At 39.2% G+C, this 564,716-nt stretch overlaps 8 protein-coding genes and 3 long non-coding RNA genes across 42 annotated transcripts; 6 read left to right on the top strand and 5 right to left on the bottom strand.

Annotated features, from left to right (window-relative positions):
* Positions 1-5,975: 5,975 nt before the first annotated feature.
* On the bottom strand, positions 5,976-36,643 carry GRK7 (G protein-coupled receptor kinase 7). Its single transcript, XM_048313881.1, has 4 exons — positions 33,836-36,643; positions 32,647-33,084; positions 18,535-18,806; positions 5,976-14,821 (listed from the first exon to the last, which is right to left on the bottom strand). Exons 1-4 carry the CDS (start codon positions 34,436-34,438, stop codon positions 14,479-14,481), a joined length of 1,656 nt encoding a protein of 551 aa, XP_048169838.1. The 5' UTR covers positions 34,439-36,643; the 3' UTR covers positions 5,976-14,478.
* A 95-nt stretch (positions 36,644-36,738) lies between these two features.
* On the bottom strand, positions 36,739-43,822 carry RNF7 (ring finger protein 7). Of its 2 annotated transcripts, none has more exons than XM_048313882.1 (3): positions 43,596-43,808; positions 40,487-40,534; positions 36,739-39,023 (listed from the first exon to the last, which is right to left on the bottom strand). In XM_048313882.1, exons 1-3 carry the CDS (start codon positions 43,771-43,773, stop codon positions 38,905-38,907), a joined length of 345 nt encoding a protein of 114 aa, XP_048169839.1. In that variant the 5' UTR covers positions 43,774-43,808; the 3' UTR covers positions 36,739-38,904. The 2 variants fall into 2 exon arrangements, with proteins under 2 accessions (XP_048169839.1, XP_048169840.1); XM_048313883.1 differs by having other exon boundaries at positions 38,967-39,023; positions 43,603-43,822.
* A 6,097-nt stretch (positions 43,823-49,919) lies between these two features.
* On the bottom strand, positions 49,920-96,786 carry RASA2 (RAS p21 protein activator 2). 3 transcript variants are annotated; one of them, XM_048314289.1, is made up of 24 exons: positions 96,681-96,786; positions 90,405-90,510; positions 84,984-85,087; positions 83,858-83,952; positions 79,175-79,251; positions 71,903-71,986; positions 70,036-70,108; positions 68,684-68,760; positions 67,226-67,324; positions 64,958-65,114; positions 63,644-63,792; positions 62,230-62,344; positions 61,706-61,780; positions 60,913-61,036; positions 59,424-59,530; positions 58,125-58,211; positions 57,943-58,020; positions 57,397-57,470; positions 56,263-56,369; positions 55,893-55,975; positions 54,847-55,055; positions 53,996-54,099; positions 53,209-53,398; positions 49,920-52,318 (listed from the first exon to the last, which is right to left on the bottom strand). In XM_048314289.1, the coding sequence occupies exons 1-24, from the start codon at positions 96,739-96,741 to the stop codon at positions 52,288-52,290; spliced, it is 2,466 nt and encodes an 821-aa protein (XP_048170246.1). In that variant the 5' UTR covers positions 96,742-96,786; the 3' UTR covers positions 49,920-52,287. The 3 variants fall into 3 exon arrangements, with proteins under 3 accessions (XP_048170246.1, XP_048170247.1, XP_048170248.1); XM_048314290.1 differs by lacking the exons at positions 70,036-70,108; positions 71,903-71,986; positions 79,175-79,251; ... (2 more) ...; positions 90,405-90,510; positions 96,681-96,786 and adding an exon at positions 67,799-67,811 and having other exon boundaries at positions 68,684-69,975; XM_048314291.1 differs by lacking the exons at positions 67,226-67,324; positions 68,684-68,760; positions 70,036-70,108; ... (4 more) ...; positions 90,405-90,510; positions 96,681-96,786 and adding an exon at positions 65,858-67,133.
* Positions 61,960-64,782, top strand: LOC125330750. Its single transcript, XR_007205698.1, has 3 exons — positions 61,960-62,045; positions 63,133-63,279; positions 64,606-64,782. It is a non-coding gene; the product is annotated as an uncharacterized LOC125330750 (long non-coding RNA).
* A 3,168-nt stretch (positions 96,787-99,954) lies between the features above and the next one.
* ZBTB38 (zinc finger and BTB domain containing 38) lies at positions 99,955-149,777 on the bottom strand. Of its 16 annotated transcripts, XM_048314620.1 has the most exons (5): positions 125,226-125,290; positions 124,070-124,135; positions 123,171-123,307; positions 118,932-119,041; positions 99,955-105,821 (listed from the first exon to the last, which is right to left on the bottom strand). In XM_048314620.1, the coding sequence occupies exon 5, from the start codon at positions 105,819-105,821 to the stop codon at positions 102,243-102,245; it is 3,579 nt and encodes a 1,192-aa protein (XP_048170577.1). In that variant the 5' UTR covers positions 118,932-119,041; positions 123,171-123,307; positions 124,070-124,135; positions 125,226-125,290; the 3' UTR covers positions 99,955-102,242. The 16 variants fall into 16 exon arrangements, 6 of the variants coding, with proteins under 6 accessions (XP_048170577.1, XP_048170576.1, XP_048170578.1 ...); XM_048314619.1 differs by lacking the exon at positions 123,171-123,307; XR_007205742.1 differs by lacking the exons at positions 99,955-105,821; positions 118,932-119,041; positions 123,171-123,307; positions 124,070-124,135; positions 125,226-125,290 and adding exons at positions 130,979-137,051; positions 138,825-140,084; positions 145,399-146,459; positions 149,657-149,777.
* Positions 149,778-158,911: 9,134 nt separating this feature from the next.
* Positions 158,912-173,403, top strand: SLC16A14 (solute carrier family 16 member 14). 3 transcript variants are annotated; one of them, XM_048314628.1, is made up of 7 exons: positions 158,912-159,331; positions 160,997-161,098; positions 163,431-163,661; positions 163,939-164,215; positions 165,045-165,188; positions 168,819-169,811; positions 171,324-173,403. In XM_048314628.1, exons 4-7 carry the CDS (start codon positions 163,954-163,956, stop codon positions 171,470-171,472), a joined length of 1,548 nt encoding a protein of 515 aa, XP_048170585.1. In that variant the 5' UTR covers positions 158,912-159,331; positions 160,997-161,098; positions 163,431-163,661; positions 163,939-163,953; the 3' UTR covers positions 171,473-173,403. The 3 variants fall into 3 exon arrangements, with proteins under 3 accessions (XP_048170585.1, XP_048170584.1, XP_048170583.1); XM_048314627.1 differs by having other exon boundaries at positions 158,913-159,331; positions 163,435-163,661; positions 163,917-164,215; XM_048314626.1 differs by having other exon boundaries at positions 158,913-159,331; positions 163,917-164,215.
* A 6,287-nt stretch (positions 173,404-179,690) lies between these two features.
* LOC125330978 lies at positions 179,691-199,084 on the bottom strand. Its single transcript, XR_007205807.1, has 4 exons — positions 198,852-199,084; positions 192,683-198,779; positions 190,532-190,578; positions 179,691-181,994 (listed from the first exon to the last, which is right to left on the bottom strand). It is a non-coding gene; the product is annotated as an uncharacterized LOC125330978 (long non-coding RNA).
* Positions 199,085-199,139: 55 nt separating this feature from the next.
* TRIP12 (thyroid hormone receptor interactor 12) lies at positions 199,140-279,030 on the top strand. Of its 8 annotated transcripts, none has more exons than XM_048314751.1 (42): positions 199,140-199,234; positions 226,598-226,744; positions 235,224-235,349; positions 236,323-237,119; positions 246,008-246,113; positions 247,418-247,554; positions 248,472-248,555; positions 249,907-250,002; positions 250,977-251,125; positions 251,453-251,488; positions 251,573-251,668; positions 252,091-252,183; positions 252,314-252,475; positions 254,184-254,252; positions 254,365-254,530; positions 255,233-255,350; positions 255,491-255,647; positions 255,954-256,107; positions 256,638-256,866; positions 257,575-257,693; positions 258,332-258,539; positions 259,539-259,639; positions 259,761-259,935; positions 260,310-260,451; positions 261,300-261,491; positions 262,116-262,267; positions 264,082-264,254; positions 264,702-264,775; positions 264,884-265,083; positions 265,850-265,977; positions 266,263-266,414; positions 266,859-267,001; positions 268,170-268,326; positions 269,329-269,427; positions 269,968-270,082; positions 270,372-270,526; positions 271,021-271,185; positions 272,404-272,568; positions 275,276-275,389; positions 276,158-276,252; positions 276,457-276,560; positions 277,641-279,030. In XM_048314751.1, the coding sequence occupies exons 2-42, from the start codon at positions 226,647-226,649 to the stop codon at positions 277,835-277,837; spliced, it is 6,198 nt and encodes a 2,065-aa protein (XP_048170708.1). In that variant the 5' UTR covers positions 199,140-199,234; positions 226,598-226,646; the 3' UTR covers positions 277,838-279,030. The 8 variants fall into 8 exon arrangements, with proteins under 8 accessions (XP_048170708.1, XP_048170711.1, XP_048170707.1 ...); XM_048314754.1 differs by lacking the exon at positions 199,140-199,234 and adding an exon at positions 199,441-199,581 and having other exon boundaries at positions 264,097-264,254; XM_048314750.1 differs by lacking the exon at positions 199,140-199,234 and adding an exon at positions 199,441-199,581.
* Positions 279,031-294,871: 15,841 nt separating this feature from the next.
* Positions 294,872-410,861, top strand: DNER (delta/notch like EGF repeat containing). Of its 3 annotated transcripts, none has more exons than XM_048314388.1 (13): positions 294,872-295,238; positions 342,238-342,534; positions 353,176-353,270; positions 355,673-355,839; positions 369,779-369,924; positions 375,846-375,999; positions 378,722-378,835; positions 387,395-387,619; positions 394,961-395,083; positions 397,472-397,585; positions 398,592-398,723; positions 404,306-404,573; positions 409,777-410,861. In XM_048314388.1, exons 1-13 carry the CDS (start codon positions 294,996-294,998, stop codon positions 409,886-409,888), a joined length of 2,190 nt encoding a protein of 729 aa, XP_048170345.1. In that variant the 5' UTR covers positions 294,872-294,995; the 3' UTR covers positions 409,889-410,861. The 3 variants fall into 3 exon arrangements, with proteins under 3 accessions (XP_048170345.1, XP_048170348.1, XP_048170347.1); XM_048314390.1 differs by having other exon boundaries at positions 294,874-295,238; positions 404,327-404,573; XM_048314391.1 differs by lacking the exon at positions 398,592-398,723 and having other exon boundaries at positions 294,873-295,238; positions 404,327-404,573.
* Positions 410,862-425,317: 14,456 nt separating this feature from the next.
* Positions 425,318-514,504, top strand: PID1 (phosphotyrosine interaction domain containing 1). 3 transcript variants are annotated; one of them, XM_048314788.1, is made up of 3 exons: positions 425,318-425,401; positions 458,891-459,037; positions 512,534-514,504. In XM_048314788.1, exons 1-3 carry the CDS (start codon positions 425,372-425,374, stop codon positions 513,008-513,010), a joined length of 654 nt encoding a protein of 217 aa, XP_048170745.1. In that variant the 5' UTR covers positions 425,318-425,371; the 3' UTR covers positions 513,011-514,504. The 3 variants fall into 3 exon arrangements, with proteins under 3 accessions (XP_048170745.1, XP_048170747.1, XP_048170746.1); XM_048314790.1 differs by lacking the exon at positions 425,318-425,401 and adding an exon at positions 425,465-425,534; XM_048314789.1 differs by lacking the exon at positions 425,318-425,401 and adding an exon at positions 428,834-429,164.
* Positions 514,505-525,302: 10,798 nt separating this feature from the next.
* On the top strand, positions 525,303-561,646 carry LOC125331087. Its single transcript, XR_007205856.1, has 8 exons — positions 525,303-526,133; positions 531,503-531,683; positions 535,291-535,367; positions 540,435-540,591; positions 540,828-540,968; positions 554,086-554,167; positions 554,938-555,027; positions 560,322-561,646. It is a non-coding gene; the product is annotated as an uncharacterized LOC125331087 (long non-coding RNA).
* The last annotated feature ends 3,070 nt before the right edge of the window (positions 561,647-564,716 follow it).

Genomic DNA, 564,716 nt, shown 5'->3' with positions numbered 1-564,716 from the left:
AAACACAGTTTTTAAAGGTTGACTCATACACGGCTAAAGACAAGCAAGAAAGACTCATTATAAACTTTTCCTCTAAAAGGGATACCTAAAAAACCAAAAATCTTTGGAAGACAAAATTTTATTTACATTTTTCTGGTTTTTATCTGGTGTGTCTGTTAAGATACCTGTCACATGAAAGTGTTCATCTTTTTCATTCAGTTTTCCTTCTGTATCTGCATTTCCCTACCGATATAAATTTAGTCTATACAATGCAGCAGTTTGTGCAGATGACTCTGAAATACAATAGGTTGCCCCTCTAATTTACTTAAATGCTACTGAGAGATTGTCCCACGATGGGAACTAGTATTTTCAGTTTTCCCAGTCCAGCTTTCTTCCCCCAGTCAAGTCACTGATTCCCTTAGTGATCTTGAACAAATCCTTTGATTTAATTGCACCCGAATCAAGCCAGCGGGATAAGTAAAGAAAAAAGCAGCTTTTCCCTGCAAACCAAAGCCTGTGCCTGAACTGTGCCTTCCCCAGTAACCAAATACGAGTGAGAGTAACACATTTCCCCTTGGGACCATCATGAGGGAGTCAAGAATTCCAAATGTGCTTCAAAACCTAGAAGATGGGTTCAAGTTTGGTTTTGAAAGATATTCTTGCTAATCCAGTAATTAACATGATGGTTTTGCATAGAATAAAGAATCTTAAATATTTAGAAGCATATGATTATAGTGTTTTTAAAAGAGTCACTATTACTTAAAACATATTAATTTACTTGTTCACTTCAAACAGACTAGATCTCAACTGTTATGTTTTTTAAACTCTGGTGGCTTACTTAATGAATGCTTGTGACTCATAAGGCCTATTATTAGTCCTTATGAGCATACATTAGCTAAAAAAAAATTATAGCAAGCCAGATTTTATGTTCTGTTTAGCCGAAAGTTAACAGTATTATATAAACCATTGCAATGTAGTTCCCCTTCAACTATTAAAAATGTATTGTAACCTACTTGTTTTGGGTATGTTCCATTTTACTTCCTAATCCAAACAGTGTGTGTTACATACATACACCTTAGTGATGGTGGCATCAAACTCAAGTTACAAAAATATTGAACCAGCTGCTATACAGGAACAGCTCCTGACTGATATTTTTATCTGAGGTTAATTATTGAGTCTTTTTGAGTGTGTCTGCCCCTCAGTGAGAGCTAGATTTGTTAAAAAGCCAACCACCTTCCCCTATCATTAACCACAAACGATATTGCAGATGCTTAGCATTTTTTCCATGAAGTCCTACATCCATCTGTTCCTGATAAATTCATTCGTAGGGAGTATCCCTATAGTAAGTACAATTGTGGAACACCCACACAAAGTCACAAGGCTTACAAATTGAGATAATATCCACTTTTTATGCTAGGCAGTTAATCTGTCCATTTATACAAGTTTTGAAAAGGAAGTTGAAAAAAAGAGCACTTTTGAATATGGAAAATGAAAGTCAGCATTTTCTTTCTAGTGTGAATGTGTGGGAATTCCACCATTAGTCTATTTTTGGTCTGACTTTTTTACAGCATTTTTGGTAAGATTGTACTACCCTCACAGCAAATAATTAAATCACTTTAAACAAAATCGTAAACTCTTAGCAATTGATTTTTGTTGGTTTTTAACTATCTGTGGTTTTTAAAAGGCCGTAGATACAATGTAGTCTATAACATAATTTTATAAATAAGTATTATAGGAATAATAGAAAAGAACCAGAGCTACATAGGATCCATGTGCTTATTTCTTTTTGATTCTGCGGGCTCCTGCATATTTTATTCCCAGTAAATGCTAGCAGATTTTCCCAAAAGGGCCACCAATAAAGGTTTTTAATTATTTTTAAAATGTATTTTCCAATTTCTCTCACATTTGAACAAACATGTACAACAGGCCTCCCTTTTCATTGCTTCCTAATCATAATACAATCTGAAAATGTTTATTCTACCTCCTATTGTCAGATGCAATCCTTTGAAAGGAAGGAAACTGTATTTAAACAGAACATTTAACTTATCTATTTTAAGGGCAACAGTGGTTACCATGGTTACTAAGATGCTGGGAAACTATACATTTTTTAAAACATGGTGGCTTGGGAAAGTTTTTTTTCAAATTCATACTGCAGACAAAACCAACAAAAATCCACACTTGAGTGCTCACATAAAAAGCAAAGCTGCTGTATCTTCTTCCTGCGCTGGGAGAGATACTTGCCATACATGAATGGAAGTGTTTTGAGCAGAAGGAGCAGGATCTAGTTCACTGAAAAATCAAAAGAAAACCCTATCAAAATGTGGTCTGTTATAATCACAGAGCCTACGAGAAAATAAAATCTTCAACTACAAAAAAACCCTGAGTATTAAAAAAGATTGAAATGTTCTACATCCTTGTTACTGCAGTTCTCTGCTGCTGTAATTGTAATGGACACTTTAATAACGTCAATCTTCATTTTTTATTTATTCACTAAATTGTTTGCTAACATGAGAAAGAGAAAATCATTTATAATAAAAGCCCATCTGCATAGATTTGTGCAAATATAATTGCACATTCTAATGTTCAGACAAGGACATGTTGATTATATCTGAGATCTATCTGTTAACAAATCTGGGGCCACAGAAATGGATTTTTTTAAAGTAATTCCGTAACACAGATAAATTAAAGTACTTACAGCCATCTTAAGGAGCAAACCTGGTTGTGATTTCTGGCAGAAATCATAGTGCAGCTTCCAGGTGTGGAAGATGATTTATGAAACTGATGAAGGAACTGTATTTCATATGTGCTATGAAGAGCAGTGTTGTGTTCTCAGCATTTAAACACAAACTAAGCACAGCTGGCCACTGCACTGAACACACCTGTAGTGCTAAGGCTGCTGTACAGCTGCTATCCTTTCACTTCATGTCAAGATGGACTACTCACATTTGCCACATGGAAAACGTCATTAGCAAGGTTATTAAAGGTTACTAACCAATATTTGAGAGGAATGACTTCCCTGTGTAACTACAACAGAAAAACAGAGAGTTAATCACATTGAAAACATTGAAGTGACTGCAGAGAAAATAGTTATTTGCGTAGATCATAGGCAATGAATTCATACTCAAATTGATTATAGATTGTCCCAAACAATGTTCAAATAAATACTACAGCAGGAAATACTAAATATCTGCCTTAAATTTGACCATGAAATACAATTACAGCTGTTCCTCCCTCTGTGGTAATTGTGAAGTGGTTGAGATGATCTCAATAAGAGCAGATTTTTTGTTAGATCCTAAATCATTATCTCAGGACCCACAGTGGAGTCCAGGTAGGGCAGCTATAATATGTGTCTTGTCGGTATCTGTTCTGTATTTAAAAATATTCTTAGAAGGAGGCCCAATTTCAAAACCTGGTTTTAAATTAGGTTTATTTAATCATTAATAATTCATACTATCAAGATACAAACCCAGTTCATCATCTCTACATATACCTAACCTTAAGTAAACTGACAGACAAGTAAGCCACTAACTGGAAACTCTGTATTTAGGTGAGAGGAGAAACTGTTTAGGCAGCATGAGGAATTGTTGGCAATTATTGCTAAACCATGTTCTTAAACACAGACCTAAGAAATTTTGGATTTGGGGGAACCAGTGGAGATTCAGGTTTTGCCATTTCCATAGTTAAAAGACACAAACCCTCATTTGCAATCCTCAGCTGTTAACTTTGAAAAAGCTTGTAACTCTATGCAAAAATCATCATTTAATTTTCATTTCCTGCAATGCATTAACTTACAAAGCTATAAGTATTCTACTTTTATCACTGTTGTCTTTCCATTTTAGTTACATTTGGGGCAGACTTCTTAACCTGTGATTAATGTGCAGGTGGAAAATAACAAGTTAATGATGGGACAAAGATTGTATTTGTTTTACTAGCTTTTGCTTTGGTTCTGGCTTATGCAGAGATTCTGTGTGCATTTACAGAGATTTCCAGGGCTGGTTCTGAGCCTTCACCCTGTGACATACATACTCTGCTGTTTCCTAGACATAAGATTTTTACTTCTTTTGGGTCAAATAATACATAATAAATCAGTTTGTAGAGACAAATATCTGATTAAGATTTCTATTAAATAAAAAAAATCCCCTTTTTCATGTTACTTTTCTAAGTTTGTATTCCGTTTGAGTCAAGTAGTGTTGGGTTCAGAACACTACATGTTCTGCTTTTCAACAATTTTATTTCAGAATAAATCCTTTTGTCACCTTGAAATCTGAAGTATTCTTTTACTAGAACTCATGCCTGTTGCTCATGTCAAAAAAGAAGGACAATGTTTTTTCATAAGGGTGTGTCCTATGATATAGTTAAAAGTATTTTTTTTTTCTTACTCTAAGACTGTTCCCTGCTCTGAAGAGGGTCAATATTAAGCACAAAGTAAATAAAAACGCTGCTGTCTGAACTTGAAGCAGCAGAATAGCCAAAAAAATTCCTTAGGGTGTCAGTTAGTATTATACAGATAAGCATCTGTGAACACAGAGACACTTGTAAAAAAATTTTTTTTTAATTGAGTTCTTCTGAGCACATATACTGTGCTCTCAAGCTGTTCTCTGTGTGTCTCCTTGTGTCTCCCTCCCCATTGCTTTGTTTCTCTGGTGAAATAAAAGCCCTTTAATAAAACCATTTGTGTTTTCACTAGAAACATAAAACTATACAAATGACTGTGCAGTAATCTATAAATTGTATGTTGAGCAACCGAAAAGTTGGTAGGCAAACCATCCCTCTAGAGATGGATTCACAAAAGTTCATTGCAGTTGCTTTAGTATGTACTATTACTTTAGATGCCCTGGTCTTTGCCTGACAGTTGTAGGCTTTAGAAGAGTTTTCACCTACTATTAGAAAATAAATAAAGTTCTTCTAAACAGTCCAAATATTTTCATATCATCTAGGTGACCCAGAGATGCGTGTCCAAGTCTGAAACATTTCTTCATTCCCTTCTGCTGGTAGAAGTATTAATTGCAGTCTGCTAGCTATAGAATGGAAAAAACAAATTAATAGAGGGTTGTTCACTTGATTTACTATATATTAGAAAGTACTTGCAAGGGGAAAAGAAAGATTCAGGCAGCATTTTCTCTCTTGCTATTGTAGAAAAAAAAAAGGCATTGTTCATTTAAAATAACAGCTTTTACAGAATGAGTCTATTTTTCTCCTTACCGGAAGATTGCAGGAACAGAACACAATTAATGCATTTACTGCCACTCCTGATTAAAGTGAAGATTTAAGGTCTTGCATATCCTGTCTTAAACTGATTTCAAAATGCCTATTTTTCAGATAATGTAATATGATGGTCATTTCAGAACACTACAGTCTGGAACACTGTCCATTCCATGGATCTCAGAATAACAAACTATCCCTGTGTCCATCCAGACAAAAAATGGAATATGTTTGTTAATACAGCTCACTAATTACAACCTTCTCCCCTCAAAATTAGTAATTTTCATAACTGTTTTAATTTATAGTTCTCCAGTTAAAAACTTTCCCTCTGTTTTACTCTAAACTAAAAACTAAACCGATACCTGTAGCTGATGAACTCCTCAATTAATTAGCCCTGCATAAATTTGATTGGGACAACATGCTGAAGGGGTGTGAAAGATTTATGCTCCATTACTACACAAAGATAATTTCATCACACATCTGGTCTTGGGTCTATTATCATAATAAAACTAAAAACCTTGCCATATGGTACCCATGGCCAGCCTTTGACTTCAGACTTTACCAAACATCTTCATCATCTTGTTCTTCTCACTGAAAAAAGAATAGCAAAATATCTAAGAACTTGTGCTTTTCATCACGAGTATAAGCACTGAGGATATGGTATAACTGCAGTAACTAACTCACCAGTTTTAAAGGAGACCAAGTTTCAAACCTGATGCATTCACTTCAGAGGAGTTCAGTTTCTTAAATTCAGTAAATTGCAACATTTTTTTTTAAAGACAGAAGATACAGAATCCTGAAAATCAGGGTCATATTTTATTCAATAGCAAAAGCAGTTAAATAATTCCTGTGCAGTAAGAGATCAACATTTACAAAGCCAGTAACTTTCATGCACTTGGAGAAAAAAGTAAAATCTGGTTAGGAATCATCTGAGGTCACCCACCCCCTGCCTAGAACTGTCTGTGCTTTCAAATACATACCAAAATTTTAAAGTGAATCTGTCCCTACATGAACTAGAGCAGATTCTTACAGTGTTGCCATTCTGCAGAGCCTGTTTCCTTCACTGCTGTTAGCTTTACAGATTAATAGGAGCTGTTTAAGGTGAGGAAACTGTTGGCAGCAAAATAAACTAGCTTGGCAAAAGATCAGGAGGTTTCAATCTCTTGGCAAGAAATAAAAGTTTCCTTCCTTTCTTTGTTTAAAACACTTGATCCACTATTCTCTGAATAAAGCATATGTAAAATTCTGAAGAGATTATCCATTTCTTTATTCCTTTCCCTGCCTGGAACTGAGGTAACTTAGGAGCCTTTTGAAAGACCAAATATAAGAGTACATACTCAGTTTTGGTTTTCATGGGTAGTAGATCCTGGATTAGGGTTATGAATTAATGAATTATAGGACTTTTCATCCAGGATCTGTCACCACATTTTCATTCACAACAAAAATAATATAACATTTTGATTTACTATTGACGCAGAAAGATGGGGAGAGGAGCAAAAATGTGAGCAGCAGAAATGAGAAAAATCACCTCGGGGGGTGGAATTTTGGAAAACCAGTATTCGAACATTTATCCATTTCTTGATTTAACAGAGTAGAACTCTCATTATGGGATGTCTTATACTAAAATGAAAGCATGAAAATTCTTAGGTCATATCAGACAATATATCATTATCAGATTATTTTAAGCAGCATACAAAGTACCCTTACAATTTAGTAAGAGCACATTTTCTGATTTCTTCTTCTGTACTTGATAAAAAGATGCAGTTGAGCAATACAACTACAGAGCACAGCTTCCCACATTTCTTCCAAAAGTACCAAGAATGTTTCTGCTTTTACTATTTGTAAAATAAAACCAGATCTGAGTATCAATAGATGCATAACTGTATAATCATTCCACCTTCTAACAGCCTCTCAGAGAGTACATCCTTTCTAATGCAATACCTTAAACTTGAAATTTTTCATGCAAGTGTGCTCTGACAGCTCATTAGTTTGATGGTAGGTTCCAGATTTTGGCACTATCATTTCTCACTTTCACTAAGCATGGGAAACCAAAAGTTTACATACTTGTACATACTGTTGGCAGCACTGCTTAGCTGTCTTAGTCAAATATCCAGAACTAAGTCTTTGCCTTCACTCTGTGCAGCAAGATATTTAAATTGGTCTCTTCAAACCTTACTTAATATCAGGATGAATATTTCTATGTCAATGCTGATTAAAATAGCCTGCAACAGTGATACAGTTTATTTACAGACATGGACAGTAGTTTTACTAAGGAACCGATATGAGTTAAAATATCTCCTTTTTGTTTAAGAAAATACTCCTTAAACTACAGCCTAATTTTCAATATACGTTGATTGCATATTTCTCTTCTTTTTGAACACCAGGTTATTACTGATGTATCATTATCTTCTCAAGGTAGCTCTGTTTTTACCAACTTCATCACAGTTTTGGGGTCAAAAATAGCCTCTTATCTGTTTGCAAAGTTGCATCAATGAATAATGTCCTAATAGGGAATAGGATAGAAGTTAGCCTGGAGGAAGGGATAAAATCTTGTAAAGAACAGAAAGGAAAAATTCCTCTGTTCTTCAGAAAAAACCTGCGCCTAATGATTGTTGTCAAATCAGATTCATAGTTCTTGCATAATTAAGATAGAATAAAACAGATTTAGAAGCCAGATGCCATATTTGAGATTAGTGTCAACTTGTCCTGTACGAGTTCACCAGAGAGTTTCCTCCTCTTGTTCATGACATCCTGTTGTCATGAACAAGACAGTGTTCATGGTATTCATTGTTTAAGGTAGTATGTTTCAGAAATAGAAGCACAATTCTTTTGCCTTGTTTGTAAATCAGGCCTCTCTCCAGTTATTGCACAATAACAGGCTAAATTGGTAATTGGTACTAGCAGTTCTTCTTTATGATCCTGGTGTTATTATTACTGATAATGATAATAATTATCCATACTTCTTACTATGAATTTAATTCCTTCCTACAAGGAAATGCACAAACAGGAACACTTTAGAGCCTTCCTTCCTGTTTGGTACTGTTGCAGACATTCTCTCATTGGTTCCACTCCAATCATCCATTTCTATTTTCTATCAAAAAATAGCTCTACTGTCACTTGATCTAGAGAAGCCATTCCTAACAGTGGGACTGAACTGACTCCATGCATTATGAAACCGGACTTCCTTCTGCCCACTTTCATACTCCCAAAACCACTTCTGCCTTCCACGCTGGTGATGCCAGCAGCAGGCTCAAGCCCTCATATCACTGCAGTGCTGTGCTCTGCTCTACGTCCTCTGAGAAGCCCAAGATATGGGAACCATTTCCCTCTTTGTAGTTCCATCAATGGATTTGCACAGACTGAGCACTAGGCACTATAGACTAGCAGTGGAGTTAAAGAAAGCTTCCACTGCTGCCCAAAGGGTGTGCAGTGGGAACAGAATGTATTGCTGTAGGAATGTTTGCATACAGGAGTGATTAACAAATCTGCTCTTACTTGCAGTAGCCCTTTTACCCCAGCGATTCAAAAGTCACGAGACATGTCTAGCACATCCCATGTCATGCTTGCTTGAAATCTTGCAAAGCAAACATAACTCAACATTCCTGTACAATAGCTGTTTTTTTAAACAGTTACTTCACTATTGTTAACTGAACTACAAGTTATGACAAGTGATATATCCATAGTCATCCCTTTGGCATTCTTTATAAAAACATGAATCATGGAAACATTCATCATGAGGAACTCCCATCATAAGGACATGTACACAGTATGTCGTTCAGCCTCACTGTATCTTTCCACTCTGTAAAATGTAACTGTCAGAAGAACTTCAATGAACTGTACAGGCCAACATGTAAGTTTGGTAAAGCACAACTGATAAAACACATCAGAATTCATTAGTTATGTTTAACTTCAACTAATGCTTGTGTACAGAAGAAAAATGAAAGTTTTCTTTCTTCGTAAGTCATTCTACCAAACACTGCAATAGCACCATATCAGTGTATGTTAACCAGAAAACAAAACACTTGGAAGAACTGGCCAACTAACAAAACTCAGACATTGAAAAGCATGGATAAAGAGCATAAATAGGATAAAATAACCAGATTGTGTTTGCACTTGGTCAACAGGAAAGGGAGGAATTAACCACTGCAGCTGCCCCGAAATTGTCAGAAGGAAAGGAATAGACCTAACATATCCAGAAGCCCTTTCAAAGAGACTCACAGGGTTTTTTTCCCATGTTTTTCACCACGAAAGCCTTTCACCACTTAGGGTCAACGCTAAATGGTGTTGAAAGCTGTTGTTTATGGCACCTTTTGCCTGTCCAAGATACAAAAGTAACAGTAAGTTTCCCTGAAAACTGAAATGGCTTCATTCAGAACTGTGCCAGTTTTCTGGAGGTGACAGGAAAGGAGACATGAGTGGGGTATATAAGGACCATCTGCTATGCCGTATAAAAGGAAAGGAACTCAGGAGAAGGGTGCTACCTACAGACATCACCAGGCATGTTTTCCCATGGATAAAGGTACTTGTATTCCAAGAGACACATTGACACCCCCTGCGTTCTTACTCTTGCTCTTTTCTAGGCAAGAGATGCCAAAAAGATTTCCCCTCCCTAAGGAAAAGGGCTAACTGGTAAGAATTTTATACTAGCTCTGCTCAGGTTCAGACAGTTATTATATAAATGAAACTCAAGAGAAATACCAAGCAATTATTTCCTAAGAAACATTACTCTTTTGGTATATACTTTTAAAATTAAATACTAGATTGAGTGTTACTTGCTGCAATGATGTAGTGCCTAATCATAAAATGTCATGTGCTTACTTAAGTTGGTTTTCATTTTCTGTCCGTGCACTCCTCACTATGCCTGTGCAGCTCCCCAAGGCTGTTGTGACACAAAGTTCCAAATGCACTCCCTGAGCTGCACTGATCACAGGGGACCTTTACCCACAACATTACATGTGTCAAGTCTCATACTGCAAAGTACCAGTACCTTCTTCCACCTGTAGATTTCAAACTTGATGTGTTTGTCACTCGGGAAAAATATATGCTTTGCTTTTAGCAGAAGTCCCAGAACTGGTAGGATTTTCAGTGCTTCTATGGTGCTATGAACCATAGTTGCGAAGACCTTAATTTAAATCCTATCATGGAGAAAAAAACACTGTATATAATAAAAATACTTGTTTTAAAATTCATTACAGCAGAAAGAGATTAAATGTTTTGGTATTAAAAAACTAATGATAAAAAGATAAAAATTATTGTCATAACATCAAAGAAGCAATTTACACTTTTTAAGGTAAATAACATGAGCATACTTACTTATTCTCATCATTGATGTGGATATTCAGATCAGAAAAATGTTACATATATATCATTAAAAGCTGTAAAAGCAACAATATTTTAAATACACTTATAAGCATTTCATTTCTAAAAAAAATGCCGATATTAAAAATATATAAAACCATGCATCAGTTTGTAACTACAACTGTACAATTTCAGACATCTGCTCTAAGTAGAGATCTCATCTTACTTTTGTTTTGCTTTCTGTATTGGCATTTGTTTATGGTTGAAGAAATAACTGTCTCAAGTTATGATGTTCTTAGCTTAATGTAAAGTTGCCTTCCCTAATAAAGATGCAACTGATAGCCAGGAATTTGCACACTAAATTTCCTATTACTAAATCTATTTCATATTGGAATATAAAAGTGAACTTCTTGCTGCAACACAAGGCATTTATTGACTACATGAGCCTTTGCCATGAAACAACTGAAGGTACTCAGTACCACTGAGAAGTAATCTCTGTGAACAACGATTTCATTAGGTTAATATTAATACCAAACATCATTTTGTCTCTGTGCTCAGTGAAATTAGGGGAGCAATGGTAAGGGTAACAGAGGTAGTATCAAAGAAAATCTGGACTTGAGATGTAAGGGAAAGGTCTTTCTTTTATACCCTCTCAGAGCCAGCAACCTTTCTTCAGTGTCACCAAACTTTAAATGATGTTCTTATAAGAACACATCAAGCCACCACGAATCTCACATTTCAGCCTTCTACAGTTAGAATTACCAAACAGTTCCAATAGCCGGACTGAATAAAACAGGGCAGGAAAGACAGCACTGTCCGTACAATGCCTGCAGAGTGGCCAGGGCAACTCTGTAACCTTTCACAGATTGCACTTAATGCAACAGAGTTCACAATTTAGTTTTTTAGATTATATTAGCACTCAAATGCATCTTATCTGCTGGAAAAAGGAGGCAGCCAAGTGAGACACCACAACATTGGCAAAGCATGAAAAAGGGAGACAACTAGAAGAAAAAAATTGTAGTTTCAAATTACAAAATTTCCTTTTGCCACAACAACTCAAGTAATCCACAACCACAAGGTTATTTTCCTCCCCCAAGTCATCCCTCATTTTCTATCATAAACATCCAATGACCTGGTCAATACTTTAGACTTGGGCCCTGCTCTTGCAGCACTTGCATATACATTCAAATTTACCCACATGAGCACCATCTTTGGTTGCAGTAAGACAATTCATTGAACATGTAAATCTTTCGGGATTGCTGGCTTTTTGTTAAGGTGAAGCAGGTTGTTAAAATAACTTTGCTCCTGAAAGTTTAACAAGGAACTTTACAGTGGCAGGAAGAAGAAAAGAACCAAGGATTTCACAGACTCCTTAAAAAAAATTGAAAATAATTTTTAAAAGACTCACTGAAAATGAAATAATCTTTGTTCTGCTCCCTCTCCACAGCACAAAGAGAAGTTGTTCATGTTGTGAAAAGAGAATTTTAGAAAATTAATGAATACTTCAAGCTAATACATTCTTCTCTGTCATACACTGTGCCAAACTGTGCATTATCAGACTTCTGATGAGTTACTCTGAATGATTCATGATACACTTAACATTACGGATCTCACTGATGCACATCCTGCTGAGATTAATGACACTACAACATTTCTAAAACTAAATACCCTAATTCTATGCACACATGGCATCCCAAATTCACAGATCTCAGTATCGCAATACATTTTGAAAAATGCAGCCTTGCAACACCTGATATCACAGGGAATATGTGATTTTAACAAGACATTAAATTCTGGTTCTGTCTGTACATAACCTCTTTCCAAATGGGAACTCAAAACTCAGTTATGCACTGGAAAACCTACAGCCATTTCAGAGTACTGCTTTATGGTTCTGGAGGATTTTTGAAATAGCATTTCTATGGATTTGAGGTGCATCAATTCAGGACAAAAGTTTGAGGCCACTAGCACTAACAGGTCTCTCCTAGCTGTAATAAGGTGGTGGCTATGTTTTTTGTGTCATTTTGTGTTTTGTGGGTTTAAAAAAACATTATAATATTTACACAATATATAATATATATAAAAAAGTTTTCTGTCTTGGTTTCTTAAATATACTAGCCTATTATATTCACTACCACTGTGAGAGCTTTCTGCAGGTAGGAGCAATGAGAAATAAAATCAATGGATGTCAGTGGTGGAAGCACTTTCGTAAATCCATGCCAGGACCACATCACTCTCCTCTCAACTTCCTCTGCTTTTCATAATCTTTCAGGATCATCCTTCTCAATTAAAAGACCAAGTCAGAATTCAGCTTATATTGTTTCAAACTATTTGATACAAAGTCTTCACTCAAAAGGCAGACAATTTTATGCTCATAATTCATGAACAGAATTACCCCCTAATCCTAAGTAACACTGTTCTTCTTGATTTTTCACTTGAATATTAAGTATATAAAGCACTGGAAAAGCAAATTTAAAAGAAAAAAAGAGCAATTATTTTTCTACTCAGAACAACACAAAGTATTACCAATTAATTACTTAGCTGTGACTAAAACACTTAAAGTATTTAAAACTTAAGAGTTTGGGATGTGCTATTAGGTTATAAATAAATACCAACGCTCTGTGCTGCACATGACAGACCTGACTATAGAAGACATTGTATCTACAGGTTTTCCTCTTCTAAAACAGATGTGTGAGTTAACCCCTGTGTCTAGTTAAAAGAAATCCTTGAGTTCAGTAGGAGGTTTGCTGTATGAAAAACAGAAAAGAGGGCATTTGCAACCTCCAGGACTCCAAGGAATGAAGTAGTTTCAACTTCCACTTCAGTCAATGGAAATTATGGCTGGATAGATGACACTGACCAGCATGTGCAGGATCAGTTTTAAAAGTTGTGCAAAGAACAACTGCCTATTTTCTTACCACAGAAAATCAGCAGGAGGCATCTCATGAGTAATACACTTCATCAGTAGCAAGTATTCATAGCAATATTCCCAAGTAATTCAATTTAGGTTGTCATAAAATTGAAAAATAAAAACACATCAAAATTTGCAAGAATCAACAAACATTTGAAGATAGTTTCAACTTGCATACATAACCTTTTCATCATTACAGCACTTAATAGTATAATGCATTTTGCAACTTGAATTAAAATCTTACGCTGAATGCCTTGTAAAAAGTCAATTACGAATTGCTTTGGTCTATCTGTATCTTAATTTATCACCAAAATACAGAAAAATTATCAGGAAATCTGATATAAGTTTAAAATTGCCAAAAAGAATGTCTATTTACTTACAAATACATTTTCTTTGTATATGGTATTATCACTTAAAAGAATACACTTAATAATAGTAAATAAATGCTTTATTCAATTAAATTGGTGCTATCTTATCTTCAAATCTTAAAATCACATTTGAAAAGAGTTTGATCCTGTTGTTCTTATTTCCAAGTGATATGTAGATATTTCTTTATATCTTATGACAATTTGAACATATTAAAATAAACCACCCAAAACCTAATAGAATTTGACAGACTGGCTAACCAATAAGATTCCAAGTTTGACATGGTATATGAGCTCCACTGTCCAAGATTACTTGAAAATTAAAAAATCCTTCCTGAAAACTGTAGAACAAAGAGGAAATGTTAGTAGAAATAACAAGAAAAAAGAGACAAAACCAACAAATCATTGTATTCAAAACAGTAATCAGTCATTTTCAAAGCTATTGCCTCTTCACTCTATCATTGCTTGTTGTATTTCAGAATTTCTATTCTAAGCTTCTTGAAGAAATATGGTTCTTCATTTGATACATCTCCAATAACACAAAAATGTCTCCTTCCTTAGAGCAAAGGAAAATAATACAGTCTATTCAGCTGGTGGTACTACATAGCCTGTCAATGTCACATTACACTGGCTGGTTCTTCTCAAACAGGTGTACTGAGTTTCTGAAATAGAGTCAGAATATGGAAAGTTCTGAGGTGGTTTCTATACTTTTTGGTAATGATATAATTACAACAACAAACAAACTCCCGATTTAGCTTCCCCTCCGTTTGCATAACCTCCAGAAACTACTCTGTTGGGATCATTCAGTTCGTCAAACAGTCCAGTTTCAATGATTTCTTCCTGCCAGGGTATAGGGACAGCACCCGTTGCAAACTTTTTGAAGAACTTCTTGTCTTTGTCATCAAACTCAATTCCTCGTATTTCAGAGAAGTCAGCAATGTCTGCAACGTCTTTGGCATAGACAACTGATGGATCTGGCACAAATGGAGGGTCAATAAGGCTTGCCTCTAGCCTGTGGAAATTTATTGTTTTGAAGAAGCTGTGTTTTCTTGGGTCATCGTCTTCATTCCTGCAATAAAGCAAAAGTTTGCTCATCAGTGTGTTTTGCTCTCAGAGAGATACAGGGGTGGCTGTGTTTCGTACATGACAGTACTTTAAAATAAGGGGAGATATATCATGCAGCACAATTCCTTTTTTCCTAACCAAAGAACGCTGCATTGCACAACATAAGCCAAGTCGAGAAGCTGAAAACATTCTGATCCCGTTACTCATTACTCCACCTCTCAGGGTAAATCAGCCCAGGCAAGGTGCCACGCTCCAGGAGCTGCAATGCTGCATCTGGGATGCCCCATCCAAAGGTACACTTCCACCAGAACTGAACCTACAGCAGGATGGGGAGGGGAGGTACGGGATTTACTGTCCAACAAGGGAGGTTCAATGACTGGCCCTGTATCAACTAGGATAAGAGTATCTATACTATAGGGTAAGAATATGTATTAAACTCTAGAATGGGGTATATTGGGTTAATACATCTATAGAATGACTCTGAGCAGCAATAGTCTGAATAGAAACCTGGTGACAAATGACAATTCTGGTTTTATCTTAATTCAAAGCATCTACACATTTACATTAAAAAACTCAGTTATGACACTCAAATAAACACTCCCACTTTTAGTGACTGTTCATTCAAAATAACTACTCTTATAAATTAACAAACATTTTTTTTAGGCAAGAGATTCACAGATTATGACATTAACAAAAGTATGCGTGCCACTGTCACAAACATAATCCTTTATTAATACAGTTAAAACCCAATAAGAAAAAACAGAAAGGACTAAATAATTGTAAACACTTAAGTTAAATAAATCTTATGAAAAACAACTTCACACCTTAGGGAGAACTTCACCTGTAAAAGAACTAGTGAATTGTTTCACTCTAGACCCATAGTGAGACTGTAGGATATTTTCTGATGATAAAAATCATCTGAGCCTCAAATGTGTGCTTGTTGAAGCATGACCAAAGACCACAGCTTTTGAACTGTGCCTCTAGTGTCAAGGCATGCAAAGTCTGAATTTGGAATTCTAGAGAAAGGAGGAGCAGAGAGGAGCACTGTCTTTTCCACACCTATGCATTCTTTGTTTAATGTATTTATGGATGCACTGCTCTTGAAAACAGTGATATAGGAAAACCAAATTTGTCTGCGTTTTGGCCTCAGAAAATGGTAGTTTGTAACACATTGCTTTTTTCTTTTCCAACTTCCTTACAAAATCAAACTCAGCAAAGTGTAAGCCCTCATGTATTTCTAGACAATGTTCTATGAATAAAATGTAACGCAAACCTTTGGCAAGTCTTTTTATCTTTGGAAATGTGCAGAAGCACCATATAGGAGGAGTAGAGTTGTGTGACTATGGAAAAATCTTTATTTTTTAAATCCTCATTTCCATGAATGCGGAACAGCTTGTCCAGCTAGGCACTACTGCCTGTTCCTCATCCTGCCCTGCTGTGCTTCTGGCCTGCCTTGGAGCTCCCTGGACACAGCGGAGATGAAACCACCAGCTGCTCTTTTCAGCCCCTTGCTAGAAAATTGTCATTTTGCACCTCTGCTGCCCAGTTCTTCTGAGCAAGCCACCACCAAGCACTACCTACTGTACACCACCATGAATGACCAGGATGCCACATCACAGCCTGAAGAATGATGGATTCTGCCATCCAGGCATCTTGGGCAATGAAAAAAAATTGTGTTTCCACCCAAAAGCACCATATAAGCAAAATTATGAGTGTACAGATTAAGCCAACGGGGATCTTGACTTCCGCATATCCATAGGCTTGCAAAATCATCTCCTACCTCTCCTAGCCAGTGATAACTGAGTACTTGAGCAGCCTGATATGATTTATTTATGTTCACTGTTAGCCTGAAGTGCATTACAGCTGCTGTTCAAATTAACTGGTGTCCTGGGACACTGGTGACCCAGTAGTGCTGACTGGGCAAATGCACTCGCAAAAATCTCCCTTTATTTTGCTTTCCCTTTTGTAACATAAACCAAAAAGCAGTAGAAGCTGCTGGAGGCTCTAAAATGGATTGCTGCAGTGTTCCTCATCCTGAAACCATAAAAAGTTAAAAAATGTAAAGCTACATGAATGCCATCTACTGGAACTGAGACATCCTCCAACTAGCTGGAGATGAATTTGAGCTCATCCTCCGTGAACTGCATTTTTATGTAACTTAAATAGGAACAGCAAATGAACTCACATGAAGTTGGTCAATTTTGCATTCTTCAATTTAAAAAAAATTAAACATCACTTTGGGATTTGAGATATCAATCCCAAAAAGCTAAAGTGAAGAAAACGGGTTACATCTTTCCTGAGTTAGCTAGTGAAATAGCATCTTCAATAAAAGAGTGGAGTGTTTTAAAAGGTCAGGTGTACAAAATAAAGCTGTCTTTGAGCAGCTTTAACTTATGCAACAGGTACTTCTGTGGATAACCCAAGCTCTTGTTGTCCTTCGTAGAATTACAGTGCTAATCTTTACATAAGCAGGAGCTGTCCTCAATAGTATTGCCCTGTTTAAGAGGTACATGCAGGCTTTTATTCTGTATCATGCTCAGGGTATACATTCTATTGTTTTCCTTCTCTAAGTATGGCACATCAGAGGAAGGATATCTTAAACAGCATATGTGTATTAAAATATGTGTATTAATGATCTATTATCTTTCATTAGAGTTAATTATTTCAGACAAATGTTTGCCTGACATTTTGAAAAACTGTTCCATGTTGTTATGAAATACAAATTTAGAAGACTATCTATGCATTTTCGATGAGATCCTTTGTCTATTCCACCTTTAGACTGGAAAAGCACCTGATACATATATTTGTATTCACAGATGATTCAAATCACGGTGTATTCTAAAGATACGTATTATTGGTTTCCCATTAATTTTTTCAATTTTTATTATATATCTTTGTCTATATTGCAAATGTAGATCTGCAATCTGTTTATTAGAAATGCACTAAATTATTTATACACACACATATCAGAGGGATCAGAGCTATTACAAGTTAAACATGACAAGGTTTAGTTTTGCAGTTCTCATCTTATTGAACAGTTCCTTGAAATTGCTAAGTCAGGGACACATCCATCAATCTTCATCAACCCAAAGCCACCTCTGAAGTGCCCAGAAATGTTCTGCTTTATAGGAATTTGTGCCAAATATTCTTTTTCTCCCTGGGATGAGTCAGGATGACCAGAAATTCTACAACATTTTATTAAAGCACTTGAGCAAAGCAGAGGGGTTAAGGTCTCTTCAGAAAGAAGCCAATGACGCTGCCTTGCAAATTAGATATCTGCAGGGAAGAGAATCCACATTGCAGATTTGGATTTCTGCCCACATCATTCCAGTAAGCAATACAGCCTAATATTCTGCATTCAGCCTGTGCTAGCAGGGATACAGGTATCTACTTGAATATCTTCTATCTTTAGGAAAGAATGTGTAAGAAAAAGAGGTTGCCCCTTCCTCCCAAAACTATATAGAGTCTAATACACAAAATAACAAGAAGGCAACTCCTGTGAGTCATCTGGAGTGAGGATAGATGATCACACTATTGCAACAACGTTCCTTATTTCCATATTATCTTCAAAACTTTCCACCTCTTTCTTCCTAGAAGTGAAAGGGAAAATTCAGTACTCTATAGAAAGTGAAGATCCAACCCATTTTGTGCAGTAAGTAAAATAACTATATTGTCTACAGCTTTAATCTCTGTTGTACTGAGATTGAGAAGGCATACCTGCTTCCTAAACGGTCCTCTTTTTTCTTAGCCAAAAACAGCTGGCAAATCTCTTTCGCTTCCGCTGTAAAGCTGGCATGTTCAAATTTCACCTCATCTTCCAGAGTTCTTCTTCTAACCTCATCCTTACTGACCTTTTCTTTGTAATCCTTGAATGGTGTTCGCCCAGCAACCATCTCATAAATAGTACACCCCATAGCAAACCAGTCCACGGGATAGCTGTAGTCCTCTTCCTTCAGGATTTCCGGAGCCATGTAACCATTTGTCCCAGCCTATTGTAAACAGACAGATTTACTATACAATGTCAGTAATGAAATGCATACAATTAAACAGACTAGTCTATAATTCTTCCAAAATATTCTACTGATATATTTTGTATCTAGAAACTCTGACTTTTTTTTAATCTAGAAATCGTGAGGTATAACTTTTTTAGCACATGGACTATATCTCTCTAAACATCTTAGCACATAGGAAAACTGTCTTAAATATGCTTTTCCAAGGTGAAATGTTTGTGCAATTTCTACCTAAAAGTGGTCTATTTTCAAATTCATGGCTAGCTTGCTTTCTTCGTCCATTTTATTCTTTTTCTCGGTTGAAGATATTGTTAGTTTTGTTGTGTAAACACAAGTAGCAATCAGTTTGAAAAGATTTTAAAAAGTACAAAAATCAAGCAAAACAATCACTGATTCCCACCCTGTTCAATGGTTGTAATTGGTCCAACACAGGGGTCTGCTGCTAGTGAGAAAACTCTCATCAAGCCAGTAGCTGAGCTGCAATGAGGAAGTTCTCAGCCACCTCCCTCTTGGGTTTCTGGATAAATGTTCTACCACCAAGGGCCAAAAAAACTCTTAAAAACCACTGGAAGAAAGTAAACCTATGAAAATTATAATTCATAAATTACAGACATTTGGGTGAAGGAACAAGTTCATATTTCCTGACTAAAAAAAGATGCCTGAATAAAGACTATTTACAGCACTAATAGCCCCTTCTCCGAGAGAAGAAATGGCCACTCTTTGAGAGGGACATCTGCCTGCTTCCTTCTCAGCCCAGGCCTTCCACTTTCCCCTTGGGGGACAGGCTGCAGTGTTTGAAATAGCTTCTGCTGCCTCTGTCCCCAGGGAGCTGATTCACCTGTGAGGGAAGTGAGGAGATCAGCGTCTTTCTACACTCTGTCGCACTGTTCCATGACTGAGGACATGAGATTTCAATCGGAACAGCATTTCCTCAGCTGAACCCACGTTTACTGGCGCACCACATGCGCTATCTTATGTATTTACCAGATTCACCTAACAGTGATAACATGTCAGAAGTTGCTTGAACCTCTCATATTTTTTTAAATACTGGGACTGATGTATTACCAGTACAACAATTTAAAATAAAAAACTTTGTTTGAGCAAAATCCCACTAAAGCTTACTCAAGATGGTCATTATTACTGCTATCAACATACAATTGATGAGAGATTCACTCCAAAGCAAAACAGTTAGAAAAAGGTAACTAAAGCTAAGCTCATTTGGACAAATTGTATTCATAAAAAGCACAGTTCAACAGATGGATTTTATTTTATGGGGTTGGGTAACCCCTCTGATTTTTGCAGATTTAGGCACAGTACTTCCAAGTCAGGTCTCCCCCCATGAACTTTAGCTTGTGTCACTTACACATTACGACATATACTCTACTGTAAACAATGTGTGCAAGAGGGAACATTTAGCATCAATTAAAACATAAGCCTAATAGAAAATTAAATCCACTTTATTTTCTCTCTTTGTAGGTTTTTTTTTTTTCCTTTTAAGGATATAGAACAAAATTCTCCATATGGTTGAAAAACAAAAATTAGATGAGAAGAAAAGTATCAGTCAGGTTGAAAGCAAAAGGAAAGGTTAAAAGCAAACAGTTGCCTCTCTCACTAAAACCACAAAAGTACAGAGGAGCAGCATGGGCACTGCAGCTGCTGACATCATCCCACAGGCAATTTGTACTGCTCACACTGGATTTCTCCAAGTAAAAATATTGAGAGAAACCCTGACAGTATTATATTTTTAGGTATGATTACTGCTCTATTCAGGGAAGGGGACAAATGCTCAAACATGGACCACAGACCACAAATCCATCTGGCCTCAGAAAAACCTGGAAAGGAGAGGAGAGGTTGAAAGAAGTAGAGAAATTTTGATACAAAAGCTTGCACACAAAGCTCACTGTGGATTAGTAAACACAGCTCTAAATAGGTTTCTGGAATTTTTTTTTCTTTTTTTTTTCTCCTTCTGGGAAGCAATTAGCATTTTTATTTTTACTGAGATGAAGCTGGGGCACTAATGCCTTGAACTATTGAGTCAAATTATCATCAAAATGTGCTCTTACAGCACAATATGGTCTTTCTGATAAGACATTGTTTTACTGCAACTTAGTATCATCATTCCAAACCTGGATACATCTGACATGGAAAAGTCAGAAATCCACTGTCACAAATATGTCTCAAGGCAGCTCCTTTCAGACTGCCTCTTTCCTTCCACTTGTGTTTTCCACAGTTGTTTTTTCAAAATAAATAGTCGCCAAGTAACTTCAGTCTCTTCCATGGGCATTTTCCACATACCCTCCAGTAGGACACACCATCTGAAAAAACACCATGCTTTGATATGGTGCTTGTGTTTCTCAAGAACAGAGAAAGCAAGGCCATCATTACACATCAAAAAGATGGCACGACCCCAACTTAATAGAAAACAGAATGGACCAACAGCAGCCTCCCTTCAGACTGAAGTGACAGGCTGTGGATGAGCTTAAATGTAAACAAGAACTAAACTTCAACATTCTAAATTAGTAGCACTGAAATCTTGGGCTGTTACTGAGTTGATCCAACTCCATCTGAGGAAGTCTAGAAACATAGCATTCTTCTGATATGCCAAACCATTTCAATTCAGAATTTAATGAGCGATGGTTTTCTCATAGAATTTCATTCAAACTTCAATCTAAAAACAAATCTCTCCCAATCCTGAAGCTTTCCTTCTATTCACAATGAAGAAACAGGCTAAGAAGCAGGATTCTGAAGCTAATCTCATAAGCCCTGAGACTCAAAACCCACTAAAACATGATAATTGTATAGCAGAAGCAAACACATTTCATAAGTAGTCAACAGTGATTTTTAAAGGGGAAGAAAAACAGTAAGGGGGGAGAAATACATAAATCTCTATCAAAACAGGAATTTGAAGAAAGGAAGAAAAGAGCTTAAATTTGAGTCTTTTCCACCTATTTCTCTACATGTGTAATTTTGGCAAAATCATTTGGGAAGAAAGATACGAAAGCCTTTCGCATTTGCTGTATTAGAGAACACAAAAAAAGAATTATTCAGCACCTGCAACTGGAAGAACATAGATCCTTCAAATGAAGATTTAATTCTATCTTTGGAGAGTAGGCAGCATTAGAGGGAAGGTAATACCTAACACCCCTACACTAATCATTATGGAGAACAAGATGTAAAAATCGTATCATCTTTCCAGGAAAAGATATCCTACAGCAACAGGAAAGGCAGCCTCAACGACCTGAGGAGAGGTTTATCTAAGGAGGTAAAACAGAAGCTTTGTGAAGGGAGTTTTTAAACTGTACAACTCTCACTAGCAGTGAGATTTGAGCAGCAAAAAATAATGTATTGGGTGGAAAACTTATCCACTGATTCCCAAAGCAAATGTAAATTAAAGTAAATTACTCTTGGCAGGCCTTGGGGTAAATAAGTATACCGTAAATTATACTCTAGTGCAAAAATGAAAAAAAAAAAAGGACAGAAAGCAAAGAAATTAAAAGCCACCACAAAAGATAAATGCATTATTTTTTAGAAGGGGTCTATTTCCCATGGGCTGGTACTGAATATTTAATTCAGTTAGAATTATCTGATCATGCCTCAGAACGGGTATCTCCAAGTATGGGATACTGATATGTCTATCAGACAAAAAATCACTAGGTTTGTATGATTTTGCAGATGTTTTCATTCAGTAAAATTTATAAGTAAATTCAGAAGTTGTATATTAATTGAAACCCACTTTTTCTTACTAGATCTTACTTTACATGGATAAATTTCACTCTTTTAATGAAAACAGAGAAAATAAAAAACCCACACTCAAAGTTAATTCCTTTGTTGTCAACTCTACACTACTAGGATGTTCATTGGGTTTTGACTGAGATGAAGCACATTATTCTCTTCTTTCCTATAGAATCCCTGGTAAGACAAGGAACCATTTGAACATATGTGTTAACTAATCAAGTGATCTTACAGAGACACAAACACATATTACGCCTTCATTGATCTGGAAGCATCTAATGGGACACAATAAATAAAAATATAACAAAGAAGACAAAGAAAGTTATATTATCCCAACTTTTTACAGGAGACAGAAATCTTATGCCTTCAGAACTTTCTGAAGCGTAGTAGTACAACACTAGCTATTTTTTGCTCGCTCTCCATCTAATATTGTCTTTTGTGATGATGAGCAGGATGCCTTGCATAAGCTGCTTGAATTATAAAAATAGTCATTACATTTCAGTCAATTAATTTTAATTGACTTGCTTTTGGAAAGGGTTCACAGGTCTACTTTGCCTTTATTTCACTATCTTGAGAACAACCCAAAAGACAATTTTTCAATAATCCTCTAAAATGTAATGACCAAATGCCGCCCTTGGCTACATTAGCGAAGAAGTTCTGTTGAGTGAAATTACTGCTTTGAGTGTGGTTTGACAGGGCATAGTAGAAATGACTCATCTGAAAGTATACAAATATTTCTTTTGTGAAATACGATCCTGCATAAATTTTTCAAAGGTCACATAATTACAATCTTTTAGTAATTCAAGATGTGATCCTGAGAAACACTAAGTGCACTCAGATCCCAGTGCAGTCAAGGGGCACTTGGCACAGCAGAGCTCGGAGCAGAACGAGGCCCGCAATGCACGCAGCTCACACATCCCTCTGACTGCTGTCCCGACAAGGAAAGCCCCTTCAACACCGCCCCTGTCCCAGCTTCTAGCAGGTGCAGGCAAGAAAGAGAGAGAAGTCTCTGGAGCTTTCAGCAGCACAGAAACAGGCAAATGGGGAGAAACAGGATTTAGATCTTGCTACCTTTTCCCACAGATCTCTGCAAAACAAACTCAATTGATATCACAAAAAAACAGTAAAGCAAATCAGAATGTCTATCTTTTGTTTGCCATGGCACAAGAACTGTTGAACAGAGGAAAAAAAACAAGCTGAGTTTAGCTCTATCAGCTGTTTCCTGGGGCTCGGTCCTTCCTTCCTCCAAGGGGTGCCACTGCCTGCTTTGTTCTCTTGTCCAGCTGTTCCTCCACTCCTTCAGCAATGGCCTTAATAGACCCTGCAGGAATGCAGGAACAGACCACAGAAATCTCTTCCCTGCACACAAGCTGAAAGGCCCTAGATGTGGAGAACAACACTGATCTGCCTCTGTCAATCACTTCACCATCTTAATTCTTCTCCCAAGAGTCACTGTGAGGAGGAACAGAGCCTAATTTAAATGAGTCACACAGAATTGTAGCTCCTCCACAGTTTTTTCTCACCACAAGTTCATACAGTTACAAGAAACCAGCTGACCCAATTAATAGGCAACTATTTTTTTTAAAAGAAGATAAAATCAAATCTAAATAGGGTAAAAATCACTCTGGAAAGTCACACAGAACAAGGATTCTGGCATATTGTTAATGCTTAGCAGAGGGAGGGACCGTCCGATGGGATGGCCCATCATGAATTGTTTGGCTACTATTTCAGAAGAACACAAGGAGGACTGTTCAGAGTAGTGGGAGAAGATAATGACAAAGACAGTATAGGAGCTTAGGAGCTACTGAATCCCACATGCTTATGTAAGATTCAATACTAAACTTCTTTGATTTTCACATAAGAAGATAATTTTCATAGGGAAAGTTGTGCTTTAAAAAAAGCCCACACAGGCAAAAGCACAAAAGGGACAAAACAGATTTTTGCTACAGTAGAAAAAAAGAAAAAATTGCCTCTGGGTTCAAAATCACTAACTGGAATAGTAAAAAAATCCAGCACTGGTTTTCACTCTCTTAAGCTTGGCCACCAGTAATCACTGAAATGAAGTTGCACAACAAAAGAGAAAGCCACTCGGTGCAGTAGGGACTGCTGCCTGTGTGTTCCTCCTTGGGAAGAGAGACACAGTTAGAGCATGATTTCAGTTTAGATTCACGCTGTATGGAAGTCAAAGGGATAAAGGGCTTGAGAAGGGACAATCCAGTAACTGAGCACCAATTTTAACTTTGGATTCTACAGCAGCTCCCCACTTTCTTCCTGCATAATCACACATAAATCTTTGACTCAGATCCCTGTTGGAGACAGAACCTGCTAACAACTCCCACCTCCGTCAAGTGTCATCAGAAGACATCAGAAGGCATTCACAGACAGGGAAGCAATCAGACATTACAGGATGGAGCACTTAGGACAAGCAGAACACTTGGTAGAGACTCATTAGCACACAATTAGAATTTAAGAATTATAAGGGTTATCTAGTCTTCTTGTAACATGATTTTCTCTTTAATTTCCTTTCAAATTTCTCCTGACCATTTCCCATCTATAATATAGAAATAATACTACTTCAGAGATATTCATGGTTTCGTTATTTAATGACCATAGAATATTCCATAAACAGTGTTAAAAAGGGAGAAAACTCTCCATATCTCTTAGCTCTGTCTATATTTTATGAAGCTCTTCATAATGAATGCAAATACCGTATTGTGGCACTACACATAGACTGCTTTCTCAGAAAGGGGATGTCAAAGAGAAATCCTGTGTTCTGTGACATTGTGACTGAGTGGACAGGACTGCAGGGTGCTCTGGGAAGGGTAGGGGCCCTCCAGTGTAGGTACAGCCACTGTAGGTTAAGCAGTGCAAATGTCAATGAAGCCTGGAGAATTACTGCTGATCACTGAAATCCACGGGATTTCATCCACTTTATCTTCCAGGATTATGACTAATGTTGGAGGTACCATTCTTTAAAATGTAAATCCAAGGAGATGGGTACTGGCTGCATCAGACCAATGGCCCCTACGGTCAGTTTACTGCCTGTGAATTATATTCAAACAAATTAATATATAAGAAAGTCTCTAAGAGCCTGATGTGTACATTGAGACTTATCTACACTTTCCTAGACTCCAACTATTTGCAGTTCAAGGGCTTCCAGAGACAGAAATGGTTTCTCTCAACAAAACTTTTTTCCATCCATTGTCCACTCTCCCCTGAACCTAGATAAATTTATAGAGCCTACAAGACCTTTTGCAAGAGAGTCCTGCTGCTTAACTACACTCTGGTTTAATATCTGTTTTAAGAACCACGCACCTGCTACCTTTCACTAACAGATTTTAAACTCGAATAATGGGCAAAACCAAGCCCCCAGTCTTCACAGCTTGCATGTGTCTGTAATTCCAGGATTTTATTTTGTCTTCCTAAAAAAGTAACTGCATGTCTGTTAACTGAAACTACTCATGACACTATGTGGAATGTCACATGTGGTCCAGTAAGAACAGAAGTACTACCTTCCTCACCATCTCACAGCTTACTGTCTGCAATACTGCTTCTGGTCAAAGCTATCAAATCAAAAGTTCAAAGAATTACAGTGTCAGCCAAATGCTGCATTTCTTATCAAATGAAATAAAAACATCTTTGACTATGATGAGTCAATGTGTGGCCCACTAGATGTTTTACCCACGGGATCATTCTAGAATGTACACTATTTTTATAGAAAATCCTATAGCAGATTAAGCTGGATGAGGAACTATGGTAAAAGTCATGCAGAGACCTCATACTACATCATAAAGGATTCCAATGTCATTCCCTAACAGAAAAAATGGATGGCATGTTGAGTGTAGGAAAAGTATTTCATGGGACACATTGCATTCTCTTAATTTGAGATGACTACAGTATCCTTTCTGCCATATCCAAAACTGCAGGAGGCAGAATAGTCTCACAAATTCCTTCACTCTCATGATCATGGAATTCACATAATTTGGAAAATATTCTAAGATCATCAAGCCCAACCATTAATCCAGCATTGCCAAGCCCACCACTAAACCACGTCCTTAAGCCCCACATCTACATGGCTTTTAAATACCTCCAGGGGTGGTGACGCCACCACTTCCCGGGGCAGCCTGTTCCACTGCTTGACAGCCCTTGTGGGGAAGAAACTTTCCTTAATATCCAATCTAAACATCCCCTAGCACAACTTGAGGCCATTTCCTCTTGTCCTATTGCTTGTTACCTGGCAGGAGAGTCCAACCCCCACCTTGCTACAACCTCCTCTCAGGGAGTTGTAGAAAATGGTGAGGTCTCCCTGAGCCTCCTTTCTCCAGTTCCCTCCTACCAGGCTTGTGCTCCAGACACTTTGCAGCTCCACTGCCTCTCTCTGGACACACTTCAGCACCTCAATGTCTTTCTTGCAGTGAGAGGCCCAAAACTGAACACAGGATTCAAGGTGCAGCCTCACCAGTGCTGAGCACAGGGGAATGGTCGCTGCCCTGGTCCTGCTGGCCACACTATTGCTGGTACAGGCCAGGATGCCACTGGCCTTCTTGCCCACCTGGGCACACACTGGCTCATGTTCAGCCAGCTGTTGACCAACAACCCCCTTTTCCCACTGGGCAGCTTTCCAGCCACTCTTCCCCAAGTCTGTAGTACGAAGGGATTGTTGTGACCCAGGTGCAGAAACTGCTGCTTTGCCTTACTGAACCTTGTAGAACTGCCATCAGCCCATCAATCCAGCCTGTCCAGATCCCTCTGCAGAACCTTCCTGCCCTCCAGCAGATCCACATTCCCAGCCAACTTGCTGTTGCCTGCAAATTCACTGAGACTGCACTTGATCCCCTTGTTTGATCCCCTTGATCAAACAGGGCTGGCCCCAGTACCGAGCTCGGCGGAGCCCCACCAGTGCCCAGGTGCCAGCTGGATGTAATTCCATTCCCCACCACACTCTGGGCCCAGGTATCCTGCCGTTTTTATCCAGCAGAGAGAGCCTGTGCAAGCCATGAGCAGCCGGGTTCTCCAGGAGATGCTGTGGGAAACAGTGACATAGGCTTTACTACAGTCCAGACAGACACATCCACAGCCATCTCCTCATCCACAAAGCAGGTCACCATGTCATGAGGCTGGTCAAGCAGGACCTGCCTTTCCTAAACCCACGCTGGCTGGGCCTGATCCTGTGGTTGTCCTGTATATGCTGCACGACCACACTCAGGATGATCTCCTCCATGAGCTTCTCTGGAACCAAGGTCAGGTTGACAAGCTGGTAGTTTCCTGGTTCCTTCTTCCAGCCCTTAGTGTGGATGGGCATCACATTTGCTAACGTCCAAGCAACTGGGACCTCCTTGGTTTTCCAGGACTGCTGGGAAAGCCATGATGGGAAATGACTTGGTCAGCACTTCTGCCTACTCCCTCAGTACCCTTACATGGATCCCAACTGGCCCCACAGACTTTAGTGGGTAAGGCTGCATTCTGTAAAGTACATGTTTCAGAGATTAAAAATTCTGAAACACCTGTCATGATGATGCACTTCATAACAACTGCGATTATCAAAATTTTTAAGAACAAAGTTCTGCCAATAAAAACACCAATTTTACATGTCATACTTCAAAATGTATAAGCAAAACAGCAGCAAGTTCCTCTAATGCTGAGCAAATGAAGAGCCGTCATTTTTCAAAGTGCAAAGGAAGAAATTTTTACAGAATCTTATCCAGTAAGAATGCCATGTGATAATGAACAAAGGTCAACTGTAGAATAGCTTGCTGAGTTATTTTTTATTTCACAAGTCTAAACCCTCCTCCTGCTTTTCAACTGCCTTGAAATTAAACTGCAAGTTTCAGGAACATCCTTGTGTTTTCCTAAGAAATAGAATCTTATAATAAACAAACATACAGGAGGGCAAAAGGACATTTTGAGTAAGATTTTAACCAAAACATGTTTTTCCTATACAAATATTATGATGTCCTTCAAACATATAAAACATAGCACAGGAAAACTGTGAGGATGCCTGAAACCTCTGAAGATACGAATGCACTTTTATAAATACTGCAAAAATATGTTTATATTATTTTTCACAGTTATTATGTCAATATTTAAGCTCTCTGGCTCACATGCATCTGCACAAAAGTTCTTCACAATTTACATGCAACAGTTGCTTTTCATAAAAGCCATACCCAGTAAGGGCAGAAAATTCTTCCCTAAATAAACAGCAAATACACACTAACCTCTGGAAAAATGAAATTAACTCCTCTATATTTAAATTCAGAGGATATGAAGACACTAAGCAGAAGAACATGCTGACTTTTCTCACAACCACTCTCAGGAAACTAAGTAGTATTACTCTTTTGAATAAGGGCAGGAGCACTTGACTCACATACAAGTGGATGTTGATTAGTATGAGAATAAATTGCAGAGACTTCAAGAAAAAGATGACAGGTCAAACTGTTCAAGTGGGGAAACTTGGGATGGAGCTCATTTCTGTCGTATGCAAAGAACCCCTAGTGCTAGAATCTAATCTAGTGTGTACATAAGCAGACAAAACACTTTGCCTGTGTCAAAGCCATCTTTGCAGGCTCTCAGTTTCTCCTCGTTATCTATTTCAATTATGTAGGACAGAGAAAATAACAACATTTAAAAAGTCATAATTTTAAGATACAAACTAGTTCCTGCAGGGTCTGACCAACACATCGGATCAGAAGCAACAGGCACATTTGTAGGAAGTCATAATGACATTTAAAGACCTGAATAGTTTTATTACTACTAAGAGTTTGTTTCTGTTTCCAGTGATGTCAGTAAGAGCTCTGCCTTAGTAAGTGTGCACAGACACATTTCTTGGTAGAGCGCACAGGTGCATGTAGCTATCATGAGAAGATCCTATATAATCCATGTATGTTTAAAGAAGGAAAATGACATTGTAAGTAGCTTTCAACTGTTTTCTACTTTTATTTTCAAGACTGTTATTATTCAAACTTATGTATTTTAATTTTTTGGGGTGATTTCTCCATTCTAGGAGCAGCTGGCACTTCAAAAAGACAAATCAGCACACTTAGGGAAATTAAAGTTTTCTAAATTTTGTAATTATTACTGTATCGATTACTTACAACTACAGTTTAAATTCAAAATACATTCACACAGAAAGCTGGATGTTTCTCCTTGCTGCTTTAGCAATTGAAAAGAAAGGGAGAAAACTAAGGCTGCGTATCCAACTCTTTCAAGATTTTTGTAAGGAGCACAGTTTCTGAAAGCAGGGTATTTTTATTTATAATAGTTATGGGCAATTTGTATGGAGCACACAAGTGCTTTTCAAAAGGCAGTATATGTAATGGCAGTACTTAAAGCATACCAAGGCTATTTCTTCAATTACATAAGTATTGAATTATCACTTGCACAATGCTTTTTCTGAAGCATAAACACACACAATTTTTTATTAAGACCACCTTGAAGTCATCCATCTAAAATTCAAAAAACCTTTCTGCCCACAAAGAACATTACTTTGGCTGATGAACAGTACATAAACATTATAATTTTGTAGAAACCCTCAATGAAAACTTGAAAAATGTCTAAAACAGGAACTCATTAACAAGCTTAATACCTGTGCCATGTGATAACCTAATCACCTAATAAGATTTACAAAAGGGATTAATGGATCCTCCAGCTGATGTATGGGTGACGTGCATTTATTCATACATGAGAGGACAGGAATTTTTTTATGTTTTGAAAGCAGAACAAATTTAATCTTTAATGGCTTATACAACTATGAGAATGCACAAAACTTTAAGAATTCATCAAAATACTGTATTTTTTGCAATCTCTAATGAAATGAATACACAGATAAATCCATATATTCTACACTATAGATCAGTAACAACATCCCTTAACTAGTGACTGAAAATTGTAAGCCTTAAATTGTCAGTTCAGACCATCATCAAAAATCTAGAAACAGCTTTATGATACTAGGCACTTAGATATCAGTACTATACAGATTTGGCCTGGAAGGAATATATATTCTGCTTTAGCTTATAAAAATTCTCTTATAAAACTGTATCCGCAAAATGGTGCAACTGATTAAATTTCATTTGATAAACCTGTCTTGGAGCCATACATCCCTTTGGGTTAAAAAAGAAAAAGTGATTTGTATAGGTTTGGTTAAGTGATAACAATTTGGCAGTCATACTCAAAAAAGCATGTTATGATGTAAGTTTTCAGATAATTTAAAATCAGAATGTACCTATGATTAGCAGACAAAAAGCAATTTAACAGCGTCATTTTTCTTTTATTACAGGAGTACATGGTGAAGCTTAATGTAAATTTTGTAAATGTGTTCTTTGGTCTTCCTGTGTATGACTTTACTATAAATAATAATAATATCGAGATCTCGTATAACATTTTTTAGAAGCTTTCAAATATGACTATTTTACAGAGGTGCAAAAAAAATTATGGGAATTATTATTAATTTAACTCATTTATAGTTATGATACAGAAAATGAAAAAATAATAATTTTCTTCCATCTCTTACTTCAATGTAATGTATGAATAAAACTGCCTTTAACAGAAATTCCTTACAACACATTACAATCATGTAGTACATTACTCATTGCAGTTTTTGCTCTAATAAAAGCACCCATACAATGGTGCATAGAGCTCCTAAAAACAACAAAGGAAAGTCACTAAAAGCTTGATGGCTGTCATAGGTGAGGAGGAACAACCACGCTGTCCAGTATTGCTTTGAGATTCCACCCTAACATCAACACAAGTGGTTATATATTGCTAAATATACGCTTTCATTTTGGTTTTTTTTCCTTCTGCCAAACCCCACATATTTACAAGTAAGAAAAACTGCCCTTTGACAAAACTATTGCAAATCCGATCATAGTAACTGCAGGCCTCTAAAACTTGCAAAGCACAGTAAGGTTTATAGCTTTGGGTTCACTGATGAAAATGCCATCTTTAAAAACAAAACAACATCCTCATTTCACGTAAGTTCTACTGAAAAACCTGCCTTTCACAGAAGCTGTATTTTTGTATCCAAAACACCATGCAGTTTAATTTGAAAATTATTTACTATCTATACATACAGCAATTTCCACATTTTCTTTCAGCGAGAACTAAAACCACTTATAATACAAGCTTCTTAAATTGCCAGGAAAAGAAAAGATCCTTCAAAATTACTGAATTTAACAACATCAAAAGATGTGCACTTCACACATGATGTAAAAGGTCATTAGCAGGTCCTCTCTTCTACTGAATTTCTAATGTGAACTTGGGGAGTTTAACATAGGGAAGTTAGACCAGTTTATAATGTTGCTTCCATTTCTTCATATTCTTAGTGTATTTCAGATACATTCTCTCATTATACACATCTTTAAGATCCAGATACCTTGAGAGAAATATGTCTTTTTCATAGTTAAGCTACCTGAATACATATTTCTTGTGTAAATCTCCTGACATTAGTACAAATCCAGGTTAGTTTGGGATGACCCCAGGCAGGGCTGAAGTGTTGCACAATCTAATTCACACAAAAACCAGTTGGTCAACCATCTTTTTCATTACACATGTAGACAGGCATGACATTTACAAACCATCAAGTCTGCTAACTTTTTCAGGAATTGATTTGTGGGGTGAAGGAAGGTTGGAAATTATTTATTATGCAGCACCACGCATACCTGCAATACAATCAGTAGCATCACATAAGAGTAATGTGTAAGAAACTGTATTGTCCTAGGAGCAAAAGTGGAATACAGAAGAAGTCATATCTTTGACTGCTGCTCATTAAACAATTGGTTAAATCCCTGACTATGCAGTATTCCAAAAGGCACAAGGCATCTGCCTCTCTAAAGTCACTGGTTCAAAAGCTTATCTTAAGAGAAACAAGTCAAGTTGATTCTACTGTTTCTGTCCAAAAGAAGTTATTTTACTACATGCAGCAGCTAAAGAGTTAATAAACCAAATCTTCTTAAGAACTGTCTTTAGAATGAAATGACTACATTAGGTCTTTAGCAAAGACTCAATTCTGGGGAATTAAGTCTTGGACTTACAAGGCATTAGAAATAGAATGGCTTCACTTCCCACTGCCCACGTTCAATGAATTTGTACTTACCCTCTGAGTGATGCTTTTTCCCTCTTTGACTTGCACTGCCAATCCAAGATCAGACAGTCTGCAATTCCCATTATCATCCAGGAGGACATTCTCCGGTTTCATATCCTGGTACACAATTTTGATGGAATGGAGATGCAGAATCCCACAGGTGATCTGAGCTGAGTAATAGATGATCCTTTTCATTTCCAAACCCCTTTCTCCCACATTGTAGATGTGATACTTCAGATCCCCTCCATTCATGAGGCTCATAACAAGACATAGATGGGTTTTGGTCTCATAGGCGTAAGCTAGTGTGACTATGAAAGGGCTGTTGACCTTCTCCAGGATCTCTTTCTCCAGCAGTGCCATCTTCTCTCCACTTTTCTTTTTCAACCTTTTCTTATCCAGTTTCTTGCAGGCATACATCTTGCCAGTATTTTTGACCTGGATGGCACAAACCTAGAGAATATGCACAGGGAAAGGGCATGAAGAAATTTTACACAGAGACTGGAATATCAAGGATAGTAACAGGCAGGAACTGGGGAATCACTGATGCCTATTAGTAGCTGTTGATGCCAATTTCTATGAAGAGTACATTAGCAGAGCAGAGAAAACAAGGAAAAAACAAGCGTACAATCAGTTCGGTTCTGGACCAGTAGTATATGGCAGCCCTGACGCAAAGTTCTTAAGGATACCACTAGTAGACATGTACTAGCAAATAAAAGGAACAAGGACAAGAACAAAAATCTGTAACCATGAGAATAAGCAGCATATACAGATTGCATCTGTACAGTTTAACTCTCTGGACTCTCAAAAATCTCCATACTGTAGTTTGGGAACAGATCCTGATGCATGTTTTCCCCTAAACTCCAGCTAAAAATTATCTGGGAGTGTGTGATAGCACAGGCTAAAAAGATGTCAAGGAGCAGACTAATAGTTAACTACATGAACATTCATGCAAGTTTTTGTAAAGAAGCCTGCTTTTTTACTAGCATGGATACAGAATATAAGAACATTAAAGCAGCTCTTTGCTAACCAGAGCCTCTATCACGGTATAAATAACTCAGTCTAATTTCTGGAAAATGGGCAATCTGAAGGAGCACATTTTACAAATCTTCATACAATGGCTTAATCCACTGCTCTTTGCAAACCCACCTGCTGGTCTTGAAAGGGGAGCAATGACTCACATCCTTAAAGTACAAGCTCTTACCTCTCCAAAGCCACCTTTGCCCAGCACTCGGAACTCGGAGAAGTATTTCTCAGTTACTGGTCGCTTCTCAAACACTTTCCATTGGATAAATTTGTCATAAAAGGGGCTGGTCTGGAAGTCCTTGAAGGGCTTGTCTTTAAAGAAGAGTTTGGTTTCCTCCCTGGCCAGCTGCATGATATTCTCATAGTCTTTTGCAGTAGCTGCTTGGCATTTGCTGACCAAGTCAGAGCTCATGAAAGACAGATAGTTTTTGCCGCCTTCCTTAAGAAAATTGTTGACAATATCTTCCATGATGCTGTTCTTGAGATTGTCCTCTGCCAACTCCCAGCTTGCTATCTCATCCAGGAAGTTCCTACCTACCAAATATTCTGGCACTGTCTCTAAAAAGTCTCGGAAGAATTTCTTGCCAATGGGCTGCTGTTCACAGATGCTGTCATAATCAGCAACAATGGACTCTCTGTGCTCTTTGCACTGCTCAACCTTGGGCAGCGAGAGGCTCTTACGCCTCTTTTGCATTTCCTTGGCATCTCCTTCTCCACTCTTCCTTGCCTGGAGGTAGGCAGTGTTGGCAATCAGGTTGTCGAGCCCCCCCATGTCACACATCTTGGCAAGCCCTTGGGGTGGCAGAGCCTGTTTCAGACAAAATGAATAACTGGCCCAAGTGCTGTGCTGTAGCTGCCCTGCACTTCTCCCTGCTAGAGGTGTGTCAGAGGGCTTCTGAAAAACACCAGACAGTCTAACTGCTTTTGCATTAAATACCTCTCAAGGATTTTCACTAAGTACCTTTAGGTATAGGCACCATTTGTGGAAAGTGACTGGTAAGAGGTTTCTCTGTAAGGAGCTTTGAGTTTGCTATGTATAGCTGAGGGACGACATCCTAGGCAAACCCTCCCACTGGCAGCACCAAACGCACGTGGTTCGGCTGGTGTTTTTCAGAATGGGCCCTGATAACCTTTAAATGTACCAAGATTCCCTCTAAATGCACTGTCCCTGGCTGCTGGGAGCATACAGAGATTCCTGTCTGCAATACATGCCCTCTCCAACCCAGGGGCACTTTGGTCACAGTCAGTAGGACAGCCCTGGATCTCCCCCAATTGACACCAAACATCAGCAGACTAACAACTGCATACCTTGTGATCTGGTTTTACGAAAAGCTTTTATCACAAATCTGCCATGCCTAAAAGACCTTGACACAGATGACCATGAGATGTTGAGCTTTAAATTACCACACAGTTCAGTGCTCTGAGCATTCACACCTCCAAAACTCAAGTTATACTCAACATCAGTGACTGAGCCCCGCAGACAGTTCATGCAAACCCTGCTGCCTTGAGTGGCTCTGTCTGAGCAGATTACATGCAGAGGCTAAGAACTGCCGCTGGTCTAAAAATAATAATCCTTATATATGAAACAACACAGCTCTGACTTCATCTCCTACCCACAGAAAAAAAGAGAAACACTTCAAACGACCAGCCAAATCTTGCCAAGACACTTCCATATGTTGTTTTGGCCTCAGTTTATTTTCCCTACTGAGCTTTATGACAGAAAGTGGTCGGATAAGAAGGTGGCAACAGCATATAGTTGAGATGACATCAACAAAGGGACAAAGCACATTATAATCAAGTCAAGGCAAATTCCACCTGACTTCACTTGCTGGCTGCCTACCAGGAGGCATTTTTTTCCCTTCAAAAGAATAAAAATTATGTGTGGCACTCACTAGGCTAAGCTCCCTTCTGCTCTGGGGTCAGGTGATTTGGCTGTTAAAACTTTCCTTCAATATAAGGAAGGTATTATGAGAACAAGAAAAGAAGTAACACTGGGGTCAAGCTGTATTCTTGAGGTCAAGGTCAAGTTTCTTTCTTCTTTTTTTTTCATGATCTTAGAGCAAGCTGAAGAGCTGAATCAAAAAAACTAAAGATCAAGAGTAATAACAGGCACCTTTCAGACTCCCTACAATAAGTGTTAAGCCCTTCTTGGCTGCTTTTTGCCACTCTACAACCATGCAGTATTTTGTTTTTACATGCTTAATCCTGTCCACATTGAATCCATTTGACATTAAAACTCATGCTCTACAAAATTCCCTCAGAGGTGTATTTTTCTAGGTGTGATGGAGAGGGCCATCCATTGCAAACTGCTGTGTGTGCATAAGAACAGGAGGAACTGCAAGGCAGACACCCGAAAGCTTGGCCAGTTCTGCCAGGTGAGAGCAAGCACAGGGCGGGAGAAGGTTACGTAAAGGGCTCAGCAGAGCAGCCAACAACATAAGCAACACTGCAAAGAGCCAAAGGGAGAAATGGGGAATTCTGCTGTGGCTGTCCTGAAAATGGGGCCTACAGCAACACATTCCTGTAACACCCTGGGTAGAGAAAGGCATGAAAGGAGGTAATAAAGCTTTAATTTCAGCTTTTTTTTTAAATAAAGCTTTTTATTTCCTAAAATTCAGTAGGGTCTTTTTTATGTTTAGCCAGAATATCCACCACAGCTCAAAGAGCAGCAGGACAAATGGCTGGTAGCTAGGGTCCAAAGGCTGAACTAAAGCTTACACCAGCTATTGGTATATTCATGCCTAAGCAAATCAAGAAAATACCTAAAGTTTATGGCACCTGCGTAAGACACACATTTACAGCTCCAAAGACTATTCTACTCCATTAATTAGAATCTTTCCCAGTTTCTACGGAACATAAACTTTCTCTAAAAGAACATAACTCCATGAAAAGCAAAATCAAACAATATGATCATTCAACACATACTCATTACTCCAGTCACTTCTGAGATTTGCTTGCTGACTTATCCAAATCTGCCCAGCATTTATTATTTCTATGGAGCAAAGTAGATCAGCATTAATCTGTAAGTTGATAACAGCTATTTAAGATAGTGTTACCTGCTCATAAAACAGTACATTTGGGTGAGAAGTAAAAATGATTTATTTTGAGATTGAGATGGGCATGTACAAGAGGTGAACAACTACAGAATTGAAAATGGGGATGTACTAGCAACCATGCTAATGGCCTATCAGGGTATGATTTGTAAAAGCTCTCTGGAGCAAAGCTCATAGAAAGACTGGGACTTAGGCTAATCTCTAAATCACAGAGAAAATATGCAGGACTTAAAATGCATTACCTTATGTTCTAGATGAACCTCAATCACTGGTCAACAAGGTACTTATAATATGCAAAGAGATACACACAAATATCAGCTGCTTTGATTTCAACATAAATTTTCCTAATACCTCATTTGTGTCAACACCCCTTTGAGCTGACACTTTGGAAAAACTTTTCCACAACTGTAATTCTCAGCTACTCTTGCCATGCATGTGACATGAGCTAAAAGCAGGGTTTGGTACTTTCCATATTCACCTATAAATCAAAGAAATATGAAGAAAGTCTTCTGATGGGACGATATGGCATTACCAGAGGTCACAGGATGGAACCTAGGACCAAATTTGGAAGAGAAAATACATGGTAGGTAAGATCCAGTTTGACTGTGACAGCTAAAATTTATTTCCACATCCACTCAGATTTTCTTTTTTTGCAAAAATTTTGGGAATACTTTTACACATACAGAAATACTACACAACAATGTAAATGCTATAGGCACTTCATTACTATTGTTAACATATTTTACATTTGTTTTCAGTTTTAAGACAGACATCATCTGGCATAATAACAACTGATGTGATACAGTGTAACAGTGACTCAGGATTTTTTATCTCCGTGTGTAATGAAACAAAAGCTACATTAAAAAACCAAAACATCTTAAAAACAAGATTACAATATTAAACAAAACCACAGTAAACTCTGCAATATGCTTGATGACACAAAGACTGGAACTACTTTATACAGTGAAGATAAACCTCTTTAAATGTACTTAGAACTAGATAGAAATACATCTGCTGAGAAACACATTAAACATTAAAGATAATAATTTTGAAGTAAAAATGCATATTATATTGCTTCAATTGCACCCATGTTGATTAACCATTTTTATTAAGCCTGAATTTGTTACAGATTTAAAGCAATAATTCTCCCTTTCCATTACATATATTTTAAAAATCCCACAGCATATGTTCAGATTCATAGTAATTTGGATATTTAGGGAAAAGACAAAGTTAGAGGCAAGCATTTAAATATCTGTAAGAAAAAATTCGAAGATGATGATATATTCAGGATTTCTACAAAAATGAAAAAAAGCTTCCAAAATATTATGACCAATAAAAAGATAATAAAGAAATTTCTATCAACTGAATTTTCATGAAATCACAATTTAACTTTTTTCCCTAGATTTAATTAGTGCCTCCTTTCTTGGGTTATTTAAATTATCACTTTTGTTTGCTTCCTATATTAATCACCTAACCAGCAAGATTGTCTACACCGCTAATTAACTGATTATCAAATACACGTCTTAGTACCAAAAATCTTTCGATTAAAAATACATGTCTCCATTATTAATGTAGTTAAATTTTAATTTTATGGTTGTAGAAATAATGTATAGAATATAATAGAGCAACACACTTAGAGATACAACAAAACAAAAGTCATAAAGAAAACCTAAATTAGAAATGTTTAATACAGTGTGATGGAAAAAGCACATAGCAAATGTTTTACACACTGTTCATTTTAGATTAAAACCCAGAACAGTTTCTTAAAAAACATACTGTGTTTTTGCATACAATATTACTTAGGAATTATTTTATCCTGACAGTAAACTATGCAGTGTATCAGACCAGGTAAGGTGACCCTTTTAATTTAGTTCATTTATCAAAGATGAAGTGATCTGTGTTTAGGGTATAATCTGCACCACCAGGTTTCTATGCTCTGATACAGGTAACACTTTAATCATAGCAGATACATTTGTTGATGTAGCGTCTCTCGTTTAATTGTGGAACCCCTGCAGTGAGCCTGACCATGAACTGCACCTTGTGCAGCCAGGAGCCTGCACCAAACCCACTCTGGTCTTGGAGCAGATAAACCAAGTGAGTCGTGTCCTAATTGACACATTCCGTTCTGCATGAGCATAGGGCATAACACACACACCATTCCAACAAATGCAACAGAAAGAAACCCTTCCAGTTTTTATTTGCCTATTCTCTGGACTACCCAGTCCTGCTGGCAGAGGGGACAGCGATTATTCTGTTTCACCCACAAGGACATGCAGCAATTGTGGAAGGAATGATTGCATTCTCCCCAAACCACTGAAAGAGAAGAAAGAACATGTTCCAGTCACACTCAGCTGCTCAATCAACACCTACAGCAAGGTTCAAACTATCACTCTCAAATATTTATAATCACTGGAAACTTTAGAGACAAAACAGGTCATCACTGATTCATCCACTGAGATTGGATTATTATGACCATCCTGATGATAGTCAGTTTCATCATCAAGCCTTTTACTTATTTCCAAATATTAAAAAAAGAAATGCAAATATTCTCACCTTCTTGTATAAAGTGACAGCGTTTTGTGACACATTTAGCAGCTCTGCCCAGGAAATAACTGCAACTATTTAAGTTCTTCCCCTTATCTTTCTCAGTACCAAAATAAAGCCAATGCACTACTGACTCACTATCACACAAGAGCATATCACCCAATTCTCATATAAAATGCACTGTTTGAACTGAAATGTATGGTACCAAGGAGGCATATGTAACACAGTATATAGTCTTAAAATGGGACTTTAGACCAGAAGCTATTCACAGGCTACAGTTGTTTCAACACTACAAAAAGTGTTATCTGTTATCCATTTACTCCTGAATAATATTTTAAAATGTAGTTACTTTGCTTTTTTTCCTTATCAGCACACATTTTCCTCACAGGAGTACAAGCGTACCAATCAAAGGAGTGCTGTAAATTATACTTTTTCCTCTCTATCTTAAATAGGACACTTAGCAAGCCAATTAAGATATTTAGAACAGGAAAACCCTATTCCCATTAAAACAATCATCAAAACCCCTCAGTGGATTAAGTTTGAGACAATATACTTGAAAACACAAAGCTCAACAGCACGGAAAGGTTTACCACTGGTTTAAAAGTTATCTTGAAGGTTTAAAGCAAACTCTCTGAGATAGTTTTAACTATTTCCAATTTAAACAGTCAAAATTAAGACTTTCTTTTGCATACATTGGCACTGAAGGTATGACTGTGTTTAAACTGAAGTGATTCCACTTTTGAAAATGAAAAGTGAACAACCAAGCCACTGCCTCCATTATCTCCGAATTAAGAGTGGGAAAAATACCACTTTCTAACTCAGACACACATTTATTTCAGAACAGAGGATTTTTATTTGTACTACCATTGTGTTTTCTGGTAGGCACCTCTGAAGAAAAAAGTAGCTTTTTCCTACCCACTTGAAAAATGTACATTATGATCTCAAATATGCTCACAGTGAAAGAAACTAAAACCTCTTAGTTGTGTACGTGTTGACAGAAAATTGGAAGCTGTTTTGTTTTACAGCACAGCTGACATGAAAACTGATTTTATTAGTTATTAGCTCAAAAATGAAGTATAAAGTACTACTAATGTAAAAAGACGATACAATGTAGAACAAAACACCAGTTTACTTTTGAGCATTAATAAAAGCAGTATTCCCTTCAAACTTTAAAATGCACCACACTGAGAGAAGCTTCAATTGAAAAACAAGCCAATGAAGTCACTACATACCAACACAATCTTCTTGTTTGTTTTCAGCTTGACATCTAAGACAGGCATCTAAAAGTAAACAAGAACAAGACTCAATTTGATTCTCAGGATTCCATCTTAAGAATAGGTTTGTCAGAGGAAAACATAAACTCTAAAACAAATTTACAGAGGTAAAAATCTCAAGTTTTGATGTCTAGTTTGGCCCTTAAACATTAAATAGCCCTCCTAAATTCTAGAACTATGCAAATGACAATGAAATACATATATCTGAAAGAGATAAGAAGGACTCTGAACTCTCCAGCATGTTTTGTTTATTTTCCATTGCTTTGGTATTTTCGTAACTTTTGCTGAAAAAAACGCCTTCTCCATTTTGTAGATATAAAAGCCCGCAGATTTGTGCCAAGGCACTTAGGCATATTAAGACCAGTGCAAGCACAAAGCCAAACACTAATTACAGGACTTTGTTTTTCAGATGTCAGCATCTCCTTTTAAGGAAGTCATTCACAATTTTGATTTTTTAGGCTGTGCATCTCACCACAACTCCCACCACCTATTACTTTTTATAGTGGCTTCCCTTAACAAGTACCTGCATCTAATTTTCACAGGAGTCAGATATGCATACAAATACAGCAGTACATTTGATAATAATATTAATAAGTATGGAAAAATATCTAATTAAAAGTATTTATCATCTTTATGCTCTCCAGTCTGTGGCTTTAGGATTGGATGGCAGGTCCAGGACTCAGTAAGATACAAGAGTGACAACTTCCAGGCTTCCTACTGTGCCACACAATACAGTGGAAAAATGCCTTTGCTTCTCCTTTGCCCCAACATGGGCTGCCACAGACACACGTGCACAAATCATGCACAATAGAAAGTGTTCAATGGTTATGTGAGCAAACACATTTTCTTCTCCTCCAAAGAAAAGGAACTAGTTTAAACAAGTGTCTGCAGGTTGGATCTGGCCTACGTGCCACTAGTTGGACCGTATTCTCCCAGAAGACAAAACCATAACGTGCTACAAGAATTTGGATTTGAGTATTTTTGCTGTCTCTGCCAGATAGGATCAGTACTTCTATTTTAGACTGATCTGCCCAGACATTCCTCCTTTTCTCAGGTAATAGAGAACAAAGAGGAGAGAACTCTAAAACAGCTGCCCTTTCCTCACTGAGATAAACGCAAAAGTTTCTTGTTGTCTGTTCCTATAATTTATATTTCAACAGCAGTTAAGGGCCAAGGTGTTGGGAAGATTCAGCCGAAGTGTTTCAACTTGTATCATGGTGTGTGGGAGCCTACTGATCTGGGGTCAGGGCAGAAAGAGTCACAATAAATCAGCTGTCCTATCGAGCCCTAGAGTTGCAGTTCCAGACAGAGGCGCAGCACAGAGAGCCAAGGACAGAAATCACTGCCACCATACCAAAGCAAGCTGTCCCCACTCCTACATCATAACCCCAAGGCAGTCAGTCTGAAAGGCTAAGGACAGTAAAGCCAGTACAGCTGCAATCCTGAGCTTCCCAGCTAACACCTGCATTTTTGCCTCTTTCCCTTGTGCATCTAAGACCACATTGGTTCAAAGAGTTAAACCAGTAGAAAATGGAGCCAACTAATACCTCCTTCCCTTGCAAAAGTCAAACAAACTAACTTTCAACAAGCGCCAGTCTAAGTCTGGCACTGCCTCCCACCTAAGGTTACTGTAGACGCAGTGGCACTACAGGAGCCAGACCCGCTCTGGCAGGGTCAACATGAAATTGCTAAACTGAAGTCAGTAATGATCAAGTTTCACATTCTAACAACGTGGTTTGTTCTCAAAAAATGGTTACCAGATTTTTCTGATAGTTTCAGATTAAAAGTACTCCCTTCGTCTAGTTAGGAAAAAAATGACTTCTTTTTTTAATTTTTATAATAGCTCTGGGTAGGATTTTGTTAATGTAAGACTTTTTTTTTTTTTATAGTGTCCTGTAACAGGCTAGCTACAATGGGGATAAATACGTTTCTGAAATTATGGTTTACATGGCAAATAAAGCCAATTTCATATTTCCAGAGTGGCCTCTGTTTACCATACAAAAGCAAATAATCTTCAAAACAATTAATCTCCCACCACTTAAGTCTGCGCTGCATCTTTTTTCCTCTAGTACACCCTTTTGCCTCTGCTGTTCCATAGCAGGTTGTCAGTAAAAATGTTTATGAGAAATGACAGCATTGCATATTTTGTCTCATTTCTGTTAAACCAAATCCTGACTTCATTTTCAGTATCATGGTTCCTGGCCCTACAAAACCAAGGTGCTCTGGAGGGAATCTTGCGTCATTTTTCCTGCCAAAGTGTTGCAAGTCCAACCGAGAGGACAGTTATATCTAGGATGATTCAGCCCAATAGTAAAAATTGGATATGCACATACAATAAAGGAAGAATTTAAACAGTTTTCGAAGAATCAAGATAAATATCATATTTCACAAAAGTGTCAGAAATCAGTAATACCATTCAACAATGGAGGTGCTTTCAAACAGTCTCTGGATTTCAAAACCATTTCTCAGTACATTTATGTGTGTTAAACTGCACCAGTAATCACGCTTGTGAAGTAGGGTCAGACGCCCTAGATTAACAGATTTGAAAAATGAATTTATATGTACATCCCTAACTGCTTCGTAAAAAAAAAACCACAAACCCAAACAATAAACCCTTAACAAAACCCACCACACAAACAGCAGCCCCACACACGCAGCACTGGGTTCAGCTCGGCTGTAAGCCAGCGCTTGCGGAGTTTGCCCGCAGACGAGCACCAGCCCTCACAACGAAGGCGGCACTGCACGTGACGGGGACGGTCACCGAACAGTCCGGCGGGGCCCAGGCCCTGCGTGCGGCGGGGCCGGGCAGGGGGCACGCGCTGCCCGACGGGGCCGCGTGTGGCCCCTGGAAAGCAGCGGCCCGGCCCCCGCGGGGCCCTCCTCCTTCTCCTCCTCCTCCCTCCGGGGAAGGCGCGGAGGAGGAAGCGGAGGCGGGAGGCATCAGCCCCCCCTCCTGCCGGAAACCGCGTCTCTGCCCTGCGCCCGCCGTGCCCAGGGCGGCGGGCACGGCCCAAGGCCCGGCCCAGGCCCCCCGCCCCGAGGCCATGACGGCCCGGCCGGCGCTTACCCATGACCTGCACGCGGCAAATGGCGCAGGTGTCGCACTCCACGTCCCAGCTCCACATGGCCACCGCGTTCCACTTCTTCAGCGAGAACATCTTGTCGGGGACGCCTGCCTTGGAGCCCGCGGAGCCCGGCAGCGAGTGGGGGGCGCCGGGCTCGTCCCCGTCCTCCACATCGGCCATGGCGGAGGGGCGGGGACGCGGCGGCCGCGCGGGCGGCAGCGCCACCCTCCGGCGGCAGCGCAGCCCCGCCCGCGGCGCGGAGAGCGGAACGGGCCCGGCGGCGGCGGCGCGGGAAAGGCCTGGCGGGAGGGGCCCGGCCCCGCGGCGGCGGAAGGAGGCCTGTCTGCGAGACCGAATGCATTCACAGAGCTTTAGAGCGCTTTTTATGTTTCAGCAAGACACCTAGCAGGTGCCAACTTGGCATGGCTCATGAAGGATGTTCTCCTCATACGCAGAGTACTATGAGCACTTGTAGTGCAAGTGAATCAATCGCAACTTTACCAATGGACTGGACTGCCTTGATTATGAGGAGACAACCCAATCTTTCAATTTAACACGTTTCCTTAGACTGCTAATAGAAAAAGCCACACGCTTCAGCAGTGGTGTGCACTTTGGCTACCTTGGTAATAAAGTAAAAAAAAAAAAAAAAAATTATATTGATCTTAAGGATTTTATGTTTCTACATTTCTCAACTATCTATTCAGAAGCACCTTGAACACTATTAAACAACATGTGAAAAAGATATTTTAACTTGGCTGATTCACACTTCTCTTAGTTTACAGTGTTCAGTTACCTTTGCCAACTCCACTCTTTTAACTCATAATTCATTTCCATGTTTAAAACCATCACTACACTTCTGAATTTGAATTACTGGGACTAGATGTAATCCAGAAAGTTTTAAATTAAAAATTGCTTTTTGTAAAAGCATTTTGTAAAATGGATTTTTAAAATTCAAATGTATCTGTTCCTAAAGTTAAAAAAACAAACAGAGATTTAAGTACATTTAATTTTTGCTATGTAAAATGTCAACTACCTCTAAATAGAGATTAAAAAAAAAAAAAACCAAAACCAAAGCCTGTTGGAGTTTTGGGGTTTTTACACAATTTACCTTGTGTCTCTAACTGATGCAATTCTTTTTCAGTTCTAAGAGCAAGGTATGACAGAGATCATAATTATGTTTGAGTGCTGTCAAACCTACACACATGTGCTATACATGATACAAATTCAAATATAAACCCCACTTAGACTAGCAGTGAAAGTAGAGCAAATATGATACAGGCACCTTTGACTGTCCATACTGCCTTAGAGAAATAAAGTAATAGCTTCCCACCTAAAAATTATTTTCTTGCTATTTTATCACCTAAAGAGCTGTATTAGAAAAATTTCAAGCCATTTTTGAGAAATAGTTCTGGCAGTCAAGAATTCATCTGTCCCCTGCAGCCACACATGACATTAACGAGGTAGCACATGGGAGAGTGGCACAAATCAAGACAGCTCTTTCAGAGAGTTTTTCCCTATGTACATTGTCACTGTTTTTAACTGTAAATAAAAACCACATTATTTCAGATTGGGCATTTGCTCATCTCATTCACTGAAAACATTCCAAATTGAATATCTAAATAGGAGAACTCAAACCAAATTCTTTTCAGCCAATCAAGTGATTGTTCAGCTAGAATTAAAGCCAATTGTGTGCTACAGAATGGGAAAAAAAGAACTTGTCAGCTGTGAATGCAATGTTCGTAATAGCAGGTATCCAAATTTGAAATATTGCTTTATGTTACACAATCTATAATCAAATTTCTGTAATAATTTCACAGTAATGATGCAGTGTAATTCATCAATTCTGATTGTCTCCATGTAAAAAATACTCAAAGCTCCAAGTGTTTGACACCCAACTTACATAACTGCCATAAGTGTTCTTTTCATACTCTTACTCCCATTTCAAATGAATATACAGATTGCCTTTTAAGAACATTTTCATTATCTATATGCCTTTCTGAATTCTGAGTGTTGCACAGACAGTGGTTTGAAAGGCTATACAATGCCTTGCACAGATTTTCATGAATCCTTTTGAGAATGGAGATGTCTGGAAACAGCCTGATTTTGTTCCTTGCCCCCCCCCCCCCCCCCCTTCTTTCCTCTTACAACTTTTTGAGATTTTTGTTGTTTTCTTTTTCCAGTTTGTTTACTCCAAAACATAGAATTGAAAATTATTTTTATTAAAAACAAAGGTTTTACAAAAATATCAGTTTTATGATAATGCAAAGAACAGTTATGTAAGTATGTGCTTATCTTGGTCAACTGATGCATGTGCTGGACTGTGTTATCCCACTTACTGTTTGTTCTGTCAATAGATTAACATATATCAAAACACTTGAGGACTGTGTCAATTTATCTGCCAAAGAAAATAATTTAAGCATAGTTCTCTGCCAAAACTATTTTTTAAACTCTAGGTTATCTATGTCTCTCTGTGACTCTTTCCCAATAGGAATATGCTACATGGGACTATTAATGGCCAGTTAGGGCCGAGACATGGCAATAGCGGGGCTGCAAGAGAGTAAGACAGCAGAGGGAACAGCTGTATCAACACACCACCATCTGTGACAGACCCACCTGTAGTAGTAACCCTTAAGGGTTTACTGAAGCTGCCTGATGCAATTGACAAAGTGGAAAACAGACTCCAATGCTGATAGGTAGTTTCTGTGAAACAGAAGCATGCAGAAATAAAAAGGAAATCACAACAGGAATTAGGAAAACATAATGTATTTGTGGAAAAAACTGAATGCTTTTAGACTGGGAGGATCTCACTGGATGGGAGACTGGAGTGAATAAATCACAGAAATACATTGCTGCACAGAGTAGCAAAGGGATCCAAATATTCCTATATATGTATGTGATATGCCATGAACTTCATAAAAGTCCAGGAATGAGCTCAAAGACAGAGAAGTGCCAGTAATTCGATTCTTTATGAATTCTAAATGCACTGTGCTTTACTCTTCAAGTGAAACAAATGAACATTCATGACATGTCATACACAGAAGGAAAGTCCTTACAGAAGTTATTAAAAAAAAAATGACTTAATGACTTCTGCACAGGAACCTCTCTGCTTTAATGGGAAAACCCTGTGTCACAAGAGACTAAAGAGATCCCGATTTTGCTGAGCTGTTTTAATGAAATCTAAACACTTGGAACTTCTCTGTTCTTCACACAACACCCTGGTTCATCCATCTCTGAGATCAAGTTCAACCTATGACCCAACACCACCTTGTCAACTAGACCCCGGCACTGAGTGCCACATCCAGTCTTTCCTTAAACACCTCCAGGGACAGTGACTTCACCTCCTCCCTGAGCAGCCCATTCCAACGTTTTATCACCCTTTCTGTGAAGAAATACCTCCTGACATCCAAGCTAAACCTCCCCTGGTGTAGCTTGGGACGATGGGAAGTCTCAATGTACAAATACTTGTGAAAACATCTTGGCTTATACTGCATCTTGTACTCTGGGGTGTGTCAGTTCATGGCTTGAGATACTGAAAATGTCCAAATATCAGACAAAGCATTTTGCCTGCATCTGGCACCTTTTAAATACATTTTTGTTACAGAGGAAATACTCCCTCCTCTTGGACTTTTTAAGTTTGCATTGTCATACAAAGCATAGTGTCTTGCCATCCCCAGCATGGAACGAAGAGACCAAATTGTAGATACTTCCCTTTATTTCATTAAGTACTTTAAAGGTCTGTGGATGAAAAATGCAACTAATTGTCAGGTCTGAGCTTTACTGCAGATCACTTGATTCTTCAAGGGGAGTTTCTTTCTTACCAATTTTTCCTCTGTTCCCTGCTTTTTTGCCACGGGGTGAAGGCTTGTTTCTGTATCCTGCAGCAACAGTGTCACAGTGAGCAGAAGAGCAAGGGCTGAGCTAAACCCCAGGAGCTCCAGCCTGAGCTCTCAGGGAGCTGCTGAAATAGCCCTCTGGAGCGGTGCCTGTGTGCTGCTCCGGGAGGGAAGTGCTGCTGGAATAGGGGGCTGCCTGCCTTTGGAGCCTTCTGCTGTTCAAGATACACACAGCAGCCTCTCCCTGCTCCCTGACACACTGGAGTTTGCCACCATAAAGCACAGGATATCTTGGATCTTTTGAGAAATCAGAAGGACCAGGTAAGAGATTTTCACCTGTACGTCTTGAATTTAAGTCACACAGTAGGTTTACTTTGGCTGTTCTGTGATTCTCTCAGCTTTTTTTCCCTGCGTACAAAGAATGACCAAAAATGAAAGATGGAAGTGGGGAACAAAATCACAGCCCCTTAAAGCAAACTGAATTGTTTGATGGGGTTCAAAAAACCATAAAGTTTCTAAAATAAGTATAATGATTTACATCCTCTTTTTGGTGAAATTGTTAACTGGACTTCATACAACTGCCACAGCAATTATGCTAAAATAACGATGAACTGAAACATTTAAAACTTGATCATACAATTCTATGGAAAATTGCATTAAGCAAGATTTATACATGGATTGTTATTTTCCATGCACCTTTATTAACATAAAGAATATTTTAAAAGCATTTCAGCAAGGTGATCTATTTGCTTTTATTTAAAAAAAATTACCCAAAATATTCTTACCAAGAATACCTAATTAAAATTCTTAATTTCTGTACCTAATTAAATTCTTACAAAGCATATGCATTTCCTGAACATTGTAGCCCCTGGATCTTTTAAAATCTCATTCTGATTGTAAATCAATCAATTATCAACTTTTTTGTCCCTGATTTAGGTACACAAAGTGCCTTTCTAAGTAATTTAGCTGAATTACAGTCTATATTCCCAATTCTTACAGCTCTACTCTTAACTCTGAAATTAACTTTTTTTTAAACAGTTGTTTATTATGATGAATCTCAGGAATAAACAAAGTATTTCAGCAGCAGTCTCATCACAGCTGGACACAGTAACACTCATATACTCTCCTTACTGCTATGAAAGAATTTCTGGTTTATTTAATGTGCATAAATCATCTAACCCTTAGTTATATATATGCTTCTGTAAGTATTTGTAAGAACTTTAAGTAAATTGCATGCATTTGTCCATTCTACTGGAAGTTGCTTGTTACTGGGATCTTATTGGCATAATTTTGATTTCATGTGCATGCTCTTTTAAACACAATACTGAATCTGTCCTTATCACGTGAGTAAATGCTGCAAACTTTGTAATTTAAAATACATACAGATGACCAGGAATTAAAGATAATGTCTTGTAAAGCATTTATCATATATTTATTAGTGGAATCATTTAGATTAGAAAAGACCTTTAAGATCATCAAGCTCAACTGTTAACCCAACACTGCCCAGTCTACCACTAAACCATGTCCCTGAGTGACACATCTACAGATCTGAAATGGGAATACCCTTTTCGTGTCACGGGTTAGAGAAAACTCAGGTTAGTGGAATGGTTAGAGAAGGCAGTACATTAGCAGAGAAAAGAAAGGATCACTCTGCTATTATCATTACAGAAAACATACAATTCTTTTTTTTAATGTTCACACACAAAAAAATTCCTCCTGTACTTCCAGTTTCATATTTATATTCCTCTGCTTTCTAATAGCTACAAATGAATGTAGTGACCACTCATATTGGGCCTTAATACATCTTACCTCAAAATTAATTCCAAAATGGCCAGAAGGTTTGCCCTGTAACTAATTTAACAGAAGCTTCCATGCCAGCAACAAAGGACAACAGGTCCATTCTCTGCACAAGGAAACAAAACACCTCAGGACATTAAAATGTGCTTGTACAAAACTGCCATATAAAAAAGGCTCATAAACATAAGAGGGGAGAATGGGTGGCAAAAAAAGTGCCCAGATTACATAAAAAAAAAGAAAGCAGATTGAGAAAAGTAAACACTATTTTTTTCATATACAATGTATTTTAAATTGTTCTGACAAATTCTACAGCCTGTACTGGTACACAGCACAGGTAATGGAACACAAATCAGTAACAAGAAAAAAATCAGTCACCTATCCCTAACAACACAGTACGAGCTATGTTTCAACACACCAGACTAATCACTGCAAACTTTTTAAACAAATTCCTAAGGCTTCTCTGCATGCTGTTACATTAAATGATGAACTACCACGTCTCTCCCCAACCACCAATTTAGAATGCAACAATGCTGTAGATGACCAAGCCACATCCCCCAGGTTAATTTTGGTGGGTTCTGCCCCCACCATCAATTAGGTTTCTCTTTTTATATCCAAGTCCTGTATGTTACCCCAATTCATTCAGCTAAATGCTAACATTTTAAACAGCCAGGGCTCACAGTAAACACACAGCTTATCTCAGGTTTGTTGTAATTTATTTCTGAGTTATTCTCAAGCAATGTTACAAAACATTTTAATGTCTTGATAAGAAAATAAAATTTAAATAAAAATACATTCAACAATACACCATCATAATAACATTAAAACTTTTACAATCCTAACAGAACTAATTACTGAATAACATCACTTTTCTAGACTAATCAAAATGAAGGCAACTTTTATTATTAATCATCCTACTTGTACCTAATTAAATTCTAGAACATCTACTGCACTTTAAAACATTACAACATGAGAAATCAAATCTTAATGGTCACAAGTATTCAATGGCCTTTTAGGTTTTTTTCTCAATATTCCAGTACCAAAGCAAAAAAAAAAAAAAAAAAAAGTGCATATTAAAACCCCCCCAACATTGCAAGAGTATACAACTCAATTTTTCACAAATTTGACTTTGAAAACAACAAAAAATGGCTCCAAGGAAGAGGGTTTGCCACAGGGTTAATTCATATACAACAAAACCTAAATCTGACACTCAACCACATTCAACTTTGTTTAATGGCAGCTTTTGATTAACGACAATTAATCTTTACCTTTACCTCGGCAAAACACATTTATTGGCCTTGCTGTATTCTCCCTCAATTTCAACTGTTGGCAAATAAAAGTCCTGTTCAACACATCAAATGTGTAAAAAAGGAAAAGGCAAAACCAGCTGAGGTGATTAAATAATTGTGATGTTGTAGATCCTAGTACCGAATCCCAGATATTCTAAAGTATCTTGGTATTAAGCCCAATAGTCATTCTAACAAGTTACATTCATTCCAAAGAAATTTCAATCCTGTCTTGCCACCTTGTTTCTATTACAGAAAGCCTTCCTACAACAGTATATTAAATATGTGGTAATTTCAACATCTTACTGTTTCAAGCATTGTGTATTTCTATTCTAAGTTACATTCCTAATTAATTTGGCCAAGTCATGATTGGAAAAAAACCCCAAAACCTAAAAAAAAAAACCCAGCAAAAACAACAAAAGACCCCACAGAAAATGCTTTAAAAATAAAAGTACCACATACAACTTTTAATAAAAATAATATTCCAAGGAGTACCATTGTATTTAATACTGATGAAGCAAAGTTGCCACAGTAATACCTTTGCTTCTTCCTGGTTATACACATACACTTTTTCTCAGCATAAACCTAACTTCTCAGATGAAGTGAGCAAAAATTGATCTTACTAAAGTCAGGAATGCCAGTTTAAAATTGTGTTAAGTGGCAAATATTAATCCACGAAGCTAAAGATACAAAAATATTCACTGAAGCATTGCTTAAAGACAAAACAAGTTGATCATTCAACTGATCATAACAAGCAGATACTACAAAGTATCTAAAAATAATCTGGGATACTCCAGATATCTAAAGTGCTTTGAGTGATTATAATAGAGATTATTTATTAGATTTGTAGTTAAAAGTTGAGCTGGACGTAGTTATTACTTTTTATAAAAACAAGATATTAAATCATACATGGGATGATGTTAATTGATCAGTACTTAACGACAATCTGTTCACATTTAAATTTTTTTATCTGTAGGCAAACCTATTTAACAAGAATGTTACTACCCTGCACCTCTTTTTAGATTAAGAAAAAAATGTACCTTAAAAAATGCTAAAGAAAATAGACAGTGGTCTAATGTCACTCCATATATTACTCACCCCAAATGTAAACAAGAGGTACAACGTAAGTTCCCTGATTTCTTCTTTAGTACTTAATAACATAACTAACACTGGTATCTGCTGTCCAGATTATTTGCAGCATACTGCATGGTTCTACAGAACTTCAACTGTAGATAAATCAAGTTCTGACAACATCTAATACAAGGAAAAAATAAGTCAAATGTATCGAGTGTGAAGAAGCTTCAGATCTTTTCCACATCATAAGAGCTTGGGATTTCTATTTCAAGATCTGTATCAGCAGGGCAGGCACTCATGGTAAACTCATGCAAGTTTGCAGTGTATGTACGTACTGAGATGTAATCCAACCAACAAATGCAGTGCGGATTTTCTTCCATGAAAAAGCTTATTTGTTTAGAAAGTTCTTTCCAATAAGACAGCAATGGCAAAACAACATTTGGACTTATTCACACCTGTTACTTCAAGAACCTGGAACTTCAAGTTCTTCAGCAAAATGAGAATAAACCTTAAAGACCAGATTTTCAAGAAGGTATTTTTCTATTAAATATTAAATAGATTGTCAACACAACTAGCATGTATGTTCATTCTTAAATACTTTGCAAAAATGCATATAATGAATTAAAAAAAGAAACGAAACAAAAAACCAAAACACTCTAGAACATTTCCAGTTTCTTTTTTCATCCAAGTGGGCCAGTTTGTTTTGGTTAGGAAACTTTTCCAACAATCGGATTTTCTCTGCAAAAAACCAAAATATTATATGTAAATATTTTTAAGGTTAACATTTGCTTTTTTGTTCTCATAATACAATTTCAATTTATCAAGCAAAAAAACCCCATTTCTACCATTAATTGTGAAATTTTGTGATTTGCAAAGACTTCATTTACTTTCACATGGGACTTCTAAATCATAGTCAATTTTTCTAAACAACTTGGATCAAACACTAACTCAGGCAAGCCAAATCAGAGTTTGAGCTTTTCTTTTTTTCCTGGTGAATCAATCCTTATTGATGCAAAGAAGAAATCTGAAAACTTGCTAGTGGTGTTCCATAGGCATAAGCCAGGACTGAAGAGAATTAAAGAATGTGCTCTGGAACAACAATGTACTCCAAAGAACAGGGTTTTTTACCTTCACAAGAAATAGTATTTATCATCGAGTATGGCAAGTGAAATACAAACAGTAAATATACTGCCTGAAAGATATGTTTCAGCAGTAAAATTTTGACAGTTTCATATAACTCAATACTTTAATTATTAAACCAAAATTTTGGAAAAAAAAAAAAGAAAAAATAGAAAAAAAAGAAAAAAAAGAATTAGAAGGTAGGCATACTGTTATGAATAAATTTTGTGTGCACTTCAAATGTTAAGTTGCAAGGAAACAAAGAGTCACTGCACCCACTTAAAGGAATCTCAACAGGAACAGAGGAATCCTGCACAAGAACTTGGATCTTCAACAGCTGGTAAAAAGCCACACTACTACAAATGATGCATCCTATTCTCTCCATGTCTGTGTTGTCTAACTATACCTTTACCTTCATTATCTCTACTCCAACAAGCCTGGCCTTGTTCCATGATTAATTTTTTTCAAAATACACATTTATCAATGTCAAAATTACATAGGATACTTACTCACTACCATATTTGGCACTAGATGATCTCTTCTTCTGGTATTTTTCATGTGATTCATTCAGCTTTTCTACTGTATCTATTATCTGCTGAAGTGTATGAAAAGTTGCTACAGAATCTTCAATTGTGAAGTTAGAATAATCATCTGGTTCTTTTCGAGGACCTTGATAGACTGCTATACTTCCACAAGCCTCTAGAAAAACAAACACAATCATCCCACTTAGAATTTCAACAATTAAAGAACAAATCTAACTCTTATGTAAATGGTAACTCCAAAATTCTGAAATGGAAAGTTATTCTGGCTTACACATAAAAAGAATTAAGATAAAAGCAGGAGACAGTATCAACTAAATGTATTTACAATTCTGTAGCTTATTCTCTGCTAGTCATGTTCAGCATCTTGAGCATCCAGCTCTCTCCTCTTCACATCAAGAGAAGTTCAGTGCTTTCTTGCACCAAAACCATGTCCAATAGAATTCATCACAGACGGGAAAGGGACGGCACAGGCAGAAAAGCAATCAGCTATAGGTGCAGTCTCTCTGTTTAAACTATTAAAGATATTACATATATGGAAATTCAATTACAACAATGCCTGATATCAACTGTAAAGAAATGCCTGAAGAACATCAGACACCAGGGCACTGAGAAGATAAAAATTCAATCTCTTTCTCTACTTTCCATTATTTTCAGATGAATTGTTAAATTCAGTTAATTGTTCAAAATGATGTTGTTGGCCTAGAGAACTAGAACTGAGTATCAGTGTAATTCTTCTTAATTATCATTTGAGTACCTTCCAACTTCTGTAGTTTAGACCTGTTGACAGTGAAAAGTGAGTAAATTCTTTCTGTCTCTCTGTCTCCATCAATCTCAATTTGAGTATCAGCAGGAACATCTCTAAAAGGTAAGCAAAGAGACAGGTAATCAATATCAGTAATTCTTGAAAGCAAGTAAAAACTGTTCCTTTTTCAATACACATAGCCTTTTAACATGTTTATCGCTCATAGACAGCTTCATGAAACTTAAGTCTGTAAATGATATAACCTACCCAGGTTAGGATATTTTTTTGAAAGAAATCACAGCATTTGTTTGTTTTCAAAAATCAGCAGCTTCTAAAAAGACATTAAAGCATTGTAAGATGTTATTAATTTTTCCAACATACCTACAAAACCCAAATGATTTGTTAGAATCTACATCTGAGATTATTTAGCTGACTTTCTTAGTGCACTGCTTTAACATATGTGAAGTTCAAAAAAAAAAGTGATTGTATAAAACAAGACAAAGTCATTAAGGAGAGAGAAATTCCAGGCTGAACTTTCTGCAGCAGAGTATTTTCATTATTTTATACAGATGATCTAGGTGTGTCATATTTCTGCATTCAGCCTGGCATCTGAATTAAATTTTTGCATGAAAAGATCTCAGCCATTGGGTATTTATGATTTCCATGCTGAATTGATTACCTCCACAGGGTGGCAGACAAACTAATAGTGAAATCCAGTTGTTTGTGCCTTATCACTATGGCACATTTCTGTGGCATCACTTGCTAAATTAGATAGGGAAAGCCTTGCTTCCACATTTTCAAGCTGCAGAGTGACTCACACACTTCCTGGAACCCTGCCCTTTTCCACCTGGGAAGGGACTTACGCGGTGCAGCGAGCACAGCCCTCAGTGTTCTCCATGGTGGCCTTGCAGCAGAGCCAGTTCCCATTCAGGAAAGCAGAGGGGTGGTAAAAGCTCAGCCTCCTCTGGTTGCACCTCGTTACCCGGCAAAGAGCCTCTATCCACTCACTGGCTTCTACACAGTTATTTGCTTGGATATAGAGTGGCTTTTCTCCATGGAGTACTTGAAACATCTGTAGAAAAAACACATTACTCTGCTGAGTAAAAAATCCAGTTACTGAGCAACTTCGAATATGTCAAAATAGATTTCAGTGCTCAGGCAATTCAATGAAGTCAAATTAAGACAGAAAGTGAGATGAGAGAATGGCAGACTTTTCACCTCTTTCCACTACACAGAGGAGAAAAGCCCCACCAGAACAGCTCCCTGTGTTCTGTCTACACCACTTCCTCATCTAAGAAAGAATCCTTATAAATTAGAACAGGATGCATCTTCCATCCTCTTCATCCACATATCCTTAAAGTGTGACCCCAGATTCCATGAAGCACAACCTTCATGCTTCATATCCTGGCAGCAACAGAAGATTCCCAGAAGTCTCTCCTTTAGCCATCCTCAGCCTTAGTGACAGCTGTACTTTTATCACTGCCTCAGACGTTTGGATTCGCACAAGAACTGAAATAACCAATGTGTTCAAGGGCAGAACAAGGCCATGAGGAAGTTCTCATCAAAAGGAATAAATAAATGTTTGGTAATAATACATTTCTCATAGTACATAATACAATTCCAAGTGCTTTCTAATAAGGTCGTGTAGTTATAACCTTCATTCCAGAAATTTGGTGAGGGGGACAAAGTCACAATCAGTCAGGAAAGTTGGTGCAGATATCCAAATTTCCAGGTTAATTTCCATGTTCAGAGTACTTGGAGATACTGCATACAGATTTTTATTCCTGGTCCATAAAAGACTTTTTGTTGAAGTGTTTAGTAATGGGGTTTCATCAACTCTGTAAGCTAGTTACATTCTTTTATTTAAAGAACACATCAAGAATCACATATAAACTATCTTTTGACCCACATTTTTCTTGTTGAAGGAGCTCTCATCAAGTTTCTCCACTGCAAGGATGTTTTTGATGGGAATTGTGAAAATTGGTTCTTTATCTGTAAAAAATTGTAAACAGAGGAGTGAAGCAATCTTTAAGAACTGTTTTATGATCTCAGGGCACTGACACTGCAGTTCATGCTCTCAAAATATGCATTTTTATCATTGAAAAAATAGGCATGAATCAGACAGAAGCCTCGATTAATCAAGACAAAAGTAACTAAAGTACATCAGAGGTATTTCAGGTAAGGAAAAAAAATTACACACTTTTAAAAGCACAAAAAAATATACAAACACTTAGAAAATACTGAGAATTAAAAATAAATGTAAAATAAACATTATTTACCTTGCTGTTTGTGGTATGTGAATTCTCTAGTTGTTAGACAGAACCACCGCTTCTTGAAATTCTTCTTACCAATCCGAGTCCTTCCCTGAGCTCTTTTGTACATTTCTCTGTAAAGAGAGCATCAAACGGAATGCAACCCTTAGTATTCTGAAGAGCTTTCAAAAGCATTTATTGAGATAAGACATTATTGTTCATCATGCAGCCACATAAAGATCTACTTCACTGTACATTTAAAAAAAAAAAAATCTACTACTTGTTCAAAACAGGTCTTCAAGATTACCTCCCGAGATGGTGATCATGTACCAGGTTCCAAAAACAGGAAAGGAGTTTGAAAAACACACAGTCCAGACTGGTGCTTGTGGCAGTAAATTTGGAGGGGATACTTAACTTATTCAGATCCAGAATTCCAAATTTTTAACAACATCCATCAATTTACTACTATAATAGTGTTGAGTCCACTACAGTTTCCTCCTTCATGTCTATTCAGTATCTTAATAAGAGATATGTTTCTTGGTTTTTTTAAATTTGGATGCCTGTTTCACAGAAAAGCCTTTTCTTCTTATAAACCTGCTTCTCAAATAAATTTAAATATTTTTTCCCCATGAATGTTGAATCATCACCTATTCTGGATCAACATCACAAAAAAGACAGTTCATTTCTTAGGAAGAGTGACTTTCGCCTCAATTTATTTAACAGCATTCTATCACTAAATATTAAATACTTCAATTACAGAATAGTTATTTATCTAACTTTAAAAGCAGAACATTTAGCTGGCTGGGCTTATACAGCATGTAGAATAATTCTAAATTAATAACGTTCTTTTAACATACACTTTCACAATCCTCAAAAACCATCACAGAGCACACGCTGAACTGTGACAGTAATGCAGTCAGTCTTCAATAGGTATTCAGCTACTTTTAATTACTTTTTAAAGTATTTAAAAAAGCATTTAAAGTATTAGAGCTGGCATCTGTTCTTTTAAACTAATTCTGCAACCTAAGAATTCTCTAAATTACAAATACAATTTCTAAAGTATATCAGACATTTTAATATGCATTAATCTGAATCTGGCATTAATGAAAAAACACTGAAGTCAATTCTGTTATGCACAATATAAATTCAAAATATATTCACCCTTCTTTTAGATGTACTGGCTCGCTCACGCCACTGGGCTCTTTAATCTCGGTAGAGGAAACATCATCTAGGAACTTAAGGAAAAAAACCACAGGCAATACAAATACACACTATTTAGAAACACAAGAAAACGGAAAAGCTATTCTGAAAATATAAATGTATAATTTCTCCTAGAACAGAACAGTTATGTTATGCAACATCTGAACACATACTGCAGGGCCTTGGAACAATGTAACAAGGGATGCCCAGCACTCACACACATTTTCTTTAATGAGTTCCTAAACAGAAATCCAATAAAGTCTCTTTCAAAAAATGTATACTTGAAGTTTTAAACTAAATTAGCTTAAGTTCACTATGTATAACTCTTCTGTATTTGACTGTATTGATTTGCTATGTTGTTTTTTTGGTTTGGGGTTTTTTTTAATGTCTGAAACAGACCACTACTTTTTTTTTTCTCTCTAGTAGAAAACTGAACAAAACCACCACCTTCTAATAATGAAGACTGCTCAGATACACCAACAATAAAAAAATAAAGTTGAAAGGTACCTTTTTAACAGATTCAGTAAATTTTTCTTCTTGAAATGTTTTGAAAAACTCACACATAAATGTCTCCTTGAAACTTGACTGAAAGGAAAAGTATATTGACATAAATAAACTTTTATATAAACTTTCAATAAACAGAATATTCATCATGTCTATGAAATGAGAAAGAATTTTAATAGCCTTACAAGTTTGCTTTTGGTCAAACTTCCCCAACTCCCCAGGGTCTGGATGGCTTTTGATATAAGAGTTAATGTTCTAGAAGTCTGTGCATCCTAAAACAATGAAAAAAATTCAGAAGTCATATTTTTTCACAGGTCCAGGAAAAACTGATTTAAAAATTAAAATGTCAAGAAAGTTATTATGTTACACAATGTAGTAAATCTGGTACATCTTCATTCCTTTTCTTTGCCCCGAAAGAAAAAAATGCATATGAAATACACTTAGTTTATTAGTTACTGCACAGTATTTAGTATTTTAGTCACTACCACCAGGATTTAATAGTAGTACTGGGAAAATATTCTTACCTATAAAACACCTGAAACCCTTGAATCCTGTAATCATTACTACACATCTAACTAACTTCTGAACAATAAACCTAATGAACTACTGCTGGACAAATGGTATAAATTTTCATAATACAAAGTGAACTTTAAAACTTTAAGGCTTTTATTCTATTTGTTTGCTACCTCACTGCTTGCATTTTAGTACAGGATTAGAAACACAGCCTACAAAAGTGGCCTCGCTGTTCCCTTTAAGATGTTTAACTCTCAAGTGTTAAAATCCTGTACTTTTTTTTTTACTCAAAAAACTGGATAATGTTAAAGGAATGAATTTGAGCAAGTGTATTTTTTTTTCTTTTGAAGGCACAACACACCTAAGTAGATAGAATTAGACAATAATAACTTCTGGAGCAGCAGATTTCATACATTTTCTGGTTTTAATGTGAAAAATAATACAGGTTTTTTAATCTCCATATTCCTGTCTTTGAAATATTTTTGTAATGTGTATCTACTTGACAACTAATAATGGAAAATTTGTCAATCCACTGCAACTAGTGGAGTCGAGAATAAATACACCAACCAATTACTGCATAACTCCACAACCTCTGCTTAAGCCACAAATGGCAATAAATGTAGAAGTGACATCGGGATGTTTAATTTCCTTGGTAGAAACAAACAAGTCAATTTAGGCCTATACCTTAAAGGACCCTCAGTCATGTTGCTATTTTACCCAAGAAGCACATTTCAAAAAAAGGCACAGCATCTCTAATATTGAAAGCACTTCCACATCATTTGAGAACACCCCATAAAGACTGAAATACCTGATGCTTAAAGAATTGCAAATATCTTATTTCCTTTGGAAACTGAACCTAGAGACATTTAGTCATTTCCCAGTTACATACCCCACTGACAGTAACTTATGCCTTCCCACACCAACAGATCTGACGGTATGAACAAAACAGAACAAAGCTTCACAAGACTTACTGGATGGTGAGGTCGTAAATGAAAAGTATGAGGTGAGACTACGGCTACAGCAAAGAAACGAAGAAACACAAAGCTGCTCACTGCAGAATACTGTACATGAGGGTCATCTGCAGAGAAAAACCATGAAATGTAACATGCACTGAACTTAACAGGAAATCATGAAGACAGTTAACATAAAAATCCTTAGGAAGATAACATCAGAGAAGACATTTATAGCTTAAAATAGAACAGAAAAATCAATGAAGTGCATGAAATGAGAAAGGTGGTCATGGTAAGAAATGTCCTACTTCTAGTGGCATGTTTATTGCTTATTTCTCTGAAAAGAAGTTCTCTTCCCATACAACTGGCTCATCAGCTCCACTGGGAGGAATAATGAGATGATTGCAAGCATTTACATACACAGTTGATTAGGTTTGGCCGGATGCTGCACCCAGAGATAAAACACTGCAGCAGCTGCCTCTAAACACTGGGGCTATTGGATTTACTCACCTGGAAAGCTCCTCACTGATAATTCAAACACATTAATTTTGCATGACAAATACAGTCAACACATAGGAACAAATATAATTGAAATTCTGAGTTGCACCATAAGCCCACAGTATTATATAATTTTGATTATGTAAATGAGGATTTTATAATTTAATATTTTGGGTATATTTACACTTTTAAACTGGGAAATACAGTGAGATCACATTCTTACTCTAATGATCAATCTGATCTGGTAAGTCAGCTTTTCTGAAAGGACTGTCTAAACTAAAGCAAATTATGGCTCAGTTTCAGTGACAAACATGAATCAGAGAAATGTTCCACATTATGAGAAGCACATTCTTCACCTGTAGCTTATTACAGGACATTTCAGATTTTAATTGACTGAAGTATGAGTATTTCAGATCCACTACATTATTCCTATATTAAAACCATTCTGAAAGAATAAAGCTGTTCTAATACTGGTCATATTTACAAACCCATTAAGTATTTTTTTATTATCCACCCTCCTCAAAACTACCCATATCTAGTTCAGCTATAGTACTACTAAAGCTAACTTCACAGAAGTTAGTTAACATAAACAGAGTGGCAGTTCGTGTAAAGATGCAAACGCCAAATTTATTTTCAGGTTCACATCTTGCTTCTTTAGAAGCAATAAACAGAACAGCTCTTACAAATTTTAAGTATCTTTCCAATAAACCACTTCCTGTATTACTTGTGCTTTTCTTCCATTATCTTGTATTTTTTTTTTTTTATGATGTCTCATTTGCTGTTGTCTTGCAGTTTCTGACTTGCTAGATTTTTGTATCAGAAAACAACAAATGCCTCTTGACTGACCACGAGGTTTCACTATAACTTACAGACTGACAGAAAAACAAATGCCTGACTGTCAAAGTTCAGGGCACAGCTTTGGACAAGACAAGAATTTTAGCAATCCCCATAAGGTTACTGCAGAAGTTTTCAGTCTGAACACCCCTTTCAGAAATTTTTAGAGAACACTTACTTGGAAATCTTTTGGCAGCCAGATGCCTCAAAGAATAAAAAACATCACACATTAGGGTAGGACAACTTATACTCGACCGCACTATTTCACGGAACACTTTGTCCACGTAATAGCGGAGATTTTCCTGCAATTGTGAAAAAAGGCATTTCTTCAGACCATGAACATTCATGTTTGTCCTTTTTTTTTTTTCACCTGAGCACAAACATAATACTGTCTGACTATTCAATTCTGAATTTTAGTACAGCGCATATTTAAAAAGCTTCATAATACTTATATGGCATTACTACTGTTCAAAGATAGTTTAATGATATTTACTTTAAGTATATAAGCACTGCCTAGCAATATAAACTACCTATCAATACCTGGTTTTGTAATTTGACAACAAGGAAGGAGCATTTCCCATGTATATCAAGTGAACGTTAAGTTTATTACGGCAACTACTGCCTTAAATGTCAGCATACTCTGGTAAGAGGGAAGCAGCCAGCAAAACATCAATGAAAAATGCTAGAGCAGTTCCAGTTAGGTACATTATGATCTAGATGCTGAGTACAGAACATCAGGAATCAAAACACCCAAAAAACTGATAAGAACGACTGTCATCTTTAGTTTCTCCTCTCTGTCCCATTTTCCATTGGACTTTTCCATTGCTGCATTTATAAATAAACAGGGATAAGAAAATACAGCTTTTTCTTGTTTACTCTGAAATCAGAGTTACTACTATGAATTACTCATTTTCCATTACAAAGAGCTGCTTTTAAAAATGCTTTTCTTTCTGATTTTGAGACCAACTCACCATATTAATTTCCACGTTATCCCCTTCTCTTAATTTGATAGGATCTATTTCACAGGGTTTAGGAGACTCACATATCTGAAACAAACAAACAAAACTATAGGAGTTCAATTCTTCAGACAGAAAGTATGGAAACGTACCCATTTAAAACGAGATTCTTAGATTTAGGAATAAAATCCTAAATAAGTTCTAACCATCCATAACAACATGCAGTGCTCATCCTCACTTTTGTTCGTGCCTTTTCAAACAGATTGATTACATAAAGAATCACATGGGGAAATTCTGCAATGTGTTGGAGGCTGGAATAATTGTCATTGACTCTTTATTTTGAAGCATCTGGAATGTAAGTAACAAAAAGCAGCTCCTCCCACCAAACTTAACCAATTATTGCTCAATTAAAGTTTCCTCTAGAATTCCCCCACCTGAGTGACTCCTACCACAGAGCTGAAACAAGAATGCCTACACAACAGACAAGGATATCCCAGGGGGCTGAGTGTCCCCAAAGAAGTTTCAGTAGGATAACCTACCTCATCAATAACAGGTTTCAAAGTAACCTTTAGGTAGTGCTTCCCCACTATTTTCATCATTTCATCCACACACCGAGTTGCTAATGAGTTGCCTCTGAAGACTGTGTTTGCTTCTCTGTAAGAAAAGAAATTATTTTATTTGAACAGGGAAAAAACAACAAGTTTCGTTACAAAATTCAATTTATACTCTATCTTGCTATTAAATAATTATTTTAAAAATATTTTTCATATATTTCAATCAGGAATTCCAGAACCTATACGTCAAGCTTGCAATGGCACTCAGTAACAGAAAGAGAATAAAGAAGAATATTATTACAGCAATTACCAAACCAAGGAACATAAATAAAGCCATAAGAAAAAGCCTAAGAAATTTTAGATAATTAAAATTACAGTGCAGTACGGAACACGAGAAAGAACAACTGGAGAAAATTCCAAAATCATGAAAGTTGTACCTCAGCAATATACCATTTCTCCTCCAGTAGTCATGGTGAAAAAAAAATCTTGGAGCTACAGCACATTGCTACACTACACCAATAAACTCAAACACTTAAACCAAAACATATTTAATCCAAGGTTACATTTTTATTCATTATAGCTGTTGAAGAAAACTGACAGCCACCTGTGCAAAGAGTACCTTTCTAATCTGAGAGATTTAGTTTAAGCTCTCTTTGTTACAGTTCAATTACAATGGAATGTGTGTACTAAAATGCAGTTTAGAAAATTATTTTCTATGAGTCACCTCTTTCTACACAGTTAAGCTGTCTCACATTATTTAAATCAAGACTAAGTGCTTTGAAATGAACTGTCCTGTGGTGACAAAATCCCGTCCACCCCTCCACTGGACATGAGCTGGCACCTCAGTAGCCACTGCTCACATCTGCTTTATTTCTCTCCTAACCACAGAGCTGCAAATTCACAGACCATATGCTGCTACTTGGAAAAACTCCTGTGCTTCCTACTTGTAAGGCATGCAGACCACATTCCTAATTACAATGCATCTTTGCAGAAAAAGAGTAGCCCTCATTTAAGCCACATGTTAAAGGAAACAGGGTAAGATTTTCAGCAATTTTAAAGATGTTCCATCTATTAAGTTCCATCTAAGTTTGTAAGTTCTGATCCAAAGCCCAGTAAAATTTGAAGAGTGGCCAGATAACCACATTTAAAACAAAAACTATGTACTCTTAGACAAAATTTTACCAAACTGCCCAGAACCATTAACTCTGACTCCCAGCTTCAAAGTGATTTCAATTAATGTTTTTATAAACTAGCATTAAAAGATGAATATATTTAGTCAGTTTTACATAACAAGAGAAAGAAACCGAAGGGCTTACTTATCCATGTTGTATCATGAAGCCCTGTGAAACTCTAGGATTAATTTTAGAAAGCATGACATCAATAAACATGAAATACGTACTGGGTGTCCTTCAGATCTAGTTCTGCCACTGCTGCAACAAAGGGAACCAGCTTATGGTGGTGCAGCAACAGTCGAACCAGAGGCAGCACAGCATCATACTTGTCTCGACACACCTCACTCAGAATGTAGGCAGCAGATGCAGAAATAGGCTGTGAGAAAGGAGAATACAAAATCTGAGTAAAGTAGTTAAATGTTCTTTGTGTATTTGAAAAAATACAGATCAAATATAATGAGACTATAGACATCGCTTGTTAACAGAAAGTTTCAGTATTTGCTATGTAACATGGCAATTAAAAGCTTACATTTCAGAGATACCCAAGTGAAAATTGGTATTATCTGCTCTATAATTACATTTAAGAATAGAATTCAGTAGCTACTCATCCTTCTCATTCTCTTTAAAGGGTTAAACTATGGCTTTGTCACAAACCCAAGTCAGAGGCAGGAAGCAACTGTTTTACTATAATGTCATATATCTTTATAGGACTTTAAAAATTATAATCAGAGGACATTAAAATTAAGTTCTCACCCTTCTAAAGTGTTTGCTGCCACTGTACAGTTGCGAATTCCAAGACAAAAACTAAATTATTTTAAGTAGGAAAGACAGCTGCTGACTGCTGCTACCTATATACTCAGCTATTCCTGAATTCCAGCGAAGCAGTTTTTATTTGATTATGGGCCAGCAAAACTTTAGTCACATCTGCTTCCTCTATCTTTCTTCTCCTCTGTCAATACTTCACTAACATTGAATTGATGAAAAGCTGTAAAAGACCTAAGAATATAAAGCCTGGTTACTACAATTTGGTTCCTGTCCCAATATCATGCAAAGCATCTACCACACTTCCCTCTTTATCACCACATGCACGTGAGAAATCCAGTCATGCTGATTAACATCCTGGAGAAGGCAGAAACAATTTGAAATCAGCTCTGAAGTAGATCTTTTTTGTTAATTATGTTCCCTTCAGTGCCAATAATGGATCAGTGTCCCTCGAAAACCTCTAAATCCAAGAAGCCAATAGAGGCCAATGGAGAAATACTATGTTGAAAAAAGCAACCAATGAAAAGAAAGTATTTCATCTCCTCCAGGCACAGAGCACAGGTTATTTCACTGTCTCTACTGATACTTCTAAAATAAGAAGAAAATCCTGGTACTTTGGAGCAGAAGCAAAAGCTCTAGTAGCTGTTCGTCTGGGTGTGACAGAAGTAATTACCACAAAGAAACAAAACCAATTATCTAGGTATGAGTAATTCATATTGTCTCATGACTGCATAATTCATTTTTATTTTTCACTTTAATGAAATTTTCAACAAAAGTACCTGAACATCTGAAGATTTTAGCAGCAAGTTCCTTAGAGAAGCATAGTATTCAGATGGAAGTACACAATCTTCAGTGTAACAGATATTTAACCTAAGTGATCCTAAATCATCAGTTTTAGAAGACTTGTTTCCATTTTCTCTTGGCTGAAGTAAGTACCTGTAAGCAACAGGACAATTATAAAATATTAGATTCCTATTTCATTCATTTGACTAATTCCACAATAAAGCAAAGTATCACATGTAACTATTTCAGTATACATACATTATATCTGAAAACTGGCAAAACATTCACAAAAAAACCCCCCTTGAAATTCAAAAGTAGAAAAATGAGCAGCATTTAATGCATCTTTAACACATAATGGAACTTAAATTTATTTTCTCATATGTTTCCAAACAATGAAATAGGATATACTTTTTGTAGGTTAACAGGGAATAGCAGGAATAGTTTGAAATTACACTGGACCATCATGTTTTACATCTAGGTTATATTTAGGGTGTTGGACACTGCAGGTGAAACAGGTAGTGTAAAGAATTTAAATGGTCTTATCTGAGACCAGAAAAAACACATAATATTAACAGGCTCCACTCTTGAGAAACAACATATAGGAAAAAAGTGGGGTTTTTTCTACTTTTAATACAAAATACATTGAACAATTCATTGGCTGTAGTTTCACTGCATTCCAACAGGAGGTGCAGCTCCACAAAGCTTTTAAGTTAACAGCTCTTAAGTAGTGTCACAGTAGTTTCAACACTGACCCCAACAAACTGAAACCCCATCTCCAAATATTCTTTTACAATCATGTATATTTGGACTTCTACAACCAGGAGATCGGACTTCTTTTTTTCATAACCAGTTGCAGTGCCCCATGAAGGCATGCTAACAAAGTAAAACTGATTTACCAGGAGAACCTTTCCTTAACAGCATGACTCTTGAGCTTATTTTCCAAATATTTAGTAGTAATGATAATTTCTCTGCTGTACTTCAGCTGCATTCAAAAACATATTATGAAAATTAGCAATACCATAAAAGATTTGTTATTTTTAATGACAGAACTTCTGTTTTTGATCAGCAGATCATACTTCGACATGAGGCTGTTCAATGCAAGGTATGCCTACAAAGCATATTAGCAGACACACTCAAGACAACTAGATGTGAGTTAGGTCAATTCAAAAAGCTACACAAACACAGCACACTGGCAATGAGCCCATGCTGATATAATCTTTCTCTCAGCAGGTTGTTACCAGAGGCCTGTTTTTATGTTAATATGGTCATACATCTGTTGATCAGAGCACTGGCAGAACAAGCCTGTGTCTGCAATACACAGTGCAAGAAACAGAAACTCCAACACAAACACCTACAGGATCACATTCGAACACCAAGAGTCTGAGTTCAACTTTGATACATCCAAGACACTTAGAGCCTGAGGTGGGTACATGGAGCAGAGCCATAATGATTCCTGGCAAAGACCTGCGTTAACATTTACTTCCTATTTACCCACCTCCTTCCTATGTGTTTTCTGTGTGGATATATGAAAGGGCTTCTTCCGTGCTTTTTCCTGTACTGAAAGGTTCACTAAAAGCAGAATATTTTACACACTTGAAGGCACTCAAATCCCTGGTACTCATCCCTTCCTGCTGCTAAGCACTTGGGACAGTAAAGGAGCTAGAAGTGGGCTCCTGCTCCCAAAAACATCAGAAGGGAGGGTGTTGAGATGTCCCACGCAGAAGTGTTTCTTCCCTGAACTCCCTTCATACCTCACCCTTCCAGCTCCTGTGCCTGCTCCTCTGAAATGATGTTGGATTGTTTCCAGAAGATACTTCTGGAGCCTTCCCAAGGAAGAAAAAAAAGCCATACTTAAATGATCAAATAAACTCTTCATCAGTAATTCTGGAAATCTGACTTAGGAATTTAATTACAAAGTGATGCAATTCTGAGAAGTCCCAGGTTTCCTGAAGACCACACACAGATCACTGAAATCCAGCAACCTGACCAAAAGACAGTTACAGTCCATCTTCCCTTCCTTCACTCTCCACACTTCCCCCTCAAACACACTAACTATTCTGTGACTGTGGGCAGACAGGGGGAAGAGAAGAGGTGAATGTGCCCACTGATAAGGTTAATTCATTGAGCAGGGCAACTTTAGAAACATGTTTTACCTAGATTAGAACACGAAGACATGGTTTAATGAATAGGTAGAATAAAACATCCTTTGCAAGGGAAAACATGCAAGACACAAGCAAATTCACTTCTGAACAACCATTTCTCACCATGCTTGAAAGGAATCATTTTTTAACACCTTCACCGGAACTTTAATTTCTCCTAGAAAGATGTCTTGTACCAGATTCCCATTATTCCATAGGTCAACCCTGAAAATAAGAACATTGCTTCATTTTCTTTTCTCCCACAGAGAAATAAGCAAGTTTACAATAACTGCCTTACAGCACTAATCCACATGCATGCAGGCAGCAAATGTTAGAAATCTCACTCCATTCTAAATAAATCAAGAAGAATCAAACAAGTGGCTTATTAACAGATAAAGAAACAAACAGTGAAAGTTAAGACTTGCAGACCTTGCATCAGGTAAATAAAAGTGATACTGGCACAATGTATGGGTTCTGCACAGTCTCCACCCCCTAAACTGTGCACATTTCTTCTCAGTTAATTCAAGTGAGCTTTTTACCAATATACTTAAATATCTACCTAACTGCTAGAATCTGGCACACTGCAATGCCACACCAACACATGCGCTTGTTTTTCCAAGCAGCAGCTCGTACGCTTACAACTTTAAATGGAATCAGGTTCCCAGACATGCACCCTGGGTTTGTTCTATTACTTCTTACCTCTCTGACATTTCTGACAGACAGCAGTTGTTAAGAACCAAAAAAAAACAAAAACAAAAACAAAAGACAACTAGATTTGTTGGGGCATGACTATTTTTCTAAATATATTTGCATCTATAATGAAATACACAGTTCTAATTAATGAAGCTAATAGCTAAAAATGCACATACCAAGTTAGTTCTATAATAGCTATTAACTGCTAAATTTTTCTTCTGATGCCTGTTAGGAAACATGCTAGCCTTGAAGACTGTCTGTCATTCAGCAGATTTGGTGCATGTATGTGCAGGAGCACAATTAAGAAAAGAAACTGAGTACAGGGCTCTCTGCTGTTCTAACTACATAGCATAAATACAGACAGACCTGCTCTGAGGGTAAAGCAGCACAAAAGGGGAACATGAGTATTTGCATTTACAAGGAAAGATGAAACATAAATGTTCCTCTAAAATGCAAGGGAAATTGTAAGAATCTCATAAAAGAGGCCTTTCCCTCTTTTTTTTATTAAACCAGCCAACTATATTTGAAACTAAAGACTAGGATCAGGAATGCTGGTATCTTTCAGTACAAGTTCTATTACCAATATTCTGCCCAAATTAATATAATCTGATATAAGGTACTCATACCTCTTTATTCACAGGCACAGGAAACAAGTTTAGGCTGCTAGATACATTCAACCACTATTTACCTCAAAACAAAAAAACTCATCTTCATTAAGAAATACAAGTTAAAAAAGAGACATTTTCTATGTCAGAATCATCTTTTCTACAAGTCTGATCAGTAATTCTCTGGAGCTACACTAAGATAAAATAGGTATTTATTGTCTTGATGATAAAATAGTATGATTTATTAATGATTCTGTAAATTCACTTTTTAAACCACATAACTTACCGGACTTCTAGTTTCTCAATATCTTCTTCTTCTACTTGAAACTGGGACTTTTTGGTGTAACTGCTGGACCTGGTTACCTGCAAGCAAATTTCTCCTATTAACACACTTTTTGTATTATGTATATCAAAAAATCAAAGAAAACCCTCCCTCCCTGCTTCTAGCATAGGTAAATAGTTGCTGCTCCTTCTACAAAGGAAAAGGGTCAGTTGACCAAACAATCTGCCTTTTGCCAGAAAAGCAGGTGAAAAATGGGTCAGGAAGGGTTCATGGTGACACCTACTGAGGGCTAGCTGGTATCTGAGGGAATTACAGTATAGCTCTATCAGAAAAAAAAAAAAGTTAATATGACAGGACACTGGCAAAAATTTATTTTTGTTTTAGCATGAGCCTCATGAAAGCATTGAAGTTAGTTCTGAAATGTTTGAAGAAACAACAAATAAGAAGCCCACTCTTTTTGCCCTAGTTACAATACAATTGTAACCTCTCATCTACACTTTCCTCATTTCTTGACTGACCGCATTCTCAATTTAACTCCAATAAATCTTAAGTCATAAAGTGGTTTGGATCACATTTTTATCCTAATATCTGACATCCTAGGAAATCACACTCAGTATCTTGAGCAGGTCACTCAGTATCTTCAGACACACGCCATCCACTGAAACTGTGCATAGGTATGAAACAATTTCTCACTAAAGTCCCACAGCAGGACCAGGATTTATAAAAACACAGTAAATTATAATACACTTGAGGCACATGCAATAGTAGTACTCCTTCAAATTCTCAGTATAGCATGCTGTAAATGCAAATCTGATTTTCATTACTGACACAAATCAGATGAAAATTTAAACTCATGATTTGTTTATTGTCAGATTGCCTCATGCAGAATTGAAATCAACTCCTAAATAACAACAAAGTTAACTTTTTTTTAAAAAATAAAATGAACTTTTTTGGGTATAATTACTACATTACTTTATTAAATAAATAAGTTGTTTGGGTTTTTTGGGTCAGTCTTCTTGAAAATATTTAAATAGAAGTCAACGGGTTAGGTTGAAGTTATCTCAGAACTCCTGATGACAACAGACGATTATATAAAGTGATTCAGGACAGGGAATTACCTTCATATATGTGCTTGTGAGGAAGTAATTTTTCACACAGCAATTAAAGGGGGATGCTATTGTCTGGCAGACAGAAATTTAAGTATGCCATTCACTAACATTTGAGAGGCCAGTTAAAGCTCCTCAATTTGCTTGAAGAGAGCTTTCTGCATTAGGTACTGCTATGCACCTTGCTTAAAAATATCTGAAGGGTTGCATACAATAGATAAACAGGCAGAATAACACACAAAAAGTTACCTCAAAATAAAATGTTTCGTTAAACTGCGGATTGCTTGTTTTCTTCTTTACTTTGGTCTTCTTTTGGTCATTCCTGTTCCAATGTGGTAAAATTTTTACCATAGACAACTTAAACATACAATTATAAAGACATTCTATAGTCAAGAAGGACCCATGCATTTAAGTTAAAACATTTTTTGTTATTTTAGAATTCACTTTGATCAATGAGGAAAAATCTTAAAATCAGTTCATCTTCACAACACAGTTTGAAGAGCTAAAATTTTAAATGGTGTATCTAGTTAACCGGGCATCTATCCAGCTCAAAGTTTGTATTTAATTTCACAAACAGGTAAAACTTACACATATCAATTAAAATACATCAACAGTTTCTAATGCATTTAAAATTGAAATTTCTTTACCACTGCCTGCAGATAATGAGCACACTTTTCCTTGTCTTATTCAACTGCAATTTCTGTTTTTCCCCACCCTCTTCTGTTGGGGAAATACCCACTATTTCTTTACAAACAGAGGCTTCCACCCAAGACACTGAAGGTTTTCTATGAAAGCAACTGCTGCTAGTGTTAGATATGAAGCAGCAAAGGGTCAAGGAAAACAACTGTCTCCACTTCCTTGTGGATTTTTTTTTTTATTTTACAAATCTTATAAAGGAATATAGTTTTATTTATTTATTTAGCAAAGGGCTGTGGTAGTATAGAATAGCTTTCCAAAAGAAAGAAATATAGAATGTGTGGGAAAAACAGACAAGGGAGAAGAAAAATTGCCCAAAGTATCAACTACCTATTTTCAGGCAGTGGCCATATAAATATTCCAGTCATGGTACATGAGTCACACATGCGTAAGATTGGAAAATCTTAACCAGGAATTCCTGTCAGATGTGCACATATATTCCCATACTAACAGGGTAAATATTCTGTGGGACCAACATTCTCCCACTTACATCCATATCACAGGACTCAAACAGAAAATGTAAGTCCATTTACCTTCTTTGCCATTTGGCCCCATGATTCCTAAGTATAATGGGTGAGCATCCCTAGTCCTCTTAGAAAAAACCCAAACAAACAAACAAAACAAACAAAAAAACCCCCACAAGCCGAACCTAAAAATGTGATCATTTATTACAAAGGAGGGAAAAAATGCCCCATGGAAAGCTTACTCGGGGACAATCCTTCCGAAGTCTTTAAGCCAAGCCAAGACGTCCTGATATTATGCTCACAAAGACAATTCCTCAGCACTGGAGAAAGGAGAGGGTCTGATGTGGCAAAAAAGAAGCAACTGAAACTTATCCTCCTTATTGGGCAGGGACTTGCACACAGTGAATGTGTGGGATGCAGGATTTTTCTTAAATGAAAGAACCCAACAGTTATTGAGGATTACTGATCAAAAACAGGGAGACATTTGAGCTGTGGGGATTCTGAACACAGCATCGTGAAGGTGTTCCAGAACCTCGACTCTCTCGTCTCCTCCCAGTTACTACACATTTGCTGCAAAGAAACCCACACATTAAGAAAAATGGAGAAGAGAGGAAGGTTGAGTGAGCAATTGACTGTATCATGGCATACAAGAATTTCACATAGATTAACAGGAAGCACAGTGCAGAAATCAAGAGTCCAGTACAAAACACAGGAAAGAACTGAGTCACAAGTGGTTCTTGACAAGTGCAGGCAATTCAGACAGACCAAACACCATCCCAGTCTTGAGAGTATGGCAGGGCAGGGGAGAGAACAGTATCCATGGAGATGTGATATACACATGAAAGCACTGGAAGATTTTCCTGCGTTTTAAAGATTTTGCTTAAAACCTGTGACTTTCTTTTCCAATTCAACATCACAGCACTTTTAGATTTATTCATTTTATACTAAAATGTTACCTGGAAGGCCCCACAAGAGATACTGTTGCATAAGGATCACAATTCTGTCCGTTTATAAGAGGCAACCCATGACACTCCTTTATGCTACAGGGAAAAGGCAAACAATAGATCAGTGAAGCAAATATTTGGCTTAAAAAAATAAAACCTAAGCAATGCTTTCTTTTTCAAAACTTTTTTTTTTTGATGTTCTGCTGTATTACACAAAGATAGATGGTAATACAAAATAATACTCAAGTGTACAGTAAGACTTAGGGGGCTCTGTGAGAATGAAACTCTTGGAATCGCTTTGATAAAGACATTCCAGTATCGCACATGAAAGACAAAATCATAAGTAAAATGAACTACTATGTTAGGAGAAACTGCAGATTTCTTTAACTTTTAAATTTGATTTCTCAAGGCCTACAAAAAGTTATCTGGCCACATCGAATGACAGCAGCTGCATCTGGAAGGCATTAAAATGGATTGAAATATTTAATTTTGGATAAGCTACATTCTGAGTTATGCTAAGAAATGCAAAGTTAAATCCTGAAATTATATTTAAAATTAAGCATCCAAAACCATTACAGTGTATAGTTCTAGCTCTACCTTTGAAATAGTGCTTAAGGTTTATTTCCAAACTCTTTTCACAACAGCCCATGTTCAGGGTTAAATGGCCCTTTTAAAAATACTGTTTTCTTCCGTAATTCATACAGTAAGTGGTAAGGTGATGTTTAACAGGTACACAGGCACACTGTTCACCAGTCCTGATGCAAAAGGGACAGGATGGTTGGCAATTAATGCTTGTGGAGACAGAGAAACCTTTTCTGGACCCTTTCTGAAGTCTTGCAATCTTTGAATCACCACAGCAGCAGCACAGAGCTGGGTCAGCAAGCTGCCTAACCTTTAGATGCTGCCCACATATGAGCATTAACAAAAAGCAGCTGGAACAGCAAAAGTAAAGCAGCAGAGTTTGTAAATTCATAGCAGAAACCAGACTTTCTAGCAAAATGATGCTCTAATGTAACCATGCACACTGTAATTTAAGTCCAGAAATATTCAGCAAATTACAAAATTTCATAAACAAAACACAAATAAGATCTGAATGTTATATTCCCATTTTCTTTAAAATAATTTATTTTTTTAGCTGTATTGCAGGAATTTAACTAAATTAATGCAATAAAGTTTCAGTTGTCATATTTGCTAGTTTGAATAAAATCCAAAACCTAGGCAACTTAAGGAGAAAATAGACTTCTGTAAATTCATATGAACAATTAAGTAAATGTTCTAATATCATAATGTGGAATAATAAGTTGTGAAGATCAAATTAAAGTTATGTAGCTGCACACATTTTTAAATAAATGCTTTATGTACTGTTACACAGAAAAATGGTGTTAAAAGAATAACAGGAGCTGCAAATTCAAACACAAGTGTGGAAACAAGACACTAACACTCCTGTGCTGCCTCAAAACTCCACCCTCTTTGGAGTATGCACAATTATAAACCAGATGGTATTTTCCCCCCCAAAAGTCCCTCTGTCTTAGCCAGTTCAGGGAACATTTAGTGCTGAACCACTGCACAATCATTTGTTATTTTTCTTCCAGTTATCAAGCACGTGGCTTTCAGCATTTCAATAATTTTTGAATCACAATGAGCCCTACAGTGATTTCAAACCCGCCATTTAAATGGGTTCTTGAAACATCTAGTTGTTTCATAAGCATTAATTGATTCCTCCTCCAACACACACGTGGCACTGAAGAGTGGCAACAAAAATAAACTGTCTAGACTTTTCAGTCATTTGGGGTCTCTGATCTGAGGCAGGACTTGATTTTTTCAGACTGATGGGCATCCTGTAGCACAAAACACTCTGCAGCTCCTCGGGCTTTGCAGTTTCAGGTGTGAGTGCTGAGCGTACCTATAAACCAGCTGCAACTTGAATCTCATAGGAACTTCATAGCAGATGGATCAGTCAACCTTATCTAAAGAGAATTCAACTGTTTTAACAAGAACACCACCATTTCTCTTCTTACAGTCTTTGACATGTTCACCAAGCTCCTGGATTTCTGAAGCAAACAGGTATGAGTCTGTGGGACTTTTAGTAATACAAACAGCTTGTTCTGTTCTCTTGACCACAACACGCACAAACTAAAGAAAGGCTTGTTTGTGATTTCCTGTGAGTTGAAAAACATTTTACTGACAACTTCACAGCCTTGCAGCAGAACTAAGATCTCTGGATTCATCATATGGATCTGTCACTTCAAGTTGATTTCATGCTCCAGCTGGTCTCCCTGTGGAGACAGCTCTAGCATTCCCTTTTTACCTCCTGCCCAAGTCCCAGTTCTGCTGCCAGCAAGTATGGTCTGCCTAGCTTAGACAGCCTGCCCTGGTCCAACATCTCCCCTGACCATCAGCTCCTAATACCTCAAAATCTTTCTCTTCCACACCTATGACGCACAAAAATTTGTTCCAAATTTACCTCACCTCCTCCCCTTCCATCTCTCACTCCAAGCTTGCCAGTCATATCCATCCCTTCAGTCTGCAGGGACTGCCTGGAGTCTGCTTTAGACACAGTATGTGACAGCACAGCCAAGTCAGCTAACTGCTGCTTCTGTTTACCACCCTCACAGGAAGCTTTTAGGTTTCAAGCCAGTTGTCAGTTTGGCAAACTGAATTACCCTCATCAGGCAGGAGCCCTCCCAAGCTCCAAAGGCAAGCAGCCATTAGGGATAGGAAGCCATTAAATCGACTCAGCACTACCGGGCCAGATTGTTCCTCCCCAGGGACTGAGCACACCACACTGAATCATTACCGATACTTCTAAGCTACTAAACAAACGGCCTCCAGTAAACATGTTTAAAAATTCTGAAGATGTCTGAAGTGGCTAAACTATAGTAGACTTAACAGAAATGGAAAAGTTGGAATGGAAATGAATGGAATGGAAAAAACCTCACTAAGTTTGCCAGTCAGCAAATTGCACAGTAATACTGCCTTTTCCTCGAAGAATCAGGCAAAGTGCTAGAACTCCAGTCTCCTTTAAACAGGAAAACAACAACCAAGAAATCCCATCAAAACCACCACCAACAAAATGCCAAACATTCTGACCAATCAAAAAAGAAAATAACACTATATATACACTCCTATTCTGACAACCATAATAAATACATTTCTAACATACAATAAAAATATTTCAGCTTTGACAAATAATTTCATCTACCTAGCTAGCCAGTTGTCATTCAAAAGGCATAAATGCACAGAGTTTGAAGAAGTAGACAGGAACTTAAAAGCCTTTTATTTTATATTTTAGACTACTATACCCTTATGTAAAGTCTACGCAACAGACAACAGAAGAACTTCGGGTCTTTTCTCCAACTACTGCTCTGTTCCAGTAGAGTCTAAGATATGATTCAGTTTACATTAATTCTCATCTCAGTAGTTTGTTGTGCAAGAGCAGTTTCACACAGGAAATGAGAGCCTTTCAGATACAAATGGCATATATTCATCTTGTAAGATGAAAATACGTCCTTAAAAAGACCCAGCCCACAATAAACCCCCTAATGACTGAGTGACTCTATCTCCACCATTCAAATCAACTGAAGTTCTCCAAGGACAGACACTCCCTAACTGCAGCCATTAGGATCTGTATGTGCACTTCATAAAAATTGCTATGCTCCCTAGAACAACTTCATGCAAGCAGATGAGGTATAAACAGGACAGTAACAAACTGACAGGTCAATTTAAGAGCACATGATGTATAATTTATTTAGAAAAGCGGTTGCAATGAAGTCAAAACCTGGCTGTAATAAACCATTTCTGGGCTTTGAAGTATTCACACTGTAAATACACAAAACCTTCTTTCAGAGCTGAAGGGCTGTTAATCCCAGAGAAGGCAGGTGCTACCACCCAACTGCCTAATTTGGCAAGAAGCTGTTCAAGTATCATCTATTTCAGAAGCAGCAAATATGCAAACAATGGTCATGCAAACTTGTTCTTAGGGACTCCCAGCAAGAGCTGCAAGCACATATTTGTGAAGCGTGCTACCATACATGCCATTGTGGTTTCAAAAAAAGAGCCCATACTGAGTCAGCAAGTAAACTCTTGCACTATCCTTTTCCCCTTCTCATTCACACCTTAGAAAAGGAAACAATTAGTATCAGAGACAAAACAAAGTTTTAATTCACAAACAGTCTGTGACCGTATCTGCATGAAACTTAACAGGAAGTTTGCAATTAAGACAAAAAATTTGTGTAAAATCAGGGCTTAGCCTGCTCTACATGAGCTCTAAGACAGTCCTTCACCAAAGGAAGATTAACTATGCTATATGTCAAAGAAGTGATTGGAATTGAGTTTTTAAATCAATCTTCATCATAAAACTCATCTAGAAGACAAGTAGAGAAAGCTTCTACAACCATGTTTACAGACCCAAAACAACAGGAATGCATTTCCTAGCCAGTCATCGTTTTGGTTCAGCCACAAGGTAACAGGGGACTCCAGATAATGCTCAAAATCACAGCCTTTGAACTACTTGCTATCGCGTGTGCACTAAACACCATGTGTAATCTTGTGTAATGAAAGTTGAAGGTAGTATTTTTCATCTTTGTAGAACTTCTGGACTCTCAAGAATACACAGTAGAAATCCATTAGCAACTTAACTATGCACAGAAGGCAGCAAAAGTATCTAGAATTCTCTTATCCTACAAAATTTAACTGGTGGCTATAGCAGCCAGGTTGGGGTCCATGGCTCAGACCCAGGAAGCCGTGACCGACCCAGAGAGAGCGTCCCGCAAGGGACAGTCTTCCAGAGGTCTGCGGTGATCCCTCAGCGGCCGGGGTGCCTTCGCAGGGAGGGCCTGTCTCAGCAGGCTGCCAGCTCTCTAGGGATTTCAGCAAGAGTGACTTCAGCTCTTGTTCTGCGGGGCAAACCCCAGGCTGGACTAGGAGGAGAGAGACAAGAGGCTCGTTCAGCAGTTCCGCATGAGGCAGGTTTATTACTCTGCACCCCTGCGAAGGGTAGGCTAGGGACAAGTTCTCCAAACTCAAAGGGGGAGAAGGGTAGATCTTACAGGGATACAAGGGTGGGTGTGAGAGGGTAGAAGGCAATGGGTTACAAGGAATCTACATAGGGTCTCCCAGAGGATCATGGTTCTTGCTTTCTCTCACCCTCACCGAACAGTGCTGCCTTTTCCAAGGGGATTCTGCTGGCAGGTTATGCCATTGCTTTATCTCAGCAGGCCTCCTTCCACGGCAGGGGCTGGGCACACCCCACAGGTGAAGGTTTGAAAACATCTCACTCTCATTACATGGAGACACAATTAACTTGAACATGAAGTAAAATGTTGCTCCTGAAAGGCAAGTATCATAGCCTGTATTTCAAAAATTTTTTTTCAGTGATTTTTTTTCCTGTGGCCAGTATTTTCCAGTTTAGAACAGATGAAGAAGAGTCAGAGACAGAAACATTTCTGCCCACTTCTTGACTCTCTTTTACTCTATCACAGTTCTGCTCCTTTCTATCTTTCAGCTTTGTTAAAGGAGTCAATAATTCGATGTCTTCTTGAGGCCTGGTGACTAGTGAAACGTAGCAGCAAGTGCATCACTTACTAATTATCATGGGAAATTTACAAAACCAGCAGAGTTTTAAAGAGTTTAAATTTTCTCTTTAATACTTCCACATGTATTTTTTGTAAGTTCCTCATGCTTTAAGATCAAATGCATCTCAAAAATGCCCTCTCATCCATTTCTATAATACCACATTCAGTGGTATTACAGATTCTTATTTCTCAAACTCTCACATGTACATCCAAAATGTATTTATGTACAATATATTACTAATGCAGTAAATTATTTCAAGGGTAGCAGGCCGTGTGGTAAAATCCTACTAAACATTTTTAGTTTAAGGAACTCAGTGAATTTCATAACCTCAGACAAAAGCACTGATGTAATACTGCAGCGTCTAACGCACAGTCCTCTCCCACATGTCAGTGAGTGGGTGAGTGCAGCAACCAAAAGAGAACCCTGGCTTCCTTTTGATCAATTATCTCCGTCATAAAGAGATCCTAAGAGAGGGCACAGTGAGTAAACCACTTCCCACTCAAAACTGCAATTTGCAACAGTAACTTTCTAATGCAACTTTTCTTCATCCTATGAAAAATCCAGGTAAGTTTTTAAAATAAAAACCCCCACAACACTAACTTAAAGTGCAGGAACATAAAAAAACCCCAAACATTCTGAGAATGAAGAAAGTTGGGACTAAAACACAAAGTCAAAAAGCTCCAGCCAGCTTTTGGTAGTGAATAGCCTGTGGGGAAAAAGCTGTTCTACTTCTGCTTTGTGCTGCAAGTGGGATACAAAAATAAGAGCAGCAGGACTCCCAATGAACCATGCTGCTACCCTACTATAAAAGCAGATGCATTTCGAATTATCTTTAAGTAATAAAGATAACTCTATGTCCAGCAAGTTTTCATTTTACCTGAATTATGAGCCGAAGTCATTAAAGCATTACCAGTTTCACTAGCTTAGTTCTACCACAGAATAGCTTCCCCTTCATACCAAGTTAGAGAACAGCAAACAGACCACTTTGCTGGGTCCTGCTCCAACTCAACTATTCATCTGGATTTAGACAGTTGACTAAGACAAAAAAACCATCATCTTAATTTCATAATGAAAATTACATTAGCAAATGTACAAAAAATGTACTGTCTCTATGATGCTCTTTGACATGCTGTAGCATTTTTACACTTCAGAGCCAAAATTAAGTTTGGTAGCGAAACTCCTTATTAAGTTGTTGCTTAGAAGTTTTACTGAAATGTGGCAAACATGCTAGTCCAGAACCACAACTCCTGTACTTTGTTTTTCTGTAAGCATTTCTTATCATGGTTTGCCACAAGAAACTAATTCTGAAGCAAAACCAGCAATGAATTTTCCCATACCAACTCAAAAAAACCCCATCTGCAGCAGTAATTCTGTCAGTAACAGCAGTACTGTAAGTTCTGGTTGTCAGCTGCACTGCACATTCCTAGCTTTCTCACCAGACCCAATTCAACTGGAATTACAAGACACTAATCCTAACAGTCCCAATAAAAGTGAGTGCTTTGGCAGCAGAGATGAGCAGCTGCGAAGAATTTCTGCAGGAGTTCCCTAGGCATATACTCATTTCCTCATAAGGCAGATTCCAAGGAAAAGTCATATAAAAAGAAAAATGCTATTGGTACCAAGACATGCAGACATCCAGTATTAGGAAAGACAAATCACATAACGTTCTAACAAACAACCAAATATTAAAGGATTAATGGATTTCCTTACTGTACTACTAGCTGCTGGCACACAGATCCATTGTCTGTTATCAGTTCATTCAGTTTTAATTCAAGGTGAACTTTTCCCTGAAAAAAAACCAGGAGAGAAACACAAACAGTTTTAAAAGTATTTATTTTAAAAGTAGGAATTAGAACAGTAATGTAGTTTACAGTCAAAAGATTTAAGGTAATTCCAATATAACCAGTTGAAGAAAATACCCATCTAGAGCACATATCCTTCAAGTAGAGTATAATGGATGTATGTGAACTTTGAGACTTTCCTATAGAGAAGCACTATCTCCATCTGCAGACAGCACAAGAACTGGTCAAGCCTCTACAGATTTAAAATCCACAAGTATTTCTTCCAGTATGAGCAACTATCAAGAGCAAGAGTCTCAGCTATTTTGTCCTAAGCATGGGATGAACCCTTGCACAGACATGAATTTCTGAACACTTCAGGGGAAAGTTCTAAAATGACCTTGGACTCTGAAGGCAGGTAGAAAAGTAGAATAGTATGCAGAAGCCATAACCAGCAGACCAGCAGCATTTAATATCCACTGTGAAATCCTGTCCATCACACCAGACTGAAGATCACTGTGCATCCCAGGGCAGTTTTCAACTATCTCATGAAGACTGCTGATGTATGCAAGGAACAGTAAACAGAACCAAAAGAGAGGAAAAGGTGGCAATAATTGCTAAAGCCAGCTTCCTCCTTTTCTTTTTCTGATATGGCAAGAAGTATTTAAAGAAAAGAATCCATAAATTATGGCACAGCATGGATTAACCTCAGAACTCAGCAAGGGCCAAGCTACTGTACCCTCTCAATAGAAGGCTCCAAAAACGTCAAACCATGATAGGCAACTTTCCTGGGATGACCAAAATGTAGTACCTTAACCTTACTCCAAACAGCTACCGCCTGAACAACACCTGCTACTCATTTCAGTGCCTGGCTGTTTGTGTTGACTTTCACATCTAAGATAATCAGACACAGAGTCTTTCCTCTAACAATGTTCTCCTTGGTATTCCCAGACTTTGCCTATTTGATAAATGGAACAACAGATGATACTGGTCTGTCCACAACCAACATTCTCAGGGAAGGGCTCTGGAAGGTGATTTTCAAGAGTGGCAAAGTCATAAAAGTAATTTACTTCCATCTTAGTGGAAAGGCAAAGCAAATCATAATGTGATCTACAGCTTTGCCTTTCCACTAAGATGGAAGTAAAACCCTTAGCTGACCTTGCACACATTTCTGTAACAGTTATGTTTTGACATAAAACTGCAATGTTTTTATTGTAAATCCCCTGAGGCAAAGGCTGCGTTTCCCTCTCTGTTCATCACATGGGAGGAGAAATGAAGCTTCTTTTACAAGGCAGTTCCGAACATAACTGTTTTGGGATGCCTGCCAAATGTTTTGCAAACTGTTACTACAGGGACAGGAACACAGGTACATTAAGAAAGTATTTGTCAAGCAGAGAAACTCCACTACAAAAAGAGATTTACGGGATAAAAACAGGATACTGAGAAGCATGCCAACAACCTTACAAGGCAAAGTTTTTGAATTACAAATGAGAAGACAAACATTATTAGTATTTATTATAATAGCTGACTTCACTTGTTTTAGAAAACAGATGCTGTGAATGGCCTAAATATCTTCCTTTTGCTTTTAAAAGCAAAACCCACAAATTGTGTTTTACACTGAACAGTAGGAGTAAAATAGCACATTACTGCTCCTGAGAACTATCTGTGGAGGTAGTTTGCTCCCAGCTCAGTACTACGATGACCACAGTAACATGGCTCTAAGTAAATATTTCCCCAACATGCATGGAGAGTTTTAGTACATTTTTGTCATTTTGTTTGTTGAGAGCAGCGCGATGGTTTCCTGAAGTGGCTGATCTGCAGATCTGTATCAGAACTTCTGACATAATACACAACTGGGTTTTAAATGTGGCTGTACAGATGGCTTTTACTTCGAAACACAGAAATCAGCCAGTCTTATACAGTAAATTAAAAACAAACAGTGACTTCATATTAACGCACTCTGCATCTGTAGATCTCAGCGTTGCTCAAAGGCAGGTAGGTACCATTTTAACTTTACAAATGGGTTAACAGTCAATTTTCAGGTACTTAATATAGCAAGATAAAATTGATAGGATCTGTGTCAATAAAACTCTAAGAAAAAGAACAATGAATGTTAAATTTACCTTCAAAGACCTTAACAGTGTGTAAAATATTTTGATCTTACCAATGTGTTTTTCAAGTGCAGATCTCTATAAAAACTATACCTATGTATAAATATAGGTATAAAGCTATGTATGTAAAAATCTCTATAAAAGTTTCTTGCCATGAATAATGAAGCTCAAAGGCATGTTTAATCAAATGAGCAATTTCAAACCAGATTAATGAAGATTTTATAAATAAAAAAGGGGGCAAGCAATCCTAACAATTCTACCAGCATGCTGACACTATGTGCATTTTAGAAAACAAGAATTTTTTTTAAAAGCTAATATATATAAACAAGTTTGTGCCAGCTGCAGTTAAATGTGGCCTGTTTCACCCAACTTCTGGTTTATTTACTTAGTAGTCCCACGTTTGTATTTATTTTTCAAGACTAGTGGAGAAAGGAAAAAGTTTCAAGAAAATGAGAATAATATGGACTCATAATACTGCAAACAGCAGCAAAACAACAAAAAAAACCAAGCTAAGATCAAAACACAGAGCAGAGCAGATGCTTTCTAAAAACCTCCACCACTAAAATCCCTGGTATACAGGCTGCTAATTCTACCAAAGTTAACCTATAAAGAATAGATGACTGGTACATAAAAAGTACAGTTTTCTTGAAATAAATGCAAACTTATGGAAAAGCCCAAAAATAAATCCCAACCAAGCAACTGTAAAGTGTCCTGCACATATTAATGGAACACAAAATATTTCTACGCTATCCTATTGCCTTGCACACATCATAAATTCTGAAAAATAATCACATGGAGGGAACCAGAGGAACAAAAAATCAACTACATATACAGTGCCATGAGGAGAAGAAAACAACTTTTTTTCCCCTTCCAAACTGTGATTTAGCTTTATAAACACTTCATGCACTTTTTCTGCACATGCTCAATGTAAAAGTCTACTTGCTTTCAGCCATGTCCAACCAACAATCTTGGACATCTCTGAGGACATTTCAGTGCTGTATGGCACATCCAAGCCAACAAGATTTCAGGCAAATGTGGCAGATGGGAACTGGTCTCAGCTCTGCTCTTAAGACTTTTATGGAAAAATAAAGCAGGACAGGAGAAACCTACCCAAATGCCCTGACTCAAGAAAAGATAAATATAAGGAGCACACACCTGAGCAGAAAAGGTCATCTCTTAATGGAAGTGTCATGGAGGACAGTGCTTTGCACATGTCCCAGTCAAAGTAAAGTATCAGTAAGAGCTTACATTCTGCTGTGAGTCACAAAGCCATGGAAAACTATAAACTTTTAATTTCCAGTATGTAAGAAACCACTACATTCTATTAATGGAATATTCTAATTGAATTTTCAAATACTCATGTCGTGTTATGACAAAAAGTAATACTTTCTTCAATACATTTTTATGACAGAAAAAACATAGCAAGCATGACAATGTTTAAGTCAAAGTGGAAACTGCCTTTCAGTTCGTATCTAAAAAGTACTTTCTAGTTTCAGAGTGATTACATGAAAGAATTCAAAGAAGACAATTTGCAGCTAGACTTGATGATCTCTAGGTCCCTTCCAAATGAACCATTCTATTCCAGACTATCATAACTGAGAAGGACTGATTTTCAACAGGGAAAAGGAAGTGGTATTCAGACATTTTGAAAATCTGTCTTCATGTAAAGCAACCACATGCCCTCCTACACCCAGAAGGCTAAACTTATGGCTCATAAATGAATAATCTGTGAAAATAATGAGAATTCTGTGCACATTCACTTCTTGTAAAAGCAGCCAGGATTCTCCCTACCCAAAGGGACTTTCAGGTTACTAAAACAATACGAACACTGTCAAGTCTAAGACTTTTGCCCTCAGGCAAATCTGGAAAAAACCCTATTAAACCGAATAGTTTATCACAACAAGGCTAAGAGATTCTCAAGAATTCTGTTTTGTTCTTGATACCAAAAAGAGAATCTACAACTTCTAGAGCCATCTCATTTTTACCTATTCCTAGAAAAATCCTGTTTGAAGAACTGGAACCACAGGCTGAAATAAAACTGTGAAGTGCAAGTTGTTTGATACTGAATGCAGAAAGTGTTTCAAGATAGGATAAATTAACACAGCAGAAGTACCTCCAAGTTTTGGAGACTATTTCACATAATCAGCCACTGTTTCAGTTAACACCAAAAATTACTAAAAAAAATTATTCAAGAGTTTTAGGATCCATTCATGTGCCTCAAGAATATGGCTCCTCTTACAAGCATTTCAGACACCAAAATACTGCTAAGACATTTCCCAAACAGTTGTTTCATATCTTCTGCCAGTTTTAAGTACCATAAGGAATAATACAGTCATCTTAGGAGTAGAGTCTGCATTATTCTCTAACCAAAGTGAAGACACAACTGCCTCCCAAGAAATACAGATGCTAAGCCCTATCTCCTACAGCTCAATGTAAACTTCTACCATCGCATGTCCTTATCTGTATTTAACTTTCGAAATGTAAATGTGCAATTTAATAGTTACCTGGACCTCTGAATTAGAATCAACAGGTTGAAGCATAAACCAGTTCTCTTTTCCTGTGTAGTTGCATAAATCTTCTTTTTTGATTGACACCTTTCCTGAGGGAGAGTGGCAGGGAGAGAGAAGCATAAATATCACCTTCATCTGAATAGAACAAATATTTAAATATGTTTGAAATTTGATTTTTTTTAAACTCGCTTTTAGGGGTTTTTTTAAAGTTTATGATGCTATATGAAGAAATAAAACAAGGAATGTTATGGGTAAGTAAATCAGAAAATAGTTTATATAAAAGCCTGATGACATTAATTACGATTTGTTATCCTGGATATCACTAACAAGAACATAAAATAAAGAACACACTTGCGGCTGGAAATAACATAATAGATCTGAGAAAACAGAAACAGTGCTGAATGTTTAAACAGGAAACTGAAGTAGGTGCCTTTTACTCTTCTGATTGCTATTTGGAAAGCTGTTATTATATCAAATTATCTGACATCCTGGTGCAAATTATTTCCTTCCTCAATTCAAGTAAAGTGATGGCTTCTTCCACAGACTAGCAGACTATTATAGCTTTGTAGCAACTGTATCCAAAAAGCAGCTGCAATAAAGCCATTATGCAGTGGGGGGAGAAATAGAAATCCACCTCTTACAATTTTTCCCTTAAGCTACACGAATTGCTGCCAAATGCTTTGTACGTCTCTAAGTTACAGGTTGCACTGTCAGGGAGAAAAATTATCTATCAATAGTTTTAAGAATTATTCCACAACTGTAATTATTGTGGAATTATTCCACAATTTATTCTTTAAAGACCTACAAGTAGTGACAATTATTCAAATATTCCAATGAAGCAAAACTGGAGAAGAAATGAAGAGAATTTTTAAAAATGTATTCAGACCATAATAAGACTATAAAATGTCCTACTAGCCTAAAAACCAAACATATTTTAGTGTAATAGAAGGAAGCAAGGAAATAAGACCCTTCTTTTCAAACTTTAAAGGAGCATTTAAGTGCACTATACACAGTTTTGAATGATGCTTCACCAATACTTGTATCTGTAATCCTGCATATAATGCTATTGAAAACAACCAAGTGTTATGCAAGATGCAGACAGCACCTCATAGACACTTACCTATACGCAGGTCCTTTTGCAAAACACTTTTATCATATATATAGAAGGACAACCACTGGAATGTTCTTGGAATCTCAAAGTAAAACTCCTCTCCAAAATAAGGGCTGCAAAGAAAGTTTTACAGTTAAAACAGAGAAAGACTTTATGCAATTTATATCGAAGATGAACATTAAAAAGCTGTATTTTTACTGCTGTCTCAGTCCACGGCCCTTACCACTACACTGACCTGTCATCAAAGCCACCCAAAATCATTTCAATACAAGAACACACAATAACACGGCAATGCCTTCTGTTTAAGAAAAGGTAGGAATCAGAGCACACACAGAAAGTGGTGTCTCCTCTGTAATTTCAATTCTATTTTTCTGTCTTGAAATTATTCTAGCTGGTTCTCTAGACTTCCTGAGACATGCACAAGTTTTGTTTCATTTTCTTATTCAGTACATAATTAAACTACATTTAAACACAATATTGATTACTTAACTAACTGGCATTTGTTTAGCTTTAACTTCCACATCAAAACTGCTGCTCTAAGATCCAGACCTGTAAGAAGAAGTCATTATCACTAGAAACTGTAAGATAGAACAGGGAAAAAGAGAAATGTTAATCTCAAATACATAATCTCCCTCATTCCAAAACTGTCATCACAGTTCTCCATCTAAAGAAGTCCAGTATCATGTTTACAGTTCACCCTATTTAACTGCCATTTGCACAGCCCTCTACAGAAAAAGACCCTGGGTTCCTCTATGTTACACATATTTCATACAATGTGTTGGTATATTCACTTCCAGAACTAATACTCTCATTAATCTTAAGGAGTACTTATTGATGTAATCAGAGCCAGCAGTGAGAAAACTGTATTTCAAGACTGAAAAAACCACAATGTTCCTTGCATTACTGCAAGTGATGAATTCTGAAAGTCAAGTGGATCCACAGAAAAATCCTGCTATTTTAGAACAACTAGGTTCTCAAAAGACTTAAAATAGTTTCAATTACAATGTATTAGTATCACCAGGGAAAGGTGCTGAAGTTCACGAAACTAATTTTATGCAGAAAAGTACTGTGATAACAGTTAGACTAAACCGTGAAACTAATGTTGGGGTTTGTTTCCTAGCAAAGTATCATTATGACACTATTGTTACAATACTTTACTAAACTAATACAAATATGCTTATGTTTTGAACAAGCAGCTCATGTTATTACCTACCCAAAAGGAAACCAGGAAGAATAGGTCACCATCCCTACTCTTCCCTTCAAAACAATCACAGTAAAAGAAAACACCACCCAATGCTTAAGGATAATGGCTCATTAAATAAATTAAAAAGAAGAGCTGACAACTAACTTGAAAAGTGGAAAGAAAACAGCCAAAAAATCTAGTATTTCAAATGTCTAGAATAGATTTTTAGAAACAACAGCTTTAAGGGCAGGAATTCATTATAAGGAATTCCACAAGTGAAAATGTTCTTTTTGTTAAAACACAGACCTTTTACCACAGGCTTCAGAGCAGACAAATCAGTATTAGCCTTTGCACTACACTGAGAAGTAATTTTAAATTTCTCAGTTGAAAGATTCAACTGTGGTTTTTCAGCTCCCCACTTCTTTTTTTTTCCCCTTCTTTTTTTGTAATTTCAAAGCCAAGAAATTCTCCTTTGATTATGAGGGTTGGGTTCTTCTTGTCAGCACCATGACTGACGGTATAAACTCATGAGCATTCCCTTTAGCAGCAGTGCAGCTCTGAACAGCTTCAACCTCCTTATTACCATCACTGCTCATTTTTATGGTATTGACATGATAACTCAGACCAAAACCAAGGATGAAACAAAGAGTTATTTTAAACTTAGGTCAATTCCATCATCTGGTTTCCCTCACAGCTATACAAATAAAGTTGCAGCAGTACAAACAAAGAGCTAGTACAGCAGAAGGATCTGGGAGAATGAGCTGGCACTGGTGTCAAGGGAAACTCTGCTTTAGTTCAGCTTCAGACAGGCATCCTAAGGAAACACCAGACTGCACTGCACACCAGCAAGTGCCAAGGCTTTAAGTTCCTATTCTTGATGGATCTATGGGACTCTGAGAATCCAATTACAATTAGGCTGAGATGGAGACTATAAGCAGACACTTCAAAAAAATCTATTTAGCACCTTTATCTTGCAGCTAAAGAGAGCAAACTTTGCAGCTACATATATCCCTAACCCCTAATGAGCAGCCATTAACATTCTTTATTATTATTTTTACTTCAACACTACATTAAGTCTCAGATTCAGCAAGAAAGAACAAATCTTTATGAGCATAAATAGAATGTAATGCATTGCTCTACTCATGTTGATAAATTTTTCTTTACCTAAATTAACACTGGTTATCAGTTGTTAATTATTCTTTAGCAAAGTATGAGGCAGAGAGAGAAAATTTAAGGTAAAAAATACAATGGATTAGTAAAGAAATTCTTAGGTGGATACAGAACTGGCTGATGGGGTACAACAGTTTACACCAATGAGGAATAATTAAAATGGAGAACTCACTCATCCTGTTCCTCAGGGATTCTAGTACTTTCATTTGTGACTTTGATGCAAGAACTTTAAAGACTGTGACGGATACAAAATTAGAAGATAGCACTAATTCAAAGGACAACCAGACTGTCATACAGGAAGAATGGGATTACAGTAATACAGAAGATTAAATTTCACTGTGTAACACACTCCTCTGCTCTTCCCTTCCTTGGTATAGCAACCTGGCAGTTCTTTGTGGACCCTGACCAATGCCCCGATCTGTCAATTAATAAAAGCAATGGTTACATCAACAAGGGAATTAATTTCTGCTATAACCTTGCACTACCACAAAGTTCAGCTGGAAAAAAAACCCCACTGAATTTAGTTTAAATTAAGAAGAGGACACACACATATCCAAATTCCATCCCCCTCCACCCATTCCTCGTATTTGACCACAAACATCTGAGGAGGCTCATGGATATTCTTTAAACTTTCCAAGGGGAAACAAAAAAAAAATTCTTTCCTTAGAACCCACACAAATCCCACACCCTGTCAGGAAATATTTCTTCAGTCATTAGCCAAAATATTTGTCTTTCACTTAAGTATTAATTAGTGGGGTTTTTCTAACTTTGGAAAGTCATTTGTTTTACATCTGCACTCCAACAACTCTTCCAGTGCTGGTGGAAGGCCAAACCTATTTGCACATTTTAAAAATACACTTCTTAATAGTTTTCAATCATTGTAGTCAAAACTAATTTTAATTTTAGTGATAATTACTTCCACAGACATTTAACTAGCTGATATTCACGAGACCAAAATTTAGACTACAACTTGTATAAATTTGCAACCCATAATACAGTGACAAAAACAGACTGTGAATTACGTGTGTAAGAAAAAGCAAGCACATAGTATGAAACAAAGCAACGAAATTCAAAGTTGTATCTATGATTAAAATTATACTGTACTACACCTTACTGAAAAGCAGTTCATAAAGTTTTCAGGTTAATAAGAGATTGGAGCTTTCATCTCCTGTCCCAGTGCCTCTAGGTTAGTACAGTTTATAGTTTAACACAGCAATAAGAAACAAGATGTTAGTTTAAGTCTCTAGAATGAGAGCCAGCCTTCATAACTGCATACACAGTAGCAATCAAGTGTAAGCACCCAACTCTGGTTGGTGCTAACAGAGTGTAAGTTATTTTATTACCTTTCACCCGTTTGTATGGATCCCTCCCCTAATTCCGAGGATGAAGGAAGTCACCTATGAAGTCAGTGGAGACAGAAAGGTGCCTATGGGCAAAGAATGATTCAAAATACTGTATTCTAACTTCTAATAAAATGTTGTTATCTTACAAATATTAATTTCATATCACCTGAAAAATTTTCTATTTGAGGTGTGCTACTTGAGACTCCTCTCTCCCCAACTGTTTTGTTATAGTGAGATTTTTTTTTTACTTTATTTCCTCTGTAAAGTATTAATGACATTGTAATTAAATGTCAGTTAAAACCTCAGTACTATTAACATTTTTAATGGATCTAAGATGTTTTATCAAATGTTTTACTATGCAACTAATACTTATATTATTATCAGGTGATGAAAGTACGTAAATTTAATAGTTCTTAAACAGAATATACTAAAAATGTCTGTGTAAACATCAAAGCTAACAGGTCTTACTTCTGAGCATAGTAGTAACTTCTATGGTTTCTATTATTAGCATCAAAATTGGACAGCAAAGTCTCTCTTTTTCAAAGATATGTTTGGTTGGGGTTATTTTGCTCATCAAACTACTGTCTATTTGAAGGGGAAATGTTAAGTTTCTGCTTTATCAATAGAGTCTCTTTAACATTCTCCTCTGAAGGATTATTCAATTGAGTTTGAATAGCAAAACAATCTCAGTTGCAGACAGTTAAATTCTGAAACTTTTATGGATCTGACTACAGCAGTTACAGATTAGGAATATAAGCCAAATATTTGTTATATTTGTTTGTACGTGCGGCATTTGCTTTTCATGCAGAAGCAAAAGGACGCTCTGAAATGATGTTATGAAAAAATAAATTTCCTTATTTAAGTTTGCAGCTGAGCTGTGCCTCACCTGTAAACATCTGGAGAGAAAGCTCAAAGAACAAATACTAACAACAAAACCACTGGGAAAAGGAATTAGGAAAACTTTCAAGAATTTGAACAGACTGTCTAGGTTTTAAGAGGAAGGTTTGCTATCACCTCCACATAACTGAAACTGTCACTCAGATATTCTGAACAACAAAGCTGCAGGGATGCTTTTTTGGGTCCTCAGTGAACTTCAGAGTTTTGAGACATGAAAGCACCTACACTACTGCAGCTGCTTCATCCTGACTTTTTATTTGATTCTTTTAAGGCTCTTAGACAGTAGCAGAATCTAAAGTAAATGGTGCCCAGGGAGGCAAAGCAAGGCATTCGGTGTGGGTACTGTTAAAATTCCCAGAACAAGAATTACAGGAGAGAACAAGGTCCGTTCAGGGAACAACCCACAGCACAGAAAACTCTCAGACATGGCAAAGTTCCAGTTCCTTCATTCTAGAAACAGGTTTTACCAGATACGCAGTAAGAGCAGAATTCCACCAATACAGTTCGACTGCTTGCCAGAAGTAGGAAATGGCATGGGGAGCAAGTAACAAGTAGATTTCTTTCCCTTGAAAACAACCTAGCAAGAAAAAGAATGTTATGCTGCCCAATGGAACAGAATACGGAAATATATTGTAGCATACTTCATTTTAAAAACACTGCTGTACTCACAAGACTCAATTTTGTCTTCTTGCAACACTCTCATGATTTACACATTGCTGTAACGTCTCTGAGTAGCTGCCACAAGTCAGTTCTCATTTTAAAGTAGTACAAGCAAAAGCCATGCACACTGGTATTGGGCAGTCTCGCTTATCATATCCATTTAAAAACTGAGCTTACCTTAAAGATTTTTCAACCACCTGTGTACGAAAAACTTCTTCTTGATCCAAGTTTATGGTACAGAAAAAGTCTCTCATTTTGTTGGGTACTAAGTGTTTGGCATCATCTGTAAATAAAAAAAAAAAAAAAAATTACTGTAAATACTGCAGGGGAAAAACTTACAAAATATTAGGTACAGGAATGTTACAGTTCTACTGCGTCCAAAAAATTGATTTTTCCATTCAGTTGGTATGCATTTCAATAATCATTTTCAATTCATAAGCTTCATGAGGGCAGAAAAGTTGCTACATCCAGCTTCACGTGGAATGAGAGTTGACAGGAAGAGACACACACTGACTCATGAACACCACTTCCTGCAGCACCTGCACTTTCCCTTGAAAGGTCTCATCTCGGGCTTGACCCTGCACAACTTGCTAAATCCAAGAAGCTCACAGCCTGAGGTCATAACACCAAGACATGATCTGGCTGAGCTATTGTTCACTTGGTGTTTTCTCCGCAAATACTTCGGCTAAAGGAAGCTGATTAGTAAGAACTTGCCCATCAAATCTTTATTTCATTTTCCACAATGAACAGCAGATTTTGAGTTGGCTGAGCCTTTGAAAGTATATCCCTCATGAGTACTGTTTATTTTTTTCCTAACTAGCAAAAGGGGGAAATGATCACCTCCTGATTCAATGCAACATGGAAAAGAAGAAAAGGAAGTTTCTAATAAGAAAGAAAGATTGGCAGCACAAGAATACAAAGATTTGCTGGGTATTGAATGTAGGCCACTGCAGTAACATGCTGGACATAAGGCAGATCTTTAAGGAAATGGCTCCCTCAAAGCAGTCACAGCTAAAACCAGTTGAAATTGGAAAGCTCTTCCAAAATCCAAATGCTACAGACATCTACATTAATTTACAGCAACACTGTCCTCCAGATTAAACAGTGACTTTCTGCCTGGATGTCTCCTCCCCCTTTGAATGTCTGAAGACAGCAAACAGACCCTTTTCAGCTTTTATTTTGCTGAAAGAAATGACAAGCCTTTCTGGTGCTCTCTCCCATGAGAGGCTTCTAATCAGAGCAGGTGGTCTGTCCCTGTTCCACTTGATTGTCCAAACCAAGTGCAACCAGAACTGTATCACTCTGCAATAGGTCTTAGCCAGGACTTTCACAGTAGTGTCCACCCTTGCCTGCTGCTGGAAATACCTCTCCCAATGACATGTGGAATCAACTTTATCTAAACATTATCTACTTATAAAAGATACTAAAAATAGGATGAAAAATACATCAAAGTATTGAGTTTTAATTACTTTAATGTCTGAACAGCATAAGACCTTTCAGAAACCACAGTTTGAAACTAGATTTGAAATGTCATACATGTTTATTTTTTAAAAAATGCAGATATGAAGCACAGTAAGTAAGCTTTATTCTCTATGCTGGTAAGATGTAAAATCAAAGTTCTGTTTCCTTTCTCCTCCACACTCTTTTTGAGTTAGATGGTTAATTTAGGTTAACTTATTACAGTCTTGAAAGTTAAGTAAGTAATGCCCAGCATTGCAAAGGCTGCCCCAACTGTCTTTGCTCAGAGAACATGACAGTTTAACAGGAACACAGTCTGACCTTCAATCATGACATTTTCCAGGTCAGGGATATAGACACTGACGGAAAGCATGAAAAGACACTTAAAGAACTTCCACAGTTAAAACTTGTGCTCTCAAAAGCATCAACAAGCTTTTCATCAGCTTGGCTGCAGGAGAGGAGGAAATACACACATTATTTTTAAATGCCACACTTCATGTTGACAGACTGAGAGACATGAACAGAACTGGGTTTCAGTGGCTTTAGACTCCAAAAAGAGACTAAACTCCAAGTCACCCTTAAGTGAGATATTGCAGGAGAACCAAGAAAAAGCATAAGATTACCACTGCCTTAATTTTTTTTTTTTTTTTAAGAGCTAATTTCATAAAACATATGACATATAAAATGCAGTTCATCAATTTGGGAGAGCTCCTGATACTGTAAGTTTATAATTAATAAACACGAACTGGATTTTTCAGCTGTTCCTAAAAAGATTCTTTATTTTTTAGTTAATACTCAACACTGTCCTATTTTCCCATAAAATATTAAAAATATAACATTATTTAATCATTACTGTAAAAGCACAGTACAGTGGACTTTGAAAGGAAATTACAATTATTATAGTTTCATGTTTTCTTAAAAGGAGTAAAAATTAAATATTTCTGAATAATTCACTATTTGTATCTATAATATAGTGCAGTTTTTCAGTTTTAAAAGAAACCTTCCACCCAGAGGAATACACAAAATACAAGTTTTGATTTCAGTTGTTTAGAGCATGGTGCTAATTACACCAAGGCTGTGGGTTCAATCCCCATATGAGCCATTCACTTAAGAGCTGAAATCAATGATCCTTGTGGGTCCCTTTCAACTCAGAATATTCTGTGATCTGATTTTCTAATGAGTTAAAAACCTTTATTTTGTAGCCCAAGTGTCTGGCTTTAAGGCACAGACAAACTTTTGGTAGGAGAGGATCATTCTCAGTCCTGAGTAAAAAATAACCTCAGAGCACTTGCCAGGTGAAGTAGAGAGCATGAGATTTCACATCCTTTCTAACACCTCTTAGCATCTGTGATTGTGGGAGACTTTCCACCCATACAGTGGTCCAACTCTTCCAAGAAGCTTATTTCCTTTAAAAAAAAAAAAAGGCTCAAGTCTTCAATTACACTACCTCTTCCTTTTTCTGAAAAAACTAAGGCTATAATGATTGCATAAAAATCAAGTATTAACAACATCAAATATCTACTTAATGTTTACATTTTCAGTGCATATATGTAATATCCTCTTCAAGTGAAAGTGTTCAATTAGTGTCCATCTTCCAAATTTCTTTGATCTGGGCCCCTGCCAGAAGAAATTTATGTACACAAACTTCAAAGTATTTGCTTCACAGGACTAAACACATTATATTATATAGCAACAATAAATTCCACCCCAGGGGTGCAGCATAATCCAAGATAACCATGCAGTGTGAAAAACACAGTGCAAGTTTGAAAAAGAATGCATCCTGAACTTTGTCAAATGAGCTCTAGGAGAAAACGGGCATTTTCCCAAGCATTCCGCTAATACAAGTTTCAGTTAACACTCAAAAAATCAAGGCAACTAAAATCACTTACTGTACTTCTATATGGCATAAAATGAAAACAGAAGCCACAGGGTGAAACACTACACTGCAAGATACGCCTAAAGCTACCTGATACCACATACCTTTGTAAAGCATTTCTGTCATTACTATGGCACATAAAATAGAGCCATCAATACAAAAGCATTGTCAAAAAGGAAAGATTTTTAGTGGATTTTTCATGAAATGCTTTTTCATACATTTTCCAAAAATATTACAGGGTCTTAAACAGGTAAAACCAGTTCATCTCACCTTGCTTGAAAACTGGAGGCAGGAGACTGGTTGCAAACACTGACAGCCCACAAAAAGAGGGTACAAGGGTCTGCAAACGTGTCCTTACTCAGGTTCTTCACTGCTAGGTATGCAATGGCTACTTAAGCCACCTTTAAGAACATGTCTCAGTTCTAAATCTGGTGTGATGATTTGTGTAACATCACTAAATTTAGATTTTGCCACCAATTTGTGCATTGCAAAACAACAATATAAATAACAACTTTCTGCAGATGGTGTTTTCTATACATGCAGAATTACACAGAACTGACATTACCTCATTAAAACTACCACGCTCCCTCGTGCAACACACATAAAATGAGTTGGTGTCAAGTTTTAGCTGCCAGCAAAGCTTAGGCACCAAAATGTATTCTCCTTGTAAGAAACATGCTATAAGGAATTCCTTCAGACTATGAACATCAGCCTTCCAAAGTGAGGTCTGCTATTACTGATCCCTCCAGATCAAGGAGGATTACACTATTACATTTGTTTATTATTGTTCATTCAGAGGGTTTTCCCCTACAAAACAGAGCACTAAAATACTAGCAAGAAGTGAAAATAACACAGTATTTGTTGTGCAAAGAAGCCAAAAGAGCATCTAGGCATCAGAGGGTTCCAAAGCTTCCACAGCATATTTAACTCATTTCGTTTTTAAACATGTTTTATTTTCTTAGAAGAAACAAGTAGGTTTACAAAGTGATTTTCACACTGTTTCAAGACATGTCTTTTATTGCAGCTGATACCTCCACTCATTTTTCAAATGGGTTCTTACAGGTCCATCTTTGGCAATCAACTTTCACATATTCCTCAGGAAGTAGGTCATAGTCCTCTGTTTACCGACACTTTTGTCAGGTAACTGAACATTCAAAGTTATGATACAACCACAGGCTCAATCCAGAATGCATAAATGGGACAATAAAACTGGCTTCAACATAAGTCTCAGGACATTTTGGTTTGGTTTTTAATGCTCAGTGGAAAACTTTCAAGTTCAAGTTCAAGTATCACAAAATGTAAAACTCACTGAATGCTGTGTAGAACAGTGTTGACAAAACCTTATGATAAAAGATAGGAAGCAGAATGGTATAAAAAAATAAGTCAGCTTCAATAATCTTTAGCAACCAACTTCTTATGTATTCCTACTAAGCAGGTCATAGTCCTTCTTCCTAGGGAGTACTATGACCTGCTTCCTAGGGAATACATAAGAAGTTGGTTGCTAGAAATTACTGAAGACAGACTAAGAAAGTTGGGGCTGCTCAGCCTGGAGAAGGTTATGTGGAGACCTCATAGCAACCTTCCAGTATCTCATGGGGGCAGCTGGAGAGGAGCTCTTCATCAGGAACTGCAGTGATAGGATGAGGAGTAATGGAAAAAACTGAAAGAGGGGAAAATTAGGTTAAATATATGGAAGAAATTCTTTACTGTGAGGGTGGTGAGGCACTGGCACAGGTTGCCCAGAGAAGCTGTGGATGCTCCATCCCTGGAAGTGTTCAAGGCCAGGCTGGATGGAGTTCTGAGATGGTCTAGCAGAAGCTGCCCCTGCCCATGGCAGCAGCACTGGAATGAGATGATATTTAAGGTCCTTTGCAAAGCAAACTATTTCATAACCGTATGAATTCTATGAATTCATGCTTTAACCCCAAAACTAACAGTATTCTTTTTTAAAGGCTAGCTGGCCTGTATTATTTCTGTGCTAATTGCTAGCAGCAGCAGATCTCAGTGTGTGTTCAGCCTTGCCTACCCAACCACGTCCTATTGCTCACACCTCGGAGTGAGAGCACCTCCAGCTCCACTCCAGGCCGTCTCCTATTTTCATGACCCAGTCTTCTATTTACTGAAGACACAGTAAATACATCTAGGCTGCATGACGATATTTAAGTAAACACGACTCCACTCCTCCACCAAACCTAATCCTTCAACGTGTTTTCACAACCGGTTCTCAACCCCGGCGCCATGCCCGATTCAACTTGTTTCGCTTCATTCTCAAAACAGTCGATCAGTTGCGTGAGAAAGGAAACAAACGGGCCGCGTCCGAGTTCTATGAATGTATTCCGATACCCTTCAGGAAGCCGCCGCACATCCTGTTTCTCCCACTCGCTTTGAAGTGCTCCCCAGCCGCACCGCACTATCTGTGCGCCTCCCCGGGCCCTCCTCCCAGCCCATCCGCCGGCTTCCCACGTTACCGAGCGTATCGGTATTTGCAGTCAGCACTTCCCAACCACCAAAATAAGGCCACCGGCCTCTCTCTCCGCCTCCTCCTGCTCGCACACACGCTGCACAGAGGCACGGGAGTACTGGTGACCGCTTCCAGAACAGCCCTTCACCACCAACTTCCTGCACATCGCTAATTTCGCAATTTCAGCCTGACAAACAGTCTGATGCCCGAGGTCCGGGCGGGAGGGGGCATTGCTGTTCGCCCGCTGACTCAAGCGAACCCCCAGAGCCACGGATGCTTCCCTGCCACTCCGGGCCTCCAGCGGCCCCGCCGCGTCCATCTATCCATCCATTCATCCGCTCACCCACCCATCCCGCCCCGGGGCGCGTAGACCCCGGCCCGGCCCCGCACGTGTCGCTGCTGCCGCCACAAAGCCCCTCCGCGGGGCCGCCGAAGCGCAGCGCAGCGCGGTCCAACCCGCACCCAGCCCGCGGCGACCGCGGCCCCTCCGCGCCCTCCCGCCCCCGCCCTGCCGCCTCCAGGGCCGCCGCGCCAGCGCCCGGCCGTCCCGCCGCGGGGAGGGAGCGGCAGCGTCCGAGCCGGGGCGGGAGCCGGGGCCGGAGCGACACCTGAGCGCGGCGGCCCCGGGCGCTCGGCCCCACCGCAGCGCCTCACTTACAGATCTTCCCCCGCAGGTTCTGCAGCACCCGCACATCGTCGCCATCGTCTCCCGCCGCCATCGCGCCAGCGCCGCCGCCGCCTGCGCAGTGCAGCGCCGCGGGGGAAGGGAGGGAAGGAGAGAGGGAGGGAAGGAAGGAGGGAGGGAGGGAGCGGCCCGGTCCCACCGCCCGCCCCGCCCCCGCCGCCCGCGGGCACCACCGGCCGGGGCGGGCAGGGGGCGCGGCGCCTGCGCCACGGCGGCTTCTCCCGCTGCGGTGTGGGGCGGCTCCGCCCGGGGTCCGCCACCTGGCGCTGCCGCCGGGCCGGGGCTCCGCTGCGCTGGTTCCGCGGCTTGCCCTGACGGCCCATTCCCCTGCTGTATAGGCAGGAAGACAGGACATAACCTTCAGCTGCGCCTGGGGAGTTGTAGGTTAGACATTAGGATGAAATTCTTCACAGAAAGGGTAATTAGACAGTGGAATGGGCTGCCCAGGTAGGTGGTGGAGTCACCGTCCTTGGAGGTGTTTAAAGAAAGACTGGACATGGCACTCAGTGCCAGGTTCTGGTTGACAAGGTTGTGTTGGGTCATAGGTTGGACTCGATGATCTCAGAGGTCTTTTCTAACCTTGTTGGTTATGTGGTCCTGTGCCTCCCACCGGGGCAGGGGGCTCGGCAGCCCGGAACGTTGAACGCTGTGTTCTCTATGCTAAGATCGGTGACATTAAATGGCGGGTGGTCACATTAAATGGAACGAGTGGCAGGTCCGGCCATTTTGGTCTGTGGTGTGCCGAGCCTCTGTCCCTGTGCAGCGCACGGCATGGGCTCCATTGGATCGCCTCTGCTGTTACTAGTTCACGTTCAGCTCTTCGCCATGTGAGAAATGCCATGAAACAAGTAGGAAATGGCTCGGCTGCCAGCACTGCCCCAGGGGCAGGTGTGCTGTCTGCAGAGTGCCACAGGCAGTGCTTCCCTCAGGAGTCACACAGCGCCTAGAGGCGTTTGCAGGCTGCAGCAGCTCGCCTTCGTCAAGAACTGAAGGACCTTTGCATCACGTTTTCTGCCATGGATTCTCGAAGACACCGATCCCCATGTGGAACTCTGGGATCTGGCTTACACCCGGACTTCACCCCAGTCCTGCATTGGTGGTGGGCACCTGTCTTGGGCCTGCACAATCCACCCAGCCGTCGGCTGCAGGTGACACGTCCACTTTGGTGTCACTGCAGGTCAAGCCGAGGGTACATCTGCTTCCAGACCCTGTAGGCACAGAGTCTGGTGAAAGCCTTTAGTGACTGACATATCCTAAAGCACAGGTAGTTCAGCAGGCTAAAGCTGTTGCAGAAAGCAGTATAGGCCTAGGGTTCTTCACTCTACACGTAAAAGCCCTCTTCAGTCTGTCCTGCTGTTAAAGAGAAGTTTGGAAAGTTGCAGGCCAGCCATCTGTCATTTTCTCTAACTGCAGTCCCCTGCTGTGGTGCTCTGGCCATTTTTTATTTCTCCTGCACAAATCTTACCATTATCGCTATGATATGGTATGGAGCCATATAATCCATCATTTCTTGATGGCTTTTCCTGCATCCAACTTCTCCCCTGCTGCTCCTTTGGCAGTGGTGACGTTCCTTCCTCATCCCCACACTCTACTTCATGGCTGGGGAACAACAGATTTGTGTTTCAATGTGGCAGTGGTGGGGAATAAACTGCTTCATCACGCCAGTAATGGGTGGATTTGTGCGAATGCAAAACGTAAACCTGCACAAAGACATGAGTTTGCATAAGCTGAATTTTAACCTGTTGGAAATGAGAAGTTCCTCTACAGTACGAATTGAGGATTTGATTATCTACAGTTGACTGTCTAGGCTGGCTGCCCTGTCTGGCTGGTGGCTGGTGAACTGAGGCTCACCTGGGCACAGTTGGAGCTTTGATCTGGGAAAGTAGCAGGGCAGCACACTGAGAATGGAGATGTGTGCTTAAACTGTGCATTGTCTCACTGGAAGGTAGTGTGACTCTATTGCCTCCATATTCTCTCAGAAGTTGTGACTACAGTTGGGGTTTACTGTTTTAACTTAGCATCAGCTTTTTTAAAGCACTGACCTACATTATCAATTCAAGTTTTGCCACCCTCTGATTCCTGACAGCCAGATTTTATTTTAAAAAAAGTTTTGCTTTAACATACTATATTCAGAATACTGTGTAAATTGCATAACCTTCATTTTTGGCCTCTTCTAAAGTTACGTTTTAGGAGCATCTGTACCATAGGTAGGTCTGTGCATGGTTAAAACAAGCACTGGTGTGCTGACTTGCAAACTTAACGGGAAAGATTTCTTCATTTAACAGTGGGGATGTACCATGGGGGATCTTTGCTTCTTGTGTGAGAACCTCACAGCCAAGGTGCTGAATTGTCAGTGATAACTGCTGTATTAAGGAAGTTTAGAACAATTAATAGTAATGATGACACATAGTGGCTTACTTCAAATGTCTCTGCCTGTCGTTTAGCTGCCATGCAATCTCATTTCACAGAAGACACCAATATCATTTACTACACTTGTTCTAACTTTGGGTATGTCATAAATGAGGACTGACTAATATTTTGTTTACCTGCATAAACTTCATGATGACCCACTTGTCTTTTTAATTAGCATTTCAAATAGAGAAAAAAACCTATTTATTACAATTAGCAAACTTCTAACTTTTTTTTAGTTCTACGTCTCTCCTGACAACCATCCCAAAATGACTTGCATAATTTAGCTTAAGTTTGATTTTTAATGCAGGTTAGAGACGAGTGACACCTAGCTGAAGGGGGAAGTACTTCGAATATGCAGAGTCTTCTATTTTGTATGTATCTTCATATTTTCATATGCAATTAGATATTTGCATTTTGAATTATGTTTCTTGACAGCAGCCCAAAAAAGTAGAGTGTGTAAAATACGCAATCTGTACTGCGATGTTACTAGCAGGATTCAAAAGAATATTTCAAGTTTCAGGTCCTCATGAACGCATGTTTAAGATGTTGCAAAGTATTAAACACAGTTCACCTGTGTTCTCAGCTCTCTGAGACACTGAGCAGGCAGATTCTGTTCTGCATTGCATTCACCCTGTATGATGCCATGAGATACCATCACTTCCCTTGAGCTCTGGCACGTTCTCAATTCACTGTTCTAAACTTAATGAAGGGACTACTTGGCAACTGTGTTGCTTAATCTTCTAATGAACTAACTATTAGAACATATGTATCTGTGGATCATATAGATTTTGTAAGTATTAAAACAATTTAAAAAATGGAGAGACTTACAGAAAAATAGGAATATGTTATTTTAATTAAGCAAAAACAGAGTTATAATCACTCTAAAAATAAAATTAGACTCTTTATCAATCCTTAACATCTGCATTTAATATTTTCTTCTAAACAAAAATACAGATGCGATTATGTAGCAAATTACAGTCTTTGACAACGTATAGTATTTATCTTCTCTTACACTTACTTTAATTCTAATTTGGTCATTAATACTCAATTAATTACTGAAACATGTTACTTGTAGTAAAAGTGCCACAATTGAACTATAAACATGACATTGCCATCTTAAAACTGCTTTGCTATAAACTGTAGAGAATATACAGAGTTACAAAGTCGTTGAGTTTTTATCAAAATATACAAACCCTCCCAAACCTAACGCAAGCTAACAATATTCTTCTTATGAACTATACAGTTATATAAAATATTTGTAAAATTATCTTTGTATTTATAAATATTCTACCTTATTTGCTTTGGTCTATATTTATCATCATACAAGTCCACTTAGAAGATATCTTTGTGTATACTTTCTTTGAAACATCATTATACTTTCCTGTGTTTATTATTCTATTGACCTTATTTAAATGGAACCAAAGCTGCCATGAAACCAGAATTTCTCAAAGGGTTCATAGCATTCACCAGTGATAAAATAAGTAAGTGGACTATATTATTACTTCAATCAATACTGTATTATCATTTCAATTGTAGTTTTATTGTACCCAAGCTATAGTTTCTTTTCAAATATTCAAGAAGATGCAGTTAAGTAACAAACTGTGAACCAACACAGAGAATGAAGTCAAGGATCACTAACTCTTGTTGTGACTTAATTTTTTAACACTTCACAGGGATGAACATACATGACTACTGGCAATGCAGATACAGTACAACAGAGCCCTATCATATAAAATGCAACTTGCAGACATACACCTGCTTGGACTTTTTTAAGCATCTCCGTTAAAATGAATCACACTTCCACAAAACAGTATTAACTGGATTATTTTGGTGCTGTCTCTCAGAAGCCCATTATCCCAGTTCTTAGTGAACTGTGCAGTGTAAGGCTCACCATAACCCTTCAGTGTGGCAGTATGAGGGAGGCAGGAAGGCCAACACTCCTTCCTCCAGCAGCCCACTCCTGGCCCCGCTCTGCTGTGGCCACGGGACACTACTGGAACGGTGGGTGGGATAACTGAGAAGGGACATCTGAAGGTTAACTGTTGCATTTAAGGCATGGAGATGACAGGGAACCCCAGAAACTGACCCTATGCCTGTTTATCCACAGGGATAACCTCAGGGATATATATGGAAGGAGGAGTCTTATTTACCTACTCCTCTCAATATCAAAGTATTTACGGGGAGTTGCTCTATTGTTTGTGTCCAGGCATTATTCCAGGATGAGGAGGAAAACTCCGTCTACATCTCCTTCTGTTGAGAAGAATTATATTTCTAAAAGACAAGAGCTGCAGACCCACCAGGAGGTCGACATTTCTATACAGGATTTCTGTTTCATGAGAACAATTTTCTTTAGACCAATGCACCTGAAGAGCTCACCAGGCCATTGACACAGGGATTTATGGAGTTTGGAAGACTGGCTATAGTGAGTTCCACTGAACCTTTATTAAATGTCTCAGAGATATATAAATCTGGAATACTTCTCACACCAGCACTCAAGACTTCACAGTTATTATGGTAACTACAAAACTGAATATGGAAAGGAAAAGAGTAGTTTCAACTCCTGAATATGTTTTGTAAAGGCTGAGTTACAGAAAAGCATGGCAGAACTCTAATGTACTTCGGCACACCCAAGCCCATGAAACACTTCCCACCTTCACTTTAGAATACACAAGATTACAATTATTTTCTTTATAAACACATTACTTTTGGTTAAAAAAAAAAAAAAAAGCAATATATGGTTTCTGCAGCAAAAATTCCTTCTACAGAATACACCATGAACCTACTTATTTCATTTGCCTAGAACAATTCTGACTCAAAACCAGAACTGTAAAATAGTTCAGTGACTAGTTTCTTGTAATGCTAAGTATAAGGGTTTGGGTTGGTCATTTTCTTTCTCTCCATGTTAAGAGTCTATTGTGAAAAAAGTATTTTGGGTGCTTCAAATTAAATTTGTATTATTGCAAATACTAGTATTCCTGTGTTATTTTTCTTTCTTTTGCATATATTGACACGTTTAGATGAAGAAATTTGACCTTACTAAATGATAAGTTTCCCCATTCAATACGTCCATATCTTCTCCAATATATAGTTTCGGATTTTTCTTCTCTTTTGCACAGTTGTCACTCAGAGTATAACTTCTGGAGTTACATTTTGTGTATTTTTCACTTCGCTTCCTTCTGAGCCAAGGAAATGTGGATTTTCCAAAAGTTTAGTGCTTTCACTGCAAAACTGTTCTTTTCTATCTTGTGTTCCTGGACTTTTGAATAGATGTTTCTTCTGGTGCATTCCCAGAGCAGCTGCAGTCTTGCAAATTTTTGGGCACTGAAAGCAAGCGTATCCTTTTCCATTATGTTCAAGTATGTGCCTTTGCTCATGGTTCCTTTTGGTAGAAAGATACAAGAAGCTCTGAAAGCAGAACTGACAGTGGTAGCGTTTTTCTCCAGTATGAATTCTTTCATGTATTTTGAGTGTTTCATTTAAAGTGAATGCCTTATTACAGTACTGGCAGACAAAATCTTTAACACCTAGGTGAATACGTTCGTGTTTCTGTAAATTTCCAGGAACTGAGAAACATTTTCCACAGGTTTTGCAAGTGTAGGGCTTTTCCCCAGTGTGACACCTCATATGCATTTTTAAAGTGGATGGACTTCGAAATTGTTTTTGGCAAAACTCACAAGTGGAAGGCTTTGAAGCAGCAACATGCCAGTGTACATGTTCTTGAGCTTCTGGTGCGGAAGACTGGTCTCTCTCACAGAGCTCACAATGAAGATTAGGCATTTCTGTGTTCTCCTCCTGGCTGACTGCCTTTTCCTCAGGAGCATTCCTGAGTGCATACTCTCGACTGCATGTGTTGTGGCTTTCCACACTGATGCTCCTCCTCCCATGCTTTTTCCTCCACTTGGTCTTTTTCATTTTTCTTAGCTGTTTGGATTTCTTTTTTGGTTTGTAATTATAATAAGGTCTCCAGGGTTTATCACTGGAGTCCTGGTCACTTACATCATCACACATTTCTGTCAGCTCCAGGCATTCTGAACTACAGAGTCTAGATGGGCTTTTTTCTTTTACCTCCATTTCTGGCTCCTCAATGAGATTGTCCTGTTTGGACTCATGTTTGGATTTTCGGCCCCTTTTACAAAATAGCTTAGATCCTAATATATGTCTTTTTACAATGGCTTCATTACCGATTTTTACTGTTATCTGACAAAGTGGTGCGACATTGCTGTCAGCTGATGTTCCAGGTAAGGCAGGCTTTGCAATGTATGTTTCAGTTTTACTGGACTCTTGGACAGTATTTGTAGTTTTGCTACATGAACCTCCAGATCCTGTGACATGCTGCGTATCCTCAGTTGCTTCTGCTCTGTTGTACGGCAGTGTTTTCTTTTTCTCCTTAATAGTTTTTGATTTTGTAATGCACTTCCCGTAATTATCTGACCCGTACTTACAGTCATCACTTACTGACTGACTGGGTAGGTTATTTGAAGATTCTGTCTTACTGTTTTCTATGGAAGTGACTGTTTTACTGTGCATTATTACTGATGAAACTCTGCTACTGTGCATTATAACAGACGGTGCAGAGCTGCTGTAACTGATGACAGAGGTTGAATTTTCACTCACGTTAGCTAAAGACACAACCGAAGAATCACACTCCTGCGAACCAGAGTCATTCGCAGCAGTGGGAACTCTTTTTTCAACTGGGAAAAAGTCCCTCTGCAGGTCAGAACTTAAGATACCTACTCCCCAAGAGGAAGAATTCTGAGTATTTGTGGAAGATGCTGTGTCATTACATGAAGATGTATCCAAGGCCAGAGTTCTGTTGTTTGACATTATACTATGTTGAAAATTCAGTGGTGGCAGCTCAGAGCTAAGAGAACTCGGAATAAAACAGTTAGAAGAAGCAGTTTCATTAGCCTGGGTACTTGGTGGAACATTTTCATAGGAAGAATTTCGGTAGGATTTGTAAGGCAGTCGCCTGCATTTCATAGGTAAGAGTCGATACAGTTTGTATGGGTACATACTTGGTTTTAAACCCCCATTAGCTGTCTTTTTATTTACTGAGAGGCGATGGTCAATTGCATGGAAAGACTTCTGGTGATTTTTCAGTATATAGTAAGTCATGAAGGTCTCCAGACAGAAAATGCACTGGTAGCGCCTCTCTCCAGTGTGCCAGATCTCATGTCTGGTGCGGTACTCAGCTAACGCGAACACTTTATTGCAGTAATGACAAGGGTATGTTCTTCTCCAGGAATGCACATTTGCATGTCTTCGAAGGCTGGACAATGTGACATAACTACGCTTGCAAACGACGCAAGTGTATAATATCTGCCCATCGACAACTTTAACCAAATGATCTGTTTCTGGTAAAGTGCAGTTTGCATTAGAACAATCAGTGATGCTGTTTTCAGACAACAGAGGTTCTGTGTTTGCATATGAACTTCCATTCTGTCCCTCTGTAGCAGTATAGTTATCTGCAAAGTTTTGTTCATTTTCATTGTGAGCTGGTAAGTTACTTGATCTCATGCAGACTTGTTCATGACTTTCCAGTATATTTAGATTTGCAAATTGTTTGCTGCAGTATTTGCATATGAAAGTTTCCTGATGCTCTGAATGGAGCTGAAGGTGAGCAGTGAGTAACGCCCTTTCATTGAATGATTTTGCACAACAGTTACAACTGTAAACAGGTGGAGTGACAGTCGTCCCAGATGCAGAGACATCAGCAGAAGTGTTTTCTGCTTCTCTGGATACATGCAAATCTCCTGCTTTATTTTGAGATTTTGGAAAGGAAGTAATTGTCTGATCAGTAACTGCCTCATGCTGGGCTTCTGCAGTGGTTACTGTAGAGGCTGGTGCTTTTGCTATAGCCAAATCAGTACCCTGGGGCTTAAAGGCTGACTTAGGAGTACTACCTGCTTGTTTTCCCTGCTGAATGACTGGGGTGGCTTGGTGATTTTCGTAGCGGTCCTCACCCACCTGGTATGAAGGGCTGCTGTCCCGTTCAACAAAAGGTGCTCCTTGTGAAGTATCTCCCCCAGAAGAAACGGCATAGGAGTGTTCAGCCAAGGTACTGGCTGGCTCAGCATCTTTGCACACATCGCTTCTGTCAAGGCTGATGTTGGGAGCTTGTATTGTGTCAGACACCTTTTTAAAGCTGGCCCTCAAATCAAGGGGAGAAAACAAATTGTTTTCTGTTTCAAAAATTGAGAATGCATTTGTAATTCGTGGTCCATTTGTCACAGCAGAATCTTCATGTCGCTTTTCATGTTTTTCCTCTTTGACAGTCCCTTTTTCATTAACACAGTATGCATAGGGGCAGGGGGAACTTGAAAAATTTACATCTGTAAGATCTTCTAGAAATGATATTCCCAGTTTTTTCCCTGCAGCTGCAAGGTCCGTTACAGTCTCCTGCCTCTTAACAACTACTGTGGAACTGTAGATGTAATTCAGTATCTCTGTAAACACTTCAGCTTTGAGATCATCTAACTCCAGTACGTGACCTGAAATACAGATGGTACGACTCCAAAAAATGTTTTTAAAGTAAAGGCTTGAAGCTGCCAGCACATTACTATGGGCTTTAAATTTGGTGTCTTCCACGATTATGGTGACATCGCATAAAATACCCCGAATGCGCTGTTCATTTAAAATGGAAAGTACAGTGTCACTGTGGAAGTCATCCTTGAGATCCTTTGAATGGGACATGACTGTCATCTACAAGAGAAGAAAAAGTAAATATATTTAGAAGGCATTTTTCATCCATTTCAGTTACAGATTAAGTTTATAGTTCTGTATTATTGTATATATTTTTTTTAGTTTATTAACTTTTCAAGTTTAAGAATGAGTAAAATTTTGTCATAACATTTCGGGTTTAAGTCATCTTACATTCACTGGTGCCAACACTACTGCAGGAAATGTCCATCCAGATCACAGAGGCCAGAGCAGCAGTAGCTCCTCAGCAAGAGGCAGAGGATCCCTCCCACTCCCTCCTGGCATGGAGCCGCTGCCCATCCTATGCCTTCCACTGGGAATGCAGCCAATGGCTTTTGCTGTGCCAGGGGGTGCAGCAGGTCAGGGTCACCCTGAAGGACTCCCTGAAGCCTGGATGGAGTTCCCCAGTACGCCATGGAGGGACCTGGCACACACGAAGGGGAAGCTGGGTTGCTGTGGTTCTGTGCAGAATGAGGACTTTGCGTTCCGGGGCTGTTTGTCAGACACCTACTTCACAACACAATTGTATCTATCTCCTTACTAAACTTGTATTTAAATCACAGCAAGAGAGTCTCAATTACAGGATAAGGCTTTATAAGCAAATGAATGCACAAGGAACACAATTTGGTAGACAACAGTGAAGTACCTGTAACACTGTTTATGTGAACAGAATTTTTTTTTTTTAATAGTGAATCAATTTATTAAATAATTTACACTACTTTAAAATTACTGAAAATTTGTGAGTAAAACAAGTAGAAAATAATGGAATAACAAGTAGAAAATAAGAGAATTTTTTCTTCAGTTATAGTTTAGATTTAGTGTTCACACTTTGTAATTAATGTGTTCTTAATTTCTTTCAAATAATAAGGTTTAACTGAAATAATAAGTACCATTAAATAACTGCTAATCAATAATAATGAGGTTTAATGCTGACAAAAACTATTTAGATTATCCAGGCTGTTACTACATGAATATACCGGTTCATTCAGTTGAGATAAAATATGCAACATATGGATGAAAAATACTCTGAAAAAAAATGGATTAGTTTGCCAGTTGAATTTGAATTTTGACAATTTCTGACAACTGAATTTAGTATCTGGTGAAAATCTGTCCTCACCAGATAGTTTTCCTCAAATTCAGCTCTGTATCATATAGTGAGGTTTGTTCCTTTTTCCCCCATCTCTGAGTAGTATTTTTAACTACTATCGTCCATTTCTGACTTCAAGTCATGAAGAAATAGTTGTGCTACTGGCACTTACCAATCACTACAGTAAAAAAAAAAATCACACTTCTTAAAGACCCTTTTCTTTAAACTTGTGGAAGCAAAACACACATTAAAGAATATTACTAACTACAGGTATTTTGTAAGACAGGCTAAAATACTACAACACTCTAATTCTAAGTTAGGAATTACCTTCTAAACACTGCTGCTCCAAACTTTAATTTTCAGCTTGAAAAATTCTACTATGACCCTTACCCTCAAATATTTTATGTTAAGAATGCCAATATATAAGATGGGTTTGATCCAAATGGCAAAATAAAGGCTTGACCCATACTCACTAAGCAAACAGCAATGGCCATTTAGAACACATTGGCTCTCTTACCCAAAATATTGGGAAGTAATCCTTTCTGGAAACTAGGGTCTTTATCATGAAGTTAAGTAATACAAGTCATACACCCCTGCTCTAATTAATCTAATTACACTTAGGACACTTTTATCACAAATCTACAAACTACTTCACTGCAAATCAAATTACACAAAAAGCAGCAACAACCTCAGTGTGAAGGCAAACCCAATATACTATGACCAAGACCACAAATTGGTATGTTATGGATGACGCTTGGAAGTAAAATTTGTACCTTGCAGAATGGCTACTGCTTCTATCAGGAAAGGTGTTCTATGCAAATAGTCAAAATTTCTATTAGACTTTGATGGCTGAGAATTTTCAAGGCACAGAATTCAGAACAAAACTGTGATTCATAAAAAAACCTCTGATGCTTCCCATGATATGCCAAGGATGTCATGAAATGAATTCATCAGTATAATGGTGATAGAAATGTACATGAATATTATTTTGATTATTTGATCACTCACAGCAGCTGTAAATCTAGATGCATTGTTTTGTGCCTTGAAATCTTAAAATCACAGTTTGTGATGGATTTGTTTATTACACCAATTTGGCTTAAAATAAGGGATATTTACTTATTTGGAATGGCAACCTGAAATTCACAGTGTTTGGATATAGTTATCTGCTTTGGTTCAGTATCTAAAAACCCAGATGTAACTGTAGATAGTTTCTGGCATATCAGGTCTACAGAAAGCATACTGACAATACTTTTCCTCCAGCAAGCAGCTACTATTCCAGAATTGATTCCATTTTCTCACTGACAGTGTCTGAGATTACATCTGACTTGCTCATGTGATGTGGTATTAGAAACCAACATCAAAAATATTTCACAACAGGAGTTATTGATAGGGTTATTTCCTGAGTATAGGAAATAAATGATGTCAACTCTACCTCCCTGTTAACTGCCCCACAGGAACTTGCCTGTGTTTTTTCTGTTTCTTTATTGAAGACAGCTGGTTTTAGTTCAAAGACACATCATCTGACAGACTGTTTGCTAAGTGTATTAGAATGCTATGGCCATGCTGAGAGGCAAACCCAAGTGGGTTTAGTACGTGTCTTATTATTCAACTAATTATTTCAAAATTTATCCTCCTAAGGACAAAAGTGAGTATTTTTTAATTTCTACTTGCCAAGTACATAGATTGTCAGCTTTTGCAGTCCTGGATAATTTGGTATGCTCAGTAAAATACTAAATGATTCTTTGTGTCAACATTGTAGAAATGATCATTTGCTATTTGGTAATTTAATTTTTCTTCTGTGTGCTAAACCACAAGCTAGATATCTCACTGAAAAGTTATACAGAAAAATTCCAGAGCAAATCAGTTTTTAGAGGAAATGCTTTTTGCTTCTTCATCTCAACCTACACATGCCCCAAACAGTCTATTTATTCATGTCTGTAATGATTCTCTATTGCCTTATATTTTACCTGTCTTGCTTCTTGCGTTTGTAAAAATGTGTGTGAAATGCTATAAAATCAAAATGCCCTACCTAGCACACACATAAATGGAGTATTTTAGGAATATTTTACATTCCATTTGCAGTACATACTATAAAATGAAAACCTGCTCTTCAGTTTTCAAGGGAACACTACCAAGAACCAAGATACACAGAGATCAAATTTCCAGATGTGTTATTATTAAATATTTTTCACAAAAACACTGGAAAGTCCATTCAGAATGTAACTATTCTTTTGTATGATTTTTATTATAGAGTTATGGAAGAAATTTTAGTTTTATTTGTAAATGTTGCCCAAAACATATATAGATACCATTTGACCTATTAAAGGGCAACAAAACTCCTCAGGCAACTAATCCCTCTTTTTTTTGACACAAATATGTTATTTTCATACTTTTTACTCTCAATCCAGACACAAATAATTTCTTAGGAATCTGAACAGTACCTTTGTAGCATTACCTAATGGTCTTTGGTACACCTATAAATAACTTCAGGTTCAGAACAGCAGAATTTTTGACTGGGAGCTACAGTACTATTTGCAGATTTTCTGCAAAAACAGTAACAGACTTAACCTGTCATTAGAAGTTGTTGAATCACTTGGAGAAATAAGATTTAAATATTTGTCTGAAACTTAAGTGTAATGGTCAGTAAGTTTATTAAATTATAACAGTACCTTTTCTGACATCAACAGAACACCACTCCAGGACAACACTCATACATGAAAATAAGTAATATTAAAACTTAATGTCAAGATCAGAGATTGATGCATCCAAACACAAATTTGACTACTTATGCCTCACAGATGACACTGCTCATTATAAATGGAGCAGCCAACTGTATGTGGACACAGCTGAGAGTAGAAGCTAATGTTAATTTTTATATTAACATTACTTTGAAGTCAACAAAGAGTTCACACGAAGTTTTACTATTCCATGAATACTAAATACAAATTTTCTACTACCAAACAGAACTACTACAATCTAGGAATATTCTTTTAACTTCTGCTAATCTTTTGAAATCCACTGCCAGGCAAGTGTACCCCAATACATATGAGAAGAGATTATTTTATTCCACTCCAGTCAGCTAAATTTGAAAGACAAGCTAGTGGCATAACAAAAAAAACTCCAAAGCATTAGGGGCAGTTGCTAGTACCCAGGCAAAATCAAAACCAGCAAGATAAGTGACGAACTGTAGTAAGAATTCTACTTGTTTCCTTACTCCACAGATTTCTACTGGGATTTTATGGTGCTAATATTTTCTGGTACTAACCAACAGGACACTAGAGAAATATGTTCATTCCATACCTTCCTGATGTTCAGTTTTACCCTACTGTGTAAAGGTAGTCTTAAGTCTTTTTTTTTTTGTTTCCAGCCTGCTTCCCCAGCTGAGGGGGAACATTCACCTGTATCTAACTCTCCTGACGGACGTAGTTTTTGTTCTAGAGCCGAAATGGAGTCAGCCATCACCAACAAACAAAACCCCCCAAACAAGTACCACCCCACCCCCCCCCCCCCCCATTCCCCCCAGCTCTGATCCTTGCTTACCTGGAAACCTATTGTCCAACCATCACTGCTACGGTGACTGCCCCGTTTTTTATGGAATCATTTCATCACTCCCATGTCGGCAGCAGGGCTGCCTCGATCAGGGTGCTGCAGCCTCCCTGCAACCTCGGGCATGCAGGGCCGTGCTCATGGTGTCTAATGATGTTAATGATGGCTAATGACTTTCAATAGCTCGCAGGAGCGTGCAGCTTAGTGCTCACTCTACAGAGCTACACGTTACTTCTTCAAGTGCATTGAGAGATTTTCTCTTTGAACTCTCGCTGCTCACATACTTCCCTGTTGCTCTAGAACAGCATTATAGACTTTGAATGTTTTTTTTTCAGCTTCGCACTTTCCTCTTTTAATTCAGACAGCTGGGGTGGGGTAATGGAATTTAGCCTAAGAGCATGTCAGTGTTAGGAGACCTCTCATGCCGCGCGACGAACCACTCTTTCAGAGCCGGGACTCTTTCCCACTATTAGCATCCCGACCTCAATTCTCTCACTCCCTGCTTTACGCTTCCCACGACCTCTCCCACTGCACGAACAGCCCGCGCGGCCTCGGCAGCGCCTCGCTCGGACACGCAGGACGAGCCCGTGCGCGGGCGCTCTGGAGCTGCCCTGCTCTCCCGACCACGGCCCTTGCCGCCGCGGGTGGGCTCCCCCGGCCCCGGGGCTTCCCTTCCCGCCCCCGGCCCGGTCCTGCCCGGCCGCCGCCGCCCGCAGGGGGGCGCTGCCCCCGCGCGGTGCCAGCCGCGTCCCGTCCCGCGCAGCGCGGTGCGGGGACAATCCCTGCACAGCCGCGGAACGCGGGGCCCGCAGGCGGCGGCTGCCGTCGCCTCCCCCGTCCCGCGCCAGCTGTGCGCACGCGGGCCCCGGTGCGGCGGCCTCGCGTTATCTGTGCGTCTGCGAGCGGCCCCCCCCGCGCGGGCCCCGCATCGCGCCCTGCTCATGGCGGTGCCCGCGCGGCCCCCTCCCGCGGGAGCCGCCACTGACCTGCCGCCGCTCCGTCCCCGCCGGCGCAGCCTCGGCCCGCGGGCAGCAGCGCCCCGTCCCCGCGCCATTAACACCGGGCCCGTGGAATCTCCGCGGGCGGCAGGCGGGCGGTGGGTGCGGCCGGGGCCGCGTTCCCGGCCCGGCGGCGGCCGGACGGTGCGGCCGCCATTTTGCTGTGCCGATCCCGGTAATGGGATTGCCCGAGGTCTGCCGGGCAGGGCCGGGCCCGCGCCCTCCGCCGCCGTCGCTTGTATTCCCTGTCCTTATTCCGCAGCGAACGCCTCGTGCTCAGCTAATGCGGCCAGCGGGAGCCTCGGCCTCCCCGCCAAGCTGCTCATAGGCAACCACTGTAAATTCAGACGGATGAGGAAGCGCAGCGCTCCCAGCACCCGGCGCCTGCTCCACGGCCATCCGTGCAGCGCTGCGCACGTCCCTGAGAAGTCCTCTTGGACCTAACACAGGATTTGAGTGCCTGACTCTTCTTCCACGCCTTTTCTGCCAGGGAGAAAGAGAACGTGTTATTGGGCATACATAGCTTTGTGCTACTTTCTGCCACTTCCCTCCAGAAAGCACATATGAAACATTTCCTTGAAAAAGAATACCTGAAATAAATTACATTTGATTGCTGGATTATAGTCACATTTTACCCTTTTCCTTATCTGGTTATATTAGTTATATTTTTAAAAAATATGTGTAGAAACTCAGTATGAGGAAATTTGTTTTAGGCAGTATTCTTACTCATAATTTAGGTTTCTTAATATTTTTTACTGCCTCAGGAAACAAGCGCAACACTACCATAAGTGCTTCATAAGCAGTAACAAATGTTCCCGTAGATAAAGAAGGACAGAGCTTGATTTCATATGACCAGATGCTCCAACACATTTGGTGCAGTCCTCTCAGATACTGTCTCAGCCTGTCACTTCAAATAGTCAGCAAAGTCTGTTTTCTCAGGACTTGGAATCATGAAGCTTAGAGAAGAACTGGGCTTTGGGACAGGTGAAAAACTGTTAGGTAAAAATGAACAGTTTGGTTTTTGTCTTAAAGCTTGCTTTTGTCCAACGCTAACCTATGTTTATTTTTACAAGGTATTGCGTATAAGGCTTCACTGGACAGAAACTTTATTTTCAAATCTTAAACCTACGCATTAAAAGCACTGAATAGTAGGAACTGTTTCACTTTAAACAAAAAAACAAAAATCCTGAAGCATGAACTATTTCATCAGTGCATCATTGTCACTCTTGATGGGCCTGGAAGTTAGAACTTGGCTAGAGCCTCTTCATGTAAGTGCTGCTTATCATCTCAGGAAACGGCTTAGTGTCAACATAACATAAAAAATCTACTATAAAGAGGGGAGGTCTTTTTTTTCCCCCAGTATTCTGTCTTGGAACTATCAGTGCTTTCCTGGTTGGTTAAAAGCTACGGAAAGAATTTTTTTCATGTCAGGAAATTGTAAAAATTTCAGTGGCTTACCGATACACACATCTTTCACTAATTTACACAATCCACATTAAAAGTTCATCTTAGAAATCCTGAACGTCTCTCTGAAGGGTTTAATTCCTTCTTTAATTCTGGATCACTGGAATTCTTACCTATAAGTTCACCTACTGAAGCAATGAGTATGTTTTTAGCTTGGGGCTCTCTGCCACCAAAATAGTATTTCTTTAATCTCATGGCAAATTGAGGCATGAGATGACCAGTAGCTGTTCACCAACAGCTGTAGGAGGGGGAACAAATTATTGAAGAACACAGTGGTTTTGATTGCAAAGGCAGAGTGTGTCCCAACGTTTTCCCAACCTTCATTTTTATTCTAACCTACATAACAGATAAGCAAAGTTTCATACTCACATGTAGGTTACTTTTAATCTTGGACTTTGCCTATTGCTTATTTGCTGTTGTTCCTTTATTACTATTTTAGATATGTATATACGTAATCATATGTATTAATGAAGGTTTTTGACACAAGTGCCATAAAAAGTATTTGGGACAAATGTGTTGTCAGAAACAATACAATAAAATGGATTAAATTAAACCTGTTGTAATCCCTTAAAAGAAATAAATGCCTTACTGAACATGCATCTTGAAACAAATTTAAGGAACATTAGGTTATTAAGTCCCCCTAAATGTTAATTAGACTTTATTTTTAATTGTTTTGAAAATCAGATGCATAACCATAATTTGTATAGCTGATACATTCAACTTAGAGATAATAATTTATTTGTACTTGAAAATTGGATGCTCTGGCAGTCTTAATATCTATAGACAATATAAAAGTTTTGGAGAACAAAAAAAAGAGTCAATTTTTCTCTCTTTTTTTTAACAGGATGTTTTCTTAAGGCAACCTTAGCTCATCCACTAAAATAAGAATCACCTTTTCTGTGACTAGTAGTGTAATTGAAGGTACTAATTTACACACACACACACACACACACACACACACACATATATATATATAAAATTTGAGCTATTGGGAATTCACAGACCCATCAGGTCCTTGTGTGTTAAAAATATTCTTGAGAATAAGAAATTCTTTCTAAGGCTATCTTGGCCTCACACAAGATTTTACATTATCATTCTAATGTTTCATGTAAAACCAAATGCATGCAAAGAAAATGGAGGCACTGGTGCTGCAGTCAGACCTGTGAATGCACTACAGTGATATCTGGGAGAAGGCAGACAAGATCCATTTGCTCTGCAGTCTTGATTCCAGGGTGTAAGCCCCAATACAAATTATATACTTCAGAAATAGTGAGCTTGCTAGAGTATATGTACCAATTCCTATTAAACACCTAAATGATTGCAAATCACAGCACACAAATACTGTGTTCATTTTAGAAGGAAGTCCAAGTAGTTTAGCAGTGGAGTATTTCTCATATGGTAAAATTGCAAGATACAGAGAAAATTTTCAGCAACTCTCTTTAAAATGTGTAAAACAGTTCCGAGGTTGATGAAATGGTGGTGTTTAGATGCTTTGCTGAAGTCTGATAATCTCACTTCTGCAACTTATGGCAGGTGGTATTCTTTCTTTAAGAGTATTTCATACTGCCTCGGAAAAAAAATGTGCCAATATTCCTCTCTAGTCAAGCAGTTTCAGTTCTTAAGCAACAGCAGAAAACAACATATAGAGCATTACTCAGTCTTGCACATTCCTCATGAGCAACAGGAGTTTGGCTAGGATTTGACTAGTTTCTGTCTCAGTACCTAGACCAGCCTATCCATGAGAAAAATGCTTGTATAGACTCTCATCTTCATTGCTCTCCCTGCTGAGGTGAGAGGAGCCAGTGGTGCTGCTGAGAAGGAAACACAGCTCCTCTGCACCCTCAGACAGGCCAACCCTTCACTCAGGAGTGGGGCACACTAAAGACCCAGCAGCCCAGAGTGGCTTCAGCTCCCCTTTGTGGTCCATGAGCAAGGGAAAGCGTTCCATGTGCAACCCTTCTCCTCTTATTCAGCATCAAGTGGAGGGAGAAGGAGCCCAGTTACAGCACCTGCACCAGCCCCCTGCTCCTTCAAGTCTGGTGCAGAGGAGAGAATCCTGGGACAACTCACTTGGCTCTCAAACTGCATGAGCTGTGCATGTGCACTGAATGAAGTCTTTCTCTAAGAAATGCTGCCTTCTTAAAATTTAGGCATGGCCTAATCAGAGTCCCGTTGACACTAAACAGGACACAGAAGCAATTTTTAAAGGTGTAACTACATCTTTTTCTCTTCCACCAGTCTAAAAAAGAAAATGAAGCAACAACAATAACTAACATAAATCCAAATTCTTCTCTTGCACAAAATAAAAAAGCTTATGTTTTACTTTTACTAAGAATCAGCTGACTTTACATCTTGCTATCTCTGAACAATCTTAGTATTATTTTCCGTTTAAGTCTTTGCTTTATGTGCTGCTGACAAGCCATTTTCTAGCTGCCTACACTTGTGGGACATACCATTTTTTAGCTAGCAGAGATCAGTTGCAAACATGAAGCTATGTTTACAGACAGAGTGACAACAACAGAAATTCTTCTGTTGCTGACTGTCGTCAAATGTAGTGATTAATATATTTGAATGGCTTTAAACAAAAGAATCAAATGAAACATTTAGGTTTTGTTCATTCAGAACAATTACTATGTGCTATTCTATTGCCTGTTTGGTTATCGGAAAGATAAAAGTAGTTGAACTCAGCCTCCATTTTCCAATTTTCAGAGGAAGCATCATTTGAATATGGGAGCCAGCATCCACAACGTAGGCTCAAGGCTACTGTTCTGGGTGAGGTGTGCTGGGGGCCAGGCCAATGCAGCTGTTCTTGCCCTTTACTACAGCTGATGTAGCAAATCATGATGGACTGGAAATAGAGTTCAATCCCTGCCCCTGCAAACACCTCATTCAGTTGGTCTGCCAGATTGCTGGACACAGCAATTTTGGAAACCAGAATTGGTCTTCAAGCTGTTAACTGGCCACCACTAGTCTCCAGTATTCCTTAAAATATTGTAAAATATTTTTGGTTTTTCTGTTGTTTTGGTAAACCAAAACCAACATACAAGTGATAGCTATTGCTCTGAGTCATCACTTTAGCATGGCCAATATTATGACAACTTACTGGACACACAAGAACTTAGTATGCTCTTAAATATTCTTATGCTCCGTTTTGTGCTGACTAAAGTGGCCCAGCCAGAGCCCTGCTCCTCCTTTTCCATCCTACTGCACGTTTCCAAACTAAAGGCTGAAGCAGGGCCTCTGCTCATGCAGTGGAGAAGGACTGTAGCAAAAGCGGAGAGCGTGGCAGCACAAAGAAAACCGTGATGGCTCCAGCACTGGTTTGTGCTGCTTGCTTTGCCCCCAGTGTGAACTGCTCAGCTCTGAGCTCAGCTCAGGTGGGGGACAACACCAACAACAAAACCAAATAATAATAATAAACAAACCCCAACAGTTGACTTGCCTCTCCCTAATAATTTCCCAAACTCTTATTCGCTCAAAAGCCTTAATAGTAGCGTGTGGTAGTATATAACCACATTGTTTATGGTTCAGGATCATGAAAAGATGCATGTGGCAATGTTCAAACTATCTGAAATTAATACTAGATTCTGGTATTGATTATCAATTTGGCTGCTGAAAGTTATGGAAATGTTGAACATTGTCAGGATAATCTTCATTTCCTAAATCTCATTTTTATATATGAAGTCTTCCCTCTTACTAAACACTCCAAAAATACAAATGGAAATATTTTCACTGATTTCAAGGAAAATTTAATTAGGCTACTCGTCACATAAGCAACTTCTCAGATTATACCCACTGAATTAAAAACCAAGATCTGCAGATTTTCATTTTCCCCATCTTTTTAATTAAAAGGATTTTAGACTTATTTCTTAAAACTATGTAATTTGGGGATAACCCGAAAGGATTTATACGCTTTTAATTTCATATATAAATTAATACTTTAAGAAGAAAGGCCAAAAAATAACCTATACATAAACTTGCTGAAGTCAGTACACAAATTTCTCAGAACTGATCTTATTTATCTGAGCTTCTTTTTAATACAGGACTGAACGCTTGCACAGAAAGTGTGAGTGCTGCCTATATTCTACATCTAGATATTCCAAAAGCCCATGAACAACTGTCATTTCAACTTCAACAACTGTTTCTCCACCCCTGCCTTTTCCTGTTGTTGACTGGCAAAAGACAACACTTGGGTCATATCTCTTTGCCTGGATATGTTGGATAGAGCAAGCGTGCTACAAGCAACACCAACTTCATTTTTATTTAGTGGCTTTAGTTTGTCACTATGTAAAGCAATATGATCATGCTTGCTTCTGAATGCTGGTGCAAGATTGAAATTGAGAATGCCTGAGCATTTCTGAAAGAAACTATAACCCATCATTTCTATCCATATTTTGTTGCTGAAAGCAGTGCTATAAGTATTCAGAATCCTAGAGGAAGGTTTCCATTTGCAGACCAAGCCTACCATGCCAATTTTATCCAGTTATTGCAAGCCCAATTGAAAGTGCAATGATAAAAAATCACAAGAGATATTTCCATTGAAAACATGAGGGGTTTCGGTTAAAACCTTTGAGTATTAGGAATCCACATTGGGCCATGCCCAGAAATCTTTTTATATGGTGATTTTCAAGATGCATGCATTATTGTGAGCACATGGTATGTAAAGGCATTGGACTGCTTAATAAGCATTCACTGACACACATCTGCAGCTTTGCTAATGTACCTTTTATTCCTATGTGGTTGTCAAGGAAACAGGTTATGGCCCAGTATTCTGTATAAAATGTACTAAGCAAGTGTTCTATGATAATTTACTTAAAATAGGTACAACTTAGGTTTTGTAGCTCATTGCTTCTGTAAATGCAGGTAACCTGAATTTATCTAATTGTAATGTTTCACTGATTAGTTTAAACCACCAATGCCATTTTATTGTCTCTGAAAATCCATTACCATTTTCTATGTCACACAACACTGTGTATTAAAAGTAAATTTAATTACAGAAAGCATTCTGAGATATTCTAGGAATTGAAGAGGTTTTTTTAGCTTGTGGAGTTGTGGTTTTTTGTTTTGTTTTTTTTTTTAAATTTGATTCCTTACCATACATTCTGCCTGGTGACCTTAATTACTTATTTCAACTTAGAGATACCACAGCAAGAAAGACTCTGATGCAACAAACCATTTCCTACCAAAATTTGAGCAAATAGTGCCACTGAAATCAATGGGACTTCTCCCTTTCTACAACATGAATTATACTTGGTTCAAAGGACCACATTAAAAATTAATGAATTAATCAGGATTTCACTGATTCTTTCATTCAGTACATATATATATAAAATCTAAAGCACAGATACCAGGCATACTTATTCTAACCAAGATTATCATTGGGCATCCACAATAAGAAAAAAGGAAACTGCTAATATTTGAAGAAGCCGTGTAAAATGTGAACTGTTATTTTGAACTATCCTTTCTGATTATTTATCACAATACTATATTTGAGTCTACAAACTGCTCTTTCCAGCTCATGAATCAAGAAGCTTTTTACTGTCCCTGATTACAGTAATGTATAAAGGTAGAGATTCTATGAACTATACCCAGCTTAACCAACACAACAGTGTCAGAAATGGGCACTGGCACTGAGAGTTCCTCTGCCTTTACTGGGTGGCACAGTTTTGTAATGAACACTCATGACTGGGATCCAGAGCTAGCATCCTGGCACGCTCAGGAGGTTTGTGTGCCTACCAATATGTTTGGTTTGTACAGATCACTGGAGGCTGTAACAACCTGTTTCAAAAACTATTCTGTCTGATTTTGTTTGTCCAACCTCTCTGGCAATCCAGCAGGAACTGGAAAAATCCAACAATATTGACATGAGAATAGAGCAATGTGGTACCATAGTGAGAACAAATTTTAAGTTATTGTAATAAATTAGAAATTAACAGAAAATATACTGTAATGCAGTAGTGATGGTGTTAAATAATTTAGCTCTATTTCTATATAAGATTATCCCATAAACTTACCCACCTAAAATCAGGTTGTTCTTCTGTTAGAGTCTTTTAAAAGTGGTGTTGACAGGTATTTTCACCAAAACCATCTCAGTAATTTTGTGAACTGTGTGGCTACAGTGTATCAGCCTGCAAAGGAAAAAATCCAACTTTAATGACTGAATTATTGGACAAGTACTAAGTTCCACATACATTGCGTAATCCCTCAGAATTTTCCCTGGGGTGCTGTAGGACTCCAAATCTACATCTGGGAATTTCAGAACACACCAGCAATAAACCAGTACCATTAACTAAACTTCTGCTGCATTGTTTTATTATGATTTAATCTGTGTAGTGCAGACTGGACATAATGGTATGTTCTAGACAGAAATGTAAGGATGTTTTCAAGTTTAAAGTAGTTATTTTGAAAGACATTTTCTTTCTCCTCTGTCTCTTCCACCACCTTTCTTTTGATCTCTCTTGTCACAGATATCACCACAGTATCTGTGATAATGACATTTCTAGGCAACTCTTGTTCTCTGGAATACACTTCCTGTATTTCTCTGTGACGATGACTATTCATCATTGTCAAACATCCTGATTTTATTATTATGTATCCTAAAGCATCCTAAAAGGTTTTCCTGTAACAGTATAAAAATTATGTGGAACATGGTTTTGTTTCAAAGGTACTGAAAAAAATTAAATTGTTCCCTAGAGAAATTGCAAAATCATGCAGATAAGGCCGTATGACTCAGCTGATAGGCATTCATACAGCAGCAAGTATGGAGCAGCAATTAAGAATACATAGCTCCATCCTCCATTTGCAAATACACTGTATGTTATATCAATAACATTGTACAGGGAATACAGGATCCATTACTTTTGCTTTAAAGGTAAGAAGATGAGCTAATTTTTTTTGTTGGTTTAGTCTTGTACATTTTTAGTATATGTTAATTTGAATAAGAAATCTGTAGCTCACATCTGCCCGTAACAAAGGCCAGAATGAAAGAAAATTGCATTAAGTCATTATTATTACCTCAAATTCCAATAAAGGCATATTAATGAATGACTAAAATAAGCTTAAATATCATATCTGGAGGACTCCAACAGTAAAAGATCTTAGCAAAGCTAAAGATTTACCAAATTTGGTAATACTGGAATTCAAATATAATATTACACACAATAAGGCCCTTTTAATACTTAGTAAAGCAATTTATGTGATGAAGTACAACAGACACTAGATACCTCAAAAGGGTTAATTAGTACCTATTCATTACTACCAGAATCTGTTTAATAGTCTGATAAATATTACCTGAACGCAGATAGTTTCCCACTGAGAGACCTGCCGTTTCAAATCAAAATGAAGGTTAGAGGCAGAAGTAACCTTAATTAGAAAGGCCATTGAAAAACGTAGGACAGCGTCCAAGTGAATAATTTTTTAGTTTGATTTAATTTTTACTCATGCTTTTTTTAGATTTTCTGTTAGGCAGAAATGGAATTTGCATGGATAAAAGAACAAATTCCAATTATAAAAAGGGAGGCTCAGTATCAACAATTAGATTTCTATGATGAAACTGAACCCCCTCCCCTCCAACCCACAACAAAATAAACACAAAAAAACCCAACAAGCCCCTCTGACAATAACATTTGCAGGCTGTACTGGAGGTGGGAAAAACTGCACCTGTTCCTCCATGCCCTGGTTAGCCACCTCAGCTAAAGAATAAAATGGATGAAGTTTACAAAAGATTTTTATGCACCTCTGACTACAACATTCTGACACTCTGCATTAGCTGGATGTAAGTGCCACTGAAATACCTACAGCAACCCACATATAACAGTCAAACTGGAAAGAGCTTGCTAATTACTGGACTCCTCCTTAATAAAGAAATCAGTTTCATTCGCTAGAAGAAATTACTGTTCACAGGCTGCCAATGAGTTTTTCTGGACTCACGGAAGCACTTGAGTTCACTCATATTCATTACAAGAGGACTTGCACCCCTTAACAAAGAGCAAATTTGCAAATGGATTTAAAACTACTGTAGGGAAATGTGCTCATGTAATGGAGCTACTTTTAAAAATGCCTTGAGTGGGTATGTTTAAACACCAAGATATAATAAAAACAGTTTATTGCTAAGTGCCCCATCTTTTCTAAAGATAAGCATCAGAGGCAGTAAATAGATTTGACATGGCATTTGCTCAGCATTTCCTTTAAAAATAACCACACAAGAAATAAACAAAGAAATGCACTTTCTCACTACATTTAATGGAGCCCTCCATATTAACATTTTAGACAGGAAAATAATCAGCAGAAGCAAGCTACTGAAGATAAATCAAATTACAAAAATTGCAGACTTTAATACATCACTTGAGAGACGTCTGTCTGTTACGTTTCAGTTCTGCTTCTTTAGGTGGAACAGAGGAATACTGCACTGCATTAAATTAATCTTATAATTATGAATGAAATGGTTTTATTGTCATGTTTATGATGTGCCTATTATGACACATGACAAGTCATATTCCTGAACAGTTATACTTTGTTCATTTGGAATGCACTGAACTGGTCTATTTAGAAGTAAATGAGAATTAGTTTAATATTACTCATACTGTCAAGGTTATTGATAATTGGCTGTGCTTCTAAATACCTCCTCTGCACTCACTTTCAGTGCTGAGTCTTCCACACAGAATATACTCAGTCATTTTAAAGTCAAGGACATGAAAGGAAAATGGCTTCCCTGCTGCAAAAGTCTCATTGCAGTAGTGAGAATTTCTCAAGTCACGTACAAAGGGGATCGATGAGGATATACACTACGTTTTAAGCTCAGTGGAGACATTCAGTACCATCTGATTCTGTATAGGCAGTTACCTGTGGTAAACATAATATTTAACTTTACTGGCACTGTAAAAAATATTAGCTAAAAATAGAAATAAAGAATTATAATACTTAAATTTTGCAAAATCTATAAGGTCTGCAAATTACCGCAGACCACAAGTGAGCTTATTCTCTAAAGGCTTGTTTAAGGTCTGACAGGTATTCTTTTGCAGCATGCTTAAACATAGTTCTTTACCTGAACTTCAGAATGGGTCCGCTATTTAAAGAAAGGTTTATTAGCATTACTGTGGCTGAATTCAGCAAAGGTGGAAGAAGGTTTAAACATACTTCTGATTGTCTACATTTGTCAGCTGCTAAATATTTTAGTGATATTTTTATACTTGTGATAATAAAACTATTACTTTATATACACACAGTACAAACCTTGACCTACATGCGAGGCTGGGCTATATTAAAAAAAGAAACCAGGGTACATTTCTGGGAACAACCAATGCAAACCAGGAGGAAAACAGGTTTTTGTGTGTACAGCTTTATAAACATGGCATCGTTTAAGAACTGATATCCGCATGGAAACATAAAGTGAGATCACATTCTCAGAGGAAACAACTGCAACATTTCCATTTGCATTGTGATATTGCTATTAAAGAGAATAACATCTTTCTACATCTCTACAATTGAACCTTTTAAAAAGATTTGGTTGCCAAGGAAACTGGTTCTGGCCCAGTATTAATCTGAAACAAATATATTATAAAAGTTGGTGTAAGTAATACAATACTCATAATGATTGTTATTCTTAATGTCCAAATTCAGGTTTTGGTACTTAAAGCTGTTAAGTTTTTATTTCGTAATTTTTTTGTGTGTGTGAAGTAAAACACATTTCAGTGAACTGATACTCAGTTTCAGCTGACAGGGCCATCTATATCAATGTCTCTCTTTAAAGTTCTCCTACCTTTAAATAAAAATAAATACTGCAGTTTTATGTTTGTACCCAATACTGAAAATATAAGCATTAAAGCATATTTTTCTCTATTTAATATTTCGCACAAAACACAAAACCGCTTATGACAGAATTTAAATATTTTTCTTTTTTCTAATCTCCCTCAATTTTTATTTCTGCCTTTTAGCTGCAAGCTTAGTAATGCTTATAGTCAGCTTTAAAATGTAATGGAATCAATAGGGTTTTCAAAAATTCTTTTGTTGCATAAGCGTTGCCACGCCCTTAGTACATATGATTATTTTAACAGACATGATTGCTCCACTTTCACAACAGATTTTAAAAAAACAGATAAGAGTAATTGTCATGCCAATATGTGAAGCCAACAATTTAATATAGGTTGTTTTCATTAACAGTTTAGTACATTTTAAAATTGAAAGCTACATTCCAAAGCCCATTTCATGTTCTTGCAACACTGACCAAGAAAACAGTAAAACATGCAAATCTCAACCTACCTGCATGTACCACTTAGAGCAGTGTTAACATGGCAATGCACCCAGCCATTTTTATGTAAAGCAATGGAGATAAGTTCTATTCTTGGTCTTCTTGATAATTTTTTAGAAGCAGTTGTCAAAATTCAGATGGGAAGCAGCTTGAATAGACCATGAGCAGGAGAACCGAGTTTATCAACAGGGAAAGCAGGAGTGGGGAAAAAAAAAAACGTCCTCATCCAAGATTTTCCGAAACTGCAAAACACAGTTGGCTTTTTTTTTTTTCTGCTCCTCAGAGGGTTCAAAGCTTGAAGCTGACCACTGCAAAGGCCACTTGTCACATTTACTGAAAATCAACCTATTGATATCACAGCTGAAAATATAAACTCGACAACCAAAGCCCATTGCACAACGTGGACTGCGTAAGAGTTAAAAATAGATTCGACGTGCCTCCTACCTGCATAATAAATATGTAAGTTTCAAGTGCTTTAATTCGATATTCACATTAATTAACAATACAATATACATTATTTAAACTACAGTAAATGCAAGAAGAAAAAGGGTGACACCATCTGGAAGCACAGTTTGCTTTTTTTTTTCCCTTTCCAAGGGCTAATAATGTAGTTTGAATGTGATGACAAGCTAACAGCTCACCACATTGCAAATGAAAAAAGAATTCTTAAGGTGATGCTCAAATATCTAAGCCTGTAATGAAGCACAAACCAGTCTTCACTACTGCATGGCATGGCACACAGACCATTTACATACTCACATTTGAGACACTAGGCACAGTATAATGAATTCAATACACAGCATGCACACAGCACAAGCAACGTTAATCCTGCCTGCCATTTTAGGCTTGCAGGAGTAAGATACATACTGCAGCACAGCACTGGTAAGGGAGGAGGCAAGGGACAGCTCACCTTAAATGCAGTATCTGATTAATGTTGTAAGTGACATTGCATATCAGCTACAGAGTCTTGGTTCAACTGGGTGGGAGGGAACAAAGAAAATTGTCATCAACTGGTGATGCAAGATGAGCTCCAGTCACTAACACTGTTAGCAAACTCCAAATTCTACAACGATACAGTAGTAGGCATTTCAAACTCTTATCAAAATCTGCTTGTGCAATGGCTGAGTCGCCTGCCGAGGAAAAAAAAACCAGTCTTCTTGCTTATTGGAGAAACGCTGCATCCACTACAGCAACATCCTCTTGATGCAGAAAGATTTCACGTCGCACATATTAAATCCTGGATGCATTTGCTGTGCTTTCTTAATTTTTAAGTTTCAGAATTAAAAAATAAAATAAAAAGCCAATGATAGCAAAAATAACATAGCTAAAGGTCTAATGTTTAGAAAAATAAAACATTTTTTTTTCTCTCCTTTCTGTTTTCTCTCTTTTACAGTCCATCAGAATCCTGAGCAGTATTGACAAACCACACAAGCACCGGGTCTGACTGCATGATCAGCTGTCTGTGTCTACGCTACACCCTGTTAACCACAAGCAGTGTTAGAGCTAAATATATCTGCAATGCAGAAACAGTAGGTGCTATGTGGTATACCATTCTGATTCGTTTTAAGATATTTTTCTATCCTCAGATATAACAAATAAAACAAAATTTGCTGCTGATGTCTGTCAAGCATGGTATCTGTCAGACTTACAGAACATAAAAGCTATCCTAAGTACGCTGACCTAGATAACACTAAGAAGACTTAAGCAGCGTGCAAGCATACTCACTGTCAAAGCAAGGAAAATGAAACAATGATTGTCTAATCAAACTGAAAGCAACAACTCACTACCACAGTATAAATTCCAAAATGCTACATATTGTATATGCACATCTCATGTTTTTGGAAGACGCAAAGCTCCTTTGTTGTTTTTTTTTCTCGGCAGCTTTTCTTAGTTACGGTTGCACAATGACATTCTGACATCATGGAGGTCAATGCAGATACTAAAGTGCTGTCGTCTTTAAGAAAAAAAAATTTAAAATATAAAACCAGAGCTGCAAATATAATGATAATAATAACAATAATGATAACAGAAAATTTCACATCACCTACTTAATGTCTTTCTGTTACCTTCTGAGATTAATAGCATGCACGTTGTTCAGCCGCATACGTTAAATTGGTATCACCCTCTGCAGAGACTGCAAGAGTAATTGTGGAAATTAGATTTGTGTAAATTTCAAAAAAGGGTTATCATCTGCAAAACTTAAAAATACAATAAAATATTTTGCATGTATAATGAAAAATACGCAAAGAGAGAAGCATCAAAAACTGCCAATCTGATTTTTAAAAAAAAATGCCTAATAAGCAAAACTGGTGCTATTTTCATTGTCACTCTGTCTCCAAAGGGAGAATGAGAGAACCATGCTGCAGTTTACTATAACCTGAATTACCTTCCCAGAAGGCTTAACCATCAGGTGAAGTAAAACAAATCATAAGATCTACCTGTTTAGAGAGCAGAATCCCCCCCCATGTCAGTGACTTCTCTCAGTTCTTTATCTCTCTGCCTGCAAATACCTCAAGCTGATACCCAGCACAAGAACAGAACTGTGAAGATTAACGTGTTAGCTCTGAAAATATTTCACTGAAAGATTTCTTTAGGTAACCATTGTTTACCATATGTATAAGTAAATATAGATGGTTTCTGACCAACTGCAGAAATAAACAGCTCCTTGTGAGGCCAGATTTGTCCAGAGAAGTGCTATCTTTCATTTGACCTGCCAATACGGCTGAGGAAGAAAGCAGCCAAATTTTCAAACACATATTCTTTCCCTAGGAACCTGTGCACTTGATGATTTTTTTTTTTCTTCAAAAGAGCACCTCCTTTTAAAAGTGGAGACTAATACCAAGTACTGTATTAAATCAGAAAATGTTGGACAGCCAAAACTAGGCTGCTGTACGTATGTATTCACTTCTTTTTAAGAAATATACAATCTAATTTTGCTTTTTTCCCCCCTTTTTCTTTCTTTTTAAATGATTAAATAGGTATCTATTTAATGTGGAGGTTTTTCTTTGTGAAGTTTTTTGGCATTTTGTTCTCTTTCATTTTAAAGGCCGGGAATGAGATGTTCCTAACAGTCAGTGCTTTAAAATATTCAGAATCCCCTTCCATAAATAGCACATCTGTCACAGAAAGGGAACCCAGCCAACAGAAAGGCAGATCAGACCAGCAAAAACAACTGCTATTCCAATGCATGATTACGAAATAAGTTGGATTTTAGCAAGCCTTTATTTAGATTTTTTGTTTGTTTTGAGCTTTTTAAAGTATGAACTGTCTGATTATATACATGCCACCATATATCCAATTTAAAAATGTTAAATATGGATTAATTTTGAGGTTTATTTATGTTCATCTCTTTAGTCAAATATATATTGTCATGTTAGTTTAAAACCATGGCAAAGCTCCTATAGATTTCAAGAAGGGAAGATTTGGGCTATATGGAGCAGTTTGTTAAAAGTATGATATTATTATTTCAGAAGCAAGTGGTAGTTTTGTTTAAAGACAATGATTTCCGGCAAAAGACTGATTTCAGTGGAGTCTCACAATAAATATATCTGTTCCTGCATTCTTGAAGTCAGCATTCTCATTCACCCAGAGAAGTAGTGCTCTGGGGCAGACACAGCAAGGTGATTTGGGTTGTGTGATTTAAGAAACATTAAAAACCTGCTGGAAGTGAATGCAGCAGAAGAATAAACATCTCACAGTGAACAGGGAAGTGAGCTTGTCCAAATCTTTATGCATACCTCTTTCTTTAATGGGCCATTTTCAGTGCTTAGTAATAGTTTTCCAGGCTTAGATTTGCAATGATTTTGCTTCAGACTCAACATCATTTCAGCTCAGAAATCAGTTTCTAAGTCCTTCTACAGTTGCAAAATACATGCCATAGTAAATAAATAAATTTTAAAAATTGCATTCGTATGTTGCACAAAGTAAGTCCAATTTTTCAAGGTAGACATATATATTAATATTGTATGTTACCTCTCAGTCAGCAACTTGGATTTAAGTCTAACATGATTTGTGCCTAAACTGTTACAGTTCCAAGGCACTGTCTCACTGGATTCCTTACGTCAAAACTCCCTGTGTCTGCTGGGTCAGGACTATCTCTGTCCATGCTATAAGCTTCTGTTGGTTCTGAATTCAGTCAGCTTAAAGTGAGCCTATTTCTGGTATCTATGCTGGATCTCACAGGCCATTTGTGTTGCAGCCTTTCCCACTTTCAAGCATCCTACTTGTAAACATGCTTCCTCTTCCTTTATTTATCACCACTTGAGTGCAACAACGTCTTATCTCTCCTCACATACTATAGCTTATCAAAACTGGTGAGGAGTGAAGAGTTCCAACATCACTTTATATTGAGCATCCTCCTTGTGGTATATGGTTTTTCAGAGGAAAAGTCATAGTCCTCCACATCGATCATTTGGCAAAAGGCGGTAGAGTGTGGAAAGAAAGACTCACTTAAAGTCCCTAAAACTTTACTGATTTTTGTCTCAAAGTATTGCCACGCCTTGTCTTCCTAAGAAGGAAACTCTAAGGGCAGTCTGATAGTCTCGGAACTCTGCCAAGCAGCAACCTGTAGCAGTAAATATCTGGAGGAAGACTAGGAGGCTTTGAGAAAAAAGTGACAAACACTTTTAGTTTTATATGGATCATCTCACTTCTGTCTTTTTTTGACACAGGCCCAAGCTGGACCAAGGGACTAAACTGTGCCTCCAGCTATATAGAAGACATGCTGCATGTGGGACTTCTGCTTAATAGTAGTGAACATGCTTAATAAATGAATGAACAAACATACATACACTTGGGTTCATTCACACCTTAGTACTTACAGTTTTGTTTCTTTTGTCTTTAAAATTGTTTGTCAAATAAATGAGCAGCACACAGCAATCAAAGGACAGAATCAGCCCCGACCCTCAAGAAACTGTGGTCAACTGTTTGGTGATACCATCCCTGCAAAGCATTGACAAGGGGACATGAAGCACAGCTGGGAATCCAGGGTGGATGTTTCTAAAAGCACATTCCAGAACTGGCTACAGCCTTTCAGCAAACCTGCTCTTGGAACAACTCCTTCAGCCTCTGAATTTAGCTGCATCAATTATGTTTGTCTATTCATTCCACTAGAGCCATTGCATAAAACACACTGTGGATGAGCCCTCAGCTTGAAATTAAGAGTTCTTTTGGAAAAGAAAAAAACCCACACCCTTTATCATGAACTAAAGTTCTCTGACCTAACACACTCGGGAAAGCATCCATATACCCAGACATTGAGCCTAGTAATTAACCTGCTGCTCAAATGCCTTCCATCCAAACTCCTACTGCTACATCCTACATGAAGAAGTTGCCTTCTTCAGTACTGAAACCTCCACTAGTTGTTATTGGGATGTAGAAAACAAGGCAGGGGGAGGGAAAAAAGGACTGATGGTAGAACCTCCAGAGTTTGCTTTTCCAGAGCCAAAGTAAAGCACATTTATGCCTGCTCCGGCCAACATGCCCTGGACTTCCTTTTGTGTACACATCTAGCTTAAGTTGCCCCAAGGATACAGACTAACTCAGTTGAGTGCTGACAGTTTTCCCAGACTTTCCCACAATTCCGTGTCTCTGTATGGCTACAAAGTCTGCCATTATTTGCTGGGACAGAAAACCGTTGTTCTTTGTTATCCTGTGAATGATTTACACACTTTCATTTTTAATTGTCACACTCATATAAACAGGCCATCAAAAATAGTATCTAAGTGATCTAAGATGCAAGTTTAGACTCCTGCTGTTCCTGTTAGATGGAGATTTTTCCAGCACTACTGAATTAAAGCAGAGCTGCATTTAAAGGCAATTCCTTTTATAAAATCTAGAAAAATAGCAAGTAACTGAATATTATGAAATGTATTCAGAGATACTCCATCATATCAATGTGTTATGAATATGCATTTTAAAAAAGCATAGGTTTTCCTACACTGAAGGATTGCAGACATGTCACGTATTAAGACAAATTGAGGTGCTGGATGTTTTTTTGAAAAATGCTTCTAACAGCCACTTATAGTCTGGTACTCTATAAACTATAAAATTTTTAAGGATAGAACACCTGAGATTCACTGTAAACAAATGGCAAAGTGAATGTCTTTAAAAACTGTAGAACTGTCCATGGAATCTGAAGAAAGTGATAGCTTTACAGATATTTGCAGTCACCTTTACAGTTGTATTTTTGTATTTCTGTATAACGTGACACTCACAGTAATTAGCAATAACAAGTGGCTTTGTCTTGGTTTTTCTCTGAATAGTGTTTTAATTACTGACGAGCATGGTCTCTCCATCTAATTCTACTTCCTAAGGCCCTACTTGCTTTCTAAACTGCTGCCAGACACTATGACAAAGGTTTCAGATATCTGTCTCTTATCACTCCTGGCTAATTCACATGATTAGTGAATGTAAGTACTGTAGTTTTAACAATTTACTATGTTCTTACCAATTTTATTTTTCTCTGTACAAAACAGCACAACTCGCTTTTGTTGATCAGCTTATCCATGTTCACATCACCTATTTCTTCTCTTCCAGTTTTAAGGGGCAAACTTTTCTTTTAGAGAAACAGACTCAAAGATTTGATATGGAAAGAGGCTTCACTGAGTCACACAAAATCCTGCAGAGAGATTACAGTCATTTTATCTGAATCATCCTTAGTAATACTAGACAGTAGACAAGAAGGGCAATAAAAATTAGGTTGGAAAAAAAGGAAGTTTCTCAAAGTAGTCAACATAGAATCTATTCAGCCATTTTACATTTTCAAATCACAAAAAAAAATTCTTTTATAAACAAGTGATTAAAGATACTTCTGGAACATATGACTTTTAGAAGAATCAGTCTGTGAATATGATCTCAATTATTGCTTTTTTTTTTTTCCATAAAGCTTTAGTAGGGACTGTCCAGCTACTTTGAAGGACAAACAAGATGAGAATAACACACATTTCTCATTATTAAAAATAGTAAGAAATCAATTGTGAATAATACAAGTACCAGAACAAGCAGAGGTAGGAAGCTGAAGAATGTCAGCAGAAGAGAAAATACTTGAAGTCCCACAAAAGCTGTTTAGCATTTGATAAAATAAAATGTCGCATAACAGAGTAATCTCACTGCTTAAAACCCATGCGTATAGATAACTGTCTCACAGCTCCAAATAGTCTTACAAATGTAGAACCAATGCAACCAACAAATACATTTCAGGCTCACATGCTTGAGCTCAGCTGTCCATTATGCTGCTAAACATGGGCTGCTCTTTCAGGCCAATAGATCTCAAACAATTTCTCCCAACTAGTCCAGCTGTGAATCTTGTTCCTTCATTTCTTCCTCTGCTCCTGACAAATGGGAGGGGAGTTCTAAGCCTTTGTCTTCCAACTGTTAACCTGGTATGTGTAACCAAGACCAAAAGCAGTAACTATGAACCCCAGACTCCTGATCTTTTCCTCCAATGGTATAGATAGAGATTTGTCTACTCCCACTCTCTTCCACTGCCATAATTTCCACAGCTATGACTATTTATTGTCCTGACCAGACAGGTACCTCATTTTAAGAAAGTTGTTCTACAAATCACAGCTCTCTGCAGTCTGAACTAGTTCAGCCAGAACTGAGGTCAGTGTAAATGAGGGCCTGTTTAAAAAGCTTTCAGTCCTAGATCATTTACAAAATTACATAATTTTTCTCTGCACAAACTCCACAGCTCTTCCATTCGCAGAACTGAAACTGTTCTGATGGTTTGAATGAGTCAGGAAGATAAATGGACATACTAACAGAAAGTTGTATCCCATTAAGTCCTTAGGAGTTTCAATGAAATTTTAGGAGCCGGTGAGCAATGGTAGTGCTTTATTAGAGTGCCAAAGTACAAAAGGCTCTATTAACAATAATAATACACTTTTACAGCATGTTTTATCCAACAATCTCAGAGATCATTACAAACATTAATTGAGCCTAACTATAGCCTGTGATGAATTAGTATTATTATGCTAATTTTATGGATGGAAAGAGAAAAAGACAGAGAGGTTAAGTGATTCACTCAGGAATAGAACCCAGAACCACGTGCACAAGGGGGTTATTCCAACCCAGAATTGTTGACAGACAAATGCAAGTGGGATGTCAGATACAAGCATTATAAAAGACTTCCAAAACCATGACGTAATTGCTGTGAGGAAGTGTTCACCAGTAAGGAAATAGTGTTGCTGTGGACTTACAGCAGGTAAATTTCTTTCATTTGTTCTTTTACTTTGAAATCCTCACTGGACCTTTGCAAGATCATTCATATAAACACCAAGAATTTCTTACTGGTTATGTTGGTTTACTCAAGTACATACCTAAAAGTAGGAGAGTATTTTAAATAATGGTCATGAGGCCTGAATCAGTCATCTGTGTTATTCACATCAATTATGACTTCAAAAAAGAGGACAGCATAACTGTATCCACTTTCTTTAAAACATCATGCTGGATATAGAAAGGAGGACAAAATAGTTAAAATAATAAAATGTCTTTCCAAGTACCATTCCAATTTCCTTCAATACTTTCAGCTCTTGGGAAAAAAAAAAAAAAAAAACAAACAAACCAAACCAACCAAACATTTAAAAGCTGTTTTGGCTTCCTTTTAGTATTGAATATCCTGGAAAACATTTAATCTGGCACTCATTAATCTTAGTCTGATTTACTGTAGCTCATAAAAAGAGGTGCAACAAAATTGCATCTTTACCAAGCATCAGAGACTCTATTTCAGACAAAAATAATCCTTAGCCTTTCTTCCACCCTTTGTACCATTCATCATTTGCTACTTACTTAACACTGGTAGCTTGTTCTGTGTGCCTGCTTGGTTTTACCACTCTTTAGACTGCCTTTTCAATGATTCCCAATATGCCCATGATATTTGATACATTTTGAAACTTTATCAGTTTCTAGAATATCACAATCTTTCTGCAAATGTATCTTGTTAGTCCCGAAACAAATAATTTTAATTAAGTCCTTAACAGACTTGTCATCATTAATAGCAGAAGAAAGCAAATGTTCTCTTATGAATATCCAACAGGGAGTAACTAGTAATTAATGAAAGGTATTTTCCTCTGAAGAAATTTTTTAGTGATTACCATCTTCTCTTTTCATTAATCTTCTTAAAGGTTTCTTACCTGCTTATTCTGAATATGCCTTTTATTTACTGGGCAGTTCTGTCTTTTTATGAAAAGTTTATATGAAAACTTTCCCTTCTTCCTCATTTAATAAAAATTAAATTAGTGTAACATAGGAGCTGAACACTACAGACATAAGCAAATCAACTGCAGCACAAGCTTATTCTCCATTTCCAGCTAACCACAATCTTCCCTGCTAGCAGTATGGTCAGTGGTGGGAGCTTTTTCCTGGAGATTTCACTTAGTGCCTTAAGGATTCCATAAGTTAACATCTGAACACTGCTGGTTCAGATATACCAGTCATGACATTACTTCCATGCTGATTCTGACAGAAGATGACATTTGGAAAGGACAATCAAAATGCTGAGGAGTAGAAGAGCCCAAAACAGCCAATCAGTACTGAAGGGGCTCAACCTCACACAACTGAACAGGCAGAGCCAGGCACAGAAAACTTCTGGTTTGACCTCTCCTTGTTCAGTATGAACTGAAAGTAAACCCTGAGCCCGGGACCTTTGGGTCTAGATGAATATTTTTGTTGCTTTGCTTATATAAGAAAGACCTAAACAACCACAGATCCATCTACATTGCTAGTTGCAGGATGTAATTACAGCAGCACCTTCATAGCTGAGCTAGTTTGGGTAGTAACAGAAAGGAAGATGCACAATTGCTTGCTTCAGCCCAGGCAAATCACACAAATTCCTGGGATCCCAGACCTGGTGGGATCACAGTAAAATCCCTAATCTTGGTGATCTTCCAGGTTTCCACAAACACTTGAGTCTGAGGCTGTGTCAGCCACTCTTCTCAACACGAGGTGCTTGTTCTTGACCCAGGTAAACGGTTAAGTCCATTCCTTCAAGAACCAGCTGCATCACTTTTGTTTGTCCTGGTTCACTGCCTTGCTGTGCAAACACTTGTGCTGGCACAGGGAAGAGGGGTGGGAACAAATAACCTGTGGCTGGGGAAGTGGCATGACTGCTTCTTTTGGGAAGCAGCTCCTGGAAGAACTGACACCACCTTCCTTATACCTGCCTTGTAATTCGTTTAAACTGGTAGGAGCCTGGCAGAGACTACACTGCTCCCAGTGCCTGGTCCTTGTCAAGGCTGGCTGCTCCCTAGGGACAGGGAGATAGGTGGCAGCAAGCAGAGCAGGTAGCTCACTAGACACCCTCCTCCTGTTGTGACGTAAGGGAGCAGGGCAGGCTAAGGATGGTAGCCAGGGTCAAACCAGGTCATCAAGAAAGTTCATGACAATGAGGCAGGTCCAAGGTCAGGCTGAGAAGTCAGTCTGCAGGTGAGGGTCAGACACAGACCTGTGACTGACAGGCAGGTCTGTGATGCCAGAGCAGAGCTGAGGTCAAGCCAGGAAGTGGCCCAGCCTTGTGATCCCCAGGCAGGACAACAGTGACAGGAGAGAGCCTAGGTCAGGCTGGGAAGTCAGTCCATAGGCCTGAGGTCAGAACAGTCCACAATGCCTAGATCAACAGGACCTACATACACAGGCACAGGTATGGCTGTGGTAGAAATAGGTACTGAACGTAAACAGAGCCTCTGGGCCCACGGGTAGGGCTGTGGGGGAGGCCAGTAAAGGCTTCTTAGTGTCATCAGGGTCCTGACAGTCTTATTCTTTCCTCTTCCTTGTGTCCTGTTCCTCCCACCCTCCTCATTCTAGCCTTAGTGCTTGTGAGGCTGCATGTGGAGTCAGACCAGCTCAGGAGGAAACCAATCCTCTTTTGGTAAGGTTATTTCCCCACACTGCTGTGGCAGAGGTGGCTGGAATGTGTGGCTCAGGGCTGAGAATCAATAGACGATGGTAGATGTGGCAGTGTGGTCAAAGTGGAGTCTATGCCCACTTGTGAAGCTACACTCAGAGTCTTCTGGAATAGTACAGATAGGAATTTTCAGACTGCAATTACCTCCTAATATAAGAGCAGGTGTATTGCAAGTGTCACTGCTCACAAACATCATTATGGAATTAAGTTTTTAGTTTATATATCTCTGCTAGGTGATCTATATGCAGCTGGACTAGATGGTTGTTGTGGGTCCCTCCCAGCTGAAATAGTCTATTCTATAGACACCGCTGTGGTGGCCTACAAGTACTAGAAGACACTCACTATCTCTAAGAGCATAGTCTGGGCCAGAAACATTAAAATAAAGGAGAACCAGTCACAAGGAAGAAGAAAGGGAAAAAGAAACAATGTCTTTCTCTTTTTTTTTTTTTTTTTTTTTGAATCAGAGCTTGTTTTTTTTCCACACTCTGTGTAATAACCCAGCAATGGAATGCAAATTAACATTCATGGTTTTTTTTAACAATAGCCTTTGTGTTCTGAACCACACTGACAAAGCAGAACAATACAAGCAAAACATGATCACAAAATCTTTTTCCAGCAATGTGCAAACCAGTTTTGTTGGAAACATCTAACTGTGAGGGAATCTGTTTTGGAAAGTAATAATGAAAGTCCAACTTCTCTTTACTCAGCTGAGAATGTATTTCATTTTTTTCTCAAGCTGAATTTCAAACTGTTACATCACTGCAAATTCCATGAAGTCGGTATGGTCCTGGGCTCTAGGTCTAGGAAGCCAGATTGAGCAGATACCAGCAAGGGCATAACTTGATTTCCAGGATTTTTGTTATCAATGAAAAATGCACTGAAAAGCACAGTGCTTCACTGTCAGAGACCTGACCACTCACTGTGCTTGCAAATACAGAAAACAGGATGTATCACCTAAACCTATCACCTTTTGATTTGAAGACACTGAGAGAGAATACTCATGATACTTGATGCCAGCTTTATGTCTGAGTAGGAACACGAAAAAGGTAAAAACACACGTAAAAGCATGCTTTCTCCTGAAAAATCTAAAATTTGGAAAACCAATCCCATGATTGCAGTTACTGCTGGCAGATGTCAGCTCCTATGGAAGAGAATTTATCTGCTGCCCTATTAAACTGATGTGAAATCTCTGTTTAGACCAAATCACTGTTTTCAATCCACATGTGTAAAATATCCCAACCTATCTTTACATGTGGGCAGAACCACATTGCCTGAGAGACCTTTTTAGAAAGTGTTGAAAAGCTTTGCAGGACTGTAGAACATCTGTTGTGAAGGTGTCACAAATGAGTGTTCCCTTGATACGTTGGCAGTATTTGGCAGAGGTACTCCAAGTACAGCAAACTTGAGAGTTCACCTGCTCCATGCATGTCTCATTCCGGGGGAGAGGCTGGGCACAGCCTGCTGTGGTCCAGGAGAGCTCAAAGGGTCTCACTTAGGACCACTGGGTTGCAGGAGACTTGGCTTTAGTCATAGTAATTTTCCATCCTGGACACAATTAGGGTCAGTGACTTTCATTTAAAGTTTGATAATAAAAATGTTGTTCCAAGCAAGTTGAAGCACGAAAAATAATTTTCCAAGGCTATTCTTTGAAAAACAGGAGCCGACAGTGTTTCTGGTAAGATCAAGAGGAGCTTAGTCCAGGTGCTGTTCATCAAGGCCAAGGTTTAACTGGTGTTTCTGAGATGACAGTGTGGCCCATGGAGTGGGGGAGGATGCACCACCACAGAAGGCAACCCTGAAGATACACTCCAAGGTGTTCCTGTCTACATTCTCTGAAATGATAACCACCAACAGCCGTCACCACTCTGAAATCCTCTGTATAAATTATCAGAAGATATCCTCTCTATTAACAGTGAAGAATATACAAATTAATCAGCAATACCAATCATAATCCACTGAAGGGAAAAGGATCACCACAAAGACAATTGGTTTCCGTGTGTCTTTTCTACACAGCATGCAGTTCTCAGCCGTTTTTTAGCCGGTGGTTACTCACTGTGGGTGAGCAGGTTGGCTGCTGCTGCTCTTTGAGGTTCTCTGCTTCTATAAAACAAACCAGTGTCCATTTTACAAATGCAGAGGAAGAGCAGGGACAAAATAGTGTATTCTGCATTGTGCATTTAAAACATAAAAACACAACAAAGTGAAAGTAGCTTAAGAGAGCTTTTTAGAGCTCTCATGAGGGGTAAGGAGAAAGTCAGAAATTAGTTACATCCCTCACTAGCTTTTGCCTACTTGACAAAGATTCCACTGGCATTACCTCTTACTTTTATAAGGAGGAGCTCTATTGGAGAAAAGGATTTGATGATTCTGGAATATTTAGTATCTTGTTAAATACAACATGCTGAGCATATTTCTTTGAGAAGGTCTTTGGTTGCTTAGCTTGTGGTCTGTAATCATCTCGCTATGATTAAACTGCATAAAATCTGGTATTATCTAAAGGCTTATCAACTGGAATTTAATTTAACTGCAAACTCTGCCTTTAAAAGATACCAAAATTACTATTCTTATAACAGCCACCATAATTCTGCATTAGTGACTGAACTTAAGACCATCTGCTCCTGCGCCTGTAACTCCAAAGAAGCCATAGAAAGGGAAAACTGAGAACTGCTTCCTGATATCTAGGACCTAGGGCTTTTTGCCAGAACAACAAGTGCTTGTGAACAAGACACTCAGAAGAGAGACCCCATCGATCGCTCAACTTGTGTTACCAGAATTTTGTAGAGATGGTTGTTTCCACCACTATTCAGGTTTCAGTTTGCGGTTATTCTAAATCTGGTCCTGTATTTGCAATGCAGTTAAGTGATACTCAGAACAGGCCACGTTACTCCAGTCTTCACAGAGACAGCACTTTTTTCCACCTGTCAGCTTGGACTTTCCCCACCTCCCTGTAGCAGGACTCTTCTAGTCTCTCTCCTCCTCTGATTCAACACTGGGCATAACAGGGTAAAATAAGAAAAGCAGCAAGATTTCAAATTATTTATGATGAAAAAAATATTAATAATTAAAAGTAGTTTTATTTTCTAGTATTTGTCTGAAATAATTTTTAAATTCCATTGCTAACATGGAGCTATGGTATTAATATAGTTTGTTTTCATATTTTTACATAGCAATTCAGTGATGTTGAAATGTTTACATCTCTAGAAGAGTTGTTCAGGAGTTGTGAATGTACAGATCAGATATCCTGTGTTGTTCCTGACATTCTGTGACGTTTTCTTCACTGAACTCTTGATTTTAACAAGCACTAGAGCAAGGCGGCCCCGGAGCGGGCGGAAAGCCCGGGCACAGCAGCCCAACCCCGGCCCCGCGCTGGCTGCGCACGGCACCAGTGCCAGCGCTGGGCGGCTCCAGGCAGCAGCAGCCTCGGCGCAGGGCTCTGCTTACATACAAACCTCAGGCCAGTTCTGCTTCCCAAGTCATTACCTGGATATCGTTCTCTGTGCTATCCTGTGACGCAGAAAACTTTTTTCTCCCATCATACCTAAAATTCAGGGCTCATTCCAAAGTGGAACTCATTATCAGCTGGCTTTAGTTTTTACTCTCTGTGCAAACTGTGCTGTGCTTTATGACGACGGTGATAAGCTAAAACAACGGGCAGGCTGCAAACAACTTATCTGCTGCCTGACCACAGAAGAAATTGGCAAGTGGTTGGGCTTATACTTCCCCTTTTTTTTTTTTTTTTTTTTTTTTGTACTTCAGGTTACAAAGAGGGATCTCATTGGCTCATCTAAACTCAGTGCTAAATAAGCAGGGTTTTCTCCTTCTTTTTCATCTGCTTGTTAGAGCTGCAAAAATAAGACCATGTACACAACGCCACGGCTTTCAAATTTAAATGTCACAAGTTGTGCATGTCAATATGTAGTGAATGGTACAGTAATGCAGCAGTTACTGAAATTCTACCCTGAAGTACAATGTAACTTTTTTTCTAATCACAGCATTTTGGGATAGGATTTTGGGATCCTATTAGTAGGAAATGTATTAGCATTTATTTTAAAATAATTTTTAGCTTCACAGATATATATCAAAGCTAAAAGCAAACATACCCTGAGAAGTTAAACATTAAAAGGCAAATGAACACCAGATTTACTTTCCTTTAGTTTTATAATCATTTAAAAGCTGTCAATTCATTTTCTGGTGTATGTACTTATGAATGATCTTTTGGGATTGACAATGCTGGAAAAATTTTCAATTAACACTTATTCTAGTTTTTCAGATTTCTATGTCTACGTAGCCTCTCTAAAAATAAATCCCGAAAGATTTAATTAGCTTTACCTTACTCTAAAAGGCAACCTCTAGACTTTCCAGGGCATACAGTGAAAATGGGGAAGCAAGAGGTAAAAAAATATGCATGTCCTTCCTTCAAGTACAGCAATTTTAGTGGTCCTACAAGAACAGTGTATCGGCGGTTTTAGGTCAATAATGCATTGCTTTAAATACATAAACAAAAAGAATTAGTATTCCTATTTTTGACATATTTCAGAATTCAACAGTAAAATGGACAAATTCACCAAAAACATGGTAGTTCACTAAAATCTTAATAAAACTTCAGTGTTTTAAATGTAATGAATAAAGACAAAATAGTGTACATCTTTTCAGATACTAAAAACTATTCTGAAACTTGATTCTGCAAATTGATTTTTCATTTGGAAAGACTGTAACTGGAGTTTACTCTACTGCTGTTACTTTCCTATCTAACAATAGTTACCTTCAGATGGATTCCATTGTATTCTCTATAATCATCATTTTTACTACCAGTGAAAGTAGGTTTTCATTTCTTTTAAAATAAATCCTGTTTTAGATTTCATTTGGCAAACTTGCAGCATTCTCACATGCCAAGTCATATTCTTTCTTCTGTTTGATCTTGTTTCATAGCAAGCTTCATAGTAGTAGGGTCATAATAACGAGGATATGAAAACAGTGTCATAAAAACACTTTGTGCAGGAGTATCTAAGACTTTCTTTTTTATTTTACAGTGCTGACAATCATAATTTCTTAGAAGGTGGAAAGTTAGAGTTTTACATGTAAGATCATGCACCTAACTCAGCAAACTAAATAGCTGCTGTGTCTTTAGTGTTTGCATGTGGTGAGTACGTGCACCAAGTATTTGCCTGTTGAATGGCTTGGTTTGCAGCTCTTTGTTTCACTGACCATAAACCACAATGTTAAAACACAGGGCAAATAACAAAATAAGAAGGGTTGTAAAATAGTTTTTAAGGTGTCTTCTAACAGCTTTTATCAGAAGTAGCAAACTCAACTGCAGTCCATGAATATTGATAGTTTTTCTGGCCTTTTTATTTTAGCTATTTGAATGGCCATCATGTTTTTCTTCTCTGCAGAAGAGGCAGTAGTCAATTACAGTGATGATTATATGAACTACAATTAAAACAATTCCAGCTGCTCTGACAAAAGTAGCTCCAGGCAGAGTTGGCCACGAGATTCTGTTTTGAATGTATCTTGAGGTGTTTCTTTTTTGCCTTCTGTAAGTAATAGGCAAATAGCTTTAAGCTTTGTTATAATCCAAGCACAGATGATGACTTGGTGTTTCATTGAGTGCGCCGGTGTTAAATACTACGAAGCTCAGCATATTCAGCAAGATACTGGTGAAGTGCCATCAAAGGAAAACGTCTTCTGCCACTTTCTCCTTGTACTTCAAACATTGTCCATATTACAAATTGTGGAGTTCTCACATTAAGTATTTGTACTGTTTAACAGATTGCGCCAAGGTCACAGAAGAGGGAACAACAGAGCAGGTCATGGCACAGGAGAAAATACTGCACTTCTTTCTTCATTTGAAAGCATTCTCAAACTATCTCTGGTATTAGCAACCTAAGTGAAGTAATAACAATGTAATCATCTGTTTAAAGGAATGGTTTTTACTACATTTTCTATATGTACTGATACTGAGCATTTTCCCTCTGATGAATTATTAAACGTGTTCATGATCTTTAAAGGCAACTCCCAAGTCCTGTAAAATAAAAGCAAAACCCAAAGGTATCATAATTTGTACAGTGTGCTTGATGCTATTTCTTCCCACAACCATAAGCATGATTAGCAGCTGTTCACAATAAGGCAGGCTTGTCTGCACACAAGTAGATGATTTTACTGTAATCTTTACATGTGATATATTGGTTTTCATGGCTCAAAGAATATCATACTAGAACCTCTAAAGCACGTCCTTAACTTTCTTGTTTTGGTGGTCATTTAGTGAACAGGTAAATATAGAGTGTATGGAAATGAAAAGTATCCTTATAATAAGGATTGTTTGAAAACCATTTTTGATAGGTAAATTGATCACACAGTCACAAAACGGATGCGGTTGGAAGGAACCACAGCAGGTCATCTGGTCCAACCTCTCTACTCCAGCAGGTTCACCCCAGAGCATGTTGCACAGAATTGCATCCAGATGGTTCTGGAATGTCTCCAGTGAGGGAGACTCCACACACTCTTTGGGCAATCTATTCCAGTGCATGGTGTCCTGCACAGTAAGGTTCTTCCTCATTTCCAGGTGGAACTTCCTGGGCATCAGTTTCTGCCTGCTGCCTCTTGTGCTATTGCTCAGCACCACCAAGCAGAGCCTGGTCCTTCCTCTTATCCCTCCCTGCAGAGACTCATGTTCATTGGTGAGGTCCCCTCTGAGTCATCTCTTTTTGAGGCTGAGCAGGCCCAGCTCTCTCAGCCTTGCCTCAGAAGAGAGATGCTCCAGTCCCCTCATGATCTTTGCAGCCTCCACTGGACCTGCTCCAGGAGCTCCATGTCTCTCTTGTCCAGAGGAGCCCAGAACTGGACAAACACTCCAGATGTGCCTCACCAGGGCTGAGTAGAGGGGCAGGATCACTTCCCTTGACTTGCTGGCAATGCTCTTGCTAGTGCACCCCAGAATCTCATTGTCATCTTGGCCACAAGGGCTCACTGCTGGCTCATGGATAGTTTGTTGTCCACCAGGACCCCCAAGTCCTTCTCTGCAGAACCACTTTCCAGCAGGTCAGCCCCCAGCTGTCCTGGTTCCTGGGGTTATTCTTCCCCAGGTGCAGGACCCTGCATTTGCCCTTGTTGAACTTCAGATGGTCCTTCTCTGCCTATCTCTCCATCTCCGACCTGTCAAGGTTCTTCTGAATGGCTGCACAGCACACTGGACTATCGGCCACTCCTCCCAGCTTTGTGAACTTACTGAGGAGGCATCTATCCAAGTGATTGATGAGTAAGTAAACAATACTATGAATAAGTTAAACAGTACTGGGCCCTATACTGAGCCTTGGGGGACACCACTAGTGCCAGGCCTCCAACTAGACCCTGTGCCACTGATTATGACCCTCTGAGATCTGCCATTTAACCAGTTCTCAATTTATTTGATACTACTTCATGGGGCAAAGCAAGAACAAACAAATAAAGAGAATAAGCTGCTCACTGAGCCTTCCTGATGGTCACCCGACTGGCAAGATGGGTAGTGCAGAGAAATAAACTTGCAATACAATAACCCTAATGTTTAAAATATATTAGCCTACAAAACCACTCTAGAATCTTTCATGGGTATTACATTTACTAGAAAAGCAAGGTTCATTCCTGATTGTGTCTATCTGGCACTTAATATAACATAATCTGTGCTGAATGTTTGTTTTCAAATATCCAAACAGATGTCAGTTCTGCATGGTATTTGAGGTAAAATTTTAGTCAGCAGGATATTATTTTTTCATTTAAAGACAAATTGACTTTGCCAGTTGTCACTAGCAACTTAAAAAAACCTCACATATAAAAAAATGTAAGTATAAATGTTATGTGCACAAAATCTTTGGAACTATTCTGTTGCGAGTATCAGTTCTCCACTGAAGTTTAGCTGTCTCAGAAACTTGTATTTCTGATATTTCAATGCCTCCCCAACATCTAACATTTTCATAATTTTATATAAATGCAGAATCTTTTAAATGCAGACTTAAATGCTGAGTTTACTTGAGGTAACTTTTAATTTACTTTTTATGTGATTTCCAGGCATCTTTAGATGCTCCCTGCATTTGACTAAAGTACACATTACTGAGAAGACTGAATTTAATACTTGAGAACAGAGACAAGCACTCAAAAAAAAAAAAACAAACCCAAGAAGATATTTCAGAGGCAAGGAGGATGCTGTAAATGATTATAGAGTCTCAGGTTTTTCTGTGTGACCATCAATTAAGAAAGTACTTGTGTACACAAATACTACAGTTTAAGCACTTCCAAATCAGTTGGCTAATTTCAGAGCATAAAGTTCTGCTTTCAAAAGTCATATAACAACCTTGGTGGAAGCTTTCACTTTGCTCATGGCCAGCTGTCACTCAGCTGTTAGCCTTAGGCTTCCTCCTGACAAGGTTTCCAGGCTGCTTTGAAGAGCATGGTGACCTCATTTTTATTACAACAAAGACCAGCCTGTGCTTGGCTGTTGGGTAACATCAAGCCATAACACATATAGTTTCTGTCTTAACAAAACCCTACAGTAGATTTTCCATAGTCCACCTACAGTTTTCTTCTTCCAGAATACTTCTGAATACAAACAGCATATGAATGGGGGAAAGACAGCATCTCTTACTGCCTCTGCATGGTTCAAGAAAGTAACATAGAGTCTCCATAGATATGTGTGGCCTTTGGGCACATGGAGAAGAGATAAGCATTTAAAATTATTTAAATTGTAAAATTATTTAAAATGGGCTCCAAAAAGTCTGTGGAAAAATACAGAGTATAGGAAGTTTATTTTGATGACTGTATCAGGGACAGACATTGCATGTGTACAAGCTTTTCACAAAAAGAGAGATATTACTATTTTTCTTTGTTTAAGCAAAAGGGGCTGGTCACTGCAGCTTTCCTTCAAGGGGCTGAGTCACCACTTCCTGTCAACTTGTTAATATTAACACATCACTTCAGAGTTACAGCTCCAAAGCTTCAAACTACTCCACACAGACCACCTTCTGTTTGTACAGTGCACTCACCGAGCTGCAGTTCAGCAGTGTCAATACTGGTGTCTGGAGCTGTTTTCAAAGTGCACTGCAATATCACAAATCAGCCTTCTGGTCTCCTACTATAATCTGTTTAGCAAATGGCGCATTTGGCTACTTCAACAATTTATATTGAGTCCTGTGGTTGTCAGGGGCCCTAGAAAGTCAATATTATATGTGCATAAATAAGGAAAGCTTTGCTTAGTTATTCATCTATCCGTTGGTCATTTCCTGTGTATGGGCAAAAGAAAACAGTGGTTAAAGGGTCTTCTCTGCAGTTTAGATCCATATGCTGATTTAGATCAGTCTTCAAGGCATGTGGTAAAATTTCAATTTATGAATTTTTACAGTTTTTGTAACAGAGTCATGGGACCTGCTCACGCAAGTCTTTACCCACAACACATGTAAGTCTTCATCTTGCAGATTTTCCAGTATTACAGAAGCTTAAAGAACGTTAACACTGAGTTTGATAGGAAGTGAAGCCTGTTTGTGCATCAGCAATGTTTCTACAAGCTTCATTTTAAAAGCATCACAGACTTCATTTGGAGTTTTTAATTAGACTATCTATAGAAGTAAAATTCTTTCATTTTAGCATTTACACAAAATAAGAAACCCACTATATATTAGTTGTATTATTTCAGGCACTGCTTATATTATGTTATATTGATAAATAAATTAGGAAAGGTTTAAAGGAAATTAAAATCAGATTACCACTCTAACCTGTCTTATACTATCTTCTATCATTGCTGCATTCATTGACTTTCAAAACTCCATACTAATTTTGACTAAACATATTTGGAAATATTTAATAATCTGAAAGTAATATTTAGTCACTGTGGAAACAAAAGGATTTTTAATACTTATATATTTAGTGGCTGAAGTGGTCTGGTAATGCAAATCAAAAAGAATACACACCCAACAGAAGCAAACTCCCCCCCTCTCAAGAGAGGCAGTCCAATCTGGCATCCAGGACCTTGTATTCACCAACGTCTTAGGCTGTGTCTGAAGTGTCCCTATCTCAGGAGCCTGGGTGGCCCTTCCTGCAGCCAGGGATGCTGCTGTGTGACATGAGAAGGAGCTCCCCATTCAGCAGTGGTGGTAGTTGTGACAGTACTGACTCTACACTGTCTGCTGACAGTGCCTAAAACCTGGCAGCTATAGGGTGTCACACGCTTCAACCCCTTTGTGCTTCAGAAGAATGAGGGTCTCCTTATTCTGACAGCCCCATAACATCTGACAGCCCCATATGGATGTCTTTGGTAACTCAGGGCATTTTAAAAGGCACTGGAAGCCTTTATTTAGGAAAGTGAATTTCATCCCAAATAACACTGCATGAGCAGCCTGCTGCTCTGATTCTGGCCTGCTTCTAACTGTAATCCTGATATGAGAGAGGCTTCAAACAAGGAAAAATGTAGATTGCAATGTGAGATGCTAGGAAGACATCACTTGCTAACAGGTCAGACTGATGTTTAGATAAGGTATTTCTAAACTGTCTATAATACCACAAAGCTGACAAAATCTACCCTGAAAAATCTATCCACATGGTTACAGAAAATGATGTATAATACTAGCTAAAATAATGGACTCTCTTCCGCTGAAGCCAAAGCGTACTGCTGGTTTCAATAGGACAGGACTGGTTTAACATGGAAGTGTGGGAATTGATGCTGAACGCTTTCTAGTCTGTTGCAGTTTTATTCAGATTCATGAGAAAGAATGTTGTTAGCTATAGGTAAAATGTTAAGAAGATAGGACATATTCAAAAGTATTTTTGTTTTGTACCAATAATCAATTCCCGAATTTAAGAAATATCATTTGTAGAAGTTTCACAATACAAAAAAAGTATAGGAACATGCTGAACTTAAAGGATGAGAATGATGAACTAAAAATAATTCAGAAGTAGGAAACTTTTATAAGTTTGAACCTACTGAGGCAATATTTAAAGACATACATGACTCAAATCTTAGAGTGCAGACTCACTGAAAAATATCAAGAGTAATTTTCAAATATACCTTGCGGAGTTTAAATATAAAAGTATATTTTCCAGAAATAGTTTTTCTTACTACTGAGAAGAATGATCTGGTGTATCCCCACTCTTTTGGTGTTTAGCCTACTGGGTATAGTTTTATTCTTTGAGCGTAACACAAACTGTAGTCTCAAATTCATCCCTTTACAGGTAAGAGTTTCATGTAGGGAATACCCAGACTTAATTTTTAAAACAGATAAAACATCCATTTCAGCAGTACACTCATGCCTATCAAACCGTGATAATTAAAGGAATATGATGTAACTTGACTGTATATTCAAAGAAAGTTAACTTACCTTGTATTTTGTCTCTGTTCAAATTGGAGTACTTCTTGCGTTTGTTTCCTTCTCTGTGTTGCTGAAATATTGCTCATTGTAAAAGAAGAAGAAGGGAAATTAAACAGAAGCTAAAATAGAGAAGTTACTTGGAAACCAAATGTCTAGAATGTCATTACATATTTAGAATAATAGTCCTTCTAGAAGCATTTACAGTTTTTTATGCCATCACAGGCTCAAAAACAGTAATAGCAAGCAATAGAAATATTGTAATAAATACAATAACCTCACAGCTATCATAGATTTACTGTGGCCTAAAATTTTACAGAAACAGAAGAAGTACCAAATCTCAGCTCCCCTTACTTAGAATGTCATTCTCCTAATTAATTAGTTGTGGTAAAGAGAATACCTGTTAATGGCCTAAGACACATTGCACACAATTTAGCTGCTCTGATTCACCGAAAAGGGAACATATACAGTCATTGTCTTTTTGGTTTTTTGTTATTGGGGATGATATTTTATCAGTCTGTCAATATTCGTTGGGTTCTCAATATGTTTTCTAGCATTCCTCTCTGAAAACATTACTTTGGAAAAATCTTCCTTCCACCTAGGTAGACTAGAAAAAAAAAAAAGATCTTCTGATATTTTTCTTATGGCATGAATTATGTAAACTATTTAATTGCATGTAGTTCACTTCAGTTGTCCCTTCAGCCAACTTAAACAGCTCGAAGGCAAGACTTCAAAGTTGTTTCAAAAATTTTTTAAGAAATGCCTAAAGATATTTCAGAAATAAATATTGTAAAATGCTTTAATAATGGAATATTAGAAGCAATATCAGAAGAAATAGGGAATAGAATAGCCCATGGGAAATAGATTGATTCTTACAAGGTCAATACTCAGTAAGGTAAGTATAGACAAGCAGGATGAAGGGTGAGATTGAGTGAACATACCTCCTTCTACGTCAGCACTACCCATTCTTGGTGCTTATTACTCAATTCTGCATCTGAGATTGAATCACTGCTGTTTTTATGGAGACCTATAGTCTTCCAGGCCAGGAGGGTCAAGACAACATCTTCTATGTGCTGTAGAAATAAATATATATAAATAACTATGTAACTGAAAAACTAACTCACCTTTAATGAAATATCGTTCCTGGGACTCTCTTCATCGCTTTTGAGAATCTCTAATGTACATAGTGAATTTTAACTGTGGAAACAAAACATAAGTGGCCTGGAAAACATGGGTGAAACAACCAAACTACCTCCATATTTTTCATGCAAATTTTGGTCTGAAGCCTTAGAATGGCAACAGCCTTTCTCCCATAGTAGCTGTCAATAACAGTCCTAAATAAGTAGCTGCAAGCTGGTATTCTGGGTAGAAAACAGCTGCAGCCAGGGGTATCTGCACCAGTACCTTTTGTGTAATGACATAGGCACTGGCAAAAATGTGTCTCCCATCTTCTCTGACTTGTCCTTGAAAACTCCTCCTTTGCTCCAACCACCAGAGATCAGCAGGCAGAATTTCCTTTGGCTGGTTCTTCATGCTGAGCGTACCTTGTGGTTGCCTCCATGCACAAGTACCTGCTGAATCTCACATTGCTACAACCCACTGCATTTTGTTGACACTTCTCAGACAGGGCTTGTAACTTAAAAGGGGCTGCAACATGCTTTCAGCAAGGCCACGGTGGGCTTGCTGGCTTTGGGCTTTTTTGGGGGGGATATAATTGTATGGAATTGGGGTAATAAAATTATTCTAGTTGATGGAACAGATAGGACACATCTGAGAAGCTAAATTATTGCTGTTTCTGAGGGAAAAAACAAATATGCTGCTTATGACCAGCAGAGAGGGCCCTGCTCTGTCAGGTTATTGTCCAACTGAAGATTCTCAGGATACCATTACTATAAGCCAGGCTCTCTGAGTGACAGTGAACAAAGACTGCAAAACGGGTAAGGAGAGTTGCAGCAACACACAGACGTCTTTCAGCTAACATCCTACAAACAGCAGCTGCCAACAGCAAATTAGTTGATGTCTCTGTGCTGAGGCAGTGAGCAGGGCTTTTCACAGCACAGCACATTTGGGGTGTGCTGTAATTGGGGTTTGGTAGGTGTGCAGCAAATTCAGGAAGTGCAATTTGCACCTCCTTGTGCCAGAAACAGAATGAGTCAGATCCTTAAAGCTTCAATTTCAGCTTTGCTTCTGCCTCCTCATTGTTCTGACTAATACAATTATTTCATACCCAGCTAACTATGGTAAAAGCCAGCTGCATGGCCTCTAGGTTAGAGCCAGCTCATGCTGGCGTCAAAGCTAAAAGACTCCCACAGATTTCAGGGGAGCAGCTGGAGACCACTCCAGCTACCTGTAAGCAAAATTATTAACTGCACTAAGAAACACACACATCAAGATACATTTAACAATACAACACACTCCATCAGAAGTCATTAGCATCTCAATTCTTAGGTGTCAAATTTGAAACATCTGAAAGAGGCCAGAAGTTCAGAAAGAACTAAGCAGATGGACAGACTTCTAATACATTAAAAAACAAGAGACTTAAAATAGGCCGCGATTTTAAATGTAAATCTAGCTCTCTAAACATGAGAAAAAAAGCCCTAGAAAAATGCTCTGTATGATTTTGGCCCCAGATGAGCCCCAATTACAGCACACCCCAAATGCACTGTGCTGTGAAAAGTCCTGCTCACTGCCTCAGCACACACTCATCTAACACCGCAGGATCAGTGTCGTGTACTAGCTTGGAGTGACCTTGGTCCTGGGCAATGGGGAATATTGAAACCTCTGTCTTTCATGAGAGTCTGTGTACACCCACTGGCACTTTTAATGGTCAGCATACACATTCACAGAATACAGGCTTCTTTCCAATTTATTTTATTACTTACTATAATTAAAGTATTTCAAAAACCATTTTTTACTAATGGGTAGGAGTTTTTTCCTTCTGTTTGTAGATTAATTCCAGTAATTTGTGAAGAACATTGAGGGTGAAATTAGTTAAAATAATGTAACATTTAAAAGATTTAGTAACAGTTCTCTTTCCCTGTGTTCTCCTATTGGAACCACGACTTGGCAATGCATTTTATAACTCTTTTTCCTTCTGATCTTGTGTAAGCCAAAACCTTGGTCTGACAAATGATATTGTGAGAACAGTTATCTAAAACTGCCTGGAGCTCTGGCAGAATCAGGCCAAGGGCCTTGATGCTAACCCTACAAAAGGTAATGAGGGTTTGCAGTTGGCTATTGGCAGGGTAAGATTAGATTTGGTTCTGTAAAGCTGTTGTAACTACAGAAAATTAAGAGCTCATGATTTAGTAGTGTTCCTAGTTAGTCCACAACATTTTTTCTGAAAAGGTGAGGATAAGGTCAGTGGTGAGACCCAGAAGCTTCCCCACCTCTCCAGAAGAACTGCAGGGAGAAAGACCAGGGTAATTTGACACAGAGGTCAGACTTTGTATGTACTTGCTGTACAGTATTCTCTAGTCTCAGAATAGTGCAGCTGACAGCTAGGATCCCTCCTTCCTAACAGATGCCAGGTGTATTTCAATAAATATCGAAACCATGGATAGCTTTCTGAGCCTGATGTGAAAAACAGAGATTCTAAGGTTTCCTGAATGCAATTTGTAACCTCCTTAGAAGCCCCGACTATCCGCCTTGCCTGCCTATCAAGCACTACTTGCTTTTTGGGTCAAAGAGTCATCAAAATGGGGTCAGAGGACGAGCTCATTATTTCCTGTCTTCCCGGCAGTCTGCTCCCAGTGTGTTTCTTGGCTCCTCTATGACGCACATGGTATTGTTTGTGGAACAATGTCATGTTTTAATGATTTGCAAAGTACTATGAATCGGGCATGTTAAAGATACTCAGCAAGCATTAACAGCTGCTATTTAGTGCAGCAAAGTTTTATAGAATTTCAAGGATATAGACTAATTATGTGTTTAACAATAAGCCTCCATTATAGTGGCCTTACTTAAATTGCCCATCAAAACCTCAATAAACTGGCAATAGCATGAGAGAAATTAATATAGGATTTAAAAAATATTTTTAATCTAATTTGCTACATCGGAGGTAGCAGATGGATCGTAGCTAAAATACATAAAATAAATATTTAAAAAAAAAAAAAGTATTTTTGCCAAATAATTAATTTTCCAGAACCCGTAAGGTGTCTGACCCCAGCGTGACCCGCTGCCACTGTGCTGGTGTCACCGGCGTAATTCCCGACCCCCACCGCCCGGAGCGCCTGCCCGCTGTGTCACGTCACATCAGCACCTGGCGTACCCTGCGGAGCTCCTGGCCGGCACGAACTGCGGCCGAAGGTGTTCCCGGTTCCAGCTCCCGCACGACCCGGGCGCGGCCGGGACGCGGCGCCTCCCGGAGCAGCCCCTCCTGAGGCCGCCCGGCTCTGCGCCACGGCGCCCCCTGGCGTGGCGGGTCCGCCATGGCGCCCCCGCCGGCCCCGCGCGCTGGTGGAGCGGTGGCCCTAGGGCGGGATGGCGGGGAATACTGTTCCCACAGCGGCCCCACAGCGGGATGGCGGGGGAAGGGGCTGCCAGAGTCGCCGGAACATTATTGTTTTTAGGGACAGTAAAACGTTGTGGTGGCTGCTCCTTGCAGGAAGCCTCATTAAAGTAATGATAGCTCCTCATTACAGCTGCATTACATTTCTGTTAAGAAATACATTAAAAGATACAAAGTAGCAGAAATGTCAGGCCAGTAATAATATAAGCTGAATAAACCTTCCCTTTTCGAATAAAACCTTGAGAAGAGGGTCTGCAATATTTAATCTAAAAGACAGTGCACCTGGTAGGCAGAAATCATCATCATCCCAGTGTCAGGAGCATGTTAACATTTCAGATCATGAACAAAAAGTGCTTCTAAAATGATGTTTGTAGAGGTTAACAATCATTTCCTTCCTCAGCATGTAATAAAGTTGTATTAAAATAATATTTGCATTCCCTATTAATGCAACTCCACAGATGACCAGCTGATTTAAATTAGAGAACATTTACTAGTTTGCTTTTTCCATTGCAGCTGCTGCAACAGCAGGACCAGCACCTCCAAAATCTGCCTGGGCCTCTGGCAGCACCAGCCACTGGAGCTCGAGTCCATTTTGAAACCAGGGCAAAGTGAACAGCTGGCTTGAATGAATGCCTGGGAGCCTACACCCTTGCTCTCCCGCAAACAACAATGTTTATTACATTCTTATTACACTGAAAGAAAAGCAATAAGCATTTGGGAAAACAACCAACATCTACAGGCTGGTGTGTGGGAGGACATTACAATGTTATCCTGTCTGGCAATCTTTTATTTCCCTCTCCCCATTTGATAATAAAAAAAGTGACTGGACAAATGTCCCTTTCACACTTTGCTCCTCTGCTTTTTGTTCTCTGTCACCCTCCCTAAAACAACACAAACTAACTGAGCTGTTAATAGTTTGTCAGATTCCAGAGTCTGGGATGCATTTTTGCTAGCCTATCTCTATCTGGATGGAAGTGCAGAGCTGCTGCAGCAGCCATAAAAGCACAAGAGGTCCTGTACATCCCTCTGGCTCCTCTCATGCTGGAGGAGAATTACGGCTATGGATAGGAGTCCATACTGACATTTCTGCCATCTCTCCTGTGTCATCTCTCAGAACACTGTTCCACCCCCCTCTCTAAGTTTCTGTGCTACTGAAAGCAATTACAACTTGAGTGACTCATTACACCACAGGTCTTGGAATCACTCCCCCATACAAGAAAATAAAACCTCTCCCTCTTTTCTATGAGATCCACTTTCTGCTGGTATTTGAGTGAGACAGTGGCAACCCAAAACTGTCACCCAACACTTCTTCTCAAGTAGCTTTGTTATCCCTTAGTGATTTGGTTGGAAAAACAAATACACAAATTGAAAGCAAGTGGAATCAGAATGCTCCCAGTGACACACACAGTGCAAGGCAGTGACTTGCAGGTGGGAAATTGCCTCTCCCTGAAAGATGAATACTCTGAAGCAACCTACATGTGCATCGTCTTTCAGATTCCCTTGAGCTGACAGCTTCCCCACCTACCTGTATGAAGTTTTATATGGCAACAATAAAGGGAAAAAAAAGTACTAATAGACAAAGTGAGATAACAAAAACACAAAATAGAAAAAGACACTATAAAGAAGCTCAGCAGCAGAGTTAGAAATCAAACTTTGCCCTGAAAACAGCAACAGGAATCTAGCCAAGAAACAATGGTCTTGGTACATTTTGGAATCTAGAAGTGGAATAATTAGAGGCACATCTTATTTAATCAGTAATACATAAGAAGTATTTTCTAGCATTCTAATTATGGATTTAGTCCTCTAAATCTTTACTCGCATAAGAAGTTTGTACTTGCAATGAATACTAAATGCTTGGAAGATGTTTATGCCGTTCTTTAAAAATTTGTTTATTAGGAGACTGAAACAAAGCAGTAGATTGTAGCATCTAATTATGAAAAAGAGGATACACATCACAGCCAAGTATTGTGGCACTCTCTTCTTTTAAGGTGAACACCACAAGAGCTGAAAACATTTGGATTAAAATAAAAAGTTTGTAATTTAGGTACATGTTTTTTAAACTGAGGATCCATCTGGCAAATACCAACAAGCAAGCTGCTCCTGCTCAACATAAGCACGCTGTATTTTACTTCTGAGATTAAGAGTTATTTTTAATCTTTACTGCTTTATTGTTGTTCTAAAAAGTGTCTAGATATAGTTAAATGTTTACACACATAAGTATTTTACAATCCATAGAATCACTTCAAAAACAGTGCACTTGCAGAAAAATATTAATATGAAAACATATCACATTACAATGCTATTCATATAATATTTGTGTTGTACATTAAATAGAAATTATGATATCTTCTTGTTCAGAAAAGCTTTCAAGCTCTGACAGCATTATTTGAGGGTTTACATATAGAAAAATGGAAAGAAAACTATTTTATTATCCTCCACTAGAGGGAGAGAGTGCAGCTCTTGTTGCTGGGCAGATTCTGCAGTTTTATACTGTCCCATTTAAAGCAATGATGTCACGTTTAGGGGAAAAAAGCCCCGAGCAATGTAGTCCATTATATTATGAAATATTAAGTAACTCCTAAAATACTAAATCCCTGAAATCTAAAATTTCGTTGCTGCTAGGTTAATTTCTGGAACCAATACTACACCATGTTGATTTCTTTAGACATGGATGTTTACATCTTTATTGAAAGATCGGAAATAAATAGCAAAAGTAACAGAAATTGTAATATTGAAAATCAGTTACAAAACAAAATGACCTATACTGTACTTTCCATTCTGTATTGGATGTGGAACATTCCTACAGGTACTGTATCATTTTCACTGCTTCCTTAGAAATCAGAGCATGATTTCTTCCACCCAACAGGTAACCCTTTGTCTCAGAAGCTCAGAGAAGTCTCACCTCCCCAACGACAATTTGACAGTAACTGTTCAGAGTGTCTATATTTTCATTTCACCGAAACACCCTGATGATCCCGTCCATGATATCCGCACAAGTATCTGTCACTTTTAGTCCTCTGGACTTGTGGTCCTGCTGGTTTGCAGTTTGTGGTAGGGTAAGAAAACAAGCGCTGGTGTCTGTGCGCCCACAGAATGTTTGGGAACTGCCCCAGCCCACAGAAACACGAGACACTTGCATTAGCTTCAGAGTACTGAGCAGGACCAAGCTTCTGGTGTGTGTAAATGTCGTCTGGAAAGTGGGCACTGGATGCCCACTACCTGAAGGATAACCATGGATGGCACAGAATCGAAGGCTGAAATGTCGTTTTCATTTAAAACCCACTGCAGAAAGAGTAAAGAAGAAAGGCTGGGAGGGCTTAATGTGTCAATTATCAAAGCAATAATCTACCCCTGGAAGTGTAAGTGACCTTTAAAAGTTGCAAATGTTTCTTTATATACTGAGATGTGGACAAACTAAGCACAAGGCAAAAACTGTTCAGTTTGTGCTTACATAGATTTCAAAGGAAGCCCTCTATTTATGGTTCAAGAACAAAAACTTAACAAGGAAACACAACCCAGGTGTTAATACAACATTTGAATTTAATTTTGAAGTTTACAAGATGCTCACAAATAAAAAATCCTGTAAAATATATTTCTATTCTGCACTCCTGTTTGTATTTATTTAAATTTTCTGAGGAACTGGAGGCAGTTCAATAATACATTCCTTTTCCATATCTCTGTTTAGGGAAAACTGTAGTTATTGATAGTATGAGTGCTATGCAGACAGAGATTGAAAAAACCCCAACAAAACAAGCGAGATTGGAACAGTTATTGAGAAGGAAGGAATGACTCTATCTCAAACACATAATGGCAACTTGTGTACAAATAGTTCTGGCTGAGCTGTCACAGGGATCTCGGTTGTAGGATCTCCGGGTTTTGTTGGCCTCATGCTGACATAAATAATTTAATTTATATTAGCTAGTTCAGTGCTAATTTGACCTTGCTGGAATTTGCAGTTAATTTGGTATATTTGCAACAAGTGCAACCCACAACCAAGTCATGGATTTAATGCTCTGAGATCTCTTAGATGCACAAGTCTGACCTGGAGGAACTGACTGCAGTGGCAGTGTGAGTCATGTCGGAGGCCCCAAGTTCTCTCTCCTCGCATGGTACTTGAGATGTTCAGCCAGCTGCAGCCACACCCTTATGCTCACACGTTTTAAACCAGAAAAGTGAGATATCACCATGTGCAAAACGTATTAGTGTTACAATAGCATTTAGGACTAATAGGATTTTTCTTGATAAGATAGTTTATTTTACCGTCTCGATATACAACTTTGATTGCTAACGTACAAAGCTGAAATTAAATAACACTGCAAAAAGGGACTGTTTTACCACCTCTTCTTTTGTTTTGTGAGCAAGTGTCATTCCTCCTGTGCTGTGACTTTCTCAATCAGGGAAATAACTATGACGAGTTGCAGAACACACATTTTCCTGTGGACATCTTTATCTACAACATGGAAATGTAGGTTTGCTGTAGCTGCTCCCACTGAAGAACTTAAAAGTGTGTGGGTTGCAGCAGTTCAGTTCAGAAGTGGCAGTCACTGTACATACTCCTACCCATTCAATGTACCCTGCCAGCTCTTTAGGCTTCTTCTCCAGCTCAGTGTCCTGTTCCTACTCACTTTCTCCCTTCATTCTTGCTGCATTTTCTGTGGCAGGATGAACCTGGCTCCAACCTCCCAAGTGACACAATACTCAGTGTTGCTGGGGGAACCTTGACAAGTCACTGACAAAATAGCCCCTCCACTCTGAGGCGGGACTGTCAACATCTGCAGCATCCCCATCTGCTGAGAAACATCCTTTGGTCCTTTTAATACACTCCAGAAAACTTTCACATCTCTCACAGGATGCACAGAAGAGTTTTTACACAATTTAATTGAAAGAGGATAGCCTTAGATTAAATACTACATAAAAATTCTCTGTGAGGATGGTGAGGCACTGGCAGAGGTTGCCCAGAGAAGCTGTGGCTGCACCTTCACTGGAAATGTTCAAGACCAGGCTGAATAGGGCTTTGAGCAATTTGGTCTAGTGGATGGTGTTCCTAACCACAGCAGGGGGTCTGAAACTACATGATCTTTAATGTCCCGTCCAACACAAACCATTCTATGATTCTGCACTGTCCTCCTGAAGGATCTAAGAAAATTGGACAGGATCTCCTGTACCTGTAGCTGCTGTAATGCATCAGCTCTTGGAGAGAGAAGAGAGAAGACAGAAAAGACATGTAGTTATTCTCCAAATGGAAATCTCCATGCCAGCAATAATAAAAATATTGCTCTTTCCTCTACTTTTGAATTCCATTCCCATGGTCTAACCTCAGTCTTGGGTGAACTTGAAGATAGCAAATTAGTTCGTTCTTTCCCATTTGAGTAAGACTCTGCAGCTATCATAGGAGTAGGCAGGGGGATTACCGAAAACATTCATATTTGCTCAGAGTATTGTTTGAGAATGTTGTTTTGTGGTGAATCCACCAAAGATACCAAGGATTCTCCACAGACAGGCAGTGGGAAAAAAAGAAAATATGCATTATTTCTGTTTGGCAGTCTGGAGTTACCAAAATGAAGACAGGGCACAAACTTTTAGGGTGCCATAAGAAAGCTGTGCAGTCTCTATGCCAAATGACAATATTAAGTTGGGTTTGTTTTCCTTTTTGCCTTTTTACCCAGCACCAATGTAACATGCCCTTGCAAATATACAGAATTCTTCAGTCACCCAAAGAGACTCATAGAAGAAAGAGGAGACAAAATGTATAAATACCATAAATTATCTTTCCTTTTAACAGTAACTGTGTAACGAAGAATTGGCCAGGTCATTTGGTGACACTTTGTACTGGGTAAAAGTTCAGTGATTCAACAAAATTGGGAGAAGGACTCTTTTTCTGTTCTGTATCTTGGTGCTGCAGAAACCAAGCTCCTATTTCAAACCTTTCCTTCCTCATCAATCACTGCAGCACCACCACTTCATGGGAAGCAGGGTGGCAGTTTAATGAGAGCTTTAGGGAGGAGAGTGATCAGCACTACAGCAATAGTAGAGGAAAAGTGCTGGGAAGAGAAATAGCACTTTGTATTTTCATCAGTACACATTTCCAGAGGGCTGAATGGTCTATAAGCTCTACAGCACAGCTTCCGTTTTGAACAATGGGGATTAAGCAAGTGGTTGAAGCTGAAGAGTATGGTCTGAATGAATGAACTGCTGGGTTAAAACGGGATGGAATCCTGGGCTTGAAGTGTAGGCATCAGTGGGTTGATGTTTAGTTGGCGGCCAGTACAAGCAGAACACTCAGGGGTCAATACTGGTGCTGTAATTGTTCATTACCTTGATTGTAACTTGGATAATGATACAGGATGCACCTGCAGCAGATTTTCAGACAATACTAACTTAGAAGGGGTGATTTGCAAACCAAACAGTGGAGGTTCAGTTGAGAGGCCTCTGAGAAACTTAAAAACTGGGTCAACAGGAACCTTACGAAGTGTAATGAGAAGTGCAAATTGAACACATGGGGTTGAATAGTGCCAGGCACCAGTGCAGGCTATCAGAGCAGCAGCAGCAGCTGAAGAGCATGTGCCTGTCACAGCGGACACTAAGTTGAACATGAGCCAACAGGGTGTTTTCATTGTGAATAAAGTGAACCACAGTCTGAGCTACATTAGGAAGGGAGCATGGACAGCAGATGAGTGGAAATTATTATTCCTCCGTATTTAGTGATAGTGAGTCCACACCTGAGATAATGTGTCCTGTTTGGGGTTCCCCAGTTCAAGAAAGATGTTGAGAAACAGGAGAGGGGCATGCAGAGGGCCAATGAAATGGTAAATGGCCTACAGCATACCACTTGTGTAGAGATTTTGAAGAAGTTGGGCTTGGTTTGCCTGGCAGAGAAGAAAATAAGGCGATATCTGACAACAATCTAAAACTAGATCTAAATCTAAAAAGGGGAGTGGCAAAGATCATTGGGCTGGATTCTTCTCAGTAGTAGTGAATGGCAAAACCAGAAGGAAAAGTCACAAGCCAAGTCCTTGGAGTTGTGATGCATGCGGATCCTTGTGGATGCATGTGGTTGTGCATGGCTGGTGCCACAGAGGAACATACTTCCCAGAAAGGCTGGCCAGTCTCCATCTTTGAAGGCTTTCAAGGGCAGCTTAAGCAAGGCCATGACTGACCGGCAATGCCACAGGTCATAGTCCTGCTTCCAGTGGAAGGCTGGACAGGGTGGACCCTAGAGATCCCTTCCAACCACCACTTCTAGGACTATGCTACCACAGAGCCCCCCAGACAGTAAAAGAAATTGAATTATCAATTCTTTCTACTTCTGCTTTCTTCCCTCTCTCCCTCCATTCCTCTTTCCCTTGAAGTTATATTATGACATCTAATTACCATTATGTTTAAGGGACTAGTAAAACATCCTTCCTTTTCAGCTGGGGTTACTCTGCTTGCCATCCAAGCATTTTACACTGGATCAGGCATCTTATTCTTAGCTAAAAACTGCAGACTTTTTCTGATATGATAGGCTTGTCCTCCCCATTCTTACAAAATGGACTTTTTTCCTTAATGAACATGATTTGTACTCTGTTAGACCTGCACATGGCTACCGTTCAAGTAGATCCATACATACTCATCTTCTCAAGAGACAACATAAATCCAAGATTATAGCCCAGAACCACAATGGTATATGAACCAAAACTGCTGAAGCAGTATGACACAGCTAAGTGAATTCTCCATCAGATCAAATCTCTGTTGGCACAAGGATTTAGGCACATAGGCAGCATCTCAGGTACTGAGATAACAGCCAGTCAAATCTGTTTCTGTGGCAGACAATAAAGGATGTTAGCATGTTAGATAATTCAGAAATCCAAGTATGTGTGTCTCAAATTTGAGTAATAACACTAGTTGATAAGCGGCAAATTTCAAGTGTCAAGTCCCTAGCATCAAACCTTTTAAGAAACCAGACTTCAGTAAAAAAGCTAATGCCAAGTTACAAATTAAATTCTGGGATAGCAGTGCGCATACACTGTTGGGCAAGGTATTATTGCAAAAGATGCAAAAACCTGGGAACATGTATACTGAGAATGACACACATTTGCAATGCACTATCACAGTCTTTTGAAATGGAAATCTAGTTTTGTTTATGAAGGAGACATAAATAAACCCAATCACAAGTCTCTGACACTAATCTAGTTATTTATTCTGGAAAAGGATTTCTTTTTGAAGACTACAATGCAAAGCACCATAAGTTTTATGTAAAGACTAAAGCCATAGCAATAGCCCATAATCTGCCACACACTTGAACCAAATCCAGACAGAAGTGTTTCATATTGATATATTTGATGGACTAGATCCATAATGGAACAGCACATTTTTTAAATGAAAAAAATAGATCAGATTTGCATTTGTAAACATCAGATGGAGGAAAGAGTCAAGTAAAATTGTAGAAAAAAATATTTAAAAGCCCCAAATGCATATTTTAACCCCCTTCAAACCAGTTATTCTTTAACAGACTCTGTGCCACGATTTGCACATAGGTGGTATGTGTAACACCATTAAAATACTTCTCTTGGCCTCTCCTCATCTTGTCTTCTCTCAAGATACTTCTTATATCATCTCGGACAGCCTTCATTTATACTACTCAGCGCACTGCTAGGACATCAAGAATCTCTGAGGATGAAAGTTATGTGTGGTGGCATACAGTCACCTTACCCTGGGTATATTCACTGCAAATAGAGCAATGAATTCAGATTGTAAACCTCGTTAGTCAGGTTACTTAGAAAGAGCCAGCCAAGGAGTGAATACTGCTCTGAAAAAGTAATGTATTTTTGCATGTCTTCTCCCAAGGGTGGAATATTTTTGAAACTTATTTATTGCACAAATAAGGTACCATACAGTGAAATTTCCCAAGCTGCATTGTCAGAATGGTTTGGATGCATAAATTCAACCAGCCACTCTGAAATAAACATAATTCAACGGCCGTTAAAATCTTGATATCGGCTGCATTTATTGGATTATATCCTCCAACTCACCGGGATGTAAATTTCCAGCCATAACCTGTGCAGCAATAAACTTCATTCAGCCACAAGAGTGTGCATGTGAGAGGACTGCAAATCTGCTCCGCCAAACCAGAATTAGCCGGTATTGCAGGAATGAAAGAGCGTGGAGATTTGAAATTGCAGGGAATGGAGACAAGGCGGTGCAGAGGACGAGATGCCTGGGGGGCAGGCAGCCCCAGACCGATGCCGCACTCCTATGGAAAATAAACCCCGGGGCGGTGAGCAGGGGCGAGGCTGAGCTGGCGCGGGCGCTAAGCGGAGCCGGGCGCAGGTGGACACCGGAGCCCGCAGCAGCCCCCGGGGTCCCGGGGCGCGGAGCAGCGCCGCGGGTTGGGCTGACAGCGGGGGCTCGGCGCCGAGGCGCGCAGGGACGGCGGCGCTGGCGGAGCTCGGCGCGGTGAGTACCTCGGGAGGAGCCAGGAGCCACGGCAACACACCGGCACCGGCACCGGCACCGGGGCGGGCGGGGAACGCCAAGCTGCCGCGCCGCTTGCGGCAGAGGCGCGCTGGGCTGTGTGGGGCTGTGCTGGGCTGTCCCGGCGCGGGGCTCTCGGGGCCGGGGGCGGCGGCCCCTCGGAGGCGCGGCGGGCCGGGAGCGCGGCTGCCGCAGCGGGGTAACTCGCGGTCATCCTTTGTGCTCTGCGGGCGGGCGGTGCCGCAGCCGCGCCGCCTCCCCAACGCCGCCCCCGCCGCCCGGCTCCGCCGCAGCCCCCGCGGGCCGAGCCCGCGCCCCCGCCCCGGCCCCGGGCTGCGCTGCTGAGCTGTCTCTGTGGCAGCCCCGCGGCCCCCGCCCCAGCTCTGCTTCGCATAGGTGAACCGAGCCGGGGTGCTGGGAAGGCGACGCGTGTGAAGCTCCCAAAGCTGCTCTCTTGGGAGAAAAAAGTACATCCCCTGCCTTCGGGCCGCTCCCGAAACAGGCTGTGAGCCTGTACAAAATAGAGGTGATCGCCTAATGCAAGCTGCCATTTCCCTTGGTACCAAGAGGAGAAAGCTGTCCGCTATCTGAGCCAATTCCGCCGTCCCCGGGGACGGGGCACCACGCGTGGGTCACACCGGGGCACAACAGCACCGAGGGGTCTCCGGGAAGGCCGTCCGATCAGGGCTTGGGAAACATCCCTCAGGGAGAGACAGCAGGGCAGCAACCCCGGTCTGGAAACGGAACTGCTGCCGACTTTAAGCAAACTTTGTGACCCTGGTAATTAGTTTAGCCTTTTAAGCATTTAATTTCCCTGAATTTGTGTTCCTTGCCCGGCACACATTGTTATGCACTGGGGCTCTGACTGGCAGAGCTGACCGGTGTCCACATCTCAGTGAAGTTGCTGACAGCTTAAGTGCTCGGTGTGTCAGCCAGGCGAAGTCAGACTGCCAAAACATATGACAACCAAAATAAACCATGTTTTTGGCAATGCTTCCTCTGCGTGTCTTCAGCAACCAAATAATTATATGTGGCATGTTTACTGGGAATATTGCAAGGTAAAACTCATTACTAGTTATAATTTATTTATGAGTTATCCATTGAAACTGCCTTTAAAGTACAATTTTATTCTATAATTTTTAACACGGAGGCAGTCAAATGCTGGAATAAGTTGACCGAATATATGTAAATTATTCATCATATGGACTTTTTATATCAAGAGCAGATGTTTCTCAGTGATCTAGTTGAACTACAAGCTAGAGAGCCATAGCTCCACTGATGGTACATGGAACTTGGGTGTTTTGCTGCTAACTTTGGTCTTGTTACGGCACCTGCATTTGTCCCTAAAATAGCTCATGAGTCAAGTTTTCAAAAAAGCTCAGCACCTTTGCAGGCACTAATGCTTGGGCCATGTTTCTAAGAGCTCTGCATACTTTGTGTGCATATAGTCTAAAAAGCTTTTCTGGGAAAAAAAAACCTAGTTCATTTCCAGGTGACCAAACAAGAATCTAGATTCTCCTCCCTTTAGATGAAATTCCTTCTGAGGGGCTGTATTCAAGCACTGTTACTGTGAGTGGGTCTTCACTGCCTTGCTTGTTGGGGAAACTGGCTGGCTTCACAAATCATCTGCTGTCATTTTCATTCCAGTTTCTCTAGGATTTCACAATTGCAAAGAGTCCCTTGGGCTCCTCTGCCTTTCATGAGCCTGTTCTTGGCAGTGCTGTGGTGTGGGAAGAAGGCTGAAGGCAGGTAAGTGCCTTTCTCCTGGGTGCAACAGGCCATGGGGCGATCAGTCAGTCCTGGGGAGGGGATCCAGGCATCCAATCCTTGCTTTATGCAGAGACTGAGAGCTTGTGCAGTAATTGGAGATTACCTCCCCTGCTTTTGAGTGTATTCACTCTGAACCTGTGACCTTAGTGAAAAGTTAATAGTATGAAAGTAATAATAAGCAAGAATTCAGTTCAAATGGAAAATAATATGCATTTTCTGAAGATTTGTGGGGATTGTTACAAGCATGACATTAACTTGCGTCTACTCAATCTAAGCCCACTCTGTCAGCAAGATTGCAAAGAGGAGTATCATAACTTTGCAGCTCAATATCAATTATTTTTCTTCAAATAATTTAAAATATATAAAAGATGTGCCTGTTTCCTGTACAAAGAAGAAATTTTTTTTGTATCCAGTATAAGGATTCAGGTGTGCACAAAACCAGTCAAAAGTATAAGAGAGAAAGGTGAGGCTTTACATTTAATCTTGACTCTGAATCTTCAGTTACATAATTTTGTATTCCATTATCTAAGATGCACTGTAATATCCCTCATACACTTTCGTTAATCTTATACAGAGCATGTGCAACAGCTTGTGATTTTCCTTCATTCTGCCTCTTCTCATTATTTCCCATTAGCATGATTATTCACTGTGTTTATCACCTTTATGCAGCTAGTCTCTCTCTGCCTTGTGAGTGGGCTGAATCCTCTGTAAGTAGTCCTGTAACCTACAGCAACAGAGGATCTGGCTCCAAGTACGTTATTAGGAAAGGGTTGAGATGTCATCTTTAAGACCTACCTTTTGTAGAGGAAGGGTGAGGTATAATCATGACTAAGGCTGTCCTCGTTAATTTAATTAATAATATAATTTAATAATTGTGACCAGGTTATCATTTTGTGGTTAAAAAACCAGTCTGCACCACTGCGTGGCTCTGAGTTGTTCCCCTGCTGCCCGTCCTGCCTCAAACACTCTGCAGGACCTCTAAGAAGGACCTCTAAGCACCATCCCCATTCTCTGTTTCTCAGTTTGGAAATGAAAAGCATTTCAGTATCCGTTTCCACTGGCAACTCGTCAACTGGTGACAGCTTATCTGCCTGTGCAGCAAGTGTTAAATGTGCACAGTTCTTGTTCCTCCTGACTGTGTCACCAATACCTCCCATGGCCAAGTTAGGGCTAGTGACAACTTAGTCGCTAAAGAACATCTGTTTATGAACAATTTGCTACAGGAGTGCAACATATTTTAGCTGCAGCTCACTTATGAGGCAGATCAGTGTGCTCTTGGAAGAACCTATGTGCTCAAGCTGCCCTAAGTTACCCATGATTACCTGCACTGCAAGGAAGGGTCAGGTGGCACTTGACTACAAAGGGAACTTAGGCAGCAGCCAGGCTGGAGAGGCTGCACGTATCAACAGGTGTTCACTGGTGTCTGGGACTGGCCAGCTCTGACTCCAGCAATGGATTACTGTGGAATACCTCAGGGCCTTCTCTGTGTGTTTATCTAGCAATAAGAAAAAATGTAAAACAGTTTGGAAAGGTAGTAATTTGAGAAGCAAAGTATACTCACGTATTTAAAGACAAATTTTCAGTTGGTACAGAATCTGGGTTAGTCCATTCACTGCCTGTTTGCAGCAGTGAGGAGCCAGCCCAGAGGCACACATTCTGAGGGCTCACAGGAGACATAAGGAACTATTAAAAACAGTTTTTGATAGCTTTTTTCTCTCTTTCAACTGTCGTGAAGCTGATGTTTCTTTTTATTTCTCTGGAGAAGAAAAGAAGACAAAAAATTACCACCTCTGGTAATTTGTATCATTGCATTTCTAGTCTCCATGGAAACGTATGTGCTGCTCCACAGTTAGGTAAAATTTGAATCTGTTGCAGCAGAAATCAGATGGAGGGAAGACTGGATTCTGCACCTTGACTGTTAATCAATTAGAAGTGATTTTGAAATTATTTTCACCTTGTGTTGCAGTCTTCGCTTAGAGTAAAAACAGAATAAACGGAAGTAATCAAATTAAGCTAGTATGGCCTGATCCTATGTACACCTATGCACATAAGCCTGCCACTCAGTTTGATTCTGATATGCACTGACATTAATTTGGAAGAATTCTTTGTGTTGAGTAGGATTATAAGGATTAATACTATGGAAACTGAAAGCACAATAGCAAACTGTTGTCAGGTTGACTCTAATAAAAAGCTTCCCAGAGAGGTAGTAAAAATTGCCTCGTTGTGATTTATGTAAGCAAAGCATTTCGAAAATTAAGACTCTTAATTCCTTATCTTTTGCTGTCTTCATTCTTGTTCTCCCACTGCTAAGGAAGAAATACACTCCCAAATTGGTTTCCTCTGAAAAGATGCGGTAACTTCATCTACCGGCTGCTTCAGGATTTCACTTTTTTACTCCAAGCGTTATGAACTTGAACACAAAGGCACATCATCTTACTGGGACAGCAGAAGGTGACACAGAGGAGTAATATACAGAGAGAGACCAGTCTTTTTTGTGACCACAGTCAACCCATGAGGAGTGAGTGCTCTCAGCCACCTAAAAGTAAGTAAAACATATAGTAATGGAAATAATGCAGCCTACTGTCAGCCTCTGAATACTCCTGCATAGACAGCCATGATAATAAGGTACACAAAGAAATAAATTAACTGGACAATTTTCTAAGCATTTTACGTTTGAACAATGAAAGCACAGAACTCACTACAACTGCACTAACCACAGTGGTTAAATATGATCGTGATTGATGGTATTCACTATAACCAAACTACAAAATCTGATCATTTTGTATGAATTTTTTAGCTGTTTTCTGCATTTACTTCAGAACACTGTGGACAAAATGTATGCTAGTCGAGAAGATATTGGATATGATTTTGGAGATGACTCAAAAGTTGGAAGTAAGCCAATTAAACCCAATCCAAACATTGATGGAGGATGGGCTTGGATGATCGTACTTTCCTCTTTCCTTGTGCACATACTCATCATGGGTTCCCAAATGGCCCTTGGAATACTCAACATGGAATGGCTTGAAGAGTTTAATCAAAGTCGTGGCTTAACAGCATGGGTTAGCTCCCTCAGCATGGGCATCACACTCATTGTAGGTATGTGCCAGCATCACATATTTCCAAATTATATAGATTTTTAGAATGTGTTTGCCATTCATCCCTTAAGTATTTTCTTACAATTGTGCCGAGTTCACTTTTTAAAGTCACCAGGACACATTTTACAATCTAGATGGAGAAAGGGAATAACAGGGAAGATGATAGGGAAGACAGTCCAGGAGACTGACTGCATGAGCAGAAAAGGAAGTCTGTGACTTCCAGGTCTCACTAGAATTAAGAAAACAGATGATCTGTGAAGCTTAGTGTCCTCCCCATGCTCTATCTGTGAGGACAAAATGTTGAATTCACACGGTTTATATTTCAGTTTGGCAGCCAAATGAAAATGTATTTTTTTTGTTGTAGTTGGATCAACCCAAAATAATATCTGAAGGAAATGTTTGTGTATATATGTACATACACATCTAAGACCCTGTAAATGAAGATTGAAAAAGTTGTGTTTAGATCTGCCTAAAATATTTCACTGAAAACAAAATAAAATGCTTAATTTCTGGTTATTTGTGAAAAGTCTTGCACTCACGCAGCATCAGCATTGGCAACAAGGGTTTCAGCTTATTCCTCTGTTTAAACTGTCCCTTCTTCATGGGGTAACTTTGATTTTAGGTCTTACAGGTATTTGCTAAGAATTTAATTAGTTGGTTGTATTTCTCTTTCCATGATTTTAAGAAGTAATATGAAAAATAAACTGAGTTGCATGAGTTGCCTGATGTTTAACATTTTATTTAAAACATTAAGAAAATTAGGGTGAAAAAGTATTAGAGCATAAAGAATTAAATAAATAATTTATTATTTCTTTCATGTTTTTTAACAGGTCCTTTTATTGGTTTATTCATCAGCATGTGTGGATGCCGCACGACAGCTATAATTGGAGGGATACTGAATGCCCTGGGTTGGATACTGAGTGCCCACGCCTCAAATGTGCACTACCTCTTCCTCACCTTTGGAGTGACAGCTGGTGAGAGCTGCTCTAATGTTTGAAGGTTCTTTCAACTATTTTTGATTCCTTTGAAGCTTACCTGAGTGAGTAAAAAGGGAAGGTAGACTGTAAAGTTATTCCAGCTCTGCTTTCACACTTTTTACAGCCTGTTATCTTTTTAGAAAACTTATTTATTCAGTGGATTGGGCCTAGTGACTTCTGTTATCATTTAAATCTGCCATGTGAAGGTGGAACTTTTATCAGTTTCACCCAAGTAAATACATTAGAGGACATTTTTAATTAGGAGAATTAGTGTAACCCAAACTCTAGCAAGTAAAATTTAAAGATTAATTTTATATCTAGCTAACTCCTCTCCTTGTCACAGGACAGAATAACAAATGTTTTCTCTGAAGTTGCTCCATATTAATAGAATACTGGATTATGATAACTCTGCACTGCTTCAAAACATATTTTAAAGGGTGAAGTGGGTTACAGCTGGTAGGCAGCTAAGATGCACACAGCTGTTCACTCACTCTCCCACAGTGGGATGGGGAGAGAATCAGAAAGGTAAAAATGAGATAAAGATAGTTTAGTAGATAAAGCAAAAGCTGGATGCACAAGCAAAACAAAGATAAGAAATTCATTCACTACTTCCCATGGGCAGGCAGGTGTTCAGCTGTTTCCAGTAAAGCAGGGCTTGGTCCTGTGTAATTATTACCTGGGAAGACATTGCCACAACTCCAAGTGTCCTCCCTTCCTTCTCCCTTCCTCCAGTTTTATTGCTGAGTACAACATCTCATGGTATGGGATGTCCCTTAAGTCAGCTGGGGTCACCTGTCCCACTGCATCCCCTCCCAGCTTCTGGTGCTTCCCCTACTCATGGAGGGTGAGAAACAAAAAAGGCCTTGATGCTGTGTAAGCACTGTCCAGCAACAACTAAACCAACTGCCTGTGTTATCAGCAATGTTTGGGTCACAAATCTAAAACACAGCACCATATGAGCTGCTAGGAAGCAAATTAACTCTATCCCAGCCTCACTTAGCATAATCCACGGGGCTGTATATCGTACATAGTTTCCAATAACGGTTATTCAGATTGTATCAACAACCACTTAGAGCAACCAGTATTGCTACAATTTTTAAAATCAAAAGGACTGAAGTAATTTTTTGTCATTTTAATTGAAATTAGATGTCTAGAAAACCTTTTGACATGTGTAAGAGCCCAATCAAAATACAAAGAGGCATACATGTTTAGACATCTTCCTTCAGAGCCAACAGATCCTTAGTGCCTGAATGCTCAGTTTCTAGCAATGTTTCTTGTGAAAAAATTCAGTTACTTGAAGTAAGTTATGTAGAACCCATTATTAAGTGCTTAAAGCACTACTCCATTTTATTTGCTGTTCATTTTTGAAAAGAGATACTGTTCATAGATATGACACAAAAAGGTGAAAATTATCCATGTAAGAAATACAAAATTTGTTCTTTAATTACTATCAGAGCAATACTGAGCTGTTCGAGGGGCTTTGAAATATTACTCACTCCACAGATAACATGGCCAGTTATGTTTGCAGATGAGGCAGTATCTATGTTATATTTGCCAGAGGGAAACGTGAAGAAAAGGGATTGTTTGCAATACTAGTAATAGCTTCAATACCCTGCATTCTCTTAAACTGTCCTTTCATAGAATTTCATAGAAATCTACAGAATTTCTATACATAAATTTTAATCTAGCTTTCTGGATGGAGAAATGTTGAGACTAGCAAAGATCACTCTGATGACCCTTTATACCACCATACCATAGACTTCAGTCATGTTGTAAATTCCTGAACTAAGAACAATGATCACAGAGAGGATTCTGCCTTTTTCAGGATTTCTGTTTCCATGTTTTTTTAATATAATCAAGCAGGCAGAAATCTACAGAATTCTTCTTGCAGCCCATACTGCTTTTCAGAAAGAGCATGCAAAAAATCGCAAATGGCAGAGATTATATGAAGAATTTAAAGAGGGGTGAAAACTATATTTTCAGAAAAAAATCAGAGGCAAACTTTTATGTGACGTGGAGAAGTGAGGTGTTGTAGGAATAATTCTGGCCAGAAAAGCAGTGTAGAGATATCTGAGAGGTTCTTTCCAGCTCCATGAGGCCTCTGCTCACTGTCCCCTCCCTCATGATCTCCTCACTCTCCCTCAGTCCCTGCCTGCTCACTCCTATCCCCTTGTTCACCATCCCCTCAGTCCCGGCTCGCCCAGGGGAGTCTCTCCATGTTCTCATGGCTGCTGGCTGTAAAGCTGCTGTTCCCCTGCAGTGGCCACCTCTTGCTGCTGTCACTTCTGGGCCTCCACACTGTGCTTGTGGGCCTGCTCATGGCTGCTGCCTTCAGTTCGCCCCTACGATCCCTACCTCATCTCTCCATCTGCAGCCACCCTCAGCACATTCCTGAAGGGCCTCTCACCTCAGGGCTCCCTTCCCCAGCTCCTCCCAGCCTGGTCCCCTCAGCAGGGCCTGGGCTGGTTCCTCACTGCAGCTGGCAGCAGCCCCAGGAGCAGGAGGTCTCCTGGGGGGCAGAGAGGCCTCCCTGAGTCTGTGGTTGGGTTTGGGGAGGGACACTGGCGCAAAATAAAAGCCAAATTGTGTATTTGCCCAGGAAAGAAATAAATACTTCTAACAAGCAAAACGGGTCAGCTCTGGCCAGGGTCACAGCTGTGATGTTGAGGGGCTTTTTTTTCAGGCTTTTGTGGAATCATGGCTTTCTCTGGCCTAGCTATAGCTAGATCATGCTATAACTGCATGCAGCTACATTAGCACCTTTCTAGGAAAACTTCTAGGCTACAAAACACTTCTGAGTTACAATCACAGTGAGTTGGGAAGCATCTTCCACATATACCTGTTCCAATCCAAATTCCTCTATGAAGAATTTGCTGCGAGAAAAAATGGTGAACTGTTACCTCTAATGATGTTTTTGCACAACTCAAGGCTTTCTGCTCAAAGTATATGCCATGAATACCCTGGTTTTTATCTACAGGTGAGGGTTTTTCTACAGAATTAGAGGACTGCCTTGTAAGACTGAGCAGCTACTGTGTGGCCCTCCCTGGAGTGCCCAAAGAGAACCAACCTGGAAGCCACCTGAGGTCCCACCTGCTAGCCCCATGTGCTGACTCCTCAAATATATGTCATGGTCACTATGGCTCCACAGCTACTGAGCAAGGACAGGAACTCAGTGTGAATCTTCATTGCTGGGGAACTTAGGTGAAAGCAGTAAGATGTGCTCACTAAGCAGTTTGGGTCACTGATACCATCAGATGTGGGTATTATAAATGCAGATATTTCAAAATAGGCTGTGTCTATATTTGTCCCCATAGTAACTGTCACCGACTGGTTGTGGGACATTTGTAACTTTCCAGGATTGTCATGCTGACCTGAGATAAAGGTTTTATATTCCATGTGTTAATTTTTCCAGCAATTAATACCAGTATTGTATTCTCACTGGAATGAGTACTGCAGAACTTGGAAAACACTACAAGACAGAAATGAAAGCTAACATCAGAATTTAATATTTATTATTGATTTTACTATTATGTTTACACAAAAGTTAGGAATAAAACTGATTTGTTTTTCACTGCTTTTTACATTGTTGGCAAAAAGTTCAGATTTATTTTATTTTTTTTTTCATAGGCATTGGAAGTGGCATGGTTTATCTGCCTGCAGTGGTCATGGTAGGGCAGTATTTTCAGAAGAGAAGAGCACTTGCACAAGGGCTCAGTACCACAGGAACAGGGTTTGGAGCTTTCCTAATGACTGCCTTACTGAAGTACCTCTGCACTGAATTTGGGTGGAGGAATGCCATGTTCATCCAGGGGGCCATCTCCCTGAACCTTTGTGTCTGTGGGGCACTTATGAGACCACTGTCTCCCAAAGACCTCCGTGAAAAATACGTGGTGAGAAGTGATAGTGAAGAAAATCGGGCAAAAGCTCTGTCCCATTCGACAAAGACTATAAAATCTAATGGAGTTCTCAGTGAAGAACCAGAGAAAAAAGAAGAGGCAGCAAATGAAGAAGTGCTTGGCAGTGTGCAGCACATAGAAATTGGAGGTAAACCTGGAAGTGGAAGGAGTATGTATGGACTGCGCATCCTTAAGACAGTGAGCCAGATGACAGTTACAGTCAGGAAGGGCTTTGCACTCTGGTACTCCAGCTACTTTGGAGCTGCATCCCTGTTTACCAATAGAGTATTCGTGGCCTTTATAATTTGGGCTTTGTTTGCCTATAGCAGCTTTGTCATTCCCTTTATTCACCTTCCAGAAATAGTCAAGCAGTACAACTTATCTAGGCAGGACAATGTATTTCCTTTGACATCCATTATAGCCATTGTTCATATTTTTGGTAAAGTTATCCTTGGAATCATCTCTGATCTCCCGTGCATCAGCACATGGAATGTCTTCCTCATGGCTAACTTTACCCTGGTCACCTGCATTCTTACTTTGCCACTAATGCAAACATACATTGGCCTGGCTGTGGTTTGTGCTCTAATAGGATTTTCTAGTGGCTATTTTTCTCTAATGCCTGTTGTGACTGAAGATTTAGTTGGAACTAAACACCTTGCAAATGCCTATGGCATCATCATTTGTGCCAATGGAATATCTGCTTTGTTTGGACCACCCTTTGCAGGTAAAAAGTTCAAATTGCTAACCAAAAGATGTTTGTGTAATGACTGTGTGACTCTTTATATTATTAAACTTTCTTATGCTATGAGCATGTGTAGTTAACAAAATCACAGCTGCTCCAGAATGGATGTAACATCCAGCTTTACACTGTACAGATTTACAGGTCACATCTGCTGGGTTCCAGCTCACTGTCCTCACATTGAAAATTACAGTTCTTGGACATAACCCTAAATCTATTACAATCTATCCTTACAATGGTATGTTTCCTTAAACAGTATCTTATGCTTCTTTTTTTTTTTAAATGAGAAAGGTGTAACCTATTTTTTCACGTTTTGTGTAGTATATACACTATACATACTCATTCCTTTACGCACATGAAGAAACGGTGATTAGTTCTCAGGGTAGGCAGCTGTTTGTACCACAGCATTAGCCCAAGGACTGTGGTGTGTGTTTGGGTGTCACCACTCTAAGCTGCCAGTGGATGTGTTGATTTAACTAACTTTGCTTTGCCTTCCTTCAGCCAGAAATACCTACTTTGGGGACCACACTGCTCATAACCTCTTTACTGCCATCCCCAGCAGAAGGGAGAAGTGTATGTATGTTATCCCTAGAGTTACTTAGGTTTAAACAGACATTCATTATAAATTTCCTCATAGAAAGAGGCGGGGCAGCACAGACGAGATACAGGTACTGATTGTCAGTGCTACATCGGACTTCAGCTCTCTTTTACAGAGGTGCTGAACAGAAGAAAGTGATAAGAAACCTTGGGAGTCATGGGCATGGTCAGCCAGGGGCAGCTCTAGGCTGAGGGGAAACCAGCAGCACACGAGCAGCCCAGAAAAGCAGGAGCCCCTTCTCTCCCTCCACTGAGTGAGCAACACGAGTGAGAAGAAAGCTTGCTCAGTGCCCCATGAAAAGCAGCAGTGTTTTATTCTGCCATGTTCCCTCAGCACCTCCCAGTCTGTGCTAAACCTGTCTCTGTATTTGGTCTTTTACGAAGCAAATTGGATGCAACTAGCTGATGTAAAGAGAGTTTCTGGTCTTGTAGGTACATCACAATGCAGCCAGTGTGGTGCGAGGGAATTTTGCTGGTTTGGGTTCTCAAAATTTCCTGAAGTAATTTTAATGTGTTTTTGCAAAGGAACTGAGGTTGGAATGAGAGTCATTGCAGTACTGAGATTGTATCTCTTGAACAGTCTTCTATTTGTATGTGAGTCTTGGAGACAGCTATAGGGAATGTGTTTGCTTGCACAAGGCACGGCATTTGAACTAACCAGTATTGGGCATTTTACAGAGGCAGTGGTAGGGGGGAAGAACTAATTGGTTTGGGATTACAAAATGTTGATTTTAAAATCAGATCTGTAATAACTTGCTTGGAAAATATTTTTTCCTACAAAGCATCTGTGGATTTGACAGAGATGTCATGAAAGAAATGTGAAGTATTTTTTGTAATTTCACATGCAATGTACCTTTTTGTCAAGCTTTGTAACAAACACGTTTTGTCCTTATTTTCCAGGTTGGATATATGACATCACACAAAAATACGACTTTTCTTTTTACATAGCTGGATTGCTATACATGGTGGGAATAATATTTTTACTTATACAACCTTGTATTCAAAAGAAACAACCAAGAGAGAAATCTACAGAAGAAGCACAAGTATAGAACAAATCCCAGAAGATTCTTTTACAGAACGTTTTTATTTTCATGTTTCTATTGTGTTGATAGAACCAACCACATTTAGCTGCACTTCAGTGAAAAGCAAATGTGCTCCATAATGCTAATAAATTATTGGAAATATGCTTTCAAAATTAGTTAAGGTATTTTACTTTAGAACTATCAAATACAGCAATTAAAAGCACACTGCTAGTATTTTAATATTAGAACAATGGTAAGACCCCTTACCCTTGCTTCTCTTTTAACTTTTCACCATTAACCATTGGTGAAAATCCATTGACTGCAGTGCAGTTACTCTGATTTACACTAGTCCTACAAGAGAATTTGGTCGGGACATGAATGATTTATAAAAGTCCTTCCTACTATGTATTCAATCTGATAAAAGATTAGTTACTGAGAATAAGAAAATGATTGTATTTCTTGCCTGGCTAGTCAACTACTGTTGAAATGCTACCATAATAATTCCATTAATTCAGCATACTAAAATTACTATTTCTGTGATGCAAATCTGAAGAGAAGTTCTCATATATTTCTGAAATGATTCAGTTGGACTCAATAAGTCCCTTCTAACTCAGAATATTCTGTGATTTTACTTCAATGATTTTTAATTTTTGTTTTTTTTAAGGTACCAGCTGCATCTAAAGTAGCCATCCTCAATACATAGGCTGCATTATAAATGCTGTGACACTTAATGCACCGGGAGTAAAAAACTCATAAATGCAGAAACAGGAAATATATGGAAAATATCATTGTGACTGGAAAATGTTTCCAGAAACAGTTTGAGGTCTCTGGCCCCTTTACCTAATTAGAGTTATTGTAGAATTTAATAACATTGCCAGTGACTCCTTCCATGGGAACGAACTCTACTACAGCACGCTAAATTTTGTTATAATTCAATTTAATTGTTCACAAGCCCTGTTACATATGAGCAGTCATGTTGCTGCTTATAATGTACACCATGAACTAAGAGTCATCATGTTTGAGAAGTTTATTCACTAGAAAATTAGATACTGGAGAACATGGAATAGCTAAAGAGCATTTAAAATATTGAAATAAATTTTTTTAACATTAAGCCCCTGGTAACCAATGCAGAAGGTGTTGTATGGTGGTACAGGGCATAATTTTTTCAGCTTTGAGAGGTGAGTCTGATGTTAATTTTCCTGTCAAATAAGAACCACTGTAAGTTTTCATCCTCTTAGCTTTTTGAAAGTTCATTGCATGACAAATCAGGTTCTTAGTTTAATATTGCTACGTGCTGCTGGAATTCCTTAAAAAGCAATTGAAACTATTCAATTATATTGAAGAACTATTGGGAAACTGTTCAGTATGCAGTGGTATCAATATCCTGATCTTCTTTATAGCTGCAAGGTTGGTTAACAAAAAGTTCTGAATGTGTATTGTTCTATATTCCAATTCACCAGCTTCTTAGTGTTGCACTTCTACAACTGTTGGCAAGGACATACTTTAAAGTAGATCACTGAAGTGAGCCAAGTTAAAAAAGAAAACCTTAAGAAACCCTGAACTACTTTAAGATTTACATCAGTGCAATCATATAGGGTAGTTATGTATGGACTTTAAAACTCACATAAGACTACTGAGGTGGCACTGAACTGCAACAGTATGAACACACAGTCAGGAACTTAAAATCAACTTTTGTTATTGGAGAAAATGTGCACGTAAATTTTCACATCAGTTCTTTGTTACAGGTTAAATGTCTTCTTGGTGGGAAAGCTGCTGATAGCTCATTTGAATGGAACTATCTTTTATCGGTGAAATATATGTTGAAGTGATGATTTCCTTCATTTTCCTTTTTTTTTGGAAGATATGTACCCTTTATACATAGATCTTCACTTTGTCTTTTGTCAAAAGCAACTTTATTTGCATATTGCAGTAATAAATAATATGTTGTTCACTTGTGATATCTGCAATATATCTTTCTATGGAGGTCCTTACAGGGCCATAAGTTGGGAATAAACTTACATTCCCCAAAAATGCACTTTCTATGCATTTATTAAGTTAATACAGTATTTTAGACACATAATGAAATTTGTATTTGTCATTATCCTAAAATGAAATAATCACAAAGAGGAAAGAATATATATGGAAGTGTTTCTTACACCTAGAGATCAAAAATCACCAAATGTTTCCAGCGTATTGGTATATAGTTGTAGAACAAAAAATTCTTAATCTGAATCAGCAAATATTTAAGTATTAAAGTACTGGTTTATAAAGAAACAGAATTATACAACAACCCTGTATTAGTAGTTTTTCATCAATTTCTAAAATTCAAGTTTAGTACTTGGCATGTTAAAAATTTGTAAACTCCTTACACTCTTCAAATATTAAACTATTATATACAAATACTGAAATCGCTGTTTTTAATACTTAGGTCCTAAATCTAGTCAATTGTAAATGATGTATTAATCAGCCTCTATAAATGACAATGCCACAGCACCTGCTATAAGCCACGGAGGATGTATAGCCTAAATACAAAACAGAAAAGTCACAAAGAAGAACTATGAAGTTGCCACAACCTGTTCTATTGCAGTAACTGCTATGATGCTGATTAGAACACAATTTCAGGATACCCAAAGTATTAAACATTGTAATAGTTACAGGTTGCTCCTAGTAGGGCATATTTTGTTTTTTCTCTTTCAATCCTTAAAAAAATCTGTTTTCCTAGTAAAGAAGACAAGTCCTTGTGTCTGACCCAATAAACAGCCAGGCCTTGCAACTATTGCTTCAATGGAAAATGCACCTTTAGTCAGTTAGGTTTTTGTTCTGAGCACATTGCTTCTGCCTCCTTTGGGGCTGCAGCTGTAGCTGGCATTTGTACGTGTGAAGGTTCCCAGCCCACTTCCTGTGGGGGCTCTTCCATTTCAGGTGTGGTTGTGTCACACATGCTCTCCACAAGATCTTCACAGAGCACATTACTGTCACATAGCTACTTGTAAGAGAAAGTAGAGGCTTAAAATCATCATTTGGCTTACTCGCTGCTGATTATTCTACTACACAAAATGTGTTTAGACAGCAAAGAGGCCTTGTATGAAGGTCACTTGCAGTGCAAGCTGCCCATGCATTTTGAAAGACGCAGTGATAGTTAAAACTCACAGAACATCAGCAGAAGTTTTGCCCAGTGTTGTCAGTGCAAGATATCACATGTTCTGTGAAAAATCTGAGAGCTGGTTTTGGTATGATATCCATGGCCTTTCTGCCACACTAAAAGCAGCTGTAATGCCACATACTTTCCTGGTGTGTAATTCATACAGCTGCTCTGAAATCAACCAAGCTGTGTAAGCTGATGCCAAAAAATTTGTCAGGATGTAGAAATTGCATCAGAAATACAAATCTGTTTTCAAGGTAAGAAAAAGAAGCCTTGGGGTTTGAACAGAAATGCAATTTTAGAAAACTTTCAGATGTACTGTAAGGATTAAGCCTGTTTCTCAGGAGATGCTTCCCTCTTCCAGAATGACTCCATAAACAGAATCAGGTGAAAATATTATAAGGAGGAAGAAAAAATGATGTAATTTGTTAGATGACAGAACCATCACAAAAAAAAATTAGGAAGATATTCTGTGTCAGGTATTATCTCCTCATTGTAAGTTGTACAACACAGAAACTATTGGTTCTTCCCCCAAATGTTCCACTTTTCTACAGGTGCAGTTGCAGGAGCCTAAGTGCAGCTGTACTCAATGACTCCAATGCAAGTGATAACAGAAATAGAAAAGCGCAAGTCCTGGTGTAACTTGTGTTACACACTGCAGGTGTAGCTGGATACTTTGAACTGCTTCACTCACTGCCTACAGCAAAGCTGTCTCAGAGCACGTGTGGTCCTGGTTGTTCTTGTGCAGGCACACACAACATCCTAGCACGTTGTAGCAGAGGAAGAGCAGAGATCATTGGGGAAAAAATGCTGTTTAAGTGCTGAAATGAAAATATAGGAACATTTTAAAAGTTTTCTTTACATTTCTGCTTACTCCCTGCCTCCTGCCATTCTGCTTTGCCCATGAAAAATGGAGACCATGAAGTTAAAAACAGTGTAGACTGGTTTTTAGTATTGCATACTTTTATTTCCTAATACAGTGCTCTATTAAAAAAATACAGGAAGAAAAGCAAAGCCGATTGTCCCGGCCATTCCCGTGGCTCTGGATTATCTCAGCCATTCCTGAGGCTCAGGGTTATCCCAGCCGTTCCCTGGCTCTGGATTCTCCCAGCCGTTCCCGTGGCTTTCTCGAGGCGCTGTGACAGCCGCCCCGCCCCTGCGCGCCCTCTGGCGGCAGAATCGCCTCGCAGCGCCTGGAGCTTGAGGAAGGGCTTGTCCAAAATATCCGAAACTAATCCCACCCTCGACTCGTGCCCACCACAGGATAGCAGCTCACTGGAAGAATACTAGGAAAACACACACTGTGCTTACACGGTGGTGTCCATGTTAGGACTTCTCTTTCTTTTGAGGTGGAGCTTCTTTTACAGGACATAAGTATAGTACCTGGTGAACAATTTAAAATACTCTGAAATGCACATTGAAAGCATCTGCATCCCCTGAAGAGCAGGATTTATGCTCACAACTACAGTCAGAGAAATGCCATGCTTGGGGTAACAATGCAGATACCTGCTGAGTTCAGCCTACAAGGATGAAGAGCACGGGATGGACACACAGAGCTCCCACCCTCCACTTTCCAGTCCTGAGTGCAGAAACTGTTCTATTTCCTCTGTTCAGAAATCTGAATATGCTATTCTGTAATTCCACAGAGAGCACCAGTTCCAGTCTACACATAAATTAGTCTGGAAATGAAAACTCACATTATCTGGGCAAATTTTTATTCCTTAAATATACTGCTGAAATGAGAGAAAGGGAACGTGGCATTACTAGTTCTAATAGATGATTGCATTATGCCAAAATCATATATTTATTATTATGCAACTTAATTCTTCCTAGGATTTCTTTAAATTCCAAAATACCCAAGGCTTTGTGTTAAACTAATAAAAAGTTTACTGCCTGCCACAGTACCTTATCCTACCCCACTCACACTCTGCAAATGATAGATGAATTCCAAATATACTGACAAATAATTTCCTGGTCTCTCTTCAATCCATTCTCTTCCTCTCCTTTAGTTATTTTTACTCCCTTATTCTCCCTTCAGTTGTTCCTCAATCACAATATCAACTGCTTTATCTTCAAACTGAAATAAAGCCCAGAACTTCAGCAAGCTTATCTACTCCCATCTGGCCTTCATCTCTAAATTAACAACACGCTCTATTTTCCTGTCTCGCCATTTCCTCCTGTGCTTTCTTTGCCCCATCCCCTTTTTCTTGTGCTTACTTGAACTCACTCTCACTAAAGCATCTGTAACGCCTTTGTAGCCACACCACAGGAACATCAGCACAGCCCTGTCCTCTGGATCTGCCAGTCTGACACAGAACTTTTCTTGAAATTCTGTCTCACATAGCCTCAAAATAATACAAACCCTGTGAGCAATCTCATCCTGATACAGTCGTGAAATGCACTCTGTATAAGACATGTCCCACTCTCCATACTACAAGTTTAATCTGCCTCTCTGAAGTCTTTCAGAGCATATCCAGTTGTCACAGCAGAATCCAGAGAACTAAACCCATTTTTAACTTCCTCATAAGGTCTCACTGTTGCTTATGTTTTCATTAATTGTTCCACCCATAAATTGACAGGCTTCATTCTTGGCTTCTACAGCACTCTTGGGGATACAAATAAAGTTATTTTTCTCTTTAAAACATTTCTTATTTTCCATAAGCTAAAATCTTTTTCTCTCCTACCTGAATTATTAAAGCAGCCTTTTCTCTGACTCTGATAGGGATAGAATATACAATTTTGAGGTATTCAGACCCATAGAAATAAGCTTCCTACATCATAGCTCTGAATGTATTAGCTTTCCATCCCAATTTACTGACCCTGCACAGACTGGAGAGCTGGAACAGTTGACCTCCAAAAGGCCTTTCCAATACATCTTCTCTCTTTTGCACCAACAAATTGCCCCTCATTCTCCTGCAACTTCCAGGCTATCCTTCCAATTCCTTACGCCTCATTTGGCATGGAGAGGTTACCCTTAGCTCCAGTTGTCCAATAGTGGCAACTTCTGTTATTCACTCTTTAAAGTTTCAATTCAACATGTTCATACTATTTCCCATAATTTCCAGAGAGCTGGGAAGAGCTTCCTAACAAGCAAGCAAAAGTCACCTCTAACAGTTCCTTGCTGCAAAGTCTACAAAAAATACTGAAAAAACTATCTTTCCTTGTGCTCATGTCTTTTGTCAAAGACATAAAATGTAAGGAATGGCAATGACTTTTGTCTGGTAATGAGTCCAGCATAAGGGGATCCCAGTCTGTGGGTGACGTTTCTAGGCACTACAATAATATGAATCATAACACAAAGCAAAGGTTTCACATTTCCAGTACTTAATTCTGGAAGTAGTGCGTAACACCATGGGTTGCAATGGAATTACCTGGATCACTGTGTTTATTGTAAAACAAAAGTTTGCAGGATAAACACAGCCTTTCTAAGATCTGGTTTTTACTGCACCCATTCAATTTGATACATTTATTGTCTTAAAAAACCCACCAATCCTTATTTACTTGTTGTCTTAAGTAAAGCAGACAGATTGATGATTATGTTAAACCAATGAGATGAATCAAAACCAACAGGCTGCACAACAAAGCTAACAATTTCAATTTGAATTTTTGGGGTTTTAAATTTTTACTGTTTCAAATCTGTGTGAAACCTGAGAAAGCCTGGCAATATCTTCAAGCTCCAGAAAGGAAATGATGTACAGGAGCAATGGGACAGGAAGCCATTCCAGGAAGTCACAGTTACCTCGGCACAGATTGAGGATGTTCCAGAACTCTGGCACCGAACACTACAGCAATCTGAACTGGGAAAAAAATGAAACCAAATCTGAGAGACAACAGATTTGTAGAAGCCTGAAATTTCTTTCCAGTAATGTCAAGTTATTTGGGTACATCTTTAAAAAAACCACAAAACAATCCAACAAAAAGCAGCTCCTTTTTTTATGCTTTTCTAGAGAAATATTATTTAACATGAATGTCCAGACTAATTTTTGGATCCACTTTTCCACATACATACAGATTTTTATGTAAAGACTGTGCTATTTACTCAGAGGGAGGTTAGTAAAACAACTGAAAAAAGTACTTCAGTCATATGCTTTGGGGAAAATAATGATGGCTCTGACATCATGAGTCCCTGTGGTTCTGCTTCTTATCATACATAGGTACAGTTAAACCAACATGAAATTGAAGGCAGTTCCCTTCAGGGATGTGGCATTTTTTGACTCATTCCTTTGCGATCCAGTACAACACCAAACTGTCTTTTTTTAAGTCACCCACCTAGTGAGCTACTGCCCATCTCGCAGTCAGTTGATTATTTCTGCTTCTGTGTCCAACTTTGAACTTGGCCTTCTGAGTTGAACACTGTTTCTTCAGATCACTTATCTATTTTACCAAATTGCTGTAATAAAATTACTGGTTCACTATAAAACAGAATCCTGAATTCAATTTGCTACACTTTTAATGAACAATCAGTGGTACATTTTGAAGCTGCATGTTCTTTCCTAAGATCTAACAAAATGAATGTAGTCATCCAGATTTGTACAGGATTTTTTTTCCCTTATTTTTCATGGAAGTTGAAACTATACTGACTACTGGCTTGTTTTGATGCAGCAGTTTTCCTTCCAAAGTATTTTGTAAGATTAATTACAAAACTCAAGCTTATGTAAATACCTTTGAAAGAGCTTCAGAAATTACATGATTTTACTGTTAAGATGGTAAGATTTTTTTCTTTTTTTTCCCCCAAGTATTCCTAAGGTAACTATATGGGAGGAAGCTGCCACCTTATCTTCCTTCATGTCTTTGGATAGGCAGCCCAGTGTCCTGCAGTGGTCTTTTCCATGCTGGATCATACTGCAGAATCAGTTTGCTGTCAGTTCTCCTTTGCTTTTTTGCGTTCCAAGCATCTCAGTTCTATATAGCTGTTAATTTCTCTCAAATTCCTTATGCAAGTACAAAATGATCTACACAGTCAACTAAAAATGTTTGGGCTGATCTAATTCAAGCTGATACGTAAGAATGTTCCAAATCTTCTCATCCTGGGAATGATGAAGATAATATTTGCATTGTACATCTATTTCATGTTGAATGATCAAGCAGGCTACCACACAAATATTTGAGTTTTTCTTGAAATTATTTATTTCTGGAAATAATAGTGTGATCTGGTTTGGCTATTTAAAAGTATATTTAGTATTTAATTTGTTTTAAGTTTTCAATGAAATTTTCATTCTGCGAGTGCTGGAGAACATTTGATGACTTGTACTAATTGTTCACTCATCCTGAAATATAAGCAGACCTCTCTTCTCTCGCTTGACACTATCATCAATTAACTTTCCATCACTGCAAAACCAAATACAAAACCTTGCTCTATCCTCTTGGCTTTATGAAATTATGAAAATAAACTAATGATATGTTATTTCACTTCCCAAAAAGAACAGAAAACATCTCAAAACAAACATGGATGTTTACATCTGTATGGTAGTTCCTATAAATTTAGTAAAATAGTAATGTTCAGGCACCTTATAAAAAAATTCTCTGAAAATCCCAACCACATGAAAAGAGATAAAATATTAGAAATGAAAACCAGGAGACAATGACAGGAAATACCAATACTTGACAGGAAAACATTTTACTGGCATTTAGCAGCAAACCATGGATCTAGTGAGAAGATTTTTATTTGAACCCACAGGTAGCAAATAAATCAGTACAGATAACTAGAATATTATTCCAGAATATAGATATCTCTTCTTCCAGTGTACATATATATGTACATATATTTATGGAGAATTAATAGAAAAATAATAATACATGAATACTTAAGAGCAGCAAAGCTCTTAACAGGAGGTGAGGAGGTGTAAAAACATCTGACTGTGTGGAACAGCAAGAACTATGGACAGAAATAATATCAGTATGACAATACAACTCACAAACATAGTAATTTATACTTGCAATACTCCTATTTATGTCAGCATTTTTCTAAAAAGAAAACAGCTTTATTTTATTTTACAATTTTAATAAAAAATAGAGGGGAACCCCTCAATTTTAGAGATAATTTTAGAAGGAGGAAGAAATGACTACATTTTAGAAAAGAATGGTAACTGTGGCTTTCAATACTTCCTATAGGATAGGAAACCTCTGAACCATCAGTAAGACTTTTCAAGAAAAAGCAGGCAGATCGTATTTATAACCTACTGAATTATTTGTAACCTACTACAAACACAGAATAATAGTAGAAAACTGCTTGCTAAGAATAATTTAATTAGCTAAATCATTGCATCCACGTAACGTAAAACAGATGTTTCATTGTGACATCATATTAATATCAAATGCTGCAGGAAAACCTTACACTACAAGCAATGAATAAAAACCAAAAAGCTAGAATCCTTCTCCCCAGCACTTATTCACATATCAAATCTACTTTTATAAGACAAATTTAAAAAAAGAGGTCAACAAAAATTATAGAAGACTACTTCTTTGAAAGCTCAAGTTTTAAAAAAATGATTATCAATTTTGCCATGCATTAAAATGTGGTACAACTTTTTGCTTCAACTAATGGAGCAATTAGGATCATCTACTGCAAAACCCCAGCATATTTAAAGACTCTGAGCCTGAGCCAAGTTCAACAGGCAGTCCATTTTCTGTCAGTTCAGGACATACTCATTCCCCTTCTAGTCAAAACAAACAGTAATAACTGGAATTAAAGATTGGTTTTGTCATGGACTGTGAGTGCTGATTGAAACTTTTTCCATGGCTTGTGCATATATCCAGTCACTTGAGCTCAGAATGTGCAGCCTTTCCATCCATGGAACAGGGCTCACTTGCAGACCTATCCAGCAGCCTAAGGAGGTGGTATTATTTCTACCAAGTTGACTTGAAATTGATCAGTTGCAAAAGTTATAACAGGGAATCAGAAACACAAACCGAACAAACACAAACCTAAACATAGAAGTGCAGGCCACATGAACTCAGCAGGGCTAAAAATCTCTCACTTGTGCTGTAGGAAGTGTTAGATTTTAATAAGCAAAGCACAGAGAATGTGTTGGTCCTATCTGAGGCTCTAAGTGAAGATCCACTCAAGTTCATTCTTGAAAAGAGATAAATAATTGTACCCTGCCCCCTCCCACCATACCTCTTTCCCAAGATTCATATACTTCTTGGGAAAGCAGACCTCCTCCACCTAGGTGTAAATAATCATGGAATCACAGAATCACCAAGGCCAGAAAAGACCTTCAAGATTATCCAGTCCAACCATCAATCCAGCACCACCATAATCATCCTGAAATCATTGTCCAACTGTCACATCCAGACACCTCTTGAACACTTACAGAGACGGTGATTCCAGCACCTCCCTGGACGACTTACTCAAATAAAATGATGATTAAATGAGATGATGATTCAATAAGATGATGTCTACCAAAGCTGTTGATGAGAAAAACAAAACTTAATTTGAAAATGACACTTTTCAAGTTCATAATAAAACCAGGATAAACATGAAGCCACATCTGTAAATATTTTTTTTTTGTCTGTACACAATCAGAATACAAAAGCAGTTTATTTTAAAAAATCAAGATCTCACCAATCCAAGGGGTTTTTGTACTATCAGGTCTCAAGCTACAAAAGAGACTGCAGGTGCCGTTATGAAGTTCTCCATTTCCAGACTAGACCATAGCTCATCTCATCTATCCCCAGCAGTTACTGAATTGAGGTGTCTAAGGCTTAGTATTTTCAGAAGACTGTTTCCTCTGTGAACCATGACATTGTATCTTGTGACATGACCACCCCTTAAATTAATCCATTACCAAAATTATAAGAAGATGCAGAGCAGTAACTACCTGGGACACACAGTTCCATGGAACTTTGGGAAAATGCATCATTATTTCAGATGTTCTCAGTGGCCAGTCTATCTCTGAGGTTAATTTAGTGGTGTCCCCACAGCCTTTCTTTTCCTGGCTGTCTGCTCCTAAAGGAATTTTGCACGTGTATAGTCCCAATCACCTGTTGCATTAGCAGTTGATTGTGTCAAATCAGATTGGGAATCCAAATCTGGGTGGCTCACAACATGGCCGTAGAAACAAATGTGCTGGCACAGAGGATTATGAGTTATTAGCCATAAGAATGTTGCTTTCTGGCCTATATTTGTTGCTAAAATTGCAATTTCACTGTCATTGTCTTACAGTGAAACTATCAATGTTGCTAGGATTTATCATATATTTAGGTTTACTCTCATGTATTTTTGGATTTTTCATTATTAATACATTAATTTATATTAATAAATTCATAGGAAAAAGTATGTTAGCCAAAGCAATCACATCTTTCATGAAAGTTATTGCAGAACAATATTGCTAGATTATTCTGTTCTATGCCACCCAATATTTGTAATTAAAATTATCCTCCTGGGATTCTAAAATTTCTCTGGTCTTAAACAATGAAATTCATTCCTAAGTGAAATTTTCCATCACCTGAAAATTACCTGTAACTGTGAAAGAAGAAAATTAATATCAAGTACCATGAGATAAATAATATATTACTCAGATTCAGGGTTTGGGTTGTGTAAATATTACTACAGTCCCAAAACAAAGTTTTCCTAAAAGATCAGACCAGTTACATTACCAGCGGCTTCAAGGCACAATAAACATCCCATAATGTACCTGCAACAAGTGTAAAATGCTTTGACAACCCCTGCATGCAAATTGTTCATAGAAATAAACAAGCACTTAAAGACATCTCAACTGGCAAGACTATAAACATTCTGGTTTTGTTTTTCATTTATTCATAGGATCACAATGTATCAGGCATTAAATTATGTGGTTAAGTAGAAATACCCATCCAACTGCTCAGGCATTCAAAAGTGGCAGCTTAGAAGTTAAACTGCGATTTTAACATTTTGTAGAAATCAAAACTAATAGGACAGTTCAAAGCTCAGCACTTAAGACTGTCTGAAAACTCTGGCAATAGCCCTCCAGATGTACATGTGAAACTCACATTTTCAGAGACAGAAAAAGAAAAGAAAATCTGCATTACAAAGCATGCAACTGAGACAAAAAAATTAACGTGAATAGTAAACTAGATAGCTATGAAATGATGGAGTATAAGTGGCCCTCACTATCAGTAATTTTCCCTGAGTTCTCTTAAAACATTACACATGTGCTTCAACAGCATGTCAGCTTTTAATATTGACTTTCTTTTTGTTGCTGTCACAGCTGGGCCTTCAGGAGAGGAAAATCATCATCATGTTTCTTCCTTCACACAAGTTGCTCGTAAAGATCACACTCCAAGCCAGAAGTAAAATTCACTTGCGGTTGCAGACAAGGTTAAAAAACCCCATATATTCCAGTGTTACTAATATTAATCTGATTTGTTTCCTTCCATTTCATTGAGAAAAGTGAGGACTTTGCAGTGTCTTACCTGTAGGTAGGTTCCTGACATGAGTGATAAAACTGACAAATGTGAGTATTAGTGAGGTGAACATTTATAAACACACTCACGTACAGGTGCATATAAAAAACCATACTCCATAGATCTTTATTTTTTCTACTGGCATGCCTAAAAGGAAAATTAAAAGCAAGCCTCGAGTTAACTGTCAATACTTATATATACTGACTGAAAAACACAGTTACTATTACAAATCTTAGATCTGACAACAGTGGTTTACATCTCTCAATATCAAATTTCACTTTAAACGTCTCCGGTATTTCAGTGCTAAAATGTAGATTTTAAAGTTGAGCATTAAGTATTTGCAACTCCCAATGAGTTACATTCAGTATAATCACTAACTTTCAAATTAAAGCTCAGATTGCAGATGATCTGCTAAGGCAGGCCTACAACCAATCATTTCTGTATTGTTCAAGCCTTTCTTTTATCCTGTTGATATCTCATATACAGCAACAGTAAATAAGTTTGAATAAATGCCTAACATCTTCATCTGAATGTCAAATACAGCCAGTTAAAATTTATCATTTTGATAACCATTTTGATAACCAATTCTGATAAACCCCATTATATGGGGTATCAGAATTGCTAAATCATATATCTGGTTGCATGCATATAAAATCACACTCAGAATCACACAGAATCACCAGGTTGGAAGAGACCTTCAAGATCACCGAGTCCAACCCATGCCCTAACACCATCTCCACTAACCATGGCACTGAGTGCCACATCCAATCTTTTTTTTAACACATCCAGGGAGGGTGACTCCACCACCTCCCCAGGCAGACGATTCCAGAACTTTATCACTTTTTCAGTAAAAAACTTTTTCCTAACATCCAACCTAAATTTCCCTTGGCGCAGCTTAAGACTGTCCTCTTGATCTGTCAGTTGTTGCCTGGAAAAATAGACCAATCCCCACCTGACTACAACCACCTTTCAGGTAGTTGTAGAGAGTGATAAGGTCACCTCTGAGTCTTCTTTTCTCCAGGCTAAACAACCCCAGCTCCCTCAGCTGTTCCTCATAGAGCTTGTGTTCCAAACTGTTCACCAGCCTTGTTGCGCTCTTTTAGACGCGTTCAAGCATCTCAACGTCCTTCCTGAACTGAGGGGCCCAGAACTGGACACAGTACTCGAGGTGCAGCCACCAGTGACAAGTACTGGGGAAGCTTTGATAAAATAGGTTTGATTAATGCTCAGAGATATCCACAGTACTCTGTAAAACAAACTTATTATGTGAATAAAAGGAAAAAGTCTTACTCAGTTACATAAGTTCATCTTATTTTACAATACACAATCTTTATTCTTTTGCAGTGAAACAGTTGCATCTTTGAAGGCAAAAAAGCCCATACTCATCCAAACTGCAGTCTGGAATTAAATACATGAAAAATAAATGATACCACTGAAACATTTGATCACAGTGGAATTAACATTTCTGCAATGTTGTTAAAATAACACCATTTCATATATGAGGGGTAATATGGGGATTCAACGCAGAAGGGATTATAAAGCCCTTGTCATTCTGTTCCACAGATGATGTTACTACCTGGGAAGGCTTTAGAACTAGAATGTTTGCAGCCCAGCACAGGGATAATAGGACAGTGAATGCTGTACTGTACTTCCAAAAGCTCTTTTTATCTCTAGCAGTGTAGGGAGAATCAGCGCACAAGGCTACTTCCATTCTTATTTGTGGAAAACACGAGGTGAGAATAAGGTCAAAATAAAACTGGTACCCAAGTGGAGAAAGAAAAGACATCTCTAACATGTTCCTCAGCTTGCATACCCTTCAACATGGTCCACAAGAATACAGTATATATGGGAAAAACCCCACTGTTAAAGCAGAAAAGGAACCTGGTTAATAGGTTTTCTCCTGGCCTTTTCATGTTACTGTTGGAAGTGACATTTCTTTAAAAAAAAACCCAAACAAACCCATTTCTCAGCATGAAAATGCCAAGTGTAACTGAAAAAGAAAATAGGTACCTGCCCCCAAAACCACTTACCAAAAACAATTGATAACTGTTGCTTTTAAACTTTTGAACTTGAATACCTAACAATGTTCTACAGATTAAATCTATAAGGTGATAAAGCAATTAACTATAAACAATTTTAGAAGTCTAATTCTTAAAAAAGCAGAGCAGTGTTGCACCACAGATTACAATGTGTTGGGATCTGTTATAAAATACATTAATCAATACTTTTCAGTTGTGATATACAGTGCAACAAAACAAAGTGTACACAGATAGCAGATACTGAAAGTCTGCACTGCCGTAAGCAAGACAGACTTTTCACAGTAAGTATTCTATATACTTTTCGTTTATTATTTTGTGTGTATGAGTGAATTTATCTATAATGCAAGTTTAAATAGATTTGAGTGTCCAAAAACATATTTATTCCAAACACTAGAGTGGGCATGTGTGTTTAGACTCTTGAAAAAGATTTTTATCTTTATAGAATCCAACAAACTTTAAAACAGAACATAAGTCAATACTCTGCAAATGAAATACACCTGTCCATTACAGCAGAAGTTTTAATCTCGGTATAAAAATTTACTTTCTTGCAGTATTTTTGTACAATTCCAAATTATTGTTGTATAAATTCCAAGGTGTTTTAATAGTAATTTCAAAAAAACCTACAGAAATACATATATCCATAATATCTCCTCCTCTTAATTGCTGTACCACAAAGCACACTGCTATAGAACTATCTGCCAAAATGGAAAGAACATGCCAACATGCAGAGGCACAGAAAAAGTAAAATATTAAAGTAATTTTATTGAACGCCACTGGGATTTTTCGAAACATTATTCTTTGATTTACAGTGAAACAAACTGCCAATAGCACCATTCCATTAAAAAACTTCTTTATGTACAAATACGCAGGACAAATTGCAGTTACCTTGGTAATTTTTTAGCATGTGGTTATTTCAAATAAAAATATTGCATAGATTTTATAATACTATACTACTTGCATAGATTAAAAGATGAAGAATGGAAAGTGTTATGAGTGCATCCTGGTTACCATGGACACATTCCATTCTTGATGTTATTTGGAGGTGCAAGCGGTAAAGCAATTCACCACCACATTGCTTATTCCAAAGCAAACCCAAATCTAAACAGCAGCAACCAAACAAGGCTTCAGGTAAAAAGTCATTGCGATTTTTTAAACAAATAAAGCTACTAAAATATTTAAGTGAAAATTAGCAAAAAATAAACCATTTAGGAAATATCTATTGCCAAAATTAATCTGAACTGTAGATTACCAGAAGTATAGAACTATTTACATTGTATGAGAAAATAATATTTGAAATTTGTCATATGGTGAGACAGCTTTTAAGGATGTGGGTCTCATTCTTCCTTTAATTTAATCTAATTTAGAAGCTATAGAAGTAAAGACAAGTCTCACACGTCAGACTCATATTGTATAATAAGAAACCTCTGGGGGAAGTTGAAGACAGACGGTGTGAATTGTGAAACCCTGCACAAAGGCAAATATGAGAAACTTTTTCCTTCCCCAGTACACATTTTTAGGATTTCAAACTTCTTCAGATTCAGCTTTTTGCTTTGCTAAAAACTAGTAACTCGAACTAGAATTTCTCAGATTACAGACTATATGGAGGTTAATTTTTCCCTTAAATTGTTCTCCTTTAAAGAGTTAAACATTCATTGGAGAAGGAAGGTGACTCCAGAATCCAGAAAAGAACATTGAGATTCAGGAGATCTAGATTAAAACATTTTCCTCTGTCCCAGGTGAATGACCTAAATCCCCAGTCTTTGTTTTCAGCACTGGATTTGTTACTACAATCCAAGCTCTCATTCCACTGTGCAGTGAAGAAGCCATTGTGCCTTCTACTGAGAAAATGTCACATTTTCAGTTGTCCTAATGACTTTATCTCTACTAAATCCCTTCTCCCAGACTATTTTATCCCATACTATATTACTTCTCCACAGTTTTTTTTTTTAAAAAAGACAACCTGGGCTTTTTGGCTGGGTTTTGTAGATTGGAGGAGACCTTAAAATTTTGATTTCAAAATTAGAATATTCAAATTCTTCTATGACTCATTTTATCATTTTATCTTATTTTCTCTTGCACACTATTGTTGCATTTTTACTACAATTTCAAATGAATCTATTGGTTTTAAAACAATTCACTTCCATGTACTTTGGTTAAGAAATTGCCCGTTTCACCCTCATGTAAATCTTTACAAAATAAATGCAGAATAAATATCAGCATTACTGAAATATAATAAAGGAGATAAATATATATTAAATTAGATACTTCTAAAATCATGATCTGTATAACTAAGCATCTTTCACTTAATTGGTTGCTTGAGGCCAGTATTTGCTAATTTGTTGCCTAAGAATTTGTAAATCTAGGCTCAACTTCCAACATGTTAAGTCAAATGCTTTCACTAGATAAATATTTTAAATTCTGAAATTAATTGGTAAAAAATTCCATCTTAGCTGCTTCCTTCATCTTTCCAATCCCTGTTAGTTTACATGCAATTTTATTTACAAAAAGGCATCCCTCTTGTCATAGTTTTTTCTACTCTGACTCTAACATAGTTGCATCTAATTGAGAAGCTGATACCATAGTACTGGATTTTTTTACTTTATAGTGAAGTTTTTCATACAGTTGCATTTAAATCCACACTGCAGCTTTGACTGCATAAGAAATAAAGGAAAATTTGAGTTGCACAACAGAAATCTTCAGGCTTAGACAAAGCTATGCTCATTCTGCAAGTGAATGAAGCTGAGGCTTCTAGGTCACTTTAAAAATGCAAAACAGGTACCTTAAAATTTTACATAATTTTCACCAAGAAAAGGTAACCGTGTATTGTGTCTAAACTATAGAACCAGCTAGCACTGGCAATGGACAGGTATTTACAAAAGAACTAAAATGAAATGTTTCATAACTTTAGAAAGAGCTGGAGTGAGGCTATCCTTAGGCATGGACACTGACCCAGCTCAAGCCAATGCTATTTTGATCCCTATGGGATAAGCTGCTGTGGAACGGTAACATACACGGGCAATTGTTTCATGCGAGGCTACAATGGCATATTGTGATTAACTTAAAAGCAAGAATGTAGATCTTGTAGATCTTGTGAAGAATCATTTTTTCCTTCCTGCCTCCAAAACCAGTGAGACTCTGTAACGAAAATATATGACTGGACAAAGCAGACTATTTTGAGAGTTCTGATTTGGTTAATATGCAAGAATGTGCACACCAGCAAATGCAGCCTGAAAAAGAGGACCACGCTGGTTTCAGGGCTGGTGGCGGTATGTAGCTCAAAATTGCTGACAGGGTTTGACCTCTTTCATTGAAAAAGAAAGTAAAACAGACTATCAAGAGTTAGCAGTTAATTAAGTCTTAACATATTTAGGGTTCTAAGAAGTCTTTGAAGGACAACTTTTTCAGAGCAAACACAAAAAAATGAAACACATCTGGGTGCAATAGTGCAAGAGTCCACCAAACTGAAATTAAACTAAAGCACTGGTGCCATTCCACATTTCAGGGATGAACAACAGGAAATCAAATAGGTACTAGCTGCTGCCTGTTACGTCTGTGAAATCGGATGCTTTTTGTTCTTTTGGCAATTTATTAACTTTCTTCTCAAATTTAAGGTAGGGCTTACAAGGTCCCTGCTTCATTTGACAACTGATACAAAATGCTAACATCTGCATTTGCTATAGTATAGGAAATTATACAAATTACTATTTTGTCTACACTGATAGGATTACATCTCTACAGTCTTCTGATGTGCACTCATGAGAAGAAAAAATAGGTCTCTTTGGCATTTACTAGACATTGTCCATTTTTCAGTCTTTTTTAAGAGATGTCCATTTCATATATGCCAAAGAATCTAAAGTGTAATGCCCAGCTGTGCTAAAGGAACTATTCTACAAGAAAAACTCATACACATCATTGGGTTGAAATTCTGGACAACAGTGTGTACTTGAAAGTTTGTACATATTCTTCTCAGGACCATGTTAGTCATCATGCAAACCCACATACTTCCCTTCCCTATGTCTGCTTTGGTTTTGGAGAAAAAAAAGTATTACTATTAATAGCAAGAAAAGCTAAAACAATTTAGTTAGCAAATAAAAATACATCAGTGACTGGAGCAGAGTACAGAGGTAAAGACAATGACACAGAAAAAAGATAACTTCCTGGTGTAAAGGCAAACTGTTTCGTGCAGTGCTTTTAACAAATATTTCAAGCTCATGAAGAAAAAGAGAAGTGTCTCAGTTCCAAAATTTCACATGTAGCAACTATGAAGCTGATAATTTTTCCATCACTTCACTCACACTCAGAAACATCAACCCACTTAAGCCAAGGGATAAGCTTTGCCTGTGTGTGTGCATGACTACTAAAGGCTCCCACTGACAGCATCTGAAGAACATCTTAGTAAAATACAGGAGGAAGATATAATAAAAAAGCTTGGAAATAATAATTGTCTTTTCCTTTGGGGAATGCAGTAGCACAAAATCTGTTGTCTTGCCATGGTCTCCTCCCCTTCTCTCAGTTACATACCTGGTTTATTCCTATTTTAGTATCTTTCTTCCTTGGTTTTCCCAGAGCTTGTGGGTGGGAGAGAGAACAAATAAAAAGTGAAGAAAGTAAGAAAAAAAGTAGGTAAAGCAGTTTATCATAGCTGCTTACAGCACAGGTGCTTTGGAAGCTAAGGTCTACCTTTATACAGACTTGTGCACACAGATCAGAGAAACAATACAAGAGTGAGAGACAATGCAGAAGGGAGGGGATGTGCTGAAGGGAAAGCAAAACTATCAGAGGGAATAAAATATTACTCTAGAGGATCAGAGTCTTCAATTATGAGCATGATACTTGCCATTTATTAATGTGATTAAACAGGCAGACCTAGATCAGACTGCCACAAAGAGATTATTCCACTACTTAACAGAACAAAGGATGCAAGCTAAGTGCAAGACATAACATTCCTTTCTAGATGGGTAAGACACTGACAGTTTTAATTTAAAACCATTTCTTTTGGTTTTGTCCTTCTTAATTCAGTTTCAAGGACTCCTTGTTGGAATTTCAGGTCAAGTCTATGCTTTAAATTTCTTTTTTTCTTTTCTTTTTTCCTTTTTTTTTTTTTTTTGAGCTTGAGTTTGTTTCCTCTTTATTAGAGTAAAAAAACCCAAACAACAAAACAGAGCAGTCAGACTCCTGCTATCTGTATAAAATGTCCTGAAGTACAGCAGTGTTACAGTGCAAAGTAATTTTTAGGGAATCTGCACCTCTTTTAGCAGGGTCTGTACATATAACTGGCAATCTCTTCTATTACAAATGAAGTCTTACTTAAATCATCCCACAGCTCTCTTCTTGGATACTTCTTATCTTCCTGATTTGCATATATCTGCCACCAGTTTAATCTAATATCTGCTGAAAACTGTTTTCCTATATTCTTAAGTGGGCAGCTCACTTTTAGCACTGACATCTCCTACTCTAAATTTTGAGAAACATCTATTGCACTGCCCCTAAAATCTCATCACATTTTTAAAGAACAAACTAACACTATCAGTGTGTTTTTCAAAGTTCCCTTGCTGTCTATTTACAGCTTTAATACCACCTCAAATCAAGGAACCAAATTCTAGGAAACAGGAACACTAGGATTTTTTCAGTCCAATTTTAATTACTCGTTTTATATGAAACTTAACATTTGTTATCTGTAGGTTTCAGTCTCATTGTAAACTGCATAGGAGGAAACAACTGTACAACTCAGCTGCAGCACCAACTTAGCAAAAGCTGAAGTCTATCATTATCATTTGTCGTGATAATTTGATGCGTACATATACTAAAACATATATTGCATTTTCTGTCACAAGTATCTGCTTGATTTTTTGATGCTTTCCAGCTATGCAGCTTCTCTTGCCTGCAATCCCCATCTGCTGTTATTCCTTTCACTCTATTGTTCATTATCATCCTATTTTGTTATTTAGAACTCTGGCTTCAGACACTCTCCCAGGCTTCTGCTTCTACAGTATTGAGTTTTTCAGCAATGATTTTTATAATTTTACTGTGCACTAGTGTTCATTCTTCTAGTTCCCACCCTTCTTCAGACAATTTGTGTAATTCAGGTTTCAGCCAAAAAATGATGTTTACACTGGTTGTACCCAGTGCACAATTTTAATCTAATTTAGTGAAGCCCATCCAAAAGCTGCAGGCACTTTTACTTTGGTTTAATTCAGGCTTATTTCAGTTTAACACAAACTGATTTAGTTTATATCCAATCAAAATCAAGCAAATCTTTACAATAAAAATCCATAGAGCAGTTTAGACCAGCAACTTCATTTAAAAATAATTTTTAGGTTTCACTGGTGCATCTTTACATAAGACTTTCATAGCCTATCTCACTTTGAGATAAAAATTCTGAACCTTTTCTCGCTTTGCCTTCTACACTTCTTGCCTTTTTCCTTCCCTTGAACACTTTGCTTAGTGCATTTAATTACTTTTGATAAATGAAAGAAGTATAAATATATGGTATGCCTAGTCAAGTAAACATATCTGATAGCTCTTCATCATAAATGCTATTGTGTATATGGAAAATGAAATAATGTAGACTGCTCTTGGTTAATAAAGGCAAAAGAAAAGAAGAAATAATTATTTTTCTAACTTGAAGCCGGAAAAAAGAAAACAAGACAACAGGTAAGAACACAAACTTACCTTTGGTAACACAAAAGTAGAATTACTCCTGAAGTATCCCAACACAGAGAACAAGATTGATAAGGATTTATTACCTAAGTAAGGCAAGCAAAAAATATAACTCAGTCTTCTTTGTTTCTAAAGAACAAACACTAGCAATAATGAACACGTGAACATCACTTGATTACAGCAAGAAATGTTCACATTATTAAGCAGAAAGTAGTCGTGATTGCTTACCTTGAGAAACTATTACACCTTCATGACCTGAAAATCATCCTTATCAGGGAGGACTAGATAAAGTATGATACTTCTAAAGAAAGCCACAAATATTAAAACCATGCATAAAACTCAAAATTGGAGCTTAAACATTGCAATTCTGTGAGATCCTGCTATCTGTATATTAAAGACTAGTTGTAAGTAGACAAAACCCAATACACTCTAGGCTACCAGTGATATAGTAAAACCAGAGTAATAGTGAATTAACTAAGATTACTTTATCATCTTTAACATACCTTAATTGAAACTGGTATGAGAATATTCCAACACATCTTCAAATGACAGCTCAAACACTACTGAAAAAGAATTTTATAAACCCACATGACAGCACTGCATTATCATAGGGTTAACTAAGAACTCAACTTCACAAGTAATAATCATCCTATATCAGTTATATATCTAATTTCAAATCAATAAATGAATGTTTCACAGAGTTAAGCATTTGGTAATGTTTGTGGGGAAAAAAAAGCCAAAACAACCACCTTCCAAAAAAGAGAAATGAGTCTTCTGGGAAGGTAAAAACCCACCATTTACATTGCTGTATGTGATGCCTTCTTTAGAGAAATCTTGCTCCACTAATAAGGAAAGCCCTGAAATTCCAGCATTGCCAGTGCAACACATCACAAATTGCATTTCAGTTGTTAAAAGTCCAAATTTTCCTATGTCAGTTCTTCTGCTGTATTACATCTTCAATACTGCAGCATGACCAAAGAATTCCCAAATCTTTCCCAAAACCTTATGGATAAGATCTAGCCACTGCATACATTCAGAGGTGGCACATCATGGAAGAAGTGAGAGGTACCATCAGGCATCCAAACCACAACACGTCACGGCACTGCTAAATCAACTTATTTTAGCTTTGGACAGACACCTGACAACAATATTCATGTTTTTCCAGTGCAGCATTATTTCCCCAGAGAAACTGTCTCCATTTTCCAAGCAGCAGCTCTACTGTTTACTTTGATGCCTGAATTAGAGACAGCAAAAATGCAAAGGAGATTTCCCTATGTATTTTAGGCTTAACAAACATTCTCCTGATAATTACTGCTTAATACTGTGTAATACCATTACCATGAAAATGTTTGATTCTTTTGGAAATATACCTTTTCAGCATAGCAGAGCATTTCCTGAGCTGGTACAAAATGGCTGCCTTCTCCTGGTCTCATCAAGCTATACTTGAAATATTTCTAATTTAAAACATCAACAAGAAGTTCCTAGTTCTATGCAGTTGAAGTCCTCCATACAAATAGCTCATAATAAAAATATAATTTTTTTAAACTCCCTCTTGAGAAATTTCTATGCTCTTTTTTTTGTTAAGAACACAAATCTCTGTTTGAAAAGTCAAAGAAGAGACTTGAATAGAATTGGTCCAGGTAGGTAATAACTGGCATCGTTCATGTTTCAAATGCAAAAAAAGGAGTAGAATTTTGAAAAAGGTTCATCTCCCACAAATCTTTACTTAAAATAAGACTTATCTTTCAAAAAATTGTTTTGTGTAACATGAAATTAATTTCAGCTCAATGCCTATTAGAACATCTGTTAATTCCTCCCCCCCCTCCATCCATCTGGCTTAAGCACTTCGAATGGCATCTGCTGTCAATCAAATAGGTTACATATCAAATGTTATCATAAAGACTTAAAAACAAGCCCAAGACATAGCAGTTAACTTTATAGTACCTTTTTCCCAAATGGACGAGGTATCCTTGCAGGTTTAATAAAGCATGAAGGTACTCACAACTGAAAATCAGCCAGCCCACAACCACTACAACGATCATTTATTAATGTCTCCTAAAATGGAAAATGGTAATTTGGTGGGGTTTTTTGTTTTGGTGTGAGGATTTTTTTGGTGTTATTTTTTTTTCTTAATTTAAAAAAAATTTTTTTGGGTTATGTTGTTGATGTGGTGGTGGTTTTTTGTTTGTTTGCATTTTTGTAGTGTAGGACTTACAGAGATCAGTCATAGAACTGGGTTATTTATTGAAAAAGGACTTTAAAAAAAATGTTCTTAAAGATTTAAGTGCTGTAGGTTCATAATCTTTGCTCACAACTAAAAAAGCCAGAAAAAAACCTTTATTTCTAAAATGAAACAACTAATTATAGGACCTTTTAAGCAAATAGTGTAGTAGCCATTATCCAAAATAATTTGCTGTGCTCAGAATGTATTGATTTAATCAGAAACTGATTGAAGATGTAGAGGCGAACACTAAACAATAGGAGCAATGAGGGGTAAAGAACAAGAACATTCATCAGGACTGTTTGCCCAGTTACTTACACTGTTTGCTCATCTACATGTCCTGTGTATATTTGTTATAGAGAACCCAGATGCTGACCTCTGCCCAAACACACAATTCTGCAGTTCCATATTTGAGAGAGTTCAGTTATCCTGGCTGTTACAGGAGCAGATCTTATGTAGAATACTGCACAGAACAATGGCAGCCTTGTGAACGTACCAGGCTGGTCTTTTGAGGGTAAGTAGCTGAACATTTTACTAACGTGACAAAATCTTCTGATTAGTGTAGCATTCATTAAATGGTGACAGATGCTAGTATTAATTACATGTTGAGCGGATCATTTTCCCATTACATTTCTTTTGTTACCAGCTTCATCATTCCAGTTATCAGCCTGCCCTATAAGCAGATTAAGCACCAGACTTTTTTTGGGGGGTGGGGGATGTGTGTCTATATTCCTTTTTTGACCAAAATGAGCGACCGATCTTTCCTACACTACCCCACCATCTGGATTCCTCTCTTGCACTTTTCAAAACCTGTATTTATCATCTATTACACAATTTATAAGAAATGTTGGTTATTTGTGTGGCTCTCTCAAGCCATCTTATATTTAATGTTGAAAGCCATAGGATTAATTGCTTGCTTTGTACAAACACATAAAATCTATTGTTGTTTGTGATAAACCTTGCCAAATTATAACTGGCATATCAAATATTAATTTGGCATTTCAAGATTGAAAAACATTTACAATGAAAGGTAATGGAAAGGCACATGTGAAACAATTTGCCATCCCTCATGTCAATCTTGAACAAAAAGACTCCCATCCTATGTAACACTACATGCACTCAAAACAAAAACTATTCACCATTCCCATGAATACTAGCAGGATCCCTAGTACACATTTTATGGCCAAGAATCATTTTTTATTTATGTTTACCCTGACAAGTACACCAATTTCTTCTTCATAACAACTCAGAACAGTCCTGGACAGGAAAAAGAAAACAAATTAATAAAATAAAATTTGAGAAGTACAAGTGGCAAATTCATCATTTGGAAATAATTTCTGCCATAAACCAAAAAGTTATAAATCAAAAGTTGACAGGAGAAATTGGAATAATAACTAATTGAAGGATGATAAAGAGTCATTAATATGATTTTGGTAGAGAAAGTTAAATACAATCCTAAAATTTAAATCACCCAGGACTTTCCAGAAGACATGGGGAAGTAACAATGCTTTTGCACATGGAACTTCTTAGGCTTATTATGATTAAGAATAAAAGTACTAATGGGAAGAGATGCAGTGAAAAGATATGAGAGTGACCAAGAAGCAGAGAGTCTGTTTCACAAGTGGAGACTGAAAAAACAAAACAAGCCCTATCCAGAGCACATATTTATTAAATGCATACAATATATCATATATATACATACACATATACAGCATTGCTACCTACACACAAGATATCCAAACAAAATGCATGTAAGTTAATCTGCATAACTGCACTTCTAACCATCAGAGAAGTGATGATCTGGAGCAGTTGTTCTGTGTGAAGTAGCAGAGGAAAAAAGTGTCACTACCTTTGAAACACATAAATCCCATTTCTCCTATGAGGATCTATTATGTGGTTGGATGAAACAGTAGGCACTGGGACTGGATGACCTGAAGTTGTCTCTTTCAGTCTTACATTTCTGCAGTGGAACTGGCAGGTGCCCACGCAGGGGAAACGTGGAATCGTTTCTGTGCATTTGTAAAATTATGATTGCTGACTTAAAATAGCTACTACATCATTTCACTGATGGCTCGGAAGATCTCTCCTTCCATACAATCCAGCTGGATGAACTGTATTCTGTAAATGCTCATTTATGCAATTAGGTTTCTTGCCCTAACACATTCTTAAGATCTTCTGTATTTGTACAGGATTTCTGGTTCTGTGACAGTTTGACTTTATAGTTAGCTGATATCTGGAAATCCTGGCCATGACCACAGGTCCACAAGCCTTGGAGCTTTATAAGACATGCCCAGTAAATTGATAACTTCATCCTGAAAGAGATGAATTTACTGCTCACGTAAAGCCCAAGTAGACCATTCAAAGAAGGGCAACACTTGACAGAATTATGGGAGCTTACATACAAATCCACCATGCAGCCACAAACTCCCCTTTTTCTTTTAAAGAAAAACAACAGACAGTTCTGAAACCACTCACTTCCAAGAATGGGACTATTCAAAGTAGCAGGTTTCAGCATTCATGTAACCATATACTTGGTTGGAGGCTTAGACTGAGGCCTTTCAGGCAAAGACTCTTATTTATTAGGAGACTGCAAATTAGCACACGGGGAACATGAACCAACAACAAGGCCTCCTCCATGCTAACACAGGATGGCTAAATATATTTTACATGAGACACAACTTGGAACATCAGTGATGCACATACCTTCAATTGCTATTTCTGACACAGGTCTTCTCTCAGGAGATTCCACAGCCTGTAGAAAGGTTAACTAGCATCTAGAAGTTTTACATGTACAGAAGTTAAACCTGGAGACACTGCTTATGTGAAGGTCTTTTGAGGAGTACTGAATTTAAAATTTGAGTGAATGACAAAGTTTTTCTGGAATCATTAGCTTCAGAAAATATAGTGATATATTCAAATACATACATTCACTGCACAATACTCAAATGATCTTGTTGCCACAAAATCAAAGCTGAATTTTTTAAATAATTCAAACCAATTATTTTTCAGTGACACCAACTTCCTGGTAATGCTTTGTACAATGAACATTTGCAGAAAAATTTGAACTTACTTACACTGACAGCTATGAAGCTTTTTTGCATGGTTTATGTTAACTGACTTTGGTTTGTTTTCAGGATATATTTGGGCAGCTGAAAACACACCCAAGAATAGATACCTGAAGTGTGTGACAGGAAACAGATACAAGAACCAAAAACCTGACAACAGTAATAATAAGAAGAACCATCTTATTTTTATTATCTGAGTGCAAAAATGAATAGCAAAGACCCTACAGCACTCAATCACATTCCACAGACAAGCAGAGCACTCATAGGATTCCTATGGGGTCAGTGGGACAGGCCCACTACAAGACTTCAGCTACTGAAAAGCACATATTTCCCAGTTACTGTGCAGTAGTTCTTCCCCGGAAGTACATATGCCCATTATTTTTGTTTACTTTATGAAAAAAAACTGAAAACTTCCTCCTAGTTTAAAAATATGTTGGGGTTTTTTTTGGTTCCAGTGAGACATTTAAAAAACTTTCTCAGAAAAGTTTATTGCTTACTCCCCTGCCTTAAGTCTGATCACCCTGAAAGTGCAGCTAAACTTACATTTTCTTAGAAGGAGTACTTAAGGATTTGTTGTTTATTTGCGTTAAATGTAGCACCACATTTATTTGTGAGGCATTTCTGAGAGTACTTACGTCTGTTTTAAGGGTACAAAATCACGATGTGCATACACTACTTTGCAAGGCTACTAACTCACCATTTTGATAGATTTTTATTTCCTCCTTTCCTCTGGTTCCTCACCCAGAGCCGCATCCCACAGGCTCGGGAAAGTCCAGGTAGAAGGAATCTCCCACATACTGAGGCTCCTCGTCTTCACTCATGCCTGGAAATACCCTTTTTAGCAGCCAGCCCTCACGCAACCCAGCCCTCGGGAGGCCAGGCCAGCGGCACTTACTGGTGGCGCCTCCAGGGCCGCTTCCTGGTTTACGGGGCCCCCCGTCCTGCCTAGGCATGGAGACGCTCCTTCCCCAAGGGCAAGCCCTCGCTAAAGCCGCTGTCGTTTCAGGCCGCCGGTCTGTCTTCCTTCCCTTCCGGGCGGTGAAGAAAGCGGCGGCCCCGCCGCCGCCATTTTGGGACGCCGGCAAGCGGTCTCCATGGCAACCAGGAAGGGGCGGACATCGCGCGGGGTCACCGCTAGCCCGGCCCCCTCTTAAAGGAGCAGCCGCGGCGGTCCCGCGGTGCCGGGCAGGGTCTGACCCCCGCCGCTGGTGCCATCAGCGACCCGCGCCCCGGCCGCGCCCCGGCCGCCCGGAGTGGGGACATTCCCGCGGACCCGAGGTGACGACCCCGGCGGAGGGATACCGACCGCCGACCGCGGCTCCGCCGAGCGCAGCGAGCGGGCCTCGCTCCGGGCCGCGGCGGGGGCTGCGCGGGGGGCGGCAGCCGGGGCAGGGGCCGCCCGCCGGCCCGGGGCGCGCGCGGGCCCCGGCGGGGCCCCGGCGCCAGGAGAAAGTAGTCCCGCGGCCTCCCCCTCGCGCCGCTGGAAGGGGTTCGGCGGCGGAGGCGGCGGACGAGGCGTCGCTCGGTGCTGCGGCTTCAGCTGATAATTGAAGGGAAGCGAGGCGGCTGCTGCCGGGAGGAGGGAGGCACGGAGCGTCTGCGGAGGCCGCACCGGGACAAACTAGGTACCTGGGGCCCCTCCGCTCGGTCGGGGGGCGCCGGGGGGTCGGGCGCGGGGTGGCGGGGCGCTCGCTGGGCCCCTCGGCGGCTCCGGGCCGGGCCTGTTGTGTCATCCTAGCATTAGCCGAGCTGCCCTTCCTGGCGGCCCGGGGCAGGGGGAGGGGAGCGGCGCCATCCCGGAGCATTGTTGCAGATAGGGGTGGGGGGGCGAAGGGGAGCCGGGAACGACACGGCGCCGCACTGGTGAGTGTGTGGGGCGGCCCGGAGGGGTGGAGTGGGGCCCTCGCCGTGGAGGGAAGGGGTGGAAACGAAGCTGATAAAATGGCCAGGTCCCCGAGCCCGCTGCAGGGACATCCCTCGCTCCCCCACGCCGGGCGGGGGTGCTGGGGCCACCTTGCCTCTCCCGGGTCGCCTGGCGGGGAGGGGGGGCGGCAGCGCGGCCGCCCCTCCGCGGGCCCTATGTGGCTGCTGATACAAAAGGGCAGTGTCAGTGTTGACACTGCCGTGCCGATTTCGATGCCCTTCCCCGTCTTCCCTCCCCCACTCCGCTTGGCCCCCTTTTCCCTAGTGCTCCTTTCTTTCCCACCCCCCTTTATTTTTTTTTTCTCCTCCTCTGAAGGAGCTATGGACTATCTTAAAGGAAAAAATAGCAATTTCTCTTTCTTTTCCTCCTGCCCAGCTCGGTAAAAATGCTAAACAATCGGCCGACGTCCATATTTCACAAGCTTTTTTGGGGGGAGGAAGAAGGTGGGTAGAAAACGGAGGCGCCCATGGGGTCGGAGTCACAAAGCTGGCTGCCCACGAAAGGGATTATTTTCGCAGCTAAATGTTTTAGAGCTGATGTTTTTCTTGTTTTCAGTCAAGAAGCAAGTTGCCTGGTCCTCTCGTTTGCTTGCATAATGCGTCGTACTTGGAGGCTGATCAAACGCTGGGTTCTGCCTTTCCTGCCTGGCTCTTCCTCTTTCCCTTTTCCCGGGGGGCTGGGTAGTGGGACGAGTTTGGGGGGGCTGGTGGCACTGGGGCTCCCGACTGCTGCCCCGGTGATCCGGGGAAGGGAAGGAACCGAGGCCGGGGCTCTCGCCAGACCTGCAGGCCCGTCTTCCTGTGTCCAACTTTTTTATTGTTCCCCCTTCCCCCTTCCGAGTGCACGGGCTCTCCGGCAGGCGGGGGTTTGCACGGCTCGGGAGTCCCAAAGTCTAGACGGGGAACCGGAAAATAATAGGGGAAAGAATGGAAAGTTATGTCAAGGGCTTTGAGGGAAAAACATCGACGTATCGAACAAAGGTCCTGCCTGTGTTGGAGAGAGAGGCCTGCATGTGAGGCCTGATTGTGTCGCATTTACACACGGGGAAGAAACGAGTGCTTGGTACTGGCCTAAATTTATTCTGTAAGTCTGGCATGGAACTTAGGAATGCTTTCAGAGAGTGTGTAGTTTGTTTTGGAAGTGTTTTTATTATGTGTAGCCATGCAGTAATAATTTTTATTTTAAATCAATTTTTTTTTTTCTTAAAAAGACTGTTCAGTTTTTTTTTCTTCCTGCCTTGTTCAGCAGAAATAATATTGATTCAGAGCTTCTAACACTGTAATGCAAAACTTTACTCAGAGTAACTTCCACAGTTTGTGTTGTGTGTAATATGAATTTTGAGCTTCCTGGTGCTTTAAAGGTTGTCAGAAAGAGGAGTTGAGTAGTTACCAGTTGATAAATTTGAAGTACATCTGTCATAATGAGAAAGAAAAGGAATTCTGAGCACTTGAATTAATTTTTCAGTATTTTCTTATGGGAACTGTCACTGTGGATATACTTTCATAAGACATTAAAAGCTAGCAAGCATTGCTGTGATTATTTCTGTTTATCTCTGGTGTAGTCTCTTCTTCCCAGTTCTCCACTCTGAAAACTAGAGTTCTAGTTGTACAGGCTTGGGGTTTTGGTTTGGGTTTGGTGTTTTTTTTTTTTGGTATTTGATTTCTGAGTTTTCTGAGATTTATTATTAAGAGTTTCATTAAGCTAAAACTTCTTAAACAAGTTTCATTTTATGTATGTAAGAATAAACGTAATGGACATGAAAGCACTGGAAAAATAACTATAGCTTTCTATTGTTTGGTAGTCTACTTAATAAATACTGATAGGAGTTAAATATACTTATGAAAATACTAGTATTTCAGTTTTTGCAGCTGGTATTTTAACAAAATATGTTGTATTTGAACTAAGAAGTTTAAAACCAATGTTCTGGTGAATAAATTCTGTAAAGAATATTTAAAGTTTTTGGAAATTTACTTGTTTTTAACTTGTAATAGTTTCTATATTTGTGAAATGCAGCTGATTGTGAGTGCCTCAGTTGTTTTGATCTTAAACGCAAGTTATTTTTAATTTTTATTGTTTGGTGTATCTTATTGTTGTGTTAGGTAATCAGATCTTTTTTTCTGTTCTTAGGGTCTTTCTGAGAAAAATATGAGTAGTAAACTTGAATTAACAACCTGTAAGTCTTCAGTCTTCAAATGGTTCCATAGGTAGGAACCTAAACATGTCTCAGCTGTTAATAGAAAAATTGTAGGTCAGCCACAGTGTGACATTACTACTTACTAATATAGCAGATCTACTTCAGCAGGAGTGCCAACCTGTTGAGTAAGAGCTTATGAAAATGGAGTCTTTTGATGTCTTGCAAAAGTTCTTCAGGCTAAAGTGACCATTAGGGGAAATATTCTACATCTTCCCAGTAAATGAATAATCAAAGCTGTCGTTCCTAATCAGGAATTGCACATAAGTTGTGTTTGGTGTGGTTTTTTTTTTTTGGTTTGGTTTGGTTTTTTTTGTTTTTGGTTTTCTTTTTATATTGTACTTTGACTGTCTTCAAACCCAGAGCATAAATATTACAGAAAAAAACCGTAATTGAAAACTTGTGCTTTTAAAACCATTCCTGAATTTGAGGCCTAAAGCTATAGGTGACAACACCACTATTCTTTCTGCAGCAGTGTAGCAAAAATATAATGCATTTGGCTTTAATGCCATCAATGGACACATGATCAATTTCCATGTGGATCCTTACATCCCCAGTATAGTTACTTACTCTGCAGCAATCCAGAAACATAACCTGACTAAATTCCTTTTGTTTCTAAGTGATGAAGCTGAAGCAAAAGTAGGAAAGTTATTAAGTAAACTACATGTGTGTACCTGATTTGCAGCTAAATTAATCTCACAGCTATCTGTGTTAATCTTGTATTTATAGGCCATGCTATATTTTCTAACAAACTAATTGGTAAGCATCATGTAGAACACTTTTGATCATGGATCTGTCTTTTGTCAAACTGAGGCTAAATTATTGTGACAAAGTATACTCAAATGCCAAAGTTGTACAACATGGTGTACTATTTCATTGGCAAAAACTTAACCCTGCATGTTTCTGGGATCTCCCATTGGCGTCGTGGATGGTCAGTGTCCTGTTCCTCACCTGTCAAATTAGTAACACTCCCTAAAAAGCACTTTGTGAGCTCTGTTATGCTCTTTTCATCAAGCTGTCACTGCCCCATTCAGTTCTGATTCTGAAGGTAGTAGTACATCAGATGTATTTATTTATTTTTATATATATATATATATATATATATATATATATTTTTTTTTTTTTTTTTTTTTTTTTTTTTGTAAAGTAATATACTAGCTTTGGGTGAGTGTTCTTAGTTTTCCGAAGTAATATTTTAAATGTGTTCTTAATATTTTAATCACTGTATAGTATCACAACAGATTTCTGACAGTATACGAAGCAACTTCTTGAGAGTTTTAATAGCTCAGTTTTAATGTAGGACATGAGGTTGGTAACTGCAAAAATAATAACTTTTTTCTTCCTGATGTATTTATTTTTTTTTCAGCTTGCATGAAATAAAGTGCTTCTCAAGGAGCAAAACTATTTGCAGTTCTCAGTGGTGATCAATAATGAAAAAAATGCTTGTATGTAGCCACTTGTCTCAGGATGTCTTTTTTTTAACAAAACAGTTTGCTGAATTCATGCTTCAAAGCTATCTTCTGAAAATAAAGAAATTTTAGCTATGTATCAAATATAGAGTGCCTCTGGAGGACAGGACTAAGTCAACTGGCTTCTCCTCCCTGCTTTCAGGTGCCAGCAATGGTTGCTTTAGTACGAAGTTTAGTTTGAGGAGCAGTGGTTCTCCTTGTCCTGCCATCAAGTTGGTAGAATCCAGCTGTGTAAAAATGCAGTCATATTCTCCTTCAATTCTGTCTGGCAGCCAGGGTTCAAGGACACAGAACCAATCTGTTTACTCTCCCCGTCTGTAATACAGCTTGTCTTGCAATGTACTGACTGTTGCCAGTCTAACTTGACTCATGAAGGTACTCAGTACAAATTTGGCAGAAAGCTGCCATGAGAGCAGTAGATGGTCCAGTCTGGAAGGGGAAACTTTAATATAGGAAAAATTGAAAACTTAGGTGTATTAACAAAAAAGTTAATCATGGTAGTTTAATACTGGACTTCAATATTGAAGATGCATGAGAAATACTAGCAATGATGTTCAAGCCATAGTTGCCCTTGGTTGCTCCAGAAAAGCCTCTCTTGTTAGGATTCTTCTAGTAAACCAGTTTGGGAAGGACCTCAGGAAGTTACTTGGCCCTTCTCACATTTGACTTCTTCTACTCCTGAATAAATAGTTTTCCATTGATCACAACCTGATAAAAAGAGCTCCGTTTTCTTGAGTGATAAGGAAGGTGAAAAAAAACCCAAATCTTATGAACATACAAAGGTATGTTTGGAGAAGAAACTGTGGAAGGATGCTCTTAGTGTGTAGTAATACCCTGCTGGCTCAGGGACTAGGGGGAAAATCCCATTTTCTCTGTGTTTTCTGAATGATTTGCTTTGATAGTGTCCTCAATAAAGTGCACATGCTGAACTGCAAAGATCTCACCTTCATAAAAGGTATGAAAGGGTCTGAGTCACCTTCTGGAATGCGAACCTTGAGTTGTAGGGAGCAATTTGGTGTTTCAAAATGGAAGCTGAGGTCCCTGGTACTTTTTGAACAAGATGGCTTTTTTTTAAGATCTGAAAGACAAGGTGTATTTCACATTTATTCTGCTTTCAGAGCAACTTGTGTTGTATTGCATGAAGTCCAAATAAGTAAACTTAGTGTAAAGAAGGGCAAATAGTTGATAGACTTTTGTAAAGCTGGAAATAAAAGAATACAAATGTGTTTTTTATTTTCTGATGTATGTATGATTTTTGGGGAACAAAGGTGTTAAACTTTCAGAAGGCTTTCAAGCCCTGAGATGGGCATTAGACTTAATACTAGCAGTGTGCACCTCCTTCAGTTTTGTGGCTGGCTGTTTGAAGCATGGTTAATACCAATTTTTTATTAATGCAGGTCAGTAACTCTAATTTTTTACCTTGATTTTGAGGTGTAGTTTCTAGCAGTAAAACTATTAGGAAAAAATAGGTCTGTGAGAAACTCATGCCCCTAGGTAGCTAGGTCTAGACTTATGCTATGTTTGCTTTTAGAAAGCATGTATGCTGTTTTGTTCTCCCTCGTTTTTCTCCATGTCTGTCTTAGTTGCCTTACTTTGAACTTGTGATAGTTTGTCTTACCAGCCCTGGGTAGGAGAAAAGATCTGTGTATGTGGGCTTTTATGTGCTTGAAGTCTGTTCTGTACCTCTGCTCTAGTCCAAGGCTGCTTCGATGTAAAAGTACAGGTAAATAAATGTGGAAATCAGAAATACACTCTTGTATAGTACCTTCTGAGTTGAAAACATGAGGTTTTTTTGGAGCAGGAGCAATATAAATGAGTTGAGGCACCACAAAAGGAAAGATGGAAACAATGCATAGTAACACCAGTTATGGTGGACTCCAGTATCCCCCATGCCTCCTCCTTCCTTCCAGTCCTAAAGAAAAGGAAAAACACACACCTGCATCCCACCCACTCATCAAGAGACTTGAATTACATGTCCTTGATACTGGTGTAATGATTAGTTACTTACTTTAACTCCTTCAGTTAGTGAGGAGAAGCTCTCTTTACATCATATATGCCTTTGTGAAGCATGTAATAGATGTGTATTTTTGGACAAGGTAATATTGTAAGATGTGGTTAATGTCAGGGCTAGAGGTTGGCATCTTATCCAAGTTAATAATGTTCTGTGTCTTCTAATGTCAAATCCCTTATGTAATTAGCTTATTCAGTGTATGGAGTGTCCTGTCCTGGAAGGTGTGTGCAATGTAACTGAATCTTCTGATCACAGGTGAGATGTGGCTGTGCATTTAAAGAGAACTAATGAAGAAAGTAACTGAGGCCTCTTATTAATAGGCTGTATACTGAATATAAACTTGGAACTCTGCCTTCCTTAGAGAGTGAGTGTTTTCTTCCTCTATTTCAAGGATATACTTCATTAATAACCAACTTACTGACTGGAAACTGTAATTTCTCCTTAAGACTTCACTTGTTTTGAGCTTTGCAGTTGTTTCAGGTGTGATGGCTTGATGAACTTACCCATTGTACAGGGGTGAGGGGAAGGTGGGAAATAGCTCAGCTGAACAAGGACAGCAGACAGTCATAAGCTGTGTCAATAAGTCTGAGTGAACAGCACCTGAGAAGCAGCTGCATTGCTAGGTAGGTATATATGAGATCTTTAAGTTAAACAGCTGGAGAAAACATAATTTCAGCTGAATCTCATTTAATGAAAGGGATGGGAGCTGCATAACTTTGGCAAGCTTTAAGCCAGGATTCCAAGTGTTAAAGCTTGTCCTTTAAAGATCTACTGCAGTCTGTTCCACAATGTTTTTCAAGTTTATGCAGTGATAGTGGATGCTGCCGTATCTTACTCTGGTAGTATTCTGTCTGTTGTATTTAGCAGATAATTTTCTACAATAAAAGACTGGTAATAAAAATAAGGACCCACATTATACCATAAGAATATAGATTAAAGAAGTTAGTTTCACTCCCTTACTCAGTTACAAGAAGCTTGGCAGAACAGCAAATATATTCCTTTGCCAAAAGTAAGATAGCAAATAGGCATTTGTCAAATTTCCTGTATGGCAGCTCTTAAGTTGATATAGTTCTGCTGCATTTTTGTAGACTTGAAACTGAATGTATCCATGCTGGGTACCTGGCTCTTGACAGCCCCTCAGAACTTTCACCAGCACTTTGTAACTAGAATTGGAAGAAGCGTGTTAAGGAAAATGCCACTGCAAACCTCAGTCTGCAGATTTAAATGCTCCATGGAGTGGGTGGAAACTGAGCTCTCTTCAGATTAGCTGTGAAGAGGAAAGATGAATTTTGTGAAATTTACTGTGTGAAGGAATGGTACCACTTTAATGCCTTCTATTGTTGAGATATTTGAGCACTATGGCCATACTTTTTTTTTATAGTTTAGAGGTTCTTGACATAGTGTCCAAACCAAACTGGAGTTGGAACAGAATGGGCACTGAAAATTCCAACTTCATTGTGCTTTATGGAGAAGACCTCAAATAAGCTAGAACCTGAGAACTATGTAAAAACTTGAGGTAAATAGAAATGTAGCAATGAGTTAATTTTTGGGAATACACTTAAACTAAATGTAAAATTGCCTGTGAGACTCCACTGAAGTGACAGGCAAAGTAATCTCAATCTGTCACTTTCAAAATACAATGCAGTGACCACACTTGTTGCTATACTTCATGGCTTCCAGAGGTTGCCTGGAATAAAGTATATTCCCTGTGTGTTACCAGGCTTTTGCTTCTGTCACAGACAGTCAAAAGCTGTTAAAACTATTCTTGTTTAAATAAAGTAGTTTCCTATTAAGTAACAAGTCAGTGGATAAACAATTGTATCATCTGTTTTGAAAAACTTCTTAATTCATGTATTTCATTCAGACGAAATCTTGAGTTTATATCAGATTGAGATCCCACACTTGAATGCTAACTATGGTTCCTGCTGGTAATACCTGTAGTGTCACCAGAAACACTATCAACTCCCTCAACCTGTTCTCAGCAGTCTGCCTGTTCTAAACTAGTGTTGCTTCTGTTTGTGGCATCTGTTTTGTTGCAGTTTCACATCTACCTTGCAATTACTGGAAACCCTTTTAGAACTCAACTGTGCTATTATACAATTAATTTTAACCCTATTTTAGTGGTGTGGGAGCATCTTAAAAACTTCTATCAGAAGTAAGCCAAGTAGATCACTCTGCATCATCAAATTGTATATTGTGTTTTAACTTAAAAGCTGCTCCCCTTTCAGCTAGGAATTGGTTTCTTCTGTAGACTCACAGATTTGCAGTACTGTTTTCCTTCACCAAAATATCATCAGACTATTTGGAAAGTCAGCTCAGTAAGATGACAAATCAAAACCAGATAGCAGGTTATAGTGCTAATTGATCTAACAGCAGAGTTCAATTAGTGTTTTGACTTTCTCTCTTCTGTAACCCATTCTGAAATACCAGTTGAATTGGATGTTAGCAACTCAATTACAAATTTTCTCTGTTGCACTTTCATAGGACTCCTATGTTTGTCTGCTAGTTCTACATAGAGCTCTTTCCACAAATGGAATAACTGGTTTGGTTTTTGGAATATATTAACTTTGGCAAGTTTCCTCCCCCACCCAATCCTTCCCCCCTGGCCCCCCCCCCCCCCCCAATGTGGCAGATATCAAACATGAACATATGGGCACAGAGTGACACAGCAATAGAAGGATCAAGCTGGATAAACAACCTCTGCACAGACTAACCCTATCCAAAAGTGTGGTATATGGTTTGTGGTTTTTTATTTTTAAATCCTAGAACTTGCTGCTTACTGCAATAGCTTGCTTTGTGAAGGGCTGTCTTCTGCCTCCCCTTCTCCTTCCCAGGAGAAGGTGTGGGGTCAAGTTTTCTCTCCTCAGTCATAACAGAGCTTCAGTGGTAGGTGCCATGGGACAAGAAGGACAGGAAAAGCTTCACAAATTGTAGGTAATACAGGTGTTTGCTTCTTTGCTGTGTCTTCTCTGAGTTCTTACACCTGAGAAAGTGAATGGCTGTTACGATAACAAGAATGGTGTTCTAGTTACTTCCTTAGCCAAAAGATCCAAAGGAGGGGACTAGCTTTCTGTAGGAATTGGGCCTTTAAAGAGATTTTTCTACCTGAGCAGCATGAGCATCTCCTGTCTCTGGTAGGCATAGTAGGACAACAGAACTTGTTAGTTGTCTGTAAGGACAGTGAACACTCTCCTGGAGTAGGCTTAGTAAGAGACCTCACACTTGCCTTTTTAATTCTTGAGTCCTCCTGGGATATTCTTTAAGCATGTCATTTCTCAAAATCTAGGATCATCTTATTTGCAGCATGAAAGTTTCTCATAGCTGTTTGCCTGCTAACTGTCTCAATACTATCCTCTATTTTCTTCCCTTGATGTTTTATTCTTAGCACTTACAGAAAGTATTTACAGCCTTGTTGCCAGGTTAAATAATACAGGTTTTATTAGTTAACTTCTTTAAGATCACCCTTCTGTTTTTTGGCTGGAATTCATGTCTCTTGACCGAGGCCCACTGTGATGGGATAGAGTATTCCAGATAAACACGATTTTTACAAAAGCACTGAGAATTCTCAGTTACTCTCTGATGGTGTATACACCTAAGCATTGGTTCCACACCTCTTCTCCCATTCCCCTCCAGCATCACTCTGGGAGGAACTGGAACATGTAGTCACTGATGCTTAGGTCAACTGACAGGGGTTTGGCTTACAGTAATGCTTTTCGGGTTCAGTACTGAAGTACAGCATCTCCATATTGAGTGGTAATATTGTACTTCTCAGCACTGCAAGTGTCTCATTAGAATAATTTACTGTTCTGTATTTTGATGGATCCTTACTGCTTTGGGAGAGGGACAGAGGAAAGAAAAGGGAACTTATAAGTTTTGATAACTTTGGAAAATGAGGAGTTTTGAGGGAACAGCTCTGTGTTTAGATAACTATATCACCTGTGTAGTTATTTGGAAATAAGCAAGGCTGTAATAATAATAAAGCTTTCATCTTAGTTCATAGTTTTTTTCTATGGGTAATAGTCTTCCATCATTACAAATACTTTCTGTTAAACTTGTGTAATGATGTGTTCTGTTTGGATGCCACTTAACAGCAACTGGTTGTTTAAATAGTTTTGGGTTTAACAAAACAGAAATAAAATAATGAATGACCTCTCTTCTGTGAGCCTGGAAATAGTAGCAAGTGTCCAGAGTTCTACTGTCAAAAAACAAAGCCTTTTGCATCTGGAGTCTATTGATGTCCTGTCATTACTGAAGTATGATTTCAAGATTTAATACCATTACAAGTTAAACATTATTGCCTGCCTTCAAGTGTTAAAAATGTTTAAGCACCCACAGCTTAGAGAGACACCTAATTTTCAGTTGTTTTTCAAAACCTTGGGCCTTTGACTGTGCATTCAGAGTAGTTGAGAATATTTTATGTCCAGTTATGTCTGAATGGTAGAATATTCTTACTCGAGTGTGGTTGCTGTAACACAGCTTTGAAACCAACTGGATGGAAGTTGTAGTCCTCATCAAAGAGTACTTTCTTGCTAAACTTTGAAACTTTGGTTCAGTGAGAATGTTTATCTACATAAGTTCATGGAGTAAAGAAATAAAGTGTCATGACACTACTGACATAGAGAAGGAAGGTACGCTGTCCTGTGAAAATATTTGAAAAAAATAGACTTTGTTCCTCAGGAAAGGAGAGGGCCTATTCCTGGAAGTACAGTCAGCACTAAGGGTATCTCTTTAAATAGTAGTTTGTTTTTTAAAGTAAAGAGAATTTTTCCTTACTGTAATTTTTGTACTTCTTTAGCTTGGAGGACTTTAAATGCCTGATTTTAGTGTAAAATACCTAGTTAGCTAAAGGCTAACTTAAGGAGGAGAAAAAATGAAGTGCATAAGTATGTACAAGTGTTGAGTTTTCATTCCACTGATTCTAGCTGTGTTGTCATAAATGTTACAGCTATACCGGGATAGTTGCTCCCATGGGAATCTGTGTGCTTATGTCCCTTAAGGGAAGATATTCTAAAGATGTGAACCTGCCATGCCTAAGCTTTGAATGACAGTCAAGGAGTTCAAGAACCCAGAGTTTTGTGCTTATGGATTCAAGAATGCTGCTCAGAGGTCACTGAGTGTTACAAGTAGAGGAGATGCAAACTACTGTATTTGCTCAAATTCTTGCCTAACTCTGAGACATAGCTGAGCTGGGGCTTGTGAACCTCTATCCTTGCTTTATTTATATGATCTACCTGGTTAAAAAGCCTATTTCAGAAGGGTTTGGGCTTTCTGTTGACACCATCAAATGCAGGATGTGACTAGTGCAAGCCCAGACCTGTGGCAGCTAGAAGCAGCAGCTCAACCTGTGGGAGAATATAGTGATTTAAATGTCTAAGTTTAGCTTAGATGCATCCAAAATCGAGGTAGTTTGTTACTACTTAGTAGTATTCCAGATTATGACAAACTAGAATTGTATCCACTCTTGGGGTGTTTGCTGTATTGTTGGGAAGGTTGGTGGCCCAGCTTTGAAGTGGGAATAACTTGAAAATACAAATTTGTGACTGCCTATCATTTAAACTGTTTTGTTTTTTCTATTTGACTAGACTGTAGTAGTGTTTGGTGGGAGAGTGGAGGGAGAAGGTGATGTAATTTCAAGTTGCTTCAGCAGAATTTGAAAAGTTTAACTTGTGACGGTGATAGATCAAAGTGTCAGGTTTTAAATTGTCTATATCAACTTGTACAGATGCAGTCTACATTTTTGACAAACACCCTAAGTTTCATATGCTGAATTTTAGCATGAAAATGTCTGCATTGGCATATAGTAGTGCAGTTAATGATTGTACTCTATCCCCATACCCACTGAGGTATGTGGAACTTTGGGTAAATACATGTAATAGTTGGAAACTGCCTTCTGTGAAGTACACAAGACTTCCATGTAGGTTTGGATTAGAGCAACTTAACTTGCTTTCCTATTTTGTCTAGGTGACCACACTCACTAGGATGTCTCCCAAGAAATGTAGTTGGAATTTTTAGCTTCCATCAGTACTTGGTATTCTTTGGGAGATATAATGGAGCTCACCTGAGCAACTGCATAGTGCAGACTCAGGGCTCTAATGCCTTCAAGTCTGGCCTGTTTTCTCTCCTTAATCTGTGCTGTAACTTCAGTAGTGAGTTAAGTCTTGTATGAAGAGTATAAGGAAGTGTAATCACCACTTAGCTTAGAATTAATGGAGTTACAAAAAACCCCAAAAAACAAATAGGTGTTTGTCTCAGAACGTCTGTCATACTTGAATATGTATAGAATGTTTGTGCTGTAATTTTAATTCAAAAAGTATCCATTATAAAACACAGACTGTGATACCACATCTGAAATGTTTTCTTGAAAATGAAAAAGCAGTTCTGAAACTTTCAGGCTCTTATCATGCAACTGTTTAATATAATAAATACTACCATGTTAATAATATGCTAGTGGCATATGCTACCCTTGATATAAGAAAAAACAACTCTAGACTTCCATTTTGAAAATTCAGTGTTAGATGCTTTATATCCTCCACTTTCTAACAAAATAGACATTTAATGGAAAATAGTTTCAGCTATTTTTTTCATAGATAACTGCATGTTTGGCAAGCAGTGTTTTAATCAGCTTTCAGTTCTGTGGAAGAAATTTGTGTTGGACAGACCAGGCTGTTTTCAAATAGCAGTACGTGGTGTCTGTGTCCCAAAACTGTTCTGTCAGGGGGGCCTTTAAATACAAAGTAAGCAAGCAAATAAAGTTTGAAAAGCATAGAATAAAGATCCAAATTTAGTGCAAATAATTTGGCGTCTTTGGTAGCTAATAGGGGTTGGAGGTGCTAGGAAATAGTTGATGGGAGAAAAGATGTATTTGCAAGACATGATGTGGGGAAATGGAGGTGGTAAAGATACTGGGATTACTAGAATGCTATTTTGCTCATTAATCGTATGTGGGATGGGGCTGTGTGTGCTTCCAGCTGAGTATCTTTGGTTTGCAAAATAGATGGAAGAGTAAGAGAGGCTGCAGCCTTTAGGAAATATCTACATTTTACATTTGATATGTAAGATACTGTGCAGAGGGAAGAGAAGAAACTGGGCTCACCTCTGGGCCTACAGGTATTTTCCCTCTTTCTTTACAAGCCTATTTCATATTCTTTTATCTTTCGCTGAAGCCACTCCATTCTCTGTGTTTTTTACTCAAGTGTTGTAAAGAGTTATTTTATCTTGAACCGTGATGAAGCTGCTCTCTCCAGTTAAATATCCTTTTCTTTGTCTTCCTTACTGGTGCATTTTATTAAGTGGCTTATAATAAAGAGTAAAGAGGATGATGTGGAGTAGTTTTGGAGTGTCTTAAGGATGTTTCGTAAAGAAAAAAACCTAAGACACGAAAACAAACCAGAAAGACAAGAAAGCTTGCATGAGAGTTGAGTGAACTTTGCTTCCAATTCAATGTCATATTAACAGTATGGGACTATTTTCACATTTGCTAAAACATATTTTAGGAGTGTAGCACGATGGATGCATTGTTTGCTTCAAGGTATTATATCACTGATGTATACACAAAGCACTTAGAAGAAGCACTGTCTTCCTTTCCTCTCTTTCTCACCATTTTCTGTTTCAGTCCTAGACAAGGCCAAAATTAGTGTGTTGTTTGGGGGGCAGTAGGTTGTAGGTTTGCTTATAAAGCATAGTTAGTCATTAGTGTTGGATGAAAGGTCACCTGTATAAGAGACAACTCTTTGAGTATTCTGATTGGGTCACGGAGCAAATTGCAAGAGCAAAGGCTTATCAAACCAGCTATTGTAATAGCTACTTCTTAAATAATCATTTTGATCAAGCTATAGAAAACTTACAGCTCTGCTTGCTCTTTTGAGTGTCTCAGGGTAGTGAAGAGACTGTGTTCTGATAAGTGTTCTGTATTAGTCTGTGAATCAGTACATCAGAGCAGCAGTTTAGCTGGAAAATAACAAAAAGTGTTGAGCAGACTTAGGCAGTACCTATTGGAACATCTTGTTGGCAGAAATGTAAGGAACCTTTCTTCCAACTCTGAAGTGATTGACTATTGACATGGAGTTCAGGCTTTGACAAACCTGGCCATGCTAGGACCCTAGGAAAAATGCCTCATTAGTGTTAGCTTGTTAGTCTTGTGAGCTGTAACATATGGGTACAGTTACAGTTGTTCAAGAAAAGTGTGTGGGTAACCTGGGAAAGATGAGGTAATAATCACTGGTGAAGTAAAGCAGAAAAAAGTCCTGGTGGTACTTATGCATATGGGAGGGAAGAGAGGAATTTGTAGCAGACTTTTTTGTGTGTATTTGGTGATGATGAGTTCTTGTCTAGTTTAAAACTGAGACTAAGTTTGGCATCCTGCTAAAAAGCACTTGAAAGAGCTCTAATGTTTAGTTTTGCTCAAGTTCAACATCCTGTACAATACCTTGTTCCTACAACATTCCCTTGTTTTATTTATGGAGCACTGAGAAGGTGTAAATGTGCAGAGTGGAGTAGACACTTGGCAATAAAGCATGCCATAAAGTTGTTTAATTCCTTCATAAAGCTCTAGCTTTTGACAGCTTTTTCCATGACTGTAAAAATTTGAACCTTCCTGAAATACAGTTGTGGAAGCTAATATTGTGTGTTGTTCTGTGTATTTAACATGAAAGAATAGCTCTGAATGCTGTAAAGTCATGATCCTATCATTGATAGGATCAGTTTAAAGACAGCTTAATCATTAGTGTTTAACAGGTGTTTCTTGGGTTGTGACTTCCTTTTGTTCAGCTTTACAAAGAACTTTTTCTGTTTATACAGATATTTGGTAGACAGTTTGGTTCATGGTTTCATACAAGGTAAATGTCTTTAATTGTGCCTGTGTCAGTAATTTGGTATGTATATTGGAGCTTGCTCCTAATTACATCACTGTAAGATATAATGTAAATGTATAATTTTTTCTGTGGTTGAGAAAATATGTCTGTGGCACATAATTAATTCCAAGGGGCTGCTGGTTTGAGCACTGCCCAATTTAGAACACTTAGATGTGTTTTAATCCCTTTGTTTGTTGTTACAGTATTCTTGTGATAGCAAAAGATCCATATGCAGATCCAGTGCTGAGGAAGCCGGAAACTTAACCTGTTTTAATTGGATTTCTTCCTCAACAACTGCAATTAAACCATTTCCCAGATTGTGTCATGTGGTGTAGGAATCTTGCTATGCATTAGGTCTGTGACCTTTTTAGTGTAGCATTTGGATGAAGTCTCTGTTCAGGAGGACAGCATAACCTGCTTGAGCCAGTGTGGGAAAGGAAGCCTCAACAGCCATTAGCCTGAGTCAGTGCTAGATATCAGTGATTAGAAAAACAACAGGAAAACTCCTGAAAACCTCCTGATTTGTCCCAAACTTGTCTAAATTATATTTTGAAGATGCAAAAATCTGAGGGCCCATTTTAAGTGAGTAGTAAACAGATGAGTACCTTCTACCTGGCCTTGGAAACATAAGTTATTTCTTGGAATTTTTGTTTTTATCTTGGTAGTTTTTTTCTTTAAGACATGTGGGTATTACTGAACAGTTTTTTGTAGACTGGTTTAGAGCTGAAGCTGAATATTAACAAAATGACCCAGTCTCCTCCTTCTTTATCATGTTTTCATAATACCTTTAGACCTGTGGTCTTGAGTTCATCTGTGGCACACTTTTCTAATCCACATATACAAGTCAACTGGTTTTTGTTTCTTCTTCCAGCAGTAACTTCTGTAACATCTAGTCTCTGAATTCCTTCAGTCTAGTGGCTAATTGAAGTTCTGAGCTTTTGTTTTTTTGCTTTGGTTTTGCCTTTCCCTTTACAGTTTTCTAGGAGATTGCAGAGATCATCTTGTGTTAATTTAGACTTCGGGTGACCAAACCATGTTTTACTAGCCACTGAGCTCACTAGGTCTCTCAGTAATTTAAGACAGCTTGGCAAAAGTTGATTGAATTTGGCAGGTTTCAGAAAACCTTCCATGCTGCAACTTGGGGCATGTATTGTCTAACAGGCTCTACAGGTAGGACATGGCTGTGTACCATATCAGTATTTGTCTTGTGCTGTTGCACTTGGTTTTGCTTAAGGGCTGTGGTGTGCCAGATGCAGGTGAATGGCCAACTGCAACTAAGGCACCATCTGGTCTATGGAATTAGAATAGGGAAGAGGCTCGGTGTTGGAGCAGTAGGTTTCTGTGTTCAGACTCAGTGTTGTAAGTAAATGGAGCTATGCAGCTCGAAGGCAGCTGGGCATTAAGCATTGGGCAGGGCAGATTTAGAGTGGGTGATGGTTTTGAGTAATTCTTGGTTCACTTGCATAAAAGTACTGAAATAAGCTACTAAATTGAAATTTGTACAAATCACTGAGCTGATTTTGTTTCTTTTTTTCACTGGTAATAAATGCCCCCTCCTAACTTTGCTACACCTGTTTTACTTCGTCTTAGCTGGACCACCTGTTTCTAGCTTGCCTTCTCTTCTGGCAGTGTCACTGATCTGCGCTTCGTGAATGATTCTGTGCTTTGATTCATGTTGTCTCACAGAAGGTAAAAGTTCCTTATTGAACTGAATAGAGTCTTCTCCTTCATTCTTGCCAGACAGTGTTTTTTGTTTGTGTGGGTTTTTTTTGGTTGGTTGGTTTTGGGTTTTTTTTGTTTATTATGATGTTAGTGAAAGTTTAAGCCACTGTACAGATAGTGACTTTTGGCTCCTACTTAACAAGGGTTTCTAGAGAAGCTGAAAATGAAGATCAGGTAAGATTTTACTTCTGTTGCTTAGTATGTTTTTTTTGTTAAAAGTCTGCAAGAAATGGAGTTCTCTCTGTGTACAAACAGCAAAGTTTTGGTCATAATTTGGCTGTTGGAAAATGTTCTTTTCTGTTGGAGAGAGTTGCTTTTGTTTAATTTTAAAAAACAAAAGAGCCATTATTTCCATTGTTATTAGCAGGTTGAAACTCCATTTTTATTAAGACCACATAGCAGAACTGCATCCTGAGGCTCTCGTAGTGTAGACTTTGCTTGGAGCAGGTTGTCGGTATGTAACAGTAGTTTTAAAGGTCCTGTAGAGGTGAAGTCAAGCTCTTGCTGTAGGACTGATTTGGCAGAAAAATTTTGCTCTGTGACACAAGTGTACGGAAGAAATGTTGAACCTATTTGTTCCTCACTTTTGTGTTCTTTCCCACTGCTGTGCTAAAAGGGAAAAAGATCTGTCAACAAAGATATGAAACGTGGTTCAGTATTTTGCAGCTAACATTTGCTATGTTTGTGTGTGCCTGTTCTCTGTGTGGTCTAAAAAATCTTTTGTGTTACTGACGTGGCTTAAATACCTCTGGGCTGCTTCTTAAGCTGAGCTATCTCTGTCTGACTTGCAGCTATCCAGATCAGACTGTTCTTTTCCTTGATATAGATTGTTGACTCAAGAGTTTCTGGATTCTTATGCTTTTGATAATCTTTATATCTCTGTAGTAAAAAATTTAACTGCTGCAGAGTTGACTGAATTATGCAACAGAACTTTATGTTTAGGTGGTTAAAAAGACAAAATAATATAGAACACTGAATTCAGACTGAGAAACTACAGGTGTTGTAAACACAAAAGTATTTTCTTGAAGCTTTGAGTCCTGGCCCTCTGCCACAGTGAGAGCATTCCCTTCCTTTGTTAATGAATTCAAATCAAACCATACACTAGAGGAAAACTTACACTGAGCGAGTTTGGACATGTTTCAAACAGTGATAAGGAAAGGTATCAAATTTGGTTTTTTTGGAGAAGAACAACTTTGATATTTGAATTTTTTTACAAGGGCAAATTCTTTGAATGAAGTAGTGAGTAAATGTTCTAGGAGATTATTTTTATTGTTAACTCTATTACTGATGCACTCAAAAACAAGAGGAATAGTTGCTATTGACAATGCTTTCAATACGTAATGTAGAACTACAGAGAAGCAAGAGAAAAAAATTGAAATGCTTTTCATTTTTCCTAACTTCTCCTTTGGATGAGGATCAAAGATCTGACTGACATTTGTGTTGCTTTGTGAACCAAAGTGCAGTCCACAGAGTGATACAAATTGTAATATTTCAGTCCTTGATGAACATAAGAGAAAGAAAGCAGTGATGTGGCAGAACTGAAGAGGGATGCCCTCAAGAGACCATTATATTTGTTCCATGCAACTCCTTTAATTTTTCTCCTCAGACTGCAGTTTGTTTTTCCAGAGCTAAAAAAAGGACCATAGGAGTAAAGGTTTTTACTGTCTTAATGTTAGGTAGCCGCCTCAACCACCTTGCAAGAGTTCAGTTAAGATTTAGACCTGGTTTTAATTTCTTAGTGCACAAATAGGGTGATTTTTTTTCTTCAGTAATGAAATGAAGCTATGGATCCTGTGTACCATGAACTGGGAGGACCAGTTGTACAATCAGACCTGAGATACCTGAGCTTGCCCTTGTAGCCTCTACAGGCTTGAGTTCTTTTTGTTCCTTTAAGCTGTTCAGATGCATGGGAATGTTCTGCTGTCTAACCTCTGCGGGTGCTTAATTTTTAAATTTTTTTAGCTACTTTGTGGCCCTCCCTTCCATGCGTAGGTTTCTCTTGGTTCTTCAGCTGATAAGTAAGTTGTATTGTTGACTGCCAGTGGTACCTGAACTTCTCTGTAATTTTGAGTAGTGCACCCTTTGCTATTTCAATTTGACTTTTCCACAGCCCAGAAGGACTTATTGAGGTTTTGACTGTGGTATAAAAGCCAATCCATTGTTTTATTTCTAAAGTAATGATGGGTGTCAGTTTTCTGTAATCTTAATGGAACAAGTTTTTAAGTTTCTTCCGGGTCCCTGAAGAAGTCTTTAGTTTGCTTTTCCCGTACCAGATTCAGTGAAAGGTCTCTGCAGTCTCAGACTTAAATTCAATTGACCTGCTTGAAGCAGGGGAGACTGTTCAGCTTCTGCAATTCAGTCATTGTCACAAAAGGGTTCTTACCAACACTGGAGCATGTGATACATGTATTTAGGTTTTTCCTTAAACAATACTTGATCTCTCATATCTGCCAGTCCTCTCACTAGACAAAAGTCAGTAGGTAAGTGTGCTGCTTTGCTTGCTTGGGGTCATGGCATGGATGACTTTTTGAATCACACAGTCCTGACAACCTGGGTGTTCCTCTAGCAAGTAGTGCTGTGCATCTTTTCAGAGGTGTTTTCAGTGTTCTTATCACCTGTGGGAACTTGTAAATCTTCTAGTTGCAGATAATGAGTATTTGAACTGCCAGGTACCAGTATGAGATCACGAAGATTTTTTTTTTTGCTCTTCTCTCTTCCTCTTTCATGCCCATTTGTCTCTGTCATTAGACATGTATACATAAATGCAGTCCAGAGACTTATCTGGTGGGTACATCCTTTCAGGCTCTTAGTCACTCACTTCGCTGTTCTGTGAGGGTGGCCTCCAGCACTGCCACTCCTTTGGCTAAAAGGATAGGCAAAGACTGAGCTCTTGAAAGCCTGGGAAAGGGAAAGCTGACTTCCTAACGCAGCAAGGCCCAAAGTTTGCCATAATTTTCTGATGGCTGTTTGTTGTAAAGTCAGTGGAAGAGGGAATAACTCCTGCTCCTTGACTGATTTATTTTATTATTTTTCTGTATGTTGAAATCATTCAGTGATTCCAGAGAAGCTGAGTTAAAAATAACTCTTCCACTGTAAATGAATCTAGGAAAAATATTTTACTGAAGTTTTTCTCCTCTTTGTTGGCAGTTTGGAAAAATATTTTCTGGCTAACAGCTTATATGTATTGTCTAAAGTTACTCAGTGTAAAAATGGGCATATGAGGCGGTCCTAAATCTATAATCTTCAGAGACTGGACTCCTTTGAAGTTTGTAGCTTATATGCCTGTTTGTCTTATTTTCTCCTCTTAGTCCAGGTTACTGGATTGTGCTTTTGAGGAACTGAAAGGGGGGGAGGGAGGGCTTTCTGAGCTCTGTGATTGCAATGAGGAGCTGGGCCATAGTTAGCTCTTCTCTCAGAGCAGTTGTCTTTGGAAGGGATGGGGTTTGTGTCCTTGGGTATGTGTACATCTTACACAGATCTGAGAACTCAGGTTACTTGAACTAACATCTATTGCATGACTTTTTAAAGTTTCTGATATTCTTGTTAGTGTCTTCTTTGCATGCTTTTATATATGGTGATGCTTTGATACCCCACTATGTGATTTTGTTTCCCTTTCCCCTTTGTTCAGGGTAGCTCTTGTGATTCACCTCTTGCTCAGGGCTCTGTGTTTTGTCATCATGGTTGGCAACTGTCACTTCTCAGAATGAGAACTGTCTAATGTAATTTGAGGTCCTACTTTCAGCAGGTTGGTTGGACCATATAATCTCAAGAGATTCTTTCCAGTCAAGGCTTTTTAAAATAATTCTGACTTAACTCTTGTACTTCAGTTAAACTCTGCATCAAGAAAGCCTCTGGTCTGAAGAGAAGTTTCCCTCTGAATGCTGTTAAACTCTGCTTGTCTTCCCATCGATACCTTATTAATGTCTTCCAAAAGAAGTGGCAAAAGTGATGCAACTATATAAATCTGTAGAAATTTTGTGCCAGTTGTAGAAATCTGTTTGCTTACAGCTGTACATGCTTGTTTACAGAAGAAACTTCCTTGAGACCTGCTTGTCTGTCTTTGTAGCAATGAAGTAATGTTATGTCATTAGAATCTTGTTTGTCCTGGAGATTTTTATATATGTACTGAATTTGCTCTAGTTAGGGTGTCTGTGCATGCAGTTCTGTGTGTGTAGTTCTCTAGTTCTTCTCTAGCTTTGGAGAAAGAAAATACAAAAAGAATACAGTCCAGCCTAATACGTGATTCAATATAATTTTGTGTGGTTTCTGTATCAGAGGAAGTTGTTCTGATTAATGGCACCATGTGAGTTTTACATTAGATGCAGTGCATCAGGGAAGCCTTAATGTACTCTGGCATCTTTGAATCCCGCAGACAACTTATGGCTATTCATGGAGAGAAGGTAGAAATGGAAGTGGATAAGGAAATTAAATGTTAGCTTGGTCTTCCTATGTTGAAAGAAGAAAAGTTTGTTATTTTCTTAAGGCTCAATGGTTTCATGCAGCTGAATAATGTAAGATTTGCATGAATACAGATTAAATGCATACACCTTACTGTGCCTTACAGCACCTTGCAGCTCATGGGGAAATATATTTTTCCCTTGTTTGTGTATAGAAGTTTACTGTCAGGAAGAAGGGAGGGGTGATGAGAATTTAGGACATTGCAGAAAATGTTTCTAGGAAGTTTTCAGTATGGTATTGTATCCACTCCCTAAAATTCTTCCATGAGCTACTTCGACAACCAGAAGGGACAAGAGACTGCTAAACTGAAAACACAAACTTCTGCCTGTGTGGAGCTTTAAAATCCGTGTGAACGTGAGGACCTTAGTGGGAAAAGAACAAGGATGACTGAATAACTCTTGAATTTGGAGAGTGTAGGGAGGGAGAATATTGTGTCAAAATCAGCTGCAGAAGATGGAGTTTAAGACAATTCCCTGGACTAAAAAGTCATCTTAATTGAAGTCAGCTGTTGAAGTAGAATTAGTGATTGAGTACTTGCAAGTGCTTACTTGTCAGGCAAGTAAATAGGTGTGTATGTCTGCAGGTAAATGAGGAGAACCTTGTGAACAGTGGGCAAAAATGCTGCAGCTGACATCAGTTGAAAATGATGTAAGTCTGAAACAATTCAGCAGTTACTAAACCGTAGGCAGTAATTTCTTAAGTGTAGTCACAATTGAAGTCTGAACTCTTAAATATGTTGTATGCTTATATATTTAGTGTGTTGTTTCTGTCTTAAGTGACTAGATTTATCACAGAAACAGCTGATCAATTAAATTAATGTTGTCTACATTGAAGTAAGTGAATACAAATCTGAAGTCTTAGGCTTAATATTTTCTGATACGTACGCTGAACTCTGGGTTCTGGCTGGCAAGATGTGCAACATGCTGGAAGAAAATGTTCTGAACTTGCAAGGCATATAAACATCCTCCTGTCTTTTTGTTCTCTCCCCCCTACGCCCCCCCCCCTTTGCCTAATAATGACTTCAGGGCAGTAAGTCTGTGCAATTTTGAGGAGCTGGATTACTGCAGCATCATTAAATAAAGCACGGATTTTTTTGGGCTAAAGTACGAGAGAGGAAGGATGCTGACCAGTGTACTTAGCTCAACTCCAAGCAGATAATAGGTATTATAGGGGAGCATTATAGGCAGAGGTGCTAGGCATATCTCAAAATACTCATGAGAGTGCAAGAGTCTGAAAAAATTCTTGCATTACCAAGATTCTTGCAAAGAACTTAAAAAACCCCCAAAACAAAAACCAAAACCACCACCCAAAACAAATCCAAACCAAACAAACACCCCAAACAAACAAGTTTTAGAGCTCATGCAAGTAGATTAAGAAAGCCCTTGTGGAAGAGTTCAGCTCATTTTTTAGTTGTTGTTACTGGTTTGCCTTGTTACCCTATTTGCAGCCCTAGAGCATGCCGGAGTCCTTCAGTTTACTCATTGTCTTTTTCTCACTGTAGGCTATGTCAGGGTTGCTACATTACACTTCTTAGTATCCTTCAGAGTGATTTGGATGCTAAGTAAAGGCTGGTACGGGCTTTTTGTGTCGTTCTCTGTTTTCCCAGTTTGCTTCAAAAACATGGAAGCATGTTAGTCATTTCCTGTTAGCTTTTGCACAAGAAGGTTGAAGGCTTCACTGCAAGTTAACAGGTGGTTTTTGTCTTGTGTTCCTGTAGAACCTTTCCAAGCAATACGTTGACTGTACATTAGCTATAGTGTTTGCAATGGGTATGTTAGGTCTACAGAAATTAATTCTAGTTGCTTTCTTGTACAATAATGAAGATTACTCTAAATAGTAATCAAATAGTGTTTGCTAAAACTCAAGAATACTATGTAGCATAATAAGCACTAGATACCAGTGTTGTTACATGGCTTCAGAAGATATGTCATGGGTTTATTGGAAATGCTGGCTTTTGAAATTGATCCTCATTCTAAGGAGTCTGCTTATGATGAGAGCCCTCTGCAGCCCATGCTTTGGCATCATCATAGCTAGGAATATGGAGTTACGAAACATCAACTAAAAAGGCTTGCGTGCAGATAACTTTGTTAGAAGGGGATCTGAGCTTAAAAATTCTTAAATAGCATTGTCTATTGCGGAAGCATGGAGGTCTGATGGATGGGTGTAGCTTTTTGTTATTGTGGGTATTAGGAAGAATCAGTGTAGTTGAGGAAATTGTCTTAAAATCTGGCAGGACTGCACTGGCACATTCGGCTGATCTCTGCTGAGTTGCACATTTCCTTTGAATGTAGGTGTCTGACAATGGGAAAGAAGAAGCCAAGTGCTTGGAGTGAGACTCAGAGGGACAAGTCTGAATGAGAACAGTTCTGATTTAGGAACCTCTGGGCTCTTCTCTTGTTTCAGGATGTGGAAGGCACAGTTGTGAAAATATCTCTTCATTACTGGACTAACTGGGCTTATGGTATTGTGCGGCTTGCAGTGAGACTTAATGTTTCGATGCCAAAGGTCACAGCTGAATCATGAAGCTGCATTATATTTAAAAGCAAACTGGGAGTCATATGGCAACAAGTACACAGTAAGAAATGCAGTTAAGTCGAGAGGTTTCAATATAGAAGATAACTCTGGGCATCATCTTGACTTGGCAGAGGCCTTACAGGATAAAACAGTTGTCATTTCATTCTTACACGCAGCTGAAAATACCATGTGTATGACAACACATTGTGCTACATCACTTCTAAACACAGACTACTTCAAGTATCTGGCTAACCCTGTGTCATGGTTTAATCCCAGCCAGCAACTGAGCACCAGGCAGCTGCTTGCTCACTCCCCCACCAGTGGGATTGGAAAGAGAATTGGAAGGGTGGAAACTGGAAAACTTGTGGGTTGAGATAAAGACAATCTAATAGCAGAAGCTGTGCATATAAGCAAAGCAAGACGAAGAATTAACTTCTTCCCATGAGCAGGCAGGTGTTCAGCCATCTCCAGGAGAGCAGGACCCATCATGGTAACAGTGACTTGGGAAGACAAGTACCATCACTCCAAATGTTCTCCCCTTCCTCCTGCTGCCTCCTGCTTTATATACTGAGCATGAAGTCATGTGGTCTGGAATATCTCTTTGGTCATTTTGGGTCACCTTTCCTGGCTAGGTCTCCTCCCAATATCCCATGTACCGCAAGCTTCCTCACCAGCATGACTGACAGTACAAAATGCAGAAAAGGCCTTGGCTCTGTGTAAGCACTTTTCACCAATAACAAAAACATCTGTATTATCAACACTGTGCTCTCTTATCAATGCTGTGTTCAAGAGAAATCCAAAACACAGCCCTGTACCAGCCACTGTGAGTAAATTCAAGTCAATCACAGACAAAACCAGCACACCCAGATAGATCAGTATTAAACGAAAGTTTCCCTAGGGAGGGCCAGGATTGCCTGTGTGATGTTTTCTTTAGCTGACTCTTGTGGTGGTGTGTGGAGAAGCCCATTTTCTGACCCGAGGTGGGAAAGTACATGGTTAACCTAGCAGAGGTCCAAGTGAGCACTGCTCCTTGCAGAATGAAACCTGCTGGAATGCACATTTTAACTGGTACAAGATGAGACAGTAGTTCTGTGGCAATGATTTTGTAGTATGACTGAACGTTTGACATTATTACAGTTTCAATGCCAACTGACCTTTGTGCAGAAGGGGACACTACTCCCTCCTTCTAGAAAATGCACAAAATGCTCCTCATTTCTAAGAGTAGGAGGTGTTTTTTGGTTTTTTTTTTTCATTTGGTGTTTGAATACAAGGAAATAAAAAGAGAATGTGCAACAACATTTGACAATGCCTGTGATTGACTTCAGCTGGACCCCCTGGGTAGTGCTGGGCCCTTGGTCAGCTTTTAGCCTGGGTAATGCTCGGCTTTCTTGCACTGCTAGCCTGAAGAGAGTGCTTCAAGTTGGCGATCTCCTCAGCTTGACTGATCTGGCTACATCAGCAAGCTGCCATGATTTCCAGCAGTTGCAAGCTTTTTCTGTTTCATTGTAAATCTCTTTGTGCTCTAAAGTATAAGAAGTTGTAGATTGATGGTGTTACATGTTACTGAAAAGCTTTAAAAGTTTCTGTTGGAATATTGGCTGTGATTAAGGGGTTAGAATAAGAGGAAACAATTGTGAAGAGGGAAAGTTCACCTTTTTAGTAGTAGTAGTGTTTATAGCTTTCTCAACTTAGTCATCAGGACTTCTAGCTAAGAGGTTCATCAAACAACTATATGTTGTAGGATTGTGTATTTTGTGCTTTACTTACATTCTTTCAAGTTCCTAAGCCAAACGTAAAAAAAAAAAAACCCAACCAAACCAATGAAGGTAAAAGTGATTTGTTTATTAATTCTAGTTTCTGTTTTTGCTGTTTGCTGCTGTGTTGGTCCTCATAGTACAAAGAACATGAAAAACTTCCAAAAGATGCTTTTGACTCTGTGATGTTTGGATTAGGATGGAGAGCAATTCTACTGCCTAACTTGTATTTGTATTCAATTCCTGGAAATATTTAAAGTATTGCTGGCATGCTAAGTGTGACCTTTCAGTATTAGGTTGTATTATTACAGTATAACAAGACTGAATCTGAGCTAGCAGAATCCTGGTAAATAATTTCTTGCACTGTGCAAGTGTCTTGATGATATACATGTTCCTTTTAGCATCATATGTGAGGTAATGGTTTGCATAATACCAGTTTATATGCCTGGTTTCTTATGGCTTGCAGTAAAACTGTGTCATTTAGGATTCTTTTTTGCCCTCCCTTCTCCTCCTGTCCCCTTTGTTCACTTCTATAGGCCCTTTTCAGAAGAATAGACAATTATGTTCAGCTATTCACTGTCTTCACTGACAATGCCAGATCTTGAGAGTTATTTCATTGGAGACATTTGAATTTGAATCTGAAGCTGCAGCGTTTTAAACTTTTCCATGACAGACTTCTTGCTTACTGTGCCCTAGATATAATAGGTACCAAATCAGCATATAGAGTACTGAGTTCTTAAACTTGAGTTACTTTTCTTTTTACAGCTTCCTTTTTTTCCCCTGCAAATACCTTTTTTTTTACCAGATTCCACAAAATTAGAAACAGTAAAACTGGATTTGCTGATTGTGGTCCTGTTGCTATGCTCTACATGGAAATTCCAATTTAGCACAGGATACAGAAGTCACCTCTCTTCATTGAGGAATTAAGTGAGGCTTGTTCTTGAAATATGTCTGTTCCTGAGGACTGTGGCTGGGGGCTATGGTAGTCTTCTGTAAATAACTACAAAAATAATATCTGTAGACCTCTAGAAGTCACAAAGCAGTTCCACAAGTTGTAATACAAAGCCATCATAGATTATTTTTTAAAAATAGTGTGCACTCATTAATCCCTCTGTCTCAAATACTTTTTAATTTAGCTCTCATGAGCAAAACTTCCTGATTATAAAGCTAGATCTTTTTTCCTGAATGACTATATATCTTGCCTTATGCAAATGAAAGTTGCATAAATCAGACTAGAGAAAGAAGCTGTTTGGAAAGCACTGTAGTTATGTTATGAATACTGCTGCTTATTCCTGAAATGGGCTTTGTAATCTCCTACAATGAAAGTTAAAATACTTGAATACTGTTGCTGTTTATCAGGCACTGAATTTTTCCTTAATGTTGATAAACACAGATTCTCCTAAAGTGCCCTTGTCCTGTCTCCTTATGATTAGAGAAGCCTGCTAGAAAAAAAAAAGGTGTCATCACAAAATCACAGAGGAGTTTGTAGTTTGGGTTGGAAGGGACCTTTAAAGGTCATTTAGTCCAGTAGATCATCTATATGCTGTATATACCAAAGTCTGGTTGCTCTGTATTAAGGTTCTAAATCTTCTTGAGAAGAACCTTGTCCATGAGTCTTTTAACTAAAAGTTGTTTAAAAGTTTGTCTTCAGTTTTTGCTTAAACAGTAGCATTTTACATTTACCTCTGGGGGTGTGGCAGTGAGTCTTCATGCCACATGTCTTACGGCTCTTCCTCTCTTGTCTTTCAGTGAATGGTAGTGTCTAGAAAGGGTATGTCCCTTCAGGAGAGAGGTGCCAATGTCCAACCGGCCTAATAACAATCCAGGGGGGTCACTGCGACGTTCACAGAGGAACACTGCCGGGGCCCAGCCACAAGACGACGCAGTAGGAGGAAGGTATGATTGCTGCCTATGAGTGTGTTCAAATGTATAACGGTGAAATTGATGTGATTTAGAGAATGAAGTTTTCCACCCTTCAATCCAAGCATTGAAATTTGCATAAAGTCTTTTCACCCCTGAAATGCTACCTGTACTGTTTTTGTGTGAGATAAACTCATGGATAATTCACTGCCATATATTTTCAGCTAGAATAGCAGTAGTAAAGCTATAGGGGAGAAAAAGCTGTTTTCCCTAAATCACAGGTAGTACAAATTCTTTCCCTTTCTCTCTTCCACTGATACTAAAAATATGGTAGGGGGATGACAGGGAGAGTTTGTTACTGGGAATCTGGGAAAATCTGTGTTCCTCTTCTAGAAGAGTGAATAACTGGTACTCCGTTACCTTTGCACTGCATGTAAATCCTGTGCAGCTGTTGAATAATTAAAGAAAAAAAAGGTTTGCCATCATTTAATATGCCTGATGTAGTGAGCAAGTGGACCGGATTGTATTTAAGTGGTTGCCTCTGCAGTGCAGAACAAAGAAGATTCTTAAAACTTTCCTATGCATGACTGTATTATTACTGCCATGAGTGAAGCTTGTATGGATATGTGTTTCTTTAACTTTGTTAAAAGATCAGTCTAATGAAGAAAGGTTGTAGTATGATGGTAGGCAAATCTGTCTATATTCTACTCCCTCAGATATGTTACTGGTGCAGTTGTTGAATATGTGTACCTTGGGCTTGATTTTTTTCTTTTTCTTTTTTTTTGGGGGGGGGGGGGATGAGTATTAAAATATTGCACATCAATGGCACAAAAGTTTTTTACTAGGAAGGAATTGGGCTATACATTTTAATGTGGTGTATTTCTTACTAGTGTAAGCCTAACTGAGAACAAGCTGAACAACTATTGAATGGGTGAAGAAGGCCAACTTATAAGGAACTTCAGGGAGAATTATGCAGCTTCACATTCTCTAAACTAGTCTACTGTACAAGGGGAAGAGCAGATGATAAACACAAGGCTTCTCCCTTGGAGTGATGTGGCATTACTAGGGGAAGTTGCTGCCTTATGTAGCTGATTATTTTGTAAGCTAGAATTGGTTTTGGAGAATGTCTTTTAACAGAGGCATAGTGAGCCCTTCATTCCCTTCTGCCCATTCTATGTTGTCTCTGCATCTTGGTGGATGTTTAAGTTAGATATTTTCCTACCAGCTCTTTCCTTTCACACTAAACTTCACCTGGGGCGAATAAACCTCTCCCTAGAATAAAGAATTGGAGGTGAGTTATTTGGAGATGAGATGGGGAATTCTTCTTCAGATATCGACTGTTAGTTCAGGTTTTACAGCAGAATGCCAGGGAGAAACTCCCCAGCGAGTCAGACAAACTGAAGAATTTTAAGGGTAGCACTGTTTTCTTTTAAGAAAGTCACTCATCCATTGTTTTGGTGCATTGTGATCTGTTATGCTGTCATACAATGATTGGAATTCACTTGTCTTAAATGACTGGACCTCTTCCACTCCTCACCAAATTTTTACCAGACTTCCATGAACAGGAGTGTATTGCACTCTTAAACTGTGTTAGACCTTTATCAGAACCAGAGCTCCTTGCTTAAGTAAAGAGGATGAAAGAAGCTTAAAGTCCTCTTTGAATCTGGGTCTTTTTTAGAACAGGACCTCCCCTGCCTTTGCATCTCTGAACAAGCATTTTGAGCTGGCATAGCCTATAAAGAGGCCTGGTTAAAGCGTGCTGGTTAATACAAAATTTAAAATTAATTAATCTTCTTTTAGCGTCATCAGCATCTTTTTAATAAGGTGCTGGGCAGAAATGGCTATTTTACAAGGACCAATGTAAGATAGATCTGTGAGGTCCTTATAAAATTTGTAGATGACATGGAAAGAGACAGGCTCTCAGATGACTGTTTCTAGCTAGTGCATGTCTTTGGACACAAACCTCACAGGACTTACCCTTCCATGTATCTAGCACGCAGTGGGATAGTATGTTTCGGTTCTGCTGCTGAGCATTATAGAGGGTCTAGCCTTCACAGCTTGAGTTTTCTTTTTATGCCTTGGTGTAGTCCAGTGATAAACACTGCTTTGGCTGCTATAGTTAAAAAAAACTCAAACCCCAAACAAACACTGAGCAAAAAACAATGCACCTTTTCTTACATTAATGGGTTTTTTGGGATGACTGAGACAATTTATTTTCACTTTTTCTTGAATTTGTCATCAGTAAAAAGTGAAACTCTTCAGTTTCAGCTGTGAAATCACTTAGAATAAACAAACTGTGGAAAGACTAGTTTCAATAATACGCTAATATTGTGCAAGTAACTGCGAACTTGAGATATATCTATGTTAGTATTTTAGTTGGAGCTGGGAATATTCTTTTGAAGCCAATCAGTCATCCTCACCTGCTGTGTTTTGGCTAATGTGGAATGGTCTTGGAGCACTTGAACTGGAATCTTTTTGGATGAAACTGAATTGAAAGTTGTGATCTATGAGAGCAGTGTGTGTATGCTGGTCACTTGTGGTTGTAATCTGGGATGCTTTGAAGTAGAAATCATTGAAATGCAGAGATGGTGGACACTGATCCTTAATGGCAACTGTCTTGCTTTACAGATTTTCTTCTGTTGATCCATACTACTTACTGATGTTGTACAGACAGTGTGAGATTTTATTCAGCCACTTTATTAGATCCACTTCTTTCTTACCCCCCCCCCCATAAACAACAAACCAATATACAAAGATGAAAAACTCCCAACTCCCCCCCTTCCTAATAAAAAAAAAAAAGAGGGAATTAGACAGTAATGTGACTCTGTAGAGGGTTGTTGCTTCATGCCTAAAATTAGCCACAAAGTTTGTAAGCAGACTTAAGGGCCACACCTTCTGAAGTTGGAGGTTATTTCACTTTGGTCATAGATATGCAATCATAACCCTTCGAGCAAGGGCAGGTTTCGATACTGTCTGAACTTGTGTACTTGATTGCATTTCTGCTTTGTATAAATAGCTTTCTCAATGCTGGAAATGCAGCAGCTTTTTTCTTAAAGCTTTCTTGTGGCTGAGGTGCATGCATTTTCAAAATACAAATTAAGTGACGAGAGCTTGAAGAGTTTATGCTGTTTGTCACTCATAATTTCAGACTTGAATGTGAAGGCCAATAATCCAAGGTAACCGTGTTTTATGGCCAGATGGCCTTGTAATAGCCTTAGAGTTACCTCGATCTCTTTTATGGTCTGACTGGAGTGAATGCAAGAGACCTTAGTTGATAAAAGTGTTAAGAAAGGGAGTCCGGAGAATGATAGTGCTGCCAAGCTGAAGTACTAATCTGTGTCTTTCTATAATCTTTGATACTTTTACGGCTTAAAGGTCTTTTGTTAAAACTTTGCCAGTTTAACTTGCTGAGCTGCTACAGTTCACTGTCATGAAGACCTTGGAAATTCCAAACTTCTCTTGGGTCTATTCTAAATGCAGAATCTCCCTCCTGTTACATCGAGTATTGACAGACTGGCTTAACCTGGAAGCAACAATGCAAGCCCAAGTTCCTGTAGACTGGGCTTGTTTGATGTCCCCATAACATCAGTACTTGAGTCACAATGAGCAGGGGATGCCTGTAATGGTTTTCTGCTGGAGTTTTACCAGCAATTTCACACTCAGCATAGTAACTTGGTAGGAGCTTTGAGTTTGATTTTGAGGTGCATCTGTTTAAAAATACAAACAATGATACCAGGCTCAAAGAAGTATAGACAGACAGATGCTGTTTATATCCAGTTTGCGCTGTAACAGTGATGTGTGCTTTTCTCTAAAAGAGGAAAGGGGTCTGTATTTGAAAAGGGATATATAAACCAGTGAACTGGTGGTGTTGTGTCATTCCTTCCCCCCATGTATGCATGTAAACAAATTGGCCTTGGTGAAGTTGAACTAATGTGATTCTTCACTTTGTTGTCAGTAGTGATGTTGCAATAACTTTGTGCTTTGGATGAACTTCAGCTCTTGTGGGTACTATAGTTTTTACTGGTTTTACTACCATTTTGAAAAGTGTTTAGTGTTTACTTCCTAATTTAGAATTACTTTTATGATGGCACCTTTATAATTGTGCAGCATGAGCCTTGTCTGAAGTGTCTCTTGGAGTGCTCTCCTCTGAAGGATGACTCCTTGCAGGTTTGTAAGGAAGCAATAATGATGCTAAAGTTTCCCTTTGCAGCAGTAAACCAAAGCAGATGCGTTAATGAAGCTTTCTTTTCATAGGGGGAGGAGGAGGGGGTGGAAGGTACTTACTGTCATTTTCTCAACTGTATATTGATGTTGTTACCATGTGTGTTGAAGAATTGTGCCCTCCTGGCTTAGTTCCCAGTCATGCCATAGGATTTACTTTGAATGGGAGCAATTTGGAAGTGGTATTGTGAGGCACACAATAAGATCTTTCCTGGACATGGAGCAGTTGATTGTTCCTTTCAGTTGTGAGCAATGTTTTACTATGTTGGTATAGAGTAATGGAAGTGGTCCCATGTACTAGAACTTTTTTACGAGAGCTGCAAAAAATTCTTTTTTTTTTTTTTAATAAGTGGCATTAAATTACAGCAGTGCTTATCTTTTAGCATATTAGTCTTATGGAATCTTCAGGAGTATCAGTATTTAAGCAGGATATCACTTTGACATAAGTGACTGCTATGCAGTTGAGTTATATATGGAAGTAGGATACTTTATAAGCAAATTTTAGTGTTTTGGAATAAAATATGTACACGTTCGTGTGTATTTGGAATTGAAGGCTAAATGATAAATGAGATTGTTGTTGACTGCTTGTAGGATTTTGGTATAGGCAGAAAGAGTGCTTTTGTCAGTTATACTGCTTTTGTTCTAAACAGGATTTGGTTTTGGACCAGTCTTGGTGATATGTTAACTGGTAAGAACTTACCTAAGACCTGTAAAAAACTAAATTATGATGTTTGAGTTGGTGGGGAAGACAAGTGGAGTATTTCTGAGGAGAGAAAGTAGGTGTTTTTCCACAGCATTTTTTCATCTGTGCTATTGCTTTTTTCTTAATCTCATTTTTGACAGAAGTAAAAGGATGGTTTTTGCAGACTTTGTTTGGAAGCATTTAATAGCTCTCACTCTCAGCTGCTGAGGAACATGACTTAGATTAAACACTTTGTTTATTAACTAACTTCAAAAGGTATGTTGTGTTGGTTTTTTTTTTTTTTTTTGAATATGCTCAGAGTAACTCTCTGAGAACAGGTTCTAGTTGGTTCTTTATTATAGTTTTGCTCAGGGCTGGCATTTTCCACCATACTGTTTATATAACAGAGCAAGCTAAATGGTGGTTAGCTTGTCAACTTCTGTATGTGTGTTACTCTAAACTTTGTTTGCCTGTGTATTAAAATGTGCATCAGCAGACAGCTTTGCCCAGTTGAATGAAGCCTTGGAGTTGTTTATGAAACTGTCTTTATGTTTGGGGAGGGAGGGAAGGAAAACAAAAAACCCCTACAAAACAACTTAAAGGTCCAGCAAGAGCTCAGTCTTTCTGGAGCAGCCCCTTTCTGGAGCGGCCCCTGAGAGTGGAAATGGACAAACGCAAGCTCAAATATTTAGCTCATCATTTTTTGTCATTAATGAGGAACTCAGTCTCTCAAAACACTTGTTGCTGGAATGAAGATTCTTAATGAAAATGCTCATAACTGTATTAATGGAAAAGACTGAAGAGCTTGTAATGGTAAGTTACAAGTGAAAAGCCTTGGATTATGGACAAATATACATGTAGTTTACAATCTTAAAAAACCCCCAACCTTCCAGCTGTGCATGTATCTTTTTTAGCACTTGATTGCTCTTCAGGCATTGCTCATTCTGAGCTCTACAGGCTATTCTACCTACCTTTGTATGAGAGTTAACTTCTTTAAGGAGATCTTAAGTAAACTGTTACAACTTTAGTATAAATTGGGAGAATGATACTTTTTAGTTGGCGTACGGCTTTTTACGTTAATCCTGTAATCAAATTCTCAATCTTCTTGCTCTTGTATAAAACTTGGAGAGTTCATGTCATATTCCTCTTGACTGACATGCTACTGCATGCACAGTTGCCGTTGTATTGCGGACCTTCTCTTTGCAATATATGCAAGGTGAGTGATTAAACTCAGTGAGAAGTGAGAGCACAGTAGGTTTGAAAAAAATTCTCTTCAGTTGTGACTTCCCATTTGTCACGTTTCTAGAGTAACCTTTTTGCACAGAAGGTTGTTTGTACTGATAGTTTGATGGATAAAGAAAGCAAAGCAGATGCTAATACTCTGCATGTATTCATGATCCCTAAGATATGGTTGTAGCTTTAATAGTCCACACAAATTGGACATTGGTATGAAAGTGTCCTTGGAAATCTTGTAAGAATCCAAAACGTTTAAACATGGAAGGGGAGAAACCTAAAACAAGTGGAAACTCCTCAGTGCATGTTTTGCATGTATTGCTTTAGCAGTATTTTAGTTGGAAAGTTCTTCAGTTACTGTGTTTGGTGAATATCTAAAGCAAAACAAAAAATCTTTATGGGAAAGTAACCTTTTAAAATATACTTCAGAATAAATGAATCCTGATCAGTTTAGCTTACATAAAACCCAAGATTCCTGCCAAGTGTAAATTATGTAATAATGTCTGTTACTCCCATAACAAAAACATTTCATGGGGAAAATTAAATTTCACGCCTTAATCTTTTGTTGGGAAAAGGAAAATCCAAACACTCAGGATTAGGTGAAACATTCCCAAGTTTACCTTGATGGAGTTTGTTATTGTGACCTAAAGATATAACACTTTTATTTCACTTGCTTTTGATAGTAAACAAGATTTCTTATAGTATGATAAATAAAATTAATTACTGGAGTATGGAGAAGATGCTGTTAATTTAATCTTTCCAGACTGTCATGCTCTTAGATGGGGCACAGAAAATGTTGGACATGTACTGTCTATGTGCATTCATCTGAGTAACTGACTAAATGAGAATAATTCAGAAGCAGGAAAGTTATCACGAAAAACAGTATTTATTTTGTTTTGACTCTAAGCAAATTACCATGTAGTTATCATCCTTATGGTTAGACTTGGTACTTGTTTTCTACTGAGATTCAAGTTTGTGTTGAAATCCTGAAGAGGATCGGGAAACTTTCTGGTCAGTGTAGTATACTTAGCTCTGCCTGTTCTACTAGACTGGCATTTCATTGGAAGAGAACCTATTTCAAAGCTTGTGGAACTCTTACCACTTCCACTTAATCTATTGGCCTAAACTTTGTGATGTTTGGGGTCATGGGTTGGAGCGGAACACTTAAATTGGAAGTCCACATTCCTCTCCACCCTCTGTAGCTTTTGAGGATGTTTGCAGAGCTCATCTCACAGGGTATCTAGACCTGGGTTTATAGCATATGACCATGTAATTGGCAGTTCTTTAACTTTGAAACATTGCTTCTTTCAGCATTAGTAATAGACTAGTTTGAGGTTTTTCGAAGGTTAGTGATTCATGGGGCTTCTGTATAGGTAGGATATGTGCAGTAAAGTTTTCCAGGTGACAGCTGAGTCAAAAGTGCATTTTATCTGGGAAGTGCAAGTGAGATGTCTCTTGCCTTAGCAATTATTTATACTGTCCTGTTTTAAATGCTGATGAGCGCTCTCTTCTGAGTCTTGCAGATGGTGATTCTGAGTGGGTTTCAAGGTAAATGTGGAATAAATGAAGATGTAACTTAAGTCTGAAATTTTATCCATGGTGTATAGTATTATCTTTGTCCTTCAGTCAGAGTTCCTACAATGAACCATTTTTTGCATGCAGCTGAATGCTGCTTAGAAGACCTCTTACAGCTTATCTATGTGAAACTCGTTCCTGTCTCTGACATTGCAAGTTTCCTGTCTCATTTGACTGCCTTCATTGGTGGTATGCATTTCTTCATTCCTCTTACTTCGACTGTTACCAAACAGCTCTCAGTCCTTTGAACTGATAGATCTGCAGCCAGAAAATAACTGGTAGGGTTGAGCTTTCCTACCAAGTGGAGCTGGCTGCATTCCCATTCTGAGCACTTGATTTTTTTTTTTTTTTTAACTGAAGAGCAAAGATGTAAATACTCATAACTGTATAAAGACTTAATGCGTGGAATCTTGAGGTAGATGAGTATATATCTGTTTTTGAGATCTTTGACAGGTGCTCTAGTCTTGTGCTTTACTGTGCTAGCTTAATGCTTAAGTGAATAATTCAGTAATCTTGCACACCAGAAAGATCTGAATTTATCTGCAAAACTCAGGTGTGAGAAGATGTTTTATTCATTTAAAATGACTAAATAATTGTGTGCTTTGCAAAACAATTACACTGGTAGTGATTTGTAACTTCATCAGGTGATTCTTTTGAAATGCTGCTTTAATATTAGGAGCTGATGTGGAAAGGTTTGTAGCTGTAAATTAATATTTGTAAATGGTCCAGAAATAAACAATATTCTACCTACAGGTCTGTATCTTGGAATCCTGATAGCTTTCTGTTTTGACTTTCTACTGACAGGTCACATTTAGGGCAGGCAAAACATAAGGCACATAGCCCTCCTGAGAGTAGAAAATCTATTTCAAAGACACCCAAAGTGCAGTCTAATACTACTTCTGAGCAGTCCAAGGGACACTTTTCTAAAAGGTAATTGTGCTTCATATTCATATGTTAACTAGTGTTATCTGCACTTCAAAACTGTGTATAATTACTGAGTTATACAGAGTTCTTATAAAACATGTGACTAATAGATATTTAACTAATCTAGGTATTGCTTTCACTGGATATATTTCAGGGTTTCAATTTCTGTTTGTGTTTTTTTTTTTCTAATTCACCAACTAAGAGCATTCCATCAGTGATGGGGAGGAAATGATTTCTGCATAACTAGTCCTGGAATACTTGCAAGGTCTTTCTCCCCTTCTTCTGCTTCATATTGGGAGAAGATTGCTCAAGGGGGTTAGAGCAATGTCCAGTATGAATTGAAACATGCAATAAACTAAAGTAGACCTGTGTTCAGGGTAATCATCTTGGTTTTGTGTGTCTGTTCTGCATATGCTTCCACTATCTACGCACTGGAACAGTTTTTTATCACATAGAAGAGAATTTTGCCATTTTTGTGTGTGATTCACTACATCAATTTAAAGATTTGATGAGAAACTGTCCTTTCTTTAAGAGTCTTTCTTGAACTAGAGTCCAGTTATGACTAGTTATGCATTACTGAACACTCCTTACTCTCTTGTGGAACTAATATTCTCAAACATTCAGTTAAGTTTCATGGCTTGATTTTTTTTTTTTTGTTTGATTTAATCAGTTTGACATACTGATATATGTAAAAGTAAAATATATTCAAGTTATAACTTCCTTTTTAGAAAGGTGGTGTATTGTGCTTTTATTTTGCAATCTACTTAGTTTTTATGCTAGCAAATATGTGTGATATAACTGTTCTCATACAAGCATGTGGGGGTTTTTGTTTGCTTCAATGTAAACTTAACAGTGTTTCTTACATGCAGTTTCCTTTATTATTTATTATTAAAGAATGGTAACGTTTAGCATGCAAAACTCTTACAACTGTGAGGCTTCTTGAGTTCAACTCTAATGCTGTTCCTGCTTACTTCTACAGAGGCTGTAGTTCATCTGCTGTTTTAATACCACAAGAAGATCCGGAGAGAGTCAATACTTCAGAAAAGCAAAAAACGGGGCAAGTGCCTAAGAAAGACAATTCTCGAGGAGTTAAACGCAGTGCTAGTCCAGATTACAGGAGGACCAATTCTCCTAGCTCTGCTAAAAAACCCAAAGCACTTCAACATACTGAAACTTCCTCAGAAACTAACAAGCCACATACTAAATCTAAGAGAAGACACTCAGACCAAGAGCAGCCCAAGTCTACACAATTGCCATCAACAAGCAAGGCTCACACCAGAAAGGGTGGAGCTGCTGGTAGCTCCCGAAGTCAGAAAAGGAAAAGGACAGAGAATCTGTCTTGTATAAAGAGTGGGTCATCAGTTGAATCAACTGGCACTGAAGAAAAGTCAGCAAAAGTCTCCAAGCTGGCTTCAAAATCGGTGACCTCAGCCAAAGCTGGGTGTAGCACCATCACCGATTCTTCTTCTTCAGCTTCCACCTCCTCCTCCTCTTCTGCTGTTGCCTCTGCTTCTTCTACTGTTCCTCAGGGTGCCAGAGTGAAACAGGGAAAGGACCAGAGTAAGGCTAGACGTTCCCGTTCTGCATCCAGCCCCAGTCCAAGAAGGAGTAGCAGGGACAAAGAACCGAGTAAAACAGGTGGCTCTTCAAAGTTTGACTGGGCTGCTCGATTCAGCCCAAAAGTCAGTCTCCCTAAAACAAAACTGTCTCTACCAGGCTCTTCCAAGTCGGAGACATCAAAACCTGGACCTTCAGGACTACAGGCTAAGCTAGCAAGTAAGTCGTTCTTTTGTGGAAGAATAAACACATATGTTTTAAAATCAAGTCTTCTAAACAAATCCTCCTTTTTTCAAGCTGCTTGGGATCTTCCTAGAAAAATTAACTTTTAGTTATGTTCTGCTAAGTTAAGCTGTGACTGAAACTATTTACAGCTAAAGCAGACTATTTAAGTTCAGTCAGTGTTCTGTAAATTTAAGTTGCTTCTGTGTCTTGCAAATTGATTTTCAAAATAAAATACATGCAAAATAATTGGATGTTGTGATGGGGACATATATGTTATAAAACATTGATTATATTCCTTTTGTCAGATTTTCCCCCCCCCTCATTTTCTTAAGCCTTCTGTTCTGAAGTGGGAATGATAAATGCTGGAAAACAAGTAGATCATATGTGGTTTGTTCTTTCAAACTTAGTTTCCTGATTTTTCCTTGTTGTGAGAATCTGTGATGTTTAAGAACAGTAATGTTGTAAATCTGGTGTACGTAGTGCTGGGGATTAGTCACTTTATCTTTTAAGTTGTTCTTACAAAGTATGGCTTCTTTCAGGTGCTGAGTTTGAATAGCAGCTACTGTTCTTGAACATGATCACTGAGAAATGTAGGCTGTTTCCAAGCAGAGCACCTGCTTGCTAGTATGCAGATATGCTTGTAGCTCTGTCTTGACCAATTTTTTTTTAAAAAATGTGTTTTGCTGCCTTTGTGTACTGAATGATTTATTTACTGCATGTATTCTCTAAAACTTGATGTAAGAGGTTGGATTCCTAAACTTGCTTACTGTTGTTCCTTTACTTAGGCATGATCACAGGTAGCTTGTCCCAGCTGGGACACATCCATAGCTAATACTAATGCAGGAAATAGGTGAAATAATCAAAAGCAACTGGGTGTCTTCCTGTATAATCAACATAGGTCAATTAAATTTAACAGGTGTGTTTTGGATAATGTGCATGACTGGAGTATTGATTCTGGAATGACCTAGCCTAACAGATGAAGAATGGCATTTGGGAAGGAGAGAGGAGTTACTTTACAGCAAGGTTTTTTTTTTGTTTTTTTTTACCTGCTCCATGATTCAGGGCTGCCAGGTGATGAATTCCAGAATAAAAACTCTGAATTTGCACAGGGTGGAAGGAGAGGGAAGTGAGTAGAAGTCAGGTAACAATGGGAATGACCAACAAGTTCTGAGCTAAGTCAGGCTACAGGCAAAGAAGAAAAGGAACAGAGAGGAGAAAGCATTGATCTCCAACAAGTGGACAAGAAGATGAAGGCAGAGAGCAATTCATGTGATAAGTTACAAAACTTCATGAAGGAGTGAGAAGGGGAATGGTGGGATAGCACAATGGGGGGGGTGTGGGGGGGGTGGTGTTGTGTACCTTGAAAAACAGCTTTGAGAATGTGAGCCTAAACTGTCACTGCAAAGACTGTACTGAGAAAGATGCTTTGACTTAACTTTCAGTTCATAGAAGAGCTAAAGGTCTTTTGCCAGAAGATGTTGAAATATATGTGACAAAACCGAGCTGGTAGGGACTGTAGGGGGGTGTGTGTGTGTGTCTAAAATGTTACTGCTAAGGGGCACAAAGCATGGTGAGAGATTCTTCTATATGCAATAGAGATCCAAGTAATTTTCTGTAGATGACATTTCAATTTGAGGGAGGGGAAAAGTACTAACAGGTGATATTAGGAAGTCCAAAATGCCTTTTTATTTTACTATCGATTACAGCAAAACTTTTTCCAGTAAATATCATTGATTGCCAAATATCACTGTAAGAGCTCAGCATAGAACAGAAGTCTTAAGCTGTGATATTTTCAAACAGTCTCAGTCTTTCGAACAGTGCTCTCTGACAGCAGGTTGAAGTGATCTTGGAATCAATAATAACTACTGTTAGCTTAGTCGTCTCCTAAAAAAGGAGAAAGCTTGTGTGACATACTTCAAATTTGTCCAAAGAGTTTGAAATTGTGTTTTAACAAAACACACATTTTGCATAATGCTGAGAAGCGTCATGAAAATATGAAGAAAATAAACCAGCAGGGTAGGTTTTTGAGAAAGAATGGGTAAGTTCAAATTTATTTTCTGTAGCAGACCAGTAGCCTTAGAGGATAAGGGAACAGAAGAAAGCTGTGTCTCACACAAATATTAACACCCTGGAGCTTTCTGAAGTGGGAAGGCAAAGAGTGATCTAGATGAAATTGAGGTGTATGCCTTTCTACCTGGAAACAAGCCCTTAGAAGTCATAGTAATTCTGTGTAGAAACTAAAAGCTTAAACTTAGTAGGCTTTTGTAGGTGTATATATTATGAAACGCATTTGGAGAAGTCTGAAATAGGGCTTATAGTATTAGTGGGATATAAACAAAAAAGCAAACGTAACAACTGCAAAAACTTCAGAAAAAAATGATGGGTGGAAGTGGTTCTAGGAAAATAAGTGGGAGGAGAGGGGGGATTATTCAGGCTAACAAAATCATAGAATGGTTTGGGTTGAAAGGGATCTTAAAGATCATCTCATTCCAAACCCCCTGCCACAGGCAGGGCCACCTTCCACTGCATGAGGTTCTCAAAGCCCCATCTGATTGGTCACGTCTATATAAATGCAATGCTGTTCTCTTGTGGAGATGATGCAATTCAAGGAGTAGAAGCAGCATTGTTAGAGGTTGTGATCTTTGAATGAAAAATAAGAGCAGCTGCTCTGCCTTACTCTATTGAAGTGAAGAATGAGAAGCATGGCTGCCATCTTTGTAGAAGTTTTTCACATGCTTGAGAAGAATGAGGAGACTACCCTGAGGTTTCTTGTCCAGTCCTCCTGGATAGGTAATAGGTATTAAATCCAGCCCAGGTGACTTTGTGTGTTAAGCTCTACACAGAAGTCTCTGTAACAGAGCAGTGACATCACTGAATAACAACTAAAGAATATGTTGGAATAATAAAATAGGCTAGACTAAAGTTTTTCACATCTATTTGAGTAGTTGAATATTTCTTCACGGGGAGAAAGGGGGAAGAGAGGAAGAAAGCAAGCTTCTCATTTGCTGTTGTGATTTCACTATTTTCACGTCCTTTTCAAGCTGTATCTGTTGTAGGGGCTTCTTAAATGTTGCAAATCGGGTCATGTTACTGATTACATAACACTATAAAATCAACCTTAATTATGTTTCCATTATTAGGGAAATCTTTGCTGTCCTTTGTGTATTGTCTTGTGGCCCTTAAGTAGGAAGAAGCTGGCAAGAGTGGCTGGGACAGTGCTGAGAGCGAGATTACTTAGGATAGCTGTCCCTGCCTGAGACATCTCTACCTAATACTTGGAGACTGAGGGGCTAGGGAGGTTATTGGTGTAGGCACTGAAAAGCCACATGAACCTAAACACAGAGTGTAAATGATATATAACTCCTGGCTTTGAGGGTTTTGACAAAGGTGAGAGAGAAGAGAGTCAGAAAATAGCTCTGAATTAGTTTATTTGGGATTGTGAGTAACAGTGCTAGCTTGGGTGATGGTAGTTAGAGCCTTGGAGCTGTGGACTTGGGATTGAGGCAGTAAGATGGCTAGCTTGGAGATACTTGGTTTAATGGTTGTGACCGGCTGTGTGGGGCTTCTGTAAGAGCTGGGGATGTCTGGGTTGGTACTGAGGGAGGGTAATGGTGGAATATTAGAATGACAGGAGGCTGTCTTGCCTTCCCCTGCTGCAGCCCTTTTCACTCTATCTCAATTAGTTGAAGAGCAGCCTTGCACAGGAGCCAATCTGAAGTCTAAAATTCCAGGCCTAACAAGTAAATCACTCCTGATTGCCTTTCTGAACTGCAGATGAAGGGCTTTCTAGGTTATGAACTGTGAAAGTTTGACTAAGTTTGTTTTGACTTGGATAGTACATTCAGACTTAATAAGTGATTCCAGTACAGCTGCATTCAAAACTTTTGCACAACAAAATATTCTTTAAAAAAATGCTGATGAGTAAACACACTTAAATGTGAAGTTGTTAGATTTTTTTATTTTGATTTGTTAGGCTGTGCTATTTCAGGTTTAGCCTGTTTGAATGTATTTTCCTTCTGACTCATAAACATGAGTGCTTGGCATGCAAACTAAGATGATGTCAGGGCATAAGCAATATATGTCTGCCATAAGAAAGCCTGTACTTCTGCTTTAATTCTGAAGCTTACTTCTGAAGTCTTTGCAGGTGCTGAATATGAGTTGCTTAAACCTGATTTTCTTTGAGGGGTTTGGATTAGAGATCATTTAGGTAAACTTGACACCCACAGATCCGTGGGCCCTGATGGGATGCACCTATGAGTGTTGAGGGAGCTGGCAGATGTTGCTGCTAAGCCACTCTCCATCACCTTTGTAAGGTCATGGAGAACAGCAGAGATGCCTGAGGAAAGCCAGTGTCCCTTCAGAAAGGGCAAAGAGGAGGACCCAGGGTACTATAGGCTGGTCAGCCTCACTTCCATCCCTGGAAAGATGGAAGAGCTCATCCTGCATGTCATCTCTAAGCATGTGAAACAGAAGAAGGTTGTCAGTAGTAGTCAACATGGATTCACCAAGGGGAAATAATGCTTGACCAGACTGATAGTCTGCTGTGATGGAATGGCTGGCTGAGTAGATGAGGGGAAAGCAGTGGATGTTGTCTACCTTGATTTCAGCAAGGCTTTTGATTCTGTCTCCTGTAGCATCCTGATAGCCCATGAAATGTGGGTGAGGTAAATGACAAGGAATTGGTTTGAGAACTGACTGAATTGCAAAGTTCAGAGAGTTGTGATCAGCAATGCAATGTCCAGTTGGAGGCCTGTAGCAGGCAGTGTTCTCCAGCAGTCAGTACTGGGTCCAGTGCTGTTCTACTGGTTCATCAATGACCTGCAGGAGGGGGCAGAGTGCACCCTCAGCAAGTCTGATGATACAAAAGTGAGAGGTGTGGCTAATACACCAGAGGCTGTGCTGCCATTAAGTTAAACCTGGAGAAGCTGAAGAGTTGGGTGGAGAGGAACCTAATGAAGTTCAAAGGCAAGTCCAGGGTCCTGCACCTGGAGAGGAGTAATTTCACACACCAGTGTAGCTTAGGGGCTGACCTGTGGAGGAGGACTTGGAGGCCCTGGTGGAGAACAGGTGGTGCATGAGCCAGCAGTGAGCCCTTCTGGCTAAGAAGGCCAACAAAATGCTGGGGCGCATTAGGAATAGCGATGCTAACAGATCAATGGAGTTGATCCTGCTCCTCTGCCTTGAAGAGGCCTCATGTGGAGTGCTGTGTCCAGTTCTGGTCTTCCAGTTTAAGGAAGACAAGGAGCTACTGGAAAAAGTCCAGTGAAGGGCTATGAAGGTAATGAGGGGACTGAAGCATCTCTTATGAGGAAAGGCTGAGAGATCTGTGCCAGTTTAGCCTGGAGAAAACATGGCTTACCAATGCATACAAATACTTCAAGGGTGGTTGTCAAGAGATATGGGGCCAGAGTCTTTTTTCAGTTGTGCCCAGCAGCAGAGGACACAAACTGAATACAGGAAGTTCCATCTAAATATGAAGAAAAACCTCTTTGAGGGTGACAGAACAGTAGAACAGGCTGCCCAGAGAGACTACGGAGTCTCCTTTTCTGGAGATACTCAAAACCTGCCTGGACATGACCAGTGAACCTGCTCTAGCAGGAAGGTTGGGCTAGATGATATCTGAAGGTCCCTTCCAACCCCAGCCTTTTCTGTGAGTCTGTGACAATTGCTGTGTATATTACAGAAACAGTGCTGAATAAACAACTTCTGGAGATGAACATCAAACTAATTCCTCTGAAAGCCCTTGTTGTCTGTCTGTGGCAGTATGACTGGTGCTTTCCTCCATCAGGCATACGCAGGGCATCTTTAATATCATTTTCCTGAACACTGGTTGTGCTCTATTTACTGGTGAATGCTTGCCACTTTTAGCCTCCTGCAACTGCTAAAGACACAGGACTACCCTTCAATTTGGAGGCTGTGCTGACCATCCCAAATTTTAATGACAATGTGAGTGCAAGGAAGAAGGCTCAGTGTGAAGAACTTAGCCATCCTGAAGTTACGGTATTGGGAAGACTCAAAGGATTTGCAAAAGATGCAGATGGTAAGGTTGACTTGAAGTTGATTGTTTAAGAAAGCTTCTTAAGGGCAGAGTAGCATTGAACAGCAGGAAGGGAACATGCTGTGAGAAGATTTTCTTTGCTTTCTCTTTTAGCTATAAAATTAATAGATGGAGGTGGAAGCTCAATTTTACCCTGCGTAGATGCTCAGAGACAGAAAAGTAAAGACTTGGGAAAAGAAACATGTAGAAAGATCTGACAAGTAGAATGTTCCTGAGCAGCAGGCGAAAATGTGCTCAGCTCTTCTGGATGCTCAGGGATGTGATGTATTCTGCAGCTCACTCACCAAGCAGTAACTGGGTAACTGTACATTCTCTACAACCCTCTGAGGTAATTCAGTTTAAAAAGATGGCTCAGCTAATTTAATGCCACTTATGGAAAAGGACAACCCATTTTATTGCATCTTTGCCCTACTGCTTGATGGTGTCTGTGCTCATCCGACCCTTAAGCAAGCTCAACTCACCAGGCTGGCAGAATACTAAAACAAGAAAGTGTGTGTCAGATGTGTACTTTGTACATCTTGAGATTGATTTGGGGAAAATAAGACATGGATGTGCCATACTGTTAAACAACAGCTGTTAAGCTAGCTCTGCTGCTTTGTGCAACTCTTCCCTTTAGCAGAAATCCTGTTTTGATACAAGCTAAGGCAATCTTCACTTACAGTGGATGTGTGGTGTCTCATCGATAGCCCATTAATAAGCTAATATGAAGTTACCTAATTTAGGTCTGGCTACATGAAAATGACTACCCACAGATTTGAAGTAGTAAATGGTAAGCTGACATAAAGGATGAAAATATGCCTTTTTTCCTCCAGTGAACTCTACTGTATGAAGATGATTCATTTATTCTTCTAATGTGAAGCAAAAGTACATTTCACTTAGAATTTCACCATAGTGTTACAGGTACCGAGTAACCTAGTTTTCCATGTGTTATATATGAGAAAGTATTTGTCTGAACTCAGTGGGGCAAACCTGTGGAGTAATACGGTGCTATACCTAGTGCCAGTTGAAGCATGCATTTTCTAGTGTAAAATACAACCAGCTCTGAGGGAAATTTTCACGTATCCTTGTACTTCCAAGTACTTGAGAAGTGTATCTATGGCATGGGATCCTTCTGCAACCATTTCAAATGAGTTTTGTCTTGTATCTCTACCTTATGATTTCTCCTGTCACACTTGGGCCCCCCCCCCCCCCACCTCCAAGTCTTACATATACTATCTGTGAGTAGGGTTGGAGTCATTGTGTTGTGGTAATTTCAACTTACAGTTTTGGTTTCAAAGCATACGTAGTAAAAATACCACTACTTTTTGAATATTTGAAAAAGTTATGTGTGCTCTATATGTATAGACCATCTGGAAACTCAGGTGACTGGCCTGCTTCAGTTCAGTGCTTGGTGGGTTTTAAATACAGAACACTGTTCTTTCCCTAGAGATTGCTAAATTTATTGAGTTGCTAAGCCATGTGTGCGATAAATACATGAATATCAGGTTAACCTTCATCTGCATGGAATGTAACTGCACACAGCATTGTGTTTCTGGGTCAGATATGCTGTGGTGTTTGAAAGGACACACTGTTAGCCAGATCAGTAGTAGCTGTTTAGATCACTTTTCCTTTTCTGTTAAATATCCAGTCAGAATCTGCATAGTTATCATTTCATCCCTCAGTACCACAATTCTGCATTTCTGGAATGTTTTAGGATTAAGGAAATAGGAGCTAATTTGATAACTTCTGAACTCAAATGCATTGCATGCTTAAGTATGTTTTATTTCTGTTTTGTTGCCAGAAGAGGGAGCAGTGATCTTACTTTTCTTTTCAAAATTGTTTACATCTGTTCTAGTAATACGTCTGAATTCAGTGTTATGATGTTGTCTTCTATTATATTTATTTATTGTGGAGGTATTGTGAGATCGCTGCAATGTCAAACTGGGCCTGATAAAAATTCTTAATTTTCACCCTAAATTATCAGTTTCCTACTTTGGAAGCTGCCATTGGATATTTCAACCTGATAGTAAGCTTGCTGAGAATCATCTGAGAATGTTGTGTTGCATGGGGTTTTTGTGTGTGTAAGATTAACCTGGTTCTTTGGTGGGGTGTTACCAGAACAGTGGCTTTGTCACCTAGAGCAAATTGTTATCAATTGGGTCAGTTTTCAACAGTGCAAATACTTGTAAATTAAGCATTGGAACTCCTTTTCCAAAGCCCTGAGGATGTGCTTGCTTATTTACATAGAGGATGGCCTTATGACAGTAAGAGGGGCTGAAGTGGTGTCGTTGAAATAGGAACACAAATAATACATATGTGATAGATCTCAGCACTGACAGTGCTTGACTCCTGGAGGGGGAGTATGGTTCTGATTTAAGACAGTTATTTTTAAGCCATATTAGTGTGAATAAAACTGACTAAAATTTGAGATTGCAACTACCACTGCCTTCCCTCTCGAAATATAGTTTCTTTTTTTCAAGGCTAAAGCATCTTCTTTTAAGTGTTCGAACTTGGAAATAATACCTTGTATTCCATAACGTGATACCCGTTTAACATGAGAAAGATGATCTATAGCTGTAGTATATAGTTTAGCAAAAGGTGCCTACATAAAACCTTGGAGTTTAGTATTACTTAACTCAATGAAAAAAGTAAGTGCCTGAACCTTTCTTTTACTGGTATAGCAGCTCAGTGTAAGCTGAATAAAATTGATGTGGGCTTATTGTGCTTCTTATGTAGAAGCTGTTCTTCATCATGGAGGTTTCCTGTACACAAAAGTTTAATTTCTTTGTAGAACTGCTGTGTATTTAAAGACTGATTTACTCTCAATTCTTTACATATTGCATAGGTCTAAGAAAATCTACAAAGAAGCGCAGTGAATCACCACCTGCTGAGCTCCCCAGTTTACGGCGGAGCACACGGCAAAAGACCACGGGCTCCTGTGCTAGCACCAGGTAAAACTTAAGGAAGTGGAACTTGATTACTACAGTGAGTTGGTATTCATATCATTTTCATGCATGAAAATTGGCCTTGTCCATCTCTTGGCTATTGTAAAAATAGCTGTAGCTTTTCAGGCCTGCTGGATTACTCTGTACCACCAGTGTCATGAACAGCACATAGAATTTGTTGCCATCAGACATCCAGTAAGTCCCTCAGCTGTGGAGGTGAAGGAAGAGAAACAGCCAAAGCCAGTATCACAAATTTAAGTAATCCTGTCCTTAGGGAGGTGTTGTAAGAAGACAGACAGTAGTGCTGAACTACTTCCTTTGTGTTAAGTAGTTCAGCACTACTCTCTGTGTTGACGGTAGTGCTGAACTACTGTCCATTATGAATAGTAAAATAGATGATTGTTTTGAAAAATAAGACTTCATGGTACCACACAGGAGTCTGTTTTAGTAGGGTGCACTGTTAAGCTGACTCAGCTTGTCAGCAGTTTCATCTGAACTGCATCTAAGTACTTAATGTACTTCCTGGTGCAGAGGAGAAGTAGTCCTGAATTAGTAATTTTAAACAGCTGGTAGATTAAGTGGGAGGGGAGAGTTTGTGTCCTGTGATGCAATAAACTTCTGTAGTTGCATATATTCTGGAACTAGACATAGGAGACCTTAACAAGGTTTATTTTTGTTATTGTGCCTAGACTGTTTAGTAGTTCCAGCACATCGTCTTGTCCCTCTTCCACACCATTAAAAAAACCACTTCTGAAGTCTTGATTCTGTTGTCAAGTGTGCATTTGAATTTGACTGTTTACTTTGTAGGTATATGTATTTGTAGTGATGATGGCAGTAGTGTTTTACAACAGCAAATCTAAATAAGCTCACCCCCTCAAACTTGTTCTGCCACTGAAAACGAAGTTGACTATCAGAGTCCTTTTTTTGCTTTCAGTAGTTCAGAACTTCTTTAAAGATGGTTACTCTATCACTGGCCTTCTCAAATGTGTATATGATTTATAACTAACAGTCACTTTAAGCTTGCTCATTTTTACTGCTATATTTTAGTAGACTGCCTGGTCTTGAAAGGTGTAATGTAAGGATATGTCTGTAATGCCTCAGTGTAAACAAATCACTGCTATGGTGCCGGACAGGGAGTGTACAGAAGGGTTGGATAATTTTGTGAAGATTGATTCTTACTTGAATTGCTTGTTTGTGAAATGTTGTGGTAGTGATGTACATAAACATTATGTAGTTTTTAGTAGGCTTACATTAATAAACCTCTTACCTTAGTTCATAATGTCTGAAACTTTGGTGTTTTGAACCTTTAGTCGGCGAGGCTCTGGCCTGGGCAAAAGAGGAGCAGCTGAAGCTCGCCGACAGGAGAAGATGGCTGATCCTGACAACAACCAGGATGGAGTCAACTCTTCAGCTGCACGAACAGATGAGCCTCCCCAGGGAGCTGCAGGTAAGAAGAAATTCCAACTGAAGAAATTTTAGCATAGTTGCTGGTATAAACTTCTTTGCATTTAAAAACAATTAAATAGATTAAGTTCTGAAGATAAATTATTTAAGTTGGTGAATAATGCTGGAAGGTTTTTGAGTGCAAGGGACCCTTACATTTGATTATGATTTTTTGGCTATTTGGTACATGGTTCAGGTACACTTTTTTTGTAGTATCCAAACTATATCCAGTAATCTAGATGTTAGTTTCTGAGCTTGTACTACTTTTAAGAAAAGTAACTTCAGCTGATGCTACATAAATTATCACCAGCTGAAAAGATATGAAACTGTTCAGAATACAGAAGGCATGCATTTACCTGTGAAAGCTCTGTTGAAACTACTCATAAATATTCTACAGATTTTCTGTTGAAATTGCAAGCATGTCTGTACCGGAGAAGTTTGTGACCAAGTTGAATATTGTTACTTGCACAGTCCTATTAGATGATAATTTTATCATCTTGTCCTAATTAGCGAGTACAAAGGAGCTGTTCGGTAATTATGGTGAATGTTAGAAAATATTAAACATTCTATACCTAGAGCTGGCTACATCAGTACAAAAAGTAATGGAAACTAAGTACAGCATAATACTCAATTAAGAAAAGCATACATTTATTAAGGATACAGGTAAATCTGTCTGAAACTGTTTTATGGATCTAGCTGTATTTTTTTCTTCATTATCTTGTGTTGATAAAGCCATTCTCTTCAGCTTTTGGGAAGTACTAGACCTCTAGACTGGTCTGTTTAAAAATGAAAGTTGTACAGGAGTTCGCTGGTGGCAGTGTTAAATGCAGAGTGTACTTCTGATAGCAAAGACTTTCTTTGGTGTGAATTTTGTGGCTTTAAAGACACTGTAACTGTATTAATCTCTTACCGTTTCTTTAGCTTCTAGTTCTGTTGCTGGAGCTGTAGGTATGACAACTTCTGGAGAGAGTGAGTCAGATGATTCTGAGATGGGAAGACTACAAGGTATAAAAGTTGTTACTAATTTACCTTTTTCGTTGTTAGCAGCCTATAAATAACCATACCTACACAAATTCTATATGACATTCAGTGGGAAGGCTGTATTTTGTTTCACTGTATGTCAATGTATTTTTGCTTACAGTAGTTCTGAAGTAGGGTTTTTCAAGCCTTAATTCACAAAAGATGCAAGATGTCTGGAAGGGGGTGGGATAGTGTCCTTATTCATTTAAATGGTGTGTAATACACTACTATTGATTTTCTAGGAGGAGGTGGGGGGGAGAGAAATGAGAACTCAGTCTTACTAAGTGTGTAAGCTCAAATATAAAAATACTCTTTGCAAGCATGTTTTAAGTTTAGAGGCCAGGTTAGGCCTACTGTACTCTGCCTGCTTCTGGATAACAATTTTTTTTTGTGCTTGTCATTGATACCCATGTTGCTGTAAGCTTTGACCAAAAAAAATCTGAATGTTCTTAAAATGCTTGCTTTTGTGCTTGGGCTAAAGGAGTCTGGTCTCTCAAAACCAGAGAGTATGACAGGTATAAACTCAGTTTGCATGTCCTGCAACTGGTCTAATGATTTTGCTACTACATTGCAGGGAGTCCTGAGATCATGATCTCCCTTGCAAATGACAGGTTTTTGTTAATCTAGCTATTTAATGTGGAAATGAGTGCTGTCAGTATCAGTTCACTTGCTTTTAGTTCTCAGTAAGTATAGGTATGCATCAGAAATACTGGGCTAAATTGGTTTTCACTATTAATGATTATTTTATTGATCAGCAGTAGTCATGGTTGCTACAATAAAAATCAAAATCACCCACTTAGTTTAGCTTAAGTAACAGTACTGTAAAGTGTTGAAAATCAATCAAGAAAGAAACCTGCTAATACTTAGCAAGAGTTCTTCCCTCATCAGCAAATAAAGCTGTAAACCTGTTTTCAGTGTTATTTTTTTGTCAGATTAGTAGTGCCTGCAGGTCCTGAAAACATGAAGATAAGCTTAACCTATCCTATGTAGTTTGAGTTTAGATTTAAAATTACAGCCTGATGTATTTGCTGTTCTGGCTCTAGGCTTATAACAGTTTAATAGATGAGATTACTTTTGTGAAATACACAACCGTGGAAACTCGGCGGGTGACATCGTAAAGGACTTTAACGCTCTGATACAAAAAAATATTAGTTACTTGTTCCTTAAAGGTCATCTTTTTGGTGTTTTTTTGATATCGAGGTAGCTGCAGTCATCTAATCCTAACTCTTAAAGTACCAAAATTCTAGTAGTCTTAAATGATAACATCACAAAATTTAACTTTTAAAAATATACGTAGAAACTTTGACAATGGCTGTTATCCTCTGTTTACTTTTAGCTCTATTAGAGGCTAGGGGTCTTCCTCCTCACCTGTTTGGCCCTCTTGGTCCTCGGATGTCGCAGCTCTTCCACAGGACAATTGGAAGTGGAGCTAGTAAGCAAAGTTTGTCTAATTTGACTTAATTCTTTCCACTTCCAGACTAGTAGAATTCAACCAATAGTAAATCTAATATTTGTATTAGCTTCATAGTTTAATATTTTATGTGTTGGAGACTTGTATGTCGTGGTAGTGCTAGACCACTGGTCAACAGTTTTAATTTGCTTGTCTTCCTATAAGAAAGAGAAATTTGCCTTAGCTGTATTTCTTTGCTTTTCTTTTTTGGGGCATCTGATGTTCCCTTCTAGGTGGGGAAGGGAGGGTTCTTGCCTTTTCACCCCTTCCTTATCTTTTTCTTTTGCATGATGCGCTGCTTAACGAAAGACCTCTCCAACCCCCTTGGGTTTTTTGCTAGCTTTAAACAAATGCTTAAGATAGCTTTAAAACAATTAGTAGATATCAGTTCTAAGTTATGTCGGTTTTAGTTTCAAAAGTGTCTTAGGTTTCAGACAGAATGAATTTCATTCAGATGTTGTGTCAGTGAGAATGTGGGTCCTTAGACTTGTTGCACCAGGTCTGCACTATGCAGCTGGATGAGATGTGTACCATCTAGTCCAAGTCTGGCTTCCCAGGGGAGCCAGAGGCAGCCCGTTACACTGCATGCCAAGAAGAGGATGGGGTCTCATGGGTGCTCCATGTGCTGTATTATCTAGGGGGTGTTGCAAAGTCCTTTGCTGCACAAAGGCGGGATGGTTTGGGTTCTGGCACCTGCTGTAGGTTGGCAAGATGGCTGTGGTGAGCAGTGTGGCGGACTCCCTGTGCTGACCAGTCTGCACTGGAAAGGCAGCCAAGAGTGAGATTTTGTGTCCCTTCCCTATTCCCCCTTTTTATGACAGGGAAAGGAAATGAAACTACAAATACAGAGGAAAACAAACTATCTCTGGTCTTCCACTCTGGCAGAAGTATAGCATAACAGTTCTCTTGAACACTTTCTAATACCTTCTTTCCTAAATTTTTTTCTGGATATCTAGGTTCTAAAGCTCAACAGCTTTTACAAGGTCTCCAAGCCACTGATGAAAGTCAGCAACTACAGGCAGTGATTGAGATGTGCCAGCTGTTGGTTATGGGAAATGAAGAAACGTTAGGAGGATTTCCAGTCAAGAGTGTTGTACCAGCTTTGGTAAAGATTTAATCTCAGATTTCTATTGGAGGGTATAATGTTTCACTCAATATCTTGCTTAAATTAAGTCGTCTCTATTTGTATTGTCTTACTTCTAAGTGTGTGAATGTGTATCTGTCTTATTATTTGGTTTTGAGAGGATGTTTTGCTAAATTTTGATAGTTCTATTAACTTTTGAATAGCTCAAGAATAGGCAGTGGTTCCTTTGGAATTCCTACCAACATCTAAAATCCTGAGTCAAAAGCTATAGTAGTGATCTGTACCCTTTTTGTGATGATACCTAGATACATTTTTCTAAACAAACAACGCTTTTTTTTTTTTAAACAGATAACACTCCTGCAGATGGAGCACAACTTTGACATTGTAAGTAGTTTGTAGTATTTAAGAAGCTTTTGAAATATAAAAATGTCATCTGAACTTAAAATCAAATATCTGTGTATTTAATAGATGAATCATGCATGTCGGGCCTTAACATACATGATGGAAGCACTTCCCAGATCATCTGCTGTAGTGGTAGATGCAATTCCTGTCTTCTTGGAAAAGGTAAAATGAAATCAAAACAGTGATAAAATAGTATGAGCGGGTCTTATCTTTTGTTTTAACTTCAGAAAATGCCATTAAGATGGTGGCTTCTTTTCATGGCTTACAAGATAATATAAAATGCATGAGAAGCTTCTAAAGCCAGGCTTATCTTTGCTCCCACCCTTACTGAAGAGTGCTCTCTGATTCACTGAGAATTTTTTGTTGGATTGGTGTTGCAAACATACAAAATGTGTAATTACATGACCTGTTGCCTCTTGGAGTAGCTCTGTGGCTGAGGTAACCTTAAACGGGCAGGCTTGGTCAGAGCTGGCTTCATTAGCATAGTGTCATAGTAGAGGCTATATGTCCCAGTGTTAATCAAGATGATTATTTTTGCAAATTGGTTTAGAAATTGATCTACGAGCTTTTTTGTTTTCTTGTAGCTGCAAGTTATCCAGTGCATTGATGTGGCAGAGCAGGCGCTTACAGCCCTGGAGATGTTGTCACGCAGGCACAGTAAAGCCATTCTGCAGGCAGTAAGTAAAAACAAAACAAGGCATTTTTGCCTCTACCAGCTCTACATCTTGGTGATCTTCTGTGAAGATGAAATAAAACAACTTTGTGACTTTAGCAGTACTGAGAGTGAAAATGCTTGTTTTATTATAGGGTGGGTTGGCAGACTGTTTGCTGTATCTGGAATTCTTCAGTATAAATGCACAAAGGAATGCACTAGCTATCGCTGCCAACTGCTGCCAGAGTATAACGCCTGATGAGTTTCACTTTGTGGCAGACTCTTTGCCACTGCTAACACAAAGGTTAACCCATCAGGTAAGAAGCTGTTAAAAAATGGAATGTTTTGATTTTGATCTGAAAGCAGTTTAAAGATGTCCCCAGATACCTGGTTCTTTGTTGTGTATTATTTGCCTTTGCAAGGGGATAATTGAGTTTAGGTTTCAATACTGTCAAGTTGTGATATCCCAATGTACATATGGACCTTTCGTGTTTCTGTAAACATGACATTTTATAAAAGAAGACAAATAAGGTACTTTAAGTTAAAGCATGAGTAATGGTTTTGTAGTCCTTGTGAAGAACAAGGACATCAGTAAGAAGGGAGTCCAGCAGCATTACTGTTTTTATTTTTTTCTTAAGAAATGGATTGCAAGGTTCTCTCCCACTTTAAACTCAGAACAGCTTTAGTTTCAATTTTTGTGGGGTTTTTTTTGATTTTACTTTTTGGGAGCGTTTATGGCATTTTAAAAAAAGTTCCTGCTTTTCTACAATAGTTTGAAGTTATCGGAAATGAAGGGGCTCCTAAGGGCTACATATCCTGCAATATTGCTGTGTTCATAAACGAGCACTTACAATGACTGATGCACCAAAAGAGATTTTGGTGATCTGCTTGGTTGGCAGATCCCTGTTAAAAATATGAAAAAGGAGAAGTATTTTGTTTGTTAACAAATGCAACTACATGGAAGCTTCCAGGTAATGGTTTTGTGTATTCTTATGCTATTCTTAATTTTGCCTACGTCATCTTGCTGAAAGACTACTTGAATCTTTGAGGCAGCTTCTGTCAAATGACAGCTTTAGATTGTACTCTAGAAACAGGAAGCACCATTCTCACCAGTAGTAGGGACAAGTACTGATTCCTGCTCTCTGAAGAGAAGCTACAACCCACCAAAGTAAGATTTCAAGAAATTTTGAAGTGGAAATTTTCTGGAAAAGAATCTTGAGTTAGCTCTTAACAGAATAGTTGAGGTTGGAAGAGAGCTCTGTTACCTAGTCCTAGCTCCCCTGCAAGGTCAGCTAGAGCAGATTGCCCAGGAGCATGTCCAGCTAATTTTTTTTTTGGTGGTAATTGGTTTTTTGTGGGGGTTTTTGGTTGGTGTTTTGTTTTGGTTTTTTTTGTTGTCGTTGTTGGGGGGTTTTTTTGTTTTTGTCCCTTTTTAAGTATCTCCAAGGATGGAGACTTAATCTCTCAGGCTAACCTCTTCCTGTGCTCTGCCACCCTTACAGTTAGTGTTTTATTATGTTCAGCTGAACTTTTTTGAGCATTTCATTGAACTTTTAACTAGAGCTATTTTCAGAGCAGTCTTTACTTGTGTCTTTAGATTTGCTGTGGTGGCTGTGCTGCATAATACCAAAATCAGGCTTCATGTAGTTTGTAGAACAGTAGGCTTCATTCCTGCTTATTATCTGTATCTCCTGTTACTTTGGCTTTCTAGCTCTTTTCCATATTGTTTCCTCCTTGCAGAATCCAAAAAGAATATTAGGGATTAATTTATTCATCTCTAAAGGTCCTTAAAGGTATTTGTGTTGCAAGTGGGGGGTGTTTCCCAGGGAATATGTAGGAAGCACAGCTGTATCAGGAAGTCAGTTTAGACTGTCAGTGAATTTAAAAGTCAGAGCTGTAATGTTGTGTAAAATGTGATTAGACTGGCTCTTTCGGAGAAATTTGATGAATGCCTCAAAATAACAGGGTGATCTAGTGCAAGTTAAAAATTTTCAATTCAAACAAAACTTAACTTTTTTATAACAGGACAAAAAGTCTGTTGAAAGCACTTGTCTCTGTTTTGCACGGCTAGTGGACAACTTCCAGCATGAAGAGGTAAGAGTGTGGATCGGGTTGCATTTCTGTTTCCTTCTTCCCCCACCCCATTTCTCATGAGGGCTCACCTTTCAAAGACTAATGTTTTCTATTTTGTTGTTTTCTCCTGAAGAACTTGCTGCAGCAGGTTGCTTCCAAGGACTTGTTAACAAACATCCAGCAGCTCTTGGTTGTGACACCTCCTATCCTGAGCTCAGGAATGTTCATCATGGTGGTGCGCATGTTCTCCCTGATGTGCTCCAACTGCCCCACACTTGCAGTCCAGCTTATGAAGCAAAGTAAGTTCTTATTCTTCCATGTTCTAGGGGGCCTGTTCATGTTAATACCTACAGTCATTATGGACCTCTGTGCGCTTGATTATATAAAGATTCTGTTCTTTTAATTTTTCTTACTGTGTTTCCCTTGGGATAAAAAGGTTAGTTAAAATGTTGAAAACTTTTATCCAGAGGGGTTTTTATCACTTTTCCTAGTTCTAGCTGTTGTCACTGCAGTGCTCACCTAGTTTTAAGTCTGTATTAGCTGCACAAACTGTTCTTATTCCAGCCTGAGTTGAATAATTCTTTTCTTAGTTTTTACCGTGTGGGGGAACCATGTGCTTTAAATACTTCTTCTAGGGGAAAACATTAACAAAAGTAACTGTTGTATAACTGTCTTAGTTGTCACTTGTTTTCTTTGCTCCATTTCATAAATTTTGACTTACCACTTCAACTGCCCTGTACCTTTCCCTGTTTTCTTCTATGTCTTGTATATTGAGTGGCATTTTTCCCCTAATTGTCCCTTAAAGGAAAAACCACAAACCCAAAAAAGCCACAAACCCCAGACCTGAGAACAAACACATTTCTTAGTGTTCAAAGAAACACTTTTGTCCTACTGTCACACTGTGTTTGCTTTGGGCAGTAACTATCTCTGCTGTGTAGTGTCCAACAGAAAATGAAATCCATGTCTGATACAGGCAGTCTCATGAATAATAATTTTTATAGATATTGCAGAAACGCTTCACTTCCTCCTTTGTGGAGCCTCAAATGGGAGTTGTCAAGAACAAATTGACCTTGTTCCACGAAGTCCTCAAGAACTTTATGAACTTACTTCTCTTATCTGGTAAGTCTTGCAGTCCTAGGTTTTGGGTCTGGTTGGTATGTTAAAATCCTGAACTTCACTAAAATAAGGCAAACAGTTTTCAGCTTAGATGGACTTGATCGTATACTTCTAGTAAAATATTGTTTTAATGTCCTTTACAGTGAACTGATGCCTTGCCTGCCAAAAGAGGGAATCTTTGCTGTTGATACTATGCTAAAGAAAGGAAATGCACAAAATACAGATGGTGCAATATGGCAATGGCGAGATGACAGGGGTCTCTGGCATCCATATAACAGGATTGATAGTCGAATAATAGAGGTAGTAATTCCACACATTTGTGTGATGATGCTTTTCAAATCTGCGTGCGGTTGTATAAGGAATTGAGTGCTTTCTCTGTCTTTGAAAATACCACTCTTGATCTTTCTGAGTAAGAAACACAAGTTTCCTCAAATGTCCTCCTGTAATATTGCATTATTTTGGTGCTCAGCCACACCAAATCACTTAATCACTGTTCTTACTGTATTTCTGCCATTGTTTTCCTACTGTGTTACCCCTCTTCTTACCTTTCATACAGCTTTCTGTTTGTTAGGGATTTCTTAACTTTAAACTCTTTCTTGGTTTTAGGCAGCTCATCAGGTTGGTGAGGATGAGATAAGCCTGTCTACACTTGGGCGTGTCTATACTATTGATTTTAACTCTATGCAGCAAATAAATGAGGATACTGGAACAGCCCGTGCCATTCAGCGAAAACCAAACCCTTTAGCCAATACAAACACTAGTAAGTACAGCTCAGGAAACAGCGGGGCTCTCTAGCTGTGGCTGATTTATTCTGGGTTGTGCAGCAGTTTACTGCTTAACTAATACATTTCTTATGGCTTCTTTGGAACTTCAGACTATTCTGATTTACATGAATGAAGAAAGCTTCATAACAAAACTCGTACTGTTGACATGTGTGCTTTTTAACATATAAACTCCTCCTGGCAGCTGAAAATGTATGGAATTGGGAGGGAGCTGGGTGTGTTCCTGGCTTGGGATTTCTGAAACAGTTCTATTGATACATCTCTTTTATTTAATGAAGACTCTGTGAGGGCTTCATAATATTATACAGAAATACATAAGAAAACTGAAGAAAAAAGGATTGAACTCCTGAAAAGAGGAAGTTTTGTACCTGCTTACTCACTTCGATTTCTGGTTCTTGAATTTTATCTTTTCCATTCAAGAGCTGAATTAAATCAGTTTTAACAAAAGTAGTCATCGGAGCAGAGATGCAAAGATCTGTACAGTGATGCGTTGCGCACTTTCTCACAGGTGGACATTCGGAATTGAAGAAGGATGATGCTCGAGCACAGTTAATGAAAGAGGACCCAGAACTGGCAAAATCCTTTATCAAAACATTGTTTGGTGTTCTTTATGAAGTATATAGTTCTTCAGCTGGACCTGCTGTTAGACACAAGTGCCTTAGAGCAATTCTTAGGATAATTTATTTTGCTGATGCTGAACTTCTGAAGGATGTGCTGAAAAACCATGCTGTTTCAAGGTGGGTTCATTAACTGCTGCAAATGAAATTAATTTTGAGCTTACAGCTCAAATTTGTGGTTACTTTTTTTGAATCATCTTTTTAAGGGGAAAATTATACTTTTAAAGTCTCGTTCATTTTCCAAAAGCTGAGGCTGCCAGCTCTGCAGGGATTTTTTTTGTATCATAGATTTTGCAGTAGTTGCCAGCGCTAGACATTCCTACTAGAAACTTAGGTGGCGTCTGGCTGTGTGTACTAGGAGTGTCTAATATTACTCTTTATTGGTTTTTGATTTCTAAAACTTGCCTATGAACTTCTCTGAGGGCAGGATAACTTTTGAGGTAATACAATGTGAGCAATAACAGACACTCATAGCATTCAACTGCTAGGTTTTATTCCTGAAACCTCTCCTACATGTTACACATAAAGTTGGGGATCTGAGGATGCAGCTGGAAAATAAACTAAATTGTTTTTCAAAGACAGTACCAAGTTCTACAAACAACACTGTTGTTTATAAGAGACTCCTTTATGCCATGTTAAAACTTGGTAAAAGTGATATAGGTGGGAATAGAACTGTTTCAGTCCTTTTATTGATAGCTTTGATAAAAGCACTATAAAATTTGTTTTCAGTCTCCAGTGCTGTGTATGCAAGATGAACTGACTTGATTTAAAAAGAAAAACTCAGCCAAAAAAAAGACAAAGCTAATTCTAATAAATTATCTGTTTTAGTCATATTGCCTCCATGCTGTCGAGTCAAGACCTTAAGATAGTAGTTGGAGCCCTGCAGATGGCAGAGATTTTAATGCAAAAGTTACCTGACATTTTTAGTGTTTACTTCAGAAGAGAAGGTAAATTGTGGTTTGTTTTTTTTTTTCCCTCTTCACCTCTTTTTGTAGTATTTTAAAAATGTGTTTGTGGAGAATCTGAGTCCTTTACCCCCTCTCTCCACTCTCCCCAAGTTGTAAAAATTGAATATTGTTCTTGAATAATAAAGGTGAATCTGTGAAAGCTGCCCTCATATTACATGGGAGGAGCTGACCCAGACTCTGGAGGAGACAAGCTTGTGTTTTTAGAATCCGAAACAAGTTTGTACAGGCTCACTAGATACTAGTGAACTGACTTAGGCTGAAGATGGCTCACTGAAATTACATGGGAAGTCTTACTGGAGAAAACTGATTAATCTTTGGCAGGAAGTCCTTGTGTTAGTCGTTGTGCTTGGGGTTTCTTCAGCTGCTGTTCATACTGCTCTAATTTTTTATTTTTAAACTATGTAGGTTAAGTTTTTGAAGAAAAGATTGGAGTGCTTTTAAAGCTTAGTGTTGATTGGTGGGGTGAGCAAATACTGCCATAGTCAAAGCAGAGGTTCAAATAACACTCAGTTCTACATTTTCAAACACCCTTGTGGCTGCCACCACATCTCTACCACCCCCTTCGCTCCCCCTACCCCAGACCAACCCACCAAACAAAGATTTCTTCTTTCTCAAAGGGGTGATGCACCAAGTGAAAAACTTGGCAGAGTCTGAGGCTTTGCTAACAAGCCCACCAAAAGTATGCACTAATGGATCAGGAACGCTGGGTACCACTACGACAATAAGTACTGGGACAGCCACTGCTGCCAGCAATGCAGCTGCAGATTTGGGCTCTCCCAGCTTACAGCACAGCCGGGAGGATTCCTTGGATCTGAGCCCACAGGGGTAAGTGCACTTTCTGGAAAGTAATCTGTTTGCTCTGGCTTTGGTGCTTTCTTTTGGGGTTTTGTTATCTTGTTTTTCAAAAAAAGCCTAGAGTGACATGGGCTGCCCACATTATCATCTGCATTTTGTTGTGGTATTTTCCTCTAAAGAACTAAATTGGAGTGGTGTTGAATTTTTCAATGGGTAGTTTTGATTCATTTTATATTAAATGTTTAAAAGAGAAAACAACGAAATAGTGACCTGATAGTTATATCATAATGATATTAATTTTCTGTTTTGGGAGAATGCCAAGAGCAACAGCTCGTAGTCTCATCTAACTGCTGAGGACAGTGATTCTTTCAGAGCTATGGTACATGATTCCTTTCTGCTGGAGACTGGAGAAGAAAGAAATTATCCTTAATTTTTGTTGGAAGGCAATAATTTTGTACACTCGTAGAATTAAAATACAGTGTAGGAATAAATTACTAGTTTGTTTTTATTTTAAAGGTCAAATATTGGTCATTTTAAACAAGAATAGAAATATGTGAACTTGTGAAGTGTGGTGATTGACGAGTAGAAATGCCACAAATTGTTGAAGTGTTTTCTGGGCTTTTGTAGGGGAGGTGTGTTAAATATCCAATATTGATTGGTGTTTGTTTATTCAGTAGCCATTAGTGGAATTTTTCTTTTCTAAGTGTATTCAAATAAATGAACAAACACATGGATACACAAAGTATGAAAATTATGAGAAACCTCTGTTTAGTGTCACTTCTGGCTGTATTTGGCTGCTCATAATAGAACAATGACAATCAGCAAAACCCCTTCTTTCTGGATTGAGTTTGTCCTGTCAATTATAGAGTTGAGGCCCCTGCTCCTAAAGCAAGGAATGTCCTTATTATGGGATGGAACCTGTTCTTCAATTCTCAAGGAAGTAGTTGGCCAGGTGCATCTTAAACTGAGGGATGGGTGTGTGCATGAATATGTTCATGGGTGGAAATAAGTTACATTTATTTTTAACAGACGACTGAGTGATGTTCTAAAGAGAAAAAGACTGCCAAAACGAGGGCCAAGGAGACCAAAATATTCCCCTCCAAGAGATGATGACAAAGTAGACAATCAAGGTAAATAATTCTTAAAGTATGATACTTTCAACTCCTTTTTAAAGTAAGCTTATAACCTGCAGAAAGAGCTAGCTGTAATAAACCTGTTGATTCTCTTAAATTTTCTCTTTACTTCTTCCAGCTAAAAGCCCTACAACTACTCAGTCTCCTAAATCTTCTTTCTTGGCAAGTTTAAATCCTAAGACATGGGGAAGATTAAGCACACAATCCAACAGTAATAATATCGAACCAGCACGAACAGCAGGAGTAAGTGGTCTTGCAAGGGCTGCTTCCAAGGATACCATTTCCAATAACAGGTACACACAAAAAAATTGCAATACTTGTAACATGATGTCAGCTATGATCAGGTGATTAAGTAGCACCTACAAAGAAGTTGGAGGTTAACCACAGTTAAAATAATTCTGGAAAAAGAATGAAGAAATTAAGGTAGAGAAAATAACATCTGGATAGTTTAAAGTTGCATGGTGGGGAAAAATCGGAGAACTGAGAAAAACAATGCAAGAATTGATCTGTAGAGAAAAGAGCTTGACTATGTTGGAATAAAAGCAAAGGGGTTTCTGCGACTGCTGTTTAACATGGAGTAAATTATACTCAGGCTATATTTACTTGTAATATTTGATGTATGCAAATGCTAAGTGTGGCTAAATGTCTTTTGTGTGCTTCTTTACAGAGAAAAAATTAAGGGCTGGATTAAGGAGCAAGCCCATAAATTTGTAGAACATTACTTTAGTTCTGAAAACATGGACGGAAGCAATCCTGCACTAAATGTATTACAGAGACTTTGCACTGCAACTGAACAACTCAACCTCCAGGTTAGAAGTGGCAAACTTACTTGGGGGGGGAGGGTGGGGAGTAATTTCTTGCCTTGCCTTGCCTTATGAGTCATTATGACTTGAAGTAATTTTTTAGAATGAGTGTGTAAGCTCTGACGCACACCACTTAGGATAAAAGACCAGTCCTAGCAATGTGTCATTTGCATAGTATTTTATTTCACATTCAAAAGTTCTACAGTTAGTGTTAGGGATTGACTTTATTCTTAAAGAGCAATACAGTTTGTAGTAAGAACTTTGGGACTGGGGGAAGAAGGAGAGGGAAGCAGCATTTTGTTAAAATGATAGAAGAAATACAGGTTAGGGTGAATGTGGTAGCATGTCAAGAACTCCAGCCTTGCTTTTCAGACAGTTGTGGTCCTTTTAGGTGATCTAAACATGTAACTTCTGAAGTATCACAAGAGCTGAGCTGTGTTCTGTGCTTTGATCTAAGCAATCATTAAAAGACGAAACTTTTCCTCCTCTCTCTCCCACACGAATGTCACGTAAAACATATACCCATCTGAGTTGTTGGGGTTTTGTTTGGTTGTTTTAAACAGAAAGCATCCTTACTTGGAGCTTATCTTTACCTTGCATGAGACAGAAATGGGACCTTGCATTTCTCGCAAAATAGAGAATGTAGATGTTGCCTGTAATGTCTCCCCTTGAACAGAGAAGTGCTTATCCTCAGGTTATTTGCCTTGCGTTGCTGCTTGTGTTGAGTTACTATACATTCCAGACTTCCCTTTTTTTCCTCTCCCTTTAGAGCTGTTACATGCAGTAGAAGGAAAAATACAATTTCTTAAGCCCTTAATACCTAGGTAGTAAAACACTCTCTTCATGATTTTCAGGTGGATGGTGGAACAGAGTGCCTTGTAGAAATCCGTAGCATTGTCTCGGAATCTGACGTCTCCTCATTTGAAATCCAGCATAGTGGGTTTGTTAAACAACTGCTGCTTTACTTGACATCTAAAAGTGAAAAAGATGCTGTTAGCAGGGATATCAGATTGAAAAGATTTCTTCATGTATTTTTTTCCTCTCCAGTAAGTTTTCTTGTTTATTTTTTTTGGCATTCTTAGTTGTCTTTCTCTCAAATTTTCTTTCTCAAAAAGTCATCTGAGAAGTTCTGTGTTGACCTTACCTTACAGGTGGAATACAGAAAGAATGTTTTGTTTATATCTAAGTTGTATAGCTGCAACTTTCACATTGTTCAATGTCTTTATAGGTCATGAACTTTTTTGAATACCTTGTAATTACAGATAGTTCCACACAGCAGTGGAAAAAATGCCAAGATGGCCAATTATCTGAGTCTTGAACAACTTAGAAGTTGTTTCTGTCTTTCAAGAAGCTGATATGGAAAGAGTTTGGATAGTAATATTATCACTTAAAGAAAGAAATGTGAAGTGGAAGAGAGGAAGGCAGATAACTAAAACTTCCAAAAAGCTTATTGCTCATGGTTAAAGGCGAATGCTTAAAATCGGGCTATTCAGTTGAAACCACGAGAGAAAAGTACATTCTTTGAAACAAGTCTTTCGTAAACTTGTGTCATTTAGTCATCGTGATACTGCTGCTGCTTTCAGTGAGAGTAGTGATTCTTAATTTATGGTATAAATTGTTTAGGATGGTTTAATTCAAGCAGGTAACTAAAAGACTGGACTGTATTTCAGCTTCCTGGAGAGGAGCCCCTTGGAAGATTAGAGCCATTAGAAAATGCACCTTTGTTGGCATTAGTCCATAAAATGAACAACTGCCTCAGTCAGATGGAACAGTTTCCTGTTAAAGTGCATGACTTCCCTAGTGGAAATGGAACAGGGAGCAGGTAAGGATTAATGCTCAGGTAACAGTTTTGTTGGAAGCTTTTGTTTTCCAAAACTTGTTTCAAACAACAGTAAAAGGACAAGTACCAGTAGAAATACAATTACAAGAGGAGGTAATGGAAACTTCTGACCCTGTTAAACACAAAAGCAATGACACAGTTGTTTTTGTTTTTTTTTTTTTTTTTCCAGTGGAAGATGGAATATTTTACCAAATGTTTACTTACCATCTTGAAACTTGTCTCACTTAAATTGGGGGTGATAGAGTAACTTTAAATGCAATCTCTAAATTTATCCTTTAAAAATCCAAATGTCTTCCTTGTCCCCATGTAACAAACACTGGAAACAAACAATCTATTTATTGCTTAGACACTGATGTTTTTTAGCAGAGTAATAAATTGCAGAGAGTGTGCTACAGTGCTAAACTTTGTTATTCATATAGGTTCTGTTCTCTAGGATGATAGTGGATTAAGTGATAAGTCTTGCCTGTCAGTAGAGTTTAAAATAGCTGTAGACCTGCCCTGAGTCTTATGATACAGAATACATTTGGAATCCAGCTTGTTAGTTGTGTTTTAAGTAACAGATCTGAGTAACTAAAGACCTGTTCTACAATTTCTTTTCTATGCTTCAGTAAATCAACACTAGATTTCACATATTATATAACAGTAAGCCTGTTTCAGTAGAGGTTGTGTATAAGTTTTGAAAGTATTTCTGGTGCTGGCTAAAAGCTCTGCAGGAGAGGAGGAGCATTGAAAATGAATTTTCGAAACCTCTTCTTTAGAAAAGTTAGAAATACCAAAGGTCTTCTGTGTCTCAGGTAGTAAGGTAGTGTGGAGAATCTTTTTGTCATTAATGGTGACACAACATCCATTATATTAGGTGTTTTGGAGCCTCACACTACAGCATTAACCTAACATTAAAATTCAGTACTTGTGTTTTGTGAAGCTTAAAATCAATGGGAATTAATGCAGTACACTGATTTCTTATTAGAAGAAATTAGTGTCTCTATACTGGCTTTCAAATAGTATGTGCTCTGTAATGTGAGAATGCTTCCTTATACACATTATTTTTGTAAAACGTGGGCTAACTACCAAAATTAAAAAGCTGCTAATTACAGAAGCAAAATGTTGCTGTTCTTTTTGATAGAAAATGAAACACAGGAAGCCAGACTGCTGTAGCATTGTTTGACTGCTGGTTTTAATGTGGATTATGTCAGTGAGGATTTTGAGGCATTAAGTTTTTTTTGCTTTTACTAGCACCTGTATAGAAGCAGAAGAAATAAGAGGCTTGTTGTATAAAACCAGCTAGCTTTGAGTATGGATAGTTTGGTGAGGTGGAACGTGTATATAAACTATCCTTGGCAAGAAAAAAACAGAGGAGCTTTCAGGATTTCTCTTCAGGTCTTTATTGAAAAAAAACCATATAAATGAGTACTTGCGTTTTCCATACCCATTTCTGATCCATGTTTCACTGCATGTAAACACAGCTCTAAATCTCCTGTGCCATCAGCTGACCAACTTCAGATTTCAAAGATGGTCAGTATAGGTCATATTGTAGTCAGACCTGAGGCTGGACTTTCTCTCAATTCGTGTAGCTTCCAGATTTTGTCCAAGTTGGATTCTGGTGTTCTTGTAAAAGAAAACTTTTAATTCTATTTATCCAAACCATTGTAGCTTAGTTTTAGAGAAATAGTCTGACAAATAATTCTCTGAACAAGTAAAATTGTAAATGCATGTATAAGCCTCTTTTAATGCATTTTTAATGCAATTATGGTTATTAGATTCTTTGTGTAGCAACTTTTTTCACAAATTATTTTGAGTTTTTCTCTTAACAGAGGATCGCAAGCTTTAAAATTCTTCAATACACATCAATTAAAATGCCAACTGCAAAGACATCCAGACTGTGCTAATGTGAAACAGTGGAAAGGTGGCCCTGTGAAGATTGATCCTCTGGCTTTGGTACAAGCCATTGAAAGATACCTTGTAGTTAGAGGTATTTATATATTATAGTGTCATTTGTGTTTTCCTTTTTGGAATAGTTCCTCCTGACAGTGTAGAGTCTGTAAAAACCTGTGAGGATTATGCTGAAGACAAATGGAAGGTACCTATAAATAAATCTTGCTCACAGGGGAGACTAAAGCTATAGAGAATCTTCTGTTTCTGGGACAAACTTCTTCCTGTTGTAAACAGTTCAGTCAAAATACTAACAAGTATAATCTACTTTACTGTCATACTGGCTGTACAAAACTATACTTGGCAGTTTTGATGCTGGGTGTTGTTACTGAAATTTGTTCTTGCAGTTCTGAATCTTACTGTTTTTAACTGATGCATTTTGGAACTGTTTTAAAGTTCTAGACATAATAACATTCAGAGTACCAAAGCATTGTTACATTTCATGAAGAAAAGCAAATGAGGATGTCTTTCTTTTCTCTTGTCTCAGGCTATGGAAGAGTTAGAGAAGATGATGAAGATAGTGATGATGATGGGTCAGATGAAGAAATAGATGAATCTTTGGTAAGCTTTTGCTCTGGGAGTAAGGGGAGGGCACAGTGTGGGGAGGGGCCTAAAGAAAAGCTATGCAACAAGTTTCCTAACTTGTATGGGTTTTGGTTTTTTGTTCAGGCTGCTCAATTCTTAAATTCAGGGAATGTGAGACATAGATTGCAGTTTTACATTGGAGATCACTTGCTACCATACAATATGACTGTATATCAAGCAGTCAGGCAGTACAGTTTGCAAGCTGAGGAAGAGAGGGAATCTACAGATGATGAAAGCAACCCATTGGGAAGAGCTGGGATTTGGACAAAAACACACACCATTTGGTAAGTTGCCTAGAGAAATCCAGGAATAACTTCTCCAGTTTCCTAAATGTATATGCATCAAGAAATTGGGAATATCGCTCTGTTTTCTCTTTTTTTTTCCCTTTGAAAACTGGAGCTTTGAATTTCCAAACTTAGTAAGAATTCATTGCTGGCTCCTGGTGTTCTTTCTAGCTCATGAGTAAAGCTGGTGAACAAGAAATGGGAAATTTTAAGTGACACCTGCTAGAAACCATTCTTAGTGTTAGGTAACTAACCACAAACAGTAGAGAATGTGCAGTATGCAAGTAATGGTCAACTTCATACTGATTTTCCCAGTTGATTGCTGTGAAGGTGAATGTATTCTCTGGCCATACTTTGCAAGAAGCATTGACACACGACCATGCTGAACATCTTAATGTTCAGCAGTCTCTTTCTTTTTAACATTTAAATGTAAAGAAAAAAGCACACAAATAAAACCCCACAAAACAACAACCAAAAAACCCCCAAACTTAACCTAACCCTAACTAATGTCAATCATTTTGGGGTTTTGTTTATACATTCGCCTTCTCTCCTTCCAGTTTATGGAGCAGAAGGGTCTCCATTTTTTTCTCCCCTGTGAAATACTTTGCCTCGGAGGCTGGATCATATCCCAGTGCAGTGTTCTTGTCTCTCTGCTTTTAACTGTCATTCAAGTAAAGTTCTAACTAACTAACACCTTTAAAAGTGCTTTTGTTTCCCTGCAAGGTAGCATTTAAAAGCATACTTTTAACTTTCGGTTACTTTTTAGGTACAAACCTGTGCGAGAGGATGAAGATGGTAATAAGGACTGTGTTGGTGGTAAAAGAGGAAGAGCACAAACTGCTCCCACAAAAACCTCCCCTCGAAATTCTAAAAAACATGATGAATTGTGGCATGGTGAGTGTAATACCTTGCTATATGCTAGATGTCCTCTCAGTCCTTTCAGAACTTTCACAATGTTTACAAACATTATAGTGTTTCTTTTAAAGCAGATGCAGTATAGAAATAGTAAGTATATTAATCTGCATATTAAAACTAAAAGTAAGATATTTACTGAGTTGTTTAACTAAACTGTTGTTGTTAGGTGAATGCCATGACTAATACTACCTAGGCTCCTAATAATTAAATCTTGGGAAAACTTCAATTGGATTGTTTTGCTAACATGTTGTTTTTTCCTGCTAGATGGTGTATGCCCTTCGGTATTAAATCCTCTGGAAATTTACCTCATATCTACTCCACCTGAAAATATAACATTTGAAGACCCCTCACTAGATGTTATTCTTCTTTTGAGAGTTTTACACGCTATCAGTCGATACTGGTATTACTTGTATGATGTGAGTAGAGCACTTTTAAAATCACTTTGATACTTGGTTCAGGACAGAACCATTAACCTTTCCCCCCACCTGCTCCCCCTCAAGAAGACAGAATGATGCAAATACTACCATCTTCCCCTACATGTTTCTCTTAACTCCTGATAAGATGAAGGCTGTAAATTCTTAGTCAGTCATATTTTCTCTATAGTGTGTTGAACACAATTCCCATGCTTTGTCCTTCCTGAAGTTGAAAGACCACCATTATTCCTTAAAAGAAAATTAGTAGTAAAAATCTACTCAGTCCTTCTTTCATGTCTTAGACGCTGGATGAACAAAACAGCAATGAAAGTTTTTTTACTTTCCATGATAAGCAAATTAGAAGCATTAAAAATCTTTTTTAACAAAGACTTGTTATTTCTTTCAGCATTTCTCTAACTAGAAATACATTGCTTTTATTAAACACAGAATGCAGTCTGCAAGGAGATAATTCCAACCTCAGAGTTTATCAACAGTAAACTGACAGCAAAAGCAAACAGGCAGCTTCAGGACCCTTTGGTAATTATGACAGGAAACATCCCGACTTGGCTGACAGAACTTGGAAAAACATGGTATGAGTGATTTGCTGTCTACTGTCTGTAATTGCAGTTCAGTAGGAATCTTGGCTGGGCATCACAGTGCATCATACCTTACAGGACTCCTGAGAGTGCAAAATGTAGTCACAGAAGTCTTGCCAAGTTACATAGTGACACTTGGATGGATGCTTACACCTATATTGCATAGTTTAAATCACGTTCATTTTGATTATTCAGGTGATGTTTTTTCTCCTGTTAAACTGCTTAATGACATTCTTACCATATCACTGTAATTATCTTGGCATATTCAGCATGGTACAAAGGAAAATATGTTTATTGTTGCTGATAAAAGAATATAAATAATTTTTATAAAGCTATATACATAGTACTTGGTAGTATCTTGATGCAGAGTACCAGCTGTAAAGCTCTTCCACTTGAAAGAATGAGAAATCAGAGTTGACATTCTTGGATTTTTCAAACATGTTAATTGCAGTAGTACTGATGACAACTTACTGTGGAAGTAGTCTAGAGAAACTCTTTGGCTTCATTTTAAAAATAAGATTTCTAACTTCCTTCATAAGCATTCCAGATAACAGATGATGAGCACGAACATATATTAAAGAATTGTAGCAGTATTTGTTCAATAAAACTGCCTTTTCACTTAATGCCAATGGAGGACCACGCTGTTAACATACACATGCCTTTGAGAATAGTGGAAGTGATTACTTAAAGTAAGAAGATTCTCTGGTAGTCTTTCACAGATTATTTAAAGTATTTTTTGCAAATGGTGGAAGGTAGAATAGTGGTGCTGCTCTAGGCAGGTTGTCATGTCTTCCTGCTGCCCAATATGGGAGCTTGAGCTTAAGTCTTTGATCTGTTAGATTTATTAATTGTAGAACAGTAGTGAACAAGGAATCTTAGTTTCTGATGTAAACTTTGCACAATCAAGGCATTCAAGTATTTTGAGTTACTTTTCAAGAGGAGTTAAAAGTTTCTGGAATTTTTTGTCTCCTTCATATATTGCATTTCTCTAGACTCTTGCTCCTAAGCATTGTAACTAAAGTAAAGTGTGTTCTGGAGGGCTTCTTTGGAGGGGTAATAAAGCACTAATTTCAGACATACTACATTTTTATCATGTTTTAAACTAAATGATAGTCAAAGATGCTGCTTGGAACTCAACTGACTAATCCAATACTCTTTGCAGCCCATTTTTCTTTCCATTTGATACCCGCCAAATGCTGTTTTATGTGACAGCCTTTGACCGCGATCGAGCCATGCAAAGACTACTGGATACTAATCCAGAAATCAATCAGTCGGATTCTCAGGATAGCAGAGTGGCACCGCGACTGGACAGGAAAAAAGTAAGTACATCTTGTTTAAAATGGAATGAAGGATCTATTTATTTTTATATTGTCTTTAAGAATATCATTGTGAGCAAGACTTAGCTGTAAAACTTCAGAGTTCCGTGGTATAGCGAAGAACGGAGGTGGGTTTAGTTCCTGCAATCCCCCAGCAGAAGGCGCGGTGTCTTCTCCGTGCCGGCCGCATGAGGGCAGGAGGGGCACCCTCGGCCTGCCTGCGCCTCAGCGGGGCCCTAATGTAATTCCTGAAGCTAAACTCCAGTAGTGAACGCAGAGTTTTAGGTAACATTAGTAATATTTCCACACACTGGCTTGTAGATCTGTTTTGCTTGATTCTCAGAAGAATTTACAGGATTTAGACCCTTAATAAACAAAAATACTGTCCTAGTATTTTGGGAAGGTAAATCACCTGTCACAACATAATAAAACTAAATTGTGACTGTGTTAAATTGGAGGGAGTCTTGGATGTCTGCCTTGAATCTGGAGATATATTATCTTAAAATAAGATCTGCTATATATGCTATATGATCTTGGATACCTGTGGGGAAAAAAGACAAGGAGACATGAGAACCAAATTGAAAAAGAATATAGCTTCCCACATGTAGGAATCCCAGTGCTTTTGGGCTTTTTTGGGTTTCAGCATCTTTATTCTACTTTCTTCTCTACATATTAGTTTGAGGTATACAACATCACATGATAATACTTCTTTGCTGTATCATAGCCCTATTGCCATATTCTTGGCAAAAATAGTACCTGTTAGTTACACTGATATAAATGTAAGGCATTTTTTCTCATTTTATATGGATTACGTTCATTCTAAATAGTTTTCATATAGAAGCAAGAACTGTAATGTCAAAGTATAAACTTAAAAATTGTTGAACTGTGGAACTATTGGCATGGGGTGGAAAAACATTCATAACTGATTTTTTTCCTGTTGTAACTGCCTTGGGAGCTGGGACTTAAAGCCATAATTTCACTACTTAAAACTTCTCTAATGTGTAGCGCACTGTGAACAGAGATGAGCTGTTGAAACAGGCAGAATCTGTGATGCAGGATCTAGGCAGTTCAAGAGCCATGTTGGAAATCCAGTATGAGAATGAAGTAAGTAATATCAATGCAGTCTAATTTAACCCCTTTTTACTGAAGATTAATACCAAACAGCTACAACTTTCATAAAATGGCTTGGTCAGACTGTGTCTTTCACATTGCTGGTGCTAAAGAATTTTATCCTTTCATTATCCCTAATCTGCTTGGTCGTGATTTTTAGTTGCTAGGAGATGCTCTTTCTGATCTAAATTTCATAATCAATCTTAGTCAGCAGAGCACATTTTTTTTCTAACTCTTAAGCAAACAGCTGTGTGTGTTTCCTCTAAAATATGATCATTAGGTGGTTAATACTTTTACTCCACTGTTATTTCCTCTGATACATGGTCTTTCCAGGCTGCCTCTGTCATGTTGTAAATGTTCCTGTAGTTAGGTTCTCTAGATGCTTTTTGCAGTGCAGTCTTCTTTATAGGAAATAATGTATTATATTTCTCAGACTAAGTAGAGATTTTTATATTCAAACTGACCTAATGGACTCACTTATTTACTTATTTATCGCATTCCCTCTCCTCTCCCCTCACCCTCTGTCCTCTGAAGGTTGGCACAGGCCTAGGCCCTACACTAGAGTTCTATGCACTTGTATCTCAGGAACTACAGAGAGCAGACTTAGGCCTTTGGAGGGGAGAAGAAGTGACTTTAGCCAATCCAAAAGGTAATTACTCTACTACCTAATCTATAAATATTGATTGATATGGAATTGATTCTAAGTTGACTTCAATTACGTAAAGAGCACCTCAGTTTGTGGTCAGATAATGTGCCTGCTGATAGTGTGTGATTATCTTCATGGGTTTTGTTGGGTTTCTGTGTGTGTTTGATATGGTTGGTGGTTTTTTTTCTGTAAGAAATTTAGGTTAAGATTATCTGAATGCCACTTGCATCTTGAAAGAAACTAGCAGTGTAAGTACTGAACTCTTCCTTTTTCTTTCTTTCTTCCTCAACAGGAAGCCAGGAAGGTACCAAGTACATTCATAACCTTCAAGGCCTTTTTGCACTTCCTTTTGGTAGAACAGCCAAGCCAGCTCACATTGCAAAAGTTAAAATGAAGTTCCGCTTTCTGGGAAAACTAATGGCCAAGGCAATCATGGACTTCAGACTGGTGAGAATAAAATAGAGAATCTTTTCTGAAGGGGTCAAATAAAAGCACTAGCTCTGTTGAGGGATAAAAGCATAAAAGTTAAACGGTATTACTTTCATCTCTAGAAGTAAGGGCAGTCTGGGGGAAGGCAGGGAAGAGAACAGGCATGCAGCTTAATTTTCGTGGGGGGAAAGGGTTGAAGATCTTTACAGTGGCTTTTGAGACTTTATTGTAGAAAGGAAAAGCCATTATCTGCTATGTGTTGCAATCTCTCTCCAGTCTTCTTTCAAGAATGTTTTGGGCTCATTTTAACTCTACTTGGTAGCTTGCTGATTGCTTTAATGTATATGCACTAGGCAGTCACTTGGGTTTTCTTGACTGTAAATTTCTGAGGCAAAACCACTCAGACATGGTGTTCTGGTGTGTGCCAGTAGTACGAGAGTATTGTAGATCTGGTCAAGAGATGACTTTTGGAAGACAGTTAATACTAAACAGTTCAATGCTTTGGTTTCCAGGTGGACCTTCCTCTTGGACTTCCTTTTTATAAATGGATGCTACGACAGGAAACTTCCTTGACTTCGCATGACTTGTTCAGTATTGATCCAGTAGTAGCCAAATCAATATATCACCTTGAAGATATTGTAAGACAAAAGAAAAGACTTGAACAGGATAAAACTCAGGTGGGAAAGTAACCCTAAGAATAGAAGAGTGCATCTTTACACGTTTGGATTTTATGAAGTAGCAGTAATTCAGAATGTATCGTAGGGCTTAATACTGATTGTAATATCAATAATTACTTTGTTCTCATACAAAGTAGTTTTAATGTTTATAGATCAGTGGCTAGTAATTTTAAAACAGTCTTTTTGTAAAGTCTAGCATGAGAAAGTCATTATGGGATTCTTCTGTGTGATTAAACACAGTCTAGAAATGTCTAAAACTGCCGGATGTTGGCCTAACTTGTTTTGGTTCACTTTAAAAATATTAACCAACTTAAATATCAGAGGAAAAAAAAAAAATCTGTCCTTGCTTCTTGAATAGTCAAAAGGTTTGGATTTTTTACTGGTTGGTTAGTCAAATTTTCAGATTTTCATTCAAGTGCTGTTTATGTAGGGGGGTTTTTTTCCCCTCTTCACTGAAGAGCTGTATGCAGAACTGATGCAAACTGTCACCATGCACGAGCATTCAGGTTCTTTCAGACATAACATTAATTTTTCAAGGATATCTGGTCTTAGCTGAAAATACCACAGTTCCTTTTGGCAGTAGTGATAAAAGTTCTTCGGCGCACATGCTTTTTTCTAGCATCCAATGTTAATAGATGGTAGGAAGTAATAACTTAATTTATACTCTTAATACATCTGCTTTGTTACTAGCGAAATTATTGCAAGCTTGTGGGTCTTTGTTCCTCTTTACCTTACTGTCTCACTCACTCTCCTTGGTCACTGCTTTTAATTTCCCAAGAGTTTGAAAAACCTGAAACCTGGTGGATGAAAGCTGAAAAATGTAAATATGCATGCCAAATATGAATGCCATTAACTGTCCTAAGGAAAAACCAGCCTCTGAGCCATAGCATATTTCACATTTCCTTTTCTTGCCAGTAGTATTTTCTAGATAGTTTGTCTTCTGGGATATTACAGAATTCCAAAACTGCTAGAAAAAAGTGTACTCCTGTGATCTTTCCAGGTTATCCATTAAGCTTGTTTATCTGTTTGTCTTGGTTTCCTGTTATGTATGAAAACTACAGAAGGAAAGCAAGGAGTTTTAATGTTTTTAACAACAGTTTTAACGGTAGTACTCTTACAGAAATGTCTGCTTAGTCAAAGCTGCTTTAGAAGTCATAACTTTTGGATAAGTTTATTTGAATTAACTGTTCTCATTGTTTTTCACTTCCAATTTTTTAGACCAAAGAAAGTCTACAGTATGCATTGGAGGCTCTGACTATGAATGGCTGCTCAGTGGAAGATCTAGGGCTGGACTTCACACTTCCTGGGTTTCCCAATATAGAGCTGAAAAAAGGGGGAAAAGATACACCGGTCACTATCCACAATTTAGAGGAGTATCTCAGAGTATGTAAAAGCAAACCTATCACTCAAATTCTTTGTCCTTCCTCCCAGGTAGTTTGTTTCCATATATATTTCAGTTCATTCTCATGAGATAGGCACAACAATAATTTTCCTACTTATCACTTCTCTTCTGTACTAGGTTATTATTACTACACTAAAACTGTTAGAATCTAATTGCACCTGACTTGAAAATTGTGTAGTATAAAAAAGTGTGGTTTGTGAGAAGTTTGGCTTTTTGGAGAAAAAGTGTTGTAAGTGGATTCATTTGAGCAGTGGAATTTCAGAATATTTTAACAAGTTTCCACATCTGGTTATGATGATGATTTTTTTTTATGAGTAGTGATTTAGCAAATTCTTTAGCAATAGTGATCTAGCATCTGCTACTCAGTGGCCTTTGAACTGCTGTAATAGTAGTGTAACTTCTTTGGGCTCAGACTTAGCAAAACATCAGCAGTTGTGAGTCAAAATTAGTGCAGTAGTTTTTTTTGTCCAAAAAACCAAAACCAAACCAACAAAAACCCCAAGGAAAACTGAACCAGTCAACCAAAGAACCCCAAACACGTGTAAAAAAAACCCAAACCCTAGAGAGAATGGGTAAGGAAAAGATAACAAAACAATGTCAGAATAAATTGACAGTCCATCTGTGTATTGATTCCTATATCAAAAGGGACATAAGGCATAGAAAAACAGAAGGTTGATACTGCTGAACAAAGGTAGGATGCTGTTTCTGTCTAAGAAAGGGATAAAGGGAATTGGTTTATAACAGTTTGGAAAAGAGATGGGGAAAGATGGGAAGAATGTGATACTATATGAGACTTGATGTGAAAGAAAAGATTTCAGAGGGAAAATTAGTGTGCTCTCTATCACAAGTATGATGAATTGCATTTTAGAAGCAGTATATTGATCAGCTGGCCTGTACAGCTCCCTGTGGGTCAGCTGCCCTGCTCTTGAACATATCATTTTCATTAAAATCTTACATGAGGATTAACATGAAAAGTAGTTTATAAAGCTGGAATATCCTACTGTTGCTTTTCATGCATCTCCTGCCTTCATGTCATTCTTCCCTCTATCTCCTTTTTTTTCCCCGAAGGACAGTTCCCACAGGAGCTGCCTTTATCAAAAGGTAGAACTGCTTCAACTACTAATATAGTGAAAGATTTTATTCTCTGTCTATTTTTTTGTCTTTTTTTTTTCCCCTCTTCTCCCCTGTACTATAATGGGGCCACCTTGCTTGTTCTAAATTTGTGAACAAAAAGTTTCAGTAGTAGAATTTTGTCTAGCAATTTGATCTTCTCTTTGAATCTGCAAGAATACAGTGTAGCTTAACTATACCACATGTTCATGATCATAAAAAGTAATCACAATCGTAGGTAAGCAACTCTGCTGTTAGAATAGCCATAGAATATTCTATGTCGTAGAAGAGTTTTTTGTGCTGCTGGTGTTTACTACCTTCCTCTTCAGTATAAAAACCCGGTGTATGAAAGTTGTGGAATGTATCTTGCCTGAAATTCAATGCCTGACTCTTCTGTAGGAAAACTTATCAGCAGATCCTAATGAGCTTTCATATCTGAGAGCTTTCTGGAACCAGTAACTCTTCAGTTATTGGGATGGGGTTAAATTCTTGCTTCAGGACTCCAGCAGGACCTATGAACTTTTTAATCCTATTCAGATGCGTCCATAGATGACTTTAACCAGCACCAGAGACCAGAGCTTTAAACACATTTTAAAACTCGTAGTTCTGTGTTGACAACACAGCTTTTATAACCAGCCCTCGTTTCCTGCTGGAGTTGAGGATATCCAAGGCAAGTGTAATCATCAATAGCACTGACTGACAAAAGAATCTGAACTTGGCCTGTAGTCTGCCATGTAAAATATCTTAATTTAGTGGAGAAATACTGGCTGCAGGAGATTTATTTAAAAGAACTCTGGTCTCATTTGTGTCATATGCCCTTCCTCCCCCCACCACTGATTGTTGTTTCAGTATGTGCTGTCCACTTTAGAAGCTAATTTAATGCTGATGAGGTAACTACAGATACAAAACCAAAACAAAACAGAAGAATTACACTCAAAAAGCCTAGATTAGTGTCTTACTGTCTTTTGCATCACGATTCTTAATCATATTCCAGTAACTTGAAATGAAGTTATTGTTCCTATGTATTCTTGCAATATTAAGCTGCCTAATATATCAAATGGGCTAAAGTTACTTTTTAAAAACTTAATATTAGAATAGGGACCCATATATTTCCACGGGAGAGATTAAGATAATAGTGCCAATGATGCCCTATGGATTTCTGCTTCAGTTGCTGCGTTTTGAAATGGTGTAGAGAGAGAACACCTATGTTAGGCTTCTAAAAACAACAAATGTTCAGATTAACTTTATATTCTTTTGTTAAATAGGTTCAGTTTAACCAGCTATTCTGAGATCTGTTTATTTGTTTTGTTGAAAACAAAGGCAAGTAAGTTGTTTAAATTCTGCATGATGTTCATGTTAAGGGTAATCTAAATTATGAATTAAGGCAGAATGAGGCAATGCTGTAGAGCAGCTCCATGAATCAATGTGCACCCTGTGGTAGCTCCAATGAGCATATGGCTGGACTGCTGGAGTTTGGCTTCTGTACTTGTACTCTTTTGTACAGGAGTTATCCCTGCATGCTTCCTTTGTTCAAATGGCTTTTTTTTTAATTTTTTTTTTTTTTCCCTTTCCCTGCAGTTAGTTATATTCTGGGCACTAAATGAAGGTGTTGCCAGACAGTTTGACTCCTTCAGAGATGGATTTGAGTCGGTCTTCCCCCTTAGTCATCTTCAGTACTTCTATCCTGAGGAGGTTGGTGAAAGTGTTTTTGCTGCTGCTTTTATAACCTTTACCTGCATGTATGGGTAGTCTTAACCTGGGTGCAGGGCATTTGTGGCAGTCTGATGACATTGCATTTCTGAAGCATGTTAGTAAAACTTGAGTGTTCCTGAAATTGCACACTTAACTGATAAAGATTTTTCTGTTCAGTAGTCATTTATTTAATGCTTTTATTATGAACCGCTCAATTTTCTTTAAAATTGTGTGTATCCATCTTTTCTGAGAAGCGCTTTAATTTATGTATCATACTTTATTTCTCTGTGTTGGTCTCTAGTTCCTTGTATTGCAGTACCGCTGAATAGGTATAGATAGATGTGGATGCTACCTGGATCTTCTGTTAATAAAACAAGTAGTCAGCTGTTCAGCAAAGCTTCAGGCAGTAAGAAGAGATTCAGATGAAGGGGAAAAGAATAAGGATAGATGGTCTTCTTTATTGTCACCACCACCATAATATCAATTTCCTTGTAAAATGCTCACACTCTTAAGTGGACTGAATTGAGTCACAATTATGGTTTTTCTGGACTAGAAGAGAGAATGTTTTATTCTTCTTTGAGGAAGTCTCTTTGAAGACTGTACTTTGAGGGCTTTGTTTACCTTTATGAACTCGGACCTTTGACACTTTAAGAACAAGCATTAAAGCACACTCTGGAATGTGTTAGCCCAGCCTTTGTGGTACTCTGGTGTTCCTGGTGCTTTGCAATGCAAAGAGGAACACTTACTCCCTGTTGTTTAATTTTACAGTTGGAGCAGCTCTTGTGTGGCAGCAAGACAGACACTTGGGATGCAAAGACTTTAATGGAATGTTGCAGGCCTGATCACGGTTATACACATGACAGGTAATATGTTACCTTTTTAAATAAACAGAAAACCAAAACAGTAGAAAATACATATTTTTAAATAATCTTCATACACTGCTATTCAAGCTAAAGGAATTATAGGATATTTATTTGAAAATATTCATACTACACTGAATATGAATCTGATGCAATTATTTTAACTATAAACAAAATAATATTCTCTTGGTTCTTTTCCCTTCTCAGTCGAGCAGTGAAGTATCTCTTTGAAATTCTCAGTAGTTTCGATAGTGAGCAGCAAAGACTGTTTCTTCAGTTTGTGACAGGCAGCCCCAGACTGCCTGTAGGAGGTAGGTTTTCCTTATTACATATTGCTGTGCATTAAATCACTGTTAGTGATGTATTTCAGAATAAGATGGTTACTTCAGTATAGGAAAAAATTCCTTAACACTTATGTGTTTGAGAGATTCATATAGTCTCACATTCTTCATTTCAGAAGTGGCTGGGCAGGCTTCAGGTATAATTCTTACAACCTTTGTGTTAATCTCATGACACTTCCTTCAGTTGACTCTCCAGGTTTAAATTGTTGCCAGAAAGTCTGTCAGAGGGCGAGAGAGAGTTCAAAATTTAATTAAAGCTCCTAGAGGTGCATTAAGTTATGATGACAGACTTATGCATTGTAACCTGAAAACATCAGTCTCCTTTCTAGAAAGGAGACAATACTTAGCGTAGGATTAATCTTACTTAATTTCTCCCCCTTTTGAATTTCAGCATTTAGGTAAGAGGCAGTGTGGGTAAACAGAGAAATTTGCTGTCTTTGCTAGGGACCAGTGTAGAACACACATTTTACTGTATTCTCAGATGAGTGCTTTGCAAGTCAAAACAGAATTCATGCTTCTGTTCTGCTATTTACATTCTTTGGGATCTGGGGGAAAGACTTGATCATTCTTTTTCTAAGTATTTTTGGGAGCTCTTTTATGGAGAGACAGTGCAGACACAATTGAGTGTTAGGAGTATAAAAATCTTAGCTGGATAAGATAAGAAAAAGAAAAGATTAGAAAAATAAGGTACTACAGTCACAGATAATTCCTGAGAATCTTCAAAAATATGTGTGAAGCCAAAAAACACTTAAAAATATTATTATTGGGATAGAATTTTTACACATGCAGAACACAATCAAAAGTAGATTAATCCAGCTTATTCCTTTATTTTAAATTCATCTTGGAAAATTAATCTGCAGGCAGGATTTTAGGTATTTTTTAGCTCACTGTGCAGCTTTATAAAGCCATATTCTAAACTTTTAAAGGTTGAGGGGAAATCAGTTGTGCGATGTGTTCTTCTGTCACTGGAGGATGTCTGCAGTCAGCTGTGGGTGTTCAGGAGGAGCAACCTGAGGAGCAGCCATTCTGAATGTCTTTTCTCATTAATAGGTTTCCGAAGTTTGAATCCTCCCTTGACGATTGTACGGAAGACATTTGAGTCCACAGAGAATCCCGATGATTTCTTACCCTCAGTAATGACTTGTGTGAACTATCTCAAATTGCCGGACTATTCAACTATTGAGATAATGCGTGAAAAACTCTTGATAGCTGCAAGAGAAGGGCAGCAGTCATTCCATCTTTCCTGATCACAATGAAAAATGCAATGTCTGCCTGTTACAGCAAAAGAGAAACTCATGATTCTTTTCTAAATATATCACCTGAGTCAAGGAAACGTGTTACGCCTTCTTGTTGTAGAAAAACGGCTTGCAGATTATAAACAAAGACACTTGGTTGATATTCATTAAAAGCCCCTATGGACTTAAAGTGATCAGGCCCTAAAAGTTGTTGTGACAAGGTTTCTTTAGCAAGTTCTTGTTTAAATTATCATTTATTTGATGAGTGAAGTTTTTAACTTGCTTTGCTGTGTGAAATTTAAAAAGGGATGTTTTTCCAGGCTGGAACAATAAATGTCGCTGTGCAGTTTAATACTGGGCTGTGTGTATCCATCTAGCTAAGTCTGAAGTTTTTCCTCCAAAGACAAGTTTTGTACATAAGTACAGAAATTAAAATACACCATGTATTTGACGAATCTAGTTTAGTAGACTAGTTCTGTGTACCCTCACCTGCCTCTAATTTTACCCATCCTCATGTATTGTCTGATGTGCAATTCACTTGGTTCTTTTTGTGTGCAGCATTCAACAATTGTTATGTTTTGGTTAGCATGGGCATTTAACTGCTCCATGCCTCTTTCTCTGATTAAGATAATTTAAATTTTACTGAAATCAAATATATATTGTCAATATAACTCAGCCTTTGTAACTAGGTAGAACCTTTCTTATAGCATAGTTTTACTGTAGTGGTAGGTTATAATGGCGACAGTCGTTACCAGAGCGCTCCAGAGCTGTTTACACAGTGATTCAGGCAGCAAAAGCCTCGTACTGGAGGTGAGGAAGAATTACTTCTTTCATGTAGTTGAAGTCCAACAGCTTGGGCTGGCCAGTGTGTATTGTGGTAAGGCCCAGAGCATTTCGAATTGATGTAAAGTTTTTTTAAAAGACAAATTAGTTGTTTCATTCCCTGTTTGAGTAAACAGTTTTCCTGTTCTTGATCTAAGTTCCTGGCTAATTTTGTAGTTTTTTCTCCTTTTTATTTTTCTTTTTTTCTTTCCCCCCAGTGCTAGCTTGGAACAAGCAGTTCAGCCTTTGTCTTTTGACACAGATAAAGCACCTGTAAGCAATGCTCTGTCCAACTGTTTTATGTGCTGATTTCTCAAATCTGCAATAATTTACTTCATCAGGTTAATGTTTTTACCTGAATATAAATAAAAAAGTTTGCTTCACCTTTTTGTTCATAGTTTTGTACTGTATGCCTAAAGCTCAATTGTGTAAATTACTGTAATGCAAGTAAATCATCCTAAATCTACTTGGCTAACAACCTGCAACTTGTGGATGATTTACTACTAAAACAAGACCTTTTAAGATCTCCAACTTTGAGGGAAATTTTTTTCCTTTCTATGGGTTCAAAAAATGGGGAATTACAAATATTCCTGAGATGTACCTGCTACATAGTTAATCTTTATGAAAATGTGATAGTTACTTTTATTCAACTTTGAGAAATCAAAATTCCTTTCAGTGCTTAGAAATTGTTAAATTCTGGCTAATCAGGCTAGTTATTTCCCCTAAACTAACAAGTTTTCTTTTATCCAGCTGAAGAACTCGTACTTCCAGAACATGTAATGGACATTCTTCCGGTGAACATTCACAGAATTACCTGTGCTTGCTCAGACCAGTGCCACTGAAATGTAATACAGACCTGTCATGAGCATGAGTAGAATGTGAAATCCTTGCACAAAGAACCTGATAACTGAACAGTTTTTTATTACCGTATTAAACCCGACCGATGGCGCTTCACCCTGTACATACAATAACGGTAGCGCACAGTGCGGCATAGTTTTCATCCAACTTCAAGGCAGTGTTTAAACTATGGACTGGTGTTTAAATTGTTCTGATAACTTGATCAAACTGAGCACAAACAAGTGTTTATAGTGTGTGGATAGCAATTTGTTCTTTTTTAAGGTTCTATATTTTAAAAAAACTGACTTGTGTAAAAAAAAAAAAGAAAAAAGCTAATATTTTGTATTAAAATATCATGTGTATTGATACTTTTTTTTACCCATGTTGTCTCCCTCTAGAATCTGGCTTTCATTGACTTGGAAATTTTGAGGAGCTTTCAGATTTGATATCTAGCCTTTGTGTAACTCTTCCAGTGGGAAAATAAGTTGTTGGTTGCCTGTTTCAAAAGGAAGGAAAAAACAAGTACCTGTGGTGATACGATTTTGGTTGTTCTGGCTGTCATTTTCAGCACAGACTAAGGTTTTAGTTTGCCTGAAAAGTGAATGAAACCCTTTTGGGTGACACTTCTTTTTTCCTACCAATGTCAGCTTACAGTGTATTAGGAGAGCAGTCTGGTTTAAAAGGTAAAGATAGTAAATTATAAGAGTAAACTGAGAAGTCACATTTTGCATGACTGCAGTACTGTCCTGCAAACAAATGTATCTGAGAGTAGCTCAGAAGGAGTGGAGGGGTGGGGCAAGACCTTAAGGATTCCTCCTTTTCAGGAACTTTGGATTAGGGGAAAGCTCACTAAAATCAATCCATGGGTGTGTGTAGTCATCTTAGTACTGCACTGCTTTGTATACCATTAAAAGGTAAAATAAAAGGTACAATCAGAAGTCTTATCTTTTAAAATAGATGAGCTTTTTAGCATGGTAAGTTCAACTGGTGTTAGATAACACCACTAGTTACTGTTTTGAATGAGTTTCATGTCCTTCTGTGTTAGCAAGAGTAGCAAAAAATCATGGATGAAAGGGCCATCCAAGCACTGATAGCTGCTACTGAACTTGTGCAGTATTTTTTTGTTGCTGTTAGACGTTGGCTTTTTACCAAAATCTCTTGTGTAGGGAACACTTTAGTGTCCCATCTGATGTGAATTAGTTACAGTGCTTCTTCATGTTCTCTAGGAATATGCACAAGAATTAATTCCAATCATCTGGAAAGTCCCCATGTCCACTGCCAAATTTGATCAGATACTCCAATTTCCATATGCAGACTGCTTGCATGATTGAATTGTTGAGATTCTCCCTTCTTTCCCGTCAGTCATGTGTTTTATTTTCTTCTATCTCCTTCCCCTTACTGAGCTCTCCTCTGATGTGAAGGTGGGTGCCTCAGGGACTGGTGAAATTCCAGGTGCCTGTGACACTTGTGCCCTCCCTTGTGGCCCCTGCTGGAGGTAGGTCTTATCCTCTAAAGAGTTCCTGGGCCCTGGCCCACCTGTCTTCACAGGGGTAGTGCCAGTTCCCATCCTCTGAGCAGCCTGTACTCTGCAGAAGCAGGAAATAAGGGCCTACCTGCCTTGAGAGAGAACGCCATGGTTTCAATGTGAACGTGCCTCCCCCAGGCCAAAACTTTGCTATAGCTAAAGCTGTTGGCAGAATGGAGAAAAATGAAAAGCCTTGCTGAAATGGATTATGGAAATGCTGAAATTGGAAGGGGAGGTAAAATCTGCTGATGGTTGAGCCTTTTCAGGGCTTGCCCTTTCTCCTACTTTCCTTTTCTGGTCTCTTGATTGCTTGAACTGCAAAACATCTGTGCTATGTGACCTCTTCCTGTGATCCTGCAGGACCTTCCTACTGTGTGTTCCCAGCTTACCGTATCTCTCCCACTGCATTGTGTTTTTAGGAGCTTTTCTCAGGTGGGTGTACGTGGTTGCCCAAGAGTAGGAGTGGTTGCCCCAGCCCAGTGCAGCAGCACCAGCTGCACAGGCAGTGTTTGATCAGAACGGTGGTGCCTGTTTGTACAGCAGATGGGAAACAAATTCCATCCTCTGCTGCCTGTGACTGACAGTGAATGGCTCAAGGAACGACTGATGCCTCTAGAGGAATACCATGTCATTGGCTCCTGGTACTGAAATGTGCCTGTATTGATCAGGTATGAAGCTGCTTTGGGGGCAGAGGGAGGAACAGATCCTGGGTCCCTTCCTTTCCTGTGTGCACCTGGGGACTAATGACGTCTTGTGCTGTAAGCAGAACTAAGCAGAGGGGAAGTAGTTAAGACACATCCAGTATTTTCAAGGCACTAGATTAGAGTTCCTGATAACTCCAGATCTAGTTTGGCAGCAGCTTCCAGAAAACTGCTTCAAAGAGGAAAAAAGAGAAGAACAAAATGCCACAACAAGACACAAAAACCCAAAACCACCCTAAAAAGTGTAACAGGAAGCATGAAAGCGCCTTTCCCACCCACCCTGCACAAAGGTGGGAGGAATTCCTAAGTCCTGTGCTATTTTCTCATAGTTAGGGAGAACACTGAGGAGCTCAAGCTGGAAGCAGTATGTTGGGGTAAAGCAGCACATGTACTGTGGGTTTGGTCTTGTCTGCCTCTGTCCTGTTTCCCCTCCCGCCCCTCCCTTTAGGATTAGGACTGCTGAAACCCCATAAAAGACAGAAGTAGATAAGCCTGGGGCACGATGTGCAACAGCAACCACTCTACCCTCTTGCCTGAGAACAGGGAGAGGTGGAAGGAGGAGGTTTCCCTTTGTTAAAGGTAAGCTTACACACTGAAAGCCATGGCAGGTTCATGCTCTGGAGATATTTAGACATACTGCAGTTTTCCCATCTCAACAGCTATTTCCCAGATTATTTTACTTTTCCTTTAGCTGCTATCCAAGGTGTTCTAGCCTAAATACAGGCCTGATCTGACTGTGGCTTGGCTGTTCTTGGGATTTCTTGCATGCAGAAGCCTCTTCGGCAGGCAGGACGAGGCAAGTAGTGATCCAGAAATAGTTAGCCATTCTAAGAGGTGGCATTTTATCTCCAAGCCCCTTCTTCCTTCCCTTTTTACAGATTATTGCTTCAATGTATCAAAACTGTCAAGACATTGGCTAAATAGTGAAAACTTCCTAGCTGATTACTATTTTCCCCCCCACAATGTTTCCCATAGTCTGTGCTATTCTACTCAGAAAAATAAAAAAAATCTTTATGCCTTCACTTTGTAGCTTGGCATGCTTAATTTACTGGAAGTATTGATGTTACTAACCATTTAGAAAGCTTTCTCACAGTTTTAATACTTCTTTGGTAGGCAAAGGAGCAGCCCTTGTTCTGGGGCACTAAAACTACAGATGCTATTTGAAAGGGGAGAAAACGTCATTTTAAAACTTAATCAAACAGCAAAATTATTCCACCTTTAGTAACACTGGGTTCTAAGAGTGGTAATTTCCAATTTATGGCCAGCAGTACTGGCTACTTCTGCTGGACCAGAAGTGGGGGGAAAAGGGAGAAACTGGCTGGAGGGCAGCTCTGCTGGGAAGACTGAGCCCTGGTCAGCACTGTGCCCTGGCAGCCAGGGAAGGCAGCAGCATCACACAGTGCAGATAGGAGCATAGCTGGTGAATCAAGGGAAGGGATTATTTCCTTTTCTTCAAATCCCCAGAGGAGAGATTGTGCAGTCCCCATGGTTTTTTTAGGACCCAACTGGATATATGTTTGTTTCATTTAAACATACTACAATTCTAAAATGAGCTCTCTTTAGAATTTAAAGTCAGAACCGTATGTAGGCGTTTACTGATGACAGCATCAAGCTAAAGTGATATGCATCTTACCCTTGCACTGTTTCATGCTACATCAGTCTCATCAATTGAAGTAAATTCAATGGGAGAAATTTATATGCAGAGAGAAAGGTTTTCTAAATTTTCTGATAAAATAAATGAAAAATACAAGGGTCTTAGTTTCGGCTGCAATTATGGGTAATCTCTACTTCAGAACACTCTGTTTCAACTGGATGAAAATTAAAAGCCTTAATTCTACTTTTTTAAATGGTTTCAATTCTCAAAAGTTTTTCTGGCATCCTCTTCTGTTTTTAATATTGAATGAATTGGCACTTATCTGTGATGAGAAATTCTTATGACTCTATGTTTATCTCTGCCCCAGCAAGCAGCTGGTCATTTCCAATTTCTTCTGGAGTAAGTAGTTAACATGATTTGACAGCAATTATGGAGAGATGCCATAATTGCATATAGAGGATTTTCTAGAAAGAGTAGTTTTCACAGGTATTAGCAAAAAATAGCATCCTGAAAGTGGAAAGATAGGTAGAACTGGGAATGTGATGTGGACAAGATAGGAAGAAGTTCTACTTCTGTCCCATATGTGGAATTTGAAAAATGAGTACTGATAGGTGAGTGACCACAGTAGTGCTGTGTATGTCCGTGGTAATGCTCAAGACATTTATGGTCATGTTATATAACTCACTTCCTCCTGTACTGTGTTAGTGCAAAGGTTTAGTGATACAGACCTGCAAAATACATTTTCTACCAAAAGCTCACTGTGCAGGTTACAGGTTAATTAAGCCTTGATTCTAAGAAATGGATGGGCAAAGGAACAGAGTAAGATGCTGTTTAGGATCCTATGCCCAATGTTGAGACCTTTGTACATTCCAGCTGTCAGTAACATTTGATACTGTTGTTGAAAGCTGTTGGTAGAATTCAACAGGAGGCCTGATTTTGAGCTGGTATAGGTCCTGCATGTCTATGACAGGATAAACAGAAAAAGGTATAGCAAGAAGCTACCAATTAGTTCAAATCAAGTAGGATTTCATTTTGTGTATCAGTTATTTGGTGAGAGGCATTTATGGACCTACCAAGCAATCTTTGTTAATGAAGTTTTATAGAAAAACATTCGTCTTAAGAACAACAGTGAAAAAGCAGTGATGGGAATTAGAGCTGTAAAGACAGCATGTCAGAGGGGGAACAGGGGTGCTTCATGCCCTACCAAAGGTGACTGTGTATTTCAGCAGCCTCTGCTCTCCCCTAGCAGCACTGATCTCTAACATACCTCTTTCAGAAGTAAGAGCATAAGCGATGTACAAGTTGTATTAGGTAGGCAGAGCAGAAGCTTCACAGCTCCTGAATGGGGAAGCACCGTTAGTAATGGAACAGGGCCAGAGGCTGTACAATACCAGCTGTATATCGTATAGCTATTCGTCACTTTTATCTTCTCATATCCTTGTCATTTTTGCTACGCACATTCTACGTTGCAATTACTGCCTCCATTCTTAGTTTCCTCTTTCTTGTCTCAGAGTTTATTTTTTGGTAGTCTTGCACTAAAACACATTCAACTGCTCCCTTCATACTAATGATTTAAAGGTTTTATCCTTCTGTGCTGAAGCAGACTATTTCTGACCAAATTCCAGTCCTGATGTGATAGCACTGATGTCCAGATGTTTCATACCTGTTAAGTCCAAAATAAGGCTTTTAATCATTCTTCCAAGAGATTTACTTTTTTGTTTGTTTGTTTGTTTAGATACAACCATTCTCTCTTTCACCCTGGCCTCAAAAATAGATTCTTGCATCCACACTAGATCTGAATGTGCTGATGCTTTGTGTTTAGCAGGTCCTCTCCTATCCACATACATCATTCAGTGGTTTTATCATATCCATTATGTAACTGGCACTTTTGTTTAAGTTTTCTTTTTTTTTGCTAGTAAAGACAACTTTGCTTATTCCTATTCAGGGGACAGATACACAGACTGCAGCTTTGCCTGTGTTGTCTCTTTTTTCCATGTATATTTCTTAGGTCCCTTTCCTCCACCACATTAAATATGAAGTTCTTGTCTTCCAGTGCTCCAAGAAGGAACTGTTGTTCCCTCTCCTGTTCTTCACCTCACACTTGAATGTATTCTCAGGTTGCCTCAGGCACTTTAAAAATCTTTAAAAAGCTTCTCTGTCACAATATTTGCCCCAGAAATCATCATGATAAATGACAATTGCTGCAGATGCTTATGGCTTCTTGTGATGGTTGGTGTTGTCTCATTATGCCTTTCATGATGGGTTGTTTTTTTGTAGTGCCTGACTTTGCCTCCTCTTGTGATTTAACGGTGAGAAAAAGCAGGGAGGTCGTCTTGTCCTTTCTATGCACAGCATCAAATAGAACATGGTTACAAGAAGAGTATCTCAGAACTGTTACCCAGCCTGGAAACAGAAGCAAAAAACTACCAGCTGCTAGAGATTTACTTTTTGATCTTATGTGAGAAAATAACTTAAAATATTAAATTTAATAGCAATAATTTTAGCTTTAAAATAATTCTCAAATGGAATTAGGCAATTCCAGGTAGTTAGTTGTCAATAAAAGCACTTATCAAAGATGAGATGGCTTTTTCTGTTATTTCTTTTAGGAGGTCTACCTATTTGATTGCTAATCATAAAAATGCATCTCTTCACAACTGAATTAATGTGAAGATCAGAATAATATATGATATTATGTAATAATGTCTTTTACACTTCATGTTATCATAGAGTTTAGAAGGTGTTAAGGTATCTAGACTATATTTGCTTTGTATTACACCTTATCAGCCAATCAGCTTTCCAAAGGGTGAATCTGCACCTCTCATTCAATTTTTATAGTAAAATTAATCTCAGTTCAATGTAATCTTCTTACTTGGCCAGGACCATTTATGGAATTTACTGAAAAATTCAAGTTAAGCACTCCTCCACAGAGCTTGCCTCATTTTTCATTTGTTGGACCTTTGTTTAAATGCCTGCCTTTCCCCTCCAGAGGCTCAGGGATTAGGTACTCTCCATTTGCTGACAGGCTGCATGCAGCACGGGGATGTGCTCTGCTGCTGCTTTTCTGAAGTGCGCTGTTTTCCAGAGACTGAGCTACAGCACCTCTGCATGGAGCTGAAGCTGCCAAATGGATGACACAGATTATTTCTGCAATATGCTTTTTGTTTTTGCAATAAGTAGTACTTAATATCTTGCCTTTTTGACTATGGAGAGTAGAAAAAAATCATGCGACAGTGGAAAGCCAGAAACCATTTGACCTATCCCTTGCTCTGCACACAATCAAAGACAGCACTTTGGTTTTCAAGTTCACAATTTATGTGTCTTTATTTAAAAATCTTCAGTAAATTTGCAAATATCAGTAACTCAGTTCATTTGATTTTTAAACGTGCCCTTTTTTTTTTTTTTTCAGAATTGATTGCTGAGGAAAGGAGCAATTTTAAAGTGATCTTGAGAGTCTTCAGCAAAACAAAGCAGCCATCCTCCCAAAAGCCAAAGCTTCATTTCTAGAGCTACCACCTAATGCAAAAGTGCCTGATAGAGGTCACCTGTAACTCTTGCACACACCAGAAGTGTGTGCTAGATGGTGACATAACCTGACATGTATCTTTGAGATAGCATGCCAAGTTTTTATGACTTAGCAAAAATTACTACATTACTTAGCAAAAATAGGGACTTTAATATGAGTAACTCTGCTGTGGAGAATCCTGTGAGCATATTCCTTGAGGTTAACAGACACACAAGCACTTTAAATCAAAAAAAACCCCAAAAAGCAGTAAAGCTGAATATGGAATGTAGGTGAAGGATTCTGCATTTCCTATTTTGGATTATTGACTTGCTAAGCTGTGTAAGAGCATCAACTTCATAGCCATTTACAAACTAAGCAAGAATGTTAAGAAAAAAATAAACAATTTGCTGTTGCTCTGTTTTGGTACTAGACAGTGGGATGGGATTAATAGTTGTCATTGCTGTATTAATACAAAAATGTCTGGGGTGTAGCCATAGAGGTGAAAGTAAGCCATTTATTGTTTTTATTAGTGTAGATTTTTATAATTTTATAGTAGTTTCAGAAACATAAAATATTAATATATAATTTATTAACCCAGAACTAAAATTAAAGGAAGTAATTCCACCCATTAGTGTGTTTTATGATATCTGCCAGCCTGAAAAAAAAAACAGGTTGGCATATTAAAGTCACTCTCTAAGGCTTTTGATTTGAGATTTGATAAGTCCTCAATCGCTTTCTGTCTGATGATGTCAAAGACTGAATGATTTTAATACTAAAGCACAGATTAAGAATGTTTATATTTTGTGTTCCCAAGTCCCAAGAGACATTCAGGGCTCAAGTCATTTAGCCATGTTTGCATAACACCATTGCTGATGCAGTGAACACCTCCCAGACAGTCCCTATCCTCCTACACTTACCAAAATCAATTGAGAACCTTTATATTTGAATTAGTAATATATTACACATCAGATATTTGTTTGTTTATTGTGACTTACGTGCATGTGACTTTGCACACTCTGGCATTTCTTTCTGAAGATTTGTACAGTATAAGGAAAAGCCCATGCAATTTTTGGCCTATTCCCTATAAAATCTGTACAGGCCCACATAAGCTAAATGTATTACATCATTCCTCAGAAACCAATTAACTGTTAGTGGGTGATAACTGCAAGAAGAAAATGTATGTGCAGTGATTATACAAGGAGAAATGGTGAAGATTCAACTTTTACTGCCATGATATGTCCATGAGAGCTACAGCACATTAGTCTTAATAAATAGTGACAACAAAATGTTCAGCTCATCTAAAAGCATGTTAAAAATTGCTTAATCTCAGTGTAGAATCACCTACGAAGTAAAAATGCTATATTAATTATTTTATTAGCATGTAGCTCCTTAATCTGTGAGGAAAAAAAGTAAAATTAGATCCAGTGGCTGACTGCTAAAACTAGAATAATTCAGACTACAATTATGACTCCTGAGAAAAATATACCTCAAGTCTTCATCACTCGTGGTCTTCAAAAAAGACTAGATACTGTAATTTGTGCATACTTCTAGTCTGAACATAAAATAAATGAGAAGTTCTTTATGTGGGAGGCCACATGAAAATTGGCCCAGAACTGTCTTATAATATCCCCCTTTTGTTTTGAAAAGGTTTTAAGAAACAGTGGATATGGTTTATAACAGGCTGTCACTAACTCTGACTGTGGACTGTTTGGAATGCCAGCATACATCCACTGCCTCTGCAAACACCACTGACACCTTGAATCTGTCGAGTCTACTTTTCCCTAAATTTGGGTTGATGACCACATCGTGTACAGTGGCCCTCTTTTTCATGACAATGAAGTTATACTGGCTTCATTGTTTTCCCATGAACATATAATATTTATTCCTAATTTTTACAGAAATTAGACCCTGGTTGTTTTCTCTAGCAAGGTTCAGCACTGTGTAAATCAGTAGTTCAAAGCTTTAGGATGAGTTTTGTACTTACCACAGCCTCTCTGTAGCTGTTGGGCAAGAATCCAACTTGTTGGTTAGGTCTTTAAATTGTTTGGGATCTGGGCTGGAGCTTGAACTGTAAAACTGGGATAAATCACTTCCCCATCTCAGGAAAGGGGTGAGAAGGTGGTGAGTCATGATCAGCACTCAATTAACGGGGACTCTGAAGATCCAGCCTATAAAGGAGCCAAGATATTTTGTGGATCCACATTTATTAAAACAGGTGCATACATCACTTAATAAGAGCAAGTGCCAGGTGCTGCACCTGGGTCAGGACAAACCCCAGCAACAGTCCAGGCTGGGGGATGAAGGGATTGAGAGCAGCCTTGATGAGAAGGACTTTGGGGTGCTGGTGGGTGAGAGGCCAGACATGGCCCAGCCCTGTGCACTGGCAGCCCAGAAAGCCAAATGTGTCCTGGGATGCATCCAAAGCACTGTAGGCAGCAGGGGAGGGAGCAGGTTCTGCCCCTCTGCTCTGGTGAGACCTCACCTGCAGAGCTGCCTCCAACTCTGGGGTCCCAGCACAGGAAGGACAAGTCCAAAGGAGGCCACCAACTTCTGTTACAAGGAAAGGCTGAGAGAATTTGGTTTGTTGAGACTGGAAAAGAGAAAGCTTTGGTGTGACCTAATTGTGACCTTCCAGTACCTGAAGGGAGCTCAAAATAAAGGTTGAGAGGGATTTTTTACAAGGGCATGTCTTGACAGGACAAGGGGCAATGGATTCAAAGTAAAAGAGAACAGGTTTAGAATAGATATTAGGCAGAAATTCTTCTCTGTGAGGGTGGTGAGGCACAGGAACAGGTTGCCCAGAGAAGCTGTGGCTGCCCCATCCCTGGAAGTGTTCAAGGCCAGGCTGGATGGGGCTCTGAGCAACCTGGGCTAATGAAAGGTGTCCCTGCCCATGGCAGGGGCTGGGACTCAATGATCTTTAAGGTCCCTTCCCACTCAAACCATTTTGTGATTCTATGATCTCTTTTTGAAAGAAATGCTACAGGAAAGAATGAAATTGAAAAGACAAGTCCAGACAGAGCTATGGTCTACTAATTATAAAGACATGTAAAAGAACAGATAGAAAAAAAGTGACATTTAATTGTGAGTTTCAGCTCTAGTGAGGTTGGTATTATGGAACAATAATAAATTGAAAAATTTGAAATGAATACCTCAAAAAGAAGGTTTGAAAGAATAATTGCATGAAGGAAAAAAATGCAACATATAAATTCAGTTTTGTATTTGCTGTGAAATTTTGTGCTGAAATTAAAGCAATAAAAGCAGTTCTTTATTTGGGGTATTTTTTACTGCTGGCTTCCCCTTGAGAATCTCAGGTACTGCTCTTTTGTGTCTACAAACCAAACCAAAGCATAACCTTTTTGTTTACTGCTCAGGAAGAATAATAAAAGAAGCATTAAGTGTTAAAAGCTGTAAGTAAATTATCTTATGATTTTTTTTTTGGAGGAGGGAACAAGGAGGTAGGGTCAGGTGTCTATTGGCATTTTATTTTTCTTTCTCCTCTGTACAGCTTCTAATGTGTAAGGTTTCCAGTCAACCAGAACATAGACGTCATGTCCTCTGCCATACACACCTTGAAATTCATAGAAATAAAAAGTCATTTAATTACTGGATATAAAAATACCTCTTCTTCAGATATATTGCTTCCTTGAAGTTCTTACAGTCACATACTTGTTCTGATTGCTGGCATATTAAGCATAACACTTGAATTACTGAAACATCTCTGTAAATTCTAGGATGAAGATTTAAGGTAATTCTGACATTTATTAATTCTGATCCTGTGCTTTGCACTTGCTCTGTTGCTTTAACTAAAAATTACTGTCTGTATGAATGATACCTTATGAATTATGTTCTTTATCTCTACTGAAATTGTAGTTACATTAGGTCATTATTTGAAAGTCTAAGTCACAGTTTAAGAATAGAGCAGAAGACTGTAAATGGCAAACCCTATATATTAATTACTTTATTGTATCTACATCATAGGATTTAAAGACCTTAGGCTGCACATGTGGTAGTTGTAACATCTGTTTTGTGAGAGACTTTTTGAAGAAATTAATTCAAACCTGATATAAATATGCAGAATTTTACCCCATGTAGTTTGCTTAGAGGTAGGTCCAGATCAGTTTTTTCCTATGATAAATTTCTTATTTTATGAAGTACAGTAATATTTTTTGTGGTGTTACACAACATAGTGATAAAAAAACCACCGTAAGAGTATAAAAAGCACATCTTTGCTGAAAAGTGTCTATGTTCAAATGATGAGTACAGCTTTTTGGTGAAAGGTGCGATAGCTGTTGAGAAAATCTTTGTTAACCTTTAGAGAAAGATCTTAGATATCTGAGAGTCATTTTGTTAGTGAAATATCTATACTGTGTATATTTTATCTCATTGTTCTAAAAATATATAAAACCCACACAGGCTGATAAAAGTTGATGTGAACCAAACAAACAGGTGAAGATGTGGGAAGTGCTGCCACTCCTCAACTGCCTGCCACTGATAAAACAGGCATCATGAATTTTCACAGCACAGTGGCTTTGTGCTCCCTGATAGAAGAGTTTAACTTCTGCTCTATGGCTTTTGTCTTAAAGCATGACTTATGACTCCCAAGAATTTATGATTCCCACGATGAAGACTGTTTCTCTACCTGGGCTGGCAACTCTCTCCTGGTATTACTTGTATCAACACTTTCCTTCTACTGCAGCTCCCCTACCCATCAGACATTAAATAACAACAAACACTGTCACTGCCAACAGTGGCACACATATCAACACGATTATCACCATTTTAGCAAACAAAAAGAAGAAGACATGCAAGCTTCAAACAGCTTAATAAAGGGGAACAAGTTAAATATAAATGCAAGAGCTGGGTAGAAAAGCAGACAAATCCCCACACATTGTCAATGTACCCCAGTCTGTGCCAAGAGAGAAGTAAAATAAGAATTATTCAGGTAAACACAAAAATAAAGCAGTATTTCCCCCTCACCCACCTACAACACTAAATAATGTACTTTAAAAAATTCTGTCTCTGTTCAGAGCCTTAAACTACCTTTCTATTATGGTTAGAAACTGCCCTCACAAACCCATGAAGGTGAGACCAAGTAAGTGCCAATGTGAAACACCTGAGCATGTTCCTTCCAAGGTGAGTATTCTTACTGAATTCTGTGGACTACTTATGTCTTTAAATGTGTACTCCAATATTTTGATAAATTGAAGTGTGGGTCATCCAAAGTTATATTAATAGTTTCTATTCTAGTAAACACTATGTGCTTGGAAAAATAAAGTTAAAACATGCAGCAAACATTTTAAATAAATGCATTTAAAGCTGTATGAAGCACAAGGTTAAACACTAATAATTTCTGTGATTCCAGCAATGATTTTCAAGGGGATGTAGCTTTAATTTTGCCGCTATCAGTATGGGATTGGGAGGAGAATGGACATTTTTTTGAAATTTGACTTCAGTTGCATGAGTGGGGCCCTTCTGAAATTTCCCATGTGACATTAAGATCTCAGTCCTTGTGTAATTCGGAACTGAAACTCCTGAGATGCTGTAAAGCATGCACAAGCTTAGGGAGGCTTGAGGAAAACATCAGTTCATCACTGCAATTTCAGCCTGACCCAAAACAAGCAACAAAAGAATAACAGTCCAGACACTGTTCAGAAAAGGCTCAACAGAGTAACTTTCTCATCTAAATTAACTCCTATGCTAGTAAAGAAAAACGCAAGTAATATTTAGTGGTTTTAAAGGAATTCATCAATATTTAGAAAAAATATCATTGTTGTCATAGGAGACATTTAAAGCACATCCTTTTAGCAAATAAGAGAGGTTTTTGTTCCTTACTAAATATTTAATCAGAACAGATAAAAAAATCTCTGCAAAATCTCCTTCAAGCCACTAGAGGATGAGCACTTCTCCATCAAAATAAATAGTTAAGCTGTAATGTAGCTTATCTAAGTTACACTAATAAGCTATTAGACTGGTAATACAATTCAAATCCTAGCAAGTGTAAATGAGGGAGACATCTTGAATCCTTATTGAATACTAAGATTAGGAATTTGTTATAGAAAGCTGACTATAAAATTATTGAAACTATGCATATTGGAACATTAATATGCATAAAAAGAAACAGCATTTCAAAAAATCACTAGCTAATTAGGCAAGCATAATATTTTCTGTTGTAAGGTTAAATATTTCCATATAAAATAATGCAAACATTGCTTATATATTCTGTAAAAAGCTAAGAAAATTGTGATGTAGGGATGTACAATCTGACTCAGAGCACTGTGGTATGTCCTGCTTGGTTGGCTGCATTAGTTGGCTAGCTTACTTTCTGCAAATACCAGGCTACTCCACCAACAGAATTCATTGTCTAGTGTAGCTGTCAGTCCTGAAACCATATTTTCCAGTGCTTATCTAAAATGTCTTACTCCTAAAAAACCTCAGCTATAGACCAGAATTATCGAACCCTTTGGAGGTACAGGAACAATTGGAAAATAGGGTCACTACATAACTGACTGTTAGCCATCCTCTTTGTTAGGAAGAGCAGTCAGCGGCTCAACACAATTAGCATGAGCCAGGAGCCGAGCTTGAGCAGAAAGATGCGTCAGGTTAGAGAGAACATTTTTTCAGATTGTCTGGTTTTGATGATTTGTTCTATAAAATTTTTAGAGAACTGGCTAAAGCTTGTTATTAACAAGTATCTTCGACAGCCTGTGTGGAAGGGTGAAGTCCTATGAGACTGGAAAAGGACAAACCTTATTGAGAAGGAGGACAGAGAGAATTACAGGCCTGCTGCTTTAACAGCAAATCCCAGAGCAGCTCACCTGGGATATAGACAAGTTATTTCAGAGCACTTGGAGGATAACAGGGAGACAAGTAGCAGCCTCTGTGGACTTACCAAGAACAAATCCTGTCAAATGTAAATGGAGCCGGTTCGAGCGAAGCGGTCACTACAGCGCCCGGGCCGCAGCCGGCGCGGAGGCAGCAGAGGGAGCCGGAGCGGCACTGAACGCGCTGCGAGGAGGGGAACAGGGCTGGGGGGGATGGAGGAGCAGAGACAGAATGCGGGGACGGAATATCGTGGTCAAGCTGCTAGAGACCCTGACGAATTTTCAGTTCAATTAGCATCACAAGTTATTTCTGCTCCCGACAGAGCTGTCGGCCATACGTGAAGTGTGAAAGCTTAGGAAAATTGTAGCCAGGAATACTCCTGTACCCTGCGAGAGGGATGTGAGAAGTCGTTAGTTACAAGAAATTAAAATACTTCACTTTTGAAGAAGCAAATGAATAGAAGGTCAAAGAACAGGGGTTATCTTCCTGCTCTCTGTTAGCTGACTTACAGCTCTCGTATCTTAGTTCTAGTTAAAAGGTAGTAAAAAAATCCCCAGAAGACTGGAAAAACATAAATCGATTTTTTAAAATCTGCCGTAGATAACCTCAATGAAGAAAACACACAGGTTCTTTGCAGTATGAGAAATAATAGGATTAATGTTTATGCTTTTCATCTGACCCTGCTTCGGTCTCAATAGAATTTAAAAGTAATTATTAGAGAATTAAGCTTGTGCAACAGTAAATAAGCAGCAAACGGTGAGCTGATCCTACGAAGGTGTCCCTTCCCTTAGGTATCTGCCTAAGCCAGGGCAGCGCTCGGTCCCGCAGGGCGCCTCTGCATCGTCACTGCCTGGGCAGCCCTGGAATGCCCGTCCAGCAGCTCAGTAACGCACTGCTCCGCTTTTAAACCAGAGGATCGGGGGCGCAGCGCCGGTCCCCGTGCACCGGCAGCTCGGTGCAGCCCGGCCGCCGCCGCCCCGCCCGGAAAGGTGGGGCTGGTGCGCAGCACGGTCCGCTCCGCCCGGGCTCAGCCTGACCCGGCGGGACGGGGCAGGGGCACGGGCAGGGGCACGGTGGGGAGCCGCAGCCGCAGCCGCAGCCCCAACCCCGCCGTCCCGGCCCGGCCCGTTCCCACCCCGCCCCTCAGCCCGTCCCCCTGGGCCCGTACGCTGCGGGCGGGCGGCGCCCCCTGGCGGCCACGCGGCGGCGGCTCCGCCCCTCCCCGGCCCCGCCCGCCCGTTGCCCGGGGAACGCGGGCCGGGAGCAGCAGGGTGGCCGCTGCCTCCATCGCTCCATCTCTCCTTCCTTCCCTCCCTGCCGGCGCCAGCAGCGGAGCGGCGCCTGCACCCGCACGCCCCGCCGCCATGCCCCGAGCCGTCCCGCTCCTGCTGCTGCTGCTGCTCGCCCTGGCCCAGCGCCGCGCCTGCCTTCCCGCGCCGGCCAGCGCCGCGCCCCCCGGCCGGGACCCCTGCCTCAGCCAGCCCTGCCGCAACAACGGCACCTGCTCGCCGCTGCTGCCGCCCCGCCGCCTCCAGCTGATCCTGCCCCAGCCCCCGGCTGGCTACAGCTGCACCTGCCCCCCGGGAGTCACCGGGGACTCCTGCCAGGTAATGGACGCGCCTCAGCGTCGCCCGCCCGCCGCGCGTCCTTGTGCCTGACCCTGCCCTTGGGTGTCCCCGCGCTCTGCGGGGACAGAGCGAATATCCCCCCCCCCCCCTCCCCCCCCCGCTCCCGCCGCGCCCCTGCCCCGTCCGCGTCCCGCCCTTCCCACTGCCTTGCGCCGGCCCTGCCGCCCCGGCCGGTCCCGGTTCCTGGCGGGCTGTGTCGCGTCCTCCCCGCCCGGTGCGGCCGCTGGCTCCGCGCGGGGCCGCCGCCGGCTCCGTTCCCGGCCGCCGCGAGCACCCGGGGCTGCTGCGGTGGCCCCGGCGCTTCCCGGGCTTCCCGAGGGGCTGCTGGCCCTGCGGGCTGCGACCCGCGCCGCGGGCTGGCTCCCGAGCCGGGAGCCGCTACTCCAGGCGTCAGACAGAGCGGCGGCGGGCTAGGGGCTCGGTCGGGGTGAAGGAGGATGGGGCTGAGCTCAGCCGGTGCCTCCCAGGTTAATGTCAGTACTTCAGCCCCCGCCGCTGCCCAGACCTTGCAGGTTATTTAGCACTGACTTACTGGAAGGTGAAAAGGATGGTCCTTGGAAGCGGATGCTCTATTGTATTGAATGCTAATCCTCAAATCGTGTCTCCAGTGGTCATTTTCATAGGCTAGGAGTGCTCGCTCTCACGTTTCGGGTGCCTTTTGAATTCTAAAAGATCGGAGCGCTTGGAGTAGGGATAATGATCTAAAATACAGAGAGCCAGTAAGCAGTATCTCTCTAATGTGCTTGGTCATATTGGGACCTAATGTGATAACACAATTGAATTGAATTATTGTAACGTGAAATAGTAATAGTAACGTGAAATAGTAAGAGGGGTTTTTTTTGTCTCTAACACTAAGGATGGCAATCTTTGTTATCATGTTAAGAAATTCACAAACACTCAATTTTCTCTATCTCCAGATAAGGAAAAGCAGGTGCAGGAACACAGAGGTTTGTTTCCTGCATGTGTATATGCCTGGGTACTTTCTGTGACAGTGGTGTACAAAAGGCTCTGTGGATTGACGACCATTGCTTTGTCAGTGCTCTTGCTTGTAAGTGCTTTTGACATAGAAGCAAATGACTTCAAGTAATTTCAGTCTGTTTTTTAGGCTTTATTTTCTCGTTCCTTTGTCATGTAGTATCTGAACTATACTGCTGAATAGATGAAAGGGATAATACGTTTACTGAAGACTTAATATGTAGTCGAGTGTAAGAGTCATTGTAAAGTAGGAGCGCTATGCACAGAATTCTCTGCTTGCCGTCAAATGCCTCAGCTGGTTCAATGTAACAATGAAAGTGAAAATATTTACACTAATGAGATTCTGTAAAATCAGAGAGATGAAAGTGGATTAAATAGATTTCTCTTTGTCTAATTTTAGATCTTGTCTTAGGAGTTTACTATGTTTCTATCTCTACAAAGAGAGAAAGAGAGCGCTGTGTGTTTGCTTCTGCACGTTGCTGTTAGACTTAAGTGTCTGCGATCCATGACTGAAAGATTAATGACCCTTTTGAAGACCTAGTAAAATGTAACACTTGCTGCCATCACACCTTCTGTGAAGTGTTGTGCCTGGGGATCTGGGTTTAATTGTTTTTGTAATAAAAGACATAGGCAATGTTTTCATAGCTGTTATGCATTTTATTACCTAGTAACAGGAGGCTTATGGTGTTACACATTTTGTTTCTTTTTATAAAATACTGAGTAATGACCCTTGCAAGGAATACGGATAATGAAATGAGTGCCAGTTCTAGCTATCATGTCAGCAGTTAAAGTGTGGACACAAGGTAGTTCTGAAAAGTTTATATGGTTTTGAAATGTAACTTTAACTGGAGACCAGGCAGGGTTTTTTAAAGGTGTAATATAAACACAGTACACCCATCTTGGAGGTTTTGCTTATTTTATTAAAATAGGGAATAAATATATGTTGTACAAATGCATTCCTTCCTCTGTTGCTCTTGTCATTCAGATACCTCAGAGCTTAAACAGATGCCTAATGGCTTAAACTTCTACAAAGAAAGATCATGTTTTCTAACTCAGTGACAATAAATAACTGTAATGATTTAAAAATAACTGTAGGGATTTTTTTCATGTACCTTTACAGGTTATGAGAAAGCCTGATTTAGCCAATAGCTATCACTGGGGTATATCTAAATACTGGTTTTTGTCTTAATGCTGAAGTTGTTACTGAACAGTTGGATTATAGAGGGAAATGCCAAGAGGGGAAGAAAGGATAGGAATTATTGTCTTTAAATACTCAGATCATGGAAAGTAAATTTGGATTTTTGGAATTTATGGTGGAGCTGGAGTTCTTTGGGAACTCCCACTTCCCTAAAAAGATAGAATTACTTTCATGTCGCTTCTGGTAGTGAAGACAACATTTCAATGATTCTGCTCAGATGTGTCGAGATTTTAGAATGAAGACAAAATGTTGTCAATGTGCCTGTGAGTCAGCTGGGCATGGTGAAGTTGATAATGTAGAAAGATTGCTGAGAGTCAAACCTGGAGATTGCACATCAATTTTACCCCTGAAGATTTTACTGTAACTCGTGTTGATGGCATCTGTGGATGCTGGTGCTGACATGGGAAAAGAATAAAACTGACATCACATACACATGGGATACTTCTAAAAGTCCAGAGCTTTCCTATCACCAAGTGGCGTATTTTACTTAGGCAAACCAATTCCATGATTTCATGTTATAATTGCTTTAGTATCTCATTATTTATTTAACCACAGAAATTACAGGTCCTTCTAGTACATCCATCCTATGAATTATGCATTTGTATATATCTCACATTTTTTATAGTTTGAATATACTTTGCTTTGCAAAGTTCAGGCTTGTTTTGTTACGGATTGTCAGGTCCCCCATTGTGGGACATTGCTCTAATTTACCTCCATTTTTTTTCATGGTTGTGAATTTTTTCCCTCTTATCTTGACAGAGATTGTACAAACATTACCAATTTATTTAATTGTACAAAATTATAGTGAATTCCACTGTCTTTTTTCTGTGGGAATTTGAAATTGGCCATTTCTCAGGTTTACACTGAGAGAATTTGATGAAATAAAGTGAAATGACGAGATAGTAATGGTCCCTTAACTTCATAATCCCTACATTTTTTATTTGTTTTACTTTTAAAAGCAATTTTCATTTCTAATGACTAAAGTAATGACTACTCTGTTATTTTTAATGATGTGTAGAATCCAATAAAATAGTTTTTCTTTACCAGGAAAGTTATATGCAAAAATTAATTCGTGTTAGTGCCTCATGAAATAATTTTAGAGACATAAGGTACAAAATAACTAGTTGGGAAATGAAAAAACTTCATGATCAACTTGGTAATTTGCTTAAAGATACAGAATTGGAATTTTGCTAATTGCATTGAATTGCATGATGTTTATTTGATCCCATGCTAGTGCTGATTTCATTAAAAGGCTATCACATGAAGAAATACTAAATTATTAATGTATTTTAAAATACTGTCATACATGCTTTGTTTTAGTTGCTTGTCTTGCTTTTTTAAAATTTTTTTCCCTCTCTTTTGGTTGATAATTTTCTCTTGTTCTTTTACTTTGCTGCTTTTTCGTATGTTTTTAGTTATTTTATAGGTTGTGTCAGTGATCAAAACTAGAAAACAAATAGTGTCCAAGCATACTGAAGCAGCACTCTGACTTTGCAGCAGTTCTCTTCTATCCAGTCTGATAGTGACTGAATGTTCCACTTCTGAGCATGATGTGGTAGCCACTGGTGCAATGCATTTTTGAGTTAGTGTTCCAGTTATTATTTTAGTAGCAAAGAGATCTCTTTGGTCTTGGGGAGGATTTGTTGTGTTTACTCTAATTATTGTATTTCCACACCTAGAACAGAAAATATTTTTTAGATGTAATTGTGGACATCTTGTTTAAAATGGAATTCTAGAAGGATGTAGCCTGAATTTAAAAAAGTTAAGGAAGGAACTGATATTATAAAAACTGGATGGTAGATTAAATTTTTGTTCTTAGAATTATTTTCATAATTTTCAAAGTTATTTTTTATTTGCCCTCCTGAATTTTTGCCTGATTGTTCTTCATTCCCTCCCTGTACCTTTAAATGCCAGCTGAATTTATTCTTGTCTTTGATCATAGTATTTGAACGTTTGTAGACTTTACTGCAGTGATTTCAGGGGGTTTTTGTCCTTTGACCCCTGCTTTTGTATTTTCATCTTGTGTTGGGTTTTCGCTTCTTTTTTCTTTGAATTTATTTTTGGTCTCAATAGACTTCTAGTAATGTGGTGGTTAATGCTGAATGCAGAAATCCAGAGTTAGCAAACAGCTGCAGGAAGAAGGATTGCTGTTTCTTGACTCACTGGTCTAATACTTCAGCGTGAGCAGTATGAATTTCATTGGCCAGGTTATTTCAGGTTGCACTGGACAATGCTGTGTAAAAGGACATCCTTTAATCTAAACTGAAACTGCTAAATCACCTTGGTGTCAGTATCCTGATTAATTCCTCACATGGTTCTGTTTTCTATTAAGTGCTGACATCCCTTCTGAAAGGTCTATCCTTAAATTCATAATGAATTCTCTAGTACATTTAAAATGCTATTTTTCCCATTTCATTAATGAGGGGTATATACTTAGATTATGTGGCTATTGTGATTTGACCATTCTGTTTGCTCTTTTACCTTTAATAACAGTAACATGTAGAGTTAGCAGATGCCCTTGAGTTTTCTTTTATTTAGATGTAGTTTAGCCTCAGTTTTGAGATACCATGTTGTTTCCTGCTGACTAGCTCTGCTCACTCTTGCAGTACTTTCAAGATGCAGAATTTAAATATTTGCACTGATGAATATCCTATGTGTGAGAAGAGGCTGTGAGGGTTCAGTTTGTTTTCTTTGGAGGTGACTAAGGGGGATCCAAGTGCCATTCTCAGCCACCTAATGGGTGGTCATAGAGAACATGGAGCAGAATTTTTCCCAGATGTGATCAGTGAAAGGAGGAGAGAGGACACACACGTTATAGTGGCGAAGTCTCAGTTAAAGCTAAGGAAAAAATTCCTTGCAATGATGGTGGTCAAACCCTGGAATAGGCATTTAGAACAGTTGTAGGACCTTCATCCTTGGAGATTCTGGGCTTGAGTGGCCAAAACCCCAAGCACCTTGGCCTGAGCAGGGGTAGGAGCAGAGAACTCCCTCAGGTTCCTTCCAGTCTAAACCATTCTGTATATACACACCCCTGTATTATTTTTCCCCCATTAGAGTTTGCATTTGCCCTTTACTCTTGTCCTGATCTTGCCTTCCCTTTGCTGGGCATTTGAATTATTTCCCTGTTGTTATATATGTCTGTTTTCTGTCAAGTCTAGACTATACCTGGATGCTGACAAACTTTGTGCTGTGCAAGCAGGACTCCCAAGATGGCAATATTACTGTTAGATATCTGAAAAATATTTTGTATGAATTTCAGGACACTGAGTTTGTATCTCCTTTAGTCACAAATGACTATATTCACATTTCAGTCATTGTTGAGGTTTTTTTCAATTTACAATTGTGTGTCACATGGAACTTACTGGTATAACTTGTTTTCTGTGAGTTCTTGTGGTCCAAGTGCAGTGTTGTTCAGGTACCTCATGAACTCTGATCTCCAGGGGAGCTGATGAAGTTCTGCATTGTGGCAATGTGTGGTTTCAAATAGCACAGAATAAATTAATGTGAAAACAAGTTTCTCCACCCAATTTATTTTAGCTGTTATAACATCTGTTTCCTCTTAGTGTAGTAGAAATGTATTTCTAGTCAAAAATTTAAGCTTTTCAAATTAGCATCTTGCCTGGAAGCATATCATGTGAAAATACGTGAGGAAGAGACTATTCAGCAGTTTTCTAAGCAGTGAATAAAGAATCGTGCTGTGATTTTTGCCATGGGATCTAGAAAAATTTGTTGTAAATATCTGTAGAATAAAACTGGAATAATGTAATAACCCAAACTGTCTCAGTTATATAAGAGGTTGTTGTTTGGGTATCATTTACACACTGACCTTTGTGAATCTTTGTATCGTCTTTTCCAGTATCTAAAAATGCTCTCTTTAAATTTGTTAAAAGTTGTTCTTTTTAAAGGCTAGTCAGGTCATTACATAGTGCAAACTATTTGGTTCTGAAAAATTCAGATATATAAATGAAAGTTTCCTGTGATGGTTTTCAGTAATTTTTTGTGATTAACAATTGCAAAAAGCTGGATCAGGTGTAAAGTAACTGAGTGCTAGTAGAAGATGTGCTATGCTAAGATGCTTCAGCTTTTCATACGATGTATTTTATTTCAGTTTATGCTCTTCGATCCAAGAGAATCACTTTGCAATGATATCTGCTTAAAAACCATCACCATTTTACTTTCCTTTGAAATAATCTAACTTGATGTTGTCACGTGTATATTATGTAGCTCTGGAAATGATCTTTAGTGGAGCAGGTTCTCAATGCAAGTGGAGTTGTATGACTTGGTTCAGTGTTACTGGAGGTAGGATTGCTGCCCTCCTTTTGGGTGCTCTCAGAATCTTGTACTTGTTGCCCTTCTGAGAAGCACTTGTTTGAGATCAGTAATTTCGTAAGTGGCATTTAGCAGTATCTCACTTGATCATAGGGTCCTGAGTCTAGAAATCCTAGAAGATGATGAATTAAAATTAAAATTCTGTTTTAATAGGCAGATATGGGTCTGCTGAAAACAGTGTCGGCTTGACTATGAACACAGGTTGGTTTTTGGTTTTGCAGGTGCTTTTGGCGCTCTCACAGCTCACTCTGTTCTTGTTAAATATCAAACCCCTGTGATATTTTGTGCTACATTTGTGCTCCAATTAATCCCGCAGTTTAATTGCATGGAAAAAATAACTTTGCTAGCTTTCATTTTCTGTCTTTCAATTTAATTGCATTCCCCTGTTGTATGTTTTCCCGTTTATAAATGAGTTATTCCACTCTTCCCTCTGTGTGTGTATAGTGAATATTTTTCTTTTTGCAATGTTGTTTCTGAACTGAATAAATTCAGTTAATGATATTCCTGTTGTTTGTTGGTTAATCTAAATATAAAGTTTTTGTACAATGCTAAATCCTGGTTTTATGTATGCTGAGAGGTTACCTGTTCTCTTGACAACTGCATTAGAGGGAAAGCTTCAATAATATTAATAATTTTTTTAATATACTCTTGGTTGATGTGGTAAGCTGAGCTCAGCCACGTGCCTACTGGTATGGTGATCCCCAAATGAAAGGATCCAAATTTCCAGTGCACCTGTATCATTTCAAAAGCGCTTTTTTTGGCAAAAGTAGGGATAACTGCATTAAAATGTCTTAGTGGCATTTAAGTCAAAATCTGAAAGTAAAAGCAGTTTAGTATGTGCATTTGACACCGTAGAGCATTGTTTATTAAAAGTCTTGAATTGGCTATTAAGGAAAAAAGGTAGTCTTATTCAAGTTTTTGTTTCTGTATAGTTTTCCCAATTTCTATGTTACTGGAATAAAGTAAACTCCAAAATAAATGTCCTCTGGAGTGAAGCTTGTCATTTGTCAACATGAATTCACAAAACATAAACTGTAATTGTATTATTAGGAAGAAGATCTAAAACTGTGATTCAGTTGTAATTTTCCAAAAATTTTGTAAGAAGGGAAATGCTCATCAAAATAAACATTGAAAAAGTAATGTTTTCTTGATAAGAGAACTTCTTCTTTTTTCCATTGGCTGTGTCTAATCTCTTACAAAGACGCACTCGTGTACTCAAAAGCTCATTTGTGTGCTGCATATGGAGCCTATTTGAGTTCAGCAGTACATATCACTGCCCTATATTATTTTTCAAGTTCACCTTGATTTGCTTTACAATACAGGCTGTGACAATTACAACGTATTTTTAGTATTATAGTCCGGTGTAAACCTGAAAATGTAGCTGTAAATTTTATAGAAAGGTCTGGAAGTGATACATAGTGAGTAGGAATGGGAATATCAGGATTTGGTGCTTGCAATTCTCACTGCCTTGCTGAGTCACACTGGGCAAAAACTCATAGAACCTTTTTACTTACATTTCTTCCCTATAAATTCAGTTAATCTTGGGTGTTCAAAAGGTTAATTTGTGAATACATATGAGGGCTCTAAAAATGCTGAGTGAGAAGCACTTTGTAAGAAAGCATAGTATTGAAATGCCAGATTCTGAATTACACATTAGTGATCCTATCAGGATATATTTAAATTGTAATGAAAAAAACCTTCTTGTTAAAGAAAAAAATTAACCACTTGGACTATTTTTATGTCTGGCAAATATTCAGTCTAGCAGTTTACAGATTAATTTAGTTTCATAATGTTCTTTCCCACTGGAAACAGGGCAATATATCAATGACCAGTATTTCAAAGACTTCTGTAGCAATGGTGTTTGTGAACAAGGTGCTCTTGAATAAGGTAAGAACTGAATTCAAATTGACTGTGAAAGTAGGGTTGTTTTACTGAGATAAGGTCACTGAATGTTAATGATTTTGAGAACTTTGTTGTACCTTATGTATTAGTTGCAACAGCAACTGTATTGTCAGTTTGAGAAGACTTTGGGGTAGCTGTAAGAACAATAGCTGTAAAAAAAGTTACAAGATATGGTTCCTTTTCTTTCCAACAAGCCTCTCTTTGAGCCTAGGTAGCCCTTATCTGGTCCTTTGTGCTGGATCTAATAAAGCTGAAGCTTGTTGGCAAGTGTACAAGAGAAGGAATAACTTCAGTCAACCATGCATATTCTGAATAAACTCTGATTCTTTGGGATGAAGACCCATATGTTTTGGTGAGTGTATGTGGTATAATCTTCACTGAGCCTGAGTGTTCAACATGCAATTTAAAGATGTGCAGATAATGTCACAAGAGAGCAGAAGCTGTTCTAGAATGTTGTTCCCTTCTATGAACAAATAGTACTTGGTTCCCTGAAATCAAGTTGAGGTAACTTTATTTACAAGATAGAGAAGGCAGAAATAGATATCAGCCCGAGAAAGATTAGTAAATATGGAAAGATTTGAATAATCTGGGATGGACTACTTGTTCACTTTCATACAGAGGCAAACAGGAAGAGTCTGAAGGTAATCTTGAGACAAAGACAATCCTTGAAAAAACCAACATCAATGAGACAGTTAAATTCTTCTGGGCATCAGCTATTAATCAAATCACGTGGCTAAGGAAAATAAATGGACAATTTTTTGTAATTTTCCAGACTTGGTACATTGCTGTGATCTGCCTTTGAAATACATATTAGTTGTGTTTGTCCATAAGGACAGTAACTATCTCCAAGAACCACATGACAATTCTTAGGTTTCTTATTCAGCCTTGATGATTTGTGCTTTGAATTCAGCAAGCCTGTAAAATTCATGCAAATTTTATTTATATCTTTGCTTTAAAGGTGATGCATGGTTTCTTCTGCTGAAGAAATTAAGAAAATTGTTAAATACCTTTATCAAAATCAAGTTAGTGAACGAATTTCTGCAATGGCTAACCAAAACACATTTTTCAGGTTTCATACACACCTAGCAGTCTATTAATAACTTCTGATTGACTGTATATTTCTACTTCTATTGTAATCTAATTTTCAGGCAAATTTAGCCGGTTTTCAGGCATACTGAACATTAAACAGAAGAAAAAGGCTGTGTAAAGGTCTAATAATAGTTTATGAGCTAAATGCCTTTTGTGTTGAGATTTCTAATTCTGCTGTCTGGTGGCAAGAGAGTTTTCTGGCACTTACTGCAACTATGGAACACCAAGATTTTGTTCTTGTATATGGGGATCTGAGAAACTTTCTCATTTGAGAATGTCTTTGAATTTCAGGGAGTTGGGTTTCATGGGGTTTACTGACATAGGCAGGGTCTGTGAGATCAGATACTTGATTAATTCTTTTTAAGGCTACAGTGTATGGTGCGATGATGGCATATGTGACAACTGAAGAAAATTGTGTTGAGTCCCCTGGGAAATTAACATGTTTAATTGAAGGAAGGACAAATTGACTTAATTTACATAATTGTAATAGACTCTAATGTTAAAATTTGTCTAACTATTGCCTTTTAAAAGTAATGGAAAGGTACTGAGTTGATGTTATAGAAATTCTTGATAATCTTTCAGAGGGTGTGTGGGGACCTGGCTTGTACAGGGGATTCTAAAAATGTAGAACATCTTTAGAGGGTTGCTTGGGACTTGACTATGATACCACTTAAAGCTGATGTAAATTCATAATCATTTCTACGTCTATGAAAATAATAAATGGAAGTTTGGAAGTAGTTATTTCAGTAATGATTTGAGCTTTGGTTTCTTGGAATGTCCCAAAGAAATTCTCTAACGTGAAAGAATGCAGGAACAAGGTCAGCTGTGCCACTTGATTCCAAAACACCTTTCTCCCCAGTTAAACATCTTCCCCTGCAAACATATAATTTCAACTCTTTCTGCAGGTGAGTGAGAAAGGATGGATCAATAGATACAGTGGTTCTGCCTTTTCACAAAAGCCTGCTTAAGCACAGCATGATAGATCTGTCAGTTACAGTTTGCTCTCTGATTATCAAGTCCTGCTGGCAGTAGCGTGTAGCAAGCTAGGGTATGGCCCCAAACTTCTCTGTGTTTGGTTTAGGAACGTGGAGGCTTTTCTGTTAGTGTAACATATTAGTGATTTAACCATATTTTATGTTTACATGCAACATAATGTAAATCATATACTAATCAATTGAAGGATACTCTGGAATGACAGCCGTGCTAACAAACCTTAGTATGTGACATACAGCAAACACAAGTGCAGCATCTTAGTTATTTTTGCATGGTATATGTGCTTTTCACTTTGTAATCAGTACTGCAGCATTTTCCAACTTCAGATTTCTAGTTCTGAGGACATTTTTCTTTTCCAAGATACATTTACATCCAGCTGTATTGTGAGATTTTCTATGCTCTTTGCCTATGGTGTGGAAGTTCATCCCACTTGGAGGTGGGACCTTTGCTGCCAGCGGCTATTGAACTCTGAGAGCTCCTGGCTGGCAGAGGCTCTTCCAGGCTTCTTGGCAGTAAGCAGGGCAGTTCTGTGAAGCTGAAGTTCTGTGAAATCTTGAGAATTTCAAGTTACCCTGGCAGTCTTATGGCTTTGAAATTCTCTTCTCTGAGAGTGGGGCTGCAGCTGAGGGCTTCAAGGGGCAGCATTCCCTGATCTTGGAGCAGAGCCATTAGTGCTGCAGTTGGGAGGGAAAGTGTCTGTCAGAAACACATCTGTGATTTGGCCTCCTCTGATCAGAAGTGCCAGCACAAAATTCATTTTAATCAATGAACCGTCATTTTCTGATAACCCCTATGTTCAGCTAGAAGTTTCTACCACTTGTGGTGTCTAGAGAGAAAAGTTCCTGAGTATTTTATGGTATATTGATTTAGATATTAACCTTGCCATTACCTAATCTAATTTTGGAGATAACTGTAAAACTGTTGAGTACCAGTTGTTGATCTGTACAGTTTATTTTTCTCCGTCTTTTTAAAATAACAGAGATGAGGTTTTCAGTTTTTCAAGGGAATTGTAAAGGTGTTGGGTTGATTGCTGATCAGGCTAAGCTTATAAAACTTGTATCCCTCATTTTAGAAGAATTTGCTTTCTTTCTAAAGACAATAATGTCAAACCCAGAGGGAAGAAAAGTTGATGCAGGGATGTTTCAGTGCAGAAACTAATTTGCAGTCATTTTACTGCAATTATGGATGAGTAGAATAATAAATCATTCATAGTCCCTTTAAACCCTGTCAAGTAAGTGGGATGAAGATGAGTACGGAATACGATGTTGTGTGTTTGCATTTCTTTGGCTAAGACATGAAATACAGGCAGCATTGGGGAAAAAAAGGACAAAAGTTAAACCTTATTATCACTTTTAAGCTTGTATAATAGATAAGCTGAAATATTTGCTATAGATATTCATAATAGAATGAGGAAATCAATACATTCAGGCTTAATCACAAAGCAGTTGTGTCTGTGCTCTGGACTGTTATAGAAGCTGTGGTTTCATGTGCAAAATATGCTCTGAGCAGGGGAAGTTTGCATTGCTGCATCAGCTCATTTGGAAAGGGAGAGCTGGGCTGGGGCCCTGGTCCGACATCCACAGCAGTGCTGCTCCTGAACCACAAAGCTGTCCTTGCCTTTGACCTTCACAGGGTTTGGAATACTTTTGAGGATGCTAGCTAGAGGAGTGAATATATACTTCAAACGGCCATTAGAAGGCAATCTATTTGAAATATTTTCTATGTATGTTTTCCTGGTTTTCCTCTACCTTTATGAGAATAACATCTGTTTGATTCCCAGTTTGTTTGATGCTTAGGCATCTGTTCACTGCAGTTGCAGGAATGTAATTTCTGTAGCTTCTGTTGCTGTCTTTTAACTGTGAGTTGCATAAATAAAGTTAGCTTCCAAAAATAGTTTTTATTTTCTTCTTAGACGAAGAGGATTTAGATGCTGAAAAAGTCTGATAGCTTCTTTTCTTGCTTGACTTGCATTTCAATGGCATTGTGGGATTTTCATTTCAGTACTGACAGTTCTTTAGGTATAAGTAAAAGGGTAGTTGGTTTGAATTTTCTGTGTCTCAGCTAGGTGAATTCACATAATATATCAGAGAATTTGACTGTTGGCCTTTCCTTTGGCACCTGCCTGTATTCCAGGTCTGAATAAATGCATTAATGATGCTGCATAGTGTTCCAGGTGTCCTTAGCACTCTCACAGGTATGAAAGGATTATGAATTTCTCTGGTCCTATTACAATGTTACATACCATTGTTCAGGTGGATACAGCAACCCAAATGAGTTTTAGCCATCTGTATGGATTTTTGAATTTTGCTTCCTCTTAGACCAGCATTATTCTTTAATACAAAACCAGACATGGTTAGATATCTGCCATAGGATTTCACACAAATAGAAATATTAAGAACTAATTTTTGGCATCAAGGTATGAATTGGGATATACAAGAAGCAGATAATTTAGAAAAAAAGTTTTCACTGCTGATGAGTTTCCAAATATAATAATCATATTTATTCTCTTTTTTTTTTGGTAGCAAATCTGATTTTCATTTCCATAGTGAATGCTAGAGAACTAACTAGAGTGATCCAGTTAGTTTGCATTTACTCCTATTATACAAATTATGGACTTATCATAGGTAAAATATTTTTGCTCAGCAGCAGTAACCTCAGCAGTGACTTATGAGCTAGAAATATTGTCTACATTTTTAGTTCTGAAAAATTTGGTAAAACTTGCTCAGTGCTTGACAAATTTAGCAGATTTCTCTGTTTTTGACTATCTTCTTAACCCTGGCTTTCACTTAGGACTTATTTAGGTCTTTAGCTTTTTTAGATCTCATTTCCGCTTCAGCCAATAACTAACGGGGAGGTCACATGCCTTTTTGCTGAGGTCATATTGCATAGTCATCTACATCAACTTGGAAGTGTGAGTGGATTGCATCTCTTCTTATTCCAGGCTGAATGAGAGGATGCTTCTAGAATATGTTGGGTGTCAGTTTTTATAGTTCTTCACTGCCGGTAATTTTTGGTTTTATTGATAATATTGAGTTTCTGAGGGACTAAGTCCTTCAATGAGGTTTTCCAGTTGTAATTAAAGTTCCATAATTGTTTTACTATTTCTGTTTATTCTGGAAAGGTGCTCCCGGAGCAAGTAAATGGCTCCTATCACTAGTTTAGCTGAGAATGGGAATTGTACTTGAAAATCCTATGAAGCACAGAGGCATCATTCTGAACAAATTTGTTTTCAATATTTTACTATAAAATGAAAAATGCTTTGTGGAAAATCAGATGGCAAAAGAACTCTTATTAGCATTGCAATTCATCTTCTTGTTTTGTTTCAACTAACTAGACCATATAACAGCTTTCTTATTTTTCTACACTTGTGATAACTCAGTGCAGATTGATAGTGTAAGTAAAATCTGAGATTCCATTTTTGTATGGGATTTGGAATAGATTTAGAATAATCTATTGTTGAAGCTGTGTAACAATAACTTCTTCCTAGCAACATTTGAAATAATCTGCAATGATGCATTTGAGCTGAACAGTTGAATTGGACTCCCATCATTAATGTATGTATGCAAATATACCCAATGGTGTGGCAAGTGTGGTTTAATTTTTTCACAGTGGATTGTGGTGCTTCTGACAGTCTAAAGAAGCTCATTTTTTCAGGTACTCTTAAATGGCTTGAATTGGGCAGTGCAGCTCAGAGGCCTTGCTCTGAAAACCTCAGTCATCTGCTGTGCTGTATAGATGTGGTAAGCACAGTTTGTTCTAGGTGCCCTTGGGTTTATGCCTTTTTTAGATGTTTTTTTAATGTTTTCATTGTGTATCGCTATAGGGTGAGTTCTCTGTTGGATTCTATGTGAAGATAAAAGATTTTATATGATTCAAGATGAGATGAATGAAGAAAGAAAGAAATAAGAATCTGTTTTGCAGGCATATTTAAATTCCTAATTAAAGACTGTTTCCATTGCACTCAGCTGACTGTGGATTGGATCAATAGACTGCAATAGTGATCAATATCTGCAAGACCACATTATTGGTCAATTCAGATAAAATAGTTCTGGCTACAAATAATTAATAGATGTAAGAAAAAAATCCTGTCCTCACCCTGATTATTCTTCCTTGTCTCCTGCCTGATCTGTTAACGTTGTTTTTTGATCTAAAGGTTTGAAAACTTGGTATTGCAAGGCTTGATTTATAATCTGCCGCTGGAAAATTTCTCACAATTTTCTTCAACATCAAAAGTTTCTGTATCTCTATAATGTTAGAAAAATATATGCTCACATTTCACTTTGGAAATCTCTTGATCTTATAAGAAAAATACAGAGACCTTCAGACCACAAAATGGACTCTTTATTTTTCATTCCAAATACTGCGAACTTTCTTGTACAATTTAACAATATGGTGACCTTTTGGACCTTATATAGGTCTTCTTCAGAGCTGATAGATACGGTAGTTTTTTTACCGCTGATACTAATTTGCTTTCCTTATTGTCCATATCAGATTTATTCTAGAAGTTTTTTAGTAAATCATCCAGCAATCTGGTGGATTTTTGATGCTATGCTTAGTTGTGCCAAAGTCTTAATTTGGTCTCTCTTTGTATTTAGGCCTTCATTTGGTCCCCCTTTTATTTTCACTTTTACCAGTTTATCTTGTCACAGGATGTTATTCTAGTGAATTGTTTGTTTAGTTTGTCTTAATTTCTGTAGAGTGGTTTTGTGTCCCTGAAAGTGTTCCCTTGTGTGGACTATAACCTTATGGAATTCTCAGTAATGTTTAAAGCTCATCTCATTATGATGAAATATTTTCACTCTGTAGTAATAAGCACACCAAATGCAAATTCTATTTTTCACTTTATTGCAGGTTTTTGCTTGTGCACCTGTGACAATGCAAAGGTCTGCTTTCTTCTACTAACTTCCTCCTTTCCATGTATGTATTTGGGAAGTTCTGTACAGAAGGGCTGAAGCTGGAGTGGAACAGCTTTGGACAAAACCTTTCTTCTGCTAGTAGTCAACTTTCCACTATCTATTACTGGGGAAATAGCATACTCCACATGGAGGAAAGCTCCAGGGTACTGATGAGGATCATGTGGAGTCACCTACATTTGTCTGCGTAGAGCTGAGCTTTATTTAGAATGGTTAATGCTGATCAGGAGCTAACAAAGCTCCTGACTCCCTGCCAGCTCCATGCACAATTACCCCAGTCCCTGGAGTGTGGTGCTGAGGCACTGCAGCTGACTGGTAATGCAGCATCATGCCAGAATTAACCCTGCTGAGCCAGCTCCAATGTTTTCCCCATCTGTAGTCTGCTTATTTTCTACCCTGAAAAATCTGCTAGCAGCTGAAAGCTGAATGTAGTCATCAAATTGTCCACACAAAATTCTCCTACTTTATGTGAGTAAAATGAGCCAGTTCTAATTTTGTGTCTTAGGAAGTTTCATAGAATGCTCTTTACTAATTACAATAACCTGCAGATGCAGAAATCTTTTTCTGCTCATTTTTCCCTGGCTGCCAGGTCAGCTTTCTGTGAAGGCTGATGCACATCCAGCTTTCTCCCAGCTGTGTGCCTACAAATTGCAAGTCAATATTTGATCATCAGCCAATTGCCTTTTCTGGACTTGGTTGAAGTACAGAAATTTTTCTTTTGCAAATAATAGATGTATAAACAATTATTTATTTACAAATAATAAATGGAATTTCTTGGAAGTAAGAGTCCATATTTATGGCTATTTCTCCTTGCCATTCTGGCTCCTGTGCCAACACTGACTTCTGTAACTTGGTCTGATGCAGAGAATGAGCCTTCTCCAGGAAAATCTTACACATCAAGTGTGCATAGTCTGAAAGAAGCCAAGCTTCGTGCATGATGGCTCTAACAGCTTCATGGTTGGTACATCAGAGACAGTATCTGTGGAAAAGGTAGATCTTGCTCATATCTCCATTCCTCTGCAATTTAACTTCAGGTGTCTGGATTGTTGAAGGAAACAATCAGATATTTCCTTTGGAAAAAGGAACTATCATAGAGATTCACAAAGTTTATCCTGGCATCTGTTTATTAATTAATAATGTGAAACACCTCATAACTTTTAAACAAAATATGCGAAATTTGGGAACCAGAATATGTATATGTAAGATGTCACTATTTAGACAAAGAAATTTGTATAATGGGTTGGCATTGGTAACAAAAGATTTTGAACTTGATGTAATAGCTGTAGTAATAAAAAAATATTGCGATAGTTATCAGACCCTGGACATCATCTCTTCTTTATGAAAACATATGAAAGCTGAAAGTTAAAAATCCAATTCACATTTGTAAAATCATGGTTTTGATAGCTGTATAGTTTTACAATTGATGCGTTTTGACGTGTTTTGATTTATACACCAGTCACTGTCAGGTCCTTTAACAGGACCTTTTGCTTCCCCTTTTGTGTCAGTTCAGGCCAGCTGGTAAGACCAGTAAAAGTGTTCAATGATACCAGTTTTGAGGCAGGTGCCCTGAGAGTCTCTTAGGTGTTTATGTAGTAAAATTACCTTCACATTTCAGTAACTTAAAGTGTCTATGAGATTGTGCTAAAGTATGTCCTAATCCAAGGTCTTTGTCTCCATAGAATTAACGTAAAAAGATCCTGTTTCATTCTGAATATGGGTAACTAATTATTTACAAGCACTTCTGTTTATCTGGCTTCTAAAATGAATTTTTTTTCATATTATATATAATTTATATAATAATATTGTTTTCACAATACAGGGAAAAGCACTGAATGATAAGCATTGTTCTGTTTATCTTGAACCATAATTCAGCTGTTTCTTAGAAATTCAGAACCATCTTATTCCTGTAAAAAGCATAGTGTTTTAAGTTTGCATTTTGCATGTATATGTAATTCCAAAAGTAAAAGTATTTTTTTTGTTGTTGGAAATAGATCCATGTGTTGATAAAAAGTGACAAAACCAATTTGATTTCTCCAAAGAAATGCTTCTTCGTTAGACATGTACTAGACTGTATATTCTTGTCTAAGTTTCTTTGGGGAAATTATTGGTCCTGTCTTAACTGAATGGTTGAATGCTTAGTTGATCTTTTTAAGAATGAAATAAACTTTCTCCGTTGTAATCCATCATTTGGAAGAATTGCTTATAAATGCTCTGGTTCTATAGACATCCACGAAGTAACTGTTCTTGCAGTCTTAAAATATGCTTGAAAAAGCATTAATTTAATATTGATAGTCCAAAAGGTATGGAAGTGGTACCTTTTAAACCCGAGGATCATAGGCATGTTTTAAATTCTTTCTTTTTTCAGAAGACACACTGAATGATTTCAGACTGCATGAGTCCGGTTGAGAATCATTGCTTTATTTCACTAGATTTTCCTGGGTTCCAAAAGGATGGACACTAAGCCGCACCTCCAGCTCTTAGCTGCTCGAATCATTTATGCATTAGCCAATGCGCATGCAAAGCAATTAAACGCCATCATTGTGAAGTCTGTTTATACAGTTTTTTTGTAAGACCTGGAGAAAAACTTAAAATAGTAATATCTAATAATAGAGAATGTATAATAGAAAGACTTACTAGTGTGGAACAGTTCTTTCTGAAGAGGTTTCTCAGAAGGCACAGAGACTGTCTCGTAGTGCCCAAGATACTAATGTTGCTGAATACCAATACTGAGCGGCTGCCGTCGCTTTTTGTAGCCTCACCTTTATTCAAAGTTCAGCCTGGCTGTGGTCCTTGGTGCTCCACGGTAGGGAAGTAGCACCAGTCCTGCCTGAGGTGTCTGAAGTACAGCTGTTCCCAGCTGTTGCCGTGGCCCTTTAGTTAACCCAACAAGGATGTGATTCTCAGGGCTGAGGGCAGGTGCCCGGGTGGGTTCCCAGCCGAGCTGCCCACCCTGCCCCGGTGCCCTCCAGCCCAGGCAGGGCCGGGCATTGCTTGGCGACTGCAGGGCTGTCCCTGACCTTGGCCTGCTGCTGATGCACGGCTGCTGTCCCGGGGGAGCCGCGCAATCCGCGGGATAAAAACACCGCGCTCAGGGGCACAATTCCGTGATTAACAAAAGGCTTTGGTCTGGGAAATACTTTCATCTGTAGCACAAACTCTTGTCTCACTGCAATGCCATCTGCATCTTTTCTTTCTTGCTCCTGCAGTATCCTCACCACATTGTTTATATTGTATTGTATATCTGTTCGAGATGTGCACAGTCAGTAAGGCCAATTTATTGTCAGCTCTTACGTTAAAATTAAACGGAGAAAGGTTTATAAAATTAGGAAATACAGAGTTAGGCCTGGAGGTTTTCTAAATTGTTTATGAGTAGGAGGAAACAAGTGTATTTTGCCAAGGTTTTTTAATTGTAAAGTGGTAACAGTAGGTCATCCTGATATTTTTGCGTGCAGGGAAAGAAGTAAGATGTTATTTTCCTGCTACAAATGGATGAATCATTGGGTTTTAAAATGTTTAACCATTTAATCTTCAATCTGCTGATTTTAACAACAATGGAAATTTTTGGCATATGCTTGACTCTGTGCAGAGATAGTTTATTTAAACCTTTTATTCACTTGATGATCTCCTGCAGTAAAGAAAGGGAGGGGGAATGGAAAAGGAGAAAGAAAGAGGGAAGTTCACTTAGAGAAGGGGCTTGCTTTGCTTACTGTGATATTACTGCATTGGATGGTAGCACCCAGGTTAGATGAGGAAGAAATTTTAGTTTAAGAAATTACATTGTCAGCTAAAATTCAAATAATTGATTAATTTCTGCAGCATAGCTTGCACATGTCTCTGCATCTGTGTTCAAAATGGGTAAAAAACGTTTATAACTTAATATTCAGGTTTACCTCTATGAGATGAAATACACAATTTCTGCTTTGGACTGGAATGCTGTTCAGCTTCCTTGTCACATTATCTGAATTCTGTGATGCCACTAAGGATGAGTTGTTTAGCTGGATTGTACAATTTCAAGGAATAGTGATAATTTCTGTTCAAAACCATCAACCATGCCAGATTATAGTGTCCGTTATCAGGAAAATAAGCTTTCTAGCTTGCACTTCTTTCATGAATGCTTAGTCTTGTCCAGATGCAGGGATGTCAGTGAACTGGTTTTTGATGTAATAAACCAAGCATGTATTCCTAGACACTTCTAAAAATATGAAAGCTTTTGAAGTTTTATGACAGTTGTAAGCAAAAATTTTTGGCCTGAAAGCTGCAATGCTTAATGACTTGCATGCTTGAAATTAGAGTATTGTAAGGCAAAAAAATAACTGATAATAATATCAGCATATGCAGTGACACCATTCCTATTCCATTGCATTTCATGTGAGACAGATTTATATGTAAGAAATTAAATCTAAAGGATTTACATCTCTTGGGAACAGGATTATGTTAAAAACAAACAGGATTTCTTTTTTTGTAAATTACAGGAAAGCAAAATTTCTCATTTTGAAACTTAGTGTCAAGGATTTTCTAGTTCTGAACGGTGTTCTTTTATTTTGATATCTCTTTTCTTTTGCGCCAGTGTGGTAGCACAGTATGATGTCGCTTCTAATATCTCCTACTTTGAACACTTTTTGAGATTTTTTTCTTCTGTATCAAAGATGATGTTTTGTGGCAATTTCTCATTAGTCTCAGTTTATTTCTGGGTTTGCTTATCCCCTTTAATAATACTTCTCAATCTTGCTCCATGTTATATAGAAAATAAAAAATAGTAAGAAACATTCTTTGCTTAGTATTAAAGTAATAATATTTCTAATAATTCTGTAAGTGTATTATTTTACTCATCTCTTTCTGTCTCCAGAAGTATCTGACTCTCCTTTCTCGAGTTCTCGAGGTGGCAAAATTTGCTATCACTATCACTGCCTTGATTGGTTCAGGCTTTTAGCAATAATGTGTTGTTCTTTCATTTCTCTCTCTGCTTTCTGTTTTTTAATAGGTAGACATTAAGATTAAATTTTAACATTCTTTAATAGACATGTTTGACAAGCACAGAAGTTAATGAGGTAGTAACAAATGTTTTTAATAACTTTCTAACAAAGTACTTGCATGGGGTTTTACATCTTATGAGTTGCATTAGACCTGACTTTAATATCATATTTTTAATTTAAAAAGGAGGTTTAATGAAGGTATGTTTGTAAGCTAGGGAACATTTTCTGCTTTTATGTTTTTTTGTTTTGGTTTCATTAAAAAGTAAATGGTCCTACACATAAGATTCGATAGATAATGAATTCTCAGTTATAGCTTGTAATTTGAATAGAAATGGGAAATTCTGGCATTATGGAAAAATTGGATCCAAAGGTATGGCAGTCATGACTAGCCTGTACTTGGTTCATTAAAATATAAGTAGATACCTTTAGTTATTTTGTACTTAAAAGAAAAAAACCCACAACCAAACAAAAAAAATTCCTGACTTTTTCATACTAATCTGCTTGAGAACTTATTATTGAAAAAACCCTTTGTGCTGATAAAAATCCGGCCTTTTAGATGTGAGCATTGTATCTCATTGAAATATGGAGAATTTCAATTTTTCCTGTTCTTAAGAAAACAGTGAACATTTGCTTTGCATAAAACAGCGACAGATGGATAGATAAAATTGTATGCTATAGTGAAAAGAGAAATAATTCTATTGTCAGGTTGCAAGTAAGAAAATTTAGATAAATTTTTTGTTCTTTGATTTGACCATCATCATATGGATGATGCATGGGTTTACACTGATGGGAGAATTCAAGTTTAGGTCTACTGGAGAATTCGTAAGGAAAATGTATTACATAGTTTTTATAGTTTTTTAGAATCTTAATTTAGGGTCTTTTTATTTCTAGGAGAAACTGATGGGATGCTAATTTTAATAAAGCATTCAAAAAGGCTACCTTCTAACTTGCTTTGTTTACTAGAAGATCTGTGTTTGACAGAGGGTGAAAACAAATACTCATAAAATGATATTTCTCCAACATTTTTATTCTGTTAGCCATATTCTTCCAACAAGAAAGGAACCCCACTTTTTACTCAGTGATTTTTATGTTGCTATTACTGCTTTTTGCTCGTAGTTCCACAATTGCTAAAACAACTTTGAAGTCAAACAGTTTTGTTACTGTCCTTTACTGCAGCCTCTTTTTGGGTTGAATATAAAATAGTGTCCTGGTCTCAATTAAAAAAAATGTCACTGACAAGACTTATTTGATTTAATGGATAAACCTTGTAAACCAGCAAACAGCTTGTAAATAATGTACTAATATTGGGCTAGTGAAACTTTAATTGAAGAAATTAGTTTAATCAGCATTGCCCTGCCTAAAAATGTGGAATGTTTCAATAACATAGTCCAACATAGTATTGATATTGCAGGAGATAATATGGGACAGGACTGAAGAAGTTGCCAGAAATTATTAGAAAAACCTTCAGAAGAAATTGTTTTTGCTTTAGGTGTATGCACATTTTAGTTTTTTTGAAATTGGATAGAGAAGCACCTTGCCAGTGTATTTTCTGAAAAACTAAGTTCTACCACAGGGGAGAAGTTAATGAGAAGCTTCTTAAGCTGGTAAGCTTATGACCAGAGACTGTTAAATGCAGTGTTGCCTTGTTCTTGCTCCTGAAGCATGCAGATTCTATCAGGAAAAGTGTGTCTTAAGTTACCCCTTCTATCAGACTATCAGGATTTGATTTCTCCTATGTGTATGGGTTCATATATCTGGATCAATTAACTGAAGGATCTAATAGTGGGAAAATAACCCCAATATTCACCACTCTTGCCTAGTGTTTGCTAGAGCTGTGGTGGTTACCACATACTAGTTAAAAAGTAGTAAAAGGAGGGATTATTTTGTGAATTTTAAGCCCTCAAAATGGGGAAGTATGTTTTTATATGTAAGAACTTAATGTGACAGCAAAGCTTTTGGTCTTTTTTTCCCCCCTAATGTGCATTAATATTCATTTCTGTCACTTTCTGACAGCTGGCTGTTCATTCTGGATATCCACTTAAGAGTAAAACAATGCTAAATGACAATAAAACCCCAACTTAATTAGGTGAAGTATTGGCTGTAACAAAATGTGCTTCAAACTGCTTGTTTAGTTCTACATTTGATATAGACTGCAGGTATATTTGGTTTAAAAAGAGGATTTATTTTTATTTTTCCTCCTAGAGCCACTGACTTCCCCCTCACACCCCCGCCCCCCGATTTTTTTTTTTTTTTTTTTGGGTGGGTTACCTGAGGTAATTCTTGAGACATTTAAGCTCCAAATATAGAATGGCCACAATAGAATTCCAAATGAAAGCTTTGAGTGTGTTCCTACATGTTTTATTTAACAGCTTCTCAATTTAGGGTCACATGTTTTGGATTCCAGCTAGTTAAATTTTTAGCAGTCTTTAAGGATGTAATGTAACATACAAAGCTCTTGCACTTAAGCATTCTCACGGTATTCTCAGATATGATAGCTGAAAACATAATGTATTTTTTCCTAAGCTACCTTCAGATAGAACTTCTGAGTTATAAGCCTGCTTGCCTTGGATGTGCACTCCCTTGCAGATAACAATGATCAGTGAGGTGTATCCTTCTTGGGTCACTGTTTTAGACAGACAGTGTAAAACACACTCGAGAGCTTTTACGCTCCTATTGAGAGCTGTTCATGTTGATTTAACTTTGGAAGGGCTGGAGTTTGCATAGCCTGTCAAATTTGGGTAATTTGAGCTGACTGCAATAACCTCCCATGTAAGAGTCTGTCCTTGCAGCCATGGTAATCAACCAAGACCATCATTTTCTTGTAATTCTGCATATAATAGTTCATGTATGTTTGTAGCACCTAGAAAGTTACCAGTGAGTGAGGATCCTGCTGTACTTGTATAAACAGAGAGGGAAAGAATGATTCCTGTATGAGCTTCCAGTTTGTCACAAAAGAAAATGGACAGACATGGAGACCAAGCAGTGTTTGCTCCATGGTTGGTTTATCATAACAGTGCAGAAAAAGTAGTGCTAAAAGCTTGATTAGTAAGACATGAGCAAGAAATATTTGTGGCTGTCTGTGGAAGTAAATGGGAATGCTGCCTGTCTCCAGTCTAATAATCCTCCAGCCCTATCTACCCTCTTCATGTCTGCCTGCAGCAATGAAAGTGTAAGATTTTGAAGCAAGAGTTCTCTTTAGCAGGATTATATGAAATTCTCATAAAATGAGAACAGCACAACTTCACAGACAAAATTTAAGTTGAAATAAATATTTGAAAACCTATTACACAAGAGTCCCTGCACAAAGAATGTATTAGTTTAACAAAACCTGTTTCAGTTAACCTGGCATAATTTCAGTAACCAGATTCCATGGGAATTGCTTGCATTCTGCCAACCCTGTATCACTGGCTCATGGTTGCCTCTAAACATAATTTTCTAGTTATAAGAGATTTTATATAAGTGTAATTTTTGGCTTTATTGTCCAGTTTTGACTAATACGTGCTTTGCAAAGTACAGAGCAAGTAGCTGTCCTGCTGTGAATGGGCATCCGCTTCCATTATTTGCATATTCAAATCATTGTTTCCTCCAGTGTGTATCCTCAAATGAAACCTCATGAAAGTATCTGATGAAAGACTTCAGTTAAAATACCTGTTTTGTTTTAAAATACCCATGCTTTTCATTTCTTTGCTTTTACTAAGTGTAGAGGTGGGACTGCTTTGGTGAGTTAAGGCAATTCAGAGATATCTACAGTCTTATGTTACATGAGATAAAGAACCAAATTCCGCAGCCTTGAAATATGACAAGACAGGCTTTGTTCTACTGCAATAAAGTAAATTTTAAAAATAAAAAACCCCGGAATACAATCATTCTATTCTTATCCAACAGATTGTATTATTAACTGTTAATCTTTTTTTTTTACTGAAAAGTTTAATAAACAGCCTGAGCTTTCATATGATACTGAAAACAAGCTGCTTGATGAGGAGGTCAGCTGTAGTTTGTGGGAGTTTTTCCTACTGCATGTATTTTAACTTGAGTACTTTTATCTCCTCTTCCTTACTTACACACATCTGTGGTGAAAATTATCCCCGTTATTGGATTGTGGTGATGTCTTTGTTTTGGCCACTGTTCTGGAGCTCATGTGGGTCTTTTCTGGGAAGTGCAGCCCTGCTCTCCCAATGTGAAACATACTTCTGCTGCTTCAGAGCCATGATAGAGTTCAATCCAGATTGCTAATGATTTTTGCTCCAGTGCTACATGAGATTATATTGAGAGACGAGATCTCCAAAATGTGCCATGAATGTAAGGAAATGGGAGGAAAAAGAAAAATACTAAAATTTCTGAAATATGGTAGAGAAAATAAACCCTTTGTTCAAATCCACATACATCTAAAGGAATAGAGTAGCAATCAATCTTCATGGTGTCAGGAAGGTTGGGAAATAATTCAGAGCTGGTAGTAATGAGCTGAACTTACAGCATCTGTCTTATAGCCATTTCTCACTGCCACTTAAAAGACGAGCAGCCCTAGAAGAACTAATTTAAAACCACAGTTTTTAATTTTGAGCTGTGGTGTTTTTTTCTTTTCATATGAGAACCTAATGAACTGCAGCATGCAGATCACAGTTTTGCTCATTAAATTGTAGGAATGTTCACTTCTTATGTGTATTTATAATGAGTAGTTCCTGTTTATAATATAATACAGCATGATGCTCAATATAATATTATAAGGCAAGATGGAAATGATTCGTTTATATCTTGAAAATACAAAAATATGTTTGAATGTCTTCTAAGGGTGCAACAGCCTTGCTAGGAAAATGTACTTCTGTTGAATCAGAGGAATTGGAGCACATACCAAAAAGGTACACACATTTTTAATTAAAAAAATAAGGGTGGTGTTGGTGGTCCATGCTTCAGTCCTGAAAAAGTTCTTTATGCATTACGCTTAAGTATTATCCTTTTATGTCTGTGGATGTATTTGGAGGCATTGGCATATAAATATACTGGTTAATATCTTTCTTTCAGAAGGGATGTATTTCTGAGAATTATACAGGTGCAGGAGGGTTGCACCTGTAACTACATTTATTTAGAAAGTATATGTACTATGCCTTATAATTATTTTCATAAGTGTATAAATGCAGTTGTTTGAAGGAACAAGGAAAAACTTTTTTCCCATGTGTTTTCTTCGTATTATTTCTTTTGTTATTTTTGAACACTTACTAGAGTTATGAAGGGTGCTTTGGTGGTGATTGCAGCAAAAGTAAGGAACAAACAGATTTCTGGATCAAGTTAATGAGTTAGCTGAGGTTAATTGCTGCAATCTAAGATGCTGACAAAGTGGATTCTAGTAAGGTTTTTTAAAATATTCATGGCAATTATAAATTTCAGTGTGAGATGCAGAATAAATAAATAAAAATAAATAAATTTCAGTGTGAGATGCAGATGTCTTCTTTAAACCTACTTTTATACACAGGAGCTTTGAAATTGTTGTAGTCCACATTTTTTGAGATGTTTCATACTTGTAAGAACATTATTAGGGAAAAATTACTTCTACTTCTCACAGAGAGTAAAAATTACATAGTTTTATTAAAATGACATTTTTGAAAGGTCAGTTTCTGGCCCCATGTTTCCTACCTGTCAGTTACAAGCAGTAGCCATATCTAGAACAATTTGTCTATGATTTTTTTCTATTAAAAATTAACTATAAAACATGGTAAAAACCTTTGCTTCCATACGACACATGCAATTTAAACTGAATTATGTTTTTTGTAGTCCCACTTACTAATCAAAACAGCTTTTATGTGGAAAAATATAAAATAAAGCTGATTAAGTTATCTAATTTGATATATTTTTGAGGCACAAAAGCTTTGTTTTCAATGTTTTATGACAGCACACATGTAGATGACATTTGTGTTATGTGGTATAAGGCTATGAAGCAAAATCCATGTTGTGCCTGTTTTGGCTGAAGTTTGATGTTTTTAGGTTGTTTCTGTCAGTACTGTTTTGACAGTTACAACCCTTAAGCATAGATAATAGACAGGGCTAAGAATTCTAAGTCAATGTTAGATGACAAAAATCTTGCTATTTTATTTACTTACTGATAACCCCAAGTGTTCTGACATGGGTGGACTTTGTGATGGCTTCTGAACAGAAGTGCATGTAACTGGAGATCTTATTGTCAGGTGTAGCCAAGATACAGTCATGCACAAATAAGAAAGCTCATGTTTATAGGCACTTAAATATTGGAGGTAATCTAAGAAATTCTGAAAAATTGTTCACTGCTGTCAAAGCCCTGGAGATCCATTAGAATTGCCAGTACTGCACGTTCATAAAATTTGAAACAGCGATGCTCAATTCTAAGCATAATGAACAAACTTCTTGTAGCTAAAACAAAACAAAAAAATTATATCAGAACAGAAAGAGTTTGCTGAGATTTCATCAGAAGTTTCCTTCACTTGGAGGAAGTTTCCTTCACCCATGGAGGAAAATCTTTGGGGTGGCCAGTAGTAGAGCTCCTCATATTAAAGTTCAGTCATGATGGAGAGGAAATGTAGCAGCAAGACGGGATGGTTTTGGCACTGTAAAAACTTCAAGATCAGCATGTTTGATGCATCTAAGACGGTAGTTCATGCACAATGCAGGTCCCAAGAGTACTCCAGATTTCAAGAGATTTAGGTAGGATGACTGAACTATTGTCTTCCCACTTTGCTTTCAGTTAATAAGATAAATGTAATGCTCACAGTAATTTTATGTACTCTCAGGGACTGAAAATATTTTGTATTGTGCTCCGCTTGTTCTGCTGAAATATGCTGGCCCACTTGTTAGAGGACATGTGAAGTGGTAATCTAAAATAATTCATGAGCTATATTTTGGATGATGTCTGTTATGTCCTTTCTAGAGTTCTGGGAATTCCATGGATTTTCCATGAGTTGACTTACTCATTAATTTTTATATGGTGTATGAGATGTCCCCTTCTGTACTGACAATGTCAACAGAAGTTACTTTTTTTTTCTTCCATTGTAAGCACATGAAATCTGTGAGGAACGGTGCTCCTGAATGACTGCCTGGATGGGCAGAAAGAGATTAGGAGGATAAAAGTATCAAGTCAAGAATTTTTTTTCCCCCATAATCATCTTTATTTTTATATAATAGAATTTCACATTTTTACCAACCCCTGTTTTCAAAGCCCTGGTGAGAACAGCCCATTTCTGTCTTATTTCAAAGGAACACCTTCCTGCTTGACTTTACATCTGCAGGCTCTTGCTCCAGCTGTGGCTTCAGTTCATCAATTACAGCCAGTTCTGGGTGCTGCAGAATTCTGATAATGAGACTTTGTCATTATATATAGGTCACCAGAAGGACAGAAATCAGATAAGAGGAAGCAATTTGAAAGGAAATGTGAAAATTCAGTAGCCGTATCTTTTAACAGGGAGCTAATTGGGTAAAACTTCTGGATTAAAAGTTTGATTAGCAAAACCTCAGTTAGGATTTAAGACATTGTACTTTATGGCCTTTCCTTTCTGGATGGAAGACATTTTGCGATGTTCATGGATTCAGGCACTTTAAAATTCAGAGGCTCACTGTGCATGCCAGATTTTTCTGTAGAATCCAGGTAGAACAAGTGTTAGTGAATATGTAACATTTTTGCAGGTGTAATCACTATGCAGAAGACTGAATATTGGAAAGGTTCTCTCCTCCTCTCCCTCATTTTAAGCATCTTCTTGTTGGCTTAGAGGTGTAGTATTTAGCAGCCAAGGCTATCCTGCAGTGTATGAAAAAATCTCTGTAAAATGAAGGGGGTTTTGCCTAGCAAGTGGATTAGCAGTATCATTAATTTGTAGAGTTTTCTTTGATTCTTGAGACATTCCAAAATTATGATGATCCATGTAGCGGAGAATCCAAATAAAATTCAGCAGGTCATTAGTAAAATAAGTATTGATGGTAGCACTAAAAGTCCAAGTCAGGCTTGTATTATCTGATGGTTTAGCATTATATGAATACAAAAAAAAGATTTTGAACGTAGTCCAGAAACTTAGTCTGGTGTAATTATAAGCATCTCATACACCAAAAAGAGGTGAATTCTGATATGTGTGTGCTTGTGTTAGTAAAACTCACAATTAAGTGTTTGTCTTCATTCACTGAAAACAAAATGATCTGAAGAAAGTGCAAGATTTCAACAAAGGAAACGATAGGAATGTGTGCCAATGAATATCAAGTTTTGGATGTGAATGCTGGATGCAGGGCCCACTATCAAGTTTTTACTTTACTTTGTTTTTAGCTGTAATTTAAGAATGTGTTGTAACCTACAACACTTAAGTATGATTTACACATTTATGTATGACTTCTGACTTATCCTCAAAAAGTTACTGTATATTCAAATAAGTGGAACAAAAAGTAAATCCCCTTCTGTTTATAAAGAAGTAAGTATAAAAAGTCTTGCATAATTTTCTGTGTCTTGAAAGATTCAAGGGCTCTGAGTACAAAAAATAAAAATTTGAAATTATTTTAAACTGGAATACTTTTTGGGACTGATATAGACAAAAAAGGTGTAACTTTTTTTTGCTTTTTTGTGTAAAGTTCTCTTAATCAGCGTGGAATTTACTGTTGTTTCACCTTATCTATAAGAAATTCTTAGAGAAGTTAGGCTGCGTTTTCTTTGAAAGAAAATTGATAAATGTAAGCTTTACATTTCAAGGAGCACATTAAAATTGTGCCTAAATGTTGTTATACACAATCAAAATTTATCAATACGTAATTGTGCAGTTATAGCAGGTGTATAGAAAGGGACATATTTCCACAAAGACGTACTTTAAGAACTTAGCTTTGAGTGAGAGAGGAGCGGGGAGACTAGGGAGTGTTTGTCTTTGGCTAAAATAGGACCAAAGCTGTGACTTGCAGTGGACACAGTCTGAAATGAAGGTTTGTGAACTCAAGGAGTTACAGAAGCCTTTGCTTGAGAGTGATATGCTCCCTAATTACCAAGACACACTGTAATGTGTTCTGTAGATCTAAGAGGATTGTGAACAGAGGAAATTCCTACTTAGTTCAACAAGCACCACAGTGAAATGTGACATTCTCCCATTTTATCAACGTGGGAAAGGAGGGTGAATACAAGGAAAGAAAGGGAACAATGGATGGAGCTGATGCAGTAAAAGGTCAACTGTAAGATAGAAATATCCCATCCTGAAGAAAAGTCTCAATCCCTCTTGCCGCTGAACAAGCAGAGAGAGCATATCTCACGTGTGAGATTTATTTTTTTGTTTTTTCCTTCTCTTGCATGGAGATAAAGCCACATTTCTAAAACAGTTAAGCAGATTTCCACTGCAAGACTATGAGAGCCTTTATTAGGATGGGCTGACTCTAAATCACAGAAATGTGGCCCATTGCTAACAGTGTCAGGCTGAGGGGATCTTTTTTGAATGCCATGTATACAAAGAGAACAAATTCTATTTTGTATTGTATAAAAGTAGAGGGGCTATTGCCCCATTGATCTTCATTAGGGTATTTTTCTCTACCACCATCCCCTCCCTCCCAGCTTGCTATGTACTGTGTTATTATTTTGGAAGTTACCAGAATGGTGACTCTAAATTACATTGCTGTAGGAAACAGCAAAACCAGGAAAATTTCTGATGCATTTTTGAAACCACAATTTTTGAGGCAGATGACAGTAATAAACACTGAACTAAGTGATCTATGGAACATCTTTTTGGTTCTAACTAGGCTGTTCATATGTTTAGTATTTATGAAATCATTTATATTTTAACTGCTTTTTCAAATTTTGCTTTTCCTCTGAAGTTTTTTTTGACAACAACCTTAGTTGTTGTCTTTTAGTTTATTTACTCCTAACCCTTCCGTCTCTAATGCAATTTCATGATGCCAGTGCACACTATCTGGTGCTTGGCTTTTGGCCTGTGGGTAAATATTGATTGTAAGAAAAAATGAACCTGTTTGGTTCATTTTTTTGCTGCAGATATCAGAGAATCTGTAGTATTAAGGAGCGAGCAAACATACATTTTAAATTTCTGTGATTTACCAGGTGTTTTCATGTCAATTTTGGGACACTGTTTAAAGAATGTGAGATGTATTTTTAGTAGTATTTCTTTCCTCAGCCTCAGGAGTGTTGTTTGCATTGTTAGTTCATTTCTGTATTGCTGGCTGCTGTGGGGTGTAAGTTGTTATATTGTGACAAGTTATGGAGAAAAGTCTTGATGCTAAATCAAGAGAATTTCCGTCATCTAGTTACGCAAGTGCTTGAATATTAACAGTGTGGGTGTCATGCATTGCTTCAGTTGTAGGGTGTCAGTATTTCTTACAGAATATAAGCTCTTCTGTCTTGTCACATCACTAAGTATCTTACTACTTGCTTTGTCAATAAATAGCTTATTGTCTCAGAGCTTGATTGTTTTTTATAGTTCTTAACTAGCAACTTAAGCTCAGTTTTCCTTCAGTATAAAAATATTTTGTACTAGTTGGGTGGGGTTTGTAAATAGACCTGACACATTTTGCTAGGTGAGTTTGATACAGAAAATGCTGACAAGCTAGTAATTGTATTAGGAATTCAAAGGAAAAATTGTGTCGTTTGTGGGGTGTAGTCATATGTAATATGAATATTTATGTCATATGCATTTTTTGGCAAGAGCTCTTTATGGGAAATAAAAATTACAAGAAGAAAAGGTTGAAGTATTCTCTGGGACCAGAAAAGGAATTTATAAGATTAGTGTAAAAAATGTTCAGTGCATTTGCTTGTCGTGGGTAGTAAATCTTGGCCACAGAAAGGCTGATGAATATACAGAATGTGTCTGTTGGGATGGAGATAAAAAGATAGTTTTATTTTTGGAAATATGTTTATAATAAGCAGAGGAGGTAAATAGGTGAAATAGATGTGTTGGCTTTTATCTAAAAAAAAAGAGAGAGGAAGAGAGTGTATGATAGTGCTTTGTTTTGCAAGATCATTGCAATTTAAAATCTAATAAGGATTGGTGATGAAGAGCCATAATAAAGCAGCAGGCAGAATTTTCTACTTGAAAGAATAAGTGTAGTTGCAGTAGGATATATCCTAAATTGTGAATGTAAGTCCAATTTGAGCACTCCAGAGTGCATTTTTAGTTCCAAGCTGGTTATATTGTGGGACAAGAAAATATGGCTAGTTACCAACATATGGAAAGTTATTGTAAAGGAAACAGAGTAATTATTGTAGGCATTTTACCAGATGGTTTGTTATCTAAAAACAGCATTGCTTTGCTTTGCTTTTATTTTTCTGTCTTTGCAATCGAAGTGTGAGCAGAAGGAACGTACCCTAAAGAAATTTAGGATGGGATGATGCCATGAGTCAATCTGCTTGTAATACCAGTCTTTCAGTTTCCAAATATTTATCTGGCAGATCTCTACATTTTTGTGGTGGAAAATAGTTGGGTTTTTTAATGTGCTAGGTACCACACGAAGGGGATTACAGGCACACCTACAGCACAACTTCCTGCCAAACTACTGGCTTATGAGGGAGAGGGTTTCTGTGGTTAGTTGTTCAGCTGATATAGCCAGTTTTTTTTAGTTGCATTTCAGACATAAATAACACTGACTGTGTTCCATACAAGAATAAACTCACAATGCAAGGAAGTCATAATTCAGGTTGTTCCTTTGCTTTTTATCAAGATTCAAGTTCTATTTGAGGTCATAAATTAAAATGAAATTGCTCATTATTTTGTTCTTACTTGACATTTTTGTGTACAAGAAATTATTCCTGAATGTCTTCATCAAATATGCAGTCTGTTTGAGTAATGAATAATAGAAAAGTAACAGGAGTGTGACAAACCAAGCTGGAAATATATTGGCAAAGCAATGTTAAAAAGCTTGTGCCCAAGACACCTGCTTTTATCTTACCTTTCAATCTGTTTCCAAATTCAATACTAATTTGCAAGACCAAGAAGACCCCTTAAAACTTTTGTGAGACTTCACTTTACTCTCTGAATCTGTTGTGGGCCACTGTGACTGCCAGAACTGGACGGACATTTAACCTGAATGTACCTATGTCGCTAAATTCCAGTAAAATTGTCATGGCAGTAATTCCTTCCTGGTAAGCTGTTTTTTGAACTTAAACTAAATAGAAGTGAAGCCATTGACGAAAGGACAGCTTTGGATGTAATTATGTTTATAATTTGTTTCTGTTTTGTCTATACCTGTGTTTTAAGTGCAATTCTCCCGGCTAATTATTCGTGTAGAACTTGACACTGGGACTGAAACAGTCCATTTTACTGCCTGTGTTGTGTTAGGCTTTCTAGAGGTCTGTCTCTTTGTTCCACTTGATATGGCAAAAGCAGATAGTGAAATAAAATTCAGTCTTGCTGAAAGCACTAATGAGCAAAAGTTTTTTCTGATTATCTGATTTAAATGGGCATTTAATGTTTCATTTACTATTATTTCTTTTTGCTGTCACAGAAAGTCAGTGATTTGGCAGAGGAGACCACAAGAATAAAAGTCACTTTCAATGTACTGTATCTCTTCATCCTTTAGGCTTCAAACGTAATTTCAGTAGTGTTTCACAAATCTGGGCTTATTTCTCTCAGGGTTAAGACCATGAGGATTTAATGTGTATCTGATTGTAGAAGATTTTTCTTTTGAGACCACAAAGGTATTGTGCTTCTGTCTCTGTATTTTTTTCTCCAATGTGTATTTGGCCCTGGAATTCAAGGAGGTATTGATAAAGGGTGCATATGAAGACTGATTATCAAAAATTGAGTGGAGTTTCTCTGAATCAAATGCAGGAACATCAGGATAATGAATTGTTTACTGCCAAGCGATATTGATCCTTACACATGAGCTTGTAATTAAGCAACAGATCATTTGAGTAGGGAGGGAAAATGATATGCATTTGGTAAACTAGCAGAGCAGACTCCAAGGCTGTAAAGAGGGGTGCTTTTTTTTTTGTGATTTTTGGAGAGGAAAGTGGATTTTGCAAATCTAAATGTAAGAAAGCTTTTGGACTGACTTGTAACCCAAGTAGCCTACTGTAGCACAATGGAAAAGGCATTTCGTTCATATATTGTTGATTTTCCACCCACTGTACTCCTTTTCACCCAGTAAAGTGGGTGTGTGTCTGAAATCTTGGTGTCTGAGTGTTATTTTACTTCATTGTCAGAGATAAGTCCTCAATGAAATCACCTTTGAGGATACATCACAGACTATTCTGAGTTGGAAGCAACCCACTCTGAGAGGGTTTCTCTGAAACAAGTGCACAGATATTTGGATGATGGTGTCCTCCCAACAGGAGATTAAAGAGATGTTGGGAGTGCCTGTGAAAGGGTGCTCCAGGATTTGAACCCAGAGAGGCAAAAGTGGAGTGAGCAAATGAAATGCTACAGAAACCCAGAGTTTGTTCAGTCTGTTTGTGAATATCCATCAGAACTCATGGAAGGTATCAAGAGTTGTTGACATCTTAATTCCTAAGACCTTTTAGGCAGGGTAATGGTATTTTCTAGAATATTAATTGATTCTCTACTTCTGAATCTTATTTTGAATTTACAATTGATACCCCTTTTCTTAAGGATGCAGCTATGCATAAATGTCCATTGTTGCTTAGAAGCTCAGTTCCAACGTATGTTTGATCATCAAGAGCAGTCTCTAAGGGTGTAATTGCAGTAGATTTCCCACGATGGTACTTCAATTATGTTATATTTTAGCATTTACAGAGAACTTACATAAAATTTGATCAAGAAGCAGTAGTGTTGTGATGGAGAATTTTACAAGAACCTTTTGTCAAAGGTGAGCAGCAGCCTGATTTTTCAGAACAAGAGAGAAAGAGGACTATATTACTATCAGAGTGTTTCTGTTCCAAAATGTAGGTCTCAGTAGTTCTAAAAATTGTTTCTGCTGTGCCCTGCAATAGATGGATTGTTGTATTCCTCCTACATATTTACTTAGTAAGTAAAAGTAATAAGGGAAAGCTTATATGATATACAAAACTACTCGATAGAAGAACTTTTTATTTTGGTTTAGAAAACCTACTCTTGTTTCCCAGAAAAATATTTTAATTGGGTCTTTAATTAAAAAATAATTTTTGTAATGCAAAAGGTAAGTAAATTAATGGGAAAAGGATGGCCAGGATTAACACCTAATCACATCATGGTTTGTCTCCTGTCTATAAAGAAGCTAGAAGCAAGACAAATAAAGATAAAATAATTTTTTTGATTTTTCTTTTTGTTCTCCACATTTTTGTTATCCTTTTATCTACTTAAGTAAAACAAGTTTTGAATCAACTTACAGTGAAAGAACAAGGACTGATGGCAAAATTTATACCACAGTGAGGTTACGTTGTGTTCTTCCATTTTGCAAATACAGCATCAAGAATCTACTCCATTGCACTTTCTATCCTCAGAGGGAAAGGCAGTGGTGTAGTGCCTTAAAATATCATGTAACCTGACAGAATAGGATGGGTAGGATATGGTACAGCAGGGATTTAATGAGCCATTTTTTTGTCCATCACTAGAAGCTTCCTGCAGGCATGCCCATATGAGTGGTTTAAAATTGTTACTTTTTTTTTTTTTTTCTATTTTTCCCATCTTTTAAAGGAAGTTTGTTTTAGTATAAATGTGTTTGCTGAAGGTCAAGGACAAAATTCTGATGCAAGATGTGTGTGTAATTTTCAATAACTAATAAAAAGCCTGGAATTTGTCAAAAGATGCCATCTGATCCTGTGATGTAAATACATGGAATGTACAAATTGAATTCTGTGTTGAGTTGGGTGGGCCCCCAGTGATAGAGATATTGTGCAAAATGTTCTTTACTGTTTTGCTATTTGTAGACTTGGTGTTTGGCTGCCTTTTCAAATGTTTCCTGAATCACCATCTTTCAGTACAGCTACAATAGGAGAAGTAGCATTTGTAATCTTGTGACTAACACTTGTATCAGAGCTAAGCATTGTGAGTGCCGGTGTCCAAGTGCCTCGCTAATGCATGACGTGCAGGCAATATGCTGGGTGATAACCCTAGAAATAACCTAGAATTCTTTTATAGTTCCAGAAATACTCACTTGAATTCTTGCAGCTGTTTCAAAAGGAGATAAGTGCCTTGGCCCCTAAAAACCTGATGATCTGGAGGAAAATAATATCAATTAACACTTCTCCTTGCCTCTGGAGTGCTCTCAGACACTCTTGTGTGTCTTGCTATCTATTATATCATAAATTGATATAGGAGAGTGCCTTTCAAAAGCCCTGGTATTTGCCTCCAAAAATGAATGTTTTGTTATAAGAATTAATGGAAACCTGAAAAAAAATACACAGAAAACTATTAATAATGTAAGCATGTATGTAAGACTCTAACTGATGAAAAGCTGCTGGAGTGATCTGCAGGAAACACAATTCTGCTGCTATTGCCTCTCTGTTCCATGCAAAGCTTCCCAGCATGGTTGTGATCAGATCTGGAAGTCCTTGCCCTCACAGTTCCCATGGGTCATCGCTGTCGTGTATCGTACAGGTGTGCAGGGGCATGGGAACATGCAGAACATCAGAGGGTCTGTGTCAAAACCAGTCAGGACAATTTGGGCCTTGAATAGAGCGAGTTGAGAGTCATGGGTCATATAGATAGGAAATGATGTTTAGTGACAAAACAAAAGAGAATTCGTCTAAAGTTGCTTTTAATCTTTTGATTACTATGATGAAAGGACCAGAGAAAAGAGAAAAAAAAATCACAATACCAGTATACAAAGCCAAGATATACCCACATGTCTGGTACTGTCTCTCCACATCCAAAAGGGACAGTGAATGAAAAGAAGGTGTATGAAACAGCTTCTAAATATCTCAGACTTTGCTTGTTCACCTCGTTTTCAAAAACAGTTGTGATAGAAGTCTCTCTAATGATAAGTGATTTGAAGAAGAGCAACACATTTGCTAAATATGACAAGATAAGGCGTAAGGACATAGAATAAAATTACCAAATTTTAATCAGACAGAAAATCTACAGTTAATTATTGCCTTAAAGATTTTTTAGATGCTATGATAATCCAGTTTATTTTAATACAGTCTTAGAAGGTCTTTTGGACCTCAAGATAGATTTGGTTTTGAAAAAATAACCCCAGAAAGGATGTTGTACTGACTGGGCAAAACTGCTATTTCAGATGAGGCTAAAAGAAGCATTGTGTCTCACCACTGAATATAAAGACCTATTTTATGCATCTGAAGACTGGCTTATTCTCAAGGTTCGGGTATATTCTGCTGTTTTCATACCTTAACAAGTTACTGAGTGCTAGGTGCTGTGAAGTAACTGAGTTCACCCAGGCTGTCATAAAATGTGAGATAAAACGTTGTAGTTTAAGGTGCTTTCACATAGACAGACAGTGACAATGGCAACGAGTGCCAATATGAGTGAGTGATGGTGTTTAGGCAAGGAGGAGCAGAGAAATTTTGGGCTTCTATCTCCATCCCAACATTGTTCAAATATTTAATCCAATTACTTTTTGCAGTAAAATGGTGAGTTCTTCAGGGACGAAGAAGTGGATTTCATTGGAAGCTCTTTGGACATCGCTCTTTATGTGTGGGCAGGTGCTTTGTTATGAGATGAAGATGCCTCCAGCCCTGTCTTAAAATTAAAAATCACTTTTGATGAGAAAACTGTTAGGTTCCTAATCCAGAAAGGAGGGCTTTGAACCTTTGTCTGCTGTAACAATGAGAGATCTGAAGTCAGTGACTTCATGCTGGCATCCCTTTTCACCTGCTCTCTGTAGGTGTCAGATCTGGCATTCCTGGGAATGTCAGATGCACAGTGTTGTTCAGGTGTATTATTTATATTAATTAAGTGTATTTAGTAGTCAATTTAACCCCCAATAACCATATAAAAATGTAGCTTGGAATTCTAATTACAAGTCCAGAGGATGAAAATCAAGTATATGTTAATATATAAAAGAAAGAGTTTTTAAAATAGCAATCATGGGGAGTAACATAATCCAACACAGAAAACCAGAGAGTGTGTACTGAGAGAATGCATTTATGGGTTTGCAATTTTTTTCATCTTTCTTTTGGTATTTCTCCAACTAGACAATATTTTAGCTTTGGATCTGACAGGATGTTTAAGTATGAGAAATAAGCAGTAAATCAGCAGACCACATAGCTGCGATTTACTGTGCTGTCAGTAGTATGGGATGCAGTGCAGGAATGCTGGTGATTTGAAAGCGCTGGAAGACCTATCTAATTGACTCAGTGCGTAAGCATTTGCTGTTTTATTGATTGCCAAATGCCTCAGCTGCCAAAATGTCTCCTTTCTGATGTGTTGTGTCTTGAAATGAGAACAACTGCTTCTTTTCAAACTCCCCAAATTTTTGAAACACAGATATTGAAGGAAACATTAAGACTCTAAGATTTTAGTTAAAGACAACTTTTGCTAGAATTAGTTAGAGGAAGTAGGTCCACCTGAGACTGATTAAGAGTTAATAGGAGTTAAGTTAGAAACAAGCTTTTAAGTTGCAGATAATTAATTGTCTCTCTATATTTGCTTAGCTGTGTTTATAATAAGAATCAGAAGGCATTGATAGATAGATCTAAAGAAATCTAAAACAGTTGCTAATTTTTCCCATCTGGATACTATTCAGAAGTCATAAGGAAGAAACTGGATGTTTCCCAAGAGGCTATTTGTATTGTCAAAACCCAGAGGGGTGGAAAGTTCAAGTGAGGAAGACTATTATTCCTTCATCTTCAAGACCACTCCTCAGTTAATAATGACCACCGACCCAATTTAAAAACTATACTATGCATGCTTAATGACATTAAAGCTAATTTCCATACAAAGTGGAGAATAGGAGGGGGTCATTGTTATAAATATGTATTTGTATTTTGGATATTCATAACTTTCGTGGATAAATAGACTCTGTAACCGTTCATACCTCGACACTGTGTATTAAGAAGCTATTCCACACAGCTGTCCAGTGCCAATAAAACATACATTTTCTAACTTTAAACTTTTAGATAAGAGTTTTTGTCCGTCTCAGTTGGATATCGATACTAGATCAATATTAATATTTTGGTAAATCATTTAAATTATCTTTTTCATACTTGATTTGGAAAATGTGACATCAGTGAACTGCTGGTTATGTCACATCTCCTAGGTACCTTGTAGATGTGTTTATTATCTTCTATTTTCACATCCTCCTGTGGGCAAAAAGCTGTGAGAGTAGCCAGTTATCACATCTGCTGAGTTTTTCAGGATTTCATGCGCTATTGATGGTTCAACGACATAGTTTATGCACAACTCACTGTGTTGTTCAGTCCTTCTCTTGTTCTTACAAGAACCGTGTGTCTGTTTTGGTTTTTCTCACCTAGCAAATGTCTGAAGCCTCAGACTTGGAAATCAAGAAATGCCATGAGTACTTGAACTAGTGAAGTCTTGTTTTATGTGAATGTATGTCTTGAGGTTGACTGATGTTGATGCTAAAGAAAATGAGAATGCTGTTGCTGTTCTGTTGCTGAACTTTGGAAGGGTGCTGTATCTTGTAGATAATCAAGTGTGAGCTTACATTGTGCACTTTTTGTCACTTTGAGCACTTAAAAAGGCTTGATCCTCTGCCTGGTTGCTTGTTCATGCAATATTTTAGATTTCTAAAAAACTCCCAAATCTGTTTTGTTCAATATTTGTAAGTGTAGACAGACACGTAAAACTTGGCATTCCTGTAGAGAGATTATAGCACACTACTGTTTTTAAAACAGCTAAAATTTTAGGAATTCAAGATCATCTTACTTTGAGTAGGATAAGTAATTTCCTCAGTTAATTTTGAAAATTCCAGTAGCAGATCGTTTGGGATTTGTTCTTTCCATTAAGATAGGTGGACTGTATTTCTGCCTGTGCTAGTCCTGATCTCATCATAACTCAGAATATTCATGGCAGAACTTTTAAGATTTTGAAATTATATTATTAACCTTGGATTAGCCTGTGACCCATATGGTTAATCTCAAACTTTTATTTATTGCATTTAATAAATCTTTTGTTCAAAAAATTTTAAAGAATCTTTTATATGTAAGTTGGAACACTTGCTTGTGTGGTTTTTTATAGAATTCTACTTGTCATTTTTTAGGTCAGGTAATGAATTCTAGAATAATGTTATATGGGAGCACATTTACTTAATTTCAGCTTTGCACTAGCTCAGTGTAGAAATAAAAAATGTTACGAATTCTCATATCATTACATATCTTAATGTCCTATCATAAAAATACTTTATGCACCCTACTGTTGCTCAAGAAAAATTATTTCTAAAAAGGGAAAAAATATTAAGAATAAAGATATTATTGATAATTCTTTCACTGTGTGATGTTTTAATGATGAAATAATAACATTAAGATCTAAACAAACAAGTATTGTGCCACTGTAGCAAATGTAATGCTTTGCCTTCACACTTTCCCCTTAGTTTTGCCACCAGTAATGGGAGAACCATTGGAGTCCCATCTAACAACTACAGGATGCCAGGCCCTACTGAGAGTAAAATGGGATGATTCTGTGGTAAAAAACACCAATGCTGATCTTCACAGATCCATTAGTACTTCTTAGATCCTTTATCTTAAGTAGTCCACCCATCTTTGGAATAGATATCCTGACTTCATTTTGGTTTTTTTAAAAAGTATCTTTGCTGAGTATGGGTGTTACTGAAAAACACAGTAAACTGGCTTAGCTTGTCTACTTGGAATGTAATGTTAAATCTCCTGTACTTAGACAAATATCAAATGATTTGAATGTCCTTTCACAACAGAAGAAAGGAAAATATATATTTTAAAAAAGGATTAAAAATAATCTGATGAGAAAAGCTGAGAAAAAAAGTAAGGTACTTCTCAATAATTGTTTATGTACATACTGACATCTGACAGTTCTCAGTGGTTAGTGTGAAGCAGATATTTTCCTTTCACTGATGGAGAGGGAAAGTGATCTCAATTTGCTTTGCAGTTATTTCAGAATACCTTGAAGTAAGAATGTGCCTGAGGATAGGTAGAGCAAGGCAGTTGGTGTGTGGTAACTTACTACACAAGAGTAAATCAGCCATTTGCCGGAGCTCTGTTTTTAAAATCTATCATGCTGTTCAAATTCTGCCTTTTTATGTTTGCTGGATTTTCAAATGGATTTGGGCAGCCATGCTTTGGTTCGCAATTAAACAGACAATTTCTTTAGGCATTTTTTTTCTGCTTCACTGAAGTAAAAAAAAGTGTTTTATATCCATTTATTACATTCACTGGCAGTTTCATTACTCTGAATATTCAAAACTCATGGAATGAGAATTGCAGCTTGGAAGAAATCCAAAGTTCTCATTGTTAATGGTGTTTCAGAGAATCATATTCTGAATTACCTGATAAAGGTTACACTTTATTAGATTTATTGATGGCTTTCTTCACGGGTTGGGCATTGATTTGAATTGCTAAATGAGAAGAGTAAATGTTTACTTCTAGGAAGAAGTTGCTTACATTGTATTTTCAGTATGATACAGTTCTTGGCCTTGGCCTTCTAAATCTTGATTAATCACAATTCTCTCTCATAGCTTGTAGTTAGTTTCTAATGACTGAAGCTGACATAGCTGCCATATTCGTGTTTTATGTAATAGAGAAATGTTCTGACCTGCTTACACTTTTTTGAGGGATGGGAAAGAAAGCCCTGATTGCCCTGGCTTCCAGGACCTCTGTATAAAGCACTTCTTATTACTTTGTGGTTGCCCATTCTATTAAATCCCTGACACTCAGGGCTCAGATTGGTGTAGTTCGTTGCACATGGGCAGTTCGAAACAGCACCATGATGGCACTTCTTTCCTTTGGACAAATTGTGACATTCCAGTTCCTCTATGGACTGGCTCTGCTCACTGTGATCACTGCACCCTGTTAGGCAGTGTTTCACTGTGTCCTGGTGCATGTGGTAGAAGAATTGCTTATGGAGAGCATCCTTAAATTCATACACAAAGGACATTGCAGGCAGCTTTTAGGGAGCAGCCATTTAAGGTGGTGATACATGTGTGATCATGGTGCTGATCGTGGTTTATTTTTACATCCTCATGTGACAAAAAGTTCTCATTCATCCTGACTCTCATAATCAGAGTATTTTAGCCACTTCTTTTATTTCTGTTACGTTTGGTCACAGTTGGAAAATTAATGTATTCTTTGGTGCATCTGTTTTGAAGCAAATCTTGTTTTAAAGAAGAATAGTGTCTAAAGATGCAATATTAAGATGGTTTTCCTGTCTATTAGGGGTTAATTAGTAGAGCTAATATAATTTAGGATTTTTTCTTAACTTTAAAATTTGCTGTATGATTCTGTAAACACTTCTGTTCGTTGAAGCAAAGAAGTGTTCAGAAGAAACCAGAATAGCCACAGAAAGAAGCAAAAAAGAAATAGAGAAAGAAAGACTAAGAAAGAAACCTGATATCAATAGCCACAGGTTACAGATTTAGCCTTGCTTTACAGGGATGTATTTCTGGATTGTTTTTATTTGTATTTCAGTGCTGCTTGAGAGTTCGTATTGCCTCTGTCTCTGTGGTTCCCATCCTGAAAAAAAATTGCTTTCTAACCAGACAACACAGGCAGTGTGAGAAAGGAAGTGTAATCTCCATTTTAGAGTTGGGAAAGAGGCAGAGACGGAGTCTGACTGTTCTCAGCTCACACAGGATGTCTCTGGGAGAGCCAGAAATTGAACCTGGATATGTTGCTTTAGTCCTACTGAGTCTCATGACAGTCTTTTTCTCAAAGCAAAAGAAAATGCATTTATTTGATGTACTCATGTCAATAATTTTCCTGTGGATACTATTTGGAACATCTGTGGTTTTTTTAAAATATAAATCCATCTTTTTTTCTTCCTTTTCATTTCATAGTTAGCACTAATGTTTAATGTGACATGGAATGGAATTTACAGCTTCACTGTGTGAAGGATTGAATTAGAAGAAATTTTGATAATAGTTTAAACATAATTAACCTATTTTTTCAAAGAGATTACATTTCTAGATAATCTTTATTGTCATTTTTATGTAAAAAATTTAAATCTGTTTCTATCTTTCATAAACTCATGCATTTGCAAAAAGAGATGGTATTTCAGATGTGCTTAAACGGAAAAATCTTTTTTTCCCCCCTACTTTATTAAAAGCAGATAATGGCTTAGAATGTAGGTTTTAATTATTTTCTTTCTAAAGTATTTGGAAGTTGATAATTTTTAATGTACCATGCATATCTTGAAACTGGTGTTTCTGATCCTGGTGATATGTGGTGGATCTTCCCATGATCTCTTCTGGGAGAGAAGTTGTTTGCTTTTGTATTGGAGAATTTCTTCAGCAATGTAGGTGCAAAACCAGTTTTACTGATATAAATTTCTCCTAAGATCTCTTTTTACCAGAACACATGAAAAAACTACCTAAGTCCCAGCCACTTAAAGTCACTCTACATATTTAAGAACCACAACAATTTACCCTGTAATTGGAAAAATTATCTGAGGGAGCCATGGAAGAGTTGAAAACATTGGACTATGTCAGTTTTTAATATCTGCAGGCTGTTTCAGAGTAGTGAGTGCTCCTGGACACATATGCAAAACAGCAGCCTTTGACATCATTGTGGCAGCTTGCCTTTTTTCATTATGTAGAATGAATTTAAACAATCTGCTGAATTCTTACTATGAGGTCTGGGTTTACTGGGAGATTTTTTCTGTATTTTACTGAAGTTGCAAGCTGGTATAATATTGTCTGTGGCAGTGGGCAGCAGCAATAAAAACTGACCCAAAAGTTAGTTTCATACTAACACATCTAAGAGGGCAGTTGCAGGTGGAAGGCAGGTTTGGCACAGTGTTTAGGAGCTCATCTGTAGCCTTGGCTTTAGACTTACCATTCTAGTTTTTGAAGCTCTCTGGAGGATCTGTCTGGACTGTCTCCAGGTAGAACAAGCAGAACCACTTTGAAGAGAAGGTGAATGAGCATCAAATGACAAATTGATGTCACCACAAGTAGTGGTCTTTCACTGGCAGAAAGATCTTGCAGATTTATATCCTACAGTGTTTTATCTTGAACTGAAACCTAAGGAAACAATTGGACTGGGTGGCAAACGATCCGTGTTTGTGAGTGTGATTCTTAAACAAGCCCAGTGTTTGTACCATACTCAGTCTGCCTTTGAAAAATTAACTGTGATATGAAGGGCACCTTGGTATGCATCTATCTTAGGATTCTATTGGAAAAATATTTCAAGGATTACAATTGTCCAGGCATATGGAATAGTAATTGCATGCAAATACATTTTATGCTTTTTAGCTTGGCTCTGTCAGCTGCAATGGCTGGCTGTGCCTATTTAGTCAAGGAATGTATTATAAAAACAGACAGACTATTAAATGAAAAAATCAGTATGAAAACAAGAGACCTAAATACAAAATATACTTTCACTGTAATAGTGACTATTGAAATTCTGTACCTAAAAGAGCCCTGGAATTTTTAGTAGTGATCATACTGGTTTAGTATTTATTCATGGGCTGTATGGATACATGTTACTTGGTTCCTTGTTTTCTCTGCACAACAGTCTCTGAATATACTGTGAACTTTACAAGGAGCGGCTGAAAAAAGGGGCTCTCAATTGTGTACTCGCAGTATACTTATGTTGAGCTCTTCGTTATGAGACCATGGTGGGTTTATTGTTTTGTTTTGTTTTGTTTTCTGAGCTTTAATAGTTTACTGAAGGTTAAGCCTTGAAATTTTATTAGCTTTTAATTCTGATGTAGTCATGCTGTTCACTGTGTCAGAATGTTTCTCAGATCCCTTGGCTAACTGTTGCTGCCACCTTGGTGAGGACCAGAGAAACCACAGAAACATCACAACCAACACAAATTGATCAATTTTATTTGCTTATCTCTTTTTATCTGATAATTAAAATGGACTTTCTTTAGTTCAACAGCAAGCCTATGCACAAAGGACATTGAGTTGTTTTGATATGCTGATTGAAAGACAAATGGGCTTTTGAATTACAAGTAACTAAGGAATGAGAATTCTGATGAAATCCTGTGAAGTGCTTCATAAAACTAACTTCTGAGGAAATCTGTGGCTGAAGTTACACATCTACTCATCTTTTTATTGAAACTAAACAGTTATAATTATTTTCACTTCATGTGTGAAGGGTAGAGGTGGTTCCTAAGGCACAAGGTGTTCTTCAGTGCATGGCATGGGCAGCTCTAAACAAGGCTTCTCATTAAGCACCACTGTTTCTGGTCAAAGAAGCTGAAATCAGTTTGCATCAAATAGCATGGATTACACAGCATTTTTTATTATTGTGCTTGTAAAGTGAATGGGTGTATTCAGTAATGGGGAAAAGTGCCCTTTGTCATTGAAAACATTATTTTTTATTTCTTGTTACTAGATTTGCAAATAATAACCTTCACGTTTTAGGTGTGACAAGAACAATTGAATTACTAACACAAAATAGGCTTAACGTGAATTTAGATTTATTGTGAAAGCATAAGTAAAGAGCTTGTCCAGCAATAGGATATTTGCAGTTCTTTGAAACTCAGATCTAGTTCAAGAAACTGGAATATGAAAAAACTGCTGCAAACAATTTTTGAACTCGGCTTTGTTCACATGTCAACACATTTTATCTTCAATACTCTTAAAGGAAAAGGGAATTTCTATGAGTATCTCTGGCACTTGACAGTGGAGCAAGCTTAAAATGTAAGTGACAAACTGTAGAACAGAACTAGTTCCTTCCTGAAAGTTGTTCTTTTCTGTCACTTAAATATTATTTTATGGAGAAAAGATTCTGAAACTGTTCTTTGAGAACTTATGCATTCTCTTGATTTGCAGGGGAAAGAGACCTTAAGGAGATAAGTTCTTCTGATCATAAAAATCTATACTTCCTTGTTATATCAAGTATATATATAAACTTGCCATATAGTTGAGTATTAAAAACGAAGAAGAGTCAGAGCTTGACCCTGATGTATAATGTGTCACCCTATATGTATTAGATGTGCCCCCATGCAAAGTAAATAACATTCTGAACTGTAACCAAACCACGAGATTAATTAATAGACCATATATTTTGGACTGTCCTCTGTGGCCTCTAAGCCTTCTACATCAGTCAGGGCAAAATCTGACATTCGTCATTGACTGTCTTCAAAATTAACTTTCATAATAATGTTTCCTCTGTTTTCTGTCCAAAAATGTTACATGGAGTCTGGGGTATACAAAAATTTGAGCCAAAGAAGGCATTCCAGCTGAGGTCAATAATAGTGCTGTGTTATATAAGGAAGTTTTATATTAGGATTTGGTGTCCCTGACACCAGACCTTTAGACTAATGGGAAGGTAAAATTCCTAGTGTAGACCCAATACTTGTTTTTGACATTAATGATATATAAGGTTTATATAATTCTTGAGATAATTGTAACAAATGTTTAATAATAAATAACTGTGGTGCTTTACTGAGAAATATAACAAGAAGCATTACTGATGCAGGGAAGGGCAGGAATATTGTACAGGGAAGAACTGGGTAATATTTAGGACTGGAGCACTTGGGTGAAATTTGCATTTAAAGATGAGGAAATGTCTGGTTCCAGTGATGTGTTTTCCCTTTGATGTGAAGACAAGTGAAGGGAACTGATGGTCTTGGTCGATGACAGTGAGCCAGCATCTTGATTTAACTCTCATTAGGGCAAACATTTCTTAAATATTATCTAGGAAGCTATTTCCAGGACAGGCAAAAAGTATTGATGCTTTTGCAAAAGGCAGTGCTAAACTTTGGAGTCCCAGCTGCAAAAACAAGCACATGTCTGGAGGGAAGGGCTTGTTGTCCTCAAGGAAACTGGGCAAGTATGGCTAATTTTTCCAGGAGATGAAACTTGAAGAGTTTGTAGATGTATTCTATAAATGCATTATGGATGTAAAATTCAACATAGAAAATGGAAGACATTTAACCTGAAAGTCAGTGATGACATAAGAAACTACAAAATAGCTGTAGGTAAATTCAAGCTAGAAATTAAAGGCATGTAAGCCTCGGACAGCATTTTCCCTACATCACTGAGCTTAGTCTTGTCCTATGCTATTACAAATGCTGTTTTAAAAGCAAGCAAAGTTTTGCCCCTGCTTTCTTACTCCTGTTAGAAAACTTTCAGCACCCGAAAGAATTGGATTCTGAAACTGCTGTCCACGAAATGAAGTGTAGGTAAAAGGCCCAGCTCTTTTATGATGGAAATTGTGTCCACAAATAGGATTGTGTAATGTGGTTAGCTCTGACCACACTGAGCTGCTTTGTGACCTGCTGATCTGTACAGGTTCTGTGCCCTTTCCCATTTGTTACTCCCTTGAATTCCAACATACCTGATGTTTTCCCTGAATAGGTTACTCTTTTAAGTCTGTTTTTGATAATTCCTGATAATGAATGGTGGCCACATTCCTTTTTTTGTGTTTATCTCTTGGCTTGAATGTGGCAACAGTGAATTAGCATAAATGGTCTGAGAAAAGTAGTTAATATAGATTAATTTGTACTCTTCTTTAATCCTTTGAATTTACCTCCTTGAAGATACGTCAAAGATGAGTTTGGTTCATAAATATGTTTAGAAGATAAATAAAGTAGGGGGAAAGAATCCTGTTTTATGGTATTTTTAAAACTCAGAAATAATCCTTTATAATCAGTAATTGACCTATATGATGTTTTTTCCAGTTTGTTTCAGATCCTTGTGCCAGCAACCCCTGTCACCATGGTAACTGTAGCACCAGTGAGGATGGCTACCTCTGTCTCTGCAGTGAAGGCTTTGAGGGAACAAACTGTGAACATTCACTCCACAGCCCTCCAGCCTCTGAACGGACAGAGGCCACCTCACCCCCACACAGCAGCCCAGCCTCGTCCACCTTGGAGCCTGACATTGCTCTGCCCCGTTCGAGAGCCACTGTGACGTTACCTACATGGCAGCCAAAGGCAGGACAGAGAGTTGTGGATCTCAAATGGGATGAAATAGAGGTGAGAGTATTCTAAATGAAAATTCACAGACAAAAAAATTTGAAAGTGTTATTTTCAAGTTGTCATTTTTGCGTGGTTTCATGATGTCCTCATGAGAAAACTGAAGATATGATCTCTGCCCTGAGTTAATATGTTGGTAAAATTAGAACAAAAAAAACATTTGATCCATGTTATGAGTAATGGACTTAAGTTGGCTAATGTGTTGTATTAGATACTTTGAAATGGGATAATACTGTTTCGTCCAGTCAGTTGTATGACACCATATCTCCAAACATCAAATAAATTTAGGAAAATCTAAAGGTTAAAGCAATACTTTTAATGTATTTTTTGATATTTGCAGTTATAATCACATTTTGCTTTGAAAAATACATGTTCCTGCAGTATTAAGAAAGCATACTTACTTGAGGATTAAAAGGGGTAGTTAATGTATTACACAGGGCACAACTCTAGGGGTGCAATTACAGTGGTGGAAACTTTTAGATGATTAAATTTTAGACATTTATTGTAACTGTTACAAACAAATCTCTGTCAAAACGTAACAGTATCTGGTAAAACCACAGCTGGAAAGCACACAGCCTACGATCCTTGAGAAATGTGATCTTTGCTTTCTACTGTGTTGTACACTGCCCTATTTGTAATGCTTAAATGTTTTGCATGGACTCAAGTATCTGCAAAAATTTTAAGAAATGATTAAACTTAACCAAGTTGCTGTTAAAGTAATGATCAGCTTAGTACCAAACGCTAGAAGTAATGAAACTTGTTGCTAAGAAATATTTTAATTTCTGTAGGCAAAGAATTAGAATTTTTGTGACATCTTTTTCTTATTGAGAAAGGCCTTGTTATGTAATTTTATTTCAGTTTATTCAGGAATAAATAGGCAAAATGTCAGTTGTATCTTTTTCTGAAATGTTTCAATGAGTTTGATTCTCCTGAGGTGTTTTGACATACATAATGAGAAAGTGAACAGGCAGAAGTTTACTCTTAGAAAAAGTGTATTTTTCATCACTCTTTTCTAGCCCAAACAAATTTTGTTGATGTTTTTACTGTAAAATTTATTTAAATCAATTTTCTGAAAGTAGACTCAGCCTATGTAGAATATATGTTTGGCGTGTTATTTTATCTGAGGTATAAGTATTTATAGGCATGTATTCCGTTTCAGTGGGAGTGCTGGTAGACCACGTCTGGAGCACAAAGCTTTATTTCCTGGAATTCCATCTCCCATATCTATTATTTTACAGTAGAACATATGTCAGGCACCAAGGATAGAGTTTGGAGAGAGCACTGAAGCAGAAAGAAACAATGATCTGCTCTTATTACTTAGTTTAAATGAAGTCTTATCTCTGCGTGGGTGGTCCATATGTCCTGATCGATTAAGGGCATGCTCTTCCCTGTACCAGATTTCCCTGGCATGTCTTCCTCAGTCTGTGATCTGGTGTTGTATAAGGAACATTTCTGCCTGCTTTGCATTTTAGATAGATTCACTAAGAATCTCAGTCAAACAGATCATTCACAAGTGGGTGTTTCAATAGCTGAAATTCACCCTTCTGCATGTCTTCTGTTACCTGAGAAATACATTATGGTTTGCATGATTAACACTAGCATGGAAATTACTTGCTACGCTATTACAAAATTGCTTGTGTTGGTATGTTTTTGATATACTGTGATGGGTATTGTATTTTTGACAAGCTTTCCAATGTGGCTTAATGTCCTTCTACCTTGTTCTTTGGAAGTCACAGCGAGAGAGATGATTATCTGAAACAAAGAGATTTCAGTTGCTGATTCAAGACATTGTATCTGATCTGTATTAACAGAAGAGAGTTGATTTGCCTGAAGATCTGTGTTCCAAAGCCCCTTTGGTGGAGGTTTCAGAAGTAAAAAGTGTTAATAACAAAAACACTACCTTTCCTCATGGCTGTAAGAACTTTGCAAAACTTGGTCCTGTTTTGCTCTCTTAAAAGGAAGAGAATAAAGTAGCTGTAGGTTTTGTATTGCAAAAACATACTGTTCTGATCTTTGTTGAGATTCAGAAGACAACAGATACTAACATTATGTTGTTCCTTGTTTGCTTTTTTTTTTAAATCTTCCAAGACAAGTCTGTTTTCCAAATTATTCTATACTGATACTGGAAGCTAACTAATGTTCTTCAGACCTTTTGTCTCATCTCAGAGAGAAATTTTGTCAGACTCTTTCCAAGTGAAAGCTCTCACTATCTTGCAAGGATGAAGTTTCCATGAAAGCTTTTCTGCGAAATTTTGGGAACTCAAAAAATGAACACCTGAGAGAAGTAAACTGTCTAGGAGATGTATGATGTGTGCGTACAGTTGGACATGTTTTCTGTATTCCTTGGATACCAGGGATACATTTAGCACTGCTTGCTGGAATGAACTGTCTCAATAGTATCTGTACCAGTAGACAACGTACAGATGTCTTTGCATGCAGTTTCATTTCTTAAAGTGGCCTTCATATAAGAAATTAATCTTTTCCTGATATGCAGATTAAGGACTAAAACCGTAGATCATAGATAAGAATATTTTCTCTCAGTTGATTTTCTTTACTGTTATACAAATTTATCTTTGTTCTCATATGTTGGAAGATAATTCTTTTTCCTACTTGTGGCAACCGGTTCCCCTTGCAAGAGAGATCCGGCTAACAATCCACATTTCCCCAGTTCAATCATCTTTTGTGTTACAATGTATAAGAGATATCTATTAGCCAGTAATGGAGAGAAAAAGAAACCATCTCATTAATACTAGTCAATTAATGGATTTAACAAAAGTTTCAGTGTACAAAATCAACCGTAAGAATACCAGTACCATACTGTTACATACAGCTTTTCATAATAGAACTGAAATTCTTTTCAAAGGAAATCAGCTGTATTTTTCACATTTTACAGACTGAGATGCTGAAGCACAGAACGGGGAAGTGATTTGCCAGGTGCGCAGCCAGAAATTAGAATGCTGAGCATGTGAATCCTAGTCTAACCTTCTATTTATACTGCAATTTTGTGCTCAGATTCAAGGGTTTGGACCTAGTGATTAGAGGCTACAATAAACTTCTAATTCTCCTTGCAGTGGGGACAGCATTTGCTTTATGTGTGTCCTTAGTCAGTAAATTAGAAACCTTTAAAAGGAGTGTGGCTGAGTCAGGTGGAAAATCCTGAACGAGAGTGTTGCTGCTCTGCAGCAATGGCAGAATTATTCCTTAAGCATATTCTTGAAACAGGAATGTTTGAGTCTTGACTACTTTATGTGTTGCTAAATGTTTGTGCATTTTTCTGTCAAAGTATGGTATGGGTGCAGGAGGACGAACAGAAGAGAATCTGAACAAAATCAGAGGAGAGATCCATTTGAGATTGCTAAATACAGAACAGAAACTTGATCCTTAGAAATGACATCTTAGGAGAATCTTTGACATGGAAATAGGTGAAGGTTGGAGTATATATACTTGCCCTTTTTTTACCCTATTTTCTTGGTATTCCCTCTTATAATTGCTGTTAAAGTACTGGAATGTGTGTAATTTTAGTTTGACTTAGGACAGCTCTTCTACCTGTATATAAGATTTGTTTTGGAAACCTCTAGGATTTTTATTTTGCTTTGAGAAAAAGATATTCTACAAACACATAAGGAGAATGAAGGAAACACAGATTTTGATAGAATAATACTAGTTTTCTTCTAGGATGAATCTGTAACTTCACTAACTCTCTCCTCTACAATATTAATTTATGGAACTTTTTGTTATATACAGACACCATTTCCATAGACAACTTGATATATCTCTAGATAGGTGCTACCCTTTATTATAATTATTTTCTACATAAAACCCTAAATATCTCTAAAAGCTCAATATGCTTAAACAAAATTTATGTGAAGTTCATACAAACCTCAGTTTATGATGTTCCATTACTAAATCATGTTTAACAGATAGTCATAAATACTAGCTTTCCTAAAATCAAAGCTCTTTAAGACAGAAATTCTAGTGAGTGCAATTATATCAAGATATTGAAACCCTGCCCATCTGAAGCTATATTGGTGGGTGGACTCAGAATTTTTGGTGATCCAGAGCTGTTTTTGAAAAGTATCTGGATTCATTTAACTACTCCTTCAGGAATCATCCTGTTTTGAAGTCCTAGAAAGTATGAGGGGGAAAAAAAAAAAAAAAAGGCCTGATGTGTTTACTGCCTTTCAGTGTTTTGGTGTAGAAATATCTATAGCTGACTCGACAGTCTTAGGTTGAAGTTTATGTCCCAGCTTATTCTCCAGTGACCTGAACTCATACACTGCATGCAAAGATTTGACTATGTGGAATTTTTGCTCAATGAACTTGTTTTTACACAGTGTTTGCCTTTCTTTTCAGAACAGCTCCATACACTCTGGAATAGTAAATGACTATTAATTGTTCATGGAAATAATCTTTATTGAATGACTGTTGTGATCTAAGAAGAGGATAGGCAGCTAAGCCCCACACAGCCACTTGCTCACTGCACCATCCAGTGAGATGGGGGAGAGAGTTGGAAGGGTAAAAGTGGGAAAACTCATGGGGAGATAAAGACAGTTCAATAATTAAAAAAGGTAGAAAACAACAAAGGAAAAGGCTGAACAAAACAAGTAATGCAAAAAGCCCCAGTTACTCACCACCAAGTAACTGATGCCCAGCCAGTCTCTGAGCAATAGCAGGTCTGGCCAACTTCCGCCCCCCACCCCCAGTTTTATTGGTGGGCATGACTTTCGATGGTGTGGGATGTCCCTTTGGTCAGTTGGGATCAACTGTCCCACTGTGTTCCCTCAGCACCCCTAGCTTACTTGCTGGTAGTGCAGTCTAAGAAAGAGAAAAGGCCTCGATGCTGTGTGAACATTTTAGTGATAACTAAAATATCCCTGTTATCAACACTGTGTTCATCACAAGTCCAAAACATAGCACCATGCAAAGTATTGTGAAGAAAATTAACTCCATGCTAGCCAAAACCAGTACAGACTGAACGTCAGATTTTATGAAGTTGTCCATGATTTTGGTGGCCATCTTGAAACAAGAAGGCAGCTGGCTAATATGATAATCTAGTAAATCTGTCATTGTGTAAGAGAGCCTCCTGTGCCTGCTGTTGCGTCTACCTCTTGGTGTAATGTTGGCATTGATAGTCTGTGACAGAAATAGAAAGTTTCAATAATGTTATCTAGAGGATTGCTGTGCATTGGAATGTGCTGGATCCTCTTGGTGCTGTGATTGCTGACTCTGCAAAGTGACTCTTGCTCAGATGAGCAAAGAAACAGACTGCCAGCAACAGGATTCGCTGGGTGGATTTGCAGCCTTCCTTACATCAGGTTTCAGTGCTACAATATGTGGTAAGCCTTCTTCATTTGATACTGTTTTTGGATGCCGTCTGTCAGTCTCCCCTTAGTGTTCTTCAGAGAGGCACTACTCCTACTCTAAACACTTTTACTTTTCTCTCCCACTGGTGAGATATGTTAGAAGTAAACCTTGATTTTCTTCTGTTCTTGTTTTCTTTCAAGCATTGTTCCATCTGAAACTCTGAGGGTAGAAACTCTGGAGGTTAAGCTAAATGACACTAGATTTTTCAGAAGTAGTTTTTCTGTGCTACAGGGCAAGGGAACTGGAGCTGTTGTTCTGTTGTTGTTGTTTTTGCTTTTTTTTTTCTTTTAGAATTTTGTTCTGAATTCAGTTTCTGTGCTAGAAATCATCCTGCTTTGTTGCTTGGCAGCTCAACAATAAGTAGATAGTACTAGATCCCTGTCTTATGGTTCTATTATATTGCTTTTTCCTACTTCTATTTTCACTTTTTATTTGCCAACAGCTGTTCAAGATCTGTAGTCAGGATCTAACCTGTTTTATTTCTCTCATATATTATTTTTCCCTTGCATAAGAAAGACTGCCAAACATGTTATAATTCTTAGAAAATAAGGACTACTTCTTGCCACACTTAGAGGGTCAGAAGAGAATAAATCCTGCAGGCCCTATTCTGATAGAAAAGTAGTTATATGTTCAGAAAAGCCAAAATTGCACGTTATGAAACTTGCTTTATTGAATTGAAATTTAATATGAAATCCCTTGGAAGAAGATCTGGAAGACCTGGCATTTACAAGACCATTCCTCATACTGCATTTGTCATGACAGTTTCTGTCCCACTGAAGAGCTGAAAAGTTTTCTTTCTTAATGACTGTGCCAATTTTCATGGGACACCACCCCGGAGCACAGTGTTGCTTTTCTCAAAGAACTCATTTTCCTACTCTTTCCATAACATAATGTCATTTCAAATATTTAAAATTTTAGCTTTTTTTACTTTTAAGCACTGATCTTTGCTGTAGGATGAGTTTGTATCCATCTTTTTTATTTAGTTCAAGAATTATGTGTGCATTCATATATCCTGTTTAATTCCAGACTAATCTGCCCCACTTTGCTCTGGCTGCAGACAATGCAGAGTTCTCTGTTGCCCCACTAGGAGGTAAAAACAGGAGAACAGCTTTTTGAGATGAAGAAACAGGAGATTATCCAAAGAGACCATTCTCAGGACAGGAGGAAAGTACCTGAGTCACAGGTGCACACACATGCACACATAGTTATTTGTGTTACATTTGGGGATATTTTCAAAATGAAGCACTTTCAGTGTATGCTGGAGTGGGGTTTAGTGAAGGCTGTGGTGTCACTGAAGTTACAGTGGCAATTAACAGGAAAGACTTAACAGGCAACTGGCTCATGGGGCAAAGGGACCTCTGGACTTTGTTCCCTTTGCTCCAAGCAGGGTCAGCTGGAGCAGGTTGCTCAGGACTGTATTCAGTTGAGACTTAAATAACTCAAAGGGTGGAAAGTCCACAAGATACTTGGGCAACCTCCTCCAGTGTTTGGAGCTATCTGTTGGTTTCCAGAAATATTAATTAATACCTTGTTAATAGGGTAATGAGGACTTTCTAAGGCTTATATGAATTCAGCCATTCCACTTTGACGAAAAGTGTGGCATATTTTGCAGGAAGTACAAACCTTCTGCCATTCTATGAACTTGGGGTTGAGACACAAAAGAAATGCAAACGTATCATGGTCGCAGAATGGCTGTATTTTGCACTGTCAGGAGTAGTCTGCCCGTGTTGATAAGGCCTTGTAGAATTACAAATGTCTGCTCAACTTTTCAAGATATATACTATGAAATTTCATATACAATAGCTATCTTCAAAGAACTAATTTCAGCACTGAGAGGCTGCATAAATGTAGACTTAAGAGTCTGTATGCCACTCAGCCTCATTGAATTAAAGTCTAGTACACTTAGCAAAGTAATAAAGGCACTCACTCATGTAAAAATATTGCCTAGGGATTTATGTATGTATTTCAGCACTTCTTGAATTAAGTGTATCTCTCATTATTCTGGTTTTGTAAGGCAGGAGAGTATCTGTCTAACTCACTCTATTTAATTTCTTCAGAATAGTTGTAATACAGAAGAACAGTCTGTTGCTCTCTTCTTAGGTACCACCCCTGATTTTCTTTGCAATCTCCTCTGTACCACTGCTATGGCCTGGTAAGGAAATCTAACAAAATCACTGCTGTGTTGTTAAGGCTCCGGTAGAGATCGTAGGAGTAAGAACTCTTCTCAAGGTTTCACTCCTGCTTTCTCAAATGGTGCTGCTCTTTTACCTATGTAAAGTCTTTAAGCATTTGAAGAAAAAATATAGTTTTTATATATTATGTTATCTTCTAAGAAAAAACCTCATGATTTAGATGCAAATTTATGGAACTTTTATGTAAAAGGAATTCTGTATTTACTGTCAACAATTTGATATTTAATAATTTTAAACTCTAAATAAGGTATTGAAGAAGAGTCTTGGATGTATTCTCTGTTGACGCAGGAACTTATCTTTGTAATCAGCTCCTAAACATGCTTTAGACTCTAGAAGGTGCATGAAGGTTTTGTTTTCTTTGGTGGCTATTTTTAAAGTAGCTGCATCATTAGTGTAAATGTTTATAAGTCTGTTCCCCAATAACCTTCTTGCTGTCCTAACGTTTCTGTACTATTAGATGCTTCAGAAGTGTTTGATGTCATCGCAGTTATGTTATGTTTTCTTTTGGTTGTCTTTAAATGACTTTAGATAGCGACTCTATTTGTGTTTTTTACTTTAGGCTAGGAATAATCTTTATTTTGTCCTCTGGAAGTCATTAAAGCATATTTCCCAGTGACAGTTTTAAATATCTCCTACCAGTTGTAGCAGCCTTTTTTTTTTTTTTTTTTTTTGAGAGTGTAAATTACAGATTGTTTTCATCTTCTGAGTGTCCTTTATTGTTGTAATATATTGGTTGTCTTTGCCCTCATTCTTCAGTACAGTTTTGCAGAGTGCTCTATTAAGACATAAAAGAGGCACACTTAAAAATCTTTATGCAAGTTTCTCACAGCTATGGAAAACCTGCAGTTTGTTTCCTGATTCACATGTCAAAACCATCATTTTTTGTGTGCATAGTACTTGACTGAAATAGGACACTGCTGGGACCATTTTTTTTTCCTTATGAGAGTTTCTGCATCTTCACGTGTTTTTCATCTGATCCAAGTATCATGGTTGTTAATATATAAAAAATTTCAAATTTCAGCTGTTTTAAAATCCTCGGTTTAGCATCCTACTGATTTAGATGGTTATTTTACCAGATTCTTAGAGCAGGAAGTCAGGGCCAATTACAAATGGAGTTCCTAGAGAAATACATCAAACATTACAGATCTTTTAATAGAAGAGTCAAAATCATGCATTTTGCCTTCCACTCTTCTGATTATCATTGCAATATTTCCTGTGTGTGCTTTTCCTGCTGAGTAATCCTAAATTCTGATGTGCTTGCAAACTAAAGTCTTTTGTTTGTTCGTTTGGGTTTTTTTCCGTTTTGTCAAGGGTAAATCTCAGCTCTTGTTCTGCAGCCACTTTGTTCAGCTCTTGCTTCTATGATTCTTTTATTTTGTTCTAGTTGCAAAGACATCAATACCTTTTACTTTAAAAACTTCTAATATTAAACAGTAAGGTAAATGAAATGCTTAAATTACAATTTCCCTTCTTGTGTTCCAAGATAATACAAGCATGCAATTACAAAACTGTAGGAATACTATAAAAGCAAGTGTATTTTAGATGTAGTATAAGACTGTATGTGAATAGAGATACTGGTTTCTTTTTTCCCTTTGTTCCAGTAGGCATGTGGATTCTAAATGAAAAAAAAGTTTAAATGTTGGCAAATATAAAAGGAAGAGTGTTAGCCAAACTAATTTTGGATGCATCGTACTTTGAGTGTTAGGTCCATAGTTTTGACTTCTGAGATTAAAAATCGTAATGAATATATTATCTTTTTTAAAATTAATTTGAACAAATACAGTAAAATTTCATCTCACTTTATTTTCATAAATAACATGTGTTCATATTGTATGCACCAGGGAATTCAGCAGTTAGTTGAGTAATCTAGACACTGGGAAATCATTCACTTGGGAAATACAAATACTGAGTATTTGTCTTGCCTGAGTCAAGATAAGCTCTGTCCTAAAAATTATTACTTGCATTGTATTCTGGACTTCTGTTGTTCTTATATGTACATGTGTTTAATGACATTCATGTAATATTTAAAATGTGAGTTTGAATTTTATTTAAATTTACAAATTTTATTCTTGCTTTTGCTTTTATGTCAGATTAATTCATGGAAGTGTGTCAGGTTGCATTTTAGCTTTTTCAGTAAGGTTGGTATAAAAAGCTTGCAAACATTCTCTATGGCTAAAAGAATAACATTGCAAACTGCCTAGAAATTTGAAGATTAAACTGGTTTGTTGGGGTTTTTTCCCACTGTGATATTTCATAGGCAAGTTGCTGAAGATACATGAAAAGTTATTTAAAACTTCTGATGATATTAAGTGATAGACTCAAATATGCCACATAAAATATTACTTATTTGAAATAAATATGCCCTTGGAAACACTAATAATTTTCAAACTCCCTTCAGTAAATTAATACTTCTGAAGATCTAAATAATTAAGGAGTCTGTCTGTGATTCCTGTGTTGCATGATGTTGTCTTGATCTAGTTAATGTAGCAACTGATTTCTATGCCTAGTAGGTGTCACTAGATTTGGCAAACGCATCCTTTCACTCTCACTGTGATCATCATTTTTTTTCCATCTGAAAGCACTGTGTGTCCAAGCATCTTTTACTTGGAAAGAATAGTAATAGGCAAGTGGGAGAGTGTTTTTTAAAGGAAACCTGTGTTTGGAAAAAAACATATTTCAATATAGTAGAAAGGCAATGTCTGTATTTGTTACTATAAATCCTTCAGGACTGAATAAATTAATGATGCGCTATTTCTTGGATGTGGCAAATGTTAGAGCTTTATTTATTATTCTAAAAGACCAGAAGGCTATTCATCTTTTTCTAAATATGTTCACTTTTAAAGGAAGATGCCTTTAGAAGTTCACACTTCTGTGCAGGAATTTTTTGTTAAAACAAAACCCTGAAAGGATGGTTATGTGAATTTTCAGCACCTTTGTTGGCAGCATAAAGGTTTCAGTGAATGTTCCTGATGATTGTTAGAAGATGACTGCTGGGCTATTAGCGTCATTTGTAAAAAAAATCTTTCATGTTTTCTTTGGTCAGATTTTATGGTTTATTGTTAAATAAAGCTATTTTTTTTTTTAGATAATCCCAGATGTGGCTTGTGGAAATGCCAGTTCCAATACTTCTGCTGGAGGCCGGCTTATCTCCTTTGATGTTCCACAGAATACATCAATAAAGTGAGAATATTCTTATATTTGATGAGATATAAAAGCAGTTTTATTTTCATTTGACTGGATATTTTAGACAACAGTTTCTCAGATAGGCAGATTTGTCAAATGACTAAAAGACTATGAGAGAATTCAGACAGACTTCAAGCATGTAGCAGAGCCATGACAGCTCTTTGCTTGGCATAATTTCTCCCACATATTTAATGTTTTAGAAGATGTAAGCATGTAAGCTGTCTCTGGGCTATCATAATGCATTAGAAATTAGGGCAAATGTATTGAAGATTTCAGTTTGGAGAAGATATGACATTTCCTTTCTACTTCATGCACTGAACACTTTTCCCCCTTTAATCTCAAGACGAACTTGCTGACGAAAAGTGTTATTGTTGATTATATACATGCATGTATTTTGTGGATTTGTATTTGATTTCTGGGTTATTGCTTTGGGTGTCATCATCAGCTGTGAAATCTTTGTGTATGTCCTAAAAACCACGTTTCTCAAAAATGTGAATTTATTCAGTTACTCACTTTTCAAATTCATGCTTTTGGATCAAATACTTGCTTTGTTACATTTAATTAACAGAATCTGACTTCCTAGAAAGATCTGATTCTGTCAGCTGGGATGAAGCATATTCTTATTGGAAATTTCATTTAAAAAAAAAATCTGCCAACGTAGTTCTCTGGCTCACAGCTTTGCTGCAGTTTTAGACTTACATTTTCCCAAAATAGTGTACTTTTCTCATACTGTCATCTTATCTTTCAGAATCCCATGTTTCTGTTAAAAAAGGCCATGCTCACAGGAAAAAGCAAAGTGATGCAAGCAGACAAGCTGCAGACAGTTTGGAGCAGTAACTGTTAAACGTGGGGGCCCTCCCACGGGGTTTTGAATTGTGCTCATTCATGAGCCTTAAGCCTCAGGAAGAGATCTGGGAGTGTGGATGCCCTGGCTGGGTGGAATCTGAAAGCAAACAAGTGTCTTTTCTTGGAATCAGGAAAAAGCCGGCGTTTGTGGATTCTAAAGCTCTATTTAAGAGCCTTGATGGAGAAACCCCATTTTAAAGGAGGCTGCAGAGTACACAGTCGGTTTTGATCATTTTTACACTGCATATATTTAGTAGTGCTTTATACCTGGGTAGATTAGTGCAAGTCAGGATCTATTTTTATTTCATTTTATTTACTATCTTAAAGGCCCAAGTAACATACCTGGTTTAATGGTCATTTGTGAAAGGAAAATAATTTCAGTTTAATAAGTTGATTTTGTTTTGGTTGTCAGATGAGACCTAAACTGTGAAACTAGTCGCTATCTTGTTCTAAAAGTGAGACAGTCAGTTTTTGGAGTAGCAGTTGAGCTTGTTCTTAAAGAGGATGCAAAATAGTGTAAAAATTTACTTCTTATGATGTTTAGTTGCGACGTTTTTTCAGCTTCTGTCACACATAATTACAAAACTTTGCTTTTCTTGTTTTGAAGTCAAATAACAAGTGACCAGGGATAAACTACCTTGTGTTTTTAGTAGGATTGAAACAATTTCAGTAGAGGAAATTGTGGAACAGAGCTTCATCTGTATGTATTTGGAGGTCTGTTTTCAGCAGGAGAGAATTACCAGTTTTTTAGTAGTTTGATGCAGTTGTGTTTGAATTTTTAGAGGATTGTTCAAACTCCTTTGGGATTCCTTCATAGGAAATTAATGCAAATATTTGGGACTTTGCCAGAAATATGACAAGTTTGTATTGTTTCTTTATGGAGGTGAGGAGGAAAAAAAGTATCTTGCGAGGACAAAGACCGGCATAGTGTCCAGTGCTCCCTAATGGAGTGTATGCACTACTAGACTCTATATCCAATCTGTCAATATTCAGGAAGGCACCATGGGCTCAGTGACCTTGGGAGCATTACATGACTCATTTGATTTACAAGAATAAACTGTCCTGAATCTTCGATCTGGTGTGTCAAACAAATGAGGATTTCTACCAGGATCTGTCTCTTGGTATTGAACGAATATTGAATGTTCTTCAGTAAACAACAGGGCTGGATGTACTTCAGCTGCAGAAAATGATGGCATTGTAGATGTAGGATGGATGTACTACTTGAAAAGGCATAAATACAAAGAATGAATAAGGATCCTTTACTATTATGTGATATTTATGTAAAACTTCTTGGGCTTTAAGATGGTGACCTTCAAGTATCAGAAATTGGGACTCTCTATGATTTAATCTGGTATTATATAAACTATTATGCAATCTTACAATTGAAGCATTTTTAAATTTTGTGGGCATGCTAAAAACATTCATTATTTTTCCTGATTCCATACTTGCTAGATTTAAGTTTCCCATCTTTGTTAAGCTTCAGTTCTACAGTGATGTTCTTCCTAATAACACCAATTTCCCTCAGTGTAAATATTCTCAATTTCTTTCCTTAGAATAAGGCAAGATGCTACTGCTTCTCTCATCCTGCTATGGAAGGTCACAAGCACTGGATTTAAACAGTGTTCACTTATTGATGGCAGAAGTGTCACTCTTCTGCAGGCACTGGGTGGCCTTGTGCTTTCTGAAGATATGCTGGCATTAGGAAACAACTACTTTATTGGTGAGTAACATGCTGACTTTCTGTCCATCGCCTCTAGGTGACAGCTGATGGTTTACTCAGCGTTTAGAGGAACAAAGGACTAATGCCTTAAAGTGCTGAAAGATCCTGATGGGATATTAGGATACTGTTTCGGACATTGGTTCATTCAAACCAGACAAGAACTACACTAAATTCTTACACAGTTGTCACCATTCACTTTAAAAGCTATGTGGTCATTTTTGTCTGATAGCTTGAGATGATGCAAGTTATCTTATATGTTCTATTTTAATAAGCTTTTGGAAAATGCTGCAGTATATATTTGAATGCTTGAGGTGTTTCTTTGTCAGGTATTGTGCTATGGGATGCTTTGTGAAGAAGCTTAATCCTGTACACAGGAAAATTGAAAAAATATATTAGAAGATCAGATTTCCTATTATATTTTGTCAGTGTTTAATTGCACTACTTCTTTATCTTCTAGAGTTGTCTCTGTTAATATGGAACCTTAGAAATATACTATTTGTTTCACTCAGCAATTAAATGTTAAGCATCTTTGTGGAAGGAGTATAATGAAAATAGGCTGATATGTTATTTTTAAGGGTATGGGAAATAATACAGATTTAATGCCATATTTATGCATAGACACACTAGACTTAATTAAATTGAGATTTCTGGGCAGATGTTTTATTATACCAATGACATGAAACCAAAGTCATTGTAATAAAAGCGCTTAATTTTATCTGCTTGAAATGTTGTGTATTTTTTAAGGAACTATAAGTTGCCACAATTGTTATTTGAAAACTTACCATGCTAATAAATGTAAAATTAAAAGCATTCTGATGTAGAAACACTGGAACAAATTCCAAGTGTATAGCTAATACAGAAAATGCCCAAATGCAGAAGTAGTACCTCGTTCTCTCCTTTTTGAGCTATCACTTTTCACAGATACTGCTTGAAGGTTGTTAGTAGAATAATTTTATTCTTATCATCAGAGGTTTCTTTTGGTGATGTTTATTTTCTTCAAATAATTTTCCAGTTTCTTTTTTTAATAGTATTATTTCTTCTAAGATACTTAGTTTTAGACTTTTTTTCCCCCTTTAATCTAGTTTTGCATTTAATTTATCAGAGTTAGAGTCATCCTCTCATGTCTCTGGAATAAACTTTTGCATTTGCTTTGTGGTAGTTAATGTATGATAAAAGTATCTTGAAGACAGGATAATGGGTAACTTTTATGCAGTGGTGAAAATGCCTAAAGGCACAGCTTGGTCTAAGCTCCTAAGTAGAGGACGGAAGTTGCTCTATGGAGGCTCCACTTGACTGTACAAGCCATACAGCACAGGTTATTAATTTAGATAACTAAAACGTGTATTGTGTTATTCTTTCATAGTTTGTCTTCTCCTACTCTCCTCTATAGCTGAATTTCTGTCACTGGGATTCTTTGAATTTTTTATTGTGTGCTGGGTAACATGAGGTGAAAATGTACCTTTTCCTTGATGAATATATGACAAGGTTGAGTTCATGAAAATAGTTTATTTCATGCACTACAAGTTTTCTGAGACCTCTTGCTTTACTTCCATGTGGTTTTCGATACATTCTTTGGTCTTTCTTTTTAATTTCCTCATAGTGAAACTCTGTAAAATTTTCCAGCTGCTGAGACTAAGGCATGAATTTTTTAGTTTAAGAGCCTCCGAATTTCCTTCTCAGATGTATGGAAACCTTCTGCTTACTTCCCATCATCAGTTTTTGTCCAATGAAGTGTAAGTCTTGGGTGTAAAACTTAAAAAGTAACTCAGTTATTTGGTGTGTAAATGAATTTTATCTTCACTCAACTGAAATCCGTAATTCTGCCAAGGCTTGTAGAAAAATAATTTGATCTTTACTTCAGATTTGATCCAGATGTATGGCAGAGGTCTGTCAATTTGATGTGCCTCAAAAGTTTTTAATCATTTAGCTTTCAATAAGTCACTTGAATAAAGTTTTCCTTATAGACAAATTTTCATGTTTCTTGATGTACATGACAAGCTTATTCTAAAGGACAATAAGTTAAAGTGGGTGATTTTATATAAAAAAGCAGTAATGTTGCCAGTGCTTTTATTGATGATATTTAAGCTAGAATGATACAAGGAGGTCACAAGATGCTGTAGGCTGCTGTAAGCAGAGCCACACAGTAAGGCGGTGGACCATGTCAGTCAATACATTTACATTATATAATTTCCTTCTCCTTCCCCTACTCTTTTTCTGTTTATTCAAATGAGACTTTAAAGGTTTCTTCTCTTAATTGGTGAATTTTGTACAAGGGCGTTTTTTTTATCTTGTAAAAAATTTCTAATTAGAACTGTAAAAGAAAAATGAGGAAGATGTGAGCGGGTTTTTTTGGCTTGACTTTTCTTGTGTGTGTGTGTCTTTTTGATCTACATCCTTTTTGAGTCATTTCTCACTGTGTTCCTTCCAAGTTTTGTTACTCAGCAAGGTACTTTAATTGCCTCTTGCAAATCTTTCTGAAAAAGTTATTTATGTCGAAGATAAAACATTTAGGGAAATATTATTTGTTTCGTGTTAGTTTGTGGTGACACAAGTTTAAAGTTGTTTAGATAAGATTGAAAAGACTAAGAAGTCAGCAGTAATGTGCTGATTTGCTGATTCTGTGGTTTGGGACACAGTGTCTAGAGGCTGGGAAGAATGCTGTTTCTGAGTCTAAAAATAGCCCCTGTCAGCACAGAGCTGTTCACCCCAGAGACAGTACCTGCAGTGTGTGAGAATGAAGGGGGAGAGTGTAGCACAACTAACCCAAAAAGAGCGCTCTGTGTTCTGTAATGGGGTTTATAAAATGGCTGCTGCATCTGCAGTCTCTTGCAGTGCAGGGACAGAGTTATGGTGCTGTGATTATGCAGCATGATTATGTGGTTCAATTACAGCATTTACCCACCTGTAGCCCACAGAAGTCTGGCTTGTGCCTTCTGTAACATGTTCCTTCTGTGCTTTGCTCAGAGTATTTTTAAAGAGTTTCTCTGTACGATTTGCTGCTACGCATGTGCCAGTCTTTCAAAATAATTAGTTATGTTTTATTAGAAAGTGTACTTATTAGCCAGTGGGGAAAAAAAGCCCAGTATGGTTCAGGCTTTGAAGTGAGAAAGTGAGTTGTGTGGATTAGGAGTAGGATGAAGCACATGGCACATCCCAAGGGGCTGATGGCTTTTAATGCGAGGTTACTGCTAAACAGAGATAGATGGTCATGAGGTGGTTGGTCTGTAGACAAGCCAAGTGAGCTGTTCATCTCTGCTCACATTTTGCAACAACAATGTTTCTTTTGAAACCAAGATTTTAAAAAAGGTATTTAATTGAGGGCATTTCTGAACAGGAAATGTTTTTAATATCTCTACAGAAATATATCTATCCTGTGGAGTGCTATGCGTGGGCATCAAGATTAGCCAAAGAGATAGTGAGAAAGGGAAGTGGGAGGGATTTAATACTGTCTTTAAATAAGAGATGACAATTAGGTGTTCAACGTTTAAAACATTATTGAAGTGAAAGGCAGACTTTCCATTAATTAGACTTACAGATTCGTACTCTTTGTCCCAATGTTCTTGGGAGTTGAGTGATTTCTGCATAAACTGTTTATATTTATAAAATGTCTCATTAGTATTTGTTTTATTACTGGATCTTCATATATTCATGCTGGCAGTAATGGTATTAGAACATTTGAAAATGAGTTAACTGCAAAACTTTACATTGTTAGAGTCATACACCTATTCTCCGTTACAATATATCTTGAAAAATTGAAATCAGATGAAATGCATTTTAAAAGTCTGAAAAAATGGGAAAAGAGTTCCCTGATGCACCATCAGTTGGTGCAGGAGTCTTTCAGAACTTCTCCTGAATGCTAGTAGGTTACAGCTGAGGATCTCTGGGGTGAGTTAAAAGTGCTGGTTATGTATTTTGGGGAGAATCTAATCTATCCAGCATTGTGCACTTCTCTCTATCAGGGAATAATATACTGGATTTTGGAGTCTGTATATATATTTCTATACAAGATTGTTGCAAATGCAGAAGATTTACTGACTTGATTAAATAATAGGTGTCTTGAGAAAAATGATTCATTAACATTTTTCTTTAAAAAATAAAAAGGGCCTTTGAAGGACTTTGAAGGACATTCTCAGCTTGTATGGCATCTCCCACAAAAATCCTTTATGATTTGTTACATGCATCTCTTTTATCCAAGCATGCTATCATTCTCTGACTGAGAACTGGAACATTAATTTTGAGAACATAGGCTGCTGTGAAAATACTCGAAAAACCAAACCTTCTGTATAATAAAAGCATTAAAAAATATATTTTTAATGCTCACATTTTAGAAGTTTTACAGTGATTGTACACCATCTGTTTCTGTACGAGTCGGTTAATTTACCGTGGCGCTAAATGAATATACCTGCTTGCTAAGGCAACACTTCTGTGCTTCAGGTGTATCCAAAGATACACCTGTGGCTGGCGGACTTGCAGTCAGGCAGATCGAATTTCACACAGTTTCCAGTCTGCTTGGAAAACTGCTATAGATACACTTGCATGGCTGTACAGATAGCAGATCATATTTAACAATCCAGTTAACAGCTAGGACACAAAACAACCATAGCTTTTTTTAAAATGAATTTGGAGATTGAGTAATAATTCATAGAATCATAGAATATCCTGAGTTGGAAGGGACCCCTCAGGATCATCAAGTCCAACTCCTGGCCCTGCACAGGACACCCTAGCAGTCCCTCCCTGTGCCTGAGAGCATTGTCCACACACTTCTTGAACTCTGTCAGCCTTGGTGCTGTGACCACTGCCCTGGGGAACCTGTTCTGTGCCCAAAAGACCTCTGGGTGATAAATCTTTTCCTAATATCCAACCTAAACCTCTCCTGACACAACTTCATGCCATTTTCTTTTTCATACCAATACAAAACTGCATATTGTATTATTATTGTATGATTGTTACTTACTTTTAGGAAGTGTTTATTTGGAGATTTTGGGCATAATGCGGAAGGTGGAGCTGGCAGTGCCAACTCTGCATGTATGCAACCTATTTCTTTTCTTTCTCCTAACAACACTAAAAAATTAAATTATGTTTTCAGGTCTTTATCATGGCTGTTAGGATATTATTTCTATTGAAAAAAAATCTGCTTCTCATCAGCTTTCATGGTAAAATGTTGGAAAAATTGCTTTTCTGCCTCAGTGTGCCCAGAGCTGAAACAGTAATGATGGGAGCTCTTTCAGAATAATAGTAAAACAAACAGTTGGGCATTATTATTTTGCCTCCATTTCCCCATAGGTAATATGATATAAAAGTTTGTAAATATCTAATTGTAAAGAAATGCTTGTAAATAGCTTGAAACTACTTGCTTTTAGACTTTGTGCTTTATTTAGCACTTCCACGGTGCTGGTTAAGCAGCTGCTTAAAAGGAAAGTAAAGATGCTGCTTTCATGAGCTATTGCTACATTAGCTTTTTAGCTTATTGTCTGCTTATAAAATCAAAGGAAGACATTTATAAGCAAAACTGCTATTTCTCAGATAAGACCTTGCAGATAATAAGGTAGAAGGTTTAACATTTAATATGAATAAATATTTTTATCTGAACAGAAAATAAATCTTCCAGCACAATCTTTAAATTATAATGCTTATTTTCATCACAGCAAACAAAAACTGACTTACACTTGTCAGTTGACATTATTTGGCATGTCATCTGGTTTTCTCCAAGATGCTCAGCCTTTTAGATCAATATAATATAATTAGCTGCTTTAAACTATACTTACCAAGTATTTCATAAATATTTCCTTAAATAAAATTGGTATCTGTACAAACTCGTTCGAAAATAGGTGCTCTAGCATCTTTGTGGTGAGATGAAGAGTACTGATGCCATTCAAATGCCAACACCTCTAAGGCAGCTTGCTTGAATTCCATGAAACTTTTTGAGGTTTGGCTTAAAAAGGAAAATTAATGCTTGGCTTCTCAAGCACAAGATACCTGCTGCTTTTTAATAAGTGGGGGAGCCATATGGTTCTGTGTCAGGAAGGATAATATTTTCAAATCCAAAATGCTGTCCTGCCTTTCAAATTCAAGAAAGTATTTTCTTTTCTAACACTGCCCTGAGCAGTTACTTACTCTTCTGTTGTTCTTTGGTTATTAAACAAGTTTCCGTGCAAGACCTCATCATGCATTAATGAGTAGTCTCCACCAATATGACTGCAGCTATGTTGAATAGGCAAAATGAAACAGTGTAAAAAATACTATGTGAAACATAAATAATCTAGAGAGATATTTTGAAACGAGTTGGTCTTCTTAAACTCTTTTTGTCTGGCAGTAGAATTTCAGATTAGGAGGCGAATTGTAACTGGGGCTTTGAGATGTTGTGTTTTGTGTTGTGTACAGGCCTCTAAACTATGCACACATTTCTATCTAAAGAAAGCAGTTTACTGCATCTTGAAATTGTTTTCACTTAAGCAAAAAATGAAATAGGACAATTTTATTTCATAATAGGAGATGTGTGAATTGAATTCACGGAAAGCCATGTAATCAAGTTACTCTAGCTTTAACAAGTTGCCATGTGTCAGGTGAGCATCTGTGTGAGCTCCCAGTCCATGGCATATGTGCAGTCATTTAACTTAACCCTCTTTCACTCTGGACCAAATTAAATCTCCATGCCCTGCACATGCCGTGGTTGGAGTGTTGAGGCCGTGCTTGTGCCCCGCTGATGTGCAGAACCTCTGTCTGCAGGTGTGACTGTTCTGCTCCTTTTGTGCAAGGCGGCCTTGCTGGCAGGGGGTTGGTGACAACTGCTCCAGTTAGTGGGGTTCTCATTTTTAAGTGTGTAATTTGCCTAGAAGGGCCCTATTGTCTGCAGATTTGAGCATTGTGCTCAACGGAACATTTCCCTGGGGTTCTGGGCACAAGAGCTAACCTTGCAGAAAATGGCCTTTTGGTAAACAATAGCAGCAGCAGCAAAGTGTGAAACAGCAAGAAAAGCACAGTGAAGCGTTAATTTCAATGATTTGTTTTAAAAGATGGCCTTGTAAGGCAAAAAAGGGAAGAATTCAGCTGAAATCCAAACCATTCTGAAGAATGCTGTTAGCCTGTATAAGAAAGGGTATCTTTATAAGTATGATAAAATAAATATCCTGTCCTTTATGATCAAGTTGCATGTACCTCATCTCACATATAAATAGATGTAAACATTAGACTAGTTACTATTTTCATAGATTGTATTTTGTTTTAAGCTAGCATTTAAATAGTTTTTACTCTTTAATCTTTAATTATTCAGTAAATTATTCAAAATTAATTTTTATTCACTGCTATTTCTAGTTAGTAACACTGGGAAATTATTTTTCTAGTCTGTCTTTGGATGTTCATCTGCTCAAATTTGTAATGTTTGATGAAATACCTTTCATTTGTTTCTTTAATTTTAAGATTCCTCATTCTTCAAATATGACTTCTGTGACCAATTCACAAACAAGATATTTATTTTAAGTTGATCACATGGTTGTTTGCATGATATGATCTTGGACAGACTGCTTAACATGATCTGTGAAATACAGATACCAGTGCATAACTGGTACATTATTGAGTGGACCAGTGTGAGACACATTTTAATAATGCTTGTAAAATGCTTTGAGATCTTCAGCTAGTACTGTAACATACTGTAACGTGTATTTAAAAGTGGGGTAGCCACTCATAGAGCCTCTAAGTTGAACCAGTCGCTACAGATATATCCTAGCCAGCCTTGCCATCTCATCTTTCACAGCTACCCTTAGTGCAGTCCCAGCTACGTCATTGGTATTCCACCACACTTAACTGCATTTGCGAAGTGTGGGATCAGAGATTCTGGTGGTCTACATTTGGGTCCAAAATAGTTCTCTGCCAGCTTGGCAATGTGGCTGAAACACTGACAAATAAAGATATATTGGGAAATTGTGATACAGGAAATGTTTTGGAAGAATAGTCTGTTCACCCTTTGTTGGGCTTTCACCATTACTTTGGACCGTAAGAAGAGTCCTTGAAGCTGTGGGAGAAGGTCACACTTTAAGCTGCTGCCACAGCTCCTTAATAAGCTGTATGCAAGTGGCTTTGTAAGAGTATATGTACTCTTGCTAGCTGACTGTTTCATAGTTCTGTCATGGGTTTTGATCCAGCCAGGCTATTAAGTTGGTTAGTTGTTTAAGTAACAGTGAAATTCAGAAATTGACATTTGTTATAGAGGAAATGTAATGGAACATGGGATTTTTCTACGCTAAGTGAATTCAACTGGTTTTTTCAGTTCATAAATATATTTTAACTACCAGTCCTGCAAAACTGAGCTCCAGCTTTAAAGTCAAGCCATGTGCTGTTTCTTCCCAACGTTTTGGCAATAATTTTCTGACACCCAAATTTTGCTTTCTCTTACACCAGTGTAGCACTCATTGTCAATCTGCCTCTGGTAGAACTTTAGTATTGTTACTGAGGATGTTAACTTGAGCAGCAGAACTCTTCCTTTTAAGTGATTATGCATGAGAATAAAGTGTATGTTTGATTTTAGGAGCCCAGGCTGTTTTCATTGTTGGTAGCAAAGGAAGAAAGCATATCTATCTAAAAACTGTTTGTGATTGTGATAGAAATTTGGAGAAGACAATGAATGCAATGAGAAAATCTTCGGTCACTTCTCAGGAAAAAAATCTTTAAATTGCTGTTTCATGTGAGTTTTTGAAAAACAAAATATTTGAAATTGTTCTTGAACTGATTCTCATTAAAATCTATATATACTTTCAAAAGCAGTATCTGACCAAGGCTTCTGTGAATAAAGCACAGTAAGCATGCTGACCTAGACAGAATTTGGGAGAGTTGTGCCACCTATAAATAGAGCTATTTGTGGACAAAATAGCAATTTTGCTATTGCAGCTGTATTTTTGTATCCCCAGATGCTATGTTGCCTGGCAGCATCATTAGAGAGTGATCTCAGATGTTCTGTGTGGTGCTGATGGCACTGATGTACTGCATCAAAGATTGCAAATGGCATTGATTACCTGTTTCTCACTTCTCATTTTCTTATGTATGATAATCATCGTGAGGCAAACTAGGAAAGGATTCCTGACCCATTTTCCCTATTCTTTAGAACAGTATTGGTGTCAGGGTCCTGAAGGTATTGGTAGGCCTTAATGACCCTGAGTATTTGGGTCATGAAAAAGGGCATAAGTGTTCTGTCCCTTTGTAAATCAAAAGCAGGCCTTTACTATTTACTACATCAACATGTAAAGGTAAATTTTCAGAGTTAAGTGCATCATGAGAACATCTTGTTATGTTTTTTCATTTGTTAGGTCTCTAAAATGAGTTGAACATGTCTTGTATGAACAAGAAAAGGATTGAGCTTGCTTAGATTTGCTAGATGAAAAACTGTTTGAGATTGTGATATATGCAGTGCCATAACAGAGGGAAATTGGTTCATATAGTTAAAGTAAATTTCCAACTTCATGCTTAGATCCAAAAAAGGACTGAAGCATGGTGGTGATTAGTACAAACCTCTGTTTTCGTAGTAATTTTCATGGTATCGAATGTTAGCTGTATTACATGATGCATGGACATGAAATAATCTGGATAAAATTTGGACATAAGACATTTTAGGAGGAAGAACTAGAATTCAGGTATCTCTCTTTTTTTTTTTTTTTTTTTTTTCCTGGTGGGTACTGTAATCAAAATATAGTTCTCTTTCTTTCCTAGCTTCCTTTATTTAAAGTATTCTTATGTCTGCAAACTTCAGTGGCCACAAAAGAAGAGGTTGAGTGTATTGACCACTCTTGTTTAGCTTGCTGGTTAACTCTTTCTTTTGTGGTGGGAGAGATGTGGTCAAACAGAAAATTCCTCTTGACTCTTTTACACTTTAGGTTAATTCTATGACTTTCCATCATCTGTAGATGAACTGTCAGATACACTTACATAGCTTCTATGTCAGACCACTAAGGCTTATAAAACATGCTCAGTATGCTCTGATAACAGCAGTGTTGTTTCTAGAAGCTGAAATCTGATCTGGAGGTAGCATAGCTTCACTGTGTTACTGTATGACAAGAACTGAAGATGTGGTGCAGGCACACCAAGTACTGCTGCTTTGATCCTGAAGGACTGATACTGTCTGTTTTTTATCCATTTAACTATATCTCAGTTTTCCATTTTCCAAATAATGAATAGCTGACTGTACTGTATATGGGGAATGGGGTGGAGAATTTACATCACCTTATTCTGGGGCTGTTTTTAGTTTTCCTACCATCTTGACTTACCAATGTCCTTGGTGCCAGGGCTGCTTACTGTGCAGGGAAGCTGTAGGCCCTTAGTGTCTTTGAGAACTTCACTGCTTTGCAAAATGTTGAAGTCGGCTACTGACCCCAAAAGCTTTAGGTGTGGGAAAGTGTTGAAAGAGAAAAAGAGAACAGATGGAAACTGATAGACATCCCACTGCTGTCTCATTTCCTTGGGAAACCAGGCTAAAAATAAGTTGAAAACTCAAGGACTGATACATCGCTGTAAGTGAGTGCCCAATTTCCTTGGCAGTCGTTCTCACTCATCCAAGAAACCTTTAGGTGAACTCAAAGACCTACACTTCTGTGAACTGGAACTAAAAGGACAATCTATTGTTTCAACCAAAGGTGAATCTCTTTGGAATACATGTATTCATTGTGTAGAATACAGAGAAATACATTTGAGCCAAATGCAAGAGGCATTGGTGTGTGTCAGAGCATGTTGGGTGCATACCAAGAGTTAGTGAATGATTTATAGTGAATTGTTTCCCTTCCTTACCATTATCAGCAATATGATAATGTTCTTGGTGGTCTATTAGCTTCAGTCTTCCCTGTTTTGGCTGTCCACTGTGGACCAGCTTGCTGACCTCAGACTGCTGTGCTTAGAAGGACAGTATGGCTCAGAAATGAGGCTTGTGAAGGAAGCAAACCAGTTTGCGTAGTCTAGAAAGCATACACGTAATTAATGTTTGAGTAGTGGTAATCTGAATGGCATGATGTGATCTTCTGAAAGTATCTGGACATAATTATAATACCTGTCATCTTTTAGTTTGGCTTTATTGCTTATTTATCATTGTTAATTTTCTTGATGTGAGTGAAACAGGAGCATCCATACTTCGTGCTCCCAGATGTAAGTGTGTGGAACTACCTGGGTGGAATGAGCTGTAGTGTATTTTACCATGCATTCTGCCAAGGAAATGGTGCAGGCATTTCGCAGACAATCAATTGTGTGCACAACGCTTGAAAATTCCTCCTCTGCAATTCTAATGACTACTCTCATCACATTATGATACATTCGGTTTGAGAATTGTTTCTGTAATATTACTGTAAATAACTCAACCCTGAATTCTGCAACTAAACATGCTTTGATGCCATTGTGTTTTAACTGGCTTTAGAAAACCAGCAAGGTTGAACTGAACAAAATTACCTTGTGGTATAAATTGCTGTAATATTTTTCGCCGGACCTGAGATGAAGGTAGCTGTAAATATGGTTCTGAAATTATTCTTCTATCTAGAAGTTAAAAATAGAACTTAAAACTCACTCTAGTTCATTTGCTGTTATGGGAATTGGGGAAGGAATTAATTGAAGTGCTATGGCCTGAGTTAAGCAGGGTGTTATATTTAGATGGTCAGACAAGCTTCTTTTAGCCTTAAAACCTAGAGCTCTCAGAAAATTGTATGCAACTTCTGTAGAGTGAAAAGAAATACCCATGTTAGTATATTTCTAGTATTTACAAGATAGGTGAGATAATTAGAAATTGCAGGAAAATGTGTGGCATTCCAGAGAGAATAATGATTTTTTCAGTGGTTTGCCTAAGGGCTTTTGATACCAAAATAGTGACAAGATTCCAAGTACAAAAAAGGTTGATTTAATATTTCTTTAGGGAACTGTCCTGAAGAATATGTAACAATCTGCTTGAGACAAGGAAATGTGAACCCAAAGACATTTTCTAAATACTACATTCTTCCAAGCATTCACATACAATTGCATGACTGCCAGTGACAATCACATTCAATTGTTAAAGAAAAATTCTGGCTGCATCTTTGAACAGATGGGTAAAAATGGGGTATGTATTGAGGCCAGAATAAATTGGCTTGCTTTGAAGAGGTCATCAGATTACAATAATCTTCACTAGCCAAAACAGACCATTAGACATTTGGAACTATACCCAGTACTTTTTTTTTTTTTTTTTAATCTGATCCTTTAGAATATCCAGCTAACTTGGAGAGGCTGTACTCAAGCCAATGACGTCTGTATTGGACATGAGATTTTCCTCATTGAAGGTAGGGTTTAGAGATCATAGGCAACTAATAGCTGAAGGGATGCAGCAAATCTAAAAATTAAGAACAAACAATGGAAGTATTCCATATGAGTTTCTGTGGAATTTGTAGAATTAGTCATTCTTGACACTTCCATATGCAAAATGTAAGTAATGCTTAGCAGCTGTTCTGAAAGAGAATTTACTTGAAGTTCTGTTTCATGAAACTTTTGTTTGTTCCTGTTCATTAAAAATACTTTGTTCTACTATTTTTTTTCTCTTGACTAAATGTTGTGCTATCTGCAGTCTATAATGCAAGAAGCTGGAATGCATCTTTGAAGCTGCTTAGAGGCTTAGGCTGTAAATGGGTTTTGCAACTTGAAGTAGAAAATCGAAGAAAAAACATTCGATATCATACACTGCATCTATTTAGTGTTGTTCTTTTTAAAATTAAGGATATTTGTTTTAAAAAAAAACCCATCCATTTTTGCTTAAATTTGCTTAAATTTTCTTTGTATTTTCTAAAGAAAAGGAGAATCATAGAATGGTTCTGTGCCTGCATTGTTCCATTCCAGTACTACAGTCTTAGACCCTTTGGAGTCTACCTACATGAAGGATAGTGAAGTCAAAGTTTGACAGTCTGTAGAGGGATCTTTGATGGTTTTTTATGCATAAATTGTGCATGCAGTATATACACTATACCAAACACACTTTTTTGTGTCAGTGCACATTTATTCTCCCCAAAGAAAACAAAACAATTAATTGATGCCATACGTGGAAGGGCTGTGGTCCAGGAGTCTTATCACTGTGCTGGAACAACAAGCACAAGTGAAGTTCAGGAGCAGGGGCTGTGTATTTTGACATGAACTCTGACTTTTTAATGTATGTCATGGGCTGTGAATGTGCCCCATTTTATCTTTCCTGTTCTTCTTTTATTTTTCAGATAAATCTGTTAGGAACATGTGTGATAGTGATATTATTGTGCTCCAGTGTGTTTTAATAGCTACCAACCAACAGTTTTTTTCATTCCATGCAATTGCAGGTGCTAGCCAGAGATTCATAAATCTTCCTCTTCCTTGCCCAATGTTCCTGTTTCCATGTTTAGTTCATCTCTGCCTGCTGTATCACCTTATAGAGAGATTGGATCAGACATTCAATAATACTTGCATTGCAAATACACAAAGAAATGCTGTCAAATGGTATAAGTATATTCTTGCAAACTTAATAAAAACAGAGCCAAAGGGATTCTTCATCTTTTACCAGTGTAATGAATCTGTGTGCTTTTTAGCTCCAAAGTAACTTTTATGAATTCATTTAAACTTATTTCTCCACGAAATTTGATTTTAATGTTCCTTGTCATTAAAGAAATATATTTTTTAACTTTTCAAAAGGTAGCAGGCAAAAACATTTAATTTTGAAGCCTAAAAAATGCTAGTAGGTTTGAGCTCTGGAAGTAGATCTGTTTCACCATCCTGTCTTCCTTTTGTTAATCAATATAATGACATTTGTCTCCAAATTGTATTTTAATTTGTATTTACTTGCATTGCATTCAGAGAAGTGCGTATTAAGTCTGAGCAATTTTGTTCTTGGTTGACAGTTTATTTAAAATCAGTTTCCTTTGTTTGTCTAGCTGCAGAGCATTAACAGTGCCAGCCTATTTTGTCATATAGCAAGAATATTTTTTTTTTAAAGGTTTTTTGAATGATTCAGTTACCAAGTGCATTGTGGCTCTACGCTTGACTGTGGTGGTGAAAGTGAGTACCTGCATGCCTGTGGGAAGCCATTCAGACAACTTCCCATGCTCGGGGAAAGGGAAATGCATCACCAAGCCAGATGAGGTAAGGTCAGCTTATCAAGACATTCCTGTAATGTGGCAATTCCATGGTAATTTAAACACAGGGCAAATTGTACTTGGTCCTTGGTGTGTGCATACCTTGCAGCTGTGTAACAGGCTTTGAAAGCTCACAGATGTTACTAAATAACAACAGTATCTATCTGCTATACCTGCAAATCAAGCACTTGAAGTAAGAAAATAACAGATACAAGATGCAAATATTCACACCCTGCCCTGGCAATAAAAACAATTGCTCAAATCAGGTATAAGGGAATTTGTACTACATCTTACTGTCACCGTAGAAGGAAGTTTTTTTAAAAGAGGACCACAGCGTGGGCACTTGGGATCTCCAATCTCCAGACCAATGTGCTCAGATTTGTTAAGTTTTCAACCTTGTCTTAGGCTTTAGGTGTGCTTTAATCTGGTACTTCTTCCTCCATGTCTTAATAATTGCTCACTCAGAATAGACTGACCAGTGCAATGGAATTACCTGACCATAATTATGAGGAGAAACAGAACGGAGTGATTTGGTAGCGGTTGCAAGTTTTCCTGTACAGCTTTCTCCTTTACATAATACTACATTGAGGGATTACAATGGCAATTCCACTGCACACTGGGGATTTTGTGTGATCTAGCAACATAAGAAAATAAGAACCAAATCTGTCAAATTTGCAGTCTGTATTCTGCTTTTACAAAACCAGACTAGGCTTTTGGGTTTTAGATGCTTCTATACATGTTATTTCTTATTTCATGGATTAAAAGTCATTTACAGCACAAATATGCATATTTAATCTTTGGTTTTATTAATATTCATTTGGGAGATAAAAGCAGTAGTAACTGTTGAGTAAATATTAACAGCTGTGAGCCTGCTGTGAACACAAAAAATTTGGCATATTGAGTGAATTCACTTCTAGTTCATCTGCTACCATTTTCTGATTTAAATTCTCAATAAGCATGTTTAAAAGAAAAATGGTGTTTTGGATTGTAACAACAATAATTAAATTGCCACAGTAATCTATACATACATGGCAGTACTAACATCTGGAATAATTATCTGTTTTATTTCTCAAAAATGAATTTTATAAAATGCTTGAGGTAATGTGGGAACATAATTATTGTAAGATGAATTTAGAAATTAATGCTACTTTACTATACCAGCTGGCTAGTATCCAAATAAATTATTCATTCAGATACGGTGTTCTGTTTCCTAGTCCAGTTTATTTTTTTACTTTGCTGTAATTTTTATTTTATAAATTCAGTATTTTGAATTTGACTTACATAAATAATATGTTCAAATTTCCTATGTATAACAGCATATCCAAATATTGTCTTTTTCCAGTTTTTGTCAATTGGAGAGATAAAGCTTTTGATAGATTGCCTTATTTTGTGTATTTTCATGTTGTCCAATTTTATGACTGTAATTTCTTGTTGCATGTCAAGTTCCAAAATAAAAATAAATTGCTTCCTGTATCTATGCAGAAGAATTAATGCTTTTCTGTATTAAGGGAAAGGCATATATGGCCTGTAATAATTATCCATGTGTTATTTATCTTCTAAGATGTGGCAAATAAAGTAAAATTTTCTTTAAAAAAAGACAGACAGATTGCCTTCAAAGCAAGAAAGAGAAGCAATTATCTAACTCAAAAAAAAGATAAACCAGTATCTGTATGTTCCCACCTGTAATCTTGACATTGGAAGCTTTATATGTTAAAGCTAGAACAGTTAACGATGAAAGAGCCCCGCCTTGTGCACATGCAGTCTGCTGTTTTCCCTGGCAAGAGAATAGAAGAATTCAAGACTGTTCATATCTTTCCACTATTCTTTCTCTGAACCCATTAACAGGAAAATTTATTAAGGCAGTGCTTGTGGTGTAACATGTACTAGGTTGTAGTTGACCAAGACCCTATGGCTGAAGCTGTGGGACACAGAAACCATGTCCAAATCCACTTCTGAAGAGTATCTATCAATTAATGGCAGTCAGAGATCTGGAATTAGCAGGATTCTCAATATTTCTAAATATAAAATAATATATAAAAATTAATGTAAATATATGATGATAAAATATATTTTTCTATCTTCAAATAAAATCTTAACTTCAGAAACGCAATTACTTCTATTTTTGCTGTTGCAAACTGCTCCTGAATTTTCTAGAACTTGGAACAAATGAGGAATGCTCCCAGTGATCCTCTCAAATGCCATCACGCCTGTGCTAGATAGCCTGCTGGGCTGGGGCAGCTTGCTAGAACATCAAATACAGCAACCAAAATGTGGGTAATTTATATCCAGCCTCCTACTCCAGGGGGAATCAAAATTCCAAGTTGTCTTTTTGTCTGTACTGTGTTTTTAAATCCGTGAGCTTTCCTTGCCCTTTAGCCTATTAGGTGCATCAGAGAACTCTAGACAGGAAACTGCTACATGCTCAGCATAAGATAAAAATAGAAGGTGCATATTTCATTAAGTAGAATGTTTTTGCCATTGTTTAACTCAAATTATGTGAGATGTGCCCTAAAATATCTTGATGATTTCCCTAACGATGGAGCAAGCAGCTGCCAAAGTTGCATAATTGACACGACAACCATTGAGTCTGTTTCCCATGACACACTTTTTGCAGAACATAAACTTTAATTTTCTTTAAATTTAAAACGTGCCCTTTGTGATTTGCTGTTTGTTTTTATCCATAATTCATTCTGTTTTGCACAATCTAGTCTTGCAGGATGCAACTTCTTAGAAGAATGAATAAAAGGCCTAATGCCATGAGCAAGCTCAGAGCTCTGCTGGCTGTAGTCATTGCTTCCGGAGCCAAGAAGATTAATGGTTGTCTTTGGGGTTTTATGTACTTCATAGTTTTATTTCAAATCTAGTAGAATGTAAAAGAATGTAGGAACACATCTGCTTAATGGGAAATTTAAATGTAATTAACAATCTGCAGTGATAGAAGCGCAGGGGCATACTGTTATATACAGAGTGCATGTAACTATAAAAAAATGAATTCTGGTTTAACCTGGGAATCTTGGCCAGTTTTACTCATTCCTTGCTAGTATATAACTTGAATTCTATTCAGCTAGATGCTTTTTATAGAGTGTGGTTATGAAAAGCAAATAATGCTAAGTTTTGTTTTCAGTTCTTGTTGCTTTTGAAAGGAACATAAAATTCATCACTTTGAGCAAAGTTCTGTGAAGCAAGGTGATGCTGAGCCCAGGTGATGCCTTTTCCTTCCTTTGTATGAACTTCGTACCTGTTTTGCTGCCATGCTTGCCACTTGTCCACAAGGGAAGCAGGAATGTGTCAGAAGTATAACACTGGTCTTGGCATCATCACAATATAAATACCACTCTCACATTCATGTGCTGAGCTTTACACCAGGATGAGTTGTCCTCAAAACAGTTAGCAGCTGATGGAAGAGAAAAGTTTTGCTGTTAACCCAAAGGGGAGAGATTTGTCTGGTGTGAATTTCTGATTTCATGTAAGATTTTGAAGTGAACTTGGGCCATCCATTGATTGTGAGTGCCACAATTTTGCTTACGTAAGGGGTTGTTTCCCTCACAGATTGCTCTGTTCCATAACTTTGGCTCTCCAGTGTAAAATATGGATGAGCTGACTGTGTAAATATGAATTTTTATTGCTAGATTTAGAACCCATGAGATTTACACAAAAATATCTGGCCTCTGCCTGCACTGAGAAATAATATATTGAATTGTATAGCAATGGTTTCCATGTCTTCTATGTGGGCTGGAAGCTTTGAAATAGATCCATTTGATAATAATCTATAAAAAGGCAGGTTATAAAAACCCTCATGTATACCTGAAGGTATGCTGTCCTGCATATGGACTTGTTTTCCTAAGTAAAGTATGCTCTGAAGTGTGTAATTATCATACAACATTTTGCTTAAATATTGTAACAACTCACTGTGAGTTGTACTAAATACTGAAAGTCTTTCTCAGTAAGAGAGAGTAGCCTCTAGTTTTGTTCTGGTCATCTTAACAGCTCCTTTGCTATAGTAAAAAAAAGCATTTATTACTCTGCTTAATTAGAATGGCAAAAAGTATATTCCAACTGTATTTATAATATGGTATAGGTTGGATAATAGCAAATTATTTAAAAATTTATTTTATTGCCACCCAAAATCATAAGATAGATTTGCACTTAAGTAAAATACACAGATGATCTCTTGATTGGTAGTAGATCATTTTGGAGTTCTAAGTGACATTAATTCTAGCATTGTGGTGGTGTGGAGCTGCTTCTTGACTCAGTTTTCCTCAAATATACTAGTACATGTTATCTATTCAGGAAAAAAAAATAGTATCAATTGGGGTAAGTGATGATAACCTAACCTTCTCCATGGAACATGGTTATGGAATATGGGTAAGAATATGAAAAACTTGTCAGCATCTCAGAACTGTTACCTGTCATTAGACATTTTGGGTTGAAGTGGTACAATGCCTTTCTTTTGCAGCTTTCAAAACCGATTTTGTTAACTACTCTTTATGGTAAATTGATCCCTATATCAAACTCTTAGATATATTATCTGGGTTTTTTTTAACTTTCTATTTCATCATTATTGTTGAAGCAATGACTGATTGTTGCATTGTTTAAATGTATTCATACCTACTTTGTAATGATGAGCTTTTAGTACAGGCAGAGCCATGCTGCTTGTGTCTCTGTAGACAGCTCGTGAATTATCTTTAAAGATAGTTACTGTGCTATGCAAGTATAGTAATTTTGACTCTATTTTGCTTGCCTGTCTTTCCTTTCTGTTGAACTACAGCCTTGTTTGGAAACCTGTCACTGGTGATGTGTGAGACACTCAGAGCTCTTTTGTGAAGAGGCTTGGGTAAATTCCAGAACATGTGTAGACTGTACACTTAAGAAGGGCTTCTGGCACTCCTGATAAATAACATACTCATAATTTTGAGTTTTGAAGATGTATCATATTTATTCTTGTATAACTCTACCAGTGTGATATTTGTAAGGAAGAGTGAAATCTGGAGTTTACTGAATGAAGTTTTTTATTTATGTGAAGATGATTATTTTCTACTTAAGTCACAGCTGTTTATTCATACAAAGCAAAACCAAGTAAAAATAGAAGCCCCCATCTCTTTGTTTCTAATTCCATGAGTGTTCTGCACTTTGCATTCCAGTGTTTGTGCATGGGACAGCTGCGTTCCAGCACTAAAGATCCAGCTTTCAAACAGATGAGAGTGAATGATGTTGCCATCTAGTGTTTAATGAACAAAGATTCAGATGTAATCTAAATTCATACTACAGATGAGAGAGCTTTCCTTGCTTCTTTTCTTGGAGATTTCCTTGACAATCTTGGTGACCTAAAGATTTTTTAAATCTGATTTTAATTATTTTATTTCCAACTAAAATGTGCCATATCATGCCTCCTGTAGGTACTTTAAACCTTTAACAGGTGTACTGGTCTTGATTTTTATTAAGCATTTCCAACCTTGGAAAAGGTAGTGAATACATTCAGAAGAAGACATATTTTAACAGAATTGAAAGAGGGTGTTACTGCTGGAGCACCACTGAAGTGAGCCTCTGGGAGCCCGTCATGTAAAGCATGCATATTTGTGGGAGGATTTTGTTGCAGTAAATCTGCACATTACTGATTCTGACAGTTATTTCTGCCTATAAATCTAATTTCTGGAATGGAAGAAAAATTCATAATGATTTCGATATTATGGATCAGATCCCAGCCTCCTTGTTGAGATGAAATGACCCAACATCATTAAAAATTTGAGCTGAAGGATTGGTGCGGGTTTAGTATTTCAAAGAGTAACTTTGTTTGGTTGATGTATTGATGTGATGGCAACTACTGCTGTTATGAACAGGAAAACTGAACCATCTTTTTTGATTAGTGTGTTAAATGAAAGCATCATCTTTGAAAATTAATTGTGAAGTACATATCTTGTTTCTTTTTAGGCAACATTTTTTTGTGAGTGTGAAGATGCATATAAGGGTTCCCTGTGTGAAGAATTTGATGCCTGTCAGAGCCACCCTTGCCAGAACAACGCAACCTGCACTGATGTAGCACAGAAACACGACAGAAGCAATTTCACCTGCAGCTGCCTGCCTGGTAGGTTTTGAAATACGCCTTGAATAATGCATCTTTGCTTGACATTTGATGCATATCTTTTTGCCGAGCAGTGAACTGTGCAACTTCAGATACTAGAACAGACAGAAAATGCAACAACAGCACGAGGGCAGTGGATGGTTCTTCATCAGTGAAAAATGCCATTGAAAGCACACATCTGAACCTTAACCTCATGAGGGAATTAATCATAACTAATGGAACTTTACCTACTAAAAACACAGGAGTAAAATTTAGTTTACATCAGCTTTTTCTTTATCAGTTTTTTTTTTCAGATGTGTTCTGTGACCACCACACATAAGCTTAGGTTTAGCTTTTTGGTTTTTTTAAAATAATTCATAATTTTTTTAAATACCAAATGTCTAATGTTGTTCAAATGGCTCAATCATTGTTAACCTTCAGTGGTTTGTGTTTCTACCCATAATTATTTTATCCTCCAAAATTTGTGTCCACACACTAAAAACCAGTCAGGAAAACTAACTGTTTTCATTTAATTTCTAAAAAATATTCATTTAATATGAAAAATATTAAAGAAAATTGTAGATAAGAGTTTAATTATCTCATATGTCTCCATATGCAAGTTTCAGAAACATTTGTATATTAATATGATCATGTTTCCCAAATTCTGATAGAAGAAAGTATTATGAAGTTAAATATCAGCACAAAGTGCAGAGGTGTAATGATGCTTAATGTGTATCTCACCAAGAAACTGCTTTTCCCCCCCCCCTTCTATGGTGATTGTTTAGTACCTCTGCATTTCTAGTCCCTGCAACATATTTGGGATGCTATTCCTGAATCATATTCTCTTTCAGATTGAGAAAACATGCACTGTAGGTGGTAATAAGATAGGACATACTTATTTTTATAAATCTGTCATAAGATACTGTCTCTGATGAGTTTTCCTGAAAGCTGTAATGACAATTGCAGGAAGTCCAATTCTTGTAGCAAGATTCAGAGCAGCACAATCATTTCTGTCTTCATGCCACATTCTTCTGGATACGTGTTGAATTCCAGGGTAGTTTTGAACCTTCACAAGCTTGGTAACAGTTCAAAGATGGAAGAATGTTTAAATGAGTTAGCCATATTCAATACTGCGTTACAGTTCATAAAAAAAATCAGCTGAAGGTGAGAACTAGAAAAGCTGTGAAGCCTATAGATGAAAGAAGTCAGTGGATGCAGTCTTCTCTAATACTTCATTGTTGGTTTTGTACAATTTATGTGAATTTGAGACCAGTTAGAATTACAGAAAATCACTAGTTTTCCGGAGTGAAGCTGACATCCCTCTCTCCAAGTGCTTCAACACAGTCAAGAGGACCTGCCATATGAGACCCCATTTCTGGCTTTAAACCTCATTTTTTCCCTCCAGTTTAGCTGATTTCATAGAATCATTTTACAATATACAGCAGTTTCTTTTTCCAGGTTTTGCATTGCAGAGAATAGTTTTATAATTTAGCTCTCCTTAGCATATAAAAGCGGAAGTTACACAGAAAGCCTTATAGATGCTTTTCTGTAGTAGTGCTGTAGCAACTCTAATAATCTGTGTTGACAGCCATTTTATGGTGACATCATAAATTTAAATAGGTATGGGTATTACTCTGCCCAAAAGACATGCAAATTTAAATTTTGATTGCATTAAAAATAATTATTTAATAAAACCATGGGGGTTCCCCCTGCCCCCTCCCTCCCCCCCCCGCCCCCCCCTTGTTTGATTTGGGGTTTTTTTTCCCCTTCTTTTTGCTTTTTCTCCTCTGCATCAGAGTCCTCTGTCTCACCTTGGGGTCTTTGTCATTTATACCTGTTCATAGCAGTATTCATCTGGTCATAGCTTACTAGTCTTTAACACCAGCTCTTCAGTTAAACATGCTCATTATGGAAGATATTTATAATTTTTTTTAGGGTTCCTTGTAAAAAGATAAGATGTGTCTGTGTAGCATGTAGTTTTTTCTTTGGTCATGCATCCAAGATATTTTCTTGAAGGTAAATAAAAATTTGAAAAGGGGAATGTGTGGTATTTGTTAAGAAATTTAAGTACGGAGTGTAGAATAATTTAGATTGTATGTTAAGTTTGTTCATTTTTTGGGGATGTGTTACAGACATCAGACATATGGAACAAAGCAAACTTATGGTCAAATGGTACAGTACACACAATCTGTAGCTTGTGAACTTATAGAAGCTTATTTGGAAGAGTTTGCAACTGTGCTGAGCAGTTCTTCACAGCTCCCACTTAAAATAAACACCCTTTTTGAAGCCCAGAAGTAGGAGCAAATGACAGTCATTTAGCATATGCAGAAATAATTCATTAGTGTCATGTTCTGTTTAAAGCCTTGTTAAAGATTATTGACTTGAGATTCAAGTTGCATTTGAAAACTATTCCAAAATGAGTTTATTTTTTTGGTTATATGGGTACTGATGAGGACCCAGCACCTATCACCAATTCACTAGTGATGTCAGAATATTGCTGTTGGTAAAATACAATTGCTATAGTCTCTAGGATTCTGCTATTTTTTAATGTTTCTCCAGTGAAGTATATGTTTTAATTAGAAATCTCATTTTATAAGAAATTAAAAGACTATCCTGGATTCTATTGCTTATATTGGTTAATTTTATTCAAGAAAAGTAATGGTACTATTTGGATGGCTGAGCAATACATTTGGTGATAAACCCTCGTTTTTGTTCCATCTTCTGAATATTGTGAGCTGTTTTGTAGGTTACACTGGAGAGCTGTGCCAGTCAGAGATTGATCATTGCATCCAGCAGCCATGCCAGAATGGAGGTACCTGCTCATCCCACATCCAGGGATTCAGCTGTCAGTGCTCAGAAGGTAAACAGCAAACACCTGTCTAGTACCTCATACAAAGTGCTGTTTTGTGGGGTGTACTTAGTCTCAATTTTCAGTTATATTGACGTTTAGATATGTATTTAAATGTTTTTTAAACTGTGTCTTAGCCTGTAATTGTAAGCAGAAAAGAAAACCAGATGAGAAATCTTGGTATAATCAGCAATAGGATATGAAGTGTTGTAGGAGTTGAGTGTTTCACTGTATATGTGGTGCAGAAATGTTCTTTCATCCTGCAGTAGAAATGAGGCTCCAGCACAGATGAGAAAGGTGAATTTGAGGAGACTTAGGGTGTGATCTGATTTTTATGTTGTCTGCTAAATGTTTGAGAAAAAGATGCCTCCCTTGTAGTATTTGCACATTTCTGCATATGGGCTGGTTGGCTAAAATGTGTGTAAAAGTAATAACTAAAGGAATTATTTCAATCCCCCGAAGTTTTAATTAATTCTCCTTTACATTTGGACATACTGCTTTCTTGACATGAAAGCTTCTCACTGATTCTCACTGGTAAACCTTGTAAATGTGAAACAAGGACACCTCAATGCCAGAGTGTGCTTTCATAACACTGTGCTGACTGCAATGACAGATCCCTAAATTGTGCATGAAAAAATTATCACGAGTGGAAGCTTTCAATTATGAAGCCTCCTATTAGTTATTTAGAACTTTGAGCTAATTATACTTCTGTCCTTCCTTGATCTGTGGATATTGGTTTTGTTCTACCATCACCTTAATGCTGGCTCTAAGGTTGCAAGTCTTTGATAACTGCTCTGGTAATATCTACTTGCTTAATAATGAAGATTATTTGTAGTTTCTTCAGGCTGATTCCTTGCTTTTCGAGAGTGCTATGCTTTAACACTTAACTGCTGTGTTGAAACACAGACACTGACATACTGACAACCGAGCAGATCCTGCATGTGAAAAAATTTTGTAAATTTTTCCCCTTATAAATAGTAGTGAAATTCAGGAGAAAAATACAAGATGTTAGAATTGGTCAGTAATTTACTTGTGATTTTCTTAGGAAATCTGTTCAAGAATCTTTAAGGATGCTGCGCAGGAAATTATCTTTCCAGTAATGTTGGGAAAAGCAGCTGCTGGGATATTTGGTTGTTTTATATCTGCCATATTTGTTTCTGTGTGTGGCTCATTAATTGCCCTCTCCTGATTACCTGTTAACGAATATGCTGATCATACCTCAGCTTCTCTCCTGACGCCCTGGTGATGCTGCCCCCAGGACAGGGTCACTGGTAGGCTGAGGTCTCTGGAGGGCTCTGCTGGGCTGTGCCAGGCACTGTGGCTGTGCTGTGGTGCCAGTAGCGGCTCTCAGTGCCCTGCTAATGCCACCCTGCCTTGGGCGCTGTGCGAGGCTGTGGCTGCTCTCCGGCTCGAGGATCCCGTGCCAGTGGCAATTAGCTGTGAGGGGAGCGGGGCTGGCTGCCAGCTTGGCCTGGCCCATGGCCCTGGCGCGGCCGCCAGCAGCAGCGCCGCTCCTGCAAATGCACCTGCTGCCTGTGCCAGGGCCCCACGCTGTGCCCCTGTGCTGTGGGGACCACAGGAGAGGGAAACCTCCCCTCCACCTCCCTCTGGAGCCCTCTCCCCGAGGAGACTGATGGAGAGGTTCCTGCTGTGCCACTGCTGGGTGTGCGGAATTTCCACCAGCAGCAGCTTTGTGCTGCAGGAGAAACAAGTCACTGGTGCCCCTTCTCTGTTTGCTCATGTTTGGATATCTCTGTGTTAAGCTACTTGATTCCTCAGTCTTGTTGCCTGCTTTGTTCCTTGAATATTTACCTTCTGCTCCTTTCTTTTCCATTGATCTATATTTGTGTTTGATAATTTTCCAATTGTTTCTGTTTTGTGCCCTGCTTTAAGTAGGCTTATTTTGGCACTGTTACTGTACTATCATAGTGTTTAGGCTGTATGCGTTGCTTTTTTCCTTCTTGGCACATTGGTATCATTTTCTTAGTATTCTGGTCTTTTTGTTTGTTGGCACTTCTTTTTTTATTATGTGTCACAAGCTTGTGCCCCTTTTCTGCTTGGAGTCTTGAGGTTTTTCTATGGTTTCTGGACTTGCCTTAAAGACACAATGTGATTTTTGACCCTTCCATAGGAAAGAAAAACCAAAACAGTTTTTTAGTGACTTCAAGAAGAACCTTTCTGCTCCTAGGCCTTGTTGATGAGCAAACATGCTTTTTGGGTCATTTTTTTGAAACTTTCTGTACAGAGTAACCAGTTCTAGTCTCCAGTATTATTTCCATGTTTCCAAGAACAGCTATGTTGTAGAGCAAAGATGGAATTGGGGAAAAGCTGTTACTCTGCTTGCTCATTTATGTGTCTGACATGCTCACATGGTATAGATGTTTTCAAAAGGGCTAGGGCAACAAAGGAAAAAGAGTTTTACTGAAATACACTTGTAACTCCTGTTAAAATCAGGTGTTGTACATTGACCTGCATTATTTCCAATGTAGAGAAAGCCTTTGGAGAGGATAGAATGTTTCAGAAATCACTTTCTGGACTGGTGAGGATTATTTATCTTATAAAGAGTAGTTTTATATTAGTTCCTTGGACCTGAGAAGATCATCCTTAGGTTCACGGGAATAAATGACACGTTGTGTGCATGGTTGCTCTTCTTGTGTTGGCCTGTGATAACTCAAGAGCAATCTCAAAGTTTCTCTCTAATAGTTGCTGGTGGTTCACAGAGTGAGTGTTTCCCATGAAGTTACACAACTGGGCTGTTCCCGTGATGAGGGTGAGTGTTGGCACAGAAGTTGGCACTGCCTGTCTGCAGGGGCCCGTCTACTGCTCTGGAGTAGCCTCAGGGCCATGTTAAGTAATATGGTGTTGCTTTTTCATTTTGTTCTGGAAGGTCTAATGCCAACGAGCTGAAGAATTCAGATATTTCATGGAAGGAAAGAAAGAGTCAATTTAACAAAATGTATTGTCTGAGTTTACTGATGACTGTCCCTTGATCATTCTTGTATCTTTTGAGGTGTTATCCTCTCACAGAGGCATAATTTTAGAGCTTTTGTTTGGGTTTTGAAGAGATTCAGTAATTTTTGTAAATGCAACAAAGAGTAGTTAATTGAAAATTGCAGATGCAGTAACTTGCAAATTTGCCTACCAACCCCCAATTTTCTAATTTAAGTGAGGTCTCTGCTATTCTGCTGTGCTTAATAGTAATTGCTTGTTGAGAAAAAGCTTTTCTTTCTGTAGTGCTAATTCAGCACAGTGGGAAAAGGTAGCCAAAGAGCTATGTTTGTGTAGGAACTACAGACTGCAGATATAATATGGCTTGCAGAAAAGGATAAGAAAATATGGCAAGTATCACAAAGGGAAAAGAAAAAGATGGCAGATAAAGGAATGAGATGGAAACAATATGAATGATCTTGAGATTGTGCATTTCTTTTATAAATGAGATCTCTGGTTCATGAAAAAGCATGTGATAGCTGACAGAAGGCCAGATCTGAGGCACTGAAAAAGCAGCCTATTTCAGATGTGAACAATTCATGATGATTCTTTAGAAAATTTTACTGTCTTAAGAGTCCTTCAGTAAAGAAAATTTCATTATGCTTACAGATTCCGTTTTCTGTGGGATGCACTGTAGTTTTTAATATCCAGAATATGTCAGAAAATAAACTCTTATCTGAAGTTGTTGAATCACCTGTACTAAAGAGAAAATTGGATTTTATACTTGAATTTGTAGTGAAGAAGCTTAAGCAATACTAAAGACCAAAGAATTTGTTTAAAATTTTGACATTGTTATTGTGAAAACAATGTTTGGATCTTGTACTTGCTTACAATGGGGTAGGGTATCGTCGACTGTTTTATTAATTTTATGTCAATAAACATACATTTACTAAATATTACCTTCAAATGATTGTGCAGAGAAACTTCTAGACATTCTAAAACCCTATACATAGTAAACATGTGAACTCTAAAATGAATATTTGACATTTCTATTCAGAATTATTCCATCCTTATCACTTTTAAATATCTCCTCTCATTTTCTTCCACTTATTGTAGTGTATAACAGACTATTGTATTGACAGTAGCATGAATACATTTTATTTGAGCTGACTGGGGAAGTGCTCATCAGTTTACAAATTTGGTTACTCCATTTTCTTTACGCTTCTGAGAAGTTATGTGTATTTCCAAAATACCCTGAAGTGGAACTAAATATACAAATAATAATTGGAAACATTAAAAAATCCTGGTTGGAATAAATAAATGTTGTTACATTAAATTAATAAACATTATTAAATAAATAAACATAAGTTCAGACGTGTTGAAGCTAGTTATCCTTACTTACATAGTTATCACATTCACAGAAATCTTTGTTAAAAGTCAAAATAAAAAAACCCAACAGTATGGAAATTGCCTGATTGTGTGGTGAGGAAATGTGTTCCTTCCAGACACAAATTTTTTAAAATTAGATAAAATGAAAGACTTGGTACTTGTGTATATATTTGTTTTACATATTTTAAAGATTTGGAGACCCTTTGTTCATTTTGCTTGTAAGATAATATTAAAATAATTTAGTTGTGGACTATGGTTTAGAACAAAGCCAGATAATAATGAGCAAAGTGCAGATCAGTTCTAATAAAGAAATAAACTTCTGTTTCAAGATGTTTCTGAAGTTCTCTTCCATGCAAGTTTAATGTCCTGATGATAAGTGCAGATGAACTGCCTTCAGTGTTATAGGAAAAAATTAATCTTTGATAAAAATAGCCTGCATTCAGCTGGCCAACCCCGTAAAACTGGCTTGGGTTCTCGTCCTGTTCATACTAGCTCTGTGTGGACGTCACCAGCTTGGACAGAAGGGGCAGAAATATTTTAATTCGGGTTTTTTGAAAAATGGTCATCAGCAATAATGGATGTCATAGCCATCCTCTAGAACAGAAGACAGAGAGAAAACAGTGCTATGATAAAGAGTTTAACATATAGATTACTTGAAATTCACATTTTAGGATTGATTTTATTTTACTGTTGACAGTTTGATTTGAGTAGCTACAGGTAATTACTGCTGGCAACACACTGAGCAAAAGTGTCCTAACATATCTGCAGGTATTTCTAAAAATACTGGAAAGCAATACATTTATGAATGCTCATATTATGATTTCTGTGGTTAGAAAATAGAGTTTGACAGCTATAGAAGATGCTAAGTTGTGATTCATGTGTTGATTTGCAATCGCAGCTAGAAAACGCACATTGTCACCATGAATCTTAATTGACTGGGAGAACAGAAGTTACTTGCCGAGATTTAGAATAGTTTAAGTTTCAAGGTTTTCACTCTTTCCTCTCCTTTGTTGTTCATGTAAAAGCCTTTTTCTCTAGTATATCTTGCAGATGTCATTCTGACTTCTTTAGGTTTACATAGAATAAACCTATTTACGATCTTGACTCCAGGAAACTGGGTCACACAGCTGTTGCATAGGGATGATTTCCCAAGGTTACTGGTGATCAGAATGCAGAATTCTTCATATTACCATAAGAGAGTTTAATTTACCTGAAGAACATTTTGTCGTTAATTAAAGTTTTTCATGGCTGTTTAGTTTCTGGTACTTCCCACTAATGCAGCATTTTTACCTGGCACCTTCCCAAATTGCTCTTATTTTAAATAGACTTCTCCTTAGTGCTTGAATGGGTTTAGCCTCTATTCATCTTTATCCATAAAGACTTAGCTAGGGTGAGTTTCAATCAAAATCTTACAGCATTTTAATGATTTCTTGATCCTTCTGATTAGTAACATTTTCTCTTTACAGAATTCTGATGAAATACTTCCTCACAAGACAAATTTCTATAGGGAAAATAATAAATTGCTTGTGTTTCTTTTAGTACTTATTCCTGTATTTTAAAGTTAAAGGTTTTGTAATCCTGAACCCTAGAAATTCACAACTTAATTTTTCACATACTTGTAATTCTTGGAATTGGGTCTCATGTAACATTCAGACAAATTAGTTGTTGTACAGGATGTACAAAAGGCACTTAAGCGGTGTCTTCAGAAAATGTTTAACTTCCTTGACTTGCACATGGCTCTTTTGCTTTCAGTAGCCAAGTAACTAAAATCCCACCATGATGAGAAATCTGGCTTTTATCCAGAGCTTTTCTGTCTCTGAAAACATATTTCTGATCTAGTTTCTGTCACTGCCCTGGAGGTCTGTAGCAATTTATAAAGCATATCACCTAACTTAACATTGCTACTCTTCTTGACAACTGGCCAAATGGCCTGATTCACGTAAGCACAAACATTGTATGGTGTTTTTTTACCAATATAAATATTTCCTACTATTGCCTTTCCCCTTTACATTCTGTGTCATTCCTTGGTAAATTTTGTATTCAGATTTTTCAAATTACCAGTAGTCTTTGCATTTCTGTCATGTCCCTTTTATACCAGCAATGACATAGATGCAGGGTTGGGTCTATGTTAGCTCTGTTGAAGAGCAGTTCAGAGGATATTTGTCTGCAGATAAACAGTTCTGATTTTTTTTTCTCCAGAATTTGATTCTGTTTTCAGCCAATACACCTCTGAATTTGATTTTTAAGGTTATTACTTGCATTATTTGTTTTCAACAATTATACTGATATGGATTTAAATGTACATTCAGAAATGCCAGAATAATAGATTTCTGTATTTTCTACTTGGAGTATTCTCAGATATTTGACTCATGCTTGAGATTTGAACTTCCAGAATCACCTAAACACATTTCACTGTGCAGTCAAAGATAGCACAAGGGCAACATGTTTTGGTGTATTTTAAACCTGCATATGTTCTTGAAGTGCTTTGTCACTTGAAACATTAGCCACCTGCCAGTAACCTCCTCTTTGGAGGGCAGATTATTGCAAAGGTTGTAATGAAGCAGCATTAGTGTCATTGTGTGACCTCAGATCTCCTTGATCCTTTTTAATCTGATTTCAGAGTTACTGGAGAGATTTCACTGGACTCATTGGCTGATCCTTCTTTACTCCTTCTGGTAATAGTTAAAAGTCCTTGCAGATTCTTTTGAATCTGACCAAGATTTTGTTATAACAGTACAGGCTTTTTTAATTTGTCAGTGAACCATTGCTGGAATTACATTCTTGATTTTGGGGTTTCTGTTCTTTGCAGTTTCTGATGGTTAGTTATCATCTACAGGAGGGACCTCTAGTATAGGATTCCACAGTGTTTGTTTTTAGGCTCTCTCTGTTCAATTTTGGTGAGCAGGTGGTCCTGACAAAGCCCATGAAGCAGCTGGAGCCATAGGATAGCAAAATGGAGAGGACAGAAGGTTCTTGCCTGTTCTTCGTCTGTGCCCTGCCAGAGCTGATTTTATCTCCTGGTCTGTTGCAGAGTTTGTATGACAGAACTTAAAAGTCCAATCTGTAGGTTATTTCTTTTCTTCTTTCTAGTTACTTTTTTTTTTTTTTTAAGTAAACTGGATTGTTTTTTCCATGTTTTCATTCCATACCTCTGATGTAAGACTTATGGACATCTAATGGAAATGTGACATTGAAAGTCATTTGTCCAGCGCCTAATATTTTGAAGATGCCCCTAAAATCCTGCTGCCAATTGTGACCAAAAAATCCTACTTTGTCTGGAACTCACAGAGCAATTGTGACCTCCCCAGCTTTTCTTAGTTCCATTAATATAAGTTTTGCTAATTCTGTGACTAGAACTCTGTAGTATGCTCTGTGTGGGTTACTCACTTTTGTTTAATATTCTACTGTAATGTTAAGAGCTTTTTTACAATGTTAAGATATTCCAGGGAATTTTAAGCCTGAAGAGTGATGGTCTGTACAAATGGACCAAATACTTATTAAAAATATATATATAATTGAATGGAAAGGACAGTTTGCTCTTTTACTTGGAAGGGTTCAAGAATTGGAATATGCTTTTCTGACTTGCTTTAGGATACAACAACCATGCATTGTGTTACTACATACATGACGTATGTGTATGTATAGATACAAGCTGTAGTTACTTACTGCAATTTGTTAGAACATTATTCTCTCCTACATCTGATTAAAAGTTCCCTTGCAAGAATATCCTTTTCATTATGTCTATTTTTGGCATGGTGTTGCTTCAATAAATCATTGTCTCTCCTGCTAATGAGAAATCTGTTCTTGTAAAAGATATTCTTTAAATTATTGAAACTCAATAAACCCATGTTCTGTTTAAGAGGTTGTTACACTTAACATACACGTTAACAGTTAGGAAAAATAGGTCAGTTTTGGCTTTTTTCTTTTTTTCTAGGCTAGCCAGCTCCTGATCTTTAGAAAATCTCTTCTGCTTTTCAAGACAGATTCACTCAGAAAGCAGATAAACACTACGAGTTTCATCAAATATTTTTGCAATTCACTGCCTTAATAATTTATAGTATGATTTTAGCTAAAGCATCTCTTTTCACAAAATGTTAATGGGCAAAATTAGAGTTTATTATATAAGAGGTCTGTATTTTTATAATATTCATGGAATTAGAAAAGAAAGGAATATAGATCTTTTAACGTGCTTTAGTTATTAAAATTGTATGCATATCAGAATGCTTACTTATCAAATCCATTTATTTCTTTTAGGGTTTTTAGGAACCACTTGCGAGGACAAAATAGACCCTTGTGCGTCATCTCCCTGCCAGAACAATGGAACCTGTTACACAGACAGACTTGCCTTCTCCTGCAGCTGTAGTCCTGGATTTACAGGACCTACATGTGCTCAGCTGATTGATTTCTGTGCTCTGAATCCGTGTGCACATGGCATTTGTCGCAGCGTTGGAACCAGCTACAGATGCCTCTGTATCCCTGGTTTGTACCAACCGTTACATGCTCTGTAAATATTTTTTTATGTGTAGGTTCCATATATAGCTTAAAATGACTTCCTTCCCTTCTTTTCAGTCTATAATACACGTTGAGCAGATGTTCTATCTGTCTAGAGTAATGATAAGAATCTACACATTGCACTTGGAAAACCAAAAATTGCGGAATGAGCACTGAAATACCCACTGAGATCCATATGGGTTGACAGAACTCTACAGCTGTATTGCAAAACTGTAGTCTGCAGGATAAATCTTTTTAAGGCAAGGCATCAGCACTGTTGGAATTACAAAATTTGGTAGAGAGAGTGGGAAATGTAACACTGATCATTAGGAAGGGAGAAAAACAGACAAGGTGGCTGAACAGAGGTAGAGAAGGAAAAATATTGATTGCTCCGAAGGATTTTAGTTCTGCCATCCATGTTTACATAAATTGTCTCTCTAGAGAAGATCCAGTGGTGCTGCTCAGGTGAGTCGGGTGAGGAGACTCAGCTGGGAACTGTTTGACAGCACAGCCTGACAGTCATGGGGTCTGGGTAGCGATTGGCTTAGCTCCAGATTTTTTTCATCATTGTACCAATATGACAGAATATTGGGGTGCTTATAGCTCCCTTTATCCATTTTAGCAATGATAATTAATAGGGAAAGTAGCAGTTAGAATGTCTGATAACCAGTGCAATATCCATTGCTGCTTAAGTGTGAGCACCAATCTTTGTTTTCACTTGAATAATTTTGGCACCTTTTTTTTTTTTTTAAAGTCTCTTCCTATAAAGCTATAAACTTGAAAAGTGAAGAAATTAAGGTTTAAACAAATTTCCAGTGTACAAGGGATAAAATAAGGAATGATACTTGATAGTAGCTCTGCTGTGACATTCACATTGCTCTACATTCCTTTCCTTCTCTCTGCTGCTTTTCCTTGTTTTGTGAGAAACCAGGCACAATTCTTCATTTCCTCCATCTCACTTTGCAGGATGTGCAATTATCCTACCAATCTATTTGTCAATATTTACAAATGTGGGGATTTTGTAATGAAATCTACTAATTCAGCATTTTTAGTTGGTGTCAGCATTTATCTGCTTTTTAGAGACAGGGAAGGGACCGTCAAAAGTTTTTTGGGAGGTGCTCACAAATTACCAGAAGCTAATGGATATTTGTTGTTGAGGTGGACAGATTTATAGTTAAATTACATACTCTTTTATAAAGGAGAAAAATATGAAAGTGAAATGCAGGCAATACCATAGTAGTGTTACCTTGTAATACATTTGTTGACAGCACTTGTCATTAATAGTAGGAAAAACTAGACATTTCTCTTTCCAAGAATACCAGGGAAGTTTTAATCTTCTTCAGCATGCTCTTTGCTGTGGTTCAAACAAAGAAAAGCTAGTAAAATATTCTTGGTCAAATAAAAGCTTTTTTTGGAACTTTGTCACTTAAACCTGATTAGAATTCCATGGTTTGATTTTTTCAAAATTATTCTATCTCTCTCAGGACTTAAAAGTAGTCTTCGACCTCTCATGTTATGGAAACTTATTTTTATTTGAACAATATTTGTGCTTTTAAAAGTTAGAGATGAGAAGCCTTAGAGGTTGCATCCAGGACCATATATGGCACTTATTTAGTTGAACTCTTTTGTGTTGCTCCAAAAATGACATTAAAAAAAGCTTTATTTTTTCCAAACGTTTTGTAAGCTGCTGTAAACTTCAGTTTTAAAAATAACATTACTTGATTCTCATAGAGGTGGAACTAGAGGCCAAATTAAGTAAGCTTATCATTTATCTGTGAATAGTTTAAAAACTTGGGTAACTTATTTTGGAAGGCCATTTAAGAACTGCACCTAAGTGATAGCAAGATAGGAATAGACAGAATAATTCTTTTCCTTCTTTTATGCCTTTTCACTGTTACAAAAATACCATCATGGTCTTACATTAAGTGATAGCAGCAGAATTTGAATCAATTATCTTCAGATACTTTCCCCATGAGTTAAAGGGATATTAGATAAAGGGCAGTCAACTTCTGTGTAGATCAGCATGTAGGAGGCACTGTAAGATACACTTTGCCCTTGGTTTGGGTAATTATTGAGTGTAAGGCAGATAAAAGCAATTAAACTTTAAGATTCCTAGGTTGCAATTCCTAAAAAACCCCAAACTAAAGTAATGACTACAAATTGTAGCCTAATCCATTTTTGGTATCTCTATCAAAAAGCAGTTTTCTAGGGTGGATGGGTTATGTCTCTGGGATATTAAGAAGCTAGATTCTATTTACAATTTTGCTTGAAGAGACCTTGACAGTGTCTGTTATGTTACCTGTAAAGTGAATGAATAAAATTTGTGTACAGTTTAGTAGCATTATCAAGGGTTAAAAATAAAGATATTACCAGGAAAGAAATGTCTCTGCCTTGTGACCCTGAGGCTTTCTCACTTGCAGGCTCTCAGCATCAGTGTGCCAGCTCCTAGACCACTGTGTTCTTTGTACAGGAGGCTTTCAGAATATCCCTGAATTCTTACACATTATATTTTTAGATATATTAATGGAAAGGTTGTTGAATGACATTTTAAAATTCTCTTCTGTATTGATTATCTGGCATGTCTGATACACAATTTTAAAAACTTTGGAATCTGTCACTTAATTTTTGTGTTCAGCTCTAGGATGCACTATTTTTTTTTTTTTTTAGAGTATCTTACAGAGCATATAATTTTGTAATACAGAAGCAAAGTACCTAAGAGTTTTGTTTATATATGTGACCCAAATACTGTCCTTCCTTTATGCACTGTTTTACAGTGTCGGATGGATTTTCATCTGTGTTACTTCTGCCTCAAAAATTAAACAAGAGAGGAATTTTAAATAGTTCCAATTAGCCCAAAATCTATGCAAGTCTCCTTGCTTGGTTGGCAGTTTGGCTTCCATGGTTTTTTGGCCAGTGTACAGATTTGAAGAATGATAAATGATAGTAGTTATATTTGCATAGCTGCACAATTTGCAGAACATGAACAACCAGAACATTTACTACTAATTTTTTTTGTGTGTGTTGGCTTTCATTGTGGCCTTTCATCTAATAGCTTCTACGGAAAAGCTAATTTGTATAAGATAACTTGGAAAGCAGTCTAGTACTTTTGAATATTCCTATTTCCAGAATGGAAGGAAAAGTGTGTAAGTTATTTCCAAGTTGAACATACTTCAAATATCTGTTGAGAGACTCTGTGGAATTCCCAGACCTATGCAACCATACCTACTTTGTATTGTGTGTCTGATTTTTCAATTGCACATGAAACCTTACCTTAAATCTTTATTTGTATGCTTACACACTCCAATTATTAATATTTATCACCTCACCCTTTACAGGTAACAAAGAAATACTTAATGTTTGGACATTAGATTCAGAGTTTGTGTCGTGTTTTACTTCTTACCCCATATTAAAGAACTAATTCTAATAAAAGTTCTTGTGCTCATTTGTTGGATTTCTCATCTTGAGCCTGGTTGGTGAAACTAGTGGGACCCCACTTCATCTGTTCATAGAATTTTTATTTAGTCCCTGGATCCCAATGCAGTTTCTTCCTCCTCTTAAACCTTTTTACTCTTTATACGCAATTGTTTTAATACAGCTACTATTATAAATTTCAAATGCAAATACTTAATATAGTACTTTTAATTTTGTCTGTTCCAAAGTGGAGAAATGTAGCTAGAAATTGCATAGCTTAATATCACAGCAATGTTTTGAATTTGGGTTTTTTAAAGACATAGATTTTGAAACTGCAAAGCACATGTACAGACATTAACACCTGCCCTCTATATAAATATATATAGCATATATAGAACATTTGGAAAAAAAGAAAATAAAAGAGGAGTTTCAGAAAAAGTGCTGCAGGGTATAAAAAGTGGCTGTAACTTTAGAAGTAGTACCATAGAATATGTTCCCTTGATTTTACTGCTAATGCAGCTTAATAGATGGTTCTAGGAGCATAGGTTTATTTTAGTGCCGTTGCAGAGGCCAGTGCAACATTTGTCTGCAGCAGTGGCAATTTTTCTTTTCTCTGTCTTTCTCTGCCCACATTTGGTAATGGGGGCAGGGTATGTGAGCTCTGGAAGAAGTGACTTTAGGTTAATTCCAGTTCCTTACTGTCTCTGAGCCCGTTACTGCTTCTCATCTTGTTTCCACTTCTACACTAAGACAACCTTCCATGCAATCTGGCCATGGCTGGTGAGCATGGCTTCCTACCTTCCTTCTATCTGGAGAATTCTTCTCTCTTTCTCTTATTTAGTTGCTGTATCAGTTCAGACTTTCGCTGAACACATTTATTTCCTGACTATATAACATGAACTCTGTGTTAGTGAACAGCTATATATATATGGACTGATGCTGTTCCCTGCAAAATAGAGCTGTTTTGCATTGTACCCCATTAGGCCTTCCCATAAAGATGGGATTTTGTATTCTGCTGCCCTGATTGGGTGAAGTGTTAAGTATGGATAAGCCCAGGGAATCACTATTGAGGAGTTAGTGTCTAAAAAGGCTAAAAAGCTTTCAGCTTTGTTTTTTATTGATTTCTAAAGGGAGAGTAAACTTCAGCCTCTTTCTTTTGTTAACCTGATAGTTAACAAAATAAGCAGATATTCTTGAGAGATTACTCTGCTGTATCTTTGGCTCTTGAAGGCTTTGACAAAGCCCCTGTCTTCTCCTCATCAGCCCGTGTGACACACATTGTGTGCTCCCTTTCCCATTTTCTCCTTCTGCAGTTTTTAACAGCCATGTGCAAAGACAGTGCAGTTCAGCATGTAACTGAAGGCTATGCCAGAAAGCATCAGGAAAATAACCTGCTCTCTTCAAGGCAGCCTTCCTGTTGCTTAAGAAAGAGGAAGAAGAATTTGGGGATCAAGAGGAAAATGGCAACAGATCTGTTTTTGCTTTTGTAAAGACCAGTAGCAAAGGGATGGTCATGTAGAGGAAAAAGGGGTAACATATGGACATCTCTGGTTTAGGGTTTTTTAGGTTCCCTGTCCATTCCTCAGCCTCTGAAGAGAGCACATCAGAACTGGACCTTCATGAAGATGCTGTTACTGAAGGCTTTTTCGGTTTCAAGTGACCTAGAAAAAGAAGTTGCCCTTTTTTGAAGCTGTAATGCCTACTGTGTTTTTTTTTTATCCTGTTCAGGACACAGTAGCTGGAGAAGTGTTGATAATGTAGGTATTCTTTCTTTCTAAATATGTGCACAGAAATGTTGCACACCATGAAAGATGGAAAGAGCTGCATTTGGCATTGGCTGTGAACATAAAAGCAGCAGAATCGTAACACTACTAGAAAGAGAAGAAGCAACTACACTAGAATCCATTACTCTGAAGTTATTTATGAAAAATTCTCCTTTTTCAATCTAAATTCTTCAACAAAAATACAGAGATCATTTATGTAGTCTTTTTGAAGATATATGTATGAATTCAGTATACTACAGGGTTTATACATCAGTATAATTTAAAAGCAGTAATACAAGGAGAAATGCTCAATTAGAATGACAAGGTGCCTCTTGCCTCCCTGAGGAGAAGCATGCCTTTCCCTCAGGTGGTCCCCACAGCAGAACGTTCTCCATCCCAACAGTTCAGCAGAAGGAAGCTGCTGTCCCCAGGGTGAAGATGAGGGTGAAATTGTGTGAGGGTGAGACCTGCCCTCTCGTGGAGAGAGAAAACATCTTTCCCCGGTAGTGTGCAGCATGGACTGGCTGCAGCCTGAGGAGGGGATACCATAGTTCATATTGATTTTGGAAACCAGACAGCTATTTAGTCACAAATTTCCTTCGTTATCTTGGAAAGGTGAGAAGTGGAAAACATTTTTTCTGAGAATATCTCATTACATCAGTGTTAAACACTGGGAATTCCCATCTGTTTTTCTTTCTGATTCTCCCATCTGATTTTGGTGGTTTGTATGTTGGCTACAGATCTCATTACATAGGATATTTCATAGAATCATAAGCTCGATAAACTTCATTGTAGGGTAGCAAGAAAACCCATAACATTTAGCATAATTAATTCTGTATTGCCTGGCTGACAGCTTTGGAGAAAATGGTTCCGAAATGTTTCTTAATAACTTACTAGTCCAACTATTTCCTATGAAAGGACAGTTTTTTGAGAATCATAATGGATGTTATTGTGTATACATCTTGAGTAGTACTAACAGTTGTATCTTCATAAAATTTTGTTTTGAATTATCCATAATAGGGAGGGAGAGGAGGAATGAAAATGGTGTCTGAAGGCAGCATTTGTCCTATTTTCTATGATTCTATGAGAATTTTGGCAAAAATTTAGACCAGGATACTGAATAAAGATTGCCACTTACTAAGATGAGAATCTGCCCCCTCTTTGGGTCTTTGTTCATGAAAGAGACCCTCCTTACATATCTATGAATTTTGCTACTAACTAGAGATTACTTTAAGAAGTAAAATCATACTGCAGAATCTACACTTTATATTTTAGGCCTTTTTCCTGGCATCTTTATTCATGCCCATTGCAAGTTTATTCATTGTACGTTCATTCATCTAATGCTTTTTTTATGTAATAAGGAAATCAAGCTTTTGATTAATAATAATAATTAATAATAATAATAATAATTTTTAATAAGCACATGAGCACTCTTCCAGTGCATGGTATTATATCATAGAATACACTACATCTGTAATTTCAACTACTGCTAAGACTCATGATTGTGTCGCACACTAACTAATGAAAAAGGTGCTGTTTTCAAGTGGATTAACTCATTCTTTCTTATCTCATAATACAAATGACTCAGTGGATGTTAACAGGCTGTGTAGCTTTTCTCTGCTTCTGCTTTCTATGTTTGCCTAATCAGCCCATAATACCTGCCTGTGGCTTGGGAATACTGTAAAGATGGAGTACCTTAATGCTTCTACAGTGCTTTGACATTGTACAGCATTAAAGCTAAAACATGTTATCATTCTAGCTACTGTTACACAATTATCACCTCCTTGATGAAAAGTGGCTTTGCTGCAAGGATCCAAAGGAGCTGGGAGATAGTCGATACTCCTGTATTTCTTTTAACAATCAGAGTGTGGGTATTGACATTGGTGCTTCTGGCCTCTGCCACCAGCCTCCATCCTTACACCCTGTGGTTTATCACAGGGGCAGGGAATTCTCTCAGAACATTGTGCTTCCAATATTTTCTTGGTAATTTTCACCTGGGGAACAGATGCCTTTAAAATCAGTGTCTTAACATATATCAGTTTGCACAGTATATTTAAATTAGCAAGCATCTGCCCACGGTCTATAGTTGCCTAATTGTTAATTTTTACTGGGAAGTGTTTCATAGCTATTTTTGTTTCCTCTTCATGTGATTTAGGTTACCATGGCCTTTACTGTGAGGAAGAATATAATGAATGCCTGTCTGCACCCTGCCAGAACGGAGCCACCTGCAGAGACCTCGTCAACAGCTACGAGTGTGTGTGCCTTGCTGAATACGAAGGTAGGCTGGGGTTTGCTGTTGTTCTCTGTATTTTTTATGGTAGGTTCTGTTACAAACAGAGAGATACCATATCCTCCACTGAGCAGAAATATATCCCTCATGTAAAATTAGCAGAGACAAACTTCAGTATTGATCCTGATCCCATACTCTTTATTCAAATGAATAGTTCAGATTTAGCTTCTCTGTGAGGAGTGCATGTCCTTGTCTGGGCACAAATGGATTCTCTCTGTTCTTCTCAGGTGTAGTTTCTTCTGCTGTTTTTAGGCTATATTAGAAAGTGATGCATTTTTAAAAGGAAACGTAACTGTTCAATAGACTTTTCATCAGTTGTTGGAGCCTTTACATGGAGAGCTTTCAAGTTATTTTTTATTAATTTTCTCCAGTGAAGTGAGCTAAAAACATAATAACAAAAGATTAGTATTTGAAATAGATTAGCACAAAGGAGTAGTAGTGTTCATTTAGAAGACGGTAAAGCCCAGAGAGAGTAATAGGTCTGTGACTGCTTTTCCATGTTAACTGCAGCTATTCTGAGATCTCTGTTCAAATGGAATCCATCTTTGGCATTTCTTAAGTAATTTATAAAGTAGATGAGAAGAGTGTCTGTTTGGCTATATAAAATCCTTTCTCTCACAGTAGATTTCAGCTGTAAACAAATTAACACGTATCAGTGGTCTGTGACAAGTCCTTCTGGGGAGGGCTAAAATGATACTTTTTTAGTGTATTCTGTGTTGAATCATGCTGTGAGAACATTTTGAACGTAATTTTATATGCTATTAGGATTAAAAATAAATAAATATTTTAAACAGAATTACTATGTTTTAAGGAACATTGCTCCAGCATTTTCTCATTAAGGATATCAATCCATATCTGGTAAGTAATGCTCTCTTAACAGCTGCTTGAGGCTAAATATGTATTTCACACTGGTGATTGCACTACTCTTTGACAACAGATACAGAATTCTTCATTTTAGAGGCCTGGTGAGGAAATGACCCTCAGCGTTTCATGACAGTTTAAGCAGCACTTAACCATAATGTTCACCATAATGTTCATCTTCTCTTCTCCTTGGACCTGTCGGTGCAGGTGGAAGCACTGTGTGCACAGCACATTGTGCTGTAAATGAAAGCAAGGCACCTGGGCCTGTAAGCAGCTTTTGCTGATTACTGAGCTCCCATCATTCCAGTACTTGAGGTGTTCAGTGGCACCAGTGAATAGACCCGAGGTACCCATCTCAAGATATGATGTGGCCATCAGAGGCCTCAGTCTTGGCACCACCCCAGTGGTGCCCATCTGCAGTGCCCCTTCTGCCTCCACACCCCCTGGCTGGCAGACAGATGAGCTCTCAGGGACGGGCAGGACTGGAGCTTGTGCCAGCAGGTCCCCATGGGCTGCTGCCTCTGCGGGTCCTCACCTGCAGGATGCTCAACGAGAGTGCTCTGCCTTTTTGCTGCTAACACTGCAAATGTCAGCAAAATGATTTTGGCAGGTCTGTAGTGAGTATGTGTCTGTATGTATACATATAAAATATATATAAAAATAAGTTTTATCTGAACAGTAGACCTCAAGAAAAGGATGCATGTAGCCGTAGCATTAGAGTCTCTCTCCCCATCCCTATATGCTGTGGGAATACGCTGTGTTACATGTTTTGTATGCCAGGTACAGCTTGCACTGTCTTCTGCAAGGCAAACCTGCTGGATTAGCAAGCCTACACTGGGCATGAAAGAGTGAAGGTAGTGCATGAAGTAGAGCCATCCAATTATTTATTTTTAACTATACATTTGAATATTTTTTTTTAATTACTTCAGTAATACTCCTCACTTTACAGCAATAGGTAATGAGAGGCATCAGAATCCTTATGTATGTTATTAAATAAGTTATTACATAAAATTCCTAGTCAAGACAATTATTGTTTACATGTTACTGAAGAATTTTAGATAACCGATCAGTTTATGCTTCATTATATGGTTTTTGATAGACATCCAATAGTTCTTCTAAGCAGACAGTACCTTAATGCTTCTACAATGCTTTGACATTGTACAGCATTAAAGCTAAAACATGTTATCATTCTAGCTACTGTTACACAATTATCACCTCTTTGATGAAAAGTGGCTTTGCTGCAAAGATCTAAAGGAGCTGGGAGATAGTCAATATAATCAGAGTGTGGGTACTTCTCCTAGCCCATGGCCTGTGGGAAGAGCAGAGAGGAGGCATGTGTGTAAAAAGTTTAGCCAGCATGAAACACATGGCTTTAGTGTTATGGCATCACTAGCCCAGAAGTACAGGTTTGGAGTCTGCACACTCATCCAGGTGAAGTCAAGTTATCACATGTACTGATTCCATGCTGCCAGTATCAGTCATGTCAATGGCAATTACTGATTTTTCCTTTTACAGGAAGGCACTGTGAATTATACAAAGATCCTTGTGTTAACATCAACTGCCAGAACGGTGGCACTTGTGACAGCGAAGGTCTAAATGCTACATGTATTTGTGCACCTGGATATGCAGGCAAGTGATTTGTGTGTTACACAGAATGTCCAGTTGTCATTGTTCACCGTGTCTAGAGGAAAACAAATGCCAAGTACGACTGTGTCTCTTCAAGGAAGGAATTAATCAGTCTAGTGAGAATGAAACATTTTTGATATTACTTACGTCTGCTTTGAACGTTGTAGCAAGAAAAGCTACTTCACTACTTCACTACTTCACTAAGCTAACAGCTGTTTAGCATGGCTTATGACCTTACTTTAGACTAGATTGCATTTTAAAAATAGCATTTTGAAGATTTCCAGGTAACCCAATATACTAATTGGACACCGTTGAAACTAGAAAATGTTTTAACAGTGACCTTAGTCAAGAAACAGCTTATTCCATTATCTTAATATGCAATTCCTAAAAGCACTAAAGTACTTGTTAAGAATCAATTTACACTTTCAGAGGCTGGTAAAGAACCCATTTAATACTTTGGCCTCGTACTTAGACTGATGTGATGGGTGAAATCCAAATGTCTGATGTCAAGAAAATTTGCAACCTGATGTTCTCTTAGTCATGTAAGGTAATATCCAGTGTGAGAGTAATAGGTAAACCCATCCATAGCTAGGTTATAGATCAAATTGTACTTTTTGATCTGTGCTAATTAAAGGGCATTCTTTGGAAAAGGATTAGCTTTCTATTGTACAGTGTCAGTTCCTCAGGCACCAATTATCTACATTATTGTATAGTATATCAGAATATCCATGATCATCTGTTATAGCACATTTTCTTGGGATGGAAATTATATTTAGAGAAATGAGACAGAGTCTGAGTGAGGTTAGTCAAGTCCTTTAGTTCTCAGGCTTTGTTTTCACCTGGTTGAATGAGGGTAATACCTCCTTCTTGGAATACTTCTGATGTTCTGAGAATAAAGATGTATTGCACTCTAAGGTGTTTTGCAGCAAGAGAGAAGTTAAATGACTGAGGAGGTACTTGCTATGTCAGGCACTTGCCATGCATAACTTGTTTTTTTCCTGTATGTAAGGTGAAGAATGTGAAATTGATGTAAATGACTGTGACAGCAACCCATGTCACCATGCTGGAACTTGCATAGATCAGCCTGGTGGTTACACCTGCCATTGTCCTCATGGATGGGTCGGTGCAAACTGTGAAATACGTAAGTTTTGTAGTTCTCTAAACATTTCTAAAAATGATAAGGTATATTAAAGAAATCTCTCTTTATCTCTAAATACCTATCTGCACAAATACTCTGAATGATATGTAAATTACTAAAATCATGTTAAATTCATTTTATTTTTGGCCATAGCATTTCAAAAGTTGTTGTGAAAGTTAAAAACTTCTGTTTCTGGGCACCCTACTTTGAGATGTGTCGGACTAGATTGTCAGGGTTGCTGTCTCAGAGCTGGGCACTCAGTTTGCCTTTTAATTGTGCTCATGCTTCGGAGCCTCCCTTCACACTTTGGGTCAAGTGTATTCCACAGCACTGTAAGCATGGTCCTAACAGGCTTGTATTGGCTTCTGAGCACCTGCAGCTCTAGTGATGTTTCAGCAAAACAACTTGGAACTTGCTTACCTAAGGAAACTGGTTCTGTGTAATTGTGCCGTGACTTGTGTATGCATGCATTTACCAACTTTTTCAGGAATAACTTTTCCAGCCATAGGCTAATTTCCACCAAATTTTGTAGAGAGAAGAAGGGCTCCAAGACGAAATATTTCCAAAGCATTCAGTAAGACTTAAGAGATGTTCCACTGGTTGGAAGGAACAGCTTCACTGTGATCTTGTTTCTTAGTTCAGAGAGAAGTTTCGCTGTAAGGGCATCCTTATGGCACAGTGGAGAGTCCAGGAGAGGCAGAAAGTATGAAGCCCAACTGTAGAAGAGTTAAAATGGTGATTAGGCTTCATTAGTTCTGCTGTTCACAGACCTGCTTTGTACTTCCCTGATGTTTTGTTATTGAGCTAGAGATGTTGTCTTTTCTAGGGATTTCAACAGTGTGTTTAACTGCTTGAATGCTCGGGTACTGTGGTCATAGATCCCTTCAAGTCATAATACAGGTACACAGGTTTGTTAGCACAGTTAAGGTTGCAGGGATGGGTGATAGATTGCTAAAACAAACACGAAGGCTGGATTAAAAAATGTTTTCTGTATCTCATGTACATAAGGAGCATGTGAACCTTCTTTTTTTTACTCTCTTTTACTTAAACTTTAAACATATTGACAATTTTTTAAAATGGATTCTGCTCTTGATGTTCTTGATGTTAGTCCTTACTTTAACGCAGTACATTCAGTTTCAGTCCTTTCTGCTGTAAGCAAAGACTGCAGAAGACTATTGCCAGCTAGCCCAGAGATGGTGACAGCCTTGCCTTTTTTGTTGTCTCTCTGAATGGCACACATGCTTCCCTGGGTGGTGCAGAGCCACTGGACACTGGGAGCACAACACTGTGTGCTGTCTGTGTGCCATATTGCTGATGCTAAAATATGCTCAGATGAGCTTCTGCTGACAAGGCTGATGTTGGTGACAACTGCAACATGCATGTCCAAGTTGATCAGCAAGGCAGTATAATTCTGCCTGCCTTTGCTATTAAGTAGTTGGCTGACAGATGGGTTTAGTTCTTGGAGAAAGAAATAATCATCCTGGAAATGCACTTCCTGGAGTTACTTCACCCTTGGTGAAGTAACAATTACATTTCTGTTATGTTATGGAATGCCAAAGGGATACAAAGGCTTGCATGCTTTCTGAGCCTGCAGATGTGCTATAGGAATTCAGTGGTGCATGTTCTGAGGTGCTCTGGCTGTCATGCTCTAGTCACTCACAGTTTAGCTGTTTGCATGACAGATACACAGTGAAGTGCATGTAGACATATGGGAAAAGGAGAGAAGCAGAAAAGAGGGTGGAAGGAGCCTCTTCTACTGTCCAGCTACTCAATTATTTCTTCTTTCCCCTGTTAGGGGGTTGTGGATACAAAATGCTGCTAGCAAGGATTTTCTTGCTATTTTCTAAGTCCGTGAGAGACTTTACTCTCTCACAGGAGAGGTAGCAGAGTTCTGTAAACAATGAAATGCCTGCAACCTTGAGAAGTCTTGTTTATGGTACAGTAGAAAAATATTTTGACAATGGGTGTTTTAGGATTTTAGCCAATCACCCCCAAGGGGTGGCTGATCCTTGTCCAATTGGACTATGAAGAAAAATGTCTATAAAAGAGTTTGTAAAATAATTAAATAAATCAATCTTGCTGCACAATTCCTGCCTGCTGGATCTTCTCTCCTCCTCCTCCCTATGGCTGCGGGACATGGTAATATACCCTAGGGCATTTTAATAGGGGGGATGCAAGTTCTTTTGTCGAAAGCAGGGAATTACCTGAGTGTTAACTGGCATTAGTAACACTGCAAGGCTGATTCTGAACCAGAAATATTCAACCTTGCCTTGTTCGTGGCAGTTGTTTTCGACTGAAGAGGTTGAAATTACTGAGTTTTTTATCCAACCCATGACAATAGCTAAAAGAGTGCACGTATGTAATAATAACAATAATAGAGGAGATACAAAAATGCAGTGTAAAAAATTCTGATTTGGATTGGTCTTGAATGAAAACCTTCTTATAGCCACAAAAAATACATTTTAAAGAACAATTACGTTTAAAATTTGAGGGTCACCAGTCTTTTTTTCAATAAGCTTCACTTCAGCAAATGTCTGATGTTCCCTTGCTATTCAAGTCACTTTGCCACTGCATCAAAGTGTGTTTTGTATGGGACACCATGCTGCCCCAAAACAGATATCCATGGACATGCAGCCTCTCTAACCAATGGAGTGCCTGCCTTATGTGCAAAGCTGTGGAAGCTTACGTAAAGAACTCGGGTTTTAACGTTTATAAAGGATTATGCAAACAGAGAGGGATTGAGTTTTGAAGAAATCACTTTGCAGAAAGAATTTAAAAATATTTTGATCTGCAGATTTTTCTTCTACAGACCTATGTAGCCATGTGAAGATCTTTGTACTCGCTGTCTTTCCCTGAGCTGTGAATTGAAAAACTGATGGGAACTTAATTCTAATCATATCTAGAAACGCCAAATCCAGCTCTTTTATGAACAGTTGCAGCACTTCTGATCTCACTGGAGTTGAGACAATGGTGCAGTGGATTTCTTTGACGTCTAAAGTTTGAATCTATTAGTAAATCTGCTTCTGTTCATCTTTCCAGTTCTCCTGGAATATTTATGATATTCTTTCAGCAGTTTGTACATAGTGGTTAATAATGTGATGGAAATGACATTTAAACACTGCATACTGACTTTGTATTGGACCATCCCCCTGAATGCTAGAAAAAGACACAAAACCAGGCTTCTCAAGAAGCTGGTGTTTGGGAGTCATTTGACTAAATAGATCACATTTTATCCTTTGTGATTTTCTGTTACTGGCCATGAAGGAGGCTATTGGTACTTAATCTTTTTTTGTAGATCCACCCTACTTATAGTTCCTCATTTTTTCACCAGCCGGTTTAGCTGCTTGAATTCACTACCTTAACAGGATTTCAGGGTTATCTTCTTGTCAGACTGTTCTTTTTAATTTCTAAGTGCTGTATATACAACAAACTAGACAAGATGTACATTGCCTGGATGAACTGTGATATTTATTATATCATCTTATAGTCCTTACCAGTATGAGCAATTCCAATTAAATAGGATTAAATTGGTCTTAATTATAAAGAGGATATTCTTCCTTTCAAAATGAAATGCATTAACTAAGAAGTTAATGGAGCATTCACTGTAAAAATGCTTACAAATGTCTCATATGAATTCTCTAATGCCTGCTAGTTATTTGTTAATACCTTTACCACTTTTTAAATTGTTAATGTAGCTACTGAGGTATGCCAAACCATGTGGTTACTTGAAAACTGACATTATGAAGAATTTCTGCTACGGGCTGTGCTGTGCATTGAAATCTTACTCTTAATTAATTTTATGAACATTAATATACCAACTGAAAATACTGTGATTTTGAGCTGTCATATACTGTTTCTGATCTTTGGAGTATAAGCTGTTAATCTTTGTATTTGGATATGGCCAGGAAAAAAGGAAGAAATTTTTCTCATCTTTGTCATCCAGAGATGGAAGACATGGAATCTAAATCAGAACTGTCTTGCCATATATCTGCACACATTAGATCTGAATTCAGCCTAGTCTGACAGCCTGACAGAAACCACTGCGTGTGACAAATGTGCTTCAGAACAAAAATAGAAGCCCATCCCAAACTGCACAAAGCACAGCTGTATTCCTTCCTTTGTATCCTGACTGGGCAAACTGCAGTAACAGCACTTTAGAAATATTAAATCACTGAATGATTCAGGCTGATCAAAACTTTATTGACCTCTGAAGAAGGTAAGAGAAACAAACAGCCGGTCCTTAAACTCAGCTCACATTTGTGGACAAAGTCTGAGCACCCTGAGCTGAGAGGTGGTCTGGGACAACCTTCACTATTGTGAGAAAGAGCAGCCATTTCTCCAAACTCTGCCCAGCTGAATCCCACATGTTACAGCTTCAGGCTTTCTCACCACCTCCTTCTAAAATGGATTTCATGTATTTCCTGTCCTTGTACATGCCCTGTATTTCTACCATAGATGGAGATTTTTTCCACAGATGCCACTAAACTGGTGATTTCAACTCAGGTGCTTGAATTATCTGCCATCATCAGCAGCCTTGAGTGGTGGCTTCTGAGAGTGTCTTAACCTCTCAAAGCATATGCTTGGTAGCCCTGTTGCCAGACTGTTGGTGATTAAGTAAAGGGAGTTTCTAAATCAGTGCAAAGAAGAAGTACATTTGAAAAAGGAACAGGCACTTACTAGAAATAATTTTTGCAGAGTGTTACATTTCCATAGTCAGTATGATTCAAGTCTGTTCCTGTTTTGAAATAATAGATGAGACCATAGGCTTAAAAGACTGCCAAAAAGCAACCCTGGAGGGAAGTACAGGTTAATTAGAAATATTAATTAGAAATATTCTGACCCATTCTAGAGAGAAACAAATCTGAGGACATAGGCAATTGATAGAAAATCTGTTTGGCATAGATAGACTATGGTTTGGGGATCAAGAATATTTATACAGAAGATCTGGAATACATAAATACAAGAAGCCTTTGCAACATTGGCTTTACTTTAAGGTCTGCTTTAAGAATCTCAGGGAAATTATGCTTCGGAAAAGACTCTAGTGGGCTTACTACTGTAGGACCTTATGAGGTGTCCTTTTTGTCCTTGAAATGCTGAAGTCTCTGCAGGCTGGTGTGGATAGGCATAAGAAAGTCTGTGTCTCAAATTAAAAACCAAGTGTGTTTAATTCATGTTAAATAACACATTTTAGTGGAAGGCTTCACTATTAGAACAAACTGCACAGAGGATTGGTGGGTTACTAGAAGCTTTTGCATAAAACCTGCCTGCCTTTAGAGAGCCTATAGCATAAAATAACATAATGCAAGAATAATTTTATGATTTTGTGTTACTTGGGTTATACAGGAGATCAGACTGGATAGGTGTTCCCATATGACCTTAAAAATCAACAGAAAAAAAATGGGTGAAGGTTCAACATAGTGCTATTCAAATTTGTGGCATGTTAGGCATGGCGGTGTATTGGTAACAGAGCCTGGGAAGGTTCAAATTACCTATCTCCATAGCTTCAAAAGTCAGAAATATTGAAAAGGAATATAATAAATTAGTTCTATTCAGCAGGACGGATATAAATTATTAATTAATGATAGTCTTTTATTTCTTCTTGGCAGATCTGCAGTGGAAGTCTGGGCACATGGCAGAGAGTCTAACAAATATGCCTCGTCACTCCCTCTACATCATCATCGGGGCCCTGTGTGTGGCCTTTGTCCTGATGCTGATCATCCTGATCGTGGGGATCTGCCGCATCAGCCGCATCGAGTACCAGGGCTCTTCCAGGCCAGCCTACGAAGAGTTTTACAACTGTAGGAGCATTGACAGTGAATTCAGTAGTGCTATCGCTTCCATCCGACATGCCAGGTTTGTGCTGGGGATGGGGATTTCCTAGGAATCTGTTCTGATGTGTAGTTTCAGTTCATGCACAGTGCACCTAAGTGCTGTTGGCAGAGTGAATGGGCTGCTTTGCTGGGAAAACACAGGATCACCAGCGCTGCTCACTGTTCTCATCTGAAGTGTGACAGTACAGCAAAACTCCTTGAAAACAGTGGGAGTTATTCTGACTTTATTTGCTGTAACTGGTGAAGTGGGACATATGCAGAGTTCTTAGCCTGTCAGATCTTCTGTTTGGGATGTAAAGATTCTTTAACTGCTACACACAAGTAATATGATCAGATAGCAAAGGCACATTGATTTTTGAGACTAATTTACCAGATTATTCAGTGAGAATCTCTTCACATCGCTCATTTTTGTGCTCCAATTTGCCTTTCTTACTTGCTTTCCTAGAGACAGTAATTTTTTCACTTTGAAATTTAATAGAGCCCTTGCATTGAGTGTCAGAATAATATAAGAGTAGAAGTGGAAGTGATTTGAGAGCTCAAGTGTAAGCCATGGCACTCATACAGCATTAAATATACCTAGCTCTCTGCCAACACTTGTGTTTAAAAACTTCCAAAGGAGTTGAGTAGAGTTAGAAAGGGCTTCCCTAAAATCGAGCCTGGATTTTCTTTGCTATGGACTAGGCTGCTTCTTTCCTACTGCTCGTCAGGCTGTTCATATCACTTGTATATCAGATACTGAGCCCTCCCCCGCTACTTTTTTATGATAAAAACAAACAAAGCAAAACAACTGTTTTCTTTCCTAGATTTAACTAACCCATTCTTTCAGTATCTCCTCCCAGATCATGTCAACTTCTTTATTGTCTTCCTGGGACACACTCCAGATTGTCTTTCTCTTTTTTTTTTTTTTGAAGAGGGGCCCCTAAAGCTGGAAGTAGTCCTCTATCTGAAGATTTATGTGCACCAAATAAACTGAGTAATCACCTCCTGCATCTTATTTATGGCATTCCTGTTCATACATCTGAAAAGGAAACTTGCTTGTTTTTTTTCTTTTTTTCTTTTTTTTTTTTCTTTCTAGTGAAAAATGACATACTTTTGTGACCTGCTAGACCTTTTCCTCTTTCCAAGATACTCTGTGTCATTTTGTTCCCTAGTCAGTACGGTTTCTTCTGTGTTTGACATCTCTCTTAATAGGGTAGAACTTTCATTTTTAGTGTTCCTTTTTCCCAATTCTTCAATTTGTCAAGAACACTTCAAATTCCAACAGTGTTCATGTGTGTTATCATTAAAATGCTCTTAAAACAACTGAGGGAGACATGTTTCTGTGCACTGACATGGAGAAATGTGTGCATATTGGTTGGTGATTGCTGGTAATTCATTTTCTGAATGCTCCAGTTCTGTTTCAGTGAAAATGAAATAGGTTAAATTGTACCACTGCTGAAGTCATCGAAATTATCTGAAATGGGTGAGGCGTTCCCACAGGCTCAGTTAATCACAGCACAGCTTGGGTAGTAACCCTTCAAAGTGTTCCAGCTTCAAAAAAGTTCTTAGACTGGGATAGATTAATGATGATTTGTCAAATGCATATTATCTAGTTAGAAATTGCATTATTGTCCATTAAGGGTTTCCCTATCTTGGAAAAGGTGTTTCTACTTAATGAAAATGAAAAGAAATGTTTTCATTCCAAATAATTTTCGGTGCCTCCAAGAATATGATGCCTTATAAAAATCCAAGATAGAGCTGCCAGGTCAGGTAATTCATGGAGTTTTATTGTGGAGATTGTTGTGTATATTTTGGGTTCAGAAAGATATAAACCATTGTTTTGGTAATTTCAATCCAGAAAAAGTAGCACAACTTTTATAGTTATTTTTGCATAAATTCCTAAACCTACATATATAAAGGTTTGATTTTTCAGAATTACTGTATTTAAGAAATCTACTTTCAAATAACAGAAAGTTTGGCATTTTCAGAAAATAATTCCCTTTCACAGTTAGATACCAAAACTTGCTAGTAATTTTGGAAAATGGAGGCCTAGGGAAATGTTAGTAGAAAGGTAAGGTTTCTGGTAAAGTCAGCAGGTGTCCAGGGGGTGTGGATGCCTGTTGCCTATTCAGTAAATTATTTTTAAATTACTTGTTCATGTTTTTCAGCATTTTTTTTTTCTAGATAATTATTTTTCTAATTTGATCTTTACTAATCAAGGTACTTCCTGTGAGACAAAACCAATGTGCTCAAGGATCATTACTAATAAATGTCTACTTCTAGTGAATGTTCCTAGGATTAGCAGATCAGAACTAGATACTTTTCTGAGCAGGTGAAGCACAGCTCTCTTCAGCATTCATTATGCAGACAGTAAAGAAACATTCCTTTTATGTTAAAGTTTATACACTTTAAAGCTGGAAGAGAACAGCGTAATGAAATACTTGACCACTGGCTATGGCAGCCATAAGACGTCATTGAAATGGAACCAAGATCTGTTATTGAAACAGAATCATTCACTTTAGAAAAGCATTCACACTGAGTTCATGAATGATCTGGTTCAGACTGTACTGCAGTTAGTTCTGTGTGTGCCCAGATATCAGTAGCCTTCATGCACTACTTACAGCGTAGTTCATTTAATTTTTATTTTCACGCACCAACCTGTCCTGTCTCTGTGTCAGTTGAAGAGTCCAGTTCAAGAGACTCTGATTAAGTTATCCTGTCACAGCAGGGTCACCTTCTCTCCACTGCACATTCTCCCCATTCCTGTGTTGGAGCTGGCTCTGTGGGACTGCAATGTCCCAGGCTTTCTGAATCAGATGAGCATCAGCACAAGTTCATTTGTTACCATTTCCTGGCATAGGTTTCAGTCAGCTGCCTCTTTCTAAAATGTAATCACATGTGCCTGTGCCTCTGGTTTCTACATCACTGGCCAATTGCTTAATATACATCCTCTGCCAGGGTTAATTTTCTGGGAGCTCTAGTATTACAGCTCAATTATTCTAAGCAAGGCGTAATGCCACTTGCACACCTGACCTTTTCTCTGAATAATGCAGAGGAAATAAATCTTCTCATTCTCCTCCTGTGAAAGCCAAAAGAATCCCTTCCTCCTCTCAATATGCTTTATACTTTTTTTAAAACTTCTGGTCTCTTGTTTAAACTTTTTTTGTGGACTCCTTTGCCAGTTGCTGGTTTTGAACAGAGTAGCAACATGTGATTTCTTTCTTTTGTTTCTGGGGAAACTCTGAACTCCAGCCTGTCCACAGAAGTTGGAAGATACCATTTCCTCAGGGTTCAGCTGTCCAGGGTTCTCAAAAGTCTTCTCCTTGAGTGGAGTTGTTGAGGTTAATAACTCTCTATAGTTAGGCATTTCTTGAAATGTTGTTCTAAGGAAGTGGAGGAGCAAGACGATTCCAAATATGACGATGATTTGCAGTGTCTGTCACACACACACATGGAGCTGCCTTTGCCAAGAATTCCTACAACGAATGTGTAGTGTCCTCAGAATTGTCACGGAACCCTCAGTTTCTCTCAAGCTACACAGGTCTCTCTTGTTTAATGTTTCACTGCAAAATATATTTTCTGATTCTTATTTCATGTACTTTACTTTGTGATGATCCCTATGCCCCTGGTAAGTATTTCTGATGTACACATTGGAACAACATGATCATCACACATGAATGGATATGCCAAAGCTCAATGTAGAGCCTGAAGAACTTCCCCAGCGCTACTGCTACACTGTTTACCAACCCAAGCACATAATTGGTCACAGTATGGCATTGAAGCTAGTGTTAAAATGAGTATCCATCATGTCCCTGCAGTCTTTTTCCACAGTCAGTGCTTCCCAGGATCGAGATTTCTCCATACAGTGTATACTCTTTGTTAGATGAATAATCTTGTGTTTGGTTGCCCTGGAAAAAATCTTTATTCGCTTGCTTGTATGTGCTTTTGCTGTAATCAGGCAGTTAATTGATCCAGCACAGTCTGTAGCAGGGACCTGCATCTTTTCACTATTGATTAGCCCTTGAATCATTGCCTCTTGCAGATTGTATTGATAATTGCTTTGTGTGTTCCTTTATGTCATCAATTAGATAGCATAGCAGTGTTGTGCAGTCCTCCCAGATACACACCCATTGAACACAGCTCCCATTTAACACTTCTGTCTTTGACATAAACCTCTGAGGTTGGTGAGATCGCTGCTGTTATGAGCAGGAACTGACTTCTGAACCACCTGATCAAAGCAATGTGGTTGAGCAGCTCAGTGGCTCAACCAGGCCATAAACAACTTGCACATGTGCTGTGCTCTTTTCTCAGCCTTTTCTAATTAGGGGCACATGTCAGCCCTGACCTACATGAGAAAATAGATTTTGTCCTGCTTCACTGTGTGCAACAAGCCATGTGCTCTCTACTGTCAGAAAGGGCAGATAGACTTTTACTTAAATCTCTGGAGAATGTTCACCATCATTTGTATCTCTGCAAAGCTCTATTTCCTTTAAACCCTTGAGAGTGATGGTGAGAAAGGGTGATTCAGAATTCAGTGCTGCCTCTGATGTAGTAAAATACCATAACTTGACTCCTTCGTTCTATTCTTGAAATTTTACCTCATTTGTAGAAAATCAGGTTTATCCATCGTGATGGTGATGAGCAAATGTGACCTGTCTGTATTTATTAAAATAATCTATAGAAGAAGACAAACATTCATGCATGGGAATGAATCTAGTGTGGCCTTATTCACAGCTAAAGTACTTTGAAAAATGAAATTTTCACCATATGTATCATATTGCTTTCAGCCATTTCATTTTTGTCAGCAATTCTAGATCACTGAAAACAGGCAAGAATGAAATTGGAAGTCATGAAGCTGCACAAAATCTTGGAAGAAAATCAAGTTAATTTTGATTTGGGCTAAATATTATCCTCAAAATCTGAATTTTCTGAATTTCACTTTCCAGTATGCACAACATAAATTAATATAGGCTTAATATAGTCCATAAGTGCATAAAAATCCTTAGTGTGGATGACTACGTAAATAATTCTGTTTCTGTGTTTTCTGTACTGTTTTCTCTGCATCAGGGCAATAAGAAAAAATACTTGACCATTTTTTGCCTAATTTTCCTGGGATTTCTTTTGTTATATAGAGTTTATATAAGCTCTCTGACTTCGTTTCTGATCACAGGCCATAACTCACTGCACTGTTGCTATGAACTCATTCATATTTCTGTTGGTCACCAAAAGTTTTCTTTTATTTCCAGATTTGGCAAGAAATCCCGACCTGCAATGTATGATGCAACCCCCATTGCTTATGAAGATTACAGCCCAGATGACAAACCTTTGGTTACACTGATTAAGACAAAAGATTTGTAATCTAGTGTATCTTTTTTGGATTATTTTTCAAAAGGATGGGCTACTAACCTAATTTAAATATTTTTAAGAAGAAAGCGTAAGTAATTTAAACCATTAGATGCTTCAGAATTTTCTGTAGAATATTTAAGAACCAATTTTCTGCAGCTTTTAGTTTGGAAAAATATTTTAAAACAGAATTTGTGAACTTCATGATTTACATTTTAATGTACCTTGAGCTCTATAAACTATAAGCTTATGATAGTGTGTGCTTTTTTCTTGGTAGACACTATTACTAAACCCAGATGAGTTTCTTGTGGTTGTTACAGAACAGAAAACAATAATTAATGAGGAGTTCTTTATGACATGTCAGTGCCAGCTTTCTCAGTAGAGGTAGGAAAAATGTGAAGCATAATATGATATATAATATATCCATTAATTAAAAAAGTCTAAAATGTTTGTGTTGTGAAAAAGAAACTAGTAAAAATTATTATTCCTAATCTGAATGAATTAGCTTTTGCCTTATTCCATGCATGGATAGATAACCTCTTTCTCCATTATTTCCTGAAAGTTGCTAAAACATACTCTTGAGTTGATGTTTGACATTTTTTAATAGTTATTCAGGCTAGGCCTTGTATAATAATTAAAGTGCCTCTTGAGGCAAAGTAAGGGCATGATCCTTTAAACATTGAAATCAATGAGAGAACTTCCATTGACTTCACTGGGTATGGGATTGGATCCTACAATTGGACTGAATCTATATTTTTCTTTAAAGGTTGAAGTTTTTTATATTGTGAGTAAATTAAGCATATGGTTTGAGTTGTTTGTTTCCTAAAGGTTGTTGATGTACAGTATTGTTTCATGAAATATTGTGTATTTCTCATAGTGCTTCTTATTTAGGATCAGTATGGGGTTTTTGTGGCTGTATTTGATCGCTTATGGGCGTCTTAAATTCTTGCTTATTTCAGAAAATACAGAATAAACGTTAACCAGTGAAGATTGCAGCTGTTCCTGTGTTTTTCTTCATTTCAAACTGAAGTGTTGTCTATAAATTTGAAAGGACATGAGCATATGATGCACTATAAATAATGCCAAAAGATGATATTCCAGCTGTTAATCTGAAAAGGGTAAAATGATTTGTATTATCAAGGTAATCTCTCAAAAGTGAGACCAGTGCAGCTCCAGGGTAAAGGCATAGCCCCGGATGGTGGATATGCAGGTTAGTAACACCATTCTGCATTTGAATTACAGAAATGCCAAATGCTCCTCAGAAATCCAGAATACCTTTCCTGACGTCCTGTATCTGCTAGCATGGGCTTTCAACGATGGTGGTCCAAGAAAATAATTATTAAAAAGAGAACTGAGGATCTCAGTTCATTCATTCTTCAGGCATGGAAGGCCTGAACAACAGAGGTTGTAAATTTGCACCTGGTGGTTGTCAGATGAGGTTTTTTCATTGGCACAGTTTTTTGCTGTACCAGTACATTGAAACTTTTGTTTACTATGACTTCTAGGAAAGTTTTGAGAACCCTTAAGAAAGAAAAGTCAAGAGCAAGCTATACCCTGTACCATTTTTGGGAACTTAAACAGAAAAGAGGCATTGTTGTAATTGATTTGTTAATCAGAGGAAGGGAAATACTCATTCTTCAGAATTTTTGGCCTTTTCAGTCGGTAAAATATTGGCTTGCAAATCTATATAAAGTAGGGAAACAAGCAACTCTTGTTGTTCTAGGGAACATACATATTCATGGTCTATATTTTGCAACAGAGATGCTGCAATGAGCAGCAGCCTTTCTGCATACAAATCACACCTTTGTAGCGATTCTTGACCAACCCATATTTCTCTCAATTGACTGACCTGAAAGATAAGTAATTTTTGAGGAGCTATTTTCCTGTCAGCTTGCAGCCTCTAGCTTCTGTAAATCATCCTGTGCATCCTGTGAATTGTATTCTGAAAATTGCTTTGTCTCCTTCCAATTTATTTTATTGAACTCTGATGGCATGTTATGCATGCACTTGTGAGATATTTGTGAGGCACTGCACTGCCTGCCAGATGGAGCTGCCCTAAGACCTGGAGGGAACAAACCCATCTTGTGTTTGTATCCCAACTCTGAATCTGCAAGAACAAGCTGGTTACTGTCTTTATACACCAGATCGTATCCTGAGGTTATATATGAGTGTGGACAAGGGACACTGGTTATTTCATATCCTTTTCCCCAACTGTACGAGGTTTGTTCCTTAGAGGGAGCAAATACAGATGTATAGCAAATACCACTCGCTGTTAATATACTACACATTTTTGGGTTTTTTTGTTGTTTTTTTTTGTTTGTTTGTTTTTGGTTGGTTGGTTGGGGGTTTTTTGTTTGTTTGTTTTCTGTAAATCATCCAGTTGCAGAAAGGGGTGATTGTAGGTGGTCTTCCTGTAGCCATGGGCTAACAGCCTCCAGCTCCTCTTGGACAAGCCAGGGACAAGTCTCTGGGCTTGTCATTAACCTCCAGTACTTGTGCACTCTCCAAGTTTGGTTATTTTTTTCATCATCTTCCATCTGGAAATAAGAAAATGTCCTTGAGTGTTTTTTCCCCAGAAGCATGCATATGTATCCTCACTTGTTTCTTAGGGTGGTGTGAAACTTGCCTTTACAGCTCAGAGTCGTGATACATGTGCTAACAGGAAAATGTCATCATTTACCTGGATTCTGGATAGAGTCAGTCCAAAATGATGGAGACAGTGACCCTATCCATGTGGTTGGGCTAATTGCAGTATGGCATAGATACAAGGCCTGAGGCAACAGTTGAGCACAACAGCTAGAAAACACATGTTGACTAAAACCATACAAATTACATCCATTAAAACCTGCAGATGTAAACCTAGCTTCAGCTGAGAAAAATTAGACCATTGCCACAGCTTCATCCTCTCTTTATGTCTTGTCTCTGGGAGGTGCTTTGGGAATCTGCGTTCGTCCTGTGTGGGCACCAGAGGTGACATCCTGCTGAACCCTCGGCTGAGAAGCCACAGTCCCACATCAGAGCTAGTGTTCAGTAACAAATCTTGCACTTGGAAGAAGCTGGTTCTCAATCCTTCCTAACTCCAACACAGTTCATCTTCCAAAGACATGGTGAGAAGTGTGGTTGTTGAGGGGCACAGGTAGCTTGAGAAGGAGACAAGGTCTCCACACCAGCCAGGCCTGCTGTGTCCCCAGCACACACTCACTGCAGGGACTGTGCCATGGGGTGCTCTCTGGGGTGAGGGGCTCGGCCCTTCTGCAGCTGAGTGCAGACCATCCGTCCACCCTTGGGATCCGAGAGCCCTGCTGTGTCCCTGTGCTAGGCGCGGTGAGCACATGGCAGCAGCAGCCCTGCCATGAGTCGCACTGGGGCACTGCCAGTCCCATCCCTCACCTGGGGGAGCAGGCAGAGGATGAAAGGCCTGGAGATGCAGTCCTGACCTGGCTGAGCCTGCAGGAACTCTGTTTTCAGCTCTCTAATCCTATTCCTGTTAGTATATTAAACAATGGGCTCAGAGGAACACTCATGGCCAGGGCTGGGATGTGGGGAAGGCACGTGTGGTTGGTGAGAGGTTGCAAGGAGACCTGAGGCACCCCCTGCACTGAATAACCCTGAGCATTGTCAGGCAGGGCTGGGTAACGCCCTGTACCAAACACATCAGCCTGATTTTGCTGCTCTCCTTTCACTGCAAATGTGGCCAAATGCTACACTGGTGTGAGGGGAGAGAGAAAAGAGAGCTGAAAAGAGACTTCAACTCAGTAGAGTGCATCCTCAAACAGTGAAGTCTCTATGTGGTTAATCCCTTTGAAAACAATGGGATTTTAAAAATAATGTATGTGATGTTTTGGGGGAAAGTGGCTTGGTGTCCCTGTGCATCTAAAAATATAAAAGATCTGACCATAGGAGTAAACATTGCTTGTTTTAGTGAAGTCTTGTGTTGTGAAACTTCAGTCACAGAACTGATGTTTTCATCTTGTCTCAGCCTAATTTCTGGAAACAGCATGGCTTTTCTCCAGCAGGGCTTTGTTGAGAAGTGCCTGAGCAGTTATGACATTCCTGAAGATGTGTAGTTTCTTCTCTGATAGCAACAGACACCTGATGAGGAATAAACTCAACACCTCTGAATATTATTCTCTGTGTGAATGGCTGAGGGGAATCGAAGAGCCACTCCTCACTTGTGTTGCCAGAGGGAACTTCTTTTCCCCTTCATGTGGCTAAATCCTTGTGTGGCCAAAATTTCTCTGAGATTCCCTTCTCGTGTTGCACACAACCACCCAGCTTTTGCAGAGTAGACAGGCACATTGCATCAGACAGATGCAAACCCAGCCTGCCCTCCCTTTGGGTGCCTCCAGCCTGGTTTCTGTGGGAGGTATTTGTTGTGTGACCAGCTTTGGGAACACTTTTTTCACTGCTGCCATGTTTTTGAGGTTCATGTGCTGCTCAGTACAGCTGGGCTGAAATTGCTGTTTGTATAGTACTCTGCTCTTGTATTCCTGACCTCAGAGGGAGTGCAGAAGTACAGTCCTCCCGTGGATCATGGAGGGCAGCTGAAAGCCAGATTAATTCAGGGAAGAGTTTAGTCTCTCATGCTATTTTCTGCTATGAATAGTTAAAATAATGAGTGTATTATCAAGAGCTAATGAGTTCAGACATGTTCCCAACATAAAAAATGGGAGTCAGGGCAGTCCAGTGTATGCTTAAACCTTCTCTTCAAACCTGCTGAGAGAGATGTGCATTGGCTTACAGCTTTCAGGCACACTTTATTTTATAACAAAATATAAACAAAATTCTTGTTTAAAATACGTTGTCTCTCTCAGCATCCATTACCCTTAGGAAATGCTCTGCAAGAGCAGGGGAGCAGTGAGAGAAGGGCAAAGCACAGAGCTGGTGCCAAATGAGAGACATGGAGCTGATCTGCTCTATCTCCTCCCTGCAAGTTTGTCTTCTGTCCCTTGAGACTTTGGCTGAGTGTCTGCCAAAACACTATAGTTGTATGGGGTCAGGAGGGATGGCATAAGGCAAATTTGAGACACTTTTATGTCCATCTTAAACATCTCATCAGGGATATGAGAGCAGCCAGAGTCTGATGTCTGAGCAACCAGATACTGCTGCTGCTACCTGAGAATGCTGGAGATTGTTACAAAGACGGGCAGAGTGTGATGAGCTCTCAGCTCCTCCTCAGTCTGATCTGCTGGTCACTGGAGAGGTGTCCCTCAGAAATCCTCTTTGTACTTCTTGACTCTCTGCTGTTTGCACTAGATCTGATCCCTCTGGTGCAACTTCTGTGCTGCAGAATCCCCTCTATAGGACCCAGCATCTGAACCCTTTATATCCTTTTCCCCCTCATATTTTGGAATGGCTCCAAATAGTTGAAGGTGATTCCTTCCAACAGGATGTGGGTCAACCAGTGAAAACAAACAAAACTTCAAAGCAGTTATGCCACATCCAGCTTCATCTGGGCTCAGCTGGCTTATTTTTTTCTACAGTGCAAAATGGATAACAAATATGACCTCTCTGGAAAAGTCAGATTTCTTTGTTATTATGAATTCCAGTTTCAAATCCTCCTTTTAAGAAGTTTATGATAAGATGATTATTGTAAATAAGTTTCCCCTTTAGCAAAGAATAAATCATCAAATAGGCTTTGTTTGGTGAGATCTTTGGCAAAGGAATGTAAATAAATAAGCTAACTGAATAAACATTTTTATCTGATGTGCTGAGCAGAAAAGGCAGCAAAGTTAATCATTTAGGAAAATAAGCTGGTCTGCTGTGCTTTCTTCAATAACAGACCAGTCTAAGGGAAACAATCTGTTCTTTCTCTGCTGACCCTGGGCTTTTTGCTAGCATCCCACAGACCAGGAGAGATCCTGTTTATCACTCTGGCAGCAATGCTATCTTGTCAAGGAGATGTCCTTCAGCCTAAATTTTTGATGTGCTTCTTTTCCTGTGGACTGGTCTACTTCCTGTCCGAGGTGGCTCCTTGCAACAGAACAGAGCTCTCTTATGAAGTCAGCTGTGGCTTCTCTTCCATCTCCTGGGAGTAGAACACACATGGGCAATAATCTGAATCTGCGGTGTCCTTAACTTTGGACTCCATTCATGTTTCCATATGAGAAACTTTGCATGTGACTCTACATGGATCTCAGTCCAACACCACTCAAGGAAATGAGTGTGACTGTTCCAATTTTCACCATGGTTTTTTATTGACTTATGGATTTGAAGTAATCTGAAGTAAATCTGTCTGGAATCTGAGCCTATAAACCAGATATAAGATGCACAGGGTAACAAAAATGCGTGTAGCTTCTGTAGAAAAAGCAAACAGCCTAGTGCAATTGAGGTTATTTTGGCATGTAGGAGCTGCATTAGCAATTAGTTTGTGAGAAGAATACTTTGTTCTTACCCCCATTTGTAATGGTGTGATATGTGATCACTGCTGGTGCAGTTTGGTCTCCTAGAAGCTTATTTTGTATACTGTATTGGGACAGAGAAATCACAAACAACAGGTTCCAGTTATGATTCTTTCTCCCTGAGAACAGAGAAGTACATGGGTAGGTTCAGAGAGCAGAAAGCAGCATCTGCTGACTGAAAAGGGTGTTTGTAGATCCCCATGCATGGCATTGATATTTATTCTACAGATCAGTCTGTGGTTGGTTGATTTTCTATGTTGCATCTGTCATGCGAAGAAGGCAACCAGCAAGTGTCATGATGCAGAATAATTTATTTCAAGGATTTTGTACCCAAAATGTGTTGTCCACAATGTCTTATTTGTGGTCTGTACATGACACCAGTTCTTCCTATTAATTTAATTTGAACATTTATTTCATTTGTTTTGCCTTTGTATGGCATTTGCTAGAAAGGTCTGTCAAAACAAAGCTGGCAGAACGTCAAGTAACTAAGGACAGATCTGCTTTCCCATGTGCTTTTTATGCCATTTCACTTCCATCTTGCCATGAATTTGGACTTGAGATTGTTCTACATATAAAAGATGATGACCAGTTATTTTTACCACCAGTACTCATCACATTGCGCCACTCTTTCCCCGTGCCCTGTGTTGTCTGTGTGCAATAAGGACAAACACAGGAGGAGATTTTTAGAGCGCTGAATTAGGTGTGGAGTTTATCAGTTTTCCTCTGTCTTTCATTCATTTCATTTCCATGGAGAGAGTATTTTACAATTCCATGGAAATGCCTTAATCCCTGAGAGCTTGGAAGGTTTATTTTACTTTAATGCATGTGAGATTTAAAATAAGGTAGTAACCCAGCAGTATTGACAGACTTGTCAGGTTTAAATCAAAATGTCTCACAGCTGTGATTTACTTAGTGATATATGTTGCTGAATTTTGGAAGATTTCATTTGGAATACATTATTCAATGGTTTAGATTATTGAATGGTAAATATGGTGATGCTTTGATAACATTTTGGAGTTTCAAGCAATGAACTACAAAATTTCTATAAAAACTGGTTAATACTATCTAATTTTCCCTCAGTTTAGGGGACTGCTATCTGCAGAAAAAAAAAAATTCCCAAGAAAACTACTACCCTTCTCTGGCATTAGGGCCGGCACTATCCATGTTTTTCCAATTGTTTTTCAAGAAGGTCTGATTTTGCATAAACAATAAAGTCATCTTCTCTTTCCCCGTAAGGCAGTACCTCTCAAGAAGGGCAGAACTTGTGGACAGAGAAATATCAGATTTCAAATTAACAGTTAAATGTGCTCTTCATTCAAAAGCAACTCAGCCTTGAGATTTCTGAGAATTCATTGTGTCTCTTTTTTGTTTATGTGTTGTGTCTGACTTCCATCCCTCTTCCTCAAACTCCAATGTCAAGGGTGATTTATGAGTGCAATTTTCTGTGGAATATTATGTAGCAATAGTTGGCAAATCCCTTCCCTCAGCAATGGGATGTATTCTTCTTTGTTAGACACCAAAGAGGCACACAACCCTTGAATTTCTTTAAAAAGACAATTCTTTTTGAAAGGACAAATGCAAATCCCATCTCATAATAATTCATCTTGTATTTACTTACAGATATTTTACACATACAAAAACTGCTCTGGCCACACGGCATTGGCATTTCTCGTGATGGATCCACTGGGAGTCCCTCTGACTGTCTGAGGTCCAGCTGTGTAACCAATCTCTTGCTCTTTGCTTGAAATAAGCTCTGCATGGTGCTGAGCAAAGCCTGGGAGTCCAGCTGCATTGCTGTGCTGGGCACTGCTCATGATGGAATTTAAGCATGAGCTTAATGAAAGACTTTGGAGGTTTGTTAACTTTCTGTTACGTATTTTTGACTCTTCTAGGGTTGAAGTATTTTAACATTTATAGAGCTCTCTGAGTTGCAAGACTTGGTAAAATCTTGTGTGATATGTTGATGGCATCAGCCTCATACTTTCAGTGAGGGCTCTACATTCGCTTTGGTTCCCAAAAACTTTGAAAGGACTCAAGTCCACTAAATTATCGTACGCAAGAGGGTGATTCTTGTGCTTTTCTGGATTTGTAAATCTCTATTTACAACCTTTATGGGTATTTGCCAGAAAATCAGTTCACATCCACCCAGCAACACACGTTAAAATTCTTCCCAATAATGAGTGCAGTGCCCAGGTTAGGGACAAAGAGGGCAGCCCTTCCCAGCTTACCTGTCTGCCTTTTCTTAGTCGGGACTGGGGTGAATTGAAGTATGGTTTCATCCTTGATCTCTGCTCTGTTTCCTGTCTCACACATTTCATAGTCTATGACCACTTCAGAACAGGGAATATGTGTCTCTTGTCCTATGCTGGCCTTTGGTTTCTGCACCTTTATGTGTTTGGCCATACTCAGCAATTAGGGTTTTACTGGTACCAGTTATTGGCTGTGGGGGACAGTGAGTGCATTAAACAAAGGACACCAGTGCTGTTGCACACTCTGCCATGAATATCTCAGCAGTGTAATTTGAAAATTACCCAGGTTTAGCTCTTAAACAATGTTTGTGTGCACAGCTGCTTCCAGGAGAATTTGGATTGTTGCAGTGGTGCTGTATGTTCCCATGCACAGGTGGGGGAAGGAAAAACATCTCCTGGATTGCCACATGGCTGACCAGTCTCCCTAAGCCTATGAATAACTGCTGGGGACGTGTCACTGAAATAGGAAGTGTGGCCTCTAGTAACTTCCTATTTTAATGGATAAAATTGGGTAGCTAGAATGGTGAAATCTAGATGACAGATTGCCAAATCTTCTACTTGCTATAATGATGCTCTGTAAACAAAAGTTTTGATTTGAGACTGTCAAAAGTCTCTTTTCTTGGTAAATTTTCTTATTCTGAGGAATATCCAGTGCATATAAAATTGCCCACGGTATTATTTATCATTTATCATTCTTCATTCATTTTTATAATTTCATTCTCTTCAGTGCTCACTCTAAAAACAGCTTATCTGTATAGACATGATTCTTGCTTATCTTGTTAAAAATCGGAAGTCATTTGAATTAAATTCACCAAATCACATTTGTGTAACTCAGAAAAGTGTCATGATCAGGAGCTATGCAGATGCCATGGATTCAGCTTAGCGTAAATCTAACTGGTGTAAGGGTCATCAGGATCTCTGTACAGATTTGTGGCGGTACATACTTCTTTTTGTCACAGACAAATAAGTATTTAAAAAGAATTAGGGGTAATTAACAAATGAAGACAATACAGCTAAAGGTGCACAAGGTTGACAGGGGTCTTAACAGGTCTTGTTTCAAGTTTTTCTGGACTAGGAGAGAACAAATGTGTAAGCATCTGGCACATGTCAAGCCAAAGATTTTTCTGGCCTTCATTTTCTGCTGCTTACAAGATTAATTGGTGCATTAAGAGCTGGATTTGAGCTTCTTTAGGTTTGTTAATGCAAGATTTGCTGTTGGAGGCTGCCTGGGAAATCTCACTGTTCCTGCAAGGAGGTGTCTAGCCAGCAGCTGTGTCAGTGGTGACATGGTGAGGACATTCCCTGGGGATGCGATGACCAATCCTCCTGTCCCACGTCCCTGTCCTTTTCTCTGCCCTGCATGTCATTACTGCCCCCACACCCCTGTGTACCTTGCCTTCTGCAGGCTCTGAGCCTTGGATTTTTCCTCTTTTGCATCCTTGCTGCCTCTCTGCTCAGTCCTACTTCCTCTGTGGGGATCCTGCCCTTGGGCCCCCTGTGCCCCACACTGCGCTCCCTCACCGGGCACCACAGCTGGACACTGGGGACTGCCAAAATTTCTCCCTGTGCCCGCCCTGCCTCTCCCCCATCCCCATGCCTGGGTGCCTGCAGTGTCTTGCCTGAGAGCTGGTGACCACATGCACCCCTCCTGCTCTCTCCAGATGCTTTTCTCGCTGCCTGAGCGGCCCAGATTCCATGGCCTGAATTCCCCCAGCTGGCACGAGGCCGCCAGGGCACGGAGCCCAGAGGCTGCAGCCCCGCAGCACAGCCACTGCCAGCACCCTCAGACTCGGCCTTTCTTCCCTGAGACTGGCTAGGCATGGTGGTGCTGACCCGAGGGGCCTGGCATCTCCAAAGGATCAACGCTGTGTTTGCTGGGAGGCTGACAACCCTTCTTCCCTTGTTCACCCGGGCTCCTGTGGGGGCAATGGAGGGGCTGCCTGGCAGTGGTGATGGGAATGTTAAGAATAAAACTTGCTTGCTCTTTCAGTATCGTATATTTTGTGCTTCACCGAAGTGATGTGCCCTTTTAAATGTATGCAAGACCTTTGCAGCCACCTTCCTTCTGCACTTGTTGACCTGCCATGGCTTTGGTGCTTTATTTTCACTTCTGCTGTGAGCAGGACTGGTACAGTGCCAACATGAAGGAAAAGTAAGACCAAATATCTGCCTTTCTAAAGATGAGACCTCTAGAGGTGAGAAGGAAAAAGGGATATCACATAAATATGGCCTAATAGGTCACTACCTATGCATTTCACGCTTTTATTTAGTCCAGCCACCTCCAAAATTGAACTTACTTTCAGAAGAGGAAGAGAAATAGCTGTCCTGGTGCTTGGGGAAAGTGGTGGGGTAGTTACAGCTGAAGAGGGAATCAGAAACACAACCTCTTCTGGCACTAGCACAGGTAATTAAAGACACCTGGTCACTATGGGAACACCAGCAAGAGCTTCCCTAACAAATTGGAAATCAGGACCTCGTTACCCCTGGCAAGCACAACCTGGATGGGTGGAAGAATATGGCATATCCAAACCTGAATTATCTCCCTTGACTGGGATACTTACTGCTGCCTCAATTTCACAAATCATTAACACCACATTGCTTCAGGTTATGGCATCTCCTGACGCCATTTAAAAACACCTGTGAAGGGGATATGAGGCAGATGCATTGTGAGAAAAGTGCTCTCGGCTGAACCACCTTTGGTGGAGCTGCACTCCCATGTCTGCATAATCATCTCAAAGCACCTACACAGTCAGAATGAAAATGATTACTTAAATAACATTAGGGATTATACAACAAGCAGGGATGTAAATAAATTTCCCTTTCAAATTACCAAAACACAGTACTGAAAGGAAATCAAGGGCATTTGAAGATAATGTGGTCTGCATTTTGCCAGTATTTTAATGAAACATTATTCCTGTTGAATTGCTGCTTGTTTAACAGTGACCATGCCTGAGGGGATCCCAGGTAAGGAATCAGAGGCAGACACCTTTAGATGCTGCTGTTCCCAGCAAAGGGGCTGTATCTGTCACTACGTGTACATTGAAGTAGCTTCTCAGTAGTCTCTGAACTCTGCAAATGACTGAGTCCCCTCAAAACCCAGGTTTCTGCTGTCAGGGTTTGCAAACTGCCAGTGGACTGATGCTGCCCCTGGGTGCCCTTGCCTGCATCCCATGGCTGGCTGTGGTGCTGGAGCCCCGGCCTGTTTCCTCCCCAGGTAATGCCCTCACTGCAGCTCCCCCATGCCCAGACTCCAAAGAGTGCAACCTGCCGTGGGAACTGGAAATCTCTACCTTGGGTGTTCCCTCTGCCATATTTATATGACATAAAGTTGAGATCATGCCATCCCAGCCAGCTTTGTCATATGCATGAGATGAAGTTCTACATAACAATACATTTATTGTTACCTTGAATGTTAAAATGTAATAGTTGTCAAAGAAAACCGTTTGGATTACTTGGACAGTATATTTTGGGTTGCTTAGGCACTAAGCATTTTTTCAGAGAGATATTGGAAAGCTCAGACGATGTGTCTGGTGTCCCTCTATGCAGGGAAGCTGCATTTGCTTCAAGTGATTTGACAAAGTGTTTAAGAGTAACAAGTGTTATTTAGATTTTGGAAGTATGCTATTAACTACAGCACTTTACAGAAGATTAAATTTGTTAATTAGGCAAACTTTACAAAAGCAAATCCAAGGTAAACTGAATTAATAACATAAAAAAAGAGATGTGTTTAATGACTTCTGTATGCTTTGTAAACTTGCATAATCAAAAAGAGGATCTTGGAAACAGGACTTGCGAAGTCTGCAAATTATTTGAGGAAGCAGCATTTAAATAACTGAATGACTCTTCTAGTTATGTTTCAGTGAGAAATAATAGTGCTCCTAAAGCTAAATGGAACTTTTGAAGTCAAATAATTCAATGGGATCAGCAATTGGATAAGTTTAGTTAATTAAAAAGGCAATGCTATAGTTAAAACCCAAAAAGCTTATTTTTGTTTTCAAATGCAGAGGAGCTACGTTGCTATAAAGACCTTATATTAGGGGATGAGATGGTGCAAAAAGAGGAAAACTCAATAACTAGAAGCCATTAAAAGAGATAAAATATCCTGGAGTCACTGGAAATGCTTCAGATTTACTATGTGAATAGAAGTGAAATTGGTCCTATTGCATCCAATACTCCCTCTTGAAATGCAAGATCTCCCATGGCTCCAGTATTTCTGTCCTGTGAGCTCTGAAATGAAGGAGAGAAGTGGGACCAACCTGTGTAATGTATTGCAGTCTTCGGAAAGAATTGTCTTAACTCATTCTGAGAAGAGAAACTCCACAATTTGGCACAGTAAAAGGAAAATTAATAGAAAAAAAAAACCCAGTATCTTTTTACAGGCACATTCTGGAACATAGTACATCCTGGAAATAGGAATTCACACTATTTATTTAAGCAAAAGATCTCTGACTGGCTTGGAGCAGGACCTTACCTAATGTAGAACATCTTAAATAACAAATAAAAATTGATGCTTGGATTAAAATATTAGAAAGTCTAGGTAGAAATGACCTCATCTTAGTGAGATTGTGACATGAACTCACCCAAGTTTAATGAATCATTTCCTGAACTGGGTTTTGGCTGGTGCCTGACCACCCCAGCAGCACCTGGCCTGGCTGAAAACTGGGTTTCCTGCAGAGGTGTTGTGGGGCATGTCCAAAAGGGCGAAATAGCTGGATTTTCTGAGACAGCCCGTGGTGCTGAGCACACCTGGAGACTAAACAAACACGAGCAGAAGTGCTCAGTATCTCTCTTGTCCCCACAGTGCCACTTGCTGCCTTGGTGAGGGGTAAGGCTTGGGGAGGATGCTGGTAGGGCTCAGGGGCTCACAGATTGCTTTCTAATCAACCAGCTGGATTTCAAAAATTTGTAACTGAGCTGCTCCTCCCCATGTGTGAGCATATTCCTACCTTCCTCTCATACAACTGAAGCCCAAAGCCTACAGCATTAATTTTCTCTTGTTTTCATATCCTTTTGGAAATTAAGTGATTCGTTTGTTCTCATAACATGCCACCCATTTCGTAGCAAATGCAGATTTCTCTCCCCAATTGTTCTAGTTTGTATAAAAGTCATGTAAAATAAGAGAAAAGTAGCCTCCAGCCCCAGGGTTGGCCTCCTCCTGCTAATTGCAGATCCTGAACTTCCTTTGTGTGCCCTGCTGCTGACAGCCTGGGTTGTGCCAGCTCCCAGCTGGTTCAGGAAATGATGGCGGGTGGATTGACCCATAGGGGAAGGATCCATGAAACTGCTCCAGAGTTCACTTGAGGAAGAGTGAGGCTTTTAGAAAAGGCTCTTGTGCAGGAGTGTAGGCACCAGTTGGAAGAAACAACAGTGTGACAGGGACATGGTATCTGGAAAGAGCTCTGGTGGGTATCTCAGCCAAGAGCTGGTGCAGAATTAGTGCTTCCCTTCCTGGAGAGAGGTGGGTGATGCATCAGTAAATGGAGCTGCAACACATGAATTGCTTTAATTAGGCCATCACTGCCCAGGGATGTACTGGTGGAGTCTTTTCAGAAACAATCTAAAAGTTCATGTGTATTGAGGCCTTGCTCTGATCACATCCAGCCTCACCTGGATCCTGCAATGTGTCTCAAGGTGTTGGTCCTCAAGATAGCTCCTGTGGCAGAGCTGCCCTGCCAAAGGTCATGGTTTGTCCACAGGTGAGCCTGATGCCTGTTTTTAAAAAGAAGATTCCCTTCAGTATTGCTTTTCCTTGCTATTTAAAACACTGACACTGAAAGGATACCCCGTGTCCCTGGGGTCACACCCCCACAATGTGTTAGAGCCTGGCTTGCAGGTTGCAGGCTGTGGTGGTCAATGCTCAGGAAAAGTATGACGGGCTCCTCTGGATTTTTAACAAATCCTCCTGCATCCAAGCATGAGGCACTGCCCAGGCAGCTTCAGGTGAGCACGAAGGACCAGGGGCAGCTTTTGTGTCTGGAAAAAATGTTCCTTGGTGCAGCTTTGGAACCTGCGGAGACTTTGCTTTTCGGTGGCATTTCTGGCCTCCACAGGGAAGAGCAGTCCCTGCAGACCTCTACACAGTGTGTGTGTGTGTCCCTGTGAGTGCCGGGGCACAGCTGGAATACTGGGCACACCTGGGATGCCCGACACTGTGAAACAGCTGAATGTGGCCTTGATGCTGGCTTGGTGCTGGCCCCTCGGGGGATCACCCTGGCACTGCCCGCGCAGGGGGGATCCTGTCCCCAGCTGGTGGCTCCCATGGAGCTGGTGCTCCATGACTCTGCACTGCCAGCAGCAGCGGCCTTACAGAGCCATGACACGTCCTACGTGCTTGGCAGCAGTTTGAACCACCTGCAGAACAGGAGGCAAAAGCTGCAGGTGCGGTGAGGCAAGCGTCCCCTGGGGAGCGCTCCTCTGGGGGAGGGGGTGCCCACACGCTCCCAGGCAGCACACAGCGAGCGCCAGTGGGGAGGCCGGCACCGCTGCCCGAGAGCGCCGTGCGGGGCTGGGACACGCCGGGCTGTGCCGGCAGCTGGGGGGAGGCGCTATCCCGGTACCCGTAGGTGTCTAGGTGGGATGCTTGCCGTGCCCGGGGGAGTGGATGCCGTGCCCGGGGGATGCCGCGCCCGGGGGGATACATGCCGTGCCCGGGGCATGGATGCCGTGCCCCGGAGAAAGGATGCCGTGCCCAGGTGGGATGGGTGCCGTGCCCGGGGGACCGGCGCTGCCGGGCGGGTCCGCGCGTGGCCCCCACGCGTGGGCGGGACGGGGCGGGGCGGGGCGGGGCGCGCGCCCGCAGAGAGCCGCGCGCGGCCCCGCTCGGCAGCGCCTCCCGCCGCCGCGGCACCATGTGGCAGCCGGCCACGGAGCGGCTGCAGGTAGGGGGGGCGGCCGGGGTCCGAGCCGGAGGGGACGGCGGGGCCGCGCGGCTCTGGGGTGGCAGCGGGACCGGCGGAGCATCATCCCTGTACCGGGAGTTTGTGGCAACTTCTCCCCCCGCCGGCGCGGAGGGTGGGTGTGCGGGGACACGGGACACGCGCGCACCGCACACACGCAGCGCGGGGGCCGCTGCTCCGGCAACATCCCGGGTGTCGCTGCCCGGCGGCTCCGGCGCCCCCGGCGCCCCCGGCGGGGTTCGGTGCCGGCTGCGGACGGCGACGGCGGGGCTCGGCGGGGGACGCGCCGCTCAGGGGCTTCTCTGCCGCCCCCGCGGGTGAGGGGCACCCCTGGCCCGGCCCCGCCTGACCCGCGGCAGCGGGACGGTCTCTCGGAGCGGCGCGCGGGGGATGCGGAATCCCGTGGGAGTCCTTCGCCACCCCCACACCCAGAGGTCGGGATGTGTCAGGGTGACCGGGGTCCCCCCTTGCCGCGCCCTCCGGCAGCGCTCGGCTGTGCCGTGCCGGCTGTGCCGTTGTTCGTGTGGCTTGTGCGTGTTGCATAGTCCGGGGAAATCCGAGACAGGCAGAGAGCGAGATGAAATAAAACTCACTTTGTAGTTCCACTGCGTCGGTTTCGTGTAGTTTTCCAGAGCAAGTGTCTAGTGAGAGAGAATTGGACATCTTAAATAAGAATCAATGGGCACAGCAGATGACAAGAAAAGATTATTACTACTTTTGCAATCCAAATTGAGAATTTGCTTTGATATCATCAAGCAGAAAATTCAGCGGTTTGATTGGAGTTGGTAGTAGAGCCAAGCTGAGAGATCTATGAGCTTTAATCTTCACCAGCCAGTAAGGGGAATAATTCCTGGTCTAAAAAAGCTGTACTTTTCTCTACAATAAGAAGCTTGATTTTAGTGGATAGGAATGACGTACCACATACACAGTTGATGGATTCCGGGGTAAAACTATGTGCATGTATTATTAGTTACGTCTTTCCTTGTGTTAGTCAGAAACCTCTCTGCCAAGTGCAAGTGGCAGGATGCCCTGTGTGAAGGAGTTAATGGTCTTGGGCGCTGTGGAGGTAGGGGTGTTCCCGGGGGAGATGGTGCTGCAGGGGACAGACCTCAGGTGAGGCTGCATCCAGGGTTGGTGACAAAGAAGGTGGTGAGGGAAGGGAAGGAGAAAGGGAAAGCCGAGGTTAGTAGTGTTATGCTGGTGTGGATTGTACAGAATGGCTTTGTGTCCCCTTTGTGGAATTAGGGAGGTGTTAAAATAACAAGGTACTATTATGACAAATATCTGATACTGCCTACAAGAGCATGCAAGGCTAAAGAGAACCAAATGCTTGCGTTTAGCAGAATAAGCTTGTGAGTGTAACCTTGTTTAGCCTTGTTTAGTTGTATCCTGTGCGCTGTTAGGGGTCTGACCCTAGGGAGCGGGTGGGAATGGCTGTGTGCTGTGGGGAACCGGCGCTGCCTGGAGGGGGGATGATCACTGGGCTTCTCACTTACCTGTTGTAGCAAAACCCAAGCCTGTAGTGAGGGGAGCCTGTTCTTGAAGGGGAGCCACAAGCACCAAAGTTCTCAACAGCGGCCACTAACTTTGTGCAAACCTACTGTTGGTTGCCTGTGGCAGGAGTCTCCAGGCATCCTGAGCCGATCAAAATGATGAGTGTCTGTAAATGCACTTTTTGCCAACAGGAGTTTCTGGGGAAGTACATGAATTGCTGTAGTGCTCTAAAAAGTAAAGAAATCAGGGAGATCCAAAATTGCAGAAGTAAATATGCTTTGGACTTATGCCAGCTCCTGAAATGGGGAGAAAGGAAAAAGTCTTCTTGGAAAAGTCACAAGAAGTCCATAATAATTCTGTGTTCACAGAAGGGGTTAAATGACAATGTAGTGAATTGTGGACAAAATGAATGCAGTGAGGGGAAGGATGCTGGGGTAGCTAGGATGAGATTCTGTAACTGAAAGCTTAATCCTAATCCATATACATATGAGCTAGAGTTACATGGGCAATAGACTATCTAATATCCCCCACCCCTCTGAAATTTTTTTCTCCAAAAAACCCTTGAAGTCTGGTCCTTTCAAGTAGTCTGATCTCCCCTTGACATGTTATGAATCACTGGCCTGTCCAGAACTGCTGGCAGAGCTGCTGGGCCCTCCGAGGAGAGCTTGTGCAAGGTATAAATGCATCTTTTTTCCCTTCTTCCTCCCCCTCAACACCTTAATTTAGTTTCAGGTGTCCCATGTTGCTCTCTTTGTCCCAGGTTCCCTCTCTCCTGGCACATAGCTGCTGTGAAACAAATGTTGGTGCAATGGGAGTGTTGAAGGGGGGCCTTCTGCTTGTCCCTGCCATCACAAGTTCTCTTGCTGGCTGACAAGCAAGTGTTGTGAGGGTGCTGGGCGTGGGATTTTGGTTGTAGCAGGGTGGTATGTGGTCACTGGGCAGAATAGATGACGTCTTATGTTCTCTATTAATGTATTGTGGGATTACAGGTTATGCCAAGTCACTTCTGTAGGATATTTGGGGAATATATAATGGCAGATGCAGCCATGTCTTTTACATCAGGCTGATGTATGGGTACAGAAAGTGTAGAGCTGGCCCAGCTTTCTTGATGCTCTGATGTGTGCACGGTATGTGGCTTAGTTTTGACCCATATGTATCTTGTGTCAGTACCCAGCCTTGGTGAAGTGCAGGTCTGTTGTTAGTCCGTGGTGTAGCTCTGTACTAAGTAAAATGGCAAAGAAAATATTTTCATCTCTCAGAATATTTCTTTTGGCCTGGTTCAGTAAGGGAAAGTACGAACTGCCTTTGGAAGTGGATGCTTGTTGGTGCAGGTCAGTCCTGCCCTCGGTGCTAAGGCAAGCTGTGTATGTTTAACTTAAAAGGCAGTGACCATTGTGGTGTGAAGGCTCCTGTCACGTTCTCACAAAGTGTGCCACGGTCCTCTATTGCCCACGGGCCTCCTTTCCCAGTCCCACACAATGGATGACAAGACTGCGCGTTCCTGGTCTGTTGCCGTTCATGCAAAATCTGCTTCTGTTCCAAATATGCTCAGTCCTGTCAAGTTTCATAGTTTGTGCTGAAGTTTTTGGCATTGACGGGATGGGTACAGTTCCAGTAGTGAGGTCAGCAGCAAAGCTCACGCATACGCAATAGGAATGAAGTGTCATCAGCAGCTGGGTTACAGAACACAGTGAGCTGGGGCATGAGCTGGACTTGTCCCCACTGCTGTTGTGGCCACTTGCTGCTGAAAGCTTCATCTGCTGCTAAAATGTGCCCCCAGAGCCTTGGTTTCTGGTTTTGCTGGAATAAGCTGTGATCACTTGTTTTTTGATTTGGGTTTTTTTTTTTTTTTTTTTTTTTTTTTTTTTTTTTTTTTTTTTGTCTGCCTGTTCTCTACTTCCCTCTGATGGAAGCTTTTCCTGTTACGCTGCTGTTTAATGAAGAAGCCTCTCTGTTTCTCGAAGATACGTAGAATTGACTTAAACGGATTAGAAGAATAAGCTAGAAAAATGTAGATATTGAGGTTTCTTCTTGAAAATATAATACAGTGAAGCCTGCTTTTTCTTTTGCTGTTCCTTTCCTTTTACTTTTTATGATTCTTTCACCTATAGCAACATTGAAGTTTCATCTGTTTTATCCAAAGTTAGTGGGACAGGCAGTTACATGTGAAATCATACAGCTGGGATGTTGCAGGAATATTCTACAGGGATCAGTGAGTCTCTGATGTGGTAAGAAGATCATGATTTTGCAGGTAATACAGGATTAGCATTATTCACACTTAATGTAAGAGAGATGATCTGGGACTGTGTCTGTATGGGAGACTTTTTCGCTTCTAATTTCTGTGGCAGCATTCCTGGCTTGTGTTCAGTAAAGTGCAGGTGAGCATATGGAACACGTGTGTACCTCCCAGTCATCTCTGGAGCAGCAATCAAGGTTGCTTCAGATATTTAAAGGTCGTTCTCCCTTCTGGGAGTGTGGAGACTCCAGTCTGGAGCTCACTGTACCTGCCTGGTATGGTTTTCATTGCCATGTTTGCAGCAGACCTTATCAATGGTTATAAGCATAAGTGTGCACTGATTTGTAGCTCGATGTTTGTGGCAGTTGCACTTGTTGAAATGATGCCGAAAATATTGCCAAATCTTTCTTTAAAACTATTTCCAAATGTAGCCTTTGTGCCTGGTTCAGCAGCCCTTGGCAGCACAGCTGGGATTTTGGAGCTGATGGTCTCAGTGATGCTCCCGTGAGGACTCTGAAGTGGTGTTTGAAAACAAGCAAGGTGTTCTCACAGTTTTGTGTGCCTGCCTGAGAGGTGGTTGCTATTTGCTTTGTAACCTAAATTTTCCTGAAAGCTTGATGCCAGACATTGTTTCTAGATAATAAATCCCAGTGGGTGCATAGTTTCTGAGGTTGTGCTGTTTAGAAGCTCTGTTTATAAGTTTCCCTGCTTCTCTTGACACATGTAGGTAATAGGGATTGCTGTGTTCAAATAGCTTTTCCCCTGGAGCAGAGGTGCAGCAGTGCTGGTGCTGCCCAGTCTTGTGCTGTGTTGCCAGGCATCCCTGAGCTGAGCCACGCTCATGAGCCCTCTTTTTGGAGAAGGTCTCACTCTGCTTCTGTGGGTGGTACAGGGGGTGGACTCACATGAGTGGGGGTCAGGCAGAGGGGAACAGACAGGGGTGCTGTGTTAGGGAGCTTTGGGCTGGACACTGCTTGGGTTCATATAGGTGTGCAGATAGCTAAGTGTTCACAATAGGACTTTAGTGATTCTCTGTCTGCTCATCTGGAAATGCAATATTCTTATTGAAACCCACAATTTGGGGCCATTTTTGGGCAAGGATTTAATAATGGATGGCTGCAGTATATTCTCACATAGTTAGAATTTATTTCTTTCATAAAGTAGAGTTCCACATCTTTCCTAATGTGCTGTGAAATAGTGTGCAGGAGAGCTGTGGGTGGGCAAGGTGAGATGAAGTGAAGCGGGTGATGAAGGGCAGGAAGCTTCAAGTCCTTCACCACGGCAAGTTTGATTTCCTGAACTCCTCCAGGGCTTAATTCTGCCATCGTGTAACTTGTGTAGTTCTCTGAAGTCCATGAGAAATAAGATTGTGTAAGGTTGCTTTACCACAGCCTTTGAGTTGCTGGTGTAGTGTACCTCCACATCACTAAGACAGAGCTGTAAAACAACAGTGTAGCTATTAATGGAAGTGAAAAAAGGGAAAGCAGCAGTATTGGGGTATTGATGCTCACCTTCAGGCTGGGCTGTGAGCACTGTTTTCCAAGGCTTCATAAACACATTGCTTGTTTTACAGGAATATGTTAATGTACCTGCAACCTTGCATCTTCAATCTACTTTTATACTTTTAAATTTTATGATCATAGACTCTGTTGCTAAATTCATGTATATTACATGCATCCACTACCACTAGTATACACAACAAATGCCTTTCCTATGTCAGGAGCATTGAAAAGATCTTTCACTTAAGGAAAGTCACCTCTGGGTAGACTTACACATGTGTGATGGCTTCAAGGTGATCATGGCCTCTGTGGTTTGGTGACAAATGTTTGCATGTGTTCAGATGTAATGTGGTTTTAGGTGCTACTGGTGCTTTCAAAATGAGCTTCTAATCCTTTTCAGTGTTCAGATGCATATGTGTGTTAAAAAATGCAGCATACAGTCAGTTGAAGCAAGAGTTTTTCAATTTTTAAAAGCATATGGAAGACCTTTCTAAACCAAACACAAGCAAGCTGTAAGCACACAAGCAGCTGTCTAGGCAGAAACTGCTGCAAGACATGTATAGCAGGACTGATCCTACTACTGAACTCTGGTTTCATTAAATTTATGTCAGAAGGAAAAAGTGAAAAGTATTTGAAATTTAAGCCTGAGTCATGTGGCTGCAAACGTCTGAAGTCTTACAGCCCGGTGTTTTGGCACTATATAGCTTCAGGATATCTTTCAAGGCATCAGAGTTTTTGCACTAGTTTGCTGCTATGACTTTACAGCAGTCAGGAATCTTTAAAACAAAGCCCCATGATTCCAGCTGGCTCATCTGGCACCACTTAGCTCAGGCAGTTCCTTTTTTTCTACATTATTTATTCTTTGTAGAAAATGAATGGCTCTGGAAAAATGTTAATTTTGGGAAGCATTCTATGACCAAAAGAAAATGAAAATCGGTGAGTGCCTTGTGGAAAGCCCCCTGGGAAATGATCTTCAGGGTTCATTTATAGTGTACTACTAGTTTCTGTTTATGAAACTGCCAGCCTGTTTGATGATCAAGAAAAAAAAGTTAAGCCATAATTTCCTTGAAGAAAGGCAAACTAAAGCATTCAGTCTAAGTTCAGAATTTTAAGTGCCCGTTTCAGATTTTCTGTGTCCCTGGTGTCATCCAGCAGGACAGTCAGCAGTGGTGTGTGCAGATGTTACCATTTCCTTCCAAGCGTGGCTGTGTTCTCAGCAGACACGCCTTGGGTTGGTGCTGAGGTGTTGGGCTAAGTGTCCTGCCCCTTACAGCATTACTGTGTTTTTGATGTGGCTCTGGGCAGGCAAGAGGAGAGTGTGGTTACCCGGAGACAGGTAAAGGCGTAGCTGAAAAGTCCCTTTAAACAATGTTTAGTACTTAAAACTTTTGTTTCCCCGTAGTGCTTTCATGTATAGTAATTGAACTGATTTGCACTTCAGGTAATAGCTGGAAAAGTTACAGGTAACAGTGTTAAGTCTTCTGAGCTGTTTCTGAATAAGTGCATCAGAACCCTTTGACCAAAGATTTTAAATGTAGGTGATTGTACAAGTGTCCTGAGAAGACCTAATATAACATTTCATGATTTGTTTTTCCTGCTGAAATACTGAAAATACGGAGTGGCAAATATAAATCTTTGCAAAAATTCTGAAGGAAAAATAAAAAGTTGTGTATTGCCAGTATTTAATATTCTTTTAATGATGTTGCATCAACAAAATTATACATAGCCTCAGAATGACCAAGTTGGTCTTGTTGCACTGACACCTTGGCAGACGGCTTCTGGAGTGTTGATCTTTGAAAAAACTCCATACGTGTTTTCATTGGGATCATTTAAATAAATGTCCCTTTCACAGATTAATGGCTGGTTTTGCTTCCAGGCAGTGTGAGCAGGAGCATTTCTAACCTGGGTTGCTGCTGGTGAGTTTTACTGACAGAATTATGCTGTGAGCACAATGCTGCTGGGTTTGGGATAGCACTGGGGCAGTCAGAGTTCTTGCACCATCACCCTTTGTGGCCTTGGGTCTGTGTTATGCCAGACAATTTTCAAATGTCTCCTCACGTGAAAACATTTTCTGCAGATATATTTGATGGGAACTGCCAAGAACACTGGGAGCAGATAGAAATGTAATTAAGTGTCCTGAAGCTCAGATTTGTGGCCATCTCTTTCTTCCCATGCCAAGCTCCCTCTGGGTTTGAGAGATGGTTATTCCATATGTCTCATGTGAAGCTTTCAGAATGACCCCGGAGTAAGTTTACAAGTCTTCAGCTGGGTGTATTCAGCTCTCTTCAGTACCAGTCTTTTCCAGAGAGTATTTTACCTGGTAGACTGTGCTCTTGTGAAAACTCAGCCACTCACTGAGTGTCTGGAGAGGAGAACTCAGGTTCAGTCTGGTCCCACTGGTGAAGTAACTGCTCTGAAGATCTCACAGTGGGACCTGATCCAAACTTCAGCAGGGTCAGTACAAACCTTGAGCCTGGTGACTGTAGAGCAGGGAAGGAAACCCATCCATCAGACTATTACAGGAGATCAGAGGGTTTGTATAGTCTCATTTAAAATGAACAGTTCTCTCTGCTATGGAGCTTCTTGAGTAATTCTGCTGTCTGGAAGGCAGGATAAGAGGAGTTTGGGGTCTGTGAAGGGCCAAGGGCAAGAGATCTCCATGGTGATGATGGCAATGTCAAATGCATAATTTGAACCTGCAAGTTTCTAGCTCACCTTTCCCTCCCTGAGCCTGGGTGTTGAGGGACAGGAAGGAGGGTTGGATGCAAAATTCCTTCTCTGAATGGCTACAGGGAGAAGCTCTCCATAGTGAGTCTCAGCTGCTCTGCAGCTTTCCTGTAGTTGGGCACCCGCTTTCCTCCTGTCAGGATTAATCTGTGCTTTCTGAACTGATCACGGTGACACTGACCTGAAAATGGTAGTTTCTTGGGGAGAGAAATCACCCTTCGCTCCTTCCCTGTCATTCTCGTTAAGAAAAAGAGGCAAAACAAATTTCTGTTACTATTCATCAAAACTGTCCCATCCAAATTAGTTTGCTGAACTTGGTTTCTAGTGTCATGTTAAGGAATTTTGTCCTTGGTTTTCTAGTATTCTCTTCTGCTGGGGAGAGGAGCAAGAGGAGCACTATGAGTTGCATTATGGTATGCTGGTTGTTCTGGCTGTGGCTCTGAGCTAGAGACTGAGAAGACAGGCAGCAAAATTGTTAGAAAAAAAATACATCAGACTTCAAAAACAGCATTTTAATCCTTTTTGCCTTCATTTGAGGCTATTTATTTAACAGAGCCTTTTGCCCAATTTTAGCTTTTCCATATGGAATTTATTATGTTTTTTCTAGTTTTTGACCAGAAAAGTACCTTTTGGAACTTAAGCAAACACCATTTGGCAGCTCCCTGAGCTGCCTGGTTGTCAGGGCATAGTGTGGACCTCTGTCCCAGCTTGCCGCACAGTGTGTCAGCAGAAGACAGCAGTGAATTTTTTTTCATCTTTCAGAAAACTCTCAGCTTAAGCATTTTTCTTTTTTTCTGTAGTCCATGGGAATTTTCTATGCCTGACTATAAATTTGAATCAGAAAATGTAGAAGCTTGAATCCTGTCCCAGTGCTTTTAAGAATGAGCCTGTACAGTGTGGATCTGTACAGGCTTCAGTTTTCACAGCTGTGCTCTGTTGTTTGGATTAGAATTAGAAGGAAGGATATTTTGAAAATTTTGTGTCGGCCCTCTTGATAGGGTGGCTGAAAGGGCCTATTGAGCTTGGTTCTGTGTGTTTGAGAAAATCCTGATAGTAGAGACAGCTTTGGTGCCTCCTGCTAAAATGAGCTGCTTGGAGGGATGTGCAGTGCTGCTAAGACTGCTGGGCGCTTGTTTTTTCTCTTAGGTAACAAAGAAAAAACCCATCAGTGATTGCTGAGACACCCAAAGCTGAGATCCTCCAGCCAAGGACAAGGTATAGGCGCTGGCCAGGCCTTGAGCTGGGTTCAGGTTCACCCTTCCTGAGCTGGGCTGCCCTGGGAACTGTGGATCTGTGGCCTTGGCTCCCCTCAGGCTGTGCTGCGCTGCCATCGGCACCGCTGCCTGTTGGGTTACGTGATTGGGATGATGGGGGAAGTGAAACCCTCTCTGTCACATTCTTGTTGATGGAGTATCAGTGCTGAAGTCTGCAGAAGGGATGTTACGTTCCGTGAGATTGAACAGTTCACTTTGATAAACGAGTGTTAAATCACTCACATTTAGGCATGCAGCCCTATCTCGGTGCATAGGGATAGGCCTTTGAATCCATTAACTTTTATCTTGGCATTTGAGATGACAATGTAACTATTCCGTGGTTTATAAGGAATATTAGGAAACATTTGTTTGTGATTGACTTTTGTCTGATCTGGTGTTTAGAGGATCTTTTTTCGTTAAAGAGCCTGAAGCTTGGTGCTGGGATGTAACATTTTCAAAGGGCAATGTTTTAATCTTGTACCTCTAAAATACAGAGTTGCTACGGAAGGGCTAGTTGAACAATTTGAAAGGTTACAGAAGCACAGGTAGGTTCTTCCTTTTCCCACAGATGGGTGTTGCAATAGTCAGTTATTTTTCTTGTAGCTTTTGAGGTCATGCATGATTCCTTTCACCTCCCCTTCACAGTCCTGCAGCTTCTGTCTTGGGAACAGGACACACAGTTCCCAAGACTTAACCTGCTGTGAAGACTTGGGATTTTGTTTTCCTCAATCACCATCATGCATGGAGTTCAGATCATTTCTTTGGGGGTGTCCAGTGGGAAGTGGGGCTGCCTGGTGTAGGAAATAGTCCTGTCAGAAATACCAGGCTTGCTGCAGGGTCTGCAAAGGCACAGGGCAGCCTGTCTGGGCATTATGGCCAGCCTGAAACCCATCTCTAAATGAATGACTACCTTTCATAATCAAAGGTAGTGAAAAGCCCTGGCACTTCAAGACTGTGAAAAATACTCACTTTTTCTAGTTGCAAATTCTAGTTTGTCAGTGCTTAATAATTCCTTTCCTGAGGGCATTCTCCCCCATCCTGCTCACGTTTAAAATGCTGACAAGTTTCAGACTGCAGAAGTGGTGGAGCTCATCTCCCCTAAGGAAAAGTCCCATTTGAAGAGACATTGAGCTGCAAGTGTGAGCTGAAATGAGTCATGGACAGATCTTCACCTGGAAAGAGATATTCAGAGCCACAGCTTAGGGTTTGCACCCCTGTGGCTGGACAAGCTTGACAGGATTTTTGACCCTGGGACTGTGCTCCAGCAGGGCAGAGCAGGGTCCACCTGTGTGGGGCAGTGAAGTCTGAATAGATTAAAGTATCTACATGTGTTTTTCAGAAAGACAGAATCTGAAGAGGCTTTGGATGAAGTTAAGTGCTGTATAGTGATGTAGAGCTTCTGGGGGTAGGAGGAGCAGGTCATCAACTGGGGACCTGAGAAGTCCATGAGCAGCCTGGCATGGCCCAGGAGCCAGGTCTGCAGAAATCTTGCACTGAAATAGCTCACTTCTGGTTGGTTTAAATTACTTTCAGAGGGTATTTATATTGTTTTTTTCAATTTGAGTTTTTTATTTCTCTGTATCAGAAGTTATTAATGCTGCTTATATGATGCTAGAAAAATAGCCAGCTGCAGTGGGCTGCACTGACCAGGGAAATGCCCGTACCTTGTTTAAGTTTACTGCACTGGTTCTGGACGTAACAGCCTGACCTTTCATTCCTCTGTTATGCTCTGAGGGTGTTCTTACATGGATGTGGAGCTTCCCAAGATAAACGGAGTGAATGTGGTTTGGCATTTAAATCACTAATGTTGTATCAATCTAGAGAGTTTCAGAAGCCATTAATGTCTACAAGAGATGTTATTTTGTTCACTTGGGGATAAACTTTGCCCTTGTCTATCTGTGGGTTTTGGTACAAATTCGTATTTTGAGGGTGTTGGTATAAATCTTAAGTGCCAATACTCATGCCAGTGGAGTTACCCTATGTTTCTCTTATTATGATTGAGAAGAAACTTTGTGTGTTTTTAAAAGTCCAAATTTTACTTGATTTTTTTCTTTTTTTTAGAGTAGCTATATGAGACAAGACTTAATGTCTAAGAGAGCTGAATTAAATGTTTCTGCATGACTCTTTTTGGAAAGCGTGTGTGCTATTGAGGTCATCCTGGACCAGGCCCTAATGCTGTTTGGATAAGGAGCTGCTGTGTATCTGCCAGAGGAACGTCTGTCACACAGCGAGTGCACCGCCCGCTCGCTTTGGGCTGGGGGGAAGACCTTTTGACAGGATACTTATGTGAGTGTTAATAAGCCTCACAGTCACACAGTTCCTCCCCTCTGTGGGGGGAAAAAAGGGAGTGTGGGTCCCTCACAGAAGGGTGGGAGTAGGGCCGTGGCAGCTGCCCAGCACTGGGCTCAGAGCATCACCAACCCTGGTGCTCTATGGTGGCCGCAGCTGCCGCCCGGCACAGCCAGGAGACTGACACACCTCCAGAGCCTCAGGAAATATTTTCTGTTTTCAGCCAAACCCCGTATTTCTTATTTGTGAATCCAGTCTGTTTCTGAGATCTTTTCTTATTTTCACATTTTCTTGTGAAAATGTCATGTATTTGTTTCTTCAAAGGGTCTAAAATGCCCATTTTGGTTTTTATTTTTTTTCAACATTTCTTAGCAACAAACAAATGTTTCTTATCCAGCAGCTGTCATTACAGGGCTGAAGTTAGAGTGCAGTCTGCCTCATCCTGGGGAAAAAAACCCATTGTTCCCAACTTCTTCTTACTTTCAAATCCATACATGTGCAATAGGGAAGTGCAGTCATATTCTTCCTCATTTCCCAAAAATCTGTCTGGTGATTAAATTTTTTTTTTCTTAATTTTTAAACACTTTTCTGGGAGGTTTTTAAATCTAGTCTCCACTGAGCTCTGCAATATGGTATTTGCTTTAAAATAACCTAGTCCTTACACTGCTGTGCCAGTGCCATATGTGACTTCCCATATTGGTTGTAAAGTAATGTTGTAAATTTGAGGAGTTCTAGATAACAATGTTAGTCACTGCTAACAATTGCAGTTGTGCTGCAGAGCCCTCAGTGCAGAGTGGTTTTGGCTGTGCAACACAGTTTCCAGAAAAGTTAGTCTTTGTAGTATCCCAGTTAGTAGGTCTCATCAGGCAGAAGTAGTTTTATTTAACGTAGAAGTTTTTTAAAGCCCTTTAATTGGAACTCTCTGGCTAAAGGAGCAGGTAAAGGGTCCCTTTGCAATGCCAGTGGGATGGACTGGCCAGGGAGGAAACAGGGCTGTTGGGATCTCTCCAGGGGAATTGGGGACTATTTTGTAACTGGAACAAACTGTCACAGCACAATTTGTCCATCTATTGGAGGTAGGAGGAATGACTTTCAAGCATATCATCACCTGTTAAATGTAATCAGTTTTTCCACTGGGAAGGAGATGATTGCATTGCCAGCAATGTCAAGGTGACTGGATCCTGTGTGCTGTATGGTGACATTCCCCTGGTGAACAGAGTTGCCTGCACCAGAGTAACACCCCTTGCTTTGCCTGAGTGATTCACAATACTTGGCATTGTTGTTGCACTCTTTGGTCCTTCTGATTCTTCCTGAGTATGGATGTGAACTGCAAACAGAGATGGTAAATCCAATCTCCAGTGGAGCAGGGTGTTGAGCTGGCAGTGCACACCATTCTACAGAAATATGCTGTAATCTTGTCCTCTGTAAATTCTTATGTATGTGGTAGTTTGTACAGGTCCAGCCTTGGAACAAGGCTTTGGAAAAGAGTCTGGAGGCAGGTGCCTGCCTGAGACTGCCATGACACTCAGTGCCTGCCTTGATAGATCTTACCAGGAGCTAATGGGCTCCATAGTGAGAGTTTGTGCTATAAACACTGTGTGGTGACTTGCTGCTGGGGCTGCTTGATGCCTTACTGCACACTGCCTAGAGATCCAGGGTTTGCTTTTGGAAATACTTAATGCTGTTCTGCTTTGTACACCTTGAGGTCAGAACGGAATGTGGGTTTTTTTAGCTAATCATTGTCTCTTGCCGGCTAATTGTAAGTAAAATAAAAAGAGAAAGCATGGAGTCTGGCCAGTTCTTAGTAACATCTGAACCAGCAAGTCTAATGTGGTGTTACTTTTCTGACTTGACTTTACTGAATGCCTGTGGAAGTTTGAAGTTTTACCCTGGGAAGCTTATCTTAACTTTCACTGTGTAATTGTAATTGTTGTTCTTTATGGTTTCTTTTGATTTTTTTTGTTTGTTTTTCTTTTTCTGAAAACTAGTGGGTCAATATAAAGAATTAATTTGAACAGTGGGTGTGAGATGGCTAAAAAGAATCATGGTTGTTGCTACCAGCACTTATATTACAGATACTCCATGGAAGTTAACAGCAAAGGGTCTAAAGGGTAGGATGCTCTCTTACAGGGATCATACTTAAAAAGATCTGGAATACATATCTCAACTCTGAGCAGTGTTTGCTACTGGAGGGATGTGTCCTCATTGGACCTGACCCAAGATCAGCAGGGCATTTTGATTGTTGGGGAGGCTGCCCACTCCTGCTGTGTGAGTGAGCAGTTTCTTGATTTTCTCCCTTGACCGTTTTGCCCTCTTCTCCTAGAGCAGCCAGACCTTGGATGCTGTGTGTCTGTTTGCTGAGATGCTGTATGGACGAAGGCTGGGGCCTTACCTGAGGAGCTCAAGAGTTACAAGGGGAGCAAAATGATTTCAGTTTCCACTGTCCATGACTCAATTAACATCTTCTTAACCCTGTGTTAATGACTAACAGCATGTGGTTACTAGTATAAATATTTATTCTTGGTATGTAGGTAGCAGATATGTGGTAGGATTAATGCTAAATTGTTAGTACTCAGTTTAAGTAAAATCAGTTTGTCAGACTGATTCCTTTTGTGTTTTGTTTTGGGTTTTTTTTAAATTGGCGAGAAAATTCACAAATAGGGTTCAGATGGCCAGAGCCTCTAGAATCTCATTATCTTAATTGAAAACTGTCATCCTTTGACATTAATAAATGATTTAGCTAGTACATGATTTAGTCACTGGGGAGAAATGGAATTGACTTATAACCATCCTTCACTTCTAGATGCTAATGATAAACTACAGCCCACAGCTCTTAAGAATGAATAGCTCTTGGATTAGAACAATATTTTTGTATACTGGAACATCTCAATTCCATTATATTTGGTAACATTTCATTCTGGAATACCTTCACTTAGAAAAATCTGGAAGGTGCTCAAAGGACATCCTCTAATGTTGCTCTTTAGCTTTTTACACCCTGCAGATGTGTTGCCAGTGTTCTGCATCATCTTCTTTGAAAAAAACCAAACTGTTTTGTTTCTATTGACCTTTCCTCACTCACCGGAGGAAATAAGTTGTTTAGACAATATGTGGGGATTAGCTGTGTAATGAACTACCACAGTAAACAAGTAATTAATTCTCATCAAAACCTATACTGTGCTCTGTGCCTGGGTTTTATGGTGTCTTCTGGAAAAGAAAATATTTTTCTGTCTAAAAAGCATTTCCTTCCCAGTGACTAGCTGTAAAAGAAACTGCTTGAAAATGTTTCCTGGCTGGAGGAAAGGATCGGTACATTCAGTTTGCCATTGTGGTTAACATCACTGTGTGTTTTTCTAGCACTTCTCCTCAGTTTTATGTACCTAGTGTTAATAAATATAGGTACAGAAATTACAGTCTGTCTGAGCCAACTGATTTGACCTTTTTGTTTGCTAATGCTGATGCTGGGGTTTTGCAAATGATAATCTGAGGATTCAGGCTTGGCTTTGCTGCTGTTTGAAATTACTGTTAAAATACTGAAAACTTTGCTGCTGCATCAGGAGCCAGGGGATCCTGCCTTTTTATTCCTTTTTCAGGAACTAGATCAGTGGGCAAAATACAGCACTTGTGTATTGAAGGAGACAAGTGGTTGGTCAGTGTACCTACTGGAGCCCCGTGAGTGGGGTGTGCTTTGTGCAATTGTGAGGTGGGGTTTAGCATGAGATGTGTTTCGGAGCACAGCCAGTGACAGATGGGTTTTGATGACCAGCTTTTGCCTTTAGAAACAAAAGTGTAGTATTTATTTCAGCTTCTAAACCAGGTTAGTGAAGAGCTGTTAGCAGTACCAGGTGTTGTGCAGCTGTTCATTTGCAGGGCTTAATGGTTTTTATGCTGTAACTGGTCAGCAAAGGAAAGTTGAGGTTGGAGATAGTGATATTTCCCAAAAATGGGCAATCAGGGCTCACAAACACTTATGTCCTCAGGATTTCTGCTCAGCCTCCCTGTTAATTCAGGTTTTTTGCTTTTGGTTCCTGGATTTGCCTGTTGCAGTTCTCCACGGGCCAGCACAGGGGCTTTTGACACTCTGGGGGCAGCATTTCACTGGCATCACCCCGTCTTAGCAAGCTCCCTGAGCTACCTGTAACTCAGGAGGATGAAATTATTCCAGATCATGAGTATCCTCTGAGTTTTCCATTACTTAGTTGTTTCCACTCCTGCTGTTTCCCAGCACCACTCAGCAAAGTCCCAAGTGTGGTTTTCCAAGCAGGGGCTTCCCGGGCTGCTCTGCAGCATGGATGTTTCCTTGGGTGACTTGACACTGAGGTTTCAGTGTCATTTGGCTGTTGTGTCATACTGCAAATGACTGCTTAACTTGTCTGGTTTCCTTGCTGATTCCCGGCAGAGCTGTTTGCCTTCTTTCAAATCATGTATCACTTTAGTCTGACCTCCATATTCTGGCATTTCTGTAGTGCCTCATTTACTGTAGATGTGTGATTACATGTGATTTTCTGTCTTAAATTGTTGCTTTTTTAGAGTTAGGCTTTATCTGTTACTGTTGCGGACAACATCTGAAACTGCGATTGAGATACTCAGAAAACCTGGAGGCAAATGAGAAGATTCCTAAATTTATTCATCCCGTGAACTCTTTCAGCTGTGATGGTTTCCATACTAATGCATATGTTACAACTTTAGGAGATCAGGGGTGAAAGCAAGAACTTTAGGGATGGTGAGCTCTGTGATACCAAAAGCCAGTGGTTTTTCACTAGCTGTGTTCTCTGGTGAAAATGGATCTGAAACGTTTTCAAAGGCTGGGTACAGAGTAGGAGACCCATAAATAGATCCTGTAAACCTGCTCTCCTGAGTTGCAGAACAGCCCTCAGTACTCGGACCTAAAGACCATGAGCCATTCATGCTGTATATATCCACACATGAGTGTACTGCCATGAAATTATCACAGAACTGGAACTAAAGCAAGCTGAAATGGAAAAGCCATGCCAATGGAAATAATAAAACTAGAAGTCATGCCCCTTAAAAGTGCTGCAGTGTGATTGCTATGAAAATCTGCGTGTATTTACAATAACAAAGGTCTCATTTCTGCAAAACTTTGCCATATGCTTATTTTTACGTACTGTGAGCAGCCCCCAGCGCCCACAGGCCTGTGCACTGTGAGTAAGAGACTGAGGCCTTGCTGAGTGTTCAGTGTTTCAATGCACATGTATCTTTTCCGGAATTGAAAACATCTTCTATTCCCCGCGCTGAGCTGGCAGCCGGCACAGAAGGCAGTCTGCTTTATATTTATCAGTCCGGGGAGAAGTCTAGCTCTTGTGAGCATATTTCTCATCTGCCAAGAGCATCAATAGTAACTTAACTATCTTCCACCCTCTTTTTTTTTTTTTTTTTTTTTTTTTTTTTTTTTGGAATTACCTAAATATGGCCATTCAGGGAGGCATTTAATTCTTTAATATGGTGAGGAAGGTATTAGTGAATTGAGGGTAGAGGGTTTAACCTTGTGATATCCAAAGCTTTGCTGATGGCTGGCCACTGCCAATGGCTGGATGCTGTGTGATTTGTCCTGGGAGGTGCTGTGGGAGCAGCCCCCCTTCTGTGGACCAGCTCCGAGCAGGGAATCCCATTTTGCCATGCCCTCCATGCCCCTCAGCATGGGGGGAGATGCTACCTGCATGATAGAGCCTTTTTGGGGTACCTGCAGAGGATTCGCCTGTGGACTGTGTTTTTTGGGGAAATATTGCCCTATGCTGTCATCTATGTGGAGTATATTCAGAGAGAACAAGGAGGCTGGTCCTGATGCATTTGTTAAGCTATTCCGTTCATTTTAATTAGTCTAATTTAAGTTGTGGTGTAGCTATGTAAAAATGAGCCTTGATAATTTGGGCTTGGCTGAAACCCTCTGATCCAAGGCTGTGAATAAACCCCTGGCAGTGAGTGAAAGCCAGGGCTTTCGAAGGGTCTTCTCAGTGATTCTTGTGCCCGTGTGTGGAGAAATGGGGATGTGTAAAAGGTTTCCTGAGTAGCTGAGGAAAATATAAAATCCTGTAATGGTGTGTTTTACCATCAGAGTTTCTTAGTTATTAGAGTTCTAGGAAGAAAATTTCTTGCATAAATTTTGACAGCCCTTTTCACTAACTGAATACAGGTTTATTACTGTATGAACTTGATAATTAGTTTGTAATCCATGCATAGGCATTTCATCCTGGTGGTTTTCTTGCAGAGAATAATTTGCCTTTTATTTGTTGAGAGTGTTTTTTTTAGTGAAAACAGAACTCCCATTCATGATGGGCACAGCACATGTAGTAAAACACTATCATAGCTGGGATTTGTTGTACGCTATGGATTTATGTCAAGAATGTTAATGATTTGTTTATGAATAAGTGAGCCTGTAGTATTGTGAAACAGTATCTGGCAGGGCTGCTGAATGGACATTTTGAGAGCAGAGGCTTCTTGAACTGAATAAGCTGTAGATATTTGTGTGTCTCAAACTACTCATAAGTAAACTTATGTATCATAAGCAGAAGTGTTTATTTTAATGCATTATTATCAACAGTGCTCATCTGACAGATATGTATGAGCCACTTGATAACAAGCAAAGAGGTGGTTAAGTACTTTTTAAGGGCAGTTAATCTCTTAGTGGGCCTTAGTTTAAAAATAAGGTTTTCTTCCAGAAAGCAATACAAATCCTTAAGCAGAACAGTGTGATGTTTGCAGAGTCAGAGTGGATCAGGAAGGGACTCTGGTTTCGCAGTGTCTGATTTGGGTGTAGCATGTAGTTCAACAGAGCCACCTGAATTTACTGATAAAGTCACCACTTGGTTTCCAATATGTTGTGTAGTCCCAAATACACACCTTCCTGATGAGGGCTTGGGAAGGGTTTACTGCTTTCTTCAGATGCCCATTTTCTTGGAAGAATACCTTCTGATGGGCAGGGGAGGTGGTTCATTACCATCTTACATGAGTCCAAAGATCGATAATTATCTCCTGTGTGTTGAGAGTACTTGAGAGAATTGAAACACAGTCCCTCAAAATAATAATATGGGGGCTAAATTGAACCTCATCCCAGCTAATCATTCCTCGCATTGCCTCTTACAATTTGCAAAGTCAAAGTGTCGGATCTAATCACTGATATGAAAAATTAACTGTCCAACAACTGATGTCCAACAGGAAAAAGTGAGAGCTCTGTCACTGTTTTAGACTGCTTAGTCAAACTAATGTGGGACTTTCCCTGCTGAAGTTTAAAAAAAAATTATTGCCATATTTATCTTCTCTCCAACCATCCTCCTGTAAGGAGTTTTCTAGCTGGTTAAATGGGTTGTCACTCAAGTGAGTTTCATGCATTTTTAAATGTTGCTAAGCCTCTTGAAAAACTGCCATAGAAGATGACACTGTAGCAGGAAGCTTTGCTGTGTGACTTCATGCAACACGGGCAGCTGAGCCCAAAGCACAGGGACTTCAGAGCTGGATTCAGAAAGTGTCAGAGGCAGTTGGTGTTGTGCATCCAGGCTGCTGTGTGCAGCGTGACTTAACTCTGCCTGATAAATTATGACATTTCTTGAAATAGTGCCCTGTACTTTTTAATGAGCTGGGCTATCAGCTCTGCATCAGTGGATGGTTAAAATGAAGCAAGAATTGCTTTAACATTAAAACTGTGCCTGGAGGACTTCTCTGAGAAATTGCTTATGATTATTAAGTGAACATAATACAGTAAGACAACCTTGCTTCTTTGCTGTTTTCTTTTTTCATACCAAGTGCAGTTTTGGTAGTTGAAAAATGTACAGATGGAAAGTAATGTTTAAATTGGAAAGGCTTTGCAAGCCATGCAGTGCTCTCCCCTTTGAACAGGGATAGGGAAAAAAGGTGAGTCACAATATATTGAGGTGCAACTTTTATATATGGATTGGATTTCCTCTAAATATGATTTGATTGTGTGCCAAACAGAAAAGAGGCTGAAGCCAGAGCACTTCATGTGCTGAACTGGAGAAGAATATCTTCCAAACCAAATGGGCTGGGCCAAAACGAACCTTGCATTGCTCATTCCTTCTGCTGTGCACGCGCACTTGGAGCTGAAGAATTGGAAGGGTAGCCACCCTCTGTGACAGTTGATGAGGAAGCAGCTGTGGGGGTTGGTCGGGCTGGCTACAGCCTAACCTGCTACAGGGCAGCAACACCCCAGGGTGTTCTATGCAACCTCAGGCACGCTGGAGGCCTTGGCATAGGGTAGCTCTGCCAAGTTATCACTGAGATTTATCCGTGTCCTGCCTACGTTATTTCTTCAATCTTGTGCATGTTGCTGCCTCTGTTTTCAGAATTACCTCCCGTTTCTTCCCCAGAATCATCTCTGAGATGTCATTTCAACAAGTAAATAGCCCCCAAGTTGCATGTTACTCCAACACAGCAGCACACATTCAGGGAGGAAGGCAAAGAGGGAAATTCAATGAAAGCTGATTAACTAATTTGTTCTCTAGATAGATGCTTGTGCCCTTTTCCCACTCAGATACCACACCATTAAACACTATTAAATATTAGCAGCTTCACAGTAAACTGCATTTGTAATTTCTGTACTGTGTAAGCAGAAAAGGCAATCCCAAATCTCCTTCAGGAACGGCTTTACTCTGCCAGGTTAGGAACGTCAGTGATAGCCACCAGTCTTTTAATTTCTGACTATAACAGTGATAAAACATGAAAGTGGACGTGCTCGTGTTGTAGAGCATGATTTGGAACTAATCAGCTTTCTACAGATGCTACAGGGAAAATAGATCATAACACATAGCCCTGTTTCGTGTGCTGGTTGAAGCTGTTCCTCTTTTAATCTTTGTAATAGTGAAGGAGCACTTTGTGTAATATCATGTTTTCAAATGATTTCTAACCTTTATTTAAAGCAAATTAATTATTTAAAAAACCCCTATATTTTAGCAGATGCCCTTGTCATACATTTTTTCATTGTGTGGCAGTCGAAACCCATAGTCCCCCTGTGTGGGTAACTACTGCATACACTCCCCTGGCTTGAAGAACAGACAGTGGTGGTATTTTGGGTTCCTGTCTCTGCAGGGAGTTGCTGTAGCTTCAACCTCTGATTTTCTCTGTTGTGCTGTGGATGACACTGAGATGCACATGATAGCCAACGAGTGCTGCAGGACAGGGAAAAAGCAAAACTTGGAACCCTTGGATTGTGGTGGTTAGTGGATTGTACCCAGGAGGGAACTGGCTTTGTTGAACGATCAAAGGTCCCCTTCGCTCATCAGCTGCTGGGAATGGAGCAGACAGATGTTTATGTAGCTGATTGTCTTGTAAAACTGTAGAATTGGCTTGTGCAAATAGCTGTGCATGCAAAACTTGACTGATGTTATTTCAGAGCTTTTTCTAATGTCATCTGAAAATCTGTTCCAGTCAGACAACCTGGGATCCAAAACTGAAAAAAAATCCAACAAGGATACCTTCTGTTCCTCCAGCCATCTTACACTAAAAGTAGCGTAGTTGGATTAAAGGTTGGTCTGTAGGAGGGGAACTAGTGGTGATTAACTGACATGGAGTTAAAAGTCCCATCTGAAAATCTGTGACTTCAGTTAACAAGCCCAAGACTTTCCACTTTGGAGGTTATCTGTTTCAAGCTTTGCTTCTGGACTGAAATGAGATACTTTTTTAAAAAATGAAAATATTTTGCTTGCAGTGGTCTCCCAAGTAACTTACTAACAGTACAAACATTTTTACAGACTTTCCTTTAAATAATGGTAATGCTTGGAAAGCAGGAAAATAGCCATCTGTCATCGAGGTTAGAATTACCCCTCAGCAAGAGAAATGTTCATTTTGAGTCTTCAGCTCTGACTGCCTTTTGACTTCCCAAGTGGAGATCTAGAGGCAAAGCCTTATTTTGTGCCCACATGGAACATTTTGTGCTGAATGTTCCTGATTAGGGTGTAGGCAGAGCAGCTTTGCAGTGGGCAGTGTTGGGGATCTCAGCAGCTGCAATGAAGCTCTGATGGAAGTGCGTGGTGGCAGGGCACAAGTCTTGTGGAGCTGTCATGTTGTGCCCTGGGTGCTGGGTAGCTCTGTTGATCACAGTGGTTCCCTTCTGAGGATGGTGCTCCATCAGACTGCGTGGTCTTGATCATCCCAGCCATGGACTGGTATTAACTTTAATTGCTTTCTAAACGATCCTTGCTTTCCAAACATAAGAAACTGCAATAAACACCTGGAGCTAGAGAGTTACTTTTCCTAAAAGTATTTGTGGAAGAGACCAGGAAACTTGAAAGATTCCCTTGAAAAGTCTTCTGTGAATTCTTCATTGCAAAATTGCATCTGACCCATAGAGAAATGTCACTGGAGATTCGTATTGAATCTGTGTGTACATTCATCCATCTGCCTCATATTTACAATTTACCTCTAAATTTTTTTTTCTTTTGGCTAAATTACTGTCCTTGACATCACTTAGTATGGCTTGGAGATCTTTTAAAGAACTGTATGGCCATTCTATATGTAAATACCTTAGATAAGCAGAGGTGAGAAGCCATCAGCAGGGCTGCAGCATGAAGAATTTAATGAAAAAAATGAATTATAAGATTGATGACCCTTGTGCTTAGTGGTCAGAATGCAAATAACAACAGCTGCAAATCTGGGCAGAAAGGCATGCTATAAAAAGCATTATCTCAAGATTAAGCTGTAGAAGACACATTTTTGCATGATAATCTACTGGATTTGACATTTATTTATTTGTGGTGGTTATGGAAGTGGAATTTTTAGCAGTTTCAGTATAATTATAGAGGACTGAATTTGTAAAGCTGCTCAAACATTTTGCATCAGAGTTGAGTATTTTCTTTTCAGCCAAATATATGCCTTTTTTTTTATTAAAGGCAATATTTGTCTTGATACTTTTTCCCCCAGAGGAATGACTAATAGGTATTCACAGGATGCAATACTTTAATATTTTATCAGAGGCCCCAAAATTCTTTTATTCCTTTCTATTTCAGGGTAAATAATTTAGATTTCAGCTGCATCAAGTTTGATAAAAGCCACCTTGTTAACATCTCCTGCAGAATTACAGCTCTGTGTACTTTGAGGGTTGCTGGAATAACTGCATCACTAATGCTTCAAAGTTAAATTGAATGGGGCAAAGGAGGAAGACAGTGGGGAAATGCTGGGCAGGCAGTTAATTTATTTTAATTTTGTTGGTTCTTTCACATCTGTTTAACTAGCTGCCTGACACAGACAGACAGAGGACTGTAAATGTAGTGGGTATTCAGAATACTTCCATCTTGTATTAAAGGAATATATATTAGATCTGCATCTAGAGAAGCTCAGAGCTTTAACATCCCAGGTCCCTTTCCTTGGATCTTGATGTTCTGTATTCTTCATTTTCCCTAACCTCAAAAGATGTTAAAATATTGCTTGCAATAATTGACAGGGTTTGCATGAACAAACATTTAATAATAATACCTGCCCTCCCCCTCCCCCCCCCGGCAAAACAACCCTCTCATCTACATTCCTGTTTCTTTTGCAACTTCATTTCTCGAAGTTGAGCCCAAATTTGAAAACACAGGTTTTTTCAATGCCAAATTATTTAGGTTGTAAAGTGTCTGCGAATGGATGGTGTCTGTTGTGGTGAGCAATCAACGGAGGGGGTGGAGAGTTGAGACTGTACTGAGAATAGGGATGTTCCTCTTTGTTGCTGTGTGGAATTCTTTATTCTGTGGCTCTTTTGTGTGTAGAAACTTGTAAGTCATGTTGTGTTGAACAAAGTTTAGAGCAGATTGGACAAAAGTGAGAGTATAATTACTGGAAACAGAGGAAGTAGCTTTCACAATGTAAAGAGGTTGAATGATGATCCTTGTATAGGCCTGAAGTCTTCCAATTCTGCTGGTCTTGCTGGAAGGGAACATGTGGATAGTTTTGAACTTTTCCGTTTCCTTTAGTCAAACAATTTAATATTTCCATCATTCAGTGCACTTAATTTCATTGGCAGTGTTGAATTGTAAGACCAAGACAGTTACTTCTCTAAGAAGTGGTAGTAATTCTTCATGTAGGTGCATGTAGTAGCACATGTAAAGCAGCAGTAAAGATGAGGGTAGTTCTGTTCCTCTTGAGCTTCAGATTGTTTTACCAGAGATTTCTGTGGAAACAGGGTTGTTTCTTTCGTGGCATATGAGATTCCTAAAGACTGGGATTTGCTTGTGAATGAGCACGTGTTTCCAGAATGGAATTACTTGGAATGAGTTTGTTTAATGGATTGTGGGTTCCTCCAGAGTGACGCTGCAGCGCCTGTGTGAGGAGTTAGCTCTTTTTAATTGGTCCCATATGTACTGGCAGATAGTATATTAACCATGCCTTGAGGGGATAAGGGCATCTGGTTGAATCTCATGGTGCATATTTTATTTCTTTTCTGGAGGCATTTGCTTTTTTTTCCTTGGTTTTCCTCCCCCTCTTTGTTCTAAGAATGATAGATATGTATATATATGTATAACCACTAGCGTTTTGAAACTTAACACTCAGCCGAGGGATTAGTTAAGCTTCTGCAAAATTATGTGAACTTTGCTGACAAATAAAGAGGAAGAAATGGAGGTTTTATAGAGAGCTGGAGTTTCTGAGTATCTGCGAGTTTGAACGACTAAACTGCAGGAAGTCAGAAGCTTAATCTCCTTCTTGTCAAGCGCTAAGGAATTGTCCTTTGAAAACCAGAAAAATGGAAGCATCAGAAAAAATTAATTACTTTTGGAAAAACCTTGAAAACACTATGGAGATTTAACCTTTATATCTGGAGGATATGGATATTGGGGTGCTGTCCTGCCCATGGGCCCTGCTGGCCTCAACAAAGGGAAGCACCATCCTCAGCCATTTTACTTGACTCCTTCTGAACTGGACAAAGCAGAGTAATTTTGCATCTGGCTGCTTTGGCTCAGCTTAACAAGTAAGGTAGTTGCAGGAGAAACAGGAATGTAAACGAGTTGGTTTGATTTTTCTTTTGTAAAGGTTTCTTGGTGCAAATCCTGTCAATTATCCAACTCTAAAGTTTTCTGAATTAATGAGACACTTTGTAGGAAGGTATTTTTGATCACTTTCTGTAGAATCCCTTATTTCCGATATAGGCTCTCTAGTGTACTACTTTTATTCGTGGCTTAAAGAAGTGGAAAGACCTACTGTGTGAAGTTGCCCTGGGGTAGTGGCTATGTATCTGCACTGCAGTGGGACCCAATTTTTGTCTGTATTCTGCATCGTCTGCTCAAAGGTTTGTATAGCTTTAAATCCCAGAGCAGAGTTCCCCCATGATGAATAATTTGCTGTTGAAGGTGGGAAAGGATTAGTATTGCAGGAGATGAAATGTGAGTGTAGTCAGGGCTGGGGAAGTCTCCTTGTGATGGGACAGTAGTGCTGGGCAGACACAGTTCCCTGGGGATGCTCTGGGGCATGTGCTCATGGGGATGTGTGGAGGGAGGGAAGACTAAAGCCACCAGGCTTCTTCACCCCTTGCAAGGGTTGAGGGGGTACACCCTGATGAAGGCTTTCCAAAAAGGCTGACTTGCTAAGGATGCAGGTCCATTCCTCTGGGAATGGCTTGTGTCCATGGGAGATAGGAGGACCCCTTCTCAGAGACCCTCAGGAATGTCAGACTTAAAACTTGGGGGTGGTTCTGACCTGGAAAAGGCAGGGCTGTAAGTTAGCATCAAAGGACTCAGCGATAAAATAGCTTTAGAGGAAGGAAAGGATTATCATTATTTTGCAGCTGTAAATACAATAATTCATTAGACCAGAAATTAATTTGATATATATTTAAGCAATACATAACCTTTTTTGTCAAGAATTTGTATCCTTTGTTTCTTCATAGTATTAAACACAGTATTACTTCTAGCAAATAATCAGGGCAGATTCCTTGTTTGTAGCAGGTGCCTTTGTCACCCAGTCCGTATCCCTGTCTCAGAAAATAAGTCTTAACAAGGCAAGAGGGGTGTCACTGAACTACGTAACTGCTTACCAAGTTACTGATTTATTGCAAATAATGAAGGGCAAGAGTGACAGAGTGAAATGCTGGTTTTGAAAGGGCTGCTTTGGAGAATGCAGTTGCTGTCTGGCAGGTATTGTCTGAGATGGCCTTGTTGTGCCAGGCACAGAGTGAGGAGAAAGAACTTTTTAAAGCATCCTCTGACACAAATTATTGGAAAGCCTCCAAGAGCAAATTGAAAAAGCAATAGCTGCCTTCATGCTGCAGGATTCCATTGTTTTAATATTGGGCCAACTATACCAAATAATACATGTACTGGAAACTCATGTTAGGAGAAAAATATGTTGGAAAGCAGCTAAGGGGTCAGCTCAAAACCAAAGTGAATGAACTTGACGTATCTATGCTGCTGTGTGTTCTATTTTGTTATTTCTTTTCTTGCCAGCTCCTATTTCTTAATTTATATCTACTTTTTCTTTTTTTAAAACCATTTCCCTTGTCTTGGACTCGTATTTTAACTGCCATTTGTTCTGGAAAATGCTGGATCTGATAAATTCTTCTGCTTCCACTGAGAAATTCTGGTTGAAACTGTGATCTAGTTTAAAATTCCAGACCTAGTTCAGTTGTGACAAAGTTATTAGAATTTGAGAGTTAACAGTGATTTCTGGGGCCAAAATGTTGGTAGCAGTTATTTATGAGAGCAGCTCTGTTGATATATTGGTAAACATTATTATGCTTTATTTCTATTGATGCTAAAAAAATGTTCTAAAATATATATGCCACGAACACCAGGCATTGGAAACTACAGCTTGTTTCAGAATATATTTAACAGTCATCAGTAGATAAAAAAGTGTAAAAACCCAAATCCAAACAGATATATTTAGATGTTCATCTTCCATCCAGCATGCTTTATTTCCACTGAAATAATAGCCTGGGAATTTAAGCACTGTAATGTAAAAACTGATTAAAGAACTTTGTATTGTGGTACTGTGACTTTTTTCCTCCTCCACTCATGTCTTAGGGAGGTCTTATTTTATTTTCATGATTATGAGTGTCCTGAAGTATTGACTCCTTCCTTCCTATTGTGATGTGAATCTCTATAGTGAGGCTTTAGGTTCTGAGCAGTTATGACTAAACTGGAAGCTTGGTCTCTGAATATCCTGTATACTTACATTTGTTTAGGTTGGGGTTTAGTTTGACTGATGATAGAGAGATGTTAGAGGATCAGTCATGAAATTCTCATCTGGCTCTGAAGTTCCCTGCAGTTTGGAGGGTGTTTGTATCTGGGACTGTGTTTTGTTTGGGCAGCAGTCCTGCTGATCGGAATCGCATGAGCTTGGCAACAGAACGGGGGCATTCAGCCAGAGCAAACTCAAAGTACACAGGGTCTGAGAACAAAACGTTTCACATGAATTAAATTGTGAGGAAAAAAGAAATTCTTTAGACTTGTAAGAAAACAAGGCAATGTGAGCATCGTCATACAGGCAGCTGTGTGATCACAGCTATTGATAGGGAGTGCAGGTTCTATTTATGAAATCTTGGTACTTGTGTGTTTTTAAGAGATACATCTTGCCACTACAGGAAAAAGAGTATTTCCAAGAAGCTGGTATTAGAGTGAGACGGAATAATTTCCAGTGCTTGCATGCAAAGATCCAGTAGCATCTTTGCTGGAAGGCTTTTTAACACTTACTGATTTTGGTTTCCCATGTACTTTGTCATGCTTTTCTATCTGCAGTCTTGTGTCCCCTTTCCTTGCTTGTATCTACTGTTTCTGTATGTTATAGGTTTTTCCATCAGAGCTTTATCCTCGGCTCCCTTATTTCTTGGCTGCCTTATTAGTAATGGCAGGAGAAGTCCAGGAGGAGCTCTGCCTGGCAGCATTGCTTGTATGCCACCTCTCCTGGTGCTTTCCTTTCCCCAGTCTCATGCCCTGCTTGCTTTGATGCTATCTTCTTCTTGCTGTCCTGTCATACAGGTTAGAGCTTATCCTGTTGAATGCAGATTACTCCTTTCTATGCCCAAACTCTCTCTGCCACCCCATCTCTCTCCTGTGCTTTCTGCTGGGTAGGATGGGAGGAGCAGGGGACATGAGAGAGGAAGAGGTGGCAGGCACTGGTTTGGTCTCCAGTATGCAACCATGCATGGTCATTGGACATGTGGAGAGGGGGCAGAAGTTTGGTTGGTTGGCTTTTGGTTTTTTGGTTGTTATTTGTTTTTGTTTCGTGGATCACAATTTCCCAGATGCTTTGTCCCAAAATCCTTGCGGGTGCCATGCCATCAGCCCACTGAGTCATGCCAAGTTGTGCCATGGGCCTGTCCAAGCTCCTCTACTTACAAAATGTATAACAGGGTGCCTTCAGGCAAGCCTGTCTTACCACTTCTGCATGTTGGCATTTCTTTGTGATTGAGAGATGTAAATTCAGACATAATTACGTGATTTTTCACATAACTAGCATCTGTTACCTGAAAGAAATTGAATGGATTTGTTTTTAATAGGCTGGCAAAATATAGGTCTTGAGATGCTAGATGAGATATGCTTTTAATAACTGGGTTTTTGGAGCTGGATTGGTTTCAAGAAGGTTACTTGGGATGGATCTGCTTGAGTATAGTTGTGACATGGTCTTGGGTTTGTGCATGCCAGTCAATTTTGTGTTACAGAGCAGGCTGCTGATGGGATGATTTCTGACTTTATCATGATAAATTGCTTCTATCCCTTCTGTAGAGGGTTTTATTGTAGTGTTCAGTACAATGTTTATATGAACTGCTAGTAAAGGGTAAATAAATAAGGCACGGTATAGTTTAATATGGGGGAGGGAAAGCATTTAAACTGTATTAGCAGTATTTGTTTAACAAGAAATGGATCAGATATGACATGTATCTGTGCTGGACAGATTGGCTTTAAACAAAACAAAGCCTTGAAATGGATCAGCTTTCATATAGATCAGAATTCTTCTTTCCTTGCTGAAAAGCTGGAGGCTTGGAGTTGGGTGGTCCTCAGCTCACAGCTGTGCTCATGTCACTCATGGGGTAACCATAGTACTAAAGGTCTATTGTGTTGTCGTCTCCTCTTGTACCTACAGACTGGATGGTGGGTAGCTAAATTCCACTGGGAACAGGCGAAAAGGAACGTTAGGACTTCGTAAAATTCTCTTGCAGTTCAATTTGCTTGGTTGTGTCTTTCCTCTGCTAGGCTACTTTGTCTTGTTGTAGGATGCTGTTGAAAAGTTCTGTGTTCATTTCAGAACTAAATGGGTTTCAGAGGTAGAGTGGTACTTATGCTGAAATAGTAAATTATAGAGATTATTTTTGAATTTCCCTGGGACTGATCTTTTGCTGATGCACTAATATGGATTTCATCTGGAAATTCCTTTGTAGGTGCTGTAGAAGGAAGAATTGCCCAGAGGACTGCTTCTTGTTCTGGCAGATCCCTCTTTCAGAGTCTTTGAACTTTCAGAATAACTCTTTTTCATAAGTTAACATTCATTTTTGGGTTTGGATTCAATGTGCATCTCTGGCAAAATTGGCCAAGTACAGGTCATCTGGAAATGTGACGCCAGTTTATGCAGTCATGTGTTGACTGTAATGCTGATGTTAAGAGAGAATGGGGGATGAGGGCTAAGGTGCTGAAGACTTTTCTTAAAATCACCATGTTGCAACCCAATTAGCCTGTAAAATGTGTTTATTTTGCTCATCTCCTGTTGCTGGATTATAATGAGTTACAATCCCCTCTTTCTTGACCTTTATTTTTATACTCCTATCCAATATATAACCCTTTCTTAGATTTTTGACTTCGGGCCTTTATTTCCATCATGAAAATTAAAAGGTCCACTAGGCTTGGCTGCTGAATACTCAGTATTGTGAACAGCAGTGACTGTTTTGTCAAGACCTGAAGATGAAGAGCATTATTATTACAAATTGCAGTGCATAATTTTCTCCTCCAAGTCATGTTTCCTTGCATGGAATCATAGTTACTTTCTCCAAGATATTTGGCCTGAGTTCTGAAAGTGATTGTATTTTTGCTGACAAACTAAAACAAAACCCAAATGCTGTTAATTTTTAGTTTTAACAGCAACAGAAATTGTGCCTGAACTAAATACGCAGCACGTAAAATTTGCAAGTTGAATGTTGTGAACTAGTTAGTCTAGAGCTAATGTGTGACTGTTGAGCTGATAACAAAATATATGTTAAACAATATAGAAGTTCTTGATTCTTATGTTCAATTAACTGGTAGCTGAGTGTTAGTGATAGCAGGGTTTTCATTGAAATATGGAGCACTTTGAGGGTCACCAAGGAGACAGGAGGCAGCACCTCTCTAGAGACAGTCTTAGCCTGCTCTGGGTTTGGGCTAACATTTATGCACCATTTGGTTTTCTTCTGCAGGGGAAAAGGATGCCATTAAGATGGGTAAACTAAGCAAAATAAACTGATGGAACTTGAGTCCTTGAATAAGCAAAACTATGGTTTTGAATTAAGGTCATTGTCCAGTGTTATTGGCAGCTTTACTTAAATTTTGCTCTGAGTGTTGTAATGTTCAGCAACTAGGAAAATACAATGCTAATTACAGGTCTGATGCTTTCTTCGGCATTTAAGGTATTTTCATTTGCTCAAGGTATCTTTAAACTTACTGCCGATTTCTTACTGTTATGTTGCTCCTTGCATTTCTTTAAAATATAAAGTCGTATCAGTAGCACCATCTAAATGGATAAAGAATGAGTGATGTGTAGTTTTGAGCTGTTGGTATAATCATGCCAGCTAAGAATATTTTCTGATGATGATTTTCAATATAAGAGCCACCAAATGAACCTAGTGGTTCTGGCACATGAAATGTGAATGGTATAATGTTCCCTGAAACCGTATTCGCGGGATTGCCAAAGTCATGCTTTTCAAGAATTTTGTGAACTTAAAGCACTTTAAAGAAATATTTTGAGTTCACAGCAGTGGAGAGTGAATGCCTCTTCTCAAAAAATACATTGGCTACTGTTATAGGTCACCTTTTGCCAACAGTTTCTGCAGGAGATGCCAGTTTGGAGTGGAAACCCAAGAAATGGGTTCAGCGAAGTGCTTTGTCCTGTTCTTGGCTTAAAGCACATGAATAATCCCATTGACTACCCACGCGTGCTTTACTGGGACTGCTCACATAGTGAAAGTTAGGCATGTGTTTAAATAACATGCTTATCTGGGGGCTCCCTGCGTGATGTCTCCTGGCAGAGATTTGATTTTCTTATAGCAGCCATCACATGACCTGTGCAGGGAGCACAGCATGGTCTGCATTAGCCCTGTGGGCCAAAGCAAAAGGCTATTTCTGTGTCCACCCCCAATCCTTTCTGCACTTCTCTGGCAACTAATCAGCTGTTTGCTGCCAGTTGTGCTCTAGTGTTTTTGGCACGCAATCACTCCAACTTACTGCTCATACGAGTATTGAATTGCCTTTGTAAGGCTTTTCCTTGTTTAAGATTGTATATGTGGTTGTTACAACATGAAAAAAAAAGACAGATCATTGCCATAGTTTTCATTTTGGTCAAATTGTGCCCTTTGTGTCAGTAGTCCCACTGAAGTTTATAGAGATGTCAGCAGAGGAGAACAACCATTTTGCAGGTCCAAGCTCACTACTCAGAAGGTCTAAATGGAGTTTTATGCATCTGTTGGCTAATGGAAGCACCATTATTTGTTGGAGAAGCCCTGTAAACAGATAATTTGTAGAAATAGAGCTCTTTCAGCACTCGAGGGAAAAGTTAAATGCTAGGACAGGTTCTTTAACCTGATTATTTCACAACCATTATCTCTGTTGATCCAAAATTGGCTCACTTGGAAAATAGTACAACGTGAGGTTAATAGTACATTTTTTTCCATCTGTCTTCCTCTCCCATCCCCTGCACGCACAAGATAGCAGCAGAAAGCCCTGGAGGCAGCATTTCCCCAGGCTTGAAAAGGGATCAGTCACAGGGAAAATCTGTGCATGGCTGGACCTGAGCTCCAGCACCCTCTGCCTTTTGCATATTTTCTCCTCCAGAAATACAAGCTCAGCAGCATGTTAGCAGACCTAGAGCCTATAGACAAAAGTAAGTCAAGCTGTAGCAGACAGCAGTTAGTCAGTGGCACCAACAAGCCCAGCACTGCAGCTGGTAATCAATGATGCTCCTTCAAAACACAGCGTGTCAAACCTTCAGCTTGCTTTGTACTCATCATGGCTTTTTACCTGCTGTTCAGCCTTTGCTAACAACTTAATGGAGAGGCCTAGGAAACTCCAAACAAAAGGCTGTTAATTGCAACCTAAAAGTAAAATGAAGTAGGTTTTCTGTCAGTTTTAGTAACTCTAGCTGTCAAAGAACTATTATCTTCAGAAACATGTCAAAGAATATTCTTCAATGTATAATCACCTTAAATGGAGTACTTTTTTGATGGAGCTGTGTTTGGGAGAGTGAATGGGGTAACATGTAAGATGAGCAGGTGAAAAATAGTATGAGAGTTTCACTGGGATAAAAACCTGAATGCTTGCACAAATACCACAGAGGCCCTAAAGTATTGCTGTTAACAGGCTGTAACTTCATGTGTGAAATAGGTAAACAAGTACTGTTTTCACAGACTGTTAGTGTATATGCTTTGAACATATTTCTAAGAGTGCTTGAAGTGCTGTAGTTCCAGTATCATAACAATTGTTAGACTTAAACACTGACGAACTAAGGACTAAACTGTTATAAAAGTGTATCAGTAGGCTTTCAGTTGGCACCTGATAAAGTATTTATGAATTAATAGCAAGTTTATTTTTGATGGAATATTCATATCAACAAAAATCCACAGAAAACCAGCATAGGATCTAAATAGCTGATTCATCCCCATGTATAAATAAAATGTTGAATTGACACTCTATTTGTGTAAAGCACAGGGCTGAACAGCAAGGACCTGTGTTGATTTTCTAGCTCCGATAGAGGCTTCTTGCATGATTCTGGGAAATCACTTAGCATCTCTTTTTCTGCAAGCCAGACCCAGTAATGCTTGTCTGCCTTGCAGAGGTAAAGTGGAGACTGAGAAAAAGGGTGGCTGCAAAGCAAGTTAAGAATCTCCTATGAAAAGTCAGAAAAAATGGTTTCGTTTTGATGAAAGTAATCTGGAGTCATTGCATATATGTCTAATAACTGCTGCTTGGTAAGAGTCAACTTAGGAAGTTTTGATAAAGTCATACTTCATTAGACAGTGCTGTGGCATGTTACTACCTTTATTTGGTTCATATCTGCATTTTTCCCGCCTTAGATAAGTAGTAACGTGAAAAGTTCAGTTTTCAAATGAAGGTCAGTTCGAAGAAAAATCTAAATGTTAAAAAATATCTCTTGACTCCCCTGATTCCACAAAATTGATTTGGAAGTCTTTCAAGGATTGACTTTCCTCACTCTAAGCAATTGCTGAGAAACTTTTAATTTGATGACTTTACTGTCCACTTGGATAGTTCTTCACCTAAGCCTGGGGAGTCTGTTACAGAAAGTGACAAGTTTTGAATGACATCTATTCATTAGTACCGAGAGTGACATTTACATTGGAGACTACAAGAACTCTTGCTGACAAAGGAAGAGAATATAAAATTCATGTGACAAAGGCAAACCAATGAGGGATTCAGCTCAGTGGGAATGGTAACATCTACAAAGGTCAGTGGGATGAGATTTAAGTACAGAGGAAGGAGAACAAGGATGGATGAATCCATAGTTCTTATAATGGTCTTTGATCCCCTGTTGTTCTTCCCTGTAGACATTAGTAGAGGAACTGGGTCCATGAACAGTTTTACTATATACTTGCAAGTGATCAGAGGTTGAATTTAGACTCTTTGTGGATTGTAATGAATCCTTTCACTTTGTGTGTGTATATCTTTTTTAATTAAAAAATCTCCACATTGCTGATAGTAATGACTAGTCTCAAGTTATAGTATTTGTTAACTCTCCCCAGGAAAGCTTGCAAGGCATTGAACAGCAAGTGAAACATGCAGACATGTCCAACTATTAACTCGTATTTTTCTGCACTAGAACTGGAGGTAATTTCTTTTCTTTTTCTGTTTAGCACTTTCAGACCATGTTAAAGACTAAGCTGAATGTCCTAACTCTTCGTAAAGAGCCTCTCCCGACAGTGATCTTCCATGAACCAGAAGCCATTGAGCTGTGCACCACAACTCCCCTCATGAAGACCCGGACTCACACTGGATGCAAGGTACTCTGAAGTATAAACTGAAGGATTGAGACCACTGTGGAGGTGTCCCATGTGTTTGTGAGAACCCTAAAGAGCTCAAAGTAACCAACATGGTCACTGCTGTTCTGGAAATTCCATTAACTGCTACTATTACTATAAAGTTTCTGAATCAAAAAAGTCATTGAGCATTTCTGACCAGAAATTTTGGGCTTCAGGAGGAAGAGGTTTGGGTTACACGTCACAATGCAAATTGTGGAGGATTTCTAACAGCCTGTGATGAACACTACTTATTGTAAACACTGACGTTATTTCTGTAAGGGCTAGTGTTGCAGCTTAAAACTCAAGGTTAGTTTGGTTGGGGTTTTTTTCTTTTTTTGTTTGGGGTTTTTAAGATAAAAAAGGAAAAAGGGGGACAGGAGACTTATGTCTTGATCTGGTGAAGCAACAAGATCAATTTGCCCAGTTACATCAAAGCAGAACTTCTGCAAAAGCTATTCCTCTTTTTAAAAGTTTAATGGTGTAAGAGCCTCGAGTGTGTTCTTCTGTGGTAAGAAGCCATATAAAAGTAGGAAACAAATCTGCTCTGTTTGCATCTTTTCTTGAAGTAATTTGCCTTGGTCACAGAGCTCACCTGGCCTTGCAGAGCCATGGGCAGCCTTGAAGATTGAGCTGGGTACCAGTTCGGCCTGTGCTGCCAGTTGGGGCTTGGCAACAGATTCCCCTCACCCAGCCTGGCTGCTAGTTGTAGGGAGTATCCACCTGCCCTTGAGGGTCTTAGTGAAAATGGAGAGAACTAGGCTTCAGACTCTCCTGCTCTGTGAAGTATTAACTCTAGAAGAGCTGTTGCTTGATGCTACATGTACTGGAGAACATCCAAAGTGCAATTAAATATCCTAAACCCCTTCCCTGCCAGTGTGTATGAACAAACGCATGCACACACGCTCTTCCTTGGGGGATCTGGTGTGGGGTTGGAAGAAACTGCTTTCTTCACAAGAAATTGTGTGTTCCCCTGATTCTTTTGGCATACTGTACTTGGGCACCTCCCGGTCTGGCACTTCCTCAGCAAAGTTTCTTCTTGGAAAGTGTCACTTCCCAAGTGTTTAACTCTTTGCCTGTCACAATAGCCAGGAACAGGACTCTGCTGCTGGGTGTTGAAGCAGAGCTGCCCCATGCTGATGCAGAGGAATGCAGGGGAAGTGACTCTAAAATGCTTTGTATGGTAGCTCGCAGCATCCATGGTGATGCTTTTTTTCCTTTATGTTGACATCTAATGAATTTTTAGGGAATATTAACTATGATGAAAATGGTTCACCCCCAGTGAAAGAGGTCAGGCATAATAATGCTTTCTGAAATCAGTTTATCTTTGTGAATGTGTATGGAATTTAAATGAAGCTTTTTATTCAACTTACAGTCCTTCAATTGGAAAAGATGAATTGCAGAGAGATGTTGAACCCCTCAGTGAAGAGAATCTCATTCTATATTTAGATCTCTTTTATTTATTCATTTATTTTTCCTGCAGTATAGCATAGTAGTGCTGACTAGGGAACATCTGCTACCACAACACTCCCGTTTTCCTTCCTGAACAGTTTCTCCTTCTCCCCTCCCCTATAGCTAGTTTACCTCCTGTCAGTGCTGGAGTCTTATGATGGTGGTTTTGGGGTAGTGGCCAGGCCCTCTTCAGGTGATTCAGCTGTTGGGATTTTCAGGACACCCCTTGGGAAGATGATTCCACATGTATGTTGTTCCTGTGGCTAAGAAATCCTCTCCTGCTACTAACTGAAAGGCTTCAATTTTACCCAGTCTCTGTAGTCACAATCTCTTTCTTTTCCCCCTCTTTTTTCCTGACTAAATGTATTCTTCTTACCAGCTGTTTATAGGTAATTAACTTTCCTGTCCTCTTTCCCCTCCGATTATTCGTTTTTTGCTGAGTAATACAATAATAGTGTTGCCATAAAAAAGCTTGAATTTTATAATATGAGTTTTTGCTCTGGGGGGTCTGATCTATTCCTGTTACTCCGGGTGTAAGGGAGGAGATGCTATGATGTTGCTGGTACCACCAGGCCTGTCTGGTTCTGAGACTTGGGCTTTTCAGGCAAGAGCATAGCATCCAGTTACTACTTGCTTTCATGAGTCACGCTCTTTTGATCCTTAATCATTTTATTCCTCTTGACTGAAATCCCTCCAATTTTTCTATGTAATCCCATTAATGAGATAGCATCATTCTTCTGACAGAGGCTCCAGACATGTAATTTTATTGCACAGTTTTAACATAAGCCTCAGCTGGCACCATCTTGTTATGGGAACTTGACGCATGCAATTGCTTTGCTGTTCAGAGGTCTGGGCATTGGTTTTCTGATGTGATTGCTCTTTTACTTGTCCTTTCATCACAAGACAGGCTTCTCTTTTCGCTTTCATTTGCAGTTAGCTGCTGAATCTTGAAGTAACAAAACTTTTTTGCTGAGATCTAATCTCATTTAGTAATTCAATGGGATGGTTTTAAGAATAGCAGGGAAATGTCTAGTTTGAAGTAATCTTGGGGGAACCCCCACCAAATCTGGAAAGTTAAACAATTGAACAAATTCAGAAAGCTTTTCTTTCTTGTCCAATTCCACATCTGATGCAACTTTGTTGCCATCATGGTTTCTAAAATATTTTTCCTTATAGCAGAAGACTTAAAACTTGTTCCTTCTGTAACTGCACATCTACACGTGCCTGCTTGGGTTGCATGTGCTTGTCCTTCCCACCCTTCTAGACTCATGGACATGATTTCCCCAAGTAGGAGAAATGGGTAGTGTTAACACTGATTTGCAGCACAGAGCTTTAGGTGCACACGTTTGGGAGTTTGTGGTGCTGCTTGCTCAGTCAGACAGGTTGACTTGGAAGCTGTAGTTCCCAAAGGGCACCTTCTTGCCCCCCTTGCCCTTCTTTCCCCACCAGCCCTGTTTGCAAAGGGGGAGTGACAGCCATGCACCCTGGGATTGGACTGGTGCTGCCCCATGCAGCAGACAGCCTAAACCAGAGCAGGATTTCTGGGTACAATAAAGTACTCAGCCTCTGTGCTTTTTCCTGGGGTATCATGTGGTTTATTTGAACCATGGTGTACAGTAGCTGAAAGGTAGGTCTCTGGCCCCAGAGGAGCTGCAGCTTCGTGTCCTCCTTCAGCTGAGGATGCTGAGGCAGGGCACTGGGATGCAGTGCCCAGAGAGCTGCCATTTCTCTGGGAAACACGGTTGAGGACCTGTGTGCATCCTGCCTCTTCCCTGCAACAGGCATGGCATTATTGAATGCTGGATCACCAAGGGCTAAGGTTGGCAGCTGCTCTAAGGAATGAAAAAACCCAACTGGCTTATTGTATACCTGTAAATGGCAAGTCTCAGCTTAAGCTAAAGTACCCATTCCTGAGGAAAGACGAAAAAGAGTGAGAATAAATCTTTTCTTAGTAGCTGGACCACACTTTCATTCCCAGGTTCCTGATTTGATTTTATTTTAGTAGAGCATGTTTTCCATTCGGGTATGAGTGTGATTTAAATGTGTGTATATGAAAAAGCATCCATTCTTGTTCAGATCCCAAGGATTTCAATTAGACTGTGGCTGTCCTGCTTGTAGGTTTTTCCTGTCAAATGGGCACTCTTGTGTTTCTGCTGGAAATCTCCTTGTCACTGATCACAACACTAAGTACCGCCACCAGATGGAAATGCAAAATCTGGAGTATCTCTAGAAAATAAGTTAGTCTCTACTCAGAAATACCTGTTTTCTCCATGGCTTTTAACAGATCTTGTTTAAGTTCTGTGTCGTTTATTCTTCCTTAGTGTCCAAATCGGCTTATATTGATTCTAATGTTTCTTGATTTCTGTCCCTTTGAGCCATGGTGGTGGCATGAAGGGAGCTCTCTTTTGCTGTAGCTTTTCCAGGCACTGATACAGTAATGCAAAAGGACAGAGGTTAAAAATGCTGTCTGCAATTTTTAAAGTGGTGTAGTATGTTTACATTTTTTTCCTTTTTATTGAAAGACCCTTCAAAGTGAAGTCAGTACTGAATAATCAGTAGCTCGTCTGGATCAGGCGATCTTATTCCTCCAGTTCCCACCAGTGGACAAGCTTTTCTCGGCAGCCCGGGAGGCTGAGAGGAGCATAACAGTGCAAATAATTGTATTCTTAAGAGTATGCTTTTATGAAATGGCAAAATATATTTTAGTGATACGGTATTTACAGGAATGATACTTGTTGCTTGCCTGTCTTATTGGATTGACTTGATGAGCTTGTTAATTCAGGCTTTGTGGAAGGTATGATGTGGAAACTTCTGTGGTGCATCTTAGATAAGATGGATGAAAGTCTTGTTTAACAGTTTATGTAAATGGCATTTGTGTGGTAATGGTGTTTTAAAACCAAGTCTTGCACATACTGATAGAGATTTAAAAGTAGACAAGAAGTAACATAAATAAATGGAGTTTGGTCTTTCAGAGTAGCTTAATAGCTTCTCACCTGAGGCAAAAAGAAAGTGTTTCCTGTACTAAGCTGGCTGCAGGCTTGTGATGACAGTGGGGCCAAGGCCACAGCTGGGCTTCCATAGCACCAGTGTAGTTTCAGCAGTTGGACACCAAGCTTGACTGGTATAACTCTGGGGCACACCTGATGCTGGTACATGTATGTCAACCTATGAACTGGATTTGGGGTGTTTTCTGGGACAGCTGGGCAGTGCCTAAGAGGACCTGACCTGTGCCTGCACTCCAGCAGCAGCTCTGGCCCTTTCAGCAAAGCCACAGCCTGTTGTCCTTGTTCCTGCTCTTCTTCTGGCTTTGCTGGCTGCTGCCAATAGCTTTCATTTTCCCTTTGTCTCTCTGTCTTTCCTCCATTTTTCTTCTTTTCTGAAAAGTAACTTTCACTATTAGAGACAATTCCATCACCTGTGGGCCCTACTAATCGATCTCCATGCACATGAAATTGTCTCACGTTTTGAGCAACAGGATGTACAGCAGGGTAGCAGAGACTGGAAGTTTGGTCTGCAAGGGAAAAGCTCATACAAGAGCTCATTACAGGATGAATAGAGAGTAATATTGATTGAGATTTAATGATGATCTTTAGAATTACGATGTTTCTCATTGGGATATTTAAAGAAATGAGACATTGTCTTAAAATTGCCCTACTAGGCCTGATTCTAATTCCTCATGTAAGAGAGTCATTTAGGAATAATGTCTTCTCAGATATTACTGACTATTTTTGGTTTTCTGCCTTGTTAAGTTTGATTGCAAAAGCCTTGCAGTAGGACTATCTCTTACCACATACTTGCAAAATACCCCATTTCTACTCTACCCTACATGCCTCTATAGCAAATTTAGTACTGCTGTGTTATTGCTTTTACTGGTCATTGCATTTTTAGAACTTAAAATGTTGTTACTTTTTTCCCCTCTAGACCACACTTTCCCAAGCTGTTTTCTCCAGCATTTCTGGCCTATGCAACTACTTCTACTGGTGTCCCATCCTAATCAGCTCAGCCTTGGCAGTGGCCAAATATATTACCACTTGAGCATTCAGGGGGACAGCATGCTCCCCATCTGCTGGGCCTGGGGGCCCTTCAGCATTCAGAAAATGTCTAAATTGATGAGCCATCCTCCCAGCTTCAAACAGCCCATACAGCATGGCTTTGGTGGTGGCAATTCCAGCCTCATTCCTCTTCCCTTCATTGCTCCCTAACCCCTAAGTTTTTGCTCTGGATTGCTGAAGTGTGGGCGAGTGGCTTCCCTCTGCTGCCCTGTAATTGTGTTACTGCTATGGGTTGGTTCTGTGTGTCTTCACACTGAATCAGACAAAATGCAACAAGAACACTGTCTCTCATGTCAGTACCATGAGACCAAGGTGCTCTTTACTGGTTTTATGTCCTGTTGACTCAAAATGGCTGAAAATGTATCTATAGTCTTTCTGGGATAGTGAAATCCAATGACATAAATGGGTAGTTAAAAGTCTTGTGTTTTCCTTAAATTTCCACAAATAATTTAAAAAGCTTTCTCCCATTGAATGTTTATCGCTCTTTCGGCTACTGAAACCATAGCTGTTTGGAAGCTGCACATAATCTTAAAACCACCTCACTTTATCTTTATAAAACTTAATAAAAGTGCTCTTTTTGCATCCATTGCATGGTCAAGGATGATTGTTTTGAGTGCAGTTGTAAATACAAGTCCCGCTAGCTGCCTGGTCTTCATTACCATTTTGTAGGCCTGTAATATTAAGATGACCATTAAGTTTAATAAAGAAACAAATTAAACAAGTGAGAAAAGCTAATTGTACCATCACTCCCCAGCCTGCTATTTTCCACTGTGTTTAATTTGGGTCAGAAGCACAGAGCTTTATTTCTTCTTGCTTTATTAAAGGCCTTCTAGTGTTATCCTTAAGCATTACTTACTTTGTGTTGTGAACTGAGAGATTGTTTCTCTGCTCCTTTCTCCGCTCATGAAATGAACCAAAAGGACACACATGAACTCTTGCATGGGGCAAAACTTAGCAGCTCCACTATACTTAGATACAGTGCTGGTTGGTCAGAGATGCAGAGGCTTTGATGATGTGTTTTCCAAAGGTGAAGTGCATCAAATGAACTAATAATCCAACAAGTATGCTATATAAAGGTGAAGTATTTTTTTCCCTTTTTATTGATTTAGTATTACAGAAATGAAAGGAAATAAAAAAGATCCATCCTGAAGTTGTGGAAGAATAAACTGCTTGCAGAAATCTTGAAACATGACTTTATTGGCTGAATCTTGTTCTAACATTGAAAATGGAGAGTTGCATGTGCTCATTTCTGTTTCAAAACATGCCCATATGGTAAGGTCCTGCCCTGTACCTATGAAGCTGCTGAGAGTTTTGCTGTGGGCTCCACTGTTAGCAAGGTGGGATGACCTGTGCAGGACAGCAGCAGCCCTCAGGCAGCACTCACTGCAGGGTGTTTGACACTGGATGCTCTCAGCTTAAGAAAGAGTCTCTCTTGCATATGATTTTTTTAATTACATGCATGGAAAACCCATTTATGTCGGTGAGAATTTATACTTTAAATGGGTGCAGAGGATCTAATAGAAACACGAAGGATAAATGCAAGTGCAGAAGGTTGTTAAAGCATTGTAATGCTTCATTTCCTGATGTCCAGGAGTCTTAGGTGGAGAATATAAATTGGGTAAATGTCGGGGTCCCTTCCTGCCTGCCATGTGGCCCTGGGAGAGGGGCCCTGGGGGGTAGACACGGTGTTTCCCTGCCCCTGCTCAGCCTCATTCCCCAATGGTTGTTTTGTGTTTCCCTGCGCGGGCAGAAGGACCCTCGGGTCCCGTGATTGCTGCAGTTCCTGGGCAGATCCCAGCCATGCGGCTGGAGAAATAAACATCTCTGAAACATCTATCAAGAATCGGTCCATAGCTATTTCTTTTCCACGGGCCTCGTTGTCTGATACACGTGTTGCAGTATCCCTGCTGTAACAAATGGTGGATAATGTGAGCAGAACAATCCCCGATCCCTAAGGACAGTGACTGATTTGTGAGTAAACTCTGGATTTCTCTTCTTGTATTTGTTTTGCTGTTCCATCTCTATACTATGGAGGAACCGTGGAAAGACTCTCAGCTCTCAGAGCCGCATATGAACATTTATCTTAAACTTGAAAAGATTCTTGAACAACGATTTGTAAATTTTAGTTTAATTCAAGCTCAAAAGGAACTGAAACATTTCCTGGCATGGTTGTTTAAGAACTTTTTCTACGTTTCTTGGGATTTGATTCTTACCAAAGACTTTTGGAAGACCGTTTGGACACAGTTAATTTCTGAGTCAAAATACATGCCGATGGAGAATATTTTCGTGAATATTATTTAATTACCGAGACTGTTGAACAATTTCAGATGTGTCCTGGAGAAGTTAAAACTGCTTCAGGGACCGTGTGGCCTCGCCCACGTGGACCGAGCGCTCTCTGAGCAGCAGCAAGGCAGTTCCCACGTGCAGGTGGAGCGACGTGAGCTGCAGTGTCGGCAGCTCAGCGAGGCGCGGCGGGAGCAGGGTGACCCAGCAGCAGTGGGAGCAGGGTGACAAAGCAGCAGTGGGAGCAGGGTGACCCAGCAGTGCCCGCCCGGCCCCGCGCAGCGCGTGGTGGAGCGAGCCCCGTGAACACCCGACCGAGAGGGGCGGCGCGCAGGCAGCAGCTGGCGGTGGTGGCTGGCAGCAGAGTGGAGCCTGCGCCCAGCCGAAATGAGTGCTGGAGCAGGGCGCGGGAGGTCGTCACTCGGGGGCCCGGCTGAGACGTGGGTGCAGCCCCAGGCAGTGGCAGTGCAGCTGAGAGCAGAGGCGGCAGCGCACGGGGAGCTGAGTGGCCCAGCCCGGCCCGCGCGACCCCGGGAAGAGCGCGCAGGCACGAGCAGCCCACACGGCCCCAGCAACCCTGGCAATTCCAACACGGGAGCGAGCGAAAACAAAAGAGAAAGCAAAAACGCAGCGAGACAGAAAACAGCAGCCACTTGGAAAAAGGAAATAATCATCATAGCTAAGGTTTTAGGAATAGTAAAATGGTCTAATGTTAAACAAAGTTACAGTTTTATAACGAGATTTGACAACCAAGAAGACATACTTGTTCATAGAACTGCTATTAAAAAGAATAACCCTGAAAAATACATCCCAAGTTTAGAAGATGGAGAAGTAGTAGAGTTCAAAATTGTGCAAGGTAGGAAAGGGTTGCAAGCAGCAGAGATCACTGGGCATGATGGTGTTTCTGTAAAAGGCAGTATATATGCTAAAAATCGTAGTCATGATAGACAATATCTCCATTATAAGCCCCCCTACAGTCTCCCTTTCCTAATCCCACCTTCCCCTTTTACCCTATGTCCTATTACCCCCAGTGTATTCCCAATCCGTTTTTTCATCCGTGGTTTTCCTCACAAAACCATGCCTTTGCCAATTGTTTCCCCAAAAATCCCTTTCCAGTGCTGAGTGGGGGATGAAGAGGAGGAGGGAAGAAATTAACTATTGTTGTTTAGAGTTCCAATAGGTACAAATGGAAGAAACCCTCTCCTGCCTCAGTCTCCCCACAAAGCATGCTCCTGTCTCCCTTCTGTCAGCCTTAAGATGTTCCAGAGAATCTGTTTGGACATTTAAAGACTCAGGAGGGTGGCTTGTTTTGTTTTGAAACTGTTCTTGTTATGTTTATCCAGTTGTTTTCAATGTTAAGTTTTAAATCTCTTTTTGTTAAAAATAAACGGGTGAAATGTCGGGGTTTGTCCCCCCTGCCATGGAGCCCTGGGAGAGGGGCCCTGGGGGGGAGGCACGGTGTTTCCCTGCCCCTGCTCAGCCTCGTTCCCCATTGGTTGTTTTGTGTTTCCCTGCGCGGGCAGAAGGACCCTCGGGTCCCGTGATTGAGCAGTTCCTGGGCAGATCCTGGCCATGCGGCTGGAGAAATAAACATCTCTGAAACATCTATCAAGAATCAGTCCATATATATTTCTTTTCCACGGGCCTCGTTGTCTGATACACGTGTTGCAGTATCCCCACTGTAACAGGTAAAGCAATTGAATTAATCTTTAACTGAGCCTACTTTAAATAGTATCTTGTGCAGTTCACTTTTGCTGTGTTGGATGTATTTTGGCATAACTTTATTTGCTTACTGGTAAAGTGGCATTGTAAGAATAATGTATACCGAGAGCAGTGGAAGTTATGTCTTATGTCCTGTCAGATATATTGGTGGTATTTGTTTTTTCCTTAGCATTTGCACTGGTGACATTTTTCAAGCCATGGTTCAAGTAAAGGGCATCTTGTTATTCAGGAAGTTCTTACATCCCATCTAAAAATGGTCATACATTGCAGTCAGCTTCATATTTCTGCCTTAGCTACCTTCATAGAAGAAAGTATATGTCTGTTTTCTGCATATGGTGGAGCAACCTTGCTCTGAATACGTGTATATTAATTAAAGGAAATAAGCTTTACCTACTTCAGTTTTCTTTTGGATTTTCATTTAAGAAGTGTGTCTCAAATAATTTTAAAGAGCTCCATAAAAAGAATAAGAGTGCTACCTTGGGAGGAGAGCACTGGTGACAGGGAGGATTTCTGGGAGCTGCCCTGCGTGTTTGTGGCCAGCAAAGGGCTGGAAATACACTGGGTGCAGGGCCTTCTCCCTGTGGTTCCCCTTGGGTTTGCTTCCAGAGGGAGAGTATATTGTCAGGAAGATCAGGGAGTGAGTTGGGTTTCATAGAGATGTGTGAAAATATGCTGAAAGTAGTTGCATGTGTGTGCACACTCCCAGGAGGACTGGAGGACTGTTGTCCCTACTTGTTGGGCTGCGTGGGAAGGCTTCCAATTGCTGTGGACCATGCAGACAGACTGGGCATTTGGGAAGAGAGGTCCCCCTGCCCCAGTGCTGACAATTTGCATTGAGGGGGTCTCCTCAGTTCCTTGGAGCGAGGCTCAGGGTCCCAGACTTTGTCTGTGGAGAGACCTGTTCCCAGCACTGCTTTGTCTTGCGTGAAGAAATAGGAGCAGAAAGGTTGCACCAGGTAAGCCACACTTTGCTCATTGTATGTATGTCCAAGCCCATCTTCTTTGGCAGTAGACTGCAGAAAATCCTGAACAATAAAATCCCCTTGAAAATGCAAGGGTATAAAAAATCACAGCATCCATTGGCATGTTATCCTTTGCTTCTCCTCTTGGTGGATGTATTTTATCACTTGCACAACCACTGTGTACATTACATTTCTTCTTACTGCTGTAGTTCTGCCCTTGCAGTGGATGCATTGGGTCCCAGTGAAGAAAGTGGGTGACAATGCATGATATGGAGCCTGGGAAAATGTTTTTAACTTAAACAGAAATCCCTTTGGTTGGAATCTAGCACTTCCTTTGGCTTCAGAGCTTTGACGTTATTAGTTGCCTTTGATTCAACAAAAGCTTGAATTGGAAGTCATCGGCCCTTGATTTTGTTAGCAAATGGTATTTATCACCAGAAGTCATCTAAATCAAACCTCTTAGTGTAAAACAAGGCACTAAACAGTTTATATTTCATTTAGTTATGGAAGAGATAGTGATTGGCATTCAAAGAGCACTGTGTAAAATGCCAACATACAGGAATTAAAAATGCTCTCTGTGGCTTGATTAGGAGCAAGCACTCTCTGTTCCTAAATTTCTACCCTTGCTGTAAAAGCAACTGGGAAACTTGTGAGGTACTGGGGAGGCCAGACGCTGTGTGCAGGTGAATGCTCAGTCACTCTTTACTGTGTATGATTTGTACTTCTCTAGTATTTCTGAACCAGGAAGATGCCCAAACCCCTTCTAAAACAACTTTGTTGTCCCCTGCTGTTCAGTTGCCCTTCTCTGCCAGCAGCTCTGTTTGCAGAAGTTAGATCAGCTCACCAGAGCTTGGGGAAAAGGCTATGTGGGCACAGTGTAGTGGATAAAATACACAAGGGGAAAACTGGAACAGATGATGAGAATTAAAATGCATACTTCTATTAAGTAGTAATGCATTGAATGAAGGTACTAAAAAGCAATATATATAAATGAAATTCCTTTGATATACAAAGCTCCACAGAATACTTCTGTATCTTGAAACACAAATACAAGTTTTTTGTCAGTTTTAGAAATACCACTTTTCAGGGTACTTGGAGCTGTTGTTTAATTATAGCTGTCTTTGTAGGAGATAACGTACCAAAATAGTTTTCTCTGAAAGAATATTTAAATATTCAAAACCAATTTAATCTCTCTACAGCAGGAAATATTTAAATTTTGAAATTCCAAATTTACAGAATACTTTAGGAGATAATCTTCAATTACACATATATACAATGTCATATAGCTTATGCCAGTAAGTTCCAGCTTTTGCAATCTGGCACAAAGCCAGGACACCAGTGTGAAGCACAGTGGCAATTGCAAGGTCCTAGATAGCTACAGAAGTGTCAGGGTATTTATTTTTTATGCTGTAGAAAATATTGTACTCATTGCAATTGTTCAGGCAAAGCCTTCTGGTCAGAGGAGCTAATTGCTTCCATAATAATTAAAGTTCAAATATCTAAGACCTAATAGCTTTAGACATATAAAAATTAAAATGAGATTGAAATTTATTATGTTGGTTATGCTGAGCAGATGCTGCAGTCACTGTCAATTGTTTCGTTCTAGTGTGTCCTTGAGAAATATTTCCATCTTTGTGCGGCTATTGCAACGTAAGGATGGAGCTGTGGTTTGTGTTGCTGAAGAACACAGGAAGCTGCTGTTTCTTCATGGCCCTAGGGGCATTAGGGACCCTGCTGTGAGCTGGCTCTCGGGAGGAGGAGGCACCCTTCCTTCATAGCACATGAAGTTATTCTTTAACAGAATCAAAAAACTTCTGGTTCTGCGGTTATTGCTCCCTCATATTGTTGCAATGGGCACCTCCCCACTCACGAGCATGAAATGTGCTGGGAGAAGGTGTTGGCAGATCTTTTCAGATGTGCTTTTTCACAACAAAGGCATGTGCGCTTATTCTGTGAAGGTATTCTGTGTGGCTCTTCCCCTGAAGCCATGTATATTGTTTCTTTGATTTCCATTAGAATACTGCAAAATTTGCATTTGGCACTGGGTACCCACTGCTCACACTAGTTTGAGCCAACATGAGCCATCTTGGGAATTTGTAATCTCTGCTTACAGCTGTACTATGCCCAACCCAGCACTACTTATTTTGGGGCCTCTGTGCTGAAAGCTTCCCACTGGAGCAAATGACATTGGCAAGCAAGCAGGCTGAAACTGGATTACAGATCCATTCTCCTGCAGATGAGGTACCAGTGGCCATGTCTGTAGGTGCACAGGCTGCCCGAAGGTAGATTAATGTTGCAATCCAAAATGCTTTATGTCATAAGAGAAAAGAAGGTCCTTTGTGCCACCTCTGTTTCTATTAGTTCCAGAAGTAATCCTGTTCTCCTTTTACTATTGCAGTATAGTATGCAATGCAGTGTGATGTGTAAATACATTAGCTCAGAAGAGAAAGAAATTTTTCCATTCCAGGATTTGGATGTCAGTGTCTGAGACTAATAACATCTTTTATTAATTTCATTAAAAGATTTTTTTCTTTGCGTAGTTAATTAGAGGTTCATAACAATAACCATCACAATGCTTCCGGGCAACTTTAAGGCCTGATGCATGTTATCTGTTGCTGATCAATTACCTTTATTGTAAACTATTGTGAATATTTTACTTCAGGCTGATGGGTAATTCAGTAAGCTTTCTTCTCTGAGGCTCTAGATTGTACAGGGATAACAGGTGCAACAGAAGTATGAGGGTGTTTTGTTTGCTTGTTTATTTTTTCTCTAAGAAAGAGAGAAAGGAGACAGATGAAGTTTAAAATTTACAGTCTGTTTTGGAAAATGAGTAAGTACTCCTAGGTTAAGAACCTCCCTTGTATTACTAACCCAAGAATCTCTGGCATTCACCTATAGTCATTTCACAGCAAGATCCTATTAAATGATACATACTGCCACAGAAGTAAGATACTGAATTTCACAGCAATGTAAATTTGGAATTAAGTTTATCACGTTTTATCAATGAATGAAAAACTAATGTTGAATTGGTAGTGCCTTGTTAACTTTGCTGGAACGGAATATCCACCAAGGGTCTGGTCCATCCCTTTTTGGAAACTGATGTTTATTGTCTGTTAGATATTAGGGTTGCTTTCTGAGTGCTAGAGCATAGCACACTGAGGAAAAAGAATTACTGAGTTAATCAGCTAGGCCATGATGACATGATCTTTTGATTAAAGTGCTCTCAAGATTTAAATGGCATGGCAGTGACCTGCACTTTATAATCCCAAAGCTGAGATGTAGATAACCTTACTTTTAATAGATATCCATACACAAACATTTAAAGTAGAAGGAAACTAACTGAAATGAGCAAATTTTGGAAGATGAGCAAGTCAAAAGTGTCTTTATAATGGTACTTTATAAAGTTCACTGAAGATTCATTGAACTGTTTGCTGAGAAAGATTTGTCAGTGAGTAGTTATTTGATGGGATTTTTTTCATCCTTGGGGACTTGTTTTATTTCAGTGTTTGTTGTGGGTTCACCTATACCCCAATTTATTTTTCAAAAGGGGGGAAAGCAAGTTTCAAGTCAGAAACAGATTTAAATTAATTTCTCCAAGATTAGAGAAATATTTTCCTAAAGACTGGTACTGTTGAGTACTAAATTGGGAGAGATGAAAAGGAAAATAGAAAATGAGATAAAGTAAGATGATATATCTGTGTTGTGATTATTTTGAGAATGTCACTGAAGTTGATTCTGAGTCTCTGGAACAGGATGAGCAGAAAACAAACTGGTTTTAGTTCTTTATGGAAGCCACTTTTTGGACTGAATTATCTGTAGGCTGGGAGTAATTCCCCTGTGCTGATATCTGACACATTCTTACAAATAGTGCAATAATACACTTCAGCTTTGTCAGCTGTTTGTAACCACAGTGGCCAGAATCCCCGTGGGAATTATCATTAATGGGATGCAGTTTTTGGGTTGGCTTTGCTATGGTATAAATTGGCATACTTGTTTTGACTGAACTGCCATGCTAAGTTAAGAATCTGGCGTTCTAGTTTGACATGTGGCTTGAAGTTCCTATTGATTGAAAGCAGTCTGTTAATAAAATCAAAGTAATTGAATACAGCCTATGGGAACCAGTGCTGTTTGTCATTTTTTATTAGGCAGAAATGTTAAAAATATTAAGTAATTCTTGAAATGGTTTTTATGAAACAACGTAATAGTAATTTAAAGTAAGGTGTGTTTTCACCCCAGAGCTTTGCCTTGAGTTGCATTTGCAGGCCTTCATACAAGGCCAAATAAATTGTGTCACTCTGCATTCCCAAATGGGAAAAATAATACACATCTAAGAAATATATTGTGTATGTAATTTAAGTTTGGAACAGTTTACAGTACTTTCTTATAGTGAGGATAAACTGAATGACTTTAATTACCAGTGACTTACTGATGAACTGCTCTAAGGTTTTTGTTCTGCAGGACTTTCCTTATCTGTGTATATAGGGTTTTGTTCAATGTTATCAGTTTTATGCAGACAGTGTGTATCTTCAGGGTGGCACTTGTCCCAAAGCAAGGGACTGGTGTATGGCTATTGCTGTAGCTGTGCTCTGAAGGGGGTTTAACGTGGATTTTGGCTGGTGTGGGAGGCACATCTCTATAGACAGCCCCATGCCGTGGTGCCTGTGCATGTCTGTGCATCCCAGCTCCTGGCCCTTCCACCAAGTGAGCTCAGGGACCATGAATGGCACCCCAGCAGCATTACTTGGCAGGGTGGTGCCTCTCGTAGAGCTTCTTTGAGTGGTTACAGCCCCCAAGGAACTCGCTGGCCTGACTGCCCACCCAGCCCCAACTCCCTGGGCATGACTGCCGCTGCCTCATGCTGCTGTGGTGCTCTTGGGCATGAATGCTCTTGGGCATGTTTACCTAAGGTGCAAATGTGGCCTTTTAAAAATTGTTTTGTTTGTAAACAAAGTAAAAGATGTAAAAGATGGGCAGGAAAACACATGGTGGGGTTTCTGTGTCCTGGTCCTCCTGCTCAGCAGCTGCAGTTGTGTCAACTTTTCAGGCTCTGTGTGTGGTACTGTCACAAACAAGTGAGCTAGGGTTAAATAGGTAAATAAACAAATAGGAATTGATCAGGCCACGGATTTGGGATATCTGTGTGCCTCCCTGGGATGCTCACTACACCTGTTGGGGTGGGGCTGCCCCAGGCCCAGCATTGCTGTCACCTCCCAGAGCTGTTCCCTAGGTTCTGCCTCAGGGCTGTAGTGGGGCTATCTGCTGTTCCTTGGTGGCTGCTGGCCATGTTGAGTGGAGCAGGGATGTTTTAAAGTGTTCTCTACATTCAAGTGACTCCATCCTTTAGGGCCAGGTGGCCCCTGCTGCTGTCTGGGTATGGAGGAGAGTGAGGACATGTCTGGCTTTGTCCTGGGCCTCAAGGGCCCTTGCTGGCCACTGCTCTCTGACTCAGCGTTCTGACCCTGGCCCTGGCTGTAACCCCCAGCCAGGGGCCAGGGCCAGTATGGGACAAGTCCCAAGGGTCCCGTGTATACTCCCAGATATCTCAGGATCCCTGAAATGGGCAACTGCCTGTGCCTGCGGGCTATGGGGTGAACACCTGCAGCTTTTCTGAGCCTTTGTCATGTTGATAACTTAAGCCAACAGCCATAAGCCCTTCCTAAGTAAGCAAAAGCTCTCTGGTGTGACTTTGGGTGGAGAGATGGCCAGAGCAACCATCCCATTCCTTAGATCCTCCTTCTTGTCCCTTTTAAGGACACTTGCATGTGACAATAGGCCTGAAAACAGACATGGGTGACTTGTGGCCCTTTGAAATATTCTCAATAAATGTTTATGCAGTGGGAATTAAATTCCTATCATTTTGGAGAAGAGGGTTGCAATTTGAGTCCTTCCCTGTGGCACTAGAGTACTCTCAGAGAGTCTAGTGTGCAACCAGAGAAGTTTAGGTAATTTATCCCCTGGACTTGGTAGCGTGAGCCTTGTGAACTATCACGAGGCACTCTTGCTGTCTCTTTGGATTTGTTAGTGTGCCCTCATTTTGCAGTCGAGTCCTCATGTTCTGCCTGTGGCTCAGCTGCATGATGGAGGCCTTGCTGGGGAGGATGAAGAGCAGGGAGGGAGGAACAAGCTTGGGATGGTCAAGAGCCCTGCTTGATGTTTGCACTGCCAGGCAAATGGCCAAAGGAGGGGCATCTTTCAGTTAAATGTGATAATATTGCAACACATTTCATAGGATTATTTTTATTCAGGTAGCTCCCCAGTAAGGTAGTGAATTTTATTTTGAAGTGAGACATGGAGACAATGATTATAGAGATCTTTGCATGATTTTCCCCCCATCTTTGAATTAGATTGCATGTTTGTTCTCCACTAGCAATTACCTTCATGTCAGTATAAGTACAAGAGGTTATAGAGGTTCATGTTGTTTCTCACATTGTAGCAGCTTTCTGCATACCAAGCCCTTTGCCCGTTTGACTACATGAAAAACTATAAATGTGTCAAACAGGAAGATTTAAGTAAGTGCTGTTAAGGTCCCAGACACTCATTCCACAGCTTCAGTTTCTTAAGAGCTGTCTGAGCTTTACTTTACATGGAGCCACACAGTCATGCTGACTGAAGTCCTGCTAATTATTTTGGAGACATTTTTGTATGATGTGTCTTGAGAAAAGAGTCTGAGCATCTGTGAAACAGATGAAGTAAAAATTCCTCTGGCGTCTATCAGCAAACATAAGCAGGTGGAGCATTTCCAAGTTTCTGCAGCTGAGAGAGGGGCTCCAGAAAACATGGTTGTTTGCAGCACAGAGGAAAAATGAAATTAAGAATAACTACTTATGTATCTTCATTTGATGCTGCCTTGTTATATAAGGCCAGTTCAGGAACAGTAGCTTTCTGCTTCATTTCAAGGGCCATTGTAAATTGATTGTCAGGTTTTTCTAGGAAATGAACAGGGCACTGCAGACTCTAAGATGCAAATTGCTGAATCTAGAACTGTGCACTGCAAATAGGGCTCATTTCTCAGTTTGAAAGGTGTAAAATGTTTACACTTATTGCCTGTGCAAGGTTAATCAAGGTAATTTCTGAAATACATTGCTGTATCAATCTCCTAATGGAGTATTCCTGAAAATTGAATGGTTTGTATGTTTTAAGGCAAACCCCGGGAATTTAGAAATAAACAAAATATGCCGCTGGTGCCCACTAAAGGAAATGTGTGTGGTAAGAAGCTGTTTTTGCTGCCCAGGATGAAAGGCCAGCTGGCATCAATTAGCACTTTATGCACATGCACTTTCATAGAAATAATTTTTACTGAGTAGATCTCAAAGCCTTTCAGTGCCACTTAGTTAATCCTCCTAACAATCCTGGGCAGAGTTGCCCCAGTATACACATGGGCGGACTGGAAACTAGGGTGGCTTAAGTGGCTAATCCGTAGCTGCAGAGTCAATCAGTTCTGTCCCATCTTACCTGTCTTTGCAAGGCAGCACTACCTTTTCTCAGAAGGGAAACCAAAAAACAACATACAAGTTACAGCAACGGTTATGTGGTATGTTTTAGCATATCCCCCATAAAGTACTGCCTTTAAACAGTGTATAGGATAGAAATAAGATCTGTTTATTACATGAAAGACAACTACAAAGGATTAAGTAATTTGTACAATAATAGACTTCTCTACTTCAAGTTAATTGTTGATGTTTTTGTATAACTGCATAGACAAAGAACGACGTTTCCCAGTATGTCAGAGAAAGGTGTCTTTTGCTCTCTTTTCAAGAAGGAGAGACTAGATTTTTTAAAAAATAAATCTTTCTTCTTCTAAGAGCATGACTATGCAAAGATGCAGGCATGCTAAATTCTACCCAGGGTGTGAAATGAGCAAATGTCCTTCACTACTTTCTCTGAAGTTTGCACCCACTTAAAACAAGCTGCTGCCTGTTTTCCATTGTAATCTTTAAGGCCAAGAAAGTGCAAGTAAAACATGCAAATATGCATCTAACACAGTAGTTCCTCAGTGGCGTGATCGAACCTTTGGATGAGAGCTTGGTACCTTTCTTAATGACTTTGTTGTTCGTGGGTTGTCAGTCCCTGTCATGTGTGGGGTGGGGAGGAAGTGAGAGAGACTCCAGGTTGTAGGTGAGAGGGAGATGTCACAAATGTAATTCCTAAAGCACTGGGTCTTTCTCTATGAGATTCCAGGGTGATGAGGAGTTTTACTTTTTTTTTTCCCCTACCCCAGGAACGTTGTTAAAAAGGAAGCAAGGAATAAATAGAAAAAAAGCTGCCTAGTTCCTTAGTATCTCATGCTGCTGTGGAAATCAGACAGTAAATAGACAAATTATCCTGTAGTCATGCCTGACTGTAGCCTCAAGATATGAAGTGTTTCTTTATTTCCAGCTGACAGGAGGTATAAATGAGGATCATCATTGTGAATGAGCCGGAGATGCCCTGTGGTTTAACCCTGCATTTGGTTAAGCTGGTGTGTTGGTTCACATCTCAGGGCTATCTTTTCAATTAATTCTTCCAGAGCTGATGAGCTGAATAATGTGAAATGTATTAGGGGGCATGTGCCAGGTGATAGTGAAAGTGCTGCCTGATTATACAGATATTAAAAGATATTTTTAATAGAGTGTTGTATATTTGTAAGCAAATTCTCTGTTAATTTTAGAGCAGTATAACTCCACAGCAACTCCACTAAACACGTAGAATTGCTCTGAAATCCTCCCACTGCAATATAAAGCACAGTTGTAAGTTCCTCCAAGATGAGAGGAGTGTTGCATATAAAGCCAACTACATTTTGTGTAATATAGGAAACATATTGTTCGTATTCTACCAAGAGAAATCTGTTTTGGATTTCTTTTGCTGAGGGTCCAGATCATATAAATGATTGTGGCCATTGCTGTATAGCACAAAGCAAGTCATGGTCCTTTCATGTCTGGAACAGTTCGACATAATCAAAATGTATATAAGATATTTAAGATGCTTGTTCAGCATATAAAAAAAGCTATGGCTCAGGCTGCTATTCCCAACTGTAAAATTCAGAGATCTTAGTAGAAAATGAAACCCCCTGAAACAGCATGCATTCCTCACAGGTAATATATATTAACTTTATCCAGTGTTTCATTCTCTCCCTTCTAAACATAAAAGAAAGGTAAAATAGCGTTGGCCACTGTTGTTCTGATCCTCTTATAAAGTGTGCATAGGCCTATATCCTTGACTTTTCCCTGGGTCCAGTTACCTTGCACACCCATCACTGGTTCGGGCAGGAGATGGGTGTGAGGGTGGTTGAAGGTTTCACGGTGTTAGAAGTGTGTCCCTAAAATCTTCTGTGACAACCACCTCTTATGTTTAGATTTCAGATTTTCTATGTCCGTTTCTGAATTATTTTGTAGAGACTGCATAAAAAAACTAGGAGAGTGATTATGCTTGGCTCTACTGGATAGATTGCAGAACATTCTGGTATTAATACCATGAGTAAATCCTCATGGTTTCCTTGTGGTGAGAAATGAAGTTATATAATTTTTTCAAAGCTTTGGTTAATCAGAATGGATTTACTTGGTTCACTTCAACATGTAGGGTGACAGAAGTGGATGCTGTCCTTCCCTCCCACCCCTTTATCATTTTTTAGTAAGACAGACAACATTGTATTTACCCTTACCTACAAGCACAAAGTTTAATCAGGCTTCATGTTTTTTCTGGGGGTCTGGTATAAACAGGAAAGGTTGTATGCACACAAGTCCAGTTTACCAGGTGATATTTTTAGCATCCTTCAAGATAACTAAAATGGGAACGTGTCTCAAAGCAAATCCAAGACTGTTTTTGCAGGGCTGTGAGCAATATGGAATGCAAGTAGCATTGGCTGGAAATGTTACTTTCAAGTACTTTAACAAGTTCTCCAAAAGATTTGCTCAAACAAACAATTTTCCAAATTACTTTGTTTTAAAAAACCCCAAAATAGATTCCAAACGATATAAGGATTTTTTTTAAGCCCACAGAATTAATATTATCTTGGGCCCCTTTTGTTCCTCTTTGCAGAGTACCATGAAGAAAATCAGTTATTGCCTTTATTTCACTGTCATTTACTTTAGATTGAACCGAGATTGATTGCTTCTCTGTGATATTCTGCACTAGCAGCAGTGGAGTGTATGAAGCAATCAGTTTTGTCCTGATACTGGTTGTCAATGAATGTAGATTGAATTAAGTAAATTTATTTGTGTTTTTTCCTAATCATACAGTGCGTTCCCCTGCTCTCTCATTGTCTGAAAGCTGTTTTTTTAACTGTAGTTTTAGATACAATTTTTAGTCCTGTTTGAAATTCATGATGACTATTCCTTTGATATTGGTAGTAGTTGGATTTGGCTAAAGGGTACTGTTGCATTTTATGACTCTTGCTTGTTTTTTCCTTTTTTATCCTTTAAATAGCATACCTCTGACCAGCAGATTGCTGACCTTGGCATTTTTTAATATTAAAAGAAACAAAAATAAATTGCTCATTAAAGCTGTTAAAAGAAGAAGCTGCAAAGCAGAGAAAGGCAGTTTGAGAATTCACAGTGATTGGATACTTCTTGTGGTACTTGTTTATTTTTTGATATTTGTGTGTGCAGAGAGGCTCAACAGGCACAGTAGTGGTTGTTTACTGGTGGAAATACTCCCTTGCAACCACAGCTGGGGTAACTGCATATACAGGCAGAGCCAGTTGATGTTTGTATATTGCATGTCATCAGTAGTCTGTGGAACAGAAGTTATAAAAATGGCCTCTTAGGTGTTCGTTTCCAACAGTTTTTCTTACTCAAAGGAAATGTTTTTGTTCTTTTGTTATATATTTTTATATTTAGTTGCTTCTTGGCACTCAGTTCCCCATAAAATCAACATCTATGTTTAAAAACATATTTTTCAAGAGAGGTTGTCATAAAATGCATATGGTTGTGATGGTATTAATTTAAAATTACATGTTCCAAAAGATCCTACAGAGGTGAACTCATTTGAGAAATAGTCTATCTCCATACAGTGGAACATATGTTTACCTCAAGAATGTTGCTAACTCTGTCTGGGGATATTACCAATGAGAGAGGCAGCAAAAGTGAAGGATCATTCACATGTTTGGAGGCGTGCTTTTGGTTTTGTGTAAGCCTGTATGTGTTTGAGATACATGGACAAGTACAAGCCTTTTGGCTAGTCCAAGCTTGCCTCCCCATTACCTATATGGGCTGAGATATTTGTGTCTCATTTGCACTTTACTTACATGGGGTGAAACAAATGGACCTGGATCATCATTTTGTTCTCTATTTGACCTCCAGCAGCGGATGCCTTGAAGAAGCAGAAACTGAAAAGTAAACAAAGAGACATTTGCTTGCACCTGGCTGATTGCTCAGTGTCTAAGGGGTGTGGGATAAATTGTGATCTCAGCTGGTGATCATCTTATGAATCCTCTTATCCTTCAAGCATGAGATTTGATTACCTCAGGTCTTTCTGTTCATGCTCACATAGCTGTAAATATAATACCTGCTGCATTACCTAACTTTGTAAAATTACCCATTTTATAACCCTTTGACCAGGGAAGTACACTTGGTTAAAAGAGGGAGGGAGCCTCTTTGTCTCAGCCAGTAATGTCAGGCCAGACAAAGTAAAAGTGATTTTTCCTGCTGTGACCTCTGCAAAAGCTCAGAGACTACATCTGCTATGCACTCTTCCTGAGGCAGAGGTGTTCTGGTCTGCCTGTGCTGTTCCCAGTATAGTATATGATGCATACATGGCAATAAAAATATATTCAAAGTTAAACAGACCAAAATGACTGCAACTGCTGGTGATCTTGTAAATTGTTCAGTCATGCAGTCTGGAGGGTGAGTCTGAATGAGAGATGCACTCAGATCAGGGCTGAGGTATTTGAAATACCTCTGAATCCTCCGTGACTAGCAGAACATGTAGAAGGATACTCTTGACAAAATACCTCCTTGTTTTTACTGAGTGCTTGGATTACGAGTTACAAAATAAACTTTAAATCCTGTGCATTTGAAACCTGATTCTCTGTATCTCTCCTTGAATGGAATGTAATACCTAAAGAAAATGTCATTTGAAATGCAAGGGCAATTACAAAGTCTTGCTTGCAGAAAGGAATATTGTAAATTATTGATAAATGACTGTAGGCATATAGGTTATAGACATAGCAATCCTTACTGCCAGTCCTGAAATACAGCACAGTTCAATTGTATTGAGCAGTAAATTTATGCAAATTAATTGTCTTTCATACTGATGAAAGCTGTTTTCACTCTGGGCAGGATGACACGACTCTGACGACTCATCCTGTTTTTTCCTCCCCTTTTCCCTCCACCCTGATCTCTGGGCGCACACTCATTGTTTTTTTCCTTTTTCCCCTGCAGTCCTTCTCTGTATTCCAGACGAGGAACCTGTTTTTAATTTTCATGTGTCATGTCTGTCTCATAAAACACACACACTGGATCATATGACTGTTGTGCAATATTAGAGGGCTGTTGAAATGAATATCACATAGAAGGCCTTGTAAAGTCATCTTGAAATAAAATGTACCAAGTTTCAATTTTGAAAGGGGCAATAATTCCATGCAGATGAGAGAAGTAAAGATACACTGACCACGAATAACAAGTACATTTAAAAACAGTCCTTGTAGCTTTTACCCCAGTCACTGTCACATGGGCAAGTGTATTAGGTGATGCTGTCTCAGCCCCTCGAGGGGAACAGGGTGGGATCGTTCTTCTGCTCTGCCATGGGCTGTATTCAGCATGGTGGTGGCCCCTGTGCTTTGCATGGAAGAAATTGGCCATCCAGCACTGACCTAAAGTGTCATCTTTGGATCACAGGCAGGGTCCAATTATGAAACAGATACAAATAAATTACGTTGTTCTACCATGTCCTAAGGCACTGCGTGACCGAGGATTTAATAAGGTTTTATTTTGCACATGCAGGCATAGCTTTTTTGTCCAGTGTATGAGTTCAGTAATGCAGTTTCAAGAAGTCTGTGAAAATCAGGCAAGGGAAGAAGATTCTTCATGGGTGTCGGCTGGAGATACCACGGTGTAATTCATTCACTTTTGCAGTCAGTGCTGCGTGCTTTTTTTTTTTTTTTTTTTTTTTTTTTTTGAGTGGGTTGCAGCAGGAATAATTACAGGAGTTTTAAATAAGTGGTCCAGATGAAAGCATGTGTTTGCTCCCAGTCACTTGTACAATAATACACTTCCTAACATGAGATCCCAGAGGGCGGTCTTACAGGTACACACATCTCTACTAAGTGGAAAGCTGTGGGGATTTTAATGATGCGTGTTGCTGCTAAGTTGCCAGGCTGATTGGGAAAGAACTTGTTTTCATAGGAGTCCTGCAAAATCAGCTCCGCAGCCCCTACTGCAGCAGGACCCAAACTGTGTTTAGGCTCTTTTCTCTGGAAAGGGTGAATTGGAGCCAAACCCAAACACTTCTTCTCCACCCTCTTCCCTGCCTCTTAGCTGAAGCAGCACAGCTAGGAATCAACTGATGATGAAGGGTGAAAGAACAAGGGAAACTGTAAAACATGTAGGATTTATAGAAGCAAAACCCAATATTTTTTATGTAAGTAAGAATCTGTTGTGCAAGGGCTTTAGACACAATGCAGAACAGGAGTGTAGCTATCAAGTGCCCACATGGAGGGAAAGGGCTCTGCAGCTACGTGACGACAGAACATCATCATTTTGAGATTACTATTTCCTTAGGATAATTTCATATTCCTGTCCTACAGACTATAAATAGCGGCAGGAAGGAGTTCACAGAGAAGTCTGTTAACCTGGAGCACATATACGCAGTCTCTTCTTGTTGCTGCTGTTATTACACACATCTGTCTCATTTGAGAAACTATCCTTTGCTTTTCTCTTGTGCTGTGTTTCTTGATTTGCTGTCATCTGGGTGTGTTGAATTATAGATGGCTTTCATGAGTGGAATAACAAGGGATGGACAGCAAGGGCACCTACATTGCTTCATTTTTTTCCTGACTTGGCTTTCATGGTATTGGGTTGGGTAAGGCCTGGAGGGACTGCAGGTGAGCAGAATAGGCCCTTCACATCTGACATGTCTCCTGAGTTTTGGTTGGCTTCTGTATTCTAACAAACTCTTGTTTGATTAAAATGGCTGCTAGGCCATTCCTTGCACCTCTCCTTTGGAGATTGTCCATTTTGCTTTCAGATTGAGAGCAGAGGTGTGAAAGTGCCCTTTACTGCTTGTGGACATGCATACCAGAAGCAAGAAAAACATCATGACCTTCCAAATTTGTTTTAAAGGTCACTCATTTGGTGCAGAATTGCAGTCCTGTGGTACCAGGGGTGAGAGCATCTTGCAGTGACACAGCTTGGAGAGCTGGGGCTGCCTGTGCAGTCCATGGCCGAGGGCGGCTGTTGGTGTGGGCTTTGCAGAGAACTTTATGGTATTTCTTCCTGGCTTGCACCAGCCAGGAGGGCTGAGCTGTTTGTCTTCATGCCTGTCCCTACTGAATACTGCACTTGCCAAGGTTGGCACCCAAACAGACCGTGGAGGCAGAAGCAGGAGGTTTTTAAGATCATATCTCATGGTTCTGAAAACCTCTTTAAAACACTAAATTTTTGGTAGTTCTTGCTGGACAGTCTTTTAGGGGAGAGAAATGCTCAGTGAAAAGTACTGTCTGGACAGGAAATGCTGATTGAAATACAGCTTGTTTTATCTTGTTTATCTTAGTAAGGAGGACGGAGTCTTTGTGCCACTCAGTGAAAGCAATTGTTTGTCAAGAATAGGAGGTTTTGGTTCTTAACATGCAGCTTTTTTTTTTTTTTTTAAAGAAAGGCTAGTGTACTGTGCTCTGAAAAACCAAAAGCAAACAGAAGGGTCATGACTCTGTCTTCTACCTCCTCTCCAGGTGCAGGAGAGGAGGAGAGAATGCAGCACACAGGTTTCCAACTGATCAGAACATGGTATGGCAGCTGCAAACACATTGCTGTCAGGTGGAGAGGTAATTTCAGCACTTCTGTGTGCTGATGTTTTGCAAACTGCCGTTGTTTCAGAGGCACTTTTTCCACATGTGCATACTTGGAAAAAGCAAAATATTTTTACTTAGGATTCCTGGACTCCCCTTTGAGCCTCTCGTGTTGTACTGAGATTCTTGGACTTCTTCAGGCTTTTTGTAGAGTTTCTTTGCACTGACTCAGAGGAAGATTTCATATATGTGGTAGCAAATTATAGTCTGACAGGATGGTATAAATCTGGAGTTGTTCCAGCACAGTAACTGAATCAAAATCTGAAATGGAATTACACTGCTATTTCTAGATCTTTTTCATGAGTTTGTTCTATTTTGCTTTACCTTGTACTGTGTTATGTTTTAACAAGGCCCAGAATAAAACAGATTTGTTTTTACGGTGAGTATTTTTAGAAAAATTATGACTTTGACTAACTATTGTTACATCTGGGTCTGTGTTACATATGTGGTACTTTCTCCATGCTACTGCTGCATATAGCCAAGGACAGGAGTATGGACATGACGCCATACCCATGGTGAGAACTGCACATGGATAGAGCATCTCTGCCTATTCTTGGGAATTTTCTTTCATTTTCTCTTGCTCTGGATTTTTGCTTTTCAGGATAAGTGGTCATCATATACCCAGAAGAAGTAGTGTTTGCAGGCTACATGAATCTATGGTGATGCAAACCTGCAGAATAGCTTCTTTTAGAGTACCTTGTATTATTTCTATTTCAACATGTTCTGGCTGCTGGAAGATGCGGGTTGCAAACATGAGCTGTCAGTTCTCTATGTTCTTTGGCATTCAGTTTTGGATCATGGTAACTAACCAATTGCAACCACATTTAGAACTCTCCTTTTTGTATTTTTTGTTCCTTTTCTTTCCTTTCTTTTTGTTTCATTTACCCAAGTTATGGCTTAAGCACGGCCATGGATCACAATGGTGCAATTGCTTCATCCCAAATCACTGGGATGATGCTATTGGGTTATCCAAAAGAAAAAACTCTGGTTGGCTTGACTGTAATTTTGCCTTATTTAAGGAGCAGTTCCCAAACAAAATACTGAGAGTAATTAAGATGTAATTTTAACATTCTCCTAGTCTCAGAAAGTAGTAAACCCCTCCATGGCTTTAAAACTACCGTACTTCAGTGGCACAGATTTCTTCACTCTTGGTGCAGGCTGAGATGAACCCTTCTTCCTGGTGTCTTTGCAGTGGTGGAAAGGCAGGTAGGTCCTGTCTTTGGGTCGCTCTTTTGCTAAGGTGACCAGTAACTGTGATCAACCCACTGGCTGTGCTGCCAGCACTGCTGGAGGAGGGCCTGTTGGTCGGAGGAGGTGTCCTGCAGTGCACAGTAAGGGTGTGGCAACTTACATTTTTATTGTTGTATTTCAAGATGAAGAGGAATAGGGTTTCTGATATCAGGATAGGTGTTGCCACATACACCACAGATGGTTTTCTGGCTCACTGGGTTAGAAAGGAGGTAGGCTATCTTTCTTTCAAAAGATTTAGAAGAAAGAAAAGTAGTGGAAGTAGGAGTATTTAACAGATGAGCTGAATTCTGGAAGACGTCTTGAAGTAATTTTAAAAAATTATTTACTTACTTTGTATTTCTAGAAAATTAATTTCTCTTTTTGATAACAATTCAGGGAACCCTTTCCAGTTCTTATGATTGAGAAAATTTGTTATAATGCCTGATTTTAAAGATTTTTTTAAGAGGTATGTGTATTTGTATATATGTCTCTATGTAAATATAAACATTTTAAACCTGTGTCAATGGCATGAAATAATCTTCTGGTTAGTGATTCTTCCATACAGAAGTATCCTGCTGAAGACAATAGAAATTCTTTGCAGAGACCCACTGGGGGCCTGGGCTGCAGCGGCCTCAAGGAAAAATCCTAAATTCTTTCATGATTACGTGTTTTCACTATAATGTTTCAGTGTTGTCTTTGTAATTTAGCCATTCTTACAGTAAGTTAACAATGTTTTTTCTGCTTGGATCTCTATAATGATTTCTGCAAAGCTCAGTGAATTTGCTTTCCTATGCAGTTGTGTCCCATGTGGGATTTTTAATTTTGCCCCAAGCTCAGCCTAAATGACTTCATTTAAATGCATTTCCCATCAAAGTCACCACAAACACAAATGTTTTCCTTGGCTTTTAATGACATTACAAAACTGGCAAAACATTATTTAACCCTGAACCAGGGTTCCCCCACCTAAGGAGAGTTGCTACTGGTTACCTGAATTTGCAGAACTTGATGGACAAAAGAATGTTGTTTATGGAGATGGAAATGAGAAGAGATTGAGATTTGGGAGAAGAAATTCATCAGGGGAAAGCTTCAAGGCCTTCTTGAGGCACCTCCTGGTTTTCTAATCCCTTCTACTGACAGAGGTCCTTTTGATGCACAGTAAATGATGCTTATCAATTGAAATGGAAATCCATTATTTACCTTAGGGGCTGGCAGTTATCAAATAGGCATCCGTGATGAAAGACCTGCACTCCAAGGAGCTCATCCCCAGCAGCTTAGCTTGGAATCATTGACGGTTTTGTCCCTGGCGCTAGAGAGGACCATGGATATTCCTGAGGGCACCCTGTCTCTGCTGTATTAACCATAGTCTAACGTCTGAATTTTCCACCTTTGTCAGCGTGGAATCAATTGCTCTTTCTGTCAGCGCAAATCCAGTGCTGTTTGAAGGGTGCTTGGAAGATTTATGAGGCATTCTGATAATGGCAAGGATAAATTGCCTCCCTGCTTAGCTGAGGAATCCTTTAATTATGCTGTTGGAGGCTTTGCATGGGTAGAGCTTGGGTTGGCTGCTTAGGACAAACAGCATCAGCTGGTGCTTGGAGGAGGGAGGGATACACTTTCTTCTCTGTCTATATCTAGGCAGTCACTGCTCTGGATAGGAAGTCACAGCAGGCGGCGGGGAAGTAGGTACCTACAGTCAAACCAAGCTGGATTTTAGAATGTCGGGTAGTAGACTGTAGGAAAACTCTTGATCCTAGCAGATTTCTGTGCTGCCTTCCATACTGCATAGGAAGTAGGTTGTGAGCAGAACATCAGGAATGCAGTGCATGTGGTCTGTGGTCTTTGCATGCTGACTCGTCCCAGCAAGAAGAGGGGGGAAGCCTGGGGCTCACCTCTGCAATGCATTTCCTATGGCAGTTCATCAAGCCTCAATATGAACTGCTGCAGCCACAGCCCATGGCAGAATGTATTCCTATTTCCCCATAATTCTTTCTAAAGGCATTATCTACTGAGCACAGTTCGTTTCTCTCAGTAGGAGCCAGAGGTTTTTGTGTGTGACTTCTCAGTCTCATGAGAATAGAAAACATGGAAAATATTTTCTACTTTCTGCAGTTTCTTTCAGTATGCAATTGCTGGTAGGCAGCTCTCTTTCCAGTTTTCCTGCAGGTTGCTATCTGGGAAATGCCCCTCTCCCTCTGGCACAGGGTTAGAGGATAGAGGATGTGTCCCCACTGTGATCCACTAGTGAGTGCCTTGCAGCCAGATTCATGGCTGTGCAGCCAGTGCAGGTGGATGCTGTGCTCTGCTGTGCTGCTGCAGAGCACATGTAGCGGGACAGCACTGAGGCACCTGGTGCAGGGCTGGGGGCACGAGGGGAGGATGTTACCTGGTCATAGCAGTGTTCATGGCTGGGTGTCAAAAGCTGTGCAGAGCTGTTGCAGGCTCATTAAAAAAAGACTTTCTATTTTCACTTAACTTCAGTGTATGTTTTACTAAGTCATAGCAATGTTACAGTCTAAATTAAGTCATCTGCCCACTTGGAAAATACTCTAGAATTGGTTTTACACTATCCTCAGTTTTCTTAGCCATGATTCTCCAGGGAAATCCTTGTGGAATCTCTGCAAGCCTAGTTGTGAAATAGTGTGGGGTTTATTGATTTTCACAGGATAGATCTCTGATTTCCCATTATGTGCTGTATCAAACACCTTCACTCTCCTATGCTGTCAGGGATGTTGGCTAGCAATGAGATAATATACACTTGTGGAAACAGACTTATTACTTAACATTTTAGAGTTAGTGGTGACTATATATTCATTGCTATGATAGAAAACAACCCATATCAAAATATTTAGGACTGCCATGCATTCTTTAGGGAATGTATGGAAGTGAAGATCTGGGTTTAATGACTTTGTTCAGTAATTACAGTATGGTTCATATTTAGCCAAGGTGAATCAAATCACCTGTAATGAGGAAATAAGGATAGCACCATTTGTGGCAGTTACAGCTTTAGTTTAGCAGGTTATTGTGTATGAAATTAGTTAGTAACTAATGGGTCTGTATGCTATGATAACATCTGGTTTACGTTTTTCTGCTTACAGTTCTTGGCTTTATCCCAAAGGAAGATGCACCTTCTCTATGACAATCAGTTGGATTTTCCAGCTACCAAGTCACACAGCAAACTAATTTCAGACCTTAGATTTCTGGCTGTGAATCAAAAGTAACTCGGCTGATTTCGAAGAAGCTATTTCATATATGTCTGCATATATATATCTGATGGAAAGATTCATCCTATCATCCCATGTAAAGAGATCTGTTCATGTCTCCATATATTTTACTGTATGAACTAATCTTGGCAATGGAAGCGTTATCTGTTTCAGTGCAGACTTAGGAAATGATGACTGCCGTGATTTTTTTTGCAGTTATCTTTCTCTCTGACTTTCCCTCAGGCATTCAAGTATTATCTTTCTAGAGGAGACTTCAGCAGCAGACATTAGGAATGAGGAAAGAGTTGCATGATATGAGTCATTAAATAGCAATAAAGAAAAAAAAGTGATAAACTAGAGCTATCTCAGAATAGGAATCACCTGTTGTGAATTTTCAGGATTTTTGTTTGCTTATGCTAAATGTCTGTCTCTCTATCTAAATGAAAAGCTGAAAAATGGGCTGGTGAATGGACATATCACAGTTTTGCAATTAGTAAAAGCTTTGGTCATGCCATAGGTGTGACTCAAATGTCCCTATTTTATTCCTTCTGTATTTTCATTTCATTTGTCTCAGGTTTCCTGCTTACCAAGATATGAGTTGCATTTGGGAGGAGTGTAAGGGCTGTATTAGTAGCTTCTTTTGACTGCTACCTTTAGTTCCTAGAGAAAAAAAAAAAAACAAGCAAAACCCTGCTAAAGATCTGTTTCAGTGAATTATTTCTGCTGCTTCCAGAAGGCTGTGGTTTGGAGAGCAGAGTTGCATCCAATCTCTGGTGGGGGCTGTTCAGAGACATTTGAGATGATGACTGATCTGTGTCCTGGGAGGGAAGAATATAGGTGGCTAATTTGCAAATGAACTTGAGGGGCAGATTAGGCATCACCTTGACTGTGGCATCCTGTTTTCCCAAGCTGAGCTGCTGCTGTGATAGATGTGGCACAGCCACATGCTGTGGGCAAGCTCTCAGCTGCCTCAGCAGTGAACAGTCCTTACTGCACATCAGCCCTCAGAATGTAAATATTTAAGGGGTTCTGTTGGAGAGTAAAGCCCTTTCAAGAGCCTTCTGTTTATAATCATTCACAATAGTCAATGTTTTCTGTTATACAAGAGAGCGTGTGGTAGGTTCCTGTGCTTAAGCACTTCACGGAAGTCGTAGGAAAACCATGAAGAGCGGGTGAGATCAGCTTGGTGCTCCTCATCGAGCTCTTGACCAGTTCGGCACAGCTTTTTGTTCCCATGGCAGGGAGCTCTGTGGGATTGTCCCAGCCCACCACTGGCCTCCTCCAGTTTTAAAAGGTTGGACGTCAGCCTCCCTGAAATGTGGTCGTGGCACGTATCTCAGGTGTGTAGTTCATATCTCAGGTATGTAGCTGACCTGCTCTCAACAAATCCTATCCCTTTTTTTCATTTTCAAGTGCTGAATAACACAGAATGCATCTGACTGCAGATGTTCACTAGTTGGACCACATTTTTTATTAGAACACAGGGTTTTAAAGGTATTTGGAATATACTGGTTTTGATAACTTTGAGGGCAAAACCAGATGATGGCTTTGTAGCTGATTCGCTGGAAAGGTTGGCATCCTTTAGGACCCTGCTAGCACCTCCTCTGTGTAAGGTTGATGTGGTTTCAGCACACTGTCACTGTTTGTTTGTCACCTTCTTGTTTAAGAAAATGATGCTACAAAGAACCTTCTGCATGCCAGAGCTGCTTCTCATGGCACCTCTTGCGATGAAATCATAGGGAACAGTGAGCTCACAGATCTCATACAAAAATCATGCAGGGTTTTTCTTTATTTTTTTGTGATGACTTCACCTTGTTAGTTTTCTTTTTTTCTCTTTTGAAAGAAAGACGTTTTTTATTGCCACAGTACAGGCACAGTTCTAGTGACCTTACTTTGTATCCCTGGGAATATTTCCACCATCAGGCTCTGCTGAAGTGAGCAGTGTAAACACACCTTCCAGCAGGCTCTGAGCCTCTGAGGTTTTCCCACATGGGTACAAGTCTCCCATGCAGCAACTTTTGGCTTTACAGGCAGTTTCTTGTTCCTATAGACTGATGCCCACATATGAGTCATGTCCCAGCAGGAGCCTTGCCCAGTGGTGTGGATTGATGCAGGATGAGTTAACGTCTTGTTGAATTAAGAATGCATTGTCTTTTCCTGCCTTGTGTTATATTTGACACTCGTTTCTGGTCTGATATCAAGTTATAACCAGATAGTATTTTTCCTCTCTTTAAACCACTGTGAATGGGTTATTGAAGAACACTGAATACTAATTTGATCTAACTGGGATTTATTCAGATAGAAATGTAGAAGTGGACTCTGATTAAACTTCTTAGATGTACTATGAGCCATTTACCCTTTAGAGAAAAAAAAAGGTAAAAAAAAAATGTTCTGGGAAGTTGGCTAGCAATTTGGAAAGCTTACAGTAAAAGTATTAATAATAAAGGATGTTTGATATTTTTTGATATAATGAAATCTCATTTCTCTAGTTAAGGTTCTTCATGCAAGTTATTCACTTCTGCTCTCAATTCCTATATACTGTACTATCCAACAGGAGAAGGAACTGTGCAACTAACTCAGCTGATTGTGAGGAACTTCTTAAATTTAGGAGTGAATTTTTTCTTATTCTCTAAAGATGTTGGTCATGCATAAACTAATTTTTTCCGTCTTTTCTTAACCACCTGGTGACTGTGTGGTGTTTATGCTGAATGTGAGTGCTGTTGCTGGCTGCTGTTGCTGTCGTAATAAAAACAAGTGGGAACACAAAAATCCCTGTTGCATCTCAGTGTCTGGGAGGCAGCTGAGTAAGAGGAAGTGGAGATTTTCTGATGGTAGAGGAAGTGCTTTGCCCTTGAAACTGGCCAGGTCAGAGTGATGCAAGTTCAGCATTGGCCTGGAGTTATGAGATACTGCAAATAAATAAATACTAATTTATTCTCCTGTGATGTACACTAGTGTACAAGTGATACAGGTGCTCCCAGCTTTATAAAGTGCTGTTTGCCTGCCCCACCCTAGTTTCTGATTCCTTCTTTATTTAGAATAGGCATATTCGTTTATGTAAAGAAACTCGATTGTTTAGGTTTAAAAATTAAATAAATACAAGATTCCCAGTGCTAAGGATTCAAAGTTATCCAGTCATAAGGATGAGCTGCAGGTCTCTCTCTCTGTGTCATGCACAGGGGACATGTTTGTTACAGCTGCTTTTTTTCTGAAGTGAGAGGTGAAAGATTCAGCTTGTAGAGTTGGAGGTTGTCTGCCTCACTGAGGAGGTGTTGACTGTCACCACGGTTTCATGACCCCAGTTTATATGAGGAATAAAAATGTTCCTTATTGTGTTTGGCTGTCATGTAAGTAAAGGCAGAATGACTGTTTCCAAATCCAGTATATCCCAAAATAAGACTCTACCACATGGCTTGACTGGTGTCAGGAAGGTGTTCGCTACAAGAAGAGTGTTTGTATTTGGCCACCGAGTGGCACTCTGGGCCCAGCAATCTAAGAGGGGAACGGTTTATTTCTGCCATCAGGGTTCAGGGATCTAAAATACAATTATTTGCAAGCGTGTAGACACCATTGAATCAAATTGGATTGCTGAAGGTTAAATTACTGTCTTCAGAAATGTTGTTGTAATATCCATCTTGACATTTCATTATCCCAGTACAATATAAATATCAAATTTGATTAGCTGTCAAGCATCAGGAAAAATAAACCAAAATATTTCCATCATTTTTACTCCCAAAAAATAGTAAGGGGAATCATTAAAAATACTGGGTTGCCAAAGGCAGATTAAAGTTTAAAAATACCCATTGAAACTAGTATTTGGTTGGGTAGCTAGAATATTTTTGTTCTCACAAGGTGCCATTATGAAGACTGCTGGTGTTGAAGGCAGGTGTTTGAGCTGCTGCATCCATTGCTGGATATAATCTAATTTGGTTTGGGAAGTGGTAGCTTTTTCATCCAGCTTTAGTGATGCTTCCAAGATTCATTTCAAGACTTTGAGATTGAGTTGTGTTTACAGGACCAAAACCTCCCAGTAGTTTGACTAAGATTTGTTTTTTAATTATGCAGAATTCAAGTAAAACACCACATTGACCTTATTGGCAAAACCATTTGTAGACAAATTGGCTGTACCCATATTTCTAAATTAAGATATTATAGGTCAAGCAAACCTTGATGTGAATCACATTTGAGTCACCTGAAATTTGAATATGGTGCTTTGTACTGGAATTTAAACAATACAATATTTAAAACATTATTCAATGTCATACCAAGTCATTCATCATACTCTGTGGATCCAGAACTGTTTATAACAATTTTTATTACTGTGAACAGTTTCTAGTTCATGTTATAATTACTATTCAAACTACGTGACATCAACCTAATTATCTTTTGTGAGATTAATGGGTAATTCCAGCCTACTGTTTTGCATATGTGACTGTGAAGGCAGCGGTTGGAACTTGAGCAATATTTCTGAATAAATGCACTTGATAGAGCTCTAGTTCCTAATGAAGATGAGATATCTCTGCAGCTAAGAAAGAGTTATGATTCCCTCTGGAGCTGTGTATGTCACAGAGCATTGTTAAGTTTAACGACTGTGTTTGAAAAAGTGGAAAAAGTTGGTCCCATGCACTGCTGATTGTTTCCTTGTTTCACAGTGTCTGGTAGTGATCACACAACCCCAGGAGGGATAAATGACTGTGGCTTCAGTGACATTGTGTGGCTACAGATTGGCATTGGGCACAGACATCATCCAGCTTTCTCTAAACAGTCTTTTAAATGTCAGCTTCCTGTGATGGGAGGGCATGTCAGACCAGGACAGAAATTTCAGAGTTTCAGCTTTCTTACTTTTTTTTTTTTGCCTGCAAATGTCAATTTTAGTTTCTGTTGACTTGATATTTTCAGGAATCTTTGATTCTTTTTAAGTTATGTAAGTTCACCTTGCACATGACTGTGTCTGTATATGGATACCCATGGGGTGACATTAAATACTCCAGGGATTACTATGCAAAGACCTCATGAACAAAATCTTCATATGCTTTCTGGTTTGTACTCAAGTGGCAAAGAAGGCCATTAATTTCTAGGCTGTTACTTAATAGAGAGAAAATTAAACATCAGCTGAAATTATAACATTGTATGAGGGATTTGTACTACATTATAATCCGCATCCTTAATGGCTGATAATTGCAATAATTTTGTAAGTGTGATGTTCCTTTTTCTTGGTAGTGGAATTACAAGACAGGTTTAACAGCAATGCAGCACAAATAATCTATCCTCTAAAGGCTTGAGATGGGAAACCAGTCTTCATTTTTACCTTAACAAATGAAGAAAACACTTTATTTTCCTTTTAAGTAGCAATGGACTGTCAGGGAAAATGTATGACCAATTTCTCTTGAGTTTCTGTTCTAGAACCTGACTTCCAGTGATGAGTTAGGGGTTGAAAAAGGCATTCAGGAAGTTAAGCCAAACATTTTAGAAGCTTTAAGACTCTATCCATATAACTTGGTAGATTCCTTCACTACTTTGAGTTTTCATTGCTCGTTTCTGACAGTCACACAGAGAAACATACATTCACATTTTAGCATTTAGCATAGGTTGGTTATAAAATGCTGAGCTATTACAAACTTTGATCACTCTGGATCTGCTTAAAAAACAAACAAACGAAGGTCTGATTCTCTGCCCATGATCTGGAAGAGGTGGTCAGATGCCATAATCACCTCTGAAGGAGCAGGTGCTGCTCCATGCCATGTCCTGGTGACTGAGGAGTTCAGCCAGCTGGTGCTGAAAAATGGGACAGCTGTGTGTGAACCCCATCTCCTTCTGGCTGGGTGAGCACCACCACAGGGTGGCTGTGGGGACACTCTGACTCCAGTCTAGTTTGGGTGAAGCTGGCAGCAGAATGGGGTGCAAGGGGGTGGGGGGGTGTGTGTGGGGTTGGGCTCCCTGCTGCCGTCTCTTCCTGGGGTAGTGCTTACTGACCCATGCCTTCCTCCCTGACTGGTCGTGCCATGGTAGTTGGAATGTTCTCTGGGGTGTGACTGGGAACTGGGAAGGGTCACATTCACACCATAGCAGTGCCAGTGCTCTGGTGACAGTAGGCACTTTTCTCTGACTTCTTGGGATTTCCAGATATTGTTGTTTGCTGTCTTAGCATACAATGTCTTTTTCTCTTTTTTTGCCTTATCTGTCGCCCTAGATATCACACATGCCTTGCACAGTAACTTCTCTGAACTTAATTCACTAATCTAGCTTGCCCAAACAAGTGTGTCATCTCCTTGTGACCATGAGCTTTCCTTTCCAATGGGCTTGATCATGTTAGAAGACTTTATGAGCCAGCAGAATAAATTTTGATCCCATTCAATTTTGGTCCAATTACAGCTATTACAATAGTGCCTGAGCCACATTAGGGACAAGCAGAGTATTTATCTTGGTTTCTGATTCTTACTCACTCTGTGGCACCACAACTTTGCTTTCATCTCTTACAGGACATGCTGTAGTAGTACCCCCACATTTCCCTATGTGATCTTGTATATACTGCACTGTGCATAAACCTGGTATATCAGGCATCTAGTTCTATGTACAGATTTCCTCACTGAAAACACAATTTATAAAGCCTTTTTTACTTTTTTGTCAGGTCTCTGTGAGCTTTCCAGATTTCCGTTTCAGTCAGAGTCCTTTAATGTGAGTGACCATGGACTGTGCTGCTGAAGATGGGGGGAAGGGAGTAAACATCTAAAGGGCTTCATCATTTAAAACCAGGGATTGCTTCAAATGACAGACATCAGTGCACAGGAGACTGTGCTGGCCACTATATTTCTGCTTCCTGTGCTCTGTGCCAGAGGTTAAAATCGTGTTTGTTCCTTCCACATCACAAATGCTGGTGACCAAGTGCAGAGTGGGTCAAACTCAAAACAACCTTCCTGTTAGGCAGTGCCTAGGAATAACTTGGGGCAGGATGAAATACCTCAATACATGTAAAGATGCATGTTCCTATAATTACTTGGTATTTGGGTAATGAACCACAGCCCAGCCTTTGCAGTTGCTTCAAGTCATTTTACTGGTTGGCTTATCTGGGTTATGGTAGATCAAACAAGACCGTATCATAGGACCCAAAGCTTTTGGAAAGGTTGCTGAGAAGAGTTTTTTGTTTCCCTCCATGTCATTTACTGTCAGGAATGTGTGTTTTACCTCATGAAAGTTACCAGGGCCCCCAGCTCTGCCCTTGGTTTTCTTCTGATCAGCTTTTATGCCTTCTCTTGTTCAAGGGTGTCAAAATTCCGTTCTCCTTTAAGCTGTAGCTGTTTTGCATGAAGTCACTCAAAGGGAGCAGGGAAGACCACTGCTGTGCTCTGCTGCCTAAGTTTCCAGGAAATTCACATGAGCTGACATGGAGCACTGGGAGCCCCAAGGTCAGTTCTGCTCCATAACCTTGCTGAGGTCCTGTTCTCTGTTGCTTTGCTGTTAAAGAGTTGAACACCAGTCTATCTTTTTTAGTTAAAAAACCCCACCACAAACTCCACTATTTTCTTAGTAACTTCAAGCTGGTATCTGTTAGAAGAGAAAAGAGCTATAGCTCCTTTCAACCAGGAATTCAGTATGATTTCAGAATACAAGGTGTTTGGTGTTTTGGCAGTGCTGTGCATGTGATAATGCCCTTCAGGAGTGATTAGGGCTTTGTTCATCTGAGAATCATCTGCTGAGATGTGCATATGTAAGTAGAAGAAACTGTGATTACAAGAGTTTGCGTTCCTTATCAGGTTACGTAGTGGTAAAGGAGAATGATTGTACATGTACCTAAGTCAAGGTCTTTGAGTGTTATGAAGGCTGCTCTGTGTGTCTTTAGCCATTTATGTGGAAGGATTTGTGATAGTGTTTTGTTGGTTCTTTCAGAATTTTTCCAGGCCTTAGATGATTGTGCCATTTGGCAAAGTCCAGAGCTTTATCTCCTTTTCCACACTTGCTGGACACTCTTGGATACAGAGTTCTCTTCTGTTCTTTTACAGCATGTATTTACTTAATTTTCCTTTCAAAAAAAAAAGTAGGTGCCTGAAAGTGGCAGCTTAGTTGCTGGAATTGGAGAAAAATGCAAGCGAGATTGAAGCCCGCTTTTGCCATTGCATTCTTGATTTAGTTAGATTTTGGTTATACCTGACGTTGTGTTGTGTAAGAGTTTTAAGTGTTAGCTGGAAAGTGTGAAGGACGTTTATGTCTCCTTTGCCTAAAGCATGAAAGGAAAAGAACATTTTCCTTTTAACAAGAAACTCCAGAGCAGTTTGGACTCTACCTCAAAGAGCAATGTTTGGTTTCCTGATCTCTTCCAGACAGTTCTTAATACAAGTCCAAACCCAATCTATAAGTAGTAGCCAAAGTGGTTTTTGCCTTCTCTTAAGCTCCCTTTAGCTAAACCTAGCTGTGCTGGTTATGTATTTTTCCAAAGGGCAACAGCCTGATATAATGGAGAGTAGATTTTGCTTTGGCCTGTGGTACCATGCCGTCATCCTCTTGGACCACCTCCAAGAGAGCACAGGTGGCAGTTCTGCTGGGATCTCACAGCTTCTCTGTTTTTATTAGGCTTTCTGGCTGGTATCCTCTACTGTATGACCCACCCTTGAGATGCACTTTTTGGACCACTCCATGGAATTTCTTCTGGTCACCTTCTAAAATTTCATCCCAGTATCTTAAATTAAAAATGTCTGGGTAAACCTTACAATGCTTGTTCTAGTCATTGGTTTATGATCACATGAACTACATTTGAGTGACTGTAAGGAGCACAGGAGTATCTTTATTCATAAGCCATGTACATCTATGAACTTGCCTGTGTCGGGTGTGCTCTCATTTGCAGTTTACCCTCGAAACAGCTGCATAACCCTCAAGAGCTTTCTCCAGGTCATGTCATGGCTCTGTCTCTGTTCCACACATTTCCAGTCTTCCCTAGATAAAGTTCCCACTTGCTGCAGTTTCCATAGGTTCCACACTCTCCGTGGGCTCTGTCCCAAGCAGGTGCTGCTCACACCTACTTCCATTTTCTGGCCAGTGCAGGCAGTGCTGGGGCAGGGGGGCACTTGTCCGTTGCCAGGATTGCACTTTTCTGGGAGCAAAGGAAGGAAGCAGAGGAAATGGCAGGCAGGAAAAAAGTAGATGCAAGAAAGTAGTGAAATTACCTTGCTTTGTATATGCCTGTCCTCTGTATTTGCTTATTCTTGGCTGTTTATGTAGCCAAGAGTCTGGGCGTGTAGGTGGTGCAAGGCCACTGCTCCCGCTGTCCCCTGCCATGCTGGGAGACACCTCTCTAATGACACTGTGCTGGGAACGAGGCAGTGTCCCAAGAGCTGCAATCATTGGAAAGCTGTCTCTCTTTTGCAGGAGTTGCACTCTGAGCATGGCTGCTGGAGGCCAATTTCTGTTTCTGCTAATTGCACTGCTCCCTCATAAATTGCCCTTTCAGTTTCCCTCAGTAATGCTGTTCATCACCTCCTCTTTTAAACTCTGAATTTGGCATATATAGGGACATGTAAGCAGCTGCTGGTTATATTTTAATGATACAGCTTGCTAAATGCTTAAGAAGAAAAGTGTTACAAATAATTCAATAGAGTTATTTTGTAGTACATATATATATATGTCTGTCATAGCCTGTTAGAATAGCACAGCGTCACTTTAAGCATGCAGATAGGAAGCTGTGTGTTTGCGCTGCTGAACAATATGGGACCTCAGGAACCTAAGGCTGTAACAGGCATTACGATATGATGCATTAATGGCGTTTCTGGGTGTTACGAGTTTGTCCCCAGAAGGGCTGTGCTGCAGTTCACCAGTGCATATTGCATGATCATGCTGCCATGGGAGGGGCTGCCTTGTTTTTTCTGTAGTTGGTTTAAATGTGGAGATTTTTATAGTCTCTCTGGTGCTTTTGTGAGAAGGGGAGAGGCAGTTGTGTTCTATCTACTTTTTAAAAAATTAATGTGTGACCTTGTGTGGTAATGACAAAACATGAAGAAAAGTTATAATCTATATTGTCTGCCACAGTACTTGATTTTTCAGGAGGGGACTAACCTTTACTTCAGCTTTTTCTCCTTGGAAAAGAAAAGGTAAACAAGGTCCTCCAAAGAAACATCATGTGCTGGCTGCCCTTGCCTGGAGTGCGAGGTTTGGGGGTTTTTGTTGTTGTTGTTGTTGATTATTTTTCCCCCCAGGAATTTGTTGTAGATGCAGTATGCTTTCTTGTAAATAATATTCCCTCTCAGGAATAGTTAGGTTGGTCTGTTCAGATTTGATTTTTGCATACATGGCTTGAACTTTAATGCTGTTTGTGGGTTTGCACTGTAATTAAAGACTCTTCTGCTTGGTTTTGGCCCAACAAGGGATACCAATCTGTTTTGATGAGGAGGCAGCAGAGGGAAAGAGTGGAAGGCTAGAGGCAGATAATAGGAAACAAATAATATAGTATGTGCTTGTACTGTAAATACCTGTATTTTCAGCATAAATTAAATTCTTTCTTACCCAAAATGCTGTTTGCTTTGTATTGTGGTGTCATATTTAAGCATTATGCATAACTAACCTAAAATATATGTAATTTTCTATTTAAAACCATTTAACCAAAATAATAACAGCTTTGGTAGGGAATGAGAGTGTTAGAAGAGGCTTAGCAAAGGCTCTAATCCTTGAGTAAAAGTACAGCCACGTCTCATACCGGTGCTGTATCAGGCTCCCTGGGAACAGGAGCACTTTGCTTCTGCTTGCTTTGGCCTACGTGGGGAAAGCTACATAATTTTAAAGGATGAATAATTCTTTATTTGTTAATGCACACACCAATCTCTCTTGCCTGCAATTTTAGATACTGAAAGAATGGTCAGCTTTTCTTAAAATGCTTGACACGTGTTGCTGTCTGGGCTCTTTCAAAAATCTCTCTGTCAGTATCTCAAAGCAAAGGGGGAGAGCACTCAAAACCCATGGGCTTTCTTGAAATGCCTGGAAATATTTGGTTCCTGCTCTCTGGGGAAGAGAAACCTTCCCCTGTGAGCAGTTTATTTCTGTCTTGGCCATTGCTTTGTCAGTTCAGACATTGCTTCTTTATTCTTCTTCTTTATTCTTCCTTTTCGTCTGATCCTGGAAAGTTCTGGAGAAAGTATTACGCACTAGTTGGACTCTTAGTTCAATGTGATCAAGAACTATTAAGCTCTTATCTGCTTATTCTATTAAATAATTTTAATAACTATATGGAAAACTGTAACTCTAGGATGATGATAAATGAGACTGAGTTTTTGCTTGTTACAGAGTGTGAAATACCTTGTTAATGGAAAATGTTAATTGTTTATATAGAAAACAATCATCCGAGTTCTCAGATTTTTTACCATCTGTATATTGCAGTCATAGTTAACAATATGTTTATTTTTGGGTGGTGAGACCTCCTTGAATTAATTTTGCTACAGAATGGCCTGTGCTTCATATGATGCCTTTTGCTTCAAGAGAATGTCATAGGCATCCTGTAAGGTTCATTTCGTTAGGAAGCTGTATTCTGTTGTCATGCTGAAGAGCCATTTCAGAGTCAGTGTTGCTTTATCCAGAACTGGTCCTCTGTCCCTGGTTAGGCCAAGCAGCAGCTGGGGTAAAGGTGTCTGAGTGTCAGTGGCAAAGCCCCTGGTGGGCTCTCTGCTCCTTACAGCTTGGCCATGTAATCCCAGGGACTGCTGGACTGCAAACTGGAAGGTAGAAAATAGGATTATGGTATTTTTAACTGCTGGTATTCATTATTTCATAAAGATGGTAAATGTGAAGAAAAACAGTGAAGGATTTCTTTATTTTCATAAGTACTTTCTTTTTTCCTTAGATCTCTAAAATTTGCACCAGTTTGTCCTTTATCAAACCGATCAATAGCAGGGCTATTCACTATAGATTTTATCTTTGCAAAGTTAATTTCAGAGCCAGTAAAAACTATGAAAATGAATTTTCTGCCGTTTGTAAAAGCCATGACCTCAGCAATACAGAGAGATGAACTGTGGGTATGAAGGGAGCTCCTAGGAGCTTGCCGTACAACTGGTGTGAATAGTGATCAGTCTGACCTGCAGCTGTCTGAGCGGTGCTGGGGGCAAGGTGCTGTAATAGATGACATAAATTGCAGCAGCGATAAGTAGAGCTGTCCCCAGAGAAGAGGACCTTTGCCCCCATCCCTTTCTTTCCTCCAGACAGTCCTCCACTTTGGAGTGCTGCTTTCCAGGCTCTCCCATCCTAGGTTTAGTCTTTCCTTTCATCTTGGCTGAAATTAGCACTATAGAAATCTCCATGTCTCAGTTTTTGCTTCAGGTGGTTAAGGGTTGTATTTCTGGCTGCTTTGTAGGCTTGTCATTGTAGAGGTGAAATCCAGCCAAGAGAATGGGTTGGAGGCAATGCAACTTTTCTGGGAGAGGCGCTAGGGTGGTACTGTGATTAAATTAACCAGAAAAGGAAGGAGGCTCCCTCTGTGACACTGTAAAAAACCTCCTGATGCTGAGAGAAATTCTCAAGAGATGAGGATCTCTGGAGTCCAGAGAGCCTGATGAGTGCCCAGTTCACTCACAGGGACTAAGGATCGCTTTCAGGTCCTTGTGTGCTGGTCGGAAAAACATTATCTAAATGGAAAGTGACTAAATCCATTTAAGATGCAATGTACTAAATCCATTGTGAAAACAGGACCTTGGAGGCACTGTGAATCATGGCTTTGGAAATAAATTAAAAACTGTATGGCACTATTGTCTTCCATCATTTTACTCTTTGGGACATATTTATTCCTTTAAAGCCTTTTGTTTAGTCTGCTAAACTAAAGATTTAGCAACATACTGTTGCATTATTGAGTGGGAAATTTCTGGTTTAATTGTAATACAGTGTCATAAACCTTAGAGTCAATGAGATTGAAATTCTTTTTTGTCTGTGTAGAGCCTGTGTTGCTGTGGCCTGGATCCAGAATTTGATAACACAAACAAATGATAAATTAGGCATATTTATCTAAGGGCTCATTTAGCAATAAAAAGTGTTGTTTAACTATATTTACTTCTTCATAATGTGTTTAGTGCTTTTTATTAAGTTGAAATATGCAAGGTCTGTTTTTCATTGCTGTAGTGTAAGAGCTCCATCCCAATGTAGGCACTGTATTTCTTCTTCTCCAGCCTTCAAATAGGACTTTTCCTGGAGATGCTAAAACTTGAGAGAGCTGGAAAAATCTCAGAGGGTTTTGCTAACTCATGGAACTCATTTCACATAATGATTCATGAAGGAGATGTTAAAGTAATGACAGAGTATTTTAATAGAAGACTTTGTGGGATGTGGGCACAATTACATTTATATGGGGGTGGTATTTCTGTGTTCCCCTGTACTCTTCAGGGAATGTGTTTCATTTGCAGTGTGTGAATGACAGCAGAAGGAGCAAGTACTGCCATTTCTGGGAGTCTCTGTAGTTTGTTTTGTAATTTTTCCTTTCTTTGAATGGTACTGGTCTTACAGCACTTGGGGGAGGAAGAATTGAAATAATTTTATTATCATTACTTCTGCTCTTCCTGCTATGTAGGCCTGACACTTCCTTTGAAATACAATCCAAATTTGTAGTCATCTTCAGTGGTTCCCAAAGCTGGCTCCCTTCCCTTTTGGTCTTAATTTCAGGTGTTGTCAAGTTGTGCCAGGAAGCAAGTGCAGTGGAGATTTTTGGTCTCCAGAATTGAATGTCTTAGTAACAGGTTTTGTTCAATTTTATTACTTGGCATCTTCTTTTGAAAGGAAGAACTAAAGGGGAAACACAAGGATCTCCTGGGGAATGCACAAAGAAGGGAACCTTGAAGACAGATCTCTTACCCATAAAATATAGTGAAAAACATGGCATTCTGCATGGTTTTCTGGGAGTACTTCAGTGTCCAAAGTCTTGGAGAGGATGTAAAATGCACGTGCCTCAGTGGAAAAGGTGGCTGAAGTACGTAACTGTTCCTGTACTCCCTCTTTGCATGCTCCATGAGGTACAATCAAAGTTTTTGTAGGACTGGTGCCAACGTGAATTTTCCGTGGGTTGGAAAGGAAGGGGAACAAAGTAAAAGTGAACAGTCTGCTCTCCTCTGTGTCCAGGGCTCCTTCTCTCTACTATGAGACAACAGCTGTGAGGAGCCCAAGACTAAAAAGCTTTCTGAAACATTATGAGGTGCTTAATCAGATTTCCATGTTCAGTTTCAACCTCATGTGAATAAAGAATGTGTAGTGAAAAAGGTTTGTGTGTACTTTGAACATAAACATGAAGGTAGGTGTCTATTTGCAGGGAGCTCGTGGTCATGCAAACTTAAGCCACATTCTCCTGACAGAAGGGATGTTCTCATTGTGAAAGTTTTGAGGTATCAGAGGAAAGGTTTTGGAAGGACTTTGTGTGAAGGAAACTTCAAGAAATTGCAACAGTGGCTACAGAGTGGGTTGGTTTTCTCACTTTCCTGGCTGCCTCCACCTCTCTCTTTGTCTGTGGAGGCTCCTGAAGGACAGTGGGAAATGAACTGGCTTATCCAAGTATTAATTTCAACCCAGTGGTAACTGAGTACAGAGAGAGGAAGTTATGTGAGGCAATGAAAGGAAATAAAGTAGGAAAGTGATATAAATAACAACATAAAGAAAATATTTGGGAATAAAAGTGATCATTGACTTGTACAATAGGGTATCCAGCAGCCCTACTGAGGTTGTGTATGATGGATGTATTTGTTCATTCAGTTATCTCTTGCACTACAACATTTTAAAATTGCTGCTAGAATGAAATTGATTTCTCGAGTTTTAAATAGTGCAGCATAAATCTTCCACTCACACCAGGACTGAAGAGTCTCTTGACTGCAAGCTCACTGCAGTTTGCCAGTTCCACTTGATTTCATTTCAGATTCATCCCCGCAAGCCAAAACACAAAAAGAGCTTCCTGTCCAGTGGAGAACGAAATGCAAGAGTTGATCCTTTTGTTGCTAACAGGAGGCTGCAGGGAGCAGAGCTGGCTTTTGCTGAGGTTGTGTTTGGGCTTGGTTAACCATTTTGCCAGTGAGGCAGAGACTCCTGGTGACTGGGTATAAGTTGGACACTCTTAGGTCTAACTGAGGGCAGTAGTTTTATACCTGGGGTAGTTTATAAAGAGACTTGCTGAGCAGCAGCCTGGTGTAATGAAAGGTGAAAAGCTTGGGTCGTTGTGTTTCTCAGGACTGTCTTCCAGAAGGAGAAGTTGGCTCGCTGCCTTATTTTCTCCACACTCGCTATTTGGCCTGTGGACTCAATGGGCTTTTTCTTGTTGGCTTTTTTCCCTCTCAGGGCTTATAAATTAAGCCATCAAGGGTAAATCTTTTCTCTTCCAGTACATTTATTTACTAAATCTTAAACTTGCCAGATGTTGATGTGTTTTCCCGTATCCTCTTCAGGCAGTGCGGGTTAGCGTTGATGATGGGGCTGATCACATAGGGTAAGGAGGATTTCGCTCCTGTGGGCATTCTGCAGAGGTTTTTGTCTTCTGCTCCCTCCCCAGCTGCCATCAGTGGGAGGCCTGGAAGAGCTCTGCTCTGGGAGGATGAGAGGTTTATTTGGCCATGAAGAGGGGCTCTGAGATATCGGTATGCTTTTGGGTGTCTTACTCAGAGCTGGGACAGGATCTCAGAGATGTGCCCTGCACTTTGATGCCTGTCATCTGCAGTTCCTGGAGTGTTTGTCCTGCACAGTGTTTGAGAAGTGAGAGGTTCTTTGTGGGTGAGCTCTGCCTTCAGGAAAGCCCCATTCCTGAGATGCTGCCTTGAACTGGACATTGGGACACCCACCCTGGACCACAGTAACTCACCTGCTGCCATGTTAAAGGGCTTTGCTAGGCAACCCCAGCAGCAGCAGCACTGAAATTGGTATTATGTTTTTCTTTATACTGGGGAAGAGCATTTTTCAAGAAAAGGTATTTTCACAGTGCCCCAGCTCTTTCTTCTTCTTCACGTGCTACAGCTACTGAGAAGCATGGAGGCTGTAAAACCTGAAAGAACAATGATGGACTAAAAGTAATCAGAGCTCTTGTGTCATTCAAAGGCATTTGGGTGGGGAATTACATCCAAAGTGACTATTCTGTGCTATCACTTTACGCCTTACTTGTGGGGTGAACCCTTCCTGGGGGGCAGCTAAGGCAGGATCTGCTGCATGGTCATGGCTGAGAAACACATGGGAAAATAAAGGCACCTGCAAAGGGCTGCTGTGAGCCTGGCTGTGGGGATGGACAGACAGATGGAGCAGCTGCTGCCCAGCATTTGTTTTTCCTTAGGAGTTCTGAAGATGTAAAGAGTCAAATGCATTTCTTGCTGGGCTTGTTTATTATTTTTGTTTTCAAGGGGGAATTGTAGCATTGTTTTAAGACTTAAGTTCAGCTTTGGTCCCACAAAAGGAGTCAGATGCTGGCTCTTGACTTAACTGCTGAAGAGGTACTGACAATTCCAGCTTTTTCTGGAGCTATCCTTTGATTCCTTGGAATAAATCAGACATTAACTACTGATCTCTTTTTTTTTTTTTTCCCTCCTAATCCAGTGGGCAGCTGTCAGAGTTGATGGTTATTTTCCATTAAATAGTTGCCTAGCTCAGTCTGTTTTCCCTCTGAATTTTGTGTCAAAAATAAAATAGTTCTTCACATATTTCTGTAAGCCACATTACTGCGTTTACTGTGTATTTCTGTGTGCTGAGGAGCCCTGCTGTTCCCACAAAGACCCTTGTGTTTGTGCTGCAAGGCTTTGGCTGGACACGGGCAGTGTGGGTGAGGAAGCAGTGACAGGCAGAGGGAAACTGTGCAGCCTTTTTACTTGACTGAGTTATTTTTTTGGGTCTTAAGCAAACGTTGCTTGAATGCAGTTCATGGTATTTGCTCAGTGATCCAGTGGAATGTCTGGGATATTTTTGTTTTTCCTTCAGAGCCAAAAAGCAGCTTTTGCCTCTAAATCCCAAGTTGCCAGCCTGAGGCTGAGTCACTGTGCTTTAGGGCAAGGAGAGCTGAGCTGGTGTGCTGAGACGGGGTACCCTGTCCAGCACAGAGCACTCCTGCTGTGCCTAGAGCTGGATGTGTTAATTAAAGATGTTGAAAATTACTCCACAGCTGAATCTGCTTTTACTGACATGAAAGCTGTGCCAAGCTGTCGGGCAGCATGCTGCAGGCCTGTCCCACTCGTACCCCAGCTCCACTGGGGATAAATAAAAAAAACAGTTTCAGCCATCAAATCTGTGACCCTTTGGTGAGCCCTGACTCTCCCCAACCACTCAGCTTGGAGGTGCCACTGTGGGCTTTGTGCACGCTGTCATTGCATTCAAATTGAGCACAGGTTTCCTTCTTGCAGAGGTTTCCAGACCTTGTAATGATGTGGAGATGAAGCTGCTGTGTCCTGGCCCCAACAATACATGCCTGGAGTCTAGGTGAAGCTTGTACTTGCTCATCTGCATCTGCTTTTGTACTGCAAACTCAGGGAACATCTCCATGTATGTGTTCCGCAGCAGTTTTAAACAAGACACGCACATGTCCTCTCAAACCTGCTTTTGGCTCTCTTCTTCAAATCTCCTCTGTATTCTTCTTTAAAACTTCTCCAAGTTTACCCAGTCTTTAGGCTGGTGATTCTTGCGTGGCTGGGACAAACTAACAAACTGCAGCCGTTGGAACAGGTTTTCCACAGGGGGGTGGTAGAGTTGCCATCCCTGAAGGTGTTTAAGAGATGTTTGGATCTGGTGCTGGGTGATGTGGTTTAGTGGCTTAGGGGTTACAGTGGTGGTGCTGAGTGGATGGTTGGACTGGATGATCTTAAAGGTCTCTTCCAACCCTCATGTTTCCATGATTCTGTGATGTTTACTTGCTGACTGGAGGGTCTATACCTGTGTGTCTTAACAGAGACCCTTCCAGTCACTTTCTTCTTTGCCACGTATCCTGAAGGTGCCACTAGAGAAATTCTGTTTTCGGGAAGAAAATGTCTCATTAGCTCTGTTTGCCTGACCTTTAAGTGAGGAATATCCTACTGCCTTGATCAAACATAATCAGTTGCAACTAGACCAAACTTGAGGCTAAAGGAGTGTTTCTTTTAAAACACTGATCAACACAAGAGACAGGCATCTACTACTAAGATTTGCACAAGATTCAAGATCCTCCAGGGCATCCTCTGGGGACTGCAAATATGCAGAGTAAATACCTGCTGGCTCATGGTCAGTGCTCTATTTTTAAGATTTTTTTCATTTTCTGTGTTGATTTTGCTGACAATGACCCTCCTTATCTGGTATGAAAGAAATATTAAAGAAATAACCAAGGAATTAATTTTACGTATGGTCTTTTGGTCATGGTCTTTAATATTGAGACAGCCCAGAGTCCTGTGAGCATATGTGTTCCTGTGCCAAGCTCCTGTGCCAAGAGAGCATCTGTCCTCCTATAATGCAGTAATTATGGGTCTTTACAGATTGGATCTGCTTTCTTGGAGCACTGATAGTCTACGGGCTGGGGATAGGAAACAGAAGGAGGAAAAGTCATTTGACTGCCCGACTTTAGATGCCCAAGTGAGGCTTGTGAGATAGGAGCAGTATGGACATACGGTCCATTGGGGAGTCAGATCTGAGGTCAGATCGACATTTGTCTCCTATGAATTGTAAGTGAACAATGTGAGATCAATGATAAAAGAGTTGGGTATGAAAAGAAAAAACCCTGTATTACTTCTGACAAATCATACTGTGCTAGAAGTGTAAATGTCTATGGCAGCTGCTCTTACTGGTCTTTTCAAAGTTGGGAAGCTCTTGAACATAGTTACTAAAAGACATTTTCACTATACATTATTGGACCAAAGGGGCTGAAAACAACGTCAAAATACTCAGATATTTCTGCATTTCCAGGAGAGTGCATGAAAAATGGCATCAATTATTCTTCATGTTCTTTGACATGAGATGTCTCTATATGTCAGATGGGTGTAGCTGCATTACAAAAGGGCAAAGGCACAGCATTTTTCAGTTGAGGACAGTTTTGTCAGATGCTGACACTGGTGTTGGCAAGTCTCAAGGGTGAAATAAGGAGCTCTTCAGAACATCTCGGCTTTTACTAAAGGTTTGAATGCTTGCAAGCATAGAAGTGCTGAAGTCTCAAGTGTATTTTATGTCATAGTTGGTGAGAGTGGCTTGCCAGAGGATGAAATTTGCCATAGAAAGGCTGGAAAGAATGTGGATAATTTTTAGCATCCACACGAAATTTTTGTGATGTGTATGTATCTTCCAGAAATTTGTGGGACAGATGGAACACGCAAACCAAAGGACCGAAAGGGCCATAAATAAATATACTCTTATCCCTGGTAGAAGATATGATAAGAAATACCTTCACTGCTTAAGGTTAAGATAGCGGCATTGAGCTGAATTTGTATTCCTTTTCTCACTTAAAATACAGTGTCCAAAGCAAGTAAAGGCTGCAACAGCTTGATCATAATTTACTTGTTAAAACCAACCTTTAGCTCCTCTGCCATGCACTGAGGTGAGAATCATAGAATCATGGAATCAGAGAATCATTAAGATTGGAAAAGACCTCCAAGATCATCAAATCCAACCTTTGACCAAACACAACCTTGTCAACTAAACCATGGCATTATGTTCCATGACCAGTTGTTCCTTGAAAACTTCCAGGGATGGTGATGCCACCACTTCCCTGGGCAGCTCGTTCGAATGCTCAACAGCCCTAGAGGAGAGGGAATAAAGCTCCTGGCCTCACTGTGTATAAGATGACACTTGCTATAGGACATGCCACACTTGCACAGATAAGTAATTTTTCTGGACTGATGTTTGCTGCCAGGTGACTTCCAGAGTTTCAGAGGAAGGAGAAGTGTTACTCAGTCTTGGTGAACTTCTACTGGTGGTCAGAGGTGTATTATTACAGATGTGGCTTTCAGCCTGCACTGTGGCTTTGCCTTTCTTTGTCAATGATCACTCTCTGGTCAGTAAAGCTGTGCAGTTGATTCTGTTCAGGCACTTCAGTGTGTTTTTGTACATACAATAATAACTTTAACAACAACACTACTGGTGCTACTGCTACTGTCTTTCTATGCCCTTCACATCTGGTTCTTATGAGTATTAAAGATGAAATTCTGTTTTGGTTTTGGTTGGGTTTTTTTTTTATAATACATGCCGGCTTCACAGTGATGAGATATCAATGATTTTGATGGGAAAGAGCACCAGTGGAAATTTTTGCCTCAAAATAGCTTTCTTTTCCATCTGATAATGAAAGGAATGATCTGTTCTTTGACCTTTGGTTGGCAGACTTGGAAATTGAAAAGAAAGATGGTTGTACTGTAATAGCTTCACTCTAATGATATGTGTGGTCAGTGGTTTGTGGGCACTTAAACAAAGGTGGGTATGCTGTGAGATGCATCGAGGTAGGAGCCAAAATGCAGGGAGCACTGCTTGTGGAATAACCTTGTAACTCCAAGCTCAGGGAGAAGTACCTTTTTGTGGGTCAAAGAGGTGTCTCTCCAGCCCCTGTGTCCCTGTTCTGTTTTAGCAGGGGACCATGCTGTGATGAAATGTTAGACATCTGTCTTCACCAAGAGCTTCAGTGATGCTACTCTTGTGAAATGCATGTATCTCAGCTAGAGGGAAAAAAGATCATTCATTTAAAAAACCAAAAAGTAACAGCACTAGTAGGTGTAGACATTTCTATGTAAGACACAGTGCAGGAGAACTCTAAAGTTGAGACTTTGTTGATTTTTTCCTGTGAACTCCTTATTGTAATGTCTAAGCACCTTATAAATATTTATGGATGTGTCCTCAAAAGAAAATGAAATTTATATAATGGAGGTTCAAAGTGATGTTAAAAGAAGCAACTTCTCAAAGGTTCCTACACAGTTATATCATGACAGAACTGGGACAGCAAATCAGACCAGTACATCCCATTTTAGTAAACAAGCCAGTATCCCATCCTTATTATTAGTTACTTTTGCATTGGCTCCTTACAGATTAATTCACTGCTTTTTTTTCTTAAAATACAACTACTTTATTTTAGGGAAATCCATTATTTTTTGTAACTTCACTCTTAAGGAGGCCACACATGGATTGATGGCCAACAGGGGGTTGCAGTTAGCTGCTTCGGAGGAACAGAGGAGAACATTAAATTCAAATTTATGCTGCTGTGTGACAACTTACTCTGATCTTGGTCTTTGGCTGCTGGAGGTGTCCAAGCATCACTTGGGAGTTGCCCAAGCTCAGAAGCTGATGCTGTGTGCTGGGGTGATTTTGCAGCACAGAGCTCAGCAACACTGCCTGCCTGGGATGGAGTTGCCTTTGCTTTCCTCCCCTCTCTCCATCCTCATGCTGTTGCTCAGGGCAGCTCACGAAATATCAGCAGCTTCCTTTTTAGGACAAGCCAGTAGTGAAACAATTCCCTGCATCCCCTGTTGTGCATGCATGGGAGGTGCTGATTTCTGTGGTTTCCAGGTGACACTGGTCTTCCCCAAACACCAGCCAGGGAACAAAATGTTGCAGTGGTGGCAGCTCTCTCCTGCAGCCAGGGATTCAAAGCTGTATTTGGGCAGTCACAAAGTGCATGAGCAAGAGGCTGTTTTGCTGTTCCTTGGGGTTTAAAAGTCTTTGTACAAATCTCTTTGAAGTTGCTGAAGGACTTCTGATGCTGCAATGGGCTTTGAATTTGACCCAAAATGTCAGTTTACAGTGTTTGTCTTTTGTTAGCTGGCTTGTGAGTATGAAACAGTGCTCAGCGAACCTTTGGAGAATATATTGAATGTGCAAATTTGCACAATGATCTTGCTCTGTTCAAAGCAATATGACTTTGGGTATCTGTTGAAATACCCCCCAGTATGTTGCAGACACATTCCTCTTTGGTCCTGTATGTGTTGTTTGTATGTATTCAGTTGGCACTGTGAGCTCTGAGGTTTTCTTTTAAGTTTTCCTACAGTACTTTGGGGAGCTCAACTCTCATCACTAATAAAATAAATAAGGCAAAACACTGGTAGGTCTTTTCTTGTTAACTGTTCTAGCTGTTGCGTTTCCCACTGTTCCAAAAAAAATAGAAAGCTTTATAAGATTCAACATATTCCCAGTGCAAATCATGAATATTTATAGGCAGAGAATGAGACTTCCCATTTTGAAATGTCAGTGCTATGAAATTGCTTTTTTGGCAGGCATGATTAAGCCACACAGACTTCCAATAAAGTTTTGTAAGCTTTTTCCTTAATTATGGCTTAATTTAGGTCTCTGAGTTTAACAAAACGTATGAAGCTTGCAGCAAAATATTTTTCTTGTGGAAAATTTTGTTTGCATGGATTACACATTCTGTATTTCTTGTGATTATGATTTTTTTAATGTGCTTAAATGTGGAAATCCCATGTTTTTTCTTTACATTTCTTAACACATTTACAACATAAAAATAACCTGTACTGTGTGTTTAATGCAGATTTTTCAAGAATTTAGTTTGGAAAGTGCATGTTATTACTTTTTTCCTCCAAATGCCTTGAGTAAAATGTAGAGGGGGTTATAGGACATCAAGCAAGAGGTAAAAGATTTTCTCAAGCAGTTACTGCTGCGAGAGATGAGGAGCAATTTTGCTTTCATATAGTTGTTCTTATATGCACCATCCCGACAACAGCAATAAACAGAATAATCTGCATAATTGTACTTATGTGGCATTGACCTGTCTTTTCCAGAGAAAATCCCTTTTCCCAGATAAAATAATCTTCCATTCAGCTGTAAGTGGAAGGAAGCCTCATTAGTAGCTGCACAGATTTAGGGGAATGTTTCTGCACAGACTTAATACAGAATTTTGATTTGGACCTTCTAGTGGATTTGATATTTGGTGAACAAAATACTGTAAAGGCACTAAAAACCACCTTGCTTTCCTGTGCTGATTGGATAACAGGATATTTACTCAAAAGGACTAGACAGAAAAGCAGAGAGATGATGTGATTAAACTAAGGTAGATTTATTACTAGATTTTTTAACAGCGTATTTTCTGAAATTGATTTATTAGTATCTCAGCCCTGCTCAGAGATAAAGTTTTGAACAGCTTTGAGCTATTCCTGGCTTAATACTTAAGTAGGGAAATACTTACTTAATAATACTTAAGTGGGGGAAAACCAGAAAATTTTGGAAAAGAAACAAACTCTTTAAAATCCTCTGCTGTGATCATGCTTTTCTGACTCCCTGCAGCCTTGCATTATCAAACTGAGAATATCTCCATCTCCCTAATACTAATGTTTGAAATATGATACAAATAAATCATTTGAATAAAGTAGGAAGGAAAAAAAAGTGGTTTGCATCACAGCTACCTGGGACCTGCTCCCAACAGCACTTGCACTTGCTAAGGTGACCTTAGAGGGAGTCATGGGCTCTAAAGCTGGGCTTTCTAGGGGAGGTGAAGAAAGTGGAATGCCTTGAAACTCAGACACTTGGGCATTTTTAATCTCTGGCTTTGAATGGTGAAGTCAGCATCTGCAACAGCAAATATTTGGAAAGCAGTTTGAAAACTGTTTAACTGAAAATGATGCAGAAATCGGGGAGTTTGTGGGGGGAGGTGTGTGCTTTTATTTTCCAGATGAAACTCCCCGGGATGGCAGAAAGTACCACCAGAGTCTGCTCTCTGTGTTTTCACCTATCTTTGCTCTTCTTTGCAGGTTACATATTTGGGTAAGGTTTCCACAACAGGGATGCAATTTTTGTCAGGCTGCACAGAAAAACCAGTCATTGAATTGTGGAAGAAGCACACGCTCACCAGGGAGGATGTTTACCCAGCTAACGCCCTTCTGGAAATTCGCCCTTTCCAAGTCTGGCTGCACCATCTGGACCTCAAAGGTGAGGCGACAGTCCACATGGATACCTTTCAGGTAGCACGTATAGCCTACTGCACTGCTGACCACAACATCAGCCCAAACATCTTTGCTTGGGTCTATCGGGAGATCAACGATGACCTGTCCTACCAGATGGACTGCCATGCTGTGGAGTGTGAGAGCAAGCTGGAGGCCAAGAAGCTGGCCCATGCCATGATGGAGGCCTTTAAGAAGACTTTTCACAGCATGAAAAGCGATGGCCGGATCCACAGGAACAGCTCATCAGAGGAAATGTCTCATGAATTTGAATCTGATGATGGCTGACTGAACTCATTCATGGTTCAGCAAAGGCAGAAATGGCTTAGGGAATGAGAGCTGATAGATGAATAAGCAACAATTGAAACTTGGGAATGAAAGGACTGCCAAACACTTGTCTGACCAGCTTTTTAAATCAAAAGAGCAATTTGGTACCTACAGACATGCATCATTAAAGTAATTACGTTGCATTGAAATCTGCTGCTGTTGTAGAAGTGAAAAAAAAATCTCCCTCCCCCACCTCTGTCACCCACCCATCACTATCCCTTTCTCGTCTCTGTAGTTCAGGTGCATACCATGAAGTACAGTCATTCCTGCTTGTCTTACGAGACTGGTCAGGCAATCTTATTAGTTGCTTCTCTGGCATTCCTAGCTGCGGGCTGATGCTGATGCACAAGAGCAAGTAGACCTGGAAAGCCCTAATGGTTCCCGAAGAATCTTTCTCCATGATACATCACACAAATCCTTTGACAATGTGTAGGGTAAGACAGCCATACATAGCCTTTTAGACTAATGGCCTGGCATTCTGCAGTTAATTCACATTTCACAAATAAAAAATGAAAGATGCTTGTATGTACACATTATATCATATGCTATCCTTTATTTTATTCATTGTACCTATTTTCTTAATATACCTGCTGCCATGTCTTTCACCCAACACCAGTAGTTGCAGTTTCAGACTATGTACTGCAGGATACCAAAAAGGGGGGGGCAGAAGTACTCCCCGGTGGCTGGGGGTTCAGCAAGTCAGTGCTGCTGTCTGTGCATTGTCCTACCCTGATGTGCTCTGCAGGAGGGGGGGCCCGCTGGGAAGAGTTGAGGGACGCTTGGGTGTGTTGGTGTTTGAACTGTGACTTCTCATCAACCTCAGGTCTGACGTGATCCAAGCACGGTGGGCACAGCTCTGTGTCCCCGCTCTCGCATCGCTGGTCGAGCAGCCCTGGTGGGATGGAGCTGGCAGTGTCTCACCACACAGGGCTGCCTCACTGTAGAGATCAAAGGAAATGGTCCCTTAGGAGTCAGGTTTTAACATCTGTTCTGGTTGAGAACCTCACATTAAGATTTCTGTATCTTTCCTTGTTCACAGATATACAGTCATGCCTTTCTTAAATGCAGATGTTTAATAAAACTCAAATAAAGGAAAAACTTGTTTCACTTGATATTTTTTAAGGCTGAGAGCAGATCAATAGTTTGCAAGTAATGCTGCTCCTTTGTACAATTTTGTTTGTAGTTATGGTAATGTTAGGGGCACTAGGGCACCTTACAGAAGCCTTAAAAGAAAGCTAAGCCAAGCAGATAGCTCAGCGTCTGTGTTTTGTGTCTCTGTGTTTGTATGTGAGAGTGTATGTGCGAGTCCAGTGGTGAAGCATGTAGATTGAGCATGGAGATGTATTGAGGAGGGCCCACACCTCTTGAAAATATGCTTGTTGCTTTACAATGTATGTAAACTGTTCTCCAGCATAAATGCATTCATACTTTAATAAAAAAAAGTTTTGAGTTAAACCTTGTTAGTTTTAAGCTGTCTTTCCAATGTAAACTCTGTGGTTTTATGTGTGTGGGTTCTGTGTTTATTTCATTTAGTGGAATGAAAATGTTAATTTATTTCCATTTAATTATTACATCACTCTCCATGAGAATTACTGTTAACATTTTTAAATTATTTTCTTTTAAATATTTAGGTTAATTATTGCTGTGAGGTTTTGTTTTGGTTTCAGGTGGGGGTTTTTTGTGGGTTGGTTGGTTGGTTGGTTGGGTTTTTGTGGTTTTTTGGTTTTTTTTGGGTTTTTTTTGTTTTGTTTTGTTGTTGTTGTTGTTTGGTTGGTTTTGTTGGTTATTTTGGGTTGGTTGGTTGGGGGTTGGTTGGTTTGGTTGGTTTTTTTTTTACTTTGTGGAGTGTGGACATGATTTATAATTTTTGCTTAGCAGGAGGTGGCAGAGATACCCCCCCTCCCAACCTGAGCAGTTGAAATGAGCTCTGCTGAGTGGGAGCAGTATTGCCTTGCTTACAGAAATTACAGAGTGGCTCAGGTAGGGCATTTGATGGTGGGATGGGAAATATACCATCAGGCTGGCAGCTTTCAGTTTTTCTCTGAATCTTTGGACGATCCAGTGTTTCCAAATACAGGTCTAAAAAGTGATTTCTCTTTTTCTTCCCACAATGTGTACTTTGAAGTGGAGAGTCATGTATAGGCTATATGCTGGTAAAAAAAAAAAAAAAAGAAAAGAAAAATCTGAGTCCTGCTGTGTATATAGTTGTCTTTTTGACCAAAGGCAGAATTAGGGAAAACTTCCTTCAGCTTTTGACAAATTATTTTCTTTTGCTCAGAAGTGTAGTCATGTATTAGTTTCCTGACTTGTTTGGATGCTCTGCCACCAAAGCTGCTGTGAATGGGTGTGTGGAATCCCTCATTCCATCCTCTCAGCCAGATGTCCCTGCTGACAGCAGAGGAGTTTCTCTGCAAGCCGCAGCTCTTCTTAGCCAAGGGCTGCTGGAGTGTGGAAGGGGCAGGAGGATCCCAGCCCACCTCATACAGGAGCTGAGGTGCCTCCTGCCAGCCCTATGGAGAACTGCGGTGGATGATTTGGGTTTGAGATTTCCTTTTCTGGAGCAAATACTTAGACGAGTGGGGTATGTTCCTGTTGTGGGATGGGTGTGATCTTTCTGGCTGACACAGTCTGCCCTTCTCACCCCCCAGTGCGGGCCAGAGCACAACTGCACAGAAATGTCAGCAGTGGTGTGGCAGCAGGACCAGGGCAGTGACTGTCCCCCGGTGCTGGGCATTGGTGAGGCTGCACCTCGAGTGTTGTGTCCAATTTTGGGTCCCTCGCTACATGACACTGAGGTGCTGGAGTGTGTCCAGAGAATGGCAGTAGAGCTGGGAAGGGTCTGGAGCACAAGCCTGGTAAGGAGCAGCTGAGGGAACTGGAGAAAGGAGGCTCAGGGGGACCTCACCATTTTCTACAACTCCCTGAGAGGAGGTTGTAGCAAGGTGGGGGTTGGACTCTCCTGCCAGGTAACAAGCAATAGGACAAGAGGAAATGGCCTCAAGTTGTGCTAGGGGATGTTTAGTTTGGATATTAAGGAAAGTTTCTTCCCCACAAGGGCTGTCAAGCACTGCACAGTCTGCCCAGGAAAGTGGTCATCATCCCTGCAGGTATTTAAAAGAAGTCACCATCCCTGGAGGTATTTAAAAGCTGTGTAGACATGGCACTTGGGGACATGGTTTAGTGGTGGGCTTGGAAGTGCTGGGTTAACATTTGGGCTTGATGATCTTAAAGATCTTTTCCAACCTAAACAATTCTATGATTCTATGGTCATTTGATTTTTTTTTTAATGATCTTTCCTCTAATGTGCTGGGATCTGCTGAAAATATACTGTCTCCCTAAGTCACCTGCCAGTGTGGATTGAGCAAAGAATTCCTTTGTTGGGGTTTTTGCTGTTGTCTTTTCATTTTTATTTTCTTATACAAGACAGTCTACATTTCATGTTTTACAGATGTACTGATTTACAGTGGGTTGGGAAGTTCTTCCAGAGATATTTGATACTGTGGCATCTGCAATAATTCCTTAGTGATTGGAGGCTGTGGATTACCTGAGAATTTTGCATGATAAAAATAAAATATAAGGGAGAAAATTCTAGTCCTTTTATTAGAAAATCAGACCCTTTGAAACACGAACCAGCTGTTTTCTAATAGTTCAAACATGCAAGGGAATATGAGGGAATGTGAATTGCAGTTTGTCTTTTAAAACATGAGATTTGAAAAATAATCAGTATCATGAGTTTGGATCCTTAGATAATTTGGAATTCAGGCCAAATCTCTCTTCATTGTCAATTCCAAATGTGTGTTGCCATTTGCAAGAAGGAGAAATGCTTTCAATCCTGAATTGCTAGCATAGCAGTTATCACTGATTATCAGTTGCCAGTAGATACTAGAATGAAATATCAAGTTAAACTTTTCCTTCAGTTAATCTGTTGGAAAAGAAAAATCATAAAGTTTCCATCCGGAGTAATTTCCAGTTGGCTCAAGGCTTTCGTGCTCAACTACAAAGAGTCCAGTTTTGGATCTCACTGCATCCTGCTCTGGGTTGATGAGTTCCTTCGGTGTCAGCCAGGAAAACATGTAAAGGATTTCTTTCCCTCTTCTGCTTCTAGGGGAGGGTGGAAAGGGTTCGAGTATCTGTGTGTTACTAGGAGTGTGGAAACAGTAAGAGAGCATTTAGGTCATAACACCTCAACATCATTACATAACATCACCACAGTTATGTCAAGGTGATTTTCACAATTTTTCTAGGTACCTTAAGAAAGAGAAACTGTTACTCTATATGGTAAATTTGTTTGGTTTTCAAGCTCTGAAGTCTAAATATCTTCTGTTCCTACCAAGTTTTCTGTGGAGCTGTGAGTGAATGGTGGTTGTGCCATGGGGAGAGAAACGCTCTGCACTAGTGAGCATAGGTTGCATGAGAATTGCTTAGATGTGCATGGGGGTTTTAGCCCAGGGGGATGGAGAAAGGCAGAGAGTAATTTCTTTCATGTTTTAAACTCAAAGGCCCCTAAGAACAGCTGAATGTTTTGTTTTGTTAAAAAAAAATAAAAAGAAACAACTGAAAACAACCAAAAAAACCCCCAACCCAAAACCCTCTGCAGCTGGTTCCACTCCTTAGCTTTCCAGTAGTGAATGACTTCATTTTTACATGAAAAAGCAGTTGGATTTTGCCAATGAATTTAATTTAATTTTCCTAAAACTTACAAATAAATGGCATGTGATTGAGAAGCGTTTGGTACAGTGGCAACCCCTTATCAGTCTCTTAGAAAACTTTAAATATGTTACTCTCTGAAGTTTTGAGACTTCTATATCAGTGAATTCACAGTGAATTTTATCTTAATTGTAAGGTTCTCTGTGTGTCTGTATACACATATACATATACACATACACATTTATATATTCATAAATATCTGCATACACGAATTGTGCAACGTGGTGCTTGTTAAATATTCTCTGTATGATGGACATATGTAACTGCATGTGGGTGTGTGAAGGCAGTCTTGCATGTTAGTCTTGAGATGAATGGTTTACTTTTTAAAAAGTTCTCTTCTTTTCAGTGGGAAGCAAATTAACTTGTCCATCTACATGTAAAATTTGATGTACCATATGCATTATTTACCATTTACCACCAGAGCTATCCCACTCCATGCCCAATTAGTTGCTCTAAGGATGATGTATGATTGGGCTCATTTTTCCCTGTGGCAGTGAATTACAATTTTCGTGTAATTGGGAAGTGATAACTTAAATGTATGATTGTTGTCCTGTAGAACAGAGTTTACAGTAAGAGAATATATCCTTTAGTGAAAGTAGAGGCACTCATTATACCTTTCTTCTAATGGAATTTTAAACAGATACAGGGTGTTTTTAAAAGTTCTTTTTTTGTTAAACTCCATTAAAATGCGTCTCTCTCTCCTTGTGCCATTGATCATCGTTGGCTGGGGAAAGGGAAGGTTGTCCAGGGGGGTTGTCCCTCCCACCCCAGCAAGACACAGACACTGACACTGTGCTCCTGTGCTGCAGCACAGGGGTATCTGCTTTGATTTGCTTGAAGTTTGGGAAGGCCTCTTTTGTGTGGCAGCAATTTGTTGTACGTGCCATGAGATTTTCTGCATTTAGGATTGTAGTTAATTTTGATCAGGGCTGTTAAAGCAGATACAATGATTACTGAAAATAGTTGTATGTTTGGAGAGATGTTACCATGTCTGCTGAGATGCCTTCTCTGAAAAAGGGTTGTGAGGTGTGCTGGAAGCACAGGTATGATGCACATGCTGACTGTGCTGCAAATGAGATGAACTGGTAACGGGCTGGTAATCCTGGGGGAAGGGTGGGAGGGCACAGCAAGGTCCCAGCTCTGATGGCAAAGGAGTGACTTTTAATTACTGTTCCTGTCACGTGGTGCAGAACCAGTGTCCCTTCCCCATGGAGCTGTTATTGTGCAGACTGGAGCATCTCTCTCCTTTCCCACCTTCCACCATTGCAGTGGGCAGATGGTACTAGGTGGTAACTCTTACTTAATGTGCTTTAATTTGCATTGTGGTTTACATTCTCTGTTATTTTCCTGCAAATCTTATTGCTCTTGGAATGAGAGGAAACTTTATAATTCCATGAATAATGCATCATATGGCTGGTATGTTTTTCTGCGGGCAATATAGATTTTCTGAGAATGATGGACAGGAGTGGATTTCATTCTTAGCAAATTGTAATTTTATACAGTTGATATGGGTCATGTAAATGTGAAAAAGTGAGTTATTCCTATTTCAAATTTGTTATTTCAATTTAGTCACCTCTCATTTAGAGAGTAGAAATAGTTTTAGACATAATTACTGAGGATATAATTAATCAAGGTTTTCTTGCACAGTTGGGTTAAATTGTTGTGGCTGAGTGCTCAGTACCATGCCAGTGCTTGCTGGCTCAGTCTCATCTTTAATGGATTCCAGATCTCGTGGTTTCAAGTAACAACAGCTTTTCCAGATCTCAAGGCAATAATGAAATACACAGATGAACTTCAAAGGAAACTCTTCTAGAAGGGAAAAATGAGGTTAAATGATGACCATCAACTGTGGGATATTTCTGTGTCCATAAAATATGTCAGACCTCTTCCAATGCAGGAACAGGTGAAATCTGAAACTATTAGTCTGCTTGACTAATAGACCATGCTTCACATCTACCCAGGCTCTCCTAAATGGATTGGGACCTGATTCTCTGGGGTTTCCAGGTACGTTTCTTTGTGTCTTTTCGAGTCAGCTCTGGCCACACGGAGTAGCAGCATTTGTGCCTCCCTTCCCTGTTCCTAACAGTCTTTGTTACTGAGTAGCAAAGGAATGACCTGGGATGAGCTGGAGGCAGGTCTGTCTGAGAGGAGCTGCAGGGTCCCTGCACCCACTGCTCTGCCCCGGCTTGGCCATCCTGCTCTGCCTGTCCGTGGTGTCCCTGTGAGGAGGTGGCTGTCACTTCCAACGAACCCTGCTCTGCTCCCTGGGCCATTGCAGTGTCTTCTGCAGGTAGCGTGCTCTGATTAAATTTGTGTGGCCTGTCAGAAAAATCCATTGTTCCCTACCAGTGCGGTGGAAGTGTGTGTATGGTGATGCATTGGGCTGTGCTGAGAGGGAAAGGCTCCTTCTGGCATTCTGCAGAGGTTTAACTGACAATAATTGCCCAACGTTTGCTAATTGACTCATCACAGGTCTCTGCTGGTGTGCATCCACCTCTGCGCTGCCTCGGGTCATTAATGCCTGGGTGTCAGGGTGGTGGTCCCCATTGGCTCAAGTGTGTCTGGGGCTCCAGCCACCAGCAGGCATGAGGGAACACACGTGGGGTCAGGGCAGCCTTGGCATCCCCAGCTCTGGGGTGCTCCCAGAGCCCAGCCAAGCCACGGGCTGGGGTGTCTGGCAGGCTGGTGGCACTGCAGCTGTTTGCAGGGGTAAGTGATGCTGAGCTGTGCTGAGCATGGTCTCATGCAGCAAATCTCAGCATTCCCTGTGCCTTACTTACAGGAATCCTAATTTATGCCATTATAAAGGTTAATAACAGAGTGTTTCAGCATGGTTCACATTTTGCCTGCACGCTGCAGTGGGTCTCAGCTAATTCAGCAGCTAGTGGTTTGTTCTGCTTGAAATCCTGGAGAATGGCTCCTCTCCCAAGGTATTTCTTCTGACTTAATTGCCAAGTTATAGTGAAATATGAGGTTCGTTGTTGTCTGCTGGAGCGCTGGGGATTCTGTGTTGTTGGCACATTTTTCATGACCTTGTGTCAGCAGCATAACTAGGCTATGAGATAATTTGTATGCTTTAGATGAGCAGCTGTGTGCATCTTAGCCAGAGAGAGAAGCAAGTGTGATCAGTTCAGTGGAGTTAATCAGGTAAAACAGAGAATTAACTCTAATCTTGCAGATTAAGCAATGTCAGACCATGCAGGATGTGTGTAAATTTGATGCAGGTGTAAATAAAAAGGATCTGAAGTGCTGTACACCCAGATTTAACAGAAAGGAGAAAAACAATAGCTGAAAATGTGGGAAAAAAATTCTACAACCATTTAACAGCTGAAAAGAAAGACATGTTGTACCCTTATTTCTCTGTGATGCTCTGGTTCAGCAATGGTTTTCCACTCATTTCCAAATAAAACATTTTTGAGGTTGTAAAGATGGAGGATTGCTCTGCTCATCCCTGTGCTATTGCAGATGCCCCACAGTTATCACAGGGTTTTGGAAGCTATTGAATTTACTGACATTTTGTTGGCTAGAGGGCTGAGGGTTTATTAGTATAGGAAAACCAGAAGGAGCAGGCTTGCAATGGTGTCTGGTAATCCTTAAACTGCATTTCCTCTGGAAAGTGTGTGAGTAGCTTCAAGAAACAGTGGAGGACAGATTCTGCACTGGCCTTTGCCCTGCAGAAACCTCCCTGCATGGGAGATAACTGATGCTTTGACATGAGACCTGGAGACCTCCAAGATGTCATCCTGAGGAGACAATGATTTGGCATTAGCTCTCACAGCTTTTTCTTACATATTTCTGATAAAACTAAATGATTGTGTTTTTAGTTCGTAATACTTGGGTGGAGAAGTCTGGTCTTATCTCTATTTTTGAAAACTGGGAATTACCTTGAGAAAAAGATTTAGAGCTCTTTAGCATTTGAAATTAGTAAAAGCAGCAAAAGCATGCTATTAAACCTGCATTTATTGAGTTTTAATGACTCACATGATATCATCCTGAGTATCCTTGGCAGCTCACATGGTTTGAGTGCTTCAGCGGAGGAGTATGAAAAATACAAGGAAAAAAAAAGCCCCTGCGGTTTATTATAACAATGCAATTATTAGAGTGTCTGGTGAGGTGTCACTTCCCCCCATCTTTCTGTCTCATGCTTTCAGAGGAGAGAAATGTAGTGGGGATGGCCAGTTCCCCATCCACCTTGCAGAGATGGTGTGATCAGAGGTGGCTCCACTGTCCAAACTAGGCCATGGTACAAATCTTCCTCAGCATCAAATCATCGTAAATGACTTGGTTGAAGAGACCTTAAAGATCATCTAGTTCCAACTCCCTGCCATGGGCAGGGACACCTTCCACTAGACCAGGTTGCTCAGAGCCCCGTCCAGCCTGGCCTTGAACACTTCCAGGGATGGGGCAGCCACAGCTTCTCCAGGGAATCTGTGCCAGTGCTCACCACCCTCACAGAGAAGAATTTCTTCCTAACATCAAATCTAAATCTCCCTTCTTCTAGTTTAAAACCATTCCCCCTTGTTCTAGCACTTTCTGCCTGTGTAAAAAGTTTCTCCCTGTTTTTTATAAGCCCCCTTCTAGTGCTGGAAGGCTGCAGTGAAGTCTCCCAGGAGCCTTCTCCAGGCTCATCTCCTTAAGGAAAAGGAGGGTGGTCATTGCATTAGCATGTTGTACTTGAAAATTTACAAGGGATTGTCACATCATGAACATTTTTAAACCAAGTAGGGATTGCAAGATTTTGTCCAACATAGTAATAAATGAACATTTATTCATGTTCCAGTGAGCAGGAGCAGAGAGCATATCTCAGGAGAAAACCAGCAGGAGTTAAAAGGCTCCATTCATCAAAAATCTCATTACCCTGCTCTCGTTTGTTGGTACCTGTTTCTAAATTCAAGGAATCCCACAGTAAAGTGTTGGGATAGGAAATCTCATGATGCAAGCAAAAGTAAAGGAGTTTAATGACTGCTGCATGTTCTTCATCTCATAATTTTATCAGTAAGCTCTCAGACTTCTAGAAATGGCTCTGAAATTGGCAGCCCAAACTTAATATCTTTTTCCATTTTGCCATCACATGCAATTTTAGTTCTCAAGTGACTCTAATTTTAAACTCCCAGTGATTTAAACAGCTGCATTGTGCAAAGGCTGAAGTGAGGACATGCTTTTGTAATCAAGCAGCCCAACTCTAAATTTTATGGTGTGATGGTTACTGTGCCCCATTCAAACTATGGCCCATTACACAGAAGTGCATTCCTTTGATTTTACCAAAGAGACCATAAATATGACAAAAGGCATAGCTGGAAAACATGATTTCATGCCTGGATTTTTCAGCTACTGCAAGGAATAAATGAAGTGGTCTCTGAAAGGGGCATATCTTTGCAGTGAAATATGTTTGTATGATTTGTATGGCTAGCAGAGCTCATCAGTGAGTTTACCAAAAAATATATGCCTGCTACAACATTTAGAGCAACAGAGAACTCAGATTTCATATCAAAATAATAAGAATGTAACTTCTTATTTCAGTGGTTTAATACTGTGGAGACTCGGGGGGGGGGGAGGGGAGGAGATTATTATGCTGGATATAAGAATGTAAAAGATGTTCCCTAAGTGCATAAATGAAATTAATTATCAGCAGTCATATGCTTGGCAAACTATAAGGCTTATTTGCCTTAAAATGTCTTGTTGTATCCTTTCCCTTTTGCCCCAAGGTGATGTAATGTTTTCATCTATGGAAACCTGGTTTTGAGAAAGATTTGGCTTCAAAATGGAAATCTGCTTTTGATTCAACATTAGGATCTAGTAGATAGTCCCATTTGTTTGATCACTGCTGTCTTTCTTCCAAAAAAATCCCAGGGTGTGTTGCCAGCCGTAACTGGCAGTACAGAGTCTTTGTGGCTGCTGTCAGTAATACTAAAGCTTAACTATATTCTATCATTAGTTCACTACCAGCTTGAAATACCTGAATAAATGCAATCAAAATTCAAAATAAAATTGAATCACTCTAGTGTCTGGCATTATTGAAGCAAAGAATAAAACAGCATGCACAGGTACAATAACTGAGAATTTAATTTGGGTAATTAAGTTTACTATATAATAAAATTTTATAGTGAACACTTAAAATGCTCCTAAAAATATGGCGGCTTATTTTTATAGAAAGGTAGTTATTGCAAACAGTTCTATTGGGTAATTTTGAGCTGTGAGTTTTTATGTAAAGTATTAACTTACATGAAAGTCCAAGTGCAATTCCATGGGCAAGTGATTTTAGCTGGTGTTGGATTAGATCCTGTGGGACAAAGGGCAGGCTTCATGCCAGCTTTAAAAATATACTTGCTCACTTGCACACCTCAAATCAAGTATTTCTCCTTGCCAACATTAGTGATTTTTAAAATATTTTCTTTTAATGTCCAAAAATAGATGTTGCTTTCTCTTTCTCTCTCCTCTTTCCAGCTTCATCTTACTTGGTGCCTCCCTGAGTGGTGGACCCGGTGGCCGGGCATGTTCCAACAGCATTTGCAACAGCCAAAGGCAAAACGGTGCTGAGCTGGCTCCTGCCTTGCCATCTTTGGGTGGGCTGGTGGCCACGCAAGTGTCAAAGGATACTTGGCAAACGAGGTCAGGAGAAAGGTTTAATTTGGTTAGTCCCACCTCTGATTTTCAGTACTCAGTTTGATAGCCTGAGGGCCCCACTGAAAGCCTGTGAAAAAAATGGGCTTCAAGGCACTGGATTTTGGATGTATCCAGAGATAAGTTAATAGCAATAATGCTGGGTTCGAGATTAATGCCATTCGAAATGCAATAGTGATAGCAATTTCCTAAACCGTTTGTGTGTTCCCACAGCTTCAAGGCGTGGTGTGCTGTGCTTCACCATCAGCTTATTCCAGTGAATCAGGAATGGCTGGCTGGAAGCAGCTCAGAGGTGCCAGGCAAGGGCAGACTAATGCCAGGATAAAACCCAAGGCAGTTCTACATTTACGTGGGTATGCAGCTAAAAATTCTTGTGTGCACTTCAAGGATAGCAAGTACTATTTTTTCTCAGATGTAAATGTACTGTGTAAGAGGACACAGCAAAATGTAATATGGGGCTCTTCAGTAACTGGGAATTACCATAGCAGGCAGAGCAGTGCTCTGTTCTGTGCATTGTTGGGTCTTTGGAAGTGGCTTGTGTTCCAAGGAAATCTGAGTGTTACATCTTTTTAAACCTATCTGCCTCATTAGAGCCATCTGATATTCTCATTTTCCTATGCCTAATTTTTATGTGAACCCTATCAAACAACTGAATGCAAAGATAATATGTGGCAAAGCTAATAGGTTTTGCACATGCTGTGCAACTTTTTTTAAATCAGTAGTAAGTCTTTAAAGCTGTTTAAAATCCGTTTACTCCCCCGTGCAAAATTCTTCACTAATACAGTGATGATGGATAAAATCACAGAGTTCTTTCCTGTTCTGGCAGTATTATGCAGCTGAATATGTATCCTTGTGCTTGTGTCTGCCCCAAATGGAAAACTTAGCTTACCATGGTTGATTTTTACTTCCTTCCTGTAGGTCTCCAAGTTCTCCTCTGTACTGTCTGTAATAGAGGCCAACCACTCAACCTGTGTTGAAATAAAACTCAGTATTTCTCATAGAATGGTGATTAAGTTCTCGGCAGATCTTCTACCTTGCTACTGAAGAGGCTGCTATACACTTGAACCAGTAGAAACACCAAAAACCATCCAGAGCATTTGAAACTCTGATTTGTCAGCAGTTTCTCATGCTCAAGGAGCATCAATAGAAGAAATATGGCCTCAAGCAGCTGGAAACTGGTAACATTATGCTTTGGGGCAAGACTGGTTCCTGAAGCTGGCTGAGAAAGGATTCCCCATGCCACTGCCTCTGTCATACCCTTAAGGGAAGAAACAGTTCTGCTGACCTTCCATTGAACATCTTTCCACAACAAGTATTGGTTTTAGGCCTTCTACTTTTTCTGAATAGTGTATCAGCAACCCACAGGAGAACAGGAGAGTGTGACAGGGCTTTGCTGTAAAAGGATCATTGTTTCAAGAGGTATCAATACAAGACCATCAGCTCTCACAGACTTAAATAATTTTTTAAAAATAAAGCCTAAGGAACAGCAGAGCAGTGAAACCAAGTCTCCAGACCTCACCGTGTGCTGTTGTTTCAGGCCTGACATCTGCACGTGACCACTGGTCTCAGCCTCCTCTCTGGAGGGTGCTTCCCCCAGCACAGAGCAACCTTTGGTTTTCTATCCATTTCTCAGAAAAGAAAAACAATTAAAAATCAGCTTGTGAACTGAGGTGGGATGGTGAAGGTTGGGACTGTCCGTACAGACTGGAACTGGAGCTGAAGGAGAGAGCCAAGAGAAGAGGAACCTTCTGTCAAGGTGGGCACAACCTTTCTTAGCACTTTATCTGCACCTCATAACATAAAATACAAATATCAGCAATAGTCTAAATGCATCCATGTAACACCCACCACAAAAACATGCCAGTGCTCCTCCACCAGAAAGAATTCCTGCATTTGAACTGTGTGAAGCTTCCCTGGGGGTGTCATGTAATGGTGACAACATATCTGTGGTACCTGCACACTGTTCGGCATGCATGCAGTGCTGTTGTTATGAATGTTTAAAAAAATCCCAAAACACAAAGACTTTGAAACAGTCTCACAAACAGTTTGCAAGTCTCTGACTTTAGCAGGATACAAGAATCAGTCCTGAAACAAACTGGTAACACTGCTTGACACAAGACTGTTTAGGGAGGGAAATGAAAGCAGTCTGATTTTTAGAACAGTAAAGAATATTTGGGGAAAAAAATTAGGGGCATTGAAAGCTGTTGGAGATCAGCACTTCTTAGAAGCAGCTGGTTTATTACAGTTAGGGTTCTTACATTAATATTCAGCCCTAAGGCCTACATTTTGTCAGGCTGTAAATAAGTTATGTCTGTTGAAAATGCTTTCCCCCAGTGGTGATGTTCTGCATCAGGAGGGCATCTGTGGGAGGCACCCAGTAGAGCCACTGAGGGGCAAAGGCCTTATGCTCAGACCAGAAGCCCACTACAAGGTTTTCAAATAGCTCTTCATCAGAGACATAAATGAAATCCAGTGTTGGATCAGCTGCCGTGACCATCAGGCAGGGAGAAGCTTGCAGTGCCATCAAGAGAGGCTGCCAGAGCTCCGTGTTCCAGCTCAGGCAGTGGCTGTGGCCTCGCTGGCACCACGGTTCCCTGTGTCCATGCTTACAAAAGGGTGATTAACAGTATGATCAAACACAAGCAACCAAATCTCACCACTCAGGGAAGTGGCAGGCAGGAGCAGAATGGCAATGTGCTGCCTGGCTTTAGAATAAATTAATATGATGTCACTCCAGCTTTTCTAGAAGTTTAAATGTTTAATAGCATTCTGCTTTTGCTTCCCTCACTTGCTTTATGTTTCATCGTGTAACAGTTGTAAACTGTACAATTGCCTTACAAGATATTCATTACTATGTGATAAAATATTCATCAAAGGAGAGCAGTAAAACAGCAGATCTTGAGAAATATATGCCTTGAAAAGACTTGAAAACAAAGGCAAAGCAGTGTTATTAATTAACAATAACAAAATTCTCGAGATCATGGAAACCAGGCTTTTATTCTGAAATCCTATTTGTTCCATGTCCTATAAACTCAGATTTTAAAAGGAATGTTTTCACAGCAAACTTACATTTATGAGGCATAAAAATTAACAGATTTTTTTATGAGCACCTTTGCATGCTCAGACACAAGAACTTTTTTATCATCTTATTGTGAAATGGAAGCAATTAAGTGATGGTGATGGTCCTACATCTGTACACTTGCTGTGTCTCACTGAGGAGAGAGCTATGGCAGGGAACTCCCCATGGCTCTGACTTGGATACCTATGATCAGCACTTGGAGAGAGGCATGGCTTACACTGAAGGTGAAGGTGACTTTACCTGCCCATGGGGACCTCTAATGGAGCAGTTCCATAAGGCACTGGATGAGAAACCACCTCAGTTTTCCAAGGATAGGGTCTGGGTCTGCAGCATTAATGGTGATGTTAAGGAAGTGCAGAGAAAGGACAGGAAAAAACCAAATTACCAGGATGTACTGCTCCTTTGGGATGAAAGGTAACAATAAATAGTGAAGGACACAACTTCTAATTGTATAAACCCTAAGAATTGATTTCTTATGTCCCCATGAGGCTGTAAGCTGTTCCTATTACTAATACCATGGCCAAGTGACAGAAAATAAAATTATAGAGGTTAAACAACTCACTCATATCAGGAAGAGGAGTCAAGAGATCTGCATTTTAAATCTCTTGAGAAACTTGTCACACGTAGTGCTGAGTGCCTGCAGCCTTCAATTACAGGCCTGAACATCAACCCTGCTTCTTATAATTCTTTCAGCAGCACCATTCCTGTAACAGGGGACCAATGTTGGTTTGTTTGGTTTAGGTTTTGGGGTCTTTGGTTGGTTTTGTAAGCCTACCAATACTGTATAAAGCTATAGCAAATCTTACTGTATTGCTGCTTAGAAGCAGCCCAAAATCATCTGCTACAATTACCAACCATGTTGCTTCATTATTAACTTGAATAACACCACTCTTGCTTTTAAGAACTGTAAGCTGGTTCTTGTGGGCCTTGATGAGCTGTATTTACTGAAGATGAAATCTAAAGTACCTATTTTCCCAACAACATACTGCAATTTCATTGCAATAAGCATTGCTTTCTGTTGTTTGGGTTGATTTGGTTTTCCCTTTTTACTGGACATTTATGAAATAACAGTGTCTTTTGATTTTCTAATACTCCAAAATGAAAAATATGATCATTTTGAACTATGATGGACAAAGAGAAACAGGGAAAGTGGAAAGCCAAAGGAAAGACCTTCACTTAAATGTGAGTATTGTGCAATTTAGTGTGAGTCTTAATGAAAATCTAATCAATGGCAGCTTTATAGAGGTGAAGTAAAACCAGCATGCATATGTGTAAAACAGAGTCACGAGTCACTTTAAGTCTACAATCTCTCCTGACACCGCTTCCACTAATGACATTTATAAATTGGTCCCATTTTCTCCCTGTAGGAAGTGGGGTGCTCTGATGTGCCTGTTACCTTTGCTGGTTTGGAAATGGGGGAGTAGCGGAGGAATAGCAAGGCAATAGACACTGCAGTAATTTTTCCTCCCTTTTTCAATACAAAATAGCCAATTTTAGCATTTCACCTCTGCTTTTCTGAAGAATTGTTTTAAAGCTTATAATTTTTCTACTAATTTTGATACATTGCCAGTGCTTCACAGAAACAGTGGTAGCTCTCCAGTCATCAGTGCCTCTTCACAGAAGTTCCCCTGGACTCTCTGAATGTGTTTGTTTTCTTCCCAAGCAGAATATAATTTTGTTTTCATCATTAATTATCCAGCCTGGGATTTGTTTTCCTCTTTCTGCCCTGCATCAAGTATCTTTAATTTTTCATAATTTGCTGTCTTCCTAGTAGTCTTTCTAATAATCCCAGGAGAAGTCCTTTATTAATTGCTTTCAGTGTATGGACTCTGATGCCCTTCTGCAAACTTGTTTTAAATAAGCTTGTTCCTGCATTCTCGTTAAGCAATAGAAATCAAATACATATGAATTATCCCAAGTATAATTTGCCCAGTTTTACATCTGGTTATAGACATAAGCCATATGAATTCCTTTTGACACTAACCCAGATGCAACCACAGCAAGGAGAGTTTTTGACCATGGGCAGAATGAAAGACACACAGGATCAGCATTTTTTCAAGGTTTGGTCCCCTGGACAAAAAAAACCTTCAAACAAACAAACAACAACAAAAAAACACCACAAAATCCAAACCCCAACAAAACCCAAATCAAAAAACTGCAAATAAAACCAAGTCCAGACAAAGAAACAAAAAAGCCCTCCCTGAGAAGTTTCACCAATGCCATAAAGCGGCAGGTCAGATGTCCAGTGTGGGAGCTTCCCCAGGGGCAGTGCTTCACCTTTGCAGATGCCCTGCTCCCACAGGCTGCCACAGCAAGGGGTTCACAGCATCCTCAGGTAACTGCCCAACACATATTTTAGTTGCTAAGGGTTAGAACAGTGGCCACTTCATGATCTGAAGTGCCTGAGATGCCCTGGGGATCCAGCCAGTGATCCTGACTCCTGGCCCTACATGGCCCAGTCCTGGCCACTCACCCACTAATTAAGTGAGGGTTGGAGGGAGGCACATGGCTCTCTGTGACACAGCAGTGACACTGTCATATCCTTTCGTTCCTCTTCAGCCACACTGCTGGGGCAGGGAAAGAAGGGAGGAAAGTAGGACTCAGCCTCTGGTTTTGTCAGCAGTAGTCGGTAGACCATATTTTTGCATACACCCTGCTCTGTAAAAATCTGCTAGCACCTGGACCCTGCTGTGCAGGCAGAGCTTTTTTACAACCAGCTGTTCAGGGAAATCCAGTGGATTTCTGTGCTGTTGCTGGGCTGAGGGACGCTGAGGGACACTGCTGGTGGCCTGCTGACACTGCCTGGGCTGGGGAGTGAGCAGGGAGACTCTAAACACCAGGGGAGGTGACATGGGGCCACCCAAGGGGACTGAGCAGCCCAACCGTGGATGATTCTCCTGTCCCATCACAGAGGATGGTTCCTTGCTTTGGGATCTGTGACTCAGGAAGGCAATGAACTCCATGGGAAAAATTATTTCTGACTGACTTATGGCCCAGTGGCAACAACTTTATCTGCCCTGCAGCCATGCCAGGCATAGAGCTGGCCTGGGCAGGCAAGGTAGGACACCTGGAGGGATTCAATCCTTTCTCCAGCCATGGATCAACACCCACCCCAGCAAGGGTGGACAACCACTGCCACTGCCAGGGACATGCCCTCCAACCCCTCTGCAGCTCTTCCAGACACTCCTGGCTGGGGCAGGCTGAGAGAGTACGTGTCCAGCCACTGCTGGTATCTATTCCAGGACTGCAAAAGGTACAAATTTGCTTCAGTAACAGTGATCTTGGCAGACAACAGAGGCAGCTCCATCACTCTTTTTCATACATACATATTTTGGACTCCCACTGAGAGTTATTAGTTATTAAAAAGCAATCAAATGAGGCTGGCTTTGGAGTACTTTGTTAGCCATATGATATCAATTAAGCCCTAGTCTCCTGACTGCAAGGAATTGACGTTACCTCATGCACAAGCAGAATTAAATTCCTTCTCTCCCTCTCCCCCTCTTTGAAGCTGGTAATGTCAAATATCTCCCACATTCCCGGGGAAAATGTTGCAGCTATCCTGAGTATGTGGATGCTTTCAATTTGCAATTAATAGATCTGCATAGCAAATGCTTCTGCTGGAGGAGCAGCAGCAGTGAAGGAATCACTTGGCTGTCCAGTGTTAAATACCCTGGTGGTCAGTGCCCTGTCTGGCTGAGCAGCTGCCCACCAAGCCCAGGCAGCCCAGCTGGGATGTCATGCCCTTTGTTAACTCCCAGAGAAAGGGAGGGTTTTCTTCACTCACAAATAGTGGGCTGCCACTGACAGCAAACCTGCTCTTTCTCAGTGCTTTGCATAACCCAAGACAGGGCTAAGAAAGGAGTGGAAAGTTTCCACCCTCTCACACTGGAGTTCATACCCCAAATACCACACTTGAGATCAACTGGAAACCCCAACAGAAGGTTAAGGCTTGTATTGGCAATATTGATACTCTTTAGTCAGGTTTCTAAATCTCCCAAATAAGCCTCATTTAGATTTCACTGCAAATCTATTTGTTTGCTTAACAGGTATGACACGGCAATTCTTCTGTGATACTGAGAATCAGGATCATTCTCTGTGGTACCTCTGGGCTTGTCAAACTCTCTTGCACACACCACCAACCCAATCTGCCAAACTGACACATGACCCTACAAAGAGTGTTTTGGACACAAAGAAATTGCTTAAGTGAATTCCGTATTCCTTTCCAAGGTAATTTTATCTCTTTGTGGCTTGTTTTTATCAAGCTTGTCCATTTTAATGCAAATGCTGCAATTTAAAACTAAAAAAAGGGAGAATACTTTTGTCAGCCAAGTTGACAGAGGTTTAGTATTTATTTATGCAAATTACATATTCTGTCAGAGTGCAAAATCACAAACAATTGCCAAACCAATTAATATATTTCAGATAAATAGCTTTGCCAATTAGTGAAAAAATACCCATTTTCAATTGCAATGGAAGAAAATATTTTTTCATAGGTGTGTTAAACATACAGATAGTTTTATAAGTGAGAAAACTACCGTATAAAAAACCTGCTATAAGCATTACAGTTCAAAATGTGGATAGTCAAGGTTATGAACTGCGGTTTTAAGAGCAGACTTGCTAAAAGCAACAAATCACTGTGTAACATTTTGTAGTTGGGTAGCGTGTGTACTCTACACATAAACCTGCATGCCTGGCGTACCCTGTAATGAGATTTTATATCAATATATATTTTATATGTATTTTTATATGCACTATGCATATATATTTTTATAAAATTAATACTTGCTGGAAATTACTGTTTTCTCTACATTTCAGTGACAGCATCTTCATTGCTTTGTCCTGTTTCTATGACTTGAAAGAATTTATTGCCAAATAGTTCACTTTATGGGAACTCCTACAAAATTTTAGACAGATTTACTGCACCATAGACAAGATTTACCAGTATATCATGTATTCATTATTTCCATCAGTTAGGACCAGGGCTCAAGTATTGCCTTTGGGATGAGCTTCTCATGTGTACCCAGGTTTGTTGTTGGTAAATGGGGCTTTTTCCACAGTCCTAAAGAAAAGAAAGACCAAATATTTATTTGCTGAGGCCTATGGGTGGAGTGGTTTTCACTTCCCCTTCAGGTTCAGTTCAGGGACTGAGGTAATACTGACAGCTTTGATGAGGTTCCACACAACTGGATGGCAGCCAAAGATGAGACATTTCTGGATGAAAGGATCCAGCTGGTGCAGAAAACACCAAGACCAGACAAACCAGGGGTCCATCTGTTCTTATATTCTCCTGGAAGGCCTTTGACTTTAAAAAGTCTAAAAAGATATGATGGAAAGGTGATAATGCTCACCTGCACCCTCTCCACAACATATTCTCAGGAGCAGGTCACGCCATCCTCAGAGCTGGGCACAGCCAAGGGCTCCATGACCTCAGCTGGACTTGCCAGTGTGCCAAAAGCTGTCACCACAGAGGACTCCACATGGAGGATAAAAGGCTCCCCATTTCCCACTGTCATAGAGATTTTAAGGAGGGGTTTTCTCTTGAAGCATTGAGGTGATGTTCAAACACTTATGTTTGGTGCTAATATCACCAAACGTCTGTAATCAATGTGTCTTCCATTCAATGGTATAAGTTGTCCAAATAGCCTTAGGTTTGACATTTTTGAACTTTGGACTGCTTGATTTTCTAAAGGCAATGTAAAAAAACCTGAAGAAAACAATATTTATCACCAAGGAGAGGTTTTTAGGAAAAATCCCCAGCATCTATGGTTTTTCTATGGCTATTTCCATGTCTATTTCTACAACTCAAAGTAGGTAGGAGAAGCTGCAAGAAACTTTTCATGGGACCAAATCCTATTCAAGATCACTAAACCAACTTCCAAAAGCTTTAGCCCAAGTTCATTTACTTGTGAGCTGAATTTTTAAAAAATAAAAATGCCAGAGCCAACATACAGCTCTGAGCAGACAGAGAATCTATCATATTCTTATTTTATGATTCTGTTGCCAGAGGGAACCTTCTATCATAACTGTGCTGTCATTGCTGCATTCATTAAAGAAGAAAAAAGGAGGGAAATTATATTGCTCAGGCAGTGCTTCATTTCTGATGAGGGATCCCATACAGCCTGGGAGTCAGGCAGGGACATGAAAGCCCTCGGAGCGGCCCATGGCACTGGGTGGCCTCAGCAGCATGAAGGTGATACTCCTCACTTAGCCACTCCATGTGTTTGAATGGCAAAGCCGGGTGGTGGTCTGGGCTGCTCCCTGAGGGCTTCTTAGGCTACAGATAGGCAGCAGCAGGAGTGGAGCTCAACTCACTGCCCAGAGCCCCAGCTTGTGCCCAGAGCACGGCTGTGGATACTGAGCAGCCATAACCCAGCAGCTCTGTGTCAGTGTGAGCCTAGGGGGAGAATGAGATAGAAAATATAGTGGTTTTTTTCTCAGAATAACAACCCTTTTCTTCCTCACATGGGCTGTGTGAACAGAAGAGTTTCTCACCTGAACAACAAATTGCTCAGTGGTTGTTTTTATCCCAGTGGAAGAGCCAAAACTTAGGATTCTTTAAGCTGAGTGTCTCCTCCCCTGTGTCTGCTGTCAGCTGCTTTGGGCATCACTGGCCAGACCAGCAGGAGCTGCATCACACCTTTCAGGCTGGATCATGCTGGCATTTACAGGAAGTAAGGGGGATTTAAGGTAAAATCACAACATGAGTGAAGCATCCTGGCTGCATGTAAGTCCCCATCAGGTGGCACGCAGTTTCCAAAGGAATGCAGGATACATCCTTGCACCCTTCAGGACAGTGAATAAAAGCAGACTGTGACTGTGCTCCTCCTTTGAAGAGTTCTTACACCCAGAGGGGGCTGGAGGGCCTGGGAAGCTGGGAGCACATGGGCATGGCAGATTACTGCAGCCATGGGGATGGGCATATTGGCACTTGGGCACCAAGACATTCTTTGGGAGGGGAAGCTTTAAAGCAAGGGGAAAGATAATTGTATTTTTTAAGTTGGAAAGATGACTGAAGAATTTTAGAAATGTTTCATCTAAATGCTGAGCTCTCAAGAAGCTGCAGCCAACCTCCTCACTCTGTGTGTGCACTTACACTCTACAGGCATCAGACAGCTGGGAAGAAATGTGTGTGGAAAGAATCTTGTGGAGTATATTGGCTTTTAATAAAACAAACTCTTTCTGGGGTAATCTCTACTAATTTCTGTGTTCTTAGGATGATCAGGAACCAGCTTTTTATGCATTGCTAAATATTTGCAGCACATTATTACTACTTCCTGCAGCTGAGGCCAAATTTAAAAGATGTTTAGATACCTTATTCTCCCTAAAAACAGTATTTGCTAATTAGCACATGTATTTATCTTCACACATATATAAATAGTTTGCATATTTCTGATGCCCTGCACAAACATCCACCTTGGTCTTCAGAAAATTGTTTAGAAATTAGAGGAGTTGAGGAGGTACCTGCCTGCAGATCAATTAGCATCCCAAATTAGTGCTCTTAGACACTAGTTGCACTAGTTGTTCTAGGTCCAGACACAGCTGGACTTTTCCTGGTGGAAGTTTGACCCTGCCGTAAGGTGAGTAAGTGACCTGTCTCTGCCCTTACCCTCTTCAAATTTAATCTTTAGAGGGTTGAATATATGTTTATGGGATTGGGGAAATTGAGAGTGGCTTTTTCACTGGAATTTGTTGTGGTGATTAAGGGGAAAAGGCATCAGAATTAGGATGAAACTAATGCAAACAGCATCTTCAAAAATGGGTATTTTCATGTTGTACAGAGACTAAGAAGAAAGATCTGAGCTTCTGCCCTTTTTTTCTTCATTGCAAATTTCAGATCAAATCCAGCACTGGTCTTATCTTTGGAAGTTCCTTGGTCTTTTAAATCTGAGATTTCAACATATTTCCAGCAAGGTAAGATGCTTTTTATGTGCTACGAAAAGGGATGGATGATGAAAATAGTCAGATTTTCTCCTTTCCTTCAGGGTGATGTAGATAAAGTGTGATTCCTCTGAAGCTGGTGCAGGACCTGCACCAGAGGATATGAGTAGATGCAAGATAGGGCTGATTCTTCTCCTGTGGTTTACATCTGAGCCACCCGTTTGGACTCACAGAGAAGAAGTGGGAAAGAGGAAACAAAGGAGACAATTCTGTCTCAGCTGTCAGGAAGTAGCAGGATGCTCAGAAGCTGCTTGCTGGGCACTTTGGCCAAATCACTGAACAGCTTTCTCTGAGCCACTGAGGTTTTATGTGTTGCTCGTGTCCACAGCTCAGGAGGCCATGTTTGCCAGCTGACCCCACACAGCGTGGTGGGCACTGACCGTGGCTGCTGCGAGCTCTTCTGGTTGCTTGCCAGGGCAGAGCCTTTTTCTGTTGCTTGTCAGCAAACCCTGGCACTGCTGATGGGCGGCCTGGCCCAAAAGCACAGCAAGGACCATGCTGGATTGCCCATGTGATTCAGAGCTGCTGCACAGGGATGGAGTGACTGTTCACTGTGATTTCTTTCCTGCTGACACTGTGCTCTGCAAATTATGAGCTGTAAAAAAAATATGTGGGGAAGTTTTAGGGTCAAGTAAAGGACTGCGTTAAATCCATGGACCATTTGCCAGTAACAGCAGGAATACAGGACAGCAGGGCTGGATCCTTGTATGTGTGTATCTGCATATTTCCATCAAAGGCAGTCATTTGTCATTGTAAGCTTGATCAGGTTTTTGCCCTAAAGATCCTGTAAAACATCTCTTTTTAGAGTGATTTTTTTAGGTTTTTTTTCTGTTGAAAGTTGGACTGCTCCTAAAGATGGTTATGCTTGCGGCAGCTGGAAAGAATTTAGGGTAATTGCCTACCCTTATAGATTTTATGGACAAAGCATAAAACAGAGCAGTGATGAGGGGCACAGCTTGGGTCTCTGTTTCAGAAAGGCCATGTTCTCTATTGGGGTACAGCCCCAAAGGAAATGCACAGGTATGCAGAAACACATGAAATGCCACCAAAACAGTGTCTCCTCAGCAACCTTCCAGAGCACAGTCCTGCAAGGAGCTGGTGAGTTACCCTGAGAGCTCACTGTGCTTCAGCCTCATGCTAAAATGCAACTGGTGTTGTCCTAAAGCCAACCCAGTAGGCAAAGGCTTTGTCAATAATATTTCAACGGGCTGGCATGCCTGTGGCCATGCCAGGCTGTAGCCAGGGCAGGTGTGGGTTTCATGGCTCTGTGTGTCCAGAGCTGATTGCCATTACTTTCATGACTGGCATGCAGAGATGCTGTCCCAGTCAGGTCTTGCATCTTTATGAAGTATTAAATAGCCATCACACATCTCACTGGGGAAGACCAAGAGAGCATTGGGTCTTCTAATCCAGATGGTACTAAAAACAAGTTTTCTTACAAGGATGCTCCCACCTCATGCTGGATAATCATCCTCTTGCACAGAGACCCATTCCATCTTTATTTTCAGAGCAGGAGATGGCCAGTGACCATACTGTGCCCTTAAAAAAAAAAGACAAATGATAGGTCTGTGATTTCAGTGCTATGAATATCACTTATTGTCAAGGTGGGAGTTTGGAGCCAGAGAGCAGTGCAGGCAGCAAGGTGCCAGCCAGCCTGCTTGAACTTCAGTCCCTCTGAGCCAAGAAATACTCTAATTATTTTATGCAACATGTGGCCCTTTGATTCTGGCAAGAAGAAGCAGAGAGAAAGTTGCTATGCAACCAGGCAAGCAGCTGCTGAGCCAAGGAGTCCAAGAACTGGGAGCTTTTACAAACAGGAATTGTTTTGAAAAATACAAACAGGCAGAATTTTATGGTTGTTCCAATTTTTGTGTTTGTCATTATCTTCCTTCTGAATTTATTTAGTCAATGTTGGTGAAGGGTCACAGAAATGTTGCCTCAGGTGCAGGCTGGCAGCCTGTTTTGGGAGTTGTAAAACTATGGGAATTTGGCTTTGGTGACAGTGACATTCTGTCTGTACAGCTGACAAGGGACTTTAATTATTTTAGTCTAGGCTTGCACTGAGCCCAGAGCACTCCCCCTGCGACTGCAGTGCTGGCTGGGGCACAATGTCTCTCTGGCAGCGGTGCTGGGTCACCACAAGGTTGTGCCCAAGGCCAAGGCTGGCAGGGATGAGCTGTGCAGAGGGGCATCCCACGCTGCCTTTGTTCCTAAACCAAAATGAGCTCCAGGGTCCCTGCAGGGACCGTCACCCTGGGGAAAACATTTGTTCAGATGAATGGCTGAATTTTGCTCATGTTTTCTGTGAAAATAAATGTGGCTGTCTTCTCAAAGACTGGGCAACTAGCAAACTGCTGCTACTCCTCTGCTCAGATGTAGTTTTAGTGCTAGCAGGGAAGCCTGTCTGGCATTAGCTTTTTATTAAATAAATAACTGAATAAATGGTAGTGAAAAACAAGCTCCCTTTTCTTCCCTCAAATATACACAGTGAACTAGCAAAGGTCACTGACAATCATTTTAGTGGAGTTACAACTGAATTACAACTGGACACAAAACACAAGCTCAGACTACTACTACCACTCAGGCTATTTACCTACTTAATAAATTCCAAGAGAGGTGTGCATTCAGGGCTGTAAACAAGTCCTTTACCATCCCTTCCCATACAGGCTGTAGACACTGTTTAGACACTCTGACTTGGAAGTAATGTACTGGAATAATCACTTCTCCCACTGCACCACAACCTAATTCACTGCATGGCAGAGGGGGGCGTTAGGCGAAGTCCCTGCAGAGGCAGATCGATGGTTACAGAATTGCCAAGGAGGGCCACAAATCCTTCATCAACTTACAGCCAGGGTGTTCAGGCTGCTTCCTCTGGCTCTTTTTGATAAAATCTAGACAGCAAATTATCATATCAAAGTATAAATTCAAAGTAGCAGAGTGATAATCATCTCCAATTCCTAGTGGATAAGCAACTAATGAGAGATTTGATGAACTACAAATGCAGGAGATAACAAAATAATTACAAAATGGCAAACTGTTGAAGACTTTTAGGAAAAAGGATAAAGAGAAAATTTTTAAGAGGTGCTTTTTACAAGGAAAACATGTATCAACAGTCTATCTTTGACCAGGTACATTAGGGAAATTATACCAAAGCATGTTAGGAAGTGTTCAAGGCCAGGCTGGATGGAGCTCTGAGCAACCTGGTCTAGAGGGAGGTGTTCCTGCCCATGGCAGGGGGGTTGGAACCGGATGATTTTTAAAGTATCTTCCAACCCAAACCATTTTATGATTCTATGTCCACCTGGTGTTTTTCCTTGCTCTGCATGTTTCTTAAATTTTATTTTAGCAAGACACCATTGTGATTTTTTAATAGCAAAGCTCATTTTCCTGTTGCAGTAATTAAGAATCTAATTTGTCTGTTGATGGTTTTGGATGCTCAAAGTAAACACAGTGAATGGGTAATGGTGCAGGCACCCAGGAAGCCTTTCAGTCCAAAAGGCTCTTAAAATTATCTGTTATAAGATGTTAAATCAACAAAGGAGGTGAAGGGGGAAAATGACAGAGGTTTCTGCCTGTGAAGCTGCAAAATGTCTGCCTGGAGCTGGGAACTGGTGAGTGACGAGGCAGTGGGTTTGGGTTTGCTGCTGGCAGGTACGTGTCATGCAGAGATCCACTGCAGGTGTCTGAAAGGGGAGGAGCTACAAGATTGAGTTTTTGAGGCAAGATTGTATCAGATAGGAGAGGTAGTGCTGGTAAAATTTTTTTAATGGCTCAATATATAAGAAAATTGCATCTTACAGATATCATGCAGATAGAATCTGCAAAATGAAGCCATGCCCTGACCTTGGAGAAGGAGACTGTGCTCAGGTCCTCCCTCTGTCTGCCTGAGGGGACCATGCTGGTTGCACTGGAGACTGAGGCAGCTAAAGGAGGTTTGGAAAGGGGCTGGAAGGAGGGCTTGGGCTCTGCATGTCAGGGCTCCGCCCATAGTGAGAAAAAGACACCAGGAACTGCCCAAATGGCTGAGATTTAATTTGGGTAGAAACGCAACAGCTGGGGAATGGCAGAAAGGCAGATGGGAGCTGAGTTGTGCTCCAGGAATGAATCCCTCACAGTTGTGCTGTAGGATGAAGAATCCCTCATTCACTCTGACTTTACGCTGGGTGACAGCTCAGGAACAACAAACCACCCCTGGGGAGAGGAAAGTGCTGTTCCGCGTGTCTGTGAAGCCAGCACTTGTCTCCTGATGAGTGCAGTTTTGGTGGCTGATCTCTGAAGACTCCAGCCTTTCTCCAAACACTGTAAATTGTTGGAAATCCTTGTTCCAAAGAGCTTGCAGTCAGAATCAAAAGAAGACAGAGGCAGTTCAAAAGAAACAAGGACAAGAGAAATTTAAGTGTATGTGATATTCAAGATGTGATTAATTGTAAATAATGATTTTCCTGACCTTGGCACTGCTCCCAGGAAGTCACACCAGCTCAAGAATGCAACATGATAACGCACTACTTGAAAATACTGTGCCAAACCCCACCTGGTTCCTGTTTAGCTGAATGTCTTGTTGACATCGCTCATTTGTTCTTCACTCCATGAAAACTCATGGACTCACTGATGGATGCAGCTGGATGGGACTACTTGGCAAACACTAATGGTTTTAAAAGGTTTAATAAAGTACTAATTAAAGGAGGGGGAAAAAACAGAGCTCAGAATTGTCTGCGAACATGTGCATTGTTTTTTTTCAACATCTTGTAAATTAAGTAATTTAAACTGATTGACAAAAACTAGTTCCTTTTTTTTTTTCAATGTGCCTTTGGGATGTTTATGGAAACTAGTTCGGTGGGCATGCCCAAATACTGACAATGCTCCTTGTCTCTTCCTTAAGGACCTTGTCAGAGCTTGTGAAGACAGGATTTCTCCGAAACCTGCAAGTGAACATCAACTTGTTTTTTGAACCAGAGCTTCACGGGGGTGCCCTCTGAAAGCCCAGCTAACAGCAGATACAATGTTCATGAAGTACTAAATATCTATATTGGTTTTTTTCAGGAGTATGCATTGAAAATCTTTTCATACCTCTTACAAAAATACAGAGATGTATTTCAACTGCTGTCATCCCTCTTAGCCTCCTGCAGACCATCTGACCCATCAGCTTGGCTTGCTACTGCTGCAAAACTGGGGTTTAACTTCAGGAATGAACTTAGAGGTGAGCTTAGGGAAGATACCCAGGTGGAAGGCATCCCCTCACAGATCCACGTGCCATTTCGTCCCCTTTTAAAAACAGTGTAATTTTCTTAAGTAATAGTGGCCTGGTGTTTGCTCTTATTCCCTTTCCCTTTCCTTTCCAAAGACATTTTGGACTTCTATAATGTTTTGTGTGTTGGGGGGGAAAGTCATGCACATGTGGATATTTGTGCCTATATACCTGCCTTTCTGTCACAGATTGCTGTGGTTGCTACCTACTCATGATGGAGAAAGCAGGGCTAAAATGCAGCTTGAAGGGATACAGAAAGCTGGAGAGCCTGGTGGTAATAATTAGCATCCCTTGAGGAGTGACTCCATGTTCCTGAGCTGACCCCCAAGGTAAACGGCACAGGCTTTGCTGGAAATCCTCTGAATCAAGCTTGTCTCTTTCGGTTGTGCAAATGAACTTTGATAGTGAAACACCTGTGATTTTCAAGTTTGACGCATCTAATGAACCTCTGCCCCTTCAAATTTGTACTGAACATCTTCTCTGTGTAACCAGTGAGTAAGAGGAACAAAGTTCAAGTATCTTCCCTCGTCCTATTTCCTGACAAGATAAATAAATATTGCTAAGTTACTTTTTTGAGAGAAAATACAATACTCTCTGGCTTTCAATGAGCAATTGTGAAATAAACTGTTTCCTCTGTTCTTCAAAAAAAAAAAACCAGTTGTAGTTGATCAAATAAGAAATATGAGGAGGACAATATAGTTCCTTCTGAGGTCGAAGAGATTGTGCTGGGACTCAAAAACTCAGTAAAATCAAACCCAGAACAATCCCAAATGATGACAGCTGAATGGAATGGCAGGGATTGTTCTGAAAGTCTGAAGTTCTACAGGAACTGATGTTTCTGAGTCATCCAAGATCCCCTATTGGTAAGCATAATAACAAATTGGAGAAAATGTCTAGAGGACCATCCATAAGAAAACAAATCATAGGGAACTTTGCCAAGATGTAACTCAGACAGGCAATTAAACAGAGAAAGCATTCCTGCCTTAATCTTACTGTGTGTTTGTTGGTCTTAAACTAGAATTAGAACTTGTAGATTTATGACCTGTATATAAAATAAATAAAAAATCCCTGCTAGAAGAGAGATTCTTTTTTGCATAAAAAGTGGTGTTTGACAGAGATGATTGTGCTCTACAAGATTTGACTTTCAAATATTCTCACAAATCAATTTCTTGATGAACCCATTTTACTATTCTGAACCCCAAAGAAAAGCATCCCCGGGTGATAGAAACTGAAGCCCTGACCTGAAGTCCTGTTTCAGTTGGCAACTGGAATTCATTAAGCCAGGCCAAGTGTGGCAATAGGAGCATGGCAAAAAGAGTATAAATACCCTAAATACCTTAAAATCAAGCCAACCCTTCCCTTGCCCTTAGTCCCCAGATACCTAGAGATCCTTCCCTCTAAATTAGTGCTCCTCCTTTAGGCTCAAAACTCTTAAGTACCTGTAGAATATCTCCTGAACCACCTCCTGACCCATTTTTTTGTATATTTTGTAAGCTTGATTCACCTTTTGCTACTGAAACTCTGCCTTTTTTTTCAGGGCGAGAGTGACAAAGCCTGTGTTGGAAAGTTTCTCCAGTTTGTAAAATTACTGACTTTTCACAGGTGCTTTGCACTCAGGGGCAGGTATCTCAATCTGCTGGATGAGCCAGAACCTGCCCATGAAAGACAGGGCTGGGTGACAAAGAAGGATGTTGCTGATGCCTCTGTGCAGCTCTCCTGGCTTCAACATTGGGACGTTTCCCTGGAACTGGTTTCTGTATTGAGGGAGGCATGGGCAGCAACTATCTGCCATTAAGAGAGGGAATAAGAAAAGCTGAATACTGCCCTGAGTGACTCTGATGCCTCTGCTCACTCCTAAACCATGGGGATTGTCAGGGCTTAGCAGAGATGTGGGCTGAAGGAAATCTGAGCTGGTGAATGACCTTCAACTTCCAATCTTCTGCAATTTCATGTGAAAATACCAAATAACAGGGCGGATATGGGGTCACGAAAAAAGCTCTGTTTCTAAAGGCACTTTTCAGAAGAACCTCATTTTAAGGCAACACTAGCCCTGCAAATAACTTATTACACTTATTTAAAAGATGCTCATGAATAATTTATACGGCATTAACTTGTAAATGTGATAGCTTTTGAAATCATTAGGCTCCAGTAGCTTGCTTTGTAAGTCCATGGGCTGGATCTCATTATTAAAAGCTAATTAGCTCATTCAACTGGAACACATTCTATCAAATAGCTATGCCAGTACTCTTCTTTTCATTACAACAGATTATATTAATTCTAAAAATATTCCAGAAATGGCATAATGGAAATATTTAATAATAAAGATATAACATTCTATACACGTCGATAATTTCATTACTACTTTAACAGGTTTTCCAAAACTGGGTGAGATTTCAGGATTATGATTATTTTTATTAATATTTGGTATTAGAAATATCTGATATATACATAATTTATTTAAATATTAAAGATTATACCTTATACATGGGATGGATGTTTTCAAAGTGTTCATTTGGATGTGTGAAAAGCTTGGATCTTTGTTTAAAAAGTTATGCTCCTAAAGTTAGATTTCAAAGCCATGTTTGGCACTAGAAAGGATGGCGATCACAAGTAAGTGTGAGCAACATGCCCATAACAGCAGGGTCAAGGGGTGGGGCAATGCATAAGGCTGCTCTTGCCCCAGCTCACAGGGGAATATGGTGGCCATCAGTCAGTTGCAAAGTCTATTTTTTTTTCCACAAAAAAGTGGTTTTTTTATTTGCTGTTGAATTTCAATATGGAGAAAACACTGCATTTTCCTTCTCCACTGTTCTTCCTATGGGTGTCATTCCAGCCATTGTGAAGAGAAATTCGAGAAGGAGAGGAAAAATAGGCACTGACTGAGCCTTCCCACCTCCGGCACTGGAGCAGGAGTCACAGCCAGCACAGCTCCACAAGTGCCAAAGCCAGGTGTCAGAAACAGCCCAAGAACTCACCTGGGCAGCACCATGGGGAAGTTGATCTTTGCACAAATGAGTTGTTCCCAAGTCCTCCCATCCCACGTTGCCTATGAAAATAATCACAGTGTACCCATCCAGCACAATATCAGAGGAGATGTTCTGTAGGATGTGTCTTTTTTCAGCATAAAGCAAAATATCATTTAGGTCCATTCGTGCTAAAACCCTGGCTTTGGGAGAAGAGCCTCGGTAGGAAAAACAGTTGCCACTGGGTATAAAAAAAAAAATCCAGCTGGTTTGATAGTATTTATCTGTTGTTGGATTTGTAAAGTATTTGCTACATAAATTATCCAAACATTCTTTTTTTCCCCCAATATTTTGGGTTTATATTTGTCTTTCCTTCAAATTTAAACATTTTTAAACTTCAGTACTTTTAAATCTCTATTACCAGCTTTTAAAGGGATTAGGGTAAATGGCTTTTATTCTGCAGTCACAATATTATTGCTTTCAAATACATCTTCTTGGATTTCCTGTTCAGAAAGAAAAAAAAAAAAGGAATTTAAATAATTCACAGCAAAGCTATAACGTCTGATTCTGCCCTGATGAATGTTTCCCTTTAGGAAAGACAGTTCTCTTAGTAATGTAACATCTGGCTTTCATCTTGAATAAATACAACAACTCAAAAGCAGGAAAAAAAGAGTAGAAAAATGTTAATTTTCTGGCATATCAAGCAGCCAAAAGGCCAAATTACCAGAAATAATATCTAGCAAGCAATGCTGCCTGAGAAAAAGCCATAAATGAATCTTTTGGGACAAGTTGTTTCAGACGATCCACTTGGTCACCCGGAGAGTGGAGAGGAGAGGGATGGCGAGAGGAGCAGCAAACAGCTCGGATCTGTGGCCCTGCACATCCCAAGAGCCGCTGTTGGAGGGCCCTTCAGGAGCCTTCCCTGCCAGAAGTGCAGCAGGAAAGCTGTGCAGTCTCACTGGCTGCTCTGTGCCAGAGCCACATCCCCTCTGGCATGTGCAGCTGCCCTTGGCTGCCCTTTGCCTTGTCAGACGACATGTCCCACCCCTGCAGGACCCATCTTGAGGGTCTCTTGCCTTTTAAAATGCAGTTTCAAGAACTAGACTTGGTGTTTAGAGAAAGTAAAGAAGATTTAATCATTTTTTTACTTTAATTAATGAATTTTTTTAATAGAAGCCAAACAAGAAATAAAACCTACAAAAAAGAAGTCCTCCAGAGAAGCAGAGAGGAGGGCAAGGGTTTGACAGATGTCCCAGAGTCATTTTGTTTCCCTGGCTGCAGGGTGGGAAAGTGGACATATGCGTGTGCTCCTGATGGAGGTATGGGCCCCAGTCAGCAGCTGCCATGAGCAAGGTCTCTCTGGATTGAACCCATGTTCCGGTTTGGCCAAATTTAGAAATATATATATATTCTGAGAGAAGGCACAACCACCCCTCCCCCCACCAGGTTCGGGAAAAAAAAAATAAATTTTCCTCGAAGGAAAGTGAAGAAGATAAAACTATTTATTTAACAAGCACACGGGAAAGGAAAATAATGTTAAATGGTAAAATCTTTCGCTGTAGAGGAAAAACCTGGGAAAGTGTTCGAGTCCTCCCTTTGGTCTCCTCGGAGCTGGGGCTTGGCCCAGGGCCAGGCCCTCTGTGCCCGGTGGAAAGTCCTCCCGATGTGCTCTGATGTTACAGCAATCAGGCAGTCCAGTAGAAAAGGGAGAAAATCCGAAATTCCAGAGAAGGAAAAGTTCAGCTCTCAGCCTCTCTCCAGAGAACAAGGAACTGGAAAAAAACTGGCCAAAAACTGACTGGAAAAGCTGCCAGCCGGGTGCTTCCTCGCTCCCCCCTGCCCCAGCTGGAAAAAAACCCCTGCTATCTTTATGTGACCTTGAACAAGTTTCAAACTGCTTTGAGAAAGTTTTGCTCAGTTTTTCTTCCCCCTCTCAGGCTCAGTTCAGAGGCATAGAAAGGCCAATAATTAATTTCTGGGCATAGGCAGCGATATGGGATACACATCATAAGGTCACCCCAAGACAACCCAGTTCATATTTTTTGCCCCTCGCCTTTCCTGTGGGGAGTGCATTGATCTATCCATCAGTGAGCAGACAGACCAGGCTGGCCAGAGCAATGCAGTTGGATTTTTATGTGCTGGCAGTCCCCAGTTGTTATCCCTGCTGGATGGGAGTGCTCTGGACACGCCACAATGGGGCAGGGACTGCAGCTCTGCTGGGGTGGCAACTGCAGTGTGGAGGTGATATCACAGGGACCTACTCAGCTGCTGGGAGGTTCCTGAGCAGAGTTTGTTGCAGCTTAGAAAATCATGGTGTTCACTGCAGCTGCTGACTGGAAGCTGAGCCCACCCTGCACGGGAGAGGTTGGCAGGAGGGCAGTTGGATATAAACGCCTTTTAATTTCTGTTCTGTTTGAGCTACAGTGTAGCACTTTGATCTGAAAGCTCTCGTAATTTAGAAGTTTTAAATTTAATGTTATGACTTTGACAGGCAGCTAATCTCATGTTTAACTTTCATGAAGACTTACCTATTGTTATTTTTAAAATTTTTTTTAAAAAATGAATTCTTTTGGCCTTGTACTGTAATGGCAAAGTCCTGGGAAATGAACCCAAGAGCTGGATCTGTCTCAGGGTCTTGTATCTTCTCCCTTTATTAGGTCTGCTCCTGTCAGCCTTAAAACTGCAGCTTCACACCATGCCCCTATAAGGTAAAATTCAATTCCTCCTCTCTGTAGAAGGAAAAACTGAAGCACAGAGCAGATAAATTACCTGCCCAAGGTCAGAGTGTGACTGAAGGAGCACTAGCACACTGATGAAACCATTTCTATCCCATTTTGATAAGCCTGAAAGTGGCTCTTCTTAGGAAGCACTGGAATGGAATATCTGCAGCAATTGGAAAATACTGTTTTACCCCTTTTTCATGTGTACCTTTAATTCTTTATAGCAAACCTTTACATAAGCCTTGGTGGTAAATTTTGGCTATTAGTGGGTAAGCATGAATGAACAAAAGTAAATTTATAGGGAGCAGGCAAAATGCTGCAAATAAATGCTGCAAAATGCTGCAAGAATACAATAAATAAATTTGTCTTCTATCCTGCAAGACCACAGGGACTCAGCCTGCCAGACAGAATTCCCACTCACCCTGATTGCTGTCTTTCATCAGTTTCTGAGGTGAGTGAGACCAGGAGGGTACAGCCAAGTTTTCTCATGATGGCCTGTTTCCATTAACTGAAAGCAAAGGCCTCACATGTCAATATCCTATGTTTCAAGAAGCTATTAGTTATTGACTTGACTTTTGCTTGACAATATTGTTAATGAAAAGAGAGGAGTCACTTTGTCACTATGGTGAAAATACAGAGAAAGATTTCTGTTGTGAATTAGACTTGTTTCCTCCTGAGAAAAAACAGTGTCTTATCTCTTATGACTCTTCTGTTCCTAAACATATAAACATCGGTTGCCCAGAAAAGTGACATCAAAATGAAAGAAGGCATTTCAGTCATCCTTGCCCACATGTCAAGGCAGTGGAATTTTCAGTGCTTCCTTTTATTCCCCTAGCACCTGATTTCTCACGGTTTCACCTCTGGCCCCTGAGAGCCAGGCAAGTCACTCACTCATCTGCATCTTCACTTTCCTTCCCTGTCAGCTCTCAAAGCAACTAAGTCGCCTGGTTCTTGCACTTCAGTGCATTTTGCTGATAATTCTCATCTGGTGATAGGTTTTAGTGCACTAGATTGCTGCAAAGGACTCTTGGTGAAATACCATGTTTAAAACAGTGATTATTTGAAAACTCTGTAGAGAAGGAAGTTAGCTTAACAGAGATTCATAACTCCTTTGAGAGCTTATCCCAGTTCCCCCCAGCATGGGGCGGGGGGGGGGGGGGGGTTGCTATCACTGAGCCCAAACGGAACATGGTGAGGTGAGGTGCTCAATGTGCATTGATATTGAATGCTGCTGAATCCTTAGGTGGGACCAAGAAAACAGATGCTCTCAGGACTAATTGCAGCTCTGGAGGCTTTGTGCAATTTGGAGGAAAATCCATCCCTGGATTCAGATACTGATACCCTGGGGTTTACTTTTTCATCTTGAAAGGCATACAGACCATGACAGTGGTTTTAACTGGAACACATACAAGTTGATTTGTCCCACTCTCCCTGTATGTCTGCAGGAAATTACAATCGGGAAAGAGCCAAGCTGTGATAACTCCATCACTGCCAGGGTTTGTCTCTTGCTGCCTTTAGCCCTCCATTCTGATGTGTCTGTGTTAACCTCCTCTTCTCTTTCCAATTACAGCTCTGGCCCTGGCGCTGGGAGCAGCAGGGCCTGTCCCTGCAGCACCGGCTGCCCTGCAAGCGCCACCATGGCATCAAATAGCCCCAATGATGATGGGGAAAGCAGCAGCAGGAGATGTGAGGAATTTTTCCCAGTCACGGGACTTTCTTAGCAGGATGTACTATTCAGTCTTTCCATTTGTAATCATCACAGAGTGAGTCTTTCCTTACAAGAAAGAGAGGCACAGCCCTGCTGACATTGAAAGCTCTGGCAGAGTGCTGCAGACATCAGTGGGGAAAAGACCATATTTTAATGGGTTTTGTCTCTTAAGTAAAACCTCAAAATGAATTATTTTCTCCTTGTGTATAATTGTTTCAGTAATCTGAAAACATTTATTTCTGTCACCTACAGATTAATTCCTCCCTTTGACAGGGAGAGAAGTGAAGTTCACAGTCTGTACCGATACCATTCTTTTTGGGAAAAGGGAGTCTTAAAGGCATTTTTCTAAGTGATTAGAATTATTTTATTAATTAAAATTAGAATTCTAAGTGATTAGAGTAACTCCTGGGTAACCCAACTGCACTCAAGTGTCACCTCACTCAGGGGCTGCCCCACTACTATGGTCATTAAAAAAAAGCTCAGCATTTACATGAGGCTGGGTTAAAACTCATCTTTGTGAAAGACTGCATTATTAGAAAAACCTCACAGCCCAACATCATTCCTGAAATTAGTTATGTAATGGGCTTTTTGATTTTTTAATTATTATTATTTTTGACCGTGTCATTTAATGTACATAAATAAGGAGAAGGTGATCTCTTTTGCTAAGCTTCTTTGCTGCAGTAGTGGAAATCAGCTTGTACAGTAATTGCCTTTTGCTTGGCTACTGGCTCTGTTTTCACATAGAAAACCGTTATAAAAAACTTCTTGTAAAACCACATTGCAATAGTTTGAATATTATTGCCAAATTAATTATGACACTATTGGTAGTCTCTTGATCTTTGAAAAAACTTTCTCTTCAGCCTTCTGAGAAAGGTAGAGAGCAGAAGATGGAGCAAATTCAAGAGCTGAACATTTGAAAATTAAGATCATCTGAAGATCCAAATCCCCACAGCAGAGAATGGCTGCAGCCATGGGCTGCGGGACTGCCACTGTCTCAGCTGTTTTTTCCAGCTCTGCAGGCAACCTGTGCATAAAATCTCTTATTCTTGCTTTGCTCATGACTTGAAATACCATATAATAACTATCAGCACTTGTACCTTCACTGGAACTCATTTTGTCTCAGGTATCTTTAAATGGGAGTGAAAGTGATATTGGTGAAACCCATCAATGCAATGGAACAGTTTTAGTGAGCAGGCAGACACTGGACATTTAGTATTTCCCCAAATCTACTTAATAACAATCCCTTGTATAACATGGTCTACTCCTGCCATTCATTAAAATCTGTGATTTGGGGGGAAGTAAGAAAAAGCAATATGTTTGAGCCTCAAAGGGTTTCAGCAGGGTTCAGTTTGTTTAAGTTGTCAAATGTTTATTAATTTCTTTCAGAAGAAAATCCTTATGCTGTGTTGCAGAAGGATATTTTATTAAGTTCAGACAAACTGAACTGGCTTTCAGCAAATAGCATTTGGCTCTTGAACCAGGAGGAAGTAGCTTGGTAGGGTGTCATCATATTACAAAAGTGATATTGTGGCTAGAGGTCAGAAATTCTGGTATTTGTTCATTTGTATTGAATATATTGAATTTGTGATGCATTATCTGAGTTCCTGTCAGTGTTTTTCTCAATCAGAATTTCACCCTAGTCCAGAAGGAAATACAGCAAGCAGTGTGTGGTCTGTGCTCCTAGAAACAAAGGGCTTCTGAAAATGTTGGTATCACTGTGGGTGGGTCCAGGACACAGGAGCTGCTTGGGGTGTGCTGAGCACGTAGCCAGCCCCTGCCTGCCCTGGGACCCTGCTTTGAGCCTCATAAAGGCAGCCAGCTGCTGCTCGCCCCAAATGGGTGAGAGGCACAACCTGGAGGGATTTCAGACATCTTCATCCCTTCGGGACAGCCTCTTGCACAGCCACCCAGGAAAGGCTGTTTCTCCCTATGCTTAGAATTTGGCTATAAAACGCCCAGACCTCCTGCCAGCTACAATAGTTAATGTGCCAGTTAGCTTTTCCTCATCTTGGGCCGCTGCATTTCTTGGTGTCTTCACTGCATGTCCCACTGAGGCCATTTTGCTGCTGCTTACTCAGACCCTGGGTAGCCTGGGGGTGTGGCCCCGGTGTGGGACTGCGGGAGGGCGGAGGCTGCTGCATGTGCAGTAATCAATGGCTTCTCTGCCAATTACTCCTTCCAGGCCGAGGGGAACCTGGCTTGCACTTGCTTCCTGGAAAATAGTGTCACTGGCTCATCCCAGGAAGTGTTCAAGGCCAGGCTGGATGGGGCTCTGAGCAACCGGGGCTAGTGGAAGGTGTCCCTGCCCATGGCAGGGGGTTTGAAACTGGGTGATCTTTAAGGTCCCTTCCAACCCAGGCCATTCTGTGATTCTATGAAATTCAAATCAACTGCTCATCTTCATAAACCACCCAAAATTGTTTCTCCTCCTGTGGTGGAAAGGTCCCTGTGTCATGTCTCCCTGTGGATTTGCTGTCAGGATGAGAACATCTGCTTCTGCTTTCAGTTCCCAAACACCAGTATATGGCGAGACAGGCTCAGCCAGTGGTGTTTCCATACATTTATGGTTATCCCTTTATTAATGATAGAACAATCTCATGGGCAGGGATGAAGCGAGGGGAGGGAGGAGATGACAACATAATTCTGGTTGGATATATTCTATTTTCTTATATAAATATTAATTATTTCACCAAGAATTGCAACTGATTTATCTGCAGTTATCCACAGTTTATTACATTTAATATTTTTAAAATCATATTAGCAAAAGGACAACTGAGGGAATCTCTGTGACAGCTGACCAACAGAAAATTAATTAGGATTCTGAATCTCTACTGCTGGTATCTTAGGGCTCTTTGCTTCTCTGGATTAAACGGCATTAAACTTTATTGAAGACAGCAAGGATCTTGGCACTGGAATCAAGCCCACATCTGCACCTGGATTTTCCTATTAAAAGTGGATAGAGTAAAAAGAATCTTAAATCTTTTTATCCAAGATTCAAGACATGCTAGACAGGACATAGAAAAGATGTGTTCTTTTTTGAGGTTTATAATTTTGAGTGTTTACCTACCATGGATTTACAGTAGGGTTTTTTCCTGTTTGTTTTGGAGTGTTTTGTGTGGTTTTTGGTGCTTAGAACCAATTGCCTGTCTGGGATCCTGGGATGAATGTTTGTCTTGTATTTTTAATGAGGCTGGAGTTAACATGGGCATGTTTGTTTAGCAACAACATATCCAACTCTTTGCATGGCAAGGCGCCTTTGTTTGTGTACCACCATCATCAGCCCTTTCGGGAGGATCAGGGAATAAAGCTGGTAGTTAACTTCTGATGTGGATGGAAAATGAAGCACTGAACCTGAATCTACTCTCATTCATGTTGCTATGAGTGAGTAACTCAAAGTCAGCTGAATTATATCAGAAAGAGGGAATTTGGCCAATGTAATTCACAGTCTTGCACAAACAAGATATTTGAGTCTGGTCTAAGGATATGCTCTTGATTTTCAAATATTTAGCAGTAAGTCTTCAAGGAGCTACAATGACAGGGTAATTTTAAAAAAAGTAAAAAAAAGGGAAAATAAAAAAGAAAGTGTTCTCCAGATTCCAGAAGCGATTGGAGGGAACATCATCCTTTCTTGCTATTCGATAGCTAATTTCTTCCTAGGAAATTCAGTTTCTGAAAATAAATGAAGTGTTGTATCAAACCAATTGGCAGCACTGAACACAGAGCTGTGGCTTCTGTCCCTGTGTGCTTGTGTGACAGTCAGACCTTGTGGCTGTCAGCTTCAGTCTCAGGATGGAGAGTTCAGAGGTAGGGTGGCCATTTTGAGTTATTTCACAGATTTCTCGCCTGTAAGCCTCAGTAACTCACTCTGCTTTGATTTTCCACGTAGGAAAATAGAGTTTGCTATCCCCTTCCTCCTGTCATGGTTCATAGGGGGCTGGTCAAGGACAGTGATGCTTCCACTGCTACCTAATCTGGCAGCATCCAGGGTAGGAGCCACCTAGCCCTTGGCGTGCATTATGTCTGGTGCACTGGCTCTTCATCTCACCTGGGGCTTTGGAACACTGCCTTGAACCTGATGAGTTTAATGTGTTACACATAACTCAGCAGAGCCTGAGCACCCTCCAGCCCTGGCCAGCAGCACTGGGGACCCCCCTTGTGTGTTCCAGTTCATGCTTCTGGATGCTGTGTGCTTCTGAAAAATGTTGTTTCTGTGACAGAAAGACCCTCAGCTTTTCTTTTGAAACATGAATATTAAATGAGTATTTCTGAGACATGCCTGAGTAGTGGTTATGTGGTAGTTGCTAATATTTGGATGTTACAGTGTTTGTCTGAGAGCTGTCTTCGTTCTTCTGCAAAAGTAGCTCGATGAATGTCCTGCTTTCTCACTGCACAGCTATGTATCCCTCCATAAAACAGAAAGGGGAAAGAGCCCTGGCAGCTCTATATCTGCTGATGCTTTGCAGCTGCTGGAGACTGTTCTTCTGCCATAGAATCAGGACAGCCTGGGAGACGTGGGGTGTAAAAACAGAGTTAAAACTCTGCACTCCCATGATGTTCAATAATGTCTCTTTTCTTTCTAGATATATGTCTTTCAAGCATAGCCCATGGATTTATGTTGCCGTGCAGGGCAGTGTCAAGAAGCTGTGTGGTACCGAGGGCATCGAGCAGCCTGCGCAGCAGAGCAGGGACAGGGCCTCCAGCTGACTGCTGCGAAATATTAAGGGGAATAATAGATGGATTTGCTGGACTTGAGGAAGTTGTAGCCTCTTTTGTGGATAAAGGTTATACAGGGGCTTTCAAAACTTGTAAAATCATTTCAGCCCAAGCAGGGACAGATATGAGATGAAAACCTCCAACATGTCTATACAGCCAAGGAGCCTCTTGGAGCCGGAGGAGGAACTCTGGGGTGCCAGTCACTCGCCTGGTAGCAGCCCCTGCAGAGCCACCATGTCATGTGCCAGTGCCAACAGTGTCCTGTGCAGGACTCTAGATGATTTTAGAAATGGTTTTACCTTCAGAAAACATCAATGTTTTTACATCTCATTGGTGAGCTTTGCCTTCTCTTGGAGCCAGGCTTTTGTTCGCAGTGCAGTGAAAAGACACGAGCGAAGATGAGTGTTCCCAGCTGCTTCTGGCCTCCTTCATGTTTTATTTCCTGCTGCTGTTCATTCCGCTCCTCCACAGAGGAGGGTGCTGACTTGTTCCTCTCCTGTCTGGGTGGATGCACACAGCACCCTGAGCACACCACGATCCTGACCCGGTCCCACAGCAGAGACGGGAATGGGACGTTGGTCTCTGGATTGTGCTCCCACCCAGGCCTTGGCAGCAAAGCACGGAGAAGGCCATGCATGTGCTGATGACCTTGTGATAGGACAAGGGGGAGTGGCTTTCAGCTGAAACAGAGTAGGTTTAGATTAGATATTAGGAAATAATTGTTTATTATGAGGGTGGTGGAACAGGTTGCCCAGAGAACCTGTGGCTGCCCCATCCCTGGGAATGTCCAAGGCCAGGCTGGATGGGGCTCTGAACAACCTGGTCTGGTGAAAGGTGTCCCTGCCCATGGCAGGGGGGTGTGGAACTAGTTGATCTTTAAGGTCCCTTCCCACTCAAACCATTCTGTGATTCTATGATTCTGTGGTCATATATTTGCACTTGCTAACAGAGTAGGTGGAGTAACAAAAACATTTGAATTTGGGGCCACTTTGCCATCTCCCTGAAAATACTTCTCAAAGGTGTGAATAACTCTGTAAACACACATCAATAGAAAGTCTGCATTAAGATTTAAACCACTCAGATCTCAACATCACAATGAATTAAAGCCAAAATAACCGTGCTGTGCATTTAATCAAACAAGGTCTATTTCAAGGAAAGCTTTGATTTTTTTCTCTATGGCTTTTTCTGCATTTTGTTTAAATACACTCTGGCCATATTCTGCCTTTGACTACTATAGTCTGATGCTCTCTCTGGAAAGACTTTTGATGGTTTTGGAAAATTTCGTATATTTCTATTTCTAATTCTACAACTAAATAAATACTGTAATTTCTGATTCACTTAGGTCTGGCTCTAACCCAACCTGAACATCTCTAGGCCTCAGGAATGACATTTAATTTTGAGAGCATTTTGGCAGGCTTGGCAAGGTAAGAAAAATGAAGCTCTCATTAAAAATAGGAAGGCAACATGTTTTTTGGTTTGTAGTTTAATATTAATTTTTCCAAGCAGCTTCTCAAGGAGTGACTTTGCTCTTGTACAACAAAAGCATTCTTGCTTCTAGGCATAGTAAAGCTTTGCAGGAATAAAGCAAGAAATGCTATTTATAGTGAGCAGGAAGTCCCCAGACCCTTTACAGAATATATGTGCATAATTTACTGAAATAATTTGAGTTTTTCAAGGTGGTCACTTTTCACAGTCTCAGCAGTCCCTCAAGGCATAGAAAGAGCAGAAATGCTCAATAAAAACAAAACTTAAAAAAAATAAAAAAGCTGAAAGGTGAAGAAAATGAAATAAGGCACAAATGAAACACTACATTAATTATCTTGGAATGCCCTTTTAATCCCTGTGCCTGGTTTGTGGGTACCTGCCCCAGAATTACCTGCATTCATCATCAATGACATTTGGCTGGCCATGGGAATTCTGGCTTTTCCTTCATTACTGTACATAAAATAGACTCTTTGCTTTGTCTCCTGCTGATTGTTACCTGATTTGATGGGGTAATTTATGAACACTTCTCTCATTTTTTCTTTTCCTTGGAGATAAAATATAATGCTTGTCAATGTTGTAGCTAGAACAGTAAGCACACAATTATGCAATTTTATGTCTTAAAGTGACACCATTCTGCTCTGAGGAATATGGCTACATAGCATAGCCAGTGTTGCATTTTGTGACAATTTAATGTTTAATTGATCTGTAGAATGAACGATCTGCTGAAGCCCAGCTCAAGATGGTTCCTTCCCAGCCTGCAGAACTCCTCCTTGCTGGTGCTGCACCACATTGGGTTAGTGTAAGTAATTTTCTCATGCTAAAAACAAGGTTGTGTCAGCTCCCTGATGGGATGTGGTGCACATTTCATAAGTATGTACCCAAACATTAGTTGATGGAGAGTTTTATTCTGAAAGAGGACAGACTGTTGAAATATTTTTAGCTGCTTAAACAGGGAGATTCCTTGAGAGGTTTCTGAGCCCTTCCTGGAAGCTGTGGTAACATGGTCCAACACCTTCAAAGGTCTGGCTGTGTTGTTGTTTTCCCTGAGTCTCAGAGAGCCCCTTGGGGACAGCACTGAAATCATTCCTTACCACACTGGGAGTTTTCTGCTGCCCACCAGACAAGCAAGTCAGCTTTGAGCAGGTGTCAACTGTCTGCTGGGTTGGAGAAACCTGAGGTTGTTACAGAGGGAGCAGTTTGTGTCATTATTCAGTATTTCGCTGACAGCATAAACCCAGAAACATGATTTCATGGACTTTATTTCACAACGTAGCCAATGCAAATAGTATAAAAAAATTGATACTGCCAGATTTGCAGACGGGAGCCTGTGGGATTCCACAGGGCCCATATGGTCCGAAATCCTGGCCAAAAACTCTGCCAGAGAGAGGGAAGCCCACTGCAGACATGGATGACTCTTTCCCCATGCTTTTTTCTGGCCGCTGCGGGTGCCAAATGGGGCTTTGAGAGTCACCTGGAGTGCTTTGCCACCATGAGAAACTTCAGTGGCATCTAACCTTGCCTGGTGGCACAGAGCACAGTCAGTTAGGTCCTGTTTGCCGGTGCAATTCCATCTGTTTCGCCTTTCACCACCACCACTGTTTGTGCTGACAAGTCCTCCGCTTGTAGTGCTTCAGCACTTGACAATGAAGTGGCATTTCATTAACTCCACTCCTTTTCATAACACTCTCCTCAGTGACACTGACATGCTGTAGAGCTACTGCAGAACTATTTTAACTGCGTTACTTTAGGTAATTTACTCTGCTAATCATCTTCAGGTACTTTCTATTATTTAAATGTGTATGGTTTAATGGATGACAGCAGGCAATAAATTCTGCCTGGCTGCTGGTACCAAAACAGCCACCTAAGAATTCAGTCTATCCTTCAGCTGCCACTGCAGTGCTGAAATGCACACAGAGAAATCAGATCACACAAAGAAATCCACTCAGACTGTTGCCATAAAACACAACTTTTCAATCCATTTTTCAGCAAATCACTATTAATTACCTGAACCAGGCAATCTTTTGTGAACATTGCATAGAAAATATAGTAAGATGTAGCAAATTCTGGACATATTATTTTTTGTTGGAGACTATTATTTTTAAATATTACCAACTTAATGACAGCAGTTGGGTTTACTTAGTTGCATAATACCCATGCCAATAGTCTTTCTCCCAGAGAGCAACCTTCTCAAAGTGAGCAGGATTAGTGCAGGGTGTTATTTTTCCAGTAGTATCAGTGTGGTGCCTTCAAATTTGATGGACCATGAAGAGAGACAGTGAGCCTTTGTATTACAACAGATCAGTGACACAAGCTAGGGAGTGTTAGTGATGGGCAGGGACTTAAGCATTCCCAGCTAGTGAGCAGGGTGAGTGCTGTGAGACAAAAATCTGTCCAGCTGTGTATCTGACCACATGGCCAGTACTTCTGGAGTTCAACTCTATGTAGAAATTATATTTCTGGTGCCTAAAATTCCTATTTAAATGGAATAACTTTGTAATAGCAAGTCTAATAATGCACATGCATCCCTAGGTAGAACATCTTTTCTCTGCAAACAGGAAAAAAAAAGCTTTTAATTGGAATAAAGCTTTCAAGAAGAATGTTTCTACATAAATGGGGCGGGGGGGGGGGGGGGTGGGGAGAGAGAGGAGGCTGTTTTTATTCAGTTTACTACTCTTTCCTAAGAATGGATTGTGATAAAGACAGGAAACTGGCACTAGCATTTTGAGTAGAATTATTTGTTCCTTGCTGATGGCCATTAACACTGTCAGTAATTTACATGCAGACAAAACCTCAACTGAGATTACAACTTGATTACAACCCCCCCCCCCCCCCCGTGCTGAGATTACAACTTGAATCCATCACTGGCAGCACACCTCAGACACTACACATTAAATTCAACACCAAGGTAGACAAACTTCCAAAGAGTTAAGGTCTTTAGTTAGGGTTTTATCTGCAGCACGTGTTAGCCTTTTTAACGAGGTCAGGTGCGTTTTAGTGTAAACAAGCAGACTTGAATCTGGACTATTAGAGGCAATACTTCAGACATAGCCTCTAGGTGGGCTTGTTTTCCCTCCTGCAGACAGCTCAAACTAGATAAAGGAATAAAAAAACACAAAAGAAAACGGGAATTACTGACAGCAGAAGAAACTGACAAGGCTGCAGTCTCAGCTTGGGAATTCAAATCAGGTCTTGTTTTCTCTTAATTAGTTGAACATTCATGGCTGGAAATTACCTAAAATGGGATGAAAAATGGTGGGGGATGGGATGCAAACACACATTTACCTTCTCTCTCCTGGGTTAGTGACTCCATGAAGGCTTTCGCTACCCATCTGGGAATGAGATGAGTGTGTTGGCTGGGTCAGCAGCTGTGACTGTGCAACCTGGGGCTGTGGCATGCAGCACCCACTCACCCTTCTGACAGGGGCTAGAGGAAGGGGGTGCAGCCATGGATGGACACACCCCACACTGCCCACCCTTGCACCCCGCCTGTCCAAAGGCTTTTTGTTCTCTTAAACTTCATTGTAATTATTATTGGCCTAACTCCTCACCCCCACCACTCGAGTTCTGCATGACAGATATGGACCATTATGCCCCAGGTGAGGATTTTAGTCCTCTGTCCCTGCTGCTGTCAACAGTGCACAGGGTATCAATGGTCTGTTCTTATTGCTTTGCTACCCTCACTTATGGCATTTCTACCCCCATTGCCCTTTTTATTTCCTATATCGTCTTCAATTTTTAATCCTATTCAAGGAATGGCCTACTTAACCTATGGGTCACCTACCCTGTATAGCATTTCTTTTGTACCATTATGACATCCACATATAAAGCCAACCTCACCTCAGCGCCTGTCTGTAAGTTTGAAACACTTTTTTTTGCATGGGAAGATATTTAGGTTGTAGTATATTTCACTTTTTAAAATTTTCCTTTTATTAACAGGCCTTCATAAAGACAGGACAATGTCTTTGGTACTCATCCATCCACTTTTCTAACACAGTGTTGGAGCTGCCTTTTAATAATTATTTCAAAATAGGCCTGAGATCAGGAAAACTAATATTCTTTTCGTCTCAGATCATCTTTTATTGTGTAAACCAGCTGGCTTTTGCAGCATCATATCCGTTGTACCTTCATAAAACTCTGCAGCCTCTCTGGAGAGTTTTGAATGTGTAATCCATTTTTCATAACTTAACACAGATAATCAAAACAAATTAGGCACACACATAATTTAAATTCTTATAGAAGATGTGACCTTATGTCTGAGAAAAAACCACCCCAAAATAGTCAGAATAACATCTTCAAACTTAGTAGAAGCAAGATAACTAAATCTGGATTTTCCCAAGAATTGCATGTCCCAGGTGAGTAGCATTTTCCTATCTTTAAGTTTGAGCACATAAATGCTTTCTGAAACTTCTCTTGGCCACTCTCCCTGCCCCAGAAATGTTCAGGCTTTGAAATTTTCTGTTCAGCACCTAAATCTGAAATGCCTGGTATCTGAGTGTAGCTGTGCTGGTCCAACAGCCACTGCCCGCACTCCAGGAAAAAAGTTGCCATTGAAATAGTTGGGCTTGGCTTTTCAGAGCTATCTTTAGTGCGTTGCTTCCAGTTTATCCAAATGGAGACTCTGTGGTCTTGGCTGTTTCCTACCATGAGAAGGAGGAATTTCTGCAGGATCCAACAGGCAGCCTTTGCTCCCCAGAGATGGGCCTGTCTTAGACGCATCTTGCCCATGCTAACAGCTCGTGGAGGCTCTGGTGTCCCCCGGACAGCCCCAGGGAAGGCTGGTGACTGCCTGGACCTGTTCTCAGGTGTCAGCATGTCCTATGGCAAGATTTCCTATGGCAAGTTCTTGGAGTGTGAAGGAGCCCCTGGTACTGCAAACAGCTGTTTTCTCTTGTTCAGTGACACCTGCTGGTGGAAAGGTCTTGGAGACATTTAGGAACTGCTTGTCTGCCATCAGTACTTGCACCAGTGCCTGCTTGCTGGAAGACAATGCTAAATTCCTTCAGTTTCTGTGGGTGTGAAGGACTAGATTTAGACAGGACTGGAGCACTTCATACTGAAAAATGGTGATGGGCACTGTGTGGAGGATGATGTCTGACAGCAGTGGTGCAAGGTGCAGGAAGTGTGCTCTAGAGTGAGATCTCCTATTCATTTTACTTTGATTTGCAAGATGGGACAAAATGGGAGTGGGATTAAAGTAACCATTTCATGACTTCATTACTGCAAGTAGAATGAAGAAAAGAGAATGAAAGTATACAACTACTTTCTGCAGATCTTTCAGAATTTCATTTGATCTCATTATTTATTGCCCCAATATGTCAAGGTAAACAGCAAATGCAGAACTCTGCAACCACTGGGCAGTAATGGAGATGTGACAACTTCAACACATTTCAGGTGTGTTGCAAAAGTCCTACGCCCATCCTATGGTTTTACTTCCATAATCATGGATGCAGCTTTGTACGCTGGAGGCCCTGTACCATGTGATGGAAGCAGTTATGCATCAAAAGGCAATCCTCACTGCTCTCCAAATCAAAGCTGAAGTGCTGTGTGCTCCCAGCCCAGAGCCCTTTCTTTACAACCTTTGTCAGAAGCAAACCAGCTGGTGCTTCCACTGCTGGCCCAAATTGTGACATTAACAAGTGAACTGCTGGTTACTGCTTCGGCTGTAACAGCACAGAGGATTTCAAAGCAATAGTAAAGTAGAAAACCAGCAGCAAACCCCAAAGGGGGACAATCACTTGGAAGTTTACACTCACCCCGCTCCTGGCTATGCTATGTTTGGAGTCACTTTCTTGTCAGCCCTGTTTTGAAGGGCTGAGTATGTGATTATTGCAGCCTGCCCGCAGCAGCACAGGATATAAATGTTTAGATGAGTTTGTAGCATTTTCCTCCTTCACTCTGCTGTGTTTTTGATAGCTTCAGGTGGCAGTGCTGTTGATATTTAAAACAATTGGCATGTGCCCAGCAGCTGCTGCTCTCCTGTACAGAAACTAACAACTTCTTAGCATTGGCAAGCTCTCAAGCAGCACTGGTTTGGGAAATGCAATAAAAGAAATACTCTAACATACACTGTCTGCTGTTCTCTTGACTTCAAAGGGAGCTGGAAGCTCAGTTCAGCCATGCACAACTCTGCTATACTTCCACATCGCTCCTGAAAAAGCAAGACAAGTATCGTGCCAGTGGGCGTGTATCTATTTGGAGACAGCAAGAAGAAGGAATGAAAGCCAGGACCTGATTATGAGAAAATTGTACAGGGCTGACAAGCCTATAACACTGCTTTCAGTTGTGACTTTTCCAAGTTCAAGTATCTCTGAGGATTGATCAGCCTGGTGTGTGCAGGAAAAAAAAGTCTGATTCATTCACTGTTAGCTAATTTATTTCTGGAAACTAATTACATTTTTGAAGTATTCTGTAATATTATGATGGACTCCTAGTTAAGTAAAAGAGTTGAAGCAATCTGGTGAAAGATGGAGTATAATTCTGCATTGCTTTTCTTTACCCTGAGCAAAGCATGGCTGGCAGTTTTCCACAAGTCTTTATTACTTCTAATGACATAGCAATTTTTACTCTGGGGAAGAATAACTCAAGTAGTTGCATACTAAGGACCCTACTTTTATAAGCATCTTAACCTCCTTTTTTTTTTTTTCCTTTCCTGAATTTCACATTTTGAAACACAGGTCCCAGGTTTTGCTTTTAGTGGCTGCCTGAACTGGCATTGCTACAACTCAGACTGGTTTTAGGATACATAGTGTTACTCAGAATCTCCTGTACTTTCTAATAAATAGTCACTCGATTCAACTTCTTATTTAATATACACTTCACACACTGTAGAGCTTAAATTCACTTTCCTTTCCAAGTCTGTTTCAATGAGCAGAGCGATGAACAGTAATACTGTGTTGAATTTAGCTCAGCATTTTTCCTCCGGCTGGCTGTCTCCTCAGCTTCTTCCTGAAAGGGCTGTACTACGTATTACCTTGCTGTGGACAGCTATACTGGTCTGCCTTAAATCTGGGAAGGCTCAGTGAGCTGGAAGAAAATACTTAATATTCCTTGATATCAGCACATGCCAAGGGGGCCATTTTTTTTTTTTTCAGTCAAACCCTGTCTCTTACATTCTCTGATGTAGCACAGAAATATGGCAGTTAATATATAGGTTTTTTTATCTCGGCTGAAGGCCTGTTAAAAATGGTACTCTTATCTGTTATCCATCAAAGAGTGTCAGAGGCCAGATCCAAAGTAAGCAGATTTCTAGGGTTTGCCTTCTTTCTGTCCAGAAGTGATCCAGGGCTTGAGGACATGCCAGGCAACACGTAAGTTTTCAAAATTGTACTGTTGTTATGTATGCATACAAACATGTAAAATGCAAACATAATGTGTATATGCTATGTAGTTGCTACATAAACAAGTATGAAAAATCCAGATATGAAAACATTTTCTTTTTTTTCCTTTTTCTGCTATAAATAAATTCAGTCCTACAATTCTTTTGAAAATGTATTTATTTTTATCATTGTGCTGGAGAACACTTTCTTTTTCCCCACTATGTATTTCTTTCTCCCAATAGAAGCAGATTTTTTTTTATTTGTCAAGCCATTGTCTGGTACAGTAATATGACTCATCCCCCAAATCCTGGGATATAGAGTAAATCATCTGCAATCCACATTTACAGCCATTCATTCTCAATAACATAGTTCCAAAGAGAGGTAATCCTTTGTATTTTTTTTTTCAGGAGAAAGTGAGTGTTTTCCTTTGGAAATGTCTTCACTGGTCATTGAATGCCTTTCCAGTTCACTTTTGAAAGAACACAATTAAGTATCTGATTAGATCTGTCAGCACACTCAGGAGAGCAGGAAGTCATGGCCAGGCAGAAATACCTTTCTACAGCAGCAACGACTCATTTGCTCCAGGGATCCATCAGCCACACAGTGCTGCTATAACAATGAACCCAAACAAACGTTGAATGATATTTTAAATATTTTTTAATTGATGGTATTTTACTTTTTTGTCAAAAGGAAAAAACTTATGTTTGCCAGCTGGGATAGTTGGGATGCTTTCCTCTGTCTGTGGGGTTGGCTTTGGTTAGAGCTGCTCAAGGAACAGTGTGCTGGCCTGGACAAATGCTCACTCCTGGCTTTTCCCTGCCTCCCGCCCAGCTGTGAGCCCTTTTACCACAGTGGTGAGTGTATTTCTGGGTATTGCTGGATGCTTGTATATGTTATCCTTAATGCATATTTAGGTTTAGATCACAGTATACGTTGGATTGAGGCCTCTGCAGTGTGTGACATGGAGGAGTTGGCCCAGAGCAAGGTACTTTTTAAAAGTGCTGATCATCCCCATGGTTTGTTAAGCACTCTTCAGACAAATATGCAGACACTAAACAGATTCCTGCATCTTCCTCAGACAAATGTTGCAGCTGTTTGGAGACACACAGCAGCTGTATGTGATCCATGAGAAAGGGAAGTGCAAGATGCTTTTTCTTTTGACTTTTCAGGGCATTTAAGGCAGGCTGCATTAAATTACACATTGTGCTGTCATCATTACTAATCTTCCCTGCCCAGAAGTGCTTGGAGCCTTTGTTGACAGGAAAGTCAGCAGCCTTTGCTCATTTCAGAGGCTGCAACATGAGCAACCTCTGGGCTTTCTTGTTGTAGTGATGGTAAAGAGCTGGTCAGCCCCTCTAGTCCTTAGGTGGTTCCCCCACATCAGATCTTAACTGATTAAGTATGAAACTCACATAAAAACACCTACACCTGTTGGAATGCTTAAATTACCATCAAAAAAAAGGGTGTCTGGGCATTTTAATTTCTCCTATAGACTGGACATATTATGTCAGGGTCCCTTCCTGCCTGCCATGTGGCCCTGGGAGAGGGGCCCTGGGGGGGAGGCACGGTGTTTCCCTGCCCCTGCTCAGCCTCGTTCCCCATTGGTTGTTTTGTGTTTCCCTGCGCGGGCAGAAGGACCCTCGGGTCCCGTGATTGCTGCAGTTCCTGGGCAGAGCCCCAGCCATGCGGCTGGAGAAATAAACATCTCTGAAACATCTATCAAGAATCGGTCCATAGCTATTTCTTTTCCACGGGCCTCGTTGTCTGATACACGTGTTGCAGTATCCCTGCTGTAACAAATGGTGGATAATGTGAGCAGAACAATCCCCGATCCCTAAGGACAGTGACTGATTTGTGAGTAAACTCTGGATTTCTCTTCTTGTATTTGTTTTGCTGTTCCATCTCTATACTATGGAGGAACCGTGGAAAGACTCTCGGCTCTCAGAGCCTCATATGGACATTTATCTTAAACTTGAAAAGATTCTTGAACAACGATTTGTAAATTTTAGTTTAATTCAAGCTCAAAAGGAACTGAAACATTTCCTGGCGTGGTTGTTTAAGAACTTTTTCTACGTTTCTTGGGATTTGATTCTTACCAAAGACTTTTGGAAGACTGTTTGGACACAATTTCTGAGTCAAAATACATGACGATGGAAGAATATTTTCATGAATATTATTTAATTACCGAGACTGTTGAACAATGTCAGCTGTGTCCTGGAGAAGGGAAGCCTGCCTCAGAGACCGTGCGGCCTCGCCCACGTGGACCGAGCGCTCTCCGAGCAGCGCGAGGCAGTTCCCGCGCATGGGCGGAGTAATGCAAGCTGCAGTGTCGGCAGCTCAGCGAGGCGCGGCGGGAGCAGGGTGACCCAGCAGCAGTGGGAGCAGGGTGACAAAGCAGCAGTGGGAGCAGGGTGACCCAGCAGTGCCCGCCCGGCCCCGCGCAGCGCGTAGTGGAGCGAGCCCCGTGAACACCCGACCGAGAGGGGCGGCGCGCAGGCAGCAGCTGGCGGTGGTGGCTGGCAGCAGAGTGGAGCCTGCGCCCAGCCGAAATGAGTGCTGGAGCAGGGCGCGGGAGGTCGTCACTCGGGGGCCCGGCTGAGACGTGGGTGCAGCCCCAGGCAGTGGCAGTGCAGCTGAGAGCAGAGGCGGCAGCGCACGGGGAGCTGAGTGGCCCAGCCCGGCCCGCGCGACCCCGGGAAGAGCGCGCAGGCACGAGCAGCCCACACGGCCCCAGCAACCCTGGCAATTCCAACACGGGAGCGAGCGAAAACAAAAGAGAAAGCAAAAATGCAGCGAGACAGAAAACAGCAGCCACTTGGAAAAAGGAAAAAATTATCATAGCTAAGGTTTTAGAAATAGTAAAATGGTCTAATGTTAAACAAAGTTACAGTTTTATAACGAGATTTGACAACCAAGAAGACATACTCGTTCATAGAACTGCTATTAAAAAGAATAACCCTGAAAAATACATCCCAAGTTTAGAAGATGGAGAAGTAGTAGAGTTCAAAATTGTGCAAGGTAGGTGTCCTGGGTTGCAGTGTATTCTATTACCATCCCCATCAGCTGTTGAAATCAGGTGGGGCAGTGTTTCCTTGCCTCCTCCCCCCAGACTATCTTTCTGTTAATTGCCCATCATTGTCCTGCCGCCTGACTCAGAGATAACTCCCTCCGG

The sequence above is a fragment of the Corvus hawaiiensis genome, chromosome 10 (genome assembly GCF_020740725.1).
Source record: "Corvus hawaiiensis isolate bCorHaw1 chromosome 10, bCorHaw1.pri.cur, whole genome shotgun sequence".
NCBI classification, from domain to species: Eukaryota; Metazoa; Chordata; class Aves; order Passeriformes; family Corvidae; genus Corvus; species Corvus hawaiiensis.
The sequence above is the reverse complement of the archived record's forward strand: the minus strand, read 5'-3'. Positions and strand labels throughout refer to the sequence as shown.

Excerpts from the sequence above, each read along its gene's own strand:
- GRK7 (XM_048313881.1), bottom strand. The coding sequence starts at position 34,438 with ATGTGTGACATGGGGGGGCTCGACAACCTGATTGCCAACACTGCCTAC. Across the intron at positions 33,085-33,835 it reads GCAAAGGTGGCTTTGGAGAG|GTTTGTGCCATCCAGGTCAA; the intron begins GTAAGAGCTTGT and ends CATATTCTCTAG. Across the intron at positions 14,822-18,534 it reads GAGGACCGTTTAGGAAGCAG|GAATGAAGACGATGACCCAA; the intron begins GTATGCCTTCTC and ends GCTTTATTGCAG.
- RNF7 (XM_048313882.1), bottom strand. The coding sequence starts at position 43,773 with ATGGCCGATGTGGAGGACGGGGACGAGCCCGGCGCCCCCCACTCGCTG. Across the intron at positions 40,535-43,595 it reads TTGCCGCGTGCAGGTCATGG|ATGCCTGTCTTAGATGTCAA; the intron begins GTAAGCGCCGGC and ends GTTTACTTTTAG. Across the intron at positions 39,024-40,486 it reads CAAACAAGAAGATTGTGTTG|TGGTTTGGGGAGAATGCAAT; the intron begins GTATGTAGTGAC and ends CTTCTCTTTCAG.
- RASA2 (XM_048314289.1), bottom strand. The coding sequence starts at position 96,741 with ATGGCGGCGGGAGACGATGGCGACGATGTGCGGGTGCTGCAGAACCTG. Across the intron at positions 58,212-59,423 it reads ATTTACGACCTCACCATCCA|GATGCACAGACTTCTAGAAC; the intron begins GTAAGTCTTGTG and ends TCATTGTTTTAG. Across the intron at positions 53,399-53,995 it reads TAAACTACAGAAGTTGGAAG|AGGCTTGTGGAAGTATAGCA; the intron begins GTACTCAAATGA and ends TTGTTTTTCTAG.
- ZBTB38 (XM_048314620.1), bottom strand. The coding sequence starts at position 105,821 with ATGACAGTCATGTCCCATTCAAAGGATCTCAAGGATGACTTCCACAGT.
- SLC16A14 (XM_048314628.1), top strand. The coding sequence starts at position 163,954 with ATGTATGCTAGTCGAGAAGATATTGGATATGATTTTGGAGATGACTCA. Across the intron at positions 164,216-165,044 it reads GGGCATCACACTCATTGTAG|GTCCTTTTATTGGTTTATTC; the intron begins GTATGTGCCAGC and ends GTTTTTTAACAG. Across the intron at positions 169,812-171,323 it reads GTTTGGACCACCCTTTGCAG|GTTGGATATATGACATCACA; the intron begins GTAAAAAGTTCA and ends CTTATTTTCCAG.
- TRIP12 (XM_048314751.1), top strand. The coding sequence starts at position 226,647 with ATGTCCAACCGGCCTAATAACAATCCAGGGGGGTCACTGCGACGTTCA. Across the intron at positions 235,350-236,322 it reads AAGGGACACTTTTCTAAAAG|AGGCTGTAGTTCATCTGCTG; the intron begins GTAATTGTGCTT and ends TTACTTCTACAG. Across the intron at positions 256,867-257,574 it reads AAAAACCATGCTGTTTCAAG|TCATATTGCCTCCATGCTGT; the intron begins GTGGGTTCATTA and ends TATCTGTTTTAG.
- DNER (XM_048314388.1), top strand. The coding sequence starts at position 294,996 with ATGCCCCGAGCCGTCCCGCTCCTGCTGCTGCTGCTGCTCGCCCTGGCC. Across the intron at positions 355,840-369,778 it reads AGGAAACAACTACTTTATTG|GTTTTTTGAATGATTCAGTT; the intron begins GTGAGTAACATG and ends TTTTTTTTAAAG. Across the intron at positions 378,836-387,394 it reads CAGCTGTCAGTGCTCAGAAG|GGTTTTTAGGAACCACTTGC; the intron begins GTAAACAGCAAA and ends TATTTCTTTTAG.
- PID1 (XM_048314788.1), top strand. The coding sequence starts at position 425,372 with ATGTGGCAGCCGGCCACGGAGCGGCTGCAG. Across the intron at positions 425,402-458,890 it reads CGGCCACGGAGCGGCTGCAG|CACTTTCAGACCATGTTAAA; the intron begins GTAGGGGGGGCG and ends TTTTCTGTTTAG. Across the intron at positions 459,038-512,533 it reads GGACTCACACTGGATGCAAG|GTTACATATTTGGGTAAGGT; the intron begins GTACTCTGAAGT and ends TCTTCTTTGCAG.